At 42.7% G+C, this 576,716-nt stretch overlaps 1 protein-coding gene across 1 annotated transcript; it reads left to right on the top strand.

Annotated features, from left to right (window-relative positions):
- The first annotated feature begins 164,156 nt into the window (after positions 1 to 164,156).
- Positions 164,157 to 500,686, top strand: LOC126088309 (neuronal acetylcholine receptor subunit alpha-7-like). Its single transcript, XM_049906440.1, has 9 exons — positions 164,157 to 164,336; positions 218,815 to 218,859; positions 234,257 to 234,366; positions 275,804 to 275,984; positions 366,213 to 366,288; positions 384,735 to 384,929; positions 446,907 to 446,993; positions 457,503 to 457,612; positions 496,537 to 500,686. The coding sequence occupies exons 1-9, from the start codon at positions 164,157 to 164,159 to the stop codon at positions 497,038 to 497,040; spliced, it is 1,488 nt and encodes a 495-aa protein (XP_049762397.1). The 3' UTR covers positions 497,041 to 500,686.
- Positions 500,687 to 576,716: the final 76,030 nt, after the last annotated feature.

Raw genomic sequence — 576,716 nt, 5'->3', positions numbered from 1 at the left:
GACCTCACGCTAGCCTGCGTGAGCTTAACGCGTGCTTTTCGGCTACCAATCATAGTGGCTTGGCTGTCTTGCCAAGTCACAACATTACTTATCAACCGAGAGCAGCGGCGTTTGCGTATAGTTGTCACTGCTAACTGACAAGCAACACTGCGTGAAATAACCGCAAAAAATCAATGGGGACGTACGACGAACTTATGTGTTAGGACAGTGTGGCGAAATTAGGCATTAATGGGCTATGGCAGAAGACGACCGACAGCACCTCTCCTGGGCTCGTGACCATATCACTTGCATCCTAGACGAATGGTCAGATGAGTCTCGATTTCAGCTGGTACTAGCTAGTGGACAGTTTGAGTGTCGGGCAGACCCCACGAAACCAAGGACACAAGTTGTTAACAAGGCATTGTGTAAGCTGGCGATGAGTCTGTCGGTGTGGCCTGTGTTTACATGGAATGGAGTGGGTCCTCTTGCCCAATTGGACTGATCATTGACTGATAATTGTTATGTTTGGCTACTTGGAGACCATCTGCAGCCATTCATGGACGTCTTGTTCCCAAACAAAGATGTCATGTTACGGGGTCGCAAATGTTCGCTACTGGTTTGAAGAATATTCTGAACAACCTAGCGATTCAGCTACCCAGATCATCCGACAGGAATTGCATCGAAAATTTATGGGGGTAATCGAGTCGTCAGGCCACGCACAAAATCCTCCACCGGTAACACCTTCGCAATTATAGACGGCTGTAGAGGAGCATGGCTCACTGCTTTTTCAGGAACTTTCAACTACGAGGGTAATCCCAAAAGTAAGGTATTCTAATTTTTTATAAGTACATAACTCGGTTTGTGTGACAGTTCGCCACACGGTTATGGAGAGAGCTTCACGCGCTTTGTGTAAACATGCACACGCTGCGCTGAGGCGCTCAGTCTTGGCTTGGCAGCCGTTCTTGGAGTTCCCGTTGGATGTTACCGCCAAGTGCGAATTGCGCGCAGTTATTCGGTTTTTGAACGCAAAGAGCACTGCGCCGATTGAAATCCATCGCCAACTGACGGAAGTGTATGGTGAGTCGTGCATGCATGTCAAAAATGTTCGTAAGTGATGTAGGTAAAGAGTTTCCAGCTGGTCGGACCGAAATTCACGACGAAGAAAGGAGCGGGAGACCGTCAATTTCTGAGGAGACGGTGTTGAAGGTTGAGCAAAGCATGCGTGAAGATCGACGAATCACCCTGGATGATCTCTGCACTTTGGTTTCTGAGGTTTCCGAACACTGAACTATCGGAAGTTGTGCGCAAGATGGGTGCCACGCATGCTGACTGAGGACCACATGCGGCAACGAGTTGCTGCTTCCCGCGTATTTCTTCACAGCCTTGCAGTCGAACAGAACAACTTTCTGGACTCAATTGTCAAGGGCGACGAAACCTCAGCATACCACTTTACACTTGAGACCAAGCAACAATCACGCCAGTGGCGGCATCCTTCTTCGCCAAAGCCGCGGAAATTCAAACACAGTCTGCCGGCAAAGCCACGGCAACCGTGTTTTTGGCATCAGAAAGGGGTATTGTTGGTCAACTTTATGCCCACTGGGACCACAATTAATGCTAACAGGTACTGTGAGACTGAAAAAACTCAAACGGGCAATTCAGAACCGGTGAAGAGGAATGTTGAGCAAGGGCGTACACATTCTCCATGACAACGCTCGCCCACACATCGCTCGGCAAACCGTTGCTCTCCTGCAACAGTTTCAGTGGAACATAATCACTCACCCACCCTATAGTCCTGACTTGGCGCCCAGTGACTATCATCTGTTTCCTAAGTTAAAAGAACACTTGGCCGGAGAGCGATTCAGCTCCGACGATGAGGTGAAAGAAGAGGTTTATAACTTTCTGAAGAGCATGGCGGCGAGCTGGTATGACAAGGGCATACAAAAAGTGCCACAGCATCTACAAAAATGCATCTACAGAAATGATGATGATGTCGAAAAATAGCTAAATGTTCAAGCTGTAAACTGATGTAAACCATTGTAGAAAAAATGGTTCAAATGGCGCTGAGCACTATAGGACTTAACATCTGAGGTCATCAGTCCCCTAGAACATAGAACTACTTAAACCTAACTAACATCACATACATCCATGCCCAAGGCAGGATTCGAACCCGCAACCGTAGCAGTCGCGCGGTTCCGGACTGAAGTGCCTAGAACCGCTCGGCCACCGCGGCCGGCCATTGTAGAAATAAACAGGTCCTTGTACATACCAAAAAATAGGACACCTTACTTTTGGGACTACCCTCGTATTTGTTGAGTCCATACCACGTTGAGTTGCTACACTACGCCAGACAAAAGGAGGCTCGTCACGATGCTGGGCGGTATCCCAAGACTTTTCATAGTGCGTGAAACATGTGCAAACCGGGCGAATTCACAGGCAAAGATCTAGTTGCGGAATAAAGCCCTCTGCAGCCATAAGCGGAAACTGACAACCTCCAAGCAACGCTGCGGACAAAAAATCTCTTACTATTGCGCACCTTAACTGTATAATACGACAAATCGATTAAGGCCGATATATTTGGTAGTGACGGCATGGTCGTCCTGCCGAGTTGGTGGCGGTGGTGGATAGGTCGGCTAGTGGCGACCCAGGTTCATTTGGCGCCCTTGTGGCCGGCCAGCCTCGGCTGAAAGGGCTAATCCCGAGCCGCACTCGCCGCCCGCTGATGGTGATCCTACCCCGTATCCAACACCCCCACCTACCACCCTGGCCCTTCATCCCACTACACAGGCGCGCTGTCATCACCGCATCAGCACATTAATCAGCCCATACACCGGCACCCGCCATGCAGCGCACAATTACGCAGCGTCACTCGTGAACGAGATCACATCGGGATGATTTATACTGCGGGGCTGCAAATTATTGGACGCTACATTTCCACCAATACCGAATACCGTTACTTACCGCCATCTGAAAGATAGAGGTTTTGAAGTTGCCTAGCGGCCATTTGCTTGCATATTACATAAGCCGGAAATGTGTAGTTTTAATGTTGAAGGACATGCAGTTTGATGTTGGAGGACATGTCAGCGTTACCGATAAATAAAATAAGGTGTGCCTTTGAATTCGCGCAAAACAGTGTCGTTGTAGCTCTACGGACAGTAAGTGTGGCAATTGTGACAACGCGATATCTATCTGGAGGTGGCTGGAACAATTTTACGGCAAAGGATGGACCTCTCGCCAAGGATACACAGGCAGGACAAGAAACACAGCAATATTACAGGCAAAGTCGATGAACATTTCCATGAATCACAGAGAGGTCTATGTGTAACGGAAAATGGTATTTTCAATCCACTAATAATACAAATTTTAGTGTTGCCAGCCAAAATTTTATTTTATTTCCACTACCGTTTCGGTGGTTTAAGTGTCCATCATCAGGTGGATCTGAGTGAATTAACACGGCATGCAGGGCGTACATTAACGAAACCGGCAAACTGCAAGATTGGATCCTTGACTGGGAATGGAGGAAGAAAGGTCCTATGAACATGTGTCTGGAAATGGATGGTATGCGTACAACGACAACAAATCGTCCCGGAACACAGTATATCCACGTCACAAGACATGTTCAAAGTGGCCTCCATGTGATTGCACGTAACAGAGATAGTAGTAGTTGTCGTACAGGATACACAACATATTGGTGCGCCGTTTTCCTGGAGCTTGTACTAGGTTTCGTCTCAGTATCCTGTAGGACCCTGTACTTCAGATCTGGTGTCCGTGGAATCCCTGAACGTTCGTCTGTCTAAAAGTAATCATGAGCACACAAACGTCCAGAAAGAGCTGGAAATGTGGCGTGAGGTGGTTGGTATCTGTAAGGCTAATTGTATTGGTACAGCCGTGCTGGCTCTCGATCGTTTCTATCTGCTTGGCCGGGCACGGACACCATCTCGACTTGTTACCGGCATGAATACGGGACCATTCTACTGCTTACAGTACGCTGAATTTATTAGACAGCCTGCAATACACAAGGCACAAACGGCACGTTGCCAGAGGAACTGTCATTCGTCAACGCAGTCTACCGTGGCAATGGTGCATTTCCTTACACATGTTCATAAGACCTTTTTTCCTCCATTTACAGTCTGGAATCCGTCCCTGCAGTTTATCGGTTTTATTAAAGCTCATCCTGTATATGACTAATTCTTTGAGGTAAGCTGTGTCATAACCTCCAATGGTCAATGGCTCCTTTCCTGCCGGTTAACATGACACACAACATCATATACACTTTGTAAACACTGGAGTAACCGAAGACAGCCAGCTTAAAAACCCTTAGGCAGATAAGTGGGCATTTCTCTAGTCTGGGACACTTACCAGGTTGAACTGATAGGGGGAAATAGTAAAGACCTAAAGACGAGCATCGCATATTTTCGCATTTTCGTTTAGTATGCGCGAAAACGTCACAGAGAAGCTCATCCAACTAGAATGGCAAACTGCACAAGAGAGCTGCTGTGTAACACGGTGTGGTTTACCGTCAAAATTCCGGGAGTGAACGTTCCTAGAATAGTCAACCATTATATGCCTTTCACCTAGGTGTACCTCGTGAAAAGACTGTCGAAGCAAAGTTAGATGGATTAGTGCTCGCACGGAGGCTTATCAATAATCTTTGCCGCTCACCATTCGTGAGTAGGGCAGGAATTGGAGAAATAGGAAAATGAAGTTCATAGCGTACTCACCGACCTCTCCATAAGGTTTGGGGGGAATAATGTAGCAGTAGAATGTTTATAATGAGATCATTCCAGAAATTACTTCGTTATTTTTATGTTCTTCAGACTTGTCGGAATAGTGAATTATTTAGGACACAAAAGGTGCAATTGGTCTTTGGCTTCGGCAATCAGCAGTGGCTACGTAAGTATTGTTTTGCATGGAAAATGGTAAATAAGTTTTAGAACCCTTTCAGCGTTATAAAATGGTTCAAATGGCTCTGAGCACTACGAGACTTAACATCTAACTAAGCTAAGGACAGCACACACATCAATGCCCGAGGCAGGATTCGAAGCTACGACCGTAACAGCAGCGGGGTTCAGGACTGAAGCGCCTAGAACCGCTCGGCCTCAACAGCCGGCTGTACGTGTTTTTAACATCAGAAAGCTACCGTCTGTCCATTGGTAACGAACATTTATGACGGCATAGGTGCAGCGCAATGTCGACTATAGTTACGCTTGTGATAACTCGGATTGTAGCTGTCACAACGGAGACTACTAAAACATGTGGTTTCGTACAAAATTACGAGGTCTATCAGTCAAACCTCTAGTAACATAGAAAGTTAGGTGCCGGTGTTGCTGCAGAATATTAATATCAAGCACAGGCAGGACAACCGCAGGAAAAGGAACGACAGGAAGACAGGAAGGCAGACAGCAGCAGATGGAGTGGAGGGAGTGCAGGACACGAAGTTTGCGACTGCGCCGTGTTGCGTTGCGGTTGATGCATCGCCTGCGGTAAATCCCAGCAGCGAAGCAGCACCTGCGGCCCCCGGGGACAGAGGACGCGGCAAATACATGGCCGCCGCCTCTTCTCGGAAGGTGCAGCTTTTCCTGGCCAGTACCCAGTGGCTCAATGCTTCTCGCCGGCGCCAAGCCGTGAGAGACAAACTGAACGAGTCGCGCATAAAAGCTGCATCAGAAGCCGTGTCCAGTCTCATTAATGGACCACCTGTCGAAAGCTTCAGTAACCAGCGAGATGTGCAGAAAGAGGGTCAGTTACTTTCCGGAGGGTACTGACAGGGATATGGGGCCATGCCTACTCCAGAGCCGCGGCCAGGTGCGCTAGTTTCGCCGTTGATGATCCTTAATAAACAGCGCGCCCGAAGTGGTTCCACCGATCTTCGATTGGGTTTAAATCTGGGAAGTACAGTGGCCAGTGGGCTACGGCTGACTCAGCCTGGTGCTCTTTGAACCACGCACGTTTACTGCTAGCTGTGTGACAAGTTATATTGTACTGCTAGTAAATGCTATAACACCGAGGGAAAACAAACTGCATATATGGGTGAATATGGCCCTCCATGATAGATGCTTGCCTGTGTGGATCCATTGCGCCTTCCAGGACCATTGCGCCTTCCAGGATGACGACATCACACAAGGAGAGCCAATAAAAGCGTTCGCCAGACCGTAACCCTCCGTCCTCCGGCCTGGAACGTTCCGACGATTGTTGATGGGTGTTTGGTTCCCGTTTGATTGGAGCATAAAACGCTATTCATCTGAAAAGCCTACCTGTCGCATCTCAGTGGGCGTCCAATTGCGGTACTGGCGTACAAATCTCAGCCTTCGTAGCCGATAGTTTAACCACGGCCGCGCACCAACAGTTTACATACTTAGCCGTTTTGTAAATGCTTCCACCCTTGGTCTGAAAACCAACGATCATGCCCTTTTGGGCTTCAGATAAATCGCTGCGTTTCCACACTGTTTTCCGTTCCGTATCCTCACAAACTGTTACATAAAAGTATTCGCATGAGCTGCCCGATTCTAATATTGTGAACTATTGATATTGTTGTCATAGGTTGCTACGTTTCTCTTTGTGTGTGTGTTTTGTAGTGCATAATTTTAAATTTCTGAACATTTAAACAAGTTGCTAGTTTGCACCACTTTGAAATCTCGTTCAGATCAGATTGAATATTTCAGTAGATTTTTTAGACTGTTATTCATTAAACATGACTGCATCATCTTCGAAAAGTCTGAGGTTATTACTAATACACATGACTAACAAGAGTCCCATTATACTTTCCTGGGCCACGCCTAAAGTTACTTCCACTTTTATACTTTTATCGAGGACTTCCGATCCAGGGTAACATTCTGCACGTCCTTCCCCCCTCCCCCCCCCCCGCCCCCCTAAACAAGAAATCGTCAACCCAGTCATTAACTGCTACCCCATATATCCGAACTTTTGTTAACAAACGTTACTGTAGTACGCACGCAATCACATATATTCAGAAGTCAAAAAATATTCAAGAGGTTATCTTGAACCATCGCTTTCAAGATGCCACGTGAAAAAATCGCAAAGGTAGAATTATAAATGATATAGAAATACAGCTTAAGACGGGTTGAACTGTATATCAGAAAGAAAGGGAAGTTGGGCTTTTCCGATTTACTTTGGTCGGAATCACTGGTGACGAATTCTGTGTTACAACATAGGATTAAAACCAAAGTGAATGAGATACAAGTAACACAAAAAACAGACAAAATAGCTAATGAAATGGAAAGTCGGACACGCGTTACGATAATTGAGAACGTGTTAAAATATTTGTAGTAGAACAAGGTGCTTGACAAGAGTCAGTTGGTATACCTGTGTTGGACGTAGGATGAAAACTAACGTACACTATGAGCGATTACTACAGCAATACTGCTACAAAAATATACAGTATGTCAGTTATAATGTGAAGCAATGTGACACGTCATTTTAGTTAATCTGGTGAAAAAAAATAAATAAATTGCACTTGAGGGATTAGTTAAATTACTTTCGCCACTGTGACACACCACGCAGGGTGTTAATTGAGACTGCGAAGTAGTTCAAAAACTAAATATCGGTTTCTAAAACGGAAAAATACGTCTTCAATATCTTTTATAATGCTATCAGGGGTACCAATGATGAACCCCTGCACCACCACCGGAAAGCCGGAAAGTGAAGTGGGTGGTTGGGGGGGGGGGGGGGGAGGTGCAACACTGAAATCTTAAATTGAAACATCCTATTTTTACTGTAGATTCGGATTGTACGTCTAAATCTCCCCAACTTTCCTAGTTGCGCAGTATATGGCGCTGCAATTGATAAATAACACAGCTGAGTTCCAAAACAGCATTATCTCGGGAAAAATGCATTGGATCGAAAGAAGTAAACCATGTGTGTTCAGTAACTGTGAAAAAAGGTTATTTGACATGTGTCCCCTCTCACCAACAGTGTGCTCGTTTGAGGTGTGTCCTCTCACCTCTCATCAACGGGATTCATATGTATAAAATTTATCACGCAGCAAGTGCTGAAAAACGTTGCCCGCCACTTCAGTGAACTTTTTACCCGTACGTCGAATGATTTGACACAACTCAGAAGTGTTTCAGATGTTATCTGTTGACATGCATTGGTGACACGCTGAATCATGCTGTCGTCCGTTCTTTGCACTTCGTTATAAACTAGACTCTTCAAGTAAGCCCAAAAAGTAAAGTCATGCGAAGTAAGATCTGGCGACTTGCAGGCCAAGACACTGATCCGTCTCCTCGTGCGATCTAATACTTCCCTTGCTGCTACAGAATAATGTGTTGAACAACCATCATGTTGAAACTACATTTTTCGTCGCAAGTCCAATAGGTATGCAGGCAATACTGGCAGATTGTCCTGAGGGAATGTTTGATATTCATCACTATTTACGGTGCCATCGATAAAGAATGGACCATTCAGTTTGTCACCAACTATTCCACACCAGCCATTCACATCTCACGGATTCTGATGTTCAGCTTGGCATAACCAATGTGGGTTTTGCACATGCCAGTAATGCTTGTTGTGTCGATTAATTGTACCGTGGTTCGTGAAGATCAACTCGTCAAAGAACAATACTCCAACAAAGAAAATTGAAATTTGTTGTACTTGCTGAAGCAACCACTGACGAAACGTTACTCGGTGCTGGAAACCATTGCCGTGAAGTTCCTGATGGAGGGAGATATGAAACAGGTGATATTTTGTACGTTTCAGAATTCGGCAAACGATAATCTAAATCCTCTTTAACGACTTAATAGCCGAGTGCTAATGTGCTGGTTATGATTCACTGCAGTTAATATCGCAATTTCATTATTCTCCCCAGCAGCTGTTCCTTAATTGTTCGTTTTTTGTAACTGTACAGTTCCCTCGGTGGAGAACTGTCGAATAACCCGACAAAAAAAAAAGCACGTGATCGCATCCTGTTTGGAAAACGTCGAGCATGAAGAGTTACAGCTTTATCGACTTTTCTCCCACTTTCTCCACAAATATAAACTTTTCCATTTTATCTTGTATCGCAACAGCCTGTGTTATAACTGATAACGTGGACATGGTTTTTTTCCCTGTATTTTTATTTCATCTACTTCGCTCTTCTCGGTGGGGAAGGTCGGGGTGGGGGGGGGGGGGGGGGGGGTGGCTTCCAGCATTTCAGTATCCCAGTATCCAGCTGTTCGGCCTAGAGCATTCACAAAAATTAATGAAGAAATGACGAAACTAATTTACGGAAGCAGAATTAAAAAGGAGATTTTAAAATACAGTATCGGGAAGATTACAAATGTACTGTGTGATTTGAAACTTTCTGGCAGATTAAAACTGTGTGCCCGACCGAGACTCAAACTCGGGACCTTTGCCTTTCGCGGGCAAGATCTCTACCATCTGGGCTACCGAAGCACGACTGACGCCCGTCCTCACAGCTTTACTTCTGCCAGTATCTCGTCTCCTACCTTCCAAACTTTACAGAAGCTGTCCTGCGAACCTTGCAGAACTAGCACTCCTGAAAGAAAGGATACTGCGGAGACATGGCTTAGCCACAGCCTGGGGGATGTTTCCAGAATGAGATTTTCACTCTGCAGCGGAGTGTGCGCTGATATGAAACTTCCTCGCAGATTAAAACTGTGTGCCCGACCGAGACTCGCACTCTGGAGACTATGAAGAAGTTATGATAAAAGAAAATAAACTGTTAGTAATAAATTAAAAGACTTTTCAAACATATCATTAATGACAAAGTGTTGTGTTTTTCATAATGCAACAGCCGCACAGGTAAACATATTCTCAAACTATGCCGTTTCTGTAATATAACGTCTACTGCAATAAGATTTGTCGTGAGTGTGCTTCCTGTAACCTACTTTGTTAGCGTGATAACTCATGAGTGCGGCATATAGTTCCAAGTGTTGGTCCTAAAGCCTCCATAAACGTAAATCTCAAAGGGAATGGTCTGTTTCGTATGACCGAGTTGACAATAAGACGCAATACTGTATTTTACGCAGTCACGCTGTCCGGCCCGAGAGTTCCAGAATTGACTCTCCTCACTTCTACAAACATCACACAGACTCTCCTCACTTCTACAAACATCACACAGACTCTCCTGTCATATTTACTCTATTTATACTAAAAAGAATGAAATGAAGTGCCACGGCCTACGGAAAGTTGCTCCAAAATAAGAAATAATTTGACACCACACCGTGTTTCCGTGATCCTGTCAACTCAATGTAAAAAATATTTCTTTATTACCTTTCTTCCTGACTCTTGTGACTAACCATGCCTCCTCCCTTGATTGAAGTTTCTGTAAATTTGTGCTCAAACTATCACTAGTAAAATTCCAAAAACTTCCCCTATGGTGTGATTGATACGTACCTGAAATGCTACATCGTTATACGCATTCAAATAACATGAAATCGAGCAAAAATTGTATTCGGCTTCTCTACGACATTTCTCTTATGCTGATACTTTCAACTATCAATAATACGTATACAAATCTCTACGGTGAAAATCCTGAAACCAAGGCAATATTGAAGGTCTGGCTTTCCTCATGTGCGGGGAAGTATAACGGACGTAATTCTGGATTCCGTGGTTTGGACATAATGCTTGTGGTAGTGCGACAGAAAGTACCAACTTTGTAGCGGAGAAGCACAAAAATTTATTATGTAGTCGCGAGTTTTTGTCAGGTTTGCAGATCATCTCACAAACACTTAAAATACGACGGTATCAGCTGTGAAATAATAATATCTTTGACAAAGTTGAAGTGCGATTAATCTTTTGCCGTATTACGATCGAAACGTAATACACATTAAAAGCTTTCTTTTTGTTCTGAAGGCATTTACACTCCTGGAAATTGAAATAAGAACACCGTGAATTCATTGTCCCAGGAAGGGGAAACTTTATTGACTTATTCCTGGGGTCAGATACATCACATGATCACACTGACAGAACCACAGGCACATAGACACAGGCAACAGAGCATGCACAATGTCGGCACTAGTACAGTGTATATCCACCTTTCGCAGCAATGCAGGCTGCTATTCTCCCATGGAGACGATCGTAGAGATGCTGGATGTAGTCCTGTGGAACGGCTTGCCATGCCATTTCCACCTGGCGCCTCAGTTGAACCAGCGTTCGTGCTGGACGTGCAGACCGCGTGAGACGACGCTTCATCCAGTCCCAAACATGCTCAATGGGGGACAGATCCGGAGATCTTGCTGGCCAGGGTAGTTGACTTACACCTTCTAGAGCACGTTGGGTGGCACGGGATACATGCGGACGTGCATTGTCCTGTTGGAACAGCAAGTTCCCTTGCCGGTCTAGGAATGGTAGAACGATGGGTTCGATGACGGTTTCGATGTACCGTGCACTATTCAGTGTCCCCTCGACGATCACCAGTGGTGTACGGCCAGTGTAGGAGATCGCTCCCCACACCATGATGCCGGGTGTTGGCCCTGTGTGCCTCGGTCGTATGCAGTCCTGATTGTGGCGCTCACCTGCACGGCGCCAAACACGCATACGACCATCATTGGCACCAAGGCAGAAGCGACTCTCATCGCTGAAGACGACACGTCTCCATTCGTCCCTCCATTCACACCTGTCGCGACACCACTGGAGGCGGGCTGCACGATGTTGGTGCGTGAGCGGAAGACGGCCTAACGGTGTGCGGGACCGTAGCCCAGCTTCATGGAGACGGTTGCGAATGGTCCTCGCCGATACCCCAGGAGCAACAGTGTCCCTAATTTGCTGGGAAGTGGCGGTGCGGTCCCCTACGGCACTGCGTAGGATCCTACGGTCTTGGCGTGCATCCGTGCGTCGCTGCGGTCCGGTCCCAGGTCGACGGGCACGTGCACCTTCCGCCGACCACTGGCGACAACATCGATGTACTGTGGAGACCTCACGCCCCACGTGTTGAGCAATTCGGCGGTACGTCCACCCGGCCTCCCGCATGCCCACTATACGCCCTCGCTCAAAGTCCGTCAACTGCACATACGGTTCACGTCCACGCTGTCGCGGCATGTTACCAGTGTTAAAGACTGCGATGGAGCTCCGTATGCCACGGCAAACTGGCTGACACTGACGGCGGCGGTGCACAAATGCTGCGCAGCTAGCGCCATTCGACGGCCAACACCGCGGTTCCTGGTGTGTCCGCTGTGCCGTGCGTGTGATCATTGCTTGTACAGCCCTCTCGCAGTGTCCGGAGCAAGTATGGTGGGTCTGACACACCGGTGTCAATGTGTTCTTTTTTCCATTTCCAGGAGTGTATATACTAAAAGAGGTAACTGTGGTAAAATATTGAATAAATCATAATTACTTTATTACTGTGTAACGAACGACCGAACCCCACATGTCTCTCACAGCAAAATACAAAGAAAATATCACCGAGCGACCTCTGAAATTTGGTCGATACAGTTCGGGTCCACCCTGTGCACTGGTTATGGTGCGTAGTGTTTTCCACTACTGCGAATGTGTCCTACACGTTACACTGATACTGAATGCATTATAATTCTCATTAAGTCAATACTGGAAGATTATTTGCAGACAGGGTTTGATAGCAAATATTTTCTCTTTTACCTTATGATCGCTTTCGATCCATCTGCTCATCATCAGACGTTCACAAAAGTCAAAAAGAATTAGCATGATTATCAATGGGAACAGTACATTAATACACAATAGTAATGTAAGTAGAAATTACGCCAATGACATGCGAAGCAGCTTAAAAAAATGGTTGTGCACCAGTTTAATGCCCTTATTGACAATTATCGAATGTCTTTTGTCTTTTTTAGACATGACTGATAATGGTAATACAGACCGAAACCAGTGACAACATAAAAGGGAGTTTTTGCGATTACAGTCTGTTTTAAATTCTATAAATTAGAAGCACTGGATCACGGTGCCCTTCGCTGTGATTATGTAACATTCCGTGAATGTTACTACTATTCCACGCATAAATAGAGACTTTCGATATCGATTAGTCTGGAATAAGATATTGCCGAATGCTTGGTATCCATATGGATAAACTTGCTATGGCTGACATCACTATTTTGTTTTTTCTTTCAGTCCACAGTCCTACAAGTTTCCTCTAGAAATAACATTTTCCGCCTGGACTGGTAAAAAAGGATTTATTCACGATTGTGATTATTGTCTATTGGGCCATTATGAAGTGGCAGCTACAACAACGTCAATCGGTTGAAGACCAGATCAGCTTTATGAGTAAGTTGTAGTCTCAAATACATTTTTATAAAAACATTATTATTTTTCTTAAAAATTCTACCTCTTTCTATCTCACTACGAAGTGCGTCAATACAGAATCATTCCTCTTAAGAGTAAACTGCTCTCGAGCCAACCATGTATACATATTCTTCGTCATTTGTATAAAGGAACGCAGTATTTCAAGTAATTTTTTCGTTTTAGTGGTGTGTTATATTATTTTATATAACTGACGAAGACCTCTATCTTATAATACCAAATAGAGAACGTAAAAATGGTTGATGTGAGGACGATGTTCCCTAAAAGGGAACGATTATGCATTGCTACACAAGGTCTGCGGTAAGAAGAGGTAATTACAAAAAACGAGTCCGTTTTTGTAAAAAGATACAGTTTATGTTGTTACAGCTGTCACTTCAGCATAGCATAATAGGTCCAAACTGCGATCGTTAATAAATGCATTCAGTAAGAGTTCAGCGCTTTCAACGATTACTCTCATCAGTAACATCAGCAGGTAGCTGCCTCTGACCAAACAACGGCGCGGTTTACACTGTGGCAATGCGATATACGGTACTTTACGCAATGTGACTCGCAGTACGGTGCAGAAGCAACCTGCATCAGAGAAGTGCATAGAAACGTAGTTGAAGCGACTTAATTGGTTTACACTGGGATGACAGCGGCGCAACACGGAACATATATCTGTCGTATTGCCCGGCACAATACGGAGTGCCGGGCGCTCCAAGCAACTTGTGTTATACGATACATGTGGAGGAAAATATCAACTCATCTCGTATGCCTCAAAAAACAAAAAAATATTTTATGTACATGAAACAAAGCTATCCTTGTTTCTGTAGTTTCTCCTTTTTCATTTTTCGTGTAAAAATTTAAAAAGAAATTTGGGATCCATGTGTGTTCTGCACTATTCAGTCTGTCTCATTCGATTTTGTGGAAGCTATTCGGTAAAAAAACAAAAGTGATTTTTCTGCTTCTTGTAGTCTGACATCACAGCATGATAATGAACTAGTTATGTTCTCGTTATTTCTCGTTATTTCCCACAGTTACTGTGATATTTCGAAAATAAGTGAACCACAGGTCATATTTTGCACAATTTGCAGTAAAGGATGTAGCTGCAGGCCAGTTTACGTCTGGTCGGATCTAGGTCATTGCTGTGTACGAAATGTATGTAAAGGAGAGAAACACCTCTTTCCATTCTCGAGAAAATACGTGAAATATATTCTACGTTGCCGCGACAAGGTTGATCTTTTTCGTATGCTGTCGGTACAAGCCGAATCTAGAAACGAATAACTTAATGAAGTAAAAACACACTGGGAGCCATCAAGTGGCGATACTGACTGGATGCTTTTCCTGTATATGGTTGCTGATTTCATGAAACTTGCTGACAGGCATAAAAGAGATCTGAAAGCTAAATTCCTGTTACTTGTGAATGAGCAACAAGACGAAGCCGAGTAGGAGACGTCAGGATTTTTCTTATTATCACGGGCTTCTTCCATTTCTTCAAATACATTGTCTACCCCTATGCACAGTTCACCATCCGCTGCTACACCATCGACGGTGACTGCTCTCACTTCAATACCAGCAACGTTCCTTCTGAATACTCGTCGAGCTGAATCACATACTACTTTGCGAAATTCGAAATTGAATAGTTGTAGAAATACTATCCTAGGTTTAGTACTTCGTAACCGCTATTTATGTATGTATCATATTGAATAACGTACTGTACTTGCTGGTCTTTCGAGAAATTAACTTTCCGCTGTGGCTTTTATAGCGCCAACCACTCTCTTTCGCCAAATTACATTATTGTAATGAGCAGTTCGATAGCAGGGGAAATAGCAATTTCTGTCCTATTTAGTCAGAGTAGCTCCAGAAAATGCAACTTTCCGGACTCATTCTACAGAATTTGCGGATTTTTTCGACTTCCGAGACTTCACGAGAAACCGCAGCATTATACGGATGCACGCGGTGCACTCTTTCGCTTTTCAGTTTTTTGATCTTTAAATAGTGATAATTCAGAATAAAGTTTTGTTCGAACATCTCATAATTGCAGCTTAAACTCAAACAGGAACGTGGTTCGTGCTGTTGTGTTGCTTGTCACATAGCGAGTCTCATCGTATATCGTATCGTCCCTTTGGGAACACGAGTATTGCATCGATTAGCGCCGGATCGCGTGACCTTTATTGTGCGGTGTCGTTTTGCATAGTTGTCTTTTCAGTGTGAATCGCGAAATAACTTGTTTGTCTGTCGCAATGATCCTTACTTCGGTGGCCGTAAATGCTTTCTAAAGCTGTGTACTGAGGGATGTTGAGAGGAAGAAAAAGAGCGGGCAGGTAGCAGGTGTCAGATATAGGAGGAGAGGAGAGGAGGCAGCGTCATCGGCAGCACGGGACGGCGCGCTGCCCGCTGGGGTATCTCGGCAAGTGTCGCCGTGGCGGGTCGCGCATACCAGGGCCGCCAACTGCCAAGATAGCTCAGCGGGACGCGCGCCCGCGCCAACGGCACCACAACAGGGCTGACAACCGACTGGCCGTCTCTCGAGGAGAATAATAGGCGTCTTGTGTATCCACCATATTCCACCAGCATTTGTGAATGTGAGCACTTACCGACTTCCATCAAACTTGACACACAACGTCAACCGCTTTCGAAACTTTTACTCCTTAAAGCCTCCCACAAAATATTTATAACATCTATCTCTTATAATATTTCCGCTGTTCGTGCAGCGAGACTTCAGCATCAGGTATGACGTTTTAGTGTATTACATCTTTAGTAGTAACATTATTCGCAATACATTTTGTAACAGGGGTGCTCCAATGTTGGCAACGCTTTCTAGCGCTTTGCATTGGATCTCTGAATGCACTTTGTAAGAGACTTTGTCGCTGGTCGGACCCTTTGTTGGAAGTTAATCGCCAGTAATGTTGGGCAGTTGGAAGTTAGTCGCCAGCAATGATGGAAGTACTGTTGGGCAGTTAGAGGTGAACAGCCAGCAGTGATGGATGTTAAATTTGAGAAGTTAGCATTGATGGAAGGTAGAGATCTGAAGTGTTAGCGTAGGGTAACGATTTGGAAGTATCCGACTTGGAGATCGAAAATTATTCATGATTATATATGTTTGTACTGGATGTCAATGACGATTTCTATTCGTGTTTGAATTGGATGTCGCATTATTAACGTAAAAAATATGAAACTTCTTTATTTAAATGTGTGTGTCTGTACTTAAATTGCTGAATGACTCTGAAGACGAAACTTCTACTTTATTTGATTCTGAAACAGCTGAGAAAAACTGAATATACTGAGCCTACTTTCTCTTTCCTTTTTCTTATCATGTCAACACTGACCCACAATATTCTAGCGCAACACAATCTGACTGCTCAAAAAAATTACAACCTGACTTCAAATAATTAATACAAAAAATGGCCCTGACTAAAAGGAAATCTTAACAATAACCTATACATTTCATTAAGCACTTACCTTACAAAAATCTTCATTACGCTATCTACTGCAATAAAGTGAGCGACAATACTGCCAGCTAAATAAAAGATTCTAACTGCTAAAGCAGTGGCATGTGGTTACCAAAGGAAAGATTTTTTTTTCAAACCAAATAATGTATTTTTTGGAAGGTAGGAGACGAGATACTGGCAGAAATAAAGCTGTGAGGACCGGGCGTGAGTCGTGCTTCGGTAGCTCAGATGGTAGAGCACTTGCCCGCGAAAGGCAAAGGTCCCGAGTTCGAGTCTCGGTCGGGCACACAGTTTTAATCTGGCAGGAAGTTTCAATGTCTTTTTACCTTAATATTGTGACATCCAGTTCAAACACTTATATAAATCGTCACTGACATCCAGTACAAACATATATAATCATGAATCAGTTTCAATCTCCTAGTCGGATACTTCCAGATCTTTATCCTACGCTAACACTTCAGACTTCTACCCCCCATCAATGCTAACTTCTCACATCTAACATCCATCATTGCTGGCTGTTCATCTCCAACTGCCCAACAGTACTTCCATCACTGCTGGCGACTAACTTCCAACTGCCCAACACTACTGGCCATTAACTTCCAACAACGAGTCCAACCAGCCACAGAGTCTCTTACAAAGAAAGCGCAGTCAGAGATCCAATGCAAAGCGCTACACTGCGCTGCCAACACAGGAGCAGCCCACTTACAATTTTTCAGACAGATCCGTACCGCTGAATGTGCCAGTAAAGTTATATCATTGTTGGACACGTAGTTCAGGAGATATCACTTCATCAACATAGAAATAGGTAAAATAATTAGAGTTTTGAGTCTTCAACAATAAGGTTTTGAATGTTTAACGTCAAATTTTTGACACATTAACTCATTTGTAACCAGACGTTTGAAACTTTACTACACATTGGAGCTCGGTTCTTGAAAAAGTCAGGATTTTTTTGGGGGGGGAGGGGGGGGAGGGGGGGGAGTGGTGTTATTTGTTTATTACAACCTTTATTCCACGTACTTTCAATTACGCATGAGTTCTGCAAAGAGCATTTGAGAAATACACCATATGACAACTTTCACAGCCGGCCGCTGTGGGCGAGCGGTTCTAGGCGCTTCAGTCCTGAACCGCGCTGCAGCTACGGTCGCAGGTTCGAATCCTGCCTCGGGCGTGGATGTGTGTGACGTCCTTAGGTGAGTTAGTTTTAAGTAGTTCTAAGTCTAGGGGACTGATGACCTCAGATGTAGTCCCATAGAGCTTAGAGTCATTTGAAACATTTTGAACAACTCTCATAAACGTTCTCCTCTTTGCTCAAACATGGCCGCAACCATTTGCAATAATTATACATGTGATAAGCGGATAAGCACGGCTACTTCCTACCACTGTGGACTCGAAACTAAGATTAAGTGAGGACAAGGAATAATGTGAACAGCTACTAATGTGCTAGTTACTCGTGGTTTCTTGTTGTAGCTATGCTCATGGTTTCTTGTTATACCTATAGACTATATTAAAGTACTAGTACTTAAAAATGGGTATGTTGATATATAATAACAGTCAAATTACTATTTAAAGCTTCATTGCTTCACAAACACCGTATGTGGGAAATATTTCTTTACATGTCACACAGTAATAAATGTTCCATGGATTTCACCTATCCATATCCTCATAGTTGGGTCATCTTTGAGCACCTGCTTCGGATTTTTCTGCCCTTATTTGGTTCAACAGCCACTATTGTTTTACAGGGATGATAGCTTCCCGGCGATGACGTCCGGCGACTCTCCTTCATTACTTGTTAGTACAAACTACTTTAATGTTACATCTAGAGGGCGAAATCGACAAAATTTGCAAGTTTGTTGAGTAATATTGTCTGAGTATTTTGGTACAGGTTCCCGTGGACTACAGTGGATCGTTATGGAGTAATAATATAATTATGATTTGTTACCCTGATTATCTTGATTACTGTGAAAATACGTTAAGAAAAGTGAAAGAGCCTATAAAATGCTAACACTGAAACGAAATACTATTATTTTGTAATGAGTCACTGTAGACCTCGGGTCTATTTAACCAGTTACCGAAAAAGTCCTCCCAGAACAACCTCCGAAATTTTAAAAGTGGAGTGCGGGTACACAGTTTTCACACTGTGGGCGCTAGGTTTGGAGCGGTTAGTGCCTGTAAAATATCTTTATGTTTAGGAAGACGAGCATTTCAGAACGATTCCTTCACTTTGAATCGTGGGGTGCACTGTTGTGTACCTATCTGACAGACTGAAACTGTCTGTCGGTCCGAAAGTTTTCGGTCCTTGAGAAGATTTCGACGGTCGGAAATGTTTTTTATCCTCTTATTCTCCCTAATCGACTGTGCGGCTCTTCTAACTTGGGGAGTTAGCTAGATGCATTGTTTGAGCCCAAGTGCTTCTCAGGTTCCTCTCACTGCCTCCCGTAGTTGGACGTCCATCTAGCCTCATCGTCACTAGCTCACTCAGACCTACAACTTTCCCTTGCTCCTCCCCATTGTTTCAAAACTGCCTTCTGAGCATCTATAAAAACTGTTATATAGACGTAATATTAAACAATCGAACTCCACAAGAGGTACGAATAATGTCCAGTGGCTGCTACACAGTCTCACCATATTTTGTGCAATGTAAACAGTGACATACTGACGTTGTAGACGTAGAAACAAAGAAATTGAATACACTTGGAGTGAATTTTATTGCAACTCTGTAAAAATCGTCCATGAGTTACGATAATTTCAATATAAATAATATGGATACTTTCTGAGGGCTGCAGGTTGCTGATACTGGAGAAATAACAATAAGATTCCCGTGAACAGTTCTGTTCATTTCAGTGGTCGTTGCATCCGGTGTATTCATATGTGCTCTAAATTTCTAGCAGCCGCACATAATGGATATTTAATAGCCAATTATGTTTCGAGAGGGATAGGTATCGTCTTCCGGTAGTGGAATATGCAAGTGTTACGCAGTTCTCTGATGGATGTAATAATCTTTTATACGCACGTGAGCAGTGCTAATATAGTGTGAAACAAAAACAGTTTTAATGTTTCTGTATCCTCATATATCGAATTTAATTGAGAACTCCATTTTCGGTGCAACTCTTGTCACGTTTCAAACCGAGCGCATCAGAGACAGCTTACTGTGCTATCACCGCTTTGTGTTCGCAATGTTGCGAAGGGTGTAGACCATGTGTTCTTTGTCACTAAAATATCATCTAAAATCTGTGCCAAAAACGGACTAAGGGATACACATGGAACTCTGTTTCTTCTTCTTTGAAAGAAGGTAAAAATTCTTAAAAAATGCAATGCGAGAGATTTCAACAGCAAAATCTGAGATAGATTTAACATATATATTTGAATTTTCCTGATGATTTCAAAAAATAGTTCAAATGGCACTGAGCAATATGGGACTTAACATCTGAGATCATCAGTCCCCTACGCTTAGAAACAGTTAAACCTAACTAACCTAAGGTCATCACACACATCCATCCACGAGGCAGGATTCAAACCTGGGACCGCAGCAACAGCGCGGTTCCGGACTGAAGCGCCTAGAACCGCTCGACCACAGCGGCCAGCTTGTTTATTTATCGATTTAATAGTAACGTAACTATAACTGAGGCATGTTGAATATACAGCTTGTATATTTGATGTACTTTTATAATTTTTGTACCCCATAACCACAGTAAATCTATTAGATATTTATCAGTATCCCATGATCACACATCTTTGTAATATTTACCCATGCGGCAGTAACTATCATTAAAGTACTTTTCTTTCTTTCTCTGTCTCTGTAATTTTTTACCGAATCCATATCGTTACTATACAATACCTAATTCTGAACCTTCATTTCGTTACGTCTTTCCATTTCCATGTATTCAAGCAAAAGACGTTGCCGTAGACTCAGTCTCATTAAACTGTTAAGAAACTTTGAGAATTAAATTGAAGAGAATTTCAAATAGAATGTAGATGACTGTATGGGTAGGAGGTAACAGACAGTAACGAAATTACAAGAAAACTTTAAAGACTTTGCTGCAACAGCTAACATCTTTCCTTTGTAAGTTATAAAACATTCCAATCGAATACGTAGCCCAAACACATGTTGTCTTTGCGCAGAATGTATGTTACTATCGCAGCTCGTTATAGAATCTCCTCGTCGAAACACTGGACGGAAAAACTGCACCGCATTCACATGTCACATAGGCACCGACAAATCAAAACCACGACGAAAAAAAAATTCTAACGATGACCTCGTGATCATTCAAACTCGCAGTTGATGTAAATAAAATGTTGCTGAAGGTGAATATTGTTGTTATTCGTACTTAAATACTGCCTCAATGAATGCTGCGGAAGGCTACATCTCCTTTATAAAAGAACTGAAAAGCTCGGGGACTAGGATATTCCTGAACACTAGTTAGCACCTGTGAACGGCACGCCAACTGAGCCGTTGAACCGCTCACAAAGGGAGAGGTCAGGTAGGCCTAATTAGGTTAATGGAATGATCTGCCGATACCGGATGCTGCGGGATTACATTCAACGCCACACAACGACCAAGCCATATTAACGACCTAGTGTAGTCGTATAATGAGTATCTCTGTGACAGAAGAAGCATTTTTCACGGTTTGTGACTCTTGCATAACCAAAGGTCAGAAACACTCTATACGTAATCACAATGAGTAAATCTGTATCCACAATGCAGTATGCTTGTAATGTGTACCCGCAGTAACTCTTTGCATTAATGTTGGTCACGTTTCAGTTTTTTCCTGTTTCATACGCACATGAAACGGTGGACAAATAGCGAAAAACGCTTTTATAATTTCACACTACTGGGTTTCACGCGAGCAATTCGTCGTTAATGCAACGATACCGTTTCCAATTCCGTGGCTGGTATTATTACACTTTGGAATAAGTTACGTCATACACATCATATTCTCGACGGTATATTTCTCTTCGACAGCACATTCCAGAACAGTCTATATTCACACATAGGTTTTGTTATATCTCACTTTAGGGTTCTTTCTGTTGTTACTGTACGCTTCCGTTTGTAGTCTTTCCATTCAGTACACCAAATAGAATTACTCTAAGTCGTTTGTACACTGCAATCCATGGCCAACGATACTCTCTGTTTGATGTTAGCTAACAATCTGATAAACTGAGAATATTAGCGCTTTCTTGAAGTTAGCTTCTGTTCTGTATTCGTTGTGTTGCATAGTGAATTGTGTTTTTTCAGTCAACGCTGTCACGGTGCTTAATAGCAGTATAGAAGGATTGTTTAGAACATCTGAAAGCATATAATTATAAAATAAGCGGAGAGTCTTAATTTTTGCGGGCTATAGTCAGTATTCAACGATTTTAACAGCAGAGACGCAAGTTTCTAAGGAGAAAGGACATCGGAGGTGGATAAATTCCCTTTCCTGCGAAAAGAGCGACATTCAGTCCCAAATGCATTGTTTGATAGACAGTCGTTACGAATTGGAAGGCAGGTCACTACGGGACAGAATTTCAAATTGAAGGCGATTCCCAGAGGAAAGTAGCTCGTTTCTCGGTTGCCTTGTTTCTCGATTTGAGTGTCGCCGAGGGACGGTGAAGATGAAATCCCTGCTAGCTCTCTTCATTCTCTCTCTTTATCTCTCCTTTTGCTTCACAAATGTAAGGAAGTCCGGATTATCAGATGTTCTCCCAGCCCATAGCTGTTATATTAGGTGTATTAGAAGACACTGGCAGCGCTTAGTAATTTGTACGGGACAGCAAACTGCTCATTCTTCAAGAGGGAATATTTTCTTAACATTATTTACCTGCACTTTTATATTTATTATGATACCAAGAAATTAACCGTAAAGTAATTTTTCAGTTATGCGAACGGAGAATTTATTAAAAATTAAAATTAAAATAAAAGCCTTACCCCGCTTTTCTACGTCTGCCGGTGACGAGAGTGAGACGGAAATTACACATCATCATTCCCTTTGTGCAGGAATAATCTCGGGCAATATTAGTTTACATGTATCGCACTTCAAACTGTAATTAATGGTGGTCCCCAAGAATACTTTAATGGGAGGCTGTTCGTGGGTACAGCCAACAAGATAATGGCAAAATAACAGATCTAGAGAACTCCCTCAGAATTCTCCAGATGGACATAGCACTTTATAGGAAAGGACAGTTAGGAGGCATTTTAAAATAATGCCTGTCCTGACAGACTTTTGATATCTTGCTGCGATCTAGTTTTCAAACAGTAACCACCAGTGTCACTCAGGCTGACTTCCTTCTGTGTCCTGGAGCAGTCAACTCGTCCCACTTGCTTAGCCAGTATCCATCACAGAGAACCTTCAGTAGGCGCCATGATGATGACATTCTGGCTTAACGCCTCATGCACTTACAGGAGTACTCAGTTATACATATTAAAAATGTAAATGTCGTGTGACTAGGGACTCCCGTCGGGTAGACCGTTCGCCGGGTGCAAGTCTTTTGATTTGACGCCACTTCGGTGACTTGCGAGTCTTTGGGGATGAAATGATAATGATTATGACAACACAACACCCAGTCCCTGAGCGGAGAAAATGTCCTACCCAGCCGAGAATCGAACCCAGGCCTTTAGGATTGACATTCTGTCGCGCTGACCACTTTGTTTCTTTAATTTCATTTTGATCTATATTGTTCGTTGAATTTGATCAGGGCGGACGTCAATGACACCCGTTCAGTTTGTTCGTTGATCCGTTCGCTCAGTTTTTTTATTACAAAGGGTAGCTAACCCTCTGACCGAACACGCTGAGCTGCCGTGCCAGCATCCAGTCAGCTAGCGGGGCCGGACAGTTATACACACTGAGGTGACAGAAGTCATGAAATAGTGATACGCACATATACAGAAGGCGGTAGTATCGTGCACACAAGCTATAAAAAGGCCTGCGTTGGCAGACCTGTCATTTGTTCGTAGGTGATTCATGTGAAAAGGTTTCCGGCGTGCATATGGCCGCACGACGGGGATTAACAGACTTTGAATTCGGAATGGTAGTTAAAACTAGACGCAAAGGACATTCCATTTCGGAAACCGTTAGGGAATTCACTATTCCGAGAACCACAGTGTCTTGCTTGTGCCGAGAGTACCAGATTTCCGACATTGCCTCTGACATTACCATTACGGACGACGCAGTGGCCGACGGCCTTCACTTAACGACCAAGAGCAGCGGAATTTGCGTAGAGTTGTCAGTGCTGAGAGACAAGCAACACTGCCTGAAATAACCGCAGAAAACAATTTGGGACGTACGACGAACCTACCCGTAAGGACATTAGAGCGAATTTTGGCTTTAATGGGCCATGGCAGCAGACGACCGCCGCGACTGTCTTTGCTACCAGCACGACATCTCCTGCAGCACCTCTCCTGGCCTCGTGACCATATCTTTTGGACCCTAGACGATTGAGAAACCGTGGCCTGGTCAGGTGAGTGCCGATTTCAGTTGGCAAGTGATGATGGCAGGGTTCGAGTGTGGTGCAGACCTGACGAAGCCATGGACCCAGGTTATCGACAAGGCACTGTGCAAGCTGGTTGTGGCTCATTAATGGTGAGCTGTGTTTACGAGGAATGGACTGAGACCTGTGGTCAAACTTAACCGATCATTAACTGGAAATGATTATGCTGGGCTATGTGAGACATCTGCAGATATTCACGAACTTCATATTCCCCCAGCGGTCACTGGGCCACAATTGTTCGCGATTAGCTTGAAGAACATTTTGGACAATTCGAGGGAAAGATTTGGCCATCCAGATCGCCCGACATGAATCTCATCGAACATTTATGGTACATAATCAAGAGGTCAGTTCGTGCACAAAATTCTGCAGCGGCAACACTTCCGCAGTTAGGCACGATTATAAAGGGCTCAGTATTTCTGCAGGCGCCTTCCAACGACTTCTTTTGAGTTCTTTCCAGGGCTCTCGGGCGTCCAGCCGGATGCGATTGTTAAAGTCCCACGATACTTCGGCGAGTAACCTTTCCGCCACCATCAGGTGGTTCTGATGGAACTCCCTCATACCCACCTGATGATGGAGGAAAGGTTATTCGCCGAAATATCGTGGGACTTCAACGATGCCGGCTGGAGTTGCCGAGCGGTTCTGGGCGCTACTGTTTGGAGCTGCTCGACCGCTACGGTCGCAGGTTCGAATCCTGCCTCGGGCATGGATGTGTGTGATGTCCTTAGCTTAGTTAGGTTTAAGTAGTTCTAAGTTCTAGGGGACTGATGACCTCAGAAGTTAAGTCCCGTAGTGCTCAGAGCCATTTGAACCATTTGAACTTCAACGATCGCATCCGGCTGGACACCCGAGAGCACTGGAAACAACAAATACGCCAGGAAAGCCTCCTATCACATTTCTTTTGAGTGCCTTCCACGCCGAGTTGCTGCACTATGCCGGGAAAAAGGAGAACTGATAGGGTAGTAAGAGGTATCTCTTGACTTTTGTCACTTCAGCGTATTCACTCTTCACACAATTACAACCTATAACCTGACATTCTAAAATAGGCTACGCAAATTATATTTTCGGGGATGATGATAAACGTATACACGGTGATCCAGCTGCCCCTATAGACTCCGTTTTATGCAATCCGAAATGTTACACCTGGCCTTCAAAAACCACGTCGACAAAATCATATTCTCTCGCGCGCTAACGGAAAACTATATGTCTTAGAATAAAAATGAACAAGACCTTCTTTGTAGGAAGTTAAATGTAATTAAATTTTGTACTGGGATATGTTTCCGCTAGAGCCCGTATGTTTCGAGTTATTCAAGAAAAACGTAAAAAAGTGAGCTACAAACCCCACTCCCACAATCAGCCCCCACAGTTCAGGATTTCTAGTACGTTGTTCATGGCACTCCCTCCTACCACTATACAAAATTTTCCTACTATACTAATTATTCCCGATACTGGCCTTTATGGACTCCGTTGATCGGGCTTTCATGCCACCAAAATACTCGACTGCTACGTTAACATTATTAACTTAAAAGTGCTCGTAGGGGTAATGAAAGTTAAACGACTTTTGTAAAAGGTACGCTAAAACTAATTACATCGGCAATTCGAACCACACTTGATCCAATGAAACACTGTAGTTTCGCAGTCAGAAGACCTCACATATACAACGATATAATTGTTTATTTTATGCTGTTTAGATTTACTAAATTGTTAGGTAACGTTTACACAAACGTTAGTTTTACAATTTGTAAGTGCTCGGCTGAGCAGATGGCGTAATAAGGCCAATCAATGAAGACCACAGAAGGTATGATAGAATGAGGCGAATAATTCGTGCAGTCGCAAATTTTTGTACAGTGGTATGAGGGAGTGCTATGAACAACATACTAAACATCCAGAGCGGTGGGAGCCGTGTTTGGGATTGAGGTTTGAAGCTCCCTCTCGTACGACTTCCAGCTAAAATGGCTCAGAGTACTACATTAAATTTCGCACGAAAAATATCTTGTTCATATTGTTCGCAGGATTAATAGTTTGCACGTAGCGAGCAAGAGGATATGAAAATCTTGGCGAGGTTTTTTAAGGCCAGATATAAAATTTGTAGAGTGCATAAAACAACATCGGTAGTGGCAGCTGTATCACCTTGTATGTAATACATAAATTACTGATATTTGTTTTAAAAAATGCTAATGCTTCAAAAATACTAATACTACAATTACTTTCTACTACAAAGCTATGGTAAACCCCCTTAACCAGTTGTCCAGCCACTAATACTACTAGTACAACAGATTTTGACAAACTGCCTATTGGCTTCTGTCTCGGGTTCTTCGGCCGACGTTCATCTAATGATTTTTCTGACGTTTCGCCAGCACGAGTGGCTGGCATTGTCAAAGCTTCACCCTCCATTGCCCGTGGTGAACTGGAGCCGAGCTCGCGGCCGCAGACTATATGTACCTGGCGCGCCAACGTCCGAGGGCTTCTCCGCGGTCATTTCCGGTGCGGTTCTCCTCTTGCTACCTGCGACGGTCGTTCGCTGCAGTACGGGAAGCCAGGATCCGTTTACCTTAAGGCTTTCCTCTTTCTTGTTCAAACTGTTCGCGTGTTTTTGGATTTCTACAGCTTCTCTGAACAAGCGCGTGTGATAGTGCTTCTCTACAGCCAGAACTTCCGTGTCGGCGAATTTTATTACGTGGTCGGTCTCATTCAGTGCGTGCTCTGCCACGGGCGATTTCTCCACCTGCCCCAACCTGCAATGTCGCTTATGCTCTTTGATCCTGGTGTTAATGGATCGTCCAGTCATTCCGACATAAACTTTTCCGCATGTGTAAGGTATACGGTATATTCCCGACATTGCAAGTGGGTCTCTTTTCTCCTTCGCCGATCTAAGACACTCTTTGATCTTCCTTGTCGGTTTGAAAATCGTCTTTACGCCGTGTTTGCGCAATATACGGCCGATTCTGTCCGTCACTCTGGGAATGTATGGCAGAAAGGCCATACTGGTTCCTTACTTCTCCGAGTGTTTGGCTCTGTTACACTTCTAATGTAATTTGTGGAGTACCCATTGCTCCTCAGAACAGTTTCCAGGTGTTCCATTTCTCGTTTGAGGTGTTGAGGCTCACATATTCGTCCTGCTCTCGTTACGAGCGTACTAATCATGCCTCTTTTCTGGCTCGGGTGGTGGTTTGACAGTTCGTGCAGGTATCGGTCCGTGTGTGTCGGTTTTCGATACACACTATGTCCCAGGTTTTCGCCGTCCCTTGTGACCAGCACATCTAGAAATGGCAGTTTCTTGTCCTTTTCTACTTCCATGGTAAATGTTATGTTGACATGGAGGCTGTTCAAGTGTCTCAGGAATTCACCGAGCTGTTCTTCACCATGGCTCCACACCACGAAAGTATCATCGACGTACCTGTACCACACCTTAGGTTTGCAAGTCGCCGAGTCCAGTGCCTGTGCTCCGAATTGTTCCATGAAGAAGTTGACCACCACTGGACTGAGAGGACTACCCATGGCGACGCCTTCCAGCTGTTCGTAGAAGTAGCCATTCCACGTGAAATAGCTCGTGGTGAGACATGCATGGAAGAGCTTTTTGATGTCTTGTGGGAAGATGGAACCGATGTGCTCCAGAGCGGCGCTGAGTGGCACTTTCGTAAATAACTAAACAACATCAAAACTGACCAGGATGTCGTTTGGCGCAAGTTTCAGTTTCTTCAGCTTCTCAATGAAATGCCCTGAGTCCTTAATGTATGTGTCGGTCTTTCCCACATGTGGCTGGAGCAGAGAGGCCAAGTGTTTCGCCAGTTTATAATGACGGGACGATTCATTAACACCAGGATCAAGAGCATAAGCGACATTGCAAGTTGGGGCAGGTGGAGAAATCGGCCGTGGCAGAGCACGCACTGAATGAGACCGACCACGTAATAAAATTCGCCGACACGGAAGTTCTGGCTGTAGAGAAGCACTATCACACGCGCTTGTTCAGAGAAGCTGTAGAAATCCAAAAACACGCGAACAGTTTGAACAAGAAAGAGGAAAGCCTTAAGGTAAACGGATCCTGGCTTCCCGTACTGCAGAGAACGACCGTCGCAGGTAGCAAGAGGAGAACCGCACCGGAAATGACCGCGGAGAAGCCCTTGGACGTTGGCGCGCCAGGTACATATAGTCAGCGGCCGCGAGCTCGGCTCCAATTCACCACCGGCAATGGAGGGTCAAGCTTTGACAATGCCAGCCACTCGTGCTGGCGAAAAGTCAGAAAAATCATTAGATGAACGTCGGCCGAAGAACCCGAGACAGAAGCCAATAGGCAGTTTGTCAACAAGTGGCCACGAAAGCCTTAACAGTTTTGTACTACAGATTTTGTTCTGTCTTTTTTAATTTATTAGGCTGAAACTAAACTAGATCGTTATTTCCACAATTGGATCCGCACTCATATTAACTCAGTCAAAAGCCAGTGTCTGCTGGAATCTTTGCGCGTAGGGCAAACACGTCATTAGCGTTTCCACTACAACAAGCGATTCCATGATTCACTGTAACGTCTTAGAATCCACATTTCGGTAATCACTTGAAGCAACGCAATGAAATTTATTGAAAAACCATTTCATTGTTTTGTCTCGATCTGTAGAATATGTTGCCTAGGTTGGATGGCAGCATGCTGACAGGTGGTTGAGTGCTTCGTGGAGTCTATCTCGATGTTTACGGACACTGCGGCTGCAGTATCGTCTAAGATGTGCTATGTTGACTCGCTCCTCAGTGCTGCTTTCAGATCCAGTCTCGTTGCTGCCTGACGGCCATCACCCGCTTCGTCTTCGTAGAGTGCACAGTCACACACAGTGTGCCATGGAGAGCCAACACTGCAGCAGGCGCAGCTATTTATGTGGCCACTAAAGTGAAATTCGTGTCACGTGTTTGGCGGTACAGGTCCATTAGCATACACTGCACCGAGGATGAGAAGCAGAGTTTATAATACTGGACCCGCATTCGGGTTTAAAACGCCGCTCAAATATCCGGCTTAATATACTATGTAGTTCCCCTAAGTCAAGTTTCGTCTAATGACGTTAAACCCCAATCTTCCTTCTAATGATGAGGATTTCGCTTAGATAGCTGCCTATATCTAAGAGATGTTACACGAAGCTTTATGCGGTTATAAAAGATAATATCTTCTCGATGTACAAAGACAGAAACTTGAAGCAAATTTGTGATTAGAAACTAAAAGTATCTTGGGGATTGTCTCCTATCAATCACGAAGTGGAAATCACACTGACAATCAAGAATGTTTTGTTTGCAACACTTAGCTACACATTGCAGCTACGTCTCTACCTATTCACAGCTCCTACTTAGACATTTGTCGTAGCGTGGTACCAACTCCTTAGTACCATCGTCACCGAAGGTAGTCACCTGTGATATACGCCAATTCCCTACTCCGGGCTCGTTATCTGTGTCAAAATTGTCATAGCCAGCGATTCATATGAGAGAAGGGATGAAAATCGGAGAGAGCCAATTCTGGGTTGCATGGTCGGTGATCACTTTCCATCGAAAACGTAGCACCTGCAGTATGTGGCCGAGAATTTTCATGAAGGAACAAACGCGTTACAGCTATGTGATGCGTGTTGGATGAAATCAGGCGAAACCTCTCAACAGGACGTCACACCTGCGGAAGACACTATTTTCAAGGCATCTCTAAGTGCTCACTGCGCACTTAGAACTGAAATATTACTACGTGACGCGATAAATGGGCGTACTTGAGACACTTAGCAACACATCTGCGTAAAGATACAACGGATTTTTACTGTGGTTCTAATTTTTCGATCGATCGCGGGTTGAAAAAAAGTAGGCCTCGTAGCTGCAGGTTCGCATGATTGCCTGCAGGGTTCTCCCCGGCACAGGTAACTCATTCACTCGCACGTTCATCACGCAATGTGGATCTAGTCGAGATGGCTATAACTAACAAAGGCGTTCTGCGTTATCCATTTCTATAAAACTGAGAACCACCGCGTTGGATTTTGCACGCAAGAGTATTTTTTAATAAGGCCCTGCTTCAGCTGTCAGAGCGTACAGACATCGCATTGTATTACTAGTCTCAAAGACCGTCAGATCTCACGGTACGTCAATTTTCTTTTTGTTATGGTTCGTGGAATACTCCGTCTATGTGCCTCCGCCTACAACAACTTTGGGTAAACTGCAATGCAATAACTCTGCACATGCTTGCTAAAGCACACTTTTGAGTTTGGCTATCATCTGGACGTTTGTCGAGGGTCCAGCGGAGATCCACTGAACACTTGTGAAAGATAAATGAAAACTTCAATCGTGAATGTAATTGTGAAAATGTATCCCACGTTTGTACGTACATGCACGTAAAATACATTTCCCTTGTAAAATTAGTTGGCTCATTTGGAAATATTATCATTCCTGTTCTATGTGAATATTAACCCCGTGTTCCAATCTTTTGCGAAATCATAAGAGACTTTTTGAAACATCCTTTATTATGAGTAGTGGAAAAAGAGCTTAGATTTCGCAATTTTCCATACTGCTTCTCTGTCACGTCTAAAATAACTGCTGAATGTAAACTGATGAGTAACTTTTTCAAAATGAATGCTACCATCAATTATTCAAATTCATAGTTCGCACAAACGTATGGCAAATTCATTAAAACAATTTATTTGTTATTTCTTGAATATTTCTGAACGGTTTTTGTTGTATTACATGTGTATGAGTAATAATGGAGTGTAGATGTTGATTAAGAAGTAAATTAATTAATATATTCTTGTGATGATAAACATTATTTTAATGTGTTCATTATTGATGTGTACTTGATAGGAAAAAAATAACTAAGTATCTGTTGTAAACAAAGAAATTTCTCCAAATACAAGATGACGAAGTGTTCAATGGTAGTAGGCTTTTAAATTTTCCATCTCGCATGTGTCCTTTGTCATTATTACTCCTGTAATTTCATTTATTTAATGTGAGGTTGAGTATGAAAGCATATTCAATTAATTGCTAGTGAAATGTTGACTCATTTGAATAATTACTGAATTAATTACCGAAATGTTATGTAGCCTTCAGTGATATATGTGTGCATTATACGGGGCCGCAGTGACGCTACAACAGGGCTGACCAGGCAGCAGAAAGCCAGCCAGCTCTATCTAGGCTGAAAAATTGCCTAGTGATAAGCGAAATACCGTGTCGAAGGAGAAAAACATTTCTTTTGATTAGTGCTGTTGCTCAGAGCTGCTGCATTACATACCTCGTTAATTATTTTCTAGCTAAGGACAAAACGTCCCGTACTGTCATAAATATAATTATTTTTCATTCCAAAATTTGCTTCCAATGCGTCCCACCCACGTCTGAGGGGGTATTTTCTGATTCTTCTTACAGCAGCATAATCTGGTCTGTTGACAATTTATATTTCTACTCTCTGTTATTCGTCAGCATCGTAAATATTCATCGAAGCGTAAAAATAAAAAGAACAGACAATCACTTAAATAAAAAGCATAAAAAAGTACCAACACTGCTATATTATACACAGATTTACATGTAGAGAGTTTAGCTGCGTACTTTAAATAAACGGCCAACTCATGAATATTCTGATACTTCTACAGTGTGTGTCTAAGTAACAGAGTTTTACATTGTTCGAAAGGGAAGGAAAATTTTTTCTTTTGTGTTATTTGTCATAGAGTCGTGAGCTTCTATAAGTAACCTTTTGTGTGACGCCCAACAATGGAAAGATTTTTCTGTCAATTTTAAGAGAGGTAACTCCCTTAAGCGGAATTTCAGTGGATTATGTAAACGCCTACCGTTGTGAAGTCATCGTTGCTGCAGCTAGATCGATACGAGAACAAATGCAACCTCTGTGATGTGCGACAATGCGCGGTTTGAGCACTTCGGGATTCACCAGAGAGTGTTACAGCATTTCTGGGCTCAAAAATGAATTTAGCGGCTCCTGTTTTCGAGCGCCCACCAACGCGGCGGCCGTTAAAGAAGAATGTCGTACAGGTGTGGTCGGTCCTCATCAGGCTTTCAAAAGAAGCAGAGCAATTGAAGCTGAATAGTGGCCGCGTGTCAGGCGAAGTAATAATTGCATGTCGTCCAAGTCTGAAGCATTCATGGAAGTTGAAGCTTTGTTCGAATCTCGTGACATAACTTTTTTGCTTTAATTTCACAGTCGGGTACAATAAAAGATATTATAAACTAATACTGAGATTCTAGCCAGTTGTGCTCAATGAACTCCACTGAACCAATGATGTCAATTAAGAATCAATCCGTAGTAGGCAAGGAGACGAATAATTATCAATGACGTGAGCATGAGAGGGAACTCACGACTGGCGATCGTGACACCGAATGATTACTCTTTCCCTAGTCGATTATGGACTGTTTCTTAGTTACTATGATGGATTAGGTGGAGATCATTAAGTACAATTGACTGGAACGTCACTACTAGTTTTTTTATATACTTTGTAGCATCCATTTAATAAATTGTTGAAACCAAGTTATGACACCAGATTCGAACACAACTTCAAGTTTCACGAATGCTTTAATCCTGGATGATATTGCAAACTTGCGAATTACTATTCAGTATTATTATTATTATTCTTTCTTTGTTTGGCCCATCTAAGGACCATGCATCAATTTCAATGCTTCCTTCTTTGTTGTTCTTTCTCTTTCCTCCAGTATTTTATCTTTTCACTATGTATCCTTTTTCTTTCCTGGGATCATTTTGACCCTGTCTTCTTCTCCCTCCTGCCTTGGAATCCTTCCATTTTTAGCACTTTCCTTTTGAAACCCTCTTTTTCTGTTGCATCTTTTTCACTTATGTTGTTTCTTTCCAAATCTTTCCTAACTTCTTGAATTCAAGCTATTGTTGACTTCTTGTCCCAAAGACGTTTAAAAATCTGGTTGGTTAACCTGTTGCTGTTCATTCTGTATAAGTGTCCAAAAAATAGCACTCGCCTCTTTCGTAGTGTTTCATTTATGTTTTCTATGTTGCGATAAGCTTCTTCATTGCTTTTTAATTGCCGTACCTCTGTATTTTTTGGTCGTCCAAGTATTTTTCGAATGATTTTCCTTTCTAGGACTTCAAGTTTGTGTAATTTGTAGTTCAGTACTAAAAATCCACTTGCATGAAGACATTCTGGTTTTACTACTGTGTTGTAGTGCAGTATCTTCAAATTTTTAGACAGACACCTTTTGTTGTAGACATTCCTAGCTATTCGGTAAGAACTCTCCATTTTATGTACTCTTTCTTCTATAGCGAATTCCTCTAAGCCATTTTCTTGGATAATTTCTCCCAAATATTTAAATTTATTTATCCTCTTTATCGGGCCAATATCTGTTGCTAGGGATTCCGAAGCATTTTTTATATTTGTCATAAATTTTGTTTTTTCTACAGAAATTCTTAAACCTGCTTTGTTGGCTATTTCTTCTAAGAGATTGATTTGTATTCCAGCATTTGTTAGATTTTCAGAAAGAATGGCAAAATCATCCGCAAATGCTAAACAGTGAATTTCAATACCTTTGTTTCTAGTTCCCAGTCTGATTGGTGATAGCTTCTCTTCTTTTAGTTTTTGTTTCCATTCTCTTACTATTTTCTCTAGTACGCAGTTAAAAGAGCAGTGGAGACAGACCATCACCTTGCTTTACATCTGTTTTTATATTGAATGCCTTCGATATTTCACCCTGAACCTTTACTTTTGATTTGGTGTCTGTGAGCGTATCACGAATAAGGTTTGCTAATTTAGATTTGATGCCAAATTCTTATTATTACTATTATTATTATCCACTCCCGACAGTAGCATTCAGTGCACTACTCAACTACTGCTTCCTCTGACCGACTGTTCACAACCGATTACATGTGCACACACAGCTTTAGAGACCTACAGTGGCACGTCCTCAGAAACGAGCAACCGAAAAACTTAACTCTTGAGGCCAGAGGTATTTAAATGTGTGCTGTCGCACTTCACAGAGGTTTTACTTATTCTCGTATCGATAATGATGCAGTAAAGGCGAACTCGTAACTTACAGTACATGTCACAGAAACATGAACTTTTTTCGACAGTTATACCTACTTAATCTTATAAATTACAATTTCAAGCGCTCCATCTCACTGTGATATATCTGAGGAGCACAAAAAATTCCTTATGTACAGTACCTGCCTTAGCACCATCAAGTAACATAATAAAATCATTTGAAATCTTACTCACTTTGAATGACATCTTACCGAGCTCGACGTCCACATTTACAGTTTATAAAACTACCGTTTCTGCGGCTCTGTTCAGTGCCCCACAGTTTTTAAGCTTTTAGTAATGGATGATGTTATTTACTTTTTTTTTTTTTTGTTAGACCCGAAAACCGAGCTAAGTGTCGTTGTCAACAATCTGAAAAGCGGGCGGCGGAGGTTCGAGTCCTCCCTCGGACATGGGTGTGTGTGTTTGTCCTTAGGTAATCCTGAGTTCGTTGTCGGGTGGCGGTGGAGTGAGTGGAGTGCTGTAGGCTGTTGTAGGATTATGAACCACTGAGGGCTACGGCGAGGACGAAGCCTCTAGGTCCCTAGTTCCATACAATACAATGCCATCCTCATATCCATAAAACCAGCCAGTGATAATTAGATCATACAATGCTTCCACTACTTTGTCACATGAGGACTATACAATATGCATAACAAAGTCGAGGCATTACAGTGACATACCAAGGGGTCTATCGTAGAGTATGTACAAATTGGAGTACGCATGACACTAATACGAGTGCTCAGAGTTGTACAGTCTGGTTTTATGGATCTGAGGATGGCATTACATATTGATGAAACTGGTAATCCAGTAATTGTGTTCAAATAGCGAATTTGGCAACTAAATTGGTTTTCAAAAGAAGACTGCAATATAAAATATAAATGTTACAAAAATCTAGGATGTATGGTGTAAGTGCTAATCTGAGATAAAGAGACTGGTATAGTACGCAAAATGGTCAAAAGATAGACACAAAGAATTTGACGTTCTTGTCAGGTGAGAGGCTCAAAACGTACGTTCCTTGCACTGTACTATCATGACAAATGACCACACCCATCTCATTTGGTGAACACTATAGTGCACACTTCTATCTTCTCAGAGGTTGGTGGGTGAGGGGGGGATGTATTTATATGGTTCAAATGGCTCTGAGCACTATGGGACTTAACTTCTAAGGTCATCAGTCCCCTAGAACTTAGAACTACTTAAACCTAACTAACCTAAGGACATCACACCCATCCAAGCCCGAGGCAGAATTCGAACCTGCGACCGGAGCGGTCGAGCGGTTCCAGACTGTAGCGCCTAGAACCGCTCGGCCACACCAGCGGGCGATGTATTTATAGTCGATGACTTCCTGCTCAGACTTTTGTCAAGCTGACAACTGTTTTTCAGATAGGATAGCATTCGATGAAAGTGGTACTGTTAAACAGTTAATCAAATAATACGTTTCTGGCTGTGCTCTACTACCGGTTGGGTAAACTGACTCGTGTATGTCGTAAGTTTACACATGTTGGTTAGATTTGTGTTTTCATGTCTTGACTAAGTGTCACTCTTCGGACGATCGCGGAGCCTATCTTTTAATAATGCCAAAGGGGGCGAAATTACCTAAGAGCTAAATCATGAAATAATTTGGTTATTTCAAAATAAAACAGCCTAAGCAGAAAAATGACTTTCCTCAAGAATCTGCAGGACTAATGAAGAGGTCTATACCAGCCTTTAATCCCAAACAGAACGTACAGATTCATATCAGTGTGTAAAGAGATGATTAAAATGGGCTTCTCTTTGATTATACACCACGAACTTTGCAGGAACGATGTACAGTCATGCAAATATGTGAAACTTAGTGTATGAAATGATCACCTTTGTGCAACTCTTTTATCTTTGACTCTCTATTTGGATACAGATGTAATTTGTAAGTGACGTTTTATACATATTCGTCTAAGAATGGAAATGTGAACGATATACGTCCATTCCCATGTTTATGTGGCTATGTCATTATTTCTTGAACTACTCCTCAACGATGTTCTGAATGCACTTTAACTGGAGGTACAGTTTCGATAAATGGACTATTGTTCAAATACCTGTGTGTGCGGAAAATGTGTGCGTATGCGTGCCCCTGATTTACCACAGGGAGTATTACACATGAGGACACACACACACACACACACACACACACACACACACACACAGAGAGAGAGAGAGAGAGAGAGAGAGAGACTCGCTCGCTACATATCCATTAACTTTACGTAACTTGGCACACACTTAACTGAAACTCTATTCTGATAGATGCTTCTGAGTAGAAAATATGGGTTTCTGGCGCAACTACTTACATCTGCAGATGATCCAGAGTGATCGAAACATAAAATCTAATTAAAAGTGTGATAACGTGACTAAACAATAGACAAGAATTATCTTGAAACAGATTTGTCTGGAGCAACGTATCAAAGTTGATCTACAGTTCAGTGCAGTAACACACAGATTTTTTTACGATGTTGGTACTCGTGTTAGCCTACGAAGAGAAGTGGTGAAAAAGAAACTGTGTTCGGATCTGGTCCAAACGCTTTAGGGGCGAAGAGGATGATGACGGAATATCAGCGATTGTTGGTTATTATAAAAAAAAATTATTTTCATTCCCATTCGCAAATCTTTCTAGCCATGGCTGCTTTTGGTTCTTCATTCGTCTGGGTATGTCAGTCTCACTAACGTTTATGGCAAAGTCACTATAGGGTTGGCTATCTGATGGCGACTCAAAACATAGCTGGAAAATTTTGCTAGTGGGACAGCAGGAAGTGTGTTGCTTTCTGATCGATGATCAACAACCATAGCTGACCACATGTGACAGTTGATGGTATAAAGTTGGTGGAAGTGCCTAAGATATATTTCTGAAGAACTATTGATGATCAAGGGCAGTGTAGCACAAATTACCCAACACGAATCATCGCAGGGTATGAAATCAAATACTACCAGTTCAATCTGCAGTACGGCAGGTAGCCATTGCGAGCACAACGTAGAACTGTCTCCAAGATATTTTAATTGACATCCGAAGATGTACGATATAACTTAGATCGACTACAAAAAGAGCCATCTCTGACCGTTCCCAACTACTACATCAACGTCAGAAGCGTTTTGTCGACGATGGCGATTAATTTTTAGGTGAATTTAAAGATTTTATTTTTAATATTCTATTTTCTGTGTTTTATAAATCCATTGTGTTAACTTCCATTAGCTCTTCTCTATAATACAGCAGGAGATGTAAATGGCATCAATAATACATAAGCAGCCTTATTTCGCAGTACATCCTAATGCAAACGCTAATGAAATGAGTTTTAACTTTACTGTCTTACACAATCTCGTTATACATCCTGTACTGAAAGGAAAATAGACTTATATAGTGTTTACAGATCTAGAAAAATATTTTGATAATGTTCATTTGAAGGCACTTTTTTTATTTCTGGAGTTATCAGGCAATACAGAAAGCAGTAATTTACCTGCAACTTGCATAGAATAAATGTTAGGTGATGCTGGAGGATTTAAGAATAGAATGTGAGGCGGTGAAAGTAGCAGTCAACTTTAATATTTCAGGAACAGAGCAACTCATTACATCAGAAGAAATTATAAAGGTGAAAGCAAGAAAAACTTTCCTGAAAAGCACTGATTTTTTCGAGTCGAATAGAAATTTAAGACTTGGAAGATTATGTAGTGCTACAATGTCGAAGAGATAAGTGGTAGACCGAGTAACTGGTAATGAGATGCTGAACGGAAATGGGGAGAAAATGTTTCGTTGGATAACTTTAATAAAAGAAGGAATAGGTTTAAAGGACATATTTTGAGACATGAAGGAACAGTTATAGTGACGGAGAGAGGGAGGGTAGAAATTTAAATTTTAGATGGAGACCAAAGATTGAGACACCAAGCAAATTCAAACGACTGTAGACTGCAGTAGTCATGCTGACATAAGGACTTACACGAAATATACTAGCAAGGACAGTCGCATAAAATCAGACTTTGGCCTGATAATTATCAGAACACAGGGAAGTAATATAGATATTACGAATTCAGTCTCTTGGTTGTAACGCTTCATAAAAAATAAAAGTTCAGAAACTAAATCGCTCATACGACATTTTCCAAACTTCTGCGTTTACGTTCATTCGGTGTGTAAGGAAACGACAAAATCATCTGAGAAAATAAGCGCAGCTGGGAGCGTGTGTGCGCTCGGCAACTTGGTGCACACGCCAACCACTGCCAACGATCCCACGCAGCTTCGTCAATTTGCTGTCCTTCTCCACCCCTCTTCCGTCCCCCACAACCTCTTCCTCCCCTCAACCCCTTCTTGTACCGAAACCCCCTCCCCCTGACCTGCTGGCGCTCGTGTGCCAGTAATCGCTAATTACGCCAGCCTCCGAGCGCTGCTAACTCGACCGAGATTACCCCAGCAGAGCAGTTTTACTCCGCACAGCAACTGGCGGCTAACTCTCGTTAAAAAATTATTTCCAGCTACTTCAGTATTAATATAGTTTCTTAAGAAACAATATTCATCATATCTGACGTTCTGTTTGTGACGTGTGCCACCCACTCCGTATCTGTTAGGTTAATGCATTAGTTCGTAGCGTTTTTGTTTTGCATGTTGTTATACCAGTTGCGATGGGTTTATTTATCGATTATCATTTTCTGTGTTTCACGGTTACTATTTGAGTTTACATATTCTCATTTAGAGATAGTGATTGGAGTTGTGGACGCTAGAAAATGGAGTGCCAAGAGGACAATTCGGAACATTTCTGACGTATTCTTCCGTCTGAGCTCAATAGAGGGATGACAGCAGCGGAGGAAGCCAGGAACATTTTCGCCGTGTATGCTGACAAAGCCACTGGACAGAGCACGGTGAGGATGGTTTTGACATTAGTGACTCTTTACGTTCAGGAGTACCTTCGAAGTTTGATGGAGCTCGTTTAGCAGCTTTAATTCACAATGATCCACGTCAGCTTACTCGATAACTGGCAGATACGATGAACTGCCTTCATTCCACCATCGTGTGACATTCCCATGCAATAGCGGAGGTTCAAAAATAGGGTGTACGGGTACCGCATGCCGAAGCCAAAATAACAAAAATCAGTGAGTGGTCACATGTGCATCTTTGTTTGCTCGTCCATGCAAAAAATGGTTCAAATGGCTCTGAACACTATGGGACTTAACTTATGAGGTCATCAGTCCCCTAGAACGTAGAACTACTTAAACCTAACTAACCTAAGGACATCACACACATCCATGCCCGAGGCAGGATTCGAACCTGCGACCGTAGCGGTCGCGCGTTTCCAGACTGTAGCGCCTAGAACCGCTCGGCCACCCCGGCCGGCTACGCTCGTCCATTCTTATTCTGTATCGTTACTGGTGACGAGAAATGGTGTCTTTATGTTAACATAAGGAAAAGGAAGGAGTGCCTGAGCCGAAACAAAGCGACAACTCCCTTTTCGAAGACCTGCTCGCATCCACAAAAGATAATGCTAAGCATCTGGTGGAATAGTGACGGTGTGGCGTGTTACGAATTGCTTCCCCTACGTGTAACCATCACGGCTGACATTTATTGTCAACAACTGATCAAGCCAAGAAAAACGTCCAGGAAAATTGCGTGAAGTGATTCTGGGCCACTATAACACCCGATCGCATTCTGCTAGACTGACAAAAAACACTATACAGGAGTTGGGCTGGGAAGTCATTCCGCACCCAGCTTATTCACCTGAACTCACGCCCTCAGATTTTCACCTTTTCCAGTTTCTATCGAACAGCCTTCAAGGGACTTCCTTTCCTGCTGAAAATGCGCTCCGTACATCCCCTGACCATTTCTCTGTCTCAAAAGCAGGCGATTTCTACGGTCGAGGATCCGAAAAGTTACCTCAGTGGTGGCGGGCTGATGTAAACAGTTAAGTGTGTCTGTTGTATTTTTTAAAATTATGGAAAACACTACGAACTTATGCACCAACCTGATAAACATTCATCGAGTCCTGTAGTTCCCCACAGGAAACACTTGCACAATTAAAGATCACACACTCAGTAGGCAGATCAGAGGGCGGACAGCCATCATTGGAAAATGAAACAGCGAGCTACGATCTTGTACACTCAAGATACGTTTTATGGCATGTATAAATCAAGCGGTAGTTTTAAGCAGCAAAATCCACCGCAAGTAATGAACCAGGTACCAGTGAGAAAGAAAACTGCAAGCAGTTACACTGTTTTTGAAGATCAACTTACTTCTCGCTTCCCAGCAAACAGTATCGAGCCTGGGTCTGTCAGCAGGCGGAATCGACGATTTCCCCTACAAATTTCGACTTTTTGTGAACGGTTTTATAGCATTAACGACTGTAGATTTACTTTTTCTGGACCTTTCTGAGTATTGACAAGTATTTTCTTGGAAGCCTAAGGTAAACTTCAAGATAATTCAGTTACTGAACTGAAACAAAATAATAGATCCTAGTTTTGTGGAGTTCTGTATCGCTCTTGTTGCGAAGTAAGTTTACTATCTTTTTAATTTTTTAAATATGTTGATAATAATCATGACCAAAACGAAACATTGGTTGTCTCTATGAGGCTTGACCTTTTATTAGTCTAATGATCTTATCTTGAATGCCGTCAAGATTAAATTATGTTTACTTTTTCATATACTTAGAGTGTTTTGGGTCTGTATTACAGGGTGAAATAGAGAATGAAATGTATTTGAAAATATGTCACTACTAAGGCAATTTCGAGGCTAGAACTACGAAACTTGGTATTTGACTTCTCGGTTACAAATAAAGAATTACATACTTCAGAATTTTCTGAAATTCGGACACTGAGAGGGTGAAACAGTGGGTGAAAGTTTTATGCATATAAATCGTTATTAAAGAACTACTAAAGCATTTTTTTCCTCGCTCTGTTTGCGAGTAGGACAGGTAAGGTAATAACTAGTGGTGATACAAGGTACAAGGCACCGTGGACAAGGCACCGTGGACCATACGGTGGCTTGCTATGTATGTATGTAGATCCAGATGTATAAACAAATGGAAACACAAGGAAAACACGTATCTGTCATGCAGAGGACCTGAGCTCTCCACTAACGCTGATGTTACACTTGGCTAACGTATCGCTGGCTTTCGCGGGACCATTACTGTAAGCTCTTTTTATTTGTTCTTCAGTGACAGAAGCGTACACTTTTTTGGAAATGATTCTCACGCGATTCTTTATGTTTGTGTGCACGATATGGATGGATCTGGTGGAGTTGCAGTGTGATGAGGATGGTTTTAGGAAATCTAGCCTCCTGTTAAAGCTGTCATATGATCACATACCAGGTGTAGAAGTATGAAACCGGAATTTACGAATAGATGTTGGTAGCCATTAGCGTAGGGCCCATGAGACCGCGTCTGCAGTGCCATATGCTTCCTGTAACGGCTGACGACGAATGTCTACACACAGTAATCCATGTTATATACATCGGTATGTGTTTCAAACCAGAAACATGTTGAGTTTTGTGACTACGAACTACGATTTGCGGACAACATTGATTTCCTATTATCATTTGTAGAAAACTGCTGCATAATCGCATCGAATGCTTGTCGAAGTTTTCGGCAAACATGCTCTTGGGAAAGCACAATGTTTCTAGTGGTTCAAAAATTTCAAAAGTGGCGATTTTGACGTGAGAAACGACGAGCGTGGGAAACCATCGAAAAGTTCGAAGACAACGAACTGCAAACTCAACAGGAACTCGCGGAACAATGGAATGTGACGCAGAAAGCCGTTTTTCTTTCGTTGAAAGCTATGGAAAAGGTGCAGAAAGTGGGAAAATCGGTTACACATGAACTGAATGAAAGACAACAAGCAAATTGAAAGACTACAAGTGAGATTCAGCTCGCCAGATACAAACAAATGTCGTTTCTCCATCGAATAGTGACAGGCGATAAAAATGGATATATTTTGAGAAGCCTAAGCGTCGTAAATCGTGAGTGAATCCAGGCAAACCATCGCCATACACTACAAGACCTAATCGCTTTGGAAAGAACACAATACTCTGTTTGATTAACTTCTCATGGTTGGGATTCACAGTCATACAATATTTCTTAAAAGACATCATAGTTACCGTTGACTAATAAATATTTCATACCGTCAACGGTGACTATGATGTCTTTTAAGAAACAATGCTCTGTATTTGGTGGGATCAGAAGGGTGTCATCTACTATGAGCTGCTAAAACCTGGTGAAACCGTTCACACTAATCGCTACCAACAGCAAATGATCGATTTAAATTGAGCATTACGTGAAAAATAATCGGAATATGGAAAAGGCAATACAAAGTCATATTGCTCCATGATAATGCCCCATCACACACAACAAAACTAGTCAGGGAAACGATCGAGGCGTTCAGTTGTGAAATACTAGCTTATTCTCCAGACTTGGCTCCAACCGATTATCATCTGTTTGCATCACAGGAACATGCTCTCGCTGGAAAATGCTTCAGCTCGTATGACAATGTACGAAAATGGCTCGCTGACTGGTTCGCTTCAAAAGAAGAACCTTTTTTTTTTTTTTGGCGGGGCATTTATAACTTGACGGAGAGGTGGGAGAAATGTATAAACAGCAGTGGAGATTACTTTGAATAAAATATTGTTTATCAGTTTCAAACAACAGACGTGTAATTCCGGTTTAATACTTCTACATCTGGTATGGATTCATTGCAAACACAAGGAAAAAAAATTTCTCCGGCGGCTTTTTCTGTGCGAGTTGTACGACGATTGCTTTGCTTTGGATTGAAAGTTACCGTTTCTTAAAGCGTCACAACAAGACGAGAAAATATTCGACGTGAAGGGGGGTTGCAATATTGAAATTGCTGATCTGTTACCTTACATACTCCATAGATAAGTGGCACTGCTACGTTCTTTTCGTTGGTGTCCATTGTACTCACACAAACCCTCAACTGAAGACGGTTGACTGTATGAAACGTTGTGTTTCCATTTCGGTATTATCAGCTGCAGCAAGTGAGAGAGCAACGTTACCCCGCATGACGGTGTGGGGTCGTACAAGCGAATCAAAGTCAGTTTTGTGTTACGCTTTGAAATACGTCATGCTTAATAAACTCAGAAGAAAATCTTCAAAAGACACGGTCGCTAGTGAAGCATTTGCATGAATGACCTGAGTTATCCACGTTGTTAACGCTGACTTTAATGTTATTCTTCTAGGAATGCAACACAACAAAATAACAGCACTGAATGTCTGAACTTATCTTCTTAAATATTTTTCCAAATTACTCCTTTTAGGATTGCATTCATGTAATTCATAATCTTAATGTTGACTTTACTAGTAACTGTTCTTGTTACAAAGTCTGCAATTTATCTTGCAGTCATTGTTAGAATCATTTAGGCAGAAATTTAATTGCCTTGTGATCTGGATAACCAGTTTTCCATCTATTTACCTAAAAATGACGTATTATCAGCTTAGTGGAAATGGATGAAAGTGAGGGAGTGCACAGAACGCTGGACGTCACGTGGCGTGCAGTCAGCGCGGCTATGTGCCAAATGGGATCTACCACATCACGAGGCAGTTGAAGGAATGGGAAAAGAGAGTGTGTGTCATTCAGCGAGCAGTTACAGTGCACTGCTGTGGTGTTTCCCTTTACGACATGACCCAGAGACAACTAGATGACTTCACACGGGGAAGAATCGTAGAGAAACTGAGGAAGAGACGAAATGTGTCGAGTGTAGCTCCAGAGTTTGGTACAGCTCACAGCATTGTTTCACGTACATGGAGATCGTTCCGAAACACAGGCACTGCTGCCCGAAGGGGAGGTGGTGGTAGAGCACGGTCAACTACAGCATGAAATGGCCACTACATTGTGCAACAGGCAAGCAACGACCCACGACAAACAGCGGAAGCAATTAACGGGACCGCAGGGAACGCAAACTCACGCTCCATAGACACGGCGCCTGCAGCGATGTGGTCTCTTTCCCCGGCGACCTTCAGATACCTCACTAAAAGTGTCTCCAGCAGATTTCAGACGTCATAAGGACGAAGGATGGACACACTCCATCTTAAGAAACTAATTTTCACTAATTCGTGATCCATCGTTTGCGATGGTACCAAGAGCTTAGGGAGTGGACTACCGAGAGTGCGGTCGCTTGTAATCCTCGGATGAATAATTCTGGACGGACCCTCATATGGAAAGAGGTTAGAACACGTAATGCATCCAGGAACATTTTCGAACACGATCGTTTTCGGAGCCCAAGTGTTACGGTGTTGGGAGTCATAACGTTACATGGTCGTAGTGCCCTAAAAATCTTTGAACGCGGTACACTCACAGCTCAGAGTTGTTGTAGTAATGTTCTCCTTCCTCTGTGCGTCTTTGCAGTAGAACATTCGGTCCTGACACTTTTATGAATGACTATGCGCGACCTCACCTAACAAAATGTTTCTATTAGCTCTAAGCACTATTGGACTTAGCATATGAGGTCATCAGTCCCCTAAACTTAGAACTACTTAAACCTAACTAAGGAAATCACACACATTCATGCCCGAGGCAGGATTCTAACCTGCGACCGTAGCAGACGCGTGGTTCCGGGCTGAAGCGCCTAGAACCGCTCGGCCACCGCGGCCGGCCTCACCTAACAATTCAGGTGGAGGAGCTATTATAACGAGAGGATATTCGGCTACTGAACACGTTCACCGACATAAATTCTATCGAGCACATGAGTGGTGTGCTGGGAAGACCTAATGCAGCACGACCACGTGCACCAACGGCCGACAAGCGGTTGTGAAATGCTTTGGTGAAGGAATGGAACTCCCTGCGTCAACAACTTATGGCCACAGTGGGAGCACGTTACAGAGCATGTATTGCCGTCCGTGGTGATCACATGCTATGATAGGAACCATGTCCAGTCTTTTGCAACTTCCAGGGGACAGTCACATGACACGGTGTCTTTAGTGTAACTATTGTTTTTGAATAAAAAGATCATTTCCGTTCGTCTTATTATGTATTTCTTTCAGTTGCATTCTTTACTATACTGAAGCAGTTCTTCCTGCCTAACGTCCAAGTTCAATTCAGCTTATGTTACGTGTAGTGACACGTCATGTGAAAGTTACTTTCTTCCTTACTTTTGGCACACCAGGGTATTTTACAATGCATTTCACCTGCTTGGACGTCAAATCTCGTTGAGTTACAGCCCTTTCTAACAAACAATCGCACTGCACTCTACGTATACGTTCGTCTACAAAAGCAGATTATTACTTCAAAAATGTAGTTGCCTTTTTCGTTTCCTGTTGTCTTCTTTGTTTCCTGTAACCAATGACCATTCGTACAAATCACTGACACGCTCATAAGACCACCACTTTTGCTCGTTTAACGTCGTACTTTCTGTTCTGGTCATAAATTCCTTGGTGTTTGGTAGCAGAGCCTCGAACAACTCTATCTGATCAAAAACATACTGATGCTTCTACGTATTGCGGAATTGACCACTGGATGTCATGAGAAGCGGATCCGCCAGTATAAAAGAGGCTGGAAGCATTATGTTCCCTACTGAGAAGCAGTAACGGCAGAATGGGTTGTTCAGGTCAGCTCAGTGATTCCGAACATAGAATAGTCACTGGACGTCACATGAGTAACAAATCCGTCAGGGACATAGACTGCTGGCAAAAACAGACATAATGTCTGGAGGGATACCGCAATCTGGTTATACAATGTTACTTATAATCCGTCTTGATTTCAAAAATGTGTATTCACATAAGCGGTTTCGGTTCCTCTAGAACCAACTTCAGATCTGAAATGACAAAGATACTAATTTACTATTTCACAACTGCAAACCTATTTCGTCCTATCCGATCAACATCAAATTTACCAGAAAGTACATGCAATTTCAGTTACAGGAGTAACCCGTCCACACACACACCAACTTCCACATGCTGCGTCACATTAAATTGGTTGGCAGAATGCACGTCATTTTATGTTAATTATAAAACTCTTACCGACAGGTGGAGTCTGGTACATTGTTACAATACATATGCACATGCTGTATTAAGTAGATTTTTCTAATTTATTTTAATCTCTAAAAATACTTAGTGAAGACCTATAATGGTCAAGGTTAAAATCTGTAGTTGTCAAAATTAAAATACACAATAAAATTATCGTCTTTGTACGATAGAAAACAAAGGGCGAGTTCTATACCCATGGCGCTGGTGTCGCGAGCACAACACCGAAATAGCGGGAACCACGGAAGCACAGCATGTGCATATGTAATGTAACAAATGTACCAGACGCCACCTGTCGCTAACAGTTTTATAATTAATATAAATGACGTGCATTCTGACAACCCATTTAATGTGACGCAGCATGTGAAGGTTGCTGTGTGTGGACGGGTTACTCCTGTAACTGAAATTTCAGGTACGTTCTGATACATTTGATGTTGATCAGATAGGACGAAATAGGTTTGCAGTTGTGAAATAGTAAATTAGTATCTTTGTCATTTCAGATCTGAAGATGGTTCTCGAGGAACCAAAACCGGTCATGTGAATAAACATTTTTCCAATCAAGACGGATTATTTTCCTTGACTTCCGGAAGGCGTTCGATACAGTTCCGCACTGTCGCCTGATAAACAAAGTAAGAGCCTACGGAATATCAGACCAGCCGTGTGGCTGGATTGAAGAGTTTTTAGCGAACAGAACACAGCATGTTGTTCTCAATGGAGAGATGTCTACAGACGTTAAAGTAACCTCTGGCGTGCCACAGGGGAGTGTTATGGGACCATTGCTTTTCACAATTTAAATATAAATGACCTAGTAGATAGTGTCGGAAGTTCCATGCGGCTTTTCGCGGATGATGCTGTAGTATACAGAGAAGATGCAGCATTAGAAAATTGCAGCGAAATGCAGGAAGATCTGCAGCGGATAGTCACTTGGTGCAGGGAGTGGCAACTGACCCTTAACATAGACAAATGTAATGTATTGCGAATACATAGAAAGAAGGATCCTTTATTGTATGATTATATGATAGCGGAACAAACACTGGTAGCAGTTACTTCTGTAAAATATCTGGGAGTATGCGTGCGGAACGATCTGAAGTGGAATGATCATATAAAATTAATTGTTGGTAAGGCGGGTGCCAGGTTGAGATTCATTGGGAGAGTCCTTAGAAAATGTAGTCCATCAACAAAGTAGGTGGCTTACAAAACATTCGTTCGATCTATACTTGAGTATTGCTCATCAGTATGGGATCCGTACCAGGTCGGGTTGACAGAGGAGATAGAGAAGATCCAAAGAAGAGCGGCGTGTTTCGTCACAGGGTTATATGGTAAGCGTGATAGCGTTACGGATGATGTTTAGCAAACTCAAGTGGCAGACTCTGCAAGAGAGGCGCTCTGCATCGCGGTGTAGCTTGCTGTCCAGGTTTCGAGACGGTGCGTTTCTGGATGACGTATGGAATATATTGCTTCCCCCTACTTAAACCTCCCGATGAGATCACGAATGTAAAATTAGAGTGATTCGAGCACGCACGGAGGCTTTCCGGCAGTCGTTCTTCCCGCGAACCATACGCGACTGGAACAGGAAAGATAGGTAATGACAGTAGCACGTAAAGTGCCCTCCGCCACACACCATTGGGTGGCTTGCGGAGTGTAAATGTAGATTACAAGTAACATAGACTGTTCTTGATGTGATTGTGAAGTGGGAACACGAAAGAACAACGGCAGCCACACCACGACCAGGCAGACATCGTGTACTGGCAGATAGGGACCGTTGAGGATTGGAAAGAGTGGTAGTAAAAAATCGGATGTAATCAGCGGAAGGAATCACTCGTGAGTCACGAAGTGCCACCAGCAGTCCAGCTAGCATAATTACTGTGGGTAGCGATTTGAAAGGAATGGGGTACGAAGGTAGAGCAGCCCCTCACAGTCTACACATTCTGAAGTCAGTGCTAAGCGACGCTTTTGGTGTAAAGAGCGACTCCATTGGACAGTGGATGACTGGAAACGAATGATCTGGAGTGATGATTCACGTTATTCCCAGCGTCCATCAGGTGGAATGGTTAGGGCTTGGCGGAAACCTGAGAACGTTACCTGCCATCATATGTCGTGACTACAGTGAAGTACTGAGGAGATGTTCTGGTGTGGGTGTGTTTTCCCTGGTTAGGTTATGATCCCGTCATTGCGCTCAAGAGATTGCTAAACGCGGAAAGACGTAAACACATTTTACATCACTAGAGGAATAGTTCAGAAAGGAAGACTGTATTAGCATGAGCATGTGCCTTGTCGTGAAGCAGCGTCTGTCAAACAATGGTTTGAGGACAATATCGTCCCTGAAATGGACTGAGCTAGTGGGATGAGTTAGAATGTCGAATTCGCTCCAGACCCCAGCGTACATCATCATTACCTTCTCTAGTTTCAGCTCTTCAGGAAGAAAGAGCTGCCATTCCTACACAGACCTACAGTGTCCCCAACAGAGATCAGGCCTCATAAGGGCGAAGGTTGGACACATTCCACAACAACATATTAATTTCCACAAACGTGTGTTCGGATAGTTTTGATCAGATACATGTGATGTTAATTTGCTCTTCTCTCGTTTATAGCCTGCCTGGATGCTACTAATTGTAAAGGTGGTTGTCTTCATGCCAGTTATTTTGGAACCAAAGTTGGTTACATTAGTGCTGCTGCAATTAGTTACAGAATACAGGAAAACTGTTAAAGCGGCACTGTCAACTGCAGCGAAGTACGTACTACAAGGTTATCTGAATTAATCATTCCAGAATGAATATTTATTGGCTCTGAGCACTATGGGACTTAACATCTGTGGTCATTAGTCCCCTAGAACTTAGAACTACTTAAACCCAGCTAACCTAAGGACATCACACAACACCCAGTCATCACTAGGCAGAGAAAATCCCTGACCCCGCCGGGAATCGAACCCGGGAACCCGGGCGTAGAATGAACATTTGATTGAGACCAACTTATAGGAATTTCTTTCAAAGTGGGTACAGTGGAGTAGCTGACTACCTTCTCTATAAACCTGGTAACGACTGTAAAGTAAATTTGACTGAACTAATTTAAAATCTGCAGATATCAAGTGTGGATTCTATTAAGAAACTAGGTAGTAGCTAGTCAGCGATCGTGAAAGAAACTAATATTTCCCATAACTTACTCACTTTCCGTTGGCATTTCTGCTTATCTCCTTCATAGTCCCGGATAGATGGGCGCGTTAAAGAGCAGGAGGCGCGGCGGCTCCGGATCCAATAAACCCGGCGCATTAACGACGAGCACCTGATGTGCCAGCCAGCCTGGATGTGGTTTTTATGCGGTTTCCCACATCCGACTAGGTAAATACCGACCTAGTACCCATGACCCGCCTCAACAATACGCTGCGAAACCTTTGGAAAACGTTCTCACTTTTGAACATGAGACAACACTGTTCGCAAACAGATGGAGTACACAAATTCTGTCCCAGTGGTGGGGGCGCAGGGGGAGGGCACTGGTGGTGCTACGAAGGGCCCCCTGCTACCCACTACCACCAATATAGCCACATCCGAAATAACAAGCCGACCACATTGATATACGGGAAATGGTTAGGGAGGAGGAGAAGTAAGAGTTACCTCTTCGTAAATTATTCTACACAAACATTTCTCTATGATAGATATGCGAGTATTAATATAAGCGCTAGATTTTACCAATTTTAATTTTTTTATGTTTGCTTTTACGTATGAATTATATTCCATCAGGATTGAAGAAGCTGTTTCGTAGTCCCATACCTATTTGGTTTAAATGTATTCATCGTACGCGTAACTATGACCGACACTTTCTGCTTTCACCTGTTCCCTCCTTTAGGCTGCTAGGACTTCCAGCTTAACTGTCACTCGTCTCCTCGAGATGCTACATCAGCAGTCTGCCTCGCTTAGCCATATGGAATACAGCTGAGACCAATGCGTCTAATGTCAATCATGTCTCAGAAAAATATATATCACTTATTTCCAACATTCCATACTGTCTCAGACTTGGGATAAGCCTCCAGTACTGATGGACATTATACGCATTTTATATATCTCCTAGATTCTATTTCGTGAAAACAAATAATGTTGGCTACACATTATTATGAGTACTACACAACATATTAAACAGACGATGGGAGCAGTAGGCACAAACATGTATATACAAGTAACAGATCTACATTTCTCCTCAATCCTTGAACAATTTTTACAATTATGTTAGATATACTGTAATCAATACAATCACTACCGAGCGGGGTGGCGCAGTGGTTAGACACTGGACTCGCATTCGGGAGGACGACGGTTCAATCCCGCGTCCGGCCATCCTGATTTAGGTTTTCCGTGATTTCCCTAAATCACTCCAGGCAAATGCCTGGATGGTTCCTCTGAAAGGGCACGGCCGACTTCCTTCCCAGTCCTTCCCTAATCCGATGAGACCGATGACCACGCTGTCTGGTCTCCTTCCCCAAACCAACCAACCAATACAATCACTGTTCTATAACGTGGTTTCAGGAATATTCATCTTGTTTAAGAGGAGAGGACTACATCTTCTAAATGAAAAAAAAAAAAACATAATTTTAATTGATGCCCAACATTACGAAGTTTTTATTTCAATATAACAATCCAATTTCACAAGGGCATCTCTTTCACATCTATGGCTAAGCACACATAGGGAAATTTTTCCAATTACGCTTATGATCAAATTTTTCCTTTCACAAATATTCAGTCCGGCTTTTATTTGCTTGGTTGTGATACGTGAATGAATGGCCATGTTCCGCAAGAGGACGGGGTTCAGTAGTCTTACCAACATATTTTTTTAAAAAATAGACGAGAATGACCGCAATAACATGTTAAAATGTGTAGATACAGTATATGCCAAGATACTCTTGAAAACACTGACACAACTTGTTGTGTTGTTATTCTGAATTACGATGCAAAGTTCCTTTGGACATGCACGATGGTATGTTTGTACGATTCTCCTGCGTAATCGATTTCTTAAACGTGGAATTTAAAACTACGGCTTTCGTCTTACTATCTTCAACTGCCACATCAGACTGATTAATCAATACAACCAGCTGTAAGAAAGGAAGGCGCACAATATTGGCTCAAAAATGGTGTATATGATAATGTACATGAGCTACTGGTCACAAGAGCCGAATCGAATAAGAAAATAAAGTTGTGACTGATAGAGAATGGCAATAAATCTGGATCAGGACAGAAACAGGGAGGAGAACTTGCCAATTCCTTCGTAACATAAAAGCAAAATTAAGGAAGGTCTCCTTTCTCCCGACCAAGGGCGCTATCAAATTCGTGTCAGGACGTGGTCCGTATCCCTCACACATTTTGTAAGGTGACCGAATAATTTTGCCCCTTAACATACTATTTTATATATAGAAACGTGATCTACTCATCAAGCCAAGGATTTTGATGTCACACATGCCCTATTTCAAGTAAAGTGATACTAATTTGTATAGTACGGAGAGTAATCATTCATATGTGACCGACATGAACTGGGTACTAACAAGCACTCCTTACTTTGCTTGTTAATAGTCACGTAGTATCGCAATCACGTTGAATTGAAGTGGACGCAGGGAGTTCCCAGCCGTCTGGAGCACTAGGACATGGAACGCATTTCGAGAGGGGCCATAAAAAAGCCGACCTTCTGCAGCGGAGAGGCAATCGTTTATGACAGCGCACAGTTAACAATAGGGCATTTACCGAGTTTCTCTAACTCACACCTGCGTGGAACGGAAAGAAACAGAATAGCAGGAGTCCGCGTGGCCGCTCTTAGAGGACCAATACACGGAATTCGCATTTACGAAAAACGTTGCGTCGCTCAAAATAAAGTTAACAGCTGGTCAGAGACGACTGGACAAAACACAAGCAGAAAGAACAAATCCGATACCTGGAAAAGCTTCTAGGAAAGGAATGCTTTCAGAATCACAACGGGAGGTCTTTGAAAATTACGAAAAACCTTGTCGCTATGTTTCTTTTTTTTTCGAAACAGAAAATAGGCCACAGGATTCGAACCGGCAACCGTAACACCTAGAACCGCTCGTTCACTCCGGCCGGCGGCTATAGCAACACATAAAAACTATGTTAATATATAATATGCTATGTTCATGCCGGTTCATGTCCAACATTTTATCTGTTCTTGTATCTGGATAATAGTCTAAAAGAAAATACGAACATGTAAATAAGTAAAATAAATCTACATAAATAAAAATTAAATACTGTTCGTTAGTGAGCACATCAAATGAGAACGGCTGAACCGATTTGGCTAATTTTTTTTTAAATGTTCGTAAGAGGTTCTAGGAAAAGAAAATTTGGAAAATTGGAATGTTCGGGAGAACCTGGAAGTGATTTTTATATGGGATTTGTAATGAACTCACAAGACTATAATTCCCATTTATAACGATGGGTGTGCGAAATCCTTTTTTTGTTTTGTTCGTTATTGTCCGGGAAAAGTGATCAGTGAAAAAAAAATCGGTACAGTTACGAAAGAAAGTCAGAAAATTGGGACAAATTGCAAAAATCGTAATCGATCTATAGATTCCAAACAAACATCGTACATATTAATTACTGTCTGGAATGAAATAACTGGTGGGGGGGGGGGGGAGCGGGTAAGACTATGCAACGTCCTACTGGGGTGATAGTGATAAAGTGATAAAGTGGAGAGAGAGAAGGGGGAGGCGGCAGGAAGACATGAACAGAGAGAGATGGAGAACGAGGAGGTTGTCACAGATTCACTGTTAAGCCTGCTGGAAGGGGAGCTACATAGATGGAGTCTCTCACAAACACACACAAAAAAAGAAGGACCTTGAGGGTGACATTGGTGGCCAGAGATTAGTACGCCCTTCACAGTCCATCCAACGGCGAGGCATAAACCGCCCATTCACGTACAGTCCGTCACGTGACGGAAGAAAATGAATTATTAAGGCTTAACATCCCGTCGTTGATGAGTTTATTAGGACCTACAAGGACTGCGAAAGAAATCGACTGTGTCAATTTCCACTTCAACACTGACCTTGGTTGATTTAGAGAAGCACGTCAAATTTAAGTCAAAGTCGTTCGGAGGTTTTGAACCGATGTGCTCTCGAATGAGCGTGCATTTCCTTTACAACTGGGCCTGCACAACTTCGCTCGATATTTCTATAATTTCCGGATATTAGCGGGACCGTTGTCAAACAGCTATTAGCAGCTCCACTTGACACAAGCAAGCGCAAACAGCAATAAATGTGGATGTCAGCGCAGCAAACAACTGTATAGTCAAATGCAGAGAGACGGCAAACGTTTATCCCTTCAGCCTGCAGAATAATTGGTTTTTTGGACATAACCATCATAGAGCTGATCAAAACTTGATACTTCTCGGTTCGATTACCGACAGCCGTAAGTGCAAAATTTTAAAGTGCAACATTCTAGTTTTCTATAAATTTCCACTAATTGTATCTGGTACTCTCAGATCAATTATATTGTATGAAATACTTGTATCATCCCTACAATTAAAAAGCGAATCTCCAACATTAATTTCACCAACATTGCTGATGCAAATCCATGTCTTCGGTTCAAATTTGGATCTACACTTCTTGTTCGTAGAGCAATATAATGTGGTACCTCACCTGTTCTGCTCAATATTATACCTCCCCGTAAATGTGCTGCAGGTGTTTCTCTACACAACCAATATGAAATTCTAGAAACAACAATCACAAGAAGAAAACAAATTTGAAAATCTTAAATCAAGTTTTATGGTATTATTTGCAAACATCTACGGTGATGCAACGGCAACAGCCGACAAGCTCTCTGCAGGTTTAGAATGAGGGTGAAAGAAATCGTCTAGTTACACTCCGAACGCCCTTTCTTAGATGAGTAATTTTTGAAAATGATATATCTGTTTAAATTAAAATCGATAGGCAATTAAATCAGTATATAAATAATAAATGAAAGAAAGGAACACATTTTCTTGAGGAACTCTCACAAGTGTAGAGGTCCCATTCAGTTCCTTATACTTTCTTTCTGTCACTCATGCTCCGCTCGCGATTGTACCTTTCTTCTTCCAGAAAGTTAACCATCTCAACATGGGCTTTCTACAAAGTTAACCATCTCAAGATGGGCTTTACTATTTATGAGGTCCTCTGGGACACTCGCCACAGCTGCATCGCCGAAGCGCCTAGGGTCCACGAGAGAGCACCTCCACGAGATTCCGTCAGAAGCACATACACAAACAATAACAAGCACTACGTCCCGGAGAGTTCTCTTTCAGCGTCCTATCCTGTTGCGATGATGATGATGATGTTAGGTTTGTGGGGCGCTCAACAGCGGCGTCATCAGCGCCTGTATAAAGTCCCAATTTGTACACAGCCCCAATTTTTACACAGTACAATCTAGCCACTGTCACTTATGATGATGCTATCGTGTTGTGAGTTGTCATTCGTGCATCACACCTAAAGTAGTTTCTTAAACTAATCGAACATTGTGCGACGTTGTGATTTACGCCTCGAAGATATTTGTGCAAGTATTTGTTTATTGCCATGCGGACGTAAAAAAAAAAATACTAAGTGTAACAGATCCATGTCGCAAATGCAAGCAGTTGCAAAGGGTTGGTGGTGGAATGCTGAACATTCATGATTCTTCCGTTTTATCCATAACATATGTGAATTTGCTTTACCAGCAACCAGTTTTGATTCCAGGTAGTTCACACAATTTAAATTTCACAGTTCGTATTTTCTCACTTCTTCATAATGTTCACTCGCTTCAGACACAATGGACATAAAATGAATTTCAATTCAGTTGCTTAAAGCGTTAATAATTTAGTCACAAAAAAATGCAAAAACGTCAGCTTCTTATCACTACAACCTTAGAGTCAGCCACATACATCAACATGTTACCTTTCAAGGTGTAAAAGCTAAAAACTGTATCAGAAAGCCGATTTGAAAAAAAAATTACCAGAATTTACGTAACACAAACTACATTAAATCGCTATTCCTGACCCGATGTTAGCAAAAATAAAGCACTGCGGACATTAGGTTAACGCCTCAATGTGGCCAGCCTTGGTGCGTTTCGTTTGTATGCTTGTGGCAGGGCCTCTACTTGGAAGCTGCTCAGTATTGTTATCACAACTGTTCCAATTGTTCTGTTTTCCACGCAGATTCCTAGATCTTTCACCACTCTTGACGTTGAACCGTTTCACTTTGAACAAAATTCCTGCCATTTTTTACTGCTGACAGTTTATTGCACTCTCACATTGCACAGTACGGAGTTCCTACACGGCCATGGTTTTTTTCATGGATCCATTTCGCACGCAACTAAACAAACTCCCAGCAAGCGGCTGTTCAGCTATCACCCGTACATCGACTATGATTATTTTCTTTAGTAATGTAGACGATTTTAACCTCAGGACATGATACCATGCTACTGGTGTTCGTTGTATAACTTAAGTTACACATACGATGTGTGCATTAAGAGGTACGATTCTACAGACATAAGATTATTTAGGTATTTGGAAGTGGATGAAGTGTGAAAGTGTACAGAAGTACAGAAAGTCAGCCAAAAACAAATAGTTGCAATCGGAATGGAATCATTAAAAATATGTTAGCAACTGTAGACCTATGTTCGTAGAAAATCGCCTTCCAAAGCAGGATGCACATGGTCCAAGACCAGTCTGATAGTGTATCGTTCTTCTGAATAACTGAGTGAATTTTAAATTAATCTATTATTTCGCGAAACCTGTCAAAGAAACCTGTGTCAAAGAAACGCTGGTATTTTTGCAGTAGCCGCATTTTAATATCCTCCCTCCTCCTTTGGCTTTCGAATCCCTGACTTTCTTCATCCGTATCCCACGCAATTAATCAGAACGTGCTAAACTGCTGATTAAATTCGTAGAGTAACTATGACAACTGCAGCCGGTGCAATTTCATTAGCATCCGTGCAGTCCAAATGGTTCAAATGGCTCTGAGCACTATGGGACTTAACATCTAATGTCATCAGTCCCCTAGAACTTAGAACTACTTAAACTTAACTACCCTAAGGGCATCACCAACATCCACGCCCGAGACAGGATTCGAACCTGCAACCGTAGCGGTCGCGCGGTTCCAGACTGAAGCGCCTAGAACCGCTCGGCCACACCGGCCGGCTGCAGTGTAAAGTCACACTTTTTAGAGCTTGTGGTGATTTGAGAAATTGCTGTCTATATGTTGCATATCGTACTGCAGCTGTCGTAATAGCATCCTGTTGTGTTCTTGTGTGGTTCTACAGTTCATTGTGAACCTTGGCGCATTCATTAATTCTCAGCCAGTTACCTCGATCCAACGTTCGAGCTTTCCGTCCCCTACGCATCTTTTTCTGCAGGAACTCCATGAGTCCATCTATCCATCTGGTTCTCGTTCGACCCCATTTTCGTTGATCACCCGGATGTCCAACTTATATTAGCTGCTTCCGTTTCATTACATGTCCCGCCCATCTCAGTCTAACTGATCTGTCTATTCTTCTAATAGGTGGTTCTTTATACATACTCAACAGTCTACAGATTGTACTGTCTCCACTATATTCCTCTTTCACTAGTTGGGCAAACGATTCTTCAAAGTACTTTTCTTTCACAAGCATTTACCATTACAATGTCTTTTGATGTTAACGATCAAGTTTTCGAGGCATACGGAAGCACTGGTGTTATCAGTATTTTGAAAATGGTTAATTTGGTGAGACTAGTTAAGTATCTTGATAAAGCTTTTTAAAGCAAAAGCGACTCTGTTGTTCGCTATTAATCTCTCCTGCTAGTCTTAGATAACGTGTAGAGAGAGTCATGTCCCTTCTAACCCCTGTTTTCAGATTTGTGCATCTTCTACTGGGGTAAAATATCCTGATAATCAAATGAAAAATTTACATTTTCAAAAACGATTTATTTTTCAACATAATCTCTTTTATCTCCTTTACCATTTGTAAATTTCGTAAAGATGACAAACTGGGTGTCAAATAAGTAATTTCAACTCTTGTCTTCTAGCAGATACCTTCTTCGCTATTGATGTTTTTGTTTTCAGCCCATTCAGTCTGTGGGATTTCTACTGCTTGAGACTTTTTCTCTAATTGCCAAGTTCTCTGTACTGTTTTCTGTACATCATTCTTGCAGTGTATGTTGTACATGGTTGCAGTTTTTTTAGCTGAAGTCTAGCACCTGCTCCTCTGAACTTTTCTACGTTTTACCGCAGCGGCTCAAGGGCAACGTGTCAAAACAATGAACAGGAAACACACTTGTTCGTCGACTCTTCCATAAACTGGTGCCGCGCGAGGTAGCCGCGCGGTCTGGGGGCCTGTTCACGGTTCTCGTGGCTGCCCCCCTCCCCCCCCCCCCCCCTTCCCATCGAAGGGGTTCGAGTCTCCCTCGGGCATGGATGTGTGTATTTTGTCCTTAGAGTAAGTTAAAGTTAGATTAAGTCGTGTTTAGGCCTACGGATGATCTCAGCAGTTTACACAGGAACTTACCACTACTGCCACCAGAAACTGCTTTCCTGGTAGGATATTTTGGCTCTTCTGACTCAGCACTATTTCCTTAGAATACTATAACGGATTTCTTGGCATCAGGTTTCCATAGCGAGGGAAGATAAGTTAAGCCATCACAAGGTACCAAATGCTTGCAGAATTTGTCGTTCTTTGCTCTTTCTGTTCTTTTATTGTGCTCTGTACAATTTCTTCAGAGGTAGCCTCCCCTCATCCATCCACCCCACCCCAGATGCTTTGTTTCCACATCGTCCTGAGTCTAAACATAGACTTCAGAAAAATCTAGTTGCCCTTCTTCAATTTGTTTGCAGAAGATTTAAAAGATTTCCAAAGACTCTGTTTCCGGCGTGAATGAAGATAAACATTTTGAGTAGATTTACACTTACGCATAGAACTACGAAGCTTTTATATCTGTTACATGTGTACATATACAAACATAAGATGATTTTCATAATTATCTTTGGGATCCAAGATTTCATTTAGCTTAGACAAATGTTTAATGAACCGTCCACGGGACGCACGAAAAACATCCAAACATTAGTCAATGTCGTCGCACGTCTGGCGTTACCGTATTCGATGCTTCTGCTATGCGGCATTGCAGTCCAACCGAAGTTTTTGGAAGGGCAGACACAAGAATTTCTACACTACTAACCTTCACAAAAAAGTCACAAATCGTGAGATCAGGCAATCTTAAAGGCAGTTACAGTAATTCCTTTCCATTGGTTTCCCACTTCTAGAGCAAAGATTTGAATACCTACGTACTATTTGCGGAATTAACATGCTGGTAAAGCTGTTGTCAGTCCTGAAGCTGTTTTGAGGCTCGCATTGCTTTACTAAGCGTGATGATATTAGATATGGTGTCCTCTGCCTTTCTTTGTTATCAGGCCATTTACTGGGGGACCTATATGTTAGTGTGGCAATCCATTTACGGTGGGGCTTAGCGTTTTCCTCGTCAAAGGAGAAAGTAGCGTTATATGAAAGAACAAAAAAACCGTAGAATCGATCGAAGATTGAACCGCAGACCTTCGGACCTACTTATTCATAGCTTTTTTTCCTTAAGGCCCATATTCACTTAGAACCACCAAACCTCATTTACAGCGCACTTATTCCTAAAATAAACCCTAAGTAATGTGATTCGTTGCTGTGCTTAGCATAATGTAAGATTTACGCTCATACATTATTTCAGCTATTATTATATCCACTTAGGACGAAGTATAACGTTTTTTTTATTAACAAGTGTTACACAGACCGCTATCATTTAACGCTTTTTTGTTGTTGTCCTATTTAAGTTGTTTTATTTCTGACATATGTCGTGGTAAGACTTTCGAGCAGTCTAAGGCGCTGCAGTCATGGACTGTGCGGCTGGTCCCGGCGGGGGTTCGAGTCCTCCCTCGGGCATGGGTGTGTGTGTGTGTTTGTCCTTAGAACAATTTAGGTTAAGTAGTATGTAAGCTTAGGGACTGATGACCTTAGCAGTTAAGTCCCATAAGATTTCACACACATTTGAACATTTTTTTTGTTTTGCTTTTGCAAGGCTTCACCTTCCAGAAAATTTAACAATATAAATTTAATTAAAATGCACCAAGATTTAACTGTAGTCTTTATAAGTCCCAGCATTTTCTGTGACTGCCTTCGTTTTCTGACCTCTTGCTGAAACTAAAATGTACGTAATAGCTCACACTAGTTGTCCCCTTCTACCGTGTTCTCTTATGGCTATATGTTGTGTAGCATATGATTGCATCGTTTCAATGTTGTGTTAGAAGCGGTTTCTGATCGGTATACAGGATGTTTCAAAAATACTTTTATTAGCTTTGTGATAAGTTTCCGTACACTAGAACAATAAAAATGTCGGATAAACATGGGCTTTACAATACATATCTTAAGAGCTATGAGCCCTTGTTCAACAGAAACCAAGCGAGGTGGCGCAGTGGTTAGACACTGGACTCGCATTCGGGAGGACGACGGTTCAATCCCGCGTCCGGCCATCCTGATTTAGGTTTCCCGTGATTTCCCTAAATCGCTCCAGGTAAATGCCGGGATGGTTCATTTCAAAGGGCACGGCCGACTTCCTTCCCCGTCCTTCCCTAATCCGATGAGACCGATGACCTCGCTGTCTGGTCTCCTTCCCCGAAACAACCAACCAACCAACCTTGTTCAACAGAAGAGCTGTAGTTCACAACAGCGAAGGTGGACAAGTGCTAATAGATCTTAAGGTATCCATTTTAGAGCTCATCTTTACCATACATTTTTTACCTTGTTTAGGTCCATAATATGGAAAGCAAAGAGCTTGCAGTAGATGAGATATGTTACACATTATAGAAGTTGAACAAGTTTTCATAGTTCTTAAAGTACGCATTTTAGAGCCGATATTTTCTAGACTTTTTTTACTTGTTTTGGTGTAAGGAACCTGTCCCCAAAGTTTAAGTATTTTTGAAACACCCTGTATACTGTCAAATAACGGTCGGTAGAAAGACATGACCCACATGCTGTGAAATTACTGCCAGTATATATGAGAGACCGTCGCGCTACTCCTAATGGTACAGAGCGCAAACATTGTCAACGCGATAGTTTAATGGCAAGCAGCGAACTTCGGACGGTGAACCAGCTCCAGAGTTCAACGGTCTGGCTAACTGCTGTCACGGCTGCCCGCTCTGCTTACCCGCTAATCCGACTTTCCCTTTCCGCCTGCGCTGCCACCAGGGCTTTTAATCTGGACCATGAAAGGGGTTCTCGGAAATAATTGGCGCTTCTTCAGCTCCTGGCTTCACTCGCTTCACGTGTTCGCCTCCGAGCGTCGCACGGCATGGGATGTCGCGCTGAATTGCCCTTCTACAGCGCTGTGAAAGGAATTTCTGGACTCTCTGTGGAAAGTGGTAACTCAAGTTAAAAGTTTCTCCGAAAACGAAATGTTGTTCAATTAACAGAAAACTTTACTGTAGTAATTGCTTTCCTTCCGCTTGCGTCTAAAACTCTCAAACATTGAAATTATGAATACGCTGAGCCTGTAGATTATTTTAATAACATGCCATATTCACTACTAGTGTCCATTTCCAGCTTATTACGTAGTGCAACGTAACGATTCACCATTGCCAGTGTAGACTTAAGAGTGTTCAGAATATTGCATATTTCGTTCGGTAATAGGCGTGAACACACTTAACCTGATATGTTGTATAATGTAATTCAGAGTTTATTTGGATCGACGACCAGCTGTCGATATAAACCCGTCCAGACTTCACATGGCGAGAAATAACTGCTAGTGAGACACAAGCACTGTGGACCAGTGAGAGTGCTGCCGGTGTGTAGAATGGGGAAGGCGCGCGATCTATCGGACTTAGACCGAGGGCATATTGTCATGCATCGGAGGCTCGGCACGAGCCTTTCGGGAACTGCACGACTTGTCGGGTGTTCGAGGAATGCTGTGGTGAATGTCTTCAACACGTGGCGAAACCAAGGTGAAACCACGTACGGACTTCGTGGGTTTGGGCGGTCACCTCTCATTACAGATGTCGGGCGAGGTAGCCTTGGGCAAACTGATAAAAGAGGAGGCGAACTGTGGCAGAACCAACATCAGACTTTAATTTTGGGTAGAGTACAAGTGTGTCTGAATAACAAAGCAATGAAGAATCTTAACGATCGGCGTCCGCAGGCGACTAGCTTGCATGTTCCAATGTACTGTGGGACGGAGACATTATGCTCTGTTAAAAGACTTGCACCACACCGGTGAGTCATGTGGAATTATTTATGTTACACATCCTGTACAGTGTGTTCGGAAATTCTAGTTACAAATTTCTAGGACTCGTACCGAGGGGGAGGTGGGGGGGGGGGGGGTGAGTACATCATTATTTTGAATAGGAACTGCCGGCCGGAGTGGCCGTGCGGTTCTGGGCGCTACAGTCTGGAGCCGAGCGATGTTGTTTCCTATAAAGTAGACATATTTAGCCGGGAAAATTGCGCTTACTCAACAGTTTTATGACATTACAATAAAATGCTGGCCGGACAGGTCCCGCCTTTTGTCAGTACCGCGGCAGCAGTGCCCCGAAATCAAAAAAGTTTCAAATGGCTCTGAGCGCTACGCGACTTAACTTCTGAGGTCATCAATCCCCTAGAACTACTTAAACCTAACTAACCTAAGGACATCACACACATCCATGCCCGAGGCAGGATTCGAACCTGCGACCGTAGCGGTCGCTCGGCTCCAGACTGTAGCGCCTAGAACCGCACGGCCACTCCGGCCGGCGCTCCTCATAGGATCATCATGGGTGATAAAATGTGGATTTGTCACTGGACCGCGGAACGGAGCAGCAGTCAATGGATCCAGTGGATCTCTCGTCAAGAGAAAATGCAAACAAACTGTCAGTGCAGTAAGTAATGTGCTCAGTGTTCTGAGACAGGAAGAGCATTCTGCTCATTGACTTCCTGCCCAGAGGTAAAACAATGAATGCTATTACTGTGAAAAAATGCGGAATCTGAGACGCGCCATTCAGAACAAGAGGCGTGGAATGAGTACTGCAGATTTTGTTCTGCTCCATGATAATGCTTGTCCGCAAACGGTTCGGTACAAAGGAACTGTTTTGCAGAGGTTCGGCTGGAAGCCATTTGACGATCCAAATTACAGTCCTGATCTTACAACCAGTGATTTCCACCTTTTCTTGCACCTCAAGAAATTCCTGTCCTCCGGCCACATTTTCACAACGACGAGCTGAAGACGACTGTCACACGCTGGTTCCATTTATTGGCGGTAGACTTCTACGACAGGGGAATACAAAATTTGATCCCACGATATGACAAGTGTCTCAGTTCTTTTGGTGACTATGTCGAAAAACAGATCAAACATTGCTGTACCTGTTGCCAATCAAGTTTTTCATGTAACTATGTTGTCTTTGTTTTTCAAAAAATAGAGAAACCTACTTTCTGTAAGCACCTCATACAAAGGGTCAAATGAGGTTACAAACTTTTAGGGATGACAGAGATGGGTGAATGTATCAATTTGAAGTAAGGATCCCTGGTATGGAAACGAACAAGTCGAAAGTTACAAACGAAAATCATTCTGATACCTCTGGTAGTCGGATATTGCTAGCGGTACTCTTGTTGCCAGGACTGGAGGGTATCCAACTTCCAGAGGTGATAGTGTGGATCAAAACAAGGAAAAAATGTCTACTAAACGTGGAATCCAAAATGCGTAACTGAGAAGCTATGAGCACTTGTTCATTCTTTCGAGTGTGAAACACATCTCCTCTATTGAACAAGTGCTAATAGCTCTTAAGGCATGCATTTTGGAGCCAATGTTTACTAAATTTTTTTTTACTCCATACTACCACCTCTGCAAGTTTCCTACCCTACAGTCTTAGCAACAACATTAGCGGGACACGTATTCCACTGTCTGATATATCAGAATGGTTTTTGCTTATAACTTTCGAGTCTTTCGTTTCCGATACACAACACAGACCCTTACCTCAACCTGATACATTTATCCCTCTCAATTATCCTTGAAAATAAATAAGATCACGGAATAAACCTGTATATACACACATTTACAGGTGCCAGCGCCTATACAGGCGGTAGCATCTTTGGATGACTATTTCGGACATGGGTTTCTGTTCAAAATATTATGTACTCACTGCCCTCTACAAATCCTAGAAGTCTGTAATGGGAATTTCTGAACATCCTGTATGTGAGATGACTTTATAGCCGTCAAATTCCGTAGCAATAGAAGAGTTTTGTATGGTTTCTGTGACTTATCATTGATGAAATCAAATATGAGGCATAAAGGAAAAGGTTGATACATGTTTCTAAGACATTCGAAATATTTTTTCCTTCACTTGACAGGTTGTAGACAAATCAGGTAAAAAATTCGCAGAATATTTGCTGGTCAGTGCTCTTATTATGCTAGAGGTACAACCACGGACTACAAGCTCGTTACTAGCCAAGTGCGATCGGCGGAGCCAGTAGTGGTACGTATATGCAGACTATTAGCCGTCGATAGCTGGCGGCTCCACAGAGCTGCTACTGGCCATACGGTAATCGGGCAATGCAGTAAACGTTGTCTGTCAGCTGTGGGTGGTCGGTGCACTGCTAGTTGCCTTGGGCTAGTACTGACCTAAGTGAAGGAAAAGACATTGAATGTTTACCATTTTTCGTGTACGCTGTCCCTTCCATTTTGCAGTAAGCATTCATCAGATTAAATCCTGTATGGAATGGGAGTACTAAGCGACTGTGTTTATTAAAACTAAGGAACGTACTGCATACTTGTGAAATGAAAAATTGACGTAGCTAGTCTTATAGGGGCTATTTGTGCAGGCAAGCAATGATGATGATATGATTTCTATCTTACAGCACCACACATAACTACATATTGGTTGAAATCTAGTTGCAATAAACAGATTATTAGCGACTTACCGCTGTACGCTCCTCAGTTTTTATTTCCTACATTTCTCCGGAACCTAAATTGATCTTCCCTGAGGCCGGTTTCTAAAAAACCATCCTCCTTCTGCAGATAATTAATGTCAGAACATTCCTTCCTTAATATTGGGATTAGGTGGGAACAAATGTTGGAAGTACGATATCATGCCAGAAGGTTGAACACACTATCCTATATTTTTATCATAATAGCATTGAAACAACTTCATTACGGACATAGGTTTTTGTTGAAACTGATGATTTGTTTGTCCCATGTACACGTTTTTAAAGTGTACACTTATGAACCAATATTTTATTACTACCAGCTTAACAGCGTGTTCGAAAAGAAATACAGCAGGGAGTCTGCATGACACGAATTCGACAAGTCCTTGATGGGTTTTTGCATGTATGTGGCACGTACAGGTCACGCAATTCCCGTCCACTACTGGCCAGTGGTTTGCGGGCGCGAAGATGACAACCGATAGCGTCCCAGATGTGTTTCGTAAGGTTCAGATCAGACGAATGTAGTGGACTAACGTCAACGTTAGTTCATATCTGTTACATCGACAGTTATCTTGTTAGACGATGGTACCAAAAATCCCCAATCCGGCCGGGAATCGAATCCGGGACCCCTCAATGTTGGCACTACAATCGTAGCCGACGATGCGGTTGGACCAACGTGGGAACACCTAGCATTCCTCTACTGTGGAGCCCCGCATTCAATAATGTGCACTGAAAACTGTGCTCCAAAACACTGTCACCTGCATCACCATTGTATTCTGTAGTCATATGCGTCGCAGACCACGCGTTACCCTTCTCTGCAGAGGAGACAAGCTACCAACCTCTGTGATGCGTGAACTTCCAACGGCTTGTCGCCTACTTTTAATTTAATCATCCTCAAACTACTTTCCAGAGATGCTCACGACAGTTGCACGGCAACAGCCGACCATCGTCGCCTTACCTCAGCGGATTTACCAATTTGCGCCACTTACCGTGAGAGGCACCCACATGCCTTGCTCATACTGTGTTATCAAGCAGTCAGGCCTGCAAGATGAGTGGTCTGCCAAGCGAGTGGATTTATTCTTATCTGTCGAGTAACATGAACTCTGCTACTCACAATAAAGTTACAAATTATCCTCCTGTATGAATAATGCGCAACGGAAAAGCACATCTGACTATCAGTAATTTACAGAACTCTGACTGTTCACTACGCACTGGCAATACCACATTTTCTTTTTTTATTTAGCGGCTTTTATCAACACGTGGCCATCGCACTGAATATGAGTGGCGCACACATTATAAATTCTGGATATCATGACAACATACAATTCGAAGGAAAAGGCCACCAATCTTTTTCTTTTCACTATCTTATTTATTCCGATAAATTCTATAACCTAAACACACAAATTCTATAACCTACAACAATAACACATGAGAAATTCCGCCCAGTGGGCATGACTTTACATTGGTGATTCTCTATCTTATGGTCTCGTAATTATTCAACGCTACAGTGCACTTTCTGGATAGGATGGTGGATCTTTTTGCTATATCTCACACTTCGACTCTCACAACCATCATCACGAAACTTTCCTCCAGACCGAGCGGTACAAAAGGAACACGCATAACCCACTACCTCTGCAACTACCTAGCTACTCTCCCATGCAAACCACACATACCCAAATTACATGACATACACCACACTACAACATGAAATACAACACAATAAATAGTCACAACACTATCACTTTCAGCTTTCCCACTTCAATTAGTATTTATCCCAGTTTCACACGACACTGCCCCACTTCGTAATTCTTCTTTCCTACTATGAACTCTGGAGATATATGCACGTCTTCCTGTGCAATGCAAGCCAAGTGGCGTTGCTGGATAGACGGCCGACTCACCTTGCTTCTCTCTCAGAGTATTATAGTTTGAATCAAGCGTCACACGGAAACATAACATGCAAAGTAATATTGAGAGCATATTCATCACACACGTGAGTCCTCAACTGATACCATGGACGAGTACTTCTCTTTATCCCTTGTCTCATACACAGATTGAGGCTCACACAGTACTCACCACGTGGAAGTACTCGTCTCTAATTTCAAGTCCTGCACACGCCATTCCTTAAATATTTCGACTTATAGTACACACGCTAGTAATTCAGCTTAACTTAAGCACACGGAAGTATTTCAACTTATTGCTACACCTGGTTTCATTGTGACCGTTGGTCACTTCCGAAGATTACTACGATCCCATTAACATTACCTGCCTGACATTTAATTCTCCCCACAAAAGTTCCTGAAATAGAGAAATTATTATTTCAAACTACTCTTAAATATTCCACATGCATACCATGTCTCCACTCTTTTGTCTTTACGGAGCACACCTAAGACAGGTCTTAACAGCACAAGATCCAGCGGCAGAGTGCTGAAACATGGCCGTTCTTCAGGTCATCTCGCACCTCTGTCGAGGTCGGGGAAGACCATGCTACCGTACTGGTCAGCCACATTTCAGGCGCTCAAAGCTCCGGTAAGTTTCATCTCTTTGGTTCCACTAAAGGTGGCCAAAGGATCGTCTCAAAGATGATCATATATTCACATTCACTATCTGCGGTTGGCAGACGACCATACATTCATTCATTTCACAGATCTCACCAAACTGGATGTAGGGATTTATTTTGTGGGAATGCACATGTGATCAATTAAATAAATAAATTGTCATTCTTTCCCACACTGGTATCCGGCTTCGCTGTATTAATTGAAATTGAGTTATTATTAGAAAAAATATATTGTTCTGACAAAAATAATGAAGTATGTTGTACCTATTTTCAATGTCGGGCGGTACTGTACCCTTTAAACCGTCTCTAAAATGATTCCCTTTTCTTCTCTGCCACGATTACATATTTACCTTGTCGTGTTTCGTTGGCGCAACTCCACCAGGAGGTATTCATTCTCGCTCTGGGCAGTCATCATAATACTTCCGCATCTCAGTGTATATTGGGAACTTAGAAATAGCTTATACAGGGTGAACATTCATAAATTTGTCTGGGCGGATTCCTGAGTGGACATAGAGCAGAAAAGGTACTATGAATACGTGTTCGGAAATGCATCGTTGCTGCGGTAGATGACGCTGACTAATGAGTTCCTTTGACCACATGCCGTGTGTTCCTTGTGTGTTGCAGGTGACAGGGATTGTATCAGTTGTCATGCAAGAGACACATGATCGTACTTCGGCTTACACCATGTTGGCAGGCCACTTCCCTGGAGCTTTCGTCTCAATATACGGTAGAAACTGGTCCATAAAATCTCGTGTACGCAGTCCACCGCCTCCCTGTATGTTCGTCTGCCTGAAACGAGTCATGATCACACAAACGCCAAAAATGGGCTTGAATTGTTGTGCGAAGTGGTTGGTGTCTGTGAGGGCATTTGGTCTGTGAGGGTATTTGTTTAGTAACAGCCGTGCTGCCTGTCGACCGCTTTATCTGCTTTCCGTACTCAAACGCCATCTCGGCTTGTTCCCGACATGAATACCGGGCCGTTCTGCTGCTTACAGTATGCTGCATCAATCACATAGCCTACGACACACGAGGAACACATGACACGTGGTCAGAGGAGCTGGCATTCGTGAGCGCCTTCTACAGCGGCAACGATGCATTTCCGGACACATGTTCATAGGACCTTTCTTCCTCCATTTCCAGTCAAGAATCGCTCCCTGCAGTTTGTCGGTTTTATTAATGTCCATCCTGTATAAAGGATGTTGAACGAGGTCTATTTTGTAGAAGTACTGATTATCTACCCTAACGATAACAGTAGTTGTAAACTCAAACGTTAAGAACTTATGCAAAAATCAGCTAATTGCGTATTTACTCTTGCCAGTGTGATACTACACACTGAATTAGCACTCCGTCTTCAGGCCACAAGAGGTCCATCCGACCGCCGTGTATCCTCAGTTGAGGATGCGGAGAGGAGAGGCGTGTGGTCAGCACACCGCACTCCCTGCCGTTATGATGGTTTTCTTTGACCGGAGCCTCTACTATTCGGTCGAGTAGCTACTCAATTGGCATCATGAGGCTGAGTGCTCCCCGAAAAATGACAACAGCGCATGGCAGCCTGGATGATCACCCATCCAAGTGCCGGTCAAGCCCGACAGCGCTGAACTTCGGTGATCGTACGGAAACCGGAGTATCCACTGTGGCAAGACCGTTGCCACACACTGAATTCCTGAGAAGTAATAGCTTGTTTCGGCCCTCAGCAGTGAACCTCGTCGTGGGCTTCGTCTGTGCCTCCGAGTCCGACTGCCGTGGTCTCTGCGAAGTGTCGCTGGTTCACAAGGGATGTGAACTTACTGTTTGCACATCGGCAATAATGAGGTTTTCAAATGTGTTGTTGCGGTATGCTTCCGCCATACTGACCAGATTAAATGACAGCGTGCGTTCGTGTATTACGAAAGGAGCTAAATACAGTGATGCCACGGCTCGCACTTAAAAGACAATTTTGATATCACCTCTATTATTACACAGAGCTGCCACTGCAACTTTTTAATTAGTAAATGCAGTTTAATTATGAATATAGACTGTCATATGCATCACTGGCATACCACCTGTTAGTTTCGCTGACAGCTGTCATGTTCACTCAATGGCAGTTCTCCGCATGAGAATCGTCTGTGTGTGTGTGTGTGTGTGTGTGTGTGTGTGTGTATGCGGGTGGGTGGGTGGGTGTGCACGAGTGCGATGTAGGATGCGGTGGAGGAACGGTATAGATAGGGAAAAAATAATCGAATAAAATCATGTAGGACAGAATATACATTACAGAATCAGAGAATCAAGCTGAAAACTTAATGACATTAAAAATAAATTCAGTGACTGTGAATGCAATGAAATGGTAAATAATAGAGGCAATGCCATTAGCATTCTAAAGAAATGGCACTCTACTGATTTGTCCCACAAGTGCTACAGATGCAGGAAGAAATTTCTTTTACGGCGAGGAAAATAAGTATCGCAGATATCACTCATTATGCGAACATAAGCTGTTAATTCCTAGAATAAAATCTTGTGCAGTATGGTATCTATTGAGTAACCACCTACAAAGTTGAACGATGGCGTCCCGTAGTTACTCATGAAGTCTGAACTTACGTGGCATGTAGGGCCGTACAAGTATCCCCTTGACATCAAGGTTTCGTCAAACCATTTTGAAACACTTCGCAAGCGATGAGGTAGTGCACCGTCTTTCTTAAGCTGCACTCTGTAAATGCCAGCCACGCAGTGGTTTGTTCATCCGAGGAAAGACGAAGATGTCACTTAGACATGTCATGACAATACGTTGCAAAAATTTTAAAACTCAAAGAAATGCAGTATGAATACTGTCCAGAAAGAGCTAGGACGTGGTCGTCGACATTATAAGCACCTTTGGAAGGCTTTCTATAACCCTTTGTCTTGGCAGCCTCTGTAACACCTTCGGGGGAATAGGGTGGTATGTTTTTGCGATAGTTTGTCCCTTGTGAGCATAATCCGATATAACCACATCATGACAATTCCTAAAAAACACTCTGTATCACCTTTCTGCGTGACGACTGAGTGAATTTCCCTTTTCCACTGCTTGGTTTGTTGTCTGGGGGATACAGTGATGGGCCCGGTACAAGTCAATAGTCTGTGGGCGGCTAAAGAAGCCATCTGGATTAGCGGGACACAATTGAAAAATTACCCTTGCTGTCTATGGTCGGCGGACTTCGGAATGGGTATAAGCTGTCATGGAACACAGTGGGCGGCTACTTTTGAAGGCCGTGCGTGTATCAGTATCCTACCAGTCACGTACTAGAACTGCCTTCTAGTCACCTACCGGAGTAGCATAGGCAGTAGTCTACCGTACAGGCATCCCCCTTCATAGCAACCATAGAATATCCAAGCCCTTTCTCATTCCATGCCATGACACCTAGTCGCTCTGATTGCAGCTCGTGGCAGCTTCACAAAACACTGAATTCCTATCGTCAAAGTGTAGTACAGTTCCATAATTACAGTCACTTGTGTACCTGCGAAATAAATTTCATTGCAATCACATGTTTCCTTCTTGGAATTGCAATTTTCGCGAACAATAGTGTATGTAGGCCTATATATCTCAGACTAGTGTGATGCTTTTCGTAAAATAAAGGCGAAACGAGTATTGCTTGATAACATTTATTTATTTAGTTGTACATAGTTGTGCCCAACATGTAAAATTTCAACAGGGGTCGAGAACTATATTTTGGTTTGAATCTGTAAACTTAGGGGCAGCTTCGCTGCACTTCTGTGCACCGTATGCATTGTGTTGTACGGATCTCTAGAGATCCGAGAAATTCTTCTCGATACTTAGTCGAAGCTTTCAAAGTGCGTAATGGGAAATCAGAAATGCCAGATACCAATTCTCTGTGAAGGTATTTACAGCTGTAAAAATCGTCTTCTTCTCCCTTCACCGGTTAGGACTAAGTGATTTCATCTGTTCCAGTCAACATGGTTGTCATCTTTTACGTAATTTTCGCCTCTGTCTTGTCCCTCTAGGTTTTCAATCAAGAATTTGTTTTGGAAGCATGTATTCTGTCTACATGTTCCCATCATCTGCTACTGTTTGAACCTTTTTTATTGAGCAACGAATAAATTTCATTTCTTATGTCTCCATTTGAAGCGATCTCCTCTGAAGCGCCGATAACCATAACTGAGAAACGCCATTTCCGCAGCCTGGATTCTGGTCATGTCGTTTCGCAAGTGAACCCAGGTTTCACGTTCATAGAGCGTAGTAGGTTCTGTCATAATTTTGTAAAATCATCTCTGTCTTATTCTTTGTTTTGTTTTAACTCATCTCTCATTGATCCACAGATTAAGTTAAATTTTAGGATCTTTTTATCAATTTCATTGTCGAAATTTCGTCCTATTTAAAAGCCGAGATACTGAAAGTAGGTTATATTTTCGAGTATTACATGATATTTTATAATTTTAGATATTTTGAACGTTTTTCCTTTGAATGCAATAACTTTTCTTTTATTAGTAGGCATTAGTGGAAAAAAGGGCAGGTGACTCGCGAAACTCAGCGTACTTTCTTCTTAAGTGATATCCTGCTAACCACTGATAGAGGGCAACAGGCAGATTGCATATTCTTAGGTTTCAGGAAAGCGTTTGACACAGTGCTCAGTACATACTGTTAAAGATGGTACGAACATATGGAGTAGGTTCCCGAATATGAGAGTGGCTCGAAGACTTCTTAAGTGACAGAACCCAGAACGTTGTCCTCGAAGGCGACTGTTTGTCAGACACAAGGGTAGCATCATGAGTGCCCCAGGAAAGTGTGACAGGACTGCTATTTTTCTCTATACAGTGTGTTCGGAAATTTCCGTTACAAACTTCTAGGACCTGTAGATGGGAATGAGTACATATATTTTGAATAGAATACCATACCTGGAAATGTACCGTTTCCGTCCTACGACGGTTACAATTCAGCTGTGCAATGCGTCCGCGTCTGCTGCGGGAAAGAGAAAAGTCAGAGCCGCATGCCCTGGAATGTAATACGGTAGACAGGGAGACGTGTACTACGTCAGACGGTCACCTGATGTCACTTACCATATATCATGGTACGAGACTCCTGTAGGGACGAAGGAAGATCTGCTGGCACAAATTCTGGTCGTTGCGCTAGAAAGTGAAGAGACACAAGGTGGGATGGAGAGTAGGTACAACAACGCGCCTCGTGGGCGCCACATCGAGACGCTGTTGTAATGGATTAGTACTATTTTTTCTGTTTTAGAATAATGTAAACGCGAATTGTTTACGCGTTAATACAAACATATGTTCTTAATGACAAATGAAAGTTTCGTTATGTTTGCTTTCAAATTTGTTACATAATAATTCTACGGCGGCACGCGTAATCCAGTTCCTCGACCAGAAGTGGATGAGTTAAGCATCTCAACTGAAACCGTAGTAGAACGGAAACGGCACGTTTCCGACCATGCTTACGTATTCAAAATATTATGTACTCAGTCCTCTCTAAAAGTCTTAGAAGTTTATAACGGGAATTTCCGAAGACTTTGTATACAGGGTGTTACAGAAGGGTACGGCCAAACTTTCAGGAAACATTCCTCACACATAAATAAAGAAAAGATGTTATGTGGACATGTGTCCGGAAACGCTTAATTTCCATGTTAGAGCTCATTTTAGTTTCGTCAGTATGCACTATACTTCCTCGATTCACCGCCAGTTGGCCAAATTGAAGGAAGGTAATGTTGACTTCGATTCTTGTGTTGACATGAGAGTCATTGCTCTACAGTACTAGCATCAAGCACATCAGTACGTAGCATCAACAGGTTAGTGTTCATCACGAACGTGGTTTTGCAGTCAGTGCAATGTTTACAAATGCGGAGTTGGCAGATGACCATTTGATGTATGGATTAGCACGGGGCAATAGCCGTGGCGGGGTGTTTGTATCGAGACAGATTTTCAGAACGAAGGTGTCCCGACAGGAAGGCGTTCGAAGCAATTGATCGGCGTCTTAGGGAGCACGGAACACTCCAGCTTATGACTCGCGACTGGGGAAGACCTAGAACGACGAGGACACCTGCAATGGACGAAGCAATTCTTCGTGCAGTTGACGATAACCCTAATGTCAGCGTCAAAGAAGTTGCTGCTGTACAAGCTAACGCTGACCACCTCACTGTATGGAGAGTGCTACGGGAGAACCAGTTGTTTCCGTACCATGTACAGCGTGTGCGGGCACTATCAGCAGCTGATTGGCCTCCACGGGTACACTTCTGCGAATGGTTCATCCTACAATGTGTCAATTCTCATTTCAGTGCAAATGTTCTCTTTACGGATGAGGCTTCATTCGAACGTGATCAAATTGTAAATTTTCACAATCAACATGTGTGGGCTGACGAGAATCCGCACGCAATTGTGCAATCACGTCATCAACACAGATTTTCTGTGAAAGTTTGGGCAGGCATTGTTGGTGATGTCTTGATTGGGCCCCATGTTCTTCCACCTACGCTCAATGGAGCACGTTATCATGATTTCGTACGGGATACTCAACCTGTGCTGCTAGAACATGTGCCTTTACAAGTACGACACAACGTGTGGTTCATGCACGATGGAGCTCCTGCACATTTCAGTCGAAGTGTTCGTACGCTTCTCAACAACAGATTCGGTGACCTATGGATTGGTAGAGGCGGACCAATTCCATGGCCTCCACGCTCTCCTGACCTCAACCCTCTTGACTTTCATTTATGGGGGCATTTTAAAGCTCTTGTCTACGCAACCCCGGTACCTAATGTAGAGATTCTTCGTGCTCGTATTGTGGACGGCTGTGATACAATACGCCATTCTCCAGGGCTGTATCAGCGCATCAGGGATTCCATGCGACGGAGGGTGGATGCATGAATCCTCGCTAACGGAGGACATTTTGAACATTTCCTGTAACAAAGTGTTTGAAGTCACGCTGGTACGTTCTGTTGCTGTGTGTTTCCATTCCATGATTAACGTGATTTGAAGAGAAGTAATAAAATGAGCTCTAACATGGAAAGTAAGCGTTTCAGGACACATGTCCACATATCATATTTTCTTTCTTTGTGTGTGGGGAATGTTTCCTGAAAGTTTGGCCGTACCTTTTCGTAACACCCTGTATATATGAATGATCTGGCGGACGGGGTGGCCATCGATCTGCGGCTATTTTCTGAAGACGCTGTGGTGTACTGGAAGTTGCCGTTGTTGAGAGAATATAGAAAGCTACTAGATGACTTGGGTAAAATTTCTAGTTGGTGTGATGAATGAAACAAGCACTTAAGGAGAATAGGAGAGAGGCGAATGGACGATTTCGGTTTATGGAAGAGTCTTAGTTAAACGTAGCTCACATATATAAGAAACCGCGTTATAAAACACTAGTGACAAACATTCTAGAGTACCGTTCTTGTGTTTGGGATCCCCAAAAGGTCGCACTAGCGGAAGATATCTGAATAGTTTATAACACTGTTCTTAGATTTGTTACCGATAGGTTCGGCCAACAGGCGAGTATTTCGGACATACTTCGTGAAGTCAAATGGGATCCACTGGAGGGAAGACGACGGTCTTCTCGCGAAAAATTATTGAGAAAGTTTAGAGATCCGGCATTTGAAACTGCCTCCAGGACGATTCTACTGCCGCCAAAGTACAATTCGCATACTGACCACGAAGATATGAGACATTAGGGCTCGTGCGAAGGCATATATACAATCTCTCTATTTACGAGTGTAGCAGAAAGGGAAATGGCTACCAGTGTCACAAGGTACCCTCCGCCATGCACCATCGGTGGCGTCTCGAGTACGAATGTAGACGTAGATATTGATGTTATATTTACCAACAAATTAAGGTGATAAACAGCTCTTTTCAGGTGACAGAAATCATGGAACGGCAATATGCACATATCTTCTGGTAAACCTTCCGGGATGTAAGGTCGTGGTCCATGAAACTCAGCTCCTAACGTTTCGTCTAGAGCTGCGCTGGACGTCTCCAGAGGGGTGTTTCTCCTCCTGTGAGTCTTGCCGACTGACGGGTCGGACGTCTGAGAGCGACTTATATATCGTAGAAAGTGGGCGTGGCCAGAGTTACACGTAATATGCAGAGATAATCTTTGTCAGAGATAAAACTTAACTATCGATCGTGATCTCGTCACGGATAAAACTGTCTAGCAATTCTGTAGTGCTACTGTCCAAATATCACTAAGTTTCATGGTCTCTTCTTTCCGATTAAAATTATCCCTATGTTTATATATTTCAATTGCTTCTCTACAAAGCTGTGGGTAATAGTTCGTCGTCGTAGATAAAATTTTTGTTTCGGAAAACTTCACTTGATGATTTACTGACTGAAAAGCGTGTTCTGCTACAGCCGATTTATCTGTTTTTCCTAATCGGCAAAGACTTCTGTGTTCTTTTAACCGTGTATTTACACTTCTTTTTGTTGTTCCAATATAAACTTTTCCACATGTACACGAAATTTTATATACGCCACTGGCTGATAGAGGAGCGCGTTTATCTTTTTCAGACCGGAAAACATCACAAATTTTCTTCGTTGGTCTAAAAATAGGTCTAATATCATGTTTACTTAAAATCTTTCCAATCTGATCCGTTACTTTCTTTATAAAAGGGAGAGAGACTGTATTCTTCCATCGTTTTTCGGGCTTGTCCTTAGGCTTTTTGTTGTTTGGGTGCAGAATTCTGCTTACTTCTTTCTTTGAGTAGCCATTTTTCTCAAAAGCGTGCTTCAGATGTTTTAATTCGGCATCTAGATACTCCGGCGTGCAAATCCGTCTGGCTCTGTCAACGAGACTTTTAATCACACCTCTATTTTGTTGTGGATGGTGGTTGGTCTGCATATCACGTGTAACTCTGGCCACGCCCACTTTCTACGATATATAAGTCGCTCTCAGACGTCCGACCTGTCAGTCGGCAAGACTCACCGGAGGAGAAATACCCCTCTGAAGATGTACAGCGCAGCTCTGGACGAAACATTAGGAGCTGAAGAGTTTCATGGACCACCACCTTACATCCCGGAAGGTTTACCAGAAGATATGTCATCCGGTCGTGAAAACCTTCATAATATGCACATACACACATGGTGGTTGTTTCGCGTACACAAGGTATAAAAGTGCTGGCGGAGTTGTTATTTGAAATAAGGTGATTCATATCAAAAGGTTTCCGACCTGATTGTGGCCGCACGACAGGTATTAGCATACTTTGAACACGAAATGGTAATTGGAGCTAGACGCATCGGAAATTATATTTCTGAAATCGTTAAGGAATTCAGTATTCAGTATTCAGAATTCAGTATTCCACAGTGTCAAGAGCGCGGCAGGAGTACCAAATTTGAGGCGTTATCTCTCACTGCGGACAATGCAGTGGCCGCGCGGACTGGCCGCGCGGTTAGAGGCGCCAAGTCACTGACTGCGAGAAATTCACACAAATTTGAACATTTTTTTGACAATGCAGTGACCGACGGCCTTCACTTAAAAACCAAGAGCAGCGGCGATTGTGTACAGTTGTCAGTCCTAGCGGACCGGCAACAATGCATGAAATAAACGCAGAGATCTATGTGCGATGAACGACGAACGTGTTTATAGGGACAGTGCGGCGAAATTTTTCGTTAATGGGATATGGCAGCAGATGACCTACGCTAGTTCCTTTGCTAACAGCACGACTTCACCTGCTGCGCTTCTCCTGGACTCAGACCATATCGGTTGGACATGAAAATTGTGGCCTGGTCAGATAAGTTTCTATTTCAGATGGCAAGAGTTGATGGTACAGTTCTAGTGTGGCGCAGACCACACGAAGCCATGACGTCAATTTGTCAGCAAGGCAGTGTGCAAGTTGGTGGTGGCCCCGTAATGGTGTGGGCTGTGTTCACAAGGAATGGACCGGGTCCTCTGGTCGACCCAAACCGATCATCGACTGGAAACAGTTATTTATGTTTGGCAACTTGGAGACCATTTGCAGCCATTCATAAACTTCATGTTCCCAAACGATAGAATTTTTATGGATGAAAATGCACAGATTCACTGGTCACAGTTGTCCACGATCGGTTTGCAGATAATTCTGGACAATTCGAGCGAATGATTTGGCCACCCAGATCGTCCGATATGAATCCCGTCGAACGTTTGTAGGTCATAGGGAAAGGTCAGTTCATGTACAGAATCCTGCCCCGGGAACGATTTCGCAGTTATGGACGGCTCTAGAGGCAGCATGGTTCAACATTTGTGCAGAGGACTTCCAGAAACTTCCATGCCATGTCGGGTTGCTGCGCTACACAGGGCAAAAGGAAATCTGACACGACATTACGAGGTACCCCGTGACTTTTGTCACCTCAGTGCAGTAAAATATTATAACGTTTCTCAGTGAATAGAGTTGGAGGAAGGTCACTTCCTTGCGTAAGTGTCTGTGTTGTTAATTGTTAGACTGGTTATGTCCATCTTTCTTAATAATGTTCTTGTATTCTTAAAGACTTCTTCATACTTAAACAGATTACGTAAAAGCTTTTGACGAAGTCAATAGACACCTATTGTGGCAGATTACGGAAAAAAGAGGCTTCACAGCGCACATAATTAACTCTCTAAAAATGATTGTTACCAACTAAAATGCAGGAAAGGCGCTGTGAAGTTTGTTCGTTTCTGGAGCAGTGATTACTACTGTCCATCTCAGTCAGGAGCGGACGCCATCTTCCGCCAGCCAGTCCTGGCAGCAGGGATGGGGAAAACCGACCGCTTGAAACCGATACAGGTATATCAGGTTCAAATGGTTCAAACGGCTCTAAGCACTATGGGACTTAACATCTGAGGTAATCAGTCCCCTAGACTTAGAACTACTTAAACCTAAGTAACCTAAGTACGTCACACACAGCCATAGCCGCGGCAGGATTCGAAACTGTGACCGTAGCAGCAGCGCTGTTCTGGACTGAAGCGCCTAGAACCGCTCGGCCACAACGGCCGGTCCATTAGATATTTTTCGGTATTCGTTTTGTGCCGGCTATAACAGGTATTTTTTATTTTTTACCAATAACCGGATAAAAAACCGAAATATTAATTATCCATAGCAGCAGTACCAAATTTAAACAAAGACTTAAATAAACCTTTGTTAAAAAACTCTAATTTTAATTGGTAAAATTTCTATTGTTTTGAAATATTGCGTTATTGCAGAAAAATGGGAAAAACCGTCGGTGCCATTTTAATAACAATGCCGACAGAACCGAGGAAACAAACACGTGGCATAAGAATTGGTACAGCATTTTTGAGGCGAAAATGAACCTGCTACCATGTGGCCTGTCCCATTGGCTGGTAGAAGTGTATAGCAGACTCCGAGACTTGCACTGCTTCGTCTGTAAGGTAGCTTCACAATGTCTTCGTGGTACATTGGTTGAATAAAAGAATAGCACCATCCCTAATCTGAAAGTATCTTACGAAGTGCGGTACCAGTTACGAATAAAGTACAATGCTCCATTCCTTTAAGAGACTGGGAACGGGAGGATCCGCAAGAACTTGCGACATTGTGCACTACTGGCCATTAAAATTGCTACACCACGAAGATGACGTGCTACAGACACGAAATATAACCGACAGGAAGAAGACGCTGCGATATGCAAATGATTAGCTTTTCAGAGCATTCAAACAAGGTTGGCGCCGGTGGCGACACCTACAAAGTGCTGACATGAGGAAAGTTTCCAACCGATTTCTCATACACAAACAGCAGCTGACCGGCGTTGCCTGGTGAAACGTTGTTGTGATGCCTCGTGTAAGGAGGAGAAATACGTACCATCACGTTTCCGACTTTGATAAAGGTCGGATTGTAGCCTATCGCGATTGCGGTTTATCATATCGCGACATTGCTGCTCGCATTAGTCGAGATCCAATGACTGTTAGCAGAATATGGGATCGGTGGGTTCAGTAGGGTAATACGGAACGCCGTGCTGGATCCCAACGGCCTCGTATCACTAGCAGTCGAGATGACAGTCATCTTACCCACATGGCTGTAACGGATCGTGCAGCCACGTCTCGATACCTGAGTCAACAGATGGGGACGTTTACAAGACAACAACCATCAGCTCGGAGACCATGGCTGCGGTTACCCTTGACGCTGCATCACAGACAGGAGCGCTTGCGATGGTGTACTCAACGACGAACCTGTGTGCACGAATGGCAAAACGTCATTTTTTCGGATGAATCCAGGTTCTGTTTACAGCATCGTGATGGTCGCATTCATGTTTGGCGACATCGTGCTGAACGGACATTGGAAGCGTGTATTCGTCATCGCCATACTGGCGTGTCACCCGGTGTGATGGTATGGGGTGCCAATGCTTACTCGTCTCGGTCACCTCTTGTTCACATTGACGGCACTTTGTACAGTGGACGCTACATTTCAGATGTGTTATGACCCGTGGCTCTACCCTTCATTCGATCCCTGAGATACCATACATTTCAGCAGGATAATGCACGACCGCATGTTGCAGGTCCTGTACGGGCCTTTCCGGATACAGAAAATGTTCGACTGCTGCCCTGGCCAGCACATTCTCCACATCTCTCACCAATTGAAAACGTTTGGTCAATGGTGGCCGAGTATCTGGCTCGTCACAATACGCCAGTCACTACTCTTGATGAACTGTGGTATCGTGTTGAAGCTGCATGGGCAGCTGTACCTGTACACGCCATCCAAGCTCTGTTTGACTCAATCCCCAGGCGTATCAAGGCCGTTATTACGGGCAGAGGTGGTTGTTCTGGGTACTGACTTCTCAGGATCTATGCACCCAAATTGCGTGAAAATGTAATCACATGTTAGTTCTAGTGTAATACATTTGTCCAATGAATACCCGTTTATCATATGCATTTCTTCCTGGTGTAGCAATTTTAATGGTCAGTAGTGTATAAGGAGAAAATTTATAATTTACAATATGAACTGTGTCTATGTAATACGCCTTTATCTGGTTGTAGCCTTTTAAAATGAACAAATTAATACGAGAAATAGAGTACTTCAGCGTCAGTTTCCCCCCTTTAGGACTGACTACTCCTAATGCCCATGTGGTATGATCGTTGATTACGCAATGATTTTTTAGGAGAGTTTCAAATTAGAATCAACAGGAGAATATACGCAATTTTTTGTAGTTCCCAACCATTTATCACGTTTCGTGAAAAGAGCGAACAGTGGATGGGCTAAGTTTTTTTTATTTGCCTATTTAATGTTTTATTTACCTATTTAATGTTTTGATTCTATGTATCTTGGAACTGATGGAGTCAAAGATTTTCAATCTTTGTCCAGTTTCTACGTTTATTACAGGAAATAATAGGAATAAAATACCGACAATCGGTTATTTGGGAATCCTACATTTTTTGGATTTAACACTGAGGTTAAACTGTGTCGGAGAAAAAAACGATATAACAGAAAACCGGTTGCTTCAGCGGTAACCTCCATCTCTACCTGTCAGCTGTGGGGCACTGTACGAGCGGGCGGCGTGTCGTCGCCTGCGAGGAGTGGGGCCGGCTGCCGGCGACCACGGATTAAAGCGGCCCATTACGGCCCCAGGGGCTCAGCCGCAGCCGCAGCCGCAGCGCGATGGCCGCCACACCACCCCACCCGCAGTATCCGCCGCCCCGGCCGCACCGTCAGGCGCCTTCCTGAACTGCCGTCGATACACGAGCGATTCACCGCCCATCCGCAGCTGTTGCGCTTCGTGCATTGACGTGAAGAAGCGGCGCTGCTTTCGCCCTTCTGCAGTTACGTGAGCGAAGGCCATATAACGGATGCGCCATAAGCTGAACTTTGTGCCCAAAATCTCCCGCATATGATTTCTGAAGTTTCCAAAGCCGATCACTATACCAGAGCTGTTCCGTAAAAGCCTGTATTACGAACGAAGAGGCACGTTCCATGAAAACAAAAGATTTAATAAAAACCATTTTCAATTACCGCCAACGACCTTGCCGTAGTGGTAACATCGGTTCACGTCAGATCACCGAAATTAAGCGCTGTCGGGCTGGGCTAGCACTTGGATGGGTGACTATCCGGTCTGCCGGGCGCTGTTGGCAAGCGGGGTGCACTCAGCCCATGTGAGGCAAACTAAGGAGCTACTTGATTGAGAAGTAGAGGCTCCGGTCTGGGAAACTTGCATACGGCCGGGAGAGCAGTGTGCTGACCACATGCCCCTCCATATCCGCATCCAGTGACGCCTATGGGCTGAGGATGACACGGCGGCCGGTCGGTACAGTTGGGCCTTCATGGCCTGTTCGGGAGTTTTTCCTTTGGAATTACTACAATAAATTGCTTATTGTAAGAATGCTGAGGCTCTTGGCGATAGCAATGAACGAAACGTTCTTGGTCTTACTGCTGCGTCAAGCGGTTACAACCAAGTGCACTTGGATCAAGTGGAATGACTGTTGATGGGCTGCCGGCCGGTGTGGCCGTGCGGTTCTAAGCACTTCAGTTTGGAACCGCGTGACCGCTACGGTCGCAGGTTCGAATCCTGCCTCGGGCATGGATGTGTGTGATGTCCTTAGGTTAGTTATGTTTAAGTAGTTCTAAGTTCTAGGGGATTGATGACCTCAGAAGTCAAGTCCCATAGTGCTCAGAGCCATTTGAACAATTTTTTTTGTTGATGGGCTGCTGGTATAAGTCTATCGGTAAACTGAAGAGCGAGCGAGCGATTCCCTACTCTGCCTAACCAGCTACGTCATAAGGCACTACTACAGGCCATTAAGAATCTGTACAATGTTATGCATATTGGATATTTACTCTGGTGTCAGCTGTCAAAAAAGGTTGCATGTGTTTTCGTAGCATCGACGATTATTTCTTCGGTATAAAAATAGATTAGAGAATCTGTATTACATTCTGTTGTAAGAAAGGAGTGAAGTGTATCAGAATTTTAGAAATGTTAAATATTTCTGGTATGAGTAAACCAAGGGCATATAAGATAAACATTTCAAAGGAGGCGTTAAAGGACGGTTTCACAAGCATGGATGAGATTAAAAATGCACAGTTAAGAGACTTATAAACTATCCCGAGGAAACAGTTCCTAAAGGGTTTCGGGGATTGGAAAAATCACTAGCGTAATTGTATAGTATGTAATGGGGAATATTTTGAAGAGGATAACATTGCTACCGGCTGGGGTGGCCGAGGGGCTCTAGGGGCTACAGTCTGGAATGGCGCGACCGCTACGGTCGCAGATTCGAATCCTGCCTCGGGCATGGGTGTGTGATGTCCTTAGCTTAGTTAGGTTTAAGTAGTTCCAAGTTCTAAGGGACTGATGACTTCAGAAGTTAAGTCCCATAGTGCTGAGAGCCATTTGAACCATTTTATAACATTCCTGTAGATTAAAAAATAAAGTTCTACCCAAAAAATAAAATTTAACATGTGAACGCACCTCGTATGTCAAGCTTTTTACATAGAAGTCCAGAATCGGTGTACATGTTTCGAATGAAATTTCGGCAGTGTTTAGAAGAGTTGTTGCGTACATCTTTTACGCAATATGTCTTAGAATCAAGTGAATAGTAACCTAGATAGAGATTTAGTGATAGAATACATTCAAATGCTGCTGCTCCATAGGCATCAAAGGCAGTTCATGGCAGCGTGGAAGCAGACCGAAGCCGGCGCATCGTAAGTGGAGTCAACCTATACCCAAACATGGCGACACCGTGAACACCAGTGACCACAGCCGACAGCTAGATTATAGAAGGACATACAGCAGCCTATCAGCAGTCATCCCACTCGACAGTGACCAAGGAGTATTCGGTAGAAATTTTTACCACTAGACGCGGCTCGAAGCCCCAGGACATTTTACTCAAGTTCTATATTGGTCACACACGCACGACTATGGCAGCTAAACAGGCTGAGCAGGGATGTAGCTGTAGAGCACATAACTTGGACTCTGTTTTCGCTAAATATGGGCTAAAGTAAAGTGACTGACAAAAAGTCAGCACAGAAATGCTATCGAAGGACGACAAAGGAAAAAACTTAACCCACTAGAAGCACTTAAGGTGAATAAGCATTTACCTAAAAACTCCCATCTAGTTTTAAATGATCGGTTACAGCTGAACATATCTCCAGGCGTAAACTTCACATGACCCCCACCAGCAACTCCTTCCCAGGCTTCAATAGCAACGATCTCCACAAAGTTGCGGCACAATAGAGTTTTCATTATGTAAATTGTTTACAGCATCAATGACTTTTTTATTTTCCGATTGTGCATTTGGATGGTTCACGTCATCATCTTCACGTGGAGACTTGTGTTATTACTTACCTGGTGTTAGTGTATGGCGGAAATGCTTTTCACAGCAGCAGACCATGTGCAAAGCAGATTACGTCTCTTCTTTTGTTGGTGTTAAATAAGCTTTTCAGAAAAGGCAATGTTAAAGTTGAAAAGCGTGATTTTGAAAAATTAAAATATATTTAAAAGGGAACCAGAATCGAAAATATGTTGCATTTGCTACTTGATCTATGTGCCATTCACTATACAGGTATATTATGATTACATTGTCATTTCACTCAACGATGTGATGGATGTTACCGATATGCTATGTTTACACTGAGTACAAAAATAATTGAAGGTGCACTTATTGAAGCTTGGCTGTTAAGCTTAATGTACATCAAATTTAGTTACATACACTAAGTGATCAAAAGTATCCGGACACCCCCAAAAACGTAAGTTTTTCACATTAGGTGCATTCTGCTGCCACCTACTGCCAGGTACTCCATATCAGCGACCTCAATAGTCCTCAGACATCGTGAGAGAGCAGAATGGAACGCTCCGCGGAACTGACGGACTTCGAACGTGATCAGGTGATTGGGTCCAAAAATGGTCCAAATGGCTCTGAGCACTATGGGACTTAACATCTGAGGTCATCAGTCCCCTAGACTTAGAACTACTTAAACCTAACTATCCTAAGGACAACACACACATCCATGCCCGAGGCAGGATTCGAACCTGCCACCGTAGCGGTCACGCGGTTCCAGACTGCAGCGCCTAGAACCGCTCGGCCACTCCGGCCTGCTCACGTGATTGTGTGTCACTTGTGTCATACGTCTGTACGCGAGACTTTCACACTCCCAAACATCCCTAGGTCATCTGATCCCGATGAGATAGTGAAGTGGAAACGTGGAGGGACATGTACAGCACCAAAGCGTTCAGGCCGACCTCGTCTGTTGACTGACAGAGACCGCCTACAGTTGAAGAGGGTCATAATGTGTAATAGGCAGATCTCTATCCAGACCATCACACAGGAATTCCAAACTCCATCAGGAACCATTGCAAGTACTATGATAGTTAAGCGGGAAGTGAGAAAACTTGGATTTCATGGTCGAGCGGCTGCTCATCAGCCACATATCACGCCGGTAAATGCCAAACAACTCCTTTCTTGGTGCAAGGAGCGTAAACATTAACCGATTTAACAGTGGAAAAACGTTGTGTGAAGTGACGAATCACGGTACACAATGTGTCGATCCGATGGTACGATGTGGGTATGGCGAATGCCCGGTGAACGTCATCTGCCAGCCTTTGTAGTGCCAACAGTAAAATTCGGAGGCTGTGGTGTTACGGTGTGGTCGTGTTTTTCATTGAGGGGGCTTGCACCCCTTGTTGATTTGCGTGGCACTATCACAGCACTGGCCTACATTGATGTTTTAAGCACCTTCTTGCTTCCCACTGTTGAAGAGCAATCTGGGGATGGTGATTGCATCTTTCAACACGTTCGAGCACCTGTTCATAATGCACGGCCTGTGACGGAGTGGTTACACGACAATAATATCCCTATAATGGACTGGGCTGCACAGAGTCCTGACTTGAATGATACAGAACACCTTTGGGATGTTTTGGAACGTTGACTTCGTGCCAGGCCTCACCGACCGACATCGATACCTCTCCTCAGTGCAGCACTGTGAAGAATGGGCTGCCATTCCCTAAGAAACCTTCCCGCACCTGATTGAAGGTATTCCTGCGAGAGTGGCTCTAAGCGCTATGGGACTTAACATCCGAGGTCATCAGTCCCCTAGACTTAAAATTACTTAAACCTAACTAACCTAAGGACATCACACACATCCATGCCCGCGGCTGGATTCGAACCTGCGACCGTAGCAGCTGCGCGGTTCCGGGTTGAAGCGCCTAGAACCATACGGCCACAGCGGCCGTCTGCGAGAGTGGAAGCTGTGATCAAGGCTAAGGGTGGGCCAACACCATACTGAATTCCGGCATTACCGATTGAGGGCGCCACGAACGTGTAAGTCATTTTGAGCCAGATGTCCAGATACTTTTGATCACATAGTGTATATAATTTATCTTGTATTATTGACATGTAGATGGACTGCATAAGAATATGAACATGAGCATAAGCAGAAGAGAGAGTCACCAGTGGTAAGCTCAAAAACTTATTGAGATGTTCTGAATTTAAACCTATCGCTGATTATAAATATATTATGCATTTAAAGAACATAAAAACTAAAAATAAAAATCTGATACTGCAAGTGTCAGAGTTAGGTTGTTTACATTGATGCATTAAGAAAATTTTACTTATATATTTCTTAAGCTCTTTCATTATTACAAGGATGAATTAAAGCAGACATACATAAACACTGTAGGTGAATTATAACAGCTCAACACAGTTCTTACAAATATACTCTATGTGGTACTTATTGGCATATGTAGAAGAGTTCAAATAAACTGATCAAGGAAGTTAATGCTATTATTTATTTCTTGCTCACCGTTGAATTTAATATTCCTGTGTATTTTGTTGAAGGCTTGGAAGATTACCTGAGCATCATCTTTGTTTTCCCCTTCAATGAGTAGAAATAGTCACCTCCCGAAAAAATGAACTTTCTGAACGATTATTATCCTTTTTTGTGAATAGTTTGAGCTGTACGTGATATAGGAATATTTCAGCTATAGTTCCGGACTCTGGCTCCCATAGCTATCCCATTTGTTTGTTTGTAACTTTTCTATTGAAATAGAAGTAATTATATTTCAGTACCAGTTCCAAGGCATCATTGAGTTCTGTTGTTTCTGCAGGAGGATGCTTCTTGCATCTTATTAAGTTCTGTTTAATAATAGCTGTAGAATTATGAATGGGGATATTTAAAGAGATTACCTGCTTACATCTAGAGGGATCATTTGGTTTTTGGTAGTATCGTGTGTCTTTCAGATCATTCACAGAGAAATAGTATTTTTTATTGAGTAATTACTTTCAAACACAAGGTAATCGTGCAGAACTTTTTTCCTCTTTGTTTTAGCTTTCGTAGAATTTTATACCCAGGATGATTTATTCAGTTTGATGTGGGTGCAGTCTTTTTTCTGAGCTTGTGATTGAGGTATTAGGTGTGTTGCTATTGAATTCATGCACATACAATAGTGTTTCCCTTTTTCAGTAAGAAGGAAGTGAGTAACATGAAGAGGTAGAGTCTTTGTCTATCTGAATGACATAATTTCTTCAAAAAAGTCAAGGCTTTCCCGGACGTATGCCTTTTCACATATAATTACTATTGAGTTTCCTTTGTTTGCTATTGCGGAAATTGCTTTATGTTCTTTCAGTTACGCATTTAATATGTGAAGTACTCGGTCCTCATTAATAGCGGTAACGTTTCTGTTCGTCTTGTGGTTTCTCTCTCAAGCAGACATTTAAACTTTTTTCAGCTACAGCTATTTTACTGTTGTTATCTAACTTACCAGCATCATTTTTAGTACCTATTATCTCTTAAATATTACTACTGTTGTGTTTTCTCCATGTAACATTTCAGACCTTTAAGTTTAAGTTCTTCTTCAGCGAATTCAGTACTGGTGGTGTTCACAACTTTACTGTTAATTTTACGCTGGTTCCCTGAGCCATTATTTCTATAGTTTGATGATAATTGCACTTTTTGTGGAACTTCCAGCATGCCAGAATAATTGTAGGTCAGCAGCTTCTGTAAATGAGTATAACGATAAACCGGTCAAAGTTCCAAACTGCATAAGGATCCACTGCAAGTGCTATGACAGTTAGGCGGGAGGTGAGAAAAATGGATTTGACGGTATAGCGGCTGCTCATAAGCCACACATCACGTCGGTAAATGCCAAACGACGCTTTACTTGGTGTAAGGAGCGTAAACATTGAACGATTGAACAGTGGAAAAACGTTGTGTGGCGAATCACGGTACATAATGTGGCGATCCGATGGCAGGGTGTGGGTACGGCGAATGCCCGGTGAACGCCATCTGCCAGCGTGCCAACAATAAAATTCGGAGGCTGTGATGTTATGGTGTGGCCGTGTTTCTCATGGAGGAGGCTTGTAGCCCATGTTGTTTTGCGTGGCACTATCACAGCATCTTCTTGCTTCGCCCTGTTGAAGAGCAGATTGAGGATTGCGATTGAAACTTAAGTTTGCACCTGTTCATAATGCGCGGCCTGTGGCAGAGTGGTTATACGACAATAACATCCCCGTAATGGGTCTTGCAGTTTGGAACTTTGGCTGGTTCTCCGTTGCACTGCACTTTTTGAGTTCGGTTAGCTTTTCTTGTGTCTCTTTAGGACATTGATGTACACTCTGTAAGCACTGTTATTGATATTGTGACACATATAGTTTGTGGTAAGACTTGGTATTTCATTCACTAGTACTAGACGACTATGGAATGGTTGTCTATTGATAAAGTCCTTCTTCCCCTGGAATATCTTTATTTCTGAATCTAGCCACATTTTCTCGACTTTCGTTCGAATTGTGTTAATAGATCGCGGGTTTTTCTGGATTTTTCACTTTAATGTACACTGTGAAAATTCCATCTCTCTTGCGTTTTTTGTTAAAATCAGTACTAGCCATGGTTTTCAAAAGTTTGGTCTACATTGTGTAGTAATTCCTGTTGCCTCCCCTGCTCACAGTCCAACCGTATTTTAATAACACAATATATAAAAGACCCGAATGGCGCTACAATTGAAAATCATGACAGTGCATGACGTTAATGTCTGGCCCACCGAATTCGCTTGATCTCAACCGTTCTGGGTAATGCCTGGGAAGCTACGCGCACTAAAACGACTGACCGGTAATTTATGTAAATTCTGTGATCCTTGCATTAACATGTGGTGCCACATACCTCCAAAAACCTATCAATGTGGTCATGTGTGTGCGTGAGAGTTGTGCTTGCGTTAATGTGCGTGTGTTAATGTGCCTGTGTCTTCTGCTTTCGAAGAAGGCCTTTTCACCGAAGTTCGAATGTGTAGCAGTCTCCTTGTTGCTTTCGTGCAACTCAACGTCTCCTCTGTATGGTGAGTAGCATTCTATCCTTTTCAAAATGCTGCCGTTATTCCACCCGGGATTTTCCGTTGTTTGTCTTAAAAATAGATTTTTATAGCACCGCCCTCGTAAGCAGTTGCTTCTTTTATGACGTTTAGTCATCGTGGAACTACACTTTGAGGCACAATTTACTAGCATTATGCAGTAGATTATCCACAGTCTTACTTGCTATTGGTATTTCCGTCAAATGGATTTAGCACACTGTAGATGTTCTTCAAATAGCCATGAAACAGTCCTTGCTGGTGCACTAGATTTACAGTTTCAAATAGCACCGACTCAAAATTTTAAGTGCGACACACTTTCCCTCGCCTCAGCTCTTTTCACACACGTGTACGTAGATCTAATCATCCAAACCTAAAACAAAAGCAGAGCCAAACCAGCACAAGACTTCAACTCAATTTGAACGTCACGATACTCCCGTATCTTTCGCCAACACCATTCGCTACTATCAGTCCTGGACATTTCTAGTGAGTGGTGGTGTTCTCATCTTGGAAGAGGCTATCCATACTGCGAACAGTTCTCGCCTCCGATCTTAAAAAACCAGCCAGAGTGATATCACAGATCTTTTGTTTCCTCCTCTGTCAATGTATTCGTAGCACCGACAGAAAGTTGTGATATTACCGGGTAAACAAAAGTGCCTCCACCATTTTTCACAGTGGTAGTAAGAGAGAAATAAACACTCCCCGTGTGGTTTGCAAATGTAGCACCGTCTGCGACGGAGAAAAGCATCTGTATTACATAGTTTAACTGTGCAACAACACTCTCGCTTTGCTACTTGGACCACTGAAGTCGGTTTTTTTGCATTCATCAAATTTGCAGGTCATAGCACGAATGTTTTGTTTATGTGGTTTCAGCGTCTCTGTTTCTCATTCAGACTGAATTCTCTAGACGCACGTTAAGTCCAGAAACACCGGCGCTGGCGTTCAGCGAACCGCACATCCACTCAGCGCTTTCTGCTCTGACGCTGTGGCCACGCGAGCGCTCGTTTATTTTCTCCACGCGCGTTTATGTCGGCATTCTCTCCGACAGTGCAGACAGCTGTTTGTTCAGCTAGACTGGCCAGATGCAGAATTTTCGCAGGGTGGCGGGTTCCACGCAGGATAGTATTCGATCGACTGCACACAGTTTCAGATGCCGACTTGCAACACGTGCAGGACAATACTGCGCAGGCGCTATCGTTAGCGTTGTCTTGTCTTTCAGTGTGCAAGGTGAAGCGTCTACACACCGAGCTCACTGTCTTGTAAATACGTAATAACTACTACCATTTCAACACTAGGAGTCAAGAATGAAGCCTATAGTAAAATGTTTAAAGCACAGAAGAAACACGTAGCTGTACATACACTACTGGCCATTAAAACTGCTACACCAAGAAGAAATGCACATGATAAATGGGTATTCATTGGACAAATATATTATACTGGAACTGACACGTGATTACATTTTCACGTAATTTGCGTGCATAGATCCTGATAAATCAGTACCCAGAACAACCACCTCTGGCCGTAATAACGGCCTTGATACGCCTGGGCATTGAGTCAAACAGAGCTTGGATGGCGTGTACAGGTACAGCTGCCCATGCAGCTTCAACACGATACCACAGTTCATCAAGAGTAGTGACTGGCGTATTGTGACGAGCAAGTTGCTCGGCCACCATTGACCAGACGTTTTCAATTGGTGAGAAATCTGGAGAATGTGCTGGCCAGGGCAGCAGTCGAACATTTTCTGTATCCCGAAAGGCCCGTACAGGACCTGCAACATTCGGTCGTGCATTATCCTGCTGAAATGTATGGTTTCTCAGGGATCGAATGAAGGGTAGAGCCACGGGTCGTAACACATCTGAAATGTAGCGTCCACTGTTCAAAGTGCCGTCAATGTGAACAAGAGGTGACCGAGACGAGTAACCATTGGCACCCCATACCATCACACCGGGTGACACGCCAGTATGGCGATGACGAATACACGCTTCCCATGTGCGTTCACTGCGATGTCGCCAAACATGGATGCGACCATCATGATGCTGTAAACAAAACCTGGAATCATCCGAAAAAATGACGTTTTGCCATTCGTGCACACAGGTTCGTCGTTGAGTACACCATCGCTGGCGCTCCTGTCTGTGATGCCGCGTCAAGGGTAACCGCAGCCATGGTCTCCGAATTGATAGTCCATGCTGCTGCAAACGTCGTCGAACTGTTCGTGCTTATGGTTGTTGTCTTGAAAACGTCCCCATCTGTTGACTCAGGGATCGAGACGTGGCTGCACGATCCGTTACAGCCATGCGGATAAGGTGCCTGTCATATCGACTGTTAGTGATAAGAGGCCGTTGGGATCCAGCACGGCAGTTCCAGGATTTTTAAGTACGATCTTGAGACAAAGGATTAAAGTAAGGAGTGGCACATTGAGAATTCTCCTCAACCGAAAAAAGCTCGAACGAGCAAATCAGAGATCAGAACAATGATGATTAGCAGTTTTCACTGTAGGGAAGACGTGCATGGAGAATTTGTTCCTCCAGGACAAATTGTCAATCCAGTGTTACGAAGATGTCCCTGAAAGGCTCAAACAAAGCTTGAATCGAGTGAGACCGAGCATTGCAGACAAGTGGATGCTGCATCATGAGAACATCCCATGTCACAGGGTCACTGCCATCACGTTATTTTTGACCTCAAAAGGCATTCCCATTGTTCCACAGCCCCCTATGCACCTGATATAAGTCCTTCTGATATTTTTCTTTTCCCGAAATTGGAAAACATCTTAAAAGGACGTCGGTTTGGGACTCTGGAGAACATTCAAGAGAATGTTACCGACATGTTAAAGGCCCTACCAGCTGAAGCCTTTCAGCACTGCTACCAAGACTGGGAACAACGCCGGTTTATAGATACTGAAATAAACTACTTTGGAGGGGACTACATTGTTGTTTGAAAAAAATAAAACCTTTGGTAAATAAAAAATCAGTCTCATTATATTTCTCACACACTCAAAAAATCGTCAAATTTCATGGTCAGAGAATAAGTAAGCAAGCCAGTTACATCTAAAACACAGTATTTCGTGTTTTTCGGTTGCTACTTGAACTGGGTAGTCAATGTAACATTTACGTCACAAGCGCAATCACAGAAAGCAGCTAGAAGTAATGCAGTCTACTTTCTGTATATTTGTAAATATTACACAGCGGGATGAGAAGGGGATCGTCTACCAATTCGTCAGCGGCAGGATCGTGGCCTAAAGAGACTGCGGTTTATCGTTCCATGGAAGTGATATTGCGTTGGTTGGGATCCCATGACCGTCATGCGAAAATGAAATCTATATTTTCAAGGAGGGTGTACTTACAAGGGAAACTCCCCATCGTACCCCCCTCAGATTTAGTGGTAAAACTTAACACAGATCAAGCATGAAAACAAGAGGAAGGTGTACTGAACTGTGAAAGAAAAAGCAAAATAGAAACGGTGAATGGTCCAATATCAATACGTGCAACATCGAGCGAGTTACAAGAACAACGGTGTCGTGGCTGTGTGGTCACGTTGTTGAACGACAAAGCGGTAGATTCGTGTTCAAACCTCCATCGTGCCCCAATTTTTTCACAAATTTATTAACTGTCTAACCAGTCATTGATGTGTCTGTTCTCTTTTGTAGTCTTGGCAATTGTCGTACTCTACATTGGTTATAGAATATGAGTCATGTGGTGAGAATACATTACCATCGTAAGCACGTGTAATGAATAGTGAGAGCAAGCGAGATGCCTTATACACCCCTCCCAGAAATGAAAACAACAAATAATACGGTGTGGTCAATGTTAGAACGAAGAAATTCAAGAGTTAAAACTTACAAAATAAAACGTAAGCTGCATAACATGTAATATTTGTGTAGGACAAATAGGACGTACGTACGTTTGGACGTCCCTTCGTCATCGATGTTCTCAACGGACGTTACAACACGATACAAACACAAATTTCAATACAGCGAACAGACCAGGCAATGAGCCGACGGACTGTTCACAGTTTTGTGAAAAGAAAGTGAGGCATGACGGAGTTTTGAACGACGATCTCCTCCTTCACGGTCCAATACCGTAACCATATGACCACGACACCACTGTTTTTCAAACTTCCTCGATGTTGCACGTGTTGATCTTTGGCTGTTAACTATTTCTGTGTTCAATTTTGGTAAACATTTTTGGAATACAGTGATCAATATATTATTATATTTTGAGTAAAGTTCAGTTTTGATCACACCATTTATGTTTCAATGACATAGGTAACTGGTTTCGGTTATTTTTACACAACCATCATCAGATCTGTGGATTAATTTTAGAAAATACTAGAAACCAATCTTTAAATAAAATGAAAGTGTCTAATGACGTCAAAATTTAACAAGATAAAATAAAATTAATTATACCCATGGCTGTCTTAGGATGGTATGCGGAGCTCTCCTCAGCTGCTACGAAGTCAACTGATGGTATGAGTGCTGAGCACGAGCTTAAATATGCAGACATTTTAAATGAATCAATTTTATGTTATTAGTGTATTCCTACTTTTACACTTTGACGATGGCGTCATATTATGAACGCTGATTGGCAGTTGTGAAGTAGTGTGACAGGAAGTAGGCGGAGCCTCTGCATATTTAAGCTCGTGCTCAGCACTCATAACCATCAGTTGACTTCGTAGCAGCTGAGGAGAGCTCCGCATACCATCCTAAGACAGCCATGGGTATAATTAATTTTACTTTATCTTGTTAAATTTTGACGTCATTAGACACTTTCATTTTATTTAAAGATTGGTTTCTAGTATTTTCTAAAATTAATCCACAGGTCTGATGATGGTTGTGTAAAAATAACCGAAACCGGTTACCTATGTCATTGAAACAGAAATGGTGTGATCAAGACTAAATTTTAGTCAAAATATAAAAAAATAAAAAATATTTCTGTGTTGCTCGTTTTTTTCACAATTCAGTACACCTTTTTCCTGTTATACTTGAACTATGTTAAGTTTTGAGGGACTATCAGAGAGATATGTTGTTCATTCAGCCGTGCACACTTTCATCCAGGAAACAGGCTTGTTTCCAACAAGACAAATATTCACAAGGTTAGTGCTACGATGTCCGGACCATTATGGACTCTCAGTATAGTGAAGAATATTGCGGCTTCCCTTCACGCGTAAGATGAGAGGGGCGCGCCGATTGTGATGCGGCTAACAGCAATGGACGCAGCAGCGCCGCAATGTCGTCTTTTCTGACGAATGCTGGTTCAGTGCACAGCATTATTGTGGTGTTACCGCCAGACACCACACTTGCTAGGTGGTAGCCTTTAAATCGGCCGCGGTCCGCTAGTATACGGCGGACCCGCGTGTCGCCACTGTCAGTGATTGCAGACCGAGCGCCGCCACACGGCAGGTCTAGTGAGACGTCCTAGCACTCGTCCCAGTTGTACAGCCGAATTTGCTAGCGAAGCTACACTGACAAATACGCTCTCATTTGCCGAGACGATAGTTAGCATAGCCTTCAGCTACGTTATTTGCTACGACCTAGCAAGGCGCCATTACCAGTTTATATTGAGATTGCACTTATGTATCATCAAGAGCGATGTACACCAATTATGGATTAAAGTTAAGTATTCCAAGAGCTTCGTACTTTATTCATTAGACTCAACTCCTTTAACTGTTCCAGACCTCACGCCAGCCTGCGAGAGCTAAGCGCGTGCATTTCGGCCTCCTTTAGCAACACGGTGTTGGCTCTTCAGCCAACACAATAATTATGATGTGCGTATACGTATGTGGAGGCTCCGAAAAGTCATCCTCACAAGAGTCAACAACAGGCGTACTGGTAAAGGGAGCAGTTCGGTATGCAACACAGTCACCCCAAGTTAAAGCACTCCGTCTTCAGGCCACAAGTGGCCCATCGGGACCATCCGACCGCCGTGTCCCCAAGTTAACATAACTGGTAATTTGGACAGCAGCGTTTGCATTTCTGACGTCTTAATTCTTCTGGTTGTGCACTACCTTCGATAGTCTCTCTGATGTTGCCTCTCACCAAAATTAAGCAACAACTATGTTACCCATTCTGTTCTTAACTAAACACAGAGGGTGGTCGATTATTGCCATGTCCAGCAACTTCTCGAAATCGCTCTCAATCGCTAAAAACATGTGGTCGTGGGTTGCTGAGCAACCGGGAAGCCAGCACTCACCAGCGACGAAGATTCGTCAACTCTGCAAAACGTTGAAGCACCTTCAAATGTCATACCCATCCTTGAAGCTCAGTCAAGATGGGTTGGAGCCACTGTTGCTGCTACAGGTACTGTTCACTTAAATTAGCACCGCCGGCCGCTGGGGCCAAGCGCTTCAGTCCGGAACCACGCTGCTGCTGCGGTCGCAGGCTCGAATCCTACCTCGGGCCTGGATGTGTGTGATGTCCTTAGGGTAGCCAGGTTTAAGTAGTTCTAAGTCTAGGGGACTGATGACCTCAAGTGTTAAGTCCCATTTAAATTAGCACCCTGTATTACCCCCAAACCACATACAAATGTAATCATGAAAATTAGTGGTAAACTCTGTGCCAGACTGAGATTCGAATTCGGGACCTTTGCCTTTCGCGGGTAGCTGCTCTACCATCTGAGCTAACCAAGCACGACTCACGCCCAGTCCTCACAGCTTTACTTCCACCAGTACCTCCTCTCCTACCTTCCAAACTTCACAGAGGCTCTCCTGCGAAGATTGCAGAATTAGCACTCCTGGAAGAAAGGATATAGCGGAGACATGGCTTTGCCACAGAGTGGCGGATGTTTCCAGAGTTCGAGTCCGGCACACAGTTTTAATCTGCCAGGAAGTTTCATATCAGCACACACTCCACTGCAGAGTGAAAAAAATCTCAATCTGGAAATGTAATCCTCTATTATTTCTACAGTACTGTGACGCAAAATAAGTAAAATTTCGACATCCACTGTCTTACTAGCGAAATGTGCCTGGTAAACTTGCATGCCAGTATCATTGAAAATAAGATTGCGTCCGTAATTAGAGGATGATATGAGATCGGGTTCAATAGGGAATCTCGTTTTTATTCTTTTCGCCGCTACAGAGGTGCTCTCTTGATTCACTGCTGATGACAGTTTTTGTTGATGCTGTACTGCTCGCCAAATGCTGGTGCCTCTGCTGAGAGGTGGCGGTGCGCCCGATACGAGATATTTTTCGAAAACTGTCACGTGAAAAAAATTGATTTTTGCACAACTTACCGTCTGATATCTTCGCTCGATAAAAATCTGAATTTCTGTTTGTTATCCGTCGTACTTACTGCGCTCCATTAAATTAAATAAAGCGTTGCTTGCAATTTTAAATAGTTTCCAAAGGTAGAAACGCACTGCGCAAACTTTGCGTATGATTAATTTTAGCTCATACATTGCAGTGAGTTAAATGTACATAAGGTATCTAAATTTGATTTGAAATTGATAGTAGGACAATCTATCGTTTCGTTCTGAAGTTATTGGGCTTCATATCCGACGGACAGTCGCGCACAACACGTCCATTCACGCCCTTGCACTTCGCAAATCATTGGGTCATAACAATAAATGATTAAAGTAATCGAAAGAAGATTTTTTTGCAAATGATAGCACGCAATGAGCCATATACGTTGTATGATAGATACTCGGAACATTTTTATTCACCGAAACATGGAAGTAAAACTCGTCCGCAGCAGTGAGGTGTCGGCGGCTCGGGACACATGCCGATGTCCATAGCATTGTAGGAAAACCGACGCGGCGCGTCTATGTACGACCACAGCACCTGTGGAAATTGCGTACCAGGACATGTATATACTCCTACAGCAGTAAAAGGATTAAAATCTGTACAGTCAAGTCTGAGCTCTATGGGCCGGCCAGGGTGACCGAGCGGCTCTAGGCGCTATAGTCTGGAACCGCGAGACCGCTCCGGTCGCAGGTTCGAATCCTGCCTCGGGCATGGATGTGTGTGATGTCCTTAGGTTAGTTAGATTTAAGTAGTTCTAAGTTCTGGGGGACTGATGACCTCAGATCTTAACTCCCATAGTGCTCAGAGCCATTTTTTTTAGCTCTATGTACCCTCATGTCTTTTCATTTACTGTGTTGCTATACTAACGTGTCCCGGGATGATTTTGTGTGCGTAAGTTGACACAATGTGTTGGATTTGAGATGGGGCAGACAGAGAATCCAACGAAAAAACGGGACTCTGGCGTGAGAGCAAACCGGTGCCTCAGGTGATGACTTCGCAAAAGCGATGGCGCCAGGGGTAGCGACTGTTGTGTACTTTTACTGCCTCGCCTTACCCAGAGGCCGAAATTGGAAGGGGATGGCAGCAGGAGAGTGCATCTTTTTATGTATTTCGGAGAGCGTTTGGAGATAGCTATCTGACTCCTTTAGGAAGAAAACACGGGCTGCGAAAAATAATGGCCTCGCCTCAATGGCTGCTCATGGAATTTCAGAGGATCTCTGATGCAAGGCTACTTACCGGTCACGAAAAAGAGCCTTTGGTATATTAGTCAGTGACGTCATGGAAACGCAGCTGAAGCGGCCGTTTCTTATTAGTAAGAGGGGGTTCTGTGGAGTGATTGGCGTCAGATGGCGAGCCGTTGCTTTTGCGGGATTTTGTGTGTTGAAATGACCTTATTATTCGAGCGCTGTGTTTTTCATTTTCCGCTATACGCACGTTTCGGCAGGAAAAATATCAATGAGTTAGACTCTGAAAAAATTTAGAGGGAAGACGTTGAGGAAGATCGCATCTAGACTTTTTAAGGAGATGTGGAGCAGTGGGCATCTTGTGCGTGTCAGCTGCGTGCCTGGAGATGGAGATCAGCGCATTTCAGCAGACGAGCAGGCAGTGGAATTCCAACAGTAGCAGCGCACCCTCGTCTTCAATCGAGAACCATTTGCTCAACGGCAGCGTCCACCGTGGCGGTCGTGTATAATTACCGTGAGCTTAAGTTGCAGCTCAGGCGTCACAGAGCATTCTTGGTCCGTATTTGTGGAATTCTGCACGAGTACACGTCTCAGATTCAGCCTTAGTGTGTTGAGAGTGTGAGCTTTGCAATTGGTCACCATGTTTTACAGTCACTGTGGCCGGCCGAAGTGGCCGTGCGGTTCTAGGCGCTGCAGTCTGGAACCGCGAGACCGCTTCGGTCGCAGGTTCGAATCCTGCCTCGGGCATGGATGTGTGTGATGTTAGGTTTAATTAGTTCTAAGTTCTAGGGGACTAATGACTTTAGAAGTTGAGTCCCATAGTGCTCAGAGCCATTTGAACCATTTGAACAGTCACTGTTTTTCTTGTGGGACTAACAAACTCTGCGATTCTTTTCTGATCGTCATTAGCGTCAGGAGGGCATAATTTCTCGTCCAGTCTATTAACACTGCTAATCAATTAATGCCACTAGTTTATAATTTCTAGAATTTGTGTTTGTGAATTATTCCACATTTTCTCAGGATTTATGCATATAATTGATGATTGTAGTGAAGAAATTAACTTGTTGAAAGGAAGTATTGTTTCTGTTAGAAGCATTTCCTTCAAATTAATTATTCTATGTGTAAATCCACATATTAGAATCTATACCTGGGGCCATTAAAATTACTGTTATACACTTAAGTTGCTCATATTAAACTCATAGTGTTGCAGTTTTAGTTGTCATACGTATAAAGTCATGTAACTGCTTTTCTATTGCCATCACCATTGCTGTGTGACAGCAGCTGGCGTTCCAATTGTATTCGCTGGTGTGCAAAACTTAATGGCAAAGCAAGTTTCTCATGGTATGTCGCTCCCAAATACCATAGCTCGATCAAACTTGGACCACACGAAGAAAGCATTGCTACAGTATAACATAGAAGGTAATAGAAAGAAATACACAGTGAGATGGACAGAAATTACACTTTCATTCAGAGACAATTATTACACTAAGTCACTTGCGATTTACGATGGTTCCCTAGGCATTGCAAAAGGTACAACACTGTTCTTAATAGGGAATGTGATCGCCATGGACAGCAATGCATGTTGTAACATGTTCTCCTATGCTGGGCGAAGGTTATTAAGCTATTCTTGTGGTAAGCGTCCCATACCTCCAGCAGCGCGGGGGGCAACTTCTGGAGTGTTGCTGGTGCATGTGGACGTGCTGCAACACATCCCGCGCTTACTCGATGGGATTTAAGTCTGGGGAACGGGCGGAGTCCATTCGCCGAATATCCTCTTGTTCCAAAATCTCTTCCACCTGCGCCATTTCATGAGGTCGCGTCTGTCATCCATTATGGGGACACTGTATGCCCTATGCCGCCAATGCTAAATTATCGAATTTTGTGACCCATTATCTTGGAAAGTTTTTGAGACACCAACTTATAATTTTCCATAATTATTGAATGCATTTTTCTAGATACACTGAACTAGAATTATTACTAAAATTGTATCGTGGGGCATGTTATCTTTTTTTTCAAACACTCAATTTTTTGACAGAATTTTGTAAATAAATAAACATAAAAACAAAACAACTCATTTATTGCAAAAAATGTAGTTCAGAGATATTGAAGTTTAAAACAATTTTTATTACAAATTCTTATATAGACTTACATATCTGCATCTTTTATGCACTAGAATTGCCCTGGCCCATAGTCTGTGTCTTCATCAGTCTCACAACAGCCCAGCACATGTCTCCTCCATTTCTTTCTTGCTTCTTTTGACATTTTCTGAGCAGCTAACTCTGCTTCACGTACACGAAGCTCATAAAGTTCCCGCAGTCCTTCAGCTGTGTTCTGTCTATATCTTACCCCTAACTTCTCCAGAACCTTAAGTCTTTCATAGTTCCCACAATTAAAAGTTATTACAGCTTCGAACACTGCTAACTTTAGTGTCGTAAGGCCAACAAATACATTTTTAGGCACACGACACCACACAACATTACTGAAGGGCTCATTCACATGCTGGGTCTTCCCATGTAAACACTTCTTTAGTAACTCAGGATTTGCCAAATCTTTGAAAATAGGTTTGATTGCCTCCATTACCGCCAAAGAAAGAGAATGTTTACGTGTAAATACATGCAGGGTGCAACAAAATTTAGCTTGTCTATATATACACCAAGTGCTTGGTGGAGGTGGAACGAAGCATGACATGGCTTTTCATCGGTTAATATTCGATGAAAGAAAGTGCTCCACACAACTCTTTTCATCTTGTCTTTCTTGAAGCTACTTTTACGCTTAGTCATTTTATTTACGTATAAAAATCAATAGAACTTAGATTACTACAAAAATAGCCGATTATCACGCTACTCTCAACGAAAACTAGTAGCAGAAACAAATGACTGATTTGTTTATTCGTAATGCCAACTTCTGAGACATAGCCGTAGGCACAAAACAAAGCAATTCACAGTCTTCTAGACCGTATAGTCCCCAAGATATGTCTGCTCAACTGTGGTAGTATATGCGTAACCGCGAAATTTAACAGTCACACGTCAACATTCAAAATATTATTTGAAGGTCTCACAATTGTCTGATTTTAAGTATTATACACCAACATTTTCAGGAAGTCCAAAGTATATTATGGAGTAGAAGACAGAAAATGTCAAATTTTAACGAATTTCACCTACAATGTCCCCTTAAAACAAATTCACGGCCGAATGCTCTGTTGAGAAGACTGACATGGAGAAAGAGTACAGTGTCACAATAACGTTGACCAGTGAGGTACAGTGTTCAACGATTTGCAGGTCAGTACGCCTAAGCAACAATATGCCTCCCCAGAAAAAAAAAAAACACCTGGACCACGAAAACGATCGACTTCGCCAATGTTCCGGGGTACATTGCGTGCTCGCATCTCTTGCCACACGAGGATATGTCCATAATCACTACTGAGACTGAATTTGCTCTCATCCGAGAAGATCACAGGATCACACTTCTCGTTTGTCCAGCCTCTATGCTCTATGCTCTTGGCACCAGAGCAAACGGTGTCGCAGATGTGCGGCTGTCAACGAAACAGAATGTACTGGTCGTCGGGCAAAGAGACCACATCCGATAAGATCACAGGATCACACTTCTCGTTTGTCCAGCCTCTATGCTCTATGCTCTTGGCACCAGAGCAAACGGTGTCGCAGATGTGCGGCTGTCAACGAAACAGAATGTACTGGTCGTCGGGCAAAGAGACCACTTCCGCCGGCCGAATTGGCCGTGTGGTTCTAGGCGCTACAATCTGGAAACGAGCGACCGCTACGGTCGCAGATTCGAATCCTGCCTCGTGCATTGGATGTGTGTGAGTCCTTAGGTTAGTTAGGTTTAGTTAGTTCTAAGTCCTAGGCGACTTATGACCTCAGAAGTTGTCGCATAGTGCTCAGAGCCATTTGAACCATTTAGACCACTTCCATGCAGTCGATCTGACACAGTGAAGCGTGAGATGCGTGTCGCGTAGTCCTGTTAAATGTGGTAGCAATTGCACCCATTCTTTGGCTGGCCTGTCTTCTTGCTTGGTCGAACATTTGCTGCTGTAGTCGACCGTGGTCGACCATCTCCTCTCTTTCGGGAGGCAGCGGCTGTGTTTCTGAACGCTTCCCATGCACGTGAAACAGTGCTGCTAGCAATACCTATCTCCTGGGCTGCACTCGTCACATTTCTTCCAGTGGACCAATGATTCTTCGTCGTGTGAAGTCAAGCAGATGTTGTCTCCGGGCCAACACTGGTTGATACACACTGTCTCTTCCCGTTCCTTCAAACGTCTCGTGTTGCGGGGCCTGACCTCTCGTCGTGTTTCACATTTGTGATGAGGTGGGGCTTTACAGCTATCAAATAATTGTGAAACTCCATTGCAGACGACCATCAGGTGTTTATTTTTATGCTCAGTGCTGCTGCTTTCTATCAGTAGACCATTATCAAGACGACAAGCCGGTTATGCTTCGCTTCGGTTTGATAACGATCTACTGATGGAAACCAGCAGCATTGAGCATAAAAGTAAACAGCTAATGGTAATCTACAATGACGTTTCGCAACTCGCGCTATCTGACGTCTAGCTTTCTGTGGACAACTGCGAGGCCCTTGGCCCCTGTTACTTTATCTATCTCGCCCTTAAGTCTTGCAGAGCACCCTATATTGAAGTGACACGTGCACATTGTGTACATCTACACAGGGTTACAGTAAAATTACGAGGATATGAGTAAGCACTTGAAGCAACCAAAATCAGCTAATCATGTGAAATAACTTACAGGGACTATAATACAGTCAAGTTGGAAAATGAAATTGTCTTTTATGAGAGTTAGTTGTGCCTTCTGAGTAAAAAGGTTTTCGAGAGTTCATAGATCGTATGGACACATCGTAACCCAAGATTTTGTTTTCCCTTTTCCAAACTAACACGAAACGAAAATATCACCGGGCTCTTGTTTATTCTTCTCCTTCTCCTACCTCCTCCTCCTTCTCCTCCTCCTCCACTTCATCTTCTTCTTCTTCTTCTTCTTCTAGTTTCATCCTCTATGATGATGTACAGGAAGTCCAAAGGTTAACCAGCATTGTTCGCTTGTGCGCTATTCTCTTTTTTTTAATGTTGTTATTATTTGTTGGGCGAATTTTTATACATTTTACTGTACAAAACAACCTAAAGCAAATTGGGTTTGATGCACTAATTCTATAAACAATTTATTTTATGTAACATTAGATACAGACTAAGACAGTGGATGTTCTATTACAAAGACGGTGGCCACTTTGCCTCGGCAGGCTATTACTGTCGAATTACTGTCCGTGCCAATAGAAAGTTGCGCCTCTACTGCCCATTGGCTGTAATCATATTCGTTTGAAACCCTCGACCACCTTGTTAGTATGAGCTTCTACAAACGTACAATTTCATTACTTATTTAACAATTATTTACAACAGCGCTGTTTGCCCATGTTAGTACAAAACAAAAAAAAATTATAAAACAAGTGAGGACAACGGAAATAATAGCATGAAAGCTTCCACGGTGGGCATTTAGCATGTTAGCACAAAACAAGAAAAAAATGATAAAAAATGAGGAAAACGGAAATAATATCATGAAGGCTTCCACGGCAGGCATTAGCTGCAGTTAAAACTTCGGGTTTGATAAGTAATGAACAAACTTTAAAGTGTTTCAATATTACTCTTACAATTTTTCGGGACAGGGTTCTTCGACCACATCAAGAAAAAATGTCAGTAGAAAATGTACGAATCTCCTTCGTTTTCAAGTTATTAATTAAAGTTTACGTTAATCGACTTTCCAGGTAGAACCAAAGAACTTCGAGTCATTCGGTCAAAGAAGGCTTTGACACTGTCTGCTAGATGGTTAGTATGTTGCTCTCTCTACTCACTCATAAAAACTTTGGAACACAGTATCTATTGCGTCGTGGGTGGCGAGATGGTCTTACGCTGAAAGTGTTCCATTATATCATACCAGGATATTCATTTCATGAGCAGACAGACATGGTTTTCTATGTGCGGCCGCGCAAGTGATAATTGATGCGAGGCAGCGCAGATGTATCAGCTGGTGTTTCCGGTCCGAACACAGTCGTGTAATCCAACCTATCCAACCTCTGCTTCTGTTCGTCGTTGCATTTCTTGGAGAGATCCGTAGCAGCACATAATATTGACGAAGACTGAGAACTGCTTGTGTGTGTGTGTGTGTGTGTGTGTGTGTGTGTGTGTGTGTGTGTGTGTGTGTGTGTCAGTGCGCGCACGTGTTTGATAAAGCTTCAACCACACTCATAGGTAATAATGACTGAGCCCTGCAAAATGAAATATATGATGGCCATGAGAAGTGTTCTAAAGCTATCTGAAGCGAATAAACTCCTCTGTCCACACAGCACATATCTTCCATTAATTAGCGCCATAGGCTGAAACAAACCTGCAGTAACATAGAGTATATAAGCGAAAAGTTTCGTGAAAGCAACGGTTTGTCCTAACAGATCTTAATTTCACCCTTATGGTGATTATCAGTGCTGTGGGGCAGCTTCCCCGCTTGTGTTGCCTTCAATTCAGAGTTCAGTACTAATTAATTATCTGAGAGATCATTTAACTGAACTCCAGCACCTCTCGTACGTAAAAATGATCATAATTCAGTGACACACCAGCGACCAGTGACACAGCAACATACTTCGCCTAACTTTATTCATTTCCTGAAAAACTAGTTAGCATGCAGGCAAATTGTAATCATCAGCCATAACTTTGACTAAGATCGCTACAAGAAGAGCGTGGCACTCTGTCTGAGGCACATTAAAGTAAACCATGAATAAAGGGAACGACGTTTCTGTTGAATCACTATGAAACACGCGTCGTTAATATAAATGTGTTATTCCACGTAAGCATCGAAACAAACTGGAAACGCGTCAGTAGACTCCCACCCACTCTGTACAAAATTAAGCTTCGAACGTCACGAAAAGAATCCAATATCATCCGTACAAAACAGACCTTCAACTTCTTGCAGCTTTAATATGGAAGCATTGAAGATATAGTAATGAAATGAAGTTGAAATGATGCAGTAGCTAGTATTCTAACACTTAATAATCCGAAATCTCTTCAAGTCTTTTCCACTGCAACTGAATACGCGGACTGACACAAATAAACGACGCGACTGACCTCAAACTGTAGATATTTCACCATTGAATACAATTTGGAATGATGTTACTCGTCAGCTTGCATGCTGCGAGACTGTTCAGAATCATGGCACTCCATCAAAAAAAGATAATTTCATAAGAACATTATGCTCCCTCAAACATGGCTCCGCAGCCAAACACTTCTTAAGGTTAAGGCCAGCCTTGTGCCAGGGGAACGCCCACTGAGGTTAGGTCGGTGGGCAAGGCCACAAGATGTAGGTTTATAGATCATCTGGCACATCTGTAACGCTGCAGAAGTAGCTTGTTACGACAGTAGAGTAGATAAAGTAGAAAGTAGAATGTAGACTTACCTATAGCAAACACACACTCTCACATCCTGTAGCAAGGTAGAATGTAGAAAACTTGTCATTGTAATAATGCTGCAATGTTGATAACCGTACTGTAGTAATTAAGACCCACTAATGTATAAGGTGGTGGGTTATTATGTATGAATATCATTGGCTAAATAAAGATTTCTTTAAAAAAAAAAAAGACTTCTTAACATTTCAAGGCACTGTATGGCGACTGTAATGGCTTTCAAGCAAGAAAGCACATGGCGTTCTCGACTGCCAAAGCAAGCTATAAGCCGATGTGCAACGGCTCACGGAAAAGCAAAATTGCGATTCAGAAGGTGAACGAAGAATTTGTAAAAGCACCTGCATCGATATACACGGTGTCCCTTTCAAATCTCCCATATTTCAAAGGCCCAGGAAAAAAATACAGTACATACGACAGTGAAATTGCACCATATGCTTGAGCATCTCGAAGAATATGTATTCCCAGGTCAGTTGTACCAACTAACGTCGCCGGAGCGTGGCATGACTGTATGAAGTGAAAATGGCGACGCCACAGCAGCGCACACCAGCAGTAGTATGATTTGGTGAAACAAAATCGCTCATTAATCTGCAAAGGAAGCATCATATGTTGTATGGATATGATGTACCTAATGTGAGAACAGTTAAGGAATAGTATCGGAAGTTTTTGACAGGCGGTGCACATCCAACTGTTTCAGAGAGACAATGTAGGACTTCAGACAAGCGCTTCTCAGAAGCCCATGTGGGTCACTTCGGCCGGCATCTAGTATCCTGAGCAACACTAAATCGTGCAGTACATCAGAGTCTTCGGTTGAGTGCTTACAAACTGCAAATTCTGCGACATCTGATGCCGACCACAAACCGTGCCAACAACAATTTGCTACGGATATGTTGCAGCGCACCAAAATGACCGGATCTGTGGAAAGATGTCTATTCTCAGATGAGGGAACCTTTCGCAATATCCATATGCTAGCACTGAACATGGTCATGATAACCATAAACTGAATGTCTGGTGCGGGCTAATGAACGACAGGATTGTTGAACCGTTTTTCTTTGCAGAAGACACAGTAAATGGGTCAGTGTTGGACTTCCAATCCAACTATAAGACTTGTAATGCAACATCAACTTTCAAAAAGATGGAGCTCCACTTCATTGGCCAATGGCTGTTCGCAAAATTCGGGATATGAAATTTCCCAATCGTTGCTTTGGACACAGAGGACCCTTTGTCTGACCATTACCATCTGCCATTCTGTTGACATTACGCTCTGGATTTTCCTTCCGGGGATCCTTCAAAGACCGAGCATATGTAACCAAGTGGACGATATTCCTATGGTAGAGTCGCTACCAAATGTTTGTAAGACAAGTACTACGTTGTAAGAAAGTCTCCGTAAAATATTCCAGTAGCAACCATGGACCAGAAAGTGGAGGGCGACTTGTGCGTTAGAATAATATACAGGGTGTACCAAATAGAATCATCCGATTTGGCACGTCTGTATTTCTGAAACTAATAAACATATTCAATGAATTTTGTTTTTGACGAGCGGGAAACTTAAAAAGTTTTTTTGTACCTTTTCATAGATGTTCAATATGCCCCCTTGAGATGCGCGGCATATGTCAATGCGGTATTCAGATTGTTCCCACACTGCAGCGAGCATGTCTTGAGTGACAGCTTCCTCAGTTGCCGTTATGTGATTTCCCAGTTCATTCACTGTTGTTGATAACGGAGGGCACATAAACAGTCTTTTCTAACCCCCACAAGAAAAAATAACATACAGCCAGGTCTAGTGACCTTGGAGGCCAGTAGTTTAAGGCTGAATCATTTGGTCCAGCGCGACCGATTCATCGATCAGTGATACTTAAAGTTAAAAATTCCCGTACTTCCAAATGCCAGAGTGCCGGTGCCCCATTCTGTTGCTAAATGAAGTCTTTCGAATTAGTCTCCATCTGTCGGAAAAGAAAGTTCTCAAGAATACAGAGATATGTGTTTCATGTAAAAGTGTTCTCGGGAAAGAAAATTGGGCCATACACATTTTTCCGTAAAACTGCACTACACACATTAAATTGTGTAGAGTCCCTCTCATGTTGTACAATTTCGTGTGGTTGTTCCATATACAATATTCTCACACTATGTGGAATAAAATTGTCAACCATCATCTTGCCAAGAACGAAATTATAGACCGTCACGCGTTGTTGTTTGTCACTTTCACGAAGAGCTTGCAGTAGCTGAATCTTACATGATTTTATGTGTAAACGTCGACGCAATACACTCCAGACGGACATCTGGGGCTTGTTGAGCTGTCGAGCTGCACGACGAACGGATTTCTACAGACTCCTTGTGAAACTATGGCGGATGCATTCGATGTCTGTGTCAGACACTTGGAGACGGACTGGCGATTTGCCTTTACACAAACAACCAGTTTCTCGGAATTGTTCATGCCATCGTCTCATGCTCTGTGCCGCAGGAGGACCCACATCATACCTAGTACGACAGTCACGCTCAACAATTACTGACCCGCTCTGCGCAAAATGTAGAACAAAAAACGCTTTCTGTTGTCTCGACATCATTTTTACTAGAACTGAAGTGGGCGCGCACTGCTGCTATCCAGCGGGAACCATATAAAACTCGAAAGCTTGCTCTTTCCAACAGCCGGCCGGAGTGGCCGAGCGGTTCTAGGCGCTACAGTCTGGAACCGCGCGACCGCTGCGGTCGCAGGTTCGAATCCTGCCTCGGGCATGGATGTGTGTGACGTCCTTAGGTTAGTTAGGTTTAAGTAGTAATAAGTTCTAAGGGACTGATGACCTCAGAAGTTAAGTCCCATAGTGCTCAGAGCCATTCTTTCCATCTCAAATAACATAATAGTTACGATATTTTTTTTAAAATTTGAATGATTCTTCTTGGTACACCCTGTATATACGAAAGGACTACGAGACGGGTTAGCGCACTCAGCGAGAACCTGCACCGCACAGCGTTAATAGGCGGAGCGAGCAGAACAATATCATCCCACCAAGATAACACCCGTGCAGAGGGCTAGGTGACCGGATGTTGGTTAATAATGCAACAAAGGCGACTCAGAGCCGTATAATTCAATATGAATTTTGAGGTCGATTCATTTGGAGTCCAGCAGCACCAACACAACGTTAGGTCCACGCCGGAGGAGGAGATGAGTGAACACTGCCAGTTGCAGTCGTAGGTGCGAGACGAGCCGCCACCTGCAGTGAGTCTCCTTGTGGGCGACTTCGTCCAACAGCGCCGCCGGCCTACCGTTCAAGCCTCCCTCATCAGACTTCTGCCAGGGGGGGGGGGGGGGGGATGACAGCGGATCACACCCCAGGCACGGCAGCCTCCACCCGCCTCTGGTCGTTCCACACATTTCTTCCTCACCCAGTGAATTGTGTGAAGTTTGGAAGGGGCACCCTGTATAATAATACTGGTTAAGCATGTGCAGAATGCTGCGGTTGGAGTAGGTCCGGAACTATTTTTGCGATTACAGTAATCGTTATGGAAACTATCTTAACGTTGCACAGGAAAAAAAATTATCAGTAACCGATTTCGGACAGCTTGTCCATTATCAAATCAGCCTGAAGGATAAAATACAGGAAATATCGCAGTATATAGCAATAAGGTTTACAGAATTGTGTATATTAGCAACATAGGCTAGCCCGCATCTCGTGGTCGTGCGGTAGCGTTCTCGCTTCCCACGCCCGGGTTCCCGGGTTCGATTCCCGGCGGGGTCAGGGATTTTCTCTGCCTCGTGATGGCTAGGTGTTGTGTGCTGTCCTTAGGTTAGTTAGGTTTAAGTAGTTCTAAGTTCTAGGGGACTGATGACCATAGATGTTAAGTCCCATAGTGCTCAGAGCCATTTGAACCAACATAGGCTCCATGGTATGTCAAGCTGTTTAATCCAGTATTTCATAGGCAGTTGTAAAATAAGCATTACAGATCTTAAAAAAGGTAAACTAGGTGGTAACAAAATGAAAGAGCCAACAAACCGGCACCTTTCACCTTGTTTGTATCTTAGTGCATTACACAGTCATCTGAGATCAAATGGATAAAATGTGTCAAACGTCTCCTTTGAACGAGTGCACTGAAGTTGCTGAGCTGTACCTGTAAAGCCACTGAACACAAATTTTCTTTAATAATGAACGAAATGATTGGAACACCACTTCTTTAACAACTCGAAAACAGAAGGATTTTCGGACATATGTTCATGTGAACCTTTCTTCGAGTAAAGAACCTGTCACCAGAGTTTTTACAAGTATTTCTCACTCGTCTTGTATAAAGCTGTTTCGTCCCCATCTATGAAAGGTAACTTCAGACATAAAAATTTGTCCCTTTTATTTTTGGAGATATCTCCCAAAGGTACGAACAAAAAGTTACTCAACAGTTTAACATAACGCCATGACCTCCGAACGCAGACCTTTCAACTGAATATTTGGAATTTTTTCTCATGGACTTGGTTCACGCATAACACGTTGAATAGCACTGGGCGCGCGAGTCGCTTCCGAGTTAACAACATGCCGGACGGGCGCGAGTGACTGGAATGCAAGCGGCAGGAATGGCCGCGTCATGCCGGAGCCGCGTCAGTTAGCGCCACGCTGAGTTACGACCACACCGCGCTGCCAACCCCCGCCGCAATAAATCACTAAGGAGTGGCCAGCCGACGGCCGTTAACGGATTCTGAGTCTCATTACGGCTGTGCCCTGAAGTGAAGCACCATTCTGGACCATAGCCCACTGCGAACCACAGGCCAACCAGGTGGTTACAGTTGCCGATTTTCATTACATTTATTACGCACACTGGTCCAAAACCTAAGGTGAGCAATTATTACACACCATTACTAACTACCTCACTGTGGCAGTCCCATTCGAGACCCAGTACAAGCTCGTATTTTACGAGAATGCTCGGCTATATTTTCCAAATATCTCAATCATACCAAATGCCTGCTCGTTATATTACTGACAGCATAAAGAACCCAGGTAATCGCAGAAACTCTTCTTATTAGATGCGAGGATATTTTATTTGCCCTTATCGGTTTGCCTAAAACTCGTTTCACCTGAAATGGACTGGTCGCATTGTTTCCGAGAAAAATGCCTGCACGTTATGTCTCAAACAGCCCCTGAACGATGTAATGCCATGGCTTAATAAGCGAACAAACAAGTAATATACTTCAATAACTAAGCTGTTACTGTCATTTACTCATTGGCGTCAATCCTGAGTGATCTGAAGTGGAAAGACTTTATGACTCTACTGTAGTTTTGTGGAAGACAATTACCAATCGAGATTCTTTAGAGAAAAACACAAATGAACTCTGATCTTACAGATTCTTCATCAGTCAGAGAACTTACCAAGTACGATCAAAAAAGAAGGAAATCTAAGAGGTGAGCTGGGCAATTCGTCAAATATTTTTACAGTTGGTCCGAGAAAAATAAAACTTCCTCCAAACACATTTAAAAACATTACTTCCTCCAAATACATTTAACGTCATCACCACGTCTTCTCATCGTCATTCATTGAATGTAGTAGATATGCTGAGAAATTATAGTCGTGCGTTATACATCCCCACCAATATGGAAAAAATAAGAAGCCCAGCCATACGCACAGATATTGTGATAGTTGGTATCTTAATATGCATTATTCTTGAAAAATAGATTTGGCCAGGATCGCTATCAATTGTTTTCATTGCTATGACCAGTTTCGCCAGATCTACACAGTCATCACAGGATCTGAAAGGTACAAAAACAAAGTACCCAGGTGAAGGAGGCTTAAGCATATTCGATTGCATTTAACCACAGTGTACACTACTCCAGTGTTTGGATGTACCCTGTAACATTAGTGATGCTGCATCAAAAACAACATGACAGGGAACATCAGCTTGTCAAAAATTAAATAACATACAATTTAAGCGTAACATGTGCACATGTCCCGACATACGCTAATCACTTGGCACAATAATATCTACTTAGCTAGTAAAACATTTTCACACATAAGAAAGTACACAGTTGTTTACATAGTGATGTCCGATAATCGGTAAATTTCGATACATCTGCCACACTACAATTATGCCCTCTCTCCAATATCATTAAAATTATTTTCAAGATAGTTTACGCAGCATTCCAGATCACAGCTTTAAAATAAGATTGTCTTACAGTTTTCCCCCAAATACATCATGTAATTTATTATCTGATGTTTTCTGAATGGTCATAAAAGGATTATCAAGTGGATTTCGCCTGCCAGTGTAGACTAGCCTTTTTGCGTCCGTGTTCACACTTCAAAGCTTGATCGGCTGCCTAGGGGAAAATAAACATTAATGGCTGGCTTGTGCAACATGTATTTGGAAGTACAAACCAACCCGACAACATTCTGCTCGTAGCCACTATTAGTATTAGCCTCCAAATGAAGTAAATACTGATGTAAGTCGACCATGGTGAAGCTCAGTTTGGATTCTGTAGCAATGTTGGAACACGTGAGGCAATACTGACCCTACGACTTATCTTAGAAGATCGATTAAGGAAAGGCAAACCTACGTTTCTAGCATTTGTAGACTTAGAAAAAGCTTTTGACAATGTTCACTGGAATACTCTCTTTCAAATTCTGAAGGTGGCAGGGGTCAAATACAAGGAGCAAAAGGCTATTTACAATTTGTACAGAAAACAGATGGCAGTTATAAGAGTCGAGGGGCTTGACAGGGAAGCAGTGGGTGGGAAGGGAGTGAGACGGGATTGTAGCCCATCCCTGATGTTATTCTATCTATATATTTAGCAAGCAGTAAAGGCAACAAAAGAAAAATTCGGAGTAGGTTTTAAAATCCATGGAGAAGAAATAAAAACTTTAAGGTTCGCCGATGACATTGTAATTCTGTCAGAGACAGCAAAGGACTTGGAAGAGCAGTTGAACGGAATGGAGACTGTCTTGAAAGGAGGATATAAGATGAACATCAACAAAAGCAAAACGAGGATAATGGAATGTAGTCGAATTAAGTCGGGTTATGCTGATGGAATTAGATTAGGAAATGAGACACTTAAAGTAGTAAAGGAGTTTTGCTATCTGGCGAGAAAATTAACTGATGATGGTCGAAGTAGAGAGGATATAAAATGTAGACTGGCAATGGCAAGGGAAGCGTTTATGAAGAACAGAAATTTGTTAACATCGAGTATAGATTTAAGTGACAGGAAGTATTTTCTCAGAGTTTAGTGTGGTTGTGAAACGTGAACAATAATTAGTTTAGACAAGCAGAGAATAGAAGCTTTCAAATGTGGTGCTACAGACGAATGTTGAAGATTAGATGGGTAATTCACGTAACTAATGAGGAGGCACTGAATAGAATTGGTGAGAAGAGGAATTTGTGGCACAACTTGACTAGAAGAAGGGATCGGTTGGTAGGACATATTCCGAGGCATCAAGGGATCACCAATTTAGTATTGGAGGGCAGCGTGGAGGGTAAAAATCGTAGAGGGAGACCACCAGATGAATACACTAAGCACATTCAGAAGGATGTACGATGCAGTAGTTACTTGGAGATGAAGAAGCTTGCACAGGACAGAGTAGCAGGGACAATTGCATCAAACCATTCTCTGGACTAAAGACAACAACAACTGATGTAATGTTGTGCAGTACACTTTCCTCAATCATCAATAGAAATATCTGCACCTACACCCCAACATCCTGCATATACACTTCCTGACAGCAAAAGTTGTAGCGCCCAGAAGGCGAGGAGGGAACAAAATGAAAATTAACGGGTTCAGAACTTATGTCATGTTATTTCTGTGCCGCGGGCTGATTGTCGGACGGGCAACAGAATCTCCGACATGGGGACTATCAAAGAAATTTATGATAATGAGAAACTTCAAGTAGACGTGTGTATTTATGAGCTACATGAAACACTGGCCGATATCAAGTGTACACAACCACAAAGAATAGTTGGCTTTATCATGAAAATTACACTCCGTAATTATCGTAAATGAGAGAGATATAATGTTGAAGCAATTTAAGCTAGGAAGAAACGCTTTGGAGACCTGTCTAAGACAATGGGCCATACGAAAGACGGTCTGCCAATATGTGGCTACGTTCACAAGAACTGATCGATTTATTTAACGAAAGTAAAATCGTTATGGGTCGAAAAGTATTTACAGCATTACCTAAGCAAAAACTAATTCAGAAAAGACGAAGAGTTGTTAACACCCTCTGGTCAGCCTCAAGTTACGTAGCCCTGGACCCGAACAGTCACCTTTGGCGCCAGTAGAACTCACCCAGAACAGGTCTGGCACCGACCAGTCACAGAAACAGAATACCTTTTTTTCACAGGCATCGCCTACTTACCCTCGCACGTTTTCCGCCGACATACCAGCGTTTTCCGCAAAAAACTTGACCCAGGACCAACCCTGCACCTAAACCTGCTTTGCTTTTCTGGCCAGCGACCTAAAGTTGTTTCAGCTGAGACAAAGACATTGCGTTAACGTCGTTTGTGAACTGGCGGGATCATGAAAGTTACTAGCCGACTGAAATAATACTTGGGAAGTGGTGCGTTACCATATTGTTGGATAAGAAAGGGAACTAATTTACTTCCCCTACAACCCCCTAAATTCATTATGGTAACCTTGACAATATGCACATCAAAAATAAATGTGCCACGTTGTCATAAACAGAAAGATGAACGGGAGATGAAGGACTCAGCGATTTAGTTGTTGGTGCACTGCAACGCTTGATAACCGAAAATTGTCAAGCGGTAACCGATGAACTGGTATCTCGAGTGGCCGTTTATCACGCTGCGGAAAGCCCCGTCATTGCCGTGCTGCGCTTCGACAAAGCAAGTGATTGATTACATCCACAGCGCTCGGCAGCAAAGGCGCCAATGATTCCTAAACGATCAGTGCAGAGCAACTACCACACTGCTCGAGCCAACGTCAATCCCGGTATTTGTGACATTACAGCCTTTATCACTGCGATTTTTAATATGTAAAAGTTTTTTTTCTGTATTCGTGTCAGTATGTGCGAACTTTTAACATATACCAATGAATGTTGTAACCAGATATCTTTGCCGCGCTCCTGAAAAGCGCAGAATATCACGATAGCTATAAACTGTTATACGCTGCTATCGATCAGTAAAAAAAAAACGATGCACCTATGTTTCAAAATAACAATTGCCAATTTTTACTTCTGCAGGGAGCCGCGCCGCTCTCTAGCTGTTCTTCTGTGAATGTGTTGCGAGTCGGACGCAAAAGTATTGTGCTCCATACTGATATAATCATTTTATTGTAAATTTAAGAGTTTAAGTGATTAAAAATATATGTAGCCACAAACAAGCGAGAATGTGTATCATGAAAATTCGCTCCACCGCCACAATGGGTGGCCATGTTAATGTATGTTTCCGTTTTATAATATAATACTTGAAGCCTTGAAGTTTATTTAATTTCAAAGAAAATCTCTCAACCTTATTTTCATTAATTATACTTGTGATAATCTTTTCTGTTTAAAAGATTTATGCAGCTTATGATCCAGCGTGTGTTCTGTCGGAACAGGAGGCTGTCGTGACGACATCGTTCTAGTATTTATTCCAAGTTCTTTCAGTTCCGTTTATATGTTCGTACAAATCCAATTGGTTGGTCCCTTAGGTTTCTTTCATGTAACTTCTGTCTGTTTTCTCCGCGCGATCTTCCTCCGAAAAAAAAATTTCTGTTCATTTTTTAGTATTTTTCGATATCGCGAATGAGAAAAGACAGCCGCCTCCTGCTCCGAACGGAACACCACGACTTTTCTAACGTCGGAGAGTACCGCACGAATTTTCCGCTAAAAGGTAATAGAATTTCTTAAAGCTGGATCAATTACACATGTTGCTGCTGTTCTCCGACAAATCTGGTGTGATTAATAGTAATTTATTCTGTCACGACAAAAAGAACCAATTTTATTTTTACCAAAGCAACAAAGCTTTCAATTAAATTACTAAAAACTAAAAAAAAATCATACCAGATATTGCACACAGTTTTAACTTCCAGCTAATGTAATATTCTCTTTCGTTTACGATCAGCTTGGCGTAAAATCAATTTAGAGGGAGCTTTCTATGAGGGGAGCAGTTGCTTTTTTAGTTGAACATTCCTTATCATTACATCTATCTGGGTGAAAGAGGAAAATTTAGTAGTCCTCATGTACTTCCCACAGCTAAATCATTTTTGTCCTATTTCTGGAATGGCCAAGATAAGCACTGTAAGCGATATCAGTAACGCATTCTACTGCAACAGCTCGCAACCCAGAGGTTGCTGGCTGGAGTACTGACTGTGGAATATCGTCGGTATGTAGCCATCAGAGAAAGAAGAGAGGCTTGCGTACAGTTCTCTACACAGCGCACCAATAAACTCTGCTAATTATGCGGGTTACCAAAAGCCGCGATATTAGTTTATAAGACATCCATCACAGTTGTGTGGATTAGTTAATACCTAAGCAGCCTTCTAGTCGCTTCCCAATTTAAAATGTGATTTCTCCTTTAACCGTGAGGATCAGCGCTAAAATCGAAGATAACCTTTTTTTTTAATGTCGCTACTTCCAGGCCAGGGCTACAAGATCTAACCACCGAAGACTTACCCCCTTCTGTCATCCTTAGAGCATCAGAGTAGCATTCACGCACATCTCTAAAATTATTTATTTGATGTACTCCAGTCTCCGTGTTCCCCAACATCTTTGGCGCCTTTACTATCATGGAAGTTATTCACGGATCCTTAACAAATGTGCGATCTTCCTCTTCTTTCATATCTTAAATATTTTTCACATACGCCGTTCATCGCCGAGTCTACCTAGCACCTCCTTCATTTACTACCCTCATAATACTCGCCGCTGTTGACGCGTACTGCAATCTTAAAATAAGAGGTAGAGAGATAACGCGTTTAAAATCAAGTTATCGTCTAATAAAGGCTGAATAAACATCAAATTAATTCGTCCAGATCGGAAAATTAGACAGACGGTAGACTAGAAGACGATTTTAATCTGTCAGGACGTGACATTAAATAGGAGTGTAATCCGCTTCATTTTAAAAGCAATCCCCTAGACAGCGAATAAGCTACTGTATTTTCTCCGCAATATTCTTTCTTCCAAGACTACTAGTCCCGTCAGCTTTGCGAGGGATTTTCTGTGAAGTTTGGAAAACAGGAGAAGAGGTACTGACGGAAGTAGACCAGTGAGGGTAGGTCGTGAGTCTGGCTTGGATAGCTCAGTCAGTAGAGCAACTGACCGTAAAAGGCAGAAGTTCCTGCTTTGAGTTCCGGTCAGACACACAGTTCTGATTTAAATGAAGTTTCAAATTTACAAGTGGCTATATGTAGTGTCCTGTTCATCTTGAATAGGAGCAACACTGACCCTACCTGCGCCCATCCTGCCGGTGCGTATTCTTGAAGCTAGGAGCGTAAGTGTGCATTAGAGACATATCCCATTTTACGCATTGCCGTTCCATATAAGGATCGCCCAATTATAACGCCACAAATCTGGTCACGCATATGTGAGTTCGCGACTGGTCATTAACAGTAGAAAGAAAACCCACACAACCGAAAGTTAAAACAGGTATTTCGAGATTCCTGATTCATTTTAACGATTGACACATGTGATCAATTTTATTTCGAAGTTCTCCAAACATTAAATGAAAATTTTCTCAGCCGGCCTCTGTGGCCGAGCAGTTCTAGGCGCTTCAATCCGGAACCACGCTGCTGCTGCGGTCGCAGGTTCGAATCCTGCCTCGGGCATGGATGTGTGTGATGTCCTTAGGTTAGTTAGGTTTAAGTACCGGTAGTTCTAGTCTAGGGGACTTATTACCTCATAAGTCCCATAGTGCTTAGAGCCATTGGAACTATTTTGAAAATTTTCTCCTGATCAAAAATTCAGAGAGATGAGACACCGTTAGGTTAGGTTAGTGTTGTTTAACGTCCCGTCGACAACGAGGTCATTAGAGACGGAGCGCAAGCTCGGGTTAGGGAAGGATGGGGAAGGAAATCGGCCGTGCCCTTTCAAAGGAACCATCCCGGCATTTGCCTGAAACGATTTAGGGAAACCACGGAAAACCTAAATCAGGATGGCTGGAGACGGGATTGAACCGTCGTCCTCCCGAAATGAGGCACCGTAACAGATTCCTAACGTACTGAGGAACAGCATACCAGAATCTAAATTAGATTGCGATCATTTTGAGGGGATGCATTAGCTCAAGATGGCGACAACTGTTAATTCAGAAATTCTAACGGCTTTTCTTATTTCTGCAGTAGGTGCAATGCTACAAAAACTACTGCGTTTCCACGGTTGGAGTCAACGCAGGAGGGGAAACCTTAGTCGACAAAAGATAGTGTCTATTCTCTAGACACCAACAAGTAGTCCTTCGCCATAGCCCCTTCCAGCAGTTGGTATTAGCAATATTTTTTGATGTCGAAAGGACACCGTGTGAGTACGTTCAGAGGCCACAAAACTTGAGAGCACAGCCGCCCGGACTCAGTTTTCCAGCTTCTCTTCGGACCAGCGGTTGCAGCAAGATAAGTCCGACGCATACGCGGTATACTCTCGGCAAGCCACCTTCAATCAGAGTAATGTTTGCCTTCTCATTACCCTGCGCAGAAAGTTGAATGTCGGTTGTGGTATTGGAATGCCATCGCTTGCTACCGGTGAGCGTGACTATGTCGCCATTAAAAGAGAGACCATACGTTCTGCTGTCTGGCCTCTATGGTACCTCATCGCAACCACCACAACTTCGTCACCTCGATCGCTACATGATGCGATCAGCTCTCTCTGTAATATATTAAGATTCTTACGTGAATTCAACTCTCTCCTGGACTTTAAACTCCAGGGGTCGTTTAAATTCTTCTGATAATTCTGTATGTTGATTCATGCATTCATTGATTACTACAGGAACTGGACAAAAATATTGAAACACCAAATTAACAGCACCATACCACGCCTAACAGGGCGTATGAAACCCGTTGGAATCCAAAATAGCTTCCAGTCGTCTCGTAATGATAAATGCAGGTCCTCTATGGTTTTCAAAGGCAACGGCTTTGACGCAGTGGATACACCGGTTCCCGTGAGATCACCAAAGTTAAGTGCTGTCGCGCGTGGTCGGCACTTGGATGGGTGACCATCCGGGCCGCCATGCACTGTTGCCATTTTTCGGGGTGAACTCAGCCTTGTGATGCCAATTGAGAAAGCTACTCGAGCGAATAGTAGCGGCTTCGGTCAAGAATACCATCTTACCACAGGGGGAGCGATGTGCTGACCCCACACCCCTCCTATCTGCATCCTCCACCGAGGATAACACGGCGGTCGGATGGTCCCGGTAGGCCACTCGTGGCCTGAAGACGGAGTGAGTGCTATGATTTTCAAGGGAATCTTATGCAGTGCTCTTTAGAAAACAGTGATAAGTTCAGGATAGTGACGACGGTAGTGTATAGCGATCACGCACAATTCCCTTCAAAGTAGACCACAAAGGCTGAATAATATTGAGATGTATGACTTTGCTAGTCAGAGGAGATTCAACAGTGCATCGTCGTGCCCACAAAAATCAGTCCTGGACGATGCGATCAACCTCAACAAGTGCCGTGTCGTCTTGGAACACAGAATCACCACTGGGGACAATCCTGATTAGCCAAAACTGTCACATAATCCTTCACAGGCCTCTCACGGGGTCCATGGAATACCCCGATGTGGTTACCCACATCACCACCGAACCCCCACTATGTTTATTCCTTTGGAAATAAATTCGGCCAGAAATTGGAAACAGTGTGAAACGACTCATCCTACCAAACGACTTTCTTCCATTGCTACATAGTCCAGGTTTTATGGCTTCAGCACCACATTTTCAGTTACAAGCATGAGTGGTTTTGGAATTCCAGCTCACCCTACAATTCCAGGCTTATGGAGCTCGCTTCGTGTTTTGGTGCACGCATCCCTTTAATTTTCATCACAATCGTCTCGAATGACCGTCTGTCACGATCACTCAACAGACAGTTTCCTCCGCATTGTCATTTAGCGAATGATTTTTTTGCGTGGTATATATCTTCGATACGATACCTCGTGAAACACGAAGCATTTCGGCTATCTTGGTTATGGCCATCATACGAACACCATGATGTTACGGTAAGGGGTTTTTTCGTGGTAAGGGTGTGGCCCCCTTCTTGCACCTAATAAAACGCTAAACGTAGATGGACTTGAACAGATTTTACAGCATTGTGTGCTATATACAGCAGAGAAATAGTTCCAAACTGATGACGGTTTGCATCAGCAAGACAATGCGTCTTGTTATAAAACCGCATGTGTGAGGTAATGGTTACTGTAGAGTAGCATTGCTGATCAACATGTCCTAGGACCCTGGTTCGGACCCCGTCACAAATTAAATTTTCAATAAAACAATAAAAATTATAAGCAACGCCAGGTGAAAAATTAAGGCATAAGACGTTGCCCTCGTTCTGCCAACGCCCCAGTCAAAGAGGTTGGTGGAGCGGACAGAGGTTCGGCGCACTCTCCTGCCCTTGGGGTGGGAAACTGTCCGTAAAGGCGGAAAAATCGACAGTGATCAACGGCATCAGGACGCAGAACGTAATGGAAAACACTGCATCAAAGATACATAGCGAGTACGCGCAAAACAAGTGGCTTGTAATTGAAAAAGTGTCATAAGGATCTCTCCATTGGCAAAAAATGGAGCACCACGTTCGAGTTCACTTAGCTCCGACATAATGCACTCACTACTACACACATCACTGTTCTGACCACGACTGACACTTGCAACCTACTGAGGACGTTACACATGTGTCAATCGTGGTCAGATACAACAGCACTACCTGTAGGTTTGCCCGCCGGGCTAGCCGCGCGGTCTAACGCTCTGCTACCCGAGCGGGAAGGCGTGCCGGTCCCCGGCATGAATCCGCCCGGCGGATTAGTGTCGAGGTCCAGTGTGCAGGCTAGCCTGTGGATGGTTTTTAATGCGGTTTTACGTCTGCCTCGGGGAATGTGGGTTGTTTCTCTCTATTCCGCCTTAGTTACACTTCGTTGGCGATTGCTGCGCAAACACTGTCTCCACAATTTCTTTACCATGCAAATATTTGGGGTTACACTCGTCTGGTATGAGACGTTCCCGAGGGGACCACTGGGGACTAAACCGCGCAATAACCCTGGGTTCGGTGTGAGGCGGCGGTGGGTTGGGTGGACTGCTGTGGTCTGTTGTGGGGCTGTGAACCACTGAGGGCTACGGCGGGACGAAGCCTCTCGGTCGTTTCTAGGTCCCCGGTTTATTACACAATACACCTGTAGGTTTTGTCTGGCATCTGCATTTATGTTCAAGCATTCTTTTATCGGAATGTTCCCAATTTTACATCTCTCTGTGTCAGTAGTTTATCTCGTCAGTGAAGGCTGCTATCGGCTACGATTTTGTAACTTCTAGAAGACTATACCCTATTGCTTCACATTCATCTGCTTTAATTCAATTTGCTTCCGCTGTGCACTTTCCTCGGTCTCCTAATTAATTGGGATCCCATGCAAGTAGGGACGAAGTTGATAACCATCCACAGTTGGGATTGAATTACTTCTCCATTAAAATTTCTGGCAGTTTACAGGTGTTTACTTAAGAGACACAGCCAGCAGCTACTGCCGGAGGACTCTGGCGAGCCCTTTAAGCCGGACCGTCTGCCGCTTAAGGACGCAGCAGTTTGCGGTAGGTGGGGGGGCGGCACGATTGATATCACAAACAACAAACACATCAGTACACCCCTGAACACTTACAGTGAGACAGCTGCAGTCATGGCGTCTGACACATAAGCCGACGAAGTGACGTTAGTTCGACAGACTGGCACCTACCTGTGAGCGTATCATTAATATTACTCCAGTCACAAGGGGATGGTAAAACCGGACATATCGAAATCTGCCCTGAATTTCCTCTCACACCGAAAGAAATGCACTGCCAAAATTTTAAATGCTAAGGTTCACTGCAAGTAATTTTTTTTAATGTTGACGTTCCTTATTTTTTTCGGCATGAATAATCGTTTATAACAGCGTTTCGTACAGCCCTTCCTCCCTAGGGAGCGAGTCGCCGAATAAGCAGACGAAGTTATGACACGTGAGCGTAGCGCCATACAGCGCGAAGTCCGACGTCTCACACGTGAAATTTAAGCACTTAAACCATACTCAAAATGTCTCAAATCAATAATTGTTTAAATAATTTGCAATTCATATCTACAGCTAAACTCTTACACAAGTGACTAGACAATCAAAGAAGTTATGATGTTACTTCCATAAATCGGGACTTTAATTTGTTCACATTAAACATTTTATAACAATTCCTGTAGCGCAGTTTTCATGATAATTTTTTAATACTGTATATATTACTAACAATGAAACAGTTCCAATAAAGTCTTCTCGAAACTTCCTGGCAGATTAAAACTGTGTGCCCGACCGAGACTCGAACTCGGGACCTTTGCCTTTCGCGGGCAAGTGCTCTACCATCTGAGCTAGCGAAGCACGACTCACGCCCGCTACTCATAGCTTTACTTCTGCCAGTATCTCGTCTCCTACCTTCCAAACTTTACAGAAGCTCTCCTGGAGAGTCGTGCTTCGGTAGCTCAGATGGTAGAGCACTTGCCCGCGAAAGGCAAAGGTCCAGAGTTCGAGTCTCGGTCGGGCACACAGTTTTAATGTGCCAGGAAGTTTCATATCAGCGCACACTCCGCTGCAGAGTGAAAATCTCATTCTGGAAAGTCTTTTCGGTTTACAGGCGGCGTCACTTCGATTAAAAGACCCGAGCTTACAATAGCTGTCTCTGCTATTGTAATCAGGATGTAACATAACTGATCCGTATGTTGTTCTGCTTATACGGATGTAATGGCAGCTTCAGACGCAGGCTTCAAGTTCAAAGTGGCGCTGGAGTGGATCAAATATGGTGTCCGCTCCTCGCACTGAGGCCTACGAGAAAGACGCCGCGGCGCATATGTCACGGAGGTAGGCCTGAGCCAAGCTCAGCTCGCTCGGTCGCGCAGCTCAGCAGATAAACTATCTTTCTACACCGTTTAACTCGTAACTTGGTGTGTACGTACAAAAGAGAATTGCTTCTTCTACTGAACTCCACTATTATAGAGTCTTACTGTTGGTAGTCGTACAATGATCGGAAGTCCATAGGCCCAGTCATAATTTGTTACGGCTGTACTGGGGCACAATAACATTAAAATCAAGCCAAAATGATTATCATACCACTTCTTGTATGAAATGAGGACTATTAAGCAGAAGAGACTAAATACTATAAACAAACAAGTTAAACAAAAAAATGGTTCAAATGGCTCTGACTTAACATCTGAGGTCATCAGTCCCCTAGAACTTAGAACTACTTAAACCTAACTAACCTAAGGAGATCACACACACCCATGCCCGAGGCAGGATTCGAACCTGCGACCGTAGCGGTCGCGCGGTTCCAGACTGAAGCGCCTAGAACCGTTCGGCCACACTGGACAGCGCCGTTAAACCATTTACATCGAGTATTTAACTTACATTAAATTTTGTTGTAGTACTGTCAATCGGTAAGACTTCATAATTGCAGATTCCAGTAGAAGATGCAATTCTCGTTAGTACCTACAAGCGGAGCTGCGAGTTAACAAGTTTAGAAACGTATTTTGTCTGCTGAGCTGAGCGAGCGAGCGAGTTCAGGACTACCTTCGTGACGTACGCGCCTCGGCCTGTCTTTCTCGCCCTCGCACCATGTGACGTCACTCGGGCCCACGCGAGGTCCACGAGGAAGACAGGCCGCGGCGCGCACGTCAGGAAGATAGGCCTGAAATCGCTCGCTCGCTCAGCTCAGCAGACAAAATGCGTTTCTAAACTTGTTAACTCGCAGCTGGGCTTGTAGGTACTAACGATAACTGCATCTTCCTCTGGAATCTGCTATTATGAAATCTTACTGATTAACAGTACTACAGCAAATTTTAATGTAAGATCAATACTCGATATAAATGGTATAACGGCTTGTTTGTAGCATTAAGTCTCTTCTGCTTAACAGAACTCATTACATGCTGGATGTGGTGCCTTATCCAACTGATAATCATTTTAGCATGATTTTATTTTATTGTACGACAGTATAGCCGTAACAAATTGTAAGTGCGCCCATGGGCTTCCCATCATTATAAGACTACTAACGCTAAGATTCCCCAATAGCGGGTTCCAGTAGAAGATTCAGTTTTCGTTTGTTCGGACACTCCTAGTTAAGAGTTAAGAGTTAACAGTTGTAGAAACGGAGTTTTTCTGCTGATTACGGCGAGCGAGCGAGCACAGGACCACCTTCGCGACGTACGCGCCGCGGCTTGTCTTTCGCGCAGGCCTCGGCCCACTCCGGGGCAGAGCTGGCTTCCGCGGCTGTCACCCCGGCCCTCTGTGGCAGGTTCCAAACGCTGCCGTTACACCTATATAAGCAGAACACCATGACAGCCCCGGCAATCAGTGATTTTACCCCCTGATGACGATGGACGTGACAGCTGTCGAAATCGAAGCCACGCGGCCTGCAAACCGAGAAGATTTTAATCGAAGCATGCCACAGCAAAAGATTCAGGGGACAATGAAACATTTTCTTGTTCGTTCCATGAAAATAATGCGAAATGTCTGTCGGATCACGAAAAAAAAATATTTTCCTCACCTCAGGTACAACTGATAATTATTGCATTCAGGCACTACACTGTAATCATTAGTTTTATTTAGAGAGAATTGGGATGGAGTAAGGAATGATCGTGGTCGTTGTGCTAATAGTGCTGCATACCAGACGCTTAATCAGATTTGTAAAATTTGGAGATACAAACCGACAATTTACAAATTACTGACATTTTCTAAAAAAAATGCTTACACTGTGAAAGCATTTCTTTATCGAGAGGCTGAATCACACTGTTGGTTCAGAATGGAATCCTAATTACATTAACAGCCTTTTCGTCGTCCTCCTAAAGACGGAGGTGTCGTTATGTTCAGGCAAAGGCTCCAACAAAAGCAAGGGATTAATTTCTGAAATTGTTAAGGAAATGTATCGACTCTAATATTGAAAATTATACTCTCCCATTTTTTCAGATTTTGGTACGTCGAGTACTACATTTTTCTTTAATTTTTGGTCTTAATTTGCGTTGAGAGTTTATGAAGCTGCAAAAACATTAATCCACTGATACTTATCACTCACAATGTTATATACACTCCTGGAAATGGAAAAAAGAACACATTGACACCGGTGTGTCAGACCCACCATACTTGCTCCGGACACTGCGAGAGGGCTGTACAAGCAATGATCACACGCACGGCACAGCGGACACACCAGGAACTGCGGTGTTGGCCGTCGAATGGCGCTAGCTGCGCAGCATTTGTGCACCGCCGCCGTCAGTGGCAGCCAGTTTGCCGTGGCATACGGAGCTCTATCGCAGTCTTTAACACTGGTAGCATGCCGCGACAGCGTGGACGTGAACCGTATGTGCAGTTGACGGACTTTGAGCGAGGGCGTATAGTGGGCATGCGGGAGGCCGGGTGGACGTACCGCCGAATTGCTCAACACGTGGGGCGTGAGGTCTCCGCAGTACATCGATGTTGTCGCCAGTGGTCGGCGGAAGGTGCACGTGCCCGTCGACCTGGGACCGGACCGCAGCGACGCACGGATGCACGCCAAGACCGTAGGATCCTACGCAGTGCCGTAGGGGACCGCACCGCCACTTCCCAACAAATTAGGGACACTGTTGCTCCTGGGGTATCGGCGAGGACCATTCGCAACCGTCTCCATGAAGCTGGGCTACGGTCCCGCACACCGTTAGGCCGTCTTCCGCTCACGCCCCAACATCGTGCAGCCCGCCTCCAGTGGTGTCGCGACAGGCGTGAATGGAGGGACGAATGGAGACGTGTCGTCTTCAGCGATGAGAGTCGCTTCTGCCTTGGTGCCAATGGTGATCGTATGCGTGTTTGGCGCTGTGCAGGTGAGCGCCACAATCAGGACTGCATACGACCGAGGCACACAGGGCCAACACCCGGCATCATGGTGTGGGGAGCGATCTCCTACACTGGCCGTACACCACTGGTGATCGTCGAGGGGACACTGAATAGTGCACGGTACATCCAAACCGTCATCGAACCCATCGTTCTACCATTCCTAGACCGGCAAGGGAACTTGCTGTTCCAACAGGACAATGCACGTCCGCATGTATCCCGTGCCACCCAACGTGCTCTAGAAGGTGTAAGTCAACTACCCTGGCCAGCAAGATCTCCGAATCTGTCCCCCATTGAGCATGTTTGGGACTGGATGAAGCGTCGTCTCACGCGGTCTGCACGTCCAGCACGAACGCTGGTCCAACTGAGGCGCCAGGTCGAAATGGCATGGCAAGCCGTTCCACAGGACTACATCCAGCATCTCTACGATCGTCTCCATAGGAGAATAGCAGCCTGCATTGCTGCGAAAGGTGGATATACACTGTACTAGTGCCGACATTGTGCATGCTCTGTTGCCTGTGTCTATGTGCCTGTGGTTCTGTCAGTGTGATCATGTGATGTATCTGACCCCAGGAATGTGTCAATAAAGTTTCCCCTTCCTGGGACAATGAATTCACGGTGTTCTTATTTCAATTTCCAGGAGTGTACGAATGTGTTATAGCATTCATCGACTGCTCAAGCCCCTCTGTCTTCTTTTCGCTCAAAATGATAAAAGTGCAGTTTGCACATAGACTGCCTTTATACACAGCATTTTAAGGAATAACGAGAAGCTTCATCCTCATATTAGCTACGAATTTCTCTGTAGTATTACCTATTAATGACTGTTCTGCACATTTACTTTAAGTACTTCAGCGACTTTCTTTTCCGTATAATTTCTTGAATTATCCGAAGGGCATAGTGTCACACACCTCTCTCGGTAACAGAGCATTGACTATAACGAACAGTTCTAAAACTTTCAAACAGTTTTTCTCATAAACTTCTGCGAGTTTCATTTTGGCGCTCATTTCGTACTTCGTGTAAATCTTGGTTACAAAATGAACGTTCAGATTGCACGAAACGAAACCAACTTCGCAAACTGCTTAAATTTTAAGCGCTTTCTCTCTCCTTCTTTTAACCAAACAAGTAGGCCTTTTATTTGTCACTGAAAGCTATTACTGTACACGTTGTCTTTTGGTTTGAAAGTTCTGTATATTTTTTCTGAACTGTAATTAGTTCAACAATTATCATTCTAGCTGCTGTTCACGGAACTGTCAGTTATTTCCTGTTTCTTCTAATGTTCCCCATATCAGTCAATGAATTTACAAGAAATTAACTTATAAATATGACATGTGTAGCTCTTCAAGAGAAGTAGATCATCTTTGCGGGCTTAAAACACTGGACTTGACATTACTGTGAAAATCTGGAATCTGCACAGAGACAGATGCTATTAGCAAGCATATACGAAGAAAACACAAAGAAAATTACTTTCGTCTTCATTGTATTAACACTTAGCGGTAACAGAAAGGGGACTGCTAATTGTTATAGATGTTAAAGTAGTTGTGAACACTAGTGAATAATAACTGTGTTCAATTTTGACAAACTATCAACGATTCCGTTTCAAAATTACTATCGAGTCGTGTCGTGTGATCATTTTACCAGTATGCCGACAACCAATGATATATGCCTGTTGCGTTGCGCATGTTCTGTCTGCTAGAACTACGATATGTGTGTACAGTTCTCCAGCGGCCTGGCGAGCTATGAATTTAGCAGTTTTCAACCTTTTTTTGAATACTTGCAGTGCGTCTTAGCAGCTTTCGCGGTATTTTTCCTGTACCAAAAAAAATCAGGGCAGGTTTTGACATGTCAAAGTCGGCAGCATCAACACACGATGAAATTCGTAAAAGGACAAAACTAGCCAATTGTGGAAACACAATAGTTCACAACGATACACGTATGTATAATCGGTGCCATTTAATTGAATGCAAACTACTCGCAATAGATGAAAGCCTCTGCTTGCCCATTCGTTTGTTACTGTCTGTCAGCCACGGCAGGACAAATTAACATACACAGACGTGGATGTCGACACCACACAGTGGACTGTTGTACCCGTACAATCCTCTTTCACCGCGAATTAATTTCGAAAATGAGCAAGAGCCGGCTATCCGTGTGAACTGAACGCGCCTGCCTTCTCTGGCACAGGCTTTATTGGCACGCGCGTGCCTGCGTCAGTTAACTCTGAATTAGTGGAAATATATCACAGGCAGGCGGTTATTCAAAATGTTTTGCACAAACTTCGCAGGGTCCTTAAATGGGCACGCACTACATCTTTTGCGAGGAGAAATTAATATCTGTTTTCTCACTGAGAATCAGTTCTGAATGACGCGTACGTTCGCTACTGAAGCGTTACACTTAAGGTAAACGTATTTCTGATGTTTCTGAACATTTTGTTCCTAGATGCGAGTCGTGTGTTACTGTCGTAACACTTGAGTCCAATAATTCATCCAATGTAGGCCCGGTATCAACAAGAAGAGGAACACATTATGATTGATACTTAAACTCCTTGCAGTTATTGTCAGACGAAAACTAGACCAAACGTTGTCAAGAGGTCGAATTGATCTTGCAGACTTGGTTGAGGTCATTCGTTCATACTACTCTTCCGATGATTATTCGTTGTCCTTTTCTCATTCCTATTTTTATGGATGAAGTTTTACCATGAAGTCAAATGATCGAGCAAGCGAGTCTGGAACGTTACCTCAACGTAAAAGTTGTCGTTTCTCTGAGAAATGTCTTGTCAAGTTACTCTCCTTGGAGAGATCCGTTATTACTTTGACTTATTAAGTTGCGTGACGGTGCACAATCTTGTCGTTATTATTCGTTGCTGTGGATAACCAAGAACTCTCTCTGAACTTCTGTGACGTAAGAACATATTTTCAGGGCATGTAATTTGAATATTTAATCTATTTGGTCGTTATTCGCGTGTAGTTCTACCGAAGCTTGCCACGGCTAATACTCTTCTAAGGGATAAGAAATGCTACTTTCAAAGATACTTAAACTTCAAGGTGCTCCACGCTTGCTTTTCTGTAGTCTGCTGTATTTTTCATTGATTTAATGTGATTTCATTCTTTCAGTAGACGGTCCTTGAGAATTCGTAATTAATTGAAAGTGTCTTTTGCAGCCCTTTAGCTTCCTTTAACTCCGTGAAATAAACTGTGCAGTTTTCTTCACAAATAAAATGGTTATAACACTAAAAACACATATTACTCCATGATTCAGTACTTCACTATAGCTCTTACAGTTGGCAAGCGTAAGTGTGCATCTATACCGTGACTTACCGGAACACCAACTTCGAGAGCTCAGTTTAAATTCCACATTTTCACACTTCTTTAATACGAACTATATACTACTCTCTTAAAGTACTGTTCAAATTGACGGACACAGATCGGCGTGAAAGCACATCAGGGATCTCGCTGTGCTTCGTGGTTGGTGTATCACGAGAGCTGATAACATGATCAGCACGAATGCCGCTCTGTAGTGTCGCCAGTCCCCTCTGGGTGAAACATATAAATTAACATAAATATCAGTTATCATAGCGTAAAACACTGCAACATTAGAAAATATTAAAGTAAGACACTTCGCACAGTGTCACTACCTTGAAACACAAAGTTTCTGCAAGCAATAAAAAAGCTGATTCATTCCAGCCGAACGTGAATCGAATTGTCCCTGAGGGGCATTGTCTTCAAACCACATAAGCACTTCACAATTTGTTTTCATATCTAGCTATCACATTTCACAACGTGTATTTGTTTCCAGAAACAGGAATGTTTGCTCAGTGTAACAAGTAATGATTTGACACCAACTACAAGAGAAAAGAAGAAAAAATTTAAAGTTGTAGAACGTTCCATGATATTAACATAACTGCAACAAGCGCATACAATAACGTATTTATCAATAGGGTAGACGATGGGACATACTACGTTTCTTTTCTGACACTGTCATTCGGTAAATTTATATGCATGAATCACAAACTGTTACTAATCTCACCTAAGGAATAGTAAGAATACTAACTCTACATAGCAGATACGTAGTACACTGCTGTCCACTACGACTGTAACACCAGAACGATTACAAATTACAAAATTTTACTTACACCGAGTCACGGGGTACCTCCTGATATCGTGTCGGACCTCCTTTCCCCTGTTGTAGCGCAGCAGCTCGACATGGTATGGACTCAACAAGTCATTGGAAGTCTCTTGCGGGAATATTGAGCCTTATTACTGTAGCTGCACCACCTTTAAGGTAGGAAAAATTGAGATTCGGCGCTATATTTCTGAGTGCACAACTTACAGCCAGACAGTAAGTTACACTTACCAGCGGCTGCGAAGTAGAATGGAGGCCACAGGGCCGTAGAACTGCTGAAAAGAGTAAACGCAGTGGTTTGGATGGCGCAAGTTACAGGCGGAGGGGGCCCACTGGCCTACCTAGGTTTTATGAGTACATGACTCGGAGAGGCGCGTCAGCAAAACAGAGGCGCACAGCCGCGTATAAATAGGTGCCGGTTTTCTGACAAGTGGATTCAAGTGTGGCAGCTCCCCTGGAGGGTGGGGCATGTCACACCACCAGCCACACGCAGCGGCAGATGAGACGCCAGTGTTCCAGTCCACAGCGGGTCGCTAGTTCGACCTGTAACGTCCCCTTAGAAGAATTGTATACGAGACTGTGCTTAAACTGACATACAATATTTTTAGCGCAACGCAGTCTGACTTTCAAAAAGCCCTACAAAAAATGGCCCCGACTAACATTAACCTATACGTTTCACAAATCGCTTACCTCACAAAAATCTTGGTTACTCGAACTACTGCAATACAGCGAGCGCCACTACTGCCAGCTAAATAAAAGATTCAAACTACGGAAGGCACTAACTACTGATAGGCATAGTTAGCAAATGAAAGATTTTAATAGAGAACAAACAATGTATTTACCTTAATAGTGTTGAAAAAGCATAATATACATAGCAGTTCATAATATCCATTCTGTACTCAAAAATCCGCCATCTCATTTCCTACATCCACCACTGCTGGCGGCTCACCTCCAACTGCGCAACGCTACGCGCTGTTCACATCTAGCTGCCGCTGCCCAACACTACAATGGCAGACAACAATGTAAACTAGCCACAGACTGCACACAGCACAGCCAGTGATTTTCATATAGAGCGCTACGTAACGTTGCCAATAAGAAAACATAAACAGCCTACTTACATAAAGAAAACATAAACAGCCTACTTACATAGCCCCCATGCTCCCCAAAAAAAATTTTACAAATTGTTTTGGGCAGTCGCCAATAATGATTTGAAAAAATTTTTCATAATTACAATAACAAAGATATCAAATGCACACACTTATTTATACAATGTTGGTCAAAAGCTAAAATTTTCTCACAGTCCATAAAGACAGTCCAGATTGTTCATCACAGTAAAATTTCAGTGTTTTTTTTTTTTTTTCAAAGTCTGAGCAGTAAAAGACAATGCACACGGAAGTAGTCGATTTCCATGCAGTCTTGAAGAAGTAATGTTGTCCTGCCAACTGAAAGACAGTGCTGACTCTTGACATGCTGACAGGTAATGGGCCACAACAGAGCAAACCCACAGCAGAGTCATTTGACGTTTTGAAGAATATTGGTAGGTAGGTCATCGCAGAGCAGACCCACTGTAGTCCTGGTAGAGATTATGGTATTGGTGGGCCACCAGAGGTGCAGACCCACTGCAATCCTTGTAGAAATAATGGTATTGGTGGGTCATCAAAGATGCAGACCCACTGCAGTCCTTGTAGAGATGGCCAGCAGCCATTTGTTGTGACTGTGCAGATGCACAATCACCATCGAAGAGTCTTGCAGAGAAGATAGCAAGTCCATAAACCACCACTTGTGCACGCACAAAGTTTTTGGAATTGTCCTTAGAAGTCTTGCAGACAGTATAGCAAGTCCATAAACCACCACTTGTACACTCACGAAGTTTTTGGAATTGTCCTTAGAACCTGCATGTCAAGAGTCAGCACTGTCTTTCCGTTGGAAGGACAACACTACTTCTTCAAGACTGCATGGAAATCCACTACTTCTGTGTGCAATTTCTTTTACTAATGAGACTTTGTGAAAAAAAACTGTAATTACTATTATGATGAACAATCTGGACTGTCTTTATGGACTGTGAGTAAATTTTAGCTTTTGACCAACATTGTATAAATAAGTGTGTGCATTTGATATCTTTGTTATTGTAATTATGAAAATGTTTTTCAAATCTGTATTGGCCAGTGCCCAAAACAATTTGTAAATTTTTTTGTGGGGAGCATGGGGGCTATGTAACTAGGCTGTTTAGGTTTTTATATTGGCAACGTTACGTAGCGCTCTGTATGAAAATCACTGGCTGTGCTGTGTGCAGTCTGTGGCTAGTCTTCATTGTTGTCTGCCATTGTAGTGTTGGGCAGCTGGATGTTAACAGCGCGTAGCGTTGCGCAGTTAGAGGTGAGCCGCCAGCAGTGGTGGATGTGTGGAAGGAAATGGCGGAGTTTTGAAATTACATATATTATGACTTTTGATGACTATTAAGGTAAATACATTGTTTGTTCTCTATTAAAATCTTTCATTTGCTAACTATGCCTACCAGTAGCTAGTGCCTTCCGTAGTTTGAATCTTTTATTTAGCTGGCAGTAGTGGCGCTCGCTGTACAATTGTTCTAAGGGGACGTTTCAGACCCTCTGAGGCCAATGCGGTGTCCATAGCCAGCCAGCAGCGGGCCACTCGATGGCTTGCTACCACGAGCGGTCTTGTTAGCTCTCAACACACACTGGAGGCATCCCAAGGTGAGGGCCGGAAATTTGGCTGTCAGATTACAGGTGCTTGTTGTCGTCGCAATCTTAACCACGATGGCGAAGAAGCATGCAGCGGGCCACCCTGCGGCTCCCAGTGGAGTGGCACTGAGTCAATGGGGACGGAGGCCGCTGAGTCGGCTGCCGGCGCATCCTGACGTCGTCAGAACTCAGTGGCTGTACACAGCCGGCGTGCTGCAGTATGTTGCACGGGTCACTGAGGTAGCCCTTCCGTGCCAAGCTCTTTTGCAGACAGCGAAGTGGTGTCCTCAGCATCGCAGGACCCTGTGAAGAGAGGAACGTGGCACTGTAGCTGGGAATAATAGGACACTTGAAGATCACACCCTAGTTTTAATATGGCACATCCTGACCATTTCCACCCATGTCCTACAGTCCTCCACCGCATGCCAACATTTACTTTTGCAGTGATGGCTGCATTACCTATATGTTGTTGTTGTTGTGGTCTTCAGTCCTGAGACTGGTTTGATGCAGCTCTCCATGCTACTCTATCCTGTGCAAGCTTCTTCATCTCCCAGTATCTACTGCAACCTACATCCTTCTGAATCTGCTTAGTGTATTCATCTCTTGGTCTCCCTCTACGATTTTTACCCTCCACACTGCCCTCCAATGCTAAATTGGAGATCCCTTGATGCCTCAAAACATGTCCTATCAACCGATCCCTTCTTCTAGTCAAGTTGTGCCACAAACTTCTCTTCTCCCCAATCCTATTCAATACCTCCTCATTAGTTACGTGATCTACCCACCTTATCTTCAGCATTCTTCTGTAGCACCACATTTCGAAAGCTTCTATTCTCTTCTTGTCCAAACTAGTTATCGTCCATGTTTCACTTCCATACATGGCTACACTCCATACAAATACTTTCAGAAACGACTTTCTGACACTTAAATCTATACTCGATGTTAACAAATTCCTCTTCTTGAGAAACGCTTTCCTTGCCACTGCCAGTCTACATTTTATATCCTCTCTACTTCGACCATCATCGGTTATTTTACTCCCTAAATAGCAAAACTCCTTTACTACTTTAAGTGTCTCATTTCCTAATCTAATTCCCTCAGCATCACCCGACTTAATTTGACTACATTCCATTATCCTCGTTTTGCTTTTGTCGATGTTCATCGTATATCCTCCTTTCAAGACACTGTCCATTCCGTTCAACTGCTCTTCCAAGTCCTTTGCTGTCTCTGACAGAATTACAATGTCATCGGCGAACCTCAAAGTTTTTACTTCTTCTCCATGAATTTTAATACCTACTCCGAATTTTTCTTTTGTTTCCTTTACTGCTTGCTCAATATACAGATTGAATAACATCGGGGAGAGGCTACAACCCTGTCTTACTCCTTTCCCAACCACTGCTTCCCTTTCATGCCCCTCGACTCTTATAACTGCCATCTGGTTTCTGTACAAACTGTAAATAGCCTTTCGCTCCCTGTATTTTACCCCTGCCACCTTCAGAATTTGAAAGAGAGTATTCCAGTTAACATTGTCAAAAGCTTTCTCTAAGTCTACAAATGCTAGAAACGTAGGTTTGCCTTTTCTTAATCTTTCTTCTAAGATAAGTCGTAAGGTCAGTATTGCCTCACGTGTTCCATCATTTCTACGGAATCCAAACTGATCTTCCCCGAGGTCGGCTTCTACCAGTTTTTCCATTCGTCTGTAAAGAATTCGCGTTAGTATTTTGCAGCTGTGACTTATTAAACTGATTGTTCGGCAATTTTCACATCTGTCAACACCTGCTTTCTTTGGGATTGGAATTATTATATTCTTCTTGAAGTCTGAGGGTATTTCGCCTGTCTCATACATCGTGCTCACCAGATGGTAGAGTTTTTTCATGACTGGCTCTCCCGAGGCCATCAGTAGTTCAAACGGAATGTTGTCTACTCCCGGGGCCTTGTTTCGACTCAGGTCTTTCAGTGCTCTATCAAACTCTTCACGCAGTATCTTATCTCCCATTTCGTCTTCATCTACATCCTCTTCCATTTCCATAATATTGTCCTCAAGTACATCGCCCTTGTATAAACCCTCTATATACTCCTTCCACCTTTCTGCCTTCCCTTCGTTGCTTAGAACTGGGTTTCCATCTGAGCTCTTGATATTCATACAAGTGGTTCTCTTCTCTCCAAAGGTCTCTTTAATTTTCCTGTAGGCAGTATCTATCTTACCCCTAGTGAGACAAGCCTCTACATCCTTACATTTGTCCTCCAGCCATCCCTGCTTAGCCATTTTGCACTTCCTGTCGATCTCATTTTTGAGACGTTTGTATTCCTTTTTGCCTGCTTCATTTACTGCATTTTTATATTTTCTCCTTTGATCAATTAAATTCAATATTTCTTCTGTTACCCAAGGATTTCTATTAGCCCTCGTCTTTTTACCTACTTGATCTTCTGCTGCCTTCACTACTTCATCCCTCAGAGCTACCCATTCTTCTTCTACTGTATTTCTTTCCCTCATTCCTGTCAATTGTTCCCTTATGGTCTCCCTGAAACTCTCTACAACCTCTGGTTCTTTCAATTTATCCAGGTCCCATCTCCTTAAATTCCCACCTTTTTGCAGTTTCTTCAGTTTCAATCTGCAGTTCATAACCAATAGATTGTGGTCAGAATCCACATCTGCCCCAGGAAATGTCTTATAATTTAAAACCTGGTTCCTAAATCTCTGTCTTACCATTATATAATCTATCTGATACCTTTTAGTATCTCCAGGATTCTTCCAGGTATACAACCTTCTTTTATGATTCTTTTATGATTACCTTCTTTTATGATTACCTATATAGCCGTCCATTATTGCGAAAGCGTTCCCTTTGCAGGATTTCATGCACGAACTGACCTCTCTATTATGTCCCGTAAATGTACGATGGGAGTCATGGCGATCTGAGTGGCAAAATCATTCGCTCGAAACTTCCTCAATATTCTTCAAGCCAACAGTGAACAGTTGTGGCCTGGTGACGTGGCCTATTGTCACTCACAATAATTCCATTATTGTTTGGGAACATGAAATACACGAATGGCTGCTAATTGTCTCCGTGTAGCAGAACACAACAATTTCCAGTCAATGATCAGTTCACTTGGACCAGATGACCCAGTCCATACCATGTGAACAAAGCTCACAACGTTACAGAGCCACCAGCAGCTTGACAACTTGTTGACAACTTGGGTCAATGGCTTCGTGGGACCTGCGCTACATTCTAACCCTACCAACTGAAATCGGGACTCACCTGACCAGTCTACGGTTTTCCAGTCGTCTAGGGTCTAAATGATATGGTCACCAGTCCAGGAGAGACGCTGCAGGCAATGCCGTGCCATTAGAAAGGCACTCGCGGCGGTCTTCTACTACCAAAGCACATTAACGACTAATTTTCCGCATTGGTCTAATGGATACATTCGTTGTACATTCCACATTTATTTTTGTGATTATTTCAGACAGTGTTGCTTGTCTGTTAGCACTGACCACTCTGCGTAAATGCCGCTGCTCTCGGTCGATAAGTGATGGCCGACGGCCACTGCCTTGTCGGACGTGAGAGGTAATGCCTGAAATTTGGTATTCTCGCACACTCTTGCCACTCTTGACACTGTCGATTTAGGAATATAGCCTTCTCTAACGATTTCAGAAATGGGATTTCCCATGCATCTATTTCTAACTACCATCCTGCATTCAAAGTCTGTTAATTTCTAAAACGCGGCTTTAATCAGGCCAGAAACCTTTTCACGTGAATCACAAATGACAGTTCCACCAATATTGCTCTTTCATACCCCGTGTATGCGGTACTACCGCCATCTGTTTACGTGCATATCGCTATATTATGACTTTAGTCATCTCAGTATATTTAGAAGTAGCACGAACATATTGTTCAACTTGTTGGTGATTTGATGGGGTATAAATAGTGCGGAATTTGGTACACACTGTTCCCACCTCCGTAATGACTCTAATACGGCTGGACATGGAGTCGTACTAAGCTTGACTGACAGATGTGGGTGTCTCATTTCATGCTGCTTCAGCTTTGTGCCAGAGGCCACCAATCGTAGTGGCTGTCGTGTTGTATCTTGCCGGTCTCTCGGCTGCTAATGGAAATGCCGTGTGGCTAATGCCTCCCGTCGGGTAGACCGTTCGCCTGGTGCAAGTCTTTCGAGTTGACGCCACTTCGGCGACTTCCGCGTCGATGGGGATGAAATGATGATGATAAGGACAACACAACACCCAGCCCCTGAGCGGAGAAAATCTCTGACCCAGCCGGGAATCGAACCCGGGACGTTAGGTATGATATTCCGTCGCGCTGACCACTGAGCTACCAGGGGCGGACTCTCGGCTGGTGACAGATCTAGAAAACGTGCTGGTAAGCCAAGTAGTACAACACCCGCCGTATCAATGCAGGTCACGACACAACACGCAACATGCAATCTTGCGTTATGTCGTTGAAAGATATAGCGCTTAATCATAGGATTTCACATTTCAGAAATGTAACAGAGGCATTACAAACTACCAGCTATACGGAACACAAATGACTCTGTTGCGTAGCCAACGGCAGCCCATACTACAATACCGGGTACACAGCACATTTGACAAAGACGAATGCAATCTGATAACGTTCGGAGCATCCACACACGAATAAGTACATCGTCATGCTGCACACTTAACAGTGTTCCTTCTCAAAACACGGCTTTATACCACTCCTGTGTCCATTGGGTGCCTACCGTCGCTGCGCCCCTTCTACTGTCGCGACGAGGGAATTCGTAACAATGCTGGTCGTGCTGACGGTCCATGTTGCTCCAGATGTCGTCGCACTGATCGTGTGGATACTTGTCTTGCTGTAAACAAGTCCGTTTCCTGACTCAAGGAACTTGACGGGGGTGTAGGATGCTGCGTGGCCGACCAACGATACACTGTCTTATCAAAAGAACCCATACACTCCTATGTAATGCGATATTGACCAACAGATGTCACGAGGTGGGGACGCGTTAGTATAAAAGTAGGCGAGGAGTACTGTGTTGTCAGTAGAGACGCAGTAATAGCAGAAAGGGTCGGTCGGGTTGGATCAGTGGCTTCTAACGTGGGCTGGTCACGGGATGGCACCTGAGTAACAAATACCACAGGGATATTTCAAACGTTACAAAACTGCCCAAATCTGTAGTTGGTGGTCTGGTCCCGAAGTAGAAATGCGAAGGAATAACCGCACTTAGATCAAGAACAAGCAGACATCATCTTGTAGGAACCGTCGAGCACTGCGGAGGGTGGTAGTAAAAAGTCGCGGGAAATCAGCGTAACGAATCACTCCTGCGTTCCAGAGTGCTACCAGAAGAGCAACTAGCACAGTGATCGTGCGTTGGAAGTCAAAAGGATGGGGTACAATGGTCGAGCATATCCTTGTAAGCCATACATTTCCGTTCACATCAGATGGTTCAAACCGCTCTAAGCGCTATGGGACTTAACTTCTGACTTGACTTCTGAAGTCGAAGTAGACTTAGAACCACTTAAACCTAACTAATCTAAGGACATCACACACATCCATGCCCGAGGAGGGATTCGAACCTGCGTCCGTAGCAGCAGCGCGGTTCCGGACTGAAGCGCCTAGAACCACTCGACCACAGCGGCCGGCAGCATTTCAGTTGTCAGTGCTAAGCGATGCTTGAGGTGATGCAAAGAATGACACCAAAGGAGAGTGGATGACTGAAAACGAGTGAGCTGGAGTGGAAAAGCATGTATACATTGTGTCAATTGGATGGGAGGCGAATGCAATGCCAACAGTGAAGTACGGAGAGTTGATTGTTGGGCTCTGTTGAGATTACTATTTTAATTTAGTGCAACATAAAACCAATACGCCGCGAGGGCTAATCTTCGTGGATCCAGTCGGTAAGTGAATGCTTGATATAAAAAGGCAGCATTACCATGGTGTTATTTCACGTATATGTCGCAGAAATACATCAGAGGCGCTAATTACTGGTTTGCTTTTTAAGATACATTGCGGGTTAGTTCTTTTTCACTCGTCGTTGAACGTTTATTTTGGGAGCATCGAATATTTTTGCACCAGCGATAATATTTCATCCGGTGATAGCTACATTTTAAATAGCTGCGTTCTTGTTACTGCAATTCCACACCAATGAACACTTCTCTCCTTACTTCTCTTTGCGCAGTGAAATTTAGAAAAATAAATAAAATAAAACAAAAAAAAAACATATCCACACTTCCTGAATACTATACATCTGACTACTGTTTTCGTAAACCGATTACTTATGTATGAATAAACCTGGTTCTGCTACTAGAAAGTAAATAATATCGGGAGCTTCTTTATCAAATACTATCTTTGTCATGAACGGCTAACTGCCGTTTAATTAAGAAAATTTTCCTTCATTTTAAACTACAGATATGGTTGTTCAAACTTCCTTTTGTTCTGTATTTTAATTTCTTTCAATTTAACAAAACATACTGACCAAATTAAATTCTTTTCGTTAATATTTTGTCTTATACTGGTTCGAAATGGTAATAACGTAAAACACTAGATCTTTTACTTTTAATTGAACCTTTTGCCGAGTCAAAAAAGTTATCGATATGTCGACGTAGTTTTAAAATTAAATTGTACCCCATCCCGTGTTATTATCTACTTACTGAAAAGTCGATCTCTTCAAAAGTTTAACCTAAAACAACAAATTTACGATTATTGTTGCCTTTTCATAGAGTCTTGATGTACTCTTCTCGGCAACTAAAATATTTCATTCTCACATGTGCCTTTAGCACTTTAACCTCACAAATAGAAGTACTCTTCTGCTTCAGAGGTGCTCTTTCTATTGTAGAATCACCCTAGTAAATAACTTCAGATATTACTCATCTCAGAAGCTCCCTACAGTAATTTGGGTTAGACTAAGCGCTGTATTCTTCACATACTTTCCCGAAAACTGATTTACAAAAACAACCCTCGCCAACACCACATAATGTTCAGACGTAAGACTAGACAATAAGGCATGACCATAAATCTATACCAACTCTCACTGTCTCAATATATCAAACGGATCAGCACTCCAGGCCCTCTTACAATTCCCTTGATTATAATCTCATTTAAATCAATTGTAAATGGCGACCAAATAGCTTGTTAATTTATATGTATCACGGCCACGGAACGTCTCTTTATACAGGGTGTTACAAAAAGGTACGGCCAAACTTTCAGGAAACATTACTCACACACAAAGAAAGAAAATATGTTATGTGGACATGTGTCCGGAAACGCTTACTTTCCATGTTAGAGCTCATTTTATTACTTCTCTTCAAATCACACTAATCATGGGATGGAAACACACAGCAACAGAACGTACCAGCGTGACTTCAAACACTTTGTTACAGGAAATGTTCAAAATGTCCTCCGTTAACGAGGATACATGCATCCACCCTCCGTCGCATGGAATCCCTGATGCGTTGATACAGCCCTGGAGAATGGCGTATTGTATCACAGCCGTCCACAATACGAGCACAAAGAGTCTCTACATTTGGTACCAGGGTTGCGTAGACAAGAGCTTTCAAATTCCCCATAAATGAAAGTCAAGAAGTAGAAGAAGAATGGGTAGCTTTGAGGGATGAAATAGTGGAGGCAGCAGACGATCAAATAGGTAAAAAGACGAGGGCTAGTAGAAACCCTTGAGTAACAGAAGAAATATTGAATTTAATTGATGAAAGGAGAAAATATAAATATGCAGTAAATGAAGCAGGCAAAAAGGAATACAAACGTCTCAAAAATGAGATCGACAGGAAGTGCAAAATGGCTAAGCAGGGATGGATAGAGGACAAATGTAAGGATGTAGAGGCTTATCTCACTAGGGGTAAGATAGATACTGCCTATAGGAAAATTAAAGAGACCTTTGGAGAAAGGAGAACCACTTGTATGAATATCAAGAGCTTTGATGGAAACCCAGTTCTAAGCAAAGAACGGAAAGCAGAAAGGTGGAAGGAGTATATAGAGGGTCTATACAAGGGTGATGTACTTGAGGACAATATTATGGAAATGGAAGAGGATGTAGATGAAGATGAAATGGGAGATATGATACTGCGTGAAGAATTTGACAGAGCACTGAAGGACCTGAGTCGAAACAAGGCCCCTGGAGTAGACAAAATTCCATTAGAACTATTGACAGCCTTGGGAGAGCCAGTCCTGACAAAACTCTACCATCTGGTGAGCAAGATTTATGAGACAGGCTAAATACCCTCAGACTTCAAGAAGAATATAATGATTCCAATCCCAAAGAAAGCAGGTGTTGACAGATGTGAAAATTACCGAACTACCAGTTTAATAGGTCACCTCTGCGAAATACTAACGCGATTTCTTTACCGACGAATGGAAAAACTGATAGAAGCCGACCTCGGGGAAGATCAGTTTGGATTCCGTAGAAATGTTGGAACACGTGAGGCAATATTGACCCTACGACTTATCTTAGAAGAAAGATTAAGATAAGGCAAACCTACGTTTCTAGCATTTGTAGATTTAGAGAAAGCTTTTGACAATGTTGATTGTAATACTTTCTTTCAAATTCTGAAGGTGGCAGGGGTAAAATACAGGGAGCAAAAAGCTATTTACAATTTGTACAGAAAGCAGATGGCAGCTATTAGAGTCGAGGGGTATGAAAGGGAAGCAGTGGTCGGGAAGGGAGTGAGACAGGGTTGTAGCCTATCCCCGATGTTATTCAATCTGTATATTGAGCAAGCAGTAAAGGAAACAAAAGAAAAGTTCGGAGTAGGTATTAAAATCCATGGAGAAGAAATTAAAACTTTGAGGTTCGCCGATGACATTGTAATTCTGTCAGAGACAGCAAAGGACTTGGAAGAGCAGTTGAACGGAATGGACAGTGTCTTGAGAGGAGGATATAAGATGAACATCAACAAAAGCAAAACGAGGATAATGGAATGTAGTCGATTTAAGTAGCGTGATGCTGAGGGAATTAGATTAGGAAATGAGACATTTAAAGAAGTAAAGGAGTTTTGCTATTTGGGGAGAAAAATAACTGATGATGGTCGAAGTAGAGAGGATATAAAATGTAGAGTGGCAATGGCAAGGAAAGCGTTTCTGAAGAAGAAAAATTTGTTAACATCTAGTATAGATTTAAACGTCAGGAAGTCGTTTCTGAAAGTATTTGTATGGAGTGTAGCCATGTATGTAAGTGAAACGTGGACGATAAATAGTTTAGACAAAAAGAGAATAGAAGCTTTTGAAATGTGGTGCTACAGAAGAATGATGAAAATTAGATTCGTAGATCACATAACTAATGAGGAGGTATTGAATAGAACTGGGGAGAAGAGGAGCTTGTGGCACAACTTGACTAGAAGAAGGGATCGGTTGGTAGGACGTGTCCTGAGACATCGAGGGATCACGAATTTAGTATTGGAGGGCAGTGTGGAGGGTAAAAGTCGTAGAGGAAGACCAAGAGATGAATACATTAAGCAGATTCAGAAGGATGTAGGCTGCAGTTGGTACTGGAAGATGAAGAAGCTTGCACAGGTTAGAGTAGCATGGAGAGCTGCATCAAACCAGTCTCAGGACTGAAGACCACAACAACAACAACAACATATGTTACTTACGTACGGTACATTCCAATTACGTTACATGACTGCTTATGCCTACCTATGACTTCGTCTCTTCTGTAGTATGACGAGAATCTTTCGAATCGAAACATTGTGCGCTACTTTTCAAGCATAGATCAGCCCCATTGCCATCACGAGGTTCCATCTGTAGCATACAAACTCTTTTTATGTACAATATCAAGCTCCAGTCGCACTAGGTCCTGATATGAATTTCAGTTAGGTGGTTATCTCGCGTAACTAAAATTACAGCAAATTTTCGCGAATCGCATGCCGTTTTGATTACAGTTTGTTTATTTCTTACTTTGTTTGCTCAACGTAAATCTTTCTGACTCCTTTTGGTGGTTTGGATAGACGCTCATATGCACATGCGCCCAGAAGGAAAGTCTTTTCAACGAAATTTCTAATATAGGGTACTGCTGATGACATAGCTGTCTGAAATACATTTCAAAGCAATAGTCACTAGCTGCACAAATTGTGAATGTGAAATTTCCTTTCTCTTAAAGAAACACATCTTTTTTGGTTCCTGTATCTTTCCAGAAACTTTGTAAATGAAGGTCAGAAATATAATTTGAAAGATTCATATGCTATTATATAACTGAGTTAGAAACATTTATAAAATTGTCTGTTCACGTTACTCCACCACTGCCCCTGAGTTAGTGCCTTCCATTCGTAGATTACATTTGCATTCACCAGCATTTGTTTGCGTTGTTGTTTTGTTTGATGGAAAAATCGCAGGCAATCAATCGTAACTAATTGTGCGGTATCGCTTGTAAATGTTCTGTGAGGTGTAAATTCAATTATGATCCGTTAAAAATAAACAAATTTCATTAATTTTCTCGTGTGTAGCCGGCGAGATTTCGCGTTGATTATTGGAGAAATACGTCCGTTAAAAATAAATAAAACGTTTTAACTTTGCAATGTGAAATAAAATTATAGTGAGTGTTTGGCCCAGAAAATGACTACAGCATTTTAGGTCCCACGAGGAGCGCTTGATATTAGACAGCAGTGCTTTTTTTTTGCATCAAGCGATTTTCGTTGTTACCTCAGAAACTGAGCGAGCTTGAGTAGCACAGAGCTCTCTAACGGGGACATCAGCATTCAAACCCCTTCTGCCACAGTGATTTAGATTTTTTGTGATTTCTCTAAATTTCTTTTCGGGAATGCTGTGATGATTCCATCCTTAAGACAGTGTCAGATTTCCAGCTCTACGTCCGTCCAACTGGGCTAATGATCTATCTCTATTAACTGAATCATCGAAATCGTTCCCAGAGTGGATCGGGATCCTTTGGTTTGGAGCCGAGTGGAGGGTCTCAGCCAAAGGTTTCATCGACTCTGTGACGGTCTTTGCTGCAGATTTCTAGACTTGCGCTATTGGGTGGGGAATTGTAGGACGCCCCTAGATAGTTCAGGGGTGCACTACACAAAGGAAGCGGCTACTCGGGTAGCAGAGTACTTGTGGCGTGCACATGGGGGTTTTTTAGGCTAGGCAGTTGTGCGAGGTGTCCTGATGAACACTCACCAGTCAACGTGCAGGCAGGGAAATCAGAACGCGCTCAATGTAAAGACACTTCAGCTATCAAGATATTAGCAGTAAATTTTCAGAGTGTTCGGAATAAAGTTCCTGAATTTACTGCCCTCTAGGAAACGTGTGGCGCGCAAATTATTCCCCGGACTGAGACCTGGCTGAACCCTGAGACAGGAAGTTCTGAAATATTTAGTAAGGGTTGGAACGTGTATCGGAAAGACAGATTAGACACCGTAGTAGGTCGTGTCTTCATTGCAGTTGACAAAAATATTGTGTCAACTGAGGTCGAAGTAGAGTGTGATTATGAAGTTATCTGGACACGTTTAACAGGCCTAGGCGAAATAAAGTTAATTGTGGTGTGTTATTACCAGCCACCAGGTTCTACCGTGACAGTTCTAGAATCATTCAAAGGGAGTCTACATTCTGTTTCGCAGAAGTACCCGGATCATGCTATATTAGTCGGAGGCGACTTCAACCTACCTAGTATAGCCTGGGATGTCTATGGATTCATTACAGGTGGTACAGACAAGCCGTCGTGTGAATTACTTTTGAACACATTATCCGAAAACTGTCTTGAGCAGCTAAATCTACAGCCAACGCGTAATGGATATATTTTAGATCTGGTAGCCACGAACAGACCAGTCAGTGTTGAGACAGGGATTAGTGATCATGATGTTGTCATTACGACTATGGTTACAAAAGTTAAAAAGTCGGTCAAGAAGGCTAGGAGAGTATTCTTACTAGGAGGAGCAGATAAGCAGTTGTTAGCATCCCACTTAGTAAATGAATCGACTTCATTTACTTCCGGTACGATGGACGTGGAAGAATTATGGTCAAATTTTAAAAATATTGTAAATCACGCATTGGACAATTATGTGCCGAAAAAGTGGGTTACTGACGGAAAAGACCCACCGTGGTTCAACAGCGCAATTCGGAGAATGCTCAGGAAGCAAAGGCAGTTGCACTCGTGGTAAAAGAAAGATCGGGAGAATGAGGACAGGCAAAAGTTAGTAGAGATTCGTGCTGTTGTAAAAAGAGCAATGCGCGAAGCATTCAACTACTACCACCGTCATTCCTTAGCAAAAGATCTTGCTGAAAACCCAAGGAAATTCTGGTCTTACGTAAAATCGGTAAGCGGGTCGAAGGCTTCCATCCAGTCACTCACTGATCAGTCTGGCCTGGCAACGGAAGACAGCAAAACGAAAGCTGAAATTTTAAATTAAGCACTTGAGAAATCTTTCACGCAGGAAGATCGTACAAACATACCATCGTTCGAGTCTCGTACAGATTCCCGCATGGAGGACATAGTGATAGACATCCCTGCGGTTGTGAAGCAGCCGAATGGGTTGAAAATAAATAAATCGCCAGGTCCTGATGGGATTCCAATTCGGCTTTACAGAGAGTACTCTACTGCATTGGCTCCTTACTTAGCTTGCATTTATCGCGAATCTCTTGCCCAACGTAAACTCCCGAGCGACTGGAAAAAAGCGCAGGTGATGCCTGTATACAAGAAGTGTAGAAGGACGGATCCTCAAAATTACAGTCCAATATCCTTAACATCGGTTTGTTGCAGGATTCTCGAACATATTCTCAGTTCGAATATAATGAATTTCCTTGAGACAGAGAAGTTGCTGTCCATGCATCAGCACAGCTTTAGAAAGCATCGCTCCTGAGAAACGCATCTCGCCCTTTTTTCACATGATATCTTGCGAACCATGGATGAAGGGTATCAGACGGATGCCATATTCCTTGACTTCCGGTAAGCGTTTGACTCGGTGCCCCACTGCAGATTCCTAACTAAGGTACGAGCATATGGGATTGGTTCCCAAGTGTGTAAGTGGCTCGAAGACTTCTTAAGTAATAGAACCCAGTACATTGTCCTCGATGGTGAGTGTTCATCGGAGGTGAGGGTATCATCTTGAGTGCCCCAGGGAAGTGTGTTAGGTCCGCTGTTGTTTTCTATCTACACAAATGATCTTTTGGATAGGGTGGATAGCAATGTGCGGCTGTTTGCTGATGATGCTGTGGTGTACGGGAAGGTGTCGTCGTTGAGTGACTGTAGGAGGATACAGTATGACTTGGACAGGATTTGTGATTGGTGTAAAGAATGGCAGCTAATTCTAAATATAGATAAATGTAAATTAATGCAGATGAATAGGAAAAAGAATCCTGTAATGTTTGAATACTCCATTAGTAGTGTAGCGCTTGACACAGTCACGTCGATTAAATATTTGGGCGTAACATTGCAGAGCGATATAAAGTGGGACAAGCATGTAATGGCAGTTGTGGGGAAGGCGGATAGTCGTCTTCGGTTCATTGGTAGAATATTGGTAAGATGTGGTTCATCTGTAAAGGAGACCGCTTATAAAACACTAATACGACCAATTCTTGTGTACTGCTCGAGCGTTTGGGATCCCTATCAGGTCGGATTGAGGGAGGACATAGAAGCAATTCAGAGGCGAGCTGCTAGATTTGTTACTGGTGGGTTTGATCATCACGCTATTGTTACGGAAATGCTTCAGGAACTCGGGTGGGAGTCTCCAGAGGTAAGGAGACGTTCTTTTCGTGAATCGCTGATGAGGAAATTTAGAGAACCAGCATTTGAGGCTGACTGCAGTACAGTTTTACTGCCGCCAACTTTCATTTCGCGGAAAGACCACAAAGATAAGATAAGAGAGATTAGGGGTCGGACAGAGGCATATAGGCAGTCATTTTTCCCTCGTTCTGTTTGGGAGTGGAACAGGGAGAGAAGATGCTAGTTGTGGTACGAGGTACCCTCCGCCACGCACCCTATGGTGGATTGCGGAGTATGTATGTAGATGTAGATGTAGATGAAATCTTCCTCTCTTCCTTTCTCCGATTTCAAAACATGCTTCGCTTGTTGACTCTGAGCACTATGGGACTTGACAGCTGAGGTCATCAGTCCCCTAGAACTTAGAACTACTTAAACCTAACTAACCTAAGGACATCACACACATCCATGCCCGAGGCAGGATTCGAACCTGCGACCGTAGCGGTGGCGCGGTGCCAGATTGAAGAGCCTAGAACCGCTCGGCCACCACAGCCGGCGCTTCGCTTGTTATAGACGTTGAAGTCCGGCGCTGCATGGTAGTACACTGCCACAGTTAAGGCAAATGAAAAACTGGATCGCAAGCATCTGTACGCGCGTTTGGGATGTGTAATTCGATTCTTTTTAAGAGAAATAGGTTGCATGTCGGTATACGATTCCATTTCCTGCTTATCATCGTCATTAAATCGTTGCGGTATTCGGAGAGCTCATTCAAAGCGTTTCTACTGCAAAAGTACAACTTGTGCTCTATGACTTCAAAGTTGAATGAAAATGATTTTGTTTCAACACAGAAAGTACAAATACACTCTTATACGTTACGAGATTTAATGTGCCTTTCCACAAATCTAACACAGAAATGATTTTCCAGTCCACCTGAAGCATAACGGAAACTATTGTTGGGTTTCCAAAAAAATTAATGTTCTGAACAACTGGCTCTCTGATTCGTCAGCCAAGTCCTGTCCGGAGTTCTAACAGCTGAGTCCTGCAGAGCCATTACAATTCCTTCCTACCACGACCAATATTCTTTGCTTTGAACAGACTGGACTATAAAAGTATTGGAGTTTTATCGAGCCACAGTGATGTGCGTTTTTACTCGTAGCTAGGATAATCGTCATTCTGATATGTAAAAAGCATAAATCCATGCTGTTGTAAAAATGTGCCAAACATGATATAGGCTAAGATATAGGCACCCGTATTCAATCAGTCACCAACGATCCGCCCCGGTAGCTGAGTGGTCAGCGCGACAGAATGTCACTCCTAAGGGCACGGGGCTGGGTAGCAGATTTTCCTCGCTCAGGGACTGGGTGTTATATTGTCCTAATCATCATCATTTCATCCCCATCGACGCGCAAGTCAGCGAAGTGACGTCAGATCGAAAGACTTGTAACTGGCGAACGGTCTACCCGACGGGAGGCCCTTGTCACATGACATGACATGAGTCACCAACGAAAAATAATGGTCCGAGAGCAAGTGAGGTCGACTGATGCCAGTCAAGCCATGTACCTTTCTTCCGCAGCTTCTCACACCATCCGTGGCATTCCTTGTGCCACTCTAATCGACTTCGCACATCCGTGATCATTGGCTGCTGGGCATTAGCTGTCCTATGAGGACAGATCTTTCTCCCTGGCCTTAGTACTCATTCTACAGAGGCCTGTACATTTGATAACAATAGTATCTGCGTACTGGGTGGTACAGCAAGCTGTAAAATTCAGGAGACTCGTTCAGTTAACATCTGATGCCTACCAGATCCGCAATTAGATACAAGGCTTTCTTGAGGTTAACGCCTAAAAATAACTTTACTAACTTTATACTTCATCACTGCAGGCCCTATGAAAGCCCCTCTTATGGAATGAACGAAATTATGGGAACATCTAAACATGCTCCAGTCGAATTCACTCAGTCCTCTCGTTTGGATTTTTCTGGTAGAAAACACGTCCTCAGTTTCTCGAATTGGGCTGCACAAATACCCTTGAAATCGTACCCTGACTTATCATCGGGGCAATCATCGAGGTACCTGACGATTTTTGGCCTTTTCAGGGAAATACTCCCAGATCCCTTCGTTCCTTATCCTTTTTCTGCAAACGAATTTTTTGCTTTTATAACACATAATATTACCGGTAAGACATACATTAGCTCGTATTTGTACTCATCTTGCAGCATTTTCGGAACCCTGCAAGTACAGAGCACATTTCTGTAATTTCACAAATATTTATAATCCCCAATCACTAAGCCACTAAACTTAAGTAGCAGCACTGTTGTCACGAGTATTCCAGGTCCTTAGGGCATTTTTCTTTAATTTTTGGCACAGATCTACTTTCGTTCGCCTTGAAGTTTTTGCGTTATGAACAAAATTTTCACCAATAACACGTTGACATGATTTTCTCCATATGTCATACAGCCACTTACATTCGAAATAACATATGGAAGTTTCACACATTGCCAGCAAAAGCCAATAAATGGATATGCAAGAAGAAAAGAATCTACAGATATGACAGGACATACACCAAATGTGTACTGAATGAAAAAATTGAGCTACTCAACACAAGATACACTTTTAAATTCCGAACTGTTTTGCTACACAAAAAAATAAGTAAAATTAAAAAATCATTTCATCTGCCAATTTAATCCGCATGTTCTACATTAAGAAATGTTGGGCAAAGCTGACTGTAGGGGCTTCTCGTTAGGACTTTGTGGTGCAACAGATTGGACACATATGGAGACGGCGTGATAAAGCATAGGTTGGATGTGTGGCCCTTGTTCCATCGGCCGGAAAATAACGTTGCCTATCTTTTGCATCATATCTAATGTTGATGAATGAATATCATTGTTCTATCAAATTATTTTTTAAAAGCCCTGTAATTTCATAACAGCTGTTTTTTGCATCCTCCTGTATGTAAATATTACATTCAAAAAGCCTTATCTCTCAATACTGTAGTAATGTCTGTCAAATATACATTTACCATAACCATTAAAAATAAAATGTATAATTTGTATAGTATGTATTTTAATGTAAATACTGTTACATTAACAAATAATACTCAGGTCAGTAACATCAAAATCAATTCAACTTCCAGTTCCTGTAAAAACTATACGTTGTGTAGCCTCACACGTATTAAATGTACAAATTACGGTTCCAAGCGTTCAGTTAAAATTTCCATAACTACACGTTAGAAGAAAACAGAAGTTGCGGGTGCTGACAGCAACCGTTTATGGCCAGTCTTATAACACTGGGTTCATCTACATCTACATCTACTCTGCTGTTCACAATTAAGTGCCTGGTAAGTGGATTCATCGGACCAGCTTCAAGCTATTTCCCTACCGTTCTAACCTCAAACTGCGCGCGGCAAAAATTCCTTGCGAGCTCCAGTTTCTCTTATTTTATTATGACGATCATTTTTTCCTATACAGGTAGGCATATTTTCGCATTCGGGGGGATGATGTCCCGTGAAAGGTCTCGTCGCAACGAAAAATCATTTGCGTTAATAATTGCTCCACCAACTGCCTTCCCATATCCGTAACACTCCTTTATTTCCCGACAATACGAAATGAGCTGCCTTTCTTTGCCTTTTTCGATGTCCTTCGTTAAACCTACGTGATAAGGATCCCACACCTCGCAACAGTACTCCAGAACAGGACGGACAACCGTAGTTTAGGTAGTCTCTTTAGCAGACCTGTTGCATCTTCTACGAGTTCTATCAATAAAACGAAGTCTTTGTTTCTCTTTCCTCACAACATTATATACGTGACCATTCCAATTTAAATTATTCTTAAGTGTAATCGCTAAGTTTTTAGTTGAATTTACAGCTGATAGATCAGGGTGCTTTATCGCACAATCGAAATTTAGTGGATTCCTTTTAGTACTCACGTGGATGACCTCGCACTTTTCACTGTTTAGATTCAACTGCCGCTTTTCGCACCATGCAGATATCTTGCCTAAATAATTTTTTAGTTTGCTTCGATCTTCTGATAACTTTGAGACGGTAAATGGCAGAATCAACGGAAAATTAAGAGGGCTTCTTATATTGTCTCCTAAATCGTTTATATGGCTTCGGAACAGCAGAGGGCCTGTGACACTTTCCTGGGGAACGGAAGGTATCACGTCTGTTTTGTTCGATGCCTTTCTGTCCCGTTGCTACGAACTGTGACCTTTCTGGCAGAAAATCATGAATCCATTCACACAACTGAGGCATTACTGAATTTTTACGCAATTTTATTAGAAGTCGATTGTGAGCAACTGTGTCAAAAGCCTTTTGGAAATTTAGAAATACTGAATCAGTTTGGGATCCCCCGTCCATAGCACTTGGCCGGCCGCTGTGGTCGAGCGCTTCTAGGCGCTTCAGTCCGGAACCACGCGTCTGCTACGGTCGCAAGTTCGAATCCTGCCTCGGGCATGGATGTGTGTGCTGTCGTTAGGTTAGTTAGGTTCAAGTAGTTCTAAGTCTATGGGACTGTTGACCTCAGATGTTAAGTCCCATGGTGCTTAGAGCCATTTGAACGATAGCACTTGTTACTCCGCGTGAATAAAGAGCCAGTTGTGTTTCACGAGACCGATGTTTTCTGCATCCGAGCTGACTATTGGTCAATAAATCGTTTTCGCAGAGATACTTCATAATGTCCGAATACAGTATACGAGGTCTTTTCAAAAAATTCCGTAACATTCGTAATTTCGCACCAGTGGTGCGTTTAAGCGAAATGCCGTTGTCATCCCTGAACACAACTGTGTTTAATATGCAACTGCCAGAAGTTTCATTGTTTTAGGTCTTTTAGTTATCGTTCAGTGCTGTATTGAGTAGAACGTTGTGTCTCGCAGTTTGAGAGTTAGAAGAGCATCGCCTCTGCATTAAATTTTACGTGAAACTCGAGAAATCATTTACAGAACACACCAAATGATGCAAGAAGCCTACGGTGATGAGTGCTTAAGCCAGTAGTCGGTATTAAGAAAGTTTAACACGGTTTAAAAGTGGCCGGACGGAAGTTAAAGATGACCCTCGTTCAGGACTCCAGTCGACGTCTACCGACGACGCTGATGTGAGAAACGGCAAAGAAATTGTACGTGCCAATCGAAGATTGACTGTACGAGAGATTGTAGACGAATGTAACATTTCCGTTGGCTCGTGTCATGACTTTCTGACCCAGCATCTTGGAATGCACCGTGTTGCCGCCATGTTCGTTCGTTCCATGGCTCATGAGTCAAGACCGAAAAGACTTCGCCTCGCAATCTTTTTAGAACTTTTGGATCGAGCAAATGAGAACTAGATGTTCCTTAAGGGAATCATAACTGATGATGAGACGTGAGTCTACGGTTATGATGTTGAGACCAAGGTTCAATCTTCACAATGGGTCGGGAAAGATTTTCCAAGACCAAAAAAAAAGCTCGCCGATCAAATGTCGAAACCATGCTAGTAGTTTTCTTTGACTCTGAAGGATTTGTTCATCATGAACTCGTGCCACAGGGACAAACTGTTAATTTATGGGAAAAAATGTGAGAGGGAAACGGCCTGAAATGTGGCAAGACAATTCATGGCTCTTGCATTAAGATAACACCCGTACATTCAGCCCTGTTGGTGCGTGACTGCTGCACAAAAAACGAAACCACTGTGCTGCCTCATCCTTCGCACTCTCCAGCCCTGGCCCCTACCGACTTGTTTTTATTTCCAGAGTTGAAACCTCCGTTGAAAGGACGAAGATTTGCAACAATAAACGAGATAAAAGAAATTTCGCAGACGGCTCTTCGGGCGACACAGCAAGGGGCGTACTGCTTCCTGAAGTGAAAACGGCCTTGGGAGCGGAGTATCAATTGCGGAAGAGAGTGTTTCGAAGGAGACTATGTACAATAAGTGAAAGATAAGCGTATAAAAATTTTGTTCAAAATGTTACGGAATTTTCTGAACAGATGTCGTATGTTCCAAAATCCGACTGAAAACGACATCATTGATATGGGTCTCTAATTCTGTGAATTAATCCTATTTCCTTTCTTCAGTATTGGTGTGACTTGTACAACTTTGCAGTCTTTACGTACGGCTCTTTCATCGAGCCAGCGGTTTTATATGTCTGCTAAGTATGACTTATTTTATCTGCATACTCTCAAAAGAACCAAACTAGTATACAGTATGGACTGGAGACTTCATTAAATAATGCAAGCTGCTTCGCTCTACCGAAGGTTTCTGCATCTAACAAGGGGATCGCGCCTGTTTATCATCGCCTATTTCGTCAAAATTTATGGTATATGCAGGGCTTGACCAGAAATGACAGCGATAGAAGTGACAGCTCCATACGGCCAAGCGTTTAGAAGAATTTTGGGCGCGGGTAGGGCGATGTATGTGCCATTTAGGTTGGCATAATTTCCAGGTAAGTGAATGGCCCAGCGGAAAGAGAACAGAACGGTAATCCGTGGGTCGTGCGGTCGAGTCCTTAGCGGAAAACTGTTTCTTTCTTGTATTTTCAATTTTTACGTTAACTGCAAATAAACCGAGATGAGGCTCAATATAGTGTATTTCATATGATGAAATCCCATATGCCAGAGAACCAATTTCTTCTGTTAATTGACTCGTTGGGAGGACAAGCAAATCCATAACTATACGACGAGATTCTTCAGAATGAAGAAGGATTGCCATCATGTAGTATTAAAGTCATTTCCTTCCAAATGTTCTCCGGTAGTGTGACCCTGCTACGCCGAACTCTATTGTCAGCTAAACAATTTAAATGGAAAGCTTCAAAACTGTTCTTGCCTCGTCGAGAGAGAAAAAGGAATTCCACTTCGAGAAAACTGCACCAAAATACATTTCATTGTGCATCGCCATCTATCCTCACCAATATTTGACGAAATGATGCGTTATGCGTGCTTTGCTGCCGAGCTGTATGGTCAGAGAGAAGATTTTATGAAAATAAAGCAAAATTTGTTTTTGTATAGAAACTGTAAAACAACCATGTAATTATAAAAATGTGGCGTTTATAACGTGAGCAAGACATTGAGAAAATTACTGATCCTCCTGTTTTTGTGATGGCTATTACTCTAGCATGCGTGAATCATAAAAGAATAAAAGTATCTCGTTTTACTTACGAAGTTCACGTGTACGCCTTACAATGCCTTCCTGGAAATTTATTTACTGTCCCAAGTTTGCCTTTGCCTTTCCTTCTATTAAAATACTAATACATACAATATACTGAGCATTATTTCGGTTTATTTTCAGTGTAACATAAAAGTTGAAAATTAAAAAGTTTCCGCAAAGTGGCTCGAACCCCTGGCCGCTGGATTATCGTTCTGCAATATTTGCGTAGTGCCAACTGCTGCCTGGGGTTCACGCACAAGTAAATGACTCATGCCTTACCCGACTCAAGACAAATGCTATTTTTATCTAAACACTTGGCGATCCGCAACTTCCATTTCAACCTCTTTCATTCCTACCATTAATTTGGACAAAATCGGAGATGACGAATAGGTGCTGTTCCCTTTGTAAGTTACTCACGCTGTTCTTGATTCGGATTCTGGGATATTTACTTCGTCTTCTTTGGTGAAGAAATTTCGGAAAACCATTATAGTAACTTTGTTTTAGTAGCATTGCCATAGGAATCATTACCGCTGCTATTGCGCAATGAAAGAACAGGTAATGTCTTACTGCTGGCGTATTCCACATATGACCAGAGTCTCTTCGGATTTTTTTGCCAGATTTTGAGACATAGTTTCGTTGTGAAAACTATTAATAGCATCCGCTCTCTGTTCCGAGCTTCAGCAAAACAGAGTCGATCTTCGTCATTTTGTGTTCTTTTAAATTTGACTTGTTTTTTCGTTGCTTTTGCAACATTTTTCTGACCTGTTTTATCTACCATGCGGGACCAGTGCCATCCTTATTATTTTATCAGTTATATGTCTCTCAATTGCTGTTGATATCATTTCTCTGAATTTTAGCCGCATTTGGTCTAGTTTGGAAAGAAGACTCCTGGGAAGGCGTCAAGCGAATTTTTATCAGTTTTTTTTAAAATAGAGATATTTTGCGTTTATTATGGCGGATTTGGATGTTACAGCATTCAGTATCGCTACAACATTAATTATTGTGCCCGTTTGTAACAGACTAGCTCCCTTCTGCATAAGCTTCTTCCGTTCTTCTCGGTAGCTGCACTGGCTACAAAACTGGCTGCAACATGTTAGTTCTACTAACAGTCTATATCAATATTGTGGTCGACACCAAAAGTAGACTTGAAACACTTTAATTACACTCTTGGTGTAAGGTATTCTCTGATACGGCCAGTTTTGTGTCTCACATATAGTTCGAATTCAAGGAAAGCAGACTGTTACCTGCTAGATTGTTAAATTGTCCTAGTCCAGTAATTACACAACACAGCCCCGTTGTTCAAAAGATTCACACGTGACAAAAATTTAACGAATCAGTTAACCATATCACTGCCCTCATACACATCTAAGGAACTTGAAGCAATTAAGGTAGTACTCAAAAATAATCAGTAAGACCATCAAGACCATCAACATTGCCCTGCTAACCACTTACTGTACATAGAAGTCAATAATCAAGGTGTTCCTCTAATATTTTCTCAGTCGGAATTGATTAGTAGTTACTGTCACAGACGTCATGAATTCAAACCACGAGTTAAAAAAACGAACTGTACGCAACATATGCGAATACTTCAGTGTTAGTTGTCGGACAACGGTACACTGGTCACGACAAGAGAAAAAGGGGTTGCTCACTTTACTCTCAGCCACAGACTGCCTGACGTCAGATGTGGTAGGCCTACATACGGTTTCGCCTGTGAACAATATGTTTTGCATTACTCATTACTGACGGCAGCCATCTTGAATAAAATATTTTATGACCCTTAAAATACTGACGTTTCTAGTTAATAAGTTAATTAACAAATACTGCACGTCAAATGGAACACAAATATATATCAACGAAATTGTAACTCCCAAGTTCAGAATCTGAAAGTAATTTTGACGTGATTTGTTAGTGAAGTTATCAATAGTATAAAGCTTTAATGTTAATTAATTCGGGAGATAATTAGTTAACACAGTTTTAGGTATGTTACAGAAAAGTCGTAGATATGAGCGTTAATTTGCCCAAATATGTTCCCTAACACTCACTAAATTGTAAGCCCGTACATTATCAACTTCTTCAGTCAACAATATTGCACAACTAACAAAGTGTTTGAGGTAACTAATTAAATCACTGCAATTACATTAGCAAGCAGTAAGTAATGAGGAATGAAATTAAATGGGTCTCAGTTTATTTATGGATCTGAAATTACTGTGCACTCACTGCGTCCTTTGTATATCACTGTTATCGTTTAGGAAAAAATTTAGAAAATACTGGGAAGCCGAAAACTATATCAGATGAGATTGGACGCTCAGTATGTTTCGTCTCTCGTTATTATGCTCCATATTTTCTGAGGATTATTTGTTGCTATGAGGTTAAGTACGTTAATACATCCATTTACACTTCGAGTGGTCTCTTGAACCAGTTGTCATAATAATTTTCAGAGAAATCATTCAGTACGATTTCGAACGACGATTTATGCTTACCATCCACTTTAAACGCGTAATTTCGCCAACATGTCGAGGGTAGACTGAAGTCACCACCAATTACACTGTGTGATCAAAAGTATCCGGACACCTGGCTGAAGTTCGTGGCGCCCCCCATCGGTAATGCTGGAATTCGATATGGTGTTGGCCCACCCTTAGCCTTGATGACAGCTTCCACTATCGCAGGCATCCATTCAATCAGGTGCTGTAAGGTTTCTTGGGGAATGGCAGCCCATTCTTCACGGAGTGATGCACTGAGGAGAGGTATCGCTGTCGGTCGGTGAGGCCTGGCACGAAGTCGGCGTTCCAAAACATCCCAAAGGTGTTCTGTAGGACTCAAGTCAGGACTCTTGCAGGCCAGTCCAGTACAGGGATTGTCGTGTTATTACGTTTAACAGCAGTCAAAGAAAAATAAGCAGTAAATCCGCAGGATGTCAGGGTGTTCACGTGCTCTTGTGCTCTTGCACAACAGTCGCCACTGAGCACAGATAGCAGGTCTACCATAGTACGCGATTAAAATGGTGTGACACCTGGTAACGCACCCGAAGTTGAATTACACGGGACAGTACGATTCTTGTAGCCAAGACGTCTAAATTGCACACAGATTCACAGTAAAATTCTGGCAGTGCATGGACCAAATGCAATGTCGCATCCAACCATAGTGAAATGGCGCCAACGATCTTTCCTATGCCGCACAGACGTGGACGACCGTGATCGGCAAGTCCATATCCTGTACCAAGCCATTTCCATCTTTTCAGGAAGCTGAAACATCGTTTGGGGACGTTTTTGAATGATGAGGACGTTCGCAAAGCGGTTCTCGAATGGCTCCATGACAAATCAGAGGATTTTTATTGTCGAGGAAGTGAACAATTGGTAGAACGTTTCTATCGTTGTTTGAAGGGTCTTGGTGACTATGTTGAAATACAGCGTCATGTAGCTGTGTCACTCTTGAAGCGTTTTGCAGCGTTAAATGAAATTTACTTGGTCTGTCATAATAACGAGTAACTTACTTCTTGAAGTCGCCTCCCACATCATTACTCTGTAATGTGGCACTAGAAGCGACGAGCCACATGTATTAAAATTCTCAAAATACTCAACGGAAACAGGACAGAACGAAGGTCAGCATCTGTCTTATATATTGCATTGCAGATCTGGATTTTAACTTATTTGCTGTACATAGAGAACCAAACACTAAAACAGCACGTCGAACAAACGTCATGTCACAGTTCTACACAACTACAGTTCCACAACTGAATGCCGTTATGAGTAGCAGTGTAGACTTAACGTAATTACAAAGACACACATTCCAGTCTAACTCAGAATTGTAGAAGCATTAGTCCAACTCAGAACACTGTTTAAGGAGCCATAAAGCTAATCTCCGTTTACGTCATATTGGACAGCCAATGCACTGCATTTATTGTTCACGTGTAAAAGAATAGGTTAGGCTAAATTTTTTACGATTTGAATTCCTTGTATATTTATGTATAAAACTTTTTAATTTAACCTGTTATTTCACATATGGGCAACAAATAAAGGACATTGGCTATCCAGTATGACGTAAAACGAGGTTAGCTGTATAGATTTGTAAACAGCGATCTCAATTGGACTAATGCTTGTACATGCCTGACTTAGAATGGAATGTGTGTCGCTTAATTACATTCAGTCTACATGACTACTTACACTGATGAGCCAAAACTTAATGACCACCTGCTTAATAGCTTGTTTGTCCGTCTCTGAAACGAAACACATCATTGATCTTGTGTATCACGGATCCGACAGTCTGTGGGTAGGTTTGTGGAGATATGTGGCATTAGATGTCTACGCACAGGTCATGTAACTCGCGTTGAGGACGCCCGATAGCGATATAGATGGCTTCCATAGGATTTGCATCAGGCAAATATCGTCACCGAGATATCAATGTGAGTTCACTAAAATGGTCCTCAAACCACTGTTGCACCGTTCTGGCTCCGAGACACGGACAGTTATCGCCGTCGGGCCAAACATCAATCATGACGGGATACAGGTGATCCGCTGCTGTTATCGCATATTCAGTTACTACCGCAGGTCCCATGCAAACACAGGAGAATGCTTCCCGTACCATAATACTACTCACACCAACCTGCATCCGTGGCGCGCTGCACGTTCCGAGCCGCGGTTCTCCTCGATGACGGTGTTTGTGGAGACGACCAGCGACCTAGCGTAGTAAAAATCCCGTTGGTTCCGTGCCCACTGCAGTCGTAACTCACGATGTCGCTGGGCGAACACGTAGACGTGGTCTGCTGTGCAGGTCCATGTTCAACAATGTACCATGAACGGTGAGCTCAGACACACTTGTACGTGCACCAGCATTGTGCTCTTTCGTCAGAGACGACACAGATCACCATCTACTCTACTTTACACAGCAGACAAGCCTCTGAACCCTCCCCCACCTCCCCCCCCCCCCCCCCTGCGGGTCCGGAAGTTAGAATTGGCCCAAGGCATTGCTGCCTGTCGTAAGAGGCGACTAAAAGGAGTCTCACACTTTTCAGCCCTATGAGTTCAGGTCCCATTCTATGACTTGACCTGCCACTTTCAAAATTCTACAGAAGTGAGGGCCATATGGGGAAGGACACCTTACGTGGTGCACGAGGTATCCATAGTGCCCTTAGATTCGATCTCCTGAATCTCTTGTCATGGCTTTGCATCTCCACTTGCGATTCAACTATTTGGGCGAGGACACTTTGTCTCCTGTCCTCTTTCGCCCCCAAGGCAATATTTGATTTCTCTGCACCAATATCCAGCACGGTACCCAATCCGTTGTGGTGGGGCTTTCATGTACCCATCTGGTGGTAGCCCCCTGACAACACAGCGATTGCACTGCTGATGACTGAGCTGCAAACTCCCTACGTATGCCAAGGAATAGTTGTCCGTCTTCCTGGAGAATCAGCACTCCCAGCAACAGCCATCATGCCAGTTGGCCTTCACTGTGGCTGGGTGGCGCCTATGGGGAGAGCCCCTGATCGGAGTGGGTGGCATCAGGGAGGATGACCCACAATGAAGCGGACTAAGTCATCTCTTGCTGGGGACCGTACGGCACCATCAGTCTCTAAGAAGGGAAAGATCGAATACAATGCTGACAGGTATGACCCTAAATCGTTTCCCTCCAAGGGAGGAACGTAGGGCTACAGAACGGAGAGAGCCATATTCGCCTCGGTTTTCAGTCTGTAGCAGAACTGATGGGCACTCCTTTCTATCTACGAAGCCTCAGTTTTTCTTTGAACCCCTTGACGATAAATTTGGAGAAGTGCAGCACTGTCCACGATGCGAAACGGCGCTGTCTTGATTCAGATAGCATCCCCAGCCCAATCCTAAGCGTTACTCGCCTGTGACAAGCTGGGTGATTTTCCTGTTTCAGTCACTTCCCATAAAAGCCTCAACACGGTCCAGGGGACCATTTTCCATCGTGATCTTCTCTTGCAGTCTGACGACGAGCTCCATGCCAATTTAGAACGGTGGGGTGTTCATTTCATCCGGAGCATTTACAGGGGACCCAAAGACAACAGAGTGAAGGTGTTGGTTTACCGCTGTGACATTAAACCATACCTCCCTGTCCCTATGCGGTGCTTTAAGTGCTGGAAATTCGGGCACATGTCTTCCCACTGCACTTCCAGCGCCACATGTCGAGACTGCGGACGTCCACTGCACACAGGTACTCCATGTGCACCTCCTCCCACTTGCATCAGCTGTGGAGCGCACCTCTCCCCCTGCTCGCCAGACTGCCCAGTACTCCAAAAGGCGCGGAAAATCATGGAGTACAAGACCTTGGACCAGTTGAATTACATAGCAGCTAAAAGGAAATCTGAAAAATTACACCCCATTTGGTTGACGTCGAAACATGCTGCAGCTATCTCACCATCGCCGTCCCAAGTGCCAGTGGTTCCACACTCTGTGCCACGAACAGTAGGCCCTCTGGGCCACCAGAATGCATCTGTGCCCTTGATGGTAGGGGGCAAATCTTCCTCCGTTGCTCCCAAAGCACTTACTTTGAGAGCAAGCCCCCCTCAAACACAGAGAACATCGGTCCCCTCCCCCCTGCTGCAGAAGCAACAGCCTTCTCCGGCCCCTCTCATGTGGAATGGATCCCTTGGGGCCCTCTCTCCCAAGGTCTCCACTAATGCCATGGCGGACACTCGCCAGTGGCTTAAGGAGCCAAACCTGCTGGACGAAGAGCTTCACGGTCTTCCTCCATGCCTGAAGCTGCTTTGGAGAAATCTTCCCAGCAAGCCCCTAAAGAGAAGGGAGAGAACAAGCAAACTAAGAAGAAGTCTGCTAAGAAACAGTACCCTCTGGTAGCCCCAACACCACCACTCCCTATCAATTCTGCATCTGAGGGTGCAGTGGAGATCTTAGCGTCCCCTGCGGACCTGGATCTCACTGATGCCTCATCCACCATAGAAATGGCTACAAATACTAAATCGGTGGCAGCAGGTGACCCTGAGGCATAACCTGCCTCCTTGCAGGCTTCATGCCTTCCCAGCCTCACGATAACGAAGTAAGACTGATTTCAGGTGTGCCGCAGGGGAGTGTTGTAGGACCGTTGCTATTCACAATATGTATAAATGACCTTGTGGATAACATCGGAAGTTCACTGAGGCTTTTAGCGGATAATGCTGTAGTATATCGAGAGGTTGTAACAATGGAAAATTGTTCTGAAATGCAGGAGGATCTGCAACGAATTGACGCATGGTGGAGGGAATGGCAATTTAATCTCAATGAAGACAAGTGTAATGTGCTGCAAATACATAGAAAGAAAGATCCTTTATCATTTTGCTACAATATAGGAGGTCAGCAACTGGAAGCAGTTAATTCCATAAATTATCTGGTAGTAGACATTAGGAGTGATCTAAAATGGAATGACCATATAAAATTAAAGCAGATGCCAGACTGAGATTCATTGGGAGAATCCTAAGGAAATGCAGTCCGAAAACAAAGGAAGTAGGTTTAAGTTCACTTGTTCGCCCACTGCTTGAATATTGCTCACTGGTGTGGGATCCGCACCAGATAGGGTTCATAGAAGAGATGGAGAAGATCCAATGGAGAGCAGCGCCCTTCGTTACAGGCTCATTTAGTGATCGCGAAAGCTTTACGGAGATGATAAATAAACTCCAGTGGAAGACTCTGCAAGAGAGACGCTCAGTAACTCGGAATGGGCTTTTATTGAAGTTTTGAGAACATACCTTCACCGAGGAGTCAAGCAGTATATTGCTCCCTCCTACGTATATCTCGCAAAGAGACCATGAGGATAAAATCAGAGAGATTAGAGCCCACACAGAGGCATACCGACAATCTTTCTTTCCACGAACAATACGAGACTGGAATAGAAGGAAGAACTGCTATAGGTACTCAAGGTACCCTCCGCCACACACCGTCTGGTGCCTAGCGGAGTATATATGTAGATGTAGAACGTCATCCTCCAGCGGCATTGCGGCGGTTTTTTCCACCAGCTGGCTGAGATATGGCAAGTCGTAAGCTTTAAACCTGCTTTCTGCGTTGCCTTCAGGAAATCTGGCTTCCGGAAATGCGGACCTCTGCCCTCTGTGGCCATAGGGGATATTACAAAAACCGTTGTGACTATAACACAGTGTCGGGTGGAGTTTGTATCTACGTCCTGAACTCAGTATGCAGTGAACCTGTGCCCCTTCAAACCCCTCTTGAAGCTGTGGCTGTCAGGATAAGGACATGCAGGAAATAGCGTCTGCAAAGTTTATTTTCCTCCAGATGGTGCAGTAACGCAGAACTCATTGGCTGCACTGATTGATCAACTACCTAAACCTTTCCTATTTCTGGGAGATTTTAACGCTCATAACCCATTGTCGGGCGGCACTGTGCTTACATGCCGAGGCAGAGATGGCGAAAATTTACTGTCACATCTAGACCTCTGCCTCTTAAAAACAGGAGCCCCCACACATTTCAGCGTGGTACATGGCACATATTCAGCCATTGATCTCTCGGCCTGCAGTCCTGGCTTTCTCCCATCTATCCGCTGGAGAGCACATGACGAACTGTGTGGTATTGACCACTTCCCCATCTTCCTGTCACTGCCCGGCGTCAGGCCCACGGACGCCTGGCCAGATGGGCTTTTAACAAGGCAGACTGGGACGCTTTCACCTTTGGTGTCACCGTTGGCTCTCTCCCATATGGTAGCATCGATGTGGTGGTTGAGCAGGTAACTACAACGATCGTTTCTGCGGCGGAAATCGTGATCCCTCGTTCTTTAGGGTGCCCCCAGCGAAAGACAGTTCCTTGGCGGTCGCCAGAAGACGCTGAGGCAATTAAGGAGCGTCGGCGATCTCTACAGCGGCATAAGCAGCACCCTTTTCTGGAGCACCTCACAGCCTTTAAACAGCTCCGTGCCCGTGTTCACCAGCTTATCAGAAGACAGAAATAGGAGTGTTGGGAGAGATACATCTCGACCATTGGGTGCCATACGTCACCTTCCCAAGTTTGGGCAAAGATCAAACGAGTTTTTGGGTACAAGACCCCAACAGGCGTTCCCAGTGTTAACATGAATGGCGTCTCATCTACCGACGCAAATGCAATTGGCGAGCACTTTTACGAGCACTATGCTCAAGCTTCTGCATCGGAGAAGTACCCCCCAACCTTTCGCATTCTCAGACGGCGGATGGAAGGGAGAGTCCTCTCGTTCACTACACGCCACGGTAAACCCTATAACGCCCAATTTACAGAGTGGGAGCTCCCCAGTACCCTTGCATATTGCCCCGACACAGCTCCTGGGCCATATCGGATCCACAGTCAGATGGTAAAACATCTCTCGTCTGACTACAAGCAACATCTCCTCGTGATCTTCAATCGGATCTGGTGCGATGGCGTCTTTCCATCGCACTGGTGGTAGAGCACCGTCATACCAGTGCTCAAACCCGGCCAAAACCCGCTTTATGTGGATAGTTATCGGCCCATCAGCCTCATCAACGTTCTTTGTATGCTGCTGGAACGTATGGTCTGTTGGCAGTTGGGATGGGTCCTGGAGTCACGTGGCCTACTGGCTCCGTGCCAGGGCGGTTTCCGCCTGGGTCGCTCTACCACTGATAATCTTGTGTCCCTCGAGTCTGTCATCCAAACAACCTTTTCCAGACGCCAACACCTTGTTGCCGCCTTTTTTATTTCCGAAAAGCGTATGACACCACCTGGTGACATCATATCCTTACCACATTATACGAGTGGGGTCTCCAAGGCCTGCTCCCGATTTTTATCCAGAATTTCCTGTCGCTTCGTACGTTCCGTGTCCAAGTTGGTGCCTCCTATAGTTCCTCCCATATCCAGGAGAATGAGGTCCCACAGGGCTCCGTATTGACTGTGTGTCTATTTTTAGTGGCCATTAACGGTCTAGCAGCAGCTGTAGGGCCGTCCGTTTCACCCTCTCTGCATGCAGACGGCTTCTGCGTTTCGTACAGCTCCACCAGTACTGGTGTTGCTGAGCGGCGCCTACAGGGAGCCATCCACAAGGCGCAGTCATGGGCTCTAGCCGACGACTTCCGGTTTTCAGCCGCAAAGTCTTGTGTTATGCACTTCTGTCGGCGTCGTACCGTTCACCCGGAACCGGAACTTTACCTTACTGACGTTCCCCTCACTGTAGTGGAGACATATCGATTTTTAGAGCTGATTTTCGACGCCCGATTGAATTGGCTTCCTCACTTTCGTCCGCATAAGCGGAAGTACAGGCAGCACCTCAATGTCCTCCACAGCCTGAGCAACAGCAGCTGGGGGTGCGGATCGCTCTATGCTGCTGCGGCTCTACAGAGCCCTTGTTCAGTCCCGCCTTGACTATGGGAGTCTGGTTTATGGTTAGGCGTTGCCATCAGCGTTGCGTTTCCTCGACCCATTGCGCCACTGTGGCGTTCTACTAGCGACGGGAGCTTTTAGGACGAGTGTGGTGACCAGCGTCCTGGCGGAGGCTGGAGTTCCTCCATTGCAGGTCAGGCGTGCGCAACTGCTCGCCAGGTACGGCGCATACGTTCGTAGTTCTCCTGCGTATCCGAATTACTGTCTACTTTTCCCACTCACGGCAGTTCATCTCCCGCATCGGCGGCCCAGATCAGCGATTACAATTTCAGTATCTGTCTTAAGTCCTTGCCTTTACCACCTATACTCGAGGTCCATTTGTATACACCTCCATGGTGAACACCTAGGCCGCCTGGACCTTTCACATGGCCCAAAGGACTCAGTTCACCCCACGGTCTCCGCTGTCAATTCCTTTCGATTCTTGACATGTACCGAGGCCATGAAGTGGTTGACATCGACGGCTCGATGGCTGATGGTCACGTCGGTTTCACGTATGTCCATGGAGGACGTATTGAACAGCATTCCTTGCCCGATGGCTGCAGTTTTTCACCTTAGAGCTGGTGACTATATCTCTTGCTCTTGAGCATATCCGTTCATGCCCTGGGGAGTCGTTTCTTCTGTGTACTCACTCCTTGAGCAGCCTACAAGGTATCGACCAGTGCTACCCTCGTCATCCTTTGGTAGTGACATCCAGGAGTCCATATATGCCCTGGAACGGTTCGGTCTTTCAGTGGTGTTCGTGTGGACCCCAGGACACGTCGGAATCCCAGGCAACAGACTTCCTGACAGGCTGGCCAAACAGGCTACACGGAAACCGCCAGGTTTTTTGGCTTTGGGAGACGGAATGGCATAGTCTCACTACGCACAACGAACTGCGTGCTATTAGGGAGACTACAAATGTGTGGTAGTCCTCCATGCGGGCCTCTCTCAGGGAGTCGGTTTTTCTCTGCCAGCTCCGCATTGGCCACGCTTGGGCGACCCACGGCTACCTCCTGCACCTTAAAGATCCGTGTCAGTGTCGATGCGGCGCTCGGTTGACAGTGACTCATATTCTGGTGCACTATTACACTTTGACTGTCCTGCGACGAAGTATTCGGTTACCGGACTAGTCGCCGCTAATTTTATCTGACAACACCTCATCGGCTGATTTAGTTTTACGTTTTATGCATAAGGATGGGTTTTATCATTTGATCTAAGTTTCAGCGCATGTCCTTTGTCAATCTGTGTCCTCCACTCCAGTGCTTTTAGGGTGGAGGTTTTAATGTGTTGTAGAGTGGCTGGCTTCTCCTTCCTATTCTCATAGTCAGCCAGCCATGGTAATCTGTTTTGTCGTTTTAATCTCTTCTACCTGTTTCTTGCTTTTCTCTGGTTTCCTTCTCTCCTTTTGCCCTTCCGTCATTCTTGTAGTTTTTCCTTTCCCTCCGTTTTGTGTTGTCAGTCTCGTTTGTGTTATTCTCACCCTTGTGGCATTGTTTTATTCGGAACAAGGGACCGATGACCTAGCAGCTTGGTCCCTTCCCCCCTCTTGTAAATCAACCAACCAACCAACCTCCGAAGCCCACGTTCTGTGAAGAGTCGTGGACGTCCAACCTTTCAACGCCTAGTGGTAGCTTCACAGTTATTCCACCTCTTTCCGTTGATACTCAAGACAGCAGCACGTGAATATTCGACCAGCTTCGTCGTTTTCGAGATACTCGTTCACAGGCTCTGCGTAATAATAATTTGCACTTTGTCAAAGTCTCTTATCTCAATGGATGTCCGCCGCCGGTAGCTGAATGGTCAGCGTGACAGGTAGTCAATCCCGGCTGGGTCTGGGCATTTTCTCCCCCCCCCCCCCCCCCCCCGGGGACTGGGTTTTGTCCTGTCCTCATCATCATCCTTTCACCCTCATCGACTGCATGTCGCCGAAGTGGCTTCAAATTGAAAGACCGGCACCCGGCGAACGGTCTGCCCGACGGGAAGCCCTAACCATGTCAATGGATTTCCCCATTTTCAGCCTATATCTTTGCTAGGATGATGCCCCATTCATATCTACTCCTCTCATCCGTTTACGTACTTTTGTTACCGCGTCACTTGCCCGCAAGGCGTCACCAGCTGGCATTCAACTTGGAGATGTTGCTTGTAGTCAGACGAGAGATGTTTTATCGTCTGACTGTGGATCCGATCTGGCCCAGGAGCTGTGTCGGGGCAATGTGCAAGGGTACTGGGGAGCTCCCACTCTGTAAATTGTTAAGGCTTTCGTGGCCACTTGTTGACAAACTGCCTATTGGCTTCTGACTCGGGTTCTTCGGCCGACGTTCATCTAATGATTGTTCTGACGTTTCGCCAGCACGAGTGGCTGGCATTGTCAAAGCTTCACCCTCCATTGCCGGTGGAGGGTGAAGCTTTGACAATGCCAGCCACTCGTGCTGGCGAAACGTCAAAAACATCATTAGATGAACGTTGGCCGAAGAACCCGAGACAGGAGCCAATAGGCAGTTTGACAGTTGTCATAATGTTTTGGCTTATCAGTGTATACTGGTATGTAACAGTGGAACTGTAATTGCGTACAACTGTGACGTGGCATTTGATCAGTGTGCTGCTCGCTGCTGTTTCTATGTCTGAGTCTTGTACTATTTGTATTTATAGCACTGATGAGAGCTACACTCTCAGCTGAAATGTAGATCTGCAATGCAATAAAAACGGCAGATGATATTACGACCTATGAGGACCATCTTTCTGTCCTAGATTATTGCATCGTCGTGGGGCACAATTATTCCCACGATATCGAACATAACTCAGGAAATATTCCTGAAGCTAGTGTCCCTTATGAGTGGACAGAGCAGTGCAGGTCGCCTTGTGGTTGCAGGTTCGGAGCAGGGGCCCCACGAGAAGAAGCTGCTGAACCGGCTGCTGGGCGCCTACAACACGCTGGAGAGGCCCGTCGCCAACGAGTCGGAGCCGCTGGAAGTCAAGTTCGGCCTGACGCTGCAGCAGATCATAGACGTGGTGAGTCCCGCGCCGTGCCGCGCTGCGCCGCGCCCCGGGCCCTCGGCGCTCTCCGCATACGCAGCGCTGCAGCAGCCCCACATCCCACTCACCCACTGCTTAGGCACGGAGTCTACAAATACTACTATACGATATGAAACCGCGAGTAGGCACCGCTGTGTTGTCACGCAGAGCATTTCACTCTCCATTCTTGTATCCCACAATCATGCTGAGCAGGCTTTGCGATAAACTTCGTACTTTAAAAAGTGCGAAGTTAGACGTCTTTCAACAAAACTTGAAACCAATGTCCTCGTCCTAGCGGGCGACAGTCCTAGTGGGCGACAGACCACCATAACTCTCTCCATCCTACTCCCACAGTTGAAGACACAGCCCGCCGCATCGTAGCACTCCTGAAAAACATCCACCTTTTCCTCACATCCTCCGACAAATTCTGAGTCAGTCACAGTCTGAATTCCAGAACGACCACCTACCATTTCACTGATAATATATTGAAATACCTGATTGGCAAGAAGAGACCTCTGACCTTCTTTTGTGGTCTGACCAAGGCATTTGACAGAGCAAATCACAACATTGTTTTGAAGAAAGGTGAAATTCATCACTTTCGATGTACACTAAGTAAGTGATTCACTTAATATTTCCTCCTGCCGAACAGGCCATGAAGGCCCAACGATACCGACCGGCCGCCGTGTCATCCTCAGCGCATAGACGTTACTGGATGCGGATATGGAGTCGCTTAATATTTGCCTGATAGAAAGCAAAAGAACGTGATGAATCTTCTTCTGAGTAGGAAAAAGTTACTTCCGATGTCCCACAGGGTTCAATTCTGGGACAACTCCTGTCCTTGCCACGAATAAATGACCTTTCATCTTGGACTAGTGGAGCAGAAGCAATGTTTTACGTTGATGATGCAAATTTGCGTCTGGCCAGAGCGTAGTTGTGTAAAACTAGCGTACCAGTTTTCCTTTTCCCTTACTGGCTCATTTTCAGGCTGTTTTCCTTACATTACTTTGGTTTTCGATGTGATGCCAAGCATCCATGCAATACATGCATAACATAGGCGCATTTACGTATTCGAATAAATACGTAAGGACTCAGTGTAAGTTTTTGCATTAGTATTCGTTTTTCGGAAATCATTTCTCATGTAAATTTCTGGCGAATGCATTAAAATAAGAGAACTGAGTCCACCATACCAGCCACAATAGAAGATCAATAAACAAAATATTCAAAAGTATTATCGATGTGTTCGGTAAATGGTATATCAACTAATATAGAAAAGAATGTGTACAAGATAAGATATTCAGCGGTAACACCTACAGCACAGAGGAAAGGAAATCTTAAAACTAATTGTTCAAATTCCTAGGAATGCATTTTGATTAGAATTTGAAGCGAATATCACATATTATAGATCATCTCAAACAATTAACATCAGAAATATTTGCTCGCGTGTAATTGCTGATTTTGATGACAAAATCATTAGCAAATTAGTTTGCTTACTTTCATTAATGGACGTGATATGGGCATTAATTTTCTGGAGCATTTCGACACAAAGATACAAAGTATTAATTGCACAGAAATGTGACTGACGTATAGATAATAACAGGGGTCCTTTCTCGAATTTCACGTAAGCAGTGTATAAAAAAATTTGGCGTACTAGGATGAGCCTCAAAATACATTTACCCTCTTACAGAGTTTGTTGTGAAGGATCAGGTACAGTTTAAAAAATAATAGTAGCGTTTTTAAATATGACACTGGGTAAACAATAGCTTCCACAGTCCACAACTTACTTGCACAGAAACAGCAAAGAATGCCAATATTTGAGCACCTCCATTGTGAATAACAACGAAAGTACTAAAGATAAATTGAAATCATTTCTATTTTAATTTTTTTCTACATCATTGACGAATTTCTGAATGGATAGTATGTATCTGGTTGTGTCACACTCATAAAATTTCGATGTACATCAGGAAAAAATAAAAAAGAAAAGGAAGAAGGAATAGTGTAAGTGGCCTGCATATAGCCGTAGATTCGGAAGGAAAATGTGCTGTATTTCTTAACCTACTGTCACGTCCCACATCATAGTAAGCTGCGGCAAATTTGATCCACAGAACATGCAAGAAACTAAAGTGTGTCAAATTTTCCTCACAGCTCAATCTGTCTTGCACCTCAACGTCATAGCTACCAATCCCCAAAACCAGGCACACTTCGTCGCACCTAGTCTGACCTACCCAATCCCACATCCTACTTTCTCAGATCCAGTGACGCTACAACGGCCAATAACCACATTTCTCTGTCCTCCCTCCCGTGTTTCCCAACAACCTGTGGAACCCACACATCTCAACAACCTCACAACCTTCTTTTCTCATCATCTCCAATCTCACTTCTACTTCATTTCAACCTCAGCCGCTATCTGATACCCATACCCTACACTTTCCATACGTTCTGCATACTCACGCACATCTTTCAATACAAAACATCCGCAGACATCTTATCCCCATCAAAATTCCTATCTCATAGTTAATAGGAGCCCTCTCATCTCATTCTCATACATCATGAAATAATGCACATCATCATTATCTTAGAAAATACTTCATCTTCAGTGTTTTCTTAAAGAAAAAATTAAGTTATTTATTTTGTACAATGTTCAGCTGAAGAGTGAATGTTGTCAGCTTACCCTAGCCGGTGAGGAACAAGAGTATGAAGCAGCGATAAAGAAAAATATGTAAATTCGTAGTTTTTTTTTATCTCTGGAGTAAATTTCCATAAAATTCTTCTACCCTCAGGCAGCATCTCGTTTTAAAATGCTGAACTAACGTTTCGATAAGTGGCTGTCATGAGGGTATGTAATACTACTGGGGCAACGCAACTTAAGCACTGTCTTCACTCTTGCAAATGTTGTTGCTGTTGTTGTTGACGTCTTCAGTCTGACGACTGATCTTGTGCAATCCTCCTGCTGCGCTATCCTGCACAAGCCCCTTCACCACATTTCAAAAGTTTCTATTCTCTTATTGTCTGAACTGTTTATCGTCCACGTTTCCACTTCCATACAAGGCTACATTCCACACAAATTCCTTCAGAGAAGATTACTTATCTATACTCGATGTTAACAAATTTCTCTTCTTCAGAAACACTTTTCCTTCCATTGGCAGTATTCATTTTATATACTCTCTAATTCTGGCATCATCAGTTATTTTGCAGTCGAAATAGCAAAGCTCATCTACTACTTTTAGTGTCTCGTTCTCTAATCTATTTCCCTCAACATCCCCTGTTTTAATTCGACTATATTCCATTATCCTTGATTTGCTTTTGTCGACGTCCATCTTACATCCTCTTTTGAAGACGCTGTCCATTCCATTCAACTGCACTTGCAAATCCTTCGCTGTCCCGCACAGAATTAAAATGTCATCGGCAAACTTCGAAGTTTTTATTTATTCTCTCTGAACTTCAATTATTTCTCCAAATTGTTCCTTGGTCTCCTTTACCCCTTGCTGAATTGAATAATACTGCGGACAGGCTCTATCTCACTCCCTTCTCAACCACTGCTTCCCATTCATGTTTCTCGACGCTTGGTTCCTGTACAAGCTGTATATAATACTTCGTTTCCTGTATTTTATTCCCATTACCTTCAGAATTTCAGAGAGTGTATTCTAGTCGACATCGTCACAAGCTTTCTCCGAATCTACGAGAACTATAAACGTAGGTTTGGCTTTCGATTCTCTTCTTTTTGTGTTCTAAGATAAGTTGCAGGGTCAGTATTACTTCGCATGTGCCTACATTTCTCCACAATCCAAGCTGATCTTCCCCGAGGTCGGCTTACCAGGTTTTTCCATTCTTCTGTCAACAATTCCTTAAGTATTTTGCAGACATGAGTTACTAAACTGGTAGTTCTGTAATATTCATACCTCTCAGTACCTGCTTACTTCCTAAAACGTAACGAATAAAAATTCATCATATCAATGGACGCCGGGACAGTAGTGTAGTGTTACATACCTTGACGGATGCCTAAGCGTTCTTACAGCATTGTATAATATGGTACCGTCTACTATAGCCAGAAGAATGTGATGGAAATGTGTGATAAAATATCGTATGAAATATATAGTGCAATTTTCTGGCCTCAGTAGTTTGTATAAAAATAGCAATATTTCAAACGTTTAAAACTGTGTCAGACCGGAAATTTAACACAAAATCTTTGCCTTTCTCGATCAAATGCTCTACCAAATGAACTATGCAGACACTCACATCATAACTTCCGCCAGTATCTACCTTCCTAACTTCATTCAAGATATCTTCGATACCTTGCGAGAATTCCACGCTTTTCACATATTCCATTCTCTCTATTCCCATATAATTTTAACACTGTACTGCTCACTCTATTACCCTTGAAGTCCTCTTATCCTGAACGTTCACCTTGTTAGTACTTTCAGACATATTACTTTCCGCGCCTGTTATGAGGAGAATTACTCATTTCTTGGTTCATTGGCCCACTTAATTTTCGGAAACATGGATACAACACATCTTAACGACCATGATTCTTTTCTTTTTAGGGTTTCCCCCAATTCAGGATTCCTTTTCATAACAGTTGTGTTCCAGATGCAGCTTTGCAGAAATTTCCTTCATGTTAGAGCGTTTCTTTGCTACTAGCAGTATCCTTCCGGCGAACCAAGCTGTCCACGCCTGTCGTAATCTGCATCTTACGGGTTTGGTTTATTACTTGAAAACTACGACAACCTGCCTTCCTTTTTATCTTTATTTAGTTTAGTTTATTCTCAGTTAATAGTCTATATGCTTTAGACTGTTCATTACATTCAACAGCTCCTGAAATTCTTCCTCGTTTTCTCAGAGGATGGCAATGTCATTAGTGTTGTCGTTGATATCTTTTTACCATAAATTTTCATCGTATTTCGAAAGCTTTCCTTCAAATCCTTCCACGCTTCTTCGATCTGTATGTACAGCGATAGAATAGAAACACTGTATCCTAGCTAACGCAGTCAGCATTCCACGAGTTTCTCTGCTGGTCATTCGTTCTTATTATTCCTACTTGGCTCTTAGACATTCTATATATTTTCTGTCTTTCCCTTCATATTAAGCCCGTTTTTGTGCAGTTTTCTGATAACTTGGAACACTTATACATTGTAGATCTTTTTTTCTGTGTTGACAAATTCTAGGAGAGTGCCTTTATTTTTCTTATATCTTGCTTGCATTTTCAAGCTCTGAATCAGAATTGTATCTGTGGTGTCACCGCCAGACACCACACCTGCTAGGTGGTAGCCTTTAAATCGGCCGCGGTCCGTTAGTATACGTCGGACCCGCGTGTCGCCACTATCAGTGATTGTAGACCGAGCGCCGCCACACGGCAGGTCTGGAGAGGCTTCCTAGCACTCGCCCCAGTTGTACAACCGTCTTTGCTAGCGATGGTTTACTGACAAAATACGCTCTCATTTGCCGAGACGATAGTTGGCATAGCCTTCAGCTACGTCATTTGCTACGAACTAGCAAGGCGCCATTACCAGTTACTATTGATACTGAGTCATGTACCGTCAAGAGCGACGCTCATCTTTTATGGATTAAAGTTAAGTATTCCTCCAGCTACGTCCGTTTTTCTAAAGTCTAATTTCCTTGCCCTGTTCCAGACCTCACGCCAGCCTGCGTGAGCTAAAACGCGTGCCTTTCGGCTTCCTCCAGTACCCGGTGTTGGCTCTCCTGCCAACCCACAACAGTATCTCACGAGTCTTTATCTTTCATAAAATCAGATTGGTCATAGTCTAACAAATCTTAATTTTCCGTTCTGTTGTAAATTATTCTCGTCAGAATTTTGGATGTGTTAACCGTAAAGCTGCTGTTATGATAATTGTTCTATCTTCCCTCAGTATTGTGTAGATAATAGTTTCAAAAACTGTGATGAGTGTCTCCAGCATCCTACACTCCTGGAAATTGAAATAAGAACACCGTGAATTCATTGTCCCAGGAAGGGGAAACTTTCCTGGGGTCAGATACATCACATGATCACACTGACAGAACCACAGGCACAGAGACACAGGCAACAGAGCATGCACAATGTCGGCACTAGTACAGTGTATATCCACCTTTCGCAGCAATGCAGGCTGCTATTCTCCCATGGAGACGATCGTAGAGATGCTGGATGTAGTCCTGTGGAACGGCTTGCCATGCCATTTCCACCTGGCGCCTCAGTTGGACCAGCGTTCGTGCTGGACGTGCAGACCGCGTGAGACGACGCTTCATCCAGTCCCAAACATGCTCAATGGGGGACAGATCCGGAGATCTTGCTGGCCAGGGTAGTTGACTTACACCTTCTAGAGCACGTTGGGTGGCACGGGATACATGCGGACGTGCATTGTCCTGTTGGAACAGCAAGTTCCCTTGCCGGTCTAGGAATGGTAGAACGATGGGTTCGATGACGGTTTGGATGTACCGTGCACTATTCAGTGTCCCCTCGACGATCACCAGTGGTGTACGGCCAGTGTAGGAGATCGCTCCCCACACCATGATGCCGGGTGTTGGACCTGTGTGCCTCGATCGTATGCAGTCCTGATTGTGGCGCTCACCTGCACGGCGCCAAACACGCATACGACCATCATTGGCACCAAGGCAGAAGCGACTCTCATCGCTGAAGACGACACGTCTCCATTCGTCCCTCCATTCACGCCTGTCGCGACACCACTGGAGGCGGGCTGCACGATGTTGGGGCGTGAGCGGAAGACGGCCTAACGGTGTGCGGGACCGTAGCCCAGCTTCATGGAGACGGTTGCGAATGGTCCTCGCCGATACCCCAGGAGCAACAGTGTCCCTAATTTGCTGGGAAGTGGCGGTGCGGTCCCCTACGGCACTGCGTAGGATCCTACGGTCTTGGCGTGCATCCGTGCGTCGCTGCGGTCCGGTCCCAGGTCGACGGGCACGTGCACCTTCCGCCGACCACTGGCGACAACATCGATGTACTGTGGAGACCTCACGCCCCACGTGTTGAGCAATTCGGCGGTACGTCCACCCGGCCTCCCGCATGCCCACTATACGCCCTCGCTCAAAGTCCGTCAACTGCACATACGGTTCACGTCCACGCTGTCGCGGCATGCTACCAGTGTTAAAGACTGCGATGGAGCTCCGTATGCCACGGCAAACTGGCTGACACTGACGGCGGCGGTGCACAAATGCTGCGCAGCTAGCGCCATCTGACGGCCAACACCGCGGTTCCTGGTGTGTCCGCTGTGCCGTGCGTGTGATCATTGCTTGTACAGCCCTCTCGCAGTGTCCGGAGCAAGTATGGTGGGTCTGACACACCGGTGTCAATGTGTTCTTTTTTCCATTTCCAGGGGTGTATATTGTCTCCCCCGTCCGGAGGGAACGATAGGCGTCACTGGATGCGGATACGGAGGAGCATGCGATCAGAACACCGCTCTCCCGGCCGCTGTCAGTTTTCTTCATACGAGTGTTGTCTTTATCATCATTTCATCCTCATCCGGCGCGCAGGTCGCCCAATGTGGCGCCGAATATAATCAGACCTGCACCAAGGCGGCCGGACCTGCCCCATAAGGGGCCTCCCGGCCAATGACACCAAACGCTCATTTCCATCATCTCAGTCGCTATCTCTCAGTGAAGTAGTTCCTCAATTTGCCTCACAAGAGCTGAGTGCAACCCGCATGCCAACAGCTGCTCCGTAGACTGGTCGGTCACCCATCCAAGTGCTGGTCAAGCCTGACAGGGTTTAACTTCAGTGATCTGACGGTAACTGGTGTTACCACTGCGGCAAGGGCATTGGCACATCTTATATTCTTAAAAGAAAATAATCAATGCTACATACAAGATAGCCGAAACTTCACCATGGAAACATGACTGATGCGGGAATGACGGAAAAGTAACATTTCGCAAAACGCTTACCAGTGTAGCACTGTCTTCGACATAAATGTTAAATCCGGTTTCACTTGTAAATACCATGGACAGTTCACTCTACAGCCGCTAGGGTTTTACACGGAAAATTCCTAGTGATATGCCATTTTAAGATCCTCCTTTTCAACCTAGTTCTCGTATACCTGATGTAATTCTGTAGAATTTCAAACCGATAAGTTCTATAGAATTATGTTTAACACGCCTGGTAACGTAGTCTTAAGACCATGGCGACGAACTCTAATGTTTTAATTAAAAGAGAATTTAAAAGGTAGTGTTATTTACGAGCAAACCCTGAAGGACAGTTCCCGCTGAGTAACTATGTAAAACGTGAAATAGCGCCTCACTCAAAGGGGCGGAGCCTTAATCTAGTTGGCCTGCGCAGGATAGAAGTGCTCTGTCAGTTCAATGAAGTTTGCTTCAAACGGCAGAGCTAATTATTCACAGGAACTCTGAGTGTTGTCGGAACGTTGCGTAATCAAAGGGATTTTAGCCCCACCAGAGAGTATAGAGCGCGCGCCCGCTGCGCAACGTGCATCTCTCACAGTAAGCCGCGCTAGCTGTCTACAGGCAAAGACTTTAAAAAGAATATAAGAAAATAGGACAAAAAATTCGTCTCCACCCGGTGCCATTACGCGATTATCGTGTAACACCGTCTTTAGTCGCGATAATGGCCACAATCGGCTTGTAAGAGAGTCTACACCTACATTCACATGATAACTCTGAAATTCATAGTTATGTGTTTGGCAGAGGATTCATAGAGTAACTTTCAGACAGTTTCTCTGTCGTTACACTCTCGAGTAGCACGTGGAAAAAATTAACACCTAAATATTTCCGCATAAGCTCTGATTTCTCTTATTTTAACACCATGATCATTTCCTTATGCAAACGATTTAGTTTTCTGAGGAGAAATATAGCCATTGTATTTCGTGAAAAGATCTCGCCGCAAGGAAAAACACCTTTTTAACATATCTGTGACACTCTCTTCCCTACTTCGCGATAATACGAAACGAGCTGCTATGAGTCCTGCCAGTTAAGAACTCCATACCGCGCATTAGTACTACAAGCGTAGAGTGAGCAATTTCTTTAGCAGATTGGTTGCATTTTCTAAGTGTCGTGGCAATAAAATACAATGTTTGGTTCACTTTCCACACCAACAAATTATATACGATGGTTCCAACTTAAGTTGCTGATAATTGTAATCCCCAGATATTCAGTTCGCCGGCCGTGGTGACCGAACGGTTCTAGGCGCTTCAGTCCGGACCCGCGCGACTGCTACGGTCGCAGGTTCGAATCCTGCCTCGGGCATGGATGTGTGTCATGTCCTTAGGTTAGTTAGGTTTAAGTAGTTCTAAGTTCTAGGGGACTGATGACCTCAGATGTTAAATCCCATAATGCTCAGAGCCATTTGAACCATATTCAGTACGATCGACACCGTTAAATTTGGTAGTTATCAACTAACCGAAATTTAACGAATTTCTTGTGGTACTACTGTGGAACACTTCACACTTTGTACTGTTCACGATGAATTGTGACTTTTCACACCATGAAAACATTTAGTCCAAATTACATCGTAATTCGTTTCGATCTTCTGATGACTTCATCTGCGAAAAGTCTAAGGAGGTTTATACAGAGTGTGTAGTTTCGCGTGTACACTGGCTCAAGTAGAAGAACTTAATTACAACCATCATGAACGTAGTCCTTAGAGCATGGCGGTAAAACCTGACGATCCAAAGTGCAAACTATTGGACCAAAAGCCCAGCGTGACTTGTACAGGCACCCCTGTAAAAAGAGCCACTACGTCCAAACCAATGGTTACGTCGTTTTCATCTCTCTTAATTTTCTTAGGTGTCTCAACAAATGTTTGTGGGCTGACGACCTAGCGTTCGCAAAGTCCCTTTTTGCGTAATAATGAACCTACCAGGTGCTTTGCCAGTCTATAGGTGGGCGAACTGATTGAGCTAACAATAGCCTTAGAGGGACATCTTTCTTTTGTATCTTCAGCATTCTATAAAGTCTTTGAGGTCTGGTAGTAGGAGGCATAAATTTCTTCATCACATCGTTTGGCATACCAGGATTTTTTTATAACATCCCTGCTTTTCTGATGATGTCCTGTGTCAGATCACTACTGAGCTTCCAGTATGTATCATCTTCTAACAAACGTAGCACCTTCAGCAGCAGTCAGTGTTTTTTTTTTATATACTCCTGACGAAGATGGTGGAGAATCCATCGAAAGCTCGAGCTTCTTATCCAAAATAACGTGGCTTGTAAATTAACAAGAATTAGTTCAGCCATGCAGCCGCCGAAGACTCCGTGGACACAGTCGCTGTCCTGTTCAAAATAAACGACAGTGGCAATACAGAATGCGTAAATATACACTACACAGTTAATAACGCGAGTGTGGCCTCGTAAGTACACAGACACGGACTCAAATATTAAACTGCAAAAGAACACACACTAAGCTAAATAAGTAGTTCGCCTCTGTAGAAGCTCTTAGTGTACAGTGCAATGACAAAAGTCGTGGGATACCTCCTAATATCGTGTCGGGCTTCCCATTGCCCGGTGCAGTGCGACAACTCGACGTGGCGTGGACGCAACAGGTCGCTGGAAGTTCCCTGCAGAAACACTGAGCCATGCTGCCCCTACAGCCATCAATAATTGCGAAAGTGTTGCCGGTGCAACATTTTGTGCACGAACTGATCTCTCGATTATGTCCCGTGGGATTTATTTGGGGAGATATGGTTGGCCAAATCATTCGCTCGGGTCTACGACGTATTCTCCAAACCATTCGCGAACAAATGGGGCCCGTTGTCATGGCGCACTGTCATCCATAAAAACTCCACCGTTGTTTGGGAACACGAAGTCCCTGAGTGGCTGCAAATGGTCTCCGAGTAGCCGAACATAATCTTTTTCAGTCAAAAATCGGTTCAATTGGACCAAAGGATCCAGTTCATTCCTTGTAAACACAGCACACACCGTTTTGGAGCCACCACCAGCTTGCACGGTCTCTTCTTGACAACCTGGGTCCATGGCTTCGTGGAGCCTGCGCGACACTCGAACCCTGCCATCAGCTCTTAACAACTGAAATCGGGGCTCGTATGACCGGGCCAAGATTTTCCAGTTGTCTAGTGTCCAACCGCAATGGCACCAGCACAGGAGTGGTGCCGCAGGCGGCCTCGTGCTGCTAGCAAAGGCACTCGAGTCGGTCATCTTCTGCCACAGCCCATTAGCGCTAAATTTCGCCCACTGCCTTAACGGGCACATTCGTTGTACGTCCCACATTGATTTATAAGTTTATATCACACAGTGTTGCTTGTCTGTTAGCACTCACAACGCTAAGCAAACGCCGCTGCTCTCGCCCATTAAGCGAAGTCTGTCGGCCACTGCTTTGTCCTTAGTGAGAGATAGTGCCTGAAATTTGGCTTTACCGGCACACTCTTGGCGCTATGGCTCTCAGAATATTCCATTCCCTAACGATTTCCGAAATGGAATGTCCCATCCGTCTAGTTCCAACTACCATTCAGCATTCCAAGTCTATTAATTCCCATCGTGAGGCTGTAATCACTTCGGAAACCTATCCAAATGAATCACCTGAGTACAAATTGCAGGTCCGCCAATCTACTGCCCTTTTAAACCTTGTACACGCGATACTACCGCCAGCTGTATATCTGAATATCGCTATCCCATGACTTTTGTCTCCTCAGTTAAGTCAACAAATGATCTACAAGGCTGTTGCTGGAACGGAGGTAGATGCCTTAGAAGTTTCTTCAGTTACTCACTATGCAAATGATGTCACTAATAGGAGTTTATATCCAGTAGAGCTACCAAACTGCAGGAATGTCGACAGGTATGTCTCGTATCCGAATAAACCAGGGAACATTCACCCGTGCCAAATTGACGTCATTGTCAAGGTTAGAGGCGATGTTACATTTTATTACACGCTGCGGATGGCTGTTTTTTTTGTCTTGTGTGCGTACGTAACAAAGTAGTTTGTGCGAGCCAACATAAATTGGGCTGAGCTTCGATTATTTTCTATTAAATCAATAAGCGGCGATTCAACGTCTGTGGCGTCACACTGGAATGAACATGTCTTCAGTACTCCATTCGTTGCACGCTTTCCGTATTATTTGTGTTACATTTAGAAGTGGGTATTTAAAGCTTTCGTATGTGACAACTTGCCTGAGAATATCATTTCGCCATTTCATACGAAAAAGTAACAAGATCTCCGGAATCATGGCACGATACTACATTACCCAATAATTTTTTCAGAGTATCAGGCCAAAACAGAAAATTCATCCTTAGGTCCACAATGGTCATACTTATTGATTTCTAGTAATTCAACTTCTAGTAAAAGTATTAGGTTGGTGCATAAGTACGTAACAAAGTAGTTTGTGCGAGCCAACATAAATTGGGCTGAGCTTCGATTATTTTCTATTAAATCAATAAGCGGCGATTCAACGTCTGTTGTGTCACACTGGAATGAGCATGTCTTCAATACTCCACTCGTTGCGCGCCTTCCGTATTAGTTATGTTACATTTAGAAGTGGGTATTTCAAGCTTTCGTATGTGACAACTTGCCTGAGAACATCATTTTGCCATTTCATACGAAAGAGTAACAAGATCTCCGAAATCATGGCACTATATTACATCACCCAATAATTTTTGTATAGTATCAAGCCAAAACAGAAAATACTATCCTTAGTTCCACAATGGTCATACTTATTAATTTCTAGTAATTCAACTTCCAGTAAAAGTATTAGGTTGGTGCATAAGTTCGTAGCATTTTTGTTTTTCATTTTGGTACTCCCGTTGCTATGGGTTTATTTATCGATTATCATTTCTTATTTGTGGTGGACTGTTGCTATTGTCATTTTGTCATTTGTATACAGTGAGTGGAGGTGTGGACGCTTGAAAATGGAGGGCCAAGTCAAGAAATCGGAACATTCCCGACATATACTTCTATCTGAGTACAACAGCAGAGGTATCGAGAAACATTTGCAGGACACGACAAGAAAATTGTTTTCTCGTCTTAAGGAGGATCGTTTCGACGTTAGTGCCCCTCCACGTGCTGGAAGACATCTGGGGATTGATGGACGGCGTTTAAACACATTAATCCCTAATGATCCACTTCATTGCACTGTGCACTCGTGAACTGGCAATTATGATGAACTGCAGCCGCCGGCCGCGGTGGTCTAGCGGTTCTAGGCGCGCAGTCCGGGACCGCGCGACTGCTACGGTCGCAGGTTCGAATCCTGCCTCGGGCATGGATGTGTGTGATGTCCTTAGGTTAGTTAGGTTTAAGTAGTTCTAAGTTCTAGGGGACTGATGACCACAGATGTTGTCCCTTAGTGCTCAGAGCCATTCGAACCATTTGAACTGCAGCCATTCCACCATGGTGCAACATTTGCAGGCAATGCGAAAGGTTCAAAAATCGGATGAATTGGTACCGCATTCACTAAGCCAATCAGCAGGTGGCCATAAGTGCATCTCTGCTTGCTTGTCATCAACTGGCTCGTGAACAGCGCCGACCACTCCTATCCTGTGCTGTTACTGGTGATTGGAAATGGTGTCTTCAAGGAATGACTGAGGCGAAACAAAGCAGCATCTCCCGGTTCAAAGACATGTATGCATCCACAAAACATAATGTTGCGCATCTGGTGGATCAGCGATGGTGTTATGCTTCCCCGAGATGTAACCATCAATGCTGACACTGACTGTCAACAATGAGACGTCTTGCAGATACAATCCAGGAACAATGACCAGGAAGACTGCGTGAAGTGATGCTACTCCACGATATCGCCTGCCAACATTCCAAAAATCGCTGTAAAAGAGTTGGGTTGGAATGTCATGCCGCACCCACCTTATTCATCTGATCTGGCGCCCTCAGATTTTCATCTCTTCCGCTCTCTATCGAACAACTTTCAAGGAACTTCCTTTCCGAATGAAATGCGCTTCGAACATGGCTCGACGAGTTCTCTAATCATGTGATTTTTACAGTCGCGGAATCTAAAACTTAGCGCAGCGCTGGCATGGTACTGTAAATAGTGATGGAGTATGTATTATTGATGACTAAAGTCTCTCTTGGGGTTGGGTTGTTTTGGGGGAGGAGACCAAACTGCGAGGTCATCGGTCTCATCGGAGTAGGGAAGGATGGGTAAGGAATTCGGCTGTGCCCTTTTCAAAGGAACCATCCCGGCATTTGCCTGAAGAGATTTAGAGATATCACGGAAAACCTAAATCAGGATGGCCGGACGCGGGATTGAACCATCGTCCTCCCGAATGCGAGTTCAGTGTGCTACGCCACCTCGCTCGGTAGAGTCTCTGTTATGTGTATCTGTATTGTTTATTAAAATTATGGGAAAACGCTACGAGCTTATGCACCAACCTGTACAGTACCTCTGTACAGTGATTTTTCAAACTTTGTGGGTCTACAGCTCTTTTGAAGTGTCTTTCACACATAACATCCGACCCTAAGTGTGGGATAAATAAACTTAAGTTTCGAAAAAATGAATAAGAGTAGACATCTCTTCATTATCTGTTGACATAACACATTTTAATCGACTTTCAATGTTATTACTTCTTGTTCTTGCAACGAAATCAATGGGAAGGATGAGCTTGATTCTTCATAAAGAGTTCTTCTAATCTCGGTACAAGAATGGAAACTGCAACTGGCATCTCTTGCTCCACATTCACTCGCGATCTATATTTCGTGCTGATGACTGGCAATGCTAACGTAAGTAGAATGCTGGAAAAGGTATCAAAAATCGTAGGGCCTTGTTACCTACCTGGACACTCCTGCTTTACCAAGCTCCAAAACTTAAGCAGTGAGCAGTGATGAGAAAACGATTTTCTACTATAATGTGTAGCCTCAAGAAATATCAATAAATTGCTCCTCTTCTTCAGTGGTAAGTGCTGATGGAAGTTCTGTCCGGAAATGATAGCTGATCCATTCCCATTGGTCAACTTCATTTGGAAAGTACTTCAGGAAATAACCATAGAGCTCAGTTAATTGATCCAGAAACATATACTCCAATTCTTCATTCAGGAACGCATTTGTCTCATTATCTTGACAGGATTCATTGAATGAACTGAGCTTTTTAAATATGTTAGGAACATGCGTAAACTTCAAAATGATCACTGTCTACGAACTTCTTGACACTCGATTATTTTTCTGAAACAAAGGAAGAGTGAAGTTGTCTAGTCTTTGTCAACCTCTGTCACTTTTCCCCTGGAGCGTCAACTACCTCTGGATGCCACAGAGTATGTCTCAGTAACTTGTCTTTTCTTCTCCACTAGTCTTTCACAGACTTAGTTCCCTACCTATTCTTTTGAGCACAGAAGTACTGTACACTTTGCGGAACGACATCCTCATTTACATATCAATGCCTTATACCAATAGGACTCTCCCTTCGCCGATGTCAATCAAGTGACATCTCTCTTTCGCCGCCATCCAGTAGAGAATGATTTGGATAAATGGAGACAAACTGCAAGAAATTATCCCAGAGAAGATAAGAAGAAGGAAAGGAGAAATAGACATATGGTTGGAAACACTTTCCAAAGGAGGTGCACCCATTTGAAGGTGTGACAATGTAGGTTTTCATTAAAAAAACACACATGAGAGGATACGAAATAAATGGGAATGTTCTGCATGTAATAGTGTTCTAGTGGTATGGTGGCAGCACCAGTTCTGTCTCAATGTGTGGGCAGGTATTACTGGTGACCGCCTCGTTAAATAACTCAACCTTCCACAACACCTCAAAAGCGAGGCACGTCTGTACTTCCTGCAGATGACGCTGTCTCGTCTGCTGGAACACATTCCTTTGGTGTTGCGAATGGTGTCATCGTTACTACCTGATGGTGCTCCAGCTCACTTCCGCATTTCCGTGCGGAGGCATCTCGACGACATCAATCTTGACCTTACGTTGATGCTGAGACGGTCATGGTGGTTTGCTGCCATCATAGCACTAAAATACTAGTTCAAACTGAGTATTCCCACTTGCCTGGCGAGTTCTTCTGTGTGCTTTAATATCTGAAAGCTAAACTGATGAAGAACTTTTATCTCCATCTTCAAGTTGATGTGTCTCCCTTGGAACGCATTTCTGGCCCTATCTCCGTATTACCTTTTCCACTCATTATTCTCTTAGGGATCGTTTCCTACAGTTTGTGCATATTTAGCAAAATAATTCTACAATCTTTAGATAGGAGAAATCTCTCGTACTACTGTGGCGTTCCCAGTTTTGATATCAAACAAGTCATCATTCTTATTTCTACCATTTTTCGTCACCTTTGTGTCTTCTTTATTTATCATAAAGTGATATTCCCTTGCACTTGTATCCCCGTTCAGAAATTTTCGTTACTTCCCTCGTAGCTTCTAGGAAGTAAAAGTTGAACAACAGTGGTCATTAGGTGCATTCCTGTCTTGTATTCTTCTTAAAACTAACTTTGATTTCCTCAGTTTCCACTTGTCTTATATCCACTTGGGAGCAAGAAGTTTGCCATAATGAATTACTTCATTCCCTTTAAAACAGATGCACAGTGAAGCCTACATCTTTTCAAGACATATCTCTATATACACAATGCACAAAACTTAAGACCTGTCCATAGGCGATGTCTCACCATGTTTTATTGGAATTTCCTGAGATTTTTTGTTTTGACAATTCACTATTACAATTACGATTTCCAGGCTGCAAAACTTCGTGAATCCCTGAGCAGCCCCAACTTCGTGAGCTCAGGCCAGCGACATAGGTAATTTCCCGAACCTTGGCAAGCAATATAACCATCTCCTTATTTGCCACTCTCAAGAAACTAACCTTTTGGCAGAAATTTTCGTGGACTAGTATTTACTGACAAGTCCTCGTAGCCAGTACATGGTCGGTTTTTCGAACGGAATAGTGCAGACTGACTCTTCCTGCCACCGCCGATATGAACAGACCTGAAAATCGGAGATTTCTGCTGACTTACGTAATACTGCTGCATTTCTCCAAAAAATGCTTCGTTTGCATATAGCTTGATATTCAACTGCTATGACAAATCACAGCTACGAGAGTTGATTTACTGAATTTTATTATATTGTCTGTTAGCAGAAATGAGATACCATGTCTCCCACAGACGTATGGAACCAGTCCTCACTTTAAAGTGAGCCAAATCTGTGATAGCTACGCTCTACTTAATTTGATCTACATTAGTTTAATGGATTTATGAACTTTTTTCGTAAATAATTAAATTTGCGTTCTTTGGAATATGTCATTTTAGACCCTCGTGGACATGATTACGTTTTGAATACCTGAGGATCCGTTAACTCATTTCCCTAACCTTTGGCGTTGTTAACTGCAAAGAGAGTATGTGTCATGAACGGGAAGATCTTAGAATGAGTGACATTATTTTTAATGGATTCGAGTAATGAGTATGTTCTTAAAATGGGTCAAGCAAATAAATGTGCAATGTCAAACAGTGAAAAGAACTCATACAATGAAGGCTTTCACGACCGGATGGTACTGTTGTTGATAATTCGTCCGGGTTAATTGGCCGCTGGTCCTGAGTCAGCAGGACCAGCCATACCTCTGAAGATGTCCAACGTAGTATTGGACGAAACGTTAGGAATAGAAGAATTCCATGGACCACGGCCATATAACCCGGAAGAATTATCAACAACAGTGAAAAGAACTTCTGTGAAACCATAAATAATCCAGGAGCGACGACCAGTTCTCCAGTTGATACGAACTTCATCATGCTCCGCACAGCAGGTAGAGAAAGAGGTCCCTTTTGTAATCCTTTCAGCCGGCGATATTCCCGAAGTGCAGCTGCAGCATCACTGTTGTTTTGATAATAAGAGCTTCACCATTAATGCCCTGCTCCTTTGTCCAAGCTCATGTTGACGTGTCGGCAAGTGCACTGCGACTGGGCAGGTGTCTGAGTTTATAAACCACGATGACTGATCACGGAACCCGGTGGCCATAGTTGGATATGGACGGTGGCGCTGTGACGCATGGAAATCATGCATCCCATACTCTGGACATTAGTGCTACCAAGTCTGGTTCTCGTAAGGTATTTAGTTTCCGTGTTATAATGTGTTAAATAGTGAAAGTTGAATTATAGCCACCCGGTATAACCAGTGTATAGTATGACAACTACGAAGACTACAGACAGAGATCAACAGTTCAATGACCGGACGGACAGTTCATAATGTTTTGATAAAAAAAGTCATTTTCACGAGGGAGTTTTGAACACGGCTCGTCCGGTTTACAGTCCAACACTGCGACCACTTAACCAGGACGTCGCAGCTGTACAGCATTTCTCGATATTGCACATGTTAAGCTTAGAAAGTTCATTGTTTTTATTTTGCTTTTTTTTCACCGTTCGGTACACCTTCTTCTTGTTTTCATGCTTGATTTGTCTTCAGTTTTTGATGAGTTATCGACTGGGCCACCTCACCACTAAATCTGAGGGGGTGCGATGGGGAGTTTCCCGTTTTAGCATTCACATGCAGCCGCTCGCTCGTAGAAAGATCCGTGTCCAGAGACTGGAAAGTCACACCGATACCCAAGAAAGGAAATTGGAGTATTCCGCTGAGTTAAAGGGCCCGTATCACTAACGTCGATTTGCAGTTGATTTTGGAACATATACTGTGTTCAAACATTATGAATCACCTCGAAGAAAACGATTTATTGAGAAACAGCCAACATGGATTCAGAAAATGTTATTCCTTTATTCTTACGAAGTAATGTGTGTTATCGACAGGGGACGTCAAATTGATTCCATAGTTTTAGATTTCCAGAAGACTTTCGACGCCGTTGCTCTCATGCGACATCTAATTAAACTGCTTGCCTATGGAGTATCGACTCAGTTGTGTGACTGGAATCGTGATTTTCTCTCTGAAAGATCACAGTTCATGGGCGTGCCCAGCGAGGGGATGGGGGGGGGGGCAGCTGCCCCCCCCCCCCCCCCTAGAAGATATTCGCAGTTTTTTTACTAGTTTACTGTTTTATTTAATAAGAAATCCTGCATGTTTTCTCGGATTGTACAAGTGCATTCTTGTATTTAAAATGTTTATTAAAAGCAGTTTTTCACTGGTTTACTGTTTTATTTAAGAAGAAGTGCTGCATGTTGTCTCGAGTCTGAGACTAGTATGACCTGCCCCCCCCCCCCCCCCCCCTCAGTTCAGATCCTGGGTACGCCCTTGTCACAGTTCGTAATAACTGACGGAAAGTCATCGCGTAAAACGGAAATAATGTCTGGCGTTCCCCAAGGAAGTGTTATAGGCTCTCTGTTGTTCCTGATCTACATAAAGGATTTAGGAGACTGTCAGAGCAGCCCTCTCAGAATGTTTGCAGGCGATGCTGTCATTTATCGTCATGAAAAATTGTAAGATGATCAAAACAAATTGCTAAATGATTTAGACAAGATATGCATAAGGTGCAAAAAGTGGAAATTGACTCTAAATCTTGAAAAGTGTGAAGTCATCCACAGGAACACTAGAATAAATTCGCTAAATTTCGGCTACAAGATAAAACACACAAATCTAAAAATTGTAAATTCAACTAAATACTTAGTGGTTACAATGCAAATAACTTAAACTGGACGATCACATAAATAATGTTATGGGGAAAGCAAACCAAATACAGCGATTTATTGGCAGGACACTTATAATGTAACAGGTTTACTAAAGAAATTGCTTACCCTACGCTTGTCCGCCCTACTGTGGAGAGGGATCCGCGTCAGATATGACTGACGGACAACATCGATAAAGTTCAAAGAAGGTCAACTCCTTTTGTATCATCGCGAAATAAACGGAGAGAGTGCCACAGATATGTACACAATTTGGGGAGGCAGTCATTAAAACAAAGGCGTTTTTCTCTGCAGAAGGGCTTTATGAACTTTTAGTCAGCAACTTTATCCTAAGAATGTGGAAATAAGTTGTTGGCGCCTCCTACATAGAAAGAAATTATCGTCATAATAACATAAGAGAAACCAGAGCTTGCACAGTAAAATTTAAGTTTTCGCTATTCGCGAATGGAAAAGTAGAGAAGCAGCTTAAATGTGGTTCGATGAATTCTCTGCCAGGCACTTAATTGTGAATTGCAGAAAAATTATACAGATGCAAATGTAGAAGGATAGTAAATAAGCAGAGTCGTTCTAGCGATGATACGGGCCACAACAGAGAAAATCCACTGTCAGAGCGATTTTGACAGAGGACGGATTGTTATGAACAGCGGCTGGAAACAAAGATCTCGGAAACTTCGAAACTGGTCGTCTGTTCGTGTATTACTGACGTGAGCGTATGTGGGACGTAATTGAAGGACTGTGAAACCACGTGTAAGTGACAAGGTGTAGACATCCAGGGAAAGTGGAGGTCGGAGGCTAGTCCACTTTGTGAAGCACGGTAGGCGACGATGTGTGGCAGGTCTTACGACAGGGTACAGAGCTGACAGAGGAACGTTTCGGACTACACCGTTCGGCACACATTTCGAGCAGAGGGTGCTGCAGCTGACGAGCCCTGCGTTATCCCACTCTGACACAACGACATCGTCAATTACGATAGCAGTAGGCACGAGACCATCGAGATTGGACCGCGGAGCAATAGAAACGTGTCGCCTGGTTAGATGAACCTCGTTACACCATGCTGAAGGTCGTGTCCGGGTAATGCGCCATTCGAGCGAACGACTGCTCGTAACACTCTCCGCGGCAGGGACGCAGACTGTGGTCGCAATGTTGTGCTATGAGGGACGTACACTTGAGGTTCCGTGGTACCATGGCAGTTGTGAATTACTTAGAAACTATGCAGGAGAATCTGCATCCCTCCGTGCTTGATATATTCCCCGACGCCGATTACATTTTCTACATTCACAAGACCAGAATCGTTTTTCAAGGGTTTGAAGAGCGTCATAGTGAGCACATGTTGATGTCTTGGCCGCCAAATTCAGTTGATATGAACCCTAAGGAACACATCAGTGACGCTGTAGGGCGCCACCTCGGTGCCTAAAAACCACTGGCCTGTACCATTATTGGAATTATGTGACTCGTACTTAAATGTCTAGTGACACATACCTCTGGAATCCTATCAAAGATTTGTCGAAACTACTTTGCGCAAAATCGCTGTTGTATTGCCCTCCAAATGTGAATAAACAAGCTGTGAAGCAGGTGGCCCAACGGTATGGGTCATCAATGTATTTAACAAAATAGTTCAAATGGCTGTGAGCACTATGGGACTTAACATCTGAGGTCATCAGTCCCTTAGAACTTAGAATTATTTAAACCTAACTAACCTAAGGCCATTACACACATCCATGCCCGAGGCAGGATTCGAACCTGCGACCGTAGCAGTCGCACGGTTCGAGACTGAAGCGCCTGGAACCACTCGGCCACAGCGGCCGGCCTGTATTTATCAACTAGAGACTGACTTATCTAATAAAATCAAGTGATCCGTATTTGAATGGGCTTTTCCACTCTGAGATTCATCATGCTACGTATTTTTTACGTGTATAAAATGATATTCTCCTCACTGTTATTTATTATTCCAAACATTCACTTTTTTCGGCTTACTACGCGTTGTCAGAAAAGATAGCATAGCTGTAGCCTTAGAAAGAGAAAATTCATTTGTAGCAGCTTTTGTATGCTGATTAATTACCTCTCCAGAAGTATACCGCAGTTTTTTTTACACTCTACTTAACGTCGAAGAGAAAGAAAACAACTACCAGGCTCTTCAAAATTCGAATTAACAAAAGTTTTCGAAGGATTATCGGATTGTGGCTTAATGTTAGATCTGTTCCCTAACAAGACGAGCGCGGTACGACAAAAGTCTTTCTTGATCTGCCTCCAACTTCGCAATAACTTTCGCGGGCATAAGCTGGAGATGAGTTTCGCTGAAACCTACATAACAATCACCAGCGTGCAGCGAAAAACTGAATTTCCATAAAGCCATTGAAAAGCCAAGCTTAAGATATACCACGGAATTTTCGATTTTTCGTTGCCTCCTAACCATAAAAACGTTAAAACAACGACCTGCGTGATGCTGACTGAAGCACTTAAAACTCCCAACTATTGCTAGGATATCTGGTGAACTGCAATGCATGAGTCAAGAGAGCCAGTGCAGGAAGCTATGTTGTGAAGATATTGTTCAAGACTTTGGATATCATTCAGGTCGACCTTACGGAAGGCGATTAAAGGTCATAACATGTCTACCTATTTTACTTATCTATGTATTTAGTTTTATTAGTCATCAGTCTTCTGAGTGGTTTGATGTGGCTGTCACGATTTTTCTCCTCTGTGCTAACCATTTGATCTCAGAATATCACTTGGCAACGTACGTCCAAAATTATTACCTAGATGTACTCCAATCTCTCCCTTCTCCTGCTGTTTTTACTCTTTACAGTGCTCCCTAGAATCATGAAACTTATTTCCTGATGTCTTAACAGTTTTCCTATAATCCTGTCCCTTCTTTTGATCTGTGTTTCCCATATGTTCCTTTCTTCATTGATTTTGCGGAGCGCCAACTCATTCTTTTCTTATCAGAGCACCTGATTTTCAACATTCTTCTCTTAACACATCTCAAACATTTTTCCCACAGTCCGAGTTTCACTATCATATAATGCTGTACTCCAGACGTACATTCTTCCTCAGATTAAGGTCTATGTTTGACATTAGTAGACTTTTCTTGGCCAGGAATGCTCTTCCTGCCAGTACTAGCCGCTTTTACGTCCTCCTTGCTCCGTCCATCATGGGTAGTTTTGCTGCCTAGGTAATAGAATTTCTTAACTTCGCACACTTGACGATCCCCAATTCCGATCTTAAGTTGCTTGCTGTACTCAATTCTCCCAGTTCATATTACTTTCTGATTTCTTCGATTTATTCCCAATATTCTGTACTCAATAGACTGTTCATTCGATTCAACAGATCTTGTAATTATATGTAAAGGTAGTAACTGCTCTCGAAACAACAGATACCATTGATAACCGTGCAGCTTCTCTGGAATAAATGATAATTATTTGAAACCCTCAGCTGCCTCGGTGGCTCGGATGTACAGAGCGTCTGCCATGTAAGCAGGAGATCCCGGGTTCGAGTCCCGTTCGGGGCACACATTTTCAGCTGTCCCCATCAAGGTATATCAACAACACCTGTCGGCAGCTGAGGTTTCAATTAGTTATCATTTAGATCTTGTAATTGTTCTTCACTTTCACTGAGGATAGCGACATCGTCAACGAAACTTATCATTGATATTCTTCCACCCTCAATTTTAATCCCACTCTTGAACCTTTCCTTTATTTCCGTCATTGTTTCTTCAATGTATAGACTGAACAGTAGGGGCGAAAGACTACATCCCTGTCTTACACCATTTTTAATCCGAGCACTTCGTTCTCGTTCTTCAGTTTTATTATTCCCTCTTGATTTTTGTACGTATTGTATATTATTTTTAGCACAATATCGAACATCTTGAACCACTTTATACTGTCGAACGCTTTTTCTTGGTCGACAAATCCTATGAACATATCTTGATTATTCTTCATTCCTCCGTTATCAAGCGGAACGCCAGTGCTGCCTCTCCGGTGCCTTAGCCTTTCCTAAAGCCAAACTGATCGTCATCTAACAGTTCCGCAATTTTTCTCTTCTTCTGTGTATTAGTCTTGTCAGCGGCTTGGATGCATGAGCTGTAAAGATAACTGATATTTTACGCACGTCTCTGCCCTTGCTATCTACGGAATGGTGTGGATAGTATTTTTCCAAAAGTCTGATGGTACGTCGCCAGTCTCATAGATTCTATACACCAACCTGAATGTCGTTTGTTTGATTCTAGAAACTGCGACTGAATGAAATCTAACATTTCTGCTTTACTTGTCTCAAGACTTCCAGAGCTCTTTTAAATTTTAACTCTGATACTGGATCCCCTATATGTTCCTTACGGACCCGAGTTTGTTGCTCTATCAAGCCAGCAGACAAAACTTACCCCTCATGGTGGCTTTTACTGTATTCTTTCCCACCTACCCACTTTTTGCTCTGCGTTTAACTGCAGAATTTCAACTGCAGTCTTCACGTTACCGCTCTTGCTTTTAACTTCATCGAAGGTTGTTTTGACTTTTCTGTATTCTGAATCAGTCTTATAGACGATCATTTCTCTATTGATTTCTTCACATTGGCATAAGGGACTTGAAAACATCATACGTACATTCCGCACAGAGATTGGATGTTGTGCACTGACTGTAGACCGACTGACTTCAAGACAGTCTCAGGACAACAGCGTGGCGAGAAGTGTAGGCACGGATCCTTCCTGAACGACTCCAGCTCGAAATTGTCGTAAATTTGCTCGACAGGCAGTGACTGGCTGTGAGGGGGAGTTGTTTTAGGCAGAGTGTCACAACGAACAGCCAGTATGTGTCAAGAATGGTAAACCCTTGTTGTCACAGCCTTCATGACCAGGGAACCATAAGGCATATTCCAGCAGGAAAATGAGAGACCCCACACTACAGTTCACACCAGAGACAATTTGAGGAATGTAGAGATGCTTGACAGCCCTTCTCGGTCTCCTGATTTGTCAATAATACAGCATGTCTTGGATGTGACAGGAAGTATACTCATGTTAAAAAAAGAAAAAAGAAAGAAAGAAAGAAACCAGAAGACTTTTAACGACATGTGCATTAGTGTTTTCTGCAGAAATGATTAGCGTTTGAACCATGTCGCCTGCGGTTTCAGCGTCAATACCGATATCGCGGCGCAACTCCACCTACCGATAAAATGTGCCTCCGGTTCTCGTCGTCCATAAACTGCAGGTAATGGATCATTGGTACTTGAGCAGGCGCGCAGCATGCTTCGAAGAGGAATGTGTGAACCGTACCGTCAAATCAGTGAGTTTGAAATATGGCCCATTATTGGTATCAGAGAATGTGTTGCATCCATTCGGGAAGCCCGCCGCTGTGGCCGAGCGGTTCTAGGTGCTTCATTCCGGAACCGTGCTGCTGCTACTGTCGCAGGTTTGAATCCTGCCTCGGATATGGATGTGTGTGATGTCCTTAGATTAGTTAGGTTTAAGTAGTTCTAAATCTAGGGGACTAATGACCTCAGATGTTAAGTCCCTTAGTGCTCAAAGCCATTTGAACCATTCGGGAAACTGCTGCTCGTGTGGGACGAAGTGTTTCTGTAGTGTAACGGGTGTGTGTATTAGAAAGGTTCACGGAAGGCCCTAAAACACAAAGAAATGGGTCAGGTCGCGCCACCCAGACCACCCCCTGACAAGATCGACACCTCATCCGAATGGCGTTGTAGGATAGGTCTGCGTCCTCCTCGGCTCTGGCTAAGAGTAGAACACTGTAACGCATCGCACACTACGAGGGATGACAGTCCGTCGCCGTTTATTACGACATGAGTAAAGTGCGCATCATCCACTTCTCGGTCAACCTTTGACGAATGTGCAGAAACATGCTAGACGGCGATGGTATATGGAACGTCATCACTGGGGATAGTAATAGGGTCAGATAGTGTTTTCGGACCAATACGGGTTCTGTTTGTTTGATAATGACGGCCGCATTTTGCTTCGCCGCGGACAGGGGAGTAGCATCACAGTGCATGCATTCGCACAAGACATACAGCTCCAAGTCAAGGCCTCATGGTGTGGGATGCTATTGGCTACAACCACAAATCACAGTTGGTTCGTGTCCATGGCACTGTGACCTGTGTGACCTACGTGAACGACATCCTGCGACCCGTAGCCATAGTCTTTCTGCGTAACACCCCAGATGCAACTTTTGAGCAAGACAATGCACGTCCACATGTTGCTTTACGAACACTTTCCTTCTTGGTAGCACTGCATGTCAGTCTTTTGTCCATACTTCTCTCCAATCGAAAATGTGTGGAATACGGTGAAATGATGGGTGCAGCGCTGTGACTCAATGCCACCCACCGAAAATGAACTTTGAACCAGGTGAATGTAGCACGGACGGCTATACTACAGAACGTTATTCGCGCCTTATACGCTTCGACGCCATCACGCATGGAACAAGTCGTCAGGGCCCAGAGCGGACCCTGTGCTTGCTAGGCAACAGGACGAGTGCTGAACCGAGGTGACTCAACTGCTAATCATTTCTGCAGAACGTACAAATGTGCATGTCCTGCGAATATCAACGTCGTACCTCTAGTCGTTCAGAGTGTTCTGTTTTTTTTTCTGAACATGAGTGTAGTATATTTTCATTCCAGCCGACAGCCGGCAATCCTTGTGAACTGACTCAACATGTGTTTCAAACATTGCGATAAATTCCTCAACATGACATTCAGAGGATATTTGCTTCAATATTACAACAAATGTAAGAGTTTAATGGTGCTTTGGCCTCCTACTGTTACTAATGCACTTCCAGATGGAATGAAGTTTTAATCATCAAATACCTGTTACCTGACCCACTTCTCCAAAAATTTTATAAATATCTGACTGCTACTTCATGGTGTTACATTTTCCATTTCCGTCGATGTACATGTAGAAACTGGGCAGACAATGAAACGACAACGGCAGGGAAGATTCATAAGATATGTGCTATACATGATGTCAATTTAATGAATAACATAAATGTTTGTTTGAGGATTCATATCATAAAGGATAATTCATATAATATAGGATTATATAGCGAAGGTGATACATTTATTTCCTGCGTAATGAGGCCTCTCAGTTTAGGCGAGCGACTGTATTGAAACAGAACAGAAAATTCTTGCTCCCTTGGGAATCCATTCCATTACCCTTTATAACGTAACCATACGAATCAATACTTTAACCAACAGGAAAGTTCTTACGCATGTTAAAGATGAAATTTGATTATCCTATATCAGTTGATTGTAAATGACGTGAAATGTTCTCAAATTATAATTAAATGATGAAAGAGGTCGAGTACTATCCTGCTATAAAAGAGCACACTTTGTCAGTGGCAGCGAATTCTGTTGGCAACCATTAGATCTTCCAGCTGAAGATAATAGCATTTCGCATTTGTTACTATTCGTCTCCCAGTCACATCATGTCGAACAGAGGGAAATTCGTACGTTGTTTCGTTCTCTTCATTGACTAAAATTTTGGTTCCGATTTCCACAAAAGCAACTCGACGCTAAAAGCAGATACACATATTTTTCCTTGCTCCCATACGCAGCGAAACGAGAGGGTAAGAGCAAAGTAATTAAAATTTTTAATCCTTATCTCCTACAAAATTTGCAATTCTGAGCTCCCTCCTGGTTATCAACAGACTTTTGATAGCTGGGTGATCGTTTGATGTAGTAATTAAAATTTAAAGTTTGTTTCCTTTTCCGGTACCCACCTGATACAAGATTCATAAAATTTCATGTGCGCTCATTTCCATAATCCGAGAGGAAGCAAGAGATAAAGATTAGAATATTTTAAAAGTGGTGATCAATTAACACCGTGACGCCGTTTGATAAATGCAGTGCTAGAATCCTCCTACAGATATCAGCACAGTTACCGTAGCGCTACAGAACTTAAAACGCAGTGAAATGGTTTTTCATTCATTCTTCCAAACACATTTTGTTTCTGTTCAGTAACGTCGGCAGTTCATTTTCATTACTATTGAATCACAAGTCTAGTACGTCCTATAAATGTCGCGTGCAAGATATTTCCAGCAAATTTACTAGTGCGCATTTCCGCCCACTGGATACTCACTAATTTGCACTTTTCATCTTTTCCCTCCATTGCAATAATGAGAATTTATTCAGTTCAACAGTTTTTTATTGCTGTCCATAAATTACACCCACCCGATTTTTTGGTCACAATACACTAACTACATACTTTGCGACTCATTTCACCAACAAGCGGTTTTCGTAACATGCATCTTCTTGTTTCACATTTCTTATCTTAAGTACACTAATGAGCCAAAAATTTATGATCACTGCCTATAAATGGACTGAATACCATCATGTTTCATTGCGGGTACGTGGCGCGATAAGGAAAATACAGGGTTTAAAAAGAAACTATCTACACAGTTTTAGGATGTTTAGAAGAGATAAAAAGAAACACTTCTAACGTGACAAATGTGTCTGAGATGCACACTTTCACCACTAAAGTTCCATGAAGTAATGTTCAGGGACGGTGTTCAAACTACCGTAAGCTCAATATTGTTTTAGAAATGCTGCTGAAAATGTAGTCCGTTTACAACTGGCATCTGCCTTCTAATGATAGTCAAATACTGTCAGAACAATCCTGTGTTCCTCCTTCAGCCAAACGAGAATCATCTCTTCTGGAACGTCTGTCGGTGTCTCGTAAACCTGACGTTTCATCTCTTCTCATGATAAGAAATTCATACGAGTGAGGCAACATCTCTACAACGATATTCATGAAATGGCAATTTGACCTTCTCTAAACATCACTAGAGTCAAAACTCATGGACACCTATCGTCGAAACGGATCACCTGTGACATTTTTGCTACATATAAAAGTCTTTCTTTTTTATCTCCTTAAAATACACCACAATTTTATATACTCTTCATATAAGTAAAGGAGAGACAAATGGGGAAATATTCTGGTGACGATACTGGGAATGAGGATCTCGGAAACGACGAAGTTGGTCGCCTGTTAGTGGGCTAATGCTGTGAGCATCTACGCAAAGTGGTTGAAGAACGGTGAAATCACGAGTAGGCGACAGTGTGTTGGGCGTCCACGCTTTTCACAGGACTTGAAGGTCAGAGGCTTTCTCGTTCTGTAAAGCAGCATTGGCAGCGATCTGTGACAGTTCTGACGACATACACTCCTGGAAATTGAAATAATAACACCGTGAATTCATTGTCCCAGAAAGGGGAAACTTTATTGACACATTCATGGAGTCAGATACATCACATGATCACACTGACAGAACCACAGGCACATAGACACAGGCAACAGAGCATGCACAATGTCGGCACTAGTACAGTGTATATCCACCTTTCGCAGCAATGCAGGCTGCTATTCTCCCATGGAGACGATCGTAGAGATGCTGGATGTAGTCCTGTGGAATGGCTTGCCATGCCATTTCCACCTGGCGCCTCAGCTGGACCAGCGTTCGTGCTGGACGTGCAGACCGCGTGAGACGACGCTTCATCCAGTCCCAAACATGCTCAATGGGGGACAGATCCGGAGATCTTGCTGGCCAGGGTAGTTGACTTACACCTTCTAGAGCACGTTGAGTGGCACGGGATACATGCGGACGTGCATTGTCCTGTTGGAACAGCAAGTTCCCTTGCCGGTCTAGGAATGGTAGAACGATGGGTTCGATGACGGTTTGGATGTACCGTGCACTATTCAGTGTCCCCTCGACGATCACCAGTGGTGTACGGCCAGTGTAGGAGATTGCTCCCCACACCATGATGCCGGGTGTTGGCCCTGTGTGCCTCGGTCGTATGCAGTCCTGATTGTGGCGCTCACCTGCACGGCGCCAAACACGCATACGACCATCATTGGCACCAAGGCAGAAGCGACTCTCATCGCTGAAGACGACACGTCTCCATTCGTCCCTCCATTCACGCCTGTCGCGACACCACTGGAGGCGGGCTGCACGATGTTGGGGCGTGAGCGGAAGACGGCCTAACGGTGTGCGGGACCGTAGCCCAGCTTCATGGAGACGGTTGCGAATGGTCCTCGCCGATACCCCAGGAGTAACAGTGTCCCCAATTTGCTGGGAAGTGGCGGTGCGGTCCCCTACGGCACTGCGTAGGATCCTACGGTCTTGGCGTGCATCCGTGCGTCGCTGAGATCCGGTCCCAGGTCGACGGGCACGTGCACCTTCCGCAGACCACTGGCGACAACATCGATGTACTGTGGAGACCTCACGCCCCACGTGTTGAGCAATTCGGCGGTACGTCCACCCGGCCTCCCGCATGCCCACTATACGCCCTCGCTCAAAGTCCGTCAACTGCACATACGGTTCACGTCCACGCTGTCGCGGCATGCTACCAGTGTTAAAGACTGCGATGGAGCTTCGTATGCCACGGCAAACTGGCTGACACTGACGGCGGCGGTGCACAAATGCTGCGCAGCTAGCGCCATTCGACGGCCAACACCGCGGTTCCTGGTGTGTCCGCTGTGCCGTGCGTGTGATCATTGCTTGTACAGCCCTCTCGCAGTGTCCGGAGCAAGTATGGTGGGGGTGACACACCGGTGTCAATGTGTTCTTTTTTCCATTTCCAGGAGTGTATAAGACAGATGCTGACCTTCGTTCTGTCCTGTTTCCGCTGAGTATTTTGAGAATTTTAATACATGTGGCTCGTCGCTTCTAGTGCCTCATTACAGAGTAATGATGTGGGAGGCGACTTCAAGAAGTAAGTTACTCGTTATTATGACAGACCAAGTAAGTTTCATTTAACGCTGCAAAACGCTTCAAGAGTGACACAGCTACATGACGCTGTATTTCAACATAGTCACCAAGACCCTTCAAACAACGATAGAAACGTTCTACCAATTGTTCACTTCCTCGACAATAGAAATCCTCTGATTTGTCATGGAGCCATTCGAGAACCGCTTTGCGAACGTCCACATCACTCAAAAACGTCCCCAAACGATGTTTCAGCTTCCTGAAAAGATGGAAATGGGTTGGTACAGGATATGGACTTGCCGATCACTGTCGTCCACGTCTGTGCGGCATAGGAAAGATCGTTGGCGCCATTTCACTATGGTTGGATGCGACATTGCATTTGATCCATGCACTGCCAGAATTTTACTGTGAATCTGTGTGCAATTTAGACGTCTTGGCTACAAGAATCGTACTGTCCCGTGTAATTCAACTTCGGGTACGTTACCAGGTGTCACACCATTTTAATCGCGTACCATGGTAGACCTGCTATCTGTACTCAGTGGCGACTGTTGTGCAAGAGCACAAGAGCACGTGAACACCCTGACATCCTGCGGATTTACTGCTTATTTTTCTTTGAATGCTGTTAAACGTAATAACACGACAATCCCTGTACTGGACTGGCCTGCAAGAGCACTCCGTGAAGAATGGGCTGCCATTCCCCAAGAAACCTTACAGCATCTGATTGAATGGATGCCTGCGATAGTGGAAGCTGTCATCAAGGCTAAGGGTGGGCCAAGACCATATCGAATTCCAGCATTACCGATGGAGGGCGCCACGAACTTCAGCCAGGTGTCCGGATACTTTTGATCACACAGTGTAATTGGTGGTGACTTCAGTCTACCCTCGACATGTTGGCGAAATTACGCGTTTAAAGTGGATGGTAAGCATAAATCGTCGTTCGAAATCGTACTGAATGATTTCCCATGTTAACCCAACCACATCGATAATCACGATTGTACTGGACATAGGATCAGCGAGGTGTTGGACGTCCACACCTCGGTACACAATGTCGAGGTCGCAGTTTCGCCAGCATGATAGGAAGCTATTTGTGAGATGGGGTTCCGCAGCAAATGACAGTGGGCACGCGATCATTGCGATTGGTTTGTGGATGAATAATAACGCGTCATGTGGTCAGTTGCTGCTCCAGGTCGATGGTCTTGTCCAGATACGCCATCATTGAGCCGAATGGCTGCTGAAAACAGCAAGCCGATGAGGGCAGTATTAGGTCCTGAGAAGCATTCTCCTGTGCTTCCAGGGTACCAGAGGTAGTAATCAAAGAGACAGTCATAGCTGTTGGCTAAATGAACATTATTGTGGACCAACTCCATCCTCTCACAGATATCTCTCTCCTAATGCCGATTGATCTTTTGACAGTATAACTACACTACTGGTCATTAAAATTGCTACACCACGAAGATGATGTGCTACAGATGCGAAGTTTAACCAACAGGAAGAAGATGCTGTGATATGCAAATGATTAGCTTTTCAGAGCATTCACACAAGGCTGGCGCCGGTGGCGACACCTACAACGTGCTGACATGAGGAAAGTTTCCAACCAATTTCTCATACACAAACAGCAGTTGACCGGCGTTGCCTGGTGAAACGTTGTTGTGATGCCTCGTGTAAGGAGGAGAAATGCGTACCATCACGTTTCCGACTTTGATGAAGGTCGGATTGTAGCCTATCGCGACTGCAGTTTATCGTATCGCGACATTGCTGTTAGCGTTGGTCGAGATCCAATGACTGTTAGCAGAATATGGAATCGGTGGGTTCAGGAGGGTAATACGGAACGCCGTCCTGGATCTCAACGGCCTCGTATCACTAGCAGTCGAGATGACAGGCATCTTATCCGCATGGCTGTAACGGATCGTGCAGCCACGTCTCGATCCCTGAGTCAACAGATGGGGACGTTTGCAAGACAACAACCATCTGCACGAACAGTTCGACGACGTTTGCAGCAGCATGGACAATCAGCTCGGAGACCATGGCTGCGGTTACCCTTGATGCTGCATCACAGACAGGAGCGCCAGCGATGGTGTACTCAACGACGAAGCTGGGTGTGCGAGTGGCAAAACGTCATTTTTTCGGACGAATCCAGGTTCTGTTTACAGCATCATGATGGTCGCATCCGTGTTTGGCGACATAGCGGTGAACGGACATTGGAAGTGTGTATTCGTCATCGCCATACTGGCGTATCACCCGGCGTGATGGTATGGGGTGCCATTGCTTACACGTCTCGGTCACCTCTTGTTCGCATTGACGGCACTTTGAATAGTGGACGTTACATTTCAGATGTTTTACGACCCGTGACTCTACCCTTCATTCGATCCCTTCGAAACCCTACATTTCAGTTGGATAATGCAAGACCACATGTTGCAGATCTTAAACGGGCCTTTCTGGATACAGAAAATGTTCTACTGCTGCCCCGGCCAGCACATTCTCCATACCTCTCACCAATTGAAAACGTCTGGTGAATGGTGGCCGAGCAACTGGCTCGTCACAATACGCCAGTCACTACTCTTGATAAACCGTGGTATCGTGTTGAAGCTGCATGGGCAGCTGTACCTGTACACGCCATCCAAGCTCTGTTTGACTCAATGCCCAGGCGTATCAAGGACGCTATTACGGCCAGAGATGGTTGTTCTGGGTACTGGTTTCTCAGGATCTATGCACCCAAATTGCATAAAAATGTAATCACATGTCAGTTCTAGTATAATATATTTGTCCAATGAATACCCGTTTATCATCTGCATTTGTTCTTGGTGTAGCAATTTCAATGGCCAGCAGTGTACCAATGTCACAAGACCAGGACCGTGCTACAGTAGCTTGAGGAGTATGGTAGTGAACTCACGATGATGTCCTGTCCATCAAATTTGCCCGATACTACCCCAGTAGAACACATTTGGGACGATATAGGCCGCCCAATCAAGTAATTCATCAGTGGGGACCACAAGACTAAACACACCGCGTACCAGTCCTCCCACCAAGGAAAAAGTCCCATTTTGATTTAACGACACGGTCATTACGAACACAGGGGGAATGGGATCATTGAAATTGGATTGTGGATCTATCGTAACGAGTCGTTCGGTCGGATGAATCACATTTCTTGCCACTCCACTCGATGGGCGTGTCCAGACACGTCGTCATCCAAGCGAACGGCGGCCCTGTGGGCTGTACTGTGCTGTAGAAACTGTCTCCTGTGCTTTCATGGGAAGGTAGTAATCAAAGACACGGTTATAAACACGAGCTGCTCGTTCCGACACTGAAACCCGAAAGGATGCCGACCGGCCGTTGAGTCATCCTCTACCAAGCAGCGTCAAGCGGTTGCGGTGTGGAGGAGCATGTGGTCAGCACACCGCTTTCCCGGCTGATTTCCCGACTTTCCAGACCTTGGGCCAGGCAGTTCTCAATCAAGCAGCACATCAGTGTGCATTAAAATCTCCTGGTACCAGGCCTCCCACCAAGGAAAAATTCCTTTGCAGCACTTGGAATCGAATCCAGGTTCTCTGCATGGCAGTGATCTACGCTGACCAGTTAGCTAAGGAGACGTACATAGTAAAGACACAATTACATATTTAATTACCTGTTTAATTTGTTTCTATTATTGACATCAAATAACTTTCAAAAGTACAGCCGGGTAACGTCATCAACAACAACGTCAATAGGTGAACACCTTTTAAGGTGCAACTGCCGCGAGAGGTCGCAGAGCCTTCGTTGGGTGATGCGATGCCAGTGCAGAAAGCTATTTTAACATACGTTGCGCTCAGAGAATATTAAGTTTTCTATTTTTGGTATCATAATGATTAGTGAAAAAACTCCTTCAAATGCAGAGAAATATCCGTAAAAACTTATAAACATACTGTTCAGCATTTCACTACTATTGATAACATAATCAGCGAAAAAAGTATTTATACTAAAACTTGTCTGATATTTTCACTACATTCGAAAAGCTACTTTCTTCTTCTCTGTGCTGTTTATCGTTCACGTCTCATTTCCATCTAAGGTTACATTCTGGACAAATACTTTCAGAAGGGACTTCGTAACACTTCAGTTTGTATTCGATGTTGACATACTTCTCCATTTCAAAAAACAATATTTTCTGGTATAGCTACTTGGAATGTTTGGTATCGTAAATTACTTTGCTACTAGTTTTAGAAAAAGAAAGTCTACTACTTTCAGTTTCTCATTTCCTAATTACATTACCGCAGCACAACCTCAGTTACATTACACTATATTGCTGCAATTTTACCTTTACTGAATTTCACCTTATAATCTATTTTCAAAGCACTATCATCCCGTTCAAAACGTTTATTTTTTCCAGTTGCACTTTAGTTACTTATCTTTCTGGTTAACTTTATAATAATACCCACGCCATCTTGGGCCACTGACTATCCTAAATGAAACGGTTAATAACGGGCTTGTCTACATCACGCTGACTAATGATTCTGGAGGTTTCTCTTTATGAGACCAGACGATTCTTTGGTGCAGTTGTAATGTCCACATGGTTAGAGTCCGTCGGTAAGATGTGTACGGTTGCGGATTTTGCGGTCCAGATTAATGAAACCATGTGTTGCAACGATCCACTTTATTACAAAACTAACAATTACGACCACAGACAACTAATCAAAAAGGCGTGCCAACTCACTGCCAGTGTCTTCCAGTGTCTTATACCCCTCATTATCTACCTGCTCTTTACCCAACGACTGTCGTTCCAGAAGGGGGACTTTCTATGTTTATTCGTGCGCTCTGTTTCGTAGTTGACAACACTACTCACACGTTGGGCCTCATGTTGTTTCAGTGACGCATAGCGCTTCTTTATACGACTAAATGCTTCATTCAGCTTTCTTCTGGTGACTGCTATATGGCGTCGTAATATCACGCCATGCGTTATCAAAAACGCTTGTTGTTGTTGTTGTTGTGGTCTTCAGTCCTGAGACTGGTTTGATGCAGCTCTCCATGCTACTCTATCCTGTGCAAGCTTCTTCATCTCCCAGTATCTACTGCAACCTACATCCTTCTGAATATGCTTAGTGTATTCATCTCTTGGTCTCCGATTTTTACCCTCCACACTGCCCTCCAATGCTAGATTTGTGTTCCCTTGATGCCTCAAAACATGTCCTACCAACCGATCCCTTCTTCTAGTCAAGTTGTGCCACAAACTTCTCTTCTCCCCAATCCTATTCAATATCTCCTCATTAGTTACGTGATCTACCCATCTAATCTTCAGCATTCTTCTGTAGCACCACATTTCGAAAGCTTCAAATTCTCTTCTTATCCAATCTACACTCCTGGAAATTGAAATAAGAACACCGTGAATTCATTGTCCCAGGAAGGGGAAACTTTATTGACACATTCCTGGGGTCAGATACATCACATGATCACACTGACACAACCACAGGCACAGAGACACAGGCAACAGAGCATGCACAATGTCGGCACTAGTACAGTGTATATCCACCTTTCGCAGCAATGCAGGCTGCTATTCTCCCATGGAGACGATCGTAGAGATGCTGGATGTAGTCCTGTGGAACGGCTTGCCATGCCATTTCCACCTGGCGCCTCAGTTGGACCAGCGTTCGTGCTGGACGTGCAGACCGCGTGAGACGACGCTTCATCCAGTCCCAAACATGCTCAATGGGGGACAGATCCGGAGATCTTGCTGGCCAGGGTAGTTGACTTACACCTTCTAGAGCACGTTGGGTGGCACGGGATACATGCGGACGTGCATTGTCCTGTTGGAACAGCAAGTTCCCTTGCCGGTCTAGGAATGGTAGAACGATGGGTTCGATGACGGTTTGGATGTACCGTGCACTATTCAGTGTCCCCTCGACGATCACCAGTGGTGTACGGCCAGTGTAGGAGATCGCTCCCCACACCATGATGCCGGGTGTTGGCCCTGTGTGCCTCGGTCGTATGCAGTCCTGATTGTGGCGCTCACCAGCACGGCGCCAAACACGCATACCACCATAATTGGCACCAAGGCAGAAGCGACTCTCATCGCTGAAGACGACACGTCTCCATTCGTCCCTCCATTCACGCCTGTCGCGACACCACTGGAGGCGGGCTGCACGATGTTGGGGCGTGAGCGGAAGACGGCCTAACGGTGTGCGGGACCATAGCCCAGCTTCATGGAGACGGTTGCGAATGGTCCTCGCCGATACCCCAGGAGTAACAGTGTCCCTAATTTGCTGGGAAGTGGCGGTGCGGTCCCCTACGGCACTGCGTAGGATCCTACGGTCTTGGCGTGCATCCGTGCGTCGCTGCGGTCCGGTCCCAGGTCGACGGGCACGTGCACCTTCCGCCGACCACTGGCGACAACATCGATGTACTGTGGAGACCTCACGCCCCACGTGTTGAGCAATTCGGCGGTACGTCCACCCGGCCTCCCGTATGCCCACTATACGCCCTCGCTCAAAGTCCGTCAACTGCACATACGGTTCACGTCCACACTGTCGCGGCATGCTACCAGTGTTAAAGACTGCGATGGAGCTCCGTATGCCACGGCAAACTGGCTGACACTGACGGCGGCGGTGCACAAATGCTGCGCAGCTAGCGCCATTCGACGGCCAACACCGCGGTTCCTGGAGTGTCCGCTGTGCCGTGCGTGTGATCATTGCTTGTACAGCCCTCTCGCAGTGTCCGGAGCAAGTATGGTGGGTCTGACACACCGGTGTCAATGTGTTCTTTTTTCCATTTCCAGGAGTGTAGTTATCGTCCATGTTTCACTTCCATACATAGCTACACTCCATACAAATACTTTCAGAAACGACTTCCTGACACTTAAATCTATACTCGATGTTAACAAATTCCTCTTCTTGAGAAACGCTTTCCTTGCCATTGCCAGTCTACATTTTATATCCTCTCTACTTCGACCATCATCGGTTATTTTACTCCCTAAATAGCAAAACTCCTTTACTACTTTAAGTGTCTCATTTCCTAATCTAATACCCTCAGCATCACCCGACTTAATTCGACTACATTCCATTATCCTCGTTTTGCTTTTGTTGATGTTCATCTTATATCCTCCTTTCAAGACACTGTCCATTCCATTCAACTGCTCTTCCAAGTCCTTTGCTGTCTCTGACAGAATTACAATGTCATCGGCGAACCTCAACGTTTTTACTTCTTCTCCATGAATATTAATACCTACTCCGAATTTTTCTTTTGTTTCCTTTACTGCTTGCTCAATATACAGATTGAATAACATCGGGGAGAGGCTACAACCCTGTCTTACTCCTTTCCCAACCACTGCTTCCCTTTCATGCCCCTCGACTCTTGTAACTGCCATCTGGTTTCTGTACAAACTGTAAATAGCCTTTCGCTCCCTGTATTTTACCCCTGCCACCTTCAGAATTTGAAAGAGAGTATTCCAGTTAACGTTGTCAAAAGCTTTCTCTAAGTCTACAAATGCAAGAAACGTAGGTTTGCCTTTTCTTAATCTTTCTTCTAAGATAAGTTGTAAGGTCAGTATTGCCTCACGTGTTCCAACATTTCTACGGAATCCAAACTGATCTTCCCCGAGGTCGGCTTCTACCAGTTTTTCCATTCGTCTATAAAGAATTCGCGTTAGTATTTTGCAGCTGTGACTTATTAAACTGATAGTTCGGTAATTTTCACATCTGTCAACACCTGCTTTCTTTGGGATTGGAATTATTACATTCTTCTTGAAGTCTGAGGGTATTTCGCCTGTCTCATACATCGTGCTCACCAGATGGTAGAGTTTTGTCATGGCTGGCTCTCCCGAGGCCATCAGTAGTTCAAATGGAATGTTGTCTACTCCCGGGGCCTTGTTTCGACTCAGGTCTTTCAGTGCTCTGTCAAACTCTTCACGCAGTATCTTATCTCCCATTTCGTCTTCATCTACATCCTCTTCCATTTCCATAATATTGTCCTCAAGTACATCGCCCTTGTATAAACCCTCTATATACTCCTTCCACCTTTCTGCTTTCCCTTCTTTGCTTAGAACTGGGTTGCCATCTGAGCTCTTGATATTCATACAAGTGGTTCTCTTCTCTCCAAAGGTCTCTTTAATTTTCCTGTAGGCAGTATCTATCTTACCCCTAATGAGACAAGCCTCTACATCCTTGCATTTGTCCTCTAGCCATCCCTGCTTAGCCATTTTGCACTTCCTGTCGATATCATTTTTGAGACGTTTGTATTCCTTTTTGCCTGCTTCATTTACTGCGTTTTTATATTTTCTCCTTTCATCAATTAAATTCAATAATTCTTCTGTTACCCAAGGATTTCTATTAGCCCTCGTCTTTTTACCTACTTGATCCTCTGCTGCCTTCACTACTTCATCCCTCAGAGCTACCCATTCTTCTTCTACTGTATTTCTTTCCCCCATTCCTGTCAATTGTTCCCTTATACTCTCCCTGAAACTCTCTACAACCTCTGGTTCTTTCAGTTTATCCAGGTCCCATCTCCGTAAATTCCCACCTTTTTGCAGTTTCTTCAGTTTCAATCTGCAGTTCATAACCAATAGATTGTGGTCAGAATCCACATCTGCCCCTGGAAATGTCTTACAATTTAAAACCTGGTTCCTAAATCTCTGTCTTACCATTATATAATCTATCTGATAGCTTTTAGTATCTCCAGGATTCTTCCAGGTATACAACCTTCTTCCCTTACAAAATTATGGCACTTGGAACAACAGTCACGTGAGACATTTCGATGTGGATAAAAATCTTCAAGAATCCACGTGAGTGAGTCACAACGTATTGCGCCCTAGAAGATGTGATCTTCTCAAGAAGACTAACTGGCAGGCCGGTGGCATTAAAGGGAGCACTTTTGTTGATTGAATAACCTCCTGGGATAGACAAACACACGAGGAGGAGGAGATTAGTGTTTAACGTCTCGTCGACAACGAGGCCATTAGAGACGGAGCGCAAGCTCGGGTGAGGGAAGAATGGGGAAGGAAATCGGCCGTGCCCTTTCAAAGGAACCATCCCAGCATTTGCCTGAAGCGATTGAGGGAAATCACGGAAAACCTAAATCAGGATGGCCGGAGACGGGATTGACAAACACACGAAAACACACCAAGAAATGCTTCCTTGACCATCAATGTAGATACTAGCCGAGCCTGCAGATTTCGCTGTTGTATCTGACCTCGAACCACAACTGTAAATTTTCCTCATACGTTGCAAGTGCCAGTCATGGTCAGGAGAGTATTCTATGTAGATTCTATGTAGTTGTGACTGCATTATGTTGGAGCTAAGTGACTTCGAACGTGGGCATATTTTTGGTGCTTGTATTGCATCCGTAACCAAGGTAACCGAAGTGTTTGGTGTTTCAGGAGACGCAATATCCAATTGCATACAGGGAAACAGAAAAACTTCAGCCGCTAATTGATAACGCCGACGAATATGAGTGTTGAGTGGTTGTGACGGACTATCAATGAATAGGATTGTGACGAATAAAAAGAGAACCACGGTTGCAGAAGTCACTGCAGAACCGAATGTCGCACTCGTGAACTCGCACTCGTGAACCTGGGGCGGCAACAAACAACACGAAGGGAGCTCCGTGAACTGGGGATTCCAGGGCGAGTTGGCATTCCAGAACCATTCATCAGTGATGAAAGTGTTCGTACCAGGAAAACGTGTTGCCGAAGCCATAAAAATTAGACTATGGGGCAATGAAAGAATGTCATTTGGTCGGATGCGTCTTTTCACGCACTGTTTCCAACATCTGGACGAATTTACTTCCGAAGAGTGAAACACGACGGGGCTTCGTTGACGAACTGAGCAACTATGCCGTCATATTCCGTGGGCCCATCGTGAGCTAATAGCGAGTATCTAAACAGATGCAGGGATTAGTGAACACAGGGCTGTCGTAGCGAGACTGAATCCCCAAATCCTCCAAAACTAAAAACAGATAAAAATTCGCGTGACGCCATGCTAAGAGACAACCTTCACTCCTTTCAAATTAACCATTGTAGACCAGATGAGGCTTGAATTCAAAGAAACAAAATCGACAGCAGTTCAGAGATTTATACCAAATAAATTAACAAACGACGGACCTGATCCTGGATGGTATACAAAACGGGTCAGAATACTGTTGTAGAAATAACGAAAAAAGCATGCCAAATTTAAACGAACGCAAAACTTCTAAGATTTGTCGTCTTTCTCAGAAGCTCGAAATTTAGCGCGGACTTCAGTGCGAGATGCTTATAATACACTCCTGGAAATTGAAATAAGAACACCGTGAATTCATTGTCCCAGGAAGGGGAAACTTTATTGACACATTCCTGGGGTCAGATACATCACATGATCACACTGACAGAACCACAGGCACATAGACACAGGCAACAGAGCATGCACAATGTCGGCACTAGTACAGTGTATATCCACCTTTCGCAGCAATGCAGGCTGCTATTCTCCCATGGAGACGATCGTAGAGATGCTGAATGTAGTCCTGTGGAACGGCTTGCCATGCCATTTCCACCTGGCGCCTCAGTTGGACCAGCGTTCGTGCTGGACGTGCAGACCGCGTGAGACGACGCTTCATCCAGTCCCAAACATGCTCAATGGGGGACAGATCCGGAGATCTTGCTGGCCAGGGTAGTTGACTTACACCTTCTAGAGCACGTTGGGTGGCACGGGATACATGCGGACGTGCATTGTCCTGTTGGAACAGCAAGTTCCCTTGCCGGTCTAGGAATGGTAGAACGATGGGTTCGATGACGGTTTGGATGTACCGTGCACTATTCAGTGTCCCCTCGACGATCACCAGTGGTGTACGGCCAGTGTAGGAGATCGCTCCCCACACCATGATGCCGGGTGTTGGCCCTGTGTGCCTCGGTCGTATGCAGTCCTGATTGTGGCGCTCACCTGCACGGCGCCAAACACGCATACGACCATCATTGGCACCAAGGCAGAAGCGACTCTCATCGCTGAAGACGACACGTCTCCATTCGTCCCTCCATTCACGCCTGTCGCGACACCACTGGAGGCGGGCTGCACGATGTTGGGGCGTGAGCGGAAGACGGCCTAACGGTGTGCGGGACCGTAGCCCAGCTTCATGGAGACGGTTGAGAATGGTCCTCGCCGATACCCCAGGAGCAACAGTGTCCCTAATTTGCTGGGAAGTGGCGGTGCGGTCCCCTACGGCACTTTGTAGGATCCTACGGTCTTGGCGTGCATCCGTGCGTCGCTGCGGTCCGGTCCCAGGTCGACGGGCACGTGCACCTTCCGCCGACCACTGGCGACAACATCGATGTACTGTGGAGACCTCACGCCCCACGTGTTGAGCAATTCGGCGGTACGTCCACCCGGCCTCCCGCATGCCCACTATACGCCCTCGCTCAAAGTCCGTCAACTGCACATACGGTTCACGTCCACGCTGTCGCGGCATGCTACCAGTGTTAAAGACTGCGATGGAGCTCCGTATGCCACGGCAAACTGGCTGACACTGACGGCGGCGGTGCACAAATGCTGCGCAGCTAGCGCCATTCGACGGCCAACACCGCGGTTCCTGGTGTGTCCGCTGTGCCGTGCGTGTGATCATTGCTTGTACAGCCCTCTCGCAGTGTCCGGAGCAAGTATGGTGGGTCTGACACACCGGTGTCAATGTGTTCTTTTTTCCATTTCCAGGAGTGTAGTTTCCACAACGAAACTTTGTCTCGAGACCTGCCAGAAAATCCAAAGAGATTCTGGTCGTATGTAAAGAATGCTAGTGGCAAGACACAATCAGTGTCTTCTCTGCGCGATAACAATGGAAATACTATCGACGACAGTGCTGCCAAAGCTAAATTACTTAGCACAGACTTCCGAAATTCCTTCACCAAAGAAGACGAAGTAAATATTCCAGAATTAAAATCAAGAACAACTGACAACATGAGTTAGAAGCAGATATCCTCGGAGTAGTGAAGCAACTTAAATCACTTAATAAAAGCAAGTCTTCCAGTCCAGACTGTCCAGCAATAAGGTTCCTTTCAAAGTATGCTGAAACAATAGCTCCACACTTAACAATCTTATACAACCGCTCGCTCGACGAAAGATCCTTACCTAAAGACTGCAAAGTTGCACAGGTCACACCAATATTCAAGAAAAGTAGTAGGATTAATCCACTAAATTACAGGCCCATATTACTAACGTCGACACGCAGCAGGGTTTTGAAGCATTTATTGTGTTCTAACATTATGAAGATGAAATGGGAGATACGATACTGCGTGAAGAGTTTGACAGAGCACTGAAAGACCTGAGTCGAAACAAGGCCCCCGGAGTAGACAACATTCCATTGGAACTACTGACGGCCTTGGGAGAGCCAGTCCTGACAAAACTCTACCATCTGGTGAGTAAGATGTATGAAACAGGCGAAATACCGTCAGACTTCAAGAAGAATGTAATAATTCCAATCCCAAAGAAAGCAGGTGTTGACAGATGTGAAAATTACCGAACAATCAGTTTAATAAGTCACAGCTGCAAAATACTAACACGTGTTCTTTACAGACGAATGGAAAAACTAGTAGAAGCCGACCTCGGGGAAGATCAGTTTGGATTCCGTAGAAATACTGGAACACGTGAGGCAATACTGACCTTACAACTTATCTTAGAAGAAAGATTAAGGAAAGGCAAACCTACGTTTCTAGCATTTGTAGACTTAGAGAATGCTTTTGACAATGTTGACTGGAATACTCTCTTTCAAATTCTAAAGGTGGCAGGGGTAAAATACAGGGAGCGAAAGGCTATTTACAATTTGTACAGAAACCAGATGGCAGTTATAAGAGTCGAGGGACATGAAAGGGAAGCAGTGGTTGGGAAGGGAGTGAGACAGGGTTGTAGCCTCTCCCCGATGTTATTCAATCTGTATATTGAGCAAGCAGTAAAGGAAACAAAAGAAAAATTCGGAGTAGGTATTAAAATCCATGGAGAAGAAATAAAAACCTTGAGGTTTGCCGATGACATTGTAATTCTGTCAGAGACAACAAAGGACTTGGAAGAGCAGTTGAACGGAATGGACAGTGTCTTGAAAGAAGGATATAAGGTGAACATCAACAAAAGCAAAACGAGGATAATGGAATGTAGTCGAATTAAGTCGGGTGATGCTGAGGGAATTAGATTAGGAAATGAGACACTTAAAGTAGTAAAGGAGTTTTGCTATTTGGGGAGCAAAATAACTGATGATGGTCGAAGTAGAGAGGATATAAAATGTAGACTGGCAATGGCAAGGAAAGCGTTTCTGAAGAAAAGAAATTTGTTAACATCGAGTATAGATTTAAGTGTCAGGAAGTCATTTCTGAAAGTATTTGTATGGAGTGTAGCCATGTATGGAAGTGAAACATGGACGGTAAATAGTTTGGACAAGAAGAGAATAGAAGCTTTCGAAATGTGGTGCTACAGAAGAATGCTGAAGATTAGATGGGTAGATCACATAACTAATGAGGAAGTATTGAATAGGATTGGGGAGAAGAGAAGTTTCTGGCACAACTTGACCAGAAGAAGGGATCGGTTGGTAGGACATGTTCTGAGGCATCAAGGGATCACCAATTTAATATTGGAGGGCAGCGTGGAGGGTAAAAATCGTAAGGGGAGACCAAGAGATGAATACACTAAGCAGATTCAGAAGGATGTAGGTTGCAGTAGGTACTGGGAGATGAAGAAGCTTGCACAGGATAGAGTAGCATGGAGAGCTGCATCAAACCAGTCTCAGGACTGAAGACCACAACAACAACAACAACCATATGAATTACCTCGAAGACTGTGTGTCTATTGACTCAGAGTCAACATGGATTTAGAAAACATCGTTCTTGTGAAACGTAACTACTCTTTACACACAAGAAGTGTTGAGTGTTATTGACAAGTAATTTCAAATCGATTCTGTATTTCTAGATTTCCAGAAGGCTTTTGACAATTTTTACCACACAAGCGACTTGTAGTGAAATTATGTGCTTATAGAATATCGCCTCAGTTACGGGACTGGATTCGTGATTTCTTGTCATAGAGGTCACAGTTCGTAGTAATTGACGGAAAGACGTCGAATAAAACAGAAGTGATTTCTGGCGTTCCCCGAGGTAGCGTTATAGGCCCTCCACTGTTCCTAATCTGTATAAATGATTTACGAGACAATCTGAGCAGCCGTCTTAGGTTGTTTGCAGATGATGCTGTCGTTTATCGTCTAGTGAAGTCATCAGAAGATCAAAACAGGCTGCAAAACAATTTGGAAAATATATCTGTGTTGTGCGAAAATTGGCAATTGACCGTAAATAATGAAAAGTATGAGATCATCCTCATGAGTGCTAACAGGAATCAGTTAAACTTCGGTTACACGATAAATCGGTCAAATCTAAAGGCCGTAAATCCAACTAAATACCTAGGAATTACAATTACAAACAACTTAAATTGGAAGGAACACATAGAAAATGTTGTGGGTAAGGCAAACCAACGACTGTGCTCTCTTGGCAGAACACTTAGAAGGTGCAACAGATCTACTAAAGAGACTGCCTACACTACGCTTGTCCGTCCTCTTTTCGAGTATTGCTGCACGGTCTGGGTTCCTTACCGGACAGGATTAACGGAGTACATGGAGAAAGTTCACACAAGAGCAGCACGTTTTGTATTTTCACGAAATAGGGGACAGAGTGTCACTGGCATGATACAGGATTTAGGGTGGACATCATTAAAACAAAGGCGCTTTTCGTTGCGGCGGGATCTTCTCATGAAATTTCAATCACCAGCTTTTTCCTCAGAGTGCGAAAATATTTTGTTGACGCCGACTCATATAGGGAGAATCGATCATCATAATAAAATAAGAGAAATCAGAGCTCGCACTTAAATATATTGGTGTTCGTTTCTTCCTCGTGCTTTTAGAGATTGGACTATTGGAATAATAGAGAATTATTGAGAAGGTGATTCGATGAACCCTCTGCCAGGCACTTAAGTGTGATTTACATAGTATCCATGTAGATGTAGAAGTAGATCAAATTACTGCCAAGGATTATGTGACCGATATGGCTAATCAGGCCCATCTCATGGTACAATGTCTATTCCCCAATGCTAATACTGCATTCGAAGATTTCAAAGCCTTGTTCACACAGTTCGCATCTTCCAGGAGTGTTTTTGTGAGAACGAGGATAAATTTTTGCATCTCGCCTGGCCACCACAGTCAGCAGATCACAATATTATTATGTCTTTGTGGTGTACTTTCTTATAAGATTATCTAGAAAAACATCCAGGAGCTATATTAATCCGTTCCGAAATTGTTTTGAATGCTAATGATTTCCTTACCGTACAGACGTGGTAATGTCTTATGTTTTTGGTGTTTTCATACTTTTGGCTGCTCCCTGTACTATCATCTGGAGGAATAATCCCATCATCGCAGTACACCCATGTCTCCTTCTACCTTCTTCCAGCCTCAGTTGTCGCCTCTCAGCGTCCCATCTTTATTCTTCAGTGGAATGCTCTGAAGCTCGATGATTGACGTTACAGTGCTTTCTGCAAACTTTTGTTGCCTCTTAACACTCGATCACAGCTGCGCAAGGTGAATCTCCGAGATAATCGTTAACCTCAAACGTTATGCGAATGCCTGGTTCTTTCCTCTGGATTATGATGCGCTGCAGTTAGCTGGAGAATTTTCCTACAGTAAGCGTACCAAAAAAATTACAAAGGAGGAGAAATGTCTTGAGAGTTCAAACATTAGTTATCAATTCAGGATCGTTGATTATGTGGAAATATTTAAAGCATCGTTTTAGACACGTTATTGCCACAATAGATGAATATCCGAGAAAAACATTGTTCAATTATACAGAATGTTCTGAATATGAAACTTCATGGCAGATTAAAACTGTTGCCAGACCGAGACTCGAGACTGACATCAGCGCAAACTCCCCTGCAGACTGAAAATTATACTCTGTAAAATGTCCCCTAGGCTGTAGCTAACTCCCCTGCAAACTCCCCTGCAGACTGAAAATTATACTCTGTAAAATGTCCCCTAGGCTGTAGCTAATCCATCGCTCCGCAATATCCTTTCTTCGAGAACTCCTAGTTCCGCAAGTTTCGCTGAAGAACTTCTGTTAAGTTTGGAAGGTAGGAGACTAGGTACTGAGGGAAGCAAAGCAGTGAGTCGTGCTTGGGTAGCTCAACCGGTAGAGTCAAAGGTCCCGAGTTCGATTCTTGATCCGGTACACAGATTTAATCTGTCACGAAGTTTCATATCACCGCACGCTCCGCTGCAGTGAAAATTTCAGTCTGGTAGTTATTAATACATGAACGTCAACGATGATAAACATGATTTTATCAAAATGAAAGTACAACTTAGTGCACAGTGAAATGTATTAATACTACAGAAACTTTTTCAAATTTGAGGAAACGCGTTACATAAGAACAAAATTGTAATACTTTTTCTTATTCTTGAAATTTTGGTCTACTTGCTGCACCAAGTCGTTAGTGCTGATAGATGGTCACCGACTTATCACTGCATCATGAACATCAGTGCAACCATCTATAAACTCACTTACCCATTTTCTTCCTACCCATCGGACATGCGTATTCGCCACAGTCATCATTAATGCAAAGATGAATATCGACATCTTTCCCGTTTTACGCACACAAAACAAATCATTCGCATGTATCAGTCAACTACGGGATTTTAAATAAGCATAAAGGTAAACACGGATGAATGCTTCCATTATAGCACGCATGTTCGGATCGCCACTGCAGCGCTGTAGCGGGTGTACCTCTATAAAAAAATCTGTGGTTTAATTAGTGAAATATGACTCTCCCTATTACTGTCTAACAATGGTTACACGTTTGCTCTGCGACGGGAGGGCAATATACTGACTTTACTCTGACAGTTCCTAGAAATATAAAGCACTGTTACTACTGACCGTCTCTGCCTAACTGCAGCAATTATCATTTTAAATATACTAAATCATCAACACAGTTGAGAGGTGGGCCTTGCCAGCTGCTATCGTCTGAAACTGATTCTTATTTGTGGCAGATATAATATGGTATAATCCATATCTTTACTTGTTCCTTGCATGCATACAAGCCACTTCCGTGAACGTGTACAGCTTTACAATAATTGTGCCAAACGCCAGGGGCTTCCGACTGTCATGTATACCTTCCTCCAGGCGATTTTTTGCCGGGCGCCATATGAAACAGTTTCAGACTCTCACTCCGTAGTTGCAATATCACTCAATGTTCTACTGTAGTTAACTCGTTACAAAAGTAAGCCAAAGCAAAGAGAAGACGAGCTCCTCCCATTCCAACGTGCATTACAGCAGCCGAGGCGCTCGCAAGCAAACGCAAGCGAAAAGTTTCGGCCTCTTACGCACTGTCGACTGTTTGGCAGGTGGCGACCTTGGTTGTCGCGAAGAACGAGTCACCAGAGTCCAGGAATTAAGGAAAGACTAGCCCCGACGACCAGGGAGAGTGGCAACCAATAGAGTGATGTGAATTACGCCACGTGTGCGCACTCAGATTACGCAACCAGATAGCGAAAAGGCTGTTTTCATGAAGTTTTTCGAACACGGCGATTGATACAGAGCGTAACGCCAAAGATTCCACTGAACAATCAAACTGGGAGGAGAAAACGTCAGTGGGAGAATGTAGTTGATTCTTTTTCAGTGAATAAGTAGTGGAGGAGAAAGGAAACTAGATAAACAACGATTTTAATTGAGAAGCAATGTTTATTCACCATTTACAAGATTGACTTTTACCTCGCCTTAAAATGTTAATGTAATCTTTTTTGCTGAAAAAAATTTAAATTTTTATGGTGTTATGACATAACGATTCTTGAAATAATCTTCACTTTTTCATTTCTTTGCAAAACTGTTGAAAAACTCATATTGCAACTAATAGTAACTGCTGGTCAATGCAGCTGAAAAAGTTAATGCCGAAAACACAACATCTTATAATGAAAATACTGTGAAAAAGGAGGTGAAGTTACTTGATGGAAAGTCTGTTGCTACTCTATGAAAGAGCCATCGAAAACATCTGCGAAAACAGCTACACCTACTGACATTTTCACATAAATGATCAACAACTACAGTAAAAATAATTGAAAAGCCACGATCGCTTCAATCGTTTATTAGATGACCGGTTTCAGCACTCTGAAGGTGCCATCATCAGATCTGAAACGTGGATTAACATTTATAAAACCATATGGACATCATGGCATATGAGGCAGACAATCTGATAAAATCATTTTCACGACCACTTAGGAGCAGTGCTAGTTTTATCTGGTGACTTCAGTTTTATATTTTATGGAAAGAACGACCATGAGATCAGTTTTTTTATTATTTTTTATTGGTCGAGACAATATTTTATCAGATGGTCTTCCTCATATGCCATGATGTACATATGGTTTTATAAATGTTAATCCACGTTTCAGATCTGATGGTGGCACCTTCAGAGTGCTGAAACCGGTCATCTAATAAACGATTGAAGCGATCGTGGCTTTTCAATTATTTTAAAAACAGAGTGATTGCCCCACGACACATAAAGCGTTCACTGCAAAACTACAGTAAACTCTGGATATAGCCTCACTCCTTTAGTTCTTGCAGCAGAGATTACACCCAGTATTCTCTTTCTTCATTTTCTTTCTGAGTAGTCACAAAAACTACGACAACTTTGGCCTCTGCGTCCATCCCAGTGCACACTGGAAGCGGAGAACACAGCACTTGTTGTTCCCTGATCTCCTCCTTCTGGTTGCTCCAACCTTCAATTGTTGCTAGTAGCCGCATCTGCCAGCGACCAGTCAGCAGTGTGTAAGAGGCCTTCCAGGTATTCAGGAAACTAGTTGCCAGCAGTCAGCAAGTTATCCAGTTATTGGCTCTAGCACTAAGACCAGCGGCGCATCAAAGCGGTGTAAAGCACAGCACAGCACAGCCGAGCCAAGCACAGCAAAATGCAACGCAAAGCTAAGCGCCACCGAAGCCCAGCGGCGTTCCTGTCTTCGCCACCTGACCACTCTCTTTGTTTCTCTCCCCTCTCTTTTCTAGGACGAAAAGAACCAAATTCTGACAACCAACGCTTGGTTGAACATGGTAAGTGGGACCGCAGTGAGTGAGTGTGTGCACGGCACGGCACGAGGCGGCGGTGCTAGCTGAGTGTGTGCCTCTATGTGTTCGCGTCCGCTGCGCCGAGGCGCCGCTGCTGCTCTCTGGCGCAGCCCCGCACTCGCTGTCTGCTCATTGGCTGCGTCAGGCGTCCACAGGCCCGGAGACCCCACTCCACCCTTACTTACACCGAGGTGCGAGCTGCCCTCGGCCAGCGGCGGGGCGCCAGTGGGACTGGGTGTCTGCGGGTGCCAACCTCCATTAGCTTTAGGGGGTCGGGTTGGGTTGTTTGGAGGAAGAGACCAGACAGCAAGGTCATCCATCTCATCGAATTAGGGAAGGATGGCGAAGGAAGTCGGCCGTGCCCTTTCAAAGCAACCATCCCAGCATTTGCCTGGCAACCTCCATTAGTTTTAGGGGGCTAGGTTGGGTTGTTTGGGGGAAGAGACCAGACAGCAAGGTCATCCGTCTCATCGGATTAGGGAAGGACGGTGAAGGAAGTTGGCCGTGCCCTTTCAAAGCAACCATCCCGGCATTTGCCTGGCAACCTCCATTAGTTTTAGGGGGCTAGGTTGGGTTGGTTGGGGGAAGAGACCAGACAGCAAGGTCATCCGGCTCATCGGATTAGGGAAGGACGGCGAAGGAAGTCGGCCGTGCCCTTTCAAAGGAACCAACCCGGCATTTGCCAGGAGCGATTTAGGGAAATCACGGAAAACCTAAATCAGGATGGCAGGACGCGGGATTGTAGTTTTAGGTGTCAGTGGGAAATGTCAACACCAATAACATTATCAAGAGATATCACTGATGAGTAGCAAAGTATTCATGAGGAAGGTACTAAATTTAAAATTACCTTTAACACAGGATGAAGAACACTTAGGCCAATCCTATTCCCAGCAACACAACAAAATTCGTTCTCATAAAACTAGTACATTTTCAAATCCTTTAGTTTAGAAAATGAGAAAGGAATATAAGTTAATGGAACATGCCTAAGCTAATCAGGTTTTGCTGATTATATTGTAATTTTTTCTGGACCAATTAATTTCGCCAAGTAATGAAAAAACTTTTTCTGTATTTGTTTCTCAGTACCTTATATTTTCAGATGTAAAGACTGAAAGATTGTTACATCAAGTTAATCAGAAAATGTTTGTCTCCTTAGCTGAGTGGTTAGCGCATCCCATGGAGGGATCCGGATTAGATTCCCAGCCGGGTCAGAGACTTTCTCTGCTCAGGCACTGCTGTTGTGTTGTCTTCATCATCATTTCATTCTCGTAGACACACAACTCGCTGAAGTGGCGTCAACTAAGAAGACTTGGATCATCAGTAAACAGCACAGATAAATCTCAGAAAGTTTGTGTAGTTTGGATTCAATCTGTTATCACTGCCATCAAAATGGTTCAAATGGCTCTGAGCACTATGTGACTTAACTCCTGAGGTCATCAGTCCTCTAGATCTTAGAACTACTTAAGCCTAACTAACCTAAGGACATCACACACGACCATGCCCGAGGCAGGATTCGAACCTGCGACCGTAGCAGCAGCACGGTTCCGAACTGAAGCGCCTAGAACCGCTCAGGCACAGAGGCCGGCATCACTGCCATCATTACCATTAGGTCTATCATCATCAGCCATCTGACATCCACTGCTGGATAAATGTTTCCTCAAGACATTTTGATTCATTGTTGACTTCAGATAAATGCATCCAGCATATTTACTAACGTCATCTCCCCAACAACGTCTTGGTCTTTTCTTATCTCGTGGAACGCAGTACCATCTATTCGATTACTTACATGTTCCATCTACCCCCACTTCGTTTTCTTTATAGTCGTAATGGCGGCTCCCACTCCAGTTTCTTCTCCAAACATTTGTTCGTTTTTCTGTCTCTCTTAGAAATTTCGTGCATCCAGCCCTCCAGTCGTCAATGATCAACCTTCTGTTTTTGAATTATTTTGGCATCAAACGTCAACTACACAATACAAACTTTTCAAACCTTAGCTTTGAAAACTGTATTTATTTTACCAAAAGCAGTACAGGCAACTTTTACTCCTTTGTATATGTCTGTTACTGCCGATGTAGTTGTCTTCATCTGCCCTAATTACAAAATATCGCCAACTGGTTCTATGACTTTACTCTTAATATGTATAATTTTCTTTCCGGTCTGTTGATCTCACATTGTTTTATTTGCATTATAACCCAATTTCCTGCCTACTTTATAATTTTCCCTATTAAGTTCCTCATATAGTTGTCGAAGTTCTTCTGCAATAGACATAAGCACAATAGTGTCATCAGGAAAACGAAAGTGGTTGAGACGTCTTCCATTAATAGATACACTCATCTCAGTTTTACGTGCTGAAAACCTCGTGTAGGGCTGCCGTCACATTTACGTAAACGTAGATCGAATCATTACTTTATATTCCTAGTAGCTTAGAAAGTCGCCAATGTGGTTCGTACAATTAATTTTGGTTGATGGCAAAATATATACTATGTTTTCTGTACTAATACGATAATGCTATCACTATCCAAATTAAATCAAGGTTCAAAAACAAATCAGAGATGTTACTTGCCATACTCAAAGAAGCAGGCTAACCAATATCACTTTCCACGTAATACCGTAGTGAAACGTCCTCAGGTCTTACATGCGACGCGTTAAATACATCATTAGCATTTTCCAGGTTTTCAGAAGGTTTCCCATGGCTCTACCGTTAGTAAAAGAGCTGTCTCCAGTAATCAGTTCCAAATAAATTCCCAAGTGGGACTTGAAAGTTTACCCTCCCCCTCTCATAAATAATCGCAGAAAAACACGAGTTGCAACACAGAGTCAGCAAAAACCCTATCACAGCAAAGAGCAAACAGTCCGCCTTTTCCCCTAAGAGGAGGAAGTGAAAAATATGTAACTGATATCTTTGGGGGCGATGGACAATGATGGTCTCGAGAGTTGTAGCCGCATATAAATGTAAGGTCTCGATCGTAAACAGAAAATTTAGTTCATCGTTGATTGGTCACGTTTGTCGTTGTCACTGGAAACAGTTACGAGCAGAACAATATCGATGGGGAAGTTTTCAGGGGAGCATCTGGTTGCAGGAAAAGTAGATGCCAGACGTAGCATTAGTGGAAGACTTAACGATGTTTAATGCGTCCAGTCAGGAGGTGATCTAGAAGACCCTCATTCGGCGATCCTTGAATATTTCTCACAAATTCAGACCCTTATATGGCAGAATTAATACAAGACGTATAGAAGATTTGAAGAATAGCTGCACTAGAACGCCACGAAATGATCAACCGAAGTAGTGGTAGATGCAGAAGAAGGCATCTCCGAGAGCTTGAATGAGAGCGAACTAAAAAGAGTCAAGCAGCGTAAGACTTTCTCCCACATGAATCTCTCAAATTGATCATGACTGTTAAGTGAGAGGAAATGGGGCTTCTAAAGTGCTCGAACTCGAGTGCAGTTGGGGATTAGACGGAGCGAAAGGGTAAATGATAGTGTTACACGGTGTAAACTTCGACACACGTCATAAGGCTGTTTGTGAATACACGCGCATACGTCTTCGTAGTTTACTCCGTGTTGCATTCCGTGGAAATCTGTAAATTATCTCCAAACATCAACATTACGCCAGTTATTTAAGACAGAATTAGTTTAGGAGACCATCTTCCATTGTCAAATGTGATCTGTACAACAAACACTGATGAAAGCCTAAGAATAGCCGACATCAAAATGGAAAAATTGCAAAGATCACTTGAGGCGAAACTACTACCAAAAGGTACGGAAAATCGTTTCTGTACAGAACTATCTGCGAATAATGTACGACGCTGTAAGACAAATGCTTACGCTTTTATCACATTTCAATGTATATCAGGTACTTCGTTGCTTGCTCCGTTAGTGAAACGATTAACAAAGAGCAACTACATCTACTGAATTAACGCAGTCAGCGTATGTACGTACGAGCCAACGCTAATAATCCAAGTCATAAGGCAAGTGAAGTAACGCTAAGCGCAAATGCCCGCTGTTTGTTATAGCGGTGGCGTCTGAGAATAAAGGCTGAATCCTAGAAACTAATCATATGCGAAACAAATGGCATAATGCTGTATGTTTGGAGATTTATAAATTTAATCAGCCACGAGACGTAGTTCCAAGTTCATCAATTTGATGAATAAGATGCTACCATTGTAAAGTATCTTATCCGACTGCCCGACGTTCATAACAGTAGCTGGGAAAATATCCCTGTATACACCGATTTCGACGAGCTTGGTAGTGGGGGGGGGGGGGGGAAGTAGGAGGGAGATAGGGGCACTAGGAAGTAGCTTTTGTGAAAGTCGTTCGGTTACTACACTTTCGTTTCCGAAAAAAACGAGACGAAAAATATGTCGTAAGATCCGTTTCGTACCAACTGAAAACTTAGAACAATCGAAAATGTGAAAATTTTATATGCGTTTCATGCCCGTCACCTAGTATTTTCTGAGAAATTGCAAACACATTTGTGACGGAAAGCGCTATTTAAGTGGTCCGTAGCTAAGTGTTGAAAGGCCAACAGTCAAGATTCGTGGATTTGAGGTTCTACTCTCGCGATATTCAAGAGAATTAAAGCGGTCTCGCTATTTACGTGCTATAATATTTAATAAAAGAAATTTTATGTCTACACGTATTTGCCCCCTCCCTCCCCCCTCCAAGATAGCAAGTGGTTTCCTACGGAAGTGTGTTCAAAATGTATTGAAATCACTAATTCTTTGATTTTTCGGAAACTATTGTGTTTCAGGACCTAAAGGTACAAACATAATTTTATTATTTTCGAGTGTTACCCGGTCTGAAATGTATCCTGCGTCATGATCTTTGGCGCCGCTTTCTTTTTTGAAAACTTATACGACGTGGTTTAAGCCCTTTCACACGAGCTACCTACGAGTGGGTACCGACCAGTATTGCTGAAGTTCATCAGACCCACGTTATCGACTCTTTTTTGGGGAGGTAGCACGTCGGGTGAAGTTAGGATGACTCCCATGGTTAATCCAAGAACGAACTCGCCTGGTATAGATGCACTTGATAACGACTGCTTAATGACCAGCTGCGTGGTCAGAAATGTTTTACAGATGGCATTGATGAGGCAGTAACCGAATCTGAGATGGCTCGGATCGTCCAGAGGTCAGCGGCCGCGGACACCCTCCCTGCCCCCTGCCCCGCCCCCCTTTATGCCCCCCCCCCCCCGCCCCCATTCAGACTCCTGAGCCTGTGGACCGCGCCCGCCTGCCTGCTGCATGAAATGCCATGTCACTAACAACAGTTGTTTCCCTTCTGTTGTGTCTTGCAATAGGACGAGAAGAATCAACTCCTAATTACAAATATTTGGCTTACGTTGGTAAGTGTTTTAACTGCTGATTCATTAAAAACACACACGGCAGATGCGCAAATTTATATACTTTGTACTCATAATTTTTCCCCAGACAACCACGTAAATGTAGAACCTCGTTAGATAAGAAAGCCTTCCCTATTATCCATGTATCTGAACTACCTTATTAATCCATCTCTTATAATAAAACTGTATTCGATACACAACTTTGGCACGAAACGTAGCAGGTTCCAAACGAGACATAGTTCTAGTTGCCAGAAAATGCACATTAGTTCGACACTAGTGCGTGAAATTCGCTACAGATCCTCCTTTCTGCGTAGCTTTCAAGGCAATTTTCGCATATTTTGCTTTTTAAAACACTTCTGACGTATGTGTACAGAAAATGTGTTAGCGAGTTACAACCGTACTTGAATCGCAGCTGTTTTAACCGACTTTAATGGTCCACAAATAAAAATTATGAGGTTATCCCAGACTCAAAACATTCTTATGTAAAATTTGAATTTCTCATGTAAGTGGATTCTTCTGTCGCTTCGTTGCAGAAAAATTTCCTATTTCAGGGAGGAAAGCAATCAAATCACGTTTTGTTACTCTAATAGATGGTGTTTCACAATTCCTATTGGGCCTCTAGAGGTTGTAGAGGGAATTTAGAGCATAAAGTTTTGATAAGGAACTCATGTCCTAAAATGTACCGCTTAGATGTAAAACAGGCTCGAAGGTCGGATCATTTTCAAATCTCCAGCTTCGTGTTACGGTACATAATGGCAGAGCTGCTTAACTCATCTCTCGATAACGTCTTCCGAATCGTCTCAATCCACCACATGCCATTTTCGTCCGACTACAACAAAGACTGCAAGACACTGGTTCGTTCGCAAATATAAGTGTTGATAGTAGTTCTCCACAAACATGCACCATGGCTTGCGGACAATGCGTATGAATGCATTCGTCGCAAATACGCCTTTTGCAAGAGACAGCAGGATCGCCACGTGGACCAACTCTTGTAGATTACACACGCCAGAGCTCGTCGTCTCCACTATGTGCGTACCGTAAATCGGGAACTTCGAAAGTGATTCGATATTTACATTTTTCATCGAAACATATGTTTCCGTACACGGATCCTTATCAACACTTTATCTACTAAGTCCCTTTTGCAGCCTCCAGAAGCCTGTAATAGATATATTAGTGGAATAAATGCTATTTGTTTCATTTATACCCTTAAACAAGACTTTTTTTCTTAACTGAACTCTCCAGCAGAGCTCATCATAAAATGACAGTAAGTGAAAAAGAGAATACATTTTTCTCGATGTCCTTCCACAACAACAAAAAAGACCTTCTCATTTGATAAATGACTATCGTAACCGAAGATAACACAGTAGTAAGATAAATAGAAATATTATATGAAGAAAATGTTAGGGCACCTAACTGGGTTTCACTAAACAAATTTGTCTCTCAACTGAACTGAAAAATGAACAGTGGTCAGGCACTGTAAATGTAGGAAAAACTGAATGAAAGACGAACGGTAGGCTAACACAGAAACATTTATTGAAACTTCCTAGCAGATTAAAACTGTGTACCGGGTCAGGACTCGAACCCAAGACCATTGTCTTTCGCAGGCAAGTGACCTATCAACGGAGCTACTCGAGCGCGACTCGCGACCTGTCCTCACAACTTGATACCGCAAGTACCTCATATCCTACTTTACAAATTTCACATAACTTCCCTAGCAAAATTTACAGTCTGGAAATCTTCCAGGAGAGCTAGAACCACAAGTTTCGTAGGAATGCTAGTCCCACAAGTTTCGCAGGAGAACTGTCTATTTGGGGTAGGAGATGAGGTACTTGCGAAAGTAGAGCTGTGAGCATGGATTGTAAGTCACTTAGTGCCGGCACTGTAGCTCAGCGTGTTCTGTCAGAGGGCTAACTGCCCTCTGTAATAAAAAAAATTACAAAAAAACTGTGTAACTGTATCAACGATGGACTTGAACGGGTCCATGCAAACGTCTTCCTCGAATAAATGCAACGACCAATAACAAACAAAATGAGATTTTTTTAAAAAATGGTAGATCCCCTGCCTGCGAAAGGCAATGGTCCAGGGTTCGAGAAACTGTCTGCCAAACAGTTGTAATCTGCCAGGAAGTTCCATACAATCCCACATTCTGCTGCAGAGTAAAAATTCATTCTGAAACACGTTTTATATTCAAGAAAGTCACCCCTGTTATTGCGCATATTCCATACATCAGCATGGAACATACACACTGCTTCGCTGCCATGGCACAAGTGAGCCACGGAGCGTACCAGCTCTACACCATCTAGATCGTTCCAATGTATCTAGTGTGCGCTGTTTTAAGGGGATGAATAATGTTTTATCTGATGAGATTATGTGCTTACTTAATCCATATCAGTTTACTAAAATTACCATCAATCATAAAACACTAATTCTGTTGAGCTCTTGCTGCTCGAGAGACAGTTCGCTGTCCTCCCCACCTGACACTCTCAGTGGAGCAGACACTACCCTCTGTCACCCGTCACAAGAGTCTAAGTGATGTGTGCGTTGTTCTCTTGAAGTAGACACCAGCCAGTCGGTTATCCCCTACAACGAGACAAGAAGAATTTCATGCCCAACTCTACATTACACTGTTATAAAATTCTCTAATTAGAGACTGATGGTTGTCCTAGAGGATTTCTCACTCAGTTCTATATTAGGTCTGTCATTGATTGTCAAAATTACGAAGAATACTCATTAGGTAATCTCACTGGGGAGGTACGAAGCAACGAGTCATGTAAGCTTCTTTCCAGCAAATAAGCAGCATACGGTTTAAGCAGCCGGGTAAAGATTGCATTTTCTGGGGTGCTTCTGCCCCATTTCAGGGGTAAAGGTAGCTTGTTCAGACAGTCGATTCTACGACTCGTCCAAAATTCAAAACATGATGATCTCAAAAAACGCTAGTAACAAGCCACACCGCTAATTTTACTCGCTCACTACCTCATCAATCACACATAATACGTGAATAAATAGAGTTTCTCGGTTGAAGATATCTTTACGAGTAACAACCAGTATTTACTAGTAATACAGCAATGTCAGTAACCATGTGTTACTTTGCTCCTTAACGCGTTACGAAGCTGCATGTGCATTTTCGGGGAGAACACTGACATTTTCTTGGTGCACATCTGCATTAATTATGATACAACAGTAAATGAACGATCTGCCAGGAAGTTTCAACGATAAAGTTGTTAATTTTTTGGAAAAAGTGACTCAGAGAAAATTAACGATCAAATAAAGTACTATAAGTGGTTACCTTCCTTCTGACACAAAATTATCTTCTTCTGCATTAATTATTTTATGATTCGTACTACAGTGCAGTGGGGGGAAGAATACAAAATACACCTCTGAATCAGAAATTAAAGAGTTTACTATAATTTGCACAACCTTTTTTCATAAAATTAAACTTCGTTGCCCATTTACTGATCAGTGATGAACTAAATCTGATGTAATGGTCAAAAACTTTAATGCAAGTGTTCAAAATGGACTTGTGGCTCCGCAGCAGGAGAAAAATTAAATATTCCGACGAAAACACCGTGGCATCAAGAAGTTTGCAATAATGTTCTTTTTTTTATTGCTCCAACTTCATTAACGGAAACTGAAATTACAAGAAATTTCCCAAGATATCACTCCAAAACTTTCTACATTCATTTCTCTGCTGAATCTCTGATACAACGTTTTAAGATATATCTCCATCCTCCTTACATTACGCGAAGTAGGTTGACGGAATGATACAAATGGCTAAAATCAGGAGAGGTGTGAGGCAGTGTTCCTCATTATCATCACTAATATTTAATTCTTATATAGAAGAGGAATTGTGGAGAGCAAAGGTGTGGGAGTTGTTTGCTACGGAGAGAAAATCAGCGTGATACGGCAAGCTGGTGACACAGCAGTGGTCGTCGAAAGCGAAAGTGAACTGTCGAGTGCCTAATTAAGTAAAACATGTGCTGGCTAATGGCTACAGTATGGACGTAATCAAAAAGAAAACTGATGCACTGGCATAGTATCAGCAGGCTAGCACACCGGGCAGCTAACTGCTGCACTTGGATATGAGACTCATGAAGAAGTGGATGAATTTTGCTACATTGGAAATAGATAAAGACGGACGGTGCGAGGATGACCTAGTAACAAAAATTGCAAAAACAGAAGTTTTTTCTATAAAAAGAAACTAACATACAAAAGTTATGTTTGGAGCACGGCTCCGTATGGGTGCGGAATTTGCACAATGGGGAAGACAGAAGTGAAACAACTGGAAGCCTTTGAAATGTTTTGGTGCAGCAGACTGTTCAAATGGACTGATGGTGTAAGAAATGAGGAAGTCGTGGATCGAGTCAACGAGAAAAATGTCCAACGTACCACACAAAGAAACACGTGACAAAAGAAACGAAGGAAGATTAGAATTTAACTTTCCGTCACATCACGATAATTACAGATGGATCATAAGCTTGGAATGTCTCAAGGATGGTGAAGGAAGTCGATCGTGCCGTTTCGAAGAAGCCATCTCGGAATTTGCCTGCAGCGAGTTAGGGAAATCACGGAAAACCTAATTCTGGATGGCCGAACACCGATTTGAACTGTAGTCACCACGAATGCGAATCCAGTGTGCTACCTATTACACCGCATCGCTCTGTAAAGTGATAGAACGGTTGCGTATATAAACCACTCAAAAAAAGAACTTTTGCATCACTTCCATATCAGCAAGAAAAAGAGACAGTAAACCTTGCGAAACTAAATAATTAAATTAACAGCGGAAAAAGTATCCAATCTGGCCATTGGTAGTCCGAAGCCGATCCTCCAAAAGAGTGAATGACTTTTGTGTTAGGGTGATTTTTTTTTTTTTTTTTTTTTACAGTCAGGCAGAGATCAAAGCGGGGATCCAAATTGGAAACTAATCTTATTCCAGTCTCCGGCAGCTTTTTAATCTGTCGAGGAATTTCGAACTCTAACCGTAACAAAACTCAGAATCTGCATACTTGCAATAATCTTCTAGTTTGAAAGCAAAAATTATTAAGGAAGACCTATGTCCGCTACACGATGAGATCACTGGGGAATGGAGGATCCAGCTTAATTGTGAGCTACACTAGCCCAAATGTTGAAGGTATGAAGAGTACCAAACGGCTTATAGCGGAAGGTCAAGTCTCTCAGATGGGCAAACATCAATGACCTTTGAAATCACACTTCTCAACCACGGACGTAACTCGACGCGTGCACCGGAGTCAAAATGACGTGGTTCGGACATGGAATCGGTTCCAGTTGACAGGTAGTGTTGAGGACTAACACCGCACAAGCCGTCTATTCTCGACAGGTGGACAGAATGATCGATATATACGACTTCCGGGGCAAAGGAACTGTGGGCTCCGTGCTCAAGAATTGAACTGGACGTTCGAAGAGGCTACGGCACGTCATGTATCGCATCAAACCGATACGAGAAGATTGCATGTTACGAATCTACATTCCCGACGATCATGGCGAACACCACGTTGTGCGTCACAAGGTCGTAGGATCAATTACAGATGGGCAAAAAATCATGCAGAATGGAGGCCCCAGGGTTGACATCGGGTGTTGTTTACGTAGGAAAGTCGGATCTGTTTGTACGCTGATAATATCGAGCGCCTACAAAGCTTTGTCCCACATGTGCATCAAGGTGATATGGTGGAGTGATGTTCTGGGATGGCATTACATGCTACTACCGCACACCTTTCGTGGTTGTTGAGAACGGTTTCAGGGACTGCAACCATTAGTGGAGCCAACACTTACGTGACAATTCCATCTTCTTGGATGATAACTCAAGTGCTCATCGTACTGTCCTCGTGAACATGTTCCTCCAGCACGCTAGAATCACCAAAATGGCCTGCCTATCCCCCGGACTTGAACCTAGTCGAACATGTGTGGGATCGACTGAAACGAGCTGTTGAACGTCGACAAGGACCAGTATTCTGTGCGACTTACGCAGAATCGCAATTGGAGATTGGACAATTTGGATAAGGAGTGGCTTGATAATCTGTGTTACTCCACAACGGATTCAGATCTGCATCCGAGCATCAGACGTTCCACTACGTACTGACGATGCTCAGCAGTTGTGTGAAAAACCTTCGTCTTCACACAAATGTTTCTTGTTATAGTGATTTAGACATTCTGCGAATGGATATAAACGCATGCTTCAGACCCAGCTTTTGTTTCTGCGCTATGAATGCGGAAATAAAGGATGATACCAAACTTCTATTGATGTTCGTGACATGTGTGCAATCTCCTGGGGTCTCTGGCTAAAGGTGAACCAGAACCCGTTGCTCAATTGAGTTTCGTATGCATTGTGGAACAAAAACAAAAAAAAAAGCTTTACACGATTTAACTACGTGATATGGCAAGATACTGTTGGTTATTTCCTATCGGCCTTTACGTATTTTATTGAATCGATATAAATGCAGTTGGTTTTCCTGATACATGATGATGGAGTGTCTCACTCAAAATCGATCATGTATGTTTTATGAATATTCCACATCAATAAAGTGCAGGCTGAGGAAGTCTGTAATCCTTCACGTATAATGAATCACTTAACTACCTGCAGAACCTATAAACCCTGTTACTGAGACGCGCATTGATAGACTTACCTCTTCTACGACGAACTTCAGCCAGAGAAGCAACAGGAATAGAGAGCTCCATCAAACCAGCCTCAGAACTGACGGCCGAAACGACAACCTGAAACATCACGAATAAACTTGAATATAGCACAAAACACTCACTGCCAAATAAGGAGCCGAGAATAATACATCGCAGGGCATGAGGAACGTCAGGCACTGCCTGACACCTGTCCACTAGCACCTGAAGGTCAAGCCGACCTCTCGTCCGCCGGCGATCCGCGGTAATTACATCTCTAGTGGAGAATGCAGCCGCAAAACTGCAGGCACCCAAAGTCAATTACCGGCGGTGACGGCGGCGGCGGCGCACCGCGGATCTGTATCAAAGCTGCGCGGTGCGGCGTTTGCGGCAGAGGCGCGCCTTGTAATTAAGCAGCGGACAAAGACACCGCTAATGAAGGCGTCGGAGCAGGCGCAGACGTCGGCGCCGTGGCGGCGGCGGGGCCGGCGGCGAAGGTCGGCGCGTGCCGCTCGGGACCGCCACACCAAGCGGCCTCCGAGCCGCGCCGCCGGCGCTGAGCCCACCCCGAGATGCTGCTGCTGCATCCGCGGCGACTGCAATCTCACCGTCCATCTTAACAGGCACTCGGTATTCCGTTTGACTAGGGAGATCCAGAGGGCCGTAGACAGCGGAGCACAGTTTCATTTCGTTTACCTTGACTTCCGGAAAAGGCTTCCACATCCTCAACAAATTAACAAAGTACCTGATTGGGACGATTTTGGACTCAAGATCTCTTAGCACACAACCTAAACACGTCAAAGTGCTATGAGGAGGCAAATCATTATGACCACTGATCACGACGAGACTAAACTACACTACTGGCCATTAAAATTGCTACACCACGAAGATGACGTGCTACAGACGCGAAATTTAACCAACAGGAAGGAGATGCTATGATACGCAAATTATTAGCTTTTCAGAGCATTCACACAAGGTTGGAACCGGTGGCGACACCTACAACGTGCTGACATGAGGACAGTTTCCAACCGATTTCTCATACACAAACAGCAGTTGACCGGCGTTGCCTGGTGAAACGTTGTTGTGATGCCTCGTGTAAAGAGGATAATGCGTGCCATGACGTTTCCAACTCTGATAAAGGTCGGATTGTAGCCTATCGCGATTGCGGTTTATCGTATCGTGACATTGCTCTCGCGTTGGTAGAGATCCAATGACTGTTAGCAGAATATGGAATCGGTGGCTTCAGGAGGGTAATACGGAACGCCGTGCTGGATCCCAACGACCTCGTATCACTAGCTGTCGAGATGACAGGCATCTTATCCGCATGGTTGAAACGGATCGTGCAGCCACGTCTCGATCCCTGAGTCAACAGATGGGGACGTTTGCAAGACAACAAACATCTGCACGGACAGTTCGACGACGTTTGCAGCAGCATGAACTCTCAGCGCGGGGACCGTGGCTGCGGTTACCCTTGACGCTGCATCACAGACGGGAGCGCCTGCGATGGTGTACTCAACGACGAACCTGGGTTCACGAATGGCAAAACGTTGTTTTTTCGGATGAATCCAGGTTCTGTTTACAGCATCATGATGGTCGCATCCGTGTTTGGCGACATCGCGGTGAACGCACATTGGAAGCGTGTATTCCTCATCGCCATACTGGCGTATCACCCGGCGTGATGGTATGGGGTGCCATTGGTTACGCGTCTTTGTCACCTCTTGTTCGCATTGACGGCACTTTGAACAGTGGTGTATTATTACCCTTGGCTCTACCCTTCATTCAATCCCTGCGAAACCCTACATTTCAGCAGGATAATGCACGACCGCATGTTGCAGGTCCTGTACGGGCCTTTCTGGATACAGAAAATGTTCGACTGCTGCCCTGGCCAGCACATTCTCCAGATCTCTTACCAATTGAAAACGTCTCGTCAATGGTGGCCGAGCAACTGGCTCGTCACAATGCGATAGTCACTACTCTTGATGAACTTTGGTATCATGTTGAAGCTGCATGGGCAGCTGTACCTGTACTTGCCATCGAAGTCCTGTTTGACTCAATTCCCAGGCGTATCGAGGCCGTTATTACGGCCAGAGGTGGTTGTTCTGGGTACTGATTTCTCAGGATCTATGCACCCAAACTGCGTGAATATGTAATCATATGTGAGTTCTAGTATAATATATTTTTCAATGAATACCCGTTTATTATCTACATTTCTTCTTGGTGTAGTAATTTTATTTTCCAGTAGTGTAAATATCGGCTTGTGGCGTTACGGGCACTGCCTAAGGAAAGTATTTAACCGGAGCAGAGATGAATTTCTTGAGGCTGCGGAACATCATGTACAAGAAATATTAAAGTCAAGTTTGTCGTGGCATCCAACAAGACGCAGATCTCCAGTTAAAACCAATAGCGCCTTGATATTTTCCACACAGATGATCTATGCTTAGAAACTGATGACTGTGGTTTCTATGAAAAGCTTTACATCCAGACAGAGGTCAGATGTCTTTCTTTTATCACGCAGACACACTATCCCGCATTAGGAGTGACGATTGATTACAGTACATAAGAGGTCCATTTATTATAGAATTACACTGAAATGACAAAAGTCATGGTGTAGCTATATGCATATATACATACGACGGTAAAATCACAAGATGTAAAAGAGCAGTGTACGGGCGTAGCTATCATTTGTACTCAGGCGATTCATGTGAAAAGCTTTCCGGCGTATTTACGGCCGCACGACGGGAATTAGCAGACTTTGAACGCAGAATGGTAGAAGGAACTTGACACGTGGGACATTCCATTTCGGAAATTGTTCGGGATTTTAATATTCCGAGATCAATAGTGTCAAGAGTATGTCGAAAATACCAAATATCAGGAATTACCTGTCACCACGTACGGTTTCACTTAACGACCAAGAGCAGCGGCGTTCCCTTAGAGTTGTCAGTACTAACAGATAAGCGACACTTCCTGATATAACCGCAGAGGTCAATGTGGAACGTACGACGAATGTATGTTTAGGGTAGTGCGTCGAAATTTGGCTTTAAAGGGCTACGGCAGCAGACGACTGGCGCAAGTGTCTTTGCTGACAATGACATCGTCTGCAGGGGCTCTTCTTGGCTCGTGACCATATCGGTTGCACCCTATATGGCTGTGAAACCGTGTTCTAGTCAGACGAGTCCCGATTCTAGGGCTCGAAAGCGGCGCTGTAGTCAACAAGGCACTGTGCAAGATGGTGGTGACTCCGTAATGCTGGTCTTACTGGGTCCTTTACTCCAGCTGAACCGATCATTGACTCGAAATGGTTATGTTCGATTACTTGGAGACCATTTGCAGCCATTCATGAACTTCGTTTTCTCAAATAACGGCGGAATTTTTATGGATGTCAGTGCGCCCCGTCACCGGGACACAATTGCTCGCGATTGGTTTAAAGAACATTCTAGACAGTTCGAGCGAATGCTTTGGGGACCCAGATCGCCCGACATAGATTCCATCGAACAATTATAGGATATAATCGAGAGATCAGTTCGTGCACAAAATCTTGCACTGGCGACAGTTTCGCAATTATGTACGGCTACAGCGACAGTATGAGTCAATATTTCTGCAGCGAACTACCAAGAACTTGTTGAGTCCATCAGTCGTCGAACTGCTAAACTGCATCGCGCAAAAGGAGGTCCGACACGATATTAGAAGATATCCCATGACTTCTCTCAACTCACTGTATTTCAACATTTGCGAATTCATAATCGTGACAACGATATGTACACTCCTGGAAATTGAAATAAGAACACCGTGAATTCATTGTCCCAGGAAGGGGAAACTTTATTGACACATTCCTGGGGTCAGATACATCACATGATCACACTGACAGAACCACAGGCACATAGACACAGGCAACAGAGCATGCACAATGTCGGCACTAGTACAGTGTATATCCACCTTTCGCAGCAATGCAGGCTGCTATTCTCCCATGGAGACGATCGTAGAGATGCTGGATGTAGTCCTGTGGAACGGCTTGCCATGCCATTTCCACCTGGCCCTTAGTTGGACCAGCGTTCGTGCTGAAGGTGCAGACCGCGTGAAACGACGCTTCATCCAGTCCCAAACATGCTCAATGGGGGACAGATCCGGAGATCTTGCTGGCCAGGGTAGTTGACTTACACCTTCTAGAGCACGTTGGGTGGCACGGGATACATGCGGACGTGCATTGTCCTGTTGGAACAGCAAGTTCCCTTGCCGGTCTAGGAATGGTAGAACGATGGGTTCGATGACGGTTTGGATGTACCGTGCACTATTCAGTGTCCCCTCGACGATCACCAGTGTGTACGGCCAGTGTAGGAGATCGCTCCCCACACCATGATGCCGGGTGTTGGCCCTGTGTGCCTCGGTCGTATGCAGTCCTGATTGTGGCGCTCACCTGCACGGCGCCAAACACGCATACGACCATCATTGGCACCAAGGCAGAAGCGACTCTCATCGCTGAAGACGACACGTCTCCATTCGTCCCTCCATTCACGCCTGTCGCGACACCACTGGAGGCGAGCTGCACGATGTTGGGGCGTGAGCGGAAGACGGCCTAACGGTGTGCGGGACCGTAGCCCAGCTTCATGGAGACGGTTGCGAATGGTCCTCGCCGATACCCCAGGAGCAACAGTGTCCCTAATTTGCTGGGAAGTGGCGGTGCGGTCCCCTACGGCACTGCGTAGGATCCTACGGTCTTGGCGTGCATCCGTGCGTCGCTGCGGTCCGGTCCCAGGTCGACGGGCACGTGCACCTTCCGCCGACCACTGGCGACAACATCGATGTACTGTGGAGACCTCACGCCCCACGTGTTGAGCAATTCGGCGGTACGTCCACCCGGCCTCCCGCATGCCCACTATACGCCCTCGCTCAAAGTCCGTCAACTGCACATACGGTTCACGTCCACGCTGTTGCGGCATGCTACCAGTGTTAAAGACTGCGATGGAGCTCCGTATGCCACGGCAAACTGGCTGACACTGACGGCGGCGGTGCACAAATGCTGCGCAGCTAGCGCCATTCGACGGCCAACACCGCGGTTCCTGGTGTGTCCGCTGTGCCGTGCGTGTGATCATTGCTTGTACAGCCCTCTCGCAGTGTCCGGAGCAAGTATGGTGGGCCTGACACACCGGTGTCAATGTGTTCTTTTTTCCATTTCCAGGAGTGTATCAATAAATGTAATCCCGACCACATATATTTTCTATTTCCTGCAGTAACACTGTTTCTGGAGGCAAGTCTCATAATTTCATCGCTGCAGAAGAATATATTGAATGATAATTACCTACTATTGTGATATTTGACGTGACTTGGCTTCTATAAGAATCATTCCGAAACACAATAGACGTCTATCTGCTATTTTCACATCAGTGCAATTAATTAATAGCTATGTAGCCACAGACGATAACTATACACACTCCAATCGTGCCAACCGCCGAGTAAAGCCTGACGATGTGTGCCGCCGCCACCTTTGCATCGCTAAAGGCCTTACAGACATTTTGTATAAATTAACTGGGTTACTGGAAACTGTGATGCAATTGCATCACCGTGCAGGGCCTCACATGGATAGGCAAGTCACTGCTGATATCGCGAAACTTGGACGAGAAGTGCCGCCTTACCCGTCACACTTATCGTCATTAAACTATCGTCCCCCCAGACCACTAAATGATTCTCATTGTGATCCCCGCGTTGAATGTGTGGAGGAAATGAAAAATTCCGTCCGCCACTCGCTCATGAACAGAGTCAGTGAGCTTCATTGAAAGAGACAATACACATCCATGCTTACAGCCTGTTGATAAGGGCAAAAGTTAATGTTCAAAAATGAACAATTACGAAATTAATTGATTGACTGCTGTGTAAATTTCATTTCTTTTTATTCCGATAAAAGGAAAGTACTTCCGGACAGAAACTTGGAAAGCTTAATGCTTAAGGTAAACACTACATATATTTAGGATCATATATTTATGGAGTCTAAATCTGTTCTAAACAAAGGACAGTAACAATCGAGTCTGTTTTATATCAGTAAAACACGTGCATGTGGACCATTATAGTCACCAGCAGCTGAATACTACTCGTAGTTAAGAATAACTTACGTTATGTGAATTAATTCAGCTAAGGATTCGTGATCAGCAACGTATATCACCCTGGAATAACTCGAATTGAAACAAAAAGTAACCACTCGCATCCTTACAGATTACGGAACAACGTTCTAGCCAAACACGCACAACAGCACAATCTTTCAATAGCTGCACAGCTTGCATGACACCTAAGTACATAGCTATTTTACAGTAGAAACTAAGTCGCAACAACACTTCCTCCCACCACGCTCTATCTATGTACCGAAACCAAACATTTAATGCCCCATAAATGGTACATATTTCCAAATGTGACACAAAATGTGTTTCTAAATTAACTTGTTACCTCACTTCTCATTTTTTTGCAGATACTAAAAATCTGCGAAGCTAGATAATTATTATGTAACAACAAAGAAAAGTTTAAAATATCACATACTGAGCCAAATTAAATAAACATTTCAGCCTGTCACACCGTTACCATATCAATAAATGCTGTGGTCACACACAGCCTTACAGCGTAAATCACATAACTGATTCACTTCATTCTGCGTAATGCTTAAAGCGAGGACTTCTTTAAACATTACAAATGAAAGCTGACAACGGTCAACAATTAAATGTGCCACTATTCACTAATTCTGGAGTATAAACATCCATCACTAGCAACCAAGGGGATGTTCACGTGGAAGCTACAACGACAGAGTCAAATGGAATGAACCGTCTCCAGACACTCCTGCATGAAATGTGTTGCCATTGTTACTTGCCTGTTTCTTCACCACCAAGTCGTCAGTCGCTGCCGTGTGTGTGACACTTCTTAAAACTCACTCTGTAACCTTCCTCAACTTACTCATCTTTAAAAAATAACCATAAATACCGATATGCTCTTGTTCTGCTGTGGTCCTCAAGGATGGAATCGAGTAACGCCGGGAGATCGATACATGCATTAGTTTGCTGCGTACATCGTAAATGTTGCTTAATAACTTCACTTTAAATTTAATATAATATACATTTCTTCATTTCATTAATAGCTGTCCCGTGTAATGAGCTGTCGTAATTGCATTAGTGGTGATAACGAAGTAATATACAGGCGGAAGAATCAGTCTTCGGTTTGTGGCGAAGTGCTCCTTCACCGCAAGCTTCGTCGCCAGTCAAATCTTCGTGCTGGACAAGGACTCAAAACCCGGATAATTACATTTCTCAGATACATGTCTACTAGGAAGCTATACTAGCAAGCTTCATGACTGACGCAAAGTCGCGTCTGTCACGTGAAATATGCCGTTGATCGCTGTCAAGTCACTATTGACCATTTCACCGCGTAGTTACGTAATAGAGCACTTGTGGAGCTTGAAAGCGTAATAACACTATTACCAGACAAACTCTTCATGTCAGTTCACGAGGCGCATTAGGACAGCTTAATTTAAATGCAATGTCTGTGAATGACAGAGATCTTGTTCATTGTCCAGCTCCCGTACACGTAGTTTCAAGATTTGTTACACTCCTTACCAGTGTGAGTTAGTGTAACAGTGCGTAACAAGCAAACGTTGGATGGAACACGTTTCTTACAAGCAAAGCGAGGAGACACGTTACGTACTCGTCATAGGACTGTACTGTGGCCTTTAAATACGTACAGTGACATCCAAATCATCATTTATAAATATAAATTTGTAATAAATAACAAATTATAAATAACTGTTGAGAATATTTACTAAGGTGTAGTTTTAACTCGCTTTCGCTTAAGAGCTGACAGTGGACTGGGGTGATGTCTTCGCTTACTTTTTGCGGACCAGTGTGAGAACTCCTCGGTCTTCGGCAAAACAAGACTAGATTATTAAATTAACTATAATAAATGGAAAAATTAAATTATCTACTAAAATAATGAAAACGAAATTAAATATTATAATAAATGAAAAATAAATTGCTTCTCTTATTTATCTGCTCCAACCTGCATGAAGTTTTACTTCTTACTGCTTTTTGTATTTCTTACTTTCTTTTTTCAGTTTTTAATATCTTTTCACTTCTATATTCTACATATGCATGACGTTAGACATTTACTCTTGTAGTTTGAACTTATTTTGTGCTCGTTAGCAAATTTGCACTCTTATCTAGCATTTCACTACGTAAATAAATTTAATACGTAGAGTTCGAAGTAACATTTCACGAATATCTTGTGAATTTGTATCGGTAGTAAAGTATATCGAAATGTCACCGTATCTGTAGAGTGACGTGTTAAGTGTAGTAGAATTAAATTTTAATTTTTGTACTTGAGACACAAATAAAATTCAACTTTCAACGCATGCAGTACTGTGACTAGGAGTTCTGTGCACTTCAGTATATACTCAGTATTGTTATTTGTGTGCGGTAAAATGATCTGTATTTGTTTTAAGATAACGATAATCTTTTGAAATTTTAGAAATGGCTACAATTGAAATTACATTTAATTAAAAAGAAAATAATAGAAAAAATATGAAGGTGTTGTTGCCTTTACTTCGATTGTCTTTATTTCCATGTCTTACTACGGATGACTATAATTTTCAATTATTTCTATCACTTTCAGTTTTAATCAGAAAGAATACTAGAGTTACAGTCGTTGCAAAAAGGGAGAGGGCGCTTATACTTCTGCCCTGGTGTAGGAGTGTACCGCTTCGTTTGGCTTGCACGCGCGTTTGTATGTGTGTGTGTGCTCTGTGGCGTTGCAGGAGTGGGTGGACTACAACCTGCGCTGGAACGAGTCGGAGTACGGCGGCGTCAAGGACCTCAGGATAACACCCAACAAGATATGGCGGCCTGACATCCTCATGTACAACAGGTAAACTCGACCAACCGAGCCTCTGTCACAAGCCAGTTGGTGGAGGTTCTATCATTCCACCTGACCACCTTTCATAAGGCTTAATGTTAAGCTCACACTTTCCACACAGACATCTTACAACCAAACTAAATGCACAGAGTACCTTAATGTCACGAAATCATGTCAATTTGTTAGATAAAGGCTAAACAATGAAAAGAAAAATTTTGCAGAGTATTCACACGAATTGTTTTTTTCATCGATAAAGGATATGACCTCCAGCATACTAACAGTACTTATTGACCGACATAACCAGCATCCTATATTCCTCGGTTTTCTTTCTATTCATTAGAAACTGAAGAAGTTCCATCAAATCGACCTAAATAGAATCATTACTAAATTATCTCTTATGTAACTTTAAATTAGTCTCCACTGCTAACCCTGCTAAACATATGAAAAAATGACAATCTGTCAGTCCGTTGCTTATTCAATCTTAGGTGTGTCGAATTTATTTGATTACAGCGTGACAGTAGGACAAGCAACTACAAACCATCCACAGAGGAGATGGTGAAATGGTTAGCACACTAGACTCGCATTCGGGAGGACGATGGTTTAAACCCGAGTCCAACCACACACATTTAGATTTTCCGTGATTTCCCTAAATCGCTTTAGGCAAATGCCAGGATGCTTCCTTTGAAAGGGCACGGCCGATTTCCTTCCCCATCTCCGACACAATCCAAGCTTGTGCTTCGTCTGTAAGGACCTCGAAGTTGCCGGGACGATTATCCAATCTTCCTTCCTTCGTTCTACAAATCAGCCATCAATAAAGGCTGACAGGTCACAAGAAATGCTTTGTAACAAACAATTACATTGCACTACTTTTGGAAGTTCATTAACAGTGGTACGTACATTTGTTGCGATGCAATTTGACAAGCTACTACGTAGTAACTTAAATTATTAATTATAAAAATTTCATTTACTATTGGTATAACAAATAAAAGTATAAGGTGCATCAGCTGTGAAGTACGAAAAGTACATTTGTCAGTCAGTGAGAACAAATAATTATACGAATCCATGACATTATGACATCAGACAACGTCGTTTTTCATATTCATCGCTTCCTTCTTTATTTCATTTTTAGAGGGTCGCATTTTGGCATTTTTGATCGAGTGAGTAGTTTCATATATAGATGCAAATGTTCATGTTATATACAACGTACGTACAAGAATGTTGATACAAAGTACGTTGTCAGGTTCTCGTGCACAACCGTACCATGAGCTAGTGTTAACTTTTCATTGAGGCAACCTGCTATAAATAAAATAAACTGTGGCTCTTAGGTGTACCGCGTGCAATGGGTTTATTCCCGCAAAAGCTCTAACATAATTTTAGGCATACAGTCATTTCACACACTGCCAAAAGAAAAGAGCGTATTACTTTTTCGAAACCCAGTAATTGTCTCCCGCTGCGACGTGAGTTTGAAACGTAGTTCAAAGGTGCCTTCAACGTTCCCCTGTATAGATGTGAAGGAGTGGTGGCCTGTGACTCGGCGACACTTTAAACAGCAAGATGTCGACACATGCGAAACAAAGGTCACACATTAGCAGTTAATGTGAGCTATGAAGTGGGTTGATCATGTCACACTGGCACCAAATTTCACCCTAATTCTGTCCAACGCCATCGCTGACGTGTCGCACTATGGGAAGGTCGCCACATTCCCTCTCACCCACATTTCACCCCTTCTTTTGACACTTCTGCGATGGAGATCAGAATCGCGACACCCAGCGTTGAAATCCCACGGTTTTCTTACTAGTGGACGAGGAAATCATTTCAGCCACAGCGCCATTCATTAGGTGGTATAAAGGACGTCAGTGAAACCAAACTTTCCATTGCAGTGTTAATTCCCATACATTTCACTGTCGGACACGACAGTTCGCTGTGCGATGAGCAACAGGAAGAGGTACTTGACAGCATTCCATACTGATGACACCCTCGGACGATTCAACCACATTCTAAGAACATCGTAGGGCTGCAACGTAACTGAACGCGATCTGATCACTTTGGAGTGTAGTGCGACAAAAGCTTTTCCTCTGATATACAGGGTGGTACCACTAGGGACTGTTCAAAGCCATTTGACGAAATTTAAACACATTCCGAAGCAGCAAATCGTGCTAATGCTTTTTGAGCCCTCCTATTTCGCGCCCTCCTGTGGCGTTTTTGGATTAGATTAGATTTACTCTCATTCCAATTGATCCGTAACGAGGAGGTTCTCCAGGATGTAGAACATGCCAGAAAAACAATAATACATGACAAATATTTACAACTGAAACAAATAAGCTAATGTACCTTTCACAGGTCCCAAGTGGGATGACCGTCATTTTTTTTAATGAACACTATATGAAAGAATCATTTTACAAACACTCATTTGCTAAGATCGCATTAATGCACTGAATTTAAAATTTAAAAAAAAATGTTTTTATTTATAAGGTAATAAGCATATAATAGAACTACTACAATACTTATTTACCATGAACACATTACTGCATTGAAATGGTGCAGAAGTTAGATTGTACTTTTTGTGCCCGGAAAACTGTAGCCTGGCTTGATGAATTACCCCAAAAAATAATCCCATGGAGAGGTGCAACGTTGAGTTGTGCGTGGATAAAACGGCAAAGGCTCCGCCTCAAACCCCCCGTTTCCACAACACACTCGGTGCCTCCCAAATACTTTGCTGAGCGTGTTAAAAATGTACCAGTCAGATATTTCGATATCCATCCAGCTGAGTGTTGCCTCATGGCTGCTGTAGCGCATGAGGGTAAGCAACCCCACCTATGGGGTGTCAAAGGGGTGGCCTGCCTCAGAAGCAACAGATATATTTTTAACGTCTCAACAAACTTGTGTAGGCAGCACCGAAGATGTTGCCGAACTTTGAGATCTTAGAGGGACCCTTTGCTGTTTTGTTAGTGCACATATCTGTGTTGTTCCCCTCCTTGGCCACGCCACACGAGGGGGCGACAGGAGCACTGAAAAACTATAAACACCCTCTGCTGCTTTGGGTCACGTTCAAATTCCGTCGAATGGAACAGTCCCTACTGGTTTCACACACACCCTGTATGTCAGAGCAACAACTGCGGTCGCACTACACTGCAAAGATGTCAGATGACGCACAATAGGGTTGAAGCACCATGATGCACTTAGAGTGGTCACGAAACGTGCAGGGAATGTCAGCAGCGTCGAACGTTGTCAAGAACATCATCTCGTTGCCCACTCCACTGCTTACTGTCGTTTTCAAAATGTGTTGGAATAAACGTCCCAAGTGCCCTTTATGTCACCTGTGGAGGACTGCTCGTGTCGATTCTGAGCGACGGCTAACCGTAATAAAACCGAGTGATATCAACACTGTGTGTCATCGTTCCGATCTCCTTCGCAGAGGCGTCAAAGAAAACGTCAAATGTGGGTTAAGAGGGGATGTGACGACTTTCTCATCGTGTGACAAGTCTACAAAGGCGTTGGGCAGAATTGTGATGAAATTTGCAAATAATCTGCCATCTTAAACACGCCTTTCACCTTACAAGAAAATTTGGTGCTGTGGACTTTGCTTCGCATGTGTTGGCACCTGGCTGTCTGAAGTATCGCCGAGCTCAACGGTGACGTCACAGGGTAACACCTATCGCACAGTTACAGAGTTGAGTCAAATTTTAAAGTTACACGTTACAGTGCGAGACAACTACGGGATTTCGAAAAAGTGATACTTTTTTCACACATTGTACATATAAATATACTAGTTTGAAGTTCAAAGCACTTTGACATATTGTATAATATTAAATAAAACAGATCATAGAACAATGATATTTTTAATTGCTACCCTCCTTCATTGTAAAGGTGTGTAAAAAGTATTTTATAACATTTTTCACTTCATAAGATAGGGATTATAAAACAAGATGATGACTTTATTATAGCAATACACAGCAAGGCCGTTAAAACATTAAAATTAAAGTGCAATGTTATATGACTGATTCTGATACTGGCTTAAGTCCAAACGCAAAGAAATATATAGTTTACAAAAATAAAACCATTTTGTTTAGCAAATAAAGTATAGTACAGTTGTTTTATTTTCAAAAAAATATTTATTCTGCGTAGCGGCTAGAGATATTGCAGTTAGTATTAACAAAACTTATCTTTGCATTCCGTAATACAGTTAAAATTCTCGCCGTGCTGACAATTATCTCCGGTTTGGTTTCCAGAGTGTCAGTTCTTAGTTAAAAACTAACGGAACACTGCGAAACAGACTAGTGTTTTAGTGCTGGCAGGCAATGAGTTTCGCTGAGCTAATAGTGTGCTGGCACCGAGTTAGAAGCGACTGAGAGCAAGAGTTGGCAGGCAATGGCTTCCAGAATGAAATTTTCGCTCTGCAACGAAATGTGAGCCTATCTGTAACTTGCTGGTAGGTTAAAACTGTGTTATCGTGCACCTGAGCGGGACTCAAACCTGGGACCATTGCCTTTCTCGACCAAGTGCTCTACCTACTGAGCTATCCGAGCACGGCTCACAGCCCGTTCTCAAAGCTTTACTTCCGGTATTTCATCTCCTATCTTGCAAACTTCATAGAACTAGCACTCCTGGAAGAAAGGATATTGTGGGCACATGGCTTAGCCACAACGAATTAGGACGGGTCAAGAGTAGTGCTTAGATTGTTTAGTCAGTGATACATTTGCCCACGAAAAGCAAAGGTCCCATCTTGGATTCCAAGTCAGATAGACAGTTTTAATCTGCCAGCAAATTTCAGGTAATGGCTCGTTGTGTGGTGCAGGCAGACTGGATTCAGAAATTGGGTCGAACGGGACAGGCTCCAGCGGTAATGACTCTGTCACGGTGGCCATATAGTCAGAACCAAAGTACTGAGTGATCTTCAAGCAGCAGTTACAGTGCCCTACATCAGACGTCGCAGCTGAGTATCCGTTCGACAGTAGGAGGATCTCTTCCTTGCATTACATTTACTTAAATATTTGAATGTGCGTGTTCCCAAATCTGAATAGTTAGGCCTGGTTCTTTCCCTCCATAATGAAAATACACCGATGAGCCAAAACATTATCATCAAAAAAAAAAAAAAAAAAAAGGGTTCAAATGGCTGTGAGCACTATGGGACTTAACATCTGAGGTCATCAGTCCCCTAGAACTTAGAACTACTTAAACCTAACTAACCTAAGGACGACACACACATACATGCCCGAGGCAGGATTCGAACCTGCGACCGCAGCGGTCGCGCGGCTCCAGACTATAGCGCCTAGAACCGCTCGGCCACTCCGGCTGACACACGGTGGCATGGATTCGATAATTCCTTAGTAGGTTCCTGGCGGTATGTGGCACCAGACGACTACGCACAGGTCAAGTAATTCCCGTCTGCTTCAGTTCGGTGGTTTGCGGGCGTGCAACTGGCCCACGAAGCGTCCCAGTTTTGTTCCATCAGGTTAATAAAAGCAAATTTGATGGCCAAGACATCAACATGATGCTCCTCAAACCATTGTGGCACTATTCTGACCTTGTGATAGAGACAGTTCTCATGCCGGAAGACGCGACCGCCATCGGATAAGACATCAAGCATGGATGGATGGAGGCGGACCGCAATAACATTTAGTCAACAGCTATCTTCGTTACTGCGACTAATATCATGGGAGCCCAGGGTAATACCCCGCGCAGCCCCAGGGGAGTGCGTACATAGCGCGTTGGATGTTTCGAGTAGCCGTTTGTCTGGATGACGCAGTATCTGAATATTAACTTCGACCCAATGCAACGAGAAACGTGCTTCATCCCATTCGAATGTAGGTTTCCACTGATCCGCATTAGAATTTCGATGAGTTTGTGGTCACTGCAGACCTAACGGACGATTTCGCTGTTTAGTCCTCATCTGCTGCCGAGCTCCATTTTCGACAATGTGTGCTGAATCGGGTGCTCCTAAACATTTGTACATGCACCAGCACTGTACTCTGTCCACGGTTCACCACATATCCTGCTTACGGGTGGACGAGTAAACCTCCGAATTGCACACTCTGGTGATGTCCAGCACCTTGTCGTCTACTCGTGGTTGAAACAGTCATTCAACCACTTTCCGTGGATGCTCACGACAGTAGCACGCAAAGGGCCTACCAGCTTCGCCGTTTCCGATGCTCGTTCCCAGGTGCCGGGCTGTAAGAGACTGACCTTGTGAAAGTCGGTTTTTGTCAGCTTATTTCCAAATTTGCAGCCCGTATCGTCTCTAGAACGATTCTCATTCATCTCTGCTCCGCTTATATAGTTTCTTTAGGACGACACTTGGGAGGAATACCATCAGCCGCACGCATTCTCGCTGTGGGCAGTGGTCATAATGTTTTGGCTCATCAGTTTACATAAGTAGCGCAACCAGACATGAGGGTTCAGGATTATTAATCTTATGACATTAATTTATTTACGACCCTTTTTCGAGCCACTGGTGCTCATCATCAGACATCAAGGTACACAAATTAATCAAATATTATTTGCCCTTTTATCACTACTGACTAGACTGTCGCTAATTTGTTGAGCTTTAAGGATATTTTCTAAGTTCAGACCATATGTGTCATACAGGGTGTTCCAGAAATATTCCGACAAGCTTAGAGTAGTTATAGAGGATATATTGAGGAACAAATCGAGGGTAGGAACCCGTGTCAGAAGTTGAAGGTGCCGATGCTTGCCACTAGGCCACCCCTTAGGCAGACAACGGGACTTTCTACGCTGGCAGGCCTTAGGCGAAATGTCTCGCAATGCTGTCTATTATTCAGTGATTGCGACTGATTGCATTGCATGGTCGCCAATGTAGAAGAAGGAGATAGTTACTTGTTATACATGCCTTGTTCCCGACGAATACAATGCTCTGTTGCCATGGTAGATGACGGGCTCGGATAGTTCTATCTTATATTTATTTTTCTCCCGTTTACCGAAAAACATTCAGATTTTAGAGGATTCGGGGAGAATTATAAACTGTGGATGGAAATCCGTGACCGAAACCGTCATCCACAGAGGCAACAGAGCAGTGCATTCATATGAGCCAAGGCCCCCCCCTCCCCCCCCCCCCCGAAGTTTGTCAGAATATTTCCGGGGCGCCCTGTAGATCCATAAAAAGTGCACGTTGTGTTTGTTGCCAGAAGAGCTGCTGTCATGTAAATATTTTTGTTGACACAGTGCTAATGACTGCAGTTATCGAGCACCTGATTCGTTTCTCTAGAATTTTTTGCGCCATTTCAAGTGAATAATTGTGCACAGCGTTTTAATATGAAGCCAGCCCAGCACAAGGTATCCACCCACAGTAGCTCGGGGTATACGTGTTCCTTGTGGAATATTGGTTCGTTGTATCTGCACAAACCATCACAATTGTTATACGAAGCAGAAAGCATTTGCCACTCGCTTGTAATATTTTTACACACAAACATTAACAGAACGCCTTCCACTTCATATGTTCAAAGTCATGTGTTGACTATTTTGTTAGCATATAGGAGTTTACCAACTGGCCATCCAAATCATTTATCATAAGCGTACCATTGCATATCTTAGCACACAAGTGTGTGCAGTTGTCAAACTACGCATTATTGTTTACCATATCGTATGTCACATAAGTGGAAATTAATTAAACCATATCTGACAATATATAACATCCATTAGTGACAAAATACGGATATTTCCAAAGAAGTAATGCACCGCATTTTTTTTTCCTCAGCCGTAAGCAATGCTACGAATTCGAAGAAAGTTACGTATGTATTATTTAAAATCTCCTGAGTGAGCGCGCCAAGTTTTCGTCACTTCCGACAGAGAGGGTAGCTGCTCAAAAATGGTTCAAATGGCTCTGAGCACTATGGGACTTAACGTCTAAGGTCATCAGTCCCATGGACGTAGAACTACTTAAACCTCACTCTAAATTTTAATTTTAAAAATCAACAGCCGCATCTGCACAGATCACCTAGATTTACCTAGGTTACTGAGTTCCAGTACAGCACTCGTGGCTGCCGCGTCGCGGTCGCGAAGTGGGGTCGAGGCAGTTTCAGATAAGTTTTTACAGTCTGACGACAGTTTATGGATTTGTAGTTTTATCTTGACGATGTCCACTATGAACAAACGGTACTTACTTTTGTCCTGAAGAAGGTTGGGTTATCCCGACTGAAACCTTGGTAAATCTAGGTAATCTGTGCAACTGAGCCTGTTGATTTTTAAAATTAAAATTAATATTTATACAGTTGCTGACAGGGCCGCGAAATGTTGAAAATATTTAAACCTAACTAACCTAAGGACATCACACACACCCATGTCCGAGGTAGGATTCGAACCTGCGACCGCAGCAGCAGGGTAGCTGCAGGACAGGTTCAAAATGGCGTTTGTAGGTGATGTACGATACAAGCAACGTGCCGAATTTCTCACTGCAGAAAAAGAAATTGTGGGGAATATTCACAAATGCTTGTGCGAAGTCTGCTGTCGACAGAAGTACAAGTAGTCTCTGGGCACGGAGTGTGAGGTCATCAGAAGGCGGTTCGGCGTCGCTTCACGACTTGCAGTAGCCGGGGAGACCATCCACGGCTGCCACACCTGACACACCTGAAATAGCCCCCTCGGACTTCCACTTGTTTGGGCCATTAAAGGATGCTATTCGTGGAAGACATTTTGAGGACGATGAGGAGGTGACTCACACAGTGAAACACTGGTTCCACCAACCGTCAGGGCATACACGCCCTTTTTTCGCACTGCAGGAAGGATAGAACTGGATGGAGATTACGTGAAAAAATAAGGTGTGTAGAAAAAAACACCATTCTTTCTTGCGTGTAATTTTCATTATGTCCAATAAGGAATTGTTGAAAAAAAATGTGGTGAATCTTAGACATGGGGGTTAAAAGTTACCGTACTTGCTCACGTAAAACACCCAAGTAAAATGTCGTTTGAGGCGAAAATGTAATTTATAAAGTGACGTAGCACGGAGCAGTAAGATGCTATAAATATTACTGTGGGTTGGCAGAAGAGCCAACACCGTGTTACTAGAGGAGGCCGAAACACACGCGTTTTAGCTCACGCAGGCTGGCGTGAGGAGGGAAGAACTATACTGACGTGAGGTCTGGAACATGACAAGGAAATTAGAATTCAGAAAGCGGACGTAGCTAGTTGATACTTAACTTTAATCCATTTATGATGAACGTCGCTCTTGACGGTACATGATTCACAATATCAATATCAATAGTAACGGAATATGGCGCCTTGCTAGGTCGTAGCAAATGACGTAGCTGAAGGCTATGCTACACTGTCGTCTCTGCAAATGAGAGCGTGTGTAGACAGTGAACCATCACTAGCAAAGTCGTCTGTACAACCGGGCCGAATGCTAGGGAGTCTCTCTAGACTAGACCTGCCGTGTGGCGGCGCACGGTCTGCAATCACTGATACTGGCGACACGCGGGTCCGACGTACACTAACGGACCGCGGCCGATTTAAAGGCTAGCACCTAGCAAGTGTGGTGTCTGGCGGTGACAGCACAATCACTGTTATCATCAGAAATATTCTGGGCGCCCATGTTGCAGTACTGAAGCACACGTAAATTTTTTTGCGTAAAATTCGGTCTGAGGTGCAAAAATATTTTTGCGTTACTTCAGCTTCACATAAGTAAATTATTAAAATTTTACTGACCTATAAAGTTCTTTCCATGAGCGACATGCCCTGCTGTATCAGGAAAAAGAAGGAAACCAGAGGACAAATGTTCCTATCGGAGCAAAAGTAAGGTGAACATTATCCTGTTTAAAAGACTCTGAAAAGTGGGATAACAGCTGCCTCATTCTATCTTCCTCAACACCTTCAAAAACTGTCCCCATAATTTTGACATGCGGATATACACTCCTGGAAATGGAAAAAAGAACACATTGACACCGGTGTGTCAGACCCACCATACTTGCTCCGGACACTGCGAGAGGGCTGTACAAGCAATGATCACACGCACGGCACAGCGGACACTCCAGGAACCGCGGTGTTGGCCGTCGAATAGCGCTAGCTGCGCAGCATTTGTGCACCGCCGCCGTCAGTGTCAGCCAGTTTGCCGTGGCATACGGAGCTCCATCGCAGTCTTTAATACTGGTAGCATGCCGCGACAGCGTGGACGTGAACCGTATGTGCAGTTGACGGACTTTGAGCGAGGGCGTATAGTGGGCATGCGGGAGGCCGGGTGGACGTACCGCCGAATTGCTCAACACGTGGGGCGTGAGGTCTCCACAGTACATCGATGTTGTCGCCAGTGGTCGGCGGAAGGTGCACGTGCCGGTCGACCTGGGACCGGACCGCAGCGACGCACGGATGCACGCCAAGACCGTAGGATCCTACGCAGTGCCGTAGGGGACCGCACCGCCACTTCCCAGCAAATTAGGGACACTGTTGCTCCTGGGGTATCGGCGAGGACCCTTCGCAACCGTCTCCATGAAGCTGGGCTACGGTCCCGCACACCGTTAGGCCGTCTTCCGCTCACGCCCCAACATCGTGCAGCCCGCCTCCAGTGGTGTCGCGACAGGCGTGAATGGAGGGACGAATGGAGACGTGTCGTCTTCAGCGATGAGAGTCGCTTCTGCCTTGCTGCCAATGATGGTCGTATGCGTGTTTGGCGCCGTGCAGGTGAACGCCACAATCAGGACTGCATACGACCGAGGCACACAGGGCCAACACCCGGCATCATGGTGTGGGGAGCGATCTCCTACACTGGCCGTACACCACTGGTGATCGTCGAGGGGACACTGAATAGTGCACGGTACATCCAAACCGTCATCGAACCCATCGTTCTACCATTCCTAGACCGGCAAGGGAACTTGCTGTTCCAACAGGACAATGCACGTCTGCATGTATCCCGTGCCACCCAACGTGCTCTAGAAGGTGTAAGTCAACTACCCTGACCAGCAAGATCTCCGGATCTGTCCCCCATTGAGCATGTTTGGGACTGGATGAAGCGTCGTCTCACGCGGTCTGCACGTCCAGCACGAACGCTGGTCCAACTGAGGCGCCAGGTGGAAATGGCATGGCAAGCCGTTCCACAGGACTACATCCAGCATCTCTACGATCGTCTCCATGGGAGAATAGCAGCCTGCATTGCTGCGAAAGGTGGATATACACTGTACTAGTGCCGACATTGTGCATGCTCTGTTGCCTGTGTCTATGTGCCTGTGGTTCTGTCAGTGTGATCATGTGATGTATCTGACCCCAGGAATGTGTCAATAAAGTTTCCCCTTCCTGGGACAATGAATTCACGGTGTTCTTATTTCAATTTCCAGGAGTGTATTTCCTCATTTCTATGCTGAGAGATGAGGACAGTATGACAGTGTGGCAATGGGAAATAGACGGAAAAGTGACAAACAGTGAAAGATATTAGACAGTCGTTGTATTATAGAAAGACCAAATGAGACGATGGCTGAGTGAGAGAAAGAGAGGGACACAGTGGCAGTGAGATATAGTTGACAGTGACCAAACAGAGTTGGGAAAAGAATAAAAGAGACACTGCCAATGGGAGAGGAATGGAGAGACGGAGAAAGTGAAAACAGGTCAGAGCTAGTGACAGTGAGAGACAATGACAACTAGGAAGAGAGAGATAATGAGAAGAACAGTGGTACGGAATGAGTGAGATTACCAGCAGTAAGAGAGAGCAAGAGGGATGTAGTGACAATGATAATGAGAGGAGACATTAGTTGCACGACAGAACTGAGACTGGTGTTGAGACAGAGAACTGTGAGTTATGATGAGTGATTGAGTGAGAATGGGCAAGTGAGAGTCGATGGGTTTCAGCGACAAAGAGCGATGGACTAGGGAGTGTGAATGAGTTACAGTTAGCGGAGCTTGTGGGACTGAGAGATGAGTTTCATGTTAAAAAGAGCGCGAATATGTTCACATGACAAAACCTTTTGGAAAATTTTAAAGGTGCTGAGGAGGGTAGAATGAGACATCTGGTACCCCAGTTTCAAGTTAGTCTTTTAAACAGGAGTATATTCGCGTTTTTGTGCTCCGATAGGAGCATTTCTCCGCTGGTATCCTGTAGTGTTCAGTACTCGTAACCACGCTACGGGTGCACGAATGCCGAAATCTTGGAGCTCTCTATCTTTCACACAAATCGATTTGCAAAGTCTGCCATTAAAACCATTGAAAGCAAGACAGGCAAATTCTCCACTCATAATTGCACTGAATAGTAACTAATGAATCATCAAAAGCCGTATGCTGACGAATACGGGACATGTTTTGTACAAATTTGTATTTAGATTTTATTTTTCTCTTCTGAGGTGAAGCTAGTGAAAACATGTAGCAGCAGTGTGTATTGTCATCAGCAGTTCATAGTAGATGCACGCCAATGGAATTGTCCACCTTATAGAAGTTGTACAGCAATAAACTCACCCTGCTATACATATTATGAAATTAATCTTTAATAATAATTAACTGGTGTAGATACAGTCAAAAAATCCTTTTAAGAATTCAAAGAAAATCCTGCAAAACCGTTTTTATCAATTCGTCTCGCTGAACGTGATGCAGTTGTTTCACACGGATGGTTAGAAATCTCTGTGCTATCGACGTGCTTCTCGAGAGCTTCCGTGAAATCTCATAGGAGAATAATTCACATCTCCAACTACTGATAAGCTGCTCTACGCATCATCCAAGTTTGCGTTCACTTGAGCTATTCTTTCTAAGTACTGCAGTTTTTACACACGTTAGTATATTTCCAGGAATGGAGAGAGTATCAGCCTGGGGCATACTGAAGGAAGAAACGAAACATTTGCCCAAAATCTGATGTAGAAGCAAGACTTAAAGTATACAAATGCTACTTCAAAAGGAACAGCAGCTATGAAACTGGTGAGCTCATTCGAAATATGCTTAAGAACTACAATACGTCTACACCAGAACAACGCATAATTTTTTTGAGGCATTCGAAAAATAAAGTATCGCCCTAATTGTAGGGCGGACGGTTACATTTCGCCATATTCCAGGCAAGCTGGCAAAGAAGCGAAGGGAGTCCCAACTGACAATACTATTCGTGAGGGGATTTCAAACTTTGACAGTAGCATTACAAACCAGGGAAAACTCCCAAACACGTAGGACAGTAATGGGGCGAGGGGGGCAAGGTATGTGCACTGTCTTTTTAATTTAATTTTTTATTATTATGTCCTAGACAAAAGTATGAGGACCTCGGATATATGTAAGTGTATTGTTTTATGTAAAAGGAAAATTTGCATAAATTCAAAGGCTTGTTTCAAGACTACGGTGCTTTACTAGGCGTAGCCCTACTGGAAGTGACGTGTCTTTGTCTTATCCCGACTTTAGAAGTGACTCAGCTAGTCAGTTGTAGAGGAACCTACAGTTTCACATGGGTTCCAAATCGCGAAGCAACTCAACATTTTTAACATACATAAAATATAGCCAGAGGAGGCAATAAACCCTGTGACCAACAAGTTTATAAGCCCAGATCTGTGGCTTCATAGCCTGCCACTTACCCAGTGAGTCGGAGTGTAGACAGATGCCTTCCTCAACATGTACAGTGAGTTGCCAATCGCAGACGATGCGATCAAGTAATAAAGCTTTTTTTTTATTCCTAAACCCTAAAGTTAGAGAAAGCCCAGTCTTTTAGCGTTCTGACGCACTGGGTCTTTTCAGCCAAATACCAGATTATATGGTAGTGGGACAGAGGGAATTCCAATTGGGAACGTTTCGGGACGTTCCCTGTTCTGGAATTTGCCTTAAAAACAAGGAAAATCACTCCATAACCTTGGTCAGAATCCGAGGAAATTAATTATCTGCTCATCGCATTTGCAAGTGAATCACGAATTTGCAAATCGCCTTTGAAGTTCGTAGAAGTAAATCTTTCTGAAACAACAAATAACTGTTTATTATCGTACTGAAGTGAATATTGCACTAAATTACGATGTGATATTATACATACAAGTATCTCACATAAAAATTTTATAAAATTACGTTACTTTATATCCTTCTTCTTGCTCAAATTCTTATAGAAAAAGCTAGGCTGAAGTCATATTTCAAATTAATTTCAGTTGTACTGATGTAATAAATTTCTGATATATAAAAACATGAAATATACTTCGTTTGGTGAAAAACACATTCAAAATACATAGAACAATAACTACTCAAGGGAAATAACCATATAGAAGAAACTTAAATGAAGCTGCAGCTTTACTCATTTAGCTTTGTTTTCCATTATTGAATTAATCATTGACTGGAACGTACTTGGCATGTTGCACACATCTTTGGTTTTGTGTTCATTAACTGGTGACATACCATTTGGATAAGCATGAGTGGCAGGTAGCAGTGATGGGAACATCAAAATTAAAATAGTCGACTGAGTATGTTGTGGAAAACAGTCGAATCATTCAGTTATATTTGTACTCGTATGTATTGCTTGAATTATTCATTCTTTTGAGTGAAACGAGTCTCTTGGAGCAGCTGAATGAAAGCAGTCGACGCAGTACGGCGCATTCAGTTCTTAGCGAAAACCTGCGATCGTTTTACATTGTTAAAACATTATTGTCAACTGCACTGATATCACCAGTTGTCACCGTTATTACAGTCATGATATTTGCTTTTTATGGTTAACGGATATTGCGAGCAGGAGAGTGATCTCTTAATTTGAAGAATGTTAGCTTCTTGCTAGATAAGTTTTATTTGCCCAGATCACAATAAATATATAGACAACTAGTTTCGGCAGTTTAAATTGAAATCCTCAGGTCATCTAAATACATCAGCCATTGTGGCACTCTATGCAGTATTCAGTCATGCAGTCTTAACACATCTGGGAGCAACACGCTGAAGAAGGCGCACCAGTATAAAACCACGCCTATGGTAAACACAGAAGTTCCAGATGGAATACATTTGTTTCAACCGTTATTGCTTGCTTTGACTGTGATGATCAGTACGGACAATGATATTGTTAACGTCATTATGTGGCTAATCTACAAAGATGTGTACAACAGTAATTTTGTGAAACACGACTAAACTCAGATTGCTTACCCGCAAGTAGGTCCTGTTTGACTGACTGAAACTTATTTCTCGATATGATTTATATGCTCCAGACAATTAGCATTTGCACGTTTCATTGTAGCTCTCTTGTATTCTGAACTCCTTTTACTCCTTTTATTCCTTCTTACGTCTTTAACTTCTTTTGTTCATTTTCAACATCATTACACAAGTCACTACTATTAGACGCCATTGTCATTTTCTACTTACCTGTCGTAGGTCTACCGCACAGACTATATTAATATAGATAAATTATCGACTGAAAGCTATTAATGAATGTGTTAATAATTATATGTAAATATCTGGCAAGCAAAACAAGTCCTGTACCAAGCTTGGTTTGCCGGTAAACATGAATTTTCTGGGACTAGAAATACTGTACAGAAAATTGGGACTGAAGTGATTTTTCTGTTAAACGTAGTAATTTGGGCACTGGAATATGGCTGTACCCGTAAATCAGGCACCGCGAAAATTTGGACTAAGTCGTTTTGCAATTTCACCATTCCAACATAGAATTATTTTTTACTAAGCAAATGTGATCCCAAAACCTTTTTTTACTATAGTGATCCACTCGGTATGAAAACAAACTGTTATAACGAGAAAACTAAGATTACGTCGCGTTTATGAAATATCAGTCCAGCGTCGTAGAAAACTAGATAACATACTTCCACAACAGTATTTCTGGCAGAAAGAGCAAAATTTAACGCCCACCAACTTTTTAATGAATACCGAGAATTGGATGATATAGATCGTTCGAGACGACATTGCAGCCCGGAAGTGGCAGAGCACAGTTTCTGTCCCCCCGTTCCCAGCCCCCTTCCTCCAATTCCACAAGTCAGAAACACAAGCCACGTCTTTCATATCCATCTGAAGCGACTCTGTCCGCAAATGAGTTTCTCAATTTATCAGCAAGACTCGGGAGTAACGGCGTAAGAAGTCCAGGCGAATAATCGCAGCAAAATAAACACATGTAACGCGTAATTCGTTACGGCGGCGCGAGTTTTTATGGGTCGTAAAGGTTGACGACGAATGCCGGCGCCCTTTTAATGGGTCGTATCTCAGAGTTTAGGGCACGCCGGGGACGGCCGCGCCAGCCCTGGCTCCGGACGGCCGCCATCAGATAAGCGACGCGACGGGCCGCGCGTGGGCGGCAGCGGCTGGAGATGTCCAGCCGGACTCGCGGACCTGGCAGTTAACGTCTTTTAAGGACTGTCTGTTCGCCCGAAACAGCGTGGTATGTCTTCATACTAAACCGCATGCGTGAAAAGTGAGAGCAGCAGATTTTACCACACACGGTTTCCAAACGAACATCGCAATGTCCTTTCGGAGTACGACGTTGGTTCAGTAACTACTCGTGTTTGAAGAGAGAGGCCTGTGCTTACGCAAGATGACGTTATAGCTCGCACAGAATACGGTGGCCGATGCGCAGTGACCATTTTTCGTCCAAAGCGTAGGGAGAGTTCATTCGTTTGTTCCAAAGGGGAAGCCGATAAATGTTTTCCACCTTTCGACCCGTCAGCGATGACAGATTCGAGACGCGCACACTGCAATCTTTCTCAAACGATTTTACAGAAACTATTCCGTAAAAAATTTCATTTTTACTTTGCTAACAGCTTTATATGTCAGGTTAATGATCATGTGCCCATCATTTCGTTAAAGGTCATAGTTATTGTGATGTTTGTGCAAAAGTAAGACACTGCGCGAAATTCGGAAAAGTGTGAAATGAAAAATAGGGGTCGCTATGAATCTGCGTTTGGTGCATATTACATAATATGTTCTTCGGTATGAAATTTAGCTCACATGTTTATTTTTTCTTTAGATTTAGGTATAGGTATCTACAACCAATCCCGAGAAAAATTGATCTGATGTAACACACTCATTTGCCATCGCGCCGCGCCAGCGATAAAGTCAGAGTGAAATATCGACAACATTTCTGATATTTCATAAACGGTTTCCGATATCGAAATGAGATTTTGGCAAATGATAGCAAGCAAAGAGGAAAGTATTTTACCGTATCATTATTATACAAAACTTCATTATCTGAGGTGTTATTTCAATAACTACAGACTTTTTTGGTAAAAGAATGTAATTTTGAAAGGCCATCGATAGCTCGGGAAATGAGAAATACTATGGTTTTTGGAACAACATATGAGAAGACATTACAGGTTTATTTGTACAGAGCATGTGCGTTTTCATAAGCTACTGACTTTACTTTTCCACAGTTCCTCATTTAATAAACGTAATAAGCCACTGTTTCAGAATTCTTTACAACATGTTAGTGAGGTGAGACCATGAAAACTCCGCTGTTTTTTGGCAAAAGAAGCAAATTTTGACATGGCAACCAGAGAAATGTATAGGTTTTACTCGAAATTCGCCACTCACGATATTTCTCTGAAAGTAACAAATTGTTAATAAGCCAGCCGAAAATATAATGCTGCGTTTTTTGCGGAATTCTTTTTAGACACTAACGGAAGTTGGGATGACAGTAGATCTTTCTGAATGGTCACCATGCTAGTGAAGGTTGGAGGGGCCCTGCTCAATGTTTGGAAAAAATGTGAGCATAGACTTCAGTTCAGAACGGCACTTCCCCTCCAGCACTCGACATTACTCCTGCAGCGCTCTGAGCGAACCCCCACCAGTACCATTCTCCCCACGCTTCCCTAACCAACTGCACATCTAGCGGCCATGGCATTTTGCGCACCCTATACCTGCTCCTGTCGCCGACTGTTCAGTCAAAGGAGAAAGGCTAACGTTTTGACAAAAAACGGGGCGCCTTGTAATCCTCAGCTAATGATGTCATCGAGGTGCAGTATCGAAGGCGTAAGTATTGCCACAAGGAGAACATGAGCGCAAAGTGCCGTTATCAATATGACGGCCGTGACATCAGCTGATGACATCATCAACTGACGTCAGCTGGTGACGTCATCCAAGATGGCGTCCGTGACTTCAGTTGATGATGTCATCAAAGATGGCGGCCGTGGCGTCAGATGATACGCAAGTACCATTATCCAAGATGGCGGCAAAGTGCTACGCCCCCCTGGCAGGAAGTTTGAATTTTGGAGGGAAGATAGGTCACTAGGGCTATACTACTAACCTAAGAAAATGTTAAGAAAGAAAGGGAACTTGGGCTACCTCCACTAAACTAAGTCATCCTTCCGCCACCTCTTCCTAGAAAATGGTGGGGAGAGAACTCAGCCTGTGCTGGACTGCTGGAGAGAGGGAGAAGTGTACTTTATTTATTTTGGAACAATTTATTTAGTGATGGATTATGAGAAATAGTATATTTATCACAGCAATACAGAACACGGCTCTGATTTGCTTGGGGTCTGGAGGAGAAAATGACTCAGCCTGCACTGGGCTGCTGGAGAGAGGAAGGTTTGTACTTTATTTATTTGGAACAATTTATTTAGGAGTGGATTTTGAGAGATATTACATTTGTCACACTGATACAAAACACACGTTCTGACATGCTTGGGATCATGTCACACAGCCTACAGACCTGTAAACTACTTGTAAATTGCCGAAATAATGCACTACAGACACGAGAACACTCCTAATTTACCGAAATAATGTAAGTACACAGCACACAGAGACGCAAACTCCTCCTAAATAATGTGGTACACCGATGTGCAGACACGAAATCAACTTGGAAACTCTCAAAATAATGCATATTACAGCCTACAGACCTTCTCGCAAAATAATGCAACAGACATGCAATCAATGTGTACAAGCACCACCAATTGCCCCTGCCCACTTGACCGCAAAGGAGGCTACCTGCAGCCACCCCCCACCCCCCCCCCCCCCTCATGAAGTGACTGCCAAACCACGCACAGGTGCCCATTTGAGTCCCTCGTGCATGAGGCAGGTGCATCCCTTTCATAGTTGACACCTGAGAACTTCGTCTTGAAATACGTGATCACCTACACACCATTGCATGTTATGGTAGCCACAGTAACAATATGACTTACACTGTGTGACATCTAGTTTCCTGTGAGAGGCCATGGATCAGAACACCTTAATGTCAGTTTAGAACCTGACACAGACCTCGAAGTCATGGCAGAAGAACACAATGTTTGGCAGTGTACAAAGTGTGCTGCAGCAGAAAAAAAATAATATTTCAAACAATGAGGCAGGGCCACAGGGAGCTTCTCTTGCGATTTACAGTGTAGTCCATGGGATACAATCATCCTCCTGCAGTACAGGTGATGAAACTTTAAACTGGCCTCTGCAGTGGATGAATACCTGTATATTTAATAGGCTCGTCCCACACCGGCAGCAGCAACATTAGTTTGATGGGTGAATTCAGTGACGGATGGGCTGTCCCATTAGGATTGCTAGGAGGAATATACCTTATGCTATTCTGGGAAGTATTGCGACATCTCTCTCTCCGCACTGTACTCCCACTACAGCTATGTGTCATCGCGCCAGCATCGGTGCCTAGGTGAGTTGTGTATCGGATGAAGTTAGTGGACCCTTTATACTTAATAATTTTTCTCTGTTGGATGGTACAAAATGACAATGATAACATGTTGAGCTGATAGATGTGAATAGACGCGGATCTGCTTCAGACTGTAGTACCTGTATTTGTTTTGGCGACGCATCACAATCAGCACATTTCCACCAATTGGTCAAAACACGGTCCTGTTGCACTAACTCAGGTCATTCTGCTTCTACACGGGTAGCAGAAGGTGGTGGATATGGCTTTCTCCGACTTCTGCTCACTTCCAACTTAAATTGGAACAATCACATGCGCAAAGCTGTAGAAATGGGAGCAGTGGCAAGATGCATAGGGGCTGACTAAAACGAGGTTGGAATTTTACAGTAGCTGACAGGTTCGAGAAATGTGACTCGTTTCAAGACACGAGAGTGGCAGGAATATGACTGAGTAGTGGTTGTAATCATTAAAGGACTTGTCAATAGGATGTGATTGAATCGAAAGACCTGATTCCAAATCATAGACGTCATTTCTAGTGGATAGCCTATCACTAGAGATCTGAAAAGCTAGTGTACATTTTCTTATGACCTCAATCAGCACACCATCTACTACTACTGCTTGTGATCCTTCTCAATCAGTCATCGCCTATAACTCAGCAGGTATATCACAGAACCTCTGACATGGTATCAAGACAGAATACATTACAAATACTATAGAAATATCAGTGTTTAGACAGTGCTCTCTTCCCAAAAAACAAGAATGCTTTTATGATTCAAAATGGTTCAGATGGCTCTGAGAACTATGGGACTTAACTTCTGAGGTCATCAGTCCCCTAGAACGTAGAACTACTTAAACCTAACTAATCTAAGGACATCGCACACATCCATGCCCGAGGCAGGATTCGAACCTGCGACCGTAGCGGCCGCGCGGTTCCAGACTGTAGTGCCTAGAACCGATTGGCCACTCCAGCCGGCCTTTTATGATTAACAGTGTTTTCAAGAGTGTGCACAGGCTTTTAGCGGTGAGAACGTTTAACGTTTCTGAGATGTATATTGATAGCAGGACGAAAATTTCGCACGATGCATCAGCCATGCTGGGTACACATGCATGGTTAGACGCAATGCGCATGTTCCGTTAGGAACAATGCACCCTGTGCTATTCTGTGATGTCAGTATCCTTAGGTATCGCACCAGCAATGAGAAACACACTTGCTGCCCAGAGGCTCCTCGCATATGGGACCAGTGTGAGCACACCTTGGAGTTCTGTGACTTCAGTATAAGACTTGAAGAACTCTAACTGTATACCCGAAAATAGAGGCAACTGTCACCTACTCGCTGTAAGCAGCAGCAGCATGAGAGCAATGACTCGTGCTGCCTTGTGTCCAGTGGTGGTGTCGATGCATGTGCGCCCTTGGAGCGTCTGCACTCAGCAAATAGGTCTTCACTCTTGTCCGGGAGTGTCAGCAACAGTATCTAGGTGATCGCGTATTTCGAGACAAAGTTCTCAGGTGTCAAGTATGAAAGGGATGCAGCCACCTCATGCCTGAGGGACGTGAACAGGCACTTGTGCGTGGCTTGGCAGCTGACAGGCGTGTCACTTCATGGGTGGACATGTGGCTGCCGGTAGCCTCCTGTGTGGTCAAACGGACAGGGGGCAGTGGGTGGTGCTTGCACACGTTGGGTGGGTGTCTGTTGCATTATTTTGCGAGCAGGTCTGTAGGCTGTACTATGCATTATTTGGACAGTTTATAAGTTGATTTCATGTCTGCACATCAGTGTACTGCATTATTTAGGAGGAGTTTGCATCTCTGTATGCTGTGTACTTAAATTATTTCGGTAAATTACGAGTTGTTTGTGTGTCTGTAGTGCATAATTTCGGTAATTTACAAGTAGTTTACAGGCCTGTAGGCTGTATGGTGTGACGCCAAGCATGTCAAAACGTGTTTTTTGTATCAGTGTGATAAATATAACACCTCTCAAAATCCGTCCCTAAATAAATTTTTCCAAAATAAATAAAGCACACTCCTTCCTCTCTCCATCAGCCCAACACAGGCTGAGTCCATTCCCCACCATTTTCTAGGAAAAGCTGGTGGTCAGATGACTTAGGTTAGTGGAGGTAGCCCAAGTGCCCTTCCTTTCCCACCATTTTCTTAGGTTAGTAGAGACAGCCCAAGTGACCTTCCCTCCAAAATTCAAACTTCACCTAGGGGGTCGTGGCACTTTCCTACCATCTTGGATAATGATACTTATGTCATCATCTGACGTCACAGCAGCCATCTTGGATGATTTCATCGACTTACGTCTCGGTCGCCATCTTGGATAACGGTACTTTGTGCTCATGTGCCCCTTGTCCCAATACTGGCATAGGGTCAGCACACCACTCCCACAGCCATTGTCAGGTTAGCAGCCGTGGTGTCACTAATTCTCATTTGAGAAGCTCCTCACAACTGGCATCACGAGGGTGAATGCACACTATTTCAGTCTTTCCACTGAGGAAAAATCCCTGCCAGTACTGCGAAACGAACCTGGGCAACCCGCATCACAGTCAGCTGCACTGACCACTTGTCTACAGGGGCGAACTCTATTTGCAGGTGTTAAACAAAGCTGGCACTGTTTCATTGGTTAGTATCTTAGTATAAAGCCCTTTTCACATGAACAAATTTCTTCTCTCAATCAAATATCCATGGCAAGTTAGTCTACTGTGGCACTTCTTGCTTATTACCTTTTCCTAAGTCTCACTTGTCACGAGAGGTCGTTTTATTTACTGGTACTGGCAGACAGAAGATTTGATCACCATTGTCAGAGGTTCACATGTAGCTAGGTCTCTAAGTAAGCAATCCATGCCAACAGTAAAGTTCCGTTTCAGAATTCAGCAGTCATTTGAAATACAAGCATGTTTGTGGTGCTCAAAAATCAATATTGGTTCAGATCACTAATGCATTCTTCAGATAGCTACGTGTGATGTATAGCTCATGAGGAATAATCGGTAATTATGGTGAAAAATTTCGTTACTCCTTAGATAATGAGGAGAAATGAAAGAAATATCTCGAAATGTGAGAAAGTAAATAATTTTACTTCATCAGTGATTCAAGATTTTGAGACTACACGAACATCGTGTAGCTTTATGTGATTCTCATTTCATATATATGAAGATGATATCTGTTCTTTCGGACATGCCCAAAAGAACAGATACCATCTTCATATATATAGTGAAGGTTCACCGGCCATTTGACCATCTTCTGTGCGGATGCACACACATTGCCTGATCTCTTACGGGAATCGTAATGAGTGTAACGGGCAGGGGCACTACGAATATAGTGAGAGACAATAAGTTGGGAATGTGGGGATATTTCAAAAAACGAAAAGATTTTTTATCACCGTTGAAAAGACAGTAATGATTAACAAGATTAAATGCTTCCTCAAGATTACTCCTATAGTTATTCTCATTAACGTTAACTGGTTAATTATTTTTCATTCGACTGTTTAAATCAACACTGTGCAATACAGTAGATTATAACTGTAATACAGGACTTACAGTGTGCTTTTAAACAAATGCGTATGTCACTCTCTTTTATACACTAAAAGCGTCTGAAAGTTAACTCAAGGCTTTAAATTTCTGTACTATAAGGAAATTAAGTCAAAAATATCCTTCAGTATCACTGACTATGAAATCTGTAGACCCTTCTGTATTAAGCACTGTGTTAAATAAAAATCTGAGAAAAGATAGTTAAATCTGAGAATAAAAATTAAGGCAACGTAATAACCAAATACGGACACTATGGTTATTATTCAGTTATAACAATAAAAAAGTTTGCAAGTTATTCTCTTAAAAAAATAATTTCTCTCCAGGCTTGATTTTATACTTGACCTGCCTCATGTAAATAACTTGTAGGTCGTTGCCAAACTAGTAGCGTGGCGTAAAGGCAAGATAGATAGGTGAAATATTGGATTTTCACACCTGAGTGAACTGTTCGACATATAAGCAAACCAACAACTTTTCTAGCGCTATTTACTCACATTAGTAAACAATGAACAGTTTACTGGTATCTCACCATTCGACATGTTATAAAGTTTCACACATAGTGAATGTTTCTGAATCATCGCTACAACTTTGGATAAGACCTACATTTGATTTAGCAAGTAATTTACTGCAAACAGCTTCTAATTTAGGATTGTCTGGTGACTAAATGTGGCGTAGGGAAGAAATAAATTTTTCGAAGTGTAACTGCGACTGGGTACTGTTTCTTTTAGAATACTTTCCTTTCCAAGACACACAATTCTTCTGAGCGAGAACTGATTCGGGAAAACGTCAAATGCCTCCTAGTCACACAGAAGTTATAAATAACAAACACTCTGCACAGCTTATACACGAAATTTCCAGCCACTTTTATGTCAATAAGTACTGTTATAAACTGAAGGCATGCAGTTGACATCTCAAAATACTGCAGAGGGAATTATTCAGAAACACAACCATCATATTAAATGATCATGTTATCTTCTCTCCATTTCACAGTATGTTTGCTGAGTTCACCTATAATGTTTTCCTTTCGTTTTTATTTAGAATACATTTATATTTGAATTTTATTTGTTACACAACAGTAAAACTGATAAAATTATTATGCATATTGTTATTAAATAGTAGCTAGCAAATTGGAAAGATGTATGAAAATGTTCGAATTGAAACTTTATAATGCTTTTCCATGTTCTGTTCAGTATTTGGGAAATGCATTCAATTACTTTTGAAAGGTGTTTTAACTGTCAGAAAAAGACTTGTAATTGACCATTTCTCATCAAAATCACTTGCAAATTGACTTGTAACTAGTTTGTGGTACATTACGTTTTAAAAATTTATTATAAATTTCAAAATTTTCACAGAAATATTGGAAAGAATCTATTTCTCATATAATTAAGTAGTAAGCGTTGTTTTCTTGTTTTCTGTGTGTAATGTCTCTAAATGGAATATGTATTTAAATTTTCTGTGTTTAATGTCAACAGATAAATACTGGTGAGCTAAACATCATCTTCAAATGCCTATAAATCCTTTCAGCATTGTAGATAAAACTCATAAAATATACATTTGTTAATAAAGCCTTTCGATTCAGCAATATGTAATACCTAGTCTGCATTTGCAGAGAACTCACGTTTCCTTGGAAAGAGCATACAAAGTCAAAGCGGTTCCAGATTCTCACTACAATGCTGAAGAATGATTTATAGTACCAATTGTAAATCATCCATAAAATTTGTATTACCATCACGTACTCCTTCCCTAAATCCTTCATACTGAACTGAACATAGCTTTCCTGCCGATGGCGTGATTAGGCAAACGGTACTGTATAAAAGGTCGTGACTAAAAAGTAAGAACTGTAGGACGGATGCGAGATATAGAATTTTATGAACATCGAAATTCAAAATAGCAATTTTGTAAGTCAAAACGAAAAAGCGTGTACATTGTAGCAAAGCAATACATTTTTACAATTCCGCTTTTGCTCTTGATTTCTATATTTTCTAGATTCGTCGATACAGAGTGCTCTATTAAACCGTACATTTAGAACACTCGAAGAATTTTAAAGACCCTTGTATATGTGTGACATCTAGTTTCAAGCCCAGACAACTAAGATAAAACGAAGTTCCACTCATATGGCATTTCTACAGTATACACCCGAACATTTTTATTCTAGTTATAAAGCTGATTTTCCTGACCTCAGGAAGTGAATTAAACATTGATTCCCAATAATTTGCTAATATGCACCTAGTGTTGCCTCTAACGCAAATACGACTCCTACATAAAATGTAACACAGAACGTTGGATAACATGTGCTTTAGAGTAGAGATAATACTCCTCAGGCAGTTATAGTGTGTCACTGTTGCCCACTGCGTTTATAAAACCTGATCCCTGTGCACACAGAGGTAACGAAAACTGCGGAGAGGAGAACGCTGTGATACTAAGTCCTTAAAAAACTAGCTTCAAAATGCGTAATCTCCCTAATTATCCACTAAATAACTTGACCTGTAACTACACAGAGAGGGGGGGAGGGGGGGGGGTAACAGCAGTGGTGTTGTAGATTCCGTTCCGTGCGGCCATCGCGTGAATTAACAACTGAAACTTACTCCCAACGATGAACTTTAAAGCCACAGCTAGCGACTCTGGAAACTATCAATTTTACAGCGGTGAAAACGAGAATTCGTTTCTGCACGGGTGCTAAGTTATTTTGCGCGTGCCCTGTCAAGCTAATAGTGTGTCGCATTCTCTTTGACTTTGACGACGACGGCGATGTGTTTTGGCTAGGACGCAAAGAGATGAGGAAAGTAATGCATAGCCATCTTGATCCAAGACCATTCAACCTCCCCTCACACACAGAAGACATTGACTGGACCTAAGTCAGAGACTCACATATCTCGCTCGATAATGTCCCACAGGTGCCCATTGGTATAGAGGATAGGTAACCTAGTGGGGCGACTACGTAACGAAGTTCAAACAAGTATTATTACTCACAGTTCAGGACTAAGAGAGTGATACATTATTTTACCAAAGAAATAATTTAACTGCAAATTTTTATAGACAAAGGAACAGATGCACATGATTGGACAGTAGGTATCTGTACCGTTAACCTGTAAGAGACAATGGCAGACGGATCGGGAACTCCATTCCACACAATGTGAAAATCTCCCGCACGAGTATACCTCATCCAGTTGTGTGAGCGGAGCCCTGTTGGCAAGCGGAAGGCATTACACGCTTCGAGTATCCAGTATATGTGTTGCCAAAGCCAGACTAATCTCTGTGCCCGCTTATGTTTGGCGAGGCAGATGCACAAGTCAGATGCTGTCTTCTGTATCACGTGGTGAGGAACTGATTCTGCATAGTACAGTTGCTCACAGCTTCCATCGAATTAGTATGCTGTTTGAAGCACCGCGGCGCATCTATCCGCTGCTCGAATCCACGGTAGGCGATCTGGCAGGACAACGAACCCTATCAGGTATAGGTGTCCGCAGCATGCCGTGCTTTCGGTAACCCTTGACACAACAGCACGTGCAAAGCTCAGTTCCTGTGATAACTCACCGAAAACCGCCCACCGCAGTCTTTGCTATTACCATATGCCTCGTATGTGGTATGGAGCCCAAGTTTTTCACCTGAAATAACTTTCGATACGTTAGAGACATGCAATATCGTTTAATCTAGCCGAATAGTCACCAGCGGTTCATGGAGCAACCTGGCTAGTCACCGAGATACAGCCATTATTTTTTTAAATGGATTTATGGTATTTTTTGCCCCAGAGCAGTAGGTCTGTATGAAACACTTTCAGTGATAAAACTCTGTTGTAGGTTTCACAAGAAGTTACCTACTAGAAATACACTGTTGTATGGAGAGTACCGTAAACACTATTATATATCCGAATAAAATAATTTTTGATATTAAGCCGCGTCATTATAGAACGCTAAGCAACTAAATTGTTGACGTTTCGACTGAATTTACAGCGGTCCTCTTCAGGACGGTTGACTCGGCAGGGAAGACATGAAGAAGACCACTGCAAAGCTGGTTTTTAACGTCGGCAATTCGGTTGCTGTAGTGTTTTATAAACATGCAGACTGATACCCAGAATTATTTTATTATTTACATTTTTATTATTTACGTCATTACATATCGCTTGCCTTGGCGATGCCAGTTGCCGCTGAGAACGGTTTAAACTTCTGAATGCCGTGTATCTAGAGCACAAAACCCCTATATTCTAATTATTTGTACTTCGTAATTTCTCATCAGTTATATCACTGAATTTGTCTACCGCTCAGGGCCGGAAATATCACAGTTGCACCAGATTCAGTTGACACAAAAATGTTCTGAGTGTTGTCCCGCGTCATATTGTATTTATTCGTTGACAATTATTTTACACGATAATAAAATTGGTGTCATTGGGACGTGTACGAAAACGTAGCATCATTTTTCCATCGCTCTACACGAGAATAGAGAAGGGAAAAGTGATTAATATTAGTGCGAAACACACCTTTCCAGGCATTGTGCAGTGGTGTGCTGTGTGTAGAGGCTCTATCGTAATTAACAGGGAAAACCGACGCGGATGAAAATATAATATAGTAGAATCTCAAAAGTTTCAGTAAATATGTGTCCGTAACCGAACCGTTTCTGAGGTAACTAAGAACGGCTACGAGTTTCCTCTGCCTTCTGTATGAAATATTGCTCCACTGACGTACACTTATTAGAAATATAAACTTTATGAATAGCTTCTCATCTAATTGAGCTCGTAGTTTACCCTTGACCTAGCTTAACAAGAAATACTGTGTTGTTTCAGCACGTTACGTGTCACCATTCGAATACGTTAAAGAGGGTGTTGCTCCTGCCGTTTCGCATTTGGATACAATGTGCGCCCGTTTGCGCAATGAGTTAGGAATTCTTGATAAGACTGTGCAATTCGCTGCCCCAGTCCTTTAACCTTATCAAGGGGAGTAACGTAAACAAGGCAGAAAAATCCTGAGGATTGAGGTCAAGTGATCTTGGAGGTCAAGGTACCAGGCTTGCTCAATCTATCTTGCGCCATATTTGCGTTTTACATGTCATCTTACATTAACAGCAAAATGTGCCGATGCCTCACCACGCCCGTATCATATTCCCCAACGACGAGCCAGCGGTGAACTTTCAGCGAAACTAGATGGTGATTACGTCGAGTACCTCTGTACTAAATGACGTCAATGGCTGCTCAGAATCCCACATTCGCAATTATCCCGCAAACGGTTATACGTGGGCAAATGTTTACTGGAATATTTTTGTTTCCGTTATTGGGCACTGTTTACGATGTTACGTCATGATACATTTCTGAAATTCCTGACACGCAGCTGTCTATTGTCTAGTCGGTAGTCTAGTCGGTCAATAAAGGGACGGTTAATACTGTTTGTGGATGCCGCTGGAGTAGTCTTCCGATGATGTCCCATATGTGCTCGATTGAAGACAGATCTGTTGGTCGAGCAGGCCAAGGCAACATGTCGACACTCTGTAGAATGTGATAGGTTACAACAGCGGTATATGGGCGAGCATGATCCTGTTGGAAAATGCCCCGTGGAATGCTCTTCATGAATGGCAGCATCACAGGTCGAATCACCAGATTGAAGTACAAATTTGCAGCCTGGGTAAGTGGGATAACCACGAGAGCGCTCCTGCTGTCGTACGAAACCACACAGCAAACCGTAACTCCAGGTGTAGTTCCAGTGTGTCTATCAAGCGCAAAGGCTGATTGCAGACTGTTAACTGTCAACGCAAGGCCGTCACTGGCACCGAGGCAGAACTATCTTCTATTATAGAACACAACAGACCTCCACCCTGTACTCCAACGAGATCCCACTTGACACCACTGAAGTCGTAAATAGCAGTGGTTTTGGGTCAGTGAATGCACGCTACAAGGCGTCTGGCTCGGAGATGTCCTTGAGGTAACCTATTTGTAGCAGTTCGTTGTGTCACTGTGATGCCAACTGCATGTGCTGTTGCACACGCAGCACCGTGCCCCAGAGCTGTACACCAAACACGTTGGTTGGTCTTCCCTTTCGGTAATGCCACATGGGCCAGCCGGAGCCCGGTCCTCTTGCGACTATATATTCTGGTGAGTAGCGCGGCCAGTAATCATGTACAGTGACTACATTCCTGTCAAACCTTCCTGCAATATCGCAGAAGAAACATCCAGATTATCATAGCCCTATTAAACGACCTCGTTCAAATCCAGTGAAGTGTTAATAATGGCGTCTTTGTGTCTGAAAGACTTTCCTGACTAACATCAACGCATCACACCCAGTCTCAGTGTTAACTAACGCTCATGACCATTACAGCGCGTATTTAAAGCAATCCTGATTTGCATCGTCATAGTGGCACTACTGGCGCCAGTCTTACGTGACTGGCGCGGAATGTGAATAGACATCGGCTTTCAGATGTAGAAACACGCCTACCAACTTTCAATTATGCCGCACAACTCCTTCATGTTGTGATTTTTTTTTTCGTCAGTGGATGTCAGGACCTCTAGGGATTTATTCTTTATATCAAAACTTTGGAGAAAAGTACGGAAATATTTATTGTTCATGAACACAAAAATGATCCAACTACCAAACACATTTACATGTGTGAAAGGATTTATTATACATGGTACAAAAATAATACATTTACAAAAATGGCTTGAGGTGGCCACTTCCTGCTTCCATGCATCCACTGAGGCTGCGTTCCGTACTCTGACGTATCTTGCGGAAAACTGCTGCGTTTCGCATCTGGCCATATCCATTTCGGATTCGTTCCCTCAGAACATCGACATTTGGTGTGAGAGTTGAATTCACCAATGATTTTTAGTGTCACCAAAGGAAGGAATCCATTGCATTCCGAGCTGTTGATCTAATGGGTCATACAATGGACCTCCCTCGACCAATCTGGTCATCGAGATGCTGGCGAACTATCTGTCTAAATTGAGGTTCGGCACCACTGTTCTTAAACAACATTCGCTGGATGATGTCTAGAGGAACATCATCTAGTAAAGGAAGCAATGCATGCCTGAGACATTGCAGATAGGTTTGTCCAGAAGACGTTGCTGGAAGAAATAGGACCATCGAGATGACAATAAACGATTCCACCCCACACGTTGAGGTTGAACCTTTGTTGATGCCTCTCTTGTCGCACTTCATGGGGGTTTCTAAAGCCGAGATGCGTTTGTAAAAGTAATTGAAGAGCTCATAAGTGAAAACCCACCCTCAATCAGTGAATAAGATATATGTTAAGAACTGCAGAACAACAGCACATTACGAAAACATGCGTCAAAAGATACTCTGAGTTGAAAGTCTACCTCATAATCCTTACACCCGTTGAAGTGAAAGGTGAACAGAAGATTTTCGTGCAGAATATTCCACATCAGCATGTGATTAACCAGAATATTCCACATCATCATGTGATTAACTCCTTCTCGGAATTCTCGAGGTACTAGCTTGTTGATGGATTTTCATCCATATTACGAAGAGCCCGTTCTACACGTCCAGGCGTTCGTAAATCGTGTGGCCTCCCATAATCTCCGAGTCTCTTTTCAAATGAGGTTTGTCTCTCGCAGGCGTTCGTGAAATCAAATATGTGCGTGCAAGGTAACTGTCTCTCAGGGCAACGTTCAGGCTAAAGCTGACGTTCTGCGTCCGCATTCACATTTACTGGGCCATACATGTATTCCCAACCCATCACTTCAGGAACTGAATAAACAGTCACGATGCATTATGATGGAAGTTACTCTAAACCATAAGAAACGACAATCAGATAAAATAAAACATGTGGAGCGGTCGTTTATATAGAATAAAGTGAGTAAAAATGTACAACTGAGGTCAATTACAAATCCAGCAGTCACTACAGCGAATTACTTTCATACTCCCCATACGAACTTTTTGTAACGTTTTGATGTCAAGAAAAAATCCTTAAGGTTTCTGACAAATGTTTTCATACAGCCCGTATAGACAGCCGCATGTCATGTATTTCATAAAATACTTGACTGCTGCTGGCAATCGTCTTACAAAAAGTTTAGTTACGATACAGTTTGTATATGTAGACGCAAATGGACCACATCTAGCGTCGTCAACGTAGTTGTGGTACACCCCGCATGTCACCTCGACGATCACGACAATTTTTGGGCAGTGCTGCACCTGTCTTTTAAAACACTCACTTCGGCAGTAAAACTGTGTTCATTCTGTCAAAAGTAATCACCCTCTATAACAGCATCCTATGTTCTGTCTCCTGTAAATTCCATCCGAGTTGAAAGCACCTACTAAAGACTATTCCAGACCGCCCTGCAGTGCAATAAAAGCAAAAACCAAACATGCTTACTAAACGACTACTACTACTACTACTACAACCATCCACCACCACACCACCACAAGCACGCCGGCGCGCGGGGGTGTCCGGCCCAGCAAGGCGCCAAGCGAGGTGACGAGCAGTCGCCGGCCGGGTATGGTCGTGCATGCTGTCCGCCCCGCCCTGCCCCACGCCCCCTAGCAGCCTCCGCCTCCGCCTACGCCCCTGTGTCTGTGAGCAGCGCGAGCGCATGCGAGTCAGAGCTGCCCGCCCGCCCGGCGACTTGGTGGAAGTACAAGTGGCAGCTAGCCGTTGTTGTGGGCCACATCAGCCGCCCGGGCCGCCCGCGCGGGGAGCGCCACCGCCACTACGCGCCGCGCGCCGCCAGCGCCGCCAAGCCCTTCCTAACCTCACCACTCTTCTCTGCCAACTTCCTCTCTCGTCCCCCTAACTACCAACTTGTCCACTCACTGTCTGTTCCTGTTCATGTCGTCATTTCTCGAGCATAGCTCTTACACACTTGACTTCTCCATTAACTAGCACATCATTTCTTTACTCTGTCTCCAGTTGAAAGTTATGTAAAAAGTGTATGTCAGTGGGGAAAAAAGTAATATATCGATTATTAATTATTTGTTTCATCTTAAGTACAATGCAATTCAATAAAGTTCTACACCAGACGCTTTTCACTTTTATTTACAAATTATCATTAGTGGTTTCTATAAATACAGTATAAATTACATGTCTCTACATTTTGCTACATGTACATTAAAAACAATTCTTCCTTATGGATTTGGCCACAACTTACTTGTGGTGTTCAATATTCCTTTTTACTCCCAATTTATTAAGAAAAATTTATTTTAATTTTACATGTGTTGTCTGTTCTTTTGGACACACAGGAATTACAGATACTAGTTGCCAGTGCACATATATTTATATCAATGAGGCAAGTTGAAAATGTTTGCCACATTGGGATTCGAAACTGGGTCTCCTGCTTACTCGAGCAATGGACAGAACACTACGCAAATCCAGACACAGTGGTCACCGCTGCTGTACAGACTAGTCTAGAACACCTCCAGTCATCTGAATGAAACAACAGTCGAGACTGCAATGACATTTGTTCATTATTACCAGTTTCGACTTATGTTTAAGCCATTCTCAGATATTTTAGGCTCGCTGTGGCTGTTAGCAGCTCCTTGGTTCTTCACATGACACCACGATCAAACACTGATGGCTTTAACATGAGCCGAAACTGGTGATAACAATCAAATGTTATTGCGAGCTTGACTATTGTTTTAATCGAAGTTAACACCAGATCACTGCACTCCATAGACAACGTTGTCTAAATTCATGGACACTTCTCGTCAGATCCAAATTCTCAATTTATACCACACACTACTGAAGTAGTGCCCCTGCTCATTATCCTCATTACTCTCAACATCTCACTGATTCCCATATATATATATATATATATATATATATATATATATATATATATATATATACTGGGAGATGAAGAAGCTTGCAAAGGATAGAGTAGCATGGAGAGCTGCAGCAAACTAGTCTCAGGACTGAAGACCACAACAATATATATATATATATATATATATATATATATATATATATATATATATATGTGTGTGTGTGTGTGTGTGTGTGTGTGTGTGTGTGTGTGTGTGTGTGTGTGTAGTCTGTTCTATTGTACATGCAATGATCCCTTCAGTATGGATGCACACCAAGATCTAAATCTTATGAGACTCGCTGAGATCTGTGACTAATGAGACTTATGAGCAGGAGCACTACTTCAGTAGTCTGTGGTATAAGCAGAGATTGTGAGTCTGATGGAAGTGGTACTAGGGTAGTCTGTGCAGTTCAGGAGACCACTTTGTCTGGGTGGCATAAGTATCAGGGCATCTACCTAGAAACCAGGCTGCCCAGTTTCGTGTCCCAGTCTGGCACAAATTTTCAACATGCCCCATTGATATAAATTATCGCCCACTGGCTGCTAATGTCTTAAATTTACCTCTGTTCTTATTTTAAATTACAAAGAGCAAAATGTAGAAATGTATTAAGTGTATCAGATCTATAGAATCTATTAATGATGCCTCGTAAATAAAAGCAAAACATGCCTGGTGTAAAATTCTCTTAAATTGTAATATACTTAAGATAAAAAATACATAATTAATATATAACACCTATTGGCGAAGGTAGCTACTCAAAACTCACGTAAGTGATGTTTATTCCATTTTTATGTCCTTATCCAAATAGCTGCATTTATTGCTTTCCCATTTAATTGCTGTCGGTTTAGAAGTCACAAGGGTCCATCTTAAAGCACAAAATGCGAAATTTGATGAACATTACACAAATGAAAGCAATCTCAGTTAATAAAACACACAGTTATTCGTAAGTGCCTCGAGGTTATCAGAAGACGACTGCACTAAAATTTCAAGGCAAACGAATATAGAAAATAAACACATATTAGTGATACAGCATCCCTCCACGTTTTAACTGACATTACAGGTACTCAACAACGGCACTCTTTGTGGTGCGACAAGCATCTGTAGTGGTGTGCAACACACTTAAGTCTGAGACACTACTTGCCCAGAAAAGCACCACAGCAGCTTGATCTGGAAATTTATTTACTGGGTTGCCTATCTTCAGGTGCGAATTATTTCGATGTGACAATACAGAGTGAGTGATTTCTCTACATCTTCCCATATGTCTGCCCCACATCGCACCTATGCCAAGGAGCGTATTACGAGTCCAAACTTAGAGAGAAACCCTGTCCATTGACATGCGTCGTTTTCTGTATGTCTTGTTGTTTTCTCACAGTTCTCTTCTGAAACCCTGGTGGTACTTATGAACAACACTGTATTAATCACACCCTTAAAAGAGCACACTGGTCGCTTTAGAACTCTGTAGGTGTTAGAGAGCGGGTATCAGGCGCTCATGTGACCATCCACCATAGCTGCATAGTATGCACTCACTGGTTCATTGTATTGAATCATTGCAAAAATATGAGTTGACTTGGAGACGTGACAATAACCGGAAGATCTATCATGTTTGGATATGCCCACAACCACACCATGAATGAAGTTGCCCGATGGTCAGTGTATCAATACAGGCTGTCCAATGTGTCTACATGAAATGATTTACTACTCGGAACATTATAACACAAGAACTATGGTCGTAAAAAGATCCTAACTGACTGTGAGCAGAGACCGCTTTCAAACAAGGCAGGAGTTTCTACTGTTAGTGAACGCGAGTCTGTATCAATCAGTTTCCATGCGAACATTGTATTCAGCAGACATTTGAAATTAGATGCGTCGCAACAGGCTGTTGCTCATAATGACGCGTAAAGTTTAGTTGGTCAAACAGCACAGAAACTGGGCAGAAACTGACTGGAGACGTGTAAAATAATAGTTCAAGTCACCATTTGGCCTCTTATCAAATGATGAGGAGCCTGTAGTCCAGATCGGGGTGTTTTCTGTATCACTACTTGGGCCCACTCATTCAGGTCACCGCGAGCTAGGGCCAGGATATTTACTTTAACAATTTCGGTGACAAAGTACGGCCTTTGTCCTACTTCTTGATGGTGAGTATGTTGTGGACACTCCTGCCTTCCACGATAACAGGAGTCGTGTTCACAAGGCTGCACGAATGCGTTCACGCCAAATTACTCAATGTTAATCCCTCAGAAAATGTATGGGACTGCTCATAACAGCAGCTGAAACGTAGCACTCAACATCTCCGCAATTTGCTGGCTCTGCAGGATCAATGAGTGATTTGAGGGAGATATGGCACGTCTGAAGAAAATGGTGAACTAACGTCCCCGACGAATTTAGGACATTATCAAGGCTAGATGCGGCATTACAAGTTATTAGCGTGATTTCTGTTAGGTGTGACTAATTTTTTTTTTTGTCTAGTGTGCTTATATCGCCTTAAAATTAGGAAACTGGTCCTCTGTCCAACAGGTACGACAGCCCTAACACCAGATCTTGTTGTACTCGTCAACTGAAATGTTTTAGCATCTGTTGGTGAATGGATGAGCAGTTTTCTCAAGTTCAGGTGATACACTAGTTGTTATAGTGTGTATCGACTTCCAACTTTTTTGCTCGAAGATGGAGCCCTTCTAAATCGATAGGAAGCAAATTGGAACGTAATAAATCACCTGTTCGGATACAGAATTAAAAAGGCAATAAATAGCACTTACATTTCGACACGAAAATCTTATCATCTAATGACTCCTTCTCTTCCACCAATATCATAGTTACAAGATTAAATTGCTTTACATTTTGAATAGAACAGTTACGAGTCACAAATATTGTTCTGGTTAACTTATTTATTTGCGATGGATTTCGAGATCTGGTAATTTATCATCAGGTGGTGTATATATTCAGTATACAAACAATTACAGTAACGAACTTTTTAATATTTTCAGAAAGTGATACCCCATAGCTTGTAGATATTTGTCAGGAATGATGCTGCAGTATCTTTACATGCTATGATAAGTCTTCTGCATTATTGCTACCAGTTACGATTATCACAAACTATCATGAGGAACAATTAAGTGTTTTACAATCATCAAGAATACGGTTCTTTTTTAATGATAATATTATCGTTATACATACGGGACACACAACAACAAAGCAATGAACACAAACAAAGGAATACGACAAGGATGCTATATTTCTCCAAAATTCTTAATTAAATATATACATGAAGCTATCAGCAAATGAAAAATTTTGAACATTAATGGAGTTCTTTTAGATCGTGGCACTACACTAAATGTATATGCAAATGACCTAACTCCGATCACGCACAATGAAGATGACCTCTACATGGTAGTCTGTAGGTTGCAGCTGAAAGACTCAACATTGTTGGTAGATAAAACGAAAATGATGGCATTTCATGTCAGACTACTAGTAAGATCTAAAACAGTCTTGAATAATAAAATCTTGAAGTAAATAAAACGTATTAAATATCTAGGATGCGGCATCGCTTACGAATATAGCCACGAAGTGGACCAAAAAGTAAATAAATTTATTTCCGTATGTGGGACCATCATTAAAAGTTTTGCAGAATAAAGACAGGAAAGAAACCTAGATGAAGAAACTCTTAGACGTCTGAATCACGACAGAAGTCTAATAGCGAAATGGTACACGCCGTGCAAGTTTTCAGGCTTTTGGTGCGTTATATTCTTTGGTTATTGATAACATTGGAGTTTGTGAGCTATATGTAGATTTTATGTTCTCAAGCTGTGTTGTTCAGTTCGCATCCTTGACGTTATCTAAAGCGTCTCTGAACGCCTTGTACGTTTCTACACAAATACATTAATTGAAAAACACCCTGTGCCTGATGATTAGGTGATGAAACTGGTTGCTATAACAAAGAGTTTTCATAGCAGCTGATGAACGTACAATATGATTTTCGATGAGCACATCAACATATAACTGTTGAGAGATAAGTTTAATGATCCATGTCATCAAGTTGTTTTGAGCTGTCGCCGCTTTGTAAAAAGACAGAATTATTGTTTTCATACGGCTTACATTTGTACAATGATTTTATTATTACTTACTAACTCACCAGTCCACTGTAATTGGTAGATAGTGCTAAGTATGGCGTGAATTTTTTGTGAGAAGCTGTTGGTGATAGATTTGTTACATAAATCCAGCTCAGGAAACTTAACTTCAATTAGTTAGTATGACTGAATACACCAGCTATGCGACTGTTATAGTAGAATATCTTTAAAACATTTATTTTCACAAATTTTATCTATTATGGACTACAGCTAAATGAATAGCAATTACCCTCTACAAAATTAATTAGTGACTTGCTCTCAAGAATTCAAACGAAACAAAATAACATATTTCCATCACGACTATAAGATTTACAATGACATGCCCATTTTACGAACCGGAGACTCAGGGTGACATGTCTAGGTGTTTGTTACTACCTTGAGACCAACAGAACTTTGGGAGGCTGCCATTCAGAAGATGCATTAGGACGTATTATTAGCAGGCAGTTCACAGCCAATTTTTTGATATCCAGCAACTTGTGGCTTCAAGCTGCTGTGCATATGAGACAATAACATATCTGCGCGTTGTGTGTTGCTCCCATGTGGTCGCAGCTGGCTCTGACTTGATCAGGCATTTGACATCAATGACTTTCATTGGAGTGAAAACCTCAGTAATTTTCTAATAAACGTAGAAGAATATCACATCACGTATCAAACACAAGTTCAACAGTAAGAGTATATCAAAATCTCATCTCTTCTGACACCCTGGTTTAACCTGGGCTTGTCTTTTCATTGGCCTGCTTGAGTTCCACCGATGAAATTTTTAGAAACTTGTTTTGCTCTTCAGAAATATTTGTATAATATTCCCCAGAACACGCAAACTCTTTGTCCTGTCTGATCATACAAGATCCCTTCGGTCAGTGCCCAGTCCCACTCATTGTGCGTTATCATGCTGACGTGCAGACCAAATAACGGAGAGGTCCTTTCTGAATAATAATACCATTCTGGAGTTTTTATTAGAGCAACATTGTCCAGCGAGATCCATTCATCCCTTGTCTTCAAGCTTCGCTATAGACAAAAACAATACAATCCTCCTTTTACTTTTCGTTTGAGCATTTTCTCACGTTATCAAGCTTTTTAGAATTTTGAAGTTTCACTTCCCTCAACTATTTGCGCCTGTTGTGTAAAAGTCTACGATCTTTACATTCTTGTTAAAGGCGTTCTAACAGCCCTCCCTAGGACGACAACATGATAAGGTGCTGTGTTTCCCACTTCCAACTTACTTTCATCCTAGTTTGTTCGTCACTACCGATAATAGCTTCACTCTCCGTGAGACTCTGGTTTTGTACGTTTTTCTTCAAATTTCGAAGATTCTTTGCCTAGTAACTGTACCTGAGCATATAGTTCTCTGGTTCTATTGGCAGAGTGCAAACTGAGGCGATCAACAGCGTAGCCGCAGCATTATGTAACTCGCATCTAGTAGAATCTTCAATCACGACAACATCATTGTAGAATAAGTCCAACAAACGTTCAGCTTCTAGTCTCTTTAGTGTCCACGACGAATATGAACAGTTGTGCAGATGCACTCCAACTGATACTGGAGCAATGTCAGCCATTCCAGACATACACAGCCTATTTATACATAACATTCTGAGTCAGTAGATGAGGTTGTTTCAGATACCTGTATTGCATGTGAAAGACGGCAAACTGAACTACAGTACCACCGAGCATTGTGCCGCAGTAGTTAAGACACCGAACTGGTTTTCGGTAAGATCAAGATTCACATCCCCTTCTGGCCATCTATATTTAGAATCTCTTTATAAATTTCTTGATTCAGATTCCGAGATCATAAAATTAAAAAGAACACTGACAGTTTCCTGTCCCACTCTTGACCAATCTGGGTTATGTTTTGTCTCTAATTAGCTTGCCGTTGATGGGGCACTAAACCCTAATCTTCCTTCTTTCTTGAATACATTGACGTGAATTTTATACGAAATGAAACATTGAAACAAAAACACAAACGAAGTGACTTTAATTAGACACTGAAGGTGACACCAACGCTCAGACAGCCAGTGAATCACTGCAACAGCACCTTCAATGACCGTTAAAATAATTACACAGCAGTAATAAAATATTTAGCCATCCTTTTGTTGGCGAAGACGTATACCAGATAACTGGACAACATTATTTTCACTGGTAGCAGCACGCACCGTTCCTGACAACCTGTTAACAATAATGTGATATACAGCACAGCCAGTACACTTGTTGGAAATGTGGATAGTTGTAGCGCCTTAATTTGACCTTCCAGATGTCGCAACGCATCGCAAATAAATAAGCTGAATGTAGCAACTTTTGTGACTGACAATTGTATTAATATAAGTTGTTTATATTGTATCTCCTTGTAATTAGACCACTTTCAAATTCAATCAAGATTTTATTTTATTTTTTTTATTTCTATGCCTGTCAAGGCTGAACTAAAATGCCCTCAAGATAGAGCATCTGATCCGTTGATACGTATCCTTTGCTGACGTCCCACTTGTGCATAAGAATTCTAGAAAATCATTTGGTATCACTGCAAAGGGATTAATTGAAGAGGTACATAAATCTGTCAGTTTTTCGTACTTTATTTTTCCCTTTAGCGTTCTCGCATTTTTTACCGCTGCACATAAACAATCACTGTTCTTTTATCGACTGCTTTTTGTAAGCAACAGTTGTACGTAGCTGTTATTCTGCAGTCAATTGTCTTCTGTTCCACTTACAAGCATTACACACTGTAGCACTGCAACGACTCACGGCGTATAAGTTCAGGATTCTTCTAACCATGGTTTTCAAACAATTTTTCGCTGCAAATTGCTTTTGCTTTCTTTAACAAGTAAAACAGGTCTCTGTAAAAGATAGTAAATCAGCGTCAGAGAGAACATTTAAATTAACCTTTTGATAGCGCTCTGGGTTAATCATGCTAGAGTTTTGGATATGTTACCGTGCATTTCTTGTATAGAAACAATGGTTCTCTCTTTTAACTCAAACAAATTTCACCACATTTATGGCATAATCAGCATATGTTCTTTTTTTTACTTCTTCTTCAATTACACCTTGTATTTCCTGCGTATGATTATCCACTTCAGTCTGTCCTAACACTCAGCACATCATGGTTACTGCAGCAAGACTCCTCCGAGTGATGCTTGATGCATGTTCGAGTACACTTCGTTGAAACTTCCAATCCAGGCATTTGCTCGATTTCGCGGATTCCCAAGAAAGGAAGCATTTTGGTACAGTCCCGGTTGGCAGAAAGTTTCAGTATGTCCCGAAAGATACAGAACGGTTTGAATTCCGTCTTTCCCTCTTCCGTGAACGCCTCTCCCACACCTTATGCTCCCTCATTGCGCTAGTGAATGTTTTTCCGTGAAGAATGGAGTAAATTTACTGTACAGACGTTGGCGGCACTGGTTCTAGCGGCTCGGAGCTGGCGGCGCTCCCTGCGTGTGGTGGGAAAGTCCCAGAAAAAATCTTTGTCAACCGACATTGTAAATTTCAGAAATCTAAACCCACAACGCCAGCTTTTACCATAAATTAACATTCTGTAAACCATACCCAATAATTCATCGCACACCAGCACTTCAGGGATGAAAGCACGTGAGTACTAAACTGATTCGCACGATCCTTGCTTCCAGTACAATTACAACAGTCAAATAAAATTGTCGTATGCTTGAAACTCATCTGGCACTGTGATGTTATAAAAAATCATTCGGTCCAATAAAAAGAATTTACGCTGACACTTTCTCTTTGTATGAAGAGAATAAACATTAACCCAAAATGACGCGTATAGAATACAAGGGGTGATCTGCTGTGACAGATCATGAACTGAGTCTCTAAAGTTTCACGCACATTGGTAGGAACACGAATCTGACCTTTGATGCTTCTTACAGATAATACTTGATTTGTTGTTTGACACCGTCTAAAACGTCATGTAAAGAGATGTAGATAGAAAACAACAGACAAATTACATACTCTTGTTAGAATTACAAACACTTTGAAACTAAGAAAAGTATGAACTTCAAAGCTCTTGGGCCCTAGTCTTGCGAGCTCTCCAAATTGGCTGAGCTTTGATGTTCCTTTTAGAACACTAATGGCGTCTCCTATGATCTATAAATATATCCTGAGATATTACCGACCTGCCAGTATTTTACTATAGGACTAGTTGTATTTGATAAGGTTGGCTTCACGCATGAGAGCTACCCTATGCGTTTTTAAAATTAATTTGTAGAAACGAAACACAGTGCCTTTAACAACTATCTTATGGAACATTATGTTAAAAAATGTCGCATTAATGAGATTGGAAGGATGTTTTCAGATAATTTTTCTTCTTTTCTGCTTGCAATATTTCCTAAATATAAAAATTTATGAACAATTTTAACTTACACATGCCCTTTATTCCTGTTAAAAAAAGCAAATAAAAATATTTAAGTAATAAATGTGTTCTTTTAATACCCCTTCCCGAATTCCTGCATCCCTAAAAATACCGATTTAAAATTTCAAAACTCAAGTAGGTCCTTTAAACGCCTGGAACCTAAAGTGACGAGACTAAGCAGAACTAAATACTGTTAAAGTAATACTACTATTCAGTTGCCTTTGTATACACACACGATAGTGTTGATATGATACACACAGTAAATATTTTCCAACTTTTCCACCACAAGTGCTGATGAGGGTTTCGACGGGACCTACCACACCAACGTTGTGGTCAGACATAACGGTAGCTGCTTGTACGTTCCACCGGGCATCTTCAAGAGCACATGCAAGATAGACATTACGTGGTTCCCCTTTGATGACCAACATTGTGACATGAAGTTCGGTAGCTGGACCTATGATGGCAATCAGGTAGTACACAGTGGCTGCACAACATGCGATGATGGCTCACCAGGCAACCTAGTCTCCGCGTCCCTGGTGCACGTGAGCTGCAACAGACAGTCCCTACCGCCTCAGCCAAGTACTCTTCTCCCTAATTACGTACAGAAGTTTGACTAACTTAAGCCGCGGCTTGAAAGTGAAAGGAAAGAACTATGTCATTGTGAGAGTAACTCTTTTTTTTATAAGACAACATGAATATTGCTCTACATAAGTAATTACGAATCATCTAATAATGTACCGGTACCGAAAATAATTGTCTTCTTTTTGTTGGGACTTATTTTCCGTATTGTCTGCTTCAAGGAGCCTTAAAGATCAATAAAAATTAGTGACTATACCGATTAAAGTTAAAAATGGATAACAAGTGCATAAAGCTAAAATGTCATCGAGGCTGAGAGAGACGAAGACTAGATTGCCTGGTTCGTCTAAATTAATGTCACCTGATGTAAACAGACTGCCTTCGAGAAAGCTTTATAAGTGTGTTTCAAAGCATTCGACAATGTCATCACAGAAGTCTGTGCTAGGATACTGATCATGTATAGAAGATACCGAATTTCAAAGTGAATTTGAGGTAGCACATTTCGAAAATGACAAACATGCAGGCAAAATAAAATGTAAAGAAGCAAGTTTAAGGTAAGGAACACTAATAAGAAAAAAAAATCTTGAGTAAATTGTCTTTTAAGTAGTGACTTCCTAATCGAATGCCTAAGCAATAGAGTAGATACACACGGCGCATTCTGAACAGTAGACAAGTATCCAGTTTAGTTGATTACTGCACGTTGTCATTGCGAAATTACGGGAAGCTGGCTCAGCCAAGTATTCGGGCCAGTCCAGAAACAGCACTGCAGTCCACGACGACAGTTGATGAGTAGATAGGAGGCACGGTGCATACGCCACGGCCGCTTCAGTGCCTGAATCTCATGCTTAATATCATGCAAAACGAGCCCCGTACGCCGACTGGCTTAGCTTACATTAATCGTTCAGTATGCGATCGGAGCAGAACTTAACCAACAGCACTGCTTCCGCTGACACGAGAGCTTAGCTTTGCAGGCAGTAGGTTCCAAGGCAGTGCACTGTTCAGGTATATCTTCAGACCAGCTGGCCATCGTTCAGTTTCTGGCGCAATTGAACCATCAGGAGGGGAAACCGCGGTTTGCACCACCATTTTGCATGGAGCAAGAAAGCCCTGGAGGTCGCCTCTTAATCTGACTGGATCTTCGACAAAGCAGTGATGTAGGACCAATAGGGAAGTTACATATTTTATACGCTATTTCGGTCACCACAGCAGAAGCCATCAAGAAAACCTTGAAGAGCAGAACATCTCATCATATAGAGTTGCTAGAGGGAGTTTAGTAGAGTACGGCACATAGTAATTTTTTAATTAATTATCTAATATTTCAATTCCTTTCCCACAGGCAAAATAAGTAGTCATTGTGTCTGCTGGTAACTTAAACGGATACTGCGTACTGAATTCTTTCTTCGCGTCGTCTGTGCTAATATAGGACAGTGGTTCTCAACCTAATGGGTAGCTACACATTGGGAAATAGGTAAAATGAAATTTTCTACGAGGAACAAACAAAAAGGGATATATTATAGATCAATCAGGTAAATCTCTCATCAGCTCGAAGCTTATTCTGAACACAACTACACGTCATCCTATCGGAGGATGTGACTTTGCCGATGGCACTGCAGTGCAAGGGAAAATGTCGTCATTAAGTGGCCGTAAAAGGATACAGAATTTCTATCTAGTGTGATGAATAGTAGCATGTTCTTAATTTCGGAGAAATGTAAGTTAACCCAATGAGTAAAAAGAAAAGTACCGTAGTGTTCGAATAGAGTGTGGCGGGCTGCTTGACGCAGTCACTCGATTAAACATCTAGACGTAACGTTGCAAAGAGACGTGAAATGCAACGAGCAAGTACGCAAGGCTGGTTGTTGGGAATTCTAATCGCGTATAGAAGACATGTGCGGCCTGTCTTGAATACTGCTCGGTTGTTTGGGGACTCCAAATCTCGGATTAAAGGAAGACGCCGAAGCAATTCAGAGGAGTGCTGCTAGATTTTTTACCAGTAGGTAGTGGCAACAAAACAACAATTCAAGTTGGTGTGTAGAATGTGTGAGTCTGAAGACATACCATCTGACTTTCTGAAAAATATCATTTACAATACCGAAGACTGCAAGAGCTGTCAGCTTAACCTTTCACGCATCCAAGTTTCTGACGAGAATAATATACAGATGAACGGAAAAGAAAATTGAGGATGTGTTAGATGACGATCAGTTTGGCTTCAGGAAAGGTAAAGGCACCAGAGAGGCAATTCTGACCTTGCGGTTGATATTGGAAGCAAGACTAAAGAAAAATCAAGACGCGTTCATAGGATCTGTCGATCTGGAAAAAGCGCTCGACAATATAAAATGGTTGAAGACATTCGAAACTCTGAGAAAAATAGGGGTAAGATATAGGGAGAGACGGGTAATACACAGCATGTACAAGAGCCAAGAGGTAATAATAAGCGTGGACGACCAAGAACGAAGTGCTCAGATTAAAGAATGTGTAAATAACGGATGTAGTGCCTCGCCCCTACTGTTCGATCTGTACATAGAAGAAGCAATGATGAAAATAAAAGAAAGGTTCAGAAGTGGAATTAAAACTCAAGGTGGAAGGGTATTAATGATAAGATTTGCTGATGACATTGCTATCCTCAGTGAAAGTGAAGAAGAATTACATGATCTGCTGAATGGAATGAACGGTCTAATGAGTGCAGAATATGGATTGAGAGTAAATCGAAGAGAGCCGAAAGCAATGAGAAGTAGCAGAAATGAGAGCAGCGAGAAACTTAACAACGGGACTGATAGTCACGAAGTAGACGTAGTTAAGAAATTCTGCTACCTAAGTAGCAAAATATCCTATGACGGACGGAGCAAGAAGGACATCAAAAGCAGACTCTTACCGGGAAAAGGATATTCCTGACCATTAGAAGTTACTAGTAACCAACAAACGCCTTAATTTGATGAAGAAATTTCTGAGAATGTACGATTGGAGACCAGCTTGTGTGGTAGTGAAACATGGACTATGGGAAAACCGCAAAAGAAGAAAATTGAAGGATTTGAGATGTGGTGCTACCGATAAATGTTGAAAATTAAGTGGACTGATAAGGTAAGGAATGAGGGGGTTCAGCGCAGAATCGGAGATGAACGGAATATGTGGAAAACACTGACAAGGAGAAGCGACAGGAAGACAGGAATTCTGTTAAGACTAGTACTAGTGAGAACTATAGAAGGCAAAAAAGGAGAGGAAGACAGAGATTGGAATACATTCAGTAAAATATTGAGGGCGTAGGTTTGCAACTGCTACTCTGAAATGAAGAGGTTGGCAGGCCGCATCAAACCAATGAAAAGACTGATGACTAAAAATAAATAAATAGATGTGTTCGATCGAATATTATGGAAATGCTCACTGGGAATCTGGCATACGTGATAGACTGAAGAACGATTAATACTGCCACCAACTCACATATCGCGTGATGGCCCTAAAGACAGGATATGAGAAATCAGGGCTCTTACTGATGCTCATAAACAGCAGTTGTTTACTACCTGCACACGAAAGGACGGTGGAAGATTATAGTTTCGCGTCCCATCGATAGTGCAGTCACTAGAGAAGGAACACAAGCTAGATTACGAAATGGTGAGGAATGTCAGTGTCTTTTTCAAAGAAACTATCAAGGCAATTGCTTCGGAGCGAAAAATCTCGAAAAATCTAAATATAGATGGCCGGACGGGCACTTGAACCGTCGTACTCCAGAATGCTGTGCTAACCACCGCACAGCCTCGCTTGGTCGCTCGAGTTACGAGTCGAACATGAAAGGGAGGTGACTAGCAATTGTACAAGGTGCCTTCCGCTATGTACATGATGGCGGCTTGCGGAGTGCGTATGTAGATGTAGTATAGATGTAGATGCCGTTGCCTTCCACTTGACCAATCATAGAGTGCCTCCAAACAAAGATACAGTTTGGCTTGTTTCACATAACAAACATTGCCAGAGGCAAAAGAAATTATAAGTGACGATAACAAACCAAGGGTTGACCGGAGATCGAAAGCGAGACATTTGTCACGGCAAATTAGTAAACGAAACGATTTGAAACAGTCATATCTACTGTTACTGTATCGATACATTGCAATATTTATACCTAAATATTTGCAGAAACGAGTATGCGATGAAAAGGAAGGCAGAACTGTTGAAACGAGTCAATGAACAACGTTATTCGAAGTTTGCGTATGGTCAGGGAACATATTACAATGGGCAGTTGCTTGGCTCAGTGTGTTCTGTGGTTCGAAACAGCTATTAGTTCGCTTGTTTCTTAATGTTTTACCAGCCAGTTGTTAGTTCGACGAACGAGCGAAAATGAAGGTGAACGATTTTTTCTTTTTTCGTTTTTTTTTTTCAAACTAGCCTACCGCGTTCATTTCTTTCGTGAAATAAGCATGCTTCATCTCGGATGGTATCGAAATATGGGGAATATTTTAACAAAGCAAGTTACGGTTGTTCGTTTTCTTGGCAAATTTGGCCTTTATCGACGAAGGCCTGTAGTTTAAGACGTTTCACTGTTCCAAAAACTGACAATGATACTTCCTACGAGCAACAAAAGTTACTCTTTCACAAGTGTAATAATCTAGCACTTGCCACTAACTGTTTTGCTGATTCAGATAAATCAGCAAATAAATGTGTGGCTATTAAGACCATTTTCAATGAGTTAAAGAATATCTTCAGATCGTGAAATCTGAGACAAAGAAGAATTTCTTGAACTCTGTGATATCAACACACTGACAGTTCGCTTTGATAAAATGGAAATGGCAAAGTTTCGGCAATAGATTGGATGCATTATTATTCGAAATAGCCTTAAAAGTAACGATACAATTCTCCACGACTTATTGATATTAAAGCGTATTTTCAACCGTTGTGAATTAACCAAAAGTAAAGAAAATATCAGAATAGAGCGTCAGAGAGAAGCAGTACCAACGGTCTCCGTGACTCATTACTTTTCAGTTTAACAAAACATCTACAAAACACTTCAAACAAAAAATTTTGCTGTAGGTATTTGTTGACATGTAAACTCGATGAAGGGTAATATTTTCGAAAGGGTTGGGAACCACTGATTTTAGATCATGACTATTTGTTGCCGCAAACTTTAATTTTGTCATAAAAAATCCTATAACAATTTTTGCTTACAAATGGTAGATGAAATTTTAGCTAATATGGAGCATATGATCAGACACAAGCAACGCTATGCACGGAAAGTTGTCACATATTACAGATATTCGGTGTAGACCACTTACTTAGACATGTCTGAAATAAATTGAAAACTTAAATTCATTGTATATAGTACAGTGGCTTAGCCTGCGAGAGGTCACAGCTCAATCACCAATTACATTATATTCCGTAATAAAGAAACGGAACGTTGTTTAGAAACATTGGTCTATATTTGAGGAATGATATAGTTTCCCCAATAATTTCTCGAATTTCATCATTAAAACAGGCCTCCAACAGATGTTTTGGTAGACGTCGGGGATATCTGGTTTAGGTTAAGAGGCGGCAGCCAGTCAAACTACCGATATGGGCAGATCTGAGTTGCAGTTGACGCCTATGCATTTTCGTACTATCCCGGTAGTGGCATCTGAGCACAGCGATTGCAATTTACAGTGTTTCCACTCAAATCTCTTGACCGTGAAATTCTTTTCCAAAAGAGGAATGTCTTTATTTCGGACATGAAAGTGAACACAACGTTCAATTAGTCCACGAGTTTCGAAAGCCTTGCTCATACCAGTAACACTGAAACTCACGAAAAAACGCATTTTAAGTGATTCAGTGGACAGCAAATGTGGAGAACTTGAATTGCAAACGCTGACGCATGATTATCCATAACATTCAGACAATAGGTACTACTTAGGTAGAAACTACATTTATCCATTCTGCACGTAATAGCTCACTTTCTAAGGTTTAACATTTTTCTTTATAGTATTTCTTTCTATATCGTCCTATTATTACAAACATTTGGTAGAATCTTATACATTAAATTATATGACTCCTTTGGCTCTTACTCAATAGATCAACTAGTCTTAGGCATAGTGCATGACTAATAATATGACGACCAATTAACCATTTACGTAATGTTCTCATTTTGCTTCCTCGCATGATTATAAATACAGATTTTTCGGAGTTTCTAAATACTCTTATTTCAGCGATAAGTTATTCTTACACGCATGCTGACGGTTGCTCACCCTCTAAACTGGATGACTGTACAATGAACACAGTCGAAAGTGTAGAGTAATAATTGTACAGAAATATATACAACATTGTCTTTGAAATAATGTGGTACTTTGTGTGTCCGTTGATAGGTTATATCTCTATGAGCTCGACATAATGTAAAATGACTGTTAGGGTAACGCTGTTGCCAGTTATTCCTCAACGACCTCCTCAGTTGTAGAGCACTATGGGGTGCGTTAGCCAATTGTCAAAATTATCCCCTAGACATTGTATGGAGCTAAATTCACTTTTCTGTATTATATACCACTTTATGATGAACCAAAATACATAAAAATTTATAACCAGTCACTTTATTTATGACTCAGCGACGCAGGTTGGAGTATTACGCATCAGTCATCTATTCACGTAATACTAATGTATCATAATGCTTAATTTCATGTGTTCGGTGTGGAGTGCATCCTCTGACAATGTTTTTAGTGGTCGCTACAACCCAGAAAAACGTATACCCAAAAATCAACATTGATATTAAAATAAATTTGAATAGAATAGGCCTGATGATGGAAGTAAAAGAGTCAGAAATGTGTCGTGGATTCGTAATTGAAGTTACTGGTTAAAGATTTCTGCGTATTCGAACAATATATATTACAGGCGCGATTAGACCTAGCTTAACATGTTCATACCCATAGTTTTCTTAACATTCAAGGAAAGAAAGGATAAATATTGATGTCCAGTCAATACTGATGTCATTAGAGACGCAGAAATATATTTTTAGCTACTGTATGTGGAAATGGCTAGAATGGTGCCGAATTAAATTAACAGAATCATTTGAAATTTGTTTAGTCCAATATGTCATTCCGCTCTTATTACCATCAGACATATGTGGAGAATTATGTAACTTGTAGTTCATCTTCCTTCTAAATTTGAGTTCAGTATGTTAAGATACAGCTACAACAGAGGACCAAAACTGGAACCGCTACAGACGAAGTTAGCTCGGCTGTTCCATGGTGTTGCATCAAAGTAGCAGTAAAATTACTGATGCTTAACTACTGGTAACCAACACATGTTCAGAAAGCAGTAAATACAGGAAAAGTACTGGCCCTTTAAGGGTCATTAAGAGCAGACTGTAGGTAAGTAAATACCACGTAAGTATCCTATCTTTACCCAAGAAACACATACTTTCTTAAGGGCTAGTCTCTGCGTTACTTATCCACATACAGCTGCTCCAGTTACCATTAATAATTCGGCACAGTGACTGTGGAATACAAATGACAGTGCTTTACGTCAGACGAAACTCCGATATCCCTAAACAAAAACGCAATCTCAGATTTCACTTATTGAAATGACAGAGATCAAATATGAATGGCGATAGTATTAAAATACTTTTCGTCAAGCGATCTTAGTTAATTTACGATACTTACCATTCTCCAAGAAACCAGGTCCCGTCAAATAATATGACTACGAGGAACTGAGAGTTGAAACCCGTGGTATAAAGGAAGTAAGTTTCTGATATTTAGTGAAATTTTCATCTGAAAGGCGGACTACATTCTTCAGGAGAACGAGCGTTTGTAGTAACTACGAAAAGTATTAGGTATAGAGAGATTTAAAATTAAATCGCCTGCAAACTTGTATAGACAATAGTAACCGGCCTAGATGGTATTAGATTCAGATTCAGACTCCTCATTCGCAGAACAACTCAAAGGCATCGTACAGTCCACAATACGCAAAAATCCCTACGTACGGTAGTGTTCTCCGCTGGCTTTAATTTGTATAGAGTCTACTAGGAACACTAGGTATACGGTACCGCTGGTAATATCCCTGTACTGTTTCATATTTATCGCTAATCTCTCGTGTAAGACAGGCCCACTCAACTAGGAAAGGGCGCAGGTGACATTGGTTTACAGAAAAAACTAAATAATGGGGAAAAGAATTACTGATCAATAGCCGAAACGTTAGTATGTTGCTCCTACTAACTATATTCATGTAGGGAAAGGATCTCATCTCAAAGAATCAGTGTGGTTACGGGAACCACCACTCGCGGGAAAGACAAGTCACATGTTTCACCCACGGAGTATACACGTGAACAGGTGTATTTCCTCGTCATACATTTCTCAAAGGCGTCGAACACTATACCACATTATTGACTAATACGCGCAGTACGATCTTACGGAGCAGCTTCATAAATACTAGTATGCAACTGGCTCTAAGAATACTGGAGTAGAAGAATCGAGCATGCTTCACAGAATACCGATTGTTCAGCAGAAATGAAAGTAACATAGATTGCACCTCCTAGAAAATCTTATACACTTCTAATTTATAACTTGTTTATTAGATACGCTTAGCAACACTGTCAGCACTCTTGTCAGTGTATGATTATGAGAAATGACTAACAAAATAAACACCATTTCCACTTGTTGTACTGAAAGTAGTGCTCTCTAAATGCTAGATAACACCTATCAGCAAGACAAAGAACCTGATATAATCAGATTGTAAGATTACTGGTAAGCTTCTCGAGCGTGTTACATAGTTTCAACACGTAGTGGTAATACTAAAAAGTGATAGGAATGGAGCGAAAACGATAAACCAATAGTAGGGAAGGCCAATGGAAGACCTGTATTTAATGGGATAACACTGCAATTGAGTGTATCTATTAATAACCTCGCGTATAAGAATCTTGTGCGGCCTTTTCTGTTGAAATCCAGAGTATGGATGCATAGGCCTGAGGGTAACCAGAGAATGAATTCAAAGACGCACTGCTATAACCATAACTGCCCGTGAAACGCCATACATTAGTGTAGCATTCGGGCACCTACGGAAGCATAAGGTCGTTTTTGCCTCTCTGCACTCAAGAACAGATGAGTATGGGAAGTGGCAAATAAAAGTATAATTCACCTTGACCCCTGCAGTGTACAGTAGCTTGAGTATGTATCTACATGCAAATGTCAATGGTAATACTCTAGTGCACTTGAAGCATGAGAGACACGAATCTGATCCTTCACTAATCCATATTGTAAGTCCTACGCTCCTCTGAAGCCTCTTCGTCAACTTTAGGTTCTGTGAATAATTTGAAGTTTCTAATAATGAGAAATGAGAAGGAGCAATCTGTACGTACTTTAAGGCATTTTTTAAAACCAAGATCGCTTTCAAAACTGTTCTTTATTGACGCCGGTTTCGATGTTCCATTGTGCTTTCATTATTGATGTCAAGTTTTGACAAACCTTTCTGGAATATGCAATACCCTGTCCACTAATTTTTTTAATATGGATGAGTAATGAACGCACAAAGAAACATGACGTACAACCAAAAAAGTTTTTAAAGATCTGAGGATGACAATCTTACCTGTCGAAACTGGTCAGCAAAACATTTTTTCTGCAATTAGTACTTGCTAATGAAGTACGAAAGCTACTAACCTGAGGGTTGATATGAACACCACAGTGCTCTCTCTACTAGGCATGCTCCCATCAGAGGTGACGTAACCTGGCCTACAATAAATCAGGATATCACATTTTCGTTTCTTTTAGTATTCTACTTCAGAATGCGTCTAACTATTCTATATATTGTAATTCGGAATGTCCTTTGAGATATACAGTGCTTGGCCATGTCCATTTCTTATATACAGCGTTTCAAAAGGAAACAGATCCTCGCTAAGGCATAGTGTGATTCACTACGGGGGGGGGGGGGGGAGGGGGGGGGGGGAACTTCGTATAAACATATGCTCTGACTGCTCTCTTACTCTCGCGTTACAGCTATTTCCAACTGACAGGAATGAGAAAGGTGGAAGTTGTAGCTGTGACATAAGAAAATTTGTGCCGCACCGGGACTCGAAGTCGGGTTTCTCGCTTATCTCGAGTGGTCGCCTTAACATTAGGCTATCCACGCACTCCTCCCGGATATACCCAAACTTCCGCATGTCACTTTGTCAGCAAAAGGTAGCACATCTTTACGTAACACAGCTGAAGCCAAGTTATTCGCATTCAGCGAATTTATTTCGAAGTGATTTCGGACTACGGCCCATCGTAAACAACATCTGTTCATCCAGGCATCCAAGGAAATAAACTTCAGTAAATTTTGCAAGTCATGCGTTGCTAATCGGAGCTGAGTAAATCCTGCACTAGAATTAGCTGATTGAATACTTATCCCTCACAAATGAGCGGGATTGTGGTTGTTGACGTGAAAATAGCATGACCACTGAAGGAATCTGGTCGCCAGTGCAGTCTATTTCAAAGGACAGGCGACACTGGCTGAAGTATCAGCGTTCATATAGTATCCTTGTACATTTTTACCATTGCCATTGTTTAATTGAGCAGGAAGCACGGTAACAATTATCAAGCAAAAAATAATTCTGTTGTGCTCTGCAGTATTTACAGATTGTAACTATTCTTCAAATGGCTCTGAGCACTATGGGACTTAACATCTGAGGTCATCAGTCCCCTAGAGCTTAGAACTACTTAAACCTAACTAACCTAAGGACATCACATACATCCATGCCCGAGGCAGGATTCGAACTTGCGACCGTAGCGGTCGCGCGGTTCCACACTGAAGTGCGTAGAACCGCTCGTCCATAGCGGCCGGCGTAACTATTCTTATTTGGACAAAGACTTCACCAGTCGGCACTCTAAGCTGTCGCCGGCATAGAGTCACCGGAGAAGTTGTAATTTAAACTTGGGCAAACAACCGATTTCAGCTTCAGTTTGCCATTTTTTATGAAATTCGTAGAAAGGTAAAGAAAATAAAATGCAGCAAGTGACGATCTGTTTATATACAACTCAAACAGCAGCATCTCGGAAACAGTTAAGGATAAAGCACTCATTCGCATAATATTTTCGGGATCGTAGATACTAACACATTTTAAATCATGTCTTTTTCTCCCTGAAGCACTCTTCATAAAATGACTAAACAGAGAATTGGCTGGTCAGAGTGGCCGAGCGGTTCTAGGCACTTCAGTCTGGAACCGCGCGACCGCTACGGTCGCAGGTTCGAATCCTGCCTCGGGCATAGATGTGTGTGATGTCCTTAGGTTAGGTAGGTTTAAGAAGTTCTAAGTTCTAGGGGACTGATAACCTCAGAAGTTAAGTCCCACAGTGCTCAGAGCCATTTTTTTAAACAGAGAATGTCATTAATTGTGCACCATTTGTCAATGTTACTGTACCGAATAATGTCCCTTAAATTTCTATCAGAACTTTTTTTACCCATCACAGAAGTTGTGTGTTTGACCATTTCATACCCTACACAGCCCAGTCTTATAAATATGACTACCGCCTACGTTCAGTGTCAACTTGCAATAACCATCCACAAACGGCAGATGGCAGCACTAGCAGCGGAGGTTATATAAAGTTTGTCAAGGTACGCGAGAAACAGTGCAATTGTCATGGTAATGCGCAAATGGAGTGAATTATCTGACGTCCAAAAATGCCTGATCATTCCCTTTGAGCCAAGGGCGTGCCAACGTCGTTTAAGTGTATCATGCACGGCAAAATGGCCCTGTTCAAAACCGGCGCCAAGGCAATTGTAGTGCACCACAGGCTATAAAAGTGGCGAACGACGGTTTCGAAGATGTGTACAGGCGAATAGACGTGCAACTTTTGGTCAACTGACGAATAGATGAACCAAGCGGCTACCAGCAGTGTCTCCTCAACAACTGTTCAGCGAACGGAGCTGTGTATGAGCGTCCGCGGCAGGAGCCTGTTCCATGGATCCATGCTGACTGTTGTTCAACAGCGACGAAGGCTAGAATTTGAGCGGCAGTATCGCAACTATATGTCCCCAGAGAGGCGACAGTTTCCATTTCAGATGTAACATGCTTTATCCTCCATTGCAAAGGTGGCCGCTGTAGTGTACAAAAAATACACTCCTGGAAATGGAAAAAAGAACACATTGACACCGGTGTGTCAGACCCACCATACTTGCTCCGGACACTGCGAGAGGGCTGTACAAGCAATGATCACACGCACGGCACAGCGGACACACCAGGAACCGCGGTTTTGGCCGTCGAATGGCGCTAGCTGCGCAGCATTTGTGCACCGCCGCCGTCAGTGTCAGCCAGTTTGCCGTGGCATACGGAGCTCCATCGCTGTCTTTAACACTGGTAGCATGCCGCGACAGCGTGGACGTGAACCGTATGTACAGTTGACGGACTTTGAGCGAGGGCGTATAGTGGGCATGCGGGAGGCCGGGTGGACGTACCGCCGAATTGCTCAACACGTGGGGCATGAGGTCTCCACAGTACATCGATGTTGTCGCCAGTGGTCGGCGGAAGGTGCACGTGCACGTCGACCTGGGACCGGACGGCAGCGACGCACGGATGCACGCCAAGACCGTAGGATCCTACGCAGTGCCGTAGGGGACCGCACCGCCACTTCCCAGCAAATTAGGGACACTGTTGCTCCTGGGGTATCGGCGAGGACCATTCGCAACCGTCTCCATGAAGCTGGGCTACGGTCCCGCACACCGTTAGGCCGTCTTCCGCTCACGCCCCAACATCGTGCAGCCCGCCTCCAGTGGTGTCGCGACAGGCGTGAATGGAGGGACGAATGGAGACGTGTCGTCTTCAGCGATGAGAGCCGCTTCTGCCTTGGTGCCAATGATGGTCGTATGCGTGTTTGGCGCCGTGCAGGTGAGCGCCACAATCAGGACTGCATACGACCGAGGCACACAGGGCCAACACCCGGCATCATGGTGTGGGGAGCGATCTCCTACACTGGCCGTACACCACTGGTGATCGTCGAGGGGACACTGAATAGTGCACGGTACATCCAAACCGTCATCGAACCCATCGTTCTACCATTCCTAGACCGGCAAGGGAACTTGCTGTTCCAACAGGACAATGCACATCCGCATGTATCCCGTGCCACCCAACGTGCTCTAGAAGGTGTAAGTCAACTACCCTGGCCAGCAAGATCTCCGGATCTGTCCCCCATTGAGCATGTTTGGGACTGTATGAAGCGTCGTCTCACGCGGTCTGCACGTCCAGCACGAACGCTGGTCCAACTGAGGCGCCAGGTGGAAATGGCATGGCAAGCCGTTCCACAGGACTACATTCAGCATCTCTACGATCGTCTCCATGGGAGAATAGCAGCCTGCATTGCTGCGAAAGGTGGGCATACACTGTACTAGTGCCGACATTGTGCATGCTCTGTTGCCTGTGTCTATGTGCCTGTGGTTCTGTCAGTGTGATCATGTGATGAATCTGACCCGAGGAATGTGTCAATAAAGTTTCCCCTTCCTGGGACAATGAATTCACGGTGTTCTTATTTCAATTTCCAGGAGTGTAGTTCAAATGGACCTGAGCACTATTGAACTTAACATCTGAGGTCATCAGTCCCCTAGAACTCAGAACTACTTAAACCTAACTAACCTAAGGACATCACACACATCCATGCCCGAGGCAGGATACGAACCTGCGACCGTAGCGGTCGCCCGCTTTCAGACTGTAGCGCCTAGAACTGCGCGGCCACCCCGGCCGAGTGTACAGCGTGAAACATCCTGCAACCAGGAGATAGCGTTATGGTCTGGGGAATTTTTTTGCGGCATTCCCTGGGTGATCTCGTCATTCTGGGAGGCACACTGGATCAACGTAAGTATGTATATACCCTCGGTGACCATGTCCACCCCTACGTGCAGTTTGTTTTCCCGTGACACGAAGGCACCTTCCAGCAGCAGAATGCACGTGTCACACAGTTCGCAGTGTAAGTACGTGGTTCGAAGAGCGTTACGAGAAGCCATCAGACTCACCGGATTTACACCCAATCGAGAATCTGTGGGTCCTCTTTGATTGGACTCTTTTGCGCCTGGGTTTCTCAAACGAGCAACAGCGCAGCTGGCCACGGCAATGGAGTCGGCATGGCTCCATATCCCTGGCAGTACCTCCCACAACCCCATTGACTCTCCTCCAGCACGTCTCGCGCTGGAAAAGGTAGTCATTCAGGCTTTTGACAGGTGACTGGGCACTGTATTATTATGCTTTCAAAAATGTTCAAATGTGTGTGAAAGCTGATAGGACTTAACTGCTAAGGTCATCAGTTCCTAAGCTTACACACTACTTAACCTAAATTATCCTAAGGACAAACACACACACTCATGCCCGAGTGAGGACTCGAACCTCCGCCGGGACCACCCGCACAGTCCATGACTGCATATTAGGCTTCCTCCGTTCATTTTTCAGTATGAATTGTTATTATTAATATAGAGCACAGCACTTTTTTTAAATTTCCTTCTCTCTTTTTTGGTGACCGAGCTACTCGTATTACTGTCACTTTCGTCTTACACTAGCCTTAAAATTTCGGTTTACAAATAATTATAGAAATATTTATTAACTGTCTTGACATTACTAAGGTATCGTCACAAGAAAAAGTTGTGTGTCAACCGATCTGGGGACGGTGAATAGCCTAACGTCATTTGGACGATAGTTGCTCGGCGTGAAATTCAGCAAAATATATGCATAAAATACACTCAACATAAACTAATGACAACTTGTGGAGGGTAAGGATGCTCATCTACCTACGATGTACTGTAGTGTACTGAGTTGTATGTCATTTTCGTGCCATTTACTTCATGAAGTTGGTTCCAAGTGACCAACATATGTTGATGAACCACAACATAATGACCACCTCCTTAATAGGGGCTGGGCCACCTTTGGCAAGCACTGTATCACCGCTTCTGCGTGACATGAATCTGGTAAGTCCTTGATAGGCTTCCGGAGTTATGTGACTCCGGAAGTCTAAGCATAAGACACGCCGTTTCCGTCACTAAGAAGCCTGTGGTTTGTTGGCTGGGGGCTAGCGCCAGATAGCGTCGCTGATGAGTTCTGTCGAGTTCAGATCAGACGAATTTAGTGGTCAACGGACAAAGTGAGTGCACTATAATGTTCCTCAAACCACTGAAATTCTATTCTGGCCAAACGACACCAGCAGTCATCCTGGTGGAGAATGGCATCGCCATCAGACAAGACATCAAGAATGAAGGGATACAGGTGGTCCTCAGTAATGTTCACGTATTCCGCCGCCACCATGGTGCCACTGATTACTACAACTGGTCCAAAAAAAGCTCAGTTGAATGTCCCCCCACAGCACAAGAGTGTCCCCAACGCAGTACATATTTCGAGCAGCCATTCGCTGGATGACGCCGTATCGAGACAGGGCCAGCAACCTTATGTTACAAGATACGTGACTCATCCGACCGAGTAATACGTTTCCAAAAATCCATGGCCCAGTCTCTATGACCATGTGCCCACAGCACTTGTAAATGACGATGGCGTTGATCAACGTAGAAGCACGTCGTGCTTGTCTGCTGCGAAGATCTGTGTTCAGCAATGTGCACTGAACAGTGAGCTTAAATGTCCCCAATGAAGTACATCAACGCCTGTTTGCAGCTAGGGTGTCCATTTAATTATCATTTCATTTCTAGCAAAGCTGCATGGTCATCCACGGTAACTGTTCTTTCGGGAACAGATACTACCGTCATATATAATTAAAATATGGCTTCCCGGCCATTGGCCCTCTTGTGTGAACGCACACGCTATGCCCGAACTCGTACGGGACTTGGTAGATTAATCTGCCACGAGTAATGAGTATGATGGGCAAACATCTATTAGGCGCACTACGAATGTAGTGGTGTGGACATGTTGGGAATGTGGATCTCACGGGGAGCGTGCAAGGGTTAAGTCCCTGCAGACGCACTATCCTCTGTGCCCGCTGTGGCTCAGATGGATAGAGCATCTGCCATGTAAGCAGGAGATCCCGGGTTCGAGTCCAGGTCAGGGCACACATTTTCAACATGTCCCCAATGAAGTACATCAACGCCTGTTTGCAGCTAGGGTGTCCATTTAACAATCAGAACATACGTAGGTTGGAACTCAAATAGTGGCAATACTGCTGTGTAGACACTAGGCAATGGAATCTACTATTGTCGCTGATAGTACACGTTGACATACCTAACTTACCTCCGAGCAAATGGACTCGCCCGTCCCATGACACCGGCGTGCGCACAATCGAGGGAAAAACAGTCACTTGTGAGCGAGCGGTCTAACGTAACGGTGTCACTATGTCTTCGAAACAGGAACAACGGAGCTGGATCAAGACAATGTGCCAGAGGTCGTACAGCACGATAGTGTCATCAAGGTCTTCAAGAGGTGTGCGGGGAATCGGCACTGCCGTACAGAACAGTGGCACGTTAGCCTTCAACGAAGGTCGGCAAACTGTGGCAGATATGCGTGGGGCAGGTCGTCCTAGCGTCTCTGAAGTAGTGCATGTTTTTGGAGCATCACCTGCGACCAGCTTTGCGAAAGAAGCGGTGACACTTTCTGCGCAATCCACCCATCATTTTGCACGATAATGCGTGGGCGCATACGGCGCAAGTTGTGGTTGCTCTGTTCGGTCGATGGGACTGGGAAGTGCTGTACCATCCACCATACTCCCCGGACTTAAGTCCTCGTGACTTTGATTTGATTCGGAAGATGAAGGAACCACTTCGTGGCATTCGCTTCAAAACTGTTCCAGAGATTCGACAGGAAGCAGACCGCTCCATTCGCACCATCAACAGAACAGGCTCTGCTAGGCGTATACTACGTCTTCCACATCGCTGGCAACGGGTTCTACACAACGCTGGCGACTAGTTTGAAGGACAGTAACAGGTGCAAACATGTAACTCTTTTGTATCGGTTGTGAATAAATAGTTGCCACTATTTAAGTTCAACCCTCGTAAAGTAGTTCTCCTTCTTCGAAGCGTGATTACACAAAACAAATAAAGTGCACGATTATATCTCCGTCTTTGAAGTGAAAAGAAATGTAAGTAAGGTGTCTTTTGCACACGGAAAACTGAATCTCAGTGTATGATATCAATATGCTGGTTCACGAGGAACTGAAAGGGTTTCTTTTTTTTTTTTTTTTTATCAGTCTTCTGAGTGGTTTGATGCGGCCCGCCACGAATTCCTCACCTGTGTCAACCGCTTTATCTCAGAGCAGCACTTGCCACCTACGTCCTTGTTCATTTGCTAGGTGTATTCCAATCTCTGTCTTCCTCTACAGTTTTTGCCCTCCACAGCTCCCTGGAAGTTATTTCATGATGTCGTCCCTTCTTCTTGCCAGTCTCTCCCATATACACCTTTCCTCGCCGAATGCCTGGAGAACCTCTTAATTCCTTACCTTATTAGTCCACCTAATTTCCAACATTCTTCTGTAGCATCTCATCTCAAATGCTTCGACTCTCTTCTTCTCCACTTTTCCCACACTCCATGTTTCACTACAATACAATGCTGTGCTCCAAACTTACATTCTCAGAAATTTCTTCCTCAAATTAAGGACAATCTTTGACACCAGTAGACTTCTCTTGAACAGGAATGTCCTTTTTTCCAGTGCTAGCCTGTTTTCGATGTCCTCCTTGCTCCCATCGTCACGAGTTATTTTGCTACCTAGTAGCAGAATTCTTTAACTTCATCTGCATGGCGATCACCAGTCCCGATCTTTAGTTTCTCACCGTTCACATTTCTGCTACTTCCCATTACTTTCGTCTTTGTTCGTTTTACTCTCAATCCACGTTCTGTATTCATTAAACTGGTCATTCCATTCAGCAGATCACGTAATTCTTCTTCACTTTCACTGAGGATAGCAATGTCATCAGCGAATCTTATCATTGATAGCCTTTCACCTTGAATTTTAATTCCACTTCTGAAGCTTCCTTTTATTTTCATCATTGTTTCTTCGATGTACAGACTAAACAGTAGGGATGAAAGACCACATTCCTGTCTTAGACCCATTTTAATCCAAGCACTTCATATTTGTTCTTCACCCCTTATTGTTCTATCTTGGTTTTTGCACATATTGTATAATTTTCCCTATATCTTATCCCTATTTTATTCAGAATTTCGAACATCTAGCACCAGTTTTCACTGTCCAACGCTTTTTCCAGGTCGACAAATCCTACGAACATATTTTGATTTTTGTATAGTCTCGTATCCACCAGCCGCAACGTCAGATCTGCCTCTCTGGTGCCTTTGCCTTTTCTAAAGCCAAACTGATTGTCATCTAACAGATCCTTATTTTTCTTTTCCATTCTTTTGTATATTAGTCTTGTCAGCAACTTGGATGCATGAGCTGTTAAACTGAGTGTGCGATAATTCTCGCACTTTAAGGCTCTTGTAGTCTTCGGAACAATGTGGTCGACGTTTTTCCGAAAGTCAGATGGTATACCTCCAGTCTCATACATTTTACACACCAACGTTAAAGGTCACTTTTTTGCCCCAGCCCCCCAATGATTTTAGAAATCCTAATGGAATTTTATCCAACCTTTCTGCCTTATTCGATCTTAAGTTTTCCAAATGTCTTTTAAATTCTGATTCTAATACTGGGTCCCCTATCTGTACTATATCGATTGCTATTTGTTCTATCACGTCATTCAATAATTCTTCTCCCTCATGGAAGCCCTCAATGTACCCTTTCCACCTATCTGCTCTCTCCTCTGCATTTAACAGTAAAATTCCCATTGCGGTCTTAATGTTACCACCTTTTCTTTTAATTTCATCGAAGATTGTTTTGACGTATTCTGTAAAACGAGCCAGTCATTCCGACAATCATTTCTTTTTCGATTTCTTCAAAATTTTCAACAGCCATTTCGCCTTTGGTTCTCTGCACTTGCCATTTATCTCATTCCTAAGTCACCTGTATATCCGTATTCCTGAATTTCCCTGAACTTCTTGTACTTCCTTCTTTCGTCGATTAACTGAAGTGTTTCTTCTGTTAGGCATGGTTACTTCGCAGTTATCTTCTTTGTACCTATGTTTTTTTTTCCAACTTCTGTGACTGGTTGTTTCAGAGATGTCCATTCAATTTCAACTGAAATTACTACTGAGCTATTTCTTATCGCAGTATCTATAGCCTCAAAGAACTTCGCCGCGCGGGGTACCCGCGCGGTCTTAGGCGTCTTGCCACGGTCCGCGCGGCTTGCCCTGTCTGAGGTTCGAGTCCTTCCTCGGGCATGGCTGTGTGTGTCATCTTTAGCGTAAGTTAGTTTAAGTTAGATTAAGTAATGCGTAAGCTTAGGGACCGATGACCTCAGCAGTTTAATCCCATAAGTGCTTACCACAAATTTCCAATTTTTTCAAAGAACTTCAAGCATGTTTCTTCATTCCGCAGTTCTTCCACATCCCACTTCTTTGCGCACTGACTCTTCTTCACTAGTCTCTTAAATTTCAGCCTACACTTCATCATTACTACATTGTGATCTGAGTCTACATCCGCTCCCGGCCAAGCCTTACAACCAGTATCTCATTTCAGAATCTCTGTCTGACCAATACGTAATCTAACTGAAAACTTCCGGTATCGTAACGAATCCTACTCAGCTTATACCGTTTCCAGCTACTGTTGATATTACCCTTCCTCCTCTGACCAAAAATCTTTGCCTTATTTCCGTTTCACTTCCCTGATCCTCTCTAGAATGAACCTTCGCTACTGATACTGCCTAACCTAATCCCTTTTAGGCTTCTATCCATTTTTATAGCTGTATCAAATTCTTTCTTTTTTGTACCCATGAGAGAAAACTTGATATTTATTGACAACGATCACTCTCGTGCCACTACATCAAATGGAACATTGTAAGGCTCATCCATCCTCTTCCCTTGATAAAATTCTGTTTACATAACTAATTGGTGAGTTGATTTCATTATCTTCTAGGTCTTGTATGTCTTCCATGTGTGTCACATGACCAATCTCATGCGTCTTGCACTGTTAATGATGTAATCTCTCAGACTCCCTACGCATTGTCGATTAACAGGGTCCTAATGGGTGTTCAGTCAAGTTCTTGTTTTCATTTGATATGCGCAATTTCGATTGCCAACTCATTTGTCTTCTTGAAGTATTGCTAGTTGTGCTAACTGGAGCCTGGAGTACAGGCAATGAGTAAACTTAACAGCACAATTTGTAACACAAGCAATCCTTCACTATCGATATATTGTGCATAAAACATAATCAACAACTTAAGTAAACATCTGAAAGCACACCATTTACTACTGACTGATTAGGCATAATTTCTCGCTCTTCTGCAATTTTTGTAGTTAAGTAACATTTTATAAACTCTCTCTTTAATGTCTAAGCCTTGTGAAATTCCTTCATTCCAGATTTTAAGGACTGTCCATTGGATATTATGGTTTTGTTTCAATGAAGGCTAGGCAGACTTTCCCAAACAACTAATACTAAATTCTCTCCAAAGACCCTTTGAAGCCCAGACAGCACAGACCGACCACTGTCATCCTCATCCATAGGTGTCACTGTATGCAGATATGGAGGGGCATGTGATCAACACACCACATTCAGACCAGATACACTACTTCTCAGTCAAGTAGCTCCTCACGTTGCCTCACAAGGGATGAGTGAACCCCACTGGACAACAGCATTCGACAGACACAGATGGTGATCCATCCAAGTTCTAGCCAAGCCCTCCAGTGTTTAACTTTGGTGATCTGGAATTACCAGTACAGCAAGTCCGTTGGATTTTACCAAACATTTACCCTGTCATTATTTTGAAGATTTTATCATCTATGCAACATAGTACACGACTAATCTGTTGCTTTTTGCAATTTTTGTTATTCAGTGACACAGGTTACAAAAAATTTACAGCATTTAGAAAAATGTGCTTGTTCGTTGTCTGCAGCTTCCTTATAATAAGTAAAATATGCAGAAAATTGGACAGTTCATAAACTATAATTTGAATTAATATTCTGTCATGCTTCCAACTGCAAGAAATTAATAAATAACGGAGATTTAAAAAATTAAAAATCTAAAAGACAGTAGTGGTGCTGAATGCTTAAAAAGGCTTAAAAAGCAAATAACTGGGTATGCATAACTAAACATCGGAATGAGAAAAACATTAGAATATTTTAAAATACAGTGCCACAAATGTAAATTTCAAGTATAGCTTTCATCTAAAATCATCATCAGATAACCAGTTTATAGTTGTAGTTGGCATTAGCCTGAAGGCTAGTTTCATGCAGCTCTTCTTGGAAGTTATCCTGTACGAGCCTCTGCATCTCTGTATAACCTACATCCATGTGAACCTGCTTGCTGTATTCATCGCTTAGTCTCCAGCTACAGTTTTTACTTCTCCCCATTACCAGATTGAAGATATTTGGATACCCTAGGGTGTGTCCTAACAACCAAATCCTTCCATTAGTTAAGTTATGCCATAAATATCTTTCTTCCCTTTCTATTAGTCAAGTTATACCATAAACATCTTATTTCCCCAATCCTCATTCATTATTCGATTTACCCGCTTATTCCTCAGCATTATTACGCAGCAATGTATTTCAAAGGCTGTTCTTTTCTTGTCTGAAATGCATACCATTCACTTTTCAGATCTGTAAAGGCTTCCACTCTGGATAAATGCATACAGGAAAGACCCACTAACGCTTTCATTTATGTTAGATATCAACAATTTATTTTTGTTGACGTTCGTCTTATAATGTATTTCCAACACATTATCCAATCCGTCCAACTGCTTTTCGTAATACTTCGCTGCTTCTAACAAAATTAGAATGTCATCGTCAACCCTCAAAGTTCTTAATTCTTCTCCTTCAACCTTAATCCTCTTTTCAAATTTCTAACTTCTTTCCTTTACTGGTTACTCAACGTGTTGTAGTTGCAGTTGTTGTCATTGTTGTTGTTGTTGTGGATTTCAGCCCGAAGACTGGCTTGATGCAGCTCACCATGCTACACTATCCTGTGCAAGCCTCTTCATCTCTGAATAACTACTGCAACAATCATTCATATGAATATGCTTAGTGTATTCATTTCTCTACCACCCTTTAAAATTTTTACCTCCACACACTTAGCTCCAGTACCAACTGATGATTCCTTGATGTCTGAGAATCTGCTCTATCAATGGCTTCCATCTTTTAATGAAGTTGTGACATAAATTTCTCTTCTCCCCAATACCGTTCAATTCGTCCTCATTACATACGTGATCTACCATTTAATCTCCAGCATTCTTCGTAACACCACGTTTCAAAAGCTTCTGTTCTCTTCTTCTCTAAACTTGTCGTCCCCGTTCCGCCTCCACGTAAGGCTAAGCTCCAGATAAATACCTTCAAAAATATTTCCTAACAGTCAGTTTGTTCTCGATGTTAACAGAAACCCATTCTTCAGAGACCTTTTCCTTGCCTTTACTATTCTACGTTCTATAGCCTCCACCATCAGTTATTTTACTGTCCAAATAGAGAAATATGTCTACTACTTTTAGTTTCTCAGTTCCTAATTTAATTCCCTTAACGTAACCTGAGTTTCTTTCGACTAAATTCTATTAACCTTGTTTTGCTTTTATTGATGCTCATTTTATAGCATTGTTTCAAGACACTGTTCATTCCACCCAACTGCTCTTTTCTTTAGTTTTCTGACAGAATTAGTCTCATTGGCGAACCCGTAGCTTCATTTCGTCTCCATGTACTTTAATTCCATTTCCAAATTCGATCAATGATTTTACCCCTGCTACCCCGAAAATTGCAGGGATTGTGTTCCAGTCAACGTTGTCAAAAGCTTTCTATAAGTACACAAATGGTCTAAACGTATATTTGCCTTTCCTTAAGCTCTCTTTTAAGAGAAGTCGTAAAGTCGATATAGCCTCGTTTGTTCCTTCTTTTCACCCCAAGCTGGTCTTGCTTCTACCAATTCATCCACTCTTTTGTACATAATCTCTGTCAACATTTAAAAACCATGTCTCATTAAACTGATAGTTTGGTAACATTCACACCTGTCAGCACCTCCTTTCTTTGAAATTGGAGATTTTTGAAGCCTGAGGGAATTTCCCTAGCAAACATCTTGCGCGCATGGTGGAATAGTTTTATCATAGCTGATTTTCCCAAAGTAGTTCAGAGGGACTATCGTGTATTCCAGGGGCATTACATATGCCTTCCTCCTCTCACCTTTCCATTCTTTGCTCTGTACTGTTTTCCGTTCTGAGCTCTTGCTGTTCATACTGCTGCTTCTCTTTTCTCTAAAAGCCTCTTTAATTTTCCTCTACGTGGTATTTCTCTTTCCCCTAGTTATAGACTCTTCTGTAGCTTTCATTTGAACTCCAGCCATTACTGCTTACCTATTTTAAAATTTCTGTCAGTCTCATTTTTCAAACCCCGTATTCCCTTTTGCTTGCATCTGTTCTCCATTCATTAATTAAATTCAGTATCTCCTGTGTTACCCAAGGATTTCTACTAGCTCTTGTCTTTCTCCCTATTTGATCCTCTGGTGTCTTCACTATTTCATCCCTCAAATCCATCCATTCGTCGCCTGTTGTATTTCTTTCCCTTTTTCCCAGTCAATCGCTGCCTAATTTCTTCTTAGGTACTCTCAACATCCTCTGGTTCCTCTATCTATCCAGGTCCCATCTCCTTAATTTGCTACCTTTTTGCAGTATTTTCAGTTTTATTCTGTAAATCATAACCAATAATTTATGGTAATTGTTCACATGTGCTCCTGGAGTTGTCTAACAGTTTAAAATTTGACTTCTAGGTCTCTCACTTATTCTTGGATAACCAATCTGAAGTCTTCCTGTGCCTCCAGACCTCTTACTGTATACACCCATCTTACATTTCTCTTGAATGAAACACATAATCCCACCACATGGCATCATTTCTTTCCCGTAGTCCACGCTCTTCTCCTAAATTTTCTTCTTCTTCTATTTTGTACAATTGCATTCCAGTCCGAGTCACCATTAAATTTTCCTCTCTCTTAACTATCTGAGTAATTCCACTTCTCTCATCATATATTCTTTCCACCACTTCATCATGTACTTAACTATTTGGCATATAAACTTGTACTATTGTGGTGGTGTGGGCTTCGTGTTTATCTTGGCTATAGTAATGCATTCACTTCATTGTATCTTACTTACATTCCTATTTTCTTATTCATTATTAGAAAAATATGGTTCAAATGGCTCTGAGCACTATGGGACTTAACATCTGAGGTCATCAGTCCCATAGAACGTGGAAGTACTTAAACCTAACTAACCTAAGGATATCAGACACATCCATGCCCAAGGCAGGATTCGAACCTGCGACCGTAGCAGTCGCGCAGTTCCAGACTGAAACGCCTGGAACCGCTCGGCCAGCTATTCATTATTAGATCTACTCCTGCATAACACCTATCTGATTATGTATTTACACTCTACACTAAAATGATCAGAAGTCCAGTTCTTCCTGCCAACACACTTCGTTAATTCTCACTAAATGTAACTTCAGCATATTAATTTCTCTATCTAAATTCTCTACTTACTTGATTGAGGGATCTAACGTTCCCCACTCCGACCCATAGAATGCCATTTTTGTTTTTCCTAGTGATGACACCCTCCTGCGTAGCCCCTGCCCCTGCCCCGAGGTCGTTTACCTTAGTAATGTTTTGCCCAAGAGGATGTCATCATCAGTGCACCACACAGTCGAGCAGGCATACCCTCAGGAAAAATAACTGTTATAGTTTCCCCTTGCTTTCAGTCGTTTGGACACCAGAACAGCAATACTATATTCGCTACTGTTACAAAGCCAAATGAGTCAACATAAAGAGTGTTGTGTCTGCAACTATGAAAAGGTTGCTGCCACTCTCCAGAACTAAAGGGTAGTTTGGTCCCTCCATAAACACCCCTTCATTGTGACTGTAGCTATTGTTTGGCTATCTATATCGTTGACGCTATCAAGGCACCCTATCTCGGCAAGCTCTGTGGTTCATATGTGGAAAACTCCACTCACTCTCAAATGTGTGAAAAATAAGTTAGAGAGAGACAATGAACTTTCCTAAGAAAATGTTGCAGCTGGCGGAAAGAAAATTAAAGGGCGATGGATTAAATTATTGGTGGTTTATTTTATTAGAATTGAACCTGAATAAACTAGTAACTGAATACTTGCAAAGGCAATTTCATTATAAGACAATAGCTACCAGTGAAGTTAATGCATCTTCGACCTCTTCAAACGTGGAGAGTCAATCTTAAATTATTACATGAGAAACACATAATTTATACAGATCGTCCACATGTTCACTAAGTGTAAATATATACAAGCCTGTAATAGTTTTAAATTTACATAGGGAAACTAAGAGCTTTCAAAATATTGTTGTGTGTTCAGGTTCAAAACAAGCGTTGTCATTTTGGACAAATAGTTATATACAAAGTAGTCAACAGGGAACACAGAAATTTCAATAAATGAAAATAACGGATTATCTTTAATCAACTACAATGGCGGCTAAAATTAAATCAAGAAACGGAAATTTTGCAATATTGAATTTATTTTGCCACCAAACACTATAAACAAGCGATGGTAAAGTCGAGCAATGTGTAGAATACAGAATATAAAACAAGTGCACCAAGCATACATCTACATCTACATCTATACTCCGCGAGCCACCTTACGGTGTGTGGCGGAGGGTACTTATTGTACCACTATCTGATCCCCCCTTCCCTGTTCCATTCACGAATTGTGCGTGGGAAGAACGACTGCTTGTAAGTCTCCGTATTTGCTCTAATTTCTCGGATCTTTTCGTTGTGATCATTACGCGAGATATATGTGGGCGGTAGTAATATGTTGCCCATCTCTTCCCGGAATGTGCTCTCTCGTAATTTCGATAATAAACCTCTCCGTATTGCGTAACGCCTTTCTTGAAGTGTCCGCCACTGGAGCTTGTTCAGCATCTCCGTAACGCTCTCGCGCTGACTAAATGTCCCCATGACGAATCGCGCTGCTTTTCGCTGGATCATGTCTATCTCTTCTATTAATCCAACCTGGTAAGGGTCCCATACTGATGAGCAATACTCAAGAATCGGACGAACAAGCGTTTTGTAAGCTACTTCTTTCGTCGATGAGTCACATTTTCTTAGAATTCTTCCTATGAATCTCAACCTGGCGCCTGCTTTTCCCACTATTTGTTTTATGTGATCATTCCACTTCAGATCGCTCCGGATAGTAACTCCTAAGTATTTTACGGTCGTTACCGCTTCCAATGATTACCACCTATGGCATAATCGTACTGGAATGGATTTCTGCCCCTATGTATGCGCATTATATTACATTTATCTACGTTTAGGGAAAGCTGCCAGCTGTCGCACCATGCATTAATCCTCTGCAGGTCTTCCTGGAGTACGTACGAGTCTTCTGATGTTGCTACTTTCTTGTAGACAACCGTGTCGTCTGCAAATAGCCTCACGGAGCTACCGATGTTGTCAACTAAGTCATTTATGTATATTGTAAACAATAAAGGTCCTATCACGCTTCCTTGCGGTACTCCCGAAATTACCTCTACATATGCAGATTTTGAACCGTTAAGAATGGCATGTTGTGTTCTTTCTTCTAGGAAATCCTGAATCCAATCACAAACCTGGTCCGATATTCCGTAAGCTCGTATTTTTTTTCACTAAACGTAAGTGCGGAACCGTATCAAATGCGTTCCTGAAGTCCAGGAATACGGCATCAATCTGCTCGCCAGTGTCTACGGCACTGTGAATTTCTTGGGCAAATAGGACGAGCTGAGTTTCACATGATCTCTGTTTGCGAAATCCATGTTGGTTATGATGAAGGAGATTTGTATTATCTAAGAACGTCATAATACGAGCATAACGGCAGGCAATAATGTACTTTGTTTTTCCTAACTTGACGGTTTTGCGCACATTTTCCAGCAACTGGTTAAAGTGCTCAGTAAGTGTCGTGGCCACGTCTTACAGCAATACAGGCCCTGGCAACGATGGGGCATGCTGTGAATGATGTCATCAGTCTCTTGTCAGGCAATAAAGCCCATTCTTCTTGCAGAGCTGCTCGCAAGTCTTGGAGAGTTGTCGGTGGATGGTGACACGAGCAAACCATCTCCCTAGTGCATCCCAGACATGCACTATAGAATTCAAATCTGGAAAGTGAGCAGGCCACGCCAGGCTGAAATATCTTCCGTTTCCAGGAAAAAAACAGCCACCGATTCTCTATGAGGTCAAGCATTATCGTCCTTGAATACGAAACGTGAGCCTACATCACCTCGCCACAAACGTACGTGAGGTGTCAAGATCATGTCATGATACCTGACAGTAGTTAAACCTTGCCTGTTCACCCACACAATTTTACACATAAGTGTTAGAGTGAACCTTCTTGGCAGATTAAAACTGTCTGCCGGACCGAGACTCGAACTCTAGACCTTTGCCTTCCTCGGGCAAGTGCTCTACCATCTAAACTACCCAAGCACGAGTCACGCCTCCTCCTCATAGCTTTACTTCAGCCAGTACCTCATCTCCTACCTTCCAAGCACATTCACATTAGTCAAAAAGAAGTGGGATTCAGCTTCGATGTGTTTGCGTTATATCTGAGGACTACATTTAAGTCGCATGCTGGCATCCAGATACAAAACCTTTAGTAGCGAAGAGAAATGTACTCTTAGGTGCTAACCTTCAGGTGACAATCAAATATGAACTTTTGTACTTAACACACACACATCTAGAAACTATGAATTTGTGGATATATATGTGTATCATACTTTATTACCTATGGTAAAAAACGCACACATAAATCTAAATTACGGATTTATCAATATGTATGTGTGTGTGTTAGTTAATAAAGCGTGATAGTCATCGTTTTCCTATTACCTGTAGCTTAGGACATAAAGTATATTTCTGTTGTGTTGGCTACCAAAGATTTTGTATGTAGACGCCGTGCGTGCTTGTTAAATGTAGTCCTTGGAAATGATATAAATAAGTTGAAGGTGATTCTAACCTGTTTTTCAGCAGTACGTATTCGTGGCGTGTGCAGAAACAATGTATCTAGCTTCAGGAGACTCAACCTTATTTGTTACAAACCGGTAAAGTTAATTAAGAGTACTGTATTTAGCTGCTTATTTTGTGTTTTGTTCTGGAAACAAGACGTTAATACAGATGGTGCGTATGTGACGAATGCTGACATGAGCCATAGAGGCTCACGTCCGTTTTAGTAATTCTGTAAATAAGACGAGGAATTTCCCCTTATGCAAGACACCTTTTCAGTTTCGTTTCACCCAGACATGTTTCAGCACTTTTTATTCTACGTTCAGTGGGTTATTTTCTTTTCTTTCGGTAAAATCATTGTTACATATTAACTTTTAGAGAAACTCTTGGTACAAAATATTTACAATTGTGAATTAGTAACTTTTGCTATTTTCGTAGCAAGCACTGACGTAAGAAGAACGGCAACACCACCAGATCATTAATTCTATTAATGTTGGCAGCTGCTGTTTTTCAGCATATGAGTAATTTCTGAGAACCCCAATCCACATTTGTCATGGATGTAATGTCGTACAAGTACGCTTTTTGTCTGTACAATGCCTAACTTCAGCTTATGCACTGATTACAGTTTATTACTTGATGATGATCTAAGATCGAAACTGCAATAATGAACATGGTAATAAATAATTAAATCGACGGCGACCATGTTATCACTTAAATGATCATTATAAAGTTTAAATTGAGAGGTAAATTATTTATTGTTTGAAGATCTCAATAATAAGAGTCATTAACTGTTTTCTCCTTTTTAACTATACACAGAGCATATCTTTCTTGTTGTGGCAAATACTATGAATTATATAGTGGACTCGTGGTCTAGGTGTAGCGTCTTTCACTAGTAATCAAAATCTCCTCATTTCTGGAATCGAAAGTATCCGCTGCTTAAAGTTTGAATAAAAATCATCAACAATGGCTGCCGAAGACTTCCGATATAAAAAGTCACTCTCGTTCTGCCGACGGCCTTGTCAGAAACTTTGGAGGAGCGGACTGAGACACAAGGCACTCTCCTGCCCTCGGAGCGGGACATAGCCCCTAAAATGAAAACAGCCATCAACGGCACGAGGAAGCTGGAGCAATGAAAACCATCGCATTAAAGACAAATAAGTTGTGTCCACAGGCCATGTGGCCTATAACTGAAAAGATACCGAATTAATCCCTCACTCGGAACTATGGGAGTTGACTGCCAACATGGAGGCAACCATCAGAAAAATATGGAATCACTATCGAAAGGGTAATACATACTACGAGTAGAAGTCTGGAATGTCAAAAGTTGATAGTGAAGCTAGAAAATCTGAAAACAAAAATTCAAAGGTTCAATCTAGATACAGAGAGAGTCTTTGAAGTAAGATATAAATAAGATAGGGATTTGTGGTCAGAAGAATACAGGATAGTATCAACAGCAGCAGAAAATGGTATTAAGCGAATAGGATTCATTATTAATAATAAGGTAGGGAGAGAGTGAGTTGCTGTGAGCGAGTCAGTAATAGTATAGTTCTCATCGAACTTGACGGAAAACCAACACCAACAACAACAGTTCAGATATACACGCTGACGTCGCAAGCAGGAGATGAAGAGACAGAAAAGGTATTAAACGGATAATTCAGAATGTAAAGGAAGGCGATAATCTTATGGTCAAGGGAGACTGGAATGCGGTTGTAGGGGAAAGAGTAGAAAATAGACTCACGGGGAATATGGGCTTGGTAGTAGGAATGAAAGGGAGAAAGACTGATTGAGGTCTGCAATAAATTTCAGCAGTTCAGTTGAAGAGGAGAGGACATTTCTAAAAAGCTACAAAGAAAAACACAGGTACAATGGCGCTAACTGCGAAGAAACCGTGGGTAACAGAAGAAGTACTTCAGTTGATAGACGAAAGAAGGAAATTCGGGAATACAGACATGTAAGTCACTTAGGAATTAAATAAAAGGGACGTGCAGGGAGGCTAAGGCGAAATTGCTGCAGGAAAACAGTTACGAAATCGAAAAATAAATTATCATCGGGAGGACTGACTCAGCATATACTTTATTTTACTTCACTTTACATGTGGCAACGCCTGCTTTAGAACCTCTTCCAGTTCGTTCTGTCGAGTGCACTGTTTGTCCATAAGGTACTGATGTTCATCCCAGCTTTGTCGTTTCGCATGTTATGTCGCCACCTAATTCTGCATCTTCCTCTCAAAAAATGTTCAAATGTGTGTGAAATCTTATGGGACTTAACAGCTAAGGTCAACAGTCCCTAAGCTTACACACTACTTAACCTAAATTATCCTAAGGACAAACACACACACACCCATGCCCGAGGGAGGACTCGAAACCTCCGACGGGACCAGCCGCACCGTCCATGACTGCAGCGCATCTTCCTCTCGTTTCCTCTATTGTCCTGCCGAATGCTGTTCTTGGTAGTCTGTTTTCCGTCGTTCTTGATATACAGTTTGCACATTTCAACCTTCTCTCCGTTATCACTTCGAAAATTTTACGTTGTTTGTACAGCTCTCTTAATTCTTCATTTTTTCTTATCCTCCATTCCATGTTATTTTCATCATATACCGAGCAAAAATTTTTCTTCGTATTATTCTCTCGAATATTGACAGTTTTTCCTCATCTTTCTTTCTAAACGTTAATGCTTCTCATCCATGTAATGTTACCGGTATAACAGTCGATTGATACATATGGACTTTGAAGTTACTATTAAGTGATCTTCTCTTTAAGAATTTGATAAACCTGAAAAGTTTTTTTCTCGCTGTTGGTAGACGGGCAACTATTTAAATACCTATTTTATTGGTGTTACTAAAACCACTCCCTAGGCACCAGAAATTTGGAAATTTGTGGTAAGTTTTATGCGACCAAACTGCTGAAGTCATCGGTCCCTAGGCTTCCGCACTACTTAATCTAAGTTAAACTAACTTACGCTAAGGACAACACACACACCCATGCCCTAGGGAGGGCCCGAACCGCCGACGGGGGCAGCCGCGCAAACCGTGGCAAGGCGCCTAAGACCGCATGGCAAACCCGCGCGGCCGCGCGGCAGCCAGGCACTAGAAATGGTTAACTGTCTTGAAAGTGAATACATCTAGAACCAAAGGTGCATCAGTTTGGATATTCTTACTTATGAGCAGATATTCTGTCTTTTTATCATTAACACGTAATCCTGTTTTCTCAGGAATTTTGTAAGCACATAGAATAGTTAAAACAACCAAGGGTGGAATGTAACGCAAGGGTGGCAGCATTAAGAGTGCACTGGGAATCCTACTGTTAAACGCATTGCAGAGAGTGAATGGTAAGAAAGAGTACACTAAGGCCCAGATGAGGAGGATGAATTGCCTGATCACTTAATAGGTGAAGAAATTAGAATCAAAATGGAAGTGATAGGGGATGCAGTATCAGAGTCACAATTTAAAAGAGCTGTGCATAACTTGAAATCAAGCAAGCAGTAGGGATAGATAATACTCCACAAGAAATTTTAGAATCATTGGAGAAAATGGCAACCTAACGACTATTCAAGTTTGTGAGACTGGCGGCATATTATTAGAGTTTTGGGAAAATATCATTAACGCAATTCCGTAGATGACAAGGGCAGTTCGATAACTGTCGCACAATCAGTTTAATAGCTCAGGCATCAACGCTGCTGACCACAGTAATATACATGGGAATGTAAAAGAAAATTAAAGTTTGGCTTCTGAAAAGTTTAGCATCAGAGAGTTCAATATATTATTATTGGTTAGTTATTTAAAAATATTCTTCGCTATTTATTATTATAAATAATTATTCTTTATGTGTGCTTTTATTTTAATTATTTGTTTATTTATTGGTTTTAGTTGGTTTAGCTTAGTTGCTTATTTCCATTTATCTTTACTCTCCTGAAAACTTGGAAAAATATATATATATATATATATATATATATATATATATATATATATATATATATATCTTTCGTTTTAAATACCACATGAGAGCATGAGATGTAATCCGATACCGCGATCTCGCGTCATCTGCTCCACCTGAAATCTCTAAAACCTTTACTCGCTACGCAGATAGTTCGGCACAACTGTGTGCTATGTTGTTTGATGGGTCCAGCAATTTAGCAAGTAAAAGTTTATTAATTCGGAGATAATCTCCCGACGAATTCTAACTGTGGAAAATGCAAGTTCGCGCTATCGTTCCAAACTTCAACTCCAAGCGATCTGCGTTCTACGTCTCGTAATATCTGTTAGTTTATTAATTCGGAGATAATCTCTCGACGAATTCTGACTGTGGAAAATGCAATTTCGGTACGGAGATACACAAACCTTCAATACTTGATGTTAGTTACTGGATTTTATTTTGTGAAAAAGTATTTGAAAATTTAGTAAATACCCTAATGGTGTCTTACAACAATACAATCTCTCTCCTCCACTCACACGTCCGATATCTCCATTTCCTTCACAAAGAGTACATAAAACAAAATCTTTGGTTCGGTAAGACACAGAATACGTTCGTAGCACGGAGCGTTTGATTCTCGCTGTCGTTATATGCCGTTCACCACAATATCAATTCGTCGTACCTAAATTCAGATCTATGGGTAAATAAATGGTAATCTATAGGAAAAAACTGGTAATACATAAAGTGTACAAAAACCGATAGGGAACAAAAGGACTGGAAGATCAAATAAGAAGTGTTCGTAATTTAGAGGTTTTGAGACACAGATGCAGTTCCTACTGCTCGGTCTATACAGCGAAGTAACATTGACGGAAACAAAAGGAAGGTCCAAGAGTGGGATTAAAATCCATAAGTTTCGCTTAAGAGATTGCTATCCCCAGTGGAGGTGAAGAAGATTTACAAAATCTATTGAATGGAATGAACAGTCTCATGAGTGCACAGTGTAGATTGAGAGTAAACCGAAGAAAGACTAAAATAATGGGAATTTGTAGAAATGAGAGTTCAAGAAGCTTAACATCAAAACTGGTGATCACGAAATTAAGGAATTCTGCTACCCTGTAAGTAAAATAACCAATGACGGATGAAATGAGGAGGACAAGAAAGCAAGGCAAAAAAGGCATTCCCAACCAAAAGAAGTTCATTAGTATCAAACATACTCTTCATTTGAGCAAGAAATTTCTGAGACGGAGCGTTTCGAGCACAGCACTGTTCTCAGTGATTACATATAGCAGCTCGCTAGATGCTCCATTCCAGCAGTGACATCTTTTAGAGATATAATCGAATACATTACGATAGATGGATGCTTGTGCTCCACTGCAGACGAAATATATCACCATTGTGTGTGTATGTGTAGGCACGCGCTCACTTACTTAGCACCATTTTTGGCCTAAATCAGTTACGACAAATACCTTGAAGTATTTTATGACTATATCGTCATTTCTATACTGTTTCCATAATGTTTAATTTGCTTCCATCCAGTAGTTGCAATATACCAGTATTCAGATTTTCTCTAATATTTAATACGGTATTATATATCAGATAAACATTTCAAAACAGCAGAATATAGGCATTGTGATTTGTCAGTGTTGCTAAACGTCTGCAGTTGTGATTCAAGAGAACTACCATTTGTTCAGTAGAGAAGTCACAAAAATAAGTTTCATTTTCATTCATTAAGTTCAGGTAACTGCGGCCGCTGAATCGCAATTGTAATTCAATTTTTTTATCTTGGACATAGAAAAACTTAAGAATTAGTGATGAAACGTGTCACTAATTTTCATTGATGTCTTTCCCATAAACTGATTAACAGAAACCCTCATATTTGTCTTCTCCTGTGTGTCCCAAACAAACTATAACTGATAAACAATAGTCTTCATCCCATCAATGCGATTCCTCGTTTATTGTTTCCCTTTTTTTCTATTTGGAGGCTCAGTTAATACTATACCACAAAGCCACTCACGCACAGCAGGATATGCTGTAGTAACATGTATAGTGATGTGCATCATGTTTTAGGTGCCGTCAACTGTTGTTTATCATCATACGTGGTGTCAAAACACCTGTTGAAGTGTTCGCTCAGTGTTCATTTTTGATCAGGTGTGTCGTCATAGCTGCTACACAACAGGAATTCTTTGATTGTGTTTATGAATGCAAATACCGCTGTCTCCAATGTGACATGACGAGATCACTAACTTCGGACAATAAGCTGGTTGTAAATAAAAGGAGGTCTTACTAACAGTCAGTTTATTCATCATTTATTAAACAAGTGGAAACTACGGTATATTCGAAATTAAAAGTTCATTGAGTCCTAGGATTTTTATGGGTCACTCGTCACTTCTTAACCTTCGGGTAAGTGTGTAAACTGTCCTGTTCCACCCAGTTTCAGAGACCACATTAAACTGTAATCTCCCTATATTTAGTATCTAGGTAAGTCAGTTCAAAGGTTTGAGGAAGGTGACGATATACCACCTACATTACAATCATGCCTCGTAAAGCACTATGGTGTTCAAATCAATCTTCGGATTGGTGACAGATTTATTTAGGATACCGCTAACATTTTATCGTTGGCAACTTATTAAATGTACTGCATGGATGAGCAGCTGAACATAAATCATATATTTTGCAAATCCTTAGGCAAAAAATCAAATGCTGTGAATCTTCATGTTCTCACGGCATATTACTTGATTTATAAAATTATGGGGATTCACCCGTAACCAAACAATGTATACTGTTAGTATTTCGGCAGAACGGTTTACAGCCGAAATAATTAGCAGCAGACAAAGTTTGGTTACGGCTGAATTCCCGCGATTTTATGGATCAAATCAAAAGCTGATTGTCCACCAATACGAAAATAATATGGCAACAGCAGGGAAACTAGGATTTAACGTTTCATTGGTTGCGAGGTCGAGACAACACGATTGAGTATTGATGCGGTAGAAGGCTATAGACAGTACGGTTATGGCTAGCGAATTGCTAAATGAAATGCGTTCGGTTCCGAAGAGGGCAAAGCGTGAAGACTTCATCTTTTGGGGTGGCAAAATATTATCTAAAGTGCTCTCACAAAACCAGGAGGAATTCTTACAATACGTAAATGTGTTAATGATATCAAAGGTTGTGTCCAGACGCTTATGGATGAGACAGGAACTGAAATTGAGCGTAGTAAAGCAAAAGCAGAAATGATTAACTCTGCCTTCAAACGTTCAATTACAGAGGAAATGTCGAAAATACTGCTCCGGTTTAATCATCGTACCACTGAAAACTTGAGTGGGATAGGTATTAGGATCAATGACGTTGAGAAATCGCTAAAATTAGACAAAGGTCAAAGGCCCGATGGAATCCCTATCATTTTTTCGTAAATATTTTAAGAACATTATGATTACCGCCAAAAGCTGCTGAGGCAGTTTCTTTATTTAACAACCAGTTTCGGTTCAAGGTCCATAATAAAAGCAATTACTCCATTACATTAGGCGATATTAAAATCCATAGCGTCAGATAACAAAATCTATGAATTCGTCACTTTTGTCACATTACACCGCCGATCATAAAATGTGCCGGGGAGTGCATTCTTTCATGCTCTAGCAACAATAAGTATGAATGTGTGCACTATCTAGCACATTTTATGATTGACGATGTAATTTTTATTTATATGTTACCCCAGTGACGAGTTCAGTTATCTTATTATCTGACGCAACTGTTTTTTTATCGCCTAGTATGACATAAATGCTTGTAGGAGCCTGATGATGACCCGTGAATTGACACTGTTAGTTACATAAAGAAAGTTTATTAGCAGCTCTTGGTGTTAAACATAACTTTGTTCGAATCCCTGTCAGATTCTATTTAGAATATGCGTTCGAATAAGCCCTTAGTTTAACCATAACATACTGTAGACACATAGAACAAAAAACTGTACCCAGTGCAGGTCACAACTATACAACTCACACCAGTATACAGTATACTTGACATCCATCTGTTGTAAAATCTTGGAACATATTCTAAGCTCAAATACAATGAGGTGTTTCTAATAAAATTACCTCCTCTTTGCCACTGGCGTGGATTCCGAAGACATCGGACATCTTAAGAGCCATGGATTAAGGCAGTCAGGTAGATGCAATATTTCTTGACTTCCAAAAAGCACTTGACTCAGTACTACACCTACACTTATTATCGAAAGTGCGGTCGAATGAGGTATCGGGCGAAATGTTTGACTTTGTAGTGGATTCTTGGTAGGGAAGACGCAGCTTGTTATTCTGGCAGGAGAAGCAACTCATAGGAATATATGCGTATAAGAATTCTGAAGGTTGAGAATGTAATTCCAAAACCCAGCGTGTGTTTTAAATTTTTACCCTGACCCGGAAAATTAATTAAGAGCCAAGTTGAAATTACTGTGTGTGACGGAATAGCTAACGCGAAGAATTTACGGCCCCACCTGTTGATCCTTAAGTGGGGAATCGCATAATGTTAAATACAGTATTAAGTGAAGATGCTAACAGTAACACGTTTTACATAAACACATTAAATTACTGAATTATAAGACAAACATAAAACGCATCTGACTATGAAAAAATTTCGTTTGATTTTACAAACCTGCCCTGCATGAATTGCACCAAGTGAGCCTGCTTGTTTCCAGAGTTACTTAAAGGTGAATGAAAAAGTGCCCTTTATTCGCAACTGACGTTCATAAAATTACTCGTGGGTTTGTAATTAAACGAACAGAGTGACTTAGTCTAATAGTTACATTGATAAATGCATGCATATTCTAAAGCAGTGCTGGACTTGAGACAGATAATTGCGATGATCTGACTAAATGCGGACCAAGGGTTTTCCTAAGTTGCCTTTCTGCTAATAAGACGCACTGTAAACAATCAGCATGAAACATGTAGAAAACTGCCGTCGCGCCTGTTAACTCTGAAATACTGGGCAAGGGCCGCGGTTCTGATCGGCTCCTGAGACGTGTACCAAATGCGCACATCTCTCCACCTCTGAACGAACTTTTCGGTCCACCCTAGTCTCTGTCGCCGGTGACCTCTTCGACTCATCCTCATTTCCATCTCAGGAAAAATCCAAATGTTTCTACTGAATTGTACAGCCTGCACTTTCCTTTCTGTCAAGAAAAACGCATTACGTTAAATCTCCAATGACTTTCTGATTCACCCTTGCTTTGCTCCGACTTCTGACGTCACAAGTATTTTATCTATGGCACGTTTCAACGCCCAATAACTAGTCTCGCATATCGCATGTGACCTTAGGCCCTTATATTTTGGCATGCCATGTTTCCTAAAGAGGAAAGTGTAAGGCTGTTACCTGCTGAAGACACTCTTCAGAATATGGGACAGCGCCGACCATCTGTTGATGCAATTCCTCCCATTGTTACTGTTCGGCCGCTCGGCTGGAGGCGAATCATAAATGCACATTAGGACCAGTCCCCTGGGGCTCATCCGGCAAGGCCACTTTCACCACACCTATCTTTCTTCCTACCCGTACAAACGCGAGAGGTACTGCCGGCGGCTCAGCTCCACTTTTTTCGTTTCGTTGGACATTGGCTTGCCTGTCCCAGATCCAGCGTGCACCCTATTCCCAGTTATACTCAGAAAGTAAAAAGGAAAAGAAGATCTGCACCCTGTTAAATACAGTTAAGATATGAAGTTAACTAGAAGTTAGTGCGTACAGCCACTACAGTCCAAATCCCTCTTTATGAAATATTATTATCATATTCTGGCTCCTCACTGTCCTCCAAGTAGAGTGCGATTCTCATATTCAATGGCTTGCCGCGTTTAAGATTGGTTACATAGGCTCAGCTGTGCGTAAAGCAAATGGCAGTCTTCAGTTCATTGATAGAATATTAGGAAAATGCAAGCACTCTACAACAGAGATTGCTTGCAAAACACTTGTGCGACCCAGCCTACAATCTCACTCACGTGGCTAGAACCCGTTCCAAACAGTACTAACAGGGGATGTTGAACGTATGCAAACAAAGGCAGCACAGACAGTCACACATTTGTTTGATCCTTGGGAGAGTGTAACGGAAACGCTGAAAAAACCGAAATTACTTCTTACCAAATTTCAAGAACCACTTTGTATGATGTAACTAGGAATATATTATACTCCAATACGTAGAACTGCTGTAGTGACTGTAATCACAAGATTAGCTTAATTACAGTGTACACGGACGTACACGCCAACCCCCCCCCCCCCCCCAATACACAAATGTAACCAAAGCGGTACAATGGGAAGTGCCTTCTGGCATGAACTTCGTAGAGGTTTGCGCAGTATATTCACATGAAGTTTCACAGTATAGTCCCTATGCGATTTAGGAAAACCGTGGAAAACTTGCAGCACATGGGAGTTTGAAGCCTCTTCCTACTGACTGCTTTACAAGCACTGTGCCGCCCTCTGAGCCCCATATTCGAAGTGTTGTTCTTGGAAACAAGCTCGATTAGGCACGTCCTTTCCTGAACAGAAGATGGAAAAATGTAAATATCCGTCAATTTTTGATAGATTCAGCTACGCCTTTCATAATGTTTGCCATGAAATAATCAGTTTTTAATGCTTGAGGTGAGAAAGAGAGAGAGGGAGAATGGGTGGGAGTGGACATACATCTGCGTTAAGAGAGCTACATTGTAGCTGTGGTAGACGATTTTCTGATGCAGCAAGGCTTTTCACAGTATCCAAAAGCAAAACCCTAAGTCCATCACTTGATTTCATTTGGAGATTTTAATATTCCTAAGTCTGACCAGGCAGCTTTCACTGTAATGTAACAGGAAACGCATATCTACTCTATTGCACATTTAGATATTGCACACCATTTGTGTCAATCTTCTCTAGAAATTTTGTTCTTGTCGTTCTTAAACATCACGTTTAGCTGAAAACATCCTTGAGGATAGAAGATATCCAGGAACTGCTATGAGGCATTTATTTATGTACATTGGTATGGCACAAATGTGCAACGACACACCCAACGAAACACTAAATACTAGCCTCAAAAAATATTTAAAGTTCATTCTGCAGCCGACCCTCACAATTGCTCCTTCCTCGCTTCTGCAGCATTGTGTCCTGGAGCAACAGCAATTAGCTTCCGATACAAATCTTTGTTACTGTCTTTTAAAAGTAGGATTTGCTGCCGTAGCAGGTTCACACTGGACGACAAACCGCATACAGGTTGAAGAAAAAATGCTGCACTTGGAGGTCGGCATGCACTTCTTCATCCAGATTCAAGACAAAGATTTATCTAGCAAAATCATATTGGGTGCACTTTGAGAGATGATAATACTGTCACATTGTGAAGTGCATCAGAATCCATTAAGAACCGTGTATCGCCCAGCACTACCGTACTAGCCGTCATAGCTCACTGAGCAGACCGCTTGAGCATCAAGCCCACATACCCCATGGTACTATGAGCCGATTCGTCGTCATGTTCTGTTTTTGCTTTTAGGTGTCCCTTCCCTAGTTCTCGTCCTTTATAAGCAGGAAATCATTTAGTGGCGTTACAATAATCACGTGACAGTGGGATCCATTAAATTGCTTGCATTTGTCTAATGACAGTGCAGTTCACAGTGATAATTGGTCCTATCAGGTTTACGTTGGGCGGCTATTCAATGCAGTACACAGATGATGAATATCTCGATATGCTGTTGGTGCTGGGTGCATTCAATAGCCACGCTGCTGCTCCTCGCCAGCCCGATAAGAATGTTTTTTGCCGCCTGCAGCAAAGCTTTCTGGAAACCGGTTATCTTCGTCCACAAATAACGCAAAAAGGTCGTCCAGGCACGATCTCTATAAATAGAGGATACGTGATATTGCAGGGTAGTTTCAGATACGTTTGTCGAAATGTTGCACGATGAAGAACTGCGTCCATATCATTACACGTTAACTCAGCACCAGAGGCCAGAAGACAGCAGTCGACGAGTACAGTTTTGTGAATGGCTTTTGCACCAAGTGGAAGACGACGAATATTTTATGAATAATGTGATATGGACTGATGATTCTAGCTTCACCCGTGAACGTATTTAAACTCTTATAACAGCCTTTATTGGTTGGCACTCAACCCACGTGTCACCCGTGAATGTGGCTTTCAGCCATATGTGGCCTAAACCTGTAGGCTGGAATCGTGGGAGGAGTACTTTGAGCACTTACCTATTGCCAGGCAAGTTGAATGCGCCCCTACATCGTACTTTTCTTTCCAATATTTTGCCTGGTGCATTAGAAAACGTACGACTTGGTGTCTGGCGTCCGCTACGGTTTCGGCATGATGGCGCACCGTCACAAGTTGGAATGAATGTGCGTAACTGTTTAAATGATGCGTTTCCGGGAAAATGGATTGGTCGTGGAGGTCCAATGCTCTGGCCTCCGCACTACCCGGACATTAATGCACTTTATTTTTGTGCTGTGGGACACTTAAAGGAACAAGTTTACAGTACTCTACCCATGGATGTATACGACCTAATAGCTCGTGTACATGCCACTTCGGCAGTGGTGGATGCAGGTGTATTGTGTAGGGTCCAGCAAAGTATGATCTAGAGAGCGGCGAAGTGTCTGTAAATGCAAGGTGGTCGCTTTGAAAGTCTTCTCTAAAGTTAACCTTGCTCGTATGTGTACGTACCGGCTCTGTGAAGATTCTGCATAGCATAGTGATCTAGTGTAGCGTATCTACTGTGGTTTTCTTTTTCTTATTGGATGCAGACGATGTTACTGAATCCACTATTATTTCCTGTTGGGTTTATTCGTGTCTTGGACTAAAAAAGTGGCCGTTTACATCTGTAAGAAGCTCACGTTATGTCTTCATCTTTAAATAAACATAACAGTAACAGAAAGAAATATACAAGGTACAGCATCGTGGAGGTGTACACAGACTACAATTTGGTGCTTCAACGGGAAAAAAATTTGCCGTGCACGCGACTCAAATATCGGCGAGTCTGCAAATCCGATCCCCACGGCATTGCCTCGTCTCGATAAGCTAATGAGATGGCTCCGTCACAGTGCAGAGGTCATGGTACCTGTTCTTGGCCACGCTGCACACAGTTACAATGTTACCATCGCCTCGTTTTTTAAATCGAGGTTTCTATTAAACCTATTGGTGGGACTAGGTTTTGCTAGATACACTTTTGTCTTGAATTGGGACGAGGACTCATATGACGACCGGCGAGTGTTGCATTTCTTCATCACACTGAATATGCCAAGGAATTACTGCGTAACTATCTCATTAAATATTGCCTCTATGGGTAAATGTACGGATTTCTGGACACTCGTGATTACAATCCCTGGTACTAATTGCACCATAAATAGTAACCACACGTTTAACGTGACTGGGGAATGAGTTTAACGCTAAACACCATGGCTATAGTTTGTAATTACATTATTATTAACTACATTAACAGCACCCGGTATTCAGTCAGATCATGAAAGGTTGTTGAACCTAGTCTCAATGCAGTTCACTTAAAGTGTTTCCAAAGTCCATCGAAGCTCAAAGCACAATTAATTTACTACGAAAGCTCCAATTAATATCGTCGTTCACAAATGAAATGTTGAGATTCTATGCAACTGGCTCGCGATCACAATGTCCGTTAAAACGCATAAAAAAAACAGACTGAGTCTCTGTACGCCCATCTTTTCAGAGATGGTTGTGGAACCCAGGTGTTCGATGCACCTCTCTAGTTTCCAAATTTATTTTATTTGGCTACCAGTTTTGCCATCTTCAGGCACCTGACTGACGTGTAGAAAGATTTCACCTCGATTCTGATCAAAACAACTATACCGACAGTTTCAACCAAGATTGAAGGTATCGCTATAGCAGGCATAAATTTACGAATACCAGTATGTCTGACCTCTGTTTTGATCAGAACCGAGATGGAAACCTCCCACACGTCGGTCAGGGGCCTGTGAAGATGTCGTAGTAAATCGCCGAAGCTGGTAGCCAAATAAAATAGGTTTGGAAACTAGACGGATGAAAGATGTTTAATTTGACAAAAATAAAATCGAGTCGCCCGAAAGTTCGTCAAACTATGAAACTATTTATTACTTTGTGGAACGGAACTAAGTGAGCTGTTGCTGTTTGTTTCTACGAATGGTACAGCACAATAGTCGGCACATGCCTGAGCATCAATGATTAATACAAAATAAAGAAACATGTCCTGTGGCCTTTAGGTTGATTGGGAGCTATCCATTGTTTGAAAGAAGATTTGCACCACCGAACTGTCATAACAAACGATATCCCTCACATACGTATAAGTATGGCTGACGGCGTTGATTAATATACATTCAAGTGACAGTATTATCTAACTATCAAAATGATATAAGAAGAATTCGATTACTACACATTTATTTTACAAAGATCTACACACATGGGAAAAGCTGAAAATGGTGAAAGTCTTCGTTCAAAAATAATAAGAAATGGATGAAGCATTAAACTGTCTCAGTTACAACTAATACATGTATGGTGGATCCGCAAGGTACTTAGAAACACGGTATAAAAGAAGCATTACTTCCAGAGCAAATGGTGTGGCAAAACTAATTGCGTTACTGGTGGTATTGCAGGAGGTTTGACACGCGCCAGAACTAACACATGTACCAGACAAGTTAACGAGCATCCATGCTAGCTCAGAGATTAATTGTAACAAACGTTGAGTCGCGAATCACGGAAGAATTTAAATAAAACATTAAGAGCCATAACCACGGCTGTGGAACTACTGTAAGTTGATCACAAGTTTCCAGTGGGGTCAGGCCGATTTCTGGCGGCTCTCTGAAGGCTGAGCAATGGAGTGATGGGCCAGTGGAGCCCGGTGACAAACTGGTGGTCGAGAGAAATATTTTACTAGACTTCAGTTATACAACTCGTCGTTGGCAATGTGAAGCAGTCACATTCGACTCTCGCTGGGCAAATCGATGATGGACAGCATGTGGCTGGCTTCTGCCCCAGCGACGAGTACACATGTCAGCACCCTAAGTTGCTGACATCAAGCCAAGCAGCAGTCGGCGATCTGTCACTGTGCTAAGACCTTACGTCAGCGTATTCTTCTTGCTGTGACTGCATTTTGTTCTTGACTGTCCACCCCCCTCAGGCGATTAAGGCACCACTCGCGTCCACCGTGGAGACGAGGGAACCCTGCCATACATGGGACGTGTCATGCTGTCCCCTAGCAGGAATCTGATGACGATAGGTGCGGTCAGCAGGTCGCCCACACTGTGGTACCAAGTCCAACAGGGGACACTTAGTGCGAAAGGCGCCTGGCCCAACCCAGTCTTTAGCCCATGGCTGCAGCTGGCAGTTCATAACCATCTCCTTGTCTAGCGTGGCCCTGCCGTCATGATGGTGCTGCTGGACTCCGAATTAATCTGCATCAAAATTCATGGCAATTTGAACAGCACTGATACGCCTTTGTTCCACTGCGTCTCAGCCCAAGGTCACGTGCTTCATAACGTGGTCCTTAGCCCAGTCCGCCTGCTCTAGCCATTACCATTGTGCAGTGTGGGTTTTTCTGTTTTTCTGAGCACAGCCAGCCTGTCTTGCAGTCCTTTAGTGTACATACTGCTACGAGTATAACCTATATTTCACCACACTGCGCTTACTGGCCAGCAGTAGCTAACACAATGCTTCATGGAGGTTTCTGTACAAATTCTTACACCTGTCACTTAAAACTAGGCAGTGGCACTATATTTTCCCCCTCCACGGGAAAAACCGGGCCCGCGGAAAGCAAAGGTCCCGAGCTCGAGTCTCGGTCCGGCACACAGTTTTAATCTGCCAGGAAGTTTCGTTTCCGAAAATATCTCTTTCAGCCTCCTTACTTCGTTCTATAGTTCACTTGTGACTAAGCAATACTACATCCTGCTACCTGAAAAATAAAACTCCTTCGTCTAAGTGATGATCCTCCAGCGCCCCTACTCCGCCCCAGGCGAAGAAACACGGCACCACCGAAACTAGCATTCTTCCTTCCTCACCCTCACCGAACAGCAACCAGAGGAGAGAAACTACTATCATCTCCCCTCCCTCCAGAAGCCTCCTTTCTCTGAGCGGCATCTGTCTCAAAAAAATTAAAGATAATCCTTATCCTAAGATAAACATAAGAGTCGACACACATTTAATTTAACAATATCCACAACATATGAAAAACAAAATCGCAAGAATCATAAAAACATAAAACATGTCTACCTTCTCATCTTTAACGAATATGGTATATGATTGCCCTAATTGTCCTGTTGCTCACGCCTCCACTTCTTGTTTTTTGCACTTTTCTTTGATTCGACACTGGCGCGCCCTTGAATGGTCATAAGCTCCCGACATCTACAGTCGTTGATCTTGATGGCAACTGTAGCTTCACATTTACAGTTGAAGTAGTTTCTATCACGCGGTTTGGGACCTGGTACCATCTCACAAACTTCTTTGTCTTCCCTTTTGGAGTATATAGACTCAACAACATCACCCACTGGCCAGTCTCGTACTGTGGTAAAGTTCCCATACACTTCAATATCTCCTCTTGCCTTTCCTGTGTCATGATGTTTGCTTGTTTAACATGTTTTCTAAGCCTCCCATACGGTTCTCAATAATTCTGGAACTGACTTTCTGTTCCTGCTGTCTTTCTATTTAATCATATCAAATGACGACAGCATCTTTTTACCATGCATCAACTCAAATGGCGACAATCTTGTGCAGGCAGATATTTTCAAATTATATGCACCCACTACAAAATATAAATGTGTGTCCCAATCAATATCATGGGACTTAGCATAATAAATAATTGGCCATCCGATGAACCCACTCCGTCATTCCATTTGACTGCGGATGAATTTTCTCACTCTCGACAAATGACAATTCCTTCATCAAGTCTGACACGAAGTTCGTCCCATGATCTCTTATTGCTGTCTTTGGCTCCCGAAACCTCAGCATTTACCTATTCGCCAACACTTGTACGACTGAGACTGTCTACTGCTTTGGCACAGCATCCACTCGATATAACAAGAAAAATGGTGTATTATAGTTAGCGCAAAACGAGTACCTGGTGGATTCCTAACACATCCAACCCAGTAACTAAAAATGTTACACCGTTCCCGACAAGCTCTGCAATAGAACTTATTTCAGACTTAGATCTACTTATCGACATCCCCTTTCCTTCCCCTCCACCAGTATTCCTCTGCTATCTTCCGCTTCGTTGCTCTGTACCGTTCAAGGTCAGACAAAACGTAATCATGCATTTCTGTCAGCATCTCTTCTCTTAGCTTCGCTGGTACAACCACTCACAGACCTACCCTCGTCTCCTTGCGCAACAACCCGTCACACAGGCTGAACTGCTGCTGTCTACTGACTGTCACACTCTCCACCAGCGCTCTGCACTGCTTGTCACTAAGCGAGGCCTTGATCTAGTGCTTGTGTCACTGCCACATTCCTCCTTGTACAGATGAATTTTCGTTTTTCTTCCCTGGTTTTGTGGATAAATTCATACTCAAGTTCACTGTGTTTTAATGGCTATTTCGTCAGTTTATTGGATGGGTCCATTCAAACCTAGTAACCACTCCGTAGTAGCATGGTTAGTCACTAATTTAAACTTCCTCCCATACAGGTAGCACCGGAAATATGTACATCAGGTTAAGCACCTCCCTCTCCAACATAGAATAATTTCTATCAGTTTCATTCAGTTGCGAAAGTAATAGTGTTCCTCTCCATCGACCTCCTGGCTCAAAACACTTCAAAGAGTATGGTTCGACACATCAGATGATAATGTAAATTCCTGCTGAAACAGGAACACCAACACTGAATTCGACGTCGACACTTTCTTTAACTCATTAAATGTTTTCTTATACACCCCAGACCACACAAATTCGATGCCCTTTTTCAGTCACTGCATGAGCGGTCGTGATATATCTGCAAATTCTCTCACGAATTTTTTATAATAATTCTTGAGACCCAGGAATGACTGTAACTCTTTACTTTCCCCTGGTACTGGAAAATCTCGCGCTGCCTCAGATACGTCATCATACCATTCTTATTAATTACACAACCCAAGTAATTTATTTCTACCAACACAAAATGACACTTCTCAATACTCAGTGTACCACACATAAACTCTTGAACACTTCCCTCAGTCGCTGTCTATATTCTTGCATATTCCTTCAAAATACGATTATGTTGTCCAGATACATTAAACATTGATGAGGTTTCAATCCTTTTTTGCAGTTTCTTCAACGCTCCATCTAACAAACGCTGAAATGTTGCGTCTGCATTCGCTAAACCAAACGGCATCCTCTACACTGATTAAGTCCCCAAGCAATAAATGGTTGAAATTCCGTAGAAAGGTGCATTAAGAAGTGTGCTTCATTTATTGATTTGAAAATGGACATAAAGCTGGTCACCGTCAATAACGGATACTTCCTAATGCAACTTTCAATGGAATTGGTTCAAATGGCTCTGAGCACTATGGGACTTAACATCTGTGGTCATCAGTCCCCTAGAACTTAGAACTACTTAAACCTAACTAACCTAAGGACATCACACACATCCATGCCCGAGGCAGGATTCGAACCTGCAACCGTGGCGGTCACGCGGTTCCAGACTGAAGCGCCTAGAACCGCACGGCCACACCGGCCGGCTTCAATGGAATTCCAACCGTTGATTTCAATAAAGGAAAAGTTGCTGACCTATTTCACTTGCAGCTTGTTGGAGGTCTGTGTACATAAAGGTCCCCGAGGTACTGAACATTCAGTCTTTGATTTATCATCTGGAGCAATTCTAACAGATGATGGCTTCTCCTCAGGTCCATTGTCGAGAAATACCGGCACGGCCAAAGATTATAAATGGTTTCCGTGATGTATGGAAAGGAGTAAGCATCTGTTATTGTCTTACTAGTCAAATAGTGGTAGTCACAGCAGAATTAACACTTCCTTGACAGTTGGTAGAATTACAATCCTTGCTGCTACCCCCGCACAGAGGCTGCTACTCTCTCCTGTTATGCCGTCAACTGCTGACAAACTGTTATAGCATCGCCTGCAGACACCACGGTATTCTGTGTGGCCTGTGGTACTCTGGTGATTCGTTCTCTGTAGGAATCCTGTGTTGCGTCATGGGCGTTGAAGGCAATGGCCCCTGTGAAAAGAACAAGTCTTGAAACTCTAACAGCAGTTCTTCCATGTGTGCCCTCTCTTCCTCCTTCAAAAGCTTAACTTCCTCGTGTTATGCAATCTTAGTGCCATCCGGTGCCTTTTCGTAGCTTACACCTTCTGCGCAGCAATTTTCCTCTTCAGAAATGTCTAACTTTGCCACTACCGTTCTCTTTAACAACTTAACCTCCTCAGCGCCACAATAATCCACACTGATGGGTATTACCTTGCCTCCGTCCCTTTCCTATACACGTACAGCGCATCGTCTTACCAAGCAACCGGTTCCATCCAATACATCACTATTCTCCAGTAGTTCCACTATACACAACATACCAACTGGTAAGTCAGACTGCACACTCACTCATAGCGATTTACCAGTGCCACTCAACACACAGTGATGCCAATTAAGCCTTAATGTCACTGCTCATGGTTTAACTTGATCGACTTGTACAACAGATGGCCCTCGTGACAGATCAACATTGACAACAACTTCCCCCAGCTGGGATGTCTTCCCTCTATGTTCCACTGCACGTCATCGAAGTCAATTATGCCATGATGCTGATTCAGAAAGTCTAACCCAAGGATCATGCCGTAGCCTTCGTTTACATTAGAAACCACTTCTACACACCGTCTAAACTTGATTGCCGCCAAATCAAAATTTCGCCATTATCGAGCCCAATTACCATACATCGTCACCCCCTACTCCACAAAAGTTAAAACGATTTGGGCCTCACCCCTCCTACCCACCATATCTCTCACAGCCATCGATACATGCGCCCCTGCGTCAAACTAAAACTTTCTTCCACCTACTACATCCATTGTGGCATGTTCCACATCTGCATTCGTGTTTACTGCATTTGCTTGTACCGCGAACGTCTTCCGGTTTGCGTTTTACCACGCAGACCACTGCTACCATTATCCCCATAAGACTGTGTCCGCAGCTAGTGGTCTAGTGGCGAGAGTTGCTGCCTCTGGATCACGGGGTCCCGGGTTCGATTCCTGGACGGGTTGGGGATTCCTCCGCCCGGGAACTAGGTGTTTGTCTTGTGTCCATCATTGCATCATCATCATCATCATCATGATTCGTGACAGTGGCTAGGTTGGATTGGGTAAAACAATTTGACTGTGTAAAAAATGGGACTTCGTATCGGCGCTGATGACCGCGCGGTTGAGCGCCCCACAAACCAAACATCATTATTCCGATAAGACTGCTGCCGGTTCATACCATCCCTGTAGTTATTCCCACAAAACTGCTGGTAGTTCTTACCGCCCTTATTATTCCGTGGTTGTTGGCACTGTCTCTGCACATGCCCCGTACAACCACAATTAAACACCTTATATTCGCTGCAAATATATTTCGTCAATCTCTTACCCCTGTAACAACATTGCTATCCCAACTGCTGTATGAAGATCCCTAGGTGCACTATTGTACACACTCTTGGACAATTCCAGTGCTAAACCCCTCAGGAAAGCATCAAGAAACCTCTGCTCGGTTTCCAGTTCTAATCCCTTATTTGCCTCATCGTTCCACGTCAGATCATTCATATGCACATTAACCTTTCTAATACAGTCCCCAACATCCTCTATGACTTCATTAGACCTCTAAGAAATTACATTTAACTGCACAGGAAGAACCGGCACACCGATTCTTACACTGAAGCGACAAAGAAACTGTTATAGGCATGCGTATTCAAATACAGAGATATGTAAACAGGCAGAATACGGCGCTGCGGTTGGCAACGCCTATATGAGACAACAAGTGCCTACGGCACTTGTTAGATCGATTACTGTTGGTGGGTTATCAAGATTTAAGTGAGTTTCAACGATAGGACACAGAATCTCCGAGGTAGCGATGAAGTGGGATTTTCCCGTACGACCATTTCACGAGTGTACCGTGAATGTCAGAAATCCGGTAAAACATCAAATCTCCGACATCACTGCGGCCGAAAAAGATCCTGCAAGAACGGGACCAACGACGACTGAAGAGAATCGTTCAACGTGACAGAAGTGCAACCTTTCCTCAAATTGCTGCAGGTTTTGATCCCGGACCATCAATAAGAGTCAGCGTGCGAACCATTCAACGAAACATCATCGACATGGGCTTTCGGAGCCGAAGGTCCACTCGTGTACCGTTGATGACTGCACGACACAAATCTTTACGCCTCGCCTGGGCCCGTCAACATCGACATTGGACTGTTGATGACTGTAAACATGTTGCCTGGTCGGACGAGTCTCGTTTCAAATTGTATCGAGCGGACGGACGTGTACGGGTATGGAGACAACCTCATGAATCCATGGACCCTGCATGTCAGCAGGGGAATGTTCAAGCTGGTGGGGGCTCTGTAATGGTGTGGGTTGTGTGTCGGTGGTGTGATGTGGGACCCCTGATACGTCTAAATGCGACTCTGATAGATGAGACGTAGGTAAAGTAGACTTAACATCTATGGTCATCAGTCCCCTTAAGACGTAGGTAAGCATCCTGTCTGATCACCTACATCCATTCATATACATTGTGCATTCCGACGGACTTAGGAAATTCCAGCCGGACAATGCGACACCCCACAAGTCCAGAATCTCTACGGGTGGCTTCAGGAACACTCTTCTCTGTTTAAACACTTTACACTGTGGCTGGCCACCTAACTCACCATACATGAACATTACTGAGCATATCTTGGATGTCTTGCAACATGCTGTTCAGAGCAGACTTCCACCCCTAATACTCTTTCGGATTTATGGACAGCCCTGCAGGATTCATGATGGCAGTTCTCTCCACCACTACTTCAGACATTAGTCGAGTCCATGCCACGTCGTGTTGTGGCACTTCTGCGTGCTCGCAGGGGACTACACGATATTAGGCAGGTGTACCAGTTTCTTTGGCTCTTCAGCGTATATCTTTGCGATCAATTCTTGCATGAGCTGCTCAAAAGTTTCTGCCTCGTCGAGTGCCTCTGTGCATCGTGCAAAGGACTTGGCTTCTCCTGACAGGTGCAATCTTGCCATTTGCAATAAATGTTTGTCTGACCAACTACCTATGTTAGCCAAAGACAAGAGGCCCTCGATAAATGATAACACATTCTTGGATGACCTGACGGAGAAATGGGAGTAGCAAGGTTGGCAACAGCTGAACCTACCCCTAGACTGCGATTTCAACAACCCATCTCCCCATCCTCCCTTTGCTAGCGTATTATTCACAAATATATTCTCTGCTCTTAACTATACTACATCAACTAATGATTGGACAGCTCCCTCATCAGTGACGCCTTACGTCTCAGATTTCGCCATTCCATCATCCTTACAAGGACCGAACATAATAAAAACAGAACACTCCTTAGTTAATAACACTACCACACTTATTTCTTATGTCTAATCACGAGGCGACTGGACTTCCTACACTGTCTAGCCATATAGTCAGAACGATGACGTGTAAAACAAACAATTGCCACAGATTTGGGTCAAAGGGTGGAGTGCCCAATTAAATTACAAAGCATGGGCTCTAACCATTGATACTTGGAGTTACGCTTAAACTAGGAGACATTCACCGGTTCCTCTGGTCTCACAACAGTAATTTTCCAGTTATGATGGACCCAAACTCTCGACCCCGTGATTGTCACCAAAACACAAACAGAGGTCTTACTCACACCATAACTAAAATGCTTTAAGCTGCTGAACAATTCACCCTTAGCTGCCCACTGTTAGTGGCGTCAGCTCTCCTGACACCATTCTGGAGGGCTAACGTCGATATCTCGCGCCACTCTAACGGAGAATAGTGGAGAGATGGGCCAGTGCGTCCCAGTGACAAACTGGTGGTCGGGGGAAATATCTTATTAAACTTCAATTACACATCTTTTCATTGACAACATGAGGCAGTCACACCCCACTCCAGCACGGCAAGTCGTTGATGACCAGCAGGTAGCTGGATTCTGCCCCAATGAAGATGTATGTGTGTCAACACCCTACGTTACTGATGTGACGCTGAGCAGTGGCCGCCTAGGCGCTGGCGTCGGCATCGCATTTCTTCTTCTTACTGGGACTGTGTGCTGCCGTTGAGCAGATCCCAGGCGACTCAAATGGTTCAAATGGCTCTGAGCACTATGGGACTTAACTTCTGAGGTCATCAGTCCTCTAGAACTAACCTAAGGACTTCACACACATCCATGCCCGAGGCAGGATTCGAACCTGCGACCGTAGCGGTCGCGCGATTCCAGACTGTAGCGCTTAGAACTGCTCGGCCATTCCGGCCGGTCCAGACGACTCAGTGACGGCTCATGTGTACCACGGAGGCGAGGGAAGACCACCGTGCTTGGAACATGACTTGCTACCCTCTCACAAGAGTCTGGTGGCGCGAGGCACGAACGGGCGGTCAGTGGCGCCGTGGCACCAATTCCCACAGGACAGACTTAGTGCGAGAGGTGGCTGGCTCAACCCAGTCTCGAACCTATGGCTGTAACTGGCAGTGCCAACTCGTCTCATTGTCTACAATGGTTCTGGCATTGTGGTGGTGCTTCTGGGCTCTGAATGAATCCGCTTCATAATTCAGAGCTATTTATACGGCTCCAGGACGTCTATGTTGCACTAATCCCGGCCACCAGTCATGTAGCTGATATCATGGGTCTTGCCTCGATGTGGTTTCGCTGCCCTGCTCACTCTCGCCATTACTGCTGTGCAGTGCAGTTTTTGCTCAACACAGCAAGCCCGCCTCGTAATCCTTTGAATCGTGGCCGTGCAATGAGTTTGTGATAACAGTAAAAATTTTATTAGATCAAAAAACCACATAAACACACCGCAGAAGTGCTCTATAAAAATTTAGGTTCGTATTTCAGATAAAGTAATTTACTCGGGGTGTGACTTGAATGATGATAAAACTAGGGATGTGCTAGACTATTAATTACGAGTAATAGATTCCAGTGTTCCTATTCCAAAAGGTAATAGATTTCAGAGACGTATTAATTATTTCAAAGGGTCTACATAGGCTATTAAGTACACTGAAACGAACAGAACAGTTCGGATCACGAAGCAATGTTTCGTATTTTATGTGGTTAAATAAAACGCTTTGAACTTCGATTTATTTAAGAATTGTTGAAGATTCTACACGTTGTATTCATTTTGAAACATAATGCTTAATCATAAAAATTGCATTGTGTAGTTTTGTTACTTTCGTCTTTTACAGAAGAATATACCCACAAATAACTAGACTTCGTATTTCATTCATTCTTGACAAACAGTTGCAACTACACACGAAGCTGAACGTCAAATTCCTATATTGTACAATAGTATATCACAATTTGCATTAAACACAAGTACAAGACCACAGTCAAGAACACTCTACACGTATGGAGCTTTGTCAGGCTTCCGCATTGCGCAGTGGAACGACTCGGAACTGCCACCCCGGTAACTGTGAACGAAGGAATGAATACGTTCCAGCAGAGAGTTACAGTCCGCCAGGGTGGAAATGTTAATGAGTCACGGCTGCCACAGGGGAGGGCTCCCGACAGAACATTCCAAAGTGACGAAAAACGTTGCAGGGCACCAGCAGCACCCGGACTATTAGTCACGACTGAAGCGCGAAACGGCTGAGCTGGAATATTCCGAGGGTACCAACAAGTTGCAAGCGCGTAAATAACAGGCGGACGGCACGGAGTTACCCGTGCGTAATACGGAGTAGGTAGAGATATGTAGATCTGAGGCTGCCTAGTATAGTGACAAGGCACGAATGATATTGATTTGTTTAAAATTGAAACAATGTTTATCTGCCTGCATCTTAAATGAAGTGACTGCTGAAAAGTCGCTTTTTGTCGGTGAAGCATAACGCATAAAAAATTCAATAGTGTCAGGCGTGGAAAGTTTTATTTACTGTATCAGCACCAGTAGTGACATTGTTATTTTAATACATACGTTATTAGCTGACATTCCTAGTTGAACCATTTGTTTAAGGTTTTTAGGTTGCTTTATAAAGCATTTTTGGTTTCGTATCCCAATTGTGATGAACTTGAACTCAGTCTTTTCCTTGCTCAGAGGTTTAACACATTGGGGTTGCATTGAGAATGGCGATGTGCACCTAGCCCGACAACCCTCAAAAACGAATACGCTTCACTACAAACTGATACTGCAGAGCATAGACTCCTACTGTTCTCGATAGATAATCAATTTAAACAGTGAAAAATAGCTTCAGCATGTTGAACTGTGGTGTGACACTTCACGGTAAGTTGGTCCATTGCAAATAGATTGTAAAAGTTATATTTCTAGAACTGGTCATAAGGCTAATCACAAGTGTATATAGGCACCACATGATACTTGGTTACTTGTACAGACTGTGTAATCATGTGATTTTAGAGGCATTGCACTTGGGGGAATTGCTGAGATTTTAAACAAATGCATCATACACAAAGGCAGCTGAAGTAACTATATAAATAAATTCACAAATAAGTTTAAAATTAGTCAAACAACGAAACTTCAAAAGACTTATAAATATAAAACTAATAGTGTACCTGATACACCTACAAAAAATAAATAGAATTAATGTAGAAAAATTTAAAGAAAATGGGAACGTAACTATAAAATAACCAAACTGAGAAAGACATAAATAATTGTGAAATAGTGTTTGAAACAAACACAGTCTACACAGTGATTGTAATTACCCCTAATAAGTCTCGTTAACTATCTGTCACTTCCACACATTGTTATTAAGTCACTCTTACTCATTTACACAGCATAAGCATCAAAAATATAAAATAGTACTTGTGCACTATTACCATAAAAAGCATCAAAGCGAGAATAAAAATCATAATTTTATATGATAAAGAATCAGCTAGCCGCCATCACAGTACATTATATACTCTCTATAAAAAGAAAAATGTTGAGACCCTAAGATATCAAGTGGAGCCAACACCATACTTGTTTCATTCTTAAGTATGTCCGCCCACGGTAGCTGAGTGGTCAGCGTGGTAGAATAGCAATCCTAAGGGCTCGGGTTCATTCCCGGCTGAGTCGAAGATCTTCTCCGTTTAGGGACTGCGTGTTGTGTTGTCCTCATCATCATCATTTCATTTCCATCGACGCGCAAGTCGCCAAAGTGGCGTCAGATCGAGACTTGCACCCGGCGAACGGTCTACCCGACGGGAGGCCCTAGTCACTCGACATTTACATTTTATTTTCAAGTATGATAGCGGGTATGATTGTAGTTGATTAGACTGCCGACTTTTCTTCAGCAGAAAAAATACTCATTGGCGAAACCAGGGAATTTTCCTACACCCCCTTACTTCAAGCTGCTGGTTCTATCGAAGATTCGTAAGTATAAGTTTCGATTGCAACAAAACAGCAAGTGCTAATGCTTCATTTTGCCATAGTATGTCCCCTGAACATCTCCTCTATAGTTATATTCCCCCTCTTCCCTCTGTTTCCTATGTTCCCATCCATCCAGCGTCTCCAGGGGATTCAGAGCAGTGTCAGACATTGTGTACTTGAGTTTCGCATGAATTCTTACGGCGGAATGAGACAACGCGACCTAGCGCGCAGTGGTTTTCGGCAGGAATAACTGTCCTTTAAGAACGTGAGAAAGTTTTAATAGTAGAAATTGTAGCAACAACCGAATGTGGTGTGCTTAATGCATTAGTTGTCGTCTTATTTAAAGTGGTGCAACACATACCGATCGTCTGGAAACCCTGTACGTCCACTCTACTGCAGTCGTGACGTACTGATTCCGACGCTTTCAGATACGAACGCTGTGCTTCAGTTAGTAGGGTTAGACACACTTTATTAGTATCTTCCAAGACAATAAATGACGCAGTGACTTCGTTTACAGCAACACAGTAAGACAAAAGATACCAGGAAACGAGACACGTAATGAATTTCGGTATCTCATAATTTTCAGCAGCTGACACCTCTACATCGAAAGTGCTATGACCAAACAAGACACGTGCGTTATTCACAAATTAACTGCCCTACTTTGTTCTAAACGAACGCAAGTCATGCTACCTCATGGCAGTATCGCCAGATGTCTGCACCAGTGCGGACAGTCGCAGTGATAACTGCTTTGTGGTGTAAATATCGGAAGGTATGACTACTGGATATCCTCAATAATAATTAATTTCTGTTCCATAAAATTATGGGCGAACTGGCAGATGTCAGTAACTTGCTGCCACGATATTTCCCCACAGAGTCTTCTGGCCCTGGCCACCTTCAAATGTGACAGTACTTCAAGCTCCATTACTTAAAATCCCGCACAGCGCATGTGTGGTGTACCCGGTTTTCTTTGTGCATGTGTTGCTCCAGCGCACGAGGCCAGTCTGTTGGCTGCTGTGAGCGTCCTCCATGGTGAGAACTCGCCTCATAGATGTCAGATCAATCGTCTTCATGTCGTAAAATCGCAGATCGGTGCCGGCTATTCAGAGCACGACGTTTTATTATGACAGTACTCCATGAAGAATCCAGTTTGAAACCGTCGTCCCGATCAGTAAGAGCTTCAAATACCGTGTTTCTACTCATTTATTGATAATAAGAGTTCCAGAAATTTGAAGTATCGGCAAAAATTTTTTTTGTTACTTTGTATTTCATCGCATGACCAGTCAAAAGCGACAGCCCAATTGCTCCGTCTTCCACATCGCTCTCCTGAACAGTGGGCGTCTTTTATCCTACATATGAATTACAGAATTCGCACTGAGTCTTATGAACACGAGCCTTGTACAACTCCAAATCATCTTTGATCGATCTCAGAAGTAATTTTTTGAGGAGGACGAACGATCACTTCAACATGCCGTTTTCGAAATAGTTTGCTACTTACGTGGAAACGGTTCCAGTGTAAGGTAGGTAGGCTCTCATATTGAAGACCTGTTTCTCATCCTCCTTGTTCTGCCGTTTATATGTCTCCGTACCTGCTGTAATTAATATCCATTTTCCAGGAATATCATTTGGAATTGTTCCAGGCTAATGGCATCTAAAACAGTTTGGAATCGGTGAATCAAAGTCTTCAAGAATCTTATTGTTTCTGCCGCAAGGTGGTAACTATTTGCCTGTAAATAAGTCCTTATGAATGAGCCGAATATCCAAATGTAAAACTGATTTTACGTCGCACTAAGGCGTCTAAAAAGAGCAAACAAGCTTAATTCCCCATCTCTATAGTAGATGTTATATTTTAGTGTACATGGTTTAGAAGTTGCAGGAATTATATGAGACTGTCAAAGCCATGAGGACAAACTATAAAAGTGTCATTAAAATATCGGCAGAGTCCTGTTATTTTGAAACTGCTAAGTCGACTGTTCGCTCCTCAGAATCTTCCGTAGAAAGGTTGGGCACCAGGGGTGGTAAAGAAATGCCCACGGTAACACCATCAGATTTTTCATACAACTTGTTGTTAAACAAAAAGTATGTCAGGGAGAGGATGTGCTCAAACAATGCTGTTATGTCAGCCCCAAAGCCTTTGGGGTGCTAATGAGATGTAGCGATTCCACCAGCAGTATTTTTATACAAAGAGCAACAACGTCAAAACTGAGTAATAAGAATTTGCCTTTCAGCTTAAGTGGCTTAAATCTGCTGATGAAATCAGAATAATTTGTTATATGACTTACATCCAATGGACTCCTGCCCTCAATGGGTCTGAATGCTTAGGCTATTCATAGATGGCTGCTCCAATGTTGATCACTATAGAGGCACAAATTCTTTATGTATCTTAGGCGGTCATAAAAGGAGAACAGAACTATGCGATCTTAGTCTCTCAATTACCACATTAGGTAGGGACAGGAAGTCAAAGCCACCATAGTTTTTCTCATTATATGGTAGTAGGATACTTATCGATCTTGCGATACGTAAAAAATTGATCTTATTTTGGTAACATTGTCCTCCAGTGGCATGAGCAAAGTAACGTTACCTACAACGAATCTTTTCTCTTACAAGTGCCATGATCACTTTGCATTTTATATTATTTGCAGCAGCGGCATTAATGAAACACAGAGTTTTGGAAAACTTTGGAATTATTCCCTTGTCTCTGCAACTTAATAAAACTATCAGTGAGCTCAGTAACCTCGCGCTTGTTTTTCAAGTAACTTTTTAGATCTTCTGATACACTGCACCATTTGCTTCCCCTTGATGTGCTTGATGTGGAATTTAAAAATTTACCAATTTATAAACAGATTTTGGTCATTCGATAAAATACAATGCAACAATAATTGCGACCCATGCTTCAAACTTCTGGAACGCCATTATCACTCAGTCAGTAGAAATACGACTGTCTGAGACTCTTATCAGTTGGGATTAGCAGGCGCCGTTCTGCGATTTTATTACGTGAAGACGATCGATCTGACATCGAAGAGGCGAGTATTTCCCAGCGGAGGGCGCTCTCAGCAACGCACAGACTTACAGCAACTAAGTACACAGTGCATGCACCGGCGGGTTTTAAATACAAGAGTCGAGTGTACCGTCGCCACCATTATGGCCTGAAGATGGTCACAAGATACGGCGCGGAACAAACATGGCACCAAGTTACTGACATCCAGCAGTTATTTCGATAAGCAGTCTATACGAAGGGAAAATTTCACAATGACATCCTGCCATCTCCATATTTGGTTATGACGCATAACGTATGAATAAAAACGCCTTTATTCACAATTATTTCGTGTTTTATTGAATTATACGTTGCATTTCGGAAGCTGTGGATCCATCGTCAGATACAAATCGTCTTAATAAATGATTGTAAGTATTTGTATTGTAAGTTAACCGGGGGCCCAGAAACGACAGAGAGGCTCAGTCCCTGCCGCAGCCACAGTGGTCCACAACCCCACGACGACTACGGCAGTCCACTTCACCCCTCCGCCGCCCCAAACAGAACAACTCTTTCAGAGTTATTGTGCGGTTCGGCCCCCGGTGGACCCCCCACCCCCAGGAAATGTCTCACACCAGACGAGTGTAACCCCTATGTTTGTGGAGCTGTGGCGGAATAAGGGGAACCAGCCCGAATTCGCCGTGGCAGATGGAAAAGCGCCTAAAAACCATCCACAGACTGGCCGGCTCACCGGACCTCGTCACAAGTCCGCTGGGCGGATTCGTGCCGGGGACCGGCGCTCCTACCCAAACCGGAAAGCCGTGGGTTAAGCCGTACGGGTAACCGGGCGGGCTAATAAATGATTACATCTGCTCTAGAGTGAGTTGAAATTTATGTTGTTATAAGAAGGTTAGGTGTTGGGTATTATATTTTGTGAATCAACTGCAGAAAACAGCAAGAGAAATAGTGAAAAAAAAAAACAGAAAGAAAAATTTACAAAACAACATGCAAGAACATTATTAACCTTTAAACACTTAAAAACGTCGTTTATTCTTTCTGTCATCGCCAAAAACCCCACTCAAGGCGCACACAAATTTGTTTATGCATTTTAAAAGCACTTCGCAGATGTAGTTTAACATGATATGATCAAAGATGAAGTCTGTCAAGTAGTATCAGAAATCTGAGTATTGACGAAATCGACACATGCAAGGAAATAAATTTAAAATAATTCTTTAAAATAACACTGCGAAATCCGTCTGTTCATTTAACATCGATTCTGGCTTTGTTATTTTATGGTGATATGTATTCAGACGTTTTAAAAGATTTAGTGTCTTACCATTGGTTTCGTTGTGTAATACTACCGACTTGTTTTCTGTCTTGTTGATAACGTGTTTGGTTCCCAACATATGCTGTACGATATGGGACTTTTCAAAATGGTTGAATCTGGAAGCATTACGTATTCTTGGAAGTAGGTTTTGTAATTTCTGTCTATTTTCCCTGCGTAGCAAGCAGAACAACAGGGGCATGATACTTTATACAGTCCACCGCTGTTACATGTTTGGGTATCTGTTTTTATGTTGTGGACTAGTAAGTGTATTAACTTTTTATACATAAAAAATAGAAACCCAAACATTCAACAGCAGAGGAGTGTATAAAGTATCGTGTCCCAGTTTCCTTGCATGCTATTTTAGGGAAAACAGGCGGAAATTTCAAAACTCGTTTCCAGGAACACATAAATGCTTCCAAACTCAACCACTTTCAAAAATCAGCTGTTGCATAGCTTTTGCCCGAGAGCAAACGCATTATCAACAAGATAGAATACAATTTGGTAGTACTACACTATGAAGTCAACGATAAGACCATAAATCTGTTAGAACAATTGAAAATATACCATAATAAAATAAAAAATCCTGAATCTATGTTAAATGAACACATATAATTCGCAGTGTTGTTTTAATAATTTTAAAGAATTATTTTGAAATTATTTCCTTGCATATGTCAGTTCAGTTAAAACTCAGACTGCTGCACTACGTGATAAATATCATCTTTGTTCCTAACATGTTAAACTACATCTGTGAAGTGTTTTTAAAATGTATAAACAAATGTACGAGCGCCAAGTGACATGATGTTCAATGGCAAAAAGAGTAAACCAACGTCCACAAGCTATAAAAGGTTAAAAATTTTCTTCCTTGATTATTCGATAAATTTTCCACTATTTTTACGCTGTTTCTCACGGTATTTTCCGTAGTTGGTTCACGAAATACAAAACCTAACATCTAACCTTATTATAACAGGAAATATATTTCAGTTTACTTAAGAGCAGAAGTAAATTATGTATTGAGACGATTTGCATCTGACGATGGACCCACAGGGTCCAAAATGCAACGTACAATTCAATAAAACACGAAATAATTGTGAGTGAAGGCGTTTTTAGTCATACTCTCCGTGTTTTGAATACAGTCATATTCACAGCTGCAAAATATGCATAAAACTATTTGGTCATTACCACCTTCTACATCCTTGTTTTACATAACGTAATTTTCCGGTAGCGTCGGCAGAGCGCGCGACCTCGGGTACGAAAGTTCTGCTCATGAAAACGTCCTAATCACAAATAATAAGAACATTATTGGTTGCCACTGTGCGATGCGGAAAGAAATTAGTTAGACGCAGCATTCAGAAACGTCCCTAATGTAGTTCATCACAAAACTTCAGATGCGAGTCCACTTCATAAAAGTAAAAAATTAAAGGCAAGCGCAAACCTACTCAAAGAGCTCCGACAATGCGAAGGCGTTATAATGGTTTATCTCATTATAACACCTGCAGATGCGTATCAGACATTGGTAGATGCAAATAAGGGCCTTAAAGGTACATATCAGACGCACAGAGCATTTCGCCTAACTTCGAAGACATGTAGCTGCATTATATTTGGACAGGAGTGTGCCCACGAAAAAGCGTTTGGTCCTTATCTCGTTTATAAACATCATTTGCTGTGTGTAGATTCTGATCTGAAGTCTACGAGTCTTTTGTCAACATGATATGAACACTTATTTCACAGTTCTTGAGTGTTCCTTCTTGTTCCAGCGTGACTTTTCTTGATCTGATGCATACACTTTAGATTTGTCTTACAAGGCAATATTTGACCATAACTGAAATCAGCAAAACAACTTTGGTTCTTATGAGCTTACACACACTTTGCGCTCAAATATTTCGAGCAGCAATTTTTTTCCGTTGCAAAGATCGTCATTCACGCAGTAAACATCTTAGCGAAAGGCTTTCCACTAAATTCTGACGTAATGAAAATGGAATCTTTCGAGAATGAATTTTCACCCTGCAGCAGAGCGTGCGCTAATTTGAACCTCTTTATCCTGCTTAAATTGTGTACCGACTGGGACGCGAACTTGGGCCATTGCCTTTTGTGCGCAAGTCCTTTATCGACAGAGCTATCCAAGCATGACTGACGACCCGCCCCCGCAGCTCTGGTTGTGCCCATACTTCCTCCGCTGCCTTCTAAACTTCCACAAAATATCTCCCACATATTTTGCGGAACTAGAGCCCCTGGAAGATAAGATACAACTGTGAAGTGGCTTAACCACTACCTAGGAGATAATTTCGAGAATGAATTTTCATTTGCAATGGAGCTTGCGCTGATGTGAAACTTCGTGGCAGATTAAAGCTTCGTGTCGCACGGGTACTCAAAGCTAGGACCGTTGCCTTTCGCGAGTGAGTGCTGTGCTGACTGAAGGCCGCGCGGAGTGGCCGCGCGGTTTGAGGCGCCATGTCACGGATTGCGCAGCTCCTCCCGCCGGAGGTTCGAGTCCTCCCACGGGCATGGGTGTGTGTGTTTTCCTTAGCATAAGTTAGTTTAAGTACTGTGTAAGTCTAGGGACCGATGACCTCAGCAGTTTCGTCCCTTAGGAATTCACACACATTTGAACATTTGACTGAAGCATCCGAGCAAGACTCTCGACCTATGACTGGCAGAAGTAGAGATGCGAGGTCGAGCTGTGAACTTTACTTGGATAACTCACTAGGTAGAACACTTGCCCGTCAAATGCCGAAGTCCTAGGTTCGAGTCACGGTGCGGCACATAGATTTATCTGCCGGAGGCTTAAATGTGAAATCTGTTTCAATTCTTCCTGTGATATGGTCAGTAGTCGTATGTGAGTTCCTCATCAAATAATCTGGCACGCCACTAACTACTTCAAAGATGTTCACATAGAGGTGTCGAACAAATCAGTGTAATAGTTACATATGATGCAATTCGAACACCTACGCCGTAAGCCTTGGTCTGTGAATATGAACACTGTCACGTAAATGCAGAACAGACACGTTTCTACAAGTGATGTTCACTGGGTGAAGCATTCATTGTTCAAATTATTCCTTGTGGGCGAGCTAACTGTCACAACAGTTAAGCCACACGACCCTCATGCGGAAGAACCGAGATTCATTTCTCCGTCCGGAGTACTTTTAAGCGACTTCACTAAATTGCATGAGGCACCTGTCGGGTGGTTCCTGTGGGAAATATTTGATTGATTTCCATGTCTTTCTTTCTATAATCAGAGGTTATTTAAATCTTAATATTTCTTCATTTTTTAGGGTTCCTTACCTCACATAGGATCACTATTTCTTCTGTCTGTTTGTCTGTGTGTCTGTCAGACTATTAATACCCCTTTTCATCATTAACTGAGATAGGTGCCAAGTTGAAATTTATGTAACGCTCTAAGATACACATTCCCTTGGCAGTGTGAACAATTTAAACTTCTAAGACAATGAAGTCGAAAGAAACAGCCAACTGTGCTACATATTTCGATACTCGCAGACTCACTCATAAAAAACTATAGAGAAAACTATGGAGATTTAGTGGTAAATTGCGTGCCTGCAAACTGAGTGGTCACGGGATCAAGTGTCGGACGACGGATTTACTGTCTTTTCTTTTTTTTTTTTTTTTTTTTTTTTTTTAACCTAGCCTTTACCTCTCGATGATATAAGGAGTCGTCAGAAACAACATGTGGTTCATATTACGCGTTAAACTGTTAGATCCCCTTTTCCATGTTGCATAACTGGGGTTGTTTAGGGGCACGCAAGTCACGAAGTCGCGTCAAATACAAAAACTTGCACAAAGTCATTATTGTTATTATTTATATACATTATTACGTCTGTACGGAAGCCTCAGAGCGCCAGTCCTATTCGCATTTTCCCGCCTGAGCCAAAACGAGATCCAGACTATCATCCTTTGAATTTAACTGTCCCGTTCCAACACTAAAAAAATTATTACTTGCCAGGCATCTGCTAGTTGCACACACGTCCATCTCCGGACGACGTTGTGCACTATCCCACCATAAAACTTTTCCTGTTAGCCCAAAGACCTTCGACCGCCCTAGGTCTACATCTACATCTACATTTATACTCCGCAAGCCACACAACGGTGTGTGGCGGAGGGCACTTTACGTGCCACTGCATTACCTCCCTTTCCTGTTCCAGTCGCGTATGGTTCACGGGAAGAACGACTGCCAAAAAGCCTCCGTGCGCGCTGGAATCTCTCTAATTTTACATTCGTGATCTCCTCGGGAGGTATAAGTAGGGGGAAGCAATATATTCGACTCATCCAGAAACGCACCCTCGCGAAACCTGGACAGCAAGCTACACCGCGATGCAGAGCGCCTCTCTTGCAGAGTCTGCCACTTGAGTTTGCTAAACAACTCCGTAACGCTGTCACGCTTACCTAATAACCCTGTGACGAAACACGCCGCTCTTCTTTGGATCTTCTCTATCTCCTCTGGCAACCCGACCTGGTACGGATCCCACACTGATGAGCAATACTCAAGTATAGGTCGAACGAGTGTTTTGTAAGCCACCTCCTTTGTTGATGGACTACATTTTCTAAGGACTCTCCCAATGAATCTCAACCTGGCACCCCCCTTACCAACAATTAATTTTATATGATCATTCCATTTCAAATCGTTCCGTACGCATACTCCCAGATATTTTACAGAAGTAACTCTACCAGTGTTTGTTCCGCTATCATATAATCATACAATAAAGAACCTTTCATTCTACGTATTCGCAATACATTACATTTGTCTATGTTAAGGGTCAGTTGCCACTCGCTGCACCAAGTGTCTATCCTCTGTAGATCTTCCTGCATTCAGCTGCAATTTTCTAATGCTGCAACTTCTCTGTATACTACAGCATTATCCGCGAAAAGCCGCATGGAACTTCCGACACTATCTACTAGGTCATTTACATATATTGTGAAATGCAATGGTCCCATAACACTCCCCTGTGGCGCGCCAGAGGTTACTTTAACGTTTGTAGACGTTTCTCCATTGAGAACAACATGCTGTGTTCTGTTTGCTAAAAACTCTTCAATCCAACCACACAGCTGGTCTGATATTCCGTAGGCTCTTACTTTGTTTATCAGGCGACAGTACGGAACTGTATCGAACGCCTTCCGGAAGTCAAGGAAAATTGCATCTACCTGGGAGCCTGTATCTAATATTTTCTCGATCTCATGAACAAATAAAGCGAGATGGGTCTCACACGTTCGCTGTTTCTGGAATCCTTGATGATTCCTACAGAGTAGATTCTGGGTTTCCAGAAATGACATGATACGCGAGCAAAAAACATGTTCTAAAATTCTACAACAGATCGATGTCAGAGATATAGGCCTATAGTTTTGCGCATCTGCTCGACGACCCTTCTTGAAAACTGGAACTACCTGTGCTCTTTTCCAATTATTTGCAACCTTCCGTTCCTCTAGAGACTTGCGGTACACGGCTGTTAGAAGGGGGGCGTATTCTGTGTAGAATCGAATTGGTATCCCGTCAGGTCCAGTGGACTTTCCTCTGCACATTGTGCATTCGTTCCGGTAATCACTACTATAGCCAACAGCACAGCTGTAAAACCCAACTCTTATTACTTCTCATAAGATCGTTTCGCCACTTTCCTCTGAGCAACAATGAAACTCCTCTGCCACAGATGGCGAGAACGTCTAAGGCTCGGTACGACAGGTCGCTACACTTTTCGGTGTTTCTTCTCAGTTAACTTCACATCTTTCTCAGAGTGACGATTGAGCTCAGAACTGTTCTGATGTTTCCGCTTCGTTATTTGACCTGCTGCAGCCAATCGAACGCAAACAATCTTCACAGACATAGGCTACTCTGCTGACCATTAAAATTTCAACACCAAGAAGGATAATAAATAAGGAAAATTTATTTTTATTATGTGTATGCAGCGCGGTAACACGAATACATGATTAAGTCTGTAGGTGATGTAAGGATCTTTAATAAAATAGATAGAGCTACTACCCCTGGAAGCAACAACAGGTAGACAACGTCCTAATAAGTTAAACAATTCTGAACGTACGTTTACTTTATTTTCCCTTTTTTATGTCAGAGATGGACAACGGCCTAATAAGTTAAACAATTCTGAACGTACGTTTACTTTATTTTCCATTTTTTTATGTCAGAGAGATGACCCTAAATGTCGTACAAGTATTCCTTATAAATCTGGTATTTCAATTAAACAAATTTTGTGAATCTATTACAACATCATCAGCGTCAAGAAGACGACAGTTTCAATGGTATTACTAAAACCACAACTCCGCTTTCATAATAAAATAATCGCGACTCATGTGACATTCAAAAAAAGTTCTATTACCCAAGAATATTTAACCTGAGTTTAATGAATTTTCGTTAACAAAAATTATCATAAATTCTCTTGTAACTGTTAGTTTTGCAGCTCGGGAAATTTGATAGCTGGTCACAGTTGATGAATTCTTCTGGGGATATGTAACGAATAAAGAGTTCACTCGGGCAAATAAAATGGGTAACTAAATGGATTATAAAATTTTTACAGTCATGTCAAATGAACTTCAGCTTTACAAAGCGCGGATACAGAAATCTTTGTTGACATGCTCATACCGATGGACAATAAAATGAGATTTGTTTCGCCATTATTGTTATTTCCATACCACAGTTCTATACATCATAGGTTTAATGTTCACTCTTTTCCTTTTAATAAATTATGGATGTATTATGACAAATTCCACGACCTTGTAGAGGCATGAGATCAACTTGAATAATAATAAGTATACGTAATAATGTCTCTTTTTGTGTCTCTTTGTAACACTGTTCTCATTAGATGTCCTAGTGGGTCAGAACAATACGACTACCACAATCACAATGAACGAATAATGCATACCTCTGTCTCAACAACGCGCCGCCTTTCAGCAGTGGCGACTGTCTTCCTCGTATATAATCTCCATCCACTTCTCTTGGCGACATCTGCGTTGCTGTTGTAGTCTGCTTGAAGCGGCTGACGAGAACACGGTAAGTGCCGTAACCCTATTTCCCAGAAACTTCGCTCGGTAGAAGAGGGCTCAAAATAACCGAACAGTTGTCTCGACATATTCGTGGATACTTGACCGTTTCCGAGTAAACGACTGTAAAAGTTTTCGACGTAATTTAGATTCATTTTAGAAGGCGATCATCTCAGACAAAATGGTTGCACAGTGGTTATCGTCACGGTCTCTCACTTCCGCGCCACGTGTTCTAAACGCAAGTATTGTTGTTATTTATTTAATTATTCACATTTATTTATCCATGTCCGGAGAAGGTTATTACACCATGTTCCTTATCAAATTAGGGAATACAAGGCGTTATATTAATTGTAAAATTACTTCTGGGTTTAACAATGTCAAACATGTATTGCACAATGTATGTTTGTACGGTACATTCAGAGGTTACAAGCTCTTTAAATTCGTATACGCTTGTATTTAATTCGTGTATCAACTCTTATATTTCATTCTTGTGTTTATTCTACAGTATAATTTGGCCTGTTCCCTTGGTTGACGCCGGCCTAAGTGGCCGAGCGGTTCTAGGCGCTACAGTCTGGAACCGCGCGACCGCTAAGGTAGCAGGTTCGAATCCTGCCGCGGGCATGGATGTGTGTGGTGTCCTTAGGTTAGTTAGGTTTAAGTAGTTCTAAGTTGTAGAGAACTGATGACCTCAGAAGTTAAGTCCCATAGTGCTCGGAGCCATTTGAACCATTTGAACCTTGGTTGACACCAAACTTAGAAACAATCGCAACATTGATATTACGAACACCACGAGCGTCGCATTGAAGCAGGTTTTTCACAGTAACATTTATTCGTACGTACGAATCTCACTCGGGAAAGAAACATCATTAACACTGCAGAAGCTTTCACGCGTCAGCAATAATTTCGCTATGACGCATAACGGATCAGTTTTCCGAAAACTGGAGCTTGTAGCTGATTATGAATCAAGATACCTTACAGGAATTTCACCGAAAGCAATTTCAAATAATTTTCTAATTCTTTATTACTTTTCAATTCATTCACCAGACATACAATTATTAGATGAATAAGGACAACGTTATTTAAGTATACACTGGAAAACATTCGTATAGTAATCCTAAACGTATATGGGCAGATAAATGAAAAAGGAAAATAAAAGTAATAATCTGGTTTCGAACACAGAGCACAAAAATGTGAAGCCACGATGCTAGCCACTAAGTCCCGCTTTGATTGAACTATCTATTCGCTAATAGGCATCTAAAGCACGTCGAAAATTTTGACCGTCGATCCCTAACAAACGGTCGAGTATCTACGTATAAGCCGAGACACGTGTTCGCTTATCTTGAGCCTCTTCCACTTAGCAAAGTTTCTGGGGAATCGGGTTATGGCACTTGTCGTGTTTTCCTCTTTAACCATGTTTGGAGTCACTTTTGGCATTGTACAGCCAGTCTTTCTTGCTGTCGTAAAGTGGCCACAAGGAAACGCCGTGAACTGCCCGACGTATTCGCTACGGACACTTGTGATTTCATAGTTGTAACATTTCTTTAGCGGACCTTCTGAAGAACATACCCTTGCAAGCATAGCGAGTCGTTAAAAACTTTAATAAGTTGTTAGCGAAATCGATTTGTAAGTGCGATTCATAAATCATTAATTAGTGATACGAGCCGTTTGCTCTTGTTTTATAACGCTTCTAACAGTCTATTTCATCCTGCCATTAACCCCTTGTAATCTGATTTCTTCTCCTCTTTTTTCTTCCTTTTTCCTTGAAATGATAGAGCCTTTATAACTCACTAATGAAGAATGTGGAACGTGTTCCGTAAAAATGCGTTTAATCGTAGAGTTTCTGGAAACATTCCTGTTAAATTCATTGCGATAGGAAATAAAATTTCTTATTTAATAACAGTTTCATAAATTGCTTAACGTCGTAAGGCAACAATCATATTACTGGGTCAGTGTTTAATAGTATAGTCTTCAATACATCTATCATCCCTGTTCAAAAACAGTGAAACGACATTTCATACACGACACTAAACGTTTCACAAATAATTTTCATAGTATCTTGTGGGCTAATTGTTCAGGCAAGTGACCAAAGCGATCATGGTACAATATAAGCACGAGTTAGTTTTGCTACAAGCTCTTATTCAAATGTACTGTCGAGTGTGATGGACGCCCCGTCTCATGCTGCGTTCGTTTCCCTCTCGAAACGACGTGATTCGCGTCCATAATCAAGAGATGGCGGTAGTCTATTTTATCCTCTGAACACAATGCACACCATACCAGAGGCCTGCAGCAAAACATACCATACTGAACGAACAAAATATTATTGTGGTGATGTTTGTTTGGCATAAATTACCTTGTTTTGATCGACTTATATTATCATGTTGTCGTGGAACCATGTTATCGCTGTTATGTACATACTGTTAGTTCCTCGATCTACGAAAATGATCATAAGATATACGTTGATCATCGAAAACATAATGACCACTGCACACCGAGAGAGTGAATGACACTTGGTTGCGTTGTGGGCACCCACGCATGAGAAGCCTCAACCCTCGTTCAGATTAAGTGACAAACACATGGTGTTTTGTCTCCAAGAATGAGTAATGTAAAAGGAATTTTGATGATCGGTTTCGTTGGCTTCTCTTGGTACCTTCTGGGCTGGTCTTCTTGTCACTCGCAGCAGAGCTGACAGCAATTCACTGCTCCGGGAGCGGACGTCGTCGGATACATGTTCAGTGTGACAGCTGTGAAACAGCCGGCACGGCTGCTCGGGCAGCCCTAAATTCGTCCTCGGACATCTGCTGCAGCGCATCAGCAAGATACGAGACGTTGTCGAGTACTGCAACTCCCAAGGGAGCTTTGGTGGTCTTTGAAGGCATCGTGGCAGCCGTGGACTGTTTGGGCTTTACTGTAGACTACCAACATCCTATCATGCTTGCTGTCTTCGCTGACGGCGATGTCATCTTCAAGTAAGATGCCAAAATCGTACACAGCGTTTTCAGGAGAATGATAGAGAACTTTCGATATTGGGTACCAAACTCGTCTGATTTGAACGTGATGGACACGACTCGGGCGCTTTCGGTAGCAAGTTCCACACTCACAAACGACCGACTCATAATTTACTTGAAGTTCGTGACCTGTACACAAACCTGTGTTGCCATATACCTTCAGACACTTACCGAGGCCCTGCCGACTCCATGCCACGTGGAATCGCTGCTCTATTGCAAAGGTGGACAACACGCTATTATGAAATGATAATTAAATCAAGACCCTAAGCTGCCGACAGGCGTTGATATACAGCAACGGCGGAAGTTGAAAATGTGTGTCCCGACCGGAACTCGAACCCAGGATCTCCTGCTTACAAAAAACAAGTGGCTCTGAGCACTATGGGACTTAACATCTATGGTCATCCGTCCCCTAGAGCGTAGAACTACTTAAACCTAACTAACCTAAGGACATCACACACATCCATGCCCGAGGCAGGATTCGAACCTGCGACCGTACCGGTCACGCGGTTCCAGACTGAAGCGCCTAGAACCGCACGGCCACACCGGTCGGCTCCTGCTTACAGGGCAGACGCTCTATCCATCTGAGCCACCGAGGGCACAGAGGATAGTGCGACTGCAGGGATTTATTCCTTGCACGCTCCCCGTGAGACCCACATTCCCAACTTAACGTCCACATATTACATTCGTTGTGCCCCTGCCCATTACACCCATTACGTGCGACAGACAATCTTACCGAGTCCCGTAAGAGTTCGAGCAAAGCGTGTGCATCCGCACAGAAGAATGTCAATGGCCTGTTAGCCGTAACTATATGAAGATTGTATCTGTTGTTTCGGACATGTCTGAAACGTGTGACTAAATATATGAAATGTGTTGTCAAAATCGAGAGAGGCTAGTGCTCCCTTATTTTTACACACCCATGTTAGATACCTATGTATGTATGTATTAAACCGGTGACCAAGAAACGACGGAGGGGCTTCGTCTTGCCGTAGCCCTCCGTGGTTCACAACCCCACAACAGGCCACAGCAGTCCACCCACCCCACCGCCGCCCACACCGAACTCAGGGTTACTGTGCGGTTGTTCTGCCCCCAGTGGACACCGCTCCCCCCGCCCCCCATCCCTCCCCAGAAACGTCTCGTTCCAGACGAGTGTAACCCCAAATGTTTGCGTGGTAGAGTAATTATGGTGTACACGTATGGGGAGCTACCGCCGACACAGTGTAACCGAGGCGGGATAAGGGGAACCAGCCCTCATTCGCCGAGGTAGATGTAAAACCGTCATAAAAACCATCCACAGACTGGCCGGCACACCGGACCTCGACACTAATCCGCCGGTCGGATTCGTTCCGGGGACCGGCACGCCTTCTCGCTCGGGAAGCAGCGCGTTAGACGTGCGGCTAGCCGGGCGGGCTAGATCCCTATACTTGTCTAAGGCGTTTAACATGAAACGACCTTAACTGCGCTTGTTAGGTAATGTCCGATAATTCAAGGCTAGATTGATTTTATTCTGTTTCTAATTATCCATGTAAAGGTTTCAAAATCTGTATTCAATCAATGGAGCAGACGGTAGTCGGAGCAAATTGATGCTATGCACTTTTTTGGAATTAACACTGAGAATCTCTGTAAATCGAGAGGAGAGTCTGATACCGTGAATTTTTTCGTTACTCATTTCATTGAGTTCTGGTCCAATAAACACCAAAATTCAGCGTAAAATTTTATAAGGGGTTCGTCGAAGCCTGCTGCTTTCCGTTTTCGATCTCATCTCAAGTGTTTTTTTTTTTTCTGCTAGCTGATTCTTTGTCATGCTCGATGATTGTGACTGCGATGTCATCGAACAGATTCTGTTGCATGCTTTCATTAGTTTCAATCTGTAAAATAACCGGTGACGTGCTGTCCAGTGATTGTTTGGAAGTTGTAGACATTTCCCTGTAGGCCTCTCAAGTAGGTAATTAATGTCTGTCTAGCTCTTTCGATTCTCTAATCATATGGCAGATGAAGATATTTTCGTCATTGACTTCTATCATGCTGCGTGCCCTAACTTTGGTTCCTTCCAGTAAATGTCTCGTCTGTGTAATTATTTTGGCTTCTTATGTGAACTGAAGTCTCATTAGTGGTCGTAGTCTTGGTGTATAGATATCGTAGAAACACTTCTGCTTCCTAGAGTCATCCCGTTGGAAGGGGAATCCAAGTCACTTCTTACGGTCTAACACTTCCTAAGGATTTAGGCTTATTGATCTTAGATCTGTTTTTGTAGGTCTTTCTCGCTTTTTCTGGCCTTCGAAAGCGAGACGATAGGTTGAACTGATGACTGAACCGGTAGGTGACTGTATGATATGTCTCCATTCTTGCGTGTTCTATTTTATTGGAACCACTCCAGCCAGTTGTTGGATCGTTGTACTGTTGATATGTTCGAGCAGAGAAATCTCTAATGCTCTTCTCAGTATCTGCATTTCCATGGCCTTTAGTGAGTGTTCAGCACTTCTGCAACTCGTAGACCGCAAAATAAAATTCTTTTATCTACTTCCTCCTGTAATCTTTCTCTTCTGCGAACTGATAACGCACTTACTTAGTCGGATTTACAATTATTTGTGTCCACCAACCAGTGCGTCGAATGTAACTAGAAACTTCTGTAATGCATTGTTTCCAAACTAATTCAACGGCCTGAATCGGTCCTGGATCTCGTATAATTGTCGGGTTGCTATATCAGGTGCGTCTCCCCACGAAAGATTTTTGGTTTTGCAAGTTTAACTGAATTGTGATGGGCAAATTGTCTGAAACGGCACATGCCCTAACTTCCCTAACAGAAATGAATTGTGCAAGAACCTTGTCTACAGAAAACCTACCGAGGCAGCTCTTCGAGTTGGAACTGAAATAAGTAAAACCATATTTTTGCCATCGTAAATGTGTCCAACAGTCTATTAATTTGAGTCCATCCGTAAAAATCTGATGCTCACGGTAAAAATTTAAATTGGGATTCTGGCATGCCTTGTTTAAAATGCAATTAAAATCGCTGTCTATAATGATTTTAGGATAAGGTCTAATAAAAAGATTTCCAGCTTCATCCCAATAAAACGTACTTCGTTGGCTGCGTGAATTACATCCAATTTTTGCATGCGAGCTAAGGTTCATTACTTGTTTCCACATTATAGCTGCACCACTTTCGTTCCCAACGTGGATTTCTACTACGTAGCCAGCAATGTTGAAACTACCTCTTATACAAATACTATGTCTAAATAGGTGGCATACAGATATTTTTCAAAGTTTCGAATTTTAGTATCGGAAACAATTCTATTTATATAGACTGTTGTTGTTGTTGTTGTTGTTGTTGTTGTGGTGGTGGTGATAGTGGTCTTCAGTCCGAAGACTATTTTAATGCAGCTCTCCATGCTACACCATCCTGTGCAACCCTTTTCATCTCCCAATAACTCTTTCAGGCTATATCCATCTGAATCTGGTCATTGTATTCATCTCTTGGTCTCTCTCTACGATTTTTACTCCCCACACTTCCTTCCAATACAAAATTGGTGGTCCCTTGATGTCTTAGAATATGTCCTATCAACCGATCCCGTCTTCTAGTCAGGTTGTGCCACAAGTTTCTTTTCTCCCCATTTTCACTCAACATCTCCGTATTACTTACATGGTCTACCCTTCTAATCTTCAGCATTCTTCTGTACCACCACACTTCAAGAGCTTCTATACTCTTCTTGTCTAAACTATTTATCGTCCATGTTTCACTTCCAAAGATGACTACGCACCGTAAAAGTATTTTCAGAAAAAATTTATTGGCACTTACACCTACAATCGGTGTTAAGAAACTTCTTCAGAAACGCTTTCTTTTCATCGCCAGTCTGTATTTTATATCCTCCCTACTTCGGACATCATCAGTTATTTTGCAACCCAAACAGCAAAGCTCATCTACTACTTTAAGTGTCTCATATCCTAATTTAATTGCTTCAATTTCAACTGATTCCATTCCACTACATTCCATTATCCTTGTTTTGCTTTTGTTGATGTTTATCTTATATCCTCCTTTCAAGGCACTCCGCCACAAACCGTACAGTGGCTTGCGGAATATCTATGTAGATGTTCCAATCCATTCAACTGCTCTTCCAAGTTTTTCCTATCTGTGACAGAATTACAATGTCGTCGGCAAACAAAGCTTTTATTTCTCCTCCCTGGACATTAATTCCCGCTCCAAATTTTTCTTTGGTTTCCTTCACTGCGTGTACTGTGTACAGATTGAATAAAACCAGGGATGGGCTACAAATCTGTCTCACTCCCTCCTCAGCCAATGCATCCCTCTCATGCCGCTCGACTCTCACAATTGCCATCTGGTTTCTGTACAAGTTAACAGCATTTTGCTCCCTGCATTGTAGCCCTGCTACCTTCAGAGTTTCAAAGAGAGTATTCCAGTCAACTTAGCCAAAGCTTCTTCTAAGTCTACAAATGCTATGAACGTATAGTTGCCTTTCCGTAACCTATCTTCTAAGATAAGTCGTAGTGTCAGTATTACCTCACGTGTTCCTGTTCTCTGGAATCCAACCTCATCTTCCCCGAGACCAGCTAACATCACTTTTTTTTCATTCTTCTATAAAGAATTTGTGTTAGTATTTTGCAACCATGATTTTTTTAAACTATCTGCTGCTATTTTGAAATTTCGCTTGAAGTCCATGGCGGGCTGTGTTTAGTCTTCCGTGTCTTCCGACTATTCTAAACTTGCTGCTGGTGTATGCGTGACTCCTCTATCCATAAGCTCGGCTACCTGTACATCAGTTTTCATAGCTGCATCATCGTCGTCTACTTCGGGAGATGATACGCCCTTTTGCTCCTTTGATGAGCACTTCTCGTATTTTTTGAGCGTTATTCGTGCACTCTGAAGTTTAAATTCTAAATCATGTGTCTCCTCGGATGTCTGTCTGCGCGCTACACGCTTCGGTGTTTCAGGTTTGTGTTGCGAGTTTGCCGGAGGCTCCTCTTGTTTATTTTCGGCTTGGTGAGTTGCTACACTTGTTGATGTTTCCTCTCTTTGCTCTGGTCTGATTTTGATTATGCGAATATCAGACGCGAGGTCTACAGGCGTGGCAGTGTTTTGGTTTTTCTGCTACCGACGTTCCGCTCTGCTTTGTTTATTAGTTTTAGGAATAAACTGCTGTTCTGTGTCACGTTCCCGACCCAGTGAATTTGCTTTTACTTTCTGTGCCTGAAAGGCAGTATTTCTGTCGTCGTTATTGGTTGACTTCATGATTTTTGTTGAGAAATCGATCGCGTTTAGAGGAAATCAGGATTTAACCTTAGCTCTCTAGGTTTTAGAAAGTAGCAGCGGAATATCTACGTGTTTCCAACATTTCTTAATAGTAAACGTATACGCCCCCAATGGGGGTAATGGACTCAGACAAGGAAGTGCGTTTAATTTGGTTGAAATTGCCAAACTTTTTATTAGATCTTATGCTGCAATCATTATTCCCAGCGATTTTAATTGCGGTCTGAACAGCAAATGGTTTCTCACGCGAATTATCTTCGCTAGTACTACAGTTGAGTCGGTGCATGTTGATCCCTGATAGCTGCAATAGGATGGGCGCGAAGGCTTCGTAGACCTACCTTAATCAGTAAAGTAAGCGATTTTATAAACGTGTCTATGACAGCGCCTAAGTGTCGTCACAGTTCTGTAGATGTTGTCGCCTGCAGCCGTTGGCTCGTCACAGGTGAAAGTGCTACGAGCTGTCAGGGAGCTTCTTGCGTCGCCTGTACCTTAGGTGAGTTCTTGGGTATGGTTTCCTTGTCCTACGTCTGTATTCGAATGGACGAGATTATTTCTGAGCTGATGTGTGTGGGTATGTTGTTTTAATATGTTCCAATGAGCCACAATTAGCGCAAGGGCGCGGCTACCCGTTGTAAATTATTAAGCCCTGGAAGCCTTATGCGGGTAAGTACGACGGAATGTGCTTTTTATAATCAATTTTCATGATCTTTAAGCCGTAATCGAAGTCATAGGGTTCATTTCCCGCCCGTTTTTCGCTGGTTACTTGAAAAAGCATGCCGTAAACGGAATGTTCATCTAATGTCGCCCGCTGTCATTTCGAAAGGCAAGCTGAAGACATGAACCGACTGTAACATCCCGGCTAGGTCGGAGGTTTTCACCGCTCAGGGGCTGGGTGTTGTATCGACGTAACTGACAATACTATTGAAATGGCTGAATGGGTACGGCACGAAAGGGAATAAATTGAATAAAAATCTGTAAGCTCAATCCAGGATAACTGATCGCAACCTTACTTGATCACCAGTCTGCAGGTTGAGTCATTACTGTAACACAAGTATCATCATCGCATAGTTTCACCTCTACAGTGTCCGCAACTAAATTATATTTCAAGCCAGTTATTTCATGATGTTGCAACTTAATCTTTTCAAAGAGCCAGTCATCGAATTCGGAAATCGTGTGACGTGCAAATTCGTATTGGAAGGTAAATTTCGCAGTACATCGTTGGCACAAGTTTTCCTTGTCATTGATAGTCCTGTGTCGTACTCACGAAAGTTGGCTTGCTGAACGACGGTTTCTGCCGGCGCGCGCGAAGCAAGAGCTATCAGGCAAGTCCTCTCTAGGCGGCAACCGTAGCGGAGCATCACTAGACCACCAGGACAGCCTCTTTTTATACTATTATCCATTTACACAGATGCGACGTAGCGGTTACTACGTTCAATCATTATAGCTTAGTAGCAACTTAAAAACAACGTAAAGCAAAGCTTTGAAACTCGAAACTCGTACCTGCATTATGCGAACCTCGTTTTAAAGAGCGTTGAATGCTGCTAAGCTATCACGAATTCGCGCATTTTCCTTTAAAGTGTAAACAGGATGTTTAAGTGTGTCCAATTGACGCTGAGAATGTCATCACGATTGCTTTGCAGGTTCGGCAGCTGACGTGCGCAGCTAACAACTGTCTGGTCAGTCGCAGTTCGAATGAGAGTCGTAGTACTTACCCACAAGGACTACTTCTGTAGAGTAAATCCCTCTCTCCCGTGAGAAAATCTGTGGGGTCTGAAAAGTAGGAGGGAAGTCATGGCAGAATAGAGGTGCGACGGAGTGTCGTGAGTTGTGCCTTTATAGCTCGTCAGTTTGCCTACGGCGATCACCGTGCGAGGACGTGCTGTATTTACTGTACGTCCTAGCTGCGCAGCAGAGGTCGGGAGAAACAAACGTACAAGGGAGTACTGCGGCTAAGTCATTCGATGCAGCAACTGTATGTAAGTTCCTGCAGAGCATAAGGCTAACATGGAAGAAATTCGAAAGAATACGGACTGATTTAGCTGACCTTTTGGTTGTACCAAACCGAAGATAGCCAAGAGTGATTACTGGCTTATTGTCGAACGAGCTTACCTTTATAATATATATATATATATATATATATATATATATATATATATATATATATATATATATATATATTTCAATTTAATTTACTTCAGAAAACAGTTTTTTTAGCTCACAACTGACATATCAACGATTCATGGACAAGACTAAAGTAGAGGGTGATTTTGTGAAATCATGATTTATCGACATCGCTGGCTGGAGGGTTGGGTTGATTTGGGGGGAAGAGACCAAACAGCGAGGTCATCGGTCTCATTGGATTAGGGAAGGACGGGGAAGGAAGTCGGCCGTGCTCTGTCAAAGGAACCATCCCGGCATTTGACTGAAGTGATTCAGGGAAACCACGCAAAACCTAAATCAGGATGGTCGGACCGCGATTGAACCGTTGCCCTCCCGAATGCGAGTCCAGTGTGCTAACCACCTCGCTCGGTCCTGGCCGGAGGGATCATGTACCGGTAGGGTACGTACCAATCCATTTGAAATGCTGGACTAACATATTTAATCAGAATTGAAGACTTAAATAGGATTATCCAAATAAAACAGGAGGAGAGGACAACGGATACCCACATAAAAGTCTATAAGGGTGTTCGAGAGGTTCACATTGGTTTAAAACTCTTGCTCCATCTTACATTAATGTGATACCTTTTTGTGTCCTGCCCGTCTATAAGTGTCAACCCAATACGTGTGCGGTATGTGGACAAGTTGGTCACTTACAGAGGCGAAGTATTCACATCCGTAAACCCTTTCGACTACCAACAGCCGAAAGCGTAAATAACACCCACGAGATGATAACGGAAGCCACTTATGGTGCCTTGGGTACCAATTGAGTCCAACTATTAAAATCGGCTAGCAGCACGATCGAATTGTTCTCGTCATTATTATTATTATTATTATTATTTTTTGAAAAACCAATACTGACACTGTGAGGCGGTACTTCGGGCCGCATATGTACCCATCTCGTTATTAACCGCTAACCTACGTAAATTACTATGTTATGAGCTCTTAATAGAGTATCTGTAGCAAGGGTGCGATAAGCTGGCCACCAGGTCCCAAGTTCTGATGGTTAAAAACCGACACCATTCGGAACACTTCGTGACGACTTCTGTTTTTTTTTTTTCAGATTGCTGCCGCCTGTCCCTTCCCCCCCCCCCTCTACGCCCCTGTTTGCACATCCGTGCATCACCCCCTCCCCCCCAACCCCCCGAATCGCAACCCACACACGACTTCAAAGTCGTAACACTGTAATTGCTTGACGAAGTGGTGTTGTGTTGTCTGTCTGAGCGGATGAATAACGTATTAAAAACAGTAACTGAACTTATATTTAAACACATTGCGCAATTGCGACACGATCTCACTGATTTACTAAATGTTTTCAATGCCATTTTACTTCTACTCATCTTGTTACATTAAAATAGCCTTAATTTATTCATATTCTTTGCTACAGATATGTACTGCATTTGAAGATCACCATTTCGATAACACGTATTCACGAATCCCTGCTAATGTCGTTTTAAATTTACATCACAGCAGCTGATCTGTAGGAGCCGCGCTCGCCCGTGAGTTGTCAGATGACAAACAATAAAACTTTCCTCCCCTCACGCCCTCTAACCCCGCAGTGGCCATACAACTTATCCCTCTGTCCCTGAGGTAAGCGGCCTACTTTACTTTGCTCATTGCCGAATTCACCAACGTCAATTAAAAGTAAGCGCATCTTAAAATTTTGCTGTCTCTGTAAGTATATTTGTTACTGAACAGTTAAAGTACACTCTTAAGAAGTTTTTAACGTTAGATGAAGTTTTTGGATTCGGCCATTCGTCGTTAGATGCGGCACGAATACCTGGCTTGCGCCGCATGCGGCCCGCGGGCCTAGTTTGATGACCACTGCGTTAGAACAACACACTACACATCAAAGAGAAATCCACTCAAGCGAAGAAAATTTAGGAGAAACCAGCACGCCCACAGCCGAACCCTCCACGTCACACGCGATTGGAACGATGGCAAACCTACGTCCCAATTGCTACCATTATCATAGGCGAGAGAATTTCAGCAAAGTATGGAGGAAACCTCTTTTCTTTAGGCAAACTTGACTACCACTGAATCACCAACTAATAAATTTTCGATAAGCACGAAAACTATAGAGTGTGCTGTCCCGCATCTACGCAAAGCGAAGTCATTAGCAGTCAGTACATAGCTACGTCTTTATCTCAACCGGATACATACCTCTGTCAGTCGAAAGCTGAATGAGTCCTAGCATCACAAGATTTTACTTACAAATAAGAGAAGAAATAAGAAAATCAAGTAAAAGAAGAACTCAAAGATCTTCCATGTTAGTAATAACCGAAGTCAATGTGAAGACAGCTGTGAACAAGCACTCGCTAGGTGAACCACAACCTGAACTTGCCGTAAAACCCAAACATTCCCTGGTCTGAAGACATATCTGCTCTTGCGACAACTGTGAATGCACAAATATAGATGTACACAAATACGGAAACGATCGGTGTGTTGCCTCCGTTTTGGACGCCAACTATTCAGATAGTTGATAAAGACAAACCCGTTACGATGGACAGTTGGTCTTATATCCATTGACTGCTTTCCTACGGGTTGCTATGAAGCATATGACGCAAGCTACTACGGTAACAGCATAGGACCATTACATCACGGACCTAAGAAAATCAAGTTAATTTCCCAGCCTGCAACACTGAGAAGTTTTCCGTAGAGCGAAACTAACTAGGCGTTGTCGGTGTTGTAATGATACAAGCTTCGTACAAGAAATAATGAGCCCAAATTTGGGAGAAACATATTTAAGACATCGCTTTGAACTTGGAATGCGCTCTAGAAGTGCTTTCCGGGAATGTCCCTCCAGCAGCGCGTCGAAGCAGCTTCAATCACCGCTACGGTCTTGTGATGTTATGCCTTGAGTGTTGTCTTCGCTCGGTGGATCTGGGGAAGTCCTCCAGGGCCATGTTGGGACTGTAGGAGACTGGGGAAGCGTAGCATCGTCGTTCCGTACAAGGTAGTTGTTCACAACAAATGAGGTAGGCTTGATCCATTGTCATGATCCAAAGGCTCGCCTTACTCGGTTGACCCTTCCCATGAATCTTCCCAGCAGTTCCACGTAGGAAGCACCCGTGATGGTCTGCCCCTCAGGTTCAAATTCGTGGCGGACCCCGTCCTTGGCATCGAAGAAGACGATCAGCGTGCTTGGGCCTTTGAACTCCCTTTCGAGAATTTTAATGAGGGGATTGCTAGTGTGTGCCATTCAGGACTTCGGAGTTTTATCTCGTGGTCGTTCTCAAAAAACAAACATTCCTTCGCCTGTTATCACACTGTAAAAAAAATTCCTAGTCTGTTACATAGCGTCTGTCGTAACTTCTGGGACGAGCTGGTCGTTTTCTCATCTACAAATACTAGGAAATGATGGCGTGAACAGTCATTTTATGAATTCCAACCGAGTCGGTGAACATTCGAACGCCTACCCGCCGGTCTGAATTCAACACATCACGCACACGTCGCATATAGTCCTTGTTTCTGCCTTCGATGGGCGTTCTGCACGGGATACGGGATTCGTTTCCCACACTACGTCAACGGTATTTGAAGCAGTTGTACCATCTCAGAACAGTAGTTTTTGAAATGCGTTGGTTTCTGAACAACTGCTGGATCATGGCCACCATCTCCATAGCTGACTATTCGAGTCCCGCACAGAACCTGATGGCACAGCTCTTACGACAGAATACTGCACTTTTAAGCTTCGACGGAGCCTACAGACAGGAATGAACTAAAACCACATGAAGCCCATACGTGAAAGACAGCAGATGAAGACTTTCCCCTCCATTTAATCGAGCTGCAGCAAGCGCTGCGACGTACAGTCGCGTTATAAAAAAATTAAAACTCATTACTTTTTGAACAACTTTTGTCAGTCTTGTACATGACTATTATTATCTGAGCTAAAAATAACAGGGATTCATCAACACGTAGATGCTATTGAGAGCTAGTTGGGAAGCTATTGGGATACATGAACGCTCAAGAAGATTAAGCGAGTATACTACTTATTCCCACATACACCTTTTGAAATGGTCATGATGGTAGGAAGAAAGATCCCATGGACGACGATTTCATTAGAGACAGAGACAAAACCTGAGTTGGTTAAGAAAACTGGTCACGTCCTTCTCAAAAGATCAACCTCGGCTTTAGCCTTAAACTATTTAGGAAAAATCCCGGAAAATCTAAAGCGAGAACTCTGGACGGGGAATGAACCGCTATCCTCCCAGTTACAGCGCCTGTGTCTTGCCACTGCAACACCTCGCTCAGAGACACTGACAAGAAATACGGAAGCTTTTGAGCTCATGAGGAGTATTACCGACATCTGTTCTTCGCGGGCACCATTCGCGAATACGAGAAATACCTTCCGTCACATGCTGTTAGTTGACTTGCGAAGTATAGATGTGTATTTATGTGTCACGCGTAGTAGGATGGTTCAAAGCGCGCCTATACCTTTCGTCTCCATCCCACATGGCTTAATAGGAATGAAGTAAAATACTCCATACCCATGGAGTTCCTTCAATCTACTTTGATACAATATGAGAGTGAGAGGTCTTGCACAAACTTACAGTTGTACTTATAAGTACCTTTGGGATGCCCTAAATGAACAAGATCAGTGGTGGGCCTCTATGAACAGTTGGCATTGGAAAGACAAAAACCGCTGTACCGTGGATCTCATTTAACCTCATGTACATATTGCCCATATGAGGATACAGCTGCAGTCCCTTATTTAACCGGGCATCTTCTCAAGACTGTGCTTATGTGACGTATTATTAATTCACGCGAGGAGAAAATCTATTCAGGGAATCATGCACCGCACACGAATGTTGTGAATCAGCTTTAGATCCAGCACATTACGTTTCTTGATCAGTCCCAGCGTGAGCTGACGTACTTGAAACGTGGTTTCCTAAACTAGATGGTGAGCAGAAACAACAACAAGATATCATAAATAATTCGCAATTGAAATCGTTTTGAAAACATATTAGTGAAAGTAAGACAAGTCGTATGGCATTGTTAGCTGGGAGAACACTGATGGTAAGTTCAGCTACCTAATGTTGAAGGTTTTCTTCCCTCTTGCGTATCTGTTGGATGTAGGTGATTGCGCTGAGAGGGTGTGGAATTTAGAGTTGTGTTAGTATTGCTGATAAGGCGAAAAATATGGGAGAGTTGATCATGGTGGTCGCAGGTAGCTTACTACACTCGATAAACCAAGGCATCCGTGCCTCTGAACGGTACCATGCGACAGGCGCATCATCCTTAAACAACACTGCATTAGTGCAGTGGAGAGGTTTGGAATTATACCAGGAAATTTGCGTAAAGTCTAGTAACCAGGAAGTGTTCGCCAGCACCTCTCTTCTCCTTGACGACGAAATGACGACCATGAACACTTGTTCCATGATCAGAACCAAACTGTCTTACAGCGCCACCGCATAGCCATGTGTTAGCGACCTCCGATACGGCGAAGAGTGGGAACTGCACTTCTGCACAGCAGTTGCAAAATTCGCAATTCTTCTGTCAATTCGCCACAACAAAAACTCCTACATTGCCCCACAGAAATGTTTTCATAAAAATCTAAGAGCTAACTCACTCACTATAGTCAAACTAAATTCATTAAAAACAAAAGTAATTCATTGAAAAGAATTAAGTACACGCCTTGTAGATGAGATGCTGTATATTAATGTAATACAGGAAATACTTAATGAATCTTCGTTTTAAAACGTTTATTATCGGAGCGTGGAATGTCAGATCCCTTAATCGGGCAGGTAGGTTAGAAAATTTAATAAGGGAAATGGATAGGTTAAAGTTAGATATAGTGGGAATTAGTGAAGTTCGGTGTCAGGAGGAACAAGACTTTTGGTCAGGCGAATACAGGATCATAAATACAAAATCAAATAGGGGTAATGCAAGAGTAGTTTTAATAATGAATAGGAAAACAGGAGTGCGTGTAAGCTACTACAAACAGCATAGTGAACGCATTATTGTGGCCAAGATAGACACGACGCCCACGCCTACTACAGTAGTACAAGTTTATATGCCAACTAGCTCTGCAGATGACGAAGAAACTGAAGAAATGTATGATGAAATCAAAGAAATTGTTCAGATAGTGAAGGGAGGCAAAAATTTAATAGTGATTGGTGACTGGAATTCGGTAGTAGGAAAAGGGAGAGAAGGAAACGTAGTAGATGAATATGGATTGGGGCTAAGAAATGAAAGAGGAAGCCGCCTGGTAGAATTTTGCACAGAGAACAACTTCGTCATAGCTAACACTTGGTTCAAGAACCATAAAAGAAGGCTGTATACATGGAAGAAGCCTGAAGGTACTGACAGGTTTCAGATAGATTATCTAATGGTAAGACAGAGATTTAGGAACCAGGTTTTAAATTGTAAGACATTTCCAGGGGCAGATGTGGACTTGGACCACAATCTATTGGTTATGAACTGTAGATTAAAACTGAAGAAACTGCAAAAAGGTGGGAATTTAAGGAGATGGGACTTGGATAAACTAAAGGAACCAGACGTTGTAGAGAGCATCAGGGAGAGCGTTAGGGAACGATTGACAAGAACGGGGGAAATAAATACGGTAGAAGAAGAATGGGTAGCTTTGAGGGATGAAATAGTGAAGGCAGCAGAGGATCAAACAGGTAAAAAGACGAGGGCTAGTAGAAACCCTTGGGTAACAGAAGAAATATTGAATTTAATTGATGAAAGGAGAAAATATAAAAATGCAGTAAATGAAGCAGGCAAAAAGGAATACAAACGTCTCAAAAATGAGATTGCAGAAAGTGCAAAATGGCTAAGCAGGGATGGCTAGAGGACAAATGTAAGGATGTAGAGGCTTATCTCACTAGGGGTAAGATAGATACTGCCTACAGGAAAATTAAAGAGACATTCGGAGAAAAGAGAACCACTTGTATGAATATCAAGAGCTCAGATGGAAACCCAGTTCTAAGCAAAGAAGGGAAAGCAGAAAGGTGGAAGGAGTATAAAGAGGGTCTATTCAAGGCGATGTACTTGAGGACAATATTATGGAAATGGAAGAGGATGTAGATGAAAATGAAATGGGAGATATGATACTGCATGAAGAGTTTGACAGAGCGCTGAAAGATCTGAGTCGACATAACAACATTCCATTAGAACTACTGACGGCCTTGGGAGAGCCAGTCCTGACAAAACTCTACCATCTGGTTAGCAAGATGTATGAGACAGGCGAAATACCCTCAGACTTCAAGAAGAATATAATGATTCCAATCCCAAAGAAATCAGGTGTTGACAGATCTGAAAATTACCGAACTATCAGTTTAATAAGCCACAGCTGCAAAATACTAACACGAATTCTTTACAGACGAATGGAAAAACTAGTAGAAGCCGACCTCGCGGAAGATCAGTTTGGATTCCGTAGAAATATTGGAACACGTGAGGCAATACTGACCCTACGACTTATCTTAGAAGCTAGATTAAGGAAAGGCAAACCTACGTTTGTAGCATTTGTAGACATAGAGAAAGCGTTTGTCAATGTTGAATGGAATACTCTCTTTCAAATTCTGAAGGTGGCAGGGGTAAAATACACTGAGCGAAAGGCTATTTACAATTTGTGCAGAAAGCAGATGGCAGTTATAAGAGTGGAGGGACATGAAAGGGAAGCAGTGGTTGGGAAGGTAGTGAGACAGGGTTGTAGTCTCTCCCCGATGTTATTCAATCTGTATATTGAGCAAGCAGTAAATGAAACAAAAGAAAAATTTGGAGTAGGTATTAAAATCCATGGAGAAGAAATAAAAACTTTGAGGTTCGCCGATGACATTGTAATTCTGTCAGAGACAGCAAAGGACTTGGAAGAGCAGTTGAACGGAATGGACAGTGTCTTGAAAGGAGGATGTAAGATGAACATCAACAAAAGCAAAACAAGGATAATGGAATGTAGTCGAATTAAGTCGGGTGATGCTGAGGGAATTAGATTAGGAAATGAGACACTTAAAGTAGTAAAGGAGTTTTGCTATTTGTGGAGCAAAATAACTGATGACGGTCGAAGTAGAGAGGATATAAAATGTAGACTGGCAATGGCAACTAAAGCGTTTCTGAAGAAGAGAAATTTGTTAACATCGAACATAGATTTAAGTGTCAGGAATTGATTTCTGAAAGTATTTGTATGGAGTGTGGCCATGTATGGAAGTGAAACATGGGCGATAAATAGTTTGAACAAGAAGAGAATAGAAGCTTTTGAAATGTGGTGCTACAGAAGAATGCTGAAGATTAGATGGGTAGATCATATAACTAATGAGGAGGTATTGAATAGGATTGGGGAGAAGAGAAGTTTGTGGCACAACTTGACTAGAAGAAGGTCTCGGTTCGTAAGACATGTTCTGAGGCGTCAAGGGATCACCAATTTAGTATTGGGGGGCAGCGTGGAGGGTATAAATCGTAGAGAGAGACCAAGAGATGAATGCACTAAGCAGATTCAAAAGGATGTAGGTTGCAGTAGGTACTGGGAGATGAAGAAGCTTGCACAGGATAGATTAGCATGGAGAGCTGCATCAAACCATTCTCAGGACTGAAGACCACAACAACAACATTTGAAATGGCGTTTAAAATAATGTGATTAATCATATTTAGTGTCCAGAAGGAGTATCTAGGAAATAGAATTGTGAAAACCCGAGATACCGGGGGAAGTATCAACTCTGATGATCAGTCGAAAGTACATCATCGTTTTATAAATATCGATATTACGCTTGTGAGTAGCCGAGTGTCATGGGAAGTCAGTATCTGGGTCTCCCCCTTGAGTCCTCGAAACTGCTGTAACACCTAGAGGAATGGAATCTACGAGGTGTTAGAATTGTTCTCAAGCGATATTGATCCAAGTACTATCTTCAGTTATTCATCGTAATTGGTGCTGGGTTCATCGATGTACGAGGCTATTTACTGAATCCCCCAAATGCTCGGTTTGTGTTAAGATTCGGTGCTCTAGAGGGCAACGTCAATGTCGTTGTTTCACTTGAGTGTTTGTCAAGCTACCTGCTTGCAACAAAATCGCTGTGACATGTTGCATTCTCGTGTTGAAACATGGGTTTTCAGTCAGAGTACTCTAATGTAAAATAGGATATACACTCCTGGAAATGGAAAAAAGAACACATTGACACCGGTGTGTCAGACCCACCATACTTGCTCCGGACACTGCGAGAGGGCTGTGCAAGCAATGATCACACGCACGGCACAGCGGACACACCTGGAACCGCGGTGTTGGCCGTCGAATGGCGCTAGCTGCGCAGCATTTGTGCACCGCCGCCGTCAGTGTCAGCCAGTTTGCCGTGGCATACGGAGCTCCATCGCAGTCTTTAACACTGGTAGCATGCCGCGACAGCGTGGACGTGAACCGTATGTGCAGTTGACGGACTTTGAGCGAGGGCGTATAGTGGGCATGCGGGAGGCCGGGTGGACGTACCGCCGAATTGCTCAACACGTGGGGCGTGAGGTCTCCACAGTACATCAATGTTGTCGCCAGTGGTCGGCGGAAGGTGCACGTGCCCGTCGACCTGGGACCGGACCGCAGCGACGCACGGATGCACGCCAAGACCGTAGGATCCTACGCAATGCCGTAGGGGACCGCACCGCCACTTCCCAGCAAATTAGGGACACTGTTGCTCCTGGGGTATCGGCGAGGACCATTCGCAACCGTCTCCATGAAGCTGGGCTACGGTCCTGCACACCGTTAGGCCGTCTTCCGCTCACGCCCCAATATCGTGCAGCCCGCCTCCAGTGGTGTCGCGACAGGCGTGAATGGAGGGACGAATGAAGACGTGTCTTCTTCAGCGATGAGAGTCGCTTCTGCCTTGGTGCCAATGATGGTCGTATGCGTGTTTGGCGCCGTGCAGGTGAGCGCCACAATCAGGACTGCATACGACCGAGGCACATAGGGCCAACACCCGGCATCATGGTGTGGGGAGCGATCTCCTACACTGGCCGTACACCACTGGTGATCGTCGAGGGGACACTGAATAGTGCACGGTACATCCAGACCGTCATCGAACCCATCGTTCTACCATTCCTAGACCGGCAAGGGAACTTGCTGTTCCAACAGGACAATGCACGTCCGCATGTATCCCGTGCCACCCAACGTGCTCTAGAAGGTGTAAGTCAACTACCCTGGCCAGCAAGATCTCCGGATCTGTCCCCCATTGAGCATTTTTGGGATTGGATGAAGCGTCGTCTCACGCGGTCTGCACGTCCAGCACGAACGCTGGTCCAACTGAGGCGCCAGGTGGAAATGGCATGGCAAGCCGTTCCACAGGACTATATCCAGCATCTCTACGATCGTCTCCATGGGAGAATATCAGCCTGCATTGCTGCGAAACGTGGATATACACTGTACTAGTGCCGACATTGTGCATGCTCTGTTGCCTGTGTCTATGTGCCTGTGGTTCTGTCATTGTGATCATGTGATGTATCTGACCCCAGGAATGTGTCAATAAAGTTTCCCCTTCCTGGGACAATGAATTCACGGTGTTCTTATTTGAATTTCCAGGAGTGTAAATGATGTGTACGGATTTCCACATAACGTGCTCCTGTCATTCGTCCCTGAGATAGAGAATAGGACCTAAGTGCGCCCATACGGACACAACGTGCTGACATGAGGAAAGTTCCCAACCGATTTCTCATACACAAACAGCAGTTGACCGGCGTTGCCTGGTGAAACGTTGTTGTGATCCTCGTGTAAGGAGGAGAAATGCGTACCATCACGTTTCCGACTTTGATAAAGGTCGGATTGTAGCCTATCGCGATTGCGGTTTATCGTATCGCAACATTACTGCTCGCCTTGGTCGAGATCGAATGACTGTTAGCAGAATATGGAATCGGTGGGTTCAGGAGAGTAATACGGAACGCCGTGCTGGATCCCAACGGCCTCGTATCACTAGCTGTCGAGATGACAGGCATCTTATCCGCATTGCTGTAACGGGTCGTGCACCCACGTCTCTATCCTTGAGTCAACAGATGCAGACGTTTGCAAGCCAACAACCATTTGCACGAACAGTTGGACGACGTTTCCAGCAGCATGGACTATCAGCTCGGAGACCATGGCTGCGGTTACCCTTGACGCTGCAACACAGACAGGAGCGCCTGCAATAGTATACTCAACGACGAATCTGGGTGCACGAATGGCAAAACGTCATTTTTTCGGAAGAATCCAGGTTCTGTTTACTGCATCATGATGGTCGCATCCGTGTTTGGCGACATCGTGGTGAACGCATATTGGAAGCGTGTATTCGTTATCGCCATACCGGCATATCACGCGGCGTGATGGTACGGGGTGCCACTGGTTACACGTCTCGGTCCGCTTTTGTTCGCATTGACGGCACTTTGAACAGTGGACGTTACATTTCAGATGTGTTACGACTCGTGGCTCTACCCTTCATTCGAGCCCTGCGAAACCCTACATTTCACCAGGATAATGCACGACCGCATGTGGCAGGTCCTATAAGGGCCTTTTTAGATACAGTAAATGTTCGACTGCTACCATGGCCAGCACATTCTCCAGATCTCTCACCAATTGAAAACGTCTGGTCAATGGTGGCCGAGCAACTGGCTCGTCACAATACGCCAGTCACTACTCTTGATGAACTATGGTATCGTGTTGAAGCTGCATGGGCAGCTGTACCTGTACACGCGATCCAAGGTCTGTTTGAGTGAATGCCCAGGTGTATCGAGGCCGTAATTACTGTCAGGGGTGGTTGTTCTGGGTACTGATTTCTCAGGATCTATGCACCCAAATTGCGTGAAAATGTAATCACATGTAAGTTCTAGTATAATATATTTGTCGAATGAATACCCATTTATCAACTGCATTTCTTCTTGGTGTAGCAATTTTAATGGCGAGTAGTGTATAAGTGACTCACTCTATGTTTTCCAAAGTATTACATGCATAAATATTATTGATTCAGGATGAAAATGTGCACTCACTAAGTTCGCATTTTTTACTCTTCAAATGTTTTATGAGTGCCCCACTGTTCATATGACACAGGTATACCTGGTGATAAATTCGTTCCATACCTTATCTAGCAACATCCAGTCAGTGGTCATCACAGCAGCATTTACGCGTTCTCTGAGCTGTTCAGATGTTCTTCGCAATACATAAATAAGGTCCTTAATGTCCCTCAAAGGAGGAAGTCTTACGGCGTTATGTGAGGCTATAAACCGGGCGGAGGGTGGTGGGTCGTTGGGGGGGGGGGGGGGGGGCGGAGGAGAATGGCAAGAGAATAGAGTACGTCGATCTTCAGCACTACGTCCAACCCAGATAGCGACGAGCATAAATGCTCAAATGAGGGGGTGCAATGTCTAGATGGAAGACGGAATCACTGTATCACCAATCATTTGCGGAAACAACACTAACTGCAACATACCAAGACAAGGGATAACCGCCACAGTGTTCTCACAGAAGAAAAACGTCTGTGACAATGCGCAGAAAGCATTGACCTTCGGGGAATCTCGTTCATGCACCATAATTTCATGAGGATGTTGAGTGCCCCACACTCTCACATCATACCGAGTAACCGTGGATGATGCATGGAAGGTTGCTTTGGAGGCGAACTGTACATACCCATGTACCTCCTGCATTGAGATGCAGAACGAAAGGCGCCGAGTTGCAGACGACACGGTGTAAATATAACTGCTGACGCAAAATATACCACATCGTTTGCTGCGGTAATGCAAGTCCTTGGTTTGCGCAGGTAACTGATGTTTTGGACTGTATACGACATTTTCCCTCACCCTCTCTACGGTTGAATGTGGCACACTTAGTCGACAGACAATCTGAACTAAACTCCTCCCGAACAGGCCAGGAAAGCCCAACGGCAGCGACCGGCCACCGTGTCATCCTCCGTCCACAGGCGTCACTGGATGCGGATATGGAAGGGCATGTGATCAACACACCGCTCTCCCGGCCGTATGTCAGTTTCCGAGAGCGGAGCCGCTACTTCTCAATCAAGTAGCTCCGCAGTGTGCCTCACAAGGGCTCAGTGCACCCCGCTTGCCAACAGCACTCGGCAGACCGGATGGTTACCCATCCAAGTACTAGCCCAGCCCGCCAACGCTTAACTTAGATGATCTGGCGGGAACCGGTGTTACCACTGCGGCAAGGCCGTTGGCCTATACAATCAATCAGTCTCCCTAAATTGTCAATAGCAACGCACATTGCTCTGTTTATATAGCAGTTCTTTCCTATAATTACTTCTGAATGCACGCTGCACAGTTGTAGCAGATAAACATTTCGCGTATTCCAATATACAAAAACTCTTTTCTTGCTTTGTCGCCATTTTGTCGAAGCACTGCTCTGGTGACGCAAACTGGTGGGCAGAATGAAAACTCAAGAATCAGTCGTATTTGTACATGTAAACTTTGGACAAAAAGGAACTTTGAAAACGAATGACTCAGTTATGGTTGCCCCGTATGTCTCTGCGGACGAAATGTCGTCCGTTCGTCCAACGCTTACGGTAGTTCTGAGTGTCGATTTCCGCGGGTAGAAACTTTATCTTTGCGGTATGACATGATTAAGAATGTGTTGACCTCGTAAATCTTAATTGTAAATCGATATGTTACGACTAATGTGTCGTACACTGAGTATCGTCCCGAGTTCAAAGTCCGTCAACTCACGACGTAATGTCATTTCACCAAACACCTCTCTGGAACAGGCTGCTCAGATATCGTGTCTACATTTGTGCCAAACGCCACATCTATCCGCAACACTAAGGTGTCACGCCTGGTACATCTTCATATGGAACAACTTTCCTTGCGAAATTTGGAGACTCAATTTTCTTCTGTGGAATAACGTTATTTCTTTGACATTTCTAACAGATCGAGAAGAATACCATTCACAGTATTTTGTAAGTACTATCTCCAAATTCGCGTTCAGTGATTAGGCAAACTAGGATGGTTTGAGGAGGATGGCCAGGCTAGGACTCGAAATGCGCACCTTCCGAATACAAATACATGTTGTTACAGCTGCGCCACTCTGCCCGGTTCTTACATCAGTCACATCAAGTACCAGATGCATGGGCCATACATGTGCCACAGTCATTTTGTTGTATCTAGAAAACAAGAATTTTTCTTGAAGTCACTCGTGGCGAGTGCACTCCTCAGGGTGAGCAACCGCGGCGAGCACACGCGCAAAGCTAGGTGCGGATCCCCGCAGCATGTAGTGCACGCAGCATGCGCCTCGATTCACCAGCACTGGCAGTTAGTCGCTGACTGTTTTTACTCTGTGCAGCTCGACCTGGTGCTCAACTCGGAAGAGGGCGGGGACCTCTCCGACTTCATCACCAACGGCGAGTGGTACCTCATAGGTAAGTATGGAAAAATGTTCGTCTCATCCTAGTTGATGCAAGCATTCGATTGTGTGGACCGTAGAATACTTTTGCTTAAGCTGGAACATAATTGGACTAGGGATGAAGGTTAACAATTGTTCACTTAAAATCTGTTAAGTAGGAAGCATATATATCAAAAAAAAATTTGCATCACCTCGGTTCCAAGAGTTCCAGAACCTGTATAGAAAATTGGAATAGAGATCAACATAAACATCATTTCAACCCTTTTTAAAACCACACATTGCATGTTGTACCACCATACAGCGAGACCTTCAGAGATGGTGGTGGTCCAGACTGCAGTTCACACCGGTACCCGGTACCTCTAATACCCAGTAGCACGTCCTCTTGCATTGATGCATGCCTCTATTCGTCGTGGCGTACTATCCACAAGTTCATCAAGGCATTGTTGGTCCAGATTGTCCCACTCCTCAACGGCGATTCGGTGTAGATCCCTCAGAGTGGTTGCTTGGTGGCTCACGTCGTCCTTAAACAGCCCTTTTCAATCTATTACAGGCATTTTCGATAGCGTTGATGTCTGGAGAACATGCTGGCCACTCTAGTCGAGCGATGTCGTTGTCCTGGAGGAACTCATTCACAAGATGTGCACGATGGGGGCGCGAATTGTCCATGAAGACGAATACCTCGCCAATTTGCTGCCGATATGGTTGCACTATCGGTCGGAGGATGGCATTCACGTATCGTACAGCCGTTACGGCTTCGATGACCTCCAGCGACGTACTCGGTCCCACATAAAGCCACCCCAAAACATCAGGGAACCTCCACCTTGCTGCAGTCGCTGGACAGTTTGCCTAAGGTGTTCAGCCTGGCCGGGTTGCCTCTAAACACGTCTCCGACGACTGTCTAATTGAATGCATATGCGCCACTCATCGGTGAAGAGAACGTGATGCCAATCCTGAGCGGTCCATTTGGCATGTTGTTGGGCCCATCTGTACCGCGCTGCATGGTGTCTTGGTTGCAAAGATGGACCTCGCCATGGACGTCGGGAGTAAAGTTGGGCATCATTCAGCCCATTGCGCACAGTTTTAGTCGTAACACGACGTCCTGTGGCTGCACGAAAAGCCTTATTCAACATCGTGGCGTCGCTGTCAGGGTTCCTCTGAGCCATAATCCGTAGGTAGCGGTCATCCATTGCAGTAGTAGCCCTTGGGCGGCCTGAGCGACGCATGTCATCGACAGTGCCTGTCTCTTTGTATCTCCTCCATGTCCGAACAACATCGCTTTGGTTCACTCCGAGACGCCTGGACACTTCCCTTGTTGAGAGCCCTTGCTGGCACAAAGTAACAATGCGGACGCGATCGAACAGCGGTATTGACCATCTAGGCCTGGTTGAACTACAGACAACACGAACCGTGTACCTCCTGTTCTGTGAACTGGGGTGATGCAAAACGTTTTTGATGCAAATATGTGCAACCAAAAATGAAACACAATTCAAACAATATTATCTCTGTATATGGCAATATGACACAAGTATAACTTAACGTAAATGGTCTCGGTAATGGGGTAGCCGGTAAGATCAGCACATGGCAGTCAGAGAATAGATTAACGCTTAACTACAACAAAGCTCAATGCATACAGCTTCTGACACGTAACTCCAGTAAAAAAAGAGAATTTTTATGCCTGGAGGTGGCCAAACAATCAGTGGAGTTGACCATATTAAATTCCTTGGACTGACAATGTACATAAATAAAAATGAATGTTTCTTTGTAAGTTTGTCCCCTATGTGTTCCTAAATCATTCGTTTGATTGAGATGAAACTTCGATGAGTTGTTCTCCGTACGCCCGCGAAAGTCCCTAGCCCAAAAAAACAACAAATGTACGACGCAACATTCAGGGAAATACCCAGATTTATGCTTGCACTGTTTGAGAATGAGAGCACTTTGCGACTGGCAGCAAACTTTACATAATTTATAATTTCAACTCTTTATGAAAATTTTCCTCCCTGACACCGCTCACAAAATGATGAAAGGGAAAAAGGCTTATCGCTTACTACATTTTCGTTGTACATGTCGAAAGCTACCGCATCAGGCATGACGTTTTCATGTATTACTTTGTTACTACCAACTCTATTTGTACCTTATTCTGCCTACCGTAGCCATATATGTCATTAAATTTGGCGGCAAATTTCTATAACTCTACTACACAGTTCAGGGGATATGACGTCATAAACACTGAGATGCGTAAGAAACTGCCACGTCAGGCAGGTTTTATTACTTCTTTACTACTTAAGCTATTTGCAACACATTTCGCAGACGTATTAAAAAATATATACAAAACCACGGGCATATTCCAATGCAACTTCGCGTCAAAATTTCAAATCAATCGGTCAAGAACTTTCCGAGAGTTGCTATTAAGAACAGACTAATAAAAAATATAAAATTTTCCTATCGCGTCCCAACAATATGCCACTCGAGTTCTAAGGTTTGCAGTCTCCGATGCGACACGCATTTGGAATGATCATTAGCAAGGTGCAAGGACAATAACTACAAATTTGTGGACTAAATTTGGACAATCTGTGCTTCTGACATGGACAACTGTATGTGGCTTGCTCAAGAGTTGGGAAACTCTCTACTTAACCCTGTACGCACCAGACGGAAAAATAAAAAATATTGTGTATCCAAAGCACTTCAATAAACAGATTACAAAATCAAACACTTTTTTTTCCATTCCATGGCCTTGCAATGTATGTCAGTTAAAGCTATTAGATAATAAGTGTCTCGATCAGATCTTGTACATGTACAGGATGGTGCTATCTTCAGAACAAGAACAACGATTTAACAATCCATGCTGATCAGGAAATGAGTTCGCAATTCGCGAATACATTTCCTTATCAGTATGGATTGTTAGATGATTGTTCCCCTTCAAATACAGAAAACGTTATTACCTCAAGACACTCCACTTTATCAGTGGCCTATGCGATTTCGTTTTGGCTGCTCCAAAGGCGTTCTATGGTACTTTGGTGTGGGTTTTCCGTGGGTGTTAGGCCAGCATACATAAGTACAAATGAAAGAAAAAGTAATAACGTCTCTTTATTTTTTTCGAGCAACTCCTACTCCACATAGCGGCGTCCTCTGAGACGTTGTTGCGAGTACAAGAGGGTGCCTCAACTTGATTTTTTAAATATGTTTTTTGCTGGCGTTGAACCAAAGATTCCTCATAGCCATCTACATAAAACCTTTTGTATTATTACCACATCAAAAAATATTTTTTAAGAGTCTCTATGTGTAGTTCCCAGTTTTCTTCACTTGTTTAAATTCATGTGTAAATCAGGAACTTACTTTGTACGACGAAAGGTGGACATAGTAATTTAACTTGGAGACTGTTGTGGTCTTCAGTCCGAAGATTGCCTTGATGTATCTCTCGATGCTACTCTGTCCTGTGCAAGCCTCTTCATTTCACAATAACTACTGTAATTTACATCCTTCTGAATCTGCCTGCTATATTAATCTCTTGATCTCCCTCTACGACTTTTACCTCCCACAGTTTCTCCAGTACTAAACTGGTGATCCCTTGATGTCTTAGAATGTGTTCTACCAACCGATCCCTTCTTATTGGTCAGGTTGTGCAGTAAATTTCTTTTCTCCCCAATTCTATTCAGTACCTGTTTATTAGTCATGTGATCTACCCATCTAGTCTTCAGCATTTTTCTGTATCGCCGCATTCTACTCTCTTCTCGTCTAAATTGTTTATCGTCCATGTTCCACTTCCATACATGGCTACACTCTATACATGTACTTTCATAAAAGACTTCCTGACACTTAAATCTATATTCGTTGTTAATAAATTTCTCTTCTTATGAAACGCTTTAAATGCCATTGCCAAATTTTATATCGTCTCTACTTCTGCCGTTATCAGTCTCCCGTCTATTAATCTAATTCCCTCAGAATCGCATGATTTCATTCCACTACATTCCATTATCCTTGTTTTGCTTTTATTGATGTTCATCTTATATCCTCCTTTCAAGACATTATCCATTCCATTCAACTGCTCCTCCAAATCTGTTGCTATCTGTGACAGAATTACAATGTCATTAGCGAACCTCATTTTTATTTATTCTCCCTGGACTTTAATTCCTATTCCAAATTTTTCTTTGGTTTCGTTTACTGCTTGTTCAATGTACAGACTGAATAACATCGGGGTGGCTACAAGCCAGTCTCGTTACCTACTCCACCACTGCATCCCTCTCATGCCCCTCGACTCTTGTAATTGCCTTCTGGTTTCCGTACAAGTTAATAGCCTTTCGTTCCCTGTAGTTTACTCTTGCTACCTCTAAGAATTTCAAAGACAGTATTCCAGTCAACACTGTCAAAAGCTATCTCTTACTCTGTAAATGCTATAAACGAAGAACTGTCTTTCCGTAACCTATTTTCTTAAATAAGTCGTAGAGGCAGCATTGCCTCGCACGTTCCTACCTTTCTCTGGAATTCAATTTGATCTTCCCCGAGGTCAACTTCTACCAGTTTTTCCCTTTTTCTGTAAGGAATACGTGTTTGTGCTTTGCAACCATGACTTATTAAATTGATAGTTCGGTAATATTCACACCTGTCAGTACCTGCTTTCTTTGCAGTTGTAACTCTCAAGGAAATCTTAACATATTTCGCCTGTCTCATACATCTTGCACACCAGGTGGAAGATTTTTGTCATGGCTGGCTCTCCCAAGCCCATTGATATCTCTGACGGAATGTAGTCTACTTCCGGAGCCCAATTAGATTTAGGTTTTTCATTGCTTCTCGAATTATCGTATTCCTCATCCCATCTTCATCCACATCCCCTTCCATTTCTATAATATTGCCCTCAAGTACCATCTCTCCTGTATAAGCCCTTTACATACTCCTTGCACCTTTCGGCTTCACGTTCATTGCTTAGGATTGGTACCCCGTTTGAGCTCTTAATATTCGCAGATTTGGAACACATCATATTCTCCACGTCGAGCTATGGAAAATACTCCATCGCCATCACATCTGGTGATCTTGGTAGTTAGCCAACAGATATTCCTATCCCGATTTATCTCTCAGAATCTGCGTTATTACAGTGACCTGAATCCCCGTGGAACAATGAGCAGGTACGGATGTAAACTGGAACGCCTAGAAGCATTTGTGATAGCACAGTTTGAAAAAGAAATGTCTTCACCCAGCCTTGGAAGCAAGACAATCAAACAGTTGTGCCCAATGGTTTAGACAAGACAACTGCTGACAGCAACGAATAATTGCCCCTTGAGTGTTAGCGTCAGCCTCGGTGTGGCTTTTAGGACTTTTGTAGCATTCTTCTTTGTACAGTAGGTCACTTTAGTAAACAGAATTAACGATGTGAAACTACTCACTTCACGACACTTTTGTAATAACCAGTTAGTAGCTTGTTGTCCGAGAGAGCAGCAGGTGGGCCCATGCATTAGCTGAGAAGGTTGCTACTATTTCTCACGCAAAACGTTCAAAACAACCCATCTGTCGAAGTTCAGGTGACAAGCAGCAGGTTTTACGTTAGTGCAGGATCTTCTTGACGATGGTAACATCTAAGAACGATGTTCTTATGTAAGAAAATGATATTCGGCACTGTACATGAGATGTATAGCAATAAATGCTACCCTCCAAAGCTAGGCATAAAAATTAGTTACATTTCAGAGCATCAAACTTAAAATCCCTGTCTTTCAGGCGCTGCGAACTTCCAAGGACTATGTCGTATTCAAAAATTACCAACCACTGTAGCCCATACTTTCTTGTCTAATTTAATTTGTTTTGATTAAATTTATCACCTGACGAAGTGTGCAGAAGTACCTTTCTACGCCCTGCATCTACATTTACATCTATAAGATACAAACCATTGTGATGTGCACAGCAAACGGCATTTCCCACTGAGTTAGTTATTAGAGATTCTTTCTGTTGCATTTTCGTGTGGAGTGGGGGGAGAACGATTGCTTAAACACCTCTGTGTGCGCTGTCATTAGTCTAATATTGCCTTCGCAATTTCTACGGGAGAAAACACAACAAAGGTACAGATAGAAAAAAAAAGTCCGGCACGGATGACAGCGATGCCGAGGGCCTTAGTTCAGTTTCCGGTACGGCCAGGGATTATTCGGAGGTGAGAGGACTGGAACGGGGCCCTCTCAGCTATGGAGCCGATTTACGAGCTATGCTACTGGCCATTAAAACTGCTACACCAAGAAGAAATGCAGATGATGAACAGGTATTCATTGGACAAATATATTATACTATAACTAACATGTCATTACATTTTCACGCAATTTGGGTGCATAGATCCTAAGAAATCAGTACGCAGAACAACCACCTCTGACCGTAATAGCGGCCTTGATACGCCAGGACATTGAGTCAAACAGAGCTTGGATGGCGTGTACAGGTACAGCTGCCCATGCAGCTTCAACACGATACCACAGTTCGTCAAAAGTAGTGACTGGCGTATTGTGACGAGCCAGTTGCTCGGCCACCATTGACCAGACGTTTTCAATTGGTGAGAGATGTGGAGAATGTGCTGGCCAGGGCAGCAGTCGAACATTTTCTGTATCCAGAAAGGCCCGTACAGGACCTGCAACATGTAGTCGTGCATTATCCTGCTCAAATGTAGGGTTTCGCAGGGATCGAATGAAGGGTAGAGTCACGAGTCGTAACACATCTGAAATGTAACGTCCACTGTTCAAAGTGCCGTCAATGCGAACAAGAGGTGACCGAGACGTGTAACCAATGACACCCCATACCATCACGCGGGGTGATACGCCAGTATGGCGATGACGAATACACGCTTCCAATGTGCGTTCACCGCAATGTCACCAAACACGGATGCGACCGTCATGATGCTGTATTCCGAGCCTGGATTCATGCGAAAAAATGACGTTTTGCCATTCGTGCACCCAGGTTCGTCGTTGAGTACACCATCGCAGGCGCTCCTGTCTGTGATGCACCGTCAAGGGCAACCGCAGCCATGGTCTCCGAGCTGATAGTCCGTGCTGCTGCAAACGTCGTCGAACTATTCGTGCAGATGGTTCTTGTCTTGCAGACGTTCCCATCTGTCGACTCAGGGATCGAGACGTGGCTGCACGATCCGTTACAGCCTTGCGGATAAGATGCCTGTCATCTCGACTTTTAGTAATACGAGGCCGTTGGGATCCAGCACAGCGATCCGTATTACCCTCCTGAACCCACCGATTCCATATTCTGCTAACAGTCATTCGATCTCGACCAACGCAAGCAGCAATGTCGCGAAACGATAAACCGCAATCGCGATAGGCTACAATCCGACCTTTATCAAAGTCGGAAACGTGATGGTACGTATTTCACCTCCTTACACGAGGCATCACAACAACGTTTCACCAGGCAACGCCGGTCAGCTGCTGTTTGTGTATGAGAAATCGGTTGGAAACTTTGCACATGTCAGCACGTTGTAGATGTCGCACCCGGCGCCAACCTTGTGTGAATGCTCTGAAAAGCTAATCATTTGCATATCACAGCATCTTCTTCCTGTCGGGTAAATTTCGCGTCTGTAGCATGTCATCTTCGTGGTGTAGCAATTTTAATGGCCAGTAGTCTACTTGGATGGGAAACATCGGCTCCAAGCTGTGCAGGGCCGACGGTAGTTGAGAGAGCGGTATGCTGGTCCTGCTCCCCTCCACATAATGCCACTGGCTGAGAGTGACGTGTCGGTCTGTCGGTCGGTCCAGATTTGCCCGCCTGAGGCCAGAACTATGGAGTTTTCCTTCCTTTTTTCCATAGCCGTAGGCTGTAGACGTAGGATCACACTCGTAGTACTGTTAATACATCAGATATATTCGCAGCTGCGAACATGGATAACCATCAGTTGTATAATGGAATTACGACAGAGAAAATTTGTGCCGGACCGGGACTCGAACCCGGATTTCCCGCTTATTGCGAGCGGCCACCTTACCATCAGGTTATCCGAGCACCACTCACGGCCATACCTGATCTTCAATTTGTCACTAACCATTTGTCTACAACCTGTACTCGCACATCCATTATGTATATACCCGTACAGGGGACACTTTGCTTGAGAGTGTCTTGCCCGTTGTCGGCGAATAAATAAGATATTGCAGTACCTCTGTTATTCCAAATTAAGATGCAATGTTCCTTCCGACATGCATGTAGACACATGGGTGACGACTTATTGAAGTTTTGGTCTGGCAGTCAGTTATGCTCCAATAGCCGAAAGGTGCCATCATGGTAGCTCAACGTGTTCGGTCAGAAAGTTAACTGTCCTCTGTAAAGAAAAACAACGGAACAATGATGAACTTGAACGGGTGTCAGGAAATGTCCACCCCGAACAAATACAACTAACAAAACCGAACAAAATAGGATTAAAAAAAATGGTAAGGCGACCGCTCGCGATAAGCGGGAAATCTAGGTTGGAGTCCAGGTCTGGTACAAATTTTCATTGTCGTCGTTCTATTATACATCTAATGTTGTTCCATGTTTGTAACTGCGAATACATTTCATATATTCGATAACGGTTGTGGTCGCTACAGTCTGCATGCACATCCAAAGGAAGATTGCATCTTAATTCGGAATAGCACAGGCGCTGCAATATCGGAATACTGATAATGTTGAGAGCACACTCCAATTTTATATTTTGTAAATTATGATAATGTCAAAAATCAGAGAATTTTTGTTGTCACTGTTCTTGATTTGATTGAACAACACAAGGTTTTCTCAAATTTTCAAATGCATGCTTCTCATATGCCATATTTCCCTGACTCGTAATTTCTGTTACGTTACATGCTAAAGTGATGTACTAAACGCTGATCCAAATAAGTTGTTCTCTTAAATCATTAAATATTCTATTGTTGTTGTTGTGGTCTTCAGTCCTGCGACTGGTTTGATGCAGCTCTCCATGCTACTCTATCCTGTGAAAGTTCTTCATCTCCCAGTACCTACTGCATTCTACATCCTTCTGAATCTGTTTAGTGTATTCATCTCTTGGTGTCCCTCTACGTATTTTACCCTCCACGCTGCCCTCCAATACTAAATTGGTGATCCCTTGATGCCTCAGAATATATCCTACCAAACGATCCCTTTTTCTGGTCAAGTTGTGCCACAAACTCCTCTTCTCCCCAATTCTATTCAATACCTCCTCATTAGTTACGTAATCTACCCATCTAATCTCCAGCATTCTTCTCTAGCACCACATTTCGAAAGCTTCTATTCTCTTCTTGTCTAAACCATTTATCGTCCACGTTTCACTTCCATACATGGCTACACTCCATACAAATACTTTCAGAAGCGACTTCCTGACACTTAAATCTATACTCGAAGTTAACAAATTTATCTTCTTCAGAAACACTTTCCTTGCCATTGCCATTCTACATTTTATATCCTCTATACTTCGACCATCATCAGTTATTTTTCTCCCCAAATAGCAAAACTCATTTACTACTTCAAGCGTCTCATTTCCTAGTCTAATTCCGGCAGCACCACTCGATTTAATTCGACTAAATTCCATTATCCTCGTTTTTCTTTTCTTGATGTTCATCTTATATCATCCTTTCAAGACACTGTCCATTCCGTTCAGCTACTCTTCCAGGTCCTTTGCTGTCTCTGACAGAATTACAATGTCACCGGCGAACCTCAAAGTATTTATTTCTTCTCCATGGATTTTAATACCTAATCCGAATTTTTCTTTTGTTTCCTTTACTGCTTGATCAATATACAGATTGAACAACATCGGGGAGAGGCTACAACCCTGTCTCACTCCCTTCCCAACCACTCATTCCCTTTCATGCCCCTCGACTCTTATAACTGCCATCTGGTTTCTATACAAATTGTAAATAGCCTTTCGCTCCCTGTATTTTACCCCTGCCACGTTCAGAATTTGAAAGAGAGTATTCCAATCAACATTGTCAAAAGCTTTCTCTAAGTCTACAAATGCTAGAAACGTAGGCTTGCCTTTCCTTATTCTATTCTCTAAGATAAATCGTAGGAACGCTATTGTCTCACGTGTTCCAACATTTCTACGGAATCCGAACTGATCTTCGCCGAAATCGGCTTCTACCAGTTTTTCCATTCGTCTGTAAAGAATTCGTGTTAGTATTTTGCAGCCGTGGTTTATTAAACTGATAGTTCGGTAATTTTCACATCTGTCAGCATCTGCTTTCTTTAGGTTGGAATTATTATGTTCTTCTTGAAGTCTGAGGTTATTTCGCCTGTCTCAACATCCTGCTCACCAGACAGTAGAGTTTTATCACGGCTGGCTCTCCCAAGGGTATCAGTACTTCTAATGGAATGTTGTCTACTCCCGGGGCCTTGTTTCGACTCAGGTCTTGAAGTGCTCTGTCAAACTATTCACGCAGATCTCCCATTTCATCTTCATCTACATTCTCTTCCATTTCCATAATATTGTCCTCAAGAATATCGCCCTAGTATAGACCCCCTATATATTCCTTCCACCTTTCTGATTTCCCTTCTTTGCTTAGAACTGGGTTTCCATCTGAGCTCTTGATATTCGTACAAGTGGCTCTCTTTTCTCCAAAGGTCTCTTTAAGTTACCTATAAGCAGTATCTATCTTACCGCTAGTGATACATGCCTCTGCATCCTTACATTTGTCCTCTACCCATCCCTGCTTAGCCATTTTGCACTTCCTGTCGATCTCATTTTTGAGACGTTTGTATTCCTTCTTGCCTGCTTCATTTACTGCGTTTTTGTATTTTCTCCTTTCATCAATTAAATTCAATATCTCTTCTGTTACCCAAGGATTTCTACTAGCCCTCGTCTTTTTACCTACCTGATCCTCTGCTGCCTTCACTACTTCATCCCTCAAAGCTACCCATTCTTCTTCTACTGTATTTCTTTCCCCCATTCCTGTCAATTGTTCCCTTATCATTTACTGCGTTTTTGTATTTTCTCCTTTCATCAATTAAATTCAATATCTCTTCTGTTACCCAAGGATTTCTACTAGCCCTCGTCTTTTTACCTACCTGATACTCTGCTGCCTTCACTACTTCATCCCTCAAAGCTACCCATTCTTCTTCTACTGTATTTCTTTCCCCCATTCCTGTCAATTGTTCCCTTATGCTCTCCCTGAAACTCTGTACAACCTCTGGTTCTTTCAATTTATCCAGGTCCCATCTCCTCAAATTCCCACCTTTTTGCAGTTTCTTCAGTTTTAATCTACAGTTCATAACCAATAAATTGTGGTCAGAGTCCACATCTGCCCCTGGAAATGTCTTACAGTATAAAACCTGGTTCCTAAATCTCTGTCTTACCATTATATAATCTATCTGACACCTTCCAGTATCTCCAGGCTTCTTCCATGTATACAGCCTTCTTTTATGATTCTTGAACCAAGCGTTAGCTATGACTAAGTTGTGCTCTGTGCAAAATTCTACCAGGCGGCTTCCTCTTCTAACACCATTCCATATTCACCTACTACGTTTCCTTCTCTTCCTTTTCCTACTATCGAATTCCAGTCACCCATGACTATTTAATTTTCGTCTCCTTTCACTATCTGAATAATTTCTTTTATCTCATCATACATTTCATCCACCTCTTCGTCATCTGCGGAGCTAGTTGGCATATAAACTTGTACTACTGTGGTAGGCATGAGCTTCGTGTCTATCTTGGCCACAATAATGCGTTCACTATGCTGTTTGTAGTAGCTTACCCGCATTCCTACTTTTTTATTCATTACTAAACCAACCCCTGCATTACCCCTATTTGATTTTTTATTTATAACCCTGTATTCACCTGACCAGAAGTCATGTTCATCCTGCCACCGAACTTCACTGATTCTCACAATATCTAACTTTAACCTATCCATTTCCCTTTTTAAGTTTTCTAACCTACCTCCCCCATTAAGGGATCTGACATTCCACGCTCCGACCCGTAGAACGCCAGTTTTCTTTCTCCTGATAACAACGTCCTCCTGAGTAGTCCCCGCCCGGAGATCCGAATGGGGGACTATTTTACCTCCGGAATATTTTACCCAAGATGACGCTATCATCATTGAACCATACAGTAAAACTGCATGCCCTCGGGAAAAATATTATATTATATTACAGTGTTTTTTATATATATTCTATAGTTACTGTTAAAGCCTTCGACATCTGGGCCACCGTAATGTGGTGGGAATACTGGCAAATTATATTTGCGGGGAGGGCGAGTAGCGAGAGAGAGGGAGAGACAGAGATAAAGAGAGAGAGAGAGAGAGAGAGAGAGAGAGAGAGAGAGACGTTAAGAAAGTGTATCCTGTATCCTCATCTGGTTTCACCACTCTCCGACTCAGCATTCATTTCGTGGCCACTAGAATATAATGTTTAAATGAAAGTTCCGTCATTTGTCTGTATAGTTTGTTTATGCTACTGCACAATCATGATTTCACCCTTTGTCCATTTTCATGTACCATATTGTTAAAGTATCATCAGACTTCTGTGTTCGACGATGACTTCGTTTACAGAAGTCTTATCATGCGTAATACTGTGGCGCTTGAAAATGGCCGAAGGCCGATTCATAACTATGCAACGGAATAAACAATCAATATAGCCAAATGGCGGAACTTTCATTTAAACATTCATCTCGCTGGCTAACGTATCTCCCCCTGCCCCTCTTGCCTGTTAAATAATGGGCGATGAAAAAGATTCCGGTCGAAGGCCGTACAGTCCAGAATCGGTATGCCAGTATGGCAAAATCGCCGTGAGTATTGAGGCAATCGTCCTACCGACGCTCAAGGTTGAAGATATCCGTTTGGAAAAATACCATGTCCTTCTGTGTGAAGTTGTCCAGAACCGCCTGCTGCACATACCCGTTCGACAAGAATGAGAGGAAACGTCGACCATTCGAGGCCTCTGTTAAGGGACCGAAGGGGTCAACCGGACGTGGAGACATCACGACTGTATGGTGCGTGCTCGAATGTCTTTCGCTTGAGTTGCCGTAACTTTTGCCTTACAACATTTTCATATGGGGACTTGCGTTATTGTGGAGCAGATGCGCAGCACGGAACATGGCGCACTATTCGACAACGGTGCTTCTCGACAGACCTGCTGCCTCATACACTTTCTTCACTCTCCGTTGGTTGTCTACAGGTGTTTGTCCTTCAGCAGCCAAAACAATAATAATAGCATGTTGGTTCTGTTTGACGCGTTTGGTAATAATGTCGCCATAGTCCACGTTTCCAGATTTGCGCACGCACGTCGGAAACACACGAATATCACACTAATCCCTTGCCTACAAGTTGGTGCTTATACACTGAGGTCATAGGTTAGCGATACGCACATACACTATTGGCCATTAAAATTGCTACACCACGAAGATGACGTTCTACAGACTCGAAATTTAACATACAGGAAGAAGATGCTGTGATATGCAAATGATTAGCTATTCAGAGAATTCACACAAGGTTGGCGTCTGTGGCGACACCTACAACGTGCCGACATGAGGAAAGTTTCCAACCGATTTCTCATACACAAACAGCAGTTGACCGGCGTTATCTGGTGAAACGTTGTTGTGATGCCTCGTGTAAGGAGGAGAAATGCGTACCATCACGTTTCCGACTTTATTAAGGTCGGATTGTAGCCTATCGCGATTGCGGTTTATCGTATCGCGATATTCCTGCTCGCGTTGGTCGAGATCCAATGACTGTTCACACAATATGGAATCGGTGGGTTCAGGAGGGTAATACGGAACGCCGTGCTGGATCCCAACGGCCTCGTATCACTAGCAGTCGAGATGACAGGCATCTTATCCGCATCGCTGTAACGGATCGTGCAGCCACGTCTCGATCCTTGAGTCGACAGTTGGGAACGTCTGCAAGACAACAACCATCTGCACGAATAGTTCGACGACGTTTGCAGCAGCACGGACTATCAGCTCGGAGACCATGGCTGCGGTTACCCTTGACGGTGCATCACAGACAGGAGCGCCTGCGATGGTGTACTCAACGACGAACCTGGGTGCACGGATGGCAAAACGTCATTTTTTCGGATGAATCCAGGTTCTGTTTACAGCATCATGATGGTCGCATCCGTGTTTGGCGACATCGCGGTGAACGCACATTGGAGGCGTTCCTGGCCAGCACATTCTCCAGATCTCTCACCAATTGGCAACGCCTGGTCAATGGTGTCCGAGCAACTGACTCGTCACAATACGCCAGTCACTGCTCTTGATGAACTGTGGTATCGTGATGAAGCTTCATGGGCAGCTGTACCTTTACACGCGATCAAAGCTCTGTTTGACTCAACACCCAGGCGTATCAAGGTCGTTTTTACGGCAGAGTTGGTTATTCTGGGTACTGATTTCTCAGGATCTATGCACCCAAATTGCGTGAAAAGATAATCACATGTCAGTGCTAGTATAATACATTCGTCCAATGAATACCCGTTTATCATCTGCATGTCTTCGTGGTGTAGCAATTTTAATGGCCAGTAGTGTATCACCACATGTACAAGGTATAAAAGGACATTATACTGGCGTAGCTGTCATTTGCACTTAGTTGATACCTGCGAAAAAACTCCAACGTGATTTCGGCCGCACGACCGGAATGAACAGGCTTTGAAAGCAGAATGGTCCTTAAGCCAAATGCACTGGACATTCCATTTCTGAAATCGTTAAGGAGTTCAGTATTCTGCGGTCCACAGTGTCAAGAGTGTTCTAAGAATACCAGATTTCAGACATTACTTCTCAGCATGCAAAACGCAGTGACCGAGAGAAGCAACGTTTGCGAAAAGTTGTCAATGCTAACAAAGAACAACACTTCGTGAAATAACGGCAGAAACCAATGTGGGACTTACGACGAACGTATCCGTTAGGACAGTGCGGCGAAATTTGGCGTTAATGGACCATGGCAGCAGACCACCGACGCGGTCCCTCGATGTCCTACGTGTCCGCAATCATACTTCCTGTGAAGCCGATCGAACCTTCCTCCTCCGTTTGTACCGGTCCCTTGTCCGTTCGTAACTCGACTATGGGTGCTTCGTTTATGCACCTGCACGTCCATCCCTCTTACTCCGTCTCAACACCATTCACCATCGTGGCATCCGTTTGGACACTGGCGGCTTTTACACTAGCCCGGCTGAGAGTGTGTACGCTGAAGCTGTAGAACTACCACTGTCCTACCGCTGTGACTTTCTCCTCAACAGATATGCATACCGTTTATCTTCCATGCGTAGACACCCATCCTCTGTCTCATTCTTCGATGATTCCTTCTCTGTTACGTCCTGGAGTTCGCTTTCGGCGCTTTTTCCGACAGCTTAACTTCACACTACCTGCAACTTTCCCGGTGGGTGTGAACCCTTCACCATCTTGGCTTCGTCAAGTAGCCCATGTTAACCTTGGCCTTAATTCGCTTCCTAAGGACACTTCTCCGGCTTCAGTCTATCGCCTTCAGTTTCACGAACTCCGCATGGAATTTCACTATAGTCCCTTTGTGTACAGTGACGGCTCTCGGACTGACTGTGGTGTCGGGTGTGCTTTCGTCATTGGCGCCCACGTCTTTAGAAATCGGCCTCTGGCACACTGCTCAGTATTTACAGCAGAGCTCTTCCTTCAGCCACGGAGTACAGCCGGTGACACAGACTTTTCAACTCTCTGCTCAGAGTCTCTCAGCGCCGTTAAAAGTTTATGTGCGCTGTACACCGCCCATCCCTTAGTGCAACAGGTCCAGGAAACTCTCAGTTACTCACTTTTGGTGGAGTCACTGTGAAGTTTCTACGGGTTCCTGGTCAGGTCGGTCTGCCGGGAAACGAGGCTGCTGACGCCGCTGCCAAGCCTGCAGTCCTCGAACCTCAGCCCACTACTTCCTGTATTCCCTCCGATGATCTCTGTGTTGCCATCTGTCAGGAGATGGTGTCCCTTTGGCACCGCCATTGGTCCTTCGTGGGAATAAGCTCATGATTACTAAGCCTCTCCCAGCGGCTTCGCCGGTCGCGGTGGCCGAGTAGTTCTAGGCGCTTCAGTCCGGAACCGCGCGACCGCTATGGTCGCAGGTTCGTATCCTGCCTCGGGCATGGATGCGTGTGATGTCCCTAGGTTAGTTAGGTTTAAGTAGTTCTAAGTCTAGGGGACTGATGACCTCAGACGTTAAGTCCCATAGCGCTCAGAACCATCTGAACCATTTTGAACCAGCGGCTTGGTTGATCTCTTGGCCCTCCCACCGGGAGGAGGTCATTTTAACTAGGTTGCGTATTGGGCACTGCCTTTCTAGCCATTGTCATTTGATAAGTGGCGCTCCCCCACCACTTTGTACACATTCCGCCCAAGTTTTAACTGTCCGCCACTTCCTGACGGAATGTCTATTTTTTAACCGTTTATGCTTCCGCTTGGGTCTGCCGTCTGAGTTATCGGCCTCTAGCAAATGACGCGCGCGCTGTCGACCGCATTTTACTTCTTATCCGTCAAACCAATACGGAGAAAGCCATTTAATTTTTAGTTTTGGACCTCCGCTTCTGTATGGTGTCCTTTGTAGTCCTTTCTCCACGTCCCTGCTTTTAGCTGTCTTTTCTTATGTCAATTAGGACTGACGTTCAGTCGTTTTTCAACTCCTCTCTGTCTTCAGGTTCTATAGTTTTGAGTTGGGTGCGTCGTCCTAAAACAAAACAAAAAGAAAGCAGACCACCGACATGAGTACGTTTGCTAACAGCACGACATCGCCTTCAGCGACTCTCCTGCGCTCGTGACCATAGCGGTTGGAACCTAGATGATTGGAAAATCGTAGCTTGATCAGATGAATCTCGATTTCAGTTGGTAAGAGCTGATGACATGGTTAGAGTGTGGCACAGACTCCACGAAGCCACGGACCCAGGTTGTCAACAAGGCACTGTGCATACTGGTGGTGGTTCCATAATGGTGTTGACTGTGTTTCCGTGTAATGGTCTGTGCCCTCTGGTCCAACTGAGCCGATCATTGACTGGAAATGGTTATGGGCGGTTACTTGCAGAACATTTGCAGCCGTTCATGGGCGTCATGTTTCCAAACAACGAAGCAAATTGTATGGATGGCAATGCACCATGTCACCGGGCAAAATTTGTTCGATACTGGTTTGAAGAACTTTCCGGACAATTCGAGTGAATGATCTGGCAACTCAGATCACCCGACATGAATCCCGATGAAAATTTATGGGACAGAGTCGAGGGGTCACTTTGTGCACAAATTCCTCCACCGGCAACATTTTCGCAATTGTGGACGGCTACAGAGGCAGTATGTCTCAGTATTTCTACGAGGGTAAGTCAAATGAAAACCTTAAATATTTTTTTAATATTATTTATTGTGCAGAAGTGGTACAAATCTGTATCGCTTTTCAAAAAAATCTCCCCCACGCTCAGTATAAGTCCTCCAGCGATTACAAAGTGCATAACCTCCTTTGGAAAAAAATTCTTTTGGTAGTCCGCACAACCACTCATGCACCGCTTGGCGTACTTCTTCATCAGAACAGAACTTCTTTCCTCCCATTGCGTCTTTGAGTGGTCCAAACATATGGAAATCACTTGGGGCAAGGTCTGGGTTGCTCGCTCCCTTCGTTTCCGATTGGTGGAAGTGAACCTAGGTTTCGTCCCAGTGACTATTCTTGCAAGGGAGCCATCACCTTCTCGTTCAAAGCGCCGAATAAGTTCTTCAAAAGCATCAACACGTCATTCTCTCATTTCAGGAGTCAGCTGCCGTGGCACCCATCTTGTAGTCACTTTGTGAAACTGGAGCACATCATGCAGAATGTGGTGTGCTGACCCATGACTAATCTGTAAACGTGCTGCAATGTCATTCAGTGTCACTCGGCGGTTTTCCTCCACTATGGCTTCAACTGCTGCTGTGTTCTATTGAGTCACAACTCGTTGTGCCTGACCTGGACGAGGAGCATCTTCCACTGAAGTCACACCATTTTCGAACTTCCTACTCCATTTGTAGACTTGCTGCTGTGACAAACATGCATTACCGTACTGTACCTTCATTCGTCGATGAATTTCAATCGCTTTCACACATTCACTACGCAAAAACCGAATAATAGAGCGCTGTTCTTCCCTGGTGCAAGTCGCAAGTGGGGCGGCCATCTTTATACTGATACTTTGACGGTATGTGTGCATCTGCACTATGATGCCACCTACAGGCCATTCTGCACGCTGTTTGTAACACGCTTACCAACTTACAGGATAACGGCGCGAAATTTCGATTTGTTATTACAAATTTAAGGTTTTCATTTGACGCGCCCTCGTACATGGACTTGCACCTACTTGTTGAGTCCGCGCCATGTCGAGCGCCTTCACTACGCCGGGAAAAAGTAGGTCCGAGACGGTGTCTGGAGGTATCCTGCGACTTTTGTCACCTCCGTGTACACCGGCATCGGAGTCACGCTACGTCGCATATACGCTGCACGAACGCCCTCAGACGCAAACTTTTTGACCGCCCGTTGTAACTCTGAATAAGGTAGAAAGTGTGATTTCATGAAATGAGTGACGTGTCTGTTTGCACAGGTATGCCCGGGAAGAAGAACACGATCGTGTACCAGTGCTGCCCGGAGCCGTACGTGGACGTGACGTTCACGATCCAGATCCGCCGGCGCACGCTGTACTACTTCTTCAACCTGATCGTGCCGTGCGTGCTCATCTCGAGCATGGCGCTGCTGGGCTTCACGCTGCCGCCCGACTCCGGGGAGAAGCTCACGCTAGGTCAGGCACTCCTTCCGCTCCGCCGGCCTATAACTAGCGGCTGTTGCAGGACCGCCGCCGCCGCCGCAAGCGCCCGCCGCTCTCGCTCCACATCCTTCCACGTTCCGCTCCGGCGTCTGCCGACTACATTTCTCACCTTCTGGTTCTTTTTTAAACTCTTTCACAGGTGTCCTTCATACAAATCAATAAGATTTATTTAAGTTTTTAATATCTAAATTTCCCGTAAATGAAAGGGTCAGACAATGATGCAGCCTGATACAAACACTTTTGTTTGATATAGCCGGTGTTTCGAAATGATACCCAATAAGTGGGAGGTATTGAATGAGGAACCCAGAGGAGCACATTGATAGCTGGAAACCATGTCCCGAACATCGTCCAATTCTGCTGCTGACTTTCGAAAATACGAGGACCGTTGCCTCCCGGTAAACCTCTGAATATCCTTTATCGCCATCTTCACCACTCTACATTATGAAACTCAGAGGAAGACTCACAGGTAACAATACAGATAAGAATTAATTGTCAACGTTTACGGCACTTATAAATTCAGAAAAAGCTTTTAGCAATGTTGCCTGGAGTTCCCTTCCTAGTTACCTGCTGCCTAAACGCTATTCATCAGTACTTAAAGATATCCAGAACGATGATAGTCAAACGAGGTTTATCACTTTGAAATTTTCGCCTTACTTTCGATGTTTAGAAACAAAAGTAGCATGAGACATTAACAGTGTTGCAATATCGGTATAACTTCACCTGTGCATATACCTATGTTTATTAGAATTATTTGCTACTTTCATTCTTCTCTACCCGTCACTACCGTTTGTACCGGTATTAGTAGAGCATCCTATCCACGTTCGACTCCTTGGCACCAGCGATCATTCTGAAAAACTCTCATTAACGCTACGGAGTCGTCAGTTGGTGGCGAGGTGGTGAAATGTCCCACAAAAAACAATGCATAAAAGAGAACTAACGTCAAGCATACTGATATGGATACAATGCAGACATCTTTCGTACTCTTTGGTATTCTGAAATTGTTACTTATAATCCGTCTTGATTGCAAAAATGTTTATTCAAGTGACCGGTTTCGGTTCCTCTAGAACCATCTTCAGATCTGCAATTTCGGTTACAGGAGTAATCTGTCCACACTCAGCAATCTTCACATGTTGCGTCCGGGTTCGAGTCCCGGTCCGGCACAAATCTTCAGCCCTCACCGTTGATTTATTTCAGTGCCTGTAGACGGCGGGATGTCCTGATTTTTCTCAGTCATTGGTAAACGAGGGAGGATCGGGAAGTAACTCACAATAATTTTTGTTCTCCCCTGGTATTGTAGCTGTAATGTTGAAATTTCACGACGATATATTTTGAACTTTGCGCTACACAGAGTATTTTGTTTTCATGTGCAGTTACAGCGAGAGGCGCCTGAATTACGAAACAAACAAGGTACGCATGTTAATGTCGTCAACCGGCGAAGAGCTGCGAAGCGTAGTTCGATATTTGTGGGGCCAAAGGGTATTAAACCGAGTGGAATTCACAGGAACATGCGTGGCGGGTAGGGATACGCCTGTGAACCGTAGCAATGTCTCCAGAATTTGTGCACTCTTCCAAGAGGACCATGTGAAACTCTGGCGACCAGGAAGAGCTGCAACTCCACAAAATGTCGAAGCAATTGAGGTATTAATTTTGAACGACGGACGTGGGCAGCTGCGAATCTTGAAACTTGAAGTTTGGGGCGTTGGAGACGAAGTACTGGCAGAATTGAAGCTGTAAGTAAGGGTCGTGAGTCGTGCTTGGGTAGCTCAGATCGCCGGCACGGTAGCTCAGCATGTTCGGTCAGAGAGCTATTAGGCCTCTGTAAAAAAAACTGAGTGGACGGCTCAACAAACGAACTTGAACGGATGTCATGTGGCGTCCGCAACGACCAAACACAACGATCAACAACGAACAAAATGGAAAAGAAAAGAAGAAGATGGTAGAGCACTTACCCGCGAAATGCAAAGGTCCCGAGTTCGAGTCTCGGTCCGGCACACAGTTTTAATCTGGCAGGAAGTTTCATATCAGCGCACACTCCGCTGCAGAGTGAAAATCTCATTCTGACCTGCGAATCGTATCGCGGTAGTTCAACATTTTCTATGGTGCGATGTACTATACTATTCATGACAAGGTGAAATATCGTAAAGTTAGTGTTCGCTGGGTGCCTAAGAACCTGACAGACAACCACAAGGACCAGCAAATGATAGCTTGGATCAGTTAACGCATTGCGCTGCAGAAGGTGATGACTTTCTGAAGAAATCATCAATTTTGGTTAGTCGTGCGGGTGCCACTAAACGCCCGAGACCGAGAAGACTTACGTGGAGTGGAAACATGCTGGTTCCCCAGTTCGAAAAAAATCCAGACTGAGTCAGTCTGCTATAAAAGTATTTGTGACCGTGCTCTAGGATACGCTTGGAGTATTATTGGTGGACTTTGCTGAACACGGGAGCACTGTGAATGCTGCAGACTGTATTAAAACCTTGGTTAAGTTCCGTCGTGACCTTCGTGACAAACGACAAAACATTAACGCTGACCGCGTCAAACTTCTTCATAGCAATACTCGCTCCCATGTTGCTGCTCCTGTTCGTGAGGAAATTGCCAAATTTGGGTGGGAGGTTCTTCAGCATCAACCATACAGTCCAGACTTTGCACCGTCGGCCTTTCATCTCTTTGGCCCCATGAAGAAATTCCTGGCCGGCTATCGCATCGCGACAGATGCGGAAGTGAAAGTCCGCAAATGAGTATACTCCAGCTAAAAGGCCTTCTTCGAACAGAGCATATTGAAATTGCTACCACGATGGGAGAAATGTGCTGATAACGTTGGTGACTACGTATAAAACAGGTAAAAGACGTAAATTCATTTGCAGTTTTTTTGTTTCGTTACCTGTTAAACTTTTTGGTGATAAAATTATTGTTCTTTATTTTCCTATCTTCCCTCGTATGTAAATTTATTTTTTTAAAGATGGCAAACAGAACTCTATGACTGTGCGCGTACGTGTATACCTTCCAGCTAGGAATTAATTTGTAGCGGATTATTGGAGACAGCTCTGATACCATTCTTACAGCCAAGGGAAACCTCTAGAACTCTGTACAGTACTGTCGATCAGTACAGGCAAGTTTGTTCACGTCGGAATGAAAATGATAATGCTAGACAAGTTAGTTACTATTTATTAAAACAGCGTACATGGAACATTAATGTGACCATCTAATAGACTAAACTTAGCTCATGATATATGTCTCGTGATGTGCTTCACTGGTGCAGTAATTCCAGAAAAGGCGCAAGTTTTCAGCTCGCACTTCTCTCAGTGCTGTTGCGGACGAAACAAGAATTTCTGTGAATTGCGACGCGGTTTAGTTACTGGTTTTCAGATCAAGCGAGGCAGTATTTGTCAAACCGAAAATTTTGTGAATTAGTCGTATGCTTCTAAGGGAAAAGTGCATTGCGCCGTTGATTCCCGAGGTGAACATCGATAGCGGCGTTGCGCAAAGGTCAACCGCATGCCACGGTCTGCCAGCTCTCCACCAAAATAAAATCACGGAGAAATGAGAATCAGCTAATTTTACTATAAGTGGTTGACTCTATGCACAAGCAGGTGGTCATACTAACAACACAGCACAGTATGTGCCTAGCAAATGGTATGGGCACACAATAAGAAATCTTTAGAGGGGAAACTACATTTGTACGTGAGAAGGCATTCTGACCTTTCGTCTTATCAACTCACGAGGTGCAGCATGCCAAAAACTCATTCATATGACTTAATTTTGAAAACATTCTATCACTCTAGGTGACAGGCATTGTCTCCCTAACATATGGAAAAGGGAAAGCGCAATGAATTTCTTGTAAAAAAGCAATATTATTTCTCAGTTTACATTCACAATCAACCATGCGGACCTCCGATTCCAGTAAGGACCAATATGCAGTTCTACTCTCATTCCTGGAAATTTCCCACGTTTGCTTAACAATCAAAAAATTGAGAAAGTGCTATTAGAAAAACTCTTTGGGAGAGGTTTATGTTACAATGAGCGCCGTTATTGTCTAAGCACTACACAGAGATGCCCTACGACAGACCAGAAGCTATTCTACTGCACTATTCGTATAGCATAATCTGGTACATATGTCGCTTAGCTTGCTGGTGATTCCTTCTGAGTATCTTGTGTTGATCTTTTATTTTTCCTTGACATAAAACTGAGCATGAACCAAGAAACATAGCGAAGAAGTTCATACTCGCTCTGATGTTGCCATCATGTTATTGTTCAGAATCACACCTAAAGGCTGTGCCTTTCAAACACAAAATATGGAGAATATCTTGTTGCTATCTTGCTAACAATAACCGATTTGCCCTAAAACGCGCGACTGTATGATCTGCGTATTGCATAAAATAAATTTACGTGTCCAATGACAACAAATCTGAAATGCGCAATTTTCACAAAAAATAGTGCACTGTTCGACGCAGTGGTGTGTAGAAATTACTTCTTCGTGTTTCTTTTAAATCATCAATTTTTCTAATTACCTATTACGAGGCTCCTTCGGAAGAAAAGTGGGACTCAAGCAATGTAATCGTAATGACAACCTAACGTGGGAATACTAGTGGAGTATTTTTATGAATAGGAACTCATTAAATCATTTTCCTAGATTTCTCAAGAAGAGTATGTAACAAATATTTGTTCAGGGATGAACATCCATACTTTCAGAATACACCGGTTGGATGTAGAGAACTAATAATACAAGATCAACTACGGGAATAGTTTCACAAAACACGATCACTACCGATCTTATGCTATACAATGAATGTTTCGAATTGCTTTGCCACATATTTTACGAGATATCTGAGAAGACATTCGTTCAAAGGGAAATCATATCTGGAACCACTGCCGGAACCACAATTATTCCTTTTCTCTTTCCTACAAAATACATCTTTTAAGGCATCGAATTCAAGAATCTAAATAAGAAAATGGAGATCGTTGTTGCTCAGTATAAGAAACTGTACGCGTACCTGGCGAAATTCGCTACATTTAAGCTATAGAAAGTTGTTTAGAGCTATTGTTTTTCATAGGAGAGAATCCATCATAGTATTGCCTTATTTGTTTTAAATCAACAGATTCTCCTGAGTTCCTTGCAAATTGCACCCGGATGTGGATAGAATCCGAAGTGAGTGGCACTGAAATAATTTATTCGCTTAGTATTAAGAGGTCCTGAAATATTTTACTTTTTTTTGGATTCGCTACGGAGGACTTGCTGTTAAGACTTCATTTTACAGGCATGGCTCATATTTGCGCAATCACACATGCAGCCATTATCCGTCCATCCCTACAAAACCATAATTTCAAGTAAGCAACAATTGCAAACATACGGCCCACATTTATCACAAATAATTTAAGATACGTAAATAAGGTTTCAAAATGCGATTCTACACAAATGGGTAGTATATTATGCATAAATAATAGGACGAGATACTAAAACAACTACATTCTTACATGTACTACTTTAACGGCATTTAAGACTGTTGAAAAGAGAAGTACAGTAACTCCTGCTAGTGCTTCCATGAATTGTAGCAAAAAACGAAACTTTCCTAAATTTTAGAACTATGGTATCGGCCAGAGACCAGTTACGTGCTGCTCGCAGTGTCAACGGACCTCAAATTACACAGTACTGCCTGCCTTGCTCCTCAAATACACCTCATTTTTCCGTATTTTTTTGCCAAAGACTTCAATGTAATACTGGCAAGTACCACATCACTGTACTAGTCTTACCAAGCTTTAGGATGTAGTTTCACAACGTACATTATTTCATCAAAAACGTAACTGCTTCAGTATTTCTATACATAATAAATTTGCCTTTTATCTCATGTCTAAAATCTTGTTTAGTAGGAACAGCTACTGAAGATTCTAAAGAAATCAGAACTCAGAAATCGCAGCATGAAATACTGTATTTGTCGAAAAAACAGGGGCTTTTGAATTCGTCGATATCAATGAGAATGACATGCTATATATTTTGGTTTTAAGTTTTGGGGTATTGTACGCTGAACATAGTGAAAGCTTTTCGCATAAAACCACACTTTCTGGATTTTTCACAACACTCCAGAAAAATCACAAAAAACTGTAGTTCCACAAGTCTTACTCTCTGTTTTATGTGCTTCTGACATTCAATGTGAATTAATCTGTCAAAAAGTTTTCAGCGTTCGAACTCTGCTATTCTAATGATGACGCTTATAGCTCTGATAAAGTCTTTTTGTAACAGCTTCAGAACACGGTTCTTTCTTTTTTCATCGTAATTGGCGAAGTGTATTATTTTTTCATCATTTGTAGCTCAAATTTTCGTTACAGTAAAGAATTCTTGTCACACTACTCAATGCGTCATACAAGCCAAAAAATGTTTGAGGAAAACTTCAAGTCAAGTAGCTTTCCTCTATGGACACAAAGTGACGGTCAAGGAATAGCTTTTCTTATCAGAGATCAAAAACTTTTCGGCGTCTGTGAGCAAAATATAATTGAAATTTTCGATTTATCTTGACTGCAGCAAGTAACTTGAAAATTTTCCTTTCGTAGATGTTGGTGAGGAGTCGCTTACAAATTCGATGATTTGAACGTCAAAGAAGACTGCCCCGCTCCGAAAGACGAGGTCCCACAGTATAAAATGTTCTCGTTTCTGGTACATGTCTTTGATGTCGTAATTTAATCAGCTCCAGTTATGAGCCGACTCTGCATACAGATCGTGTTACTGTAGGCTCAGAAATTCTAAAACTCAATGTGGAATATAGAGAGGCTTTATGCCTACCAAATAACGACGCTGAAACTTCCCACTAATTTGCATTAATGACTCCTAGCGGTACACGTAAGTCAAAGAGATTACAAGAAAGTTCGATTTTGTTTGAAAATACAGCGAATCTCTGAAAGTCTTTAAAGATATTCATACGAAGTCCGGTACAATTACTATTCTGTAACATAGTTATTTGTCGCGTACAATCAAAGATAGCCACATTTCCGTGGATTCTATCAAGTAATTCGCAGTTGAAAATATGATGGATGGTGATGTAACAAAAAAATAAGAAAAAATGTCGACAATCTGCAATCGCCTGTGGTAGATTTTGTGCCCATCCTCCAGACCTGAGACCATGATTCTAAGCCGCATCGATGGTAGAGGTATGGACGTCGAATTATCTCATGCTTCGAGTTTGCATTTTTGACATTCAGGACGCGTCATCACAATTTTCTCCCAAATGTTGAAATTTCCCTTACTTCCCCATGGGAACGCAACGAAATACCAAAGTCTCAAAGTTTGACTTAGAAGTCGAAACGACGTAGCTGCTGTGTGTCCAATTGACTGTGAAGGAAGAATAGTTTCAGTCTTTATGTCATCAGGAAAGGGCTTTAAATGTGAAACGGTTTACGGAAAATTAAATAATTCGTTAGTCGAAATCGTGATTGAGTGTTATTATATTTCTGTATGTAACCAAATTATTGTCCAGGTTTCTTTTTTTATCAAAGCAAACTGTCAGACGAAAACGAATTCTGAAGAAAGCATAATTCCAATTACATATTCGGTGAAAACTTCATTGTTAGAGACACGCAAGAAATTTCATTTCGCCAAATTAGCTCGAGGTCGTTTGCGAAAAAAATACAGAATTTACATCACAGATGTGCGGGGCGCCGTAATCAACCGTATGCTGTGTGGTCAAGGGTACATAGTTAACAAGAACCTGTGTCCCCCTCTCCCTATTTCATTCGCAGCAGTAGGTACCAAGGAATGAAAGATGTCGATAGCCCTTCGAAAAATTCAAAATTTCTCTAGTCTTACCGTCGTGGCCATTACGCAAGACGTATATTGTAAGAGGTAATTTGTTTCTTGATTTATAATTAAATGTGGCTTTGGGAATATTGAGGGTAACGTTTTCCATGGCATACAGCATCTCTGTTGGCTAGTAGCAAATTTCAGCGATGCTCTCTCGCTGCTCAAACCATCTCGTCACGAACTGCCTTGCACTTCTTTAGATCCTCCTTGTCTTTCATGTACTCAATCTAGTAAGGCTTCCAAACCGATGAACTACACCAAAGATTTATTCGAATAATAGTTTTGTTTTAACACTATTCCTTGTAGGTGGAATACCGGTTTAGCTAGTTGTTTGAAAGTCTCATCTCGGTAGCTGCCATCATGTGGTCGTTCCACCTTAAATCACTACTGACAGATACTCCTATAGCAGAGCGGGCACAGGAAGCGATCCCTGACAGTCGCAGTGAGCTGGGCACGGCAGCAAATGGGCATAACGCAAATATTTTCATATATGATGCCTTGATACGTACAGATATCAGGGTGCTGATTCCTTTTCCTCTGCGACAAACAGTCTTCCCACAAACATGTCACAAGCTTTAGGACCTGATGTTTTCTGCACGGTCGTACTGCACTACCAAGTTGCCTAAGTCTGTCAGTACAGACTAACAATTTTGCGTTCATTCGTCCACACTTTAACACGTGACCTGCTGCCGAGGGGAAAATAAATATTAATGACTTGTTCTTGCCACATACACCTGGAGGTACTAGTCAACCCAAAAACATACAACTTGTAATGGCTACAATTATTAGCCTGCAAATGACATAAATACTGATGTAACGTTGTTCATTGCACCGTCCTCAGTCACCAATAGAAATATCTGCACTTATACGCGTTATACCTTGTATATCTGGCTGTTGTTTGTGCCTACAGCCACTAGTGCGGATCTAGTTTTAGCGCTATGCAGCTGGAAGCTGGCAGTATCACTCCTAGCTTTCAAGGATCTTTTTACGCCGACTCGACTATTCATACTGAGCAGTTCTGTCTGATTTCAGCTACTTATAATCGATTCTGTAGTCAAACGATTAGTAACTACCCAAAACCCAACTGTTGCTTTGAACATTGCAATATTTTGGTCCAAATGGAGGTGATACGTCCTTTCTTCTTCCAACCTTTGAACTGACTTAGTCATCCGCTATTGGGGTATTTCCCGAAATTTGCGGCCCCATGTCTCTTAGGTTAAATTACTTGTTTGAGCGTCGTCTACGTCGTTCCGCGGGTTTTTAAAAGGTTTATAAGAATCACCCTGCACACTGAGGTGACAAAAATCATGGACTAGCGACATGTACATAAACAGACGGCCGTAGTATCGCGAACACGAGGTATAAAAGGGCAGTGCATTGGCGGAGCTGTAATTTGCACTCAAATGATCCACGTGAAAAGGTTTTCCACGTGATTATGGCTGTACGCCTGGGATTAACAGATTTTGAACTCAGAATAGTACTTGGAACTAGACGCATGGGACATTCGTTTTCGGAAATTATTAGGGTATCCAGTATTCCGAGATCCACAGTGTGAAAGGTGTGCCGAGAATACAATCGCGCAATGATCACCATTCAAAGATAAGGGAAATTAGAGCTCGTACTGAGGCGTTCAGACAGTCGTTTTTCCCTCGCGCGATCCGCGAGTGGAACAGACGGGGGCAAATATGACCTTGGCGCGTATTGTGCCCTCCGCCACACACCGCTTGGTGGCTAGCGGAGCTTCTATGTAGATGTAGATGTAGATCTGAGGCATTACCTCTCACCACGGACAACGCAGTGGCCAGCGACAGTCACTTAATTAGCGAGAGGAGCGCCGTTTGTTCAGAGTTGTCAGCGTTAACAGACAAGCAACACTGCGTGAAATAAACGCAGAAATCAATGTGGGACTTACTACGAAAGTATCTGTTAGGGCAGTGCACCGAAATTTAGCGGTAATGGGTTATGGCAGCAGACGGCCGATGCGAGAGTCTTTGCGAACAGCACGACGTCACCTGCAGCGACACTGCTGGGCTCGTGAGCATATCGGTTGCACTCTACTCTACTGGAAAACCGTGGCCTGGCCTGATCAGTCCCGATTTCAGTTGGTAAGAGCCGATGGTAGGGATCGAGTGTGGCGCAGACACCACAGAACCCACATTGTTAATAAGGCACTGTTCTAACTGGTGGTGGCTCCATAATGGTGTGGGCTGTGTTTACTTGGAACGGACTGGGTCCTCTGATCCAACTGAACCGATCATTGACTGGAAATTGTTATGTTCGGCTACTTGGATACCATTTGTAGCTATTCAAGGATTTCATGTTCCCAAACAACGATGATACACTCCTGGAAACTGAAATAAGAACACCGTGAATTCATTGTCCCAGGAAGGGGAAACTTTATTGACACATTCCTGGGGTCAGATACATCACATGATCACACTGACAGAACCACAGGCACATAGACACAGGCAACAGAGCATGCACAATGTCGGCACTAGCACAGTGTATATCCACCTTTCGCAGCAATGCAGGCTGCTATTCTCCCATGGAGACGATCGTAGAGATGCTGGATGTAGTCCTGTGGAACGGCTTGCCATGCCATTTCCACCTGGCGCCTCAGTTGGACCAGCGTTCGTGCTGGACGTGCAGACCGCGTGAGACGACGCTTCATCCAGTCCCAAACATGCTCAATGGGGGACAGATCCGGAGATCTTGCTGGCCAGAGTAGTTGACTTACACCTTCTAGAGCACGTTGGGTGGCACGGGATACATGCGGACGTGCATTGTCCTGTTGGAACAGCAAGTTCCCTTGCCGGTCTAGGAATGGTAGAACGATGGGTTCGATGACGGTTTGGATGTACCGTGCACTATTCAGTGTCCCCTCGACGATCACCAGTGGTGTACGGCCAGTGTAGGAGATCGCTCCCCACACCATGATGCCGGGTGTTGGCCCTGTGTGCCTCGGTCGTATGCAGTCCTGATTGTGGCGCTCACCTGCACGGCGCCAAACACGCTTACGACCATCATTGGCACCAAGGCAGAAGCGACTCTCATCGCTGAAGACGACACGTCTCCATTCGTCCCTCCATTCACGCCTGTCGCGACACCACTGGAGGCGGGCTGCACGATGTTGGGGCGTGAGCGGAAGACGGCCTAACGGTGTGCGGGACCGTAGCCCAGCTTCATGGAGACGGTTGCGAATGGTCCTCGCCGATACCCCAGGAGCAACAGTGTCCCTAATTTGCTGGGAAGTGGCGGTGCGGTCCCCTACGGCACTGCGTAGGATCCTACGGTCTTGGCGTGCATCCGTGCGTCGCTGCGGTCCGGTCCCAGGTCGACGGGCACGTGCACCTTCCGCCGACCACTGGCGACAACATCGATGTACTGTGGAGACCTCACGCCCCACGTGTTGAGCAATTCGGCGGTACGTCCACCCGGCCTCCCGCATGCCCACTATACGCCCTCGCTCAAAGTCCGTCAACTGCACATACGGTTCACGTCCACGCTGTCGCGGCATGCTACCAGTGTTAAAGACTGCGATGGAGCTCCGTATGCCACGGCAAACTGGCTGACACTGACGGCGGCGGTGCACAAATGCTGCGCAGCTAGCGCCATTCGACGGCCAACACCGCGGTTCCTGGTGTGTCCGCTGTGCCGTGCGTGTGATCATTGCTTGTACAGCCCTCTCGCAGTGTCCGGAGCAAGTATGGTGGGTCTGACACACCGGTGTCAATGTGTTCTTTTTTCCATCTCCAGGAGTGTATTTTTATGGATGACAATGCACCATGTCTCCAGACCACAATTGTTCGCCACTGGTTTGAACAACATTCTGGAGAATTTGAGCGAATGTTTTAGTCACCCAGATCACCCGATATGAATCCCATCGAACATTCATGGACATGATAGAGAGGTCAGTTCGGGCACAATATCCTGCACCGGCAACACTTTTGCAATTATGGACGACCATAGAGACAGCATGGCTCAGTATTTCTGTAAGGGACTTCCAACGACTTCTTGATTCCAGGCCACGTCAATTTGCTGCACTGTACCGGTTAAAAGGAGGTCCGACACGATATTAGGAGGTATCTCATGACATTTGTCACCTCAGTCAACGTCAGTAGTAATAGTGCCATCACACATCCTTTAGATATGCTGGAAGGCAACTTTCGCTTTTCACAATGTCATCTCGTAAAAGGCTACTTACTAGTGTATTCTACTACTATAATCTAGAAAATAAATTCATTGTTTCTAACTGTAGCAGTGTTCAGATATTTACTCGTGACACAATTCACAAGCTAGGAAACTGTATTTAAGCAAACAAAACACCTACTGCACAGGGTATCGAAGGACATTAAATGGAGGCAGTAGTTAGAAAGGGTGAGAGTGGGTTGTGAGCTATCCTGCACGCTGAGGCAACAGTAAAAGAAACAAGGAGAATTTCTGAACAGAAAGTATTTAATTCTGTCAGAGACGACTTAGGACCTGGAAGCTCTGTAAATCAGAATAGACAGTGTCTTATAAACAGATAAGTAGATGAATATCAATAAAAGTAAAACATTTGTTATTGGGAGCAGTCGAATTGAATCTGATGGTGTGATAGTAAAAGTAGTAGATGTGTTCTGCTGGTTGTTCATCAAAATAACTGACGACGGCTGAAGTAAAGGGGATACAAAATGTGGACTGGAAACAGCAAGGAAAGTTTCTCTGAGAAAATGAAACATCTTAACTTGAAACATAGATTTAAGTGGTTGGAAATGCTTTTTCAAACTATTTAGAGTCTAACATTATGTGAAAGTGAAACGTGGACGACGAATGGTATAAGCCAGATGAGAACAGAAGCATCTGAAACGTTATGTGACAGAAGATTAAACGGGGAAATTATATAACCAAAACAACGGACAGGTTTATAAGACACATCCTGAGGCATCTACTTAATTTGGTAATACTGAAAAGTGTGACGGATAAAAACTGTAGCAGACACCAAGAGTTGAATTCACTAAGTAGGTTCAAATGTATGTTTGTTGCATTAGTTATCCATTCAGCAAGCAGTAAAGGAAATAAAAGAAAAATTCGGAGTAGGTATTAAAATCCATGGAGAAGAAATAAAAACTTTGAGGTTCGCCGATTACATTGTAATTCTGTCAGAGACAGCAAAAGACTTGGAAGATCAGTTTAAGGGAATGGACAGTGTCTTGAAAAGAGGATATAAGATGAACACCAACAAAAGCAAAACGAGGATAATGGAATGTAGTCGAATTAAGTTGGGTGATGCTGACGGAATTAGATTAGGAAATGAGACACTTAAAGTAGTAAAGGAGTTTTTCTATTTGGGGAACAAAATAACTGATGATGGTCGAAGTAGAGAGAATATAAAATGTAGACGCAATGGCAAGGAAAGCGTTTCTGAAGAAGAGATATTTGTTAACATCGAGTATAGATTTGTCAGGAAGTCGTTTGTGAAAGTATTTGTATGGAGTGTAGCCATGCATGGAAGTGAAACGTGGACGATAAATAGACTGGACAAGAAGAGAATAGAAGCTTTCGAAATGTGGTGCTACAGAAGAATGCTGAACATTGGATGAGTAGATCACGTAACTAATGAGGAGGTATTGAATAGAATTGGGGAGAAGAGGAGTTTCTGGCACAACTTGACAAGAAGAAGGGACCGGTTGGTAGGACATGTTCTGAGGCATCAAGGGATCACAAATTTAGCATTGGAGGACAGCGTGGAGGGTAAAAATTGTAGAGGAAGACCACGAGATGAATACACTAAACCGATTCAAAAGGATGTAGGTTGCAGGAAGTACTGAGACATGAAGAAGCTTACGCAGGATAGAGTAGCATGGAGAGCTGCATCAAACCAGTCTCAGGACTGAAGACCACAACAACAATATATGCTTAGATGAAGAGAATTTTAGAAAATATATTAACATGGAGAGCTGCCTCAAAATTGTTTTTCGGACTCAGTACCACAGCAAAAATAACAATGTTTGTTTCTAAATTCCTCTTACAAAACCGTACAATGTATAGAGCTCGATTGGTAGATACTGCTTTGATAAGAACCCATGGCCGTGGACTATGTTGTCAGCATTACAAGAATATACGTTGTAGAATAATGTAATCCACTCTCTCACGACTACTGAAAGAAACAGCTATAGTAACTCAGCGTGACTACCATTCTTACTAGATTTGTATCCAACTAATTAACGTGGCAACAACTGCCTGGCATAATGCCTATGAGCAACTTATAACATCAACTTTTTGTTTCCTCTTCTGTTGATTGTATTCATTTCTTTCTACAACTACTACTACTGCTATTATTACTACTAATACAGCGGTTAGCATTAGAATGATTAAAACAATAGTCAGTACGTTACAAACAGCTGGTTAGAAGACAAGGTTTTATATGTTTGTTCTACAGCAGAGAAACGATAGGCTACGCTTCTTGACACAGCCTCCTATTTAAACCGTCACTGCCACGTACTCTACACACACATGCCAGAGAATTACAAACACCTTTTACAAATAACTGAAGCATTCATGGGATAATGATTTATCGCCGGCCGGAGTGGCCGAGCGGTTAAAGGCGCTACAGTCTGGAACCGCACGACCGCTACGGTCGCAGGTTCCAATCCTGCCTCGGGCATGGATGTGTGTGATGTCCTTAGGTTAGTTAGGTTTAAGTAGTTCTAAGTTCTAGGGGTTTTATGACCACAGCAGTTGAGTCCCACAGTGCTCAGAGCCATTTGAACCATTTCTGATTTATCCAGAAGAAAGACGTAAAGGAAATAGCACCCAACTAAGCTGCTGGGTGTCACCTAATGTCTACGAGACATTCGGCTTATATATTTGGCTATCCGTCACGCTGGAAAAACTTATTGTTCACGATTTACATTGTATACAAACGCACTCATGGCAGCGTTAAATCAATGTAATACGCGTATAACTAAAACGAAATTTATATATAAAGCCAAAATATCGCAAACACAAACGTTCAGAAAAAAAGATGAGAAATCTCATAATGCAATGAGACATGTTAGTTTTGTCCTGGAACGTCCTTCATCTGAAATGACTCTCTACACCTCTTGAACACCGGTTCAATTTGTTTCTTCTTATAGCCCACTTTCTCATTCGCCTTTAGAATGCATCGGTGTAATTTCTACTTGTCTTTTGAAGTAAGACCAAGGAATTTCAACGAGGCTGAGGCTGGGGACGACGTAAGACATTTCAGAATCTTTCTAAACTATAAGGGGCGTTCAAAAAGAAACGATCCGGAGGCATAATTACAGAAACCAGTACCTGTATGTTAGAAATATTGATCCTGGCTCTTAAGACACTTGTCCCACTGTGACACAAGACTGTGAATGGCTGTGTCATAAAATTTCCGAGGCTGCGATGTCAACCAGTTCCGTACCTACAGCTGGACGTCGTCGTCCGAGGTGAATCGTTTGGCCGATCAAATCCAAACGTCCAGGCAATCTCACCCGCGGGGTCATTCTGCTCCACGACAATGCAAAGCCTCATACGGCCAACACAGTTGCGGCACTTCTGCATGAATTCAAATGAGAGGTTCTCGGTCACCGTCCATACAGTCTGGACCTCTATCCCGTGTTCCTCTTAAAAAGGCTCTGGGGGACAAACGATTCATCCCGGACGACGATTTCCAGTTGTACGTGCGGAACTGGTTAACATCACAGCATTGGAAATTTTATGAGACAGCCATTCACCGCCTTGTGTCACAGTGGGCCAGGGTCAATACTTCTAAGATAAAGGTACTGATTTCTGTAATTATGCCTCCAGCTCGTTTTATTTTATTTTTTTTAACGCCTCTTACAGTTTCGCCCAGTGAACGAGTTTTGTTTTTCGCTTCATAGTGCAGTCAAACGCTGGTAGTTATTCACGGAAGATAAGCCCAGCTTTTGCTAGTGTTTTTGTAAAACTTCTTAACTCTTGCTACTGCTTTGGCTGCAATAATCATATCCGAATACATAATACTGTTACGCGCCTAAGATGAGGGCATCAGAAGTCATACAGTAGCCAAAGAGGAAGAATGCAGGTGTTTCGAGGAAGCGGTAGTTTAAAACAGCACACTACGAAAATGTGTACGTTTTCAATAAGAATGTGACTGACAAACATGTGAAAGTGACAAAATATACTGTATAAAGCAAAACCCTACTAGATATTTATTACTGTGTTTCTGTTGTGATCTCAAGTCTGAAGATTCGTTCGATGCAGTTCTCCACGATACACTATGATCTACAAGTATATTCATTTCTGTATAAATACTGCATCCTGCATCTGCTTGAACCCAAAAAATGGTTCAAATGGCTCTGAGCACTATGGGACTTAACATCTGAGGTCATCAGTCCCCTAGAACTTAGAACTACTTTAACCTAACTAACCTAAGGACATCACACACATCCATGCCCGAGGCAGGATTCGAACCTGCGACCGTAGCGGTCGCGCGGTTCCAGACTGTAGCGCCAGAACTGCTCGGCCACACGGCCGGCACTTGAACCCACATACTGTGTTTAAGGGTTGGTTTTCCTCTACAAATTAACCTTTCATACTTCGCTCTAACACCAAATTGTCAGTTCCTTGATACCTCAGTATGTGTCCTTTCAGTATAACCCTTTTGTAGTGAAGTTGTCCCATGAAGTTCTTTTCTTCAACACCTCTTCATTAATTGTACGATCTGCCCATCTAAACTTCAGCATTTTCCTGGAGCACCACATTTCAAAAGCTTCGATTCCCTTATTGTCTGTACTGTTATCGCCCACATTGCACCTCCATGTAATGATACGTCTCAAACAAATGTTTTCAAAAAGACTTCATAATACGTAAAATTGCATTATATGTTAGCATATTTCTGTTTTTCAGGGAAGCTTTCTTGTTATTGCCGCTCTGCACTTTACGTCTCCTCGATCATAATCAGTTATTTTATCCCCCAAATAGCAAAACTCGTCTACTACTTTTAGCTTACCGTTTTCGAATCTAACTCTCTCAATATTAGGTGACTTAAATCGACTACACTCCATTACCTTTGATTTAGGTTTACTTTCCTTTAAAGTATCCCGATATTTTTTTTTTTTACATAATATGTTCCTACAAGTATTCTAACTGCAATCTCACCGACAAACCTTGAAGTTTTATTTCTTTTTCCTGGAATTTAACTTTCTTTCCAAATTTTCTATCAGTCATAGATGCATGTGGTAGCGGGATAAAATAAGTCGACCCCTCCAAAGAGCACATTAGTCGCTTTAGACGCTATAGATGTCGAACTGCACCAAGCCGCCGAGTGACCTTCCACCGCTGATGTAAGCAATGTCAATCGCATTTATGTAATCAGTGCAGTAAGACTTTTCGACTAGCCATTGCCCTAGGACATGCCCAAGATCACGCCATGAATTAAGTTGCCCATATGTTGATACTGGGTGATAATTAAACTGCACAGCTCAAGGAGGTCCAATGAGGATTGTAATTACCTTATAGCAGTGAAACTGGGTATATATGCTAATGCATTAATGTAGAACTAATTTACGCAGGAAAAAATTTGTTCCACTTTTGGCCACCAGGTGAAAATCTGGTGCTATGATTGCAAGAAAGACTTATAGAAATGTTTCCATACGCAATGAATTAGGAATGGGATGTGGGCAGAAAACGTCAAACAATTGAGAAAAGCATAATGCCGATTTTATTATTCACCGCGCTCACACAGTCGTTTCAATATGATCACTATAGACGTCGACGAGACGATGTAACCGTAAAATGAGATGATCAACAATTGCTTGCAGCATTTCCAGTGGCACCTAGGAAATGTGTTCCTATATACTGGGCTTCAAATCAAGTTCAGATCAGGTGGAGACCGAACGTATCTCTGATAAACGCGTTCTATTATATATCCGCAGGGCCAAAAAACACATGGAATCAGATCAGGTGATCTTGTAGGCCACGCATCTGGGGAACCTCTGCAGATGACACGTTCGTGGAAGGTTGCATTAAACAGATCTACACTACTGGCCATTAAAATTGCTACACCGCGAGGCTGACGTGCTACAGACGCGAAATTTAACCGACAGGAAGAAGATGCTGTGATGTGCAAATGATTAGCTTCTCAGAGCATTCACACAAGGTTGGCGCCGGTGGCGACAACTATAACTTGCAGACATGAGGAAAGTTTCCAACTTATTTCTCATACAAAAATAGCAGTTGACTGGCGTTGCCTGGTGAAACGTTATTATGATGCCTCGTATAAGGAGGAGAAATGTGTACCATCACGTTTCCGACCTTGATAAAGGTCGGATTGTAGCCTATCGCGATTGCGGTTTATCGTATCGCGACATTGCAGCTCGCGTTGGTCGAGATCCAATGACTGTTCACACAGTATGGAATCGGTGGGTTCAGGAGGGTAATACGGAACGCCGTGCTGGATCCCAACGGCCTCGTATCACTAGCAGTCGAGATGACAGGCATCTTATCCGCATAGCTGTAACGGATTGTGCAGCCACGTCTCGATCCCTGAGTCAACAGATGGGGACGTTTGCAACACAACAACCATTTGCACGAACAGTTCGACAACGTTTGCAGCAGCATGGACTATCAGCTCGGAGACCGTGGCTGCGGTTACCCTTGACGCTGCATCACAGACAGGGGCGCCTGTGATGGTGTACTCAACGACGAACTTGGGTGCACGAATGGCAAATCGTCATTTTTTCGGATGAATCCAGGTATTGTTTACAGAATCATGATGGTCGGATCCGTGTTTGGCGACATCGCGGTGAACGCACATTGGAAGCGTGTATTCGTCATCGCCATACTGGCCTATCAACCTGCGTGATGGTATGGGGTGCCATTGGATACAAGTCTCGGTCACGTCTTGTTCGCATTGACGGCACTTTCAACAGTGGACGTTACATTTCAGATGTGTTACGATTCGTGGCTCTACCCTTCATTCGATCCCTGTGAAACCCTACATTTCAGCAGGATAATGCACAACCGCATGTTGCAGGTCCTGTACGGGCCTTTCCGGATACAGAAAATGTTCGACTGCTGCCCTGGCTAGCACATTCTCCAGATCTCTCACCAACTGTAAACGTCTGGTCAATGGTGGCCGAGCAACTTGCTCGCCACAATACGCCAGTCACTACTCTTGATGAACTGTGGTATCGTGTTGAGGCTGCATGGGCAGCTGTACCTGTACACGCCATCCAAGCTCTGTTTGACTCAATGCCCAGGCGTATCAAGGTCGTTATAAGGGCCAGAGGTGGTTGGGGTGGGTACTGATTTCTCAGGATCTATGCACCCAAAATGCGTGAGAATGTAATCACATGTCAGCTCTAGTAAATTTGTCCAATGAATACCCGTTTATCATCTGCTTCTTGGTGTAGCAATTTTAATGTCCAGTAGTGTATCACGGGCGAGCAACATGAGATGTTGCCCCATCTTACATGAAAACAGTGGTTTCCACACCACTGCACTCTTCCGAAGCAGGGATCGTGCTGTACAAGGAGGTCTGGATAATGTGCAGACGTCACGGTACACCAGATGGGTCCTCTGGATGGATTGTCGTCAAAGGAGAAGGTGCCTGTGAATCCACACCACAAAATTACGTACGGCGAGTGCATACTTCTTTGTGCACAAAACGTGGTTTGACACTACCCTGAATTCGGCAGTTCTTTGTATTCATTGCACCCTCTAGTATAAAGCGTGCCTCGTCACTCCATAAAATATTGCCCAGCCACAGGCCATACCAACGATCCGTGCCAGAAACTGATGAGCAAATTCAGAACGTTGCTGCAGATCATAATGTTTCATTTGCTGCACCATTTTGATCTTGTACGAGTGCCAGTGTAAAATAGACCGTAAAACTTTCCGTACTGTTGATCATGGTTAGAGAATTCTCATGACATTGCACGACCACTAGCATTACTTGTGGCACGTGCTGAATGGTTAGTTACAGCAACAGCAACCACGTCAGTAACTTCCACCGGGATAGGACACTATCCCCTTCCAGATGACACACTGAGCTCACCCGTGTTTTCGAATTCCATTATCATTCTCTTTAAACATTTAATGACATCAAATCTCTCCTCAGACCTTTCAGTCAACGATGCTCCCACAATGCGGCACCGTAACTGCTGCTGTTCACATATATCAGTTTCACCAAAAGTGGTTGACCTCTCTTCTCGAAAGCCATACTGTTCACTCACGTTACGGATTGTCAAATGACAGTGTGGGCATTGCTCCGTCAAACAAAACTTGTACAATGCTACATTTGCACCTGGCGGGCAAAACTGGAACTATTTCTTTCGTTTGCTCATTAGCATATCTAGCAAGTTTCGCTGCGATACAATAATTACTGCCCACAATGGGCCTCCGTGAGTAGCTGCATTTTAATTATAACCACCCAGTATATGAATGCTGACTGTCCACCATGTATGCAAGGAATGATGTACCACCCGCAGTCTTATAAAACGGCCTACGACCAGTGGCAGAAAGAGGCTCTCAACCGAGAGGGACTGGAGATGAGTGTAACGGCTTGTCACTGGCAATTAGTTTCACTCCCGACAGAATTTGAGGGTGTCAATGAGTGCAGGCCCATATCACACAGTTTCAGTGCAAGGAGAGAACTATATCCTATGGACACATAGCGCGAATTTTGAAAAAAGCTATTTCTCACAGTGGCACAAAGAGCGACGCGTCTTGAAGGGGCCAAACAACACAGAAACTGGACGGCAGCTGCCTGGAGGCGTGTAATGTGATCCATTAAGTCGCAATTTTTGCTCTGTTAAATGATGCAAGGCGGCTCAATGAGGCGTTCAAATCGAAGCGTATGAAGAGTGTACTTGAGGTCGGAAGTGCTTGTATAATATTTTGTGTGTTTCTCATACCTTAATTTGGGATCAATCATTCAACTTATCGTGATCATGAACCAGGATATTTATTTCCATGTTCTATTAGACAAAGTTTCTCCTTTTCTTCTACCAGGTGGTTATAATTGAAGTGCAGCTACTCACGAAAGTCCAGTGGGACTGTAATCATCATAATGCAGGGAAACTTGGTAGATATTCTAATGCGTAAAAGCGGACATGATTTAGGCTGCAAAAAATTAGTTCCAATTTTGGCTAACAGGTGCAAATCTGGCGCTGCACAGCACCTCATCAACGTCTCTTGAGCTCATATTGAACAAAATGTGTAAACAGTGGTTAATAATAAAATCAACATTACGCCTTTTTCACTTGTTTGACCTTTCTGCCCACATCCCATTCGAATCCTGCCTGGGGCATGGATGCTTGTGATGTCCTTAGGTTAGTTAGGTTTAAGTAGTTCTAAGTTCTAGGGGACTCATCATCGCAGAAGTTAAGTCCCGTAGTGCTCAGAGCCATTTTTGAACCACATCCCATTCCTAAACCATAAACTTATGGAAAGGTATGTCTTTCTTGCATTTACAGCGCCAGATTTGCATCTCGTGGCCTAATATGGAACTAAATTTTTTATTTCCAGCGTAAATCTGTTCCACATTAACACATTATAATATCTACCACATTGCGCTGCTATATGATAATTACAATCTACAATAGACCTCTGTGAGTAGCTGCACTTTCATTATAATCACTTGGTACATCTTAATGATAGATATGCTGTGACTCTTTCGTCTTGTAAGGCAACTACAGCTGTGCTTACAAATGGTTCCAATGGCTCTGAGCACTATGGGACTTAATATCTGAGGTCATCAGTCCCATAGAACTTAGAACTACTTGAACCTAACTAACCTAAGGACATCACACACACCCATGCCCGAGACAGGATTCGAACCTGCGACCGTAGCAGTCGTGCGGTTCCGGACTGAAGCGCCTAGAACCGCTCGGCCACAGCGGCCGGCTGCTGTGCTTACAAACTGCATGTGTACGCTCCTAGTTCAACGAACGATCAGGCATCCTACTGTGCCTCAACTGGTCCGCAAAATTACGAAGTCTTACTCCCATAGAAAACAGCTGGTTCTCTTTGGAAGAGCTGATGAAATGTAGCAATCGACATCTCCACAATTAGATGTCTCTACGGGGTCCAGTCATCAATGCAGCCAGAAGAAACTTTTGGACTCCGTCTCTCGGCGAATTGAAGCCGTTACCAAGACAACAGGCTGTGTTACATGGTATCGGCATCGTGTGTCCAGAGTGTGAGTAATGTTTTGTCTCGTGTCCTTGTTTCGAACCCCTGGCCACCATATCTTTGGAGCACAAATGCTCTTCGCTGAGACTCGTCTTCGCACAGTGGCAGAAGGAAGAACGCCCTGTGGCGGTTTCCGCGGTGCCGGCCACATAGCGGTGATTTGCGGCCTGCGGCCCGTCCCTGGGGTGCCACGCCCAGCGATGAACGACCGCAGAGCGGTGCAGCGCCCTTCAAACTGCGCAGCCAGCCAAACACGGCGGTCGCCCGGCCAATCACAGCGTATTCCTCGCAGCCGGCTGCCCGCGTCAACGAAATGCGGCCAGCGGGGGAAATAACTCGTCCTATTTTATTTACGTTTGCTTTTTTTCTGCAACTGTCAGCGATGTGCACGGGAAAATTGGCGTGCGTCCCAGTCGGTCAGCGCGCACAACTTCAGCTGAGCGTCCTAATGCTGACCGCTGAATTAATTTGCCTCTCTGTTTATGTTGCCTGGTTAGCCCCGGTGGAAGTGCCCCAGTTATTACGCTCTCTTTGACGATTCACGATCTTCCGTATCTTTTTCCTTTTGTAATATTGATACATAATTCATTAGATAAATTATTTGCCATTTCTATTTCTTTATCTTTCGCACCAGCAGACGTACACTAACGTGCGAAAACATGACTGTCCAAAACGAGTCTGAATGTGGTGTTGCATGTTCTACCGGCGAGACGGGCCGCAGATGGGGAAATCCACTGACATATGCGACTTTGACAAAGAGCAGAGTAATGAAAAAGCGCTTCACTTCCTGACAGGTACTTCTTAAAAAGATTTTTAATTCCCTTATCCGCAATAGCGCATTCATTTACAGTTTAGAAGCATCATACAATCGTGACAGTCCCGAACCGCGGGACTGCTACGGTCGCAGGTTCGAATCCTGCCTCGGGCATGGATGTGTATGATGTACTTAGGTTAGTTAGGTTTAAGTAGTTCTAAGTTCTAGGGGACTGCTGACCTAAGATGTTAAGTCCCATAGTGCTCAGAGCCATTTGAACCATAAAATAGTGACAACCATGCTTTGACCAACTTTTATTTTTACATTTCTTATCATTGAGTACTAGAGATGGGCGATCCATTCCTGAACCAGTTCATAAAGCCAGATCCTTCTGAGGAGTCGGCAATCAATAATTCCTAAAAAAGGACCATATCTCCTCCGATCTGAAATGTCTCTCTGGTGAATTAGGAAGCTGAACGAAGAATATGTAACAGTGCGTTTCATCGCATACTGAAGGAAATGCTTCGCGTTTTTCAAGCTAAAAAGAAAAATGCTATAGTTCATGTGCATGTATGAATTTGTGTATCTTACCAATGTGTGCAGCTTTTCTCAGCCACGAAAAGAATAGAAAATGAAGAAGGATAAGTTCTCCAGAAGACTGCTGTATGCGTTTCATCACATACTGAAGGAAATGCTTCGCGTTTCTCGAGCTAAAAAAAAAAAAGGCTATAGTTCATGTGCATGTATGAATTTGTGTATCTTACCAATGCGTGCAGCTTTTCTCAGCCATGAAAAGAAAAGAAAATGAAGAAGTATAAGTTCTCCAGAAGACTGCTTTAATGCACAAAACACTTTGCCATCTTATACAGAGTGTAAAGGACAACAGTTGTTTACAACATACCACAGTGGTGTAAGGGAAGTCGTGATGATCGTTCAAAAATGGTTCAAACGGCTCTGAGCACCATGGGACTTAACATCTGTGGTCATCAATCCCCTAGAACTTAGAACTACTTAAACCTAACTAACATAAGGACATCACACACATCCATGCCCGAGGCAGGATTCGAGCCTGTGACCGCAGCGGTATCGTGGTTCCAGACTGAAACGCCTAGAACCGCTCTGCCACAACGGCACGCTGGAAGTCGTGATGATCAATTTGATATAGGACACTAGTGGTTTATCAAGCCGGGAAACATTTCAAATTGAATTACAAAAACTACCTAAGCTCAACAATGCACATTGTGTGAGATTTTCAGAATGCAGTCTCTCTCTCTTCATATAAACTATTAGTCATAGAGAAAAAATGAGTATGACCTGTTTTTGGAAATTTAATGTAGTTTAATTTTGTACTGGGACAAGTTTTCGCTAGAGGGCACATTTTCTGAGTAATATAAGAAACATACAAAAGTGACGCCGTGCGGGATTAGCCGAGCGGTCTAGGGCCTGTGCGGCTGGTCCTGGCGGAGGTTAGAGTCCTCCCTCGGGCATGGGTGTGTGTGTTTGTCCTTAGGATAATTTAGGTTAAATAGTGTGTAAGCTTAGGGACTCATGACCTTATCAGTTAAGTCCCAAAAGGTTTCACACGCATTCGAACATTTGAACAAAAGTGACCTTCAAGTACATAAACCCCCTCCTTCCTTACACTCATTCCTACGGGTCAGCATTTTTAGTATGTTGTTCATAGCACTCCCTCCTACCACTACACAAAAATGTGCGACTACACGAATTATTTCCAATATTTAGCACGTTTAGGTCTTTGGCTTAATCTACTAATTTATCAAACTCTTCATCTCAATTTCCTGTATGCTACTGTGGTTCATTGTAAACATTTATCGTTTACATCCTGTACTTCTGCTCTTGATCTGAAAAGAAAGTCTCAAATTTCACAAGCACTATAAATTTTCACATAATTCTGAGTGAATTGTTACTTGTTATCTTCCGACATAGCACTGAACTCAGAATATGTTGTCGGTGATCATGTGAGTCGTCTGAGCAGTAGTTTTCAGCTATTTGTTGCATAGAGAAGACTGCAGAGTGACTGAGGAGTCACTCCCCTCCCAATGGCTGATCCAGCTCATTGGTTGTCTTAGTGGCTGATTTGTCTCAGAGCTGATCTCACTCACTGCTGCTCACATGGTGAGGATCACAGAGTGACTCAGAAGTCACTCTGTTCCCTATGGTTCACACAGAGCTGATTGCAGAGCACACTAGGAGTCACTCTGATGGAGCTCCTAACTGCTCCATGTGATTACATCTACCAGTCCGTTTTTGACATGAAGAAGAACATGAGGAATTATCTCACAAACAGTTCCATTCATTAGCATGGAACTAAACTTGCTAAATAAACTCACTGATTTAGCTTGCAGCTCACTTTCATGACTTAGTGACTCTCCATCAAATTTTGGCTCTGCTGAAAATTGTTCTTCATCACAATAATAGTATGTACCTATATAATTATTTTTTTGTATATGGTACTCCATTAATATAGATAGTGCATTAATACATATTGTTTTCATGATTTATTTATTTAATCTAATCAGATTAATGTCTTCAGTACCCCTCTTACATTGGATAAGGTTTTTTGTGTAATTTCAAAGCTTATTATGTCACAGCTACTTAAAAAGCATAATATTTTTAATATGAGATATCATCTTCTTTCTGCAGATATTAGGCATTGTCTATTAAGCCCTCTTGGTTCAAATCATTTACCTTTCCACGTTTTCTCAGTCTTCCTAAAGATATTATTCTTCTTAGGAATCTCATCTCCAAAGCTTGTATCCTTGTTCATATCTTTTTGTTACAGTCCACGACTCATTTTCAAATGTCATACCTCATTGTGACATTATTTAGGAGTACTTAAGAGTTTCCTTCCTTAATTTAGTTCTGAAGGTTCTCAAGATTTTTTTACTGATCCAACTAAAGTTTCTACTTTCTTTTGTATGTCAATTTCTGTCATGAATGAGATAATTTTTCCTAAGATGTTTAATAAGTTTATTCTATTTTCTGATCATTTATTACTATTTTTCTGGGAACTGGCTTCTGGCGCCTGAAAGACATAGTTCCTCTTTCTTTTGAAGATAGCAATAGAATGAATACTTCAGCTGTTGTTGAAAATATTGACAGCTGTTTGGAGTATGTTCTCAGCTCCAATGAAGTCATGATCCAGAACGTGCAGCTACTATCAAACTAGATAAATATTTGTCTCAGGCGTATTTGCCTAGAAGCAGCGATCCATTAAAGTGGTGGAGAACCAGAAAATTGCTGTACCCAACAATATATCAATTGGTTCTGAAAATATTATGTATCCCGGTACATCAGTGTTTTACGAGCTCATAATTTCAAAGGCAGGGCAAATAAGCTCTGAGAAAAGAAACTGACTTGTTTCAAGTAAAATAGATCGAATTTTGGTTGTAAATCACAAATAATAATTAGTTTTTCCTTATTGGGAAGATATATTGTCATATTTATTTCAAATACTGACTTCAGACAGTTAAATTATTTACAAATATGCTACAATTCTTACATTATATTTTACTTCAAATAAAAGTATGACAACATAACAAGATTAGTCTTACTTTTAAAATTCCCATTTGATAAGAAATATTTATGATTTTCTTGTGATATTTTTAATTTTTACTCCAGACGAAAGGTAGAACATTTAAACCTCAAAGCCACTAGGGATGCAACAAAACTTAATACTTCTCTTTCTATGATCTTTCATAATAGGACTAAACCAGATATAAATACACCAATAGTGATCTAAATTAAAACGGCAATGTGACTTCCTTTTATTTATTTTTGTGAGTGGATGATGAGTGGTGAGTCATGCAAAAGAGTTGGTCATCTCAGTGAGTGAGAAATTCCGATCCGATTTCTGAACAGAAGAGTTTACCCATTTCTAGGTCCTACTAACAATGATCTGAAGCTGGTTGTGTAGTGACAGAAAATAGTAACCAACGAACTGTAAACCAATGTATTAGTGAGATCAAGACAATTAAAAATATTTAAGAACTATATCAGATCCCTTATCTCCATCGCCTTATGATTTCAGGGCTTACAAACAGCTAATATGTACTTTACTAAGACCATGATCAGAGTTGGCGTTTATAACCACACCATTTTCAGGTGGATCTGAAGATGGCTTTATTTCAACGGCCAAAACCGCTGTTAAGATTCAATGTCAAATGAAGGTTTGGCATTGTTTCTCAACAGCACAATTTTCAGATCCATTTTAAAATTGCCTGACTGTGAAGGACGAAACCGGTAGTGGAGTTAATAAAGTACCTGTCAGCAAGTGAAACGACCTTTCATTCGTTGCGGAATAGCAGCACCCCGTGAAATTGCAGAAACTAATAAAGGACAGATTATTACGGCCTTCCGTTTGGGAACGAGAGTCTCAGAACCGGCGAAGCTGGTCGTCTCTTCCATATGCTGCTGCCATGAGCATCCTTGGAGAGTGGCTGAAGAATGGTGAAACTGTGATTGAGCTACAAGGTATTCCAAGTCCATGCCTCATTTGTGGCAGATCGGGCGACACAATAGAATGCTGGTACCGGCACAACTATTTTGGAGCACACCAATCAACGGGCATTGTCGAATATTGGGCTCCCCATCAAAGGAGCCCTGTGTGGTCCCTGGCTGACCCAATAACATTACGATTTCAAAGGGCCGGGAATCATCGAAATTGGACAGTGGATCATTGGAACTATGTAGCCTAGTCAGATGAATGACGTTTATTGTTACACCAGGTCGATAGTCGCGTCCAAATACACGGTCATCCAGAGAATGGCTGTTCGAAAGAAGTACTGCGCAATGGACGCAGGCTGGGAGCAGTATTATGCTATGGGGAGCTTTCATATGGGCTTCCAAGGGAGCTTGGTGGTAATCGAAGGCAACATGACAGCCGTGCTCTACATGAATTCATTGTGGATGACCTGTATATCTCCGTATTTGATGTCTTCCTTGACGGTGATCAAATTCTCGAGCAGGATAACTACCCATGTCGCAACTCCAGAATCATATTATAGTGGTTTGAGGAACATGGCAAAGAACTCACAGTGATGTCTTGGACACCATATTCATCTGATCTGAACACAATGGAACACATCTGCAACAATATTAGACACCAGTTTCTCACCCACAAACCACCAGCCCATAATTTACACGAATTGTGTGACCGGTGCATACACAACACGAATGTAGTTTATACTCCACCAACGGTAACCTTCATAATCTATGTCATCAGTTCTTACTACATATTTGAGTATGTGGACTCTCTGTGCAAAATTTTCGACAACATGGCATCTAACATGTGGTCCACTGAGGTGGCACTATTTTCACGACATGGACGTCACGTGAAGGTTACTTAAGAAACCAAATAACAGAGAGCTTGGTTGATCTTGCTAGGTCCATTTAAACACGCAGTCTCAGCAAAATAAGAGCGTCGTGTCATGCCTAGCATTATCTTCCATTATCTACTGCTACTCCGAATAACCTTATTACAAAAAGGTCACTTTTAGAAGCGAATTCTGACGCAACCCTTCAGGTGTACGAACATTAGGTTTCCTTGACCTTGCTGGTTCTAACCGCCAACTACAACCCAGAAAATGTATACATGCACTCTTCACAATGAACCTTGATAATTCTTATCGCCTTCCTGATGAAAACTAAGAGTTATATTGAAATTAACATGATCCAAACTATCATCAGCCCACGAAATTGACGAACACAGGCAATGCAACGTAAGCAAATCGTCTGATGACGAATGAGTTCACAGGTTTTATGTAGGATCTTACAAGATATATTACTTGTCAAAACTAGAAAAAGAAGTCATAAATTAACATATGTCTTATCGAAATATGGGTCACGCTGTTTTGTGATAGTCATCTTGCTGACGACCTCACAGGCGGTGATCACTGCGGATACTACTCATTATAGCACATCCTCCAGCCCTCCTTCTCAAAGAATCACAGATTTCTTCAAACGCACCTGGCTATCCTGGGTTTTGGTCAATACAATGTGTCCACTTTCCGGACGTGAGTGCAATTCATCAATGACAAAAGCTGTAATTATAAGCAAATAAGGTCAGGTGAAGAAGGAGAACACTCTCCTGGGCCAGTGCATCGTCCATTAAAAGTTTGCTGGAAGCTGTGGTACGATATGTAACAAATGGCATTGTGCTACGTCGTCCATAAACGACATCGGCTGTATTTTTACAAGGGTAACGTTCTCCAACAGTAGAAGTAATTTGTCGCTCAGAAACAGGTGGTAAACAACAAGGGTTAATTTGTCTGGTGAAGCATATGAATCTGTTATCCATAATTGCCGACCATATATTGATACCAAAGAACTTCCATCTGCCCCCACTTGGTAATAAGCACTCCGTCTTGTTGATAGGGGAAAGTGCCCTAAACTGGAATCCCCCCCCCCCCTCGTTAAAGCGGACAGTCTGGTCTCTTGGCTCTGCATTCTCCTGAACTCAAGTGGGACCAAGTGTAAATAGTAGTTTAGGCTTATAGCGCTCTGTAGTGCGGTAACCAATTCGTCCGCTTCACTTTTATTTACCAGTTAGCCATTGAACGTTTTGACAATGGAAAAAGCTTCTTCGTTGAGCTACATTTTTCTCATTTCACTTACATATCGACAGGTAAGCCTTTCAGCCAATATGTAATTGTGAACAGTAAAGAATTTTCCAATGATCAGACCGTTTCATGCAGATGGTTGGTTAAAAATATATTCTGTTAATAAAATGTCGGCTTTAGTTGCTCACTGACCCCTTTCAGTTGCTTAAACGGGACACTCACTTTGTCATGTTTGACATCTGCCTGTACTTATACACCCCCTTACCAGTCTTGAAACTCTCTTACAAACACAGGCAACACTTTAGCTAATTTTGTTTAGTGTTATTTTGAGTATGTTTACAAGGAGTCCGATTTTGGCAACTATTCTTCAGACTCGCTATGTGTAAGGCTTTTGAAAATAATTATTTTGCGTAATACATTTATATTATATTTTCTAAGAGCAAAATGTAATTGTTATATAACATTATGATGTAAACATTAAATGTTTTTAAAATATAATTGTTTACTATTTTCTACTTTCTAAATAACAACGAAAATAGGAGTGCTGCTTTGGGCACCATCCCTTACGAACTGTCAGAACTGTAATATGGCTTGGTGACCTTGTTGTCTGAGAGCTGTAAGTGATGTGCATAAAGCAACTGCTCGGGCAGAATCAACAACACAAGATCCTTCTTCTTGCCGCGCGGGATTAACCGAGAGGTCTCAGGCGCTGCAGTCATGGACTGTGCGGCTGCTCCCGGCGGAGGTTCGAGTCCTCCCTCGGGCATGGGTGTGTGTGTTTGTCCTTACGATAATTTAGGTTAAGTAGTGTGTAAGCTTAGGGACTGACGACCTTAGCAGTTAAGTCCCATAAGATTTCACACACTTTTTTTTTTTTTGAGATCCTTCTTGTTTATACTTTCAAACAGATACAATTCTTGTCATCGTTGTTGCAGAATCATCTTCACTCGTCGCGACATTCATGATAATTGGTGTAGATCATAGGAATGTGTAACAACAGGTACATGGAGAACTTTAAAGAGAGTTATTTTTACCGTGGAACCCGGCTGAATAAATATGGGGAATTGGACTCTTAAGTAATTCTAATTTCTCCACTGCACAGAATATTCCAAATAGGGAATTACCTGATGTTAAAACTTTGTATTGGTTGATGGAAACGTACTATATAACAGGGAATAATTGTAAAAGGCAAAAACACCTAATGTTTTTGTTGTGTATTTACAAGTCAACCACCACTGGGCACATGTAGACGACATATTTCCTTTCCGGAATGATCGTTATACCGTAATTTAGAGCTTTTTACAATCAAGTCATAAAACAATTGTGCTAACACAGCAAAACATACTAAAGCCATGATCAAAACTCTCAGTTTTCCCGGCGGGTGACAGTATTAAAATACTGCGACAATTCGACGAGTGTCATCCTTATCACCTTCTTTACGAAGTTTACGTGCGTGCTTATTAAAGTGTGATACCAAAAACTTTTAAGTTTTTTGAGTATTTTGAAATTTGTACCTATTACGTAGCATTGGCTATATACTGAGTGTCGTTCCTACGAGTCGTCAGGCGGATTTTCTCTGGTTTCTCGGCAGACATTCGCAATTTTGTTTTTGCAACGTGTATCTGGAGTCAGCCCAAAGAAATGCTACTCATCTCGTCTTTCAAGCGACGCCCAGCGAGAATGGAAAGCGTCGGTTTGCTTCCCCTTTCAAACAAAATGATTTATAAATCGGAATTTTACGTGCCCATTCGATGGAGCGCTACCAGATTAGTCTAGTGCAATACTCGTTTTAAAGATATGTGTTATCAGGAACAGTAAAACACAGAGATTAACCAGTACTGCAGCAGCTACAGCTCCGTCCTGGCGCACGCTGACTGCTACAACCACGCAGAATCACTGCCCAGTCGCTGCTGAAGGTCTGGTTATTCTTCGTGCTTTACTATTCCTGTTAACACATGTCGTTAAAACGAGTATTGCACTAGACTAATCTTGTAGCGCTCTTTCGAATGGGCGAGTAAAATACCGATTTATAAATCATTTTGTTTGAAACGGGAAGCAAACCGACGCATTCCACCGACGCTGTACGTCGTATGAAATATATGAGCAGGGTTTGTTCGTGTTGACACCAGCCAGACGTTGCAAAAACGAAATTACTAATAAATGATAATTAAATCGACACCCTAGCTGCAAACAGGCGTTGATATACATCATTGGCGACATGTTGAAAATGTGTGCCCAAGCGAGACTCGAACCCGGGACCTCCTGCTTACATGGCAGACGATCCATACATCTTTTTTTTTTTCATTATGTTCGGTACTGTTAGTTGCGTTTGGTCTGGGTGCACGTCACAAGACACCCGTTCTAGTTGATCGTTGACTCCTTTACTCAGTTTTTTATTACAGGGGGCGAGCAGCCCTGTGACCGAACACGCTGAATTACCGTGCTGGCATCTGAGCCACCGAGGGCACGGAGGATAGTGCGCTTCCAGGGACTTGTCCCTTGCACGCTCCCCGTGAGACCCACATTCCCAAAATGTCCACAACACTACATTCGTAGTGCGCCTAATAGATGTTTGCCCATGAGACTCTCGTTCGGGGCAGACATGTCCCCAAGGATGTATATCGCGTGACTGCTACGGTCGCAGATCCGAATCCTGTCTCCGGCATGGATGTGTGTGATGTCCTTAGGTTAGTTAAGTTTAAGTAGTTCTAAGTTCTAGGGGACTGATGACCACATATGTTAAGTCCCACGGTGTTCAGAGCCATTTGAATCATTTTTGATGTATATCAACGCCTGTTTGCAGCTAGGGTGTCGATTTAATTGTCATTTCATTCTAGAGAAGCTGCACCGCCATCAATGGTATCTGTTCTTCCATATATAGTTGAAATTACAAATATCTGCCGAAACACCAGAGAAAATGCGCCTGACGACTCTTAAATGGTTCAAATGGCTCTGAGCACTATGGGACTTAACTGCTGTGGTCAGCAGTCCCCCAGAACTTAGAACTACTTAAACCTAACTAACCTAAGCACATCACACACATCCATGCCCGAGGCAGGATTCGAACCTGCGACCGTAGCGGTCGCGCGGTTCCTGACTGTAGCGCCCAGAAGCGCTCGGCCACCCCGACTCTTCGGAGAGACATCCCGTATATACACTGATGTGCAAAACTAAGGAAAAAAGCAACTTTTGCATGATGTGCCACTGGCAAGTAACACAGATCCATGAAACTTGGGCCATACATAGAAAGAACTGCTTCAGTATAGTACACAATGTAGCTGAAAGAGATACGCAGTGAAAGGAACAGAAATGGCACTTCTATTTGACAACAAGAACACTGAAGTCACCGTGATTCATGATAGTCCCCAGGTCACTAAAAAGTCGGGACATGTTTCTTAATAGGGTATGTGATCACCACATGCGGCAGTGCGCCCCTAAAACTTGTTCCCATGCTGACCACAAGGCCTCCACCTGCGCAGTTCGATGCGGTCGCGCTTTGTCATTCATAAAAATGAAGTCAGGGCCGAATGCACTCCAGAAAAGACGTAAATGGGGAAGGAGTACAGCGTAAAAGTAAAGCAGATCGGTGAGTGTACCGTGTTTGAAGAGCCTTTCGACCTTTAACTTGTTTCCACAAAAGCTGTTCACTTAAACCAGAATACGTGCACATTTTGAAATAGTTTTCCTAAGCACATTCTGGTATGGTAGAATTTGGCTTGTCGTTCCATTCGGCACAGTCGTAGCGAAGACCTTATCTATGTCGTAAACGTTAAGGCAAAGAGAAAATACGTTTTATCTTAGCATTGTAGACCTATCTTCTTTCTGCGTACAACAACGGTGTCTGGCATCAGAGCCCTTCTTATGTCTTTATACCGGGCCTTCTCTTTCAGTTTTAGCACATTTCTCCGCTATATTTTCGAAACGTTCTGTGTTAACGTCAGCAAGCGTCATGTAGCTGTACTCGCCTTGTCAAGGGCTTTAAAAAGCCGTTTAGAAATATAACATGCTAGCTTCAGTAGATCGGTTTGTACAAGAGTTAAGAGCATTAACGGTGCAACAAATTTACGTGCCCCTCGGCATGCTTTAATTTGTCAGAAAACTTGTTTTGAGATCTTGGAACTTTCACTTAATGAAAGGAGCGTTATGTCGTATGTTAGTCGCACTGCATAAGGGATTAGGACACAGGCTGACTTATAGAGTCGCTTGTTTCCCTCGACCCACACATAATCTAAAGAGGATTAAAAGTGTCTATATTCTACATCTACATCTATAATCCGCAAGCCACGGTGCGGCGTACGACGGAGGATACCTCTCGTACGACTGTCGCCTGCCCCATTTCCAGTATCAGTGGCTAATACCACTTGTAAGTCTCCGTATAAGCTCTAATCCACGTAATTTTATGTTCATGGTCTTTTCGCAATTTATATGTAGAAGGAAACAATATAATGGTTGGGACGTACGCTGTCGAAATGTTAACAAGAAATCACACTGTGATGCACAACGCCCCTCTTGTATCGTTCTCCACTGCATTTGAATAAGAACCTCTGCGATTCTTTCGAGTGTACTTAATGAACCCGTAACGAAACGTGCTGCTATTTTTAGCGTAGGTTCTATTACATCTACCAGTCGTATCCGTCAGTGGTTCCTGACTCAAATTACATTCTCAAGTATCAGTCGACTGCATATCTTGCAAGCCAACGCTTTCGTAGGTAGACTGCGCTTTCTGAGGTTTCTTCCAGCGATACTCGATCGAGTATCTGCCTTCCCTAAGATTAGTTTTATGCAACAGTGTAATAATACATTAAAGTGTCATTCAATTATTTATATGTAATACGTTGACTTCGCTTGCGTTGCGACGGTGAATGTCTATCCTTACACCAAGCGTCTATCTTCTACAGGTCTTTCTGCATTTAGCTACAATTTTCTGGTGTTGCGACTTTGTACCAGAATCTTCCGCAAACAGGGTGAGAGAGCTTCGGACGCTATGCACTACGTCATCATTGAGCAGAAGTGCGGAACTGCAGCGAAAGCTTTCCGAATATCAAGGAACTTAGCTTCGACAGGGAATCCGGTACCTACTGCTTCATGTGTCGCATGGACGAAGTGAGTGACCTGGGTTTCTAACACCATTGCTGGAGGATTCCATGGTGCCTCCAACAGAGGAAGTTTTCCGCCTCCAAAAAGGTCATAGCCCCAGTTTCCTAGCGTTTATACCGTCTCACGGGGTCGGCTGTTATCGTGATTTAGGAAATTTATCGTTTTCTTTATATTTCAACTGTGTGACCAGATGCACTTTCTGTCGACAGAATTGTCAGGAAACGCTTGCGCCACCTGCTAGTGATCCGAGTAAACTTTATTCCTTGAGTTTCGTATTTTAACTGTTTGAGCATAGTATTTTCTGTCAGGCATTGAGGACCAGCCTAGCATCTGCCTAAACGAGAGCGAGAAACCGCCTAAAAACGAAATTTAGGCTGGCCGGTCTACCAGAACAATTTTCGTTAAATCACCACACGCATTCAATCCAAACCTGGCTCACTTCCCTTTGTTGCGTGCCAACGCGCTGCGCAGCGGAACATGGTTTATGCTCGAGAATTATGAGCTTTCTGGAACCTGCTGGTACAGATTAGTACCAGCAAGCTCCATAAAGCTCATAATACTCGAGCATAAACCATGTTCCGAAATTCTACAACATATGGAAGACAGTGTTATAAGTTTATAATTGGGTACATCTATTCAACGAAAACGGGAATTACTTGAGCATTTTTCGTCACTCGGAACATTTCGTTCCTACAGCTATTGGTACCAAGTACCGGAGAGTGTTATAGCTGGTAGATAGTGCATCTAGGAACACGACGTTTATTGATCTGTACTTCAGTCTCCTGACTGATTTTAGAATCACAAGAAAGAATGCGCACAATAGAGAGCCATAAACAGATTCCGCCATTTTATATAGTTTTCGTTGTTACCTCATAGGAGGTTGTGTTTTGCGCAGCATTTGTAAATATTTGGTGTTCTACACATTTAAGGGCTATATGATATATTAAAGATATATATATATATATATATATATATATATATATATATATATATATATATATCACGAAATAAGCATCAAACGAAAAAAACTACAAAGAACGAAACTCTTCTGGCTTAAAGTGGGAAACCAGATGGCCCGTTAGATGGCGCTGCCATAGGTCAAATGGATATTAACTACGTTTTTTTTAAATAGGATTTTTTATTACATATTCGTGTAGTACGTAAATAAATATGAGTGTTTTAGTTGGATCACTTTTTTCGCTTTGTGACAGATGGCGTTCTAATAGACACAAACGTATAAGTACGTGGTATGACGTAACATTCCGCCAGTGCGGACGGTATTTGCTTCGTGATGCCGTGTTAAAATGGACCGTTTACCAATTGCAGAAAAGGTCGATATCGTGTTGATGTATGGCTATTATGATCAAAATGCTCAACGGGCGTGTGCTATGTATGCTGCTCGGTGTCCTGGACGACATCATCCAAGTGTCCGGGCCGTTCGCCGGATAATTACGTTATTTAAGGAAACAGGAAGTGTTCAGCCACATGTGAAACGTCAACCATGACCTGCAACAAATGATGATGCCCTAGTAGGTGTTTTAACTGCTGTCGCGACTAATCCGCACGTCAGTAGCGGACAAAATGCGCGAGAATCGGGAATCTCGAAAACGTCGGTGTTGAGAATGCTACATCAACATCGATTGCACCCGTACCATATATCTATGCACCAGGAATTGCATGGCGACGACTTTGAACGTTGTGTACAGTTCTGCCACTGGGAACAAGAGAAATTACGGGACGATGACACATTTTTTGCAACGCCTTCTATTTAGCGACGAAGCGTCATTCACCAACAGCGGTAACGTAAACCGGCATAATATGCACTATTGGGCAACGGAAAATCCACGATGGCTGCGACAAGTGGAACATCAGCGACCTTGGCGGGTTAATGTATGGTGCGGCATTATGGGAGGAAGGATAACTGGCCCCCATTTTATCAATGGCAATCTAAATGGTGCATTGCATTTTGATTTCCTACGGAATGTTCTATCGTTGTTACTACAAGGTGTTTCACTGCATGACAGAATGGCGATGTACTTCCAACATGATGGATGTCCGGCACATACCTTGCGTGCGGTTGAAGCGGTACTGAATAGCATATTTCATGACAGGTGGATTGGTCGTCAAAGCACCATAAAATGGCCCGCACGTTCACCAGATCTGACGTCCCCGGATTTCTTTCTGTGGGGAAAGTTGACGGATATTTGCTATCGTGCTCCACCGACAACGCCTGACAACATGCGTCAGCGCAATGTCAGTGGATGTGCGAACATTACGGAAGGCGAACTACTCGCTGTTGAGAGGAATGTCATTACACGTACTGCCAAATGCATTGAGGTTAACGGACACCATTTTGAGCATTTATTGCATTAATGTGGTATTTACAGGTAATCACGCTGTAACAGCATGCGTTCTCAGAAATGATAAGTTCGCAAAGGTACATTTATCACATTGGAACAACCGAAATAAAATGTTCAAACGTAGCTACGTTCTGTATTTTAATTTCAAAAACCTACCTGTTACCAACTGCTCGTCTAAAATTGTGAGCCATATGTTTGTGACTATTACAGCACCATCTATCACAAAGCGAAAAAAGTAGTCCAACTAAAACATTCATATTTCTTTACGTACTAAACGAATATGTAATAAACAATGGGAGTCCCTATTTAAAAAAAACGCTGTTGACATCCGTTTGACCTATGGCAGCGCCATCTAGCGGGCCAACCATAGCGCCATCTGGTTTCCCCCTTCAAGCTAGACAAGTTTCGTTCTTTGTAGTTTTTTCGTTTGACGATTATTTCGTGAGATATTCGGCCCGGTCACGATCAATGGACCTGTAAATCGTTAATTTAACTTGTAACGGATTTTTTATAATATTTCTGCATCGTTTGATTTCATTTACTGATTATTGATGTATTGTAAAATAATAATGTAACAGCTAAACGTTTAAATACAGCACTGACAAGATATTCTCAATTGCAACGCTTTTAAATTTTAGTACAATATTTGTTTCTAGGTACACGATCTGTTGCACCTTGGAAAATACTTTCTTTTTTGGAATAACCTTAATTTTCTGCAGAAATTTTAAGTTAAGCAGCAGTCAAATGAAAAGGAAACAGATGGGGAAAAGTAGGTCAACTGTTTATTACGGCATTTCGAAAGTAATCGCCGTAACTGTTAATATATTTATCCCACTGTGAGACAAGACGGTCAATGCCTCCATGGAAAAATGTTTGCGGTCCTCTACGGAACCAGGCGTGTACCTCTTCGTCCAAAGCAAAATGTCTTTCTTCAGGGCACCAAATATGTGAAAATCGGGTGGGGGGAAGTGGGGTCTGCAAGTGGGAGAAAGTGTAAGGTCTTCCCAGCCAAACTTCTGCAACGTAGCCGAAACAACATCGGCACCATTTGGTTGGGCATTTCTTGCAACAGAATGATGCCGTCCATCAACATTCCTGTGTATCTAGACTTGTTGCGTTTCAGTTTTGGCAAAGTGTACACGTACCGCTGTGCATTGATTGTGGCGCCGTGTTCCATAAATTCAATTAACAGCGGGCCCTTGCAGTCGAATAAAAAGGTAGGCAGAACAAAAATACTCTAAATAGATAAAAAGGTCATCATGACTTTCCCGGAACTGGAGTACCTGTCTTTTCGACTACCCTGCAAAAGTTTCGCTGGAAAGCCTTACACACTCTCTATACAATCCCGATCTCTCCATGCGAATTCCATATTTTCGGATGAGTTTGATGCTATATGAAGTCGCAACACTAGAAAATTGAAGCTAAATGCAAGAAGACCTGCAGAAGATAGATGCTTGGTGCAAGGACAGACATTCGTAGTCATCGATTTCCTTCCGACGAAGAGATGCAGCTGGGTAGAATGACGGTTCCGTAGACAACCGCAAACATTTTTCCATCACGACACTTACAGCCTTGCTTCGTAGTGGGATAAATTTATTAACAGTTATGGCGATTACTTTTGAAAAAAATGAAAAATTTACTTACTAATTCCCATGTATCGTTTTCAATTGATTGCCCCTTATAATTTCAGAAAAAGACTGCAAGACAAGAAACGTGAATGGCATAGTTTTAAAATGAGACAAGATAATACACTGAGGTGACAAAAGTCATGGGATAGCGATATGTACATATGTAAGTGGTGGTAGCATTGCGTACACAAGGTGTAAACGGGCAGCGCATTGATGGGGCTGTCTTTTGTACTCAGGTTATTCATGTGAAGAGGTGTCCGACGTGATCATCGTCGCATGACGGGAATTTACAGACTGTGAACGTGGAGCGTTAGTTGGGGCTAGAAGCATAGGACATACAATTTCGGAAATCGTTAGGGAATTCAATATCGAGAGATCCAAAGAGTCAAGAGTGTGTCACGAATACCAAATTTCAGACATTGCCTCTCACCACGGAGAACGCAGCAGCCAACGGCATGCACGTAACGACCGAAAGCAGCGCCGTTTGTTCAGAGTTCTTAGTGCTAACAGACAAGTAACACAGCGTGAAATCAGTGTGGGAGGTACACGGAACGCAACCGTTAGGACAGAGTGGCGAAATTTGGCGTTAATGGGCTATAACAGCAGACCATTGGCGCGAGTGTCTTTGCGAACAGCACGACCGCCTGCAGCGCCTCTCCTGGACTCGTGACCATATCGGTTGGACCCTGACGACTGGAAAACCGTGGCCTGACCAGATGAGTCCTGATTTCAGTTGATAGGAGCTGATGGTAGGGTTCGAGCGTGGCACAGACACCTCGAAGACATGGGTCCAGGTTATCAACCAGGTCCTGTGGTCCAACTGAACCGATTATTGACTGAAAATCATTGCGGTCGGCTACTTGGAGACCATTTGTTGCCATTCATGGACTTCATGTTCCCCAACAAGGATGGAATTTTTATGAATGACTATGCGCCATGTCAGCGGATCACAATTGTTCGTGACTGGTTGGAAGAACATTATGGACAATTCGAGCGAATGACTTGGCCACTCAGATCGCCCGACATGAATCCCACTGAACTTTTATGGAATATAATCGGTAGGTCATTTCGTGCACGAAACCGTGCACCGGCAACACTTTCGCATTTTGGACCGATATAGAGACAGCACGGCTCAGTATTTCTGCAGTGGACTTCCGACCACTTGACCAGTCCATGCCACGTGGAGTTTCTGCACTACGCCGGGCAAAAGGAGGTCCGACGCAATATTATGAGGTATCCCGTGACTTTAGCCACGTCAGTGTATGTTAAACTTTTGTTACGGAGCTGGTCAGAAGCGAAGGTGTGAGAAGTGCCCCCAGGGTACCACTCCGTCGCCTACTTTGCGGCATGCACTGTAGAGTGACTTGCGTAATGAATGACGCTCCAGCACGTCACTTTCAGCAGGACACCCAGTGTTGGTGATGTACAGCTGGTAGGCGCGACGGCTCGCGCCGTGACAAACCGGGATCGCGAAGGGATCCGCTAGCAAGTGTCGGGCAGAGCGCTTTGCAGGGGCGTGAATGCGACGCGCAGCGTGACAGATGCCGCCGCTGACAACAGCGGGCGGTGGGCGGCGCGCGTTTTGTTCGGCGTCAGCTAATCTCTGGGCCGGCACAAAAGCTGCAATAATGCGTGCGCTCCGCCGAGGCGCCGATGAGATGGGCGCGCTAACCTGCCCCATCCCGGCGCCGTTCGTGACGTCAGCCGGCGGCTGCGACGCACACGTGGCGAGCTAGAGCGTGCGGCACGGTGATCCTGCGCTTCTGTACACCTTTACCACTCTTAACGCTTAGGTTGAAACTTGTGATGTAGTGAAGTGGCGGTGGTTGCCGGCAGGGGAAGACGAGTCTAATGTAAGATAAAAAGCATCCTTAATCTCACAATACAGGGTAATCACTTATTACAAAATTCTAATGCATATGATATATAGTGGAACCACGTTAGGTCAAACGGGATATGAACTAACACATGGTTGTTGTTGCGATCGACTGTCAAGCCTCTACACGCTAGTCTACTTTGTACAAGGCTCTTCATCTCCGCATAACTACTGCAACCTACATCCGTTTGATCCTGATTACTATTGTCAAGTCTCGGTCTTCCTGTAAAAATTTTAACCTCCCCTTTCTTCCATTACAACACTGACTATTCCTTGATACTTAAAAATGGATGCAGTCTAATGAACCCTTCTGTTACTGAAATAGTGCTATAAATTTCTTTATTCAAATGGTTCAAATGGCTCTGAGCACTATGGGACTTACCATCTGAGGTCATCAGTCCCCTAGACTTAGAACCACTTAAAACTAACTAACCTAAGGACAGCACACACATCCATGACCGAGGCAGGATTTGCACCTGCGTCCGTAGCAGCAGCGCGGTTTCGGACTGAAGAGCTTAGAACCGCTCGGCCACAGCAGCCGGCTGATTTCTTTATTTCCCACATCGATTCACTGTCTCCTTATTCCTTATCTGATCGACCCATGTATTCTTCAGAGTTATTCTGCAGCACCATATTTACAAAACTTATTTTCTCGTGTTGCCTTTACTATCATACTTTCAGTTTTCACTTACAGACAACCCTACACTCTAGACAAATACCTGCTGGAAACACTTCCTAACACTTAAATGTATAGTACTCGTTGTTAACAAATTTCTTTTTCAGGAGCGCTTTCATGTCTGCATTTTCTATCCTCTGTTTCCACCATCGTCAGTTGTTTTGCTGCTCAAACAAAAACATTTAGTGACTTTTTCTCTAAACTAATTCCTTCAGCACCCTCTGCTTTCCTTCGTGTACATTCCAATACCCTTGTTTTGTTTTGTCGATGTTCGTCTTAACACACTTTTCAAGACGTTGTCCACAACGTTCACCTGAGCAGTATAGCTATAGAGTTTCCGCACTTTTGCAGTGCATATATATGTACCGTATACATACTATATCCATGATGAAACAAACCATGCCCTCTTTCTATGACATAATCACATCCCTCATCTCTACGAAACTACGACTCTTTTCTTGGAAACAGTCCAGTACAGTCCAACCAAAGCCTTGTATTTAGCAACCAAACACATTTTGTTCTCAATTTGTTCTTAAGTTACGCCCCTTGACCAGACAGAGTGCTTATCTCAATCACAGCCCTTTATTTACCAGTCACTCAAATGAAACAGCTAAACAGTTTTTTTTTTCCCCGGCCGTTAAAACTAAACAGCCAAGCCCCATCTTTGTTCTTTGTACCTCCCAACAGGCAAAGAGCAAAGCTTTTGTACCACACTTACTGTAAGACACAGTTAAATATTTCCACATCCAAACCGTCTGCATTATTTTTCAAAATCGAAGCCTATCTGCTATAACAGTACAAAACAATCGTGGCTCGTTTAAAATGCGCTACTGACGCACACTTACTGTCACAACGTTATTTCCATGTCTGAAATTACTGTCTAAAGTTACGTAAAGATATTGATAACATTGATGCAGCTTGCAGTATTTTCAAATCTGTAATATTTATCAAAAATACTTAATAAATCGCACAACTTATGTCAATGTTACTTTTACATCTGAAATGTCTGTCAAAAACATGTAAAGGCAGTAAGTTACAGTATTTTCACATCTAGAATGTCTTTCAAAACTAAGGCTCATCAGCGAAAACATTTAAGTCATGTTTCACAATGTTATTTCCACACCTGTATTAAAAATGGTTCAAATGGCTCTCAGCACTATGGGACTTAACTTCTAAGGTCATCAGTTCCCTAGAACTTAGAACTACTTAAACCTAACTAACCTAAGGACATCACACACATCCATGTCCGAGGCAGGATTCGAACCTGCGACCGTAGCGGTCGCGCGGTTCCAGACTGTAGTGCCTAGAACCGCTCGGCCACCTCGGCCGGCACACCTGTATTATTTATCAAAAATATGTAAAGGGTGTAACACACAGTATTGTAAACCTCAATTGTCTTTAGTACCTATCAAATATACATATGTTCTGGAAGAGTGCAATCATTCTCTAACTTACAGGCTAAGATACACTTCGCACCTAAAGCCTAACTGTGGACTCTGAAATGAAGTCCACCAATACTATTTCCTAGTAAAAATTGTCTGTATATTGTTCTAAAATTGTAAAAAAAACATGTTAGCTAAAGTAATATCAGCTACTAGAAGAGTCCAATTATTATGTAAATTATGGGTTAACATACTCTTGTCAGCTAGAACATTATTGTGTACTCTCAAATTAAGTGCTACAATGTTATTTGCACATTTAAATTGTCTGTATTTTGTTCTACAAGAACATAAAACACATGTCTTTAAAATAGCATATTAAGGAAGCAATGGAATAACTGCTGGCGGCTCCTGCTAGGTGTAAATTAGGCTGCGTTACGGGTGGTAAAAATATGCTGCATCATTCTGGGTGCGGGGCCAGAAGATAATGCACCAAGCAAATATAATGTACAATAATGACGGGCTAATCCATCTTTTTTTAGTATTTTTGATCTTGGACCCTCTTCGTGTTATGTTCCACTAGCATGTTTATCACACATTCCAACATTGTAAGTTATATCAGCAGTACCAATATTAGGGCCACGTGCATTTTTTTCGTATGTCAAAGAACAATTAAATTACAACAGTGGGGCCATGGGGTTTTGAACTTTAAAAAAAAAATCATAATGTATTCTGATAAATAATACAGTATTATTTTGGTGCAAAGATCAACTTTTCGAGATGTCGACCTTTCCTCTATGTTGAATCTTATCCGTTGTTGACTTCGACCTTTTCGTGTTTACATATTGTGTTTCGCGAATTTAGAAATTATACTTAGGTATTACGAAAATGTGCAGATTAAGTGATACAACGCATTAGAGATCTCATAGGAACGCACCTTTTATAGTACTATTTGTTGTGCTAAAGGATCGGAAAATGTGACACTGGTGGATAAACATGCTAGCGCGACGTAACTGCAGGTAGATCCAAGATAAGAAGTAATAAAAAGTTACGTTGGCCAGTCAAAACTTTAATTGTAATTTTCTTTATGCTTTATCTAGTCCCCCCAGTAAAATTGGCCTTAATTTTTTTTGTCCACAGCCACGTTCTAGGTGTCAATTGTGCCTTGACCAGTAAGTTACAGAATAATTGCGGTCTTATAGTGGCTGATAAATTATTTTAGCAAACATATGTTTGCTATTTTTGATAAACAATACAAAGATTTTACTCGTGGGAATACTATAAGTTACACCATTCACGTTCTTTTGATTAACGGTTCGGATGTGGAAAAAAACATTTTGGCTCATACAACTTTCGTATTCATAACCGATATTTTGAAGTTAGAAACACTGCACGCTACACCCTTTACATATTTTAACAGCTATTTAAGTTGTGGGAATTACGTTGACATAAAGAATGTGTGTGGGTGTGGGTGTGCTTTCATATTTTGATAAATTACATACGCAGTTTTTCACGTGGAATTGTTTAACAAATATGGGGATCGGCTATTTACTTTTAATGGCTGGCATGTTACTGACAGCTTCATTTCATAGTATAATACTGTGCTGTGATTGGGAGATCTAAATATGGGTGTCTTGGCTTAGAAGCTCTCTGATTTACCGGTTTTCAGGAGTGGAGGCGTGACCTGATAGAGGGGTGATGTATGATGATGTCATAAAAGGACAACTTTGAACATGGCTGTCGTTTGCAGCAACCGTATACACAAATTTGAAAAATATGTAAAAATCTTCCAACCGGTTGCATAGGTTTTCTATATACCTTGACCAGGTTTCGTTACCTCTAAGGGTGACTTCATAAGAAGGTAAGGTAATTACCTAAAATGAATATGTCAGATCAAATATCTTATCTAATAAAGTTTACATTAATGAAAACGAGTGTAAAACAGATAGTACTTACATGAAGAACATATCGTCAAAGATATACAGTGATTTAAGAGCTGAGTTGCTCAAGTCATACATTAAAATATAAGACATAATGTTCTTCAAAAAGTCAAACATTAAAACATAAGTAACACCGGTGTGATGTGAGGAGACTGACTATGTGGCAACTACTCACGCTGCCAAGTAAACGTAATGTAGGGCGCGAACACAAGCGGGCCACTAGTAACGTGAGCAAAACAATTTTGTATATTACACCTTTTCTGAAGTATTATACGTATAGCCAATATAACTTTTAACAAAAATTAATTTTACAAATTATTGAGTAACATTTATAAATGAGCTTCAAACGGGATAAAATAGTACAACGTTTTACGTAGCACAGGTAGAACCAGAGTTAAATACGACTGGAATTACATACGTAATGAAGAACATCAGTTCATTATATGACACAAAATTTAAAAAGAAAGCTTGCATAACTAGGGCACAGAGGTCATCTGTTGTGTTAGTAATGAGCGTAACTTAACAGAGGTAAAATAATGTTTCTGAAAAGGAGGAGAGAACCTGGATTATAAGTATCATAAAACTGAGAGCAATGGTTTAAAAGCATCAAAGAAATTTCTATTTTTCAACTGTACTTGTTCATTCAACATGTTATCTTTATTTGGTGTGTGCCTGAAAATTTCAAGTTCTTCCAAGACATCAAGTTTCCTCCCTTTCTTTTCTCTGTGCAGGACTGTCATTTCGTTTAATTCTTTGGGGTTATGCCCTGTTATGAAAAGATGTTCTGAAAATGTTGAATTGTGCTCATTAGTGCCTTTTTTGCCTAAAAGATGTTCTTTGTATCTTACGTTGAAAGCTCTGCCTGTCTGTCCGATATAAAATGCTGGACATGTATTACAGGAAATTTTATATACCCCTGAGCCACATAAAGGTTCGTTTGAAGCTTTTAGATCATGAATTAAATTTTTTTGTAAATTATTATGTGTGGAGAAAGCAACCTTGCAGCCATATTTTTTAGTTAACAGACGCTAAAGCCTATATGATATGTTACCTAAAAATTGTATTAAGATGTACTTTTTATCATTATTATTAGTCTGACCAGTACCTAAAGTGGTGACTCTTTCTTTAGTATTTTCTTTAAGGATGTTTTCCACTAGTGAGGGTTCATAGCCGTTATTAAATGCTATTGTCTTAATTACATCAATTTCTTTCTGCAGTTTTTCTAGTGATAAGGGAGTAACCACGGCACGGTGAATTGGTGAATGAAAGAAAGCTTTCTTATGAGATTGAGGGTGTGTCGAGTCTGCAGGTACGGTATGATCAATACTCGTGGGTTTACGAAAAATGTCAAAAATTATTTTATTCTCTATTATCGCCAACTTCAGATCTAGGAAATTTAATTCGCGGCGTTCATTTTGTAACTCACATGTGAAACCAATTTTTTCATGGAGGTTATTGAAGAAATTGAACAGTTGATCTACTCCTTCATTACAGCCATTGTATATAATCAAAATGTCATCTACGTATCGCGAATAGGGTAAAATACCTAATTCTGTAGAGTCGTACCTACTGAAGAATTTGTCTTCGAGCGAATTCATGAAAATGTCAGCTAAAATTCCCTCTAGCGGATTACCCGTTGCTAGGCCGTCAAGTTGTTTATACAGATTGCCATTAAACTCGAAGTAGTTATGTTTTACTACCAATGACAACAAACGTATTAGATCAATAATCTGTTCGACTGTTATATCTTTTTTATAGGTACGAAGGTTATTCTCCACAATTCCTACTGTATACCGGACCGGTACATTAGTGTAAAGGTTAGTAATGTCGAACGATCTTAACTTTGTCTCCTGATTACATTCTAAATTTTTTTTATTTTATTAATCAGTGATTGGCTATTCGTTATTGAATAATTATTCTGAAATACATATGATTTTTTAATCTTGTCGTGAAGGAACCTGGTCAAATCGTGATATCCGATACTAATACTGTTTACTATTGGACGGATAGGGTTGTTTATTTTACGTACTTTAAATTGAGAACGAAGTTTGGGAGTCTGGGGATTCATGTTTATCAGCTGTTTCTTTTGAAAGGGCTTTAGCAAATGTTTAGCCTCATTTACAGCACATCTAATTTCTTTTCGTAGACCGGGAGTAGGGTCCTCTTCTATTTCAGATACATTATTAGCCTCGAAAAATTCTAAGGTTTTACAGATATATTCATTCTTCATAAAAGGAGTTGTGGCACGGGCATATAGGGTGTCCCATTTATGTTGACCACCCTAAATAACTGTTTGTCCAGAGGCAAATGTTTCAAACAAAGGTTCTTCAGCATGACGGTCTTCGTTGTAGCTCTGTTTTTTTTACAAAGATATGAACAGCGAGATGACTTTTTTAAATGGCACCCTGTATTTTTTATTCGGTAATTCATTTCCTCTCCTAAAGACCTATTCAAAAATGTATCACAGTGCACCATTCACTGAAACACAACGTTATTAATTACGTAACACAACCATCAGGTGCTCCTGCTGTCATACGAAATCGCACCCCAGACAATAACTTCAAGTGTATGTCCTGGGTGTCTAGCACGCAGACAGGTTGTTTTCAGATCCTCATCTGGCCTCCTTCCGAACAACAATCGGCCATCACTGGCATCGAGCTTTCACCAGCTTTCACCAGCAAACATGACAGACCTACACCTTGCACGCTTATTAGCTCTAACTTGACACAACTGGAGTCGCAAATGGCGGTGGTTTGGGGTCAGTGGACTGCATGCTACAGGGCGTCTGGCTCGGAGTTGTCCTCGACGTAACCGATTTGTAACAGTTCGTCGCCGCATCGTGGCGCCAACTGCTGATCAACTTGCGGCTGCAGATGCAGTACAATGCGCCAGTGCCATACGGCGAACATGATGGTCTTCTCTCTCGATAGTGCCACGCAGCCGTCCGGAGCCCCATCTTCTTGCGACTGTTGCTTCCCATGACTACCGCTGACACCAGTCATGTACAGTGGCTACTCCCAGTCCTATTTCACGACCTCGTTCAAACTCAGTAAGCTGTTGATAATGGCGTCTTCGTCGCCTTAATGGCATTCTTGATTCATATTAACTCACCACGTCCAGTCTCAAAGGTAACTAACGCTCATGACCGTTACAGCTTGAATTTAAACCGAGCCTGATTTGCATCCTCATGTTGGCGCTACTATGACCACTGTTACGCCTCTGGTGAGAAATCTGAATAGACATCATCTTTCATGTAGAAACAACACCACTTCCATTTTGTCGTACAACTCTTTCCTGGTGTTGCGAATTTTTGTATGTCATTGTATATATGGTACCTCTATATCTCCAGAAAAGTGTGTCGGAAACCACATAGCTGTATTACGTACCTGATTTTTCAAAACCTTTGCTGTGTCTAATAGAATTACAACATAATTGGTAAACTTAAAAGTTTTAAATTTTTCAGGAACATTTGGGATAGGCTACAACTCTCTATCACTTCCTCCTCAACCAGCACTTGCCTTAATGTCCTCCGACTCTTGTAAATGCTATCTGATTACTGTATAAGTTGTGGATAACCTGTCGGTCCCTGTGTTTCTCATAATGAATAGTAACTTCACTATCTGAAGAAAGAAAAGACTAGGACAATTGTGGCGATGTCGGTACAGTACAGTAAAGGCGTGAGATACAATCCCTACTACTGATCCTGTGGCCGACCAGTACCACGAAAAACTAGACAAGGGCGTGCCAAGTGTGAGAGGACAGCTGACGCCCGCACGCCTCCCTTGAGATAAAAATTTAGACCATCTTGCTCCACACATGGGCTTATGCCCAGCTCAGAATCAGTTTTAAGAAAGCTAGAATATGTAATTGATACAGAATACTTTTCGTAAATTCTCAAAGCTTTCACCTTCCGTCGCGAAACTAACATGAGTTGCCCCCCCCCCCCTTCCCCACTCCTCCACGTCCTAGGTAAGCTCCGCTTGAGAGACAACCTTTTTCTCTCTACTAATGACTATAAGATAGATTGAACATTTTTAACAAAACAATGATCCATAAAAATAAAGAGAGAGAAGTTTGGCCTTTAAAAAATGTGCATTTGTATCAAAAGATGAAGCGGATTTTGGCCGGTTTACACTAATAAATATCTTCGGAAATACCACGTGCAATGCCGAGGCCTATCATAAAGGACTCTTTTTTCAGTAATAAGCAAATTGCTACTAACTATTCCACATAAATATGCGATACGGACTCAGAACGATTGTGGAAATAATGACAATAACTACCTAAATTTGGCAATTGGCCAAAATACAGTGTTATTCAACCTGTTGCCTGCCAACTCAGAACATCGCAACATCTCTCCCAGCTTCTCTTTTCACTTACCCGCTAGTTCTGGAAGACAAATTTCTCAAGCCCTGTGCACCGCAATGGCAGCAGGAAAGAGCTCAAAGATAACCTTGCACACAGTAGCTGTCATTTGTTCAAAGATATTGCGCGACCACAATCTATTACCATGTTCTTCGATGTGGCTCAGAAAGAGAGAGAGCATCTTTACTATTTTATATACACTATGTGATCAAAAGAATCCGGACACCTGGCAGAAAGTGACTTACAAGTTCGTGGCACCCTCCATCGGTAATGCTGGAATTCAATATGGTGTTGGCCCATCCTTAGCCTTTATGACAACTTCCATTCTCGCAGGCATACGTTCAATCAGGTGCTGCAAGGTTTCTTAGGGAATGGCAGCACATACTTCACGGAGTGCTGCACTGAGAAGTATCGATATAGGTCAGGTCAGAACTTTATGCAGGCCAGTCCGTTACAGGGATTTTACTGTCGTGTAACAACTCCGCCACAGGCCGTGCATTATGAACAGGTGCTCGATCGTGTTGAAAGATGCAATCGCCATCCCCGAATTGCTCTTCAACAGTGGGAAGCAAGAAGTTGCTTGAAACATCAATGTAGGCCTGTTCTGTGCTAGTGCCACGCAAAACAACAAGAGGTGCAAGCCCCCTCCACGAAAAACACGACCACACTATAACACCACCGCCTCCGAATTTTACTGCTGGCACTACACACGCTGCCAGATGACGTTCACCGGACATTCGCCATACCCACACCCTTCCACTGAATAGCCACAGTGTGTGCCGTGATTCGTACTCCACACAACGTTTTCCAATGTTTAAGCTCCTTACACCAAGCGAGGCATGATATGTGGCTTATGAGCAGCCGCTCGACCATGAAATCCATGTTTTCTCACCTCCCGCGTAAATGTCACAGTACTTTCTGTGGATCCTGATGCAGTTTGGAATTCCTGTGTGATTTTTTGGATTTGTGTGCCTATTACACATTACGACTCTCTTCAACTGTCGGCGGTCTTTGTCAGTCAACAGACGAGGTCGGCCGGTACACTTTTGTGCTGTACGTGTCCCTTCACGTTTCCACTTATCAGTAGACCTAGGGATGTTTAGAGATGTGGAAATCTCGCATACAGACGTATGACACAAGTGACACCCAATCACCTGACCACGTTCGCAGTCCGTGAGTTCCGCGGAGCGCCCCATTATGCTCTCTCACAATGTCTAATGACTACCGAAATCGCTGGTATGGAGTAACTGGCAGTAGGTGGCAGCACAATGCACTGAATATGAAAAACTTATGTGTTTTGGGGTGTCCGGATACTTTTGATCACATAGTGTATTAACGATGGAAGGCTTTAAATTCATTGATTTCAAGGTCGCTAGGAAAGTTTTGGTAAAAATATTGAACATTAAGCAATTTTGATCACCATATTTTCTCAAAGGAACATCTCCCTAACCGCATGGTCAGAGTGTACATCTTCTTTGTGAATGACTAGTGTACAATTGCCAAGGCTGCCAGGAACTTTTCCTTGGTGGGAGGACTGTATTGGCGTATAGTCTGCCTTGAGAGGCCAACTGAGTAACTACTTAAATTAGGGGTAGCGGCTCCAACGTCTGGAAAACTGACAACGCCTGGGAGAGCAGTCTGATGATCTCATACTACTCCATACTCAAACCTAATGACGCCATGAGGCGTAGTAAGAAACTAAGGCCAGTAAAAGCACCTCTCAAAAAGCCAGTAGTCTTCAATGGTTCTCTGGGCTTGGTCAAGGAGGTACTTTTTATTTTCACAGAAGTACCCTCTTGAAACGGTGTACTTTTATGTTATAGTACACCGGGTGGAAACAGTTTATCCACATATTTTTTTCAAGTGGTATAACCACACTTTTGTAAGTGCTGACAGCATCTCTAGGAATGGCTAATCTTCTAAGTACGCAACTGACAACTTCAGGTTTGGCCTGTACAGAATATGGATCAAATTTTGACTTCTGTGGAATGCAGGAGCAGAACAGTAAGGCCGGCAGCGTGCGCGGACTTCGAGTGATAATACATTATTCCTATAGTTCTGCCTCGTCGACCGATCAGGAAAATGTTTGGCAGGCATACCGTGGAGCAGTGAAAGTCCTTGATTCCTTCATCGTTACAATCGCCTTGTTCAATACAGCAACCCAGGATGACAGGGGCTGTGTGTGAATAAGAAAAATGTTTCACAACAGATCAGAGAAAACATCCGACAATGCACAGTGGTCGTGTAATGGTTCTGAGCGAAACCTCGGTTTCTCAAATAGCAATTAACTTCTGTCAGCGCCGTCTCTGGATACATCTCTGCTAATACACCGCGTCATCGTAACTACCGATGAGGGAATCTCATTTTTGCCAGGCAGCTGCCAGTGTCTCATGAGATACATTCTTGGGAGGTAAAATAGACTAGAGACCGCTACAGCTGAGATTCGCTCTGTGTTTGAGCAGAGAAACAATACTTGTAACCGGTGTCGTTAGAAAATTTTTTAGAATGGTTTGGAGTCGTGTTCCACATGTTCCTGTCTTTTGCTCCCTCTGCACGCCTACTACAAATAACGTCAATCGTTAACGTTTTCTTACATAATCTATCTTTGTACGATGCGTGACCCTGTGAATAAAAAGATTTGGGAAAGACAGGCCCGACAGAATGTTTCTCTTCGACAATCTGCCAGCTTAGCTCATTCCAAATTGCAACAACGACAGCCAGACGAGGGGCAGAAATCGAATCTTGACACAGCGGTCTCGTGTTTGTAATATGGAACCTGAAGCCATATCCTCCAAGGCGAAGAGCAACTAGATTCTAAGAGGCCGTAAGTGGCGGGTTATCTCTGGCAGAAACTCTCGTCTAAAAGGAACCAGGCAGGAGAGCTGAAAGTAGCGCTGCAAGCAGGGAACGTAAACGAACGCCTACTGTGAGGACGGCGGAATCTCAAGAGCCAGCATATTCACAACTGCTCGCTGGGACGGTAAGGCGACTGAGTTGCGGCGGATAACGCTGCCGCCTCATTACTATGCTAATTATCTGCGGAAGTAGCGGCGTCTGCAGCCAGAATAATACGCTGGCGGCAGCTCGGCGGGTATCTTCCACCCCGACAAGCAGCTCCCTGCTCTTGTAATTACAGCGAGCTCCAGGTAGACACGCACCACGGTGCAAACTCGCCAGCTCATGTCGATACTTTCCGTCCTAGTTTGAATAGGTGGCGCTTTATAACTGCTGTTTAACATTCTAGAAGTGTATTCGGCAAAGCAAGCAGCGAAAAACCATTTTTGATCGAAAGCTCGTCCTGATAAGCGAGAAGCAATATTTTGTTTGCCACATAACAATAATAAAATCAGGAAGGCGTTTCTCGAGGCATTCATTGTTGTTAATTAAAAAAAGTATCATCATCTAACCAATAGCACTGACTACCTATTACAGCTTATGATCTTCGAAGAAACCCTTCCTTCGAGATATAATACAATGAAGGCGGTTCTTTTTTAATTTTCCTGCTACATTCTCAGTTGTCACCAGACTTTTTTGGTGAACTGCTCTGGTACGCAGCCGCTATCCTATATCATCGTATAGTCGTTCCCTGGCGTTAAGTCGCAGCTTTGATGGAGACCAGTCGACCGAATTCGAGTCACGATGCAGTGACCCTTTCAGGTCCTGTTCGAGAACACCTGTGGCAGTTTTCGTTACTAATTGTGATGCGCACTGTAAGTAAATCTTGCACTTGGACCTCTCTAGCGTCCTCTCTCAGCTTGGCGCCCCTAGCGGCCACTATTAATTACGATACATCCTGTACGGAAATCTTAAGAGTTGTGGCGTCTCTGGCAGTTTAGCGCAGGGTTTGTGCCTTAAAAACCGTCCCTGGATCCTTTCCTTGTAAACAATAGCATTCTCATGGCAATTCAGAAAATGCACGACCCCATAATATCACTACAGCTCGAGACGCACCTTGCCGTGTAAATTGGACGTTGTCCGTCAAGCTGTTCCGCAAATTCGGGATTTCCCATTACCGACTACCAGTTTCGTGAAGGTAAAATAGTTGCACCATTCTGAGAAAGATATCAGTAATAATTCGTTCCACGAAGGGTACGAACAATTTATTTTCCAAGTTCAGTAATCAACGACTCGTGAACACCACAAATGGTGATACGTTCACGAATGACTCTGACTATAATACGGTGAATGGCCAAAAATCACGGGAAGGTATAGGCTCACGAGCCTGTAATCAACAGTTGAAGTCTCGGAGGTGCATTTATCTCCGTCCAGTGCTGAAGCCCAACGCCGTGAACTTCCCTGATTTTGTCCGGATGACAATTACCTGATGGTTCTTGCAGACATAAGAAAACGTAAGGGACTATCTTTTCCGATGCAGTTCAGTGAAGGGGTAATTAATCTTGTTAGGTTTACGCTCCGTGTTCCGCAAGGTATCTACTACAACTCGATTGTTCATCGGTTTGATCGGAATCAATCACAGAACTCAGGTCAAAATTAAGGTTGAGGACTGTTGTCCGCACCTGGAATCCTTCGGCATTTGCTAATACTTCGTCCATCGTTGACAACTTCCTGGAACTCTCCAAATATTTGGAATTTTAACTACGAACCACAAACAGAATACACACTTGAAGAAAGTCTATTTTAATGATTGATTTATTAATGAAATTACTACGGCGAAAATGACTATTTTTGAATAATTTTCCATTTCATGAAATTGGAAAAAAAGGTGGCAGGATTTGAACAAGAAACACACGCGTGGTAGCCGTGAACCTTAACCCGTGCACAACATCCGCTCGGTCAAAAATGGCTAACGCTACGACTATACGAGTTACCCGTAAAACTTCACTGTTGAACTAAAGGATGTCTCACGAAAAGCTGCTAGCCAGGTACTCAGGACAGGACACTCAACAATACAGCTAAGATTCATCAGAGTTCTTAATTAACAGGTCAGATGGTCCCCTTGTGAGACTGGCGAATTTTGGTTGATTTTTTCGATATTGTCAGCATTTCTGTCCGTTCTTCCACGAAGATGTAACATGATTAAACATGAGAATAATTAATGTAGTTCACGCCAACGCGTTTTGAGACCCGCCGCTTATTTTAGTAAATCTGTTACTAAAACGTAAAAGCGCCACTTTTTTCCTCCGCTCAGATTGCCAATTATCAAGAGAAGACAAATAACAGTTGTCACTCATTCTTTTAATTTATTTCAAGATAACTGAAGCTGAGCTGGCGGATGAGATAAAAAATGCTCAAGCGAGCGCCTAATTGCTAATAAAGGAAACTTGGCGAAAAAAAAGCACTACGGAAACGTCACAGGGAGCCACAAAACTAAACGGGAGGAGTTCTGCCACAGCCAGAGACGTTTGATACTTACCACTGCAGTAAAACAGTCGACATTTGGGAATCTAAGGTCCAATGCAACAAACACTCTTTTTTTTCAGAGCCTGATCAGTCGCTGAATGGAAACCACAGTGAAAATCAAAAATATTTTACTTGCAACATTTAGCTACACCTTCCAGCTACTTCTCTACGTATTCGCCACTCCAAGACATTTGTCGTAGAGTGGTACCAACTTTCCAATACCCTCGTCATAGGAGGCAGCCGCCTGTGCTTACCGCTAATTCTCTACTCTGCTCTGCAGCTCATTGTCCGTGCAAAAATGCTGTTTTTATAGCCAGTGTTTCACGTGAGCGAAGAGATGAAAATCAGAGGGAGCCAAGTCAGAGCTGTATAGTGGGTCGAAACACTGCCCATTGAAAACGTTACAGAAACATGCGGTGTGCGGCCGAGCATTTTCCTGAAGAAGGACAGTGCCTGACAACAGCATTCCTCTTCGCTTGCTTCTAATTCCCCTCGTCAACTATTTTCTCGAATCGCCTGATCCACTCGCTGAACAAAATCAGCGGTTTGCACTCGCTCCGTTACCCAAACGTCTGCACCATGAACGTCTGCTCGTCCTCCTTCAACGTTCCTGCACCACTGCCGTAGTTTGCTGCCACTCACGCCAGTTGCATCATGTGGGCTGCATGGAAATCAGACACTCACTTCACACTTGTCGGGAGACACTATTGTTCTAGACGTCTTTACGTGCTCACTGCGCGCTCAGAACTGAAGCGTGCGACATAACGCGATCGACGGACATACTAAAGACACTGCGCAACCCATTTCTACAAAGCTTCATGGGACGTTCACTGTGGGCTTAATTTCGAACCTATCGGGCCTTGAACCAAAAAATAGCCCTCGTATTAAAAATGAAATCAAAAGGACATACATTTTAATTCTCGCTAATACTCACAGAGCGCAAATGAACTTTAATACTAAAAAGTACAGTCGATCAGTAAGTGTGAACTAAGGCAATGATTCCCGCCGGAGGTTCTATTCCTCCCTCGGGCATGTGTGTGTGTGTGTGTGTGTGTGTGTGTGTGTGTGTGTTGTTCTTGGTATAAGTTAGTTTAAGTAGTGTGTAAGTATAGGGACCGATGACCTCAGTAGTTAGAAATTTACACAAATTTTTAAATTTTATTTTTAAAATTTTAAGGCTATGATAAAAAAGAAAACAAAAGCTGAATTTTAAACCCTCTCTTTTCTCATGTGACATTTTTACAACAAATTCTCGAAATTCTTGCCTCCAGCATCGCTATACATCATCGAATAAATGATTTGGTCACCCCCTCAAAAATTCCTAACCAGCTGCGAATGATTGTCGTGATCGCCATAATGTAGCAACCAGCTCTGCTCACGGCTGTGTTCTGGCACGACGCTGTGTTTCTGGCCTAATAGGATTTGGAAAATTTTGCAGAATTCGACGCCCCCTGCCAAGGTCAGATCTTGTTATGGGGTTGTTTTTCTCGTCCCAGTACAAGGGCCGACGCCGTTGTTCTCCGGCGCATCCTTATTTAAGCATTGTGTCGGCTACAGAATCTTATCGGTACATCACGTACCTTGGACGCACTTACGTTATGGGACTCTGAATTTTCTTTTTTTTCTCGGGACTCTAAACACGTTTGTTCCATTTACGACTTTCACCTTCGTATTATCGTCTCGCGATCTTGTTTCAGCGGAACTTAGGAGGCTTGCCAAGGCCGTGGTCATTATTTTTATTATGTCATTGTTTCAAGAAGTGTGTTCCAAAAAATGGTTCACATGGCTCTGAGCACTATGGGACTCAACATCTTAGGGCATAAGTCCCCTAGAACTTAGAACTACTTAAACCTAACTAACCTAAGGACATCACACACACCCATGCCCGAAGCAGGATTCGAACCTGCGACCGTAGCAGTCCCGCGGTTCCGGACTGCAGCGCCAGAACCGCTAGACCACCGCGGCCGGCTGAAGTGTGTTCCATTCCGTGCAGGAAGGTAGTTAAACTCTGACACAAGAGCTGTTGAGTGTTATGTCGAGCAGGATGGTAGCGATATTGTAACGAGCGTACAGGAACGGAGAAATTGAGTAGAAGCCCTCTCTGGTGATTGTTGAGTGAATGTTAAATACACTACTGGCCATAAAAATTGCTACACTGAGAAGAAATACAGATGATAAACGGGTATTCATTGGACAAATATATTATATTAGAACCGACATGTGATTATATTTGCACGCAGTTTGGGTGCATAAATCCTGAGAAATCAATACCCAGAACAACCCCCTCTGGCCGTAATAACGGCCTTGATACGCCTTGGCATTGAGTCAAACGGAGCTTGGATGGCGTGTACAGGTACAGCTGCCCATCCACCTTCAACACGATACCACAGTTCATCAAGAGTAGTGACTGGCGTATTGCGACGAGCCAGTTGCTCTGCCACCATTGACCAGACGTTTTCAATTGGTGAGAGATCTGGAGAATGTGCTGGCCAGGGCAGCAGTCGATCATTTTCTGTATCCAGAAAGGCCCGTACAGTACCTGCACATGCGGTCGTGCATTATCCTGCTGAAATGTAGGGTTTCGCAGAGATCTAATGAAGGGTAGAGCCACGGGTCGTAACACATCTGAAATGTAACGTCCACTGTTCAAAGTGCTATCAATGCGAACAATAGGTGACCGAGACGTGTAACCAATGGCATCCCATACCATCACGCCGGGTGATAAGCCAGTATGGCGATGACGATTACATGCTTCCCATGTGCGTTCACCGCGATGTCGCCAAACACGGATGCGACCATCATGATGCTGTAAACAGAATCTGGATTCATCCGAAGAAATTCGTGCACCCAGGTTCGTCGTTGAGTACACCATCGCAGGCGCTCCTGTCTGTGATACAGCGTCAAGGGTAACCGCAGCCATGGTCTCCGAGCTGATAGTCCATGCTGCTGCAAACGTCGTCGAACTGTTCGTGCAGATGGTTGTTGTCTTGCAAACGTCCCCATCTGTTGACTCAGGGATCGAGACGTGGCTGCACGATCCGTTACAGCCATGCGGATAAGATGCCTGTCATATCGACTGCTAGCGATACCAGGCCGTCGGGATCGAGCACGACGTTCCGTGTTACCCACCTGAACCCACCGATTCCATATTCTGCTAACAGTCATTGGATCTCGACCAACGCGAGCAGAAATGTCGCGATACGATAAACCGCAATCGCGACAGGCTGCAATCCGACATTTATCAAGGTCGGAAACGTGATGGTACGCATTTCTCCTCCTTACACGAGGCATCACAACAACGTTTCACGAAGCAACGCCGGTGAACTGCTGTTTGTGTATGAGAAATCGGTTGGAAACTTTGCACATGTCAGCACGTTGTAGGTGTCGCCACAGGCGCCAACCATGTGTGAATGCTCCGAAAAGCTAATCATTTGCATATCACAGCATCTTCTTCCTGTCGGTTAAATTTCGCGTCTGTAGCACGTCTTCTTCGTGGTGTAGCAATTTTAATGGCCAGTTGTGTAGTAAAATATCCATCCACGTCATTATCCAGTCAGTTCTAGTTCTGTTGATACGAGATTGGTTGCAAAAGTAATGCAACAAGTCTTCTGTCAGTTTACCTCAAGTAAACAGAGAGTTATTAGGACGCTAGTACATATTACTTTTTCACATAGTATCCATGGCTGCCATTAGAACCCTCCGGAAACCAGTCTGCCGAAATTGGCATAGAGGAAATCAGGGTGAGAGTCTAGTGGCCACTTAACAATAGCCACTTTAACGCTGGAGTGGGTTCTGGAATGGAGACGAGCCAGGCGCTTCTTTAACGGCCCGTAGAGATGAAAATCGCTTTGTGTGAGATACGGGCTGTATGGGAGCTATTCCAGTATGGTCCGTTATAAAGATCGGAACAAACCACGCGTGACCAAACAGTATGCGGCATGGCATTGCCGCACAACGGTATGATATCTTTCGAAAACAGACCTGGTCGTTTCCTCAGACTGGCCTTCTACAAAGTTACCCCATAACCGGCAGCATTCACTGTCTCTCCACGGATGAGGAAATCGACAAGCAGCACACTCTGCGTATTGTGAAAGACAGTATCCACAGCTATCTTCTTGAATACCGTTGTTGGAGCTTGTTGTGGGAGACGGTGATATTAGATGAAGTGTGTATCTTGACGCTGATGCTTTCTACTCTCGGGTGAAACCACACTTCGTCCCCTGTCGCGGTGAAGGAATGGAATACACCCCGTCTGATACTACGTTAAGTATCCGAGGGAGACAATTACATTCTGCCCGCAGTCCAATGTGTTACCACTATTAACTTTGAATTTGTGTACAATCTGCTTCATATGAATGAGACGATCGACTTGAATCAACCCTTCGACAAAGCGAACTTGATTTGAGGTGGAAATGCTTGGCCGCCCTGACTTCTGCTCGTTCTGCATTTGTCAAATTTCTGGCACCAACTCCATCTACAACTGGCGCTTGAAAGTTTTCGTTGTCTCCTCGATCGAAACATGGGACTTAATTCGCAGGGAGTATTTCTACATTTGTGAGGGCTTTTGCATCCTTACTTAGAGAATCACCCTCGTACTTCACTGTGAAAACGCGCTCTTCCGATAACACAGCGCCTGAGTACACACTTCTTGCGTGATCAGATGTGCTGTTCAAGACGTTCAAAAAATTCTCAAGGCCAGCATCATGAGCGTAGCTGTCGTTCATTGAGCATTTATGCCGGTGATGATGTGCGACGATAACAGCAAGGGGCATAGAACGCTACTCTCGAAGATGAAGTCCGGTGTTTCTACGATTGTCTACGAGCACTGTGACAAGATTGCATTGTCGCCAGAAGTGATTATGCAGGATACTGAAATTATTGTTCAAATCAATCTGTTACCTAAGGAACTCTGTGATTATAATAACACTTGGTGTACAGCTTCAGGGTGTTCATTTCTCGTTTTCCACTGTTGTAACTGGAACTCCATACACTAATGGAATATAAATGTACCTGTTTCTGAAAACATTTGTGTAAAGTGTAGACTTATATGGCGGCGAAACTTGAACGATGGAGAATACCGAGAAGAGGAGAATAGAAGCTATTGGTAGGTGATATTACAGAAGAAAGCAGAATATCAAACTTGTAGATCGAGTAGCTAGCAAAAAGGTACTGCATCGAATTGGAGAGGACAGGGTTTTAAGGGACAACATGACTGATATAGGGGATTAATTGATGCGGTACATTCTAAGACCTAGGTGAATGATAATAGAGGAAGCATGCGGGATAAAAATTATAGAGGGAGATAGAGGATAGACTACAGTTCGCATCTTCAAGTGGCTGTAGGTTGCAGCAGTGATGCAGAAATGAAAAGGCGTGTACTAGGTAACTAGTGTGGAGAGGTGCATCAAACCGGTTTCCGTAATGAGCATCACAACACAATATTTTAAACTCTTGTTGTTGTATACTGCAACCCGGCAGGCAAGTCAGCGTAACATTCCAGTTGACTTTTTGTCCTAATTGTAGATGTACTCTACGCTTCAAGCTCTGCTCAGACATGTGGGGCAACGATATGAGCGAACTGCTGTTGAATCTGTAGTCTGTCACTTCTGTGGAATGTGTGTTTATCTTGCAGTCAGGAAGGAAATATGAAACACTTTAACTGCGATGAGGCTATTTGAAACGAAACTAATTTTTATAATATACTACGAATAGTATCAACAAATAAATTATTTATCTGATCTGTTATTGAACTAAGTTTACTGTGCCATTCTGCATGAATTCTTCTCAAATACTGTGTGCTAGAATTTTCTTGTCCATACAGAATTTATACACAAGAATCGAGGAAGTGTTCCTCAACAAAATACGTGTATGAAAATATACAAGATGGAATTATTATTTGTACTGAGTCGGTGATTTATTTAAGGTGTACTACTCAATCCAGAGGTAGTAGTATGACCCGCAATGTAAAAGATCGCTACTTCCGCTGCATTAAATTTCAGACTTTCTACAAAGTGGTTAGAACATATTCGAAATATGTTCTGTTGCGGATCGATAATGCCAGCAGTATACAGGGTGTAAATAAATTCCCATCGCAGGCTCTGAGAACTTTTAGTGGGGACCAAGACGGTTACGTTTAGCATAGGAACTCACTCGTACTGTTTTCCCGCTACACCCAAAATACCACAACACATGTCGCTCTCTGACTCCTGCAGTTTGTAGTCAGCGTCCAGGAACACGGACGTCAACACAGATACGGTACCTCCGTACATTGTTCCGGTGCACATGATTACCAATCCCTGGTGCTCCAGCATCCGCCACAGCCACAACTCGCGGCAGTAGGTCCTCCTCGAATGCCAATGGGGTGTCATAAATCAAAGAGTCGTATGACCCGAGAGGTTGTAATTCTAGGGCTTTCAAGTCGGGAGAACGTGCAGGCCAATCCACTGTTGCCCAAATCGTTGGTCCAGATTATCTCGGACCAGTGGCACATCTTCAAACAGCCCGTGCAGTACACCATCAAGGAAATGCAAGTACGCTGCACCCTATAGATGTAGTGAAGAAAGGTAAGGCCTAGTCGGAAGTTCATCCAGGAACCGCGTCCACGTGTTCAGACCATAATATTCCTGAAACCCATGGGAGCGCATAGCATGCGGGTTTTCATCAGCTCACACATGACAGTTGTGGGAATGGGGAACACTTTCCCTGGTGAATTCGGGCTCATCCGTACAACGCTGCAAGCCACCTGCAGATGCGGACTCGTGACGCAAAATCCTATGGCTGTATTGCCTGTCCCTTCTGGGAATGTTACGGGTGTAGCTGCTGCTCATGCTGAACACGCCAGATAGTTCGGTTCTGGTACTCATCGACACATCCTGTTCCACTGCACGGAGTACAGACTCTTCAAACTCGACTATGGAGCGATACAGTCGGCTCTGCTGGTGGTGAATGTAGCTGTCTCCAAGGACTGCTGGTACACCGTAGTAAAGAGGGAGCGTAAGGTGTCTGGCAGTGTGGAAAACGTTCCGCGTACAGCTGTCCAGCAGCTCTCCAATTGCACCGAGCTTCGCTGTACAATAACATCATGCGGACGTCTTCTGCAAACTGGTTGTTCACCATGGTCAACAGTAACACACTAAGAATGAAATGTACGTATGCCTTGCATCTGTTGAGTTGGGATTTTCTGGGGGAAGAGACCAAACAGTGAGGTCATCGGTCTCATTGGATTAGGGAAGGACGAGGATGGAAGCCGGCCGTGCCCTTTCAAAGGAACCATCCCGGCATTGGCCTGGAGCGATTTAGGGAAATCTCGTAAAACCTAAATCAGGATGGCCGGACGCGGGATTGAACCGTTGTCCTCCCGAATGCGAGTCCAGTGTGCTAACCACTGCACCACCTCGTTCCGTCCTTGCATCTGTACTGTGGTGAATGATTACTAGTGTACATTGTAAACAAAGGTACAAACCTCTCCGGGCAGATCACGGGCTCAACAGTATAGCATGTAAACAAACCTGTAGTGGGCATGGCATATCCGATCGGTGAATGACGTACGTGATACCCTAGTCAGTGGCGCCGAATATGAGGGAGATTTGAACGTGTGATTTGGTATTTTGCGTGTAGCGGGAAACGACTTCCTACGCTAAAATTAACCGTTTGGTTCTCACTACACGTTCTCAATGTCTGTAAAGAGAATTTAGTTACAGCCTGTATATTTAAGCGACAGAAGAATACAATTTGCAGAATCGTCGAGCGTCCTGTTGGTGATCGTCTGTGAACATTTACCTTGTATTATGCAGAGCATGTCATTTACATTTTTTTCAACAAACTGTAAGCACTGCTTGAATATGTATAAAGTGTACATACACGTCTCACAATGTTCCTTCGCTGTCTGTAATTTCCTTGAGCCACGCATCAAGTACAAAATAAGCTTCCTTTTGCACGTTGGGCGCAGACGATAAAAAACTTGAAATCTTGATTTCAGGGGTCACCATTCTCCTTTCGTTAACAGTATTTCTCAACCTAGTGGCGGAAAAGATGCCCTCTACGTCAGACGCCGTGCCGCTGATAGGTATGAGCCGGCTTTGCGCCTTTTTCCGTGCCGCGGGCAGAGGCTGAGGTGATACTTGGAGGCCCGAGCGACCGCACGGCCGTCCTGTCCACGTGTGTGTCTCTGTTGCGCGCCCTCACCCCGTCTCCCGCTAGCAAAGCGCCAACCCCGCCGCCCGCCTCTTGTATGCACCGTGGATGTGTCTATTTTTTTATTTTTAGTTTTAGTGATAGCACTGTGTCGCATGTTAGATGGGAGAACCAACTGTATGTGTATCGTTCTGTTGCTATGGAGCCCCCCACAGACCCAAGCCTTCGCAACAGTCGTACCTGCCCTCCGTTTTTCTTCCAGCTAGCCTCTCACTAATAAGAGTATTTGCCAGAAACTTCCAGCAAGCGAAGATCTCGGACAGAAAGAAGCAAGAGCAAGAAACTGCATAGAGAAAAAAAGTGATATCTCCTGTTAATATAAGAAAATGTAACTTCCGACTGATACGAGAATTGACTACTTTTCCAACGTACGTTGGTAACCTATTTCTCGATATCAGTTTCTGAGCTGAAGAAGAAAAACAGAAATTATTAAAATGTAATACGTAATGCTGATATGTACTACAGTAATGCCAAAAGCCCCGAATTGAAAAAAAGAAAAAAAAAGCATTCACACTTTTACTTTAATTTTCATGTAGCTTGATTCTTCACACCATTTTCATTTTAATGAAAAATCATCGTCATTTCTTTTGTCTGTTACCAAATGCAGAATGCTTGGAACTCATTTTAAGCGGCGGCGAACGTTTAAGACTGGCACTGAAGGCCACGTCGACCTTCCGCGGAGCTGACAGACAAGCCGTTCCGTCGCACCGGACGGAACGGGAGCCGCTTAAACTGAGGTCCATTCGAGACACTTTGCTCGAAATGTAGTGAGTGTGGAGTGCGCGCCACAGCGCCCCGGGTAGCTGTGTCAATTAACCCTTGTTCTGTTTCAGGGGTGACCATCTTGCTCTCGTTGACAGTGTTCCTGAACCTCGTGGCAGAGACCCTCCCCCAAGTCTCCGATGCCATCCCTCTGTTAGGTAGTGATGCCGATTGCTGTCTCAGTGGCTGACAGTGGTTTGCTTTCTGATACTTGGATCGTTGGAGGGGGCAAAGATAGCATTCAGACAATCTTTTCTTTACTAGTTCCCGTTGTTGATGTTGTTGTTTGTTTGACTGTATGTAAACCTTTTATTTTCTTTCTCTTTTTGGTTCTTTGTCCTGGCCGGTATGTGGAGTACACCCCATGGGCCTTAACCCCGCCACCACCGCCAACGTTTACCAGCTGAGCCATCCTACCTGCCCCGCCCGCCCGGAGACTGTTGTTTAGTTTGTTGGATGTTGTTTGTTGTTGCTGAGTAGCGAGCCAGTTTGTGCCCCTGCCTGAGTGTCGTTCTGTCTGTTACAGGTGTCACAATCCTGCTGTCGCTAACAGTTTTCTCCCTACTGGTGGCAAACGTGCTACCTCAGACTTCCGACGCTGTACCCCTGATAGGTCAGAATCGCGTTCCATGCAATTCTCAACACTGAAAAGCGAACTGAACGCTGCATGGCCAGATAACGCCTTGGGCAAGACAACAACACACACTACATACTGATCGCTTTTCTCTAAATAAACATTTTTTAAAAAATCCTGGACTATGCATCATTAAACAAAAACTTGTGTTCATTAGCTGCTTTCAGTTTTGTCGCTGACGGCACTTAACGTTTCTCACACTGACCGCGAGCAGTAGTGACCAGACTCAGGTATACCGTAACGTCTCCTAGTTCACAGCAAACGGCGACGAAGTAACTCACAATATATATAGTTCCACATCTACGTTTCCATTTGGTAATGGATGGAAACAGAGTGACGCACAAAAAGAAAACCTTACACTTATTCCAGGGAAGCTGGCACATCACCTCTTTGGTGCTAACTGTAGGCTTAGACCAATTTATTACACCCAACATTTCTTTAATCATTAGTTTTCTAACACCAGAAATTGCGGCTACGAGCGTACTCTAGTTGTGGATAAACATACAAGAAAACGACAGAGAATCTAAATAATCATGAGTGTTACTCTCGCGAAATAAAAGGCTGATCATGGCTAACCGGCAATTATAGAGGGAGAAGCATAAATCACCGTAGTAAAATTACTCATCTGGCGAGTAGACGCTAATGATTTTGGGAGGCACCCGTTGGTGTCTGGAGCGAGGGCGACTGGGGATTTTGAATTACTGATGGCCTTTTGGCGCACAAGATGTCGACCTGTGAAGAACGTTGCGGATTTCAGAGGATCCGAAGGTATTTCGCCTCGAACTATCCTATGGCTTTCCGAGCAGTAGTAGATTTCTTGGTCTATAAACAGACTGTAACGGATTGTGACGTGCTGAGGAGGGGGGAAGGGATGTAATAACGTCTTTGCTAATGCGAGGTAGGATCGTCGCTGGTCCTTCACGAGCCATTTACGACCTACAGTTCGGAAGGAAACGGCATCGCATGGGCATCTACAGCTGACTCACTTGTTGCCCAAAAACACACTAAAGGACGGAAAGTATTTTATGTTGTCACACGAAACACGTGAAAAGAGTTATATGATGAAGTGACGGGTACACTGAACTGGATGAGCTGCTCGACAGTTCTGCCTGCTTCCCGTCATGTTAATGAGGATAGTTAATATAACCCGTTATGTCTTCAGAGAGGATAACTCTCACGTCCACTGGACTAAAAGTATACTTAATATTTAGAATATCCAGCAGCAATGACGTAACTGTTCTGGCCCGCAAAGTCGCCAGATTTGAACCGCATTGAAAATTTCTAATAGCGGCTGTAATAAACGTGTCAAAATTGGGGACCGGAAGATCTGTTAAAATTGTTGAATCAGGAATCGCTGGACACTAACGTCTTCTGTACCCAGAACATTTGCTAGTTCTTGTTATAATGAAATCCCTTTGTTATAAAGACTCGTGCAAATTATATACGGTATTACTACGAAAATACTAGTTTCTGTATAAGGGGCTTGCATATTATGAGTGATTATATCTCATTCTAATTAAAAATAATATTAAGCTATTTAGGATTTTCTCTGTGTAATACCTGGTGCAGAGGCACTCGGGCACTGCGTCTAATGGTGGAGCTAAAATTCTACGATATTTCGATGGAGCATAGATTCTGAGCCATCTCGATCCGAAACATTTCCAAAAAGTGTCGAGTTGTTTGCCTAAAATTTTACGTCAGAGTAACTGAGCAACAGATTTTAAGCAAATTTCGATTTGAATTTTGAAATAAGTAGCCAGAAGAAGATGGTTCGGAAAGACTGATTCTCTTGCCCACGTTGGCAGTTTTTCGTTGAACGTTGTCAAGATGAACACTGGTGTTGTACATTGTTAACTGGAAAAATCAGCGGTTACCGGCGTCTGAATATAGGGTACATGACTGATATTTAAAAAGAAGATGAGAAAAAAGTCACTTACAGGCACACTAAAATCTTTTCTGCTATTTAAATTTTCTGAGATAGGTTTAACGATGAGGCTTTTCAAATTCACGCGAGTAGTAATTTCATTACCAGCCTCACACATCTGATCAAGGCTGGGGACCTGTCATTGGCCGCGCTTAAATCATTACACGGCAGCACAACGGAGACGCCACTGCTTGGTGCCTTCACATCAGTGCCCTGCCGATCTGTTTTCACTGTCTTTCTGTGCAGCACGCTGTTACGACTGTGCCGGACAATAGGCTGTCGCTTCGCGCATAGCAGATCCATATCTGCACTGGGGTGCGGAACTTTAGGACGAAAAGAACTTCCACATAATGTGTCACTGGTCGATGAAACTTGGACCATATATAGAAAGAACTGTTATATTACAGATTGTAACTGAAAGAACCAACGCAATGAGAAGAAGAGAAATGATGCTTTTCTCCATAGACAATAATTACACTGAAGTCACGGCGATTTGTGGTGCTCCCCTGGACATTACAAAAGACGGGACTTGGTTCTTAACACGGTGTGTGATGACCACGGACGGTAGTGCGTGTTCTCCAACCTGCTCCCATGTGGTCCTCGAAGTTGGTAAGGAGTTCTTGTGGTAGCGCATTCCGTTGCTTCAACAGCGCAGTCGATAATAGCTGGATAGCCGCTGGTGCGTGTGGACTTGCTGCAGTCCGTCACCCAAATGCATCCCACTCCTGTGCTGTTCGATGCACTGTCACCCATAAAAATTAAGTCAGGGCCAAATGCAACCATGAAAAGACGATATAGGTGAGGTATACAGTGACAATAATGTCGATCAGTGAGTGTGTCGTTCAAAGATTTGGGATCCATACGCCCATGCGACATTATTCCTCCCAACACCGTAGCACCTGGCCCACCAAAATGATCATTTTCGACGAAGTACCTTCACGTGGCGAGAGATTGAACATGTAATGCCCCCGGGAACGTTGTCGAACATGTTCATTTTCGTGGTGCAGGTGTTATGATGTTGGGTGGCAAAATGTTGTATGCGCGTGCTGACCTCCAAATCTTTGAACACGGTACAGTCACTGGTCAGTGTGAAACGTCCCTTTAAAAAAAATTTTTAATTACTGTGCTGGAAAACCGCTTACGTTATTTGCTTTTCAAACAGCTGAGCAAAACTGAATGTACTCAGACATTACTCTCTTTACTTATTCTGATCATCACTAAACTGACACACAATATCTTTAGCGCAACGCAATCTGATTTTTAATAATCCCTACAAAAGAATGGCCCTGACTAACAATAACCTATACCTTTCACTAATCACTTACCTCACAAAAATCTTCGTTACTCGAACTACTGCAATACAGCGAGCGCCAATACTGCCAGCTAAATAAAAGACTCTAACTAGTGAAGGCACTAACTACTGACAGGCATAGTTAGCAAATGAAAGATTTTGATAGAGAACAAATAATGTATTTACCTTAATAGTGTTCAAAAGTCATTATATATATATATATATATATACATCAGTTCATGACATCCAGTCTTACAAATTTACTGTCTCTGATGGACACACGTCCAGATCATCCGCTCTCAAAACTCCGCCATCTCACTCCCCACATCCACCACTGCTGGTGGCTCACCTCCAACTGCGCAACGCTACGCGCTGTTAACAGCCAACTGCCCAACACTACAATACCAAACAACAATGCAAACCAGCCACAGACTTCACACAGCACAGTCAGTGACTTTCATATAGAGCGCTACGTGGCGTTACCAAGGTAAAAACCTAAACAGGCTACTTACAAGTGTTAATGTGCCACTGTACTCCTTCCCCAAGAGAGTCTTTTCGGGGGAGCATTCGGCCCTTATTTCATTTTTATGAATGACAGTGCACAACGATATCTAACTGCACAGGTGAATGAGATCTTGGAATGAGAGGATGCTCGGTAAATGGAATAGTCTGCCCGTTTCCCCGACTTAAGTCCCATCAAACACTTATGGTATGCGTTGAGGAAACGAACTCCAGCACCCATCAACGACCGTCCAGCAGTCGCCAACAGCCTTACCACAAGAAGTCACTATCGATCTTATGGACAGCATGGGAGCACATTGCAGAGCGTGGACTGCCGTCCGCGGTGACCACACAACCTATTGAGAACCATGTCCCGCCTTTTTTAATGTTCAAGGGACCACCATGAACTGCGGTAATGGAAATGGAAATGAGCGTTTGGCGTCATTGGCCGGGAGCCCCCTTGCGTGGCAGGTCCGGCCCCCTTGTTGCAGGTCTTATTACATTCGCCGCCACATTGGGCGACTTGGGCGCCGGATGGGGATGAAATGACGACGAAGACAACACAACACCCAGTCCCTGTGCGGAGAAAATCCCCGACCCAGCCGGGAATCGAACCCAGGCCCGTACGGCGGCAATCCGTCACGCTGACCACTCAGCTATCGGGGCGGACATTAACTGCGGTGAATTCGGGACAATTATTGTCTTTGAACAAAAGAGTAATTTCTGGTCATCTCATTTTTCTACTCTCAGATTTCTACACTGTTGTGTTGCAGTTCTTTCTCTGTAAGGTCCAAGCTTCACCGAGCTACGTTTCTTGGCACCGACAAGTCATGCGAAAGTTTCTTACGTCTATAAGTTTTGCACACCAGTGTATATCGGTATTCAGCAAGACACTGCACGGTAGTGATGGGCAGAATCCGGAGTCTTTTACTCGAGAACCGAAAGGAATCGAATACACAGCCGAAGGCAGTGAACTTGCAAGAGTACAACCTAGGTGATAGGGCCACTGTACGCTGCAGTCTCAACCGCCAGTACAGCTCTTGCCTGTGTATCTCTGTGTTCGCGTCATTAATGTGAGATTTCATATTACCTTCCGCTTATTATAGTCTCAGAATGCTGCCTGATAATCATTTCATTATATTTCCGTTATTCGAAATATTTTATTCGTTTACGTTTTCATAATCACTTCTGAAATGCAATGGAACAATTCTTAGCGAAATTCAGTGCGGTCTTATTAACGCAACTATAAAGAAAACGTGATCGAGTAATATTGTTTCTCTACATTTTCCAATACAGCTTTCCTTTTTTGTATAACAATGAAATAAGTAGGAGATATTGGCCGAATTTCCGCGGTAAGAGGCAGCTGGGTAAGCGAAAATACCGGGTGATCAAAAAGTCAGCATAAATTTGAAAACTGAATAAATCACGGACTAATGTAGATAGAGAGGTACAAATCGACACACATGCTTGGAATGACATGGGGTTTTATTAGAAGCAAAAAAAAAAATACAAAAGTTCAAAAAATGTCCAACAGATGGCGCTTCATCTGATCAGAATAGCAATAATTAGCGTAACAAAGTAAGACAAAGCAAAGATGATGTTCTTTACAGGAAATGCTCAATATGTCCACCATAATTCCTCAACAATAGCTGTAGTCGAGGAATAATGTTGCGAACAGCACTGTAAAGCATGTCCGGAGTAATGGTGAGGCATTGGCGTCGGATGTTGTCTTTCAGCAACCCTAGAGATGTCGATCGATCACGATACACTTGTGACTTCAGGTAACCCCAAAGCCAATAATCGTACGGACTGAGGTCTGCGGACCTGGGAGGCCAAGCATGACGATTGTCATGCGCAGTCACTGACGTTTTGCTGTCCAGCGCCATCCGTCGGACATTTTGTGAACATTGTTTTTTCTTTTTTTTTGTTCTAATAAAACCCCATGTCATTCCAAGTATGTGTGTCAATTTTTACCTCTCTATCTACGTTATTCCGTGGTTTATAAAGTTTTCAAATCAATACCGACTTTTTGATCACCCGGTAAATCTGAGAACCGAGAACTTTTACGAAAGCGATCAACAAGTGTCTTAGTCTTAAGTGCTGGCGACAGTAGTTGCTCCGAAAAATGAGGTCTTGTTTTCGGATGTGATATTCGAAAGCTCGAGTCAGTTGTGGAGAACACGTTGGAATAGATAACTAGCCTGTTCTCGGATTGCCCAACACTATCGCGCAGAATGTGGCACTTTCATGTTTCGCCACGAGAACTACCAGCCTATTGTACTGTTCGAGGTCAGTCGACATCACGAGCAATAGCTTCGTTGAAATATGGCAGATTTTTAGCGACGCTACCCGATGACGCAGCGTCCCTACAGCCTCAACAACAAGATTTATGTTGTGTGTGAGGTCATCCGAAATGAATATCCGGAGAAAGAAGGTGGCGTGTAGAAGGGGAGGGGCAGAGGGAGAGGGTGTAACAGCATAATAGTGTACGGAACTGCTGAGACGATGTGCTAGCAGGAGGTCGTCTGGTCACTTAGCTCTATTTTAGTACTACCGACACATACAACACAAACCGTATTTACACGACTGAGGATGGCATGGTGCACGGATCTCACGGTTTTTTGACATGCTCTCCTGAGCAGCACTAGTAAATTGCCTGAACTATTTCCGGGTAAATTGACAAAATACTCATTTTCCTAAAAATAAAAAAAATTGTTAATTCAATGGTAGCTCCCCTAATTAAAATCATGTAACTAGAATGAGAAAGTAAAAAAAAAAAAATGGACTCGAACGACAGCATACGTGCAGCGCAGTGACTTGGTCGCGATGCGCAATGGGATTGGCGACGAGCGTGCCTGTACCCCCGCCCCCATACCTCCAACCCTGCCCGCCTGCATGCAGTCTGCGCCGAGCGCCCCCTTTGCTACCCGCTGCTTACCTCGTTCTGTTGCAGCTTTCCTGTAAAATTACTGCCCTATAATCACCAACTGATAAAGATGACCACTCTAACACGAAACGACTAAACCGAGACGCGAGAAAAAAAAAGGAATCTCGAATCCAGCAGTTATTAGACAGATAGAAACCCACTCTAAAACTTAGCCACATCTTGTTACTCTATTTTTTTTTTTCTGACAGATCGCATTCTTCCCCCATACTCCTCACATGTGATGCGTACTTGGAGACCAGTTCAGACGGGTGCCTTGACGCGGCGGATCACCGTGAGACTTGCAATCAAGCAAAACCCGAATGTACATTTTCTTTTCTTTTTTTCCATTAAACAGATTGGAAGCATGCCTTTCCTGTAAAAAGAACCATTGATTGCACATCTCACAGATTCGTCTCCTTTTCTCTCCCTGTGTGCGTTCGGCATGTCCAGTATGTGTTTATCAGTAACAAACGCACAGAAATTCGAAGCAGGGGATTCCAGAGCGAAATGAGACGGCACGGCCTCGTTGGACCGACCTGTGACTTGATTGATGCCTTCTGTGTGCACACTCTCTGTTGACAGACAGACGTCGTCTCCTGGCGCACGGGATGAACAGCGTCTCCAATCACACTCCGAGGGTATGACTAACCTTTTGATAGTGTACATTTTTATTAAAAGAACGTTAGTCTTAAAATGTGAAACCTAAACCTGTCTTGTGCTTTTCTTTGTGTTTACTCCTACTTTACTCGAGCGCATCCGTAGGGATATCAGTACAGCTGAGCGGAGTTCTTTCCGACAGTCACAAAGATGCGAGGGTGTGGACTGCAGTCCGCCGGAACCACCTCCACCTCCAAGTATCAACTGACTCTGTCCCGTTTTCTATACTAAAAAGTATTAAATTAAATTATAAACTTCTGCCGTATATTCTGTGTTATTTCTGGTATGGTTCTTGTTTTTTGTATTTTGTTTCTTCCACTCGTTTCCTCCTCACTAACTTTCAGCCCTAAAGCCTTATCTCAACTTCTCTCCTAATAAGAAAAAAAAAACCTTTAACACAAACTGTGATTTACTAAGTACTTCTATAAATACTTATTTGTATAAACATATATTTAAAAGCGCATCACACAGGTGCGAGGGACAAAGCCTAAAATGTATTTTGTCGTGCATTCAGCGCGAAGTTCATGCAAGGAGAGGAAAGCCACGTAACTCCAGGCATTTAAACGACACCTCAATAAAACCCATCCCCGGAATGGCTTGGACAATCTTCAAGGTAAAAATTTTAAAGAGAAACGCTTAAAGAGAATTATTAATTCCAGACAGAGCTCGAAGGACAGTTACACCTTACTTTCAGTTTAAATAGTCACAGAGACAAAACACAATTAAAAACACAGTACTTCTCCTTGCAAAATTATTTTTTTATATATTTTTTATAAGTGGAATGAGTACTGCATCACTTATATGCATATATTCTTAGAATCACGTTTGAGTTCGGCTTTTCGTATGAGCTGCAGCTGTAGCATTGTTTTCTGGAAATGAATTCTCATTTTCAGATTAATGCCTGATGGTTCTGCTTATAACTATAGGATTACATATTTAATATATATTAGTTAATTTGACTTTCTGATTTCGTGCAAGCATGATTCATTAGTAACTAACTGCTATAAATTTAAAGAAGTTGCTTAAAACAATTTTAATGAAATTTATTAAATTTATACTGCGAACTCGCGATTGAATTCTCTTAGCTTCATTTGCTAAAAATGTTCATTGATTATTAAAAGTTTCCATATATTTAAATTTGTACTTTGAGATTATTAAACGACGGAAAGATACATCCCATTCTAATTTTTATCTTCTTTAAAATACTTTACATGTGAAATCATGTGATGTGAGAATATCCTCAACATCACAAATAAATTTTCTGAGGAGGCTACGACAAGTATGTAGTCTTAGAAGTTTATTTACTATTGTGCCTGAAAGTTTTTTAAAATGAAAGAGTGTTTATGCAGTATTTTTTAAAGTTTTTGTATCACACCAGTTTCTTATAGAATTTTTGTATTCTTCACCGAACGTTATTTGAACTTCGCAGCCACAATCCTATCTACTTTACGAGTATCAAATTTTGTATACGTCTATATCTCTTGTTGTGCATTATTTTTTTCTTTATATTTTGTCTGATATGTATTTGGTTGCGTTCACAGTAGTTGTTTCTTGGCTCATGAAGTACCGTAGTTTTGTATGCACAAGGGCCTTGTTTGCAAGCAAGCTGCCGTTTTTACACTTCTCATTGTAGTGACACCCGCCCTTGGAACAACTGAACATGTACTATTGCCGATGACTTTTCAGGAACATACTTCAACTGTATCATGTTCATGGTGGCTTCTTCGGTGGTGCTAACGGTCGTCGTGCTCAACTATCATCATCGAACAGCAGATATTCACGAGATGCCGCAGTGGGTATGTCACTTCCTTCATTATCAAACTAAATAGAATAAAAGTACTTCTGTTCTCCATGTGTCAATAGCTTAAGAATGAACGTAGTTTAAACGTCTGGTTGTATATCAGTTTTTAGCGCATGTTGTAAAAAAAGGAATGTTTGCACAAGATCTTTATTAGGTCATCATTTCGTTTAATAACCGTCGTAATATACCAAAACACTAATCAACAGTGTTCCTGGAATGTTAAAAGCATTTCACAGCAGTACTCGATCAAACCGGCTTACTAATTATACCTAACAAAGCAAGAAGAGATATGTCATCATCATCAGTGTTATGCCTAAAGGCAGGTTTTCGCATGGTAGTTTTCCAGGCTGTCCGGTCTTCTGCCATCCTTTTCAGGTCTGCATAATTTCCTCTTCCCTTTATGTCGTCTATCATCTTGTATCTCCTTCTTCCTCTCAGTCTTCTCACACAAACCAATCCTTCCAAAGCATCTACTAGCAAGCGCTCCCTTCTCAATGAATGTCCCAGCCAGTTCTTTTTCCTTTCTCTTACAACCTTCAGCAGACATGTTCTCTCACCAACCCTTTCCAATACTCTTTCATTACTCACTCTTTCCATACAGCTTATTCTCTCCATTCTCCTCCACATCCACATCTCAAATGCTTTTAACCCTTTTTCATCCTCTAGTCTCAGTGTCCATGTTTCTGCCCCATATAATGCCACACTCCAGACAAAACATTTGCCAAGCCTTTTCCTTAGTCTTTTATCTAATTTGCCACATAAGAGTCTCCTCTTTCTGTTGAACGCCTCCTTCGCTACAGCAATTCGACTTTTCACCTCCTGGTGACATCTCAAGTCTTCAGTTATTGTGCTTCCAAGATATTTAAATTCACTTACTTGGCTAATGGTAGATTGTCCTATTTTAATATTGTACAGTCTGCGTCTTGTACTGATGACTATACTCTTTGTTTTTGCTGTTTTTATTTGCATCCCATATTCCACACAAGCTTCATTCAGATCTTTGAGCATGTTATTCACTGTCCGCTCACTTTCTGCCACTAATACCATGTCATCAGCAAGTCTTAAACATTCTATTCTCTTTCCACCAATACATATTCCTCTTTTCCCATTTAAGCTTTTCGCAATAATCTCTTCAAGGTATACGTCAAACAACAGTGGGGAAAGGCAACAACCTTGTCTAACACCTCGGCCAATGCTGCTTCTTTCTGACATTTCATTTCCAATCCTTATCCTTACTTTCTGGTGTAAATATAGATTCTGTATCAGTCGTCTCTCTTTCCAATATACTCCTTTCCTCTTCAAGATATCCATCAGCTTGTTCCACTGAACTCTGTCAAAAGCCTTTTCTAAATCTATAAAAACAGCAAAGATTTCTCTACCCTTTTCCATATATCTTTCCCCTATAGTTCCTAACAGGCCGAAAGCATCTCTTGTTCCTTTTCCTCTTCTAAACCCGAACTGCTCCTCTGCAATCCCTCTATCCAGCTTGCCATGTAACCTTCTATTCAACACTCTCAGCAAGACTTTATCTGCATGAGAAATTAGACTGATGGTCCGGTGCTCTTCACATTTTTAGTGTTTCACTTTTTCTCTATTGGTATCATAGCTGTTGCAGTGAAGTCCTCAGGCCAATCCTCTTTGTCATATATCTTGTTACAGAGGTAGACTATTTCTTTTCTTTCCTTGTTTCCCAGACTCTTCAACAGTTCTGCTGGCAAATCATCTATTCCACATGCCTTCCTATTCTTCATCTCCTTCAGCGCCTTTTCTACTTCTGCTTCCAAGATGGTAAATCCCTTTCCATCTTACAGCACATATTGTTCCTCTTAACCTTAATTTCGCTTTGCATTTCATCCTCCTTATACAGACATTCAATATATTATTGCCACCTGTTCAAAACCTCCTGTGGTTCCTATGCTAGAGTACCATCCGCTCTTTCTATTTCAATGTCATTCCCCTTTCTTTTACGTTCAAAAACTATCTCACTAGCCAGTCTATACATCATTTCATACTTTCCCTCTTTCTCAATTTTCTCTATTTCGTCCCATTTCTGTTTCATCCATTTTTCTCTTGCTTCTACAGTTTCTCTTCTTAATTCATTATTCAGTTTCCTGCACCTCTTTTTGCCTTCTTCAGTTTCTACACTTTTCCACTTCCTTACATCTTTTTCAACGTGTTTTCTGTTATCCATTCTTTCCTGGTGCTTTGGGATAGTCTAATTCTTAGTACTTCTTTGGCAGAGTCCATGAGTCCTTCCCTCATTTTTATCCACTTGTCATTAACACTTTCATCAACACTACCTCTTTGCCATTTTTCCATAAATCTCTTCTCCAAATCTGATGCCTTTCCTACCTCTTTGAGTCTTTCTATGTTTAGTCTTTCCTTTGCTTTACCTCTCCAGATTTTTTTCAACTTCACTTGTATTTCTCCCAACACTAGGTTGTGGTCTGAATTTATATCCCCTCCTGGATAAGCTTTAGCATTCTTCAAACAGTTCCTAAACCTTTTTTGTATCAGGATGTAGTCCAGCTGATATCTTTCTTATTCAAATTTTTGATATCCATGTGTAACGTCTCCTTTTGTGGTGTTCAAATAATGTGTTACCCACTGCTAATGAATTTTCTTTACGGAAACTAATTAGTCATTCACCTCTCTCATTTCTTATTCCTAATCCTAATTTTCCTACTGTATCTTCATCTCTTCCTTCACTCACCACTGCATTCCAGTCCCCCATGATGATAATGCAGGCATTTCTATTTTCTTTCTCGATGGGTTCATGTATTTTCTCATAATATTCTTCCACTTCCTCATCTCTGTGCTGGCTGGCATGCAGGCATACTACCCACAAGTTCATCAAGGCACTGTTGGTCATCAATAGCGATTCGGCGTAGATCCCTCAGAGTGATTGGTGGGTCACGTCGTCCATAAACAGAACTTTTCAATCTATTCCAGGCATGTTCGATAAGGTTCATGTCTGGAGAACATGCTAGCCACTCTAGTCGTTATCCTGAAGGAAGTCATTCACAAGATGTGCACGATGGAGGCGCGAATCGTCGTCCATGAAGACGAATCCTTCACCAATATGCTGCCGATATGGTTGCACTATCGCTCGGAGGATGGCATTCGCGTTTCGTATGGCCGTTACGGCACCGTCCATGACCACCAGCGGCGTGCGTCGGCCCCACATAATGCCACCGCAAAACAGCAGGGAACCTCCACCTTGCTGCAATCACTGGACAGTGTGTCTAAGGTGTTCAGCCTGACCGGGTTGCCTCCAAACACGTCTCCGATGGTTATCTGGTTGAAGACATATGCGTCACTCATCGGTGAAGAGAATGTGATGCCAATCCTGAGCGGTCCATTCGGCATGTTGCTGGGCCCATCTCTACCATGCTGCCTGGTGTCATGGTCGCAAAGATGGACCTCGCCATGGACGTCGGGAGTGAAGTTGCGCATCATGCAGCCTATAGCGTACAGTTTGAGTCGTAACACGACGTCCTGTGGCTGCACGAAAAGCATTATTCAACATGGTGGCGTCGCTGTCAGGGTTCCTCCGAGCCTTAACCCGTAGGTAGCGGTCATCCACTGCAGTAGTAGCCCTTGGGCGGCCTGAGTGAGGCATGTCATCGACAGATCGTGTCTCTCTGTCCGCACAACATCGCTTTGGTTCACTCAGAGACGCCTGGACATTTCCCTTGTTGAGAGCCCTTCCTGGCACAAAGTAACAATGCGGACACGATCGAACCACGGTATTGACCGTCTAGGCATGGTTGAACTACAGACAACACGAGACGTGTACCTCCTTCCTGGTGGAATTACTGGAACTGATCGGCTGTCGGACCCCCTCCGTCTAATAGGCGCTGGTCATGCATTGTAGTTTACATCTTTGAGCGGGTTTAGTGACATCTCTGAACAGTCAAAGGGACCGTGTCTGTAATACAACATCCACAGTCAACGTCTATCTTCAGGAGTTCTGGGAACCGGGGTGATGCAAAACTTTATTTGATGTGTGTACTTCTTTCGTTCAGTTATTCCTTCTCAGTGTAAGTTTTGAGTTATTGGTATTTGGCACGAAGTCTGATCGCTGTTACAACTAACTTCCTTAAACGTTTGCTACTGCTTACCTCATGAACATAATGAATGACCTCTACAAACAGGAATGAGATTGTATATATTCCAGACCACACAAAATTTTTAATCCTTTAAAACTGTTCCAGAATTATTCTGTACCGGTAACTCCTTTCATTATCCTCATTACTAGTTTTTGAATTTTAAATTATGCTTTTGCAACACTTGTATTTCCCCAGAACATCACACCATTACGTAATAACTATGTACAGTAGCAGTCTAAGTACATAGTACTGTTTCAGTATTACAGCAGCTCTTGATCGCTGTTAAAGCTACAACCGTATTTGCTCATGCTTTTGTTCAGTAGTTTAACATGTTTCTTACCTTAATATTCTACCTAAACTCGTATAAGCTTTGTGTAAAATATTTTTTCAGTACTGCATCCCAATAATTCTAGGATTATAGTTCTTCTCGTTTTTGGTCTTATGTCTAAGGCTCATCTATTTCCTTTTGTTCTCATTTACCATCACGGAAATTTATTCCTGCTTCTTTATTTATCACAAAGATATTCTGCTCTAAATCAGCTTCATCGTGTTCTTTAGCAAAAATTCTATTACCATCTGTGAAAAATACTGGCTCTGTAGTTGACAAATGGTACAGTAAATAATTTATGAACACTAAGAATAACAGAGAGCCTAACATATAGTCATAAGAGGCTCAAATTCTGCCTTTCATGTATTCGGAAAAGTAACTTTTATTTTGACATATTTCCACCATATATTTCCTGCCAGAAAGATATGACTTAAGCCACTTATCGGCAATCCACATATACAATGTTTGCATAATTTCCTAATAAGCAGATCAAAAAAGCGTTAGACACTTCTAGAAACAGACTTCAGTTTAGTTCAGCTAGGTCTATAGCATTCAGGACTTACGTCAGCACACAATAATGCAGACCATGAACCGCCGCACTATGGTGTGTCTAACACGCTCAACAATCGTAGGATTGTGATGTGTCACCGCTTATTTAGCCACTAACATCGCCAGAAACAAAATACGAGACAGGACAGACACTATACAATTAAATTTTCAAGGCGATGAAATAATTGGGAATTTCACAGCATTGTTAAACAGCTGGTACAGTGAGCCACTGTAGAGATCGCCCACTCACAGGCTGCAAACCCCTCCGTTTATCAGGACGAAGGCCAAGGAATCTGTGTGCTGTCGCCAGATGCAATAAAACAGGATTAAATATTACTTCATTTATTTCTTTGAATACACCTCGTCGGCGTATCTTCGGCGATGGCTGGTGGCTCAGCAAGCAGCGCCCGCATCTCGTGGTCGTGCGGTAGCGTTCTCGCTTCCCACGCCCGGGTTCCCGGGTTCGATTCCCGGCGGGGTCAGGGATTTTCTCGGCCTCGTGATGGCTGGGTGTTGTGTGCTGTCCTTAGGTTAGTTAGGTTTAAGTAGTTCTAAGTTCTAGGGGACTTATGACCACAGCAGTTGAGTCCCATAGTGCTCAGAGCCATTTTTTCAGCAAGCAGCGGAGGAATTTGATGAACCCAATGGCTGGCTCAGGCTGCCGTATCTCGTTGCATCAGCCCTCTGCTCACGAACAGCGACTTCTAGTAAGTGGGTTGCCGTCCGTGGTGTGGAAGGCGAGCCCCGTCATAAGTCCTGCTCGGTGTTCGCGGTTGTTTGTTGTGTCTCACACACCGTTCTGGGCGTACTCTGTCCCTCCCTGGTCACTGCACATATTGTCCCATCAGATGGACCACGATGCTGGATGCCATGAGGTCGTGTTGAATGCTGATCGTGTGACCCGCCGGTTTGGTAGCCCGTCTGACCCAAGTGATGCTGGAGTTTAGAGCAGTTTGTACCCCAGGCTGGAACTGTGTTGGTAGACTTCTGGACTGTCCATCAATGGTGGCTGGTACTGGAGGCTGGCTTCTATTATCCATGGCTATAGATCGGTGGTCATCATGTAAGGTAGCAGACGTATGATGGTACTGAAACAATCTCATACACAAGGTGTTCAAATACAGAAATCAGAGGATCGAGTGTGAACAACATGAATGCCACTGATCCTGTTGATTGACCGACTCTAGACCAGCGAGGTGGAGTATTTATGGCGTTGAGGAGAGGCTCTGATTTCTGACGTCATTCAACATGACCCAATCGGAACAGCTCTTTATGAGCTGTCAGGAGTCTTCCGTTCTGCTACATTTGCTTAAGCAATTTCAGTGTCTTAACAGCTTTGCCAAACCCCTGAGGCGTACTGTTGCAGCCCCCTTAGCTTTTATTACATAGTGTTATGAGAGTAACGAAGGCAGTCTGCTCTGCACTCGTCTAACCCTTTCCGCTAAGCCTCCTCACACTTAGCTACAGAAAGTGTTGTTGCACTCCTGGTAACCAACTAACCGTGGCACAATGTTTGCACCTAGCGGCTGGCTCGTATTGATACTCCCATGTGCTTCAGTAATACTTTTATTTATTTTATTTAATCGTATGCCTAGAGCCCCCCGTCGGGCAGACCGTTCTCCAGGTGCCGGTCTTTCAATTTGACGCCACTTCGGCGACCTGCAGTCGATGAGGATGATAGGAGGGTGATGAGACCAGCGCGACACCCAATCTCTGGTCGGAAAAAATTCCCCGACCCTGCCGGGAATCGAACCCGTGCCCAGAGGACTGACAATCCGGCACTCTGACCATTTCTTTTCTAGTGCTCTACCATCTTTTATTTTAACAATAACAAACATAAACTGCTTCTAGCATTTTTTTTAAATATATAAGACGATGACTTTATAAAATAAATTTTTCTGGGAAACGTAAATAAGTGGACTTTTTTTTTTACATAATAGTGAAAAAAAATAAAATAAAATATCCTGCTTCTGTCAGTACAAAACAATAACGGCCTACGTTCCTCTTTTAGGCGCGTACCTCGCTAATCCCGTCATACCTCGCGTTGGTGTCGGGTACGTCTTCACGTGTGTTTGTGGATCCTCTCCACTGTCCTGGTCATTTCTTGTTCTGATACTTATAGACAATAATTACATTCTCCTACCCGGGACACCCCAACTGGGTGGGGGATCAAGCAAGGCACTCCCTAAAAAATTTGCGTAATATGTTCGATATCTCGGATGTCTCACAAGCTGTGAGTGATGTTCCTGTAGTAAGGCCCAAAAGTCAAGCACATTCTTACTGCCGTCTCGGAAAAGATAACGCACAGTCAAACCTCGAATCCAAGTCACTGCGTTTGTCTTCGTTCGGGGATAATATGTCCTATCTGGGAGAAGTAGTGTGCGTGGTTCTATTGTTTGCGGCCCCACCCGAAGGAGGAAGGCGATCATTTTTTTGACCAAACACCATACGTCCGCCGAAGGACCGCATATCAGGCGATGCTCCTCAGTGTCTATAACATTGCACTGCGGACACAGTGGCTCGTCCGCCATATGAATTGTATGCAACCTGGAACGAGTCACGTATTTCCCATTTACCACCTGATACCACAGTGCGCGCGTTCCCGTATCAAGGTGTGGGTGGTGCACTGTACGCCATACCACTGACCACGTAACTGTTGGTTGGCGGCGCTCTACGGCATTATTCGGCCGTCGTCGAGTCAAGATGTGGTATATATCACGTGCAGTTGCCGTCCTGGTAGTCGGTAGTTCCATATGTACATAACTGTGTTCCACAAAGAAGGTTCGCATATGAGCAAGCGATGGTGAGATGTGAGACACCGCTACCGGAGCCGAACGAGAAGGTGGAGCGAGTTCGTCTATCAAGCTGCCCGTCAGACTTGTCTGGTGTCGTGTCCACATCTTTATCATTGTGGTTACATAAATAGCCACTGCTCGGTCGCGTACGTGGACTAGTCCAAGACCTCCACGACTACGAGGAAGGGTGAGGGTTTCGTATCCTACCTTAAAAAGCAGACCTGTGATCACAAAATATCCTAGTGCCGCCAGGATTCGGCGGGCCAACACCACCGGCATAGGAAGAACTTGTGCCAGGTGGGGGATGCGAGAGGCTAGATAAGTGTTGGCAAAGGTGACCCGTTGTATCATATCCAGTGCCCTTAACCTGTGACTTCGGACACTCGCACGAATTGTTTGCAGAAGATGTCTGTAACTCAGTGCCACCGTGCGTCGAACGTCTGTAGTGAAGATAATTCCTAGGCATTTCATCTAGTTGATCGGCTGTAATGGTGCTACACTTCCTGTCGGGAGTCCTCTCCCGATGTTCATCGCTCCCGACTTTGCCATGTTCAAGCGACTTCCCGTAGCCATACAATACAAATTAATCCAATGCAAGGCCGCTCTTGCCTCGTCGCCTGACCGTGCTAAAAACACTAGGTCATCTGCGTATGTTCGGCATATAAACTTGTTGTGCCTTATCGTCATTCCTTGGAGTCGATTCCGAAGCCCGCAGAGCAGCGGCTCGACAGCGATGGCATACAATATCGTTGACAGCGGGCACCGTTGTCTGAACGATCGTGAGATGGTGATGGGCCCCACCAAGCGTCCATTGATGAGCACTTTGGATGCGGCTCCGTGGAGTAGTCTCATGACGACGGTGACAAAACTTTCCGGAAACTTCATTTTCGTCATCACGTCCGTGAGATAAGCATGACAGCCTGTCAAATGCGCGATCGAAGTCTATCGATACCAATGCACCCCGGAGACGACATGTTGAAGCCAGTGCCATAACATCGCGGTAGTCGCTGAGTGCCGTTTGTATATTGCTAGCTCCTCCTAGCTGGGTTTGGTCGAGTGAAATCACTTGGCGTATTACGCGTTTAAAGCGTGCTGCAAGTATCCTGGCGTAGATCTTGTAGTCGCAATTAAGAAGGGTCAGTGGCCGGTAGGCCTGTATCTCTGTGCCGCCAGATGGTTTGTGGATGGGGATGATCATTCCTTCCACGAAGGAGGGTGGAAGAGGCACGTTGGGAGACATCAATTCGCAGTACATGGCAGTCCATCGTGGAATCATGAGATCTTTAAATGTACGATAGAACTCTAACGGAAACCCGTCGGGCCCCGGCGATTTGTGCGACGCTCCCTTATCAATCGCTTCCATTACGTCGTCAACTGTGATTTCACCTGTTAACTCCAGGTTGGCCGACTCGTCGAGACACGCGGAGAGCGTTCGTCGGACCTCATGAAAGGCTGCCTGATCGTGTTCCGCTTCTTCATAGAGATGACCGTAGTGTTCCACGAAAGCGTTAGCAATGTCTTTTTGCGTTGTCATGCGGCGACCATCTGGCAGTACGACCATCTGTATTAAGGTTCTGCGGCTACGTTGTTTTTCTCTGATAACGTGATACATCGACGGGGATTCTCCACGGACTCGTTCAAAGGCCCTTGCACGGATTGCGACACCCTCCAGTCGGCGGCGCGTTATGGAAATTATTTGGGCCTGTGCTCGTTTTATACCGGCACGACGCTCCTGTGAAGGTGCTTGTACAGAAAGTTCGCGGAGCATCGTGAAACAAAATTCCGTCGTGTATCGCCCCCACATCATCTGCTCTCTTCCGTATGCGATTAACGATCGGCGCAATGCAGGCTTAACGCATTCCAGCCACCACTGCAACGTCGTCGGATATGTCGGGAGGCGTCGTTCACACACATGCCAAGTGTCTTCGACTAAGCGTCTGCACTCAGGTTCCCTAAGGTGTGCTGTATTCAGTTTCCAAACACTGCGACTCCTCCACACTTGTTGACGACTCAGGGAGACCGTGCATAAATATGCTATGTGATCTGAAAAGGCGACAGGCCACAATTCCGCATCGAGGATCGCAGGTTCGAGACGACGTGTTACGTACATGCGATCGAGACGACTTGCAGAGTGACTCGTGACGTAGGTGTATCCACGTCTGTCGCCATGTATCTTCTCCAATGTATCAATGAGATTCATGTCCTGTATGAGTTGCCGCAGCTCCGGGCATGAAGTATAACGTGGGTGTTGATCTTTTGGTGCGAGCACGCAGTTGAAGTCGCCTCCAAATAAGACATGTTCATACCGACCTAAGAATAATGTTGCAATCTCCTCTGCGTAAAATCGGGATCGGTCGCGCCGTCTGTCTGACCCCGACGGTGCGTAAATGTTAACGACCCGTACTCCCAGCACTGTGAGCGCCAGTCCTCGCGCTGACGGCAGGTACACCACGTCCTCGGCTACTATGCCGCTACGTAGAAGTATCGCTGCCGCCGTCGGTAGTACGTGTAATGTACGTATCGTACTCATAGAGGTCGGGGAAGCTCTCAACACATACTTCCTGCAGCAGAACGATGTCGACGTCTGACGCATGCAACATATCTCGTAATAACTGCAATTTGACAGGCGTTCTGATCGTATTAATATTAATAGAGGCTGTTCGATATGCCTGCCGCTGTTCCTCAGTGCGTAAAGCGCACATGAACGCTTATGTTAATTTGTGTGCTGCTGCCCGGTGACATGCTGTCTGTGCGTCAGTCTGCATCTTCTGCGCGGTTAACATCCGGTGGACGCAGCACTCGCCATTGCGGGTGCGTCGTCGGTGTGGGGGGTCAGTATCGGATTCGTCGGCCCAGTTCCTGTGCTGGAGGTCCAGCTCCCGTCGCGTCTCTCCGACCGGGCTGACCGAAGGCGGTGGCGTTGCTGCGGTGGATGGAGGGATTCCTTCCGTCGGCTTTCCGTCCGGTGTGTCTGTATTCAACCCCTGTGTAGCATGATTCGCGTCGTACTGCTGTGTGGGAGGTAGAACCTCCCGTTGCGCATCCGGATGCACTGTATCGACGTTACACCCATCTGACGTGGACTGCAGTAAGCAGGTATCCGACGGCGCTAGCCGTCGTTTCTTGTGGCGCTTCAGTGATCGTTGTTTGCGCGTGTGCGCCTCCGTATCCGAGTGCGGAAGTGACTCCCGGTGCTCAGGGACGAAAGCAGCTGTCGGCACAACAGCAGGATCAATTTCCATTTCTCCTACCGATCCTTTCCGCTCGGTTAAGTGCGTCGTCGGCGCCGGAGCGGCAGAGGTGTGCGTCGTTTCGTCACTGCAAGCGGTCTCTGCCGCAGTCGGTTGCCGTAAACTGTCAGGATTCTGTAGCTGGTCATTCTTCGGGATGGGATCCGTTCGAAATGCGTCCGCATACGTTAGTGGCAGCGGCGTCAACGTGGACGGAGGTACGGGTTCGCCGTTTGGAACTTGCACTGTCCTCCGCTGCATACATTCGGAACGGACGTGGCCCTCTTTCCCGCAGCCTGAGCATGTTTTGGGTTGTCCATCGTATATGACTATAGCTCTGCATCCGCCGATGTTTAGTATCTCGGATGATTCTGTCACATACTGCATCGTTAATCAGCTTGACGTAAACTACACTGCTCACTATGGAGAGGTGGATTCCGATAAGTTCGTTGTAGTCAAGTTAAACTTCGTCTCGTAGGAACCTTTCTATTTCGTAGGCTTTCGGTCTCGCATATTCATTCGAAAAACTAATCTTGAGAGTCGACTTTCGGTATGCATGTGCCATTCTATAACGAGTCGTCTAAACGCACGAGTACGCCGAAGAGGTAAACAACTGCGCGAGCGCGAACTTCTCCGGCAGGGACGTAAACAGACGTCCGTGCCGTAGCACCGCCGAAGGCAGACTTGTAATACTTTTATTTATTTTATTTAATCGTATGCCTAGAGTCCCCCGTCGGGCAGACCGTTCGCCAGGTGCCGGTCTTTCAATTTGACGCCACTTCGGCGACCTGCAGTCGATGAGGATGATAGGAGGGTGATGAGACCAGCGCGACACCCAATCTCTGGTCGGAAAAAATTCCCCGACCCTGCCGGGAATCGAACCCGTGGCCAGAGGACTGACAATCCGGCACTCTGACCATTTTTTTAATAGACCGATGCCTTATCCATTTTTTTTTTTTTTTTTTTTTTTTTTTTTTTTTTTTTGTGGTAGTGGACCGGTGGAGGCTCGGGGGGCAAAGTGGGCAGGGGTCGAAACCTGAGGCCTGCCACAGTGTCCCCCTCACCACCACCGAGCCCGTGGTGCTTAGGGAAGTGGGAGAAACAGGAATCAACAGTAGTGGAAGGCGTTGTTATTTATTTATTTGCATGCGTTTTTGTAATATTCACTAATAGCATGAAATTATAGGAACACATATGCGAAAGAGAAAATGAAATATAAATTCTGGGTAAAGAAAAAGAAAGGAAAAAGGAAAAGCAAAAAGAAATAAAATCGGCGCAATCTGCGACGCGCTCTCCCATCCGCGGAGGTCAGAAGTAGAATAGATCGTAGGCGGTTGAAACTCAGACACCGCCGGGGGAGGAGGGGTGGGTGCCCTCTGTGCCAGGCACCCCCCAACTCAGTGGAGGTCTAACAAAGACCGCTCGAAGATAGTTAGCAAATAATGTTCGGTAACGTGGCGTGTTTTCGAGAGCTGCATGGGCTGTTCGTAAATAGGTCCAGAAGTCGAGGCGGGATTTAGGTCCCTCATGAAAGAGATAAGCGACCGCCCACCCTTTGACCCACGTAATAGCATGACATTTGGCGGCGGGAAAATGTCGGTCCTCCGGGTATAGAAACATTCGAGCCTCGACTGTGTCTGGTGGCACCCGGAGATAGCAGGCAATGATTTGCTGCACGAAGCGCCATACATCTCGCGATGAGGCGCATGTCAGACGGTGTTCATCAGTGTCCAGGTGCTGGCAAAGGAGACAAAGAGGGGATTCCGACAAGCCAATGCTGTGCAGGCGCTGCTTCGTGGCAAATTTCCTGTTGACTATGTGATACCACAGTGCCCGGACGTTCGTAGGGAGGAAGGGCTGGTGGACGGTAGTCCACTGGATGGAGAGGTGTTTGGTCTCCATCACATTCCGGGGAACACAGGGCAGCAACAGGCTGTAAAAATCCTTAGTCCTAGGTGGGCGTGTATCTGGGAGACTGGTATGTATGTAACTGTAGTCGACGAAAAAGGTCGAAATATGGGACAAATTAGGCACGATATGGTCGACAGACACCGGTGGTGAGGTGGAAGCAGGTAGGAGGACCTCAAGCAAGCTGCGTGTTAGAGATGTACCCTGGCCCATCCACTGTTTTCTCATGGTACTCATGTACAAGGCTGCAGCTCGCATACGGACATTGACGAGCCCGACGCCACCATACCGTGAGGGCAGGGTAAGTGTCTCATAACGGACTTTAAACATTGAACCAGCCGTGCGGACGTCGTTGCGGATGACGTGTAACAAGCGACGGAAATTCGTTGCCGCCGTGCGTGTGACCGTGGGGATAAAGGTAATGCCCAGGTACCGGAAAGTCCGCACAAGCGGCAGTGGTGCCACTTCACCCTCCTGGAGGCCTCGTCCAATGTGCATTGCAGAAGATTTGGCGACATTCATGGCACTGCCAGCGGCAGCCCCATAACGGGTAATCAATTCGAGGACATCCCGAATCTCAGAGCCGGAGCGAATGAGGAGGAGGAGGTCATCAGCATATGCCCGACAGCGAAAAGTGTGTTGGCGTAGGGTGAGGCCATAGAGCTTGGTCGTCAAGCCCCCAATAAGGGGCTCAAGGGCAATAGCATACAGGAGGGTAGAGAGGGGGCACCCCTGCCGTATCGAACGGCAGATAGGTACCAGCCCTGCTATACGTCCATTGACTTGGACACGTGAACTGGCACTGTCGTAAAGACGCCGGGTGACGTCGAGAAACGAAGGGGGGATGCCCGTTCGGGCTGCCACCGAAAACAGGAAACGATGACGCACTTTATCGAAGGCGCTGTCGAAGTCTATAGCGACGACCGCTGCCCGGAGCCTGCAGGCCGCCGCTATCGCAATTAAGTCGCGGCATTCCCCTGTGGCAGTCTGTATGTTAATCTGTCCGCCAGGCGTCGTTTGCTCTGGCGAGAGGATATGAGGGAGTGTAGTTCGGAGCCGCATTGCCAGTAAGCGCGCGAAAATCTTGTAATCGGCATTGAGGAGGGTGAGCGGTCTGTAACTCGTGACCATCGAACCACGGGCCGGTTTGTGGACTGGTATAATGATGCCCTCAGCAAAGGCGGGTGGGATTGCTTAGTCAGATGTTATCAGTTCTTGATACATAGTCGTCCACCGTGGGGCCATGAGGTCCCGAAAGGTACGGTAAAACTCAATCGGTAAGCCGTCAATGCCGGGCGATCTGTTGACTGCCCCCTTGGCGATTGCGTTGTTGACTTCGTCTAGCGTGACCGCCACTGTCAAAGCATCCGCCTCCGTGTGGGGGAGGGTGCGCGTGACGTAATTCAAAATGGAGTCGTCTGCTGCAGTTTCAGCGTCGTCATCACTATAAGTACGACGGTAGTGCTCGACGAATGTGCGGACGATGTCATTCTGAGTGGTCACCTGCGTTCCATGAGGCGTGGTCAGAGTGCTGATGATCTGCCGACGACGCCTTCGTTTGTCGGACACTATATCATGTATGGATGGAATTTCTAAATCCGCGCCGCGCCGCGTCCGTATCACGACCCCTTGCAGTTTCCGGCGTGCCAGCGCAATTATCTTCGCCTTAGTTCTTTGCCGTTCCAACTGGTTGTCCGGGGTTGGCGGTTGAGCATCCAGATCTCGGAGAATCGCGTAATAGAAGTCAACAGTGGTGCGATGCCAGTCGGCCATGTCCTTCCCGTATCTCATCAGTGTCCTCCGGATCGCCGGCTTGGCGCAGTCCAACCACCATGTCAATGTCGAGTTGTAGCGGGGAAGGCGTTGTTCGCAGGCTGTCCAAGTTTCAGTGACTTGTTGGCGACACGCCAGGTCATGCAAGTGTGAGGTATTGAGTTTCCATGGCGCACGGCTGCGCCATACTGATTGCGGCGGAAGGAGGACCGTACAGATGTAAGCGCAATGGTCGGAAAAGGCCAGCGGCCAGCGTTCGGCGCCCCGTATCGCAGATCTAAGAGTGAGACATATATCCTATCTAGTCGGCTTGCGGAATGACTTGTAAGAAAGGTATTGCCAGAAAGGTCGCCGTGTTATATTTCCCAGGTATCGTGAAGCAGGAGGTCTCGCACCACTATACGTAGCTCCTGGCATGTAGTATAGTGGGGAATCTGATATTTAGGATGCAGAACGCAGTTAAAGTCACCTCCTAGTAGGCAATGGTCATAACGCCCTAAAAACAGGGGAGCGATTTCCTCGGAATAAAACTGGGCTCTTTCATGCCGTCGGTCGGTGCCTGAGGGAGCGTAGACATTAATGATGCGTGTCCCCATGGCAGTGAGTGCCATGTCCCGAGCTGATGGAAGGAAGGCGACATCGGTCACAGAAATCCCGTGGCGGACGTAGATGGCCACCCCGCGGCCCATAGGATCACTCGCGGAGGCGTGGGCGGGATAGCCATTGATATCCGGGAGACTAGCCAAGTGAACTTCCTGCAGAAGGGCGAAATCAATATCCGAAGCCCAGAACATCTCCTGCATAAGGCGGATTTTCACCCTGGAACGGATGTTGTTGGTGTTGATGGTTGCTATCCGGTAGGCCTGGTGTCGGATTGCTGGACGCTGGTCCACTCCGCCGTCCGCGCAAGGGTGTGGGCGTCGCAGCGGAACGTTATCCCGCTGGCCCGCAGGGGAGTCTGGGGAGAGTATGATTAGTGGTGCGGCCGTGACGGCGCAGGGTCCCGTAACGGCTCCTGCTCCGTGACCTCCTCCTCGTGCCACGCCGTGGAAGCGGAAACTGGTGTATCGTCCATTTTGTCTGCAGAAGATGTAATTGTGCGTGGTGTAGTGTCGCCTGTGGGACGTTCATGATTTAGTTCAGCGTCAGCACGGGGCGCAGCCACACCGATAGATGTCTCCGCGCTCATTACGTCTTCGTCAGCAGTAGCGGGTTCTGAGGCCTCGTGCTGGTCGACGGTTACGTCCTCCTCGACTTGTAACGTCTCCTCTTGGCCGGAAACGGTGCGACGTCTTCGCTTGCGACGTTTCGGGGAACGTTGTTTCCTTGTGCGACCCTCCGTGTCCGACGACGGAAGGGAGTCGCGTCGTTCTGGCAGAAAGGCTGCTGTAGGAACGATGAGCGAGTCGATCTCCATCGTGGTTCCGAGATCAGGGTCAGCGTCTGGTTGCGCCGGCATCTTCGGAGCGGCGTCAATGGCCGGCCGAGGCGGCGGGTCGTCCGAGGCGCTCTCCGTCGGTGTCTGGTCGGGCTTGTTGGTGGCGTCGTTTGTGGTGACCGGGCGACGTTGCAAAGTGGTAGGAGAAGCTAGAGCAGCGGCATAGGTCACCGGTAGCACTGTAGGCTGCGACGTGGGTGGTTTTTCGGCAGCTGGAAGTTGAGTAATACGCCGTTGTAGGCATTCGGATCTAAGGTGGCCTTCTTTGCCGCACCCGGAACACGTCCGAGGCTGGCCATCGTATATAATTATGGCACGGCATCCGCCGATCTGTAAGTAGGACGGGACGTGGCTTCGGAGATCTATGGTGACCTGTCGGACCCCGTTTAGGACAGAATACGTCCGAAACTGCGTCCACTTCTCCGCAGTGTGTCCGTGGACTGTGCCGTATGGGCGTAGTGCCGCGACGTCGTCCTCAGCTGGAAGTTCGAATGGCAATTCGAAAATGCGTATCGTTCGCATACCTAAGCCTGCGTGGTCGACGGTTACCTCCCCCACATTGCTATCAGCGTGACAGAAGCGGAGCCCCTGTTTGGTCTCACGTAGTATGCGTTCACACGCCGCGTCGTTAATGATTTTCACATAGACCGTGCTGCTCACGATGGACAAATGTATGCCGATAATATCGGTCGCCGGGATCTTCACTTCCTCTCGCAGAAAACGCTCCACCTCGAGTGCTTTGGGTCGGGCATAATCGTTGCAGAAAGTAAATCGGAGTATTGATTTACGGTAACGGTTCGCCATGGATCGTACAAAGTAAGCCGGCACTTAAGCAACGGCCGTCAGAAAGTAAACAAGGCGAGCTCGCACGCCGCACGAAGTCAACACGTACACGTCCGCTCTGTTGCCCTGCCGAAGGCAGACTGACCATTCAGCTACCGGGGACGGACTTCAGTAATACTGTCCTGCTTTGACTAAGAAAATTTCACTCTCTTGTTCTTACTTCCTTGATGGGTAACAGCATAAACTTGGCACACATTCCACGTTATATACGTATCCAATAATATGCAGGTATTCGTACTTCAACATAATCTCAAAGGTAATTGGGGTAACAAGCCAAACAAATTTCTTTGTGACGAGCCACTGGGAAGCAAGAGTTCGTTAAATCAAATGTTTTTCTAGTGTTGTTGTTGTTGTCTTCAGTTCTAAATCTGTTTTGATACAGTTTCCCACACCAGTATATCTTGTGTAAGTCGTTTCATCTCTGCTTAACTGCTGTAGCTACATCCTTTGGCACCTGCTAACTAGTCCATCTTGTAGTCAAGTTTTGCCCTCGATCTGATTCAATATCTCTCCATTATTTAATCGATCTTTACATCTAATACTCAGCAATCTTCTACAGCCCTAGAATTCAAGCGCTTCTATTCCTTTTTTTCTCTGTGTCTCTCTTACACAGGGTATAGTCGTATTTCAATTACATAGACGGTGAGGCAAGCATTCTCAAATATTTGCAGAATCAATAAATACATTGACGTCAGTTTTAGCCAAGTTGTAGCGGACAATATGGTACATTTCCTGACGTTCGCAGGAGATCCCGGGTTCGAGTCCCGCTCAGGGCACACATTTTCAACATGTCCCCAATGAAGTATATGAACGCCTGTTTTCAGCTAGGGTGTCTGTTTAATTATCATTTCATTTTGCAATTTGTGTTATGGTGTTTAAGTATTGCGTATTATTTCAAAGGCATGCATTAACTACCTTTCTAAACATTTTGATTTCCGTTATCTCTTTCTCTTCGTTACCTTTTTCGATTATTGTACAGCTTTATTCGCTGCTAGAAAATATTGTTTCAGTCTTTATTTTAATTTTTCACAACACATGTACGTTAAGTCTGACTTTTGTTCCACAATCATGAGTAGAACAGTTCTGCAGTCTGAATACTGTGTCCGTATTCTGTGCTCTTCTTCCCCTGAAACTGGTACACTTGTTAAGGACTTGTGCCTACACAGGTACGAATGTAACTACTAGGCGCTTTCTAATACACACTGATTACTCTAAGCCCATACCTACCTCTACATCCTAGAGAGCCTGTATAGGGAGAGAGTGGCCAACCGGACGATACGGCGGCCATTTTTCTGCCAAACTGCGGGCGGGACTCCTGAAGGGCCAGTAGTGGAGTAGCGGAGTACACACTCACCGAATCAAAACCACAAGACAATATGGCGAAATCATTCGTTAAATGCCTTTCTTTACAGCTATAATATACTCATAGTAGTCTACTACGTACAGCAAAGGAAAATTTGATACACTGGCTGTAAAAATTATTCGTTACTTGCATTTATCTCCTTTAAGGTTCGTTTACTAGACATATTGCAATGAAAGTAACCTAAATAAAAAAATATATAGTGTATAGCATTTGTTCTGTATCGGAAGTGCCTGTATTACGTCCGATGGATGAAAGTCGTAAGCAGTTGTTCTCTTGTGACATGCAAAAAGTGTGAGACGTATTAGTACTTCTTGTCACGTCTTCAAACTTTTCACACAGCCAATTTACAGGTCTGTTTCATATTGCAAGTTGTTTTATATGTACTAAAAAGCAAAACCGACTTACTTCGCACAGATAAGAGTACTTGGTTGGTTTGCCGGCCGGAGTGGCCGTGCGGTTATAGGCGCTACAGTCTGGAACCGAGCGACCGCTACGGTCGCAGGTTCGAATCCTGCCTCGGGCATGGATGTGTGTGATGTCCTTAGGTTAGATAGGTTTAATTAGTTCTAAGTTCTGGGCGACTGATGACCTCAGAAGTTCAGTCGCATAGTGCTCAGAGCCATTTGGACTTGGTTGGTTTCCACAAGGCTCCTGTTCATATCAGCTCTGTTGACTGCGACTGCCCACTACTTTCGACTTTCTTCAATGCGTGGAAATGCTAACATGCGAAATCCACCTTCGCCTTTATTGGAACAAACAAATGCAGCACAACCTGGCATCTTTTACGAACGGCCGCAGAACGAATTACAGATGTCAAAAACAATACTGTACAATTACTAATGTGTTTACTTCTAACATGTAGGCCTACAGACTTCATCACAAAACGCTTCATTATTTCAACTCGTATTTAAGATCACAAAAGCTAATTACGTACTAAAAACGATATACAACTAAATCTAACATGCATGCACAACGCATAACAAGTCTCTCAATAATTCAAATACCTTTTAATCGTTTCCAAAAGTCCTCTGAACTTCAACTCAAAAGCACGGTAAACATAGGAAGTGCGAGAGACGTTTGGCAGAAAAATCAACCAATCAACCAATCAAGCTAATCAACCAATCACGGGCAATTTCACCTATGACCACCCTCTCTGTATACAGGCTCTCTACTACATCCGTTCTTATGTATCACTGTTATTCATTTCCTTCCCAGTTCCATTGACAAATGGAGCAAAGGGGAAAAGACTGTCTATATGCCTCCGTACGAACCTAATATTATCTTTTCTTCGCGGTGTTTACGCGAAATCTACGTTGGCTTCAGTGGAACAGTTCTCCGATCAGCTACAAATATCTATTCTCTAAATTTTCGCAATAGTGCTTCGTGGAAAGAACATCATCTTCCCTCCAGAGATTTCGATTTGACTTCACGAAGTATCTCCATAACAATCGTATGTTGATCGAATCTACTGACAACAAATCTAGCAACACGCTTCTGAACTGATGCGACGTCTTCCCCTAATCCGACGCGGTTTCGATCCGAAAGACTCGAGCAAGTATTCAAGAATGGGTCGCACAAGTGTTTTATACGTGGTCTCCTTTGTGGATGAGCTAGACTTTCCTAAAACTCTTCCAATAAACCGGAGTCGACCATACGTCTCCCTCGTTACCATCCTGATGCTGATGAGATTCTTTTTTGCTAGAACTTTCTTTTCGTTCAATTTTATCTGACTGACAATAATAGTCCTTAAAGGTTGTGTTTGTTGCATTATACAGGGTTTCGCACTTATTTTGACCACTCCAAATATCTTTTTAGCCAGAAGCAAAATAAAAAGTTAGCAAACAAATATTGTGTTACTACCGGGCGGGACATTAAACAGCATGATTACCTTTCTTGTAGCTTTGTTCGTGACGAATATATGAACAGCAGTACGTCTTTTTTAAATAACACACTATATTTTAGATTCACAAGGGGAGACCACAACGTTAGGATCAAAGATTTATTTCAAACTTTGTACGCCTTTAGTAGGCCATTAAAACATTACGAGCAAATAATAAGGTGTACTACTCTGGAAATTCCGAGAAAATCGCAACAGAAGTTTTACCCATTATGTTCCTTACGTATCTGTGAATAGCGGCCGCAGGTTAGAGATCATTGTGATCACGTGGTTAGCGTTCGAGCTGTGTAAAAGAAACGTGTAGGAGACGAGGGTCCGGCTCGCGCTGAAGCTTAATTTTTTAATCTATCCTGTCGGAAAAAAAGAAAGTTTTCAAAATGTCAACGAGGTATGTTTTCCCTTGGTAACTCTGAACGTTCCCTGTAAATGCGGGAAAACTGAATTCATTCGATGTCATAGATGTCATTTCAATTTATGTTTTCGATGTCTGTATGACAAATACCATCGTGCGTGTGATGTCGAGAGCACATCCGACGAATAATTTTGCGTTATTCTTGTGGCCTGGCACATTGTGACTTACTACATAACTGAATAACGTCATTCGCATAATTATTTGTCGATGTTTGACTTCGGCTTTCCAAGCATGTCCCTCGTCCTTGAAAATTTAATTGAGAATAATCAACGCTCAAATAACATATGAAATTCACTACAACTTCCATAGTCGCGCGTGATTTTTTTTTTTTTTTTTTGTTACATTACCTCTCAAAAGTCATATACATTAAATTAACAGACTAGCGAGGAAAGAAATAGAGAATATAATTTAAGTGTTTGCCGAATTCGAACAATCGCCTCTTCTTAAGTAATAGAACCCAGTACGTTGTCCTCGATGGTGAGTGTTCATCGGAGGTGAGGGTATCATCTGGAGTGCCCCAGGGAAGTATGGTAGGTCCGCTGTTGTTTTCTGTCTACATAAATGATCTTTTGGATAGGGTGGATAGCAATGTGCGGCTGTTTGCTGATGATGCTGTGGTGTACGGGAAGGTGTCGTCGTTGAGCGACTGTAGGAGGATACAAGATGATTTGGACAGGATTTGTGATTGGTGCAAAGAATGGCAGCTAACTCTAAGTATAGATAAATGTAAATTAATGCAGATGAATAGGAAAATGAATCCCGTAATGTTTGAATACTCCATTAGTAGTGTAGCGCTTGACACAGTCACGTCGATTAAATATTTGGGCGTAACATTGTAGAGCGATATGAAGTGGGACAATCATGTAATGCCAGTTGTGGGGAAGGCGGATAGTCGTCTTCGGTTCGTTGGTAGAATTTTGGGAAGATGTGGTTCATCTGTAAAGGAGACAGCTTATAAAACACTAATACGACCTATTCTTGAGTACTGCTCGAGCGTTTGGGATCCATATCAGGTCGGATTGAGGGAGGACATGGAAGCAGTTCAGAGGCGGGCTGCTAGATTTGTTACTGGTAGGTTTGATCATCACGCGAGTGTTATGGAAATGCTTCAGGAACTCGGGTGGGAGTCTCTGGAGGAATGGAGGCGTTCTTTTCGTGAATCGCTACTGAGAAAATTTAGAGAACCAGCATTTGAGGCTGACTGCAGTACAATTTTACTGCCGCCAACTTATATTTCGTGGAAAGACCAAACAGATAAGATAAGAGAGATTAGGCCTCGTACAGAGGCATATAGGCAGTCATTTTTCCCTCGTTTTGTTTGGGAGTGGAACAGGGAGAGAAAATGCTTGTTGTGGTACGAGGTATCCTCCGCCACGCACCGTATGGTGGATTGCGGAGTATTTATGTAGACGTAGATGTAGATGTACGCCCCACTTGCTAAGCGCGAACGTTAACCACAATGACTTCTTACAGCCAGCTCCTTCCTACAGATACATCACTTACATAATAGACGCGTAAAACTTCTCTTGCGCTTTTCTCAGAATTGCCAGAGTAGTGCACCTTACTACTCGCACATTATGTTGTTTTAATGGGGACTACTAATGGTGCACAAACATTGAAGAAAATCCGTGATCCCAACGTCGTAGTCTCCCTTGTCAGGAATCCACTTCCTCTCCTCCAGATTTGTTCAAAAACGTGTCTCTTTGTCACTCACGTAAACATGACATTATTATAAACGTAACACAAAAGTGACTTTGACGAACCTGTGAAGGTATCAGGAGAAACATAACTCGTCCTCTTCCTAGAGCTGATATGAAACAAATGGAAAGCACAAGGAAAACGCACACCGGCTATTCAGTCAACTGCTGAAGGTTTGTGTGAGTACAACGGACACCAACGAACAGAAGGCAGAAATGTCACATCCACGAATAGTCTCTTTCCTTCCATCTTCCCTTACGTCATGACTAGCCAATCGTAGTAGAGGGCCAATTAAACGTTTTACAACAGTGGCGTCAGACATCGATAGTCTGTAATAAATAGAAGCACCTATCCCCATGCAAAACCAGTCGTGCCTTGAGGAAGGCCGTTGCAATTCGGCCGAAGCGTCGGTTTTAGTTTACTATAGTTGTTAGTTTTTAGCAATGACGCGGCATAATACCCAGAAGAACTTTAATCACTATGACACCGGCCGCGGAAGCCTACTTTCTTATAACTTAGAAGTAGTTATCCTCGGAATAGTGAAGCAACTTAAATCACTTAATAAAAGCAAGTCTTCCGGTCCAGAATGTATATCAATTAGGTTCCCGTCAGAATATCCTGATGCAATAGCTCCATGCTTAACAATCACATACAACCGCTCGCTCGGCGAAAGATTTGTACCCAAAGACTGGAAAGTTGCACAGATCGCACCAATATTCAGCAAAATCAGTAGGAGTAATCCGCTAAATTGCCAGCCCACATCATTAACGTCGATTTACAAGCAGAATTTTGGAACATATATTGTGTTCGAACATTATGAATTACCTAGAAGAGAAAGCTCTATTGACACACAGTCAACACGGATTTAGAAAACACCATTCTTGTGAAACACAACTAGCTCTTTACTCATACGAACTGTTAAGTGTTACTGACAAGAGATTTCAAACTGATTCCGTATTTCTAGATATCCAGAAGGCTTCTGACACTGTACCTCACAAGCAGCTTATAGTCAAATTGCGTACTTATTGTCTCCGTTATCTGATTGGATTCGTGATATCCTGTCAGAGAGGTTACAGTTCGTAGTAACTGACGTTAAGTCATCTAGTAAAACAGAAGTGATTTCTGGCGTTACCCAAAATAGTGTTATAAACGTTCTGCTATCCCTTATATATATAAACGATTTAGGAGACAATCTGAGCTGCCTTCTTAGGTTGTTTGCGGATGACGCCGTCGTTTATCGTCTAGTAAAGCCATCAGAAGATCAAAACAAATTGCAAAACGATTTGGAAAAGATACCTGTGTGGTGCGAAAATTGGCAATTGACTCTAAATAATGAATAGTGTGAGGTCATGCACATGAGTGCTAAAAGGAATCCGTTGAACTTCGGTTACACGATAAATCAGTCAAATCTAAAGGTCGTAAATTCACCTAAATACATAGGAATTACAATTACGAACAACTTAAATTGGAAAGAACACACATAAAATGCTATGGGAAAGGCGAACCAAAGACTGCGTTTTATTGGCCGACCACTTAGAAGATGCAACAGTTCTACTGAAGAGACTGCCTGCACCACGCTTGTCCGTCCTCTTTTGGAGTACTGCTGCGCGGTGTGGGATCCGAATCAGATAGGTTTAACGTAGTACATCGAGAAAGTTCAAATAAGAGCAGCAAGTTTCGTAGTATTGACCAATAGGAGAGAGAGTGTCACTTGCATGATACAGGATTTGGGACGGACATAATTAAAACATAGCAGTTTTTCGTTGCGGCGGAATCTTCTCACGAAATTTAAATGACCAACTTTATCCTCCGAATGCGAAAATATTTTCTTGACACCACCTACATAGGGAGAAACGATCATCATAACAAAATAATGGAAATGAGAGCACGCACGGAAAGATATAGGTGTTCGTTTTTTCCGAGCGCTGTTTGAGATTGGAATAATGGAGAATTATTGTGAAGGTGGTTCGATGAACCCTCTGCCAGGCACTTAAAAGTGACTGCAGAGTATCCATGTAGATGTAGATGAGGATCTTCGATAACGAACTAAAATGCGCGAAAGGTAACCTTAGGTCCTATAAGTTTGTAACAGGAATTTCGGAGCACCTTGTATACTGCCTGTCCAAAACGTTCCGAAACTCATTATGTTCCTGGCATACAAGCGATTGCAGCGCAGTAATTACGGTGGAAGGTTGAACTAACGACTGCACGCAACAGATGTGCATTCGACCAGTCAGTTTCCAGCAGGCAGTGTAAAGCAGTGGAATCCAGCCGTAGTGTGCGAGTGTTGTTGCGTCATAAATTGCAATGGAGCAACATCAATAAATGCAGTATTCAAGACATTCTCCAGACTGTTTCGAAGGAGAGAAGAGTGTGCATAAAGTTTGTCCCTCACACTTTGTCTGCCAAACAAAAACAACGACCGTGTGGACGCCTGCTGCAACTTGAACGAAATTAAAAACGCGGGCATTTATTTTCTGGAAAAAAAATCGCCACAGGTGAAGGGAGTTGGTGTTACCAGAATAAACATACCGCAAACGACAAAATGCTGAACTGGTCTTTGATGGTTAGCCAAGAGTGAAGAGGAAGCGAATGTGATGCTCAAGTTCAACAATATTCCGAAGAAGGATTTTTGTGACAGTTTCACCTGGTTTTATGAACGTCCTACAAGTTGTTCTCAAATGCGGGGAGACAATGTAGAACACCTGAAGCATAAAACCACCAGTTAACTTGACTCTATACTTTATTAATCCATTCTCAAAACTTTTTGGACAGTGGGTATACTTTCATCACCTGTGCCAAGCTGCTTCTGATATATTCTTTACTTCGGCCATACTACGTAGACAGAATTCCGTCTCTTCTACTGTGTCATTCCAAATTGCGATGTCGAGCAAGTCGTTCTTCACCCTCCTGCTGCTCTCTATATCCTTTGTCTTGGCTCTGTTTATCCACTGTTTATCTCCATTACATCCGACCAGGAGGCTATATATTACTTGCGAACCGTGGCTCTGATACCTGCTCGCCGCGAACTTTGATTCCAGTTCTCAAAATTTGCTTTCACTTCCTTTATTCCTTCTTCGACGTACAAGTTGAATAACGGTGGTATTGGCTAAATCCGTGATTTGTACCGTCTCTAACTTGTCTATCGTGAACTCAATGGTTTATAACACCCACCTGGGTTGTGTAGATGAACGTAGGGACTTCAGAAAGTAAGTTACATATGTCGTCTCACACTAAGACCATTGCTCAATAACAGTAGCGCACTGTCAGTGAGAAAGGTTTTCAATGTTCTATAGCCACAGTTCTGCAACGGCAAGGGTGACAGGTGCATCGCAGGAAGGGAGTGAAACGGTACGGCAACTGCAAACGTACTCCAAAGATGAAGTGCGTAGGAAAGTATCATTCTTGTGGGCAAAGCGTCTACATTGCACATAGATTCACCTCGATATTTTTGACGGTGTATGGACCAAATGTAATGTCGCGCCAGCCATAGTGAATTGGTGCCAACAATACGACCAAGGCTGCATAAACGTGGGTGATGCTGAAGCTGAAAGAACATGCGGAGTGAAAAGAGATTTTCCAATGATGAGGATGCTCACACGCCGTTTCTCGAAAGGATTCGCGACCAAGGAGCGGATTCCCATTGTTGAGGAGTTGAACGGTTGGTAGGATGCTCAGACCATTGTTTAGAGACCTGGTGATTATGTTGAAAAATTGTGTCAACTATCCGTATCACTTTGAAGTGCAGTGCAGCATTCAATAAAAGTTACTTGACCTGCCACAATAATGTGTAACTTACCTTTTGAAATCCCCTTGTAGATTATTCCTGTGTATCTGTACATAAACAGCAATCTTCTGTAGATTATGAACATCCACTTTATATCGTCTAAGCCTTTTTCTTGCTTAGATTTTTCTTCAGCCTGCATTCCATTACCAAGAGTAATGTCAATATTTACTTCACTAGTACTTTTTCGCTTCTTGAAAGCGAACTTTTCTTCGCCAATTTCAGTCTGCAAATTATGCTCTCAATTCACATCACACAAATAATTTCAGTCACACAATTATTGTTTCACTTCATCAACTTACTGGGTACCTGGCTGCCTCAAACAACTGAAACAGAGAATCAGCTGTAGAAACGTTCATTATATGAAAGTAATAGGAGAACACATTACATACGTTCTTCAGCCATGCTTATTGCAAACGTTTCTGAGGATTTTATTTTAATTCTGTACCAGAAGTTCTAGTGTTATATGTGTGATTACGGTGTTGCTGTCATACCACCTCTGAAAACTTGGAATCCTGCTGGCAATTTAATACTCCTCTCTGGTGACGTAAATCTTCCCATTTAATGTCGCTGATTATAACTTTGTACTTCTGCTCGTTACCGTTCGATAACTTTTTCTGTAGTCAGACAATTCACTTCAGACATTAATCTAACTGTCGATGAAAGATCCAGATGTCACCTAAAAATGAATACGAAAGAAAAAGAAGAGTTTTTTTTCTATTGTACGAACAGAAAGAGAACGTATGAGTTCAGTGCTGATTTCTTTAAATGACATTATTATTATTACTATTATTTTTATTATTCAAAGGCGTGAAGACAAGAATACAGACAGGTGTCTGTATTCGATATATGTTGATCGTGTTTCGTTTCAGTCGTTAATTTGAAGATCCGAATCACTGCAGTTGTAACAGTCTGTGATTAACATGGAACGAACGAAAGCAACGTCGTTCCATTAATATCGGTAAAACAGAGTAAAGATAACACAAGAAGAAATATATTTTTTTTAGGTTGCCAGCATGAGTTGGTTTATTCCATCTCGTCCTCAGATCGTTTTGAAGACTCATTTAGTTGTGCATACAAAAAAATGGGTACTCGTTTGAACCAGTCATTTTAATGAACATTTGGCCACCAGAAAATCCACCTGAACACAGCCAGTTATGTACAGAAAAGATACGTAAAGAGGCAGAATACGGCCCTGCGGTCGGCAACGCCTATATAAGAAAACAAGTGTTTGGCGCAGTGTTAGATCGGTTACTCCTGCTACAATGGCACATTAAGAGATTTAAGTGGGTTTAAACGTGGTGTAATAGTTGGCGCACGAGCGACGAGACACAACATCTCCGAGGTAGCTATGAAATGGGAATTTTCCCGTACGACCATTCCACGAGTGTACCGTGAATATCAGAAATCCGGTAAAACATCAAATCTCCGACATAGCTGCGGCTGGGAAAAGATTCTGCAGGAACGGGACCAACCATGACGGAAGAGAATCGTTCAACATGGCAGAATTGCAACCATTCCGCAGATTCCTGACGATTTCAGTGCTGGGCCATTAACAAGTGTCAGCGAGCGAACCATTCAACGAAATATCATCGATATGGTATTTCGGAGCCGAAGACCCACTCGTGTACCCTTGATGACTGCACGACACAGAGCTTTACACCTCTCCTGGCCCGTCAACACCGAAGTTGGACTTTTTATGACTGGAAACATGTTGCTTGGTCGAACGAGTCTCATTTCAAATTGTATCGAGAGGATGGACGTGTACAGATATGGAGATAATCTCATGAATCCATGGGCCCTGCATGTCAGCAAGGCATTGTTCAAGCCGTTGGGGGCACTGTAATGGTGTGATGCGTATAGATACGACTCTGACAGGTGACACGTATGTAAGCATCCTGTCTGATCACCTGCATCCATTCATGTCCACTGTGCATTCTGACGGACTTGAGCAATTTCAGCAGGACAATGTGACACCACATACGTCCAGAATTGCTACAAAGTGGTTCCACGAACACTCGTCTGAGTTTAAATATTTCCACTCACCACCAAAGTCCCCAGACATGAACATTATTGAGTATATCTGGGACGCCTTGCAACTTGCTGTTCAGAAGAGATCTCCACTCCCTCGTAATCTTACGGATTTATTGACAGTCCTGCAGGAATCGTGGTGCCAGTTCCCTGCAGCACAACCTCAGACATCAGTCGAGTCCATTACACGTCGTCTCACAGCACTTCTGCGTGCTCACGGAGGCCCTACAGGATATTAGGCAGGAGTGCCAGTTTCTTTGGCTCTTCCGTATATCTAGACGACCACGGTTCATCAGCTACATTATAGAAAAAATAATTTTCTGTTAAAAGATTATAATTCATTGCTGTAACTCACCGAAAATAATTAAATAAACTATTCGAACAATTTTCGGGCTTGCAGGCAGTCATTGTTTACTATACCCTACAACTTGTCGACTCGGCATCTGAACTACCGAATCCTCGATGATTCGCCTGACTGACTGGAGATTTCCAGTCGAAATGCGGAATGTGGTAAACGAAGCCCAGTTGCAGGCCTTAAGTTTCTTTGAATATTCAGTTCGCCGGGAAAGTTAGTTATTTAGTTAGTTTCATGTTCCATTGGGACATTTACACGATAAATCGCAATGATGGGGAACGAGTCATTTTACATTCACATCACAAATTAATTTGTAAATATAGCAACATGCTGTCCATTTACAAATTGGTTCTCTTTCTTTTTTAAAAAAATAATATATGTATATGAGTCAGTAATTACTACCCACCGCCTTTTACACATTAGAGTAATGATCATTCTTCTATGAAATAGAAGCAGTAGTCAAAGAGAAACTTTTTCACTTTGTTTTCAGATTTTACTTTGCTACCTGTCGGACATTTTATTTCACTGAATAACTGATCAAAAATTTTGGTTGCAGCATTGTTCACCCCTTTTGTGCTAACGACAGTTTTAATGTGGGGTAACGAATGTCATTTCTCCTTCCGGTATTGTAATTATATACCTCATTGTTCCTTTGAACTGCACTGGATTACACTACTGGCCATTAAAATTGCTACACCAAGACGAAATGCAGATGATAAACGGGTATTCATTGGACAAGTATATTATACTAGAACTGACATGTGATTATATTTGCACACAATTTGGGTGCATAGATCCTGAGAAATCAATACCCAGAACAACCCCCTCTGGCCGTAATAACGGCCTTGATACGCCTTGGCATTGGGTCAAACGGAGCTTGGATGGCGTGTACAGGTACAGCTGCCCATCCACCTTCAACACGATACCACAGTTCATCAAGAGTAGTGACTGGCGTATTGCGACGAGCCAGTTGCTCTGCCACCATTGACCAGACGTTTTCAATTGGTGAGAGATCTGGAGAATGTGCTGGCCAGGGCAGCAGTCGATCATTTTCTGTATCCAGAAAGGCCCGTACAGGACCTGCAACATGCGGTCGTGCATTATCCTGCTGAAATGTAGGGTTTCGCAGGGATCAAATGAAGGGTAGAGGCACGGGTCGTAACACATCTGAAATGTAACGTTCACTGTTCAAAGTGCTATCAATGCGAACAAGAGGTGACCGAGACGTGTAACCAATGGCATCCCATACCATCACGCCGGGAGATAAGCCAGTATGGCGATGACGATTACACGCTTCCCATTTGAACCTGGATTCATCCGAAAAAATTTGTGCACCCAGGTTCGTCGTTGAGTACACCATCACGGGCGCTCCTGTCTGTGATACAGCGTCAAGGGTAACCGCAGCCATGGTCCCCGAGTTGATAGTACATTCTGCTGCAAACGTCGTCGAACTGTTCGTGCAGATGGTTGTTGTCTTGCAAACGTCCCCATCTGCTGACTCAGGGATCGAGACGTGGCTGCACGATACGTTACAGCCATGCGGATAAGATGCCTGTCATCTCGACTGCTAGTGACACGAGGCCGTTCGGATCCAGCACGGCGTTCCGCATCACCCTCCTGAACCCACCGATTCCATATTCTGCTAACAGTCATTGGATCTCGACCAACGAGAGCAGCAATGTCGCGATACGATAAACCGCATTCGCGACAGGCTACAATCCGACCTTTATCAAAGTCGGAAACGTGATGGTACGCATTTCTCCTCCTTACACGAGGCATCACAACAACATTTCACCAGGCAAAGCCGGTCAACTGCTGTTTGTGTATGAGAAATCGGTTGGAAACTTTCCTCATGTCAGCACGTTGTAGGTGTCGCCACCGGCGCCAACCTTGTATGAATGCTTTGAAAAGCTAATCCTTTGCATATCATAGCATCTTCTTCCTCTCGGTTAAATTTCGCGTCTGTAGCACGTCATCTTCGTGGTGTAGCAATTTTAATGGCCAGTAGTGTACATTAAAATCGCCGTTGTTCGGAGGAACCAAAATAAAGTGGCGCACCCCTTTGATAAATTGGAAGAGCGTGCGGTTATTCGTTTTCTGGAAGTGTGCTGCAACAATAAACCATCATACGATATGGTGGTCAGGTGGCGCAGACGCCAGTAGTGTATTTACAACAAACGTCATGAGGGAATAAATATATTGTGAAGCAGTAGTCAAAATGCCATATGGCATTGTTTATCAAAAATATGTAAAAGATTTCAACTTCATCGAAATATTAAATAAACTATGTTCATAACTTCACAGAAAGAGTAACGTTTCTTACGTTTACGTATCTAAACAATACTCTATACAATTATTGTTTGTAAGTTGCACAGAAGGACACTTGATCTAAAACAACTTGTATATTGATTTTTGTGATGCGGAGCCTTTATAGCCTGCTTTTATGTCCCTGGGTCTAAATCGTGAAGGAAATACAAGGTGTGGACAAAAATATAGGAACACCGCGAGAAAAAGCGTGCTTCACATAAATGCAAAACTAGTCAAACCTGCAGGCTGTGCTGTAGTATATTATCACGAACGGCATATCCTTAGTATGTTACATGTGTCATTAGCGGTCAGAACAGTGTTCTGTGTAGTTGTAAGTGCATTATATCGGAGCTAAGTGAATTCGAAGATGGGTAAATTATTGGTGCTCTTATGGTGGACGCTTCCGCAACCAAGACAGCCGAAGTGTTTGGTCATTCAAGACGGGATTTATATTGCATACAAGGAAAGTGGAACGCATCAGCCGCTAAATCACAATGCAAATGACAGTGTATGTCGACTGATCGTGACGGACGGTCATTGAATATTTTTGTGATAAAAAATAAAAAAGGACAACAGCTAAAAAAGTTGAATGTCGCACGCGCGAATTTTTCAGCACCAAAACAACACAAAGGGTGTCCATAAGCACGAAAATGCAGTGCGAGCAGGAATTCCAAAACCACTCACCAGCCTGCCTGTAACAGGGAAACGTAGTGCCGAAGCCAAAACACCTGTAGTATGCACCAGTGGAAGAATTTCATTTGGTCGGATGTGTCTTCTCTCACACTGTTTCCAAATTCTTGGCAGATTTTCGTGCCAAAAGTGAAACACGGCGGGGCTTCGGTGATGGTTTGTGCAGCCATAACGTTGTATTCCATGAACGCCGTGGTTACTATGTAGAATCGCATTCTTCTTCTTCCTGGCTCTATAGCCCTTGATGGGTCTTGACCTGCTCTGGGACATTATTCACTTCGTCCATCTCCAGCGTCTTCCTTCTCCATCCTCTGACTCCAATAATTTTTACATCTTCTTATATGTCATCAAAATATCAAAGTCTTTGTCTTCCCCTGCATGTTCATCCCACTGGGTTTTGTAGCGGCGCCTTTTTTGCTGGGTTGCGTGTTCCATGCGAAAAACATGGCCTACTCACTTCAAGCGGTTTATTTTAATGAACTTTATGATTTCAAGATCTATATATACAATCAGTAAAGTTCAAACTTATATCGCCTACGCCATGTTCCATCTTCGTTAGTGGCTCAATGGGACACCTTTCGTTCAAAACATCGTATTAACTCTTCACACTGTTGTATCACTGTCCAGGTTTCTGAGCCGTATGTTAATATTGGAGGTATTAAAGTGTTACACAGTTGACACATTGTTCTTCTGGACAGATTTCTGGGCGTACGTTGTGGTGCCAGCCCATAATAGCATTTATTAGCTAGGCGTATGCACCACTTTATTTCCATACTAGTATCATTCTGCAATGTTACTAGTGTTCCCAGGTAGCAAATTCACTATACATTCTATTTGTGCCAGGTCAATTTCCTACATTGTATTTAGTTCTGGTCGTATTATTCGACTATTCTTTGGCTTTACTGACGTTCTCTTCCAGTCCCATTTCTATTGCTGTTCCCACCAGTGCCCTATATGTTTGTTTAGTAACTAGTTCTGTGCTTGCAGCAATATCCTCATCATCTGCATAGACCAGAACCTGTACCATTCTATTATATATTGCGCCTGTTATATTGAATTGAGCTATCTTTATTACCTTCTCTAGTAACACGTTAAAAAGGCATCTCCTTCCCTTAGTGCACAGTTAATTTCATAACTTGGATTTAAGTTTCCCTGTATCGTAGTTTACATTCCACTTTACCCACAGCCAAACTCATGAGATGTATTAAGTGTTTTGGTATGCCCATTTCACTCATAGCTTCAATGAGCTTATTTCTTTTGATGGTGTCATCTGCTGCTTTAAAATAAACAAATGTATGATGTGTTTCTACACGGTATTCCTTTGGTCTCTTTTTTTTTTCAATATCTGCCTCAGAGTGGATATGTGGTCAATAGCTGATTTGACAGATCTAAAGCCTGCTTGATATCTCCCAACTGCTTTTTCTGCGAAAGGTTTTACACTGATACAAAGCAGGGAGCAGAATGTTTTACTCTACTGGCCATTAAAATTGCTACACCACGAAGTTGACGTGCTACAGACGCGAAATTTAACCGACGACAAGAAGATGCTGTGATATGCAAATGATTAGCTTTTCAGAGCATTCACACAAGGTTGGCGCCGGTGGCGACACCTACAACGTGCCGACATGAGGAAAGTTTCCAACCGATTTCTCATACACAAACAGCAGTTGATCGAGATTGCCTGGTGGAACGTTGTTGTGATGCCTCGTGTAAGGAGGAGAAATGCGTACCATCACGTTTCCGACTTTGAAAAAGGTCGGATTGTAGCCTATCGCGATTGCGGTTTATCGTATCGCGACATTGCTGCTCGCGTTAGTCGAGATCCAATGACTGTTAGCAGAATATGGAATCGGTGGGTTCAGGAGGGTAATATGGAACGCCGTGCTGGATCCCAACGGCCTCGTGTCACTAGCAGTCGAGATGACAGGCATCTTATCCGCATGGCTGTAACGTATCGTCCAGCCACGTCTCGATCCCTGACTCAACAGATGGGGACGTTTGCAAGACAACAACCATCTGCACGAACAGTTCGACGACGTTTGCTTCAGCATGGACTATCAGCTCGGGGACCATGGCTGCGGTTACCCTTGACGCTGCATCACAGACAGGAGCGCCTGCGATGGTGTACTCAACGACGAACCTGGGTGCACGAATGGCAAAACGTCATTTTTTCGGAAGAATCCAGGTTCTGTTTACAGCATCATGATGGTCGCATCCGTGTTTGGCGACATCGCGGTGAACACACATTGGAAGCGTGTATCCGTTATCGCCATACTGGCGTATCACCGGACGTGATGGTATGGGGTGCCATTGGTTACACGTCTCGGTCACCTCTTGTTCGCATTGACGACACTTCGATCAGTGGACGTTACATTTCAGATGTGTTACGACCCGTGGTTCTACCCTACATTCGATCCCTGCGAAACCATACATTTCAGCAGGATAATGCACGACCGCATGTTGCAGGTCCTGTACGAGCAGTTCTGGATACAGAAAATGTTCGACTGCTGCCCAGGCCAGCACATTCTCCAGATCTCTCACCAACTGAAAACGTCTGGTCAATGGTGGCCGAGCAACTGGCTCGTCACAATACACCAGTCACTACTTCTGATGAACTGTGGTATCGTGCTGAAGCTGCATGGGCAGCTGTACCTGTACACGCCATCCAAGCTCTGTTTGACTCAATGCCCAGGCGTATCAAGGCCGTTATTACGGCCAGAGGTGGTTCTTCTGGGTACTGATTTCTTAGGATCTATGCACCCAAATTGTGTGAAAATGTAATCACATGTCAGTTCTATTATAATATATTTGTCCAATGAATACCCGTTTATCATCTGCATTTCTTTTTGGTGTAGCTATTTTAATGGCCAGTAGTGTATATGCAGTATTCAATAATGCAATATCCCTATAGTTTGTGCATTACAGGATTTATAGTGAATCAAACAAAGTCGCATTACTGATAAGAATTATGCGAGCATTTTGGACAATCAGGTCCAGACGATGGCACGATGTTTGTTCTCCAATGGTGATGCCGTGATCCAAGACAACAGGGTTCCTGTTCACAAACCTCGAACCGTCCAGCATTGGTTTTGTGAGCACAAGGATAAACTGCCGTATCTCTCCTGGCCACCATAGTCACCATGTCACAATATTATTGAGCCTTTCCGGTGTCCGTGCAGGACTCTGCGAGGATGCAGAAGTATCGCAACATGACATGACATGGATTCGATTAATGTCTGAAGTAGTGCTGGAGAGATCTGACTCCATGAATCCTGCAGGGCTATCCATAAATCCGTAAGAGTACGAGCACGTTACAAGGCATCCCAGACATGCTCAATAATATTCATGTCTCGGGAGTTTGGTAGCCAGCGAAAGTATTTAAACTCAGAAGAGTGTTCCTAGAGCCACTCTGTAGCAATTGTCCTGCTGGTGATGCCCAACGTCGGAATGTACAATGGTCATGAACGGATGCAGGTGACCAGACACGATGCTTACGTTCGTGTCCATATCTAGATGTATCAAGGGTCTTATGTCACTCCATCTGCACAGGTGCCACACCATTACAGAGCCTCTACCAATTTGAACAGTTCCCTGCTGACATGCAGGGACCATGGATTCATGAGGTTGTCTCCTTAGCCGCACACGTCCATCCGCTCAACACAATTTGAAACAAGACTCGTCCGACCAGGCAACACGTTTCCAGTCGTCAACAGTGCAATGTCCGTGTTGGCGGGCCCAGGCGAGGCGTAAAGCTTTATGTCGTGCGGTCATCAAGGATACACGAGTGGGCCTTCTGCTCCGAAAGCCCATATCGATGATGAAACTTCCTGGCAGATTAAAACTGTGTGCCGGACTGAGACTCGAACTCGGGACCTTTACCTTTCGAGGGCAAGTGCTCTACCAACTGAGCTACCTAAGCACGACTCACGCCCCATCCTCACAGCTTTACTTCTGCCAGTATCTCGTCTCCTACTTCTGCCAGTATCTCCTCTCCTACCTTCCCGAGTTCGATTCTCGGTCCGGCACACAGTTTTAATCTGCCACGGAGTTTCATATCAGCGCACACTCCGCTGCAGAGTGAAAATCTCATTCATTCCATATCGATTATGTTTCGTTGAATAGTTCTCACTTTGACAGTTGTTGATGGCCCAGCACTGAAATCCGCAGCAATCTGCGGAAGGGTTGCGCTTCTCTTACGTTGAACGATTCGCTTCAGCCATCGTTGGTCCCGTTCTTGCAGGATCTTTTTCCGGCCGCAGCGATGTCGGAGGTTTGTTTTTACCAGATTCCTGATATTCACGGTACACTCGTGAAATGGACGTACGGGAAGATCCCCATTTCATCGCTAGCTCGGAGATGTTGTGTCCCATCGCTCGTGCGCCGACTGTAACACCACGTTCAAACTCACTTAAATCTTGATAACTTGCCATTGTAGAAGCAGTAACCGATCTAACAACTGCACCAGACACTTTCCTTATATATGCGTTATCAAACGCAGCGCCGTATTCGGCCTACGTGAACGAGTGTACAAAGTAAATGGCTTATTACTATACACATAACTAGGTCTACTTTGCGTCTTTCTGTTGATACCACAATGCCAAGTAATGGCTAGGGTAAACCAATCACTACCAGAATTTCCAGTAGCGACGTCGAGAGTAAAATTAATCTTGCATCCACGGAAGAATATAGGTCCACTTAATATAACTGCTTGGGCTGTTCCATTGCCCCCCAGTTTATTTTCTAGGCTAATAATATGTTTGTACACAGGCATGCGGTGACGGCGTTGACGATACACACGTCGACGAGGCATAGTGCTTTAGTGATGTTGCTGATTGAGCTCACAGCGGAATGGTTCCGCTGCCGTGCACTGCCCGCTTATACAGCGTGAAAAGTATTTAAACCGACAAACTCTGGGGGCTTGTAGGGGACATCAAAATAAATATTTTTCCCTAATGTCATTTTTTCCTATGAGGATTATTTAAACCGGTGGAGGCCGCATTACGCTCTTCAGTTGTTAGAGGCCGTATTACGATCTTCAGTTGTTAGAGGGCGTATTACGCTCTTCAGTTGTAGGCAACTGCCGTCCACCTGCGTAGTAGTGCATTGTCTCTGTTTACTAATGGAGTGATACACCTGGAGTAAGTATACCGATATGGTTGGTTCGTACTACGTAGCGCACCACAACAACGAGCTGCACAGCGGGTTTATCAACAACAATATCCTAATCGCCGTATCCGGCATCATACGACCTTTGCTGCTGTGTACTAATGTCTGCGTCAGACCGGGTCATTTAGCAGATTACCTGGACAGGGACGCCGTCGCATGGTAAGAACGCTGCAATTTCAGGAAGCTGTCTTGCAGCATGTGGAGCGGGATCCTTCAATCCTCACTCGTGCCATTGAACGTAACATGGGGCCGAATCAAACGAATGTAAGAACAGTCCTTCGAGAGCAATTGTTACGTCTATTTCACTTACAGCATGGCCACAACCTGGAACCAGTTGATTATCCACCCAGAGCACAGTTTTCGCAGTGGTACCTGAAACAGTGTGAAATGCATCCTACATTTCCATCCTCTGTGCTGTTTACCGATGAAGCAACGTTCGGGCGTGATGGAGTCTTCAACATGCACAATTCGCATGTTTGGAGTGAGGATAACCCACATGGCACAGTTACTAGCGCTCATCAAGTGCGGTTCTTCGTTAATGTGTGGGTTGGTGTTGTTGGGGACTTGGGGACTGTTTAATTGGGCCGTATCTGCTATCTAGGCCACTAAATGGCAAGCACTATCACAATTTTCTCGCCAGAGCACTGCCAGAATTGCTGGAAGACGTTCCGCTACCTACAAGACAACGCATGTGGTTCCAACATGACGGAGCGCCGGCACATTTCAGTCGTTGTGTGCGTCGATTCCTGGACCGACGGATCCCAGAAACGTGGATTGGGAGAGGTGGTCCTGTACCATGGCCTGCTCGATCCCCAGATACGTCCCCTCTGGACTTTTTAGTGCGGGGAGAGATGCACAGCCTTGTTTACGCAACTCCTCTTGCATCAGAAGAGGATCTGGTTGCCCGGATAGTGGCAGCAGCAAGAACAATGCAGGATACTCGGGTTTTCACCCGTGTCAAACAGAACATGATCCGATGGTGTAACCTTTGTTTACATGTCAATGGGGGCATTTTTGAAAATCTACTGTAGTTGAAATTGGATTGTGTTAATGTGTTGTCTCTTGGTCATAAAAGAATGGAAAATTGTTTGTTGGTTTAATTAATTTGCCGCCAGAGAAACCTTCCTCTACCGGTTTAAATACTCCTCATAGGAAAAAATGACATTTGGGAAAAATATTTGTTTTGGTGTGTTATGTACATAGCTCCGCGTAGTCAGCGCGTACACAACTTTCCCACTAGAGCGCGCCCCGCTAAGCACAACAGCGCAAGCGCAGCGCTCGTCCGTCTCCGCTCTACGAGATGGCGCTGCCATAAAGACGGACCAAATTCTGCTTCCGCCGATCCGCGTGTTAATATGTAACGCAGCCAATGAGATTGCTGCTAATGTAGAACCTTTTCTCCTCGCGGATCACACTCGCGCAGTGATACCTGAACGCGCGAGGTATTATAACGAGTGTACAGACCTCCGATTAGTCAGTCTGCATTAGTCTGTAGTCAAGTTTCAGTCTGCGCCTAATAATATTATCATATTCCTGTACATAGCCATGAAGAGAAATGTGTAGACACTTTGTCAAGTATCAGAGATATGTGAGAATAAGATTAACGTACCAAGACCAAAGGAACTTCAGATTGTCAATTGTAAACAGCATCCAGAATCAGTTACGTAATATCTATGATTTTTATTATTTTAATAAATGTGTGTGAAAATTGATCAAGTTCTGTTTAAAGTTGGTCCCCGTCAATCTGCTACTCTATGCGTGCAAGTGGCATTTCTATCGTCTGGCCTAACGGCAGAAGATAAACACGCCACAATAAGACCACGAGACATCTTGCTGACACTCGCCTACTTCGTTAGAGCGACAAGTCAAATAATCTGATGGTGTGTGTACCGAAGGTCTTACAGTACGCACACCACATGGTGTCCCCTAAACCTCCCAGAGTTTGTCGGCTTAAATACTTTTCACCCTGTATAGCGGTCGCTTGACCTCGATTATTAATTATTAATAAAGTGTGATTCTTGATCTCTGTAACCGCTAAACGCACATCCTTTGTATTTGAATACGCATGCCTATACCAGTTTCTTTGGCTCTTCAGTGCATGTCTGGTGTTCCCATTTTTTGTGTACTCCCTGTTTTTACGTCGTCGTAGAGGGATTCGACATTACACCCTGTACAGCACCATAGAATCTGCTGCACAGCTGATAGCTAATCACTGTGGTTTTTCTTTCCGTTGTGCGCAGATCAAGAGCGTGTTCCTGCAGTGGCTGCCGTGGATCCTCGGGATGAGTCGGCCGGGTAAGAAGATCACACGCAAGACCATCCTCATGAGCAACCGCATGAAGGAACTGGAGCTGAAGGAGCGGTCATCCAAGAGCCTGCTGGCGAACGTGCTGGACATCGACGACGACTTCCGCCACCACGCGGCTGCGGCGGCAGCGGCCACGCTGGCGGCGAATAGCGCTCCTGCGCCGACGGGCGGCGGTTACTTGCCGAGAGCGGCCACTGCGGCCACACTGGACGACGCGCCCTGCTCGTCTGCCCAGCGCGAGCTACAAGCTATCCTGCGGGAGCTGCAGTTTATCACCGGCCGCATGCGCAAGGCTGACGAGGAAGCCGAGCTCATCAGCGACTGGAAGTTCGCCGCCATGGTCGTCGACCGCTTCTGCCTCATCATCTTCACGCTCTTCACCATCATCGCGACCGTGGCGGTGCTCCTGTCAGCCCCCCACATCATCGTCCAGTAGGTTACCGGCGAGCAACGAGTTCATTGTCGACGGGAATGGTTCGTCGAAGACTTCTGTCCCACCACTCATCACCGGGGCTGCAAGCTACTTACGACGGGTGCTACATATCATAATGTTCTAGACGTCGGTGATAGAAGTGCGTTCAGGTCTTCCGCTGACCAAAGTGCAGTGTAAAGACGTACACCTCGCTATAAAAGCGGCCTCCGCCGCTACGTTAATTCCTGACTGGCCGCGTCATTCCTCGTAACTCACCAACATCTTTCAAACACTTCAACTTCCGTTGTACAATCAGTGGAAACTGCTGCCATTTCTGTCTCCAAAATAAGAACTGTACGCGTGAACGAAGTTGAATTCGCTAGACCTTAAACTGTTACCAAGCTATTGTAAAGTACTCTCGTATGTTCTGAGATTGTGTTGCACTCACTGGAGGACAATAGTTACGCAAAGGACGTGTTACAGTAACAGACAACGCGATCAGTGTCTCAGGACGAAATCTGCCTATCAACGGCTCGTCAGCGATTGTCTGATGAATGTTTATCCCTTCACTCTTGTCTGCAGCCTGTCGCTGGACGATGCTGTAATGAGGAATTGACTAACTCTTCCACTGTCTTCTCCGTCTGCACCGGCGCAAGCCGCGTGCAGACGTAATAAAGACCTTATTAGGTCACAATATATTGTTATTGTTGATAATGTTATTGTTAAAGAACTGCGGCTTAGGTTCGCAGCGTTGAAACTAACGGTGCCGGAAGAACTACAATATTACTTTTGCGTAGTCTTCCAGCACAGCTCAATTATATCTTGTTCAACAGATCCTTTCCGATTGGTTGAAAGGTGCTCTTTGCATTGTTCAATACATGTTATCGAAATCGCGAGAAGGTATGCATGAATTTGTCTCACAAAAATTGTTTTTATTTCATTAGTTTAAAAGGTGCATAACAATTTGTAAATATCAAGAGATATATTGTAAACTGTAACAAAGTTTTTCCTGTGATCTGCTCGTCACAAATTTTTATATCTCCGTGAAGCTGACATTGTCTTGTATACACGACTAGAATCATGGATAATAGCTGTAGTTACAGTGTCTGCTAAGAAAGCAGCAGCACACATAAGATTTTATCGAAACGAATTGTTGAGAAATATAATATTTATTAACTGTATGTCAAACATATTTCATAAGTAAAAGTACACTTTCATCTAAACATCACACAGTCTATCGCCGAAGTGCTTGTCCTTACATTTCTCTCGACATTTGGAAATAATATCTGGAAAATTAATCATTTAACGTATATCGAAACGAAATGTTAATTCACAAATTCCTTGGTTTTACGGAGCTTAAGATTAATATCTATTCTGTACAATGAAAATGAACTAGAACAGTTGCGTCTTAACTTTTCTGCATTTTATGTTGCCAACTGGAAGTTAATTTTAGGAAAGTAGAGCTCAGCATAAAACAAAATGGTACTGGATATGATCCTACGATGAAATTCAACAATAAGCATAACGGCGTCTATCAGTTTCAGGTGCATGGAGTAAAAGATATGTGGCGGGTTTCAAAAGCAGCCACAAGCATACACACTCGACTTGATTTCAAAGTTGCCACGGAAATCGAAGAGAGAAGTTGAAGCATGTCACATACTGGACGATAATAATCAATCCGCCAATGTACAGTTCTTTAGTGAACCATATCTGAAAAATGGGGGCAAACTGATGGCGGATATCAAGTCTTCGCCAATGTGAAGACGGATCTACTTGTTCGCTAACTAGGGAGTCTCTCATTTCTCTGAACAACAAGACTGTTTCTTGGCTCTTTATTTCACTGAACACTTGCACGACAATCGCTGTATCCGCGCCGTAATTTTATTTTGTTTGTTGTTTATTTTCGCTTACTTTCGGTTTCAAAATAATATAAATCACAGCATTTACGACCAAACATTCTAGCAATAAATAATGGGGTTGTCGAGCTATTTGATGAGCTGCCTGGCAAAGTACGATTAAAAATGAAGCCATATGGTCAATCAGTTATGGGTCGTATCAAGAACTGTAATAATAACAATATCGTAATAATAATATCTTGCGAACGTTCTATATCCCGTTGCAGTAACAGCCAAAAATCGCAGTCTTGAATACAACATTATTGCTTATCACTGTCGAGACAAGTGTGAATAAGTTCATTACCAAAACAATTTTGTTCCGATAAACATCTAATGCATCTACTTGTCTATGAATTTCTTGTAGCTTTGGTATCGAAGCGCTGCGGATTGGTGACAAAGGAGTTGGTCTGCCACGTACAGTGAAGCAAAAGGTTGATTCTGGCAGTGGCACACATACTATTATTACCTAAGTATCAACAGGTTAAAACTCACATATACACGAAATTGGTATCAAAATGTTTTCATCTTCCTCTTCAAAAAATTGCAATTTACTTGTTAGACCGCTACTGTTTAATCTACAGCACAATGCGCAGTAGTGAGGTGACTAACTACGCGAACCATGCTGAATTAACAGTTCTAATACGCCCTCTCAGTGGGGCAGCACACTGTCAAAGCCCTTCAATATTGTAATTTTAACTGGCTGTTGATCACTCGGCTGAATTCCTATGTTTTCGGATTGTTTAGAACACAACATTATGCGATCTACGTAACCTTCGGCGTTTCATTTATCACCTGTTATCCGTAACATGTTTCCTACCTGCTTCTCTGCAGCAATGTAAATTGTTTGCTGTCATACAGAGGCTGCCGAGGTCGGGGAAAATGCTGACAAAGAAAAAAATTCTTGTACCCCTGGATTGCATCACAATTTAGTGCTTGTAAAGCGCATGCTGAAAAGAAAATAGTGCCGTGGGGGCTTAATCTACAAATAATAATTAGCTTTTTATGCTGTTACGAAAGATTTTGTTAACAGAAGTGGTTTGGCAAAAAACCTGAGGTGCTTACACGTTTTTTAATACCTAGGAGTGTGTTTCAACCGACGACAGTGGAGAGGATCTGAAGAGTAACTGCAGGTCACGGAGGGAACAACAGTCGCCGATCGCTATTAGCCGCGCTTTGAAGTTCAATTTAGTGCCGCAACTATCGTGTTGGCATTGTACATCAAATCATTCGAATTTCTTGAACGATAAAAAAACGAACATAAATTAATAAAATTTAAATTAAATTGAGTTGTTAAACATGTTTGTAAGCATCCCGTATGTTTATGAAATTAAACTGTATGAATATAAAGTGTCATTCCCTAAAAGATAATTATCTCTATTATATAAGTTTGAAGTCTTAAGAGAAACATTTTTATAAAACACTGTCAGAAAAGTTCAAACTCAATTAACTGCTGCGAAAGCAGACTGTTTTAACCGAGCTTCCAAACCCATGCAACTCACTGAAGGGTTGCATTGAGTTTGCGAAATATGAAAACTATAAATGCCGTGACAAGGCAAAAATAATGTATTTTTAAAGAAATGCCTTTAATCAACCAAATAAATTATGATTTATAAATTACTGGTTTTTTAGATAACCGTATTTTGTACTGCGACGAGGTGTCCTGAAGGTAATGTGTTCAGAAGACTCACGTATCAAACGCACAATATGTATGCTGCTAATTGTTGTAGAGAGTTTGCAATGTATACTTTCGTAAGTAGAAGATAATACAGAATTAAATGTTACCAGATGTTCGTAAAGATATTACTTTTTATCTTACGTCCTACCATAGCTCCAACCTGAAGAAAGTAATGTATGCTTGAGACTTCAGCATGTTCAGATATGTGTTTAAACAGTTTACTTGCTGACCACCTCAGAAGCGGAAACACTAGTCTATAACACACACGCCCCAAACAGGACACAGATAAAAACCGATCGCTATCTACAGTTACTCATACACAGAGAAGGAATCAATAATATGTGAAAGTGTCCACCGTAACTAATCCAGTCAATGGAAAAAGGAAGTATTATGATGTAACGGAGTAGGCTCTTCAAACTCTTCTTGATGTACCGGTATTAATTTTCTCGTTGGCGACTGGGATAAACAAAGTACAAACTGCTAACAGCCGGAACAATCAGGAACACATTAAAAGTTTCTAAGGTAAGTTGTAAACATCTAAGTATCTGATATTTTGAAAGCTCACAAAACGACGTTCTGTAAACGTTTCACCACTAAACAGAAAAACGGCAATATAGATATTAATAAATGCAACTACGCACTGCCTTGCAGTGTTGCGTGAGTGGAAATCAAACTCAAATTGTCGTTAAGTCAGTAGAAACAACTGTTTTTATTTCCTACAAAGATCGCTTAAAATACTTAGGCTCGAGCCTAATGCATGTATGCTGTAAATTTGAAGGCAAAATCCGAAGTACGCTACCGGTACATGGTAATCGGAAATACTGTCACTGAATCTCGGAAACTATAGACCATTTCAAAAAAAAAGGGGATTAGAAATCCATTAACAGCTGTGGTGACAATTATGAACTCAAACTCGGTAAAAAAAAAGTCTAAATTAAGATGCGGCCGCCCTAATTCAGATTGTGCTTGTGCTTGATTTTCTTAAATGGTTCACAGTAAGTGATAGCATGATTAGGCCAAATCCAAATCGTCAAAACAGAGTATTAATGGTCAGGACTAATTACGTTCACTACCAGTACCTGTTCCGTAGCACATTATCATGGAATTACAGGAACACATTTAGGAGATTTCGAAAGCGTATGGCAATGTCAAAGAATGCGCCTTGTAGAAATAGAAATTTTCGCCCAATTTTTGGAGTGTTCTATATTCATTTCCCACTTACAAAGATTTACAGAACGAAGGGGAGATTGATGATATTTTAAGTTTCTGTAGGCAGCAAGGTCATTTTTGACAAAATCTGATTTCAATAAGCATAGGGGAGAAAAAGTATAGAACATTCAAAGCAGGGGATCGTAACCCCAGTCCTTGCCAGTGTGGGCCCAGAATCTCAAGTAGTGCACTGCTTTCCTCATTCGTGAATTTCAAGTAAACGAAAGTAAGTTTTGACAGAAGCTATAATTCAAACTGAAAAGAACTTTAATTCAGTTTGCGAAACAGCTTGCAGCTATAGGTACATAAACTGAAGAGACTTGCAATAAATATATGGTTAGTAAAAGAAGATTTATCTTTCTGGACCGCAGCAGTCAGTACAGACATTTAAATAAAATACACAAACAGCCTTCAGAACACATTCCTGGGGTGTTGAGTTTTTCACAGCCACTTAACATCTTGCCCATTTTGGTGCTCATTTCAGGATCTTAGGGCAATGGTCATTTAATGATTTTATGATATTTCAGCAACACAAGTGTTTCATCACTGACAATGAAATGTGAAATTTTAATAATAGTGGCCATTTAAGTTGGTGAAACATTAGAAAAACCACTAAATAAAAATCGGCTGAGGATCACAATGCGAGCTCCAGCAGACTTCAGAAAGGAAATCACTCAAATGATACTTATGAAACAATCAAGGTAAGTACCTCCAAAGTGAAGCTAGGGGCCAAAGCTCCAGGATGTAACTTTTTTATCTGGAGTTTCATTGTGACAGAGAGACTCAAACTTCACCATCGTGTTTGATGTGGCACCAGTCCAACAACAGCAGAAGTCTGAAAAAGAGAAAAATTTCTAGGGATCAGTATAATCATACTTCACTAGTAGTGAAGCAAATGTAACACAGCAAAGATACTACTTTATAAAGTAGGCACCTGAAAACATTTCATAACCTCTATTTAAAAAAAAACTGTTCTGAATTGTTTCACTTTATTGTTTTAATACAGTTTCAAGGACATCAATCCATGATCTTCTTTTGTCATCCATCTTAAGAATATTGGCAATTTCTTATTCTGTATTTGTACAATCTGTGTCATTAATAGTGCCTCTTTACATTTTTTACTGCTCATATACTAGTTTCCATCTATCTTAATTTCATCACACCCGTATGTACCAAGTGATTCATTTAGACCGTCTAGTTACATAAAAGAGGTCATTATGAAACTCTTATGTTGATTCTTGCTGAATAATATTCCCTTGTGTGGCATGCTTGTGAGTCAGGGTATGCAAGGACAGACAAGGCATGATGTGTAATGCAATCTCAGTACTTTTTGAGTGGTATTTGATCCATTTACTGTGTTGATGCATTAGTGGCTAATGGCTGTCCCATCAGTATTTACATTTTGATCCTAGTGGAAAATAAGTAACCTTGAATAGTTGTTACACATGTCAGTTGGGGGGATGTTCTCCATTACTCAATGCACGTTTGACATGAGGACCAAAAGAAAGACTTCTAAAATAGTATTTGCTATAATTAAGCTCTTTATGTAACCTATGGCTGAAACCTTCGGAGCTAGTCACAAGTTCCATGGATCATTTTGGATGGCAGATTGTAGTAATGTGGAACAAGTCATTTTAAATTCACTTTGCAAATTAATATGCCCATATGGTTCAATTTTGAACATTTCTAAGTGTTTTTTTTCTTTATTTATTTTTATTCAAAAATAAAAGAGAGATCCAGATGTGTGTTACTAATTTCTACCCAAAACCTTTCACACATTACAGTATTAGAAATTCTTGTGTGGAATAGAAGGAGTTGTCAAGGAGAAACTTTCTTAAACATTTCATACCATTGGATAAGTGATGAAAAATTTTTAATGTGGCCTTTTTTGTGCTACAAACAAACTTAGTGTGAATTAATGAATGCCATTCCTCCTTCTAGTATCGTAATTATGTACATCATTGTTCCTTTTTAACTGTGGCAGATCTTTAACAGCAAAATTCATGGGGGAATAAATGTACTGTGAAGCAGTAGTCATACTGCCCAACTCTTAGAACAGATGTCTATAAAATGATTGCGGGTGAGCACCACCCATTATTCTTACATGTATGCACAAAAACTATAGACTGTAGAAAACTCTTGGGTAAGTGTGCACTTACATACTTGTACATTATCAGTCAAGTGAATGGGATCATCTAGTTCACCACAAAATAAAAATCCATCACCCATGAAAGACCTGACCCTTGTAAAAGACACTCTTGAGTGTCAACCTATTCATGAGCACCTAAGATATAATGGCGGAGATATTTCTGGAGCATTTTCTGTATCCATAATTACTGTGATGATATCTGGGACTACAGGCAGTCATTTAGGGTGACAAGGTCACTGAAGTTTTATGGATTGATTAGCATTAAGACACCAAAGATACAGCATGGAAAATTCCTTTGCAGACCAATGAGACATTAATGAATCATTTGCATGAAAAGGATAGTTTATTAGAGAAAACTATAAGTACTGGCCATACATTTAGTCTCATTGTACTTTCATTCTCAATCTAATTGTGATTTGTATTATGTATAGCTCCACTTTCACCTGGCATTGTGACCTGTACCCTCATTAAAGTTACTAAAGACGGCAACAAACACAGTCCAGACATAAGTACATTTAGATTCCTGAAGTTTAATCAGCAGCTGTAACTAGAAGTGCACAACCCATTATGTAAGGTAATTTGAAAAATTCAACCTGCTCATAAAGCTTAATGTGCAGCACTCTAGCTTAAGAAGGAGGGTGGTTAGCCAGACTCAGATAATCTCTGCCTGGCAGATTAATGAGCATGGGTTGGTATGCTGGTCATCCTGGTTGAGGCAGTTCCTCATGTTCATTTATGTAATTGCTAGGCTGGTTCCCTAATTCTTGAGGGATTTGAATTTCAAAATGTTAGAAGCTCTGACATGAAAACTTCTCACTTTCTGACCTCCAACCACTCCTACACCAAAAGAAATTGATGAGTGAAAACATTTTGACCCAGATGAGGAAGTTATGACTGACAGACCTGTATTTTGCAAAATTTCACTTCCAGGTGAGAATCTTCTATTTACAAAAAAAATTAGACATAGTGTTTATCTGTTGAGCACATTAAATGAAAATAGAAGTGCATTTTAGCTCTGTAAACACACAGCCTTTCATTGTCAGGCCATAAGTATTTTATCTTGCCCTTACAGTACATAGCAGTTCTCATCTTGCAATAATTTCCTGCACATTCTTACACTGAGGTGACGAAAGTCATATAGGATATCTCCTAAAATTGTTTTGGACCTCTTGTTGGAGGTCCTCTGCATAAATATTGAGCCATGTTGTCTCTACAGCTGTCCGTAGTTGCGAAAGTGTTGCTGGTGCAAGATTTTGTGCACGAACTGACCTCTCGATTGTGTCTCATAAATGTTTGATGGGATTCATGTAGGGTGATCTGGGTGGCCAAAACATTCACACTGAGTTTCCAGAATGTTCTTCTAACTAACTGTGAACAGTTGTGACCTGGTGATGAGTCACATTGTCTTCCATAAAAATCGCAATGTTGTTTGGAAATATGAAGATCATGAATGGCTACAAATTGTCTACAGGTAGCCAGAAAGAATCATTTCCAATCAATGATCAGTCCCGATGGACTAAAGGACCCAATCCATTTCATATAAACACAGCCCATACCATTAATTGAGTCACTACTGGCTTGCAGAGCGTCTTGTTGACAACCTGGGTCCAAGGCTTTATGGGGTGTGCACCACACTCGTTCTCTACCATCAACTCTTACCAACTGAAATGATCCAACCAATATGGTCACAAGCCCAGGAGAAGTGCTGCAGGCAATGTCATACTATTAGCAGGGTCACTCGCATTGACCGTCTGCTGCCATAGGCCGTTAACGCCAGATTTCACTGTACTGTCCTAATGGATACGTTCTTCATACGTCCTACATTGATTTATAAGGTTATTTTATACAGTGTTACTTGTCAAGCACTGACAACTCTACGCAAATGCCACTGCTTTCAGTCCTTAAGTGAAGGGCGTCAGCCAGTGCATTGCCCTTACATGCCTGAAATTTGGTATTCTCGGCAAACTGTTAAGGCTGTGGATTTCAGAAAATTGAATTCCATAACGATTTCCAAAATGGAGTGTCCCATGCATCTAGTACCAATTACCATTCTGCTTTTAAAATTATTAAAATTCCTATTGTGTGGCCATAATCACGTTGGAAACCTCTTCACGTGAATAACCTGAATACAAATAGCAGCTCTGCCAATGCATTGCTGTGTTATGCCTTGTGTACACCATACTACTGCGTCCGTGTTTGTACAAGTTGCTATCCCATGACTCTTGTCTCCTCAGTGTATAACATTAAAATACACTAGTGTTCAAAAGGTAAGCAGAGATAGAGCTCTCCAGGAGTCTAGAAGAATCGTTGGATTCAGACAGTGTAAGTAATTCCCCTACTGCAGCACAGATACCCACTGTAGAATTCAGATCCAGAGACCTTGTTGGCCTGTACATGTGACAGATATCTTCATCTGGATGTAATTTATTTACCAAAGCAGCTGACAGGTATTTTCATCCATGAAGAGAAGGTCTATACCAATCGCACCCCTGAAAGTTGCATATATGGCCAGGAGCTCATCTCTTGTTATTCTGCACATTAACATCATTTCTCCAACATCCAATGAAGGTGAGAAGCTCTGTTAGTATAATGATGCTGTCCCAATCAATGCCACACTTGAAATATCTTGGCAGTTTAAAACTCTGTGCTGAATGGGGACAAAAAACCCAGAACTTTTGTCTTTTGCAGGCACGTGCTCTATATGCTGAGGCATCATGGATAGAATATTTGGTAGACCATTGGCACACAAAAGCCAGAGGTTCCAGGATCAGGTCCTAGTCTGGCACACAGTTTTAATCTGCCACTAATGTTCAAATAAGCATTCACTCTGCTGCAGAGCAGAAGCCATTGTGAATATCACACTTGTGTCTCCTGCAGCTATATCACCTTACTTCCTTCAAAATGAACATGTTACCAAGATTCTTTTGCAGATTTAATGGAAATGTACAGACCACAGTCCTCCATTTATTCTTGGTCCAGTCTCTATCTTGCTAACCTTGCAACAAAACACAATGAAAAAGCCTATCTCTGCACTGTCATGAGGGAGAACATCAACTTAAGGATGTGTAGAATACAGACCAACTTCTCAGAGTATCCATTACACAGTTTTCCAGTAAAATGCAACTTTTAAGGCAGCCTTTACTTATTCCAATAATTGCCATGAAGACATTGTTAGAGTTCATTGTGCAGTTAAGGCCAGGTATTAGTTATTGTGGACATTTAGTTTGCTTTATTGTGACCTATGCTGAAAAGTAAGTGTCTCCTAGAGCTATCACCAAAGTAATACTTCATAGCATTTTCGACAATGCTGAGCTACAATCTTCATCTTAGCAGTTTCAAGGGGGCTGAGAAATTTACGTATTGTTCCACATTAGTATGTATAGTAATAAGGGAAAATCAGCCAACAACGTAACTGGTAAAAACCTGCATTTTCAGAGCTTTGGAATTTTTACGTAACAATTTTCTGATACATTAATGTAATGCAGAGATATTCATATTGGCATTATATTGTAAAGTTCCCAAGAAGTACCGCTTCTCACAATGAGAATAAAAATATGACAGAGAAATTTTGGGGTAACACACATATGTCTCCAAAGCAGGTAGTATTCCTATCTTATATTGCACAATTTTTGGGATAATTGGAGTATTTCTCTTTCCATTTTCATATTTTCCCACTTGACATTTGACCATTGGTGTATGTAATATTAAGTGAACTTCAGCATCAGCACTATCAAAGAAAATATTGTAACATACTAATTAATAATCCACAAATATATGTATAAAATTTGGGAAGCTAAATAAGCAGACATTTTTAATGACAGTTATATACAGAAGCAGTTCCTTATTGTTGTATCTTTCTCATTCCAGATCCCTGAGAATTCTATTTAAGGATGGAGTTTTCAGAGAGTTGTGCAAATGAGTTAGTGAATGACTAATGAGTGAATTGTGATGGTTGCCTCAATAAATGTTACACACAGGATTGAGGTGACCCCAATTCTCACTATATTTGACCTTAACCATGGGCCAGATTGATGGTGCAATCCATGTGTAAAGATCTGTATGCTCTGGCCTCCTTGTGGACCACAATTTTTAGAGTGCCTCAATTTTGGGAAAACCACTGCTGTTAATGTCATATGTTACAATCAGCTATATGCTAATACTGGGGAATAATGTTGATCAGCTGTTACTGTAACAGTAGAGAATGTCACTCACAAGCTCAGTGCTGAAAAAACAAAAGCATATGATTCACCACACCAACCAAAACCATCTTCACTCTAAATGCTGCAGAAGCTACTAGTAGTATATGAATGACTGTGTTAATAACAGGGCGCAGGGACCAGTATGTCCATAGGAATAACAACACTTGGCATTCAAAGTTTGGATAAAGGTCACCTGAATTGTTGAGTCTATTCAGGTGACATGTGTTAATATGGTTTGATGAACATTTCATGTGCATTTCAATACTAACCTGACTCAGGATCACCTGATTTCAGAACCACTCTGCAAGTGACAGCGTATTCACCAAAAAGTCTGTGATGTCATGGATCACTCTTGCTTAAATGCTACTGTTAATGTTTGCTGTAGCTTTTTCACGTGGCAAGTGTTTACTTGTGATGAAATGGGATCCCAATATGTTTGCCTTTTTACCTTTCATGTGAGCAATACCAGGATTTGCTGACATCTCATATTCACCAATTTGTTTATCTGCTGCATTTGAGCAATTATCAAACTACCACTGGTTCTGCCATGTGTTAATGTGGTTTGATGAACATTTCATGTGCATTTCAATACTGACCTGGCTCTCTGAAACACCTAATTTCAGAGCCACTGAGGACATTTTGAATGCTGCAGAAAATAGTGTGACCACTTTGAATGTGTTTCAATCTATTCTTACGAGCTGTAAAAAGCTGTTGAGCAATCATGGATCAGTTTTAGTCACCCAGGCCTGTTTCAAAGTCATTACTGTGTCTAGCCACTTGTGTGTGGCATAGGTTCACTAGGTGCAGTTGTGAAGCATTTTCTAATGACAATCAGCATTAAATGTTTGTTGATGTACCTCCACAGCATTATGTAACCGTTGTCATTGTCAATCATTGAACCTTCTGAAGAAGACATACTCAAAACCTAGGTCAAGTGGTTTTAATAAAACGTTTTACTATTGAAGTTGATTTCACTGTTGTTCACCTTTCCTGCAAGGTTGTTTTGAACACTACAGTTCTTTACTGGTCATGGTTCTGTTGGATATGGTATGTCATTGCATTCCTCCAACCTGCAAACTTACACAGTTATAGGGGGAGATGCAGTTTGACATGGTTTCCGAACCATGGTGCAGCTCAGCATTTTTCACATTAACAAACAGTGCCAGAGATGAAAGAAATGGTAAGAGACAGATATGAAACTAGGGCGTTAAATAATTCAGTTATTAATTCATGCATGTCTGGAATGGTAATCGTGAAGTGTTACACCCATGGCTGACAACTGGTGGACTGTGGTCCAGCTCCAGACTACGGAAGGTCAGAAACTGGACTGCCAAAAGTCTTTTGAAAATAAGCTACTTAAGTAGAGTACTTAAAACATATTTTTCAACAGATAACAATATGTTTAGTGTCATCTGTATAATTTTTATAGTATTTTACAAGTAATTGTGTGGCTGATTTTTGTTCTTAATTGTTAGTTGGCAGATTAAATAAATAGTTGATATACTGTGTAGTGTAGGAGTGTATGCTGGAGAGCAGGGGCAGAGGGATCCAGCTGGCTGCCCAGCACAGCAAGTTATGCTAGTCTGCATAAAAGCTCTGTACACCCGAAAGCAACACAAGAATTTTATTTAATGAAGTAGGAAATTTTACAAATTGATCTCTGACTGGTAACGCACAATGCTTCTTTTAAGCGGAGCTGGCATACTCATTTTAACACAGTTTTTGTACTCATAACGCGAACAAAAGCTTAACATCACTTTATGAAACTGATGTGAAATCACAGTTTTACCTTTGTGGTGGGTTTACACAGCGATGATGATCTGATGCCGGGAAGCGACTCTGTTGGCATGTGCTTTGTGCAGGGTAGTGGTGTTTTATAAAAAATGAATTTAAATAAAACAGATAACTTTTATCGTCAGTTCATCAGTAGTTGTGTTCTTGTATGGAGCTGTTCTTAATTTCATCTTGTTATTGTTGATGCTTGTAACAGACTTAAGTTGGCTGAACAACATTGTTTTACACTGCCTGCTGGCCCAGAGCTGTTCCAGTTTGCCTCACAGGCATCGATATTGTTGCTTTTATTAGAGGTGCCAATTTAAAGTGACACTACGTAGCAACTCATCAGCAGATGCATAAACATTTTCCTCTGTATAGTGGAACTTGTCAAGAAAAACTCCAGGCTTAGGTAGCTTCATATAATAAAAGCATGGCCTTACTAAATCACTCTATGAGCAGGAAAGAAAAATCTGCCAAAGCAGTGTTGCATAAGTGTTAGATGCTCAAACATCAGAAGTCATTTTCAGCCTCTGAGATAGTAAAAAGATGTATGTTAGATATGAACATTTCACTCTTTGAAGAGAAGATGTTGTTGCCATAGTTCAAGGTATTCCGCTGTCGGAAAGAAGCAATACAAGTAGAATCATAATTTTGGCTGCTGACAGTTAAAGTATTTGCTTGAACTTCTGCAGAAAATCCTTACTTCACCATAACACTTGATAAATCATGTGACTTTGTTTATGATAAACAAATGTTACTTTGTTACAATCCTTGGATCTGGAAAGTAAAGCATTTGGGTAAGAATTGCTAGGAATATTACTGCTTAAAGGTGGAGAAGATTTATTCAAGGCTTTTGATGTCTTTGTGACAAAATCAAACATTAGTTATGATAAAATTGAGTCTCTTTCAACTGACAGAGCTCTAGCGATGATTGGCAAAGAAAAGGGCTAGTAAAGAGAATGCAGGATAAAAATTTGGGTCCAGTATCTTATTAGTGCATAATTCACCAGGCAGTCCTTTGTGGAAGACTTAGTGCCACTTTGAAAGAAGTTCTGGAAGCTTGATAAATTGATTAATTTTATGAGGCCTTATTCTACTCTTCAGCAAAGGTAGTTCACAGAGTTTGTATCTGAGTATGATTCAGCACATTCTGACGTACTGGAGCGCAGCAATGTATGCTGGTGAAGTAAAGGTCAAGTGATTGAATTTTTTGCCAAGTAAAAGGAGAAGTAACCTCCTCCTTAGATAACTTTAATGCACAAGAAGCAAGGAAGCATCTGGAATTTTTAGCAAAGGATCACATTGTGCTAGCTGTGGCACATTAGTATATGATGTTATACAGAGTGTCTTCTTTCCATTCAAAACTAGATATCTGTGAAAAAATATTGCAAGTCAAGAATTTATTTACTTTCCAACAATGCTTGAATACAAAAAGCACACTGGACTCGCATTTGGGAGGACGACGGTTCAATCCTGTCTCTGGCCATCCTGATTTAGGTTTTCCGTGATTTCCCTAAATCGTTTCAGGCAAATGCCGGGATGGTTCCTTTGAAAGGGCACGGCCGATTTCCTTCCCCACCCTTCCCTAACCCGAGCTTGCGCTCCGTCTCTAATGACCTTGTTGTCGACTGGACGTTAAACACTAACCACCACCACTTGAATACAAAAATAATTCTGAAATAGATATTACAGTATTTTCAAATTTTATGTCAGATCTTAGGAAGAAATTTGTAGCAAGATTCCAAGACTTCACAGAGAGAGAGAAGTTGTCATGATTCTTAATTTTGCTTTTGAAGTTTCTCCAGTGACAGAATGGACTGATGTGGCTGCAAAGTTATTCCACATTTCAAAGCCTTTAATCAAAATGGAGGTAATAGGCTTTCAGGCAGACATCCCCTTGTAGATGTATAAAACTGCATTTGGAGAAGAATTTTGGAGTAGACATATCCCAGAAAAATATATAACTGCAATAAATTAGCTGTTTACTTGACTGCCGTGTTTGGCTCCACATATGTTTGTGGAAATTTCATTTTCAAAAATGAATTTTTTTTTAAGGGCCTATATCAAGTCACCCGCCCTGAAGTCACTCTTCACATAAGCTGCTTCCCAAGTGAACCTGACTACAAAAAGCTTCCTCAAAACCACAAATATAATTTCTCCCATTGATTTTTTAATACAGTTGTGGCTATGTAATGTATTTCTTTTCATTCTGTGAGTGAAAATTAAATTTAGTAAGGAATATGAGTGGTTTCTTTTTTTTTTAAGTTTCAGACGTATCCAGACCCCACCTAAAATTACTTGTTGACCCCTGTCCCCTGTGCTACATCTGTTTATGCATACCTTCATTTTTCTTATGTATAAATATATTAACTATGCTATGTGAAAACTTGAAAAACTGTAGCAGGATGTAAACAAATTAAAATACTGGTCTTGGATAACTAACAGTACTTTTAAGCAGTTTCTTCAACAAGGTATACTGAAAAGGACAGTGGCAACCCAAATCAATTGGTCAAAACTAACTTATATCATTTTCCTATATCTTCCCCTTTCTGAATGTGTAGCAACTTCATAATGTTTCATATGTTGCAGACTCAGAAAAACTCTTTTAATTACCATATCAGTCAGGCCCAAGGGAGCAAACTGTGTCCCATTTTTCATTAAGTGATTCTCTTAAGAATAAAATGGGGTTACTAACTATGTTTTACTTTCTACTTCTAAACTCACACATTTTAAAACTTCTGGCAGACAGCTGCAGATAAGCTATTTCTCCACAGTGCCCTCTAGTCCAGGAGTGGTGATCCAGCAAGGTATTTGGGAGAATTTATGTGAAGTTCGTAAGGTAGGAGAGAGATACTAATGTAAGTGTACTGATTAGGGTGGGTCATAAGTTATTTGTAGATAGCTCTGTAAGGAATAGCACTGCCCAGGAAAGATAAGGTTCCAGGTTTGAGTCCAGCTTGAGCACATGGTTTTAATCTGTGATTAAGTTTTAAAACAATGCACATTCTTTGTCAGAGTGAAAGATATCCTCTTGGAATAACTAAAACATTTTGTGAATCAGAATTTATGGACAGTACTTAATCTTGAGGATGTGAAATAATTGATACTGCTAATTATTTCCTTGAGGAGGAGAGAGGAATGTGTTGGAGAAGATTAAAGGGAAGGGCAGGTCACTCAGACGCCAGGATGTGAGGGTTCCACCTGGTTTGATAGTGATGCAAGAGTGAGAGAGAGAGAGGACAGAGTGAGAAGAAAACTTGGATTAAAGGAAGAGAAATAATAGTGTAATTAGTAACTAAGAGAAACATGATATGGAAAGAAGAAAGTATATGGGAAAAATTATAAGAAAGGTGGGAGTAGAACAAAGATGAAAAGGTGAAACCAATAAAGAAAATAATGGCATATAATAAATAAAAAAACATAAAAATAATGAGAATGAAAAAAGACACATTTAAGTTCAGAAGGATGTCCAGATATATGGATGTGTTGAGGGGAAAGTTCCCGTCTCCATCTCAGGGAACTAGTTTCAGGTGTGAAGATCCAAATAGCCCATGTGATGCAGCAGGCACCCAACTCACTTGAGTGTGATATAATTAAATTTTCTTTTAGATATTTGAGTCTCATCTTTATCTGTGATAAGGAAAGAAGCTGAAGAAGTGGATTAAAATTTGTGCTGCAGCTGGGGCTCAGGCCCAGGTTTCATTGATTACTAGGCAGTAGGGCTAGCATTTACACCACCACGGCAGTTTAGCTAATACAGCTGCATTCTCTACCCTGGTACAATGCTCTCCCTAACACAAACTTCAATTCACATCTTCAGCTTATTATCCCCTTCTTAGATTGTTCAGAAATTGGGTACTGGGTGTTTCAAAGTGCACCCTTACTTGATGGCCATTGCTAATAACATTCACATCTTCACTAGCTGCTGTTCCTTTCATGTTATAGGATTTACCAATGTTTGACCAAGAGTAGCTGTTAGTGGGTGGGTTCAGGAAGATAGGTTTTTCAAAGAGAACGGTTGCGGGAACTTTGATTAGAGATAATGGTTTCACTATAATGGTGTGGAGGTTAGGAGGGTGGTGGAATGCAAAAGTGGATGGTGTTGGGAGAGTATGAGAGAGAGAGGTTCTCATTTCAGGACTTGACTCAAGAAAGTTGTGACTAGTGCAGCGATGTTTCAGGTGAGATGAGGGTACTGCCCTGGAGATTTGTATGTGAATAAGATCTGTGGGCTAGTTGTGGGAGAAGGCAGTATGGGAGAGGTTGTAGGTGTAGGTATGGAGAGATTCAGTGGTAGAGCAGATATATTTCTGTAGATGTCTAGATTGCAAAGAAAAGTAGATTTCATGCAGAAGGAGTGGCAGCTATCAGAGGATACATATTTATGCTCCTGCTCTCCCTGACGTCTTCCCCTTCATATCTGTTTCCCTTCATCCTCACAATAGGTGAGTTCCTCTTGGCCTGAAGTCTGAGTGACCTTGCCCTCTTTTTTTAAACTTCCTCAACCTGAGCCTTTCTCCTCCCTGTGGAAGGAACTAATAGTTCTGAAAGCTAGGATAGTATGTGTACTTCTATAGCTGTCAATCAGCAGTGCTGAATATATATTTCACTTCTTGGCCAGCAATTATGCCTCATGACTTCTCTCATTTTTTTATGAATGTTCATTCTGGAGACAAATTTCATTAATTTAGAACTGCAACTTTTTACCGTTTCATTACTCCCTGATGTCTAAAGAAACACACAAAGTTGGTATCCCCTTGCTGTTTGGTCTACATCAACAAACCCTTCCTGAGTTACTAATTTCTTAATTGTATTTGATGCATTCATGTAACTGACAGACTTATATCAATAATTTTTTCATGACCTTCGAATGTTATTAAACAGATTTCAGTGAGTATGAGGGTGTATATGTGGTGTGTCACCTTTTTTTTAATATAATTCTATTATTATACACACAGTCATTTTGCTAGTTGGATTGAGAGTGCCACTGGAACTCATGAGCTATTGCTTCCACTGATTTTTTCCAACCACTCTTTGCAATGATAGAAGTCCCTGTACCATCAGCACAAGAGGTCTGCCTGGTCTTGGTTTATCTGTGTTTGTTCCTTCATGTTTCCACTTCACAATCACACCAACAGTCAACCTGGTCAGCAATAGAAGTGTTAAAATGTCCCTGATAGATTTGTTCCTCTCGTGACATCCAATGAGTGGTCCCCATTTGAAGCCACTGAGTTTTTCTGGCTGACTCATTTTGCTGTTACTGCTGTTTGGCTGTCATTGGTTGCTCATAATCAGATAGCGTATGATAAGAAAATTGCATTTACTTTTAAAGGTTATTCTTATTCAGTCAATTCACTTTAATGCCACGGGTACTAGAGGTGATATTGAGATACAACCTGAAGCACATACTATTTCTGTTTCCAGTTATTTGTAAATTACTTATTGTAGACCTTCATGAACTTGATGTCTCTCTCACCCAGATTATTTGCAACTTTCAGTTTAATAACTAGGTGCAGTACATTACCAAAATTATCATTTTTGTGTCACTGGGATGGGCAGCTTGTCACTCAAATCAGATTTGGTATGAAAGCATTGAATGAGCAATATTTTCTTCTTTTATTTTATTTTCAAATTCATACATGTGCAGAAATTATATTACAAGTACATGAATAGTTAACGTGTTGAATTTCACATTCACTTCCTTGTCGCATCTTCACAGCTGCCTCTGCTTGTCACTATTTTTCAGATACATACTGATGATTCAATGCATGAACCTTTATCCCCTTTCAACCATTGATTATTAAAAATTTAGCTAACTTATTCAATACTAATGATCTTCATAGCACATTGGCATGTGCTATATCTTCAAGTTTTTTAAGAATAAAACCTGTTCAATTTCCGTTATGAACTTTGATGATCTTCCATATCATTTTTGTTGTTGCCACCATTTTTCATTAAAAGTTTCAACTTTAGGATCCAGTTTCTCAGTTCCTGGACCAGATTTTGTGCTTTTTTCCAATAACTCATCACTTCTGGCACAAATAGTGTGACACTCTGATGCATAGATAATTTACAGACACAAAAATTGTATAAGAGAGCTATTCATCTTTTTATGACAAATGGCAGTCAGTTTACATCCAGTTATCTCATGTGAGTAATAATTGAGCAAATATGTTGTTGGATGCTGGATTGCATTGAGTATGATGCATTGAATAGTTTTGCTGGCTTACATGCCGCAAGTCACCAATTCATACTCAACCGTCAGCAATTATTTATCATTTAACATTTATTATTTCTGGAAGCTTCATCAAATATCTTATGTTTGTAGTGTTTGTTTATTATATAATATTAAATTTCCATATAAAGACTAGCATTATGGAGTATTTTGTATATGGATAAATTGCTGCAGTCTCTGTCCAGGACTGCAGTTCTTTTATGGCTATATGGTGTGGTCATAACAAACTTGCTTTTGGTTCTAAGTTGTTGTACTTCTGTGATGACTCAGCTTTCGCATTTGGACTTGAGTGTGGTCACAACAAGACATTGTTTGGTGAAGATGCTGGGTACTTCAAAACATGTACATGATTTTCACTCCAATTAGACCACATAAAAGCTGTCTCCAACATGGACAGAAATAATTGGAATACAAGCAGTACTTCATTTCTGAGGTTATCATTGGTTTCCGAAACTGCAACATATCAACTATACACCAGGCATCTACAGTGTTTTCGGAAATCACTAGTCAGGATCCAACACAGTGGCTGAAAGGATTCAATCAAGTCAAATCTGATAGGTGGGATGACATGACTTTTTTTGGCCAATGTGTACTGTAACTTGGATGGCACACCCCAACAGTGCTTTGAGAATGATAAAGACAAATTTCTGGTGGAACTGAACGAAACATTTGATGATAATAAGCTAGAAGTCTGCTTAGCAGACAAACAAGTGAAGAACAGGGCGCAGCGCCATGGGGATATAACACATTCCTGCATGCAGAATGTTTTGGCTATGTGCAAATTGTAAATTCAAATATGATAGGAGCTTCCAAAATATCTCACACTTGATGAAAGGGGTCAGAGAAAATATGTAACATGTTCTTATGGTCAAGGACACTGCAACAGCTCAGGAAGTGCATTGAAGAAATGGAGCAGAAGAGAATCAGATGAAAGAAGCATAACTGACTCCCAATGTGGTTCCTATTGTGGTACGGAAGACCACCACAATCTCATTTCCCTCATACGCTAGGTAGTCAGAGAAGAGATACAGCATTATATGTTGAATAAGCAAGAGATAGCAACCGGGAATGTCGAGACCATTTGACAGGAGACAATAGAGGATGTCAAAGAAGAGATTTGTTGATCTTTAGCACCAATTGCTGCCATCAGTTGATTGTGCCAGGAAGAATGGACTTGGCCAATTCGGATTTATGCTTCAGCCAACAAATGCACCCAACCAACTCAGGTACAGTCAACTCCTCCTCTAAATTTAATGTCTTGCAGAAGAATGAACACTGCTACATTTTCACTATGGATGCCCTTGTAGATTATTGCGGAAAACAAAGGCAAGTTTTTGATGATTACTGTGCTGCAAGACATCAACTGCCACAAAACCTATTCATGCTAATCAATTTCAGATGAACCTAGCTGAACTGTGAGACATCACTCCACAACATGCCATAGTCATTCCCTGTCACTCTACAGAGCTACCAGAAGCTTGCCTAACTGCCAATTTTAGGAAACCTAGATGAGGTGACCATCTGTGGAGGTGAGACAACCCCAGACGAAAATTGTCCATGGATGACAGTCACCAAGATGTCAGGAAATCTCATTGATGCTATCATTGACAGCCAACCTGTCCTGATGCTAGTCAACTTCCTTTTCTATAATGTCAGGTGCGTACTGTTGTCAGATAAAGAAGACTATAGTCCATGATATGAAAGAGGTTGTCTATATTTCAGTACCTATTAAGGTTTATAATTTTATTTGTCCAACATTGAACATAGGATCAGAAACATTTTTATGCATGTTGGTACAGTTCAGTGTGGACACCATTTGTAGCTTGACAGATATCGAAATGGTACTCCATTTCTCACCACATTTTCTTCAGCTTGACAGATGTTATAGGCTCAGGTGTGGTGTAGATCCGTTGTCAGAAATCTACCAGATTTCAAACCCTTAGTCTGAAACCCAACAGAGCCTTTTGGGAGACCAAGTAGGCCAGGTGACGGAAGGCCCCCCTCTTTTCCTATCCAGGGTTCAGGAAACGTCTCATGAAGAAATGTGGTAACATCCCATGATAATAATGGTGTGGTGGTGGTGGGGGTGGGGATGGCACTATACTGCTGGAAAATGTCATTGGGAAACATCTCTGGAACTGCATAATTCCCTAACATGTGCAAATAGGTGTGCTTGTCACTGGTGCACATACACCATGTGACTTGACACTGTTCGTGAAATGGTGAACATCATGTCTTGGGAGTGTCTCTGTCTCAGTCAATTGCATATTTACCCAACAACATAAAAAGACGAATTCTTTCGTTATAAGAATTCGTTTGCATATACCTCTAGCCTGGGCACTCTGTATTAAAAAATGACAGAATATGGCATTTTGAATTTGTCATTTTAACAGAATGTACTCATGATATTATCCTCAGATGGGACTTCCTGCAGTTATTACAAATGGTCATAGACTTATAAGCTCAGAGCTCCTAATTATCAAAGCTGTTTCAACGAGCACGCGTAACAAAAATTGCTCTCCATGGTTGTTCACTGTTGAGGATATTGTTATCCCACTGTCATCAACTAGACATATTCCAGTCATCAATCTAGGCACTCAGTTAATCTGTGAAGCTTTCATTGATTGCATAAAGCGACTCAGACTTAAAACAGAAATCTACATGGCAGCAATGATCGTAAGAATGGTAGATGTTCAAGCAGAACTATGGATCACTAACTGTCACAAGCAGCCACAACTCGTCCTGAAAGGAATGTGTATAGGGACAGCCAAACCAGTCTGCCATCAACAAAGATTCCTGCTCCACTACAATGTCAGCAAATGCAGGGGAGAATGCAACTATTGAACTGCCAACAGGTTCTGGCCTGACTGAAGAACAACATCAGTGAGTGAAAGCCATTCTGTCTCACGTTTTGGATGCTTTCAAATCCAGAATGGAGAAAAGTCAGACCAAGTTGCCTTTGGTAAAACACCACTTCAGTACTGGGCATCATTCACCAATTAGCCAAATCTCGTATAAGGTGTCATCAGCTGATCGAGGATAATCCAGGAGGAATGGGAGAAGGTGCTGCAAGAGCATGCCATTGAAATTGCAGAGAGTCCTTAGTCCTCTCTTGTGGTGCTTGTGAGGGAGAAGGGCAGCACATGTGGTTCTGTGTTGATTGCTGTTGAATTTTAATAATCATGAAGAAAGACGTTTTCTCATAGCCGCTCATTAGTGATACCCTAGACTGCTTGAAAGAAGCAAAGTCCAAAGTTCTTTTTTTTACATGTGCTATCATCCTTCCACTTCCTGTCAGTATTTCCTTATGTTCCTTTCTTTGCCGATTTTGTGGAGAACCCTCTCATCCCATACCAGTTCACCTGATTTTCAACATTCTTCTGTAGCATCATATCTCAAATGCTTCAACTCTCTTCTGTTCCACTTTTTTCACTGTCCATGATTCACTAACATACAGTGCTTACTCCAAATGTAGATTATCAGAAATTTATTATTCAAATTAAAGCCTATGTTTGATACCTGCAAACTTCTCTTGGTCAGGAGTGCCCCCTTTGCCTGTGCTTAACCTGCTTCTTATATCCTCCTTACTTCATCTGTCATGGGTTAGTTTGCACTTCCGCCACTTCTAATTAATTTTGCCATTTTCCAGTTCACTCTTAACCCCCCCCCCCTTTTTTAGACTCTCCATTCCATTTAACACAGCCTGTAATTCTTCACTTTCATTGAGGATAACAATGTCATCCGTGACACCATGGAGATCCTTTCTCCTTGAATTTTAATTTCACTCTTGAACAATTTTTTTTTTCCCCATCATTGCTTCTTCGATGTACTGATTGAATGGTAGGAGCAAAAAACTACATCCCTGTCTTACACCCTTTTTAATCCAAACACTTCATTCTTGGTCTTCCAGAATCATTGTTCCTGCTTTGTGGTTGTACATATTGTATGTCACATATTTTTCCCTGTACCTTACACCTATTTTTGTCAGAATTTCCAACATCTTGCACCATTTCACATTCTCAAACTTTTTTTTCTGGATCGACAAATCCTATGAGTGTACCTTGGTTTTTCTTCAGACTTGCTTAAGCACAAAATCTCAGTTGTCTCACTGGTGCCCTTATCTTTGCTAAAGTCAAACTGATTGTCGTCCAATAGATTTTCAATTTTCTTTTCCAGTCTTGTGTATATTATTCTTATTAGCAGTTTGGATACGTAAGATGTTAAGCTAATTGTGCAACAGTTTTTACACCTTTGTGCCCTGGCTATCTTGTGAGGTTGATATTTTTCAATAAGTCTGTGGTACATCACCAGTTCATAGATAATACACACCAACTTGAGTAGTCATTTGTTTCCATTTCCCCCAATGATTTTAGAAATTGTGATGGAATGTTATCTAACACTTCAGCATTATTTGATCCCAAGTCTCCTAGGGCTCTTTTAAATTCTGACTGTAACACTTTATCCCCAGTGTCTTCGATATCAACTCCAATTTCTTCTTCTGTCAAATCATCAGAAAAGTACTCCCCTTCCTGCAGGCATTTAATTTGCTCTTTCCACCTATCCACTCTTTCCTCTGAGTTTAACACTGGAATTTCCATTTTGAGGTCAGTAAATAGTAATTCTTTACTAACTGCAATAGCCAGCATTGTCCAAGTCAGAATATATTGTATAGTTGACACCATAAGAACCAGTCTCCCTATCAGATACAGATATACTTTCCATTATGGTGTATATAGTGTATACTAAATTAACTGATCAATAGTGAAATAAAGTATTATTTAATCAAATGAAACTGTACAATTCCAGTGACCCTTTCAAGTCTCAGACATATATGATTTCTGCTCACTAGCCAGATGCGGTAACCACAAGGCCACCCAGGCACAATAGCTGTGCACAACTACACATATTACCCTAGCATCCATCCCTCCTCAATGCAAATTACCATTCACACTTTAGCCCACTTAGTATTGCACCTAAACACAATCAGCATTGCAGAGACTCACCAACTGTGCTGGAATAGCATAAAACAAATTTTCATTCGTCACTTCAGTATGCATATATACATCATAGATGTTTTTGAGACTTGAAAAAGTATGTGGAACCATCAAATCACCAGAAAAGTACTCTCCCTCCTGCAGGCATTTAATTTGCTCTTTCCACCTATCTACTCTTTCCTCTGAGCTTAACACTGGAATTCCCATTGTGCTTTTAATGTTACCACACTTGCTTTTAATTTCACCGAGTTATTTGGACTTTTCTATATGCTGAGTCAGTCCTTCGGCTGATCATTTCTTTTTTCAACTTCTTCATACTTTTCCTGCAGCCTTTTTGCCTTGGTTGCTCAGCTCAGCTCACCAGTGACTACCTATCCTGAATATTTCCATGGTGCTCCAACATCTGTTCAACTAGGATTTGTGAAGACTCTAGACAGAATCATAAGCAGGTATTACTGGTCATGATTCTACCAATCCATTAAGACACTATGTGAGCCTCTCTAAGGAATGCCAATGACACAAGCACATGTCACAATTACCTCTGTAGTGTTTGGTACTAATACCACCTACAGGAGCACCATTCCATCTGATTTGAATCAACCTCTTGTGGAGGTTCCTAAAGTTAATAATTGGGAATTGATGGATAATAGTCTGCACTGACTACCTCACCCTCTGTGCTGTCACTAAAGCTGTGCCAACTGCTGAAGCTCTGGAAATTGTATGTACATCATAGAAGACATCATTTTGAAATGTGGAGTACTCTGTGTGTTGATCTCTGATTGTGGAAACGTTTTACAGTTGAGACTAGTGTCAGAAGTAATGTCACGTCATGACATTACCCACAGGATGACAACTGTCTACCATCCACAGACGAATAACCTCATCAGTTGTTTTAATAAGACACTGATGTCAAACATGGACATAGTGCTGCTTGTCATGACATTGGTATACAACATAATGAAGCAAGACACTACAGACTTCACACTATTCTTTCTGCTCCACAGTCACAAGGCTGAAATGAGAGTGATTCATGGTTCCCATTTCAATTGGATGACACTCAGGGTGACTACAAGAAACACCTCTCACGATTACCAAAGAAGTAAGACACTAGCTCACAAATGAACTCTGGATGACCAGGAGAAAGACCAAGAGGGCTATTGTGCCAAGGACCAGTCACTGAGATACGGCTCTGGAAATGTGGTACGGATTTTTATGCCTATGCAGAAAGTAGGACTATTGGAAAGTTACTAGGGCATTACTTTGGGCTGTATTATATCTTTCATTGTTTCTTAGACATCTCATATGTTGAGGATTATGTCCATTCATCAAGAAGGCAAAAGCACAAAGAAGTCATACATGTCCTCTGTATGAAGGCTTACTACAATCCAAAGGCACAGAATGATGATGGGAGGTCCCAGGAAAATGAAGATCCACTCAATTATCATGAAGCTTTGACAGGAGGGGCTACATTCAATGCACATCTTAGTAAAGAAGGCATAAGAGTGTGGTCACAATGTGGCGATCCACCAGCATCACCACACAGAGTACGCTTTACGAGATCCAGATTTAGGGGGCTGTAGTTGGCTCCATTGCAAATTTCTGAAACAGTGGGTCACTGTCCATGCAGTACAGTATAGTGGTTAGCATCAGTGTCTGGCATGCTATGGTTCTCCAGGACAAACCTAACCACCAACCATTATTTGTAAATTAGTATTTATCATTTCTGGAAGGTTCTTGGAAAATTTTATGTTTGTATATTCTGGAATATTCAATGTTTGCATATTCTGCAATAGTTGATGTTTGTATTAATACCAGCACTCTGGAATATTCAATGTTTGTACAAATACCTGCACTATCCATCTGGGAGTTTCATTATTTCTGGGTGTATGTCAGTACTAATAAATGTTCTGTCATCACTTTTGTGATAGCCCTACTTTCGGATGTTGAATTGACTATGGTTACAACATGACATTATTATTTCTGAATATGAACTGAATATGAAGACATTGTATGTTCAATGCCATTTTATGCTGCTGAAAAAAGCAAAATCATTATGCAAACTGTCCACCCTAACAATTTCTCTCACTGTCCATCACATTGTTATGATTGCTATCTTCCTGTGAAAGTGAACTACCTCTGGAATGGTGCAGACTGACTCATAAAACAGAATGACTCATCTCCCTCTGTCCTCTCCCTGTCTATCTTGGGTTAATGGAAGTGTCATATCATCTGACCTTTGTGAGCTATGACCTCCACCATCCAAGATGAGATTTGGCCACCCAACACATTGGCGTATGTTTGTGGTTTCATCACACGTAAACCATTTTCCATAGAGGTTCACAATGGCACCATGCAAACAGCTGATTAGCATATTTGGTTCCGAGACGTTAATTCACAGGTGTCAGGCCACAACACTCTGGCCTTTGTCAAAGTTGCTTATTTCAGTGGATTTCCCATTTGGACTCACATCATTACTCAAATGATTCCCTGTTTGTTTCTGCTATAATCATGTGTTAAAAATACATAAAAGAAGGACAAATTTAATTTTGTTGTCAATGCCAGAAACTCAGCGATTTATCTTCTTTTGTCCTCAAGACTCTTTGATCTGTTCACTTTCTTTTGAGCCCAGTATCTTTGTTTTTTCCTATTGTATGTATCTGATTTTTCTGAATGTTGTGTGCAAAACTGTGTATAAAATAAAACCCAAGTTCATCATGTTCATTGTATTATTTTTTAACACAGAAATAATGATTTCCAGCAGGTTATGGGCCCAGGAATGCAAAACAAGTAATATTTTCTGGAAAGTTAGTATCAGACAAGAAATAACAAATGAAATATGATCATGAGGTTAGTTTTCTGGCCATGCATGTGGAGGGAAAATAACTTAACCTCAGGATGGAAAGTGAGATCATCTGCATAAGCAAACTCAAAAGTGTTGAAAATTGGACTGTTTCAATTATGCATAGTGTTGAAATCATGCAATGCTTGGACAGTTGTCCAACTGAAAAAAAAATCCAATAATGATATGTGTGGCAAGTTGGTTTCAGACTGACACAATGTGAAACAATGGCTCAACAAATTATCACCATGTCTGCTCAAAAAACTATGCTGCATATTATGAACTGCAGCACACCGAAAGAAATGTGGCACAAGCATTGTACATTTATGAACAAAAATCCATAACAAGTGTTTACATGTTCCTGCAGCAGTAGTATTGTTTGCAAAAGAAACAATCTGATGACATACTGACACATATTGCTAGAACTGAAGATTTTCTACATGGCTTGCAGGTTCTGGATGAGCAAGTATCTGAGTAAATGATCATTACAACAATTTTGATGCGTACAAATATTTTGTTGCTGCATGGGAATCTGTACAGTCAAGTGAATGAAGACTTGGCAGTCTAGATCCAGACTTGGTATTGAGAAAGATAGAAGTGGTAAAGGTGAAAATTTAGCTTATTCAGCAGGCAACAGCTCTCATAAAAACTGTGGTAAAGAACACGAACATTTTGAAAATCATGTGGTTGTCACTATTATCAGAACACAGGTTACAGTATCTGCAACTGCAAACCAATCTTCATCCAATGGAGAAGCTCTCATTGGAGAAGCGCTGTGCAGTGCAAGTGATCCAGACATAACTGGAGAAGCATTGTATATTGATTCAGGAACAACTGATCACACATCCAATCAACATTTCTGGGTCACTACCTATGAAGAATTTCCAGAGGCAAGATCTGTTCATATTGGTGATGAGAAATACATTCCTGCTATTGGATCTGGAGACATTCATATTGTTGCCTACACTCAAAAGTATTGGAAAAAGAAGCACATCAACAAGGTTTTATACATATTAGGGTTAATCTACAGTGTGCTCTCCTTAGGTGCAGCCCTCGATAAAGATATGACAAGTTAGTCTGACAATAAAATGTGTACATTTTTAAAGGATGAAAGTATGGAGTGGGAGAGAGACATGGCAAAGTGCTTAAAATGAAATTTAAGATTATATCAAATTGTGATAGTTGTGGAAATGTTGCTGCTTTTATACCTTTTTCCCCCCCAAGAGGGTGATACAAATGGTATTCAATAAGCAAGGCACCACTTTTTTTTTCCTTAGTCAGTTTTGGTGGAATTTGATGTGGGACATTGTGGTATATTCCCATTTCAGCCTCCATAGTTTCATGAAGTTCGATTAGGTTGCATCTGTAATGGAAAAGCATTCCAAGCAAAGAGTTGTCATTGAGGTTCTTTTGATAGAACAAAAGAGCATCACAGATATTCGTAGGTGCTTGCAGAATCTCTACGGAGACCTGGCACTGAACAAAAGCATGGTGAGTTGATGGGCAAGATAGGTATCATCATTGCAACCAGGTCCCGCTAACATGTCCAGTCTCCCACATGCTGGCCAGTCAAACACAGCTCTGACTCCTGCAGTTTTGGAACATGTAGACGCTCCCAAAATGCAAATGAACTTCTCCTTCTCCATGACAATGTAAAACCTCAAGTTTTCACACCTTGAGAGGCTCACGAAACCTCATTCTTCATCGTTCACCCTTCAGTTTGGACCTCACACCTTCTGACTTCCATCCGCTTGGCCCAATGAAGGATGCGGTCCTTGGGAAGCAGAACATGGATGATGGGGAGGTTACTGACAGAGACACATGTTGGCTCTGACGTCAATCAGTAGAGGTACCATGTGGGCATACAGGCCCTCACAGGAAGGTGGTGTATGGCTGTCACATTGACAGAGATTATGTTGAAAAATAAAATGCTTAAAAACCTTACAGTATGTGTTTTGACTGGATAAAGCTGTATTGACTTTTAACTGCTGTGTCCACTATTTCAAGTTGTGTCTGAACTGCAACTCACTTAATATTTTCCTTATTGACATTTGGAGTGACATTATGTTGTAAACCTTTATTCAGCAAAACACTTTTGACATCATTCAAATCAATGTTTGTTAAGTTTTCTATCCTGTCATTAAAGTTATGTTGTCCAGTGCCTATCTTGCTTTGTATAATATTTAGAGGGGCTGGCCAGTACTTACCTCGGCTCAGTACAGCTGATAGATACACAAAACAGAACATAAAATTTTTATCCTAGCTTTCAGAACTTCGTTCCTTCATCAGCGAGGAGAGAGGGGGGGAAAAAAGGGGAAGAAGGGAAAGTGGACTCAGTTACTCACAACCGAGGTTATGAAGCAACAGGGGACAGGTAAACAGGGAGGGTAGCAAAGATCTTACCACTTTTTTCCCCCTCTCTCCTCCCTGACGAAGGAACAAAGTTCCGAAAGCTAGGATAAAATTTTTTTGTGTATCTATCAGCTGTACTGAGCTGAGGTAAGTACTGGCCAGCCCCTCTATCTCTTTGTTAGTATTTGCTTGACATCTTTAAATGAGATTTTCCATTAATCATTTATATAATATTTTTTGTCTGAGGTTTAATCAGTTTACCTAACTTTCTGTAAAGCCTTTTTTGTAATTTTTCAGAATTATTCCTGGCCATATTTGAATTCTCTTGCCACACAAACTGAAACAGTACTAAAGTCAATAAAGCTCTATCCATTTAAAACAGGTCTTGCAAGGTTGTTAATCATGAGAGTCAGATTTTAAAAAATCTCAGTATAAAGTCAGAGCTAGAGAAGACACTGAATGATCTGCTGAAAATGGTGTAATAGAAGTTCAAAAGATCCAACTGTTAGGCTCTTGTTTGAACTATATAAGGAGATAAATTTCTTGTTAATGAATATGAAGAGAAATCACTTGAAATGGTCAATGCTGAACTTCCCCATTTTAGATTTCAAGTTAAGATTCACAGACAAGGAACTCTGATTTGCCCAATAGTGAAAACATGTCATCACCATGCTATACACTAAATAAGCTTGTTACCAACAAACTTAGAAGGTATTACATGTTTGGTACCTGTTTTGGGGCTAAAAACAGTTCTGAGTTAGCAAATGCAATCAGGGACCTACATATACCAAATAATGCAAATAGCATCCCTGGATGTAAAAAAACACCTTCTGTAATGTGCCAATATAAGAAACTATTGAAATTATAAGACTTAATCTGCTAATCCATAATAATCACTGCAGAAAGTACAGAACTAATTGAATTTTTAGAGTTTGTTTTAGCATATAATTTTCCCACCTTCAGTGGTGAAATATATTAACAAAAAAATGGTCTTCAACAGTGTGGGACACTTTAGAAGATATTTTTGTGAATAATTTAGAATGTAAATTTTTTGCCAACTTCCCACAGGTACAAGAGGAAACTATTTACTATAAACATTATGTTGACAATATTTAATTACTATTAAAGGGTGACACCAATGAACTTAATGAATTTGCCCAAGCAGTATGCACCCAAAAATAACTTTTACTACAGAAGTATGAGAGAACTCCATTAATTACTTAGACTTTACTATTAAGAAAGTTTTGACAACAGACCCAGGTTTCCCATTTTCAGAAAACTCACAGCACAGATATTATAATCAGTGACAGTTCATAATAGGCTTCCTGATATAAAAAAAGTCTCCTTCACCCCAATGATTCACCAGCTCTTTTGTTTACCTGTGACTGACAATAAAATATGTAAAGGACTCAATATCTCAAAGCAGACCATAATAGTTGCCAAAGGTTTAGCAGTAAATGATGTTATGAGCCCATGCAATAAGCTAATAAAGTAGGCAAATGCACCTTCAGCCAGGAAACACTACTAATAAAGAAAAAATGAAAACCATTCCATGTAATTTCATAGTAATATGTCCAACCACATAGAGAATTTTTTTTAGAAAATCTGAAATCAGATGTGGCTTTCAAGTTAACAACACTCTAAAACTTTGTGTAGAACATAAGTTGAGAAGTGCACATGATTAATTTGACAGCTCTGGTGTATACAGGATTGAACATAATAACTGTGATGCACATTGTATTGGACAAACTAGCCACTCTTTTAATGCAAAGTTCAAGAAGCATTTACATCTAGGTAGCATACAGCCTTTGGGTTACACTTAGCAGAAAGCAGCCATGCTATAGGCAGTGCAAAAAGGTTCCATAGTGTGAAGAAAAGCTGTGCTCTCAATTTATTACAAGAGCTTGAAATTTACAAAGCCAAAAAACAGAAGCCAGCAAAAGTGCTCAATGGGCAACATGATTTTGTACCCAATGCCTACTTTTCTTTATTTGCTACTGATTAATTATTGAATGCCTCTCATATGTATGTTTGCCCTTTCTTCAAGTTAACATAATATCTTAACATCTTTGCACTCGTCTGATGATCCCTTTTTTTTACAATTTTCCTGTGGATGTTAACCATTAGTCTGAAGTTTCTTAATGTGCAATAACTGGTATAACTACTTCATTAAATCAAGCATTACACTTGTCCTTTGGTCAGTTATTACGAGTATCCACTGGTTCACCATTACATGTGCTGCTGGTTTGGTATGGCTGCCAGAGAAAATAAATGTGAAAAATGGTCAATTATTGTCAAAACATAATAGTTTGCTACTGGTGTTTGCCTTAATAGTCCAAGAATAGCTGCCCCTATTATTTGAAATGGTTTATCTGCCACAGGTAACCCTTGTTAACATAATCCTTTGGTTACTTAGCTCCAGCCTTTCTGCACATGGTATACATTTCTTTGCGTTAATGATTGCTGGGTTGTTTGTGTTTTTCCCCTCCAGTAATTTTGCACTACTCTGCATTCCATTACATTGCAACCAGCATGATTTCCTAAAATTGAATTGTGGAGCTGCCTCAGTACTTCATTTTGTAATCTCTCTGGCACTGTGATACATAGCCCACATCTCATCTTACTGTACACTGCAGCTACTTGGTGAACTGCTAATAATATTGGTTATTGCTTTGCTCTTCCTTCCATGCATCCTTTTCTTTACCAGCACATTCCACAGTGCAGACTTTGTGGCTCAGACCATCTGCTTCGCATGTTATCTTCCTGGCTGATGTACTGCTTCAAAAGGAAACTCACTGACCAGCATTGCCCATCTTGTAAATCTAGTAGTGGGCTCTTTGAGTTCTAATAATAGTTTTGAGTGCTCCATGATCATTTCTTACCTTAACATGATGTCCATGTAAAAAACATTACAAATATGTTATTATAAATATTAAAGCCAGTGTTTCTTTCTCAGTTGCTGAATAATTTCTTTCTGCCCTATTAAGCTGTCTGGATGTATACACTATGGAGAATTCCTGTCCATCTATTTCCTGACTCAGAACACAATGTAATGCAAAATTCTGGAGTCACATGACAGTGTGAACTGTTTCTGAAAATTTAGAAAGGCAAGAACTAGACTAGATGTTAACAAATCATTAGGCTTCAGAAAATCTGCTTCACAATATGATGACCAATGATACTTCATCCATTTCCTTAACAATGGTGTGATGGATCTTGCAATTTCAGCAAATTTTAGAATGTATTTTCGATAAAAATTTGCAGGTCCTAAATATGATTGCAATTTCTTTATTTTAGTGGGTGTCAGAAAATTTTTGATGGGCTCAAGAAGTCACAGCCCATTATATAGCACAAGTAACAGACTTTTTGTAAAACAAAATTGCTCTTTAACAGGCTAAGAGCTAACTATGCTACACGCATAAACACCTTATATGCTGCTGGGTATCTTTGTAAAACATAATTGTATCACCCAAATAGACCATACATTGCTTCGTTTTTTACTCCTCAGAACACACTATGGTGAGTTTTTCAACACAAAACACATACAGCAATATTGGCAGTGACCAAAATGGATTGAGAATGTGGTTTTGCATGATGTTCAGGTGCTGCCTCTATTTTATGGTATCCACTTCATAGGTCTGTAGTTGTAAAATATTGACATTGGCTTAGATTATCTAATGTTTCTCTAATATTTGCACTGGGTAGGTACTGACACTGTTTTGTGATTTCTGTAGTGGTAGTGACAACAGAACTGATGTGCTTTGCATCTATCTGGTGACTTTTTTGGTACAGTGATGATAGGTACTGACCAGGGGTTAAAATTTGAAGCTGTCAACTTATAAAGTATTACATGGCAGGCTGTAGGGATTGAGGAACTTTACATGGTTTCTTAAAAAGTTGCTTCATTTCCAGTGATATGCTACTGAGTTATTGCTGTGGCAGAGGGATCAAACAACTCTATGTAGTCTTGTAAAAGTCTTTTCATGTCCTTCTTGAAATGCCCCTCTAGATGTGCTACTTTATTTCTTAGTGCAGTCAAGCTGATGGACTATCCCAGTGTTGTGTAATTTAATGTGAAATCCCTGTCTAATTCATCTTCATCTAGTACTTCTAAGTTAGCTATCTAGGTATAACACATAGCTGTACCTCCTCAGGGCTAAAGTGATCAATACTGACAGGCACTGCTTTTCTTCCTTCAATTTCTGAAACAAATAATAAACAACACCATGCAAAACACTTCACCTTGTCCAATTCTTCATTTTAGATAAAGTTGGAACAATATAAAAAGAATTCACGGGCAGATCATCTCCTAAATGAAATCAGATTATCTCTCCAACACCTTTCATTGTGATATCCTGTGAGCTGACTTTGAGAACTTGAACACACTCAAGGTGACCACTCCTGGCCCAGAGGTGAACCTTGCAACAGTAATGGTATTCCAGCCTAGAGCACAGATGAAATGGTGTTCCATCCAATTCCACTATACATCATTCCTAGTCAACTTTTGCATGATGTGCAGCCAGGAAATCTAAACCAAGAATGATTTCATAATCACTGCTGACGATGGAAAGAACTTCTCCATCAACTTCTCCATACCTCCATGTGGAAATCTGTTACCATTGAACTGATCAAATCTACATCAACCCCAGCTACATCACTTAATTCCCAGTATGTTGCATTTAATTTTACATTATCCTTACTTGCCACTGATACCTGAGATTCAGTATCTAATAAAAATTTACAAAACTTTCCTTTATCATAACCAGTCAGAAAAAGTATGCCGCTAATTCCACATTTGAGCTAACTGTTAATGGAAGCATTGTATAGTGGACACACTTCCCTCTGCCCCATTAACTGAGGGGTGCAAGGTCCACTCTGTGACTCTCTTTCATGCCTCCATGAATTTCTATCATTACTGTTCCACCAGAATGCCTAAACAGTCCACATATCTGGCTCTGCTATTCTCTGAAATTATGCTTCGTATGACCCAAATGTCCACATCTAAAACATTTAACATCAATATTAAATATTACCTTCTTTTCTCATGACTTGGTGAACATATCTACCTTAGATAGTGCTAATTTGGTTCCTATTGCTTCATTTAAAGTCTTTGGAAATTCATCCAAATTCTTCATGACATCTCTGGCTGTAGACCCCCAAAAAATGTGTCAAGCACTCTCTGCTCAATTTTCTCATCCTCTGTGAATTTATGTATTGACATTAATTTTGTGAATGTGTTCTATAAATCTTTCTGTTGATTACCTATGCTTTTGGAACAAACTGTTAAGTTGCTCACAGTAATATCTCAACATATTCTTCCATCCAGTTTGGTGATTCTTGCTACAAACAATCCTGTTGGAAGAACATTCACAACTGAGCATTATAGCAGAGGTTGAAAATACCACTTCAGTTGTAAATTTCTTTATTTTTCCCTGTTCTGCACTCATAAGCAGCTCACTGCACCTGGTACACATGGTGCTTGGGGACCACAGCACAGCTACGACACCTGAAGATGGGCTTATAACAGTCCAAAACCGGTCATGTGAAAATAAAGAAATTTATAACTGAAGCGGTATTTTCAACCTCTGCTTTTCTTGCTACAATATGTCCTGTATAAGGTGTCCCCCAGTTTGTAAAATACTCTCTCCTGATTCTCAAAACTATATGCCCATTAGATGCTCTCTTTAATGGAGATAATTTTATAACTTTGGAAAACAAATCAACCTTGACAAACATTTAACAAAAGCTCCTTTTTGTTTCATGTAGTGACACATAAATGTATAGCAACAAGCTCCATCCATTTTTTTGGCAAAATGTTCTGCATAATCTCACCAGGTCTTGTAATTGACACTCACTCTTTGTTCAGGTTGTTAGTTGTTTGCTGCCTCTCCTTGAGATACTATAGAAATAAATGTTTTCTAGAATTTTCTGAATACATTTTTGTACCTCACAGTGTCTGAAACTTTCATGTAGATATTTTATTAACATATCAAATACTCATTTGGCAGGATAACTTCCTGATGTCACTCTCAATATTTATTCTCCTAAATAGTATCCTTTTATATACTTGGTAATATTGCTCTACTTTTTCTTTCCCCTGTTACTCAAAGAACTCATTACCAGTCTCTAGTTTTGGTCATGGTTTTCATTTTGTTTGATTTCATTGCAAATTATGCTTATCTCCTTTTGGTCTTATATCCATTTCAAATACATTAAGTTAAATTCCTCACATTTCCCACAGATTTTTTTGAATTCACCCCCACTGGAAGTGTTGACTGGGGATTGTCAGTTAGATTGTTCTTTTCTTTTATATATTTGATTATGTAATCAAAATGGCGAATAAAAAGTGTCTACATGATTCTTGCTATGGTCCAGTTTATATTCTTGTAAATAAATTAGTCTTTTGATCAAAATATATAACAATTTTTGTGTTTTTGTAGTGCTCTACTTCTGACTGCTATTGGCCTTCTTTATTCCCATTTATAATCTTCTCCTGCAACCTACTGCCTTTGCTATCTGTCATGATACAGAAGGGCCAAGACAAGTCATGTGTGTACAAAATTTGATTTTCACATAGTTGTGTCTCAATTTTGCCAATTTTTTAATCTTTACCCCAAAAAACACAGAATTATTGTTTAAAATATTGTTTATACAGAGTGCACTTGAAACTTGTGTACTGTTGAACTTCTGTGATGCCCAACGATTTCAATGCTCTGTTTTCAGAAAAGGTCATTTTTGAGGGCTTCAACTTCCTTTTCATCTGACAAAATTCCTTCTTCATTAATACTGTAGCCCAAAAATTAAAGTTACTTCACTCCAAATCTGTTTCTTAGACAACTTCAGTGATATACCCCCTCCCTTAATTTCATACAAACTTCCCCATTAAAACAAAATATTCCCCCCGGTTTCTCCCAGAGGTTAAAATTCAATCCCCATCAATGATTAATGTGCTCACGAGGTTCCCTCCCCAGTAGAAAATCCAGTGCACAAATAAACTCAGCTGCAGAAACGTTAAGGCCAAAAGATACAATTCAATATTGCTAGCATCTCCCTTCATATAGAAATGCAGTGTATTTCTGTGAATTACGTAAGTGGGGTTAGAGGAAAACTGGAGGTGAGGTCTAAGCTAGTCATGAATTTCATGTGTAAATGTATGCAACAACTCATTGGTATTTCCAGGATGATCTGTTTCTCTTTCCAAAATTTTATTGTAATATTTTGAATCCAGTACCAGTCTTAAACCCCCATCTTTCTTTGATATGCCAACCAATGGATTATTGCATTCACTGTCACTATTCTGAATTATTCCACAACTTTTCATCTTTTGTAATTGCCTCTCTATGGCCTCCCTCTTTGAGAATGGTACTCCATAATCTTTCGTGAGATATAGGTTTTTGGTTTCAGTTTTAACTTAAATTCATAATTTTTTACATTCCCAGGCTTCTTGTCAAAAAAATCAATATTTTTGCGTAATAATTGCCTTAATTGTGTCTTATGGACAGGACATAAGTTTTCTGTGTCCTCCGGTTTAGCTCCAGCTAAGTGACCATACTGTACATCGGTAATCATCATCCTCAAGGTATCTCTGCTCGTCAGTGAAAATTAACCCCCTCCATCATTTGGTTAGTATTCTTTACAAAATTTTACATAATTAATTAGTCTGAGATGAAATTTCCATTTTGAGGTCAGTACTTAATAATTCTTTACTACCAGCAATAGCCAGCATTGCCCAAGTCAGAATATATTGTATAGTTGACACCATAAGAACCAGTCTCCCTATCAGATACAGATATACTTTCCATTATGATGTATATAGTGTATACTATATTAACTGATCAACAGTGAAATAAAGTATTATTTAATCGAATGAAACTATACAATTCCAGTGACCCTTTCAAGTCTCAGACATATATGATTTCCGCTCACTAGCCAGATGTGATAACCACAAGGCCACCCAGGCACAATAGCTGTGCACAACTACACATATTACCCTAGCATCCATCCCTCCTCAATGCAAATTACCATTCACACTTTAGCCCACTTAGTATTGCACCTAAACACAATCAGCATTGCAGAGCCTCACCAGCTGTGGTGGAATAGCATAATACAAATTTTCATTCATCACTTAGTATGCATATATACATCATAGATGTTTTTGAAACCTGAAAAAGTATGTGGAACCATATAGTTTGATTTGATTAATGCATCTATGCCTGGGTTTCAGGCAAGATCTTCTGTTTCATTTGATGCTAAGATACTATTCAAATACAGTTGGAGAGCTTCTGCAATGCTGTTTGAGTTAGGGGGAATACCAAGTGGGCTGAGGTGTGAATGGGATTTTGGATTAAGGAGGGAGGCATGCTAGAGTAGTCCATGCAGTTGTGCAAAGCCATTATGCCAGTGCGGCCTTGTGGTTAGCACATCTGCCTAGTGACTCAAAGACCTGTGTTCAAATCCTTGCCTTTGTAAAAATTTCACAACACTTTCTCATACACTATATTTGAATTTTTATTGTTCAGACTCTAAATGAAAAAAAATTAAGATTATCCTACTCATGAGCATATGATGTATAGTTGGCCATCTAAAAAGCAGGATTCCTGTAAGATAACACCACAATTTCAGAATGTTTAGCCCTGTGCTTCATTGATGGTCATGCTGTAAACCTACTTTCTTGGAAATTGCAATTTTGTTAAACTGATGGGCAATCTAGGTGAATTAAAGGTAATCACATTATAAATAATGTCTACCTTTTTTTCTTTGTGAATCATTATACTGTCTTCATCGATGTTATTCTGCAGTTGTTTGATGCAGTTACACAGTTTCAACGACATCAGATTCTGCAGTAAAATGACTGGCAAACAATTCTTCAAGTTGAGGCAATGTAATGGCATTGCTAGAACATTCAATTAATTTAAAAATTCAGTAGAAAAATTTGCAGTTTCATTTTCATCAAACATGTACCGATCAACAGGTAAATTTTCTCTGCTCCTGGAATTGTCTGTTAGATGGCCTTGTTGATGTTGTTGACAATTTTGCCCTTCATTGCTAGATTGACTTGCTCACATAAGCGTTCTGAATTGGTATAATTTTTGACAATATCTGAGTTTATTTTGCTTAAGAGTGATATTATACAATTCATTTGATATTATACAATTCATTTGTCAGTGTGACCTGGCCAGATTTTTTGTCTATTGGATAGGTGCCTTCCCCTATTTGTAAAAGGTTTTTGACAAATTCTTGTGCTCTTTCATCTTCCAAGATTTGTGTTCTCATATTTTTATTAACTTGATTATTTTTCCATTCTACCTTATGAACGACTTTATTAAACAGGCATTTATTTCATCTGCTGGTGTTGATTTCAGAATGACATGCAGTGTTTGACAAAAATAACTTGACAGGATGAGTAATACATCTTCCATTAAACTTTTGTTATTTTGTCAGTCCTGGAGTGTTCTATACGTTCTATTCAGTGCTTCTAAATACTTTCTGTAAATAATTAGCAGCAAATATAAAATTAAAAGAAGTTTTATACTTACTTGGATAAAATTTTTTAAGAAAACAATTGAATACAAATAAAAAAGCTATTTTTCTGTTTTTTTACAGATTCACTTTACATTTGAATGTTGAAAAAAAAATTTATTGCTTTACTATTTTAATATTCACTTTTTAGTTTTTTATGCTTTTCTCTTTGACCTCTCGATCATTGTTAAAATGTGTCAAAAATGTGGTGAGCTATGACTTATATCTATGATCAAAATTTGATGTATTTGATATCAGTATTCGACAGTATTCAGTTATAAGACCAGTTCACATTGGCTGTCATGGCATCATTATGTTACGGCACTGTCATGTCAAAGTGTGTGCACACTGTCTGTTGTGCCACAGCACATCAAGTCAGAGCACATGATTTCAACTCACATTGCTGTCCTCAACTGTTTTTTGCAGGAACTGAGTCCTTTGAAAGACAATTTTTAACTCTTTTTATGCATGAAGTGCACATACACAATGTGGTAGCTTACATGTGTTGATGCTGGAGTCCACATTTGTCTGAAAATGATGTTTATTGGATTCAAATGGCTTTTAACTTGCAAGGATAACTTGTATTTTAGATAAGAATGACAGAAGTTCAAAACAAAAGAAAAAACAGTGTGGGTCCGAAAAATGTCATTACGTGAATACAGAAAGGGAATTTCACACACTATACAAGGAGCTCAAGGAACAGGAATGTGCATTTATAAGTATTTTAGGAAGCCAAAGCATCAGTTTTTTTCATTTGTTGAGTCAAATTGCTCTCAGAATTAATAAAAGGAACAGTGTTACGAGCTGCCATCATATCCCATGAAACATTGGCTTGTATAAGGTTAAGTTTAGTTGCCATACCAGTGCAAAATTTTTTGCAATCGTAATATCTCCCTTAATACCGTGGCTTTCAAGATTCACAGTTATTTTTTACATCTTTTATTTGGATTTTAATCTGTTAAGTGCCTTATTTACACTGGTGTTAACTAATGAAACCACATAAATATTGACCACTGATGCTAGCAAAGCTGATACACTCACAATCAAGGGAGCTACACAACAATAAATAAGCCTGCCATAAACATATATTGAAACAAAAAAACTCTAAGACATCACTTGATGCACTGTTGCAGTGTCCGAGGGTTTCAGTTCATTTCTTTATGAAACATTACAAATGCTTGCTGCTGAACAAGTAAATTCCACTTAGTAATCAATCTGACTCTCCTCACAATACTTTTTTCACTTCACTTTGCAGCCATATTGCAATCCATTTAATTGTAAAATACAGGGTGTTTCAAAAATGACCGGTATATTTGAAACGGCAATAAAAACTAAACGAGCAGCGATAGAAATACACCGTTTGTTGGAATATGCTTGGGACAACAGTACATTTTCAGGCGGACAAACTTTCTAAATTACAGTAGTTACAATTTTCAACAACAGATGGCGCTGCAAGTGATGTGAAAGATATAGAAGACAACGCAGTCTGTGGGTGCGCCATTCTGTACGTCGTCTTTCTGCTGTAAGCGTGTGCTGTTCACAACGTGCAAGTGTGCTGTAGACAACATGGTTTATTCCTTAGAACAGAGGATTTTTCTGGTGTTGGAATTCCACCGCCTAGAACACAGTGTTGTTGCAACAAGACGAAGTTTTCAACGGAGGTTTAATGTAACCAAAGGACCAAAAAGCGATACAATAAAGGATCTGTTTGAAAAATTTCAATGGACTGGGAACGTGACGGATGAACGTGCTGGAAAGGTAGGGCGACCGCGTACGGCAACCACAGAGGGCAACGTGCAGCTAGTGCAGCAGGTGATCCGACAGCGGCCTCGGGTTTCCGTTCACCGTGTTGCAGCTGCGGCCCAAATGACGCCAACGTCCACGTATCGTCTCATGCGCCAGAGTTTACACCTCTATCCATACAAAATTCAAACGTGGCAACCCCTCAGCGCGGCTACCATTGCTGCACGAGAGACATTCGCTAACGATATAGTGCACAGGATTGATGACGGCGATATGCATGTGGGCAGCATTTGGTTTACTGACGAAGCTTATTTTTACCTGGACGGCTTCATCAATAAACAGAACTGGAGCATATGGGGAACCGAAAAGCCCCATGTTGCAGTCCCATCGTCCCTGCATCCTCAAAAAGTACTGGTCTGGGCCACCATTTCTTCCAAAGGAGTCATTGGCCCATTTTTCAGATCCGAAACGATTACTGCATCACGCTATCTGGACATTCTTCATGAATTTGTGGCGGTACAAACTGCCTTAGACGACACTGCAAACACCTCGTGGTTTATGCAAGATGGTGCCCGGCCACATCGCACGGCCGACGTCTTTAATTTCCTGAATGAATATTTCGATGATCGTGTGATTGCTTTGGGCTATCCGAAACATACAGGAGGCGGCGTGGATTGGCCTCCCTATTCGCCAGACATGAACCCCTATGACTTCTTTCTGTGGGGACACTTGAAAGACCAGGTGTACCGCCAGAATCCAGAAACAATTGAACAGCTGAAGCAGTACATCTCATCTGCATGTGAAGCCATTCCACCAGACACGTTGTCAAAGGTTTCGGGTAATTTCATTCAGAGACTACGCCATATTATTGCTACGCATGGTGGATATGTGGAAATTATCATACTATAGAGTTTCCCAGACCGCAGCGCCATCTGTTGTTGAAAATTGTAACTACTGTAATTTCGAAAGTTTGTCTGCCTGAAAATGTACTGTTGTCCCAAGCATATTGCAACAAACGGTGTATTTCTATCGCTGCTCGTTTAGTTTTTATTGCCGTTTCAAATATACCGGTCATTTTTGAAACACCCTGTATGAAATACGCTAGTGGTAGGTATATAAATTGACTTTGTAAATGTAGTAGAGGGCAAGTAATTTAGCATGCTCATGTCATACAATTCAGATGACTGCCTAAGTGATTCAATTAATTATTAGTCATTTATTTTTAAATTTTAACAAAAGGTATAATAAAACAAAACAATTAATAACAAGAATAATGAACAACAAACAACTGGTATCAACTACTATGAAACAAGAGGTGGAGATCTACATGTGGCCTTGTATTGAGAGGAAATGAGCTTGAAGTTCATGTGATCAACAACAGATGGCTGATGTCAGCCAACAAAACTTTCGTCCTAAGAAACTGTGATAGTGCTGTGATGTGACATGATAGGCCAGCCAGTGTGGATGCCACCATTTGAAATACATTGCAGAATACTTTGATAGGATGAGTCAAGGTGTGATGTGATGGCCAGTGTGTATTGTCCTATATTCGATTTTGGAAATTGAAGAAATTTTGTGAGAATTTAGCCTTATAATTATTGAAATTATTGATAATAATGTTATCATAATTTTCAACCACATATATATTCAAAAGTTTTGTAACATTCAGGAAAAAGCAATCAGAAGATATTTTCTACAAAATTCCCTCACTAACAAATGAAAACATTTTAGATGCTACTCATAAACACAATGCGTGAGAAAATGACTTTTACTACTCATACTCACCCATTTCCACCCACCACAACCAAACTTCCTTACTAACAGCAGGAGACCAAGGGCTATATACCATCACAACTAGCAGGAGGTCAAGGGCTATCTACCACCACAATCACGAGTGGGTGGCAGGAGGTGATGGTTATGGGAAAAAGTGTGCCTTTATGTGCACACACTTGCCTTGTTATATATATAAATATATTGACTGATTGATATGTCCGACAAAATTCCATTTTAACCTTTATGATCTGGTTTGTCTCCAACATGACATTTTCATTCAAATCTGAAATTGCAAGGCAGTGTTATGTAAGCTTTATACCTCCAATAGAAAATAATAAGAGTACCTGTTTCTTTACAGTGTTATGATATACTTGACAGTTGCTCCCCTTATATTTAATCCTACAACAGGTACATATTTCAGTGTAATCATAACTGCATGTGATTTTATCACTTAATTTCTCACAGATGAGCCTGCCAGAAATGAGTAAATAGTTACCTTCCCAATTTTCATTCTTTATGTAACTGTATAGATTCCCATGTAAGACACTTCTTACTCATCATCGTCATACAATAAGTATCTACAATCTCAATGAAGCTCATTTTTTTTTACTTCACCCTTTTTTACTGATTTTTATCTTTCAGTTTGTAAACTACTTAGGGCATCACTGTATCCTCCCTCACTTATGCAATTCCTGTCAACACGCTGATTAACTTCAACTGATTTCCTTCATCACTGGACCTGTGGTTTAGCTTCTCCCCTCAAGCAACATGAAACTTCTCATGGAAGCCTTAGCCTTGCTCTAATTACTATCTTTGTAATTGTCCCATACAACCATCAGAATATCAGCTAAATCATTATTTTTACTTCAATCCATTCTTTCATTTGTTCTCCACTAATCTTTAATGACAAAATCTGACTTGCATGATTTTGCTATCAGTGTCTTCACTTCCACAAGTTATCTCATCATCACAACATAATTCTGCTAATTCTCGTTTAACCTCAAAAAGAATCATCCCAACAAATTCCTCATCACAGTTATCCTCATTACTATAATCTTCATTGCCTACAATAACATCAAAATCTACAGTACTATCACCATTTAGTGTCAACACTTCTTCCATCCTTCTGCATGATTGTCAGCCCTACTTTACTATTCTCCCTGTTGTCCATTACCTACATAAACTAAATTCATCACCAACATTACCTAGTCAAACCTCTCCCTTTGTGACTTCATTTCCTGACTGATTATGAGAGTTTGTGAGAGTTTATTCACCTAACTCTGTCTCTTCAAGACATGTTTGATAACTATTTTTTGTTTTAGTTACATCGTCATTCATAGCCTCCCAAGATTTCTTTACAAAATGAATTCTATTTATCGAGTGTGCCCTAAATATCTCCTCCCATTGTTTTTCCTCCTACAGTTATTAGTCTGGTTTTGATTCCAGTTACTCACACCAAATCAACAGGCTCTCAGTGGGATTGCACTTAGTTTCCTTGTACATTTCCTGTATTACCTGGTCTTTGCTTATCCTGTTCTCTGTTATTCTCTTCCCATGGCCTGATTATGTTTTCAGACCCACTTTCCCCATTTCCGTTTCTGTCATTCCAGTTATAATCTCATCTGTTCCTAACTCCTTGATAGTCATTCCTGTAGTTTCCACCATCTCTTCTCCCGTTACCACCTCAATTGTAATTTTGATTCCACCCCTATTATGTGTTCACCAAAAAGCATTCTGCTTAAATATCTGCCTTTCATCTCTTTCAAAGATTCTGTCCAATATATTGGCATACTTAAAAAGATGATCAAGAGGAACATGTGGTCCATAAGCTAACCCCCACTGTACTTTTTCAGGTAATCTTCTCTTTAGAGCATCCATTTGAGTTAACTCACCAAAAGATGTGTCTAAATGTACCAACCTCTTTAACTATTTTTCAGAAAATACTTTCGTACTCCAACTTCCTCTATGTGTAATAGTCCTTTCAAAAATTCACTCTTAATTCTTGACTATTCTGATTCTGATGAAAATTTCTTTAGAAAACCTTTCTCAAAATCACAGTATAATGTGTCTGATTAGTATTCCACCACATTACAATAGCCATAATTTTGAACATACAAGCTCCAATAATGTACTTATATATATTGTTCATTGTTTCCCAACTGAATGAAAGTAGTAACAGACAATATGTGTAGGTTTTAAAATTAGACTCAAAGACTATTTGACAAGTCAGACTTCAAGGCATAAATCTTGGGTCCACCCACAAATTCATAATTATGTATAAGAGATGTCAGTCCAGTTGCCTGAAACCAGCATATTTCTCCATGTCCTTCACTTGTAGCTTTTGTCACATCTATATGCAAAAGCATGATTTTTACATATTTTTCATTTTCTAATACACGGAAGTGCCAAAGAAACTGGTATAGGCATACATATTTCAACAGAGAAATATGTAAACAGACAGAATATGACACTGCAGCAGGCAGAACCTATATAAGACAACAAGTGTCTGGAACATTTGTAATATTGGTTACTGCAGCTACAGTGAACATGGTGTTGTAATCACCGCACGCGCAATCAGACACAGCATCTCCACGGTAGCGATGAAGTGGGAATTTTCCCATACGACCATTTTACGAGTGTACTGTGAATATCAGGAATCTGGTAAAACATCATTGCTGCTGCGGCTGGGAAAAGATCCTGCAAGAACAGGACCAACGACAAGTGAAGAGAATCATTCAGCATGACAGAAGTGCAACCCCTCCACAAATTGCTACAGATTTCAATTCTGGGCCATCAACAAGTGTCAGCATGCAAACCATTAAATGAAACATCATTGATATGGGCTTTTGGAGCCAAAGGCCCACTTATGTACCCTATCAGAGTGCATGACACAAAACTTTATGCCTTGCCAGGGCCCATCAACACCAACATTGGACTGCTAATGACTGGAAACATGTTGCCTGGTTGGACGAGTCTCATTTCAAATTGTATTAAGCAGATGGACGTGTACAGGTATTGAGACAACCTAATGAATCCATGGATCCTGCATGTCAGCAGGTGACTGTTCAACTTGGTGGAGGCTCTATAATGGTGTTGGGCATGTGCAGTTCGAGTGATATGGGACCCCTGACGTGTCTAGGAATGACTCTGACAGGTGACACATACGTAAGCATCTTGTCTGATCACCTGCACCCATTCATGTCCATTGTGCATTCCGAAGGACTTGGGCAATTACTGCAGGACAATGCTACACCCTACACATCCAGAATTGCTATAGGGTGGCCTCAGGAACACTGCTCTGAGTTTAAACTCTTCCGCTGGCCACCAAACTCCCCAGACATGAACATTATTGAGCATATCTTGGATGCCTTGTAATGTGCTGTTCAGAATAGCTCTCCACCCCCTTGTACTCATAGGGCTTTATGGACAACCCTCCAGCACTACTTCAGACATTAGTTGAGCTCATGCCACATCGTTGTGCAGCACTTCTGCTTGCTCTCAGGGACTCTACATGACATTAGGCAGGTGTACCAGTTTCTTTGGCTCTTCATTGTATGTGCATATAGTTAAATAATATTCATAAAGAAAATTTTAGTTTCTGAATTTCAGAAAGTTCTTTATTATTGTCTGATTCTCTTATGGTGAACCTTTGCCTTGAAACAACAAGCTTTTCAGTATAAGACTGTTTATAGTCTGTCATTTGACTCCTTAAAATATTGTGGTTATTAAGTTTATGTATGATTGGATTTACTTATTCATTAAGGGATCATCTGACAATGATACTAGATTTGCCATCATAGTACAGTGAAAATAAATGGTTCAAAATACACATACACACACAATATGTAAGTATGCTTTTATGAGGATAGGACAGGTCAACAGCCATGGCCTTGACGAAGGGACCATCCCAGCGTTTACCTGAAATGCCAGAATATGCAATTTCACACCAATGGTGTGCTGGAGTGAAGTGCATTTGGCATCCCGCCACATGCCTGTGTTTAATGTGTAACTGCCGGAAGTTTCCCTGTTGTGTGCCTGTTAGTTATCGTTCAGTGCTGCATCGAGTAGAACACTGTATTGCATAGTTAGCGAATTTCGAGATGGCTGAGTTAGAGAAGCATTGCTTCTGCATTAAATTTCTTGTGAAACTCAAGAAAACCTGTACAGAGGCTCACCAAATGATGCAGGAAGCCTATGTTGATGTACGCTTAAGTTGTACTTGTTGTTATGAATGGTTCCCATTGTTTGAAAATGGCCCGTTGGAACTTAAAGAAGACCCTCTTTCCGGAAGCCTTTCAACACCTAACAATGACACTCATGTCAGAAACATCAATGAAACTGTGCGTGCCAATTGAAGACTTACAGCCCAAGAGATTACAGAAGAATATAACATTTCAGTTGGATCATGACATAAGATCTTGACACAGCATCTTGGAATGCATCACGTTGCTGCCAAGTTCATCCCATGGCTCGTGATTCTAGACCAGAAAGATCTTTGCCTTGAAATAAGTGAAGAGCGTTTGGATGACACAAGTGAGAACAAGATGTTCCTTAAAAGGATCGTTACTGGTGATGAGACGTGGGTCTATGGTTATGATGTTTAGATCAAGGTTCAGTCTTCACCACACTGGGTCAGAAATGTTCTCCAAGACCAAAAAACCTCGCCAGGTCAGGTCAAATGTCAAAGCCATGTTAATAGTTTTCTTTGACTTCGAAGAATTAGTTCATCATGAATCCATGCCACAGGGACAAACTGTTAGTCAATGGTACTATCAGGATGTGCTGCAACACCTGTGATAAAATGTAAGAAGGAAACGGTCTGAAGTATGGCAAGACAATTCATGGCTCTTGCATCATGATAACGCTCCCGCACAATCGTCCTTCCTGGTGCATGACTATTGCACAAAAAACTAAATCACTGTGCTGCCTCATCATCTATATTCTCGAGACCTGATCCCTATGGGCTTTTTTTATTTCCAACATTGTAGCCTCATTGAAAGGACAAAGATTTGCAACAATAGACAACTCAAATGAAAATTTGCAGACAGCGTTTTGTGTAATCCAGCAAGAGGTGTACCAAGATTGCTTCCCGAAGTGGAAGTGGAATTGAGACCAGTGTCTCAATTATGGAGGAGGGTACTTTTAAGGAGACAGTGCACAATAAAAAAAAGGTAAGGCTAGAAAAATTTTGTGAACAAAGTTCTGGAATTTTATGAACAGACCCAGTATGATGTCAGTGCCTTAACTACACTGCCTCATTAGATTGGTCCCTGTTGTACAATGTTCTCTGATTAGCACACATTTTTGTTCCAAATAACTAACACAATGGAAAGCCCAAGATGGAATTACAGCACTATTGTGAAAAGGTTAGACTGCTACTCACCATGTAAAGATGACGTTGAATCACAGACAGGCCCAATGCAAAGAGTGCTGTATTTTGGCTTTCAGTCAAAGCGGCTTCTTCTGAAGTAGAAAACACACACACACACACACACACACACACACACACACACACACACAAATATTCACACAGGCACAACTCACACACATATGACGACTGTCTTTGGTCACTGTGGCCAGACTAAATTTAACTGCCCTGATGGAAGCAGCAATTTGGAGGTGGGGGTAAGGAGGAGGTAAGGGGTGGGGAGGGGGATATCAGTGGAGGGGGGCATGTAGTGATGCTTGTGGGAGCATCTGGTTCACAGTGTGGACGGGATAGGGCTGTTAGGTGCAGACGGGAGATTTTTAGGGTGGGGGTGGGCAAAGGGCAGTTGGAAAGAAATAGAGAAGGGGAGAAAGCCCAGGTGCATTGGTAGAATAGAAGTCGGTGTTGTGCTGGAGTGGTAAGTAAGTGGAGGAGAGGGACTAGCACAGTTTGAGGCCAGGGGTTATGGGAACAGGATATATCACAGGCAGAGTTCCCATCTGCGCAGTTCAGAAGAGTTGTAGTGGGTAGGAAGGATGCAGATGGCACAGGCTATGAAGCAGTCATTGAAGTGAAACACATAGTGTTGGGTAGTGTGTTCAGCATCTGGGTGGTCCAACTGTCTTGTGGCCACAGATTAACAGTAGCCATTCATGCTGATGGACTGTTTGTTAGATGTCATGCGCATGTAGAAAGCAGCACAGCGTTTGCAGCTTAGTTTTTAGATCACACGACTGCTTTCACAGGCAGCCCTGCCACTGATAGGATAAGAGATGCCTGTGACAGGTCTGGAGTGGTTGGTGATGGGAGGATGTATGGGATAGGTCTTGCAATTTGGTCAGTTGCAAGGATATGAGCCATGAGGTAAAGGGTTGGTTGCAGGAGGCTTTTTGCTGTGCCTGTTTGCTGCTCAGTGTCTCCTCTATATGGTCAGTGGTGATCTGTTGTTGTGGTCTTCAGTCAAGAGACTGGTTTGATGCAGCTCTCCATGCTACTCCATCCTGTGCAAGCTTCTTCATCTCCCAGTACATACTGCAACCTACATCCTTCTGAATCTGCTTAGTGTATTGATCTCTTGCTCTCCCTCTGTGATTATTACCCTCCACACTGCCCTCCAATACTAAATTGGTGAGCCCTTGATGCCTCAGAACATGTCTTACCAACTGATCCCTTCATCTAGTTAAGTTGAGCCACAAATTTCTCTTCTCCCCAATTATATTCAATACTTCCTCATTAGTTATGTGGTCTACCCATCTAATCTTCAGCATTCTTCTGTGGCACCCATTTCAAAAGCTTGTATTCCGTTCTTGTCTAAACTATTTATCGTCCATGTTTCACTCCCATTCATGGCTACACTCCACACAAATACTTTCAGAAACGACTTCCTGACATTTAAATCTATACCCAATGTTAACAAACTTCTCTTCTTCAGAAATGCTTTTCTTGCCATTGCCAGTCTACATTTTGCATCCTCTCTACTTCAACCATCATCAGTTGTTTTCCTCCCCAAATAGCAAAACTCATTTACTACTTTATGTGTCTCATTTCCTAATATATTTCCCTCAGCATCACCCGATTTAATTTGACTACATTCCATTATCCTCGTTTTGCTTTTGTTGATGTTCCTCTTGTATCCTCCTTTCAAGACACTGTCCATTCTGTTCAAGTGCTCTTCCAGGTCCTTTGCTGTCTCTGACAGAATTACAATGTCATCAGCGAACATCAAAGTTTTTATTTCTTCTCCATGAATTTTAATTCCTACTCCAAATTTTTCTTTTGTATCTTTTACTGCTTGCTCAATATACAGATGAAATAACATCAGGGACAGGCTACAAACCTGTCTCACTCCCTTTCCAACAACTGCTTCCCTTTCATTCCTTTCGACTCTTATAATGGCCATCTGGTTTCTGTACAAATTGTATAATATAGCCTTTTGCTCCCTATATTTTACCCCTGCCACCTTCAGAATTTGAAAGAGAGTATTCCAGTCAACATTGTCAAAAGCTTTCTCTAAGTCTAGAAATGCTAGAAATGTAGGTTTGCCTTCCCTTAATCTATCTTCTAAGATAATTTGTAGGGTTAGTATTGCCTCACGTGTTCCAACATTTCTACGGAATCCAAACTGATCTTCCCCGAGGTCGGCTTCTACCAGCTTTTCCATTCATCTGTAAAGAATTCGTGTTAGTATTTTGCAGCCATGACTTTTTAAACTGATAGTTCGGTAATTTTCACACCTGTCAACACCTGCTTTCTTTGGGATTGGAATTAGTATAGTCTTCTTGAAGTCTGAAGGTATTTTGCCTGTCTCATACATCTTGCTCACCAGATCGTATAGTTTTGTCATGGCTGGCTCTTGTAAGGCTATCAGTAGTTCTAATGGAATGTTGTCTACTCCTGGGGCCTTGTTTCAACTTAGGTCTTTTAGTGCTCTGACAGAGCCACTCTTCACGCTGTATCATATCTCCCATTTCATCTTCTTCTCTTCCATTTTCATAATATTGTCCTCAAGTACATTGCCCTTCGAGGCAACAGTCTTGCCGAAGTGGATACACCGGTTGTTGTCAGATCACTGAAGTTAAGTGCTGTCGGGTGTGGCCAGCACTTGGATGGGTGACCGTCCGCGCTGCCATGGGCTGTTGCCATTTTTAAAGGTGCACTCAGCCTCGTGATGCCAATTGTGGAACTACTCAACCGAATAGTAGCAGCTCTGGTCGACGAAAACCATCATAAAGACCAGGAGGGCAGTGTGCTGACCACATGCCCCTCCTATCTGCATCCTCAGCTGAGGATGACTTGTGGCCGCAAGACAGAGTGCTTGTTTGCTTTGCTTCACCCTTGTACAGACCTTCCACCTTTCTGCTTTCCTTTCTTTGCTTAGAACTGGGTTTCCATCAGAGCTCTTGATATTCTTGCAAGTGGTTCTCCTTTCACCAAAGGTCTCTTTAATTTTCCTGTAGGCAGTATCTATCTTACCCCTAGTGACATAAGCCTCTACATTCTTACATTTGTCCTCTAGCCACCCCTGCTTAGCCATTGTGCACTTCCTGTCAATCTCATTTTTGAGACGTTTGTATTCCCTTTTGCCTGCTTCATTTACTGCATTTTTATATTTTCTCCTTTCATCAATTAAATTCAACTTTTCTTGTGTTACCCAAGGATTTCTACCATCCCTCATCTTTTTACTTACTTGATCCTCTGCTGCCTTCACTGTTTCATCTCTCAAAGCTACCCATTCTTCATCTACTGTATTTATTTCCCCCATTCCTGTCAATCATTCCCTAATGCTCTCCCTGAAACTTTCTATAAGCTCTGGTTCTTTCAATTTATCCAGGTCTTATCTCCTTGAATTCCCACCTTTTTGCAGTTTCTTCAGTTTTAATCTACAGTTGGTCAGAGTCCACAACTGCCCTTGAAAATGTCTTAGAATTTAAAACTTGGTTCCTAACTCTCTGTTTTACCATTATATAATCTACCTGAAACCTTCTAGTGTCTCCAGGCCTCTTCCACATATACAACCTTCTTTTATGATTTTAAACCAAGTGTTAGTTATAATTAAGTTATTCTATGTGCAGAATTCTACCAGGTGACTTCTTCTTTCATTTCTTACCCCCAATCCATATTCACCTACTACTTTTCCTTCCCTACCTTTTCCTACAATTGAATTCCAGTCCCCCACGCCTATTAAATTTTCGTCTCCCTTCACTATCTGAATAATTTATTGTATTTTATCATACATTTCTTCAATCTCTTCGTCATCTGTGGAGTTAGTTGGCATATAAACTTGTACTATAGGCATGGGCTTTGTGTCTATCTTGGCTAGAATAATGCATTTACTATGCTGTTCATAGTAGCTTACCTGTGCTCTAATTTTTTTGCTCATTATTAAACCTACTCCTGTATTACCCATATTTGATTTTGTATTTATAACTCTTTATTCACCGGACCAGAAGCCTTGTTCCTCTGCCACCAAATTTCACTAATTCCCACTATAACTAACTTTAACCCATCCATTTCCCTTTTTAAATTTTCTAACCTACCTACCTATTGTGCTCCGATCCGTAGAATGCCAGTTTTCTTTCTCCTGATAACAACGTACTCCTGAGTAATCCCCACGCAGAGATCCACCTGGGGGACTATTTTACCTCTGAAATATTTTACCCAAGAGGACGTCATCGTCATTTAACTGTACAGTAAAGCTGCATGCCCTCGGGAAAATAATGGCTGTAGTTTCCCCTTGCTTTCAGCCATTTGCAGTACCAGCACAGCAAGGCTGATTAGGTTAATGTTACAAGGCCAGATCAGTCAATCATTCAGACTGTTGCCCCTGCAACTACTGAAGAGGCTGCGGCCCCTCTTTAGGAACCTCACATTTGTCTGGCCTCTCAAAAAATAACCCTCCGTTGCAGATGCACCTATGGTACGGCTATCTGTATCACACAGCAAGGTCTGTGGTTCATGGAGGGGGGGATTTTCCTTTTACAAACATTTATTTCCTTGAATGGGTGTACAGATAATTAGAGTGACTTTTAAATTAGAGTAGAACACACCTTATCTTATGACCTATGCCTTGAAGGCTTAACATGACATCCAAGATCACAATATATTTTATTTGTCACAAAACCATCTTATCTTTTGTTTTCATTCTTGGAGAGTGCGGTTGCTCCTTGACGGTCAAGCCACAATTAGGCTGTAGTGGTAAAACATGAAATGCTCTTCCCACAGCAGGTGAAGTCATTTACTTGTCATCACACTTGGTGTTTTCTCATATTTCAGACTTCCTGTTTAATATCTGCACATATGAAAACAATCACCCGCATGCAGTTTTGTTCCATGAGTTAGTCCCTACTTAATATTATTCTGTCATGAACTTCACCCTGTGCTACAGAAGGAGTGTGGAATGTCATTTGCCTAAATGGCATTTAACACTTCTTGATGCTCCAAGCCTTTATACACTAAAAGGTAAAACAAAAAATTTTGTGACAAGTTACCAAGGACAGTCTCAAGTAATAGAGAAAAAGTCACCATCAACATCAGACTCTAGTTGGCAATAGCAACAGTTCATGTTGGACACCGACAGCCTTTCTAGGTGCGCCAGATGCATTAGCACTAGTGTCAACCAGCGTTATGGAGGAGAAGAGCAAGAGTGGTAAGAAGAAGGATAGCCCAAAGATGTTGTATGATCAGCAACACATACCATATGGTTTGTGGCTGAGGAAATGAGGAGTAATAGTGTATATTTTGTATTATGTTCTGTTAAGGCTATCAGCTAGGTAGCATTAAAGTTATGAAGGTGCGTGTGTTGAAAAGCAGCATGGTTTTGTGGAAATATATATGAAATAAGTTGTGTGTTACAGTTTTGTAGCTGTATATAGGGTGTACGAGTATTAGCTAATAAAATGATTGACAAGTAACTGCAGACCTTGTATGGGAGGTGGGGGAGTAAGGATGGTTCCCTTTTCCCAGCTTGCTGCGCACCAGCGGTGAGAATGAGGATGACGGGTATCCTAGTTGTGGCAGTTCTGTGCTTCACCAAAGGTGGAGTGGGGAGGGGGGGGGGGGGGAACGCAGTATCAGCACTTGGAGAATTGAGTGCTCTTTACTGGACAAGAAGATGTGGCCCTCACCAGCCATCAGTGGACATTAAGGCCAGTTTTCAGTGTGTGGGAGATGAGAAACGAGGTGAAGAGATTGGGAGAAGTGTTTGCAGACTTGCTAAATGAATTGGAGAGAAAGGCCATATTCATTGGAGTATGGAGAGAACAAAACAGACTGCACAAATCATATGAAAACTTATGGGAGCAGATGGGACAAATAGTAGATATGGTGCCATTCACCATGTGGCAGTGCAAAAGGGTTCTATGCTGGAGAAAGGGTGTTGAAGACTGGGTTCAGAACAGCAGATGATAACAACTTCGGAGAACTAAACAGTACTGTGGAAAGAGTGAGAGAGATGACAAAAGGCAGCAAGGCAGTGGGAGAATGGCTGACAGTGCAGTTGGTGAGTGTGGAGTAAGAAGTTTTAAATAATACATGATCACTGCGGAAACTGACAAGTCTGACTGCAAAGTCATCAAAGAAAACTGTTCACTGAGACCTGGGAATCATATAGTCTCATGTGAATGTATTTGACACAAGCGTCAGGTTTGTCACAGGCATCTGCGATGCATGGGCAGTAACGGCAAGCTTGCAAGAAGACATTTCCCATGTAGTGTGCAGACAGCAAGTCCAGCATTAATTCCACTGGAACAGTATTTTTTATTTTACTTTTTTTTATTTTGCACATATAGTTCCATAAGACCAAATTGAAGAGCAAATCTCCATGGTCATGGAATGTGTCAGTACCTAGAAGTACAACAGAAAAGTAATATTAGATAAAATAAAATGTTTATGAATCCTAAAAAGATGACAAGCAACATGTTTATATAAACACAGGCAACAGTGTAACTCAGGGATTGGCTTAATTTTTCAAGCAACTCCTCATCAGAGTGGAATGAGTGACCCATGAGGAAACTCTTCAGTTTAGATTTGAAATTGTGTGGATTACTGCTAAGATTTTTGAATTCTTGTGGTAGCTTATTGAAAATTGATGCAGCAGAATAAAGTACACCTTTCTGCATAAGAGTCAGGGAGGTGCAATCCAAAAGCAGATTGGATTTCTGCCCAGTATTAACTGAGTAAAAGCTGCTAATTCTTGGAAATAAGCTGGTATTTTTAACAAGAAATGATATTAAAGAAAATATACATTGAGAGGCCAATGTTAGAATACCCAGGTTAATGTACAGGGGTCAACAAGACGTTCGAAAACTTACATCACTTATTGCCTGAATCACTTTGAAAATGGAAAGTGTTACCCCAAAATAAAATACCATACATCATAAGCAAATGAAAGTAACCAAAGCAGACTACTTTTTGTATTGAACTACCACTTACTTCAGTTACCATTCTAATTGTAAATATGGCAACAATAAGTCTTTGAACAAGATCATGAACATGAGCTTTTCACTACAGTTTACTATCTTTCTGAGCACCTGGAAATTTTAACTGTTCAGTCTTGCTAATTGTATGCCCATTCTGTATAATTCGAATGTCAGGTTTTGTTTCATTTAGTGTTAGACTGTAAAAATTTTAGTCTTATTGTGATTTAGTAATAGTTTATTTTCTACAAGCCATGAAATAATGTCTTGAACCACTATTTGAAACATTGCACACAACAGCCTCTATTACCAAACTCATGTCATCAGCAAAAAGAAATATTTTACAAATGCCTGTAATACAGAAGGCATAACATTTATATAAATAAGGAGCAGGAGTGTCCCTGTGGCACCACTGCAATGTTAGCCACGCCCTCCACCATTAGCATCCTCTCAAGCTCTATGTTAACATACCTAACAGCAGCATTAAGATGAAGCTGATCATGATGCTGAAAAGTTGCACGTAGTGCACATTTTTGCCACCAGTCTGAGTAACTACATTTTCAAGGTCACCACCTCTGTCATACTCCCCATCACTATCAAGAATATTGCCAGCTTCACCCACAATCCCTACATGATCCTCTTTTTTAAAATTTTTATGTAACTCCCTTAAGATACAGTCACCTGAGCCAACCGTGCACTAGGCTTCACAATGCTGATGTCCTAGTACTCACTCCCCAACACTTCCTGCAACTCCTCACTTACACCCCTGCCATGTGAACTAGCTAATAGCAGAATATTCTTCTTTCTATTTAAAACTCTACTCTAACTGTCTTATGGTTCTTAATACTGAGCTCTGTTGCATGTTTCATATGACTACAGCTACAAGAGGCTCCTCCCATTGGACTCTAACAGTTGGTCAAATCTATTGGTGACATGCAAAGTACAACTGTCTGAATATCTCCTCCTCCTCCTAATTGATTGGTTTAGTGAAAGCACAGAAAGAATTTCCACCTGAGTTGGAACTTACCATGGAACTGAATGAATGGAATAGAATTTACCATTATACTACCACATAGCAGCAGTGGACATTAGAATGGACTGGGAATGACTAAGCATATTGATTGAGTTCCTGGTTGAGTGAGCACATCCAGTTTACATCTTTCCCTATTGACTCTTACCCATTCAAGTGGGAACTTTAGAGAAGTTTGTGTAGGTAAAAATTGGAGAAATCCTGCTAACATCAGAGGATGGGGTCAACAAGCAGTGATGACATCAGAGTAATTCCAGCACCGTTGAGGGTAAATGATTACAATCTGCCCTACATGAGTGATCCATACTGGCACATGCAAAATTCAGTTATACCTGGGAAAATGCATGTGCAAGGTTGCTCATGACACATTTTGTAGCTGTAGCCTTACTTTCAGCAGGCAGGGCTACTCATATTTACATCGTGTTTAGTTCCATAGTGGTGGCAGTGAATCGCTATGAGCAGGTTAGGCTCACAGGGGTAAAGAGATGGAACTGCATGGCAGTGGGTGACTTATTGATGGAACAGATTGTGAAATATAATGAGAGCCACTCTTTCAGGAGTTACCAAGTTGAACATGGCACAGCCACAGCAGTACTAAACGGAGGAGTACTTCCAGAGGAGAATTTGTCCTACCACAACAATAGCTTGAAGCCAGACCTAATCCTCCTCCTGAACAATAAAATCAAACCAAGAAGGGCATGGAGTGGATGTGACATTGAGTACACCATGTTAGGCACCATGCCAGCTCTACCTCTATTCTGTGCAGCCTTCATCTACTTGAGGCACAGTGTCGCCCACACAAGTGGACCACAGGTTGTACAGATCCAGCAGACTGCTTCTCTAACTGTGCGTGAAGCACCAGTAATGGAAACGTGAAGTAAGGAAATGAAGGATGCCAGCAACAACACCTGCAACAATACCACATTGTAATTCTGTGAGTTAAAATAAAATATGTCAGTTTTTGAACTCATTTATTTGTGCTTCCAGTTACTTGCTACCTCATCACACCCACCGCTGCTACCCAGTTCTGCTCTGAAGTAGCCCTTATATCCACAACCCACTTTGGTGAATTCATCAGAATATTAGTCCCTATTGATAAAATTTGCTTGCACTTTAAAATCCATGAGCTTTTCACTGAGTACTACTCAGTGCTTATCAAGTTTTGACTGTCGTGTGCTTGCTGCTGTGATCTTTATATTGTGGCCCTACTGCCTGTGACATCATTAGTGTCCAGTCCAGTTCCATATAAGGTAATTTTTCAGTTGCAAGACCACCATGCCCTTGTCAACCTTCTGTTTGCTGGGTTCCAAACTGTGCTTGACTGCAAACTGCCATCTTCATTGAGGGTCCTTTCAGAAATTTTGAGCTTAACCCATATACCATTTGTCTGCATAATAATAGAAGTTTCATTGAATGCAGTTCAGTGTCCATTTTCCACCACATCCTCTGTCAGTGCAGATTTCCCAGGATACCATAAGAGGTAGGAACATGGGACTGTTCAACAGTGCACACAGTCTGCCCAACACAAAACTGTCCACGCCCACACAGTATTTTGTATACCCCTGGTGATCATCTTTCACAGGCCTAATGAGTTGTTTAATTTTTGCTGAAAGTCTGCTGACTTAATCAATCTTATGCCTTCTTAGGATCTAGCTAATATTTAATGTTACTGAGACATAGAATGGTAAAAATGCAAACTGCTTTGTATCCTTCTAGGGGATTGAGAAGCTTGCATTTTTGTCATTCTGTTCCTCAGTGACAGCAGGTATAAAATCAATTCAGTCTGCAAGCCTCCAACAAGAATTTTACAGATTATTAGGTCTGTGGAAAATGATCTAAGCCTCAGAATGCCAGGAATGTACAGAATGCCATTTGGATGTGAATGTTTTATGCTGGGTGGATTGTGCATACTACTGAACAGTGCGATATTGAACGTGAGAGATGTTTCTGCCAATGATATTTAGAGAAATCAGTAGGTAGCAGAACATCCTCTGGAAAACGGATACCAAATTGCATTTGACAAAAAATCTGTTGTTAAACAGACAAATAGGTTCTGGAATAATATCATAAAAGAAGCAACCAAGATAAAAATTTCTGGAAACACCCTCAAAGACAGTGGTCTGTAATTAAGCACAGCTAGGGATCATGCCTTGAGAAGGTTGAGCTGGGTACGGTCTTCTTGCACATAAAACATTAACTGATATCACACTGGACTGGGCACCAGTCACATCATAAGTGGTAGTGCCACTATATAGGGTCCCTTTCCTAAGAGACTGAGTTGGATTTTCTCTGGTGTTTCCCCAGGTATTTGGAATTTCAGTTTTTTAGTGGTTATATGGAGTTTGCCCAAACAAATCATCGTATGTTTCATGGAACATCTGTTATGAACAGAAAATGTTAACTTTTTTCTTGTTACAAACAAAATTATTTTTATAGCATAATTTTAACCAACCTTTAGATACAGCTGCCAAAATTAAGTGTAGCACAACATTCAGTTTAGCAGTATGTGTTATCAGCGACAGTAAAATATGAAGAATAAGCAGGATCCCAGCAGCAACTAGTATAGTACTGCTTGGCAGTAACAATCAGTACAGCGTAGGGTGACATACTGAGTCACATCTGGAGAACTGGTTATTCTTTATGTTTTACTGGCCCTGTTAATCCATATCAAGAAACCGAATATCTTGCTACACACTAATTCTGGATAGGTCTGTTGAATGGACACACAAAATGCTGCCATTAAAAATAATTTTGTTTGTAACAGTAAACAAACTGATGCTTTATATTCACATTGGGCATCACATGAGAGACATGGTGAACAGTATTTGTTTGGCTGACTCCAGCTACACAATGCGAAAATAAAAATGAGAGAGGCCCAGCAGTATCAATCACATGATAGTCTCCATCTGAAAATGGCCGGGGAGTTCTTGGTCAAAAGTTCATGGATTTTAAACCACAAGTTGTGACTGCAAGCCTGAGAGAATTTTATTGGTAAATATCACTCTGCATTTGTCCCTATATTTTGTGGAATAATTCAAATAATATTACTGCTTTTATTGTAATATAGTGTACCAGTTACCAGTTATGTTGTATCAATAGCTTTATTACTACAACTTTTTTTCAATCCAGTTGGGAGTTGCTCTCAAGAGTGCTAAGTGCTTATGCTGAGGACTGCACTGTTACTTAAAGAATGTCGTCTAAAGTAAAGAACCAGTCACACTGGGTTTCTTATAAGGTGAATTTGTGTCACATTAGTTGTCAGTCAGTTGCATCAAACCTATTGTGAAATTCTTGTACTTGTCCTTCATCCTGTGAAATGTGAATAAAATCTCTTTGTCACACTGTAAGATGGTCCTGAACATAAGAAAACATCTCTAATCTGAAGACAAGTCTTGAGCATTTTCATACAAGGTGTACAACTTTGCTTCCACCATTTTTTTCCACCAACATGTGATGCTTTAATGAAACAAATTGGTTACACATGCATCATTCAAGGCATTTTCCATCGCTGGCCACTACTTTCTCCCATCTTTTGGGCAATGTACGAATCCCGTGTCGAAAAAATTGTTAATCTTTTGAAGCGATCCACAAATCAATCCAATTTATGACTTCTTCATGTGATCGGAAGTGTTGGTCAGCCAGGCCATGCGCCATTGATCTGAACAGGTGATAGTCAGAGGGAGCAATGTCTGGAGAATTTGGCAGGTAGGGTAGGTCATCCCATTTTGACATTCCCATGTACGTTTTGACCCTAGTGCACGATGCCGAGCTGGTCCTACCAAATGCATAGCATGATCTTGGAGCCAATTCGGTTTAGCTGTTGATGTGGAAGCATGGCTGGGATATCCCCATGACTTTTTGCATTTAGGGTTATCATAATGAACCCATTTTTCGTCCCTGGTCACAATGCAATGCAGAAATACCTTCTGTTTTTACCTCTGAAGCAACTGTTCTCAAACATCGTTCAACGTTTGTTGGTTTCAGCTCACACAGGACCCAAGTTCCTTCTTTCTGAATCATGCCCATAGCCTTGAGACATTTTGAAATGGCTTGCTGTGTCACTCCCACTGATCATGCCAATTCTTCTTGAGTTTGAAGCGAGGCTTCACTCAGCAATGTCTGCATCTTCAAAAACATTCTCTCTTCCACCACTATGCAGGTCTATGATGTTAACATCACCATTCTTGAAGTGTTGAACATTTTATTTCACTAATAGCGTCCTTACCATACTTGAGAGCATCTGATGAGACTCAGCTGCTGTTTTCTTCATATTGAAACAAACCGCTAACACCTCCTGCAAATGATGAGAATTAGGCTCGTAAACTGACATGTTCAATCAAGAACAACTTTATGATGCAGACACAAATCGACTAATGTTTGAATGAGGTTATGTTGACCGAGGTCCAAACTAAATGCCTGACATATGTGATCTGTTTCTTTCAACTTCTACTTACCGTTGCCGCCAACTATCGGCAAATGGCGGAAGCAAAGTTGTACACCTTTTATTTTAAGGCATTCTAGCCAATCAAAAGTGAAGATTATTCTATTGATATACAATATTTTAAATTTCACCAAAAAAGTTAACATTATGTATCTCAGACTTTACCAATAACTATTGAATATGCAAATTCTGGTTATAAAAGAATGAGTAAAAGCAGTTTGCCTGCACTTTTACTTCCACAGCATGTTTCTGTTGTGCTTTTCCTAAGTTAATAACACAGGCCAGCGAAAAATTTTTTTTACTAACTTTTTTTGCTTTGATAGCTGATCTAAAAGATTTTTATGAGTTGAATCCAAATATAGCTTCAGTTTTTGTGTATCACCCATAGTTTTCAAACAATATGCTTTTCACTATATAGTATAAAAATCCTACGCTATATGGTAGACAGGGAAATTAATGAAACACTTTGTTACAACATAAGCATGGTTTGTATTTACAGTAAGCTCTTAATAGAGGTTTCACTTGTCAGCTGGAATTGGTTTGTATTTTCTTTCTCTTTTTTCATTGAAGCTTCTTGTGTAGCTTTTTCTACGATGAGTCACTTGCTGACCATCATCTGGTTCACGTAAATCAGATTGTACTTCAGAAAATACTTCTCTTGGAATAGAATTTAAATCATCTGGTGGTTCAGGAACTGGCAAATCTACATCATGCACTATGGGTCTGATGGTGGACGGAAGGTAAGGGTAGCTTATTACCTTCTTGTTTTTCGAATTATGACCAGTAATATCAACACTGCAAAAGGAGCCATCATCAGAATGATTTCTTAGCTCCCTCCATATCATAGGAACAGCAAATCTAAAGGGTTTTTTCCCTCTTTTTTGGACAATTTTCTCAGATCTTCAACACACACATAACAAACCTTATGCACAGCACACAAGATTTATCTTTATCACCAAGTTTAGATCTGAAGTATGATAGATAAACCTTTTTCACAAAATCTGTAATGTTTCTTTGGTGTTTTTTAATCACAAATTCACTACAAATATAACAAATATTGTCAGCAGAGTTCTTACAACCACAATTAGACATTGTACTGAGTGTCCACCATATTAGTGCTTTAAATATATCGTGCAGTAAAGAAGGACTTTCCATTTGTAATTTTCCGCTTATTTTCGATGAATTCAGTCACACCTATCACTTTCACACTGATTTCATAATTTTGCTTACAAATCCTCTTCACGATCCGCAAAACCGAGAAGTTTTCAGTACTCACAGTTTCTGAACAGTTCGAACATTTCTACAGCTTGTCTTCATTGGGATGTCACCTTCACTCCCTGTCACTGTAGATAAGCAATCCTGGGCCCATAAGCTGTTAATCTTCTTTTGAGGAGGGCAGGGAGCACACACGGATACACATCACATCACTTGAGCACATTTTATTTTTACTGAATACACTACACATGTACGGCCTGAATCCCGCCAACTTCAATACATTACAAGGAAGTAAACATGTCAAAGAACATACAAGAGGTAGACAGTCCACATCACTGACACCTTCTTCACTTGCTCAGATCCTCTCCCTGACAATTAGCTCATTTCTCTCCTCAAATAATGTGAAGCAATTGTAACCTGAGTTCCATGATTTCAACCATATATTCTCAAATTGACCATTAATACAATGTACGAGGGCGGTTCAGAAAGTAACCTCCCATCGGTCACAGTGCGGGTTGTGGGGGGAGTAGCGATGTCATCTGTGCGTTCACGCACTCAACAGGTCAGTCGGCATCAAGCCGTGGTCGAGTGAACGTCGTACCTGTGCTAGTTTAGTTTTTGTGGCAGTTTGAAATGTGTGCTGCAATAAAAAAACCCGCCAAATGTGAAGTGCATGCTGTCATAAGGTTTTTTACAGCCAAAGGATATTCTGCAGCAGCTATTCATCGTGAGCTTTGTGCCGTGTACGGACCAAGAGTTATGAGTGAAGGAGTTGTCCATGAATGGGTGCGTTTATTTAAAAGTGGACGGGAAAACGTTCATGATGGAGAGAGGAGTGGTAGACCATCATTGGTGACTGACGAACTCGTTCAGACAGTTGATGCAAAAGTTCGTGAAAATCGACGTTTCTCAATGTCGGAGTTGTCTACTGGTTTTCCACAGATTTCTAAGACTCTCTTGTACGAGATAGTGACAGCAAGATTGGGTTACCGTAAGTTCTGTGCACGATGGGTGCCCAAAATTCTTACTGACCACCACAAAACTCAAAGAATGGCCTCTGCATTAGACTTTCTGTCACGTTATGAGGACGAAGCAGAACCATTGTTAAACAGAATCGTGACCAGTGACAAAACCTGGATTAAGTACGTGAACCCTGAGACAAAAGAACAATCAAAGATGTGGGCACATTCAAATTCGCCTACCAAACCAAGAAAAGTCTCGCAAGATTTTTCTGCCAGAAAACTGATGGCAACGGTGTTTTGGGATGCCAAAGGGGTGTTGTTGGTTGAATTCATGGAACGTGGTACGACCATTAATCAAGACGTGTACTGTGAAACAATAAAAAAGTTACGATGGGCTATACAGAACAAACGCCGTATGCTGACTTCCGGTATAGTTTTTTTGCACGATAACGCCCGTATCACTCTGCTCGCAGAACAACGGCCCTTCTTGAGTCCTTCAAGTGGGACGTTATCAACCATCCACCTTACAGCCCAGACCTGGCGCCAAGTGATTATCACCTCTTCATGCATTTGAAGAAATGGCTCGGGTCACAGCGGTTTGATGACGACGAAGAGCTCAAAGATGCGGTCACAGGCTGGCTCCAGGCACAAGCGGGTGATTTTTATGCAGAAGGAATTTCAAAGCTTGTGAAGAGATATGATAAGTGCCTCAATCGCTATGGAGACTATGTAGAAAAATAGTGCAAAGATGTAGTTGTAAGATGTATATATTAAAATATTTTTATTTAACTTGGTGTATTTTTTTAAATCAACCGGAGGTTACTTTCTGAACGGCCCTCGTACATACAATGAGCATCAGGCTGCTCCTTGTCTCTGGTCTGTATTTAAAGGATTAAGTCAATATAGTACATTTTACATAACATTCATTACTAAAGCATACTCCTTAGTTATTCCTTGGCAGCCACAATACCTTCCATCAGCAACTGCAGGAAATAACATGTCCCTCACAGCAAGTTACAACTTCTCTTTTCCATTAATACTCACAGGAGGTGCACCTGCTATGTATATCCTGGGCTCTACATAAACGGGACACTATCAGCAGTCTTTTACTCCACTCTAGTTCAATTAACTTAAAAGAGTAGTTTTTCTCTCCACATTCACATGGATATATTCCATTTCTTGAAGAGTCTTAGAGTGTACCATGTCATTTCCTAATAAAATGTCATATTACACTGCAAAAGACTTCCTTAAAGCTTCTTCAGTGAATTTAAGATCCCCTTGTATATTTTTGAATTAGAAGTAATGCAGGGAAAAAAGAAAAAAAAAAAGGAAAACTTATCTCATAGGTTAGAGTTTGATATTAGACCTTCTCTGAAATCTTGATTTGCTAAGAGACAGATGTGTAGTGTAGTGTGAGGTCTAGATTAGGTTGAAAGGTGATAATTTAGTAATGAGTTTGAAAAACTAGTGAATGTGAATGCCAAGTAAAGGTTATGGCTTCAGAGTGATCTGCAGCATAGCCTAATGTTTAAATTTGCACCTTCTTTAGTGTACTTTGCCATATTTAATGAACTTCCCACCATAAAAAATAAAACTGCAAAGCAAATTCAGAAAACATATTTTAAACAATGAACAAGTATCTTATGAGTATTTTGGTGCATTTTATTTATGTATATTGCGCGTAAACTATGAAAAATCTAAGGGGGAGTCCACAATGAAACTTTTACTCATAGTCAAGTGAATAATATTGTTTGCATAGAATTTTTGAACTGAAGGTGCACATGAGAATAAATGAGTGATAACATTCCTCCTGTGTGGTGTTGTGGTGTGTTGCTAGCCCTTCTGTGTTCTTCTTCTTCCTTTTTTTACACTCTCTTGGGAAACGTTTCTAATTTTCATTCTTAATGCATTCACAGCTGTTTATTTACAAAAAAAAACTCTTTTTTTTCCAGATGAGGAGAGTGCACAGACTTTATAAAGCATGCCCATCTCTCAGCCACATCACACACACAGTGCTCCATTGTGATCACAGACCTCAGTATCTACAATGCTTTCTAGCATGTTTTGTGTTCTTATTGTTTCTGTTGATCCTGTATGTCCCAGCATATTATCAAGACCAAGTACACATAGGTAAGTTCTTTTTAAGATGCTTATATTTTTGGGTTTCATGGATGGAAAATATTTCGAATATACAGGTATGGTGTGTCCTTCATTAAAGATTCAGTTTCAAAACACCGTAGGAAGAGAACAACTGCTCAGAATGAAGTCAAATTTCAACAGCATGTTATTGGTGCAGGGGAAACATTATGGAACAAAAAAAGAATTTTAACAAAAATTTGACCAATAGATGACTCTGTAAGTGTCAAAATATGCACTCCAACAGAAATGCGGCACACGGCAGATCCTCAGTTTGCATCCAAGATGCCTAATGTGACTTTCTCCATGAGGTTCTCCATGAGAGATCACATGCTGTTGGTGAAGCTCTTTTACAAGGATGCTGACTGTGTACCAACAGCTCTGCAGAAGCTCCAGACACTGAAGAGTATAAAAAAAGGCATTAGACCAATGTATGCTAAGGATCTGGAGAAAATGATTGCAAAATTCAAAAAGTCAGGTTCTATTGAAATGCATTTTGGCAGATGGAGGAAAGCAGTTTATCTTTTGTCTGTCAAAGATGTAGCCCCAGCATTTCAGGAGAGGCCCAGAAGAGTGGTGCAAACATGCAGTGCCTGGGGAATTCCCTGAACATTGTAGTAACTGTGAGAATGGTGCATACAGTCCTAAGAAATATCCTGCATTGCTGTCCATGCTGTGCACACAATTTCACCTTTATTCAGGAATTGCTTCCCATTCACCTGCCAGCAAGACAAACATTCTCTCTGAAATTTCTTGATCGCTAGGAAGTGGAGAGTGATTGGCTATGGAAAAATATGTGGGCAGACAAAGCCCATATCCTCTCCATGGACATGTCTATATGCAGAATTGGAGAATATGAGCAGTGGAAAATCTGCACACACATCAACTAGTACTTCATTCGCAAAGGTGACTGTGTGGTGTGGGTTGATGGCATTATTTATCGTAGGGACATATTTTTTTTGAGGAGCTGAATCTTGCTGTTCCTGTTACCTCTTCCATCACTGGTGCATGCCATGAGAGTCTTTTGTGCACCAACACCTTACCAACCCTTCAACAGCATGGATGTTTAGGTAGGATCATTTTAATGCAATCTGGTGCTCCTCCACACATTGCAGTGTCAGTGAAATGGCTGCTACAGAGGCATTCCAGAAATGCTGGACTTACCAGCCATCATTGCCCTACAACCTGGCTGTCCATATCACCTGATCTTAATTTGTGTGACTTCTGGCTGTGGGGTTATGTTAAAAATGTTGTGTTCAGTGTTCCAATTACAAACATAGCTGAACAGACAGCATGCACCTCCGAGACATTCCGGTCGGTTGTGGAACATGCTGTTTTGTGATTTCAGCTTGTGGCAGAAAATGGTAGACATCTCACAACAATTATAAACTGATTACATTTTGCTTTTTATGCAGCTTTTGGGCTCAGGACCATTTTAATCAATTTTGTGGTACAACATTGCTATGTTGGGTGGGCTTACATAACAAATAAAGCTACAACTGTTGACTTCTAAACTTCCGCAGGCATACACGTTGAACAGTATGGGTGGTGTAATGTTCAATTCAAATCATAGCCGTCATATTGAGATTAATCTGTCGTGTATAGTTGACCCCATTTACATTTAGATGCTTACAGCACCATCTATTAGTGTGTGTGTGTGTGTGTGTGTGTGTGTGTGTGTGTGTGTGTATGTGTGTGTGTGTGTGTGAGGAAATGATTAAAACTTTTTTGGGAAATATATGGGAAACTACATATTGGATTGTGAAAAGAGTTGTAATAACAATTCTTCATTTCAAAAGGGGACATCCAATGACACTACATTTAACCACCTGACCCACCCTCAGGGGGTGGGAGGGAGGTAAAATTTGAAATGATCAATAAGAATCCCTAATTTTTATTTCAGAATCGGATTCTGCAGGAAAAAAATATGCAACTTTTGCATGGAACAATTTTATTGTTGTGTGATTGGTGGTGTTGTAATCGACATAAATCAAAATGTGTTACAGTCCACTGAAATGTAACAGATTAGGATCTCAGGAGGGTAAAAGGGCAGTTTTCTTAAATTCCATAATATGACACCACTGTATTATAGTAAATCAATGTGATTCTCCAGGCTGTAACACATTACAGTGTCCACATTATTGGTGCAACTACCTTGACAGATTGTGCTGAAGTGGAAAGTGGTAGAAACAGGGCATTGGTTTGTTTATCAATTTGGTAACAACTACATTTAGGGTTATCTAGGAGCAATGACATGGAGATAGTAGTATTTTATTCCCTTCGGGGTGCTTTTTTAATGTAAATCTCACTATTGGGGTGCTTGTTGTAGGTGAGTCCACTTGCGTCTCAGCACTGGAGTGCTTGTGTTTCCCTTTCTCCTCAGAAATCTTCATGTTTTACTGAAGCAAATCTTCGAAGTGATGCCCATTTGCTGGTAACGCATCTTGCAATCCTATTTCTGAAAGACAATCCTATGTCTCTGTCTCTTTGTTAATGTTTGCACATTCAATGACAATTTGTTGCCATGTTTTTTGTAGGGGTTCTTGGAATATCCATGTAACAATTGTCTTTTAGAGTTCCCCACAGGAATTAATCACGAGGCATCAAACAGGGTAAATGTCCAGGCCACTCATTAGGACATCCTCATTCAATGTATTGACCAGGATAGTGTATATTCAGAACTTCACAAGAGATCCATGAATAATCAAAGGACAGCCAGCGTGTTGAAACCACATACCCATTCTTGTTTGAAGTGGGGCATTTTTCAGTAGTATTGGCAAAATATTGTCTAAAGAGTTGCCATACATTCAACCATTTGCCTTACCATATGGAGTATGGGCCATTTATCCAAATACCTAACACACTGCACCAAACATTGACACTCCAGAAGCATTGAAGCTTGACTTGCCTTAACCAGTGGGGATTCTCCATTGCCCAGTAATGCATATTGTGCTGATTCATGAAACCACAATTCATAAACATTGCTTCACCAGAGAAAAGTATCTGTGAATGAAAATCATTGTTGGCTTCTAGTTATTGTTGTATTCAATTGCAAAAGTTCAAGTGGCTTTGAAATTCGACCCCATGTACATGTTGCTGCAATGACAGGGGATATGGGTGGTATTTTTGTTCATGCAATATACACAGAATAATTTTGTCATGAAATTCTGCACCTTGGGTTATTTGCCATGAACTAATGTGAGGAGATGCAGCAGTCACAGCTAAAACATCTACTACAGCATTTTCATTTGTCAAAGGCCATGGTCAGATTCTTTATGTGGGTTGAACACTTACAGTTGCGGTAAACAGATGGATTATACTGCAAAATACACAGAATAATTGCAAAAGGAACATCCTCTCAGGAAACAGGTTTGCATACCATCAATGAGCTTCTGCTGCATGTCTTTTTGATGCAAAGTACACAGCAATAATATCTACCTTTTCGGCAATTGTCAACATCATTGCACACATATGAAGAGATATTTGCAGTTTGAATGTTTGAAGTGAAGTGAACCGCTACCGCTTTTGCCACCGTTCCCTTGTCCCTCATTTGTGGGACAGCCACAGTTGTGCTCGACACAATGGAACTGCATCCTTGCGCATAGAGGTTTTGCACCTACAGTGAGAGTCTGACCACAGACTGCAACACATGTTTGCTGTCTGTTCACACAGACAGTTATTTAATGGTTCAAACTGAATCACAGACAATTATTAACATATCGAACATTCCCCCGTCACTTTTCAATGGTTTGTAACCCATTTTGATTTGTGTTGATTACACCACCATTCATCATGCAATGATTAAATTGTGCCAGACAAAAATTATGTATTCCTGCCCCTTCACCCCCTCCCCTCCCCCCCCCCCCCCCCAGGAGAATCTGAATCTGAAATAAAAATTGTAAAAATTGGGTTCCTAGTAAAGATTTTAACGTTGATCCCCTCCCACCCCCTGAGGATGGGGCAAGGGTATCAAGTTTAATGTCATTGGATTTCCCCTTCCAAGATGAACAACTTTTATTACAATCTTTTTTTTTTCATCTGGATTATAATGTACCAGGTATTTCCACAAACCGCTGTAATCACCCCACCCTGAAAATATCTGGAACACTACAATCTGCATGAAACAATGTTGTAATAAAAGTTGTTCATCACGAAAGGGGACACCCAGTGACACTAAACTTTGAACCCTCTGCCCCACCCACAAGGGGTGGGGAGTTAGCTTTGAAACATTAAATAGATTCTTATTGCAGATTCAGATATATTTCCCCATGACATTTCCCCCTGCATCAATAATAATGCTGTTCAAATTTGATGACATTATGAACAGTGTGTCCCTGTGCAGCAGTTTTAAACTGGAGCTTTAGTTATTGGTACTCTATATGTACAATGTGTCCCAGGAGGAATGCTCAGTATTCAGGGATATGACAGGAATGTTCATTTCAAGCAAAATCCTACCTGTAGTCATATGCCCTATTGGGAATGGTTTCCTATATAGAACTCATTTAATGTACATTTAGTTTTCTTTTTTAACTCAATGACATTCACCCTAATTGTGGGCTGTTCATGGTAGAGTAGTTAACTTGCCACCAAGATTGCCAGACCTTACACCATTAGATTTTTATTTATAGGGTTGGATAAAATCTGAGGTGTACTAACGAAAAGTGAAACACAAGATGAACTACTTGGTCGCATTGATGCTGCTGTCATGATTAGGGAATGTGCAGAGGCACTCAGAGAAGCAACACGTGTTCTCACAAGAGTGCACAGGTGGACTGAAGTTCACAGTGGGATATTCTAACATTTATTGTGAACTGTACAACCACTGTAATTTGATGTGTACAATAATGCTTAGAGGTGAACGTGTTAAAAAATACATATTTTTCAATTGATATTTTGTAAATTACACTTTGTAATGATTACTAACTCTTGTACATGTGTAAACCAGACAATGTATTGAATAAAATAGAAAATAAAGAACAATGTAAATTAAATGTGTTCTATATCTGACATTCGGAATAGGGTATATGCCCATATGAAGTTTTTTGTTTCAATTGAAGTTTCCTGGCATATCTCTGAATATTAACCACTTCTGTGGGACATACTGTATATATCTTAATACAGAACCTAATTTGCAAATAGTTTTTCAAGTGATCAGAAATGCATAGTACCTTAAATATAAAGTTTTCCCAATAATGACCTGAGAATATTCAAGAGTGACTCTGAAGGTTTGGAGAAAGTAATTAAAGTCATTGTTTTTCTAAAAACTTACCTTCATATCATGTAAGAGTACTCTCTTTTATTTGTGTGTCTCAGTGCATCTTCTCATATTATTAACTAAAAGCTCCATGACAGACCTGCTCATGCATGTTGTTCAGGACAGTTACAAGAAACATTCAGCTGAGTCTGTAGATAAAAAATGATGCATGCAGATTGTTTCTTTTGCTTTGGGAAAAAGAAAGAAACCACAATGGACCAAGAATTACACTGTAAGGTAAATGCTGAAATGTCTTTCTTTCTGTCTTGGGTGTTTTGCTACCCTGTGCAGCACATTGTCATGACAATCCTGTGCAGGCCTGTATTTGCCTACTTCCTAAATTCATCTTAGAAGCTTTGACAGATTTGTACAGCATAGTAATCTGTAATCCTTATTCCTTAGCGTAAATATATCCATGAAACCACAAACAGATTGGGAGAGAGAATTAATATTTATTATGACTTGTCATAAAAATGAAAAATTCATTACACTGTGTCTTTTAGTCTGGTTTGGATGATATAATATCAACTAACTGCAAACATTCCTCAGATGAAGACTCCTGCAAGATCTTGAGACATTAGCTGGTTGAAACCCAAGAGTACACTGAACTTTAGTAGGGCAGTAGTCATTCTCTTAAACACTGAACACACTTTTTTGCAGTAGCAGAGGTTGCAGGCTTTGCATAGAATATCAGTTTTGGTAAAATGATGTGTTACCCAGTGACTACATAGCTGAAAATGATGATTGCCACAGTGAAAATACTTTTTACAGCTAATTATTTTAGAATCACAACCTGTTTGGAAGTCTGTTACTGTTTGTGTGTGTACACTGGTATGGATGGACACCACAGGTCTTCAAGGTTTGACAATGACAGCAGTTTTGCTAACCATTGTGGTACGGGCTGGCTTCACAGTTATTCTCTTCTACGATGTCTCAGCCTAGAGAAGCAGGGTGCACATCAAATGAAGAGGGTGTCTTGACATTGTTGATGGTGTCATGAAGAACAAATGATGATTTGTTAGCTGTCAGATCTACTAGAACTGTCATTAATATCATATAGAATTTATGTATGAGCATTTTATGAAGTCTTGATGTATTGTAATGAAGGAGCAGTGTAATTGTATTTCTGAAGATATGCTTTCTATTATTTAGTAGAAAGTTGAAGACAGATAAGAGATCTGATTGCCACACGGAAACAACTGCAACAGTGAAGAAGTCCCTGCGAAGAAAAAAATACATGATTTGTCTCAGTGTTTAATCAACGAGCAGCAGTTAAGAATTTTATTGTAACAGTGCTCATAATCTGAACATACAGTAACTGAGACACCATAATGTTTCTCTCTAACACTCTAGGAAGAGTCCACAATACTTCTTTGCTGTCAGTGTAAGTTAGATAAGAAGAATGTATTTAAAGAATCAAGAAGAAATTAACAAATTTTGAAAGAAAAAGTTATTGACAAATAATGCTGTTACCCTTAGCAATGTGGTCAACAGTCAAAATTATATTGCATTTCACAAGCCATTACAAGACTACAGTTAACAAGATTTAAGAAAAATTACTTTGGTGATGAATAATTATGAAATCAGTTAACAATTTTATTCAAGTCCATGACGCAGAAAATTGGCTGCCTGAACTACAAAGGAACTAAGATAGTTACACCAGTTCCCCAACTACACTGCGTTGTAATGATCTGAGACTGATAGTCTCTGATCTAAATTTAACCTATCAATGCCAGGTTTCTCTACTAATGTTTCTGATACTGCATAGTTTGTTTCCACATGAGTCTCGGTTTTCGATTTGGAGTTTGGTGTTTTAATGTACTTTTCAGTTATTACTGTTTCTTTATCATTTTTGGTATTGTTAGGGACTTTTGTCTGCACACTATAACAATATATGAACACTCCAAAAAATTAGTTACACTGGTCGTTTTTTGATAAAATAAAATAAAAATAAACAAAATCATAAATAACAACTTCAACTTTTGTAGTCCTGTCATCCTCAGTTGTGTATAATATTAATGTAGGTTGATAATTCTTAATTTTGCACTGTCTAATTACAACTGAATGAAACACAGTTTTTGTGCCATAAGCATTTTGTGTTAATTCTTTGCAAGGCATCTTTAGTGGCAGGTTTCATTGATGTTGCTCTACATGTTGTGTTTTTGTCCCATTTTTGGCACTGTTCTTCTTATAACTGGCGTTTTCAGACTTAACGGCACTAGAAAGTGAACTTTTTTTTTATGTAATACTTTTGAGTGTTTCATTCAGTTGCAATTAGATGGGCCAAAAGCAAAAATTATCAGCATACCATGATAAGATCATAAGTAATGAGAACTGAAACATTATGACTTTACACATTTATTTCATTGTGTAGAATAACATCGTAAGTGAAACTTCCTGGCAGATTAAAACTGTGTGCCTGACCGAGACTCGAACTCGGGACCTTTGCCTTTCGCGGGCAAGTGCTCTACCATCTGAGCTACCGAAGCACGACTCACGCCCGGTACTCACAGCTTTACTTCTGCCAGTACCTCGTCTCCTACCTTCCAAACTTTACAGAAGCTCTCCTGCGAACCTTGCAGAACTAGCACTCCTGAAAGAAAGGATATTGCGGAGACATGGCTTAGCCACAGCCTGGGGGATGTTTCCAGAATGAGATTTTCACTCTGCAGCGGAGTGTGCGCTGATATGAAACTTCCTGGCAGATTAAAACTGACAGTTTTAATTGTGCCCAGGCTGTGGCTAAGTCATGTCTCCGCAATATCCTTTCTTTCAGGAGTGCTAGTTCTGCAAGGTTCGCAGGAGAGCTTCTGTAAAGTTTGGAAGGTAGGAGACAAGGTACTGGCAGAAGTAAAGCTGTGAATACTGGGCATGAGTCGTGCTTCGGTAGCTCAGATGGTAGAGCACTTGCCCGTGAAAGGCAAAGGTCCCGAGTTCGAGTCTCGGTCAGGCACACAGTTTTAATCTGCCAGGAAGTTTCATATCAGCGCACACTCTGCTGCAGAGTGAAAATCTCATTCTGGGAACATTGTAAATGTTTATATCTTTAAAATTCTCTAAATTTCATCTTTTACCAATGGCTTTGCTCTTGGGATTGCGCCAAGAGTGCTTGTTTCAGGCAGTTAGTGATCTGTGTGAGATGGAATCAGTCATGTTATATTCACACAGTTGAATAGGTGTATGCAACTGTTGGAACTTTCAGTATGAAAAACAGTATTTCTGAATCTTTAGTTTATGAATCAGAGAATATATTTAACAGTGGCTAAATGAGAAATGTTGCAATAAAGCAAGAATTGGAGAACATTACTGTGTTTCTATCTGTCACTCACACCAGACCTAAGTAATGAAATGTTGAATGGTTCATTGCTGTTCCCAGGCAGTGTTGTCAGAAAAAGATAAGCACTTTACTTTATGGCACCACTACTGCGAAACTACCTTTAATATTGCAACATAAGTCATTTACATTCTAAATTGCAATTTCAGTTTTTCAATTGTTCACTTGATTAGCAGTCAAATCCTAGATGGTGATTAGAATAGCATTGAGCAGTGGCTAAATTGCCCGCACACTGACTGACAGCAGCATAGTCATAGAGTGAGAGCTGTACAAACACCATAACTTCATCGAAGTGCTCAAGAGGAGAAGGTTGAAATGGGCAGGCCATATAGCAAGAATGACAGAGAATAGACTACCTAGAGTGGCATTCAGCAGAAGAATAGATGGAACAAGAGGAAGAGGAAGATGTAGAATCAGATGGCGGGATAACATTCAGGAGGACACAGCTAGGATGAACAGCAACAGCAACTGGACAAGCAGCGCATTGGTCGGACAGGATTGTAAGAGGCTCATAGAGCAGGCATATGGTCGATAAGGCCCTTGCCACATGTAAAATAAAAGTAAATGAGTACAACCCTCATAACACCAGTAGAGGTAATGTCCACCATAAAATTCTTAAAATAAAATAATTCTAGTGGTGGCTATGGTAATGCACCAACAAAGCTGATTAAACAGTATGACTCTGAGTTTAGTGATATTTTAACTTATTTGTGCAACCAGATTTTTATCAGTGGAACGGTTCCTGAATAGTTGAAACAAGAAAGGAGATACAGAAATATCATCAAACTTCCGTCCAATTTCACTTTTACACATATTCTCAAAAATTTTAGAAAATATAATATAGGGTTGTTTTTTTGACCATCTGACCACAAATAAAATATTATCCAAATCACAATTTTGATTTCTAAAGAGTTCTGATATTGAGAAGGCTATCTGCTATACAGTGAGAATGTACTTAATTCATAAGACAATAAATTACAGGCTACTGGTATATTTTGTAGTCTTTCAAAGGAATTTGACTGTGTAAATCACAATATCCACTTAAATAATTAGAATATTATGTTGTAACAGGAAATGCTGCAAAATGAAGGTGTAAACATCAATAATAAAGTTGAAATGACAGTACACAAGCAGTGCTTCAAAAAATATTCAAAAAAGTAACAATAAATCCTTAATGGTCTTGAACATAAATCGGTTAAGTTCAAAGAATACAAAATGGGTTAAGTTCAAAATATACAAATGGCAGATAAGCAAAACTTAGACTTGCAAATCATTTTGTCAGAAATACCAAATATCAAGGTCGTACGTATGAAGAAATGCTGGCTTACAAAGGATAGTATCAAAATCTTAAATAACCTTTCTAATTTATATTTTGCCAGAGGCTTTTGTGGGAGTAGTTTAATTCAAGGAGGATTGTGCGTCCTTGTGGAATGATTAATGGAATATAAAGCAAGATTCAGTGAATGGAGAATGCATATTTGAAAGCCGCTGTACAGAGTCAGGGCAAAATATTGTAATTTTAACTGTGTATAGAATTCCCGACACAGAAATAACGAAATAATTTTAGTTAAAATTACATTGCCTACTGCAAAAACTTCAAAAATAGACCAGGAAAAGAGTCTTAATAACTGCTGATTTCACAACTCAACAAAATTCGTTGACATGATTCAAATATCAGGTTTCCGTGCCAATTTCACTGATTTTACTCAGTCAAACAAAATGTCAGCATCCCTCTTTCCTGACGAAGCGACCGTTGGTTGCGAAAGCTTGAAATTTTGTGTCTGTGTTTGTGTGTTTTTTATTGTGCCTATCTACCAGCGCTTTTCTGTTTGGTAAGTCATGGAATCTTTGTTTTTAATATATATATATATATATATATATATATATATATATATATATATATATATATATATATATATATATATATATATATAGACACACACACACTCCTGGAAATGGAAAAAAGAACACATTGATACCGGTGTGTCAGACCCACCATACTTGCTCCGGAGACTGCGAGAGGGCTGTACAAGCAATGATCACACGCACGGCACAGCGGACACACCAGGAACCGCGGAGTTGGCCGTCGAATGGCGCTAGCTGCGCAGCATTTGTGCACCGCCGCCGTCAGTGTCAGCCAGTTTGCCGTGGCATACAGAGCTCCATCGCAGTCTTTAACACTGGTAGCATGCCGCGACAGCGTGGAAGTGAACCGTATGTGCAGTTGACGGACTTTGAGCGAGGGCGTATAGTGGGCATGCGGGAGGCCGGGTGGACGTACCGCCGAATTGCTCAACACGTGGGGCGTGAGGTCTCCACAGTACATCGATGTTGTCGCCAGTGGTCGGTGGAAGGTGCACGTGCCCATCGACCTGGGACCGGACCGCAGCGACGCACGGATGCACGCCAAGACCGTAGGATCCTACGCAGTGCCGTAGGGGACCACACTGCCACTTCCCAGCAAATTAGGGACACTGTTGCTCCTGGGGTATCGGCGAGGACCATTCGCAACCATCTCCATGAAGCTGGGCTACGGTCCCGCACACCGTTAGGCCGTCTTCCGCTCACGCCCCAACATCGTGCAGCCCGCCTCCAGTGGTGTCGCGACAGGCATGAATGGAGGGAGGAATGGAGACGTGTCGTCTTCAGCGATGAGAGTCGCTTCTGCCTTGGTGCCAATGATGGTCGTATGCGTGTTTGGCGCCGTGCAGGTGAGCGCCACAATCAGGACTGCATACGACCGAGGCACACGGGGCCAACACTCGGCATCATGGTCTGGGGAGCGATCTCCTACACTGGCCGTACACCACTGGTGATCGTCGAGGGGACACTGAATAGTGCACGGTACATCCAAACTGTCATCGAACCCATCGTTCTAACATTCCTAGACCGGCAAGGGAACTTGCTGTTCCAACAGGACAATGCACGTCCGCATGTATCCCGTGCCACCCAACGTGCTCTAGAAAGTGTAAGTCAACTACCCTGGCCAGCAAGATCTCTGGATCTGTCCCCCATTGAGCATGTTTGGGACTGGATGAAACGTCGTCTCACGCGGTCTGCACGTCCAGCACGAACGATGGTCCAACTGAGGCGCCAGGTGGAAATGGCATGGCAAGCCGTTCCACAGGACTACATCCAGCATCTCTACAACCGTCTCCATGGGAGAATAGCAGCCTGCATTGCTGCGAAAGGTGGATATACACTGTACTAGTGCCGACATTGTGCATGCTCTGTTGCCTGTGTCTATGTGCCTGTGGTTCTGTCAGTGTGATCATGTGATGTATCTGACCCCAGGAAAGTGTCAATAAAGTTTCCCCTTCCTGGGACAATGAATTCACGGTGTTCTTATTTCAATTTCCAGGAGTGTATATATATGTATATATCTGCTTGTGTCTGTATATGTGTGAATGGATATGTGTGTGTGTGTGCGAGTGTATACCTGTCCTTTTTTCCCCCTAAGGTAAGTCTTTCCGCTCCCGGGATTGGAATGACTCCTTACCCTCTCCCTTAAAACCCACAACCTTTCATCTTTCCCTCTCCTTCCCTCTTTCCTGACAAAGCAACCGTGGGTTGCGAAAGCTTGAAATTTTGTGTGTGTGTTTGTGTGTTTTTTTATTGTGCCTATCTACCAGCGCTTTCCCGTTTGGTAAGTCATGGAATCTTTGTTTTTAATTTTTATATATATATATATATATATATATATATATATATATATATATATATATAAAGAAAGATGATGAGACTTACCAAACAAAAGCGCTGGCAGGTCGATAGACACACAAACAAACACAAACATACACACAAAAATCTAGCTTTCGCAACCAACGGTTGCCTCGTCAGGAAAGAGGGAAGGAGAAGGAAAGACAAAAGGATATGGGTTTTAAGGGACTTGCAAATCAAGTCATTCCCACGTGGAATGTTTCCCTCATATATATATATATATATATATATATATATATATATATATATATATATATAAACAAAGATGATGTGACTTACCAAATGAAAGTGCTGGCAGGTCGACAGACACACAAACGAACACAAACATACACACAAAATTCAAGCTTTCGCAACAAACTGTTGCCTCATCAGGAAAGAGGGAAGGAGAGGGAAAGACGAAAGGATGTGGGTTTTAAGGGAGAGGGGGTAAGGAGTCATTCCAGTCCCGGGAGCGGAAAGACTTACCTTGGGGGAAAAAGGGACGGGTATACACTCGCACACACACACATATCCATCCACACATATACAGACACAAGCAGACATATTTAAAGACAAAGAGTTTGGGCAGAGATGTCAGTCGAGGCAGAAGTGCAGAGGCAAAGAGGTTGTTGAATGACAGATGAGGTATGAGTGGCGGCAACTTTAAATTAGTGGAGATTGAGGCCTGGTGGATAACGGGAAGAGAGAATATATTGAAGAGCAAGTTCTCATCTCCGGAGTTCGGATAGGTTGGTGTTAGTGGGAAGTATCCAGATAACCCGGACGGTGTAACACTGCGCCAAGATGTGCTGGCCGTGCACCAAGGCATGTTTAGTCAGAGGCTGATTCTCATTACCAACAAACACTGTCTGCCTGTGTCCATTCATGCGAATGGACAGTTTGTTGCTGGTCATTCCCACATAGAATGCATCACAGTGTAGGCAGGTCAGTTGGTAGATCACGTGGGTGCTTTCACACGTGGCTCTGCCTTTGATTGTGTACACCTTCCGGGTTACAGGACTGGAGTAGGTGTTGGTGAGAGGGTGCATGGGACAGGTTTTACACCGGGGGCGGTTACAAGGGTAGGAGCCAGAGGGTAGGGAAGGTGGTTTGGGGATTTCATAGGGATGAACTAAGAGGTTACGAAGGTTAGGTGGACGGCGGAAAGACACTCTTGGTGGAGTGGGTAGGATTTCATGAAGGATGGATCTCATTTCAGGGCAGGATTTGAGGAAGTCGTATCCCTGCTGGAGAGCCACATTCAGAATCTGATATATATATATATATATATATATATATATATCTAAAAACAAAGATGATGTGACTTACCAAATGAAAGTGCTGGCAGGTCGACAGACACACAAACGAACACAAACATACACACAAAATTCAAGCTTTCGCAACAAACTGTTGCATCATCAGGAAAGAGGGAAGGAGAGGGAAAGACGAAAGGATGTGGGTTTTAAGGGAGAGGGTAAGGAGTCATTCCAGTCCCGGGAGCGGAAAGACTTACCTTAGGGGGAAAAAAGGATATATATATATATATATATATATATATATATATATATATATATATAAAGAAAGATGATGAGACTTACCAAACAAAAGCGCTGGCAGGTCGATAGACACACAAACAAACACAAACATACACACAAAATCTAGCTTTCGCAACCAATGGTTGCCTCGTCAGGAAAGAGGGAAGGAGAGGGAAAGACAAAAGGATTTGGGTTTTAAGGGAGAGGGTAAGGAGTCATTCCAATCCCGGGAGCGGAAAGACTTACCTTAGGGGGAAAAAAGGACAGGTATACACTCGCACACACACACACATATCCATCCTCATATACACAGACACAAGCAGACATTTGTAAAGGCAAAGAGTTTGGGCAGAGATGTCAGTCGGGGCGGATGTACAAAGGCAAAGATGATGTTGAAAGACAGGTGAGGTACTAGCGGCGGCAAATTGAGATTAGAAATTAGCGGAGATTGAGGCCTGGCGGATAGCGAGAAGAGAGGATATGCTGAAGGGCAAGTTCCCATCTCCGGAGTTCTGACAGGTTGGTGTTAGTGGGAAGTATCCAGATAACCCGGACGGTGTAACACTGTGCCAAGATGTGCTGGCCGTGCACCAAGGCATGTTTAGCCACAGGGTGATCCTCATTACCAACAAACACTGTCTGCCTGTGTCCATTCATGCGAATGGACAGTTTGTTGCTGGTCATTCCCACATAGAACGCTTCACAGTGTAGGCAGGTCAGTTGGTAAATCACGTGGGTGCTTTCACACGTGGCTCTGCCTTTGATCGTGTACACCTTCCGGGTTACAGGACTGGAATAGGTGGTGGTGGGAGGGTGCATGGGACAGGTTTTACACCGGGGGCGGTTACAGGGGTAGGAGCCAGAGGGTAGGGAAGGTGGTCTGGGGATTTCATAGGGATGAACTAAGAGGTTGCGAAGGTTAGGTGGACGGCGGAAAGACACTCTTGGTGGAGTGGGGAGGATTTCATGAAGGATGGATCTCATTTCAGGGCAGGATTTGAGGAAGTCGTATCCCTGCTGGAGAGCCACATTCAGAATCTGATCCAGTCCCGGAAAGTATCCTGTCACAAGTGGGGCACTTTTGGGGTTCTTCTGTGGAAGGTTCCGGGTTTGAGGAGATGAGGAAGTGGCTCTGGTTATTTGCTTCTGTACCAGGTCGGGAGGGTAGTTACGGGATGTAAAAGCTGTTTTCAGGTTGTTGGTGTAATGGTTCAAGGATTCCGGACTGGAGCAGATTCGTTTGCCACGAAGACCTAGGCTGTAGGGAAGGGACCGTTTGATGTGGAATGGGTGGCAGCTGTCATAATGGAGGTACTGTTGCTTGTTGGTGGGTTTGATGTGGACGGACGTGTGAAGCTGGCCATTGGACAGGTGGAGGTCAACGTCAAGGAAAG

Source organism: Schistocerca cancellata, chromosome 6 (genome assembly GCF_023864275.1).
Source record: "Schistocerca cancellata isolate TAMUIC-IGC-003103 chromosome 6, iqSchCanc2.1, whole genome shotgun sequence".
In the NCBI taxonomy this organism is placed as follows: Eukaryota; Metazoa; Arthropoda; class Insecta; order Orthoptera; family Acrididae; genus Schistocerca; species Schistocerca cancellata.
The sequence above is the reverse complement of the archived record's forward strand: the minus strand, read 5'-3'. Positions and strand labels throughout refer to the sequence as shown.

Excerpts from the sequence above, each read along its gene's own strand:
- LOC126088309 (XM_049906440.1), top strand. The coding sequence starts at position 164,157 with ATGAGTGGACAGAGCAGTGCAGGTCGCCTTGTGGTTGCAGGTTCGGAG. Across the intron at positions 164,337-218,814 it reads TGCAGCAGATCATAGACGTG|GACGAGAAGAATCAACTCCT; the intron begins GTGAGTCCCGCG and ends GTCTTGCAATAG. Across the intron at positions 366,289-384,734 it reads CGGCGAGTGGTACCTCATAG|GTATGCCCGGGAAGAAGAAC; the intron begins GTAAGTATGGAA and ends CTGTTTGCACAG.